At 45.7% G+C, this 576,716-nt stretch overlaps 2 protein-coding genes across 2 annotated transcripts in view; both read left to right on the top strand.

The window, feature by feature from the left end:
• KREMEN2 (kringle containing transmembrane protein 2) overlaps positions 1-29,950 on the top strand; it is a 105,892-nt gene extending 75,942 nt beyond the window's left edge. Inside the window, exons 6-9 of the mRNA XM_069651672.1 lie at positions 4,552-4,884; positions 16,551-16,691; positions 21,118-21,190; positions 27,408-29,950. Of these exons, the coding sequence (XP_069507773.1) occupies positions 4,552-4,884; positions 16,551-16,691; positions 21,118-21,190; positions 27,408-27,654 (794 nt within the window). The 3' untranslated portion in view covers positions 27,655-29,950. The remainder of the gene's footprint in view (positions 1-4,551; positions 4,885-16,550; positions 16,692-21,117; positions 21,191-27,407) is intronic.
• Positions 29,951-266,630: 236,680 nt separating this feature from the next.
• Positions 266,631-570,920, top strand: PAQR4 (progestin and adipoQ receptor family member 4). Its single transcript, XM_069651671.1, has 3 exons — positions 266,631-270,938; positions 488,627-488,845; positions 566,162-570,920. The coding sequence occupies exons 1-3, from the start codon at positions 270,791-270,793 to the stop codon at positions 566,593-566,595; spliced, it is 801 nt and encodes a 266-aa protein (XP_069507772.1). The 5' UTR covers positions 266,631-270,790; the 3' UTR covers positions 566,596-570,920.
• Positions 570,921-576,716: the final 5,796 nt, after the last annotated feature.

Genomic DNA, 576,716 nt, shown 5'->3' with positions numbered 1-576,716 from the left:
GCTTAGAAACCTGTGGGTCTTAAGCGCGTTATAAATAACCTATCATATATCATATAGTAATTGCTTACTATTTATTTTGGTAATTTTGGTACTTCGCTGTGTTTTATCTTGATGTACAGCACCCACTGCCTTTGGTCCATTTTTGTTATTGCATTTAATACATTTTTTTAAATAAAAACAAATATGTTTCCCCCAGATTTCGACAACTCCTTTCTGCCAAATTCAGTCTTTTCTGTTCTTGAAAAACATGTATCAAGCTCACAAAAGATAGACCCTTTAAGAGGGGCCAGCTTTCATCTAAAGAGATGCAATGGGGTGGAGCACAGCTCCCACTTTGGGCCCTGCATGTCCTCTGGAATTCTAAACCATGCGAGAACGCCCTGATTCATGGAATTATTTGCGCCTAAAACGCAGATTTACATGCCTTTCTGCCTGAAAATCCCCATACCTCAAACAGAGGTTTTCGGGCAGAATGGCGCACAAATCTGCGTTTTACGCGCAGATAATTCCATGAATTAAATGTGTCCTGGCCCAAGCGACTCGCAAAGATTGCACTGGGGAAATAGAGCAAGCCCCTCCATCTGTGGGCGCCCGGACACCAAGTCTTGCGAAGGCATCCAGACCCAATCGGCCTTTCTCCTGGAACACGGCTCCCGTGCAGTGCCTTCTGACGAGGCTGCAAAGGAAGGCACTCTCCCTCGGGCCTGCAAAGCTCTCAACAAAAATAAGAGAACATTGGGGCAATCCCCTATTATTCCAGGCCTCCACATTTGCAGGTGGTACTGTAAAAAAAACAATGGGAAACAAACGGTACGTCTCGGGCGGATAGGATAGCTCAGGGGCAACGTGCTTGCCTTGGAAGCAAGATGACGTGGAGCATCACAGGTTCGATCCCAGGGTATGTGCTAAGAAACCTCTGGGTATTAAGCATTTTATAAACAACCAATTATAATAACACCGCTGCTAACCCCCAGAAAGCTCTTTGGAGAAAAATGTCGGAATCCAGAGTCAATGAAATCAGGAACACTATGTCCCTCATGCAATACCAATTGCAGCTGATTCAGAGCAATCTTCCCAGGTAGAAAAAAACCCTTCTGGGGATCCCAGAAGACCCGCTTGTTATTTCAGGAGGTAGTCAATCACCAGAGGTCCTGTCATGGTCCGCCCCTTTGACGGCCTGGGAGTGTCTGTGCAATCTTGTCACCTGTGGGGGCAAGGCTGTAGGTGGGTCGTCCATCACCTTCACTTACGGTCCTAGCAGAGCCGCTGCTTGAACGTTGGCCCACTGATCAAGGCTGCTCCCTCTTTCCTCTGCCAGGCTGGTCAACTCTTAGGGATTTGCCCGAAGTGAGGCTGTCACTTGGACAGGAATCCATTAATCCATTAATTCAAGGGAAAGGCCACCCCGTGGTACACTGGGAGATAGACAGCGAGTAGATCACCATTCTGGCATAGGCCTCCAAAAGCAACTACCTAAGCAGCCAGGATCACCGGTCTGAAGGTAGTTGTGCCCTCAGTGTTGAGGAGCAGGGTCGATACTAAGAGCCCGATTCTCTGGGGGGGGGGGGAGGGAGGGAGAGAGAGAGAGAGAGATCCCTTTCTCTCCTTCCAAACCGGGGCACTTCCCGTGGAGAGAGAGCCCTCTATCAGCTCTGCTCAGACTCTGCTGGAAGGTGAGTGACGGCTCTGAGATCCCGCGCAGCACCGCTTGAAAGGATACTTCGGGGCAGCCCGTCACAGTCAGACCTCTGGTAATTAGCTTTAGCTTGACAACATTGTAATGATTATGTATCAATACATGTATCTTGAATAGAAGTGTATTTAAACTATACATGTATGCATATTTTTGATGATGGATTGCTCCATTACTGTGTGCAGTTACTGCCGTGGTCTTCCCTGGGGGAAAAATGCGGCTGAAAGTTGCCCAGGATGACCTGATCAAGGGGATAAGTGCTGGCTTTTAGATGAGAGGAGAAAGGATAGTTGTCGATACGCAAGAGCCTCTGGGTATCCCCAGCAGCTCTTGAGGGGTCGAGTCTCTTATCCCGTAGAGAGCATGGTTTATACTTAGGGCCCGATTCATGGAATTATTTGCGTGATAAATAGGAACTTTGCGTGCCAAACTGTATGCAAAACCATGTTTGTCGATTCATTGAATTGACATCACAGTACTTTTTCGTACTTTGCGGGTACTTCATGCAGGCTCAGCACTTCTCTGCGAGTGGCCGAATGCCTTGCGCGAGACACCACGCAGAGCATGGGTGTGGCTTGCGCAGAGGGCAGTGAAGGGGAGGAACTCATAAAATGAGGAAGAACAAATGAAAATGTGGGCGTTACAAGGGACGGCCTGCAGGCAGTCCATCGCACGCCCACTATTGCGCGGACCGATACGTATTCATGGATCCGATCGCGCAACCTCTCGGCAGGGAAATGGCCACGTAAAGCCCTCATTCTATCTGCCACCCAAAGGCAGGCATACAGACACTTGCGCATAGGATTCACCGTGCAGAGGTAAGATCAGGTGCCGGATTTAGAGCTGCGTTTACGCAGCCGGGGTTCCAATCTAACTTAGGGGTGCAGGTTAGAAGTGTAACGGGGTGCATGTAAGCAGTGTAGCAGGGTGCAGGAATGGTTTACAGGGGGTGCGCATGCAGATTTTCGGAGTTTTACCCAAGTTACGATAAATCATACACATGTTGTCAGGGTGCCGGTAACAGTTACGCAGGACTGCTCACATGGTCCCCGAGATGCAGGCCTGCTTGCGGGGGATCCCACGCACTGTTTTAACGGTGCATCTATTTGCGCCTGGCGAGCACGCAAAGGTAGCTGTTTCTGTCTGTTTTTGCTTTGCGTGGGAGTGTATCAGGAGCAAAAGCACCCACTTTAAGTACTGCTGTGAGAATAAGTGGTCTCCTGTCCCCTCTCTACCCTTTCAATAATTCTCCTGGAATACAAGTACTAACCCCACATTACGATGTCAATTGCCTAAAAATTATGCATATGAATGAAGGTGCTAACAAAGACAAGTTTTATGTTAGTAATTTCCGGTCTTTGTTAACTGGGTGCCATCCTGTGTGCAATGGCGACTCTGTGTATCTTTTGACTCATTGAATATTGTCTTACAAAGGTGTCCCACTTCTAACTCGGAGATCTTTGGATTCATTATGTTTATTAAGGTTGACCATCTACTGTGTGTGGGCACAGTGAGGCAGCAGGACCACGGGTAGCGGCAGGGGTGTTACTAGGTCTGGAAAAGATCTGGGGCTACGTTAATGTCGGGACTGTCAGGACTCGGGCTAGCTAGCCTTTTGGTTGTAGCCCCTGAACTTCTATCAGGGGCTACAACCAAAAGACCCAGGACTATAGACCCCCCCAACCTCCTCCTAGCGATGCCTCAGGGTAGGGGGGACAAGGGATAGGAGTGCAATCATCTGATGTTCTCATGTTAATTAGTGTAGCTAAATATCTCAGCAAGTTCATGTGTCTGTTGCAAAGATATCTTTGCAAACGATAGAACAAAGCGTCCAACCCTAGTACCGTAGCTCAGCATTTTAATGAACAGATTGTTGTTTCAAAGTCAGGCAGGTCACAGGTTCAGATCATAACCGGGCTGGCCCTTCACCCATTTGCGGTGACTAATGAGGGTGCACTTGATTTGGGTGATAAACCTGCTATTTGAGCTGTCTAAATTAGAGCAGATATATAACAATGAAAGTAGGAGGACTGTGACGCTACGTTAAGGGGTCGGGGCTATGGTCAAGGGGTAGGATGGGTAAAAGAATGGGATCTCCAGGATGAATAACATCGACGCACACTGTGAAGAAGATTGCCTGTCCACTTGTGCAGCATACTAGCACACTTCCCAAAGGAGAACCTTCAAGGGGACCAGGCTCTCTACGGCGTCCTCTCCACCAGGGGTGGACGGATCTATATGATTACTGCGACCCCCAGAAGTCTGATGGCCAGAAATTGCGACTTTTCTTTTCAACCCCCTTTACACCACATACATATGCAGGGGGAGACCCCCGCAACCCCTCCAATACTTGTATTATATCCCATAAACCCCCCCCCCCCCTTCCACACATATATGGTTCGGCAGTCGCAATTCTGGAGGCAACGTTTTGGTATATTTCCAGGGTGGACTGGCCTGTAGGGAACTCTGGAGAGTCCTCCCGGTAGTCCTCTGCACCCTGGGGCTCTTTTGTGTGGTATTTCCAAATGTTCCCACAGGAAAATGGTCCCTTTTGGTTCATTTACCAAGTCATTGGACTCCGTTTTCCCGCTTCCCGGATGCAATTAGCCCCCTAGTGGCAATCAAGTGGAAAGAATACGTATGGCTTAACTGGAAAAAAAAGAGCTTTGGAACTTTGAAAATGGTTGTAAAAAGTAGTAGAGCCATTAACAGTTGCAAATAAAAGCAGTAGAACTCAGTGCCTATCACCTACTGTTCATTTTGACCTTTGGCCTGGATGGAATTCAGAGTGTGATGTGTAAATGGTCTAATTATTCATACATGATCATTGCTAACTTACATCTGTGTTCCCATTCCAGTCTCTGTCGGTGCCTGCGAGGGCAACGTCACCGGGCCCTCTGGCGTCATCTACTCGCCTGACTTCCCAGACGACTACGGAGCAGACAGTAATTGCACGTGGGAGGTGCGGGCTCCAGGCGCTGCCGCCCTGGAGCTTGCCTTCAAGCTTTTTGAGGTGCGTGACCGAAATGATCGCCTGGAGCTGCGGGACGGGCACAGCCATCAGCTGCTGGGTCACTTTGATGGAGGCCACCGTCCTGATGCCCTCATGCTACTGCACACCAACTACCTCATTGTCTCCTTCCACTCTGACCAGATCTTCCACGCCCAGGGCTTTGCCATGGCCTACCGTGGTGAGTATGCAGGGCAGTTTCTAGACAATATTGCGCGCAGGGTGGAAAACCCCCCCTCCCACGTTGCTCCTCTACTGCTCCTCCACACTGCACTCCCTCTCCAAAATCATTGGATCATTGCAATTGAAATACCGTTTTATTCACTTGTACTTACAACTCATAAGTAGTCAATGGGCCTCATTACGAGTTCGGCGACAACCCTCCAGTGCTACCAGCGATTTGCCGCCAAACTCGTAACACTGTGACGCCGCCTGATATCCCGGTGCCACTAGGACATTACAAGTCCCAGCGGGCCGGGATGTCAGGCGGCGGAAAGTGTAAGTCCCCATTCCCGTGGAGTCCCGTAAAACTCCACGGGAATGGGGACACAGAAGCACTGGCACCGTTGCTAGTGGTGCCGGTGTTTCAGTGAAACCATGCCTGCATGGGCCCGTGCCGCCGGCAGATCAAACCTGCCGGGAGCAACGGTCCCTGCAGCATACTTGTAGTCCGACTGTCCGGAAATGGTGCCGATACGCTGCTACAAGCATCTTTATTTCCAGACCGCCAGGCTTGTAATGAGGCCTGTATACAACAATTTTACAAACAGGATTTCATTTTCATTTTACCATGTTTATGTTCATTGTTTACATGAAGGGCACTCCACTGGATGTTGCTGCTGCAAAAGCGTTTTTGTGATCTATTTTTTCCAAAATGTCTCTCTCAATTAAAAGTATAGGTGGTATGTTAACATAGCCTGGCAAAACCTATGAAATGATGGTAACGTGGGCATGCGATTGTACCAATAGGCAAATTGTGAGGGTATATGAACATGTGACCGCAATACCTACAGTTGCAATAAAGAAAACATTTACACTATATACAAGCCAAAACTGTGAGCTTTGTTAATACTTGTTTCCTACATTTGAATTTTTTTTAATGGATAATAAACACATGCAGACGCATAATTGCTCCTGGACGCATGCAGCACCAAACAAAGAAAGTAATGCCTTTGTACGCATTCGCCTCAGCATTCAAAACATCAATTTTTCCAAATTTTTGGCCACTTTTCTAAAACTTGAAATGCAGCAAGACGCATAATGGGTAACAATATTGCTTTTGTACCCCCTACTTATTCAAACCTTTTTGTTTTTGACTCCCATCAAACAGCATAGTTTAGCATGGTGTCCAAACACGTGTTCGCCACCCCTGGGTTTTCATGTAACAGATCAATGGATTCTGGGAGTTGTAGTGTTTTGTTCTTTCAACTGATTAACATACCAGAAACCAATGCTGTTCAAAAGAAACCATAGTGGTGTTTAGATTACATGGAGTCACTCATCTGATCGCCCTAAACCATCTTGCAAACAAGAAAATGAGCCCAGCCACCTGCTACAAGACCATGAATGAATGCCAATCCCTCCCTTCTTCATATATGAAGCCCCCCGCTGGCCATTTATGGCAGTCTTCCACTCCTGTAGGCAGTCTCTGGCCCATTAAAACCTTTTATTTCTCCATAAACCCTCAGCCCTCCATTTTGGCATGCCAGTGCTATGTAGCCGTTATCACGCTGTCACGGTTGTGGGGCAGTTTAAGGATGCTTAATGTCACAAAGAGATGCTAATTTGGGGGTGGGAGCCTTCTTATAAGACCCTATGCAATGTGTTAAGCCACTGGCTGCATCATGGGGGCAGATGCATCTGGGGAGGGCGGGCTATTGTCCCCGGCCTCTGTGCACATAGTGCTGCTGCCTGTTAATGAAATGCTCACTTCTCTCCCCGGTGGGAGATTTAACAGGGCAACCCTGCTGGACCTCTGCCCCCTCCATATATGTGCCCCTAGGCCCAGCTCCATCAGCATGTGTGTTTATGGTGTGGAGAATGCAGAGGCAGGGAGACTGCTGCGTCTGGTGAGCTATCAGAATAAAGTAATCAATGACCGATAGCTTCAGCCAATGCCATATGGTGAGTGGCCGCTGAGTGTCACGAATGCACCACTTTGTATTCTGTGCGGAACCTCAGCCAATGCCATACTATAACCGACCACTGGGTGTCAGAGCTGTATTATTTTTATTAATATTTCTGAGCACAGTGAGCAGGGAGTCCACGTCTGGTTGCCCCCAGGTAACTCAGGGCGACCAACCCCAAGTTCCTTGCAAATGTTTCAAAAAAGGGTAGCAGGCCGCTCCTCTCCAGAAAGAACATGGCATGATAACCTGTTCTGCGATGAGAGTTTGCAGCACACGTGCTCAGAGAGGCACAGCTCCACCTCACTGATGAGGCCCAACAAGGCTGACACGTGTATGGGGTTGCTGTCGGTACTCTTGTTCAGAGAGGAATTGCCTAGCATTTCGGTGCTGGACTGCCCATGTGGGCGGGACAAAGACTGATATGCAAATGGATATTTCCCATCTGTGAAAGGTGCAGTGAGCAAAAAGCGTGTGCTGCAAACTCTCATCTCAGAACAGGTTATCATGCTGTGTTCTTTCTGGAGAGGAGCGCCTGCTACCTTTTTTAAAATATTCATAAAATGTTGGTTAGACACAAATAAAAATGTACAAATCCTCCAGGATTCAAAATATATAATTACTACATTTTATAATATAACATATCAAATTACAATCATTGCCTTACAGGAATTCTTCCTCCCACAGTATTTGCAAGTCCATACCCCATAGAACATTTCTGTATTTCATAAGAAACTGGAAACATATTTTTTGCTAACACATTCCACTAGCAAGTTTTTGCTAGTTTCAATTTTCGATTCGCCACATAGCCTACACATTATGAGAGTTAGCCCTGTTCAATCACAATATGGTTTGTGGAAAAAATAGATAAATAAAGCGAGGTGCCAACTCCATGCAGCGAATATTCCAAAAACCTGCCGCTGTTGGTTTTAGTTGAAAGTTCTACCCGGCTAGATTCTCCATCATAGTCAACTGGGCAGTTCTTCATGGCAGTATTATGCATCATTGCTGATATCTGGGAGTTCTGGCAAAGCAGCAAAGGATTCCATTGCCTAACAATTTGCCATTTCCATCCTAAGCCATTCGGCCTCTTGCTGTCAGCGATCTTGGAAAAAGCTGTATTGTTGCTTGCTTGCTGGTTGGTTCCATGACCCCAGTCAGTGTAACACAGGTATTTCATTCTGTGTGTTACCCCTGTACCCATTTCTATCTGTACCTTTCAGGACCTCAGCCATTGTCACGAACCTACTGATATATGGGCGTCAGGGAGACACCAGCCTCTTCCTGCTCTCTCTCTCAAACAGGGCACTCACTGACAGAGTAAACTTCATAGGAGTCATTAGGCCTCATTCTAAGCTTGACGGTTCGGAAATAAGGGTGCAGGTAGCAACGTACCAGCACACTTTCCAGACTGCCAGGCTACAACTATGCCTGCAGGGACCGTTGCTTCCGGCCAGTCTGACCTGCTGGGGCACCGTCCCCTGCAGGCATGGATTTCACAGAACCTCCGGCACCGTTAGCAGAGGTGCCGGTGCCTCTGTGTCCCCATTCCCGTGGAGTCCTTTTGGAGACACTTTCCACCGCCTGACATCCCGGGCTGCCGGGACTTGTAATGTCCCGGTGGCACCGGGATATCAGGCAGCGGTACGGTTTTAAGAGTTCGGTGGCAACCCGCCAGTAGCACCAAACTCAGAATGAGGCTCATTGTCCCATGGTTCATATGGTTCACATTGGTTACCAAAAGCGTTCAAGAAAAAGTGACAGAGGGCTTACGGTCGGACACACATGAACCCGTGGGTAACACTCTTCTTTAACATTATTCAGCTCTGCAGTTCAGCAACTTTTGTATATGGAAGTGATGTTTAGGGTCCAGATCGCAATCAATGCCCTGTCAAATGGAACAAATAATCACCTGGAAGCAGGCAATGACCAGTCTCCATGCAGATACTTAGGGTCCACAACAATGTCTGTAGGGCAGAAAACTGGGGAGGCACCCCTTATTACTAGAAATACAAAAACGGGCTATGAGATTCTGTAGTCACTTCAAAGCAGATAGTACCAGGATATATTACTTTAAAGCACACCATGAAGCATAGATAGTCTCAGCCATACCTGATGAAAGTACAGAAAAAGAAACATGTAATTTCAAAGCAGAAAAGCCAAAGATCGGCACATGTCACATTGGGAATTGAAGACAGAACCACAGAGCAAGAGGGCATGTTACAAACTGCTGCTGTTAAAAACAGAGAACATAGTGTAAGGGTGCAGAAGTATGAGTCTGACACAGCGGTGGCATGTTTGTTGGCAAAGACATTTATTTATAAAAGTAATAGAAAAGGAAAAACCTATCTTGCCCTATTTCTATGAGGGGTTGCCCTACCTCAACAAAAAAATATGCAACCTACTATAGAGGATTCTCCCCCGAAGTTTAAGATTTACATTGACGACAATCCTCCAACTTAAAATAAGAAGTTTATAAAACCTATGGTATCTCTCCTGATGAACCATAGACAACACTATGGGGAAACACGTGCTGAGGGATGAAAGTACAAATGTAGGAAATAATACCAATCAATGAGGGATGATTGCACAACTGTATGAAAATTCAAGAAAGCATTGCTGTATGAGATTAATACAATAAGAGACGAATGAAAAAAGTATATTCAATAAATACAAATAAAACATTGAAAGGAAGTATATTGTATGAAAAATAATACAATACATCAGATGACAAATGGAATAAATCTGATTCAAATACTACAATTAAGCATGCATGTGGGTCTTGAAATAACTACTGTTTCAATTCAGCACTGAGAGCGCACAGTCTGAAAGTACCACACTAACAAATACATTGGGCCTCATTACGAGTATGGAGGTAGCCATGGTGCTATCAGCGCCATGGCTACCCCCATACCGCATACCGGGTCCGGGTTCCCTGAATGGGGACTTACCGGGTCATTCCAACCTTGGAGGACCTGGTATTTCCCCATTCAGGGAAGCCATCCTCATTCCCATTCGAGCCCCCATAGGGCTCAATGGGAATGGGGAGGGAGCTAATAACGGCCCCGTTAATAACGGGCCTGTTAATAGTGGGCCCGTTATTAGCTCCTTGGTCCTTTAGCGGCTCCCGCTAAGGGCGGCTGGATTTACCAGCCGCCCTTAGTGGGACCCGCTAAAGGCCCTCAGAATGCAGTGGTAAGGGGTTAACGGCACCGGCATCCTTACCGACGCCGTTAACCCCTTACCGCCGCACTCGGAATGAGGCCCATTGTCTTCTATTATTGCTACGGTCACAATAAGGGTACATGACGTGCAGATCACAGTAAGAACATAACATACTATTACACAGGAATCACCCAAGGGAAAGGAAAAAAGCCAACAGTGACTGGAACCAATACAAAAAAAAATGCTAAGGGTCCTGTCAGGATAACTAGTAAAGTAAAATGTCCTCCGTCCTGTGTCCATACCTATTTCCATCCCTTGCACTCTAGACTAACTAAGGAAAAACTGGTTGTCTGATTGATCTAGAAGGAGGCATCTGTTGTTCTGGATACAAATTTCAAAAGTTCAGTCCTTGATGAGAAAACTGTCTAAAAAAAAGGTAAATGTTTAAGTGGTCTTTGGAGATCTTAAGACCACGTTCGATAGTGTCCCCTGCAATTCATTGTTGCAGGTACTTAGGAGGAAGGGTACTCCGGACTATTTGCGGTTTATTTCAGCCAGTTGTATACCGATATCAAGGCAGTCATGTGTTGGGGTTTAGGTGGTGAGACGACGGATGAGTTTGAAGTTGTAAGAGGAGTGAGGCAGGGATGCGGCAATCCCTGGACTGTCCAAGTTTAAGGAGGCGCTCTTGCATGTCTTGGCAACTGAGGGGGGATACTCCCTCCTGTGGGTAACATGTTAAGAAGAGCCTGCTGGCCCTGGATTTGGAGGATTTGTGGAAAAACCAGACAACAATCAATAGGGGACGCAGGCTTGTGGTGTGCAAAGCTTGCGAGACAGTTATCATGGGAAGGGCTGGAGGATGGCTGCACTCGATTGAGAACAGGCCACATGTATTTGTTGAGTAAACAAACTTGTGGTTTTGAACCATATCTCAATATGATTGCCACCCCTTTGGCTCATTCTCTTTTTCTCCAATTCAGGACAAATGCCTTGGGTGTTGCCAAATGTAAAAGTAGCGGGTCTGTTTCTATCTCTCCTATTTGTCTTGTCTGTGGACTAGAAGAGGAGACGATTTTTCAGTTTGTATTGTTCTGTGAGGGCTATAGAGCTATAAGGGCTACGTATTTGTTTCTGTTGTTTAAACTTCTTAATGTCTGCTCCACAGCTGAGGGCTTGGTCCTCTGTAGATTGACAGTCGAGTTAAATGTTTCTTATCCTACTAGTAAATGTATACAAAGAGCATGGCTGATTCACAAACGATCCATTTTATTCTGATCATAGCATTGACTTTAATTATTTTATTCTCCGCAATCTGTCGATGTATTATATCTTTAACTGTTTTAATCTGATTGGCTGTAGTTCTGTTTATTACAACTTGTTTTTGCATTGTTTGTATTATTATGCTGCAGACTAACGTCGAATAAAGCAGAATTGACTGACTGATGAGAAAACAACATGAGTGGTTCTTTAACTTGAAAGTTCTTTATCTTAAAAGCTCTTCCAAACATATGCTCTTTTCTCCAGTTCACAAATGTAGTATCAAGTCTTGTGCACTAGCTGGCCAGACTTGACTGTAGATCTTCTTATCACAAAACACAGTTCCTAAGTATCAGGGGGAGTCTCTTCCCCTGTTCTTTCTCCAGCTCACACATTTAGCATCAGGTCTGGTTCACTATCCTGCCAGACTTGACAATAAATCTTAGAATTCCAGAAAATGTCTCTTCTTTTGGCAATGGGTCCTCAACCCCTTGTTTTAGCTTCTTGCACCTCTCTTTCTTGGTTACATGGGTCCCAGACTCCTCTGCCTGGGCGTAAGATATGGGAGGGACAGGTGGGACAAATCCCCCCACAGTTTTAGGCAGGGGGATATCATGCCATTTATCCCCCCTCTGCCCCCACAATCTGAAGCAAAGCGAGGAGCAGGGGTTTCATTTTTGCAAGGCTGCCTGTGTTAACTTAAAATCAGGGCCGGTACTCGGCTCTGCTCATACAGTGTCTTTCGCTCAGAGACAATCAGTCACACTGGCTGGCTTTGTGTGGCTGGCAGTCTGGTGCACCGGTCCTGGACGCGCACATAATTATCTTCTATCTGCTTGTGCGCACCTGCGCATTGGACCCTGGGCATCGCCCAGGGAACTAACTGCATGTGCCCTCTGTGCTCGGATCACACATGATGATGCATAGTGCACTGCAGCACAGCCAGGACAGGGTGACCGGTGCTGAGTCTGTTGCTGAACTGACTGGCGCGTGTGAGGCAGCAAGCAGGCTTCGACGCATGCTCAGCCTCAAGAGTCAGGCCGGCCCTCAAGCAGCAGCAAAATTCTCAGTGCTTGCTGAGAAAGTTTGTCTCTGATTTAGCAAGACGAGAGCTAAAAGGTCAGTGGGAATAGTACATAGATTCATTTGGTGAGGCGCCCAAGCAAACTCTTGTCATTTCTTTTCCCACTTTTTGGGAACGGGGTCTCTGGTCTCTCGACTACTTCCCTGACGCCCGATGCTCCTTCCCTCTCTAGACCAGGTCATATAAGGGAGGTGGGTGCATGGGTGCACCCCTGGTAGGTCCCCTCTGGTTGGAGGTTATTGAAGCCATTAACCCCGTTTTTCCATGCAGCCCTGGAGAGACCCTTTGGACATTCTTCTGCCTTTCCTCCCTAATCCTCTCTGAAGGCTGACATTAAGGTCTGGATGGTTTTATAGGGAGGAATGTCTGTTGCCTTCCTGGGTCTTTTCTTCTCGGGAGCACAACAGTTCCTGTCTCTTTGATTGGATGACATTCCAGGCATTTTGCTTAAATGGCTGGTTGGAGGTGGCAGCTATACCTAAAGCAGTCCAGCCTTGATGGCAAAATAAATGATTTTTTATGGAGCACAGACAACTGAGCTCATAGTTTTGAAAGTATGAACCATTACTGTTGAAATTGCATCAAAACACCTTCATCCAGCTTCACTCTACCTCTAGATTGATATGTGTGAAATCCCTAACTCTTATATAATGTTGATGTCCTTTTGATGCTGAATGCTTTAAGAGAGGCTTTATACAGACTGATGATAGTGCCTGCTCGCTGTGAGGCAAGGTAAGCAACATTATTAACAATTAGTTTTGGGCTCGTCGTATTTGATATCAGTGTACACTCATTGCGTTTTGTTAGGTTTTAGAAGATGCCTTCAGCAGGTTTGCATTGGATTGATCTGCCAGTGCAGTGTGGGTTCTGCTGGCGAGCGGCCGTCCATTACCATCACAATGCTTTCCTGGAAGAGTGGCCAGAATCCATGGGCTTGCAATTACGGGTGCATATTTCACATTGGTCATTAAAGCTGCATTGCCTTTTTAAAATCATTGTTTATCTGCTCTTGGACGGCCCACATGGGCTGAATGGTGCGGCACCCGTGCCCAGCTGTCGCTGCAACCAAAATTAGTGTTGCTTCTTCGCTGCGGCGACCGATGTTCTGACCCGGGCATGATGCATATTATTAGCAGCACTTTGGCTTTTAGTGCTACGATAAAAATTAAACCATCGCTATCATCCATGCAGATTGTGTTTAATGTTCAGTCCTGATTATGAGCTAGAGAAATTGTAAAGGCAATGGAGGTGCAGTAATGTATAGTAGCGCATTTGGTTCTGCGGCTGCTGCCTGGTGGAGCTTTTTGATATATATACTCGCCACTCACGTTATGAAGCGTCATGATGATGCCACATTCATAGCAATTTCCTAGAAAGTGCAATTTTGGTAAAAGCGGGCGAGCAGATTGTCCAATTAATAACTAACCACTTGTCACGCCACTTACCTGGAGACCGGGGTCCTCTGCACCTACTCGCTCTCCTCTCTCTTGGCGGATTTACCCGCGCTTTCGCCTGCGGGGATCCGCCATGGGGAGAGCTTCTGGGGTTCCCGTCGGGAGTCCTCTGCGCATGCGCGGGAGACCATGGTCTCGATTCCGCGCATGCGCAGTAGATTGGGCTCTCTCCACGGCGAGTGCTCGCGTTCCGAGCCTCGCTTTGGATGTGCCGGCACCCAGTAACGAGACGGCTTGCGTTTCAAGCCTCTCTCGGGTGCTGGCCATCCTATAAAGCGAGCCTCGATCAGGGGCAAGTCGCGTCTCAACGCGGTTTGCCCTGATCGTGTTTTCGCTCGTTTTTACTACCTACCTGTGCCGGCCCTGCTCAGTCTCCTGCTCCTGCCTGAACCCTTCCCTGGGTTCCTGCCCCTGCAGCTTATCTGGTCCTTCTCCCTTTGGGGTCTTGGTGTTCCATTTGGGTCCCAGAGTTCTACCCTTAGGTGCTGTTTCGTTTTTTCCCTGGGTTCCCCTTCTCTGTCCTTTCCAGTCCTGTTCCTGGGTTTGTTTCCCAGTCCTGTTCCAAGGTTGGTTTCCCAGTCCTGTTCCTGGGTTGGTTTCCCAGTCCTGTTCCTGGGTTCGTTTCCCAGTCCTGTTCTTGGGTCTGGTTCCCACACTCTGCCTGAGCCATCACCTGTTTCCTTTGGGGCATTGAGCCTCCCAGCTGCTTCCAGTCGGATCTTCCACCTGCCTGCCATCCTTGTTTCTCCAGTGGTTGCGGTTGTCCGGCTCTACCACCAACTTCGGACTTCACAGTCTTTGGACATTCGACATCTGCCTCTCCTGTCAGTGCTTGAACTGTCCTGACGCCACGCAAATCAGAAGAGTGCGTCCCGTGGCGTTGGGAGTCGGTCCATCTTCCACCTTGTTAAAACCTTGGGTGGCGGAGAGGCCGGTTCCTCGCGTCATACGCTCATCGTCAGTCTGGCTGCCACGTCAAGATCTTCTTCCAAGTCTTCAGGCTTCACTCACGTGATACCCATCTTAACACCACTACAAGACCAATTTATTTACCCAAGATTAGCTGAGTGGGACTCAGGTGGGAAAACAGTCTATAAGTCCATAAGGGATCCCCTGTGCCCCCCCCAGATTGTATGTGTCTCCTACACCTCTGCCCCTCTGGGCTGTCTCGGGACCCCCCCCCGCCCCTGACTTGTTCTGCAGCGTATTTCTCTTTTGTTTGGGTCCCAGACCCCTTTATATTATCTCAGTAAGATCCCGACTTGCTCTGGGCCCCAAACCCTTGACTGTGAGCTCCTTCAGACTTGTGGGGTTCCTTGACCCCTGTGTGTGTGGCTTTTGTGGGTCTTGCCTGACTTCGTATGGGTCCCGGACCCTGGTGTGCTGTTCTGACGGGGGTTCCCCGACTTCATATGGGTCCCAGACCCTGGTGCGCTGATTTTGCAGGACCTCTGCCCCTGCTTCACTCAATGTCAAATTGAACAGACCTGGTGTACTCTCCTGCCAGGTACTGTTGCACATAGGATATTTCGTAAAGTTCATTCCAGTTTATACTGTTATTCTGCTATCCCTTTCAGCCTCTCAGGATATTGGTACTTGTCTCTAATCTATTTGTCCCCCTCTGCGTCCCACCAGCCGGCCCGACCCTTTCCCTACTTCGGGAAATGTTGTTGCGGTCTGTGGTCTGTCCTGGGCGTAGAGCAGGGCTTCTGTACTGATTTGGTACTGTAGGCTCACTCTTGTGCCCTTGGCTGCACGCCTTCTCCTTGCTTTGGATTCGCTAGTTGGGTTTTGATGAATCGAAAGGATGAACAAAAAATGCAAATCTTTCTCAGTGCGAAGAGTGAGTTGGCAGAAAAAGCTGTAACATGCATGGCAATTTATAATAAAAGGCACCCAAAGGACCAGAGATGTATGCTCAAACTCTACCATAATACTGTATTGTATTGTAATATAATGCCATAGTGAGACAAGCCCTTTTTTAGTTATGGCAATTAGCTGGTAAAAAAAATGCTGACATACTGAAAACTCTTGTGATAGGACATGAAGTTATGAGAAATATGAGCAGTGAGGAGGGACACACAGCCTGTGGGTATTGTTTGGTTATTCCCACACATTGATGGCCCATGGCCATGCTAGTCCCTATTGCCATTTCCATCCACTATGTGCCTCTGCCCGGCCAAAACACAGCCTCCTGCGATATCTTTGAGTCTAGCTCTGTGATTCATGAACAGCCTTCTGAATGGTAATGACTTAATTGCAGCTTGAAATCACCCAATCTGCGTCTGATGTAACGAAACTGTCTTAACCAAGTATGCCTTCGGCCACTCGTTTTATAAGCAGTATTTGTGTCTGTTGCTTTGCAGCTGTTCCCTGCATTGAATTCCTTATTAAAAGAGCATTGGCAAAAACATCAGTTTTGACTCTTGTATAGGCATTAGATAGGCATTTGCTTTTCATTACCATGATATGCCCAGGTACTAGCCCCATTTGCCAACTGTTGCCATTTTATGGCCAGGTAGTCCCATTATGGCAGTGCCTGGAACATGTGGATCCCATCCCTACACAAAGCCATAACCGTTGGCTTTGTCCATGCTTGTTTGGACGAGTGGCTATCTGCTATATTCAAGACCTTAATGCCATATCTAGGTTGACTAAGAGATGTCACTGTGCACAGATTATGGTATTTAATGAGATCCTGAAGCTGACGCTGTTGCTCCTCTTCTTGATTTTTAATAAGCCTTGTCTTTCGTCTTAGGGGTGCAGGTTGGTTGGACGCCGGAGCAGTGGCTGGCCCAGACGGACAGCAGCGGGGACTCCCTTTTGCCCCCCACCTCCACTCATGGGCTGAACTCCAGCCGGTCCCTTAACTCTGAAGACTCTCCCCGCAGCACTGGAGGTAAGTTCAGGTCTTGAGGTGGGCAATGAAGGTTTGTCCCGATCTCAAGTAGGAAAGTAGGCCCATTGTGACACTAGAGTGGCATGGGAGAGAAGGCCCCGGAAGGGAGAGTGGCATGGAGGAAGAGAAGGCCCCGGAAGGGAGAGTGGCATGGGAGAGAAGGCCCCGGAAGGGAGAGTGGCCTGGAGGAAGAGAAGGCCCCGGAAGGGAGAGTGGCATGGGAGAGAAGGCCCCGGAAGGGAGAGTGGCATGGGAGAGAAGGCCCCGGAAGGGAGAGTGGCATGGGAGAGAAGGCCCCGGAAGGGAGAGTGGCATGGGAGAGAAGGCCCCGGAAGGGAGAGTGGCATGGGAGAGAAGGCCCCGGAAGGGAGAGTGGCATGGGAGAGAAGACCCCGGAAGGGAGAGTGGCATGGGAGAGAAGGCCCCGGAAGGGAGAGTGGCATGGGAGAGAAGGCCCCGGAAGGGAGAGTGGCATGGGAGAGAAGGCCCCGGAAGGGAGAGTGGCATGGGAGAGAAGGCCCCGGAAGGGAGAGTTGCATGGGAGTGAAGGCCCCGGAAGGGAGAGTGGCATGGGAGAGAAGGCCCCGGTGGCATGGGGGAAGAGAAGAAGATGTAGTACTACATCAGGACCAGCACATGGTCCCTGTCCTCTTTTTCATGTTTTCTTTTTTTTTTATATTTGTGCGGTTGCCCCCCTAATGACCTCTTCACAGTTTTTTTACTAACTATTCTCCACACCCCATACCCCTTATATCCGTTTACCCCCCATATTTTATGATGAGTATTTTCTGCCAAAAATCAGCTGCAAAAATCTCCGCAAAAACCCCTGGCGATGAATGAACGTCACACCTTCTCAGTGCAAGACGGCCCATCTCAAGATGGCAGCCAGCACAAGTCCCACCACTTTCTGGATAATGGTATGGGGGAAAACAGGCAGGAGGGCCAGAAAATATGTCGACAGATGTACTTTTTAGAAGCAGGAAATAACCAATTTCACATCTATTTGTTATAGCTGACCCTCGCCCCTCGAGGCAGCTGCCAATGGGCAGAGATTTGCAACGAGACACCTCACATAACAATGGGAAATAAGAGCAAAATACAATATGCAGATAAAAATAACCAACATCTTGGCAGAGAATAAAACTCCAGTGCACTGCAGGACAGTACATGTCATGGAAGTGATTGGTGGAATGAAAGGGAAAGCCTCCATGCACAGGGCCGTCGCTGAGGCCTACTGGCGGGGGCAAAGGCATTAGAGCAAGGAGCAGCGGAAGAGGAAGCTGGTGCAGTCTGGATTCGTGTCGTTTCCGGGGGTTTATTGGGGTGTCTCCGAATGTGGGTCCTGCCCCTGATGCTTCTTTCACCCCTGGTCTAAATCCCCCTGACACTTCTCTGTATTTGACATCGTTCGGAAGATCGGTCCTTCTCCATCTTCTGCCCCCACCCCCCATGGGTGTCCCTTCCCTTTTAGAACATTGTTCCTCCTGCATGTTTTGCTAGGCACGCTGCCCAGTGGTCGAAGTGTAAGAAAAGAAGTAGTGGAACTATGTTCCCTGCTAGCCTGCCCCGCTCCTCACAAACCCCATTGCCCTGCCCCCTCCGACACACAATACAAACCCCCAAAAACCTTTGCCTGCTCTTTAAGGCAATGTTCAGTGCAGTGCACTGAAAGTGCAAGTTTCAACTTCTTCCTACACTGTTATTTTAAAACGAAACCGTTCAGGAACGGTTTCTTTTTCAAATAAAAGTATAGGGGCTGTAAAACGTAATTAAAAAAAGTAGAGGAGCTGCGCTCCCAACCGCCCCCTTCGACCACTCACGCTGCCCCATATTTGACCCGGCCCCGGATACATTCTTTGCTGTTGTTCATTGTTTGACAACTGACCCAGCTGTGTGTCTGGCCTCTGACCGTGTATTTATTTTGCCCGTTACCCTTGACCCTGCTCCAAATGTGGCCCCTGAACTAACCTGTTGGCACGTGCAACCCCTGAGCCAGTTTGGTGTTTAAATCTTGACCATCCATCCCGTGACCCTTTGCTCTGCTTTATGTCTGCCTATCGTCCTAGTCATGTGTTCTATCTTGACCCTGCTCCAGCTTTATCCCTTGGCTTTGCTGATGCTGTGCTGCATTGAACTCCTGACCATGTTCTCTGTGTGCCGCCTGGCCCTGCATCCTGCTTGTCATCTGGCAACGTATTGAGGCATATGAGCAGCACACAAATGCCGAAGAATGTGGTTTGATGGGGAGCGGGGGCACCCCTGCACCCTCTGACACTGCAACATGTCAAACATGGGGAGCGGGGGCACCCCTGCACCCTCTGACACTGCAACATTTCAAACATGGGGAGCGGGGGCACCCCTGCACCCTCTGAAACTGCAACATATCAAACATGGGGAGTTGTCAAACATGGGGAGTGGGGGCACCCCTGCACCCTCTGAAACGGCAACATGTCAAACATGGGGAGCGGGGGCACCCCTGCACCCTCTGAAACTGCAACATATCAAACATGGGGAGCGGGGGCACCCCTGCACCCTCTGAAACTGCAATATTTCAAACATGGGGAGCGGGGGCACCCCTGCACCTTCTGAAACTGCAACATGTCAAACATGGGGAGCGGGGGCACCCCTGCACCCTCTGAAACTGCAACATATCAAACATGGGGAGCGGGGGCACCCCTGCACCCTAGGGGAGCGGGGGCACCCCTGCACCCTCTGAAACTGCAACATATCAAACATGGGGAGCGGGGGCACCCCTGCACCCTCTGAAACTGCAACATATCAAACATGGGGAGCGGGGGCACCCCTGCACCCTCTGAAACTGCAACATGTCAAACATGGGGAGTGGGGGCACCCCTGCACCCTCTGAAACGGCAACATGTCAAACATGGGGAGCGGGGGCACCCCTGCACCCTAGGGGAGCGGGGGCACCCCTGCACCCTCTGAAACTGCAACATATCAAACATGGGGAGCGGGGGCACCCCTGCACCCTCTGAAACTGCAACATGTCAAACATGGGGAGTGGGGGCACCCCTGCACCCTCTGAAACTGCAACATGTCAAACATGGGGAGCGGGGGCACCCCTGCACCCTCTGAAACTGCAACATATCAAACATGGGGAGCGGGGGCACCCCTGCACCCTCTGAAACTGCAACATGTCAAACATGGGGAGCGGGGGCACCCCTGCACCCTAGGGGAGCGGGGGCACCCCTGCACCCTCTGAAACTGCAACATATCAAACATGGGGAGCGGGGGCACCCCTGCACCCTCTGAAACTGCAACATGGGGGCACCCCTGCTCTCCAGGGTTGCTATTTTGCAAAGCATGCGAGCAAATAGTCCTGAAGGCCAAACCACCCATACAAAAAAACGATCAAATTGGTCATTAGGTCAAATGTTTTAGGTCAAATAGGCTAATACCAAAGAATGCACCATAACACGCTTCCACATTTGACCATGGACCCTGCTCTGTGTTTGACCTCTGAGCAGGTTCTGCGCATGGCCACTGACCCTACTCCATGTTTACCCTCTGGCACTGCTCTATGCCTCTTATGCTTCACACCTCATCCTGCTCCCTGTTTGACCCTGGCTGGGACCTGTTCTATAGTTTGCCTGTGTCCCGGCTCTGTGTTGGTCCATTGGCCTTGCTGTGTGCTCAGCCCCCGGCCCCCTTTTCATGTTCTCTCCTGATCCTGCTCTGGGTTTGAAGCCGTGCATGGCCACTGGCACTGATACCTGACCCTGTTGGCGTTTGTCTCCTAACCCTGCTCTTTGTTTGGCTTCCAGCCCTTCACAGTTGTTCCCCAGATACTAATGGAGACCCTGCAACTCCTACTTTGACCATTGGCCTTGCTGTGTGCTCAGCCCCCGGCCCCCTTTTCATGTTCTCTCCTGATCCTGCTCTGGGTTTGAAGCCGTGCATGGCCACTGGCACTGATACCTGACCCTGTTGGCGTTTGTCTCCTAACCCTGCTCTTTGTTTGGCTTCCAGCCCTTCACAGTTGTTCCCCAGATACTAATGGAGACCCTGCAACTCCTACTTTGACCATTGGCCTTGCTGTGTGCTCAGCCCCCGGCCCCCTTTTCATGTTCTCTCCTGATCCTGCTCTGGGTTTGAAGCCGTGCATGGCCACTGGCACTGATACCTGACCCTGTTGGCGTTTGTCTCCTAACCCTGCTCTTTGTTTGGCTTCCAGCCCTTCACAGTTGTTCCCCAGATACTAATGGAGACCCTGCAACTCCTACTTTGACCATTGGCCCTGCTTGATGCTTCACTCGTGATGCTCAACCCATTCCTGCTCTATGACTAATACCTGACCATAATTGGCCCCCCAAATCCTTATTCATGTTTAACACTGCCCAGTATTCTGTTCTTGGGGCCAACCTTGCTCCATGCTTGACCCCTGACTACTCTCTTTGTCTCTCTGTAGCCTGGGCGATGTACACCGGGACTGCAGCCTTCTTGCTGATTCTGGCCGTCGCCTCCTTCCGCCTCAGGAAACGGTAAGTCGCCGAAGACAGGAAGTGCTTCCCCTGCAGACGGCCTCCTCACACCCCCTGTCAGCGTTGGCTGACATGTTCACAGGGGGAAATGGGTTTAGAAATTCCACTGGAAAGGAAAGTTGGTCAATAGGGATGATTGCTAGAACTACAGTGGAACAGGTTCCATTGAAGCATCATTTCACATGGGAGGGGCAGACTCTTTTCTTAAAAGCCAAACTACTTCTGAAGCCAATAGTTCAAGAGGGGAAACTGCTGTCAGATGTGCATTTCAAGCCAATTTTTGCATGTTTCTGATGTCCAATTTCTTAAGATTTAGGAATGTATCCCCCATTTCAGAAATATTCCTTAAATGTCAGAAATATACAAGTTGGACTTTATTCCAAAATTCATGAAACTTGTCAAGAAACAGGCAATTTCAATCTGTGTTTTAAAGAAATAAGTGCAAAAGTCATTGTAATAAAAAGCTTAAAGTTTTAGAAATCTGTCAGAAAATGTGCCGTTATGGCAGAATTTCTGAAAAGGACAGGAAACATTTCTGAAATATGTTAAAAGTAGTTGAAGTGTGTGAGAAGCAGCAGATAACATTTGAAAAATTGCCAGAAATTTAGGAATTTCAAGTAAAAATTATAAAAATATGCTGGAACTTCAGACAGAAGGTGTCACAGCCTCAGCAGTTTTGGAAACGCCTCTGCGGTCGTGGTGTTTGCACCAATAGCGCAGCAGTAAAGCCTACAAGGTTGGCAACCTTGTTAGAAATGAAGAACTTGCACGAGGAAATCCCAGGGAGAGGATCTTGCTATTGGCATTTCAGATCAACATTTTGGAAATATGTTTGAAATGTCAGAAGTATGGCTCAGTGTGCAGAATTACTGCCTAAATGTTTGCAAAAGCCCCAGATATTTTGAACAAATATTAAAAATGGCAAGAATTCCAGAAGGAAGACTGTAATGATTAATAATATTGTAATAATCCGTTGCTACTTGTCGATTCCATCTACGCCACAAATCTACCTCAATTGAACTTCAAAAGAAGGAGGGACGGGGTGTATTAACAACCATGGCACTACCCCACTCGCAGAGGCCGTTGTTAGGGGGTTATAGCCCCAGGTCTTTTGGTTGTAGCCCCGAGCCCCAACATCGGCGTAGCCCCAGATCTTTTCCAGACCTAGCAACACCCCTGCCACTCCTAGTGGTAGCTGGGCTGCTTTTGCCATTTCATCAGCAGCTGTGTGCAGCCTTATTTTCCTGCTTGAATGGGGCATTAAGGGTTAGAATGTGCCCATGTGGTTAATTGGAGAAATGGTTGATTTTGTTAATTTAAAAAATCGTGTTCTTTTAATTGAAATAATCAAAGTCCATCATCCTAGATAATAGTTCAATCCATAAGTCTTAGTCTCGGGAAAAAAAACATGTGCTTATCTTTATTAGTTCTGACCTAATAGCCAGTACATCACACCGACTTAGTTCTTTTGGCCCCTGACTGCATCGCTTTTTCTGTTTTTGTATAGTCTGTCAGCCCTCTGAGGCCTGCAGGCGAGTTGGCGCTTTATTAAAACTCTATAGAATAGACCTGAAAATCTGCCGAAGTCACGATTGAGATTCGGGAGATCAGCGTTCAAAGAGGCAAGTGCAATGATTGTCCCGGGAGGATAGCTCAGTGGCAACGTGCGTGCCTTGGAAGCAAGACGACACAAAGCAACACAGGTTGGATCCCTGGGTCTGCGCTTAAGCGCGTTATAAATACGCAATTAAGACACAAAAAAAACAATTACACAACTAAACAAACACTTTCTGTAACAGCGCCTCGATGCCCGCGGGCTGTTTGAGCACTTTAAAAATGTAAAATAAAATAAAGAATTGTCCAGAGATTGGAATAGAAGTGCAAAGATGGTCAGTACACACTGATGCCTGTCTCTACACCTTTGGGTTAACGCTCTGGCGGGTTTTGGTGTTCTTTTGAAGTGGACATGTCCGGTGGGCATCCCCGCCCTGCCTAAGCGGCGCGTGGATTAGTGCCAGCATGCCCTTTCATGCTGGCATTACATCAATGTTTTACGCCTGGTGGAGGCATACGAGTGCCTGGTCCGTAAGCAAAACTTGCGAGAGGCCTTTACACATTTTACAACACGCTGTGAAAATGAAATATGTTACGGCCATTTTGCCTGTTTTAACAACTTTGTTTACCAATACGTTTTTTATGAATGAATACAACTGCACCAAGAGGACCTTTTATGTGGAAGTGCGAATGTAGGTTTTTCCTGCCATGCAATTTACTCTTGAAATTAAAATGCCCCCATGGTGTTTTATTAAAGGGACAGTCAGCCTCATTACGAGTTTGGTGGTAAGTAGTAAAGTTGCCGGTAACTCTGTTTACTACTACACCAAATTCCGAGTTTTGTCCTGGAGTGGAGGGGTTGCCGCCAGGAAAATCCTGGAGGTAAATCTTCCAAATCACCGCCGAAATATTTACAGAATCGGTGGAATTATTGTGGTGGTAATTCCGCCCAAACAGCCCCATTCAGTTCAATGGACTCAAAGTAAATGGGAAATTACACCGTCACCACCACTTGTAATACGACGGAAATTCCGCCGGACCAAGTGGCAGTAACACTAATTCAGTTTGGTGCTATATGGGCAGATTTACCGGCCAGATACCACCAAACCTGTAATGAGGCCTGTATACTGTGCCTGTGGTTATTTTCTGTTCTTTATTCCTGGGGGATTTTTATAGCAACACAAAGCTGAAATAGCACCATTCGGCACTAGATGCGTGTGTGATTGGGAGCTCCGTGGTCACTTCTTAGTACTCACAGGTCTGGCCCTTGCAGACATGCCTACATCTTTGGAAAACCCAGGATTACAACGAATTTCATCTCTGATGAATGCCTAAAGGAGGAACACAAATGCTTTGCTTTTTTTGCAAATAATAAGCTAGAAGAGAGAACGCGTCGCGCACGTGCCAAACACAAATGCACGCCCCATCAACGCGTATGACCAACACTAGCATGTTAACATTCCTAATGTGTATTTTTAGCCAAATTCACAATTACACAAATTCAAACAGAGGTTTTGAATTTCTGAGAACCAAGCATCCACATATTAGAATTCCACTCGCTCTGTAAAATTGGCATCCCATAAAATGTGAGTTTTGCTGCCCCATTTGATAAGTGTATAGTGTTACTTTATAATGGTGAACCTAGTGAGTATCACCATCACCCAAGGGTCCATCCTATTCCCAGTCATCTCCCACCTCTAAATGGAACCTCTAAAGGAAAACATCACTAACCTTGCGCCATAAGGATCCATGGATAGGCTGCTGGCACAGCTCTAGGGAAAGGTCATTTACATCAAAGACATCATCCAACTTGAACTCAGCCTCTCCCTCATTTAAGCAGGGATGTCGGAACCCTAAATGAAACTGAACCCCTTGGGGGGTAAAGGGAGGTCTCTCCTTCACACTCTCAAATCCAGAGCTGTCTGACGGTCGCCAGAGTATTTAATGGTGTCTCTCCTCAGCTGGCATTCACTTCTAAATCCATCGGCTTCACCATTGACAGCAAACTTTTCTTCAAGACACTTCTTTCTGAGAAGTCCACGCCAGCCTGCTGCCATCTCCCTTCCCTTGCAAAATCAGGCCTTTCATTCCCTCTGTGGCCTTTAGGACTTTCATCCGGGCACTGGTCACTTCGCATTTGGACAGCAGTAAGGCTCGGCCAAGCTCTTTTGTGGCCCATCGAGGAGTTGCCTAGAATGCGGCAGCCAGTCTCTTCACAGGGCTGAAGAAATATGACCACTTCGACCTAACCATCAGGGTGCTGCGCTCATTACCTATCCAAGCCCGCATCACCTTCAAAACAAAACAGCCGCATCACAGGCAAACATACCGGCCTAGATTTGAAAATCAAAAACCCTGAGATTTATGTCCCACCCACAGCCATACACGACTCTGCCCATTTGCACACAGCCCCGCCCACATACCCCGCCCAACTGTCAAAAAGGTAAACTCGGTTGTGTATGCACATTTCATTAAATTGGCTTTTCATAACTACCCAAATTGCACAGGACGGATGGCACTCGTCTTCCATAAAAATCAATACACGCACAAAACCAAGAGAGGATATTTTCTGCAAATAGTGTTTTTGAAATGGTTAATATGTGTGCATGTTTTAAACTCCAAGTACCAATACAAAGGTTTTCCCTGGAACTTGCAGCACCGAAATTGAACATTTCCCCCTTAGTTGTTTGTTATTTGTTATTTTTTCATGAGGTCATGTAGTGCAGTGGTGAGGAGTCTAGCTAGCAAACCTTATGGCTGTGGTTCAATCCCTGAGCATGGCTTTAATTCATGAATTCAAAGAGGACGTTCAATATTACTAATTTTAGCTGGGGGGGGACTGAGTCCACCCTCTGAAAAAAGTTGGTGGACTCCGTCCACCAGCGTGTACCCTCAACTTGAGCCCTGGCAAACTGGACAAAATGAATGGAAGCTGAAAAAATAGGAATACTACTTTAGATCCGGTGTCATTAATGACACTGGATTGAAAGCAGTATTCTACGTTTATTTTTTTCCAGTCTGCAATAGTGCGCAGGGAGGAACATTGGTGCCGATTCCGGGTCCCGCCCACACCTCCACCTGATTGGCTACAGGCAGCAGTCTTTTGCAGCCAATCGGATGGAGGATTGGATGGGACCCGGAAACTGCATCGAAAACCCGGAGACTTCAGGGTCTTCCCAGAGACCCGGAGAAATGGTTAAAAACCCGGAGTCTGTGGGAAAAACCCAGAGGTTAGGCAGGTATGCATGCAAGGCTCTGACCAACAACATGCCATCCTTCCTGGCTGAAAAGATCACACTCTTGAGCAGCCTGCACAGCACCAGTGCCCGATTAGAATCTCAGAGATTCCAGAAGGAAAGAAACAGAAAAAACGCTCTCTTCTGATACACATTTTGACCCTGGAATAACCCTACAATTCAGGAAGTAACCAAAGGCCCTGCTCTTCAAGAAGCACCTGGTCACCCAAGGACCCCCGATTGCACTTCTTTCCCCTCTCACTCCGTCCCCCCTCCCTCACTGTTCTGAATGCCATTGTCTGGATGTAACCACTCGCCCCCTTTTTGTACAGCACTCTGTTGCTTGCTGGCTAGCTTTGTGCTGTATACATGTTATGTTATGTTAAAGGTTCTTATTACGCGCACTGTTGCCACCTGTGTAGTTTCTTGACGCTCTGGCGGATCTGTACAGCAAGGTAGTGGGGGGGTAAGTTAGTAGGACCGAGCAGGGGAAGTGCAAGAGAGCTGTGATGTGCTGTTGCAGCTTTAGTGCAATTGACACCTTTCACTGAGCGCCGGTGTGTTTTTCGGTTGGTAGCCGCCATGTGCTGTTGGACGAGACTATGTGTGGTTTGTTTCATTGTTGTGGCGTAGGGAACTGCGTGCGGTTTGTTGTTCTGTAGAGGTATGGTTGTGTTTAGTTCAGAGTTTGAGAGGTGTATGCAGAAGGGTGAGTTGTGTTGGTTAGTGGCAGTGCCCTTGGCTACCCCTGCTTTTCTAACTGTGGCCCCTACACCTTCGCCTGTCGTACATCCTGCTGTGCTGCAATTACCACCCCTATAGTGTGTGCAGAAGTGTGGGGTTTTCGTAGCGTTATTTGGTGGCAGTACCTTTATTCCTCCCAATCCCCCCCCCCCCCGTGTTCCGACTAAGGGCCACCCGTATCCCTTCTCCTTCAGTACATTTTGGTATGCAATAATTACCACCCCCATGGGTTCCTCCAAGGGAGGCAGGGGTGTTCCTTGCACCCTGCGGTCCATCTGCTCCGAGGTCAACCCCAAACGCATTTGCCTCTTAGGCAGATACGCTCAGGTGAAGAGTGCAGACTAATGTGGGGAGACATGGCACAGGAAAGCCCAAGTGCATTGCCACCACACATGAAAATGCCTTCCACTTTTCTGGAGGGATGAAGTACACATTTCATCCCACCTTTGAGATGGTCATAGAGCACCCACCAACTCCCTTCAGGCCAGAGACAAAAAACAAAATGTAGAGGAAAGCCGGACTGCTGAGTAGGAGTTTGGGAAATGCTTAGTCTTAAATAATTAAAAAAAGCTGTTTTGTCTTTCACTTTCACAATGGCCTGCATTTGTTTCAGGTATAGGAGTCTGCATTGTATTTTCTGCTCCCCATACACCTATAACTAACTGTTGTCTGTCCATACACAGGACCTGCCTTTACATTCAGAAGAAGAGCGAGGAAGGAGCCTTTGTGGTAAAGGGTCCAAAGAGCCGGTGCCACTGCCCCGGGAGCGAGCCCTGGTCTGTGGCATACAAGCACACCAAGGTGGTCATCTGCAGCAAGGCTGGTCGCGCCCGAGATGACCACTCGGACTGCTCTTGCCTCTACGACAGCTACAAGAACCTCTCGGACACCAACCAGTCTTCACTCAAGTCCCTCATCTCCACCATCTGACCGGCGTGCCCGGATGAAAGATATAACAAGGATGCGCGGGAGGATTTCGACTGACGGGCCCTTGGTCCATCAGACCCTCCACATCCCCTGACCACGTTGGGTCTTGACCAAGAGGTGCCAGAGTATTTTTGGATTATCATGAAGAAAAGTGGCCCAGCTGCCTGGGTGACCTGGATGGCTGAGCTTCATGTGTAGAAAGAGGAGTATATTGTCATTTGATGGGTGAGAGACAGGAAAGTGGGATTGTGTTGTAAAGCACCGACTGCGTAGACTAAACTGGGTGCCATCTTGAACGGTTCCATTCTTGACGTTTTCACGCATGGAAAAGGATGCACCGCTCCTATGGTTCTATGAATTATAGAATCATCACACTTTTTGTGGAAGAGTAAGTGGTAGTTTGGAATGCCGGTTTCCATGGAACATACATAATAGGAGTTCCCACTAACTTATTTGGCAAGTGGGCTCTCCCAACAAGAACAGCAAGAGTTTGCCTCTCTCCTAATCCAGCCCATGGTCTGTATGGCACATATCTGGAAATCAGATATTTTTCTTCTGTGAAGAGACAGTGCTTGGAGGAAAGGGACGAAGGACAAAAAGGGAAGCGAGGCCATGGAGCTGCGTCAGCATGGGGCCACAGGGAGTGCTGTACAGACAATACTATACAGAGAGAACCCAAGCTGCAAGGCGGAGCATGGAGAGGACTGACAGGAGAGGCACCCAATGGATACATGGCAAGAGGACCCACCAAAATAACACCCTGAGCACAGACTCTGTTATCCGAGACTTCTTATAAGAATGAGTCCTTTATTTAAGAACGAGACTTTTTGGAACATTAATGCTTCATCATTGAGCACGCACGCTATTCCTGGACACTTGATGTCAAATGCATCCTTTATCAGTGGAGGCTGATGGGAGATCTATGCCTCTACCACTGCATCTTCCAGTCTGTCTTCTGTGTCTATGAATCTGTTATTCCTGTGGACAATGTAATCGTGTAATAGACAAAAGCCTGGCTCCTGGATCAATTTATTCTATTTAAGTGGAAACCTTTTTTCTGGTGACGATATGTAAATCTATAGTGGGATTAACCTTTATACTCAGAGAATCTATTTAAATGTGTGGGAGATGAAGCTTGTACTTTTGGACGTTTTCTCTGTTGGTGCGTTTTCTCTTCCTGGATATGGATGAATCTGCGGGGAGATTATTCTCCAGCTGCACCCACCACGTCATATGCCATTGTACTGTTTTCTCTCTTGCTCTCTCTCTCTCTCTCTCTCTCTCTCATTCTCTCTCCCCCTCTCTTCATCGCCCTCTCACTCACTTTTCTTATTGCTTCAAACCCCCCCCTGTGCTTTAATGTGAGATCCTCACTGTGCCCCCCCCCCTTCTCCTCTCGCTGAAGACATCCTGGGATGTGAGGGAAATATAAGATGAAAAGTAGAGTGGGGTTACAGCTCTCCAGAGTTCATGGCTGTGGCTTAGGGAAATGTTTGTTTTGTGGGGTGCGAGGGAAGGAGCATAGCTCAACTTTGAAAAGGAGGGGCTGAGAGGGGAGAGGGGAGGCAGGGTGGCCAGATTTTCAAAATAAAAAAACTGGCCAGCCTAAAGGTAGGTCTATAATTCGACAGTGCCTGCCAACACAAAAGGAGGACTACACCTCAGTAGCATGGGGCCGGGGGGCTATTCAGAACAGGATGTTCCACAGTTTGTAATATCATAACTTTCTCAGGGATCACATAAATTAGAACGCTAATCGAGGTCATCTGAATTGGAGAAAACGATCTGCTCAACTGCAAGTCACGCCGCAAACGAGTTATTGCACTGAATTGATGAACAATTCATTCACCCTGTTATTTGGGGAGAGGTGCAGGCAGAGAGCCACTTGGAGCAGTATTCTGAAGGGGCTGTACTTACCAGGGATTCTTGTGGGGATGGCGGCGCGATTTCTGCAGAACCCCCCCCCCTCCCCGTAACCCATCTTCTCCATCTCCACTGAACTATTTTTTGTTAATTCTAAGTGTTTGTGTATTCTGTAACAAATGTGTGCATTCAGCAGAACTAACAAGGAGTCAGTGACCAGCAAACAAAATGAAGCATTGCCTTTCTGTTCATATAAGAAACCGACCATTGGGTTGAATCTGGCTATGACCACTTCCAAGATGTATGGACATTTCAAGAGAAAAAATCCTATGTATGCACAACAAAAAGAAGCTATTAAAAACAGAAATTATTTAATTGTCCTAACTTTGAAAACAAGCTTTTTAAAAATAAAAAAAATACAATGTGCATTTCTAAAGATCACCTTGTGACAGCGTTTTTATTCCAACACTAATCACAATAAGGCTTCCCAGTCTAGGGGTGGCCTTGTATGCCTTTCCCCCAGCCTTCAGTGAGTCCCCGCCTCCCTAGCCCAGGCTCCCTAATCCCAAATGTCGTGATACAATATGGTTTCTCTGCAGCCAGGGTACCCCTACTGTCTAAGCTGCCCCTCGACTTTGGGGGTCTAAAGACTGTAGCCTAAACTCACTCGCTTCTCCAAGGACCTCCAGGAATACCTAAGCAGTGCAGTCTGATCGCCCTGGCGTGCCTCTCTTGATGACGTCTTCCACTTTTTACCCTCACTCTCCTCTCCCTACACCTCCTAGTTCTATCTCTTTCTCGCTCTCTTTTCCTCTTTCTCACTCTCTCTTTCTTTCTGTCTGCCTGCACCCAATCTTCTTGCTTCTCTCACTTCTTCTGTCATTCACTCCACAGCCCACCTTTTTGCATACCTCTATCACGGTTCCTGTTAACTGTCCACCGCCCTTCTAATCTTGTCTCCTATCTCTGCTCCGATCTCTCGTCTCCACTGCCATCTTCCAGTACCTCTCCTCCAACCACCTCTAAGGATTTGGTGCCCTGCTCATCTTCAAGAGATATTGTGCCCTGCTCAATGAAATCCCACCCAGGGATATAGTCAGTGGCGAAGATGGGTAGGGCCTGAGCGGGCAAGGCCCACCCAAAATCTGTAAATGCCCACTCGGCAGCACCGTGCAGGCATTTACAGATGTTAATGTCATTGCGGTGGGCCCAACTACATCATCTTCATGTCCCACTATGTAGACAATCCTGGCTATGCCTCTGGATATAGTACCATGCTCACTGTATTTGCCCCAGGGATATAGTGTCTTGTTCACTGAAGCCCTTCTCCCCTTTTCCTCCTTGCTACCTCTACTCCCTCCTAAGCCCCTTAGTCTTACTTCTCTCTGGCGCAAACTCACATACATGCGAACAGCAATAATTGGTACCACTCTCTCAATTCCAACCCCTTACCTTCACTCTCGTCAAACATGCCAAAAGTTATCTTCATAGTCCTGCTGAACACTTCCCTCTGGTCTCTCTGCCTTCCTTCACCGCTTCCTACCTCACCCAAGCTCCTTTCAGGCAATGCAACCTTGACATGAGGTTTGAAATACTTGGTGAACATGAAAGACCTTCCACACATATCGGATTCTCCCGTCCCCTGCACACCTTTACGCTGAAGATTCAGCCAATATGATTATCAAATGATCTCAGATTTTACATGTTCTGTCCATAAATGACTCAAAGTAAGCAAATAACAACAATTCAATCCACAATGGTCCAACAGGTTAGATAAATCCTGTGTATTTAATGTCATCTGCACAACACGTTTCGGGATTCTGTTTCCCTTCATCAGGTGCAATTCAGAAATCTACAATACAATAGAACATGGCAATCTATCATTATAGTGTATCACTGTTTTTAGGGGGTGCCAACACACATGTGAGATAATCTCTTTCTTATATCACAATGTTTACAGCAGGCCTAGGCAATATTATAGTCTTATTTCACTATGTAAAACCTATATACCAGTGGGTATTCGCGTCAGCTGCTTCGTTGGGCCATTACATGTCTCAGCTAACCCCAACTACTTCCATCTCATCCCCTCTTTGGCCGGGACTTCTCCTGGAAGTCTTCATAAGGGTATTTAGTCATGCCCCCTTTGCAGCCTGTATTTTGGCCCAGCCATCCATGCTGTCTCTGGCATTGTGTGTCCTCTGCTCCCATCCTGGATCAAGTAAGTCACTGTTCATACAGGATTCTGGGGCTGTTCCCTGGTCTTCCCTACTCTAAACATTTCCCCACTGGCTCCTGTTCCACAGCCACTGCTACCCTGTCCCCCTGCCCCCCTGTATTGATTTAGGGCACCCTGTGGTGGGTGCTGGATTCCTCATTTTGCCCCTGAATTGAGAAGCCATGTCCATTTCAATTTGAGGAAACAGTTCTTTCCCCCTGGTCTGGGCTGGGTCTTGTCCATTGGAGTCAGGTGTTTTGTAGTACTTGCATCCCCAGTTGTTCTTTAAATTGTGCTTCTTCCTGGGACCCGCAGCCCATCCCAGATTTCTGGGCAGTCTGGTGAATGCTGTCAGCTGTAGTTTCTGGGTCTTGTGCTGTTACATCAGGATGCTCAGAATGGCATAACTCCATAACTCCAGGGAACCACCTTAAATATGAAAAGAAATACCTTGCTAGGACTGAGGCTGATAGGCTTTGGGCCAGAGAAAACGGCACCAATGTGCATACATGGCTCCATGCATACCAGGGAGCCAGGTACTTGGGTCCACCTTAACTCCCCACACCACCTCTGGGGTAGGTCTGGTTGAGAGAGGACCTTGGCCCTCCTTCACAGGGTCAGACCCATGGCCCTTTCACACAGTTCAGTATAGCAGTCATACAAAGAATGTTACACGTGTGCTACTGGACAAAGCCCATTACCAAAACCTAGAATAACCATATCAATTGCTTGCTCTTGCACTCTTTTCTTTTGAAATGCATCTATGAGAAAGATGAAGGTGGCAAATAGCAGCTATAGGGGTTTATTTATTTATTTTTTAGATTTGTAAAGCGCACTAACAGCCCAGGGGCATCGAGGCGCTGTTGCAAGGAAGTGTCTTAGTTACAAGGACGAAAGGCTTTGCTCAGGGTTGCAGAGAGCATAAAGCTGTTTTGGAGAAAATCAAAGAACATTTTGGGAACGAATGACCACGGATCTTTATAGCTGACGAATATGTTTGTGTTAAAAGAAATCTGTATGCGCTAAATACATAATGCACCCTGGGCTTGGCGATCACGCTATGCTTCACAACTCTCGCCCCAGCATTGAAGTGTTTGTAACCATGAAGCATGCATACTCATCCAATCAACCGCAGCATTTGGGAGTGAGGATGGAATGGGTCCAAGGTTGCTTACTCCGTAAGGGTCTGGGGGGCTGCCTTCCTTCCCCTTCCTAGAGCTAACACCAAGGGATCTGGCCTTTCAGAAGAGGGGGCCTCAGAGGGGACGCTAGGTCTCAGTGTAGGGAAGTCCGCGCTCACGCCCTGTACCCAGTGCAAACACCACGCTTTGAGAATTACACGTACAGAACTCAACGGTGAATCTTCGATTTATTGATCCTATATTTCATGTATTGGGAGCTTGCCTATGGGTGCAATCTCTAACTTCTGCAAACTAACGGATTTGGGAATGAAGGGTACTTTTCATTGGAACTGCGTTAAAAACCTATTCACCAATGAATTCCTTATCCTCCAATAATCTGTTCAATCTGCTGGAAGAAGAATGATTTACCCCTTATGGTGTTTAATGTATTGAGAGGCAGGTCATTTATGCCAGGGGCCAGTATCTGATTTACTGTGAGGTGAGTGTCTCACCCCAGCAACACGCTCTATATATACCCTATTGAGCTGACGAGTATGCGCGTGCTATTTGCATAGATATGTACAATAGCCTAGCAATGAAGGGGTTGACAACTAGTATGGCATGTGTGGGTCTTATATGCGGGCAGGCAATTCATGTTCGGCGATGTCAGGCTCGAGCCTCGGAAAGAGCACATTTCAAACACAATCACATGTCAGGCAAAGAAAGTCCTCGAAGAGGCTCCTGGTTTTCCTGATGGGCAGAGGTGAAGGTTAGAGGAAAGGGGACAGGCCTCCCAGGATTGTAGGCCAGTCCTTTTTTTGCTGATCTGTCGAAGTTCTGTATTGGGCAATGAGTGGGTAGACTCTGTTGTCATTCATGTGGCATGTTGCAGCATTTCAGTTTGACATGACACATGAATGAGGTGCTGCCCACAAGGAAGCAATTCATGGGAAAGGCCTGTAAGGACAAGGTCATCTTTAGTGACCTTTTTACATGTTAAATTCCTAATCTTCGTGGAAAGTGCTATTTAGCTCTGTGTAATTCCTACCACACAATGCAATTGATTACATTGCAGAATTAAAGGTAAAGTAAATAATTACAAAACTTCCCACAACTTTCTTCCTGTTTTAAAATAGCATTTTACATTGAGGAATTGCACACTTTATTCACAAAATGAGTAATAACAATATGGACGTCTGTTTCAAACAATGATAAAATCAAGTCCTTTATTTTGATTGTGCAGTAGGGAGCAGTTTACAGAAATCTCTTAGGTACCCCATGCAATGTGTGGATAGCACAGCCAGCCCCCCTCCTTTCCATGCTGTCTGAACTGGGCAGTGGTTGGGAAGTAGCTGCCAAGTGGCTGGGTTTTTCTTTTTAGCTAAAAGCACTTTGCATTTGGATATTTGTTTGTCCAGCCTTATGGGAAAAACCCACAACTACAAGTCCCAGAATCCAATGTGCTGGGGACTGCAAAGCCAGGGCTGTATGAGGTTGATGTGGGGCCACTCAGCGATACTTAAAGCCTTGGTGGAATTGTATCCCCTCTCTGTAGATCTTCAGGCTGTCCCAAATCAGGCTAGGACTCTGCCTCTCCTTGCACTCACGCCAGGGTTGCAACGAAACATACAATTCGGGGAGGCTAGCTTATGATGGGAGGGCCCACCTCAGCAAAGAGGCAGGGCAAATATGAGGCTCCGCCCCCACTGTTCTACTGCCCTCCCCCCCATGGTCTGGTGTGGGGACCAACTATCAAATAGTACATTTTAAAGCGCAATATGCAGAGAGGCGATGGAAGTATTTCTTGAAAATAGTAGCTTTAAAGTGTTACTGTGTTTGTTCAAGTACCTTTTTTCCACACAAACACAGTAAAACTTGTATACCGCCAGTTTCGATGAAAGGCTTCCCTCCCGTCTCTGCCTAGAAAAAATGCAAGTGGGCACACCCAGGGGTGCACCCAGGCTAAAATGTAGGCGGGGGCCAACCCTTCCAATGTTGGGAGAGGCGCTTACTTAAGAGACGGTGGGGCAGTGGCAGACATACTTCTGTAGGGGTATCTAACTTCTTTATGCATTGCAATGAGACTACTCTCATGCAACTTCAATGTTACAAGCAGTTAACTCTCTCCTTTAAGTCTGAAAACACCCATTTAAGGAAGGACTGCTGTGAGAATGAGCTGTCTCCTGTCCCCCATACTCTTCCAATCAGTCTCCTGACATGTAAGTACTGACACCACATCACGATTTCAGTTGCCTAAAAATATATGCATATTAATGCAGGTTCTAACAATGAAATGCTTTACGTAACTAAGGTTTCCACAAAGGGGGGCGTGGCTTGGACGGCCATGTAAAGGGTCGCACTCTGGAGGAGCTCCGTTGATCCTGTCTTGATCCTGGTGGAAAGGTGCGTACACGGGGGCCGGCCGACGCTGGAAATCGATGTCCAGGTGCGGGAATGCCACCACCACACCCGCTGAAAGTTTGTGATGTCTGGGAGACCCGGAAACCGAAATAAATGCGATTGACTCGGAAGAGCCCTGAGTAGGCGGACAAGACAAAATGGCGGCGACACTTTGCGAACACCGAGGACCGTGAAGTCATCGTTGCGATCACGAGTGTAGGACCTACGGGTCCCTTCGGGTGGGGACTTGTACACGATGAGCACCGCCTAAGACGCACGGTGGTCCGGCGAGCTGGAGAGCCGAACGGATGTAGCTGTGACGACGAGACCGTGGGCCCGGGAGCTGGGGCGTTCTGGGCATGTTGGGTGCCCCATGGTGCGGTGGGCCAGGCTTTGCGCCCGCACTGAGTGGCGTGATCTCCCTTCGGCGCCTGGCGGGACGGGCCCCCGCCCGACTCATACAACAGTATGACCACAAGAGGTGTGAGACCCAAGGCCAAACAGCCCACGATGGAGGCCTACGCCAAATCCCCCTCAGGGGCGGAAGGAGGCAAGAACAAAGAGACCCCCGTGGCGGTCGCAGAGTCGCCGGGCACGATACATGAGGTGCTGGCGGCGATTGCGGACTTAAAAGTGTCATGGGAGACCAAGTTGGGCCTTGCCATGAAAGAGCTGCAGGAAGGCCTAGACCTCAAGATCGGTGCCGTCCAGGAGGATGTAAATCTGCTAAAACAGGATGTGAGGGCGATCTCGGAGCGCACGGGGACCATTGAGAAGGAGACGGCCACGAACACGGCAGACTGCGCTGCTCATAAGAGGGAGCTCCACGCCCTTGTGCAACGGGTGGGCAACCTGGAGGACAGAGCGGAGCAGGCAGAGGGATGTTCCAGACGCAACAATATTCGTATTGTGGGCCTACCTGAAGGAACGGAAGGATCAGACCCCACGGAATTTGTGGAATCCATGCTTTTGCAGGAGATCACTGGCGGGGGGCTGACCCAGGGGTTTGCAGTCGAGAGGGCGCATAGGGCCCTAACCAGGAGGCCGCCTCATGGGGCCCCCCCGCGGCCGGTGATTGCAAAAATTCTGAACTACCGAGATCGCGAAAAGATCCTTGAATTCTTTCGAAAAGGGGGAACGATTGACAGAGGATCGGCCAAGATCACGGCCTACCCTGACTACACGCTACAAGTACAGCGGAGTCGGATGCACTTCGGGGCGGTGAAAAGGAGACTGCGAAAAGCTGGCCATCGCTATATGCTACTCTACCCGGCCAAATTGAAAGTTTTTTACAGAAACAGATCCCTGTTCTTTGAAACACCGACTGAAGCAATGGACTGGCTGGACACGCTGGGTAGTCCTCAGGAACCGGGCATCCAGGCGGAGACTACGGAAGATAAGTATCTTATGGCTGTGTCGCCTAGGGCATTGGGACTCGAATATAGTCATTTATACGGCACATGGTGCGTGTGATGTGGTGCTGACTGGCTGGCCCATTGGGCGTGCCTACCTTCGGTAACATTGCTGGGAGCTCCGAGAGGCTTCCTTTGTCCCCAGTAGTAACATATCTAGTTAGTTAGTTAGGTCGCTGTTAGATCGGCGACGCCCCGCGGGGTCCCACTCCTCGTATACGGGATAAGACCAGACGCGGGTGGGCCTGAGATCCAGGGATGGAGCTGGGCTTTTGTTGGGGCGGGATGGGTTGTTTGCTGTGGTGTGTAGTTGGGAAACAGGGAGGGGGGATGGGGATTAAGGATGGGAGAGCCGGCGGAGAGTTAGACAAAGGGAGCATTGTGGGGTGGGCGGGGTTGAGTACAGACCGAACTGATGGCATCGGATAATCTTCGCATAGCTACCTGGAATGTCCGAGGCCTCAATAGCTACCTCAAGCGGAACAAGGTAATGCTATACCTGAAAAGGTTGCGGATAGATATAGCCCTGCTACAAGAGACCCACCTCACTAGGGAGAAATTGGAGGTGGTCAAGAGAAAGTGGAAGGGCAATGTGGTGGGTGCCACGTACTCGGCGTATGCTAGAGGGGTTATCACCTGGGTGGCGCCGCACGTGCCGTTCCGGGTGCTTGACTCGATAGTGGACCCGGAGGGCAGAATGGTGGCGATAACAGGACTCCTGGAAAACAGGGAAGTGCATATCCTCGACCTGTATGCCCCCAATCATGATACTGAAGCCTACTTTAGATCCCTCTATGGCAAACTAGGCCCCCTGGTAGGGGGAGCGATGGTGTGGGGTGGGGACTTCAACTGTGTCTTGGATCCCAGAATTGACCGGTCCGCTGATACAAAAAGGAAAATGTCGCCGGCGGCTAAGGCGCTCGGGACATTGCTGGGAGACCTGGGACTGGTAGATGTGTGGAGGAAACTCCGCCCCACAGATAGGCAGTATTCGCACTATGCGGCGCCATATGATTCATACACGAGATTGGATTATATGTTTGGGACTGCCGAGATAGCGGGAGAAATAGTGGGGGCAGAATACAAGGACCGAATAATGTCGGACCATTCGCCCCTGGTGGTAGAGTGGCGGCACCAACCCCCTAGGCCTTGGGTCCCCACATGGAGGCTTCGGTCGGAGGCACTGCCGGATGAGGGGTTCCGGGAGGTCTTGAGGGTTGCCATCGGGGAATACTTTGAGATAAACACGGGTAGCGTGCGCTCTGTGGGAACTCTGTGGGAGGCCTTTAAGGTAGTGGTGCGTGGAGTGGCCATCTCTAAATCCAAAGGACTTCAAGGGGGTATCGAGAGGGAGCTTCAGGACACCGAAAGGGAACTGGAGAGCCTAGCTTGTCTCGAGAACGCCACTCAGGAGGACAAGACTAAGGCGAGGGACCTTCAGGTGGCGTGCAGTGCTCTTTGGGATCGACTATGCAGATTGAACCACAGGAAATACACCGAGAGGCTGCACGCGGGAGGCGACAAGCCAGGCAGACTGTTGGCTTGGCTGTACAAGAGCAAGTCCCCCCGGGTGGTTATTCATGAGATCTGTGGTGAGGACGGTTGTCTTTGCAACACCCAGGAAGGGGTGAACGAGGAATTCCTCAGGTTCTACAGATGTTTGTATGAGGACACTGGGGAAGACAGGAGTCAGGATATCCTGAACACACTCGAAGACATTGGTCTGCCCACCCTAGACGACCTGGAGCGGGAGGAATTGGACGCCCCTGTCACTTCAGACGAGCTGGAGGTGGTGATCCGGGGCCTCCCCACGTGTAAGGCACCTGGATCGGATGGATTGCCTAGTGAGTTTTACAAGGTGTACGTGCAGGAGCTGCTCCAGCCACTGCTGGCCATGTTTAACGAGGCATATGAACAGGGAGAACTCCCGTTGTCCCTCCGTGAGGCCATGATTGTCCCATTACTGAAACCAGGCAAGCCGGCTGTTGAGTGTGGATCTTATAGACCTCTGTCCATGCTTAACCAGGACAGCAAAATACTCACGGCGGTGCTGGCCAACAGGTTGAAGAAGGTGATCGGCAAGCTGATCCACCCGGACCAAACGGGATATGTCCCAGGCAGGAATATCACTGATAACCACAGGAGGCTGCACCATGTTATCGACCATACTAAGGACGACACGGGCGAGATGGCGGTGGTGTCGCTGGATGCGGTCAAGGCCTTCGATTCAGTGAGATGGCCTTGGCTAAAAGCGGCCCTGCAGGGATACGGCGTCGGTCCTGGGTATATCAGATGGATCCAGTTGTTATATAGCAGCCCGGTGGCGAGGGTCAAGACAGGAGCCACAGTCTCGGATGCCTGGCAACTCAGTAGGGGGACCAGGCAGGGATGCCCTTGGTCACCCATGTTATATATACTCGCGCTGGAGCCGCTGGCGATATGTCTGCGGCAACAATACGGAGAGGTGGGCATTAGCACCGCCAGCGGCAGTCACTTAATATCTCTGTATGCGGACGACATGCTGCTTTACCTGCGCTACCCGGAGGAGAACCTGCAGTATGTACTGGAGGTACTGGATCATTACGCTGTCCTCTCGGGCATATCAGTGAACCCCAGGAAGTCTGGCTTGTTCCCTTTGGGCAGGTACAGGGATGTCCCGTTGGAGAGGCTGCCTGTGTTGCCAATACCATGGCGGACCGACACGTTTAGGTACTTGGGGGTAAATATCTACCACCAGATTGAGGCGGTACACAAGCATAACACAGAGAGAGCCATAGAGGGGGTCAGGAACAGCATGGCATTCTGGTCTAGATTGCCCCTGTCCATGATGGGGAGGGCGGCCTTGCTTAAAATGGTGGTCCTTCCCAGACTCCTGCATTTCTTTGTGAACGTCCCGTATTTGATCCCTAAGAGCCTATTTGTGCGACTTCATAGTGTGTGTAGGGGCTTCGTGTGGGGTAACTCCAGGAATAGGGTGACCCTGTGGAAGCTCCAGAACCCGTGCGAGAAGGGGGGTATAGGCCTGCCCAACTTCGAACTATATTATCTGGCGGGGCAGCTGTTGTATGTGGCCAGGTGGTTGTCTGATGAAGATTCGGCGGAATCTAGGTTGCTGCGAGAGGACATGGCCCCATACTTCCTAAGAGAGGTGGTGTGGCTACAAAGGAACAAACTGACGGGAAGAGGGCGGCTATTGAGGTTGGGATGGGAGGTCTGGCACAGAACGTGGAAATTGATGGGGGAGTCGGAACCACTCTCTCAGCAGGCCCCGTTGGTGGCACTGTGTGGAAACGACTCCCAACTGTTTCAGTCTGTCCGTAGACATTGGGAGCCGGTGGGCCTGGCCACGCTCGGGGACATATGGCAGGAGGGGGAGGCGCTGGACTTCCAAAGGTTGCAGGATGAGACGGGGGTGCATAGAGGTCAATACATCACCTATGCCAGGCTTGTGAAACGAGTAAGAGAGAGATGGCCGGAGACGGCACTGGCAGATGACCCTGATGACTCCCTTGAAACTATGTATGATGTCTCAGAGGGCGGGCATGAAATATCACGGATATACGAACTCCTTAGAGCAAAGGCTGGGAAAGAGTTGCTCCAACTGAGGCATGAATGGGAGGAGGAGATGGGTGGACCTATGATGGAGGGTCAGTGGAAGAGGGTCCTGAGGTATCATAAAAAGGTGTCCCAAAATGCACGGCTCCAACAACTCCAGCTGTACATTACTCACAGGGCCTACTTGACTCCCCAGAAGATCGCAAGGTTTGGAGGCTCGATCACTCAAAAATGCCCCAGGTGTGGGGAGGTGAATGCAGGGTTGCTACACATGTTTTGGGCCTGCCCGGAAGTGTATAGATTTTGGGAGGAGGTCAAGATGAAGCTCGCAGGTGGGGGAGTGGTGTTGGACGTGGGATCGGCTTGGTCGTGTATGCTTGGGATCTTCCCCAGGCCCAGACACTCTAGGCACCTGAGCAAGATGAGGGACCTGGCATATGTTCTGGCCAAACGCAGGATTGCCATGAACTGGAAAGCGGCCAGCAGGCCGAGAGTGGAACTATGGTGGGCGGACCTCGTGAGGTGGGCGAAGGCGGAATCCGTGGTATGGTTTGAAGCGGTCACTAGAGGGGGTGAGGCGGAGATAGGGCCCATGCTGGCCTGGCGACAATTGGTGGCTTCCATGACCAACCCACAACAGAGTTTAGACGAATCTGAGAATTCGGATAGTGGGCATACAGACAATGCTCCACCCAACGGTGCCCCGACTGATGATACAAGGGAGCCGGCTCTGGCTTGATGGGGGGTGGGGGGAGTTTTTTTCGTCCTTTTTTTTTTTTTTGTGTTTCTGTAATGTAATATGGTGCTTCGATGACGACATGCTGTAACAGTTGTATTGTGTTGAGTGCTGTTTGGTTTTCTAAAATATAAAATCAATAAAATATTTATAAAAAAAAAAATGGTTTCCACAAAGCACTGCAAGGAATCAGCCCTCGGGTTCTCTGCATTTCATAACATATTCCCAAACCCATTGAAGAAGATCATCACTCAAGTCGCGGGTGCTTCTGACCTGCACCCGCCTGTTAGCACCGTCACTCCTGATGCACGTCACTATGTCTTTAAATTCCATACAAAGCTTACATTAGATTGCAAAACCAGGCCTTCTTTGAATAAAAACAGTTTGCAAGTGAGGAGGCAAGTTCAAGTAGAGTCGGCGCTGCATCCTGTACCAAGAAAGTTGTTTATTTGTGTTAAAAGTGCTGTATTCAGAACAGTGGTGGAAGTGGAAAAAAGGAACTTGTGGTACTCTGCATCCGAAAAGGAGTGAGTGGGATGATGGGAGATGTGGGAGGCTATGACTATGCCGGATGGGGTTTGATCTTTGGTTTGCCATCTACAAAGTCTGCTGTTGCTTTGTGGCTAGATTAGGTATTGTTTAAAGAAGAGATGTAAGGCTTAGTGGTACAGCTGGTCTATTGGGCGACTCTTTCAGTATTAGGTTGAAACAAAAATAATTTAAGCCAAATCAAAAGGAAAAGCTTGGGGGCAGGAATAACCCCTTATTTCCACATATTTACCGTGTTTCGTCGCAGGTCACTGGATTGACGCTAAGCCAGAGAGAACCCGTCATAAATGGTAATAAAAATATGCAAAAGCATCCAAAAAGATCCAGGACATTGCGCCTTTTAGAGTTTGAGAAATATATATTTTATTATCATCTGTAATCATAAATTCGCCCTTATGATAACACGTGTTTTGGCCCCTGCCGGCCTTTTTCAAATCAGGGCTGGTGTAATCAAACTAGTAAAAAGGTACATTAGAATATATATGGTGCACGACAGAATATCATGATTTAAAATGCCAATCCAACAAAGCAATTATATGAAGTCATGTATTACGCCATACATTTCAAGAAGAAAAAGCATTCCCCATATGAAAATAAAGAACATCATATTGCAAACAGAAAACATCATATACAAACATAAAGATTATTTTGGTATCAGTAAAACGTACATTAATAAATTGTGTAAAAAAGGGGGAGGGGTTGGGAGAGAGGAGGAGAGGGAAATACAGAAAAACAGGAGACAAGAAACGGATAGTACATTAGTCACGGTTTACCTCATACTTAAATATAAAGCTAAAGCCACGGCTACAACATGTCAGAACTTACCCACACTGGGGGTCAATAGCTCCTCAGTCAATCAGTAATGTATTGGGTCAAATCCCATTAGAATATAATTTGTTACCAAAAAACAGATATAAAGAACGTTTTTGAGTCCGATATCATTACCTTGTAAAGCGCTACGCTCCAGACTTCCCTTCATTAAAGTCACATATGCATTAAAGGGAGTAAGCTCTGAATGCTTAAATATACCATCTAGTTTAAGTAAAGTCATACATAACTACTGTCCTGAACTTAGCTTGTTTAAACGTCCAATACCGTGATTAAGTTATGCACGTATGTGCTAGCACAGCCTGATTCTCTCCTTTGCATAGCGTCTCTAATTTCTCCCATTCTAATCAAAACTGTGTTATTATTCCTACGTTTTCAAGCCTCTTAGTGTATTTAAATCCAGAAGCAAAATTCATTATATTGCCCGTGTGCAAGAACAAGAAGCGCCACTTACTTTCCAAAGACTCTAGTCGCTCGCGTCGGCTTCGGAAATGAAAGCGGGCGTCATCTTGGGACTATTTTATTCATTCCCATGGTGACGTGATGCTAAGTCCGTCACTTAACCTAGTTTCCCAGCAATTAACGCGCAAATTGCTTTGTTTGAAAAAATGATTATCATTCCGAAATCCGATTCTCCCAATGAAGGGTCACAGAACCGAATATAATATGTATAAAGTTTAGAGAGTGTCCAGTTTCATTACCCAAACTAATTGTGAAATGAAATGTACCATGGTGTATTCGCATAGGATCACTTGAATTAGTCATCTTAGTCTATAATAGTGGAAACCTTAAAGGCATAGACCCACTAATTTGTTAAAGACAATTAACGTTAGTCGTGTCTCATCTGTAATATATGGGCGTTACCCGACTGTTGCATACTATTTACAGGCAGTTATATCAAGAACACTAATGAGTGTTATTGGGAAACAAGCACATTATTCTCATCTATAATATGCAGGCAAAACCATACCATTTACAGGGAGTCATATCAAGAACGTTAAGGAGTGTTATAGGGGAATAAGCACATTATTCAGCACAAACATTTCTGATGAAAATCACGAGCAATAAGTGCCTGTAGATACAAAACTAAAACAAAAATTATCAGTAAATAATATGGCATCATTATCATGCATATAACGTTATTGTAACCACATTAATGAAATTCAGTGCATCTTTGTTTTTATAAAAATGAAGCCATTTCAGTATCTAGATTTAGACCCAGCACAGTTGTATTAAAGAGACAAATTATTCTAGCTTCTGCTTGTCGTAATGCTTGAACTCTGTCTCCACCCCTTTTATTTATTTTAACATATTGCAGACCAATAAATTGTATGTTAGCCTTGTCATCCAACTGGTGATTCTTTTGCCAATGTACTGCAAGGGGTAGGTTGGGATCTTGGCTCCCAATTTTGGCCAAGTGTTCACGAATTCTAATTCTTAGCTCTCTTTTAGTACTGCCAATATAAAGTTTTGAGCAGGTGCACCTGATGGCATAAACAACATATTTTGTTCTACAATTAATTGAATGCTTGATTGTAAACGCTTTTCCATTGGGGGCCTCTAATCTTCTGATTTTGTCACCCGCAAATGTGCACATCGTGCAGAAACCACATTTCCTGAAACCTGGTTCAATTTTGGTAAGCCAAGTAGTTTCTTTATCCTTTTGTAGATCTGGTAACAGGGATGGACAGATAATTGTTTTAAGAATATTTGCTTTTTTGAAGATGATTGTTGGACTGTCATCAATATATTTGCACAAATGTTCATCTAACTGTAGTAAATACCAATGTTTCTTTAAAGTTTTCCTGATTAGTTGATGATCTTTATTAAATTGAGTTATAAACATGAGTTTCATTTGCTTTGCATGTGAAAGTTTTTTGGGGATCAGTGTATCCTCTTGTTGTAAATTCTTTGTTTTCTCAAACGCCTTTTGTAGACACTTGTTAGGGTAACCTCTTTGCTTGAAACGCGTCCTCAAAAGTTTGCATTCTTTTTTGAATTTCTGGTCATCTTTACAATTGCGCCTTGCTCGGATATATTCACCAAATGGAATATTATGAATAGTGGCGCGTTGGTGACAACTGTAAGCGTGTAAAACTGAGTTTACTTCCGTAGGTTTACGAAATGTCCATGTTTCCAAATGATCATCTTTGACGTGAATAGTGAGATCTAAGAAGTATATTGATTTTGCATTATGTTCTCCTGTGAATTCTATCTCAAATTGGTTGTGATTCAATCTTTCTATAAATTCTTGTAATGTAGAGTCCGATCCATCCCAAATTAGGAAAATATCATCTATGTAACTTATCCAAAATTTGACTTGATCTTGAAATGCCAGGTCTTGGTATACCGTATACTCTTCCAACATCCCCATAAAGATGTTTGCTAAGGATGGAGCATACTTAGTCCCCATTGCCACTCCTTTCAGTTGTTGAAATAGACAATTATTGAAAGTGAATAGGTTTGAGTCCAAAGTTATCTGTAACATTTCTTTCAACATTTCAATTTGACAATAGTAGGATTCTGAATCACCTTTAAACGTGTGATCAATAGATGCCAGTGCCCATTTGTGTTGTATGGACGTATATAATGTCTTAACGTCCAGGGTTGCCAGTAAAAATGTATTTTGCCAAACAAATGTTTGAAGAGTCTGTATAAGGCTAGTAGAGTAAGTAAGATTTGACTTGGGTAACACGTGGTTTCAGAATCTCATCCAAATATTCCGACAAATTCTTTAGATTAGGCATTGCCTGGATAATAAACAAGCACTGGCAAAGCCAGTTTGGGCCAGTTTGGGCTTTTGTGCAAGTATGGGATAGGCACTGATATAATGGTATTACTTTGCAATATGATGGCCACGGCTGAAACATTGAGTGATTGCCTAGGCATATGATGGCATTAACTGGCAAATGCCTTTCTAATGCCTCAAACCCAAACTGTTGGCTTTGTACTTCTGTGTTTTTAAAAGGAGTTCAGCGCATGGAACAGAACTAAAGCAAGTGGCTGAAGGCACACTTGTTTGATGCATTTTTATCATACCAGAAGCCATTTACAACTGTAATTAAGCCATTAACTCTCAGCAGACTTCTTAGAAATAACCTTGGAAGGCTAATGGTTGATGTTAATGCTTGATAAAGCTAGCTCAAAGAGATCTCATGAGGATGTGTTTTGGGAGGGACAGGTAGTGGGGGGATTGGCCATAGGAATTAGCATGGCCATGGGCAGCCAGTGGGCTGGTAAATAACAAAACACGCTCAAGCTGTGTGTCCCTCCTCACAAGTCATCTCCCTCCTAATTATACTCCAGTTCAATAGTTTTCGGCTTACAGCCAAAATTAAAAATAGAATGAAGGAAAACTAAGGTAAAAGTGAACCACTCTGGTCAGTTGCCCCTCTGGTCCTTGGCTGCTCTGGTGAACTTTAAGCACTCCACTTTTTGTAGTTGAAGTCTGGGTGGGATTACATTATTTGCCTAGGATCACACACTTATGCTAAACAGTGAAGCAGGGATTTAACCCACTCTGCAATTTCCACACAGCCACCTTCTTCCAAGCTTTACTTGGAACACAAATGTATGTTTTGGGTGTCAAGGCCTACAATTATACTGTCATATAGAGATTACTTGCAAAATACACACATTGCGTAGTAAAGCATCACCCTTACAGCAGCATGTTGAGCCAAAATAATATCAGTGTACTTTTATTTTCCCCATCCTGAATGGAAAACTATGAGATGCAAGAGGCAGCCTATCTATTTGCCCACTTTATTTTCAGTGCTTTAAGACACACAATACAATAAATTGTATAATAAACTCATGTAGGTTTGGAGATTAGTCACAAACCTCCAGCGTTTTGTTATGTATGGTTTTAAGACCATTAAACTAAGGGCATTATGTTTTAGCAGATCAAGCTATTAGACATGATGGGTATGAACAAATGTTTCAAAGGGTGCTTTATTGTGTTGCTCGCTTTAACTGTGACATATTTGCAAGGTGACTGGTGTTCTTTCAGTTGGAAATTCACCATCATGCATAAAAAAGGCTATGCTGCTGACGACAAAAGAAACGTGTCGTGATCTCATTACGGCGCTGGCTGCATAGCTAGGGACGCAGCCTGTGGGCCTCAGGGGGGCTGTGACTTGGGGAAACGGACTGTTAAAGGCCCTGCACGGAAGCCCCGCCCCTCAGCTCACACTTCAGAGCACAATTAGCTCAATGATGTCATGCGCCTGACTCCCGCCCATATCTCTATGCAACTCTGCTCTGTGCAGCCCTGCATTTATAAAAGGACAAATACACTTCAGTGTTTTACAAGAAAGCAAAATGGTATGAGAAAAAACACCAATGTCATCAGAAAATCTTAGAACATACATTTATGGGCGAGATGCAGCAGCAATACAATAGAAGATGAAGCACAGCAGCATTGTGGGAGTGCTTTGCGAGTGCTGTTCGGCTGGATTTGCTGCTGTGTGGAATTTCGGACTTCATTCACCTGCGGGCTGTTGATTGCTCCTAGACGTGTCTCTCATTGACTGCCTGTGGTACGCTCATTGTCGACTTTAAATTGCAACGTCCAGCCAGTCGCATAACCTCTAGAAGTAACGCTTTAAAACAACTGTTTATTTTCTTTATTTTTAGTGGAGCGCTAAGCCCCGCCCCTTCTTCCCAAAAGCCCGACTAATACTCCCAGAGTGCTTTGCGAGTGCTGTTCAGCTGAGCAGTTATCTGATAACACTTTCTCGCTAGTTTCATTTTCAGCCATATCATATACCGGCACATGATTGGAAGTAGCCATATTCTACCCCTCAGTTCAATGACAGTGTATCATTTAAAACAGCTAAATGTAGACAGTCTCCTCCAAACACAAATACCAGCAGCAGGGGTGGATACGGAGATGACATCTGATGCAGATCGAAAAAAGATCAACAAAAACAAAAAACTTAAAAATCAGCACTCTAAATCCTATCAGATGATATTAGACACTTTTGGCAGTTTGGATCATGAGGACGAAATGGCACCATGACGGGTCAACCTAGTGCCAACACTGGACAAGAAACTATTTGTCAAGATTCTATATTGATCAATGAAATAGTCCCGCCTGAAATTATGAACCCTCCCCATCAGATATCCGATGCAGAGCTGCTGGCCTGTCCTTCGCAGTCCAGTACCGCGAAACAGACTCAACTCAAAGCCTTGTTAGGGGACCCACACAAGGACATGGTCAAAACAAGACTAATGACCACAGCAGTGGATATGCATGCGATCGACAATACGTAATCCAGAATAGGCGTCCCCAGCACCATGAACCCAGGGGAGAACCAAAACAGAACAAACCCACCAAGGGGGAGAGAGGGTTCATGCGAACAAGACCATAGAATAAATCAGTGGAATATACTGCCCACTGTGAGGGAGCTAAATATGGGGATAGATCAGGTCAAGGAAGATAGAGAAGTATTCAATCAATCTTTAATAAACACATATTCAATTATCGTACAAATAAAAACAGCATAAAAACACATAATTAATGCTGAACGTATCCAGTTGAAGTGCATATTATTTTACTACACATCCTAGGATGTAAGCATAAGTGCATTGTGCATAACTTAATTCAAAAATACATAACATCCGTAGACAGCAAAAATCCTCAATTGGTACCCAATCTGCATTCACACAAGGGGATATTTTGTAACCAATTTATATATATGTAAGAATTAATTAATGGGGCTAGAGGAGTTATATAAGGCACCAAAGCCACACAGGTCAACAATAATCAATATTTTCTGCGGGATGGAAAAGGTTATGCCTTAATCAAGCCCAACATTTCTTTGTAGAAAACAAACAACAACAAAACCTGGGCTTGTCCCCAATCTGACCAAAGTAGTCAACAACCGGTACCTAGTACAGCTCCCAAACTTATCGTGGGCTGTACTGGTATCTAAACAAAGGTAGTTTCGACGATAAAGTAACAGTGTCTAAGCTGTCTTTCTCTCACCGTAGCAGGAGAGAGAAAGCTTGACAATCGTCTTCCTCAGGACAGGGCAGATTAGATAATAAATTCTAAAATCTAAACATACAAATTCTCTACATTTAAATATTCAAGAGCGATCTAGGGCCATGTAATACTAAAAATATCATTGAAATTATTCCATGTGTCCAATCTTCTTCAAATGGTTCTTCCTTAATTCGCCCAGATGTTCAATATAGTCCATCTTTGAAGGGAAAAATTCCTATTGAGTGTATTCGAAAAATAACCATCAAAGTAAAGAAAGACATTTTATTTCTCTTGGTGGTACACCCCTAGAGTCGTGTCCGAGTGCACAGTAGTTCAGGCTAGATGGGGAGAGAGAATATCCCATCGGCTGGTAATCTTGTGCAGACCAGATCCGCGTCGGCATATAAGACGTGATCCAGGGCGGTCATGAAGCTGATTGGAGCTGCGCCTCGATACGGCTGCCATTCTACACACGGAGCCGGCGATAGCCTGAGGAACCCGGCCCTATTACGGCGACAGCTTCATGACCGCCGTGGATCACGTCTTATAGCCCTCTCCAGACTGGAGAACACCCACCAGCCCCCCTCCAGACGGGATACCACTCCCAGCTCCCTTCACATGTGACACCCTACAAAGCATCCCTCTCCAGACTGGACACCACCCTTCCTCGACTGTGACCCCCCCCAGGCAGCCCCCTCCAGACTGAAAACCACCCCCGAGCCACACTCACCAGTGACACCCCCCTGACAGCCCCCTCTAGAATGGACACAACCCTCCAGCCTTCCTCACCTGTGACCCACCCCCAGGCATCCCCCTCCAGACTGGACACCACCCACCAGCCCCCTCACCTGTGATACCCCCAGGCAGCCCCTTCCAGACTGGACACCACCCCCAGACCCCCTCACCTGTGACTCCCCCAGACATCCCCCTGATAGTCTCCCACAATACCAGTGCAATGCATGTCTGCAGCTCACCTGAATCTCCGTGGTCTGACAGCACCATGAAGTGCAACATCAACATGTATACTGCAAAGGGCAGACAAAGAAAAGGGTAATTCCTGTTTGGACCTGTTCGGACCAGGATGATCCAAGGCCAGAACCCCTGCTCAGACAGCAGGCAATCATGTCCCAACATGTGTTTACTCCATCTGTCCCCACAGGCCATTCCCACCCCTCGATTCCCCCCGTGATGTTCCCTTGTGCCCCTCGCTTCTCGTACACAGGTGTTGCCTGTTGTGCTTGATTCTTCTACCCTGCTCCCTCTTTCCCCCTCCAGCCTACTTCTGCAGGAGTCTTTCCTGATACATTCTTGTTTCACCATCACCGTCTTGTGGCCAATGCTGGATTTGACTTTTATGAACTTCATTTATTCACAGTGTGTCACCCTTTCTCATGGTGGCCATGAATCATGCTGTTCCCATCTTCATCTTGTATCCAGGCTTGCAACATTTTTGTTACTACTGACTTCTGCAATTGTATTCGCTCTCCTCTCTTGGTTCTCCACTCTTTTTGACTGCTTACACCATTCTCTCCTCCTCTCCCTTTCTCCCCTTTCCTATCTCCTCCCCTTACTTTCATCTCTTCACTTACTCTATCAGTATTGTCCCTGGACTAGTATGATAGCAACATCGTTTGGCTCCTCCCCTCTCTGCTTGATTGTTGCGTGTTTTGTTCCTCCCCTCCCTTTCGGCACCCTTATCCCTCACCTTTTGTTTTCTCCGGCTCTATCAGAAATGTCGTCAGGCCTAGTATGGTAGCCACCTGTCTGTTTCCATTTCCTTCCCACTCTGCCCCTCCCTTCCTTATCTATGTCTTATCTCTTGCACTATCTGAAATGTCATCAGGCGGAGTACGACAGTAAATTTCACATCCTTACTGTTCATGGCCTGTAAGAATGGCATTGTATTTTCCCTTGTTCTCTCACTTGACTTGAAGCGCTTTTTGAAACACATTGTGTACAGGCGCTATATAAATAAACTATCATATCATATCAAATACGACCAACTGGAAGCATCGGAGGACCATCTATGAGTGGAGCATCTGCTCACACACCCTTCCAGGCCTTAATCGCCCCCCCACACACATGTGACCAGTGAATGCAAATCCATGTGCATGTTGTCCATGGCACATTGCCATGGCATCAAAGCACAGAAACTAAATGTGTGCCCACGACAGAAGCAAACCTATTAAAAGATGTTGCAAGATCCACAAACAATGGCCAGGCGTGTCACAGCATGAGCATCAGTGACCTAGGTGGAATGGGTGGCAAAATACTTGTTAGGGAACAATCACATGACAAGGCCATGCATGGGTGATGGTAGGGCAGTCAGAAAGAGCATGAGTCACAGAGACTGGAGAATTGTGCTGCGACTCCTGATAAGCAAACATGGCCCACTACTGCATTCCAGTGGTAGAGGTTGAGCGACACATGAGAGAAGGCAGTGGGTGACTGCACATGCTGGTGGGCATGTCCTCACAACATGGATTTTACACAGCACTGATAAACAAATGTACTATTAACGTGACCATGGAACTCATCCACAGTGAGCCCACCCCCCTCCACCCCAACCACAATGATGCCAACACACAGTGATGCTGCACAGGTAAATGTAATATGAAAACATACAGTGCAGGTGGATCCACGCCCACATGTCAGGCACATGTGCATCCTTCCATCCGCAACCATCCCAGCAACAACAACACACAAGCATGCACGCCACAAGACACATAATTTTCAATGGAGAGATACACTTGCTGAAAACAGAACTATCGAAGAGGCTGACACACAAATGAACTGCATGAAACGTGGAAGGTAACAAACAGAACGATTTATTGGACATAAATATGTACAAATATAAATGGGGAATCATGCTCAAAGTAGTCCAGGGGGAATATGAAATTAAAATGATATCCTATGCCTAAACAACTATATACAATAAAAACTGGGAAGGAAAGTCTTCAAAGTCTGGGGAAAATAATAAATAAAAAAAGGAAACCTACATCTAAATAACTATGTACAAAGGCAGCAGGCTAGTCTTCCTCTCCAATCTCACTGAGCCTTTCCAGCAGGTCTGAGTCCAGCGCCACGTCCTCACCCCTCAGGCGGGCCTCCAGGAGGGCTTGCAGGTTCTCCAGCATTTGTGTTTCTATCATTCAGCGACGAGTCCCTGCAAGTGGCCTCCAGGATGGCAGCCCGCCTCCTTGCCCAACGCAGCACAATCTCAGCCCTGGCCATCACTACCTTCGCTTCTCAAGCCCACTGCCTCTCTGCCCCGATCTACTCTTCATATCCTCTGAACACAGAAGACATACTGTGCCTCAGGTCCATGTGTGCCTCTTGCGTCACACTTCACACCTGCCTCCTTTTGGTGGTCTGCCCTGCAACAAATAGCCTCCTCACCATTGCCACCTGCTGCCACAGTGCCCAGTGCCTGTTATGTGGATACACCCTCTGAGGCTGAGGTGATGACGGTACCCGGGTGCGTAAGGCACCTGCACTGCTCATGGGTGCGTGCTGTCCCTCCATTGCCGGTGACACAGTGACCACCTCAGCTGATGTGCCTTGGACTCCCAACTCAGGCAGAGATGTGGTCTCCACCAGACGGGGCATTGTGAGTGGGACTGTTGCATAGGGGGCCCTGCTTGTATCTGGGCCAGAAGGCACCCCGGAGGATGACTGGCACACATCAGAGGAAGAAGAGGAGGTGGTTGCAGCAGTGAACATCCAATGGAGGACAGCCGATGAGGCGGCGTAGCTCACTGTGATGATGGGCAAGCAGACTATAAGTAGCCTGCCCATCATCATGAATGACACCAGTCCACATCGTCAACCCAGCCAGCAGGGGAGCACATAATCTCGGATGGCCACACCAGATGTTAAGGGGTTTTCATCTGGGTGGGCACATAAGCCAACACTGGGTGGTGGGACTGGGTGGAGGCATCCTGGCAGGCACACACTGCTGCATCTGATGGCACAGGGACTAGATTTTTCACAGGCACCTCCAAGGTGACCTGCGCAGCCTCATGCCTCTGGGACAGGACTCTAGTAGGTACGCCCACCTCAACACCCCTACCTGACCCCATGGGCTGGGCTGCAACGGCCAGCCCCTCTCCCCCCTCCATCAGCCTGGATAACTCTGGGGCATCTTCTGCCATGTATTGCCCATGTGCAGCATCACCTGTCCCCACCACTGCTGAGGAGTACCCTCCCACCTTCACATTCTTGGACTCACCCCCAGCAGCCATGCCCGATGTCACTAGCGCTGCCACAGCCACATCGCTCTCCGAAGATGAGCTGTACGAGGGCATGGCTGGGGCTTGTGCCTCTGCCTGGTGGAGGCATCCATGCAGCTATGCTCCACAGCACTGCTTCCGCCCTCTTCATCAGATGCAACTGCGGAAAAAGAGACACAGAACAGAAACATCAGTGTACTGCACCAAATCAGGCGGGGCATCACCAACATTCACATGAACATGACTTGTCAAGGGAACAACCATCAACCTCCACACATGCAATCCACATCTATGCAGACACCTGCCTGGCCATCACTCCACTCAATCACATCAAGCTACTCACCACTGTCGTAACCAATCAATTGTGTATGTTACGCACGCATGCATCATTTACACATGCACATGTGAGCATGCCATAGCAACAAACAGATACACATGTCATGCACACACATCAACTGAGAGGCCCCAAGCAGTGCGATGACCAATCGCATCAGAGTTATGTGAACAGCAATGCCTCTATGTGACTATGCCAGACATCCAAATGCACGTGTTGCATCCGGGCGTGAGTGATGCCCAGTCGGATATTCCCATTTTTGGCACATACACATGAGCATCATGCATGCACATGGCGCGGGCAACACTACCTCAGCTGGGACACTTGTCACCCAGGCACATCTCAGACACAAGAAACATTGCATGTGCATGGTCTGCAAGTCAGCACTACAACACACAATGCAAGTGATAGCACATTTAAAATACATATAGGTCTGACTGAACACATTGTATTCATGTTGTATGCATGTGCTGCCTGTATGCATTACTCTTGTATTTAGCTGTCCCCCCTGTTGTATGCATGTGCTGCGTGTATGCCTAACTCTTGTATTTAGCCGTCCCCCCTGTTGTATGCACGTGCTGCCTGTATGCCTGACTCTTGTACTTAGCTGTCCCCCCTGTTGTATGCATGTGATGCCTGCCTGACTCTTGTATTTAGCTGTCCTCCCCCGTCGTATGCATGTGCTGCCTGTATGCCTGACTCTTGTATTTAGTTTCCCCCGTGTATGCATGTGCTGCCTTTATGCCCGACTCTTGTATTTAGCTGCCCCACCCTGTTGTATGCATGTTCTGCCTGTATACTTGACTTTTGTATTTAGCTGTCCCCCCTCTCAAGGCTTCCCTCTCCTGCTATCCCCACTCTGCATCAAAAATCCCTCCCTGCCCAATGTCGGAGTTTGATTGACACATTATTGTGATACCATCACCGCCAAGTTGCTGACGCTTTGAATTGACTTTTTCTATTCATGTGACTCATGTTGGTTCACGCATCTTGAATCTCGTTGTTCTCACACTGGACTTCCTTTAAGCATCACATAACCATTGTGGCCTTGAATCATGTTGTGCCCATCTACGACTTGAATCATCCTTGATTGCACTTGCTGGTCTCTTGAGCATAAGGTGTTCAGTATTGACCTCTGCATTTTGGATGTGCTCTCTCTCTCTCCTTCTGTTTATGTGCTCTATAACACTGTATTTCGCCAGTCTTGCTTCTTCTTCTCCTTCACCACACTCACTGTTTCTCAGTATTCTCTTCCTCTCCCTGTCTTTTCTCTCTCTCCTCCCTCCCTCCCCTCACTATATTCTATGCACTTACTCTATCAAAAATGTCGTCAGGCCGAGAACGATAGTCGCTTGTTATGTTCCTCTCGTTCCTCCCACCCTCTCGCCTCCCATTTTGCCTCACCCATTGTCAATCTCCAGTACTACCAGAAATGTCATCAGGCCTAGTACGATAGTCGCTTGTTATGCTCCTCTCCTTCCTCCCCCCCTTAGATCCCTCTTTCCCTCACCTATTGTCAATCTCCAGCACTACCAGAAATGTTGTCAGGCCTAGTACAATAGTTGCTTGTTATGTTCTTCTCCTTCCTCCCTCCCCCCTCCCTCACCTATTGTCCATCCCCTGCACTACCTGAAATATCATCAGGCCTAGTACGATAGTTAATTTCCCATTCTTAATGTCTCAAGGCCTTATAAGAATATTATTGTATTTTCTCTTGCTCCTTCCCCTTTCTTGAAGCGCTTTGAAACACATGTGTATAGGCACTATACAAATAAACTATCAACAACTATCAACATGGAGAGCAATGTCTGGGGCATGCACGCAGACATAAGTCTCTGAAAAATACTTGCTGTAAGCCTAAGGGCATCACTGCCAAAATGCTGGTACATGTACAGAGCACATGCACTGCAGAGCATTGCTACTCACCAGTCGACTCCAGACATTGAAGTAACTGGCAGACCTGAGTGTGCAGCGCCAGGTAGAACTTCTCCAGGACCTGCATGTTGTTAGATGACATCTGGCACCTGTGCATACGGAGCACCTCCGCGGTGCACCGGCCTGGACGTAGCGCAGGGCCTTGCCGTAGGGTCCGGGATTTCAGGTCCTCCCAGCGCTTGTGCACAGTCTTGAAGGTGAGGGGTGCCACCCCCTGTGCGTTGATGGCATCCGTTATCCCATCCCAGATCTGCTGACGTCCTTCCTTGCCGTGTTGCATCACAGTATGGAAGAGGGCATCATAATACTCCAGGACCTTCCCCACCAGGATGTCAACTTTCCTGGCGGTGAAGCTGACAGCCCTCTGCCTCGCTACCATGGGGTTGCCACTCTGGTAAGAGGATGATGGTGCTGACATGGCAACCCCCGAGGCAGGTGTGGGTGGGCAAGGTGGTCCTGGTGCTGGGCTGCAGAGGAATGGCACATCCAATGAAGCAGCTGAGGTTGTCACAGGGACAAAGACAGGAGCATAGGTAATGGCTGGAGAGCAGGCACTCCAAATGCAGTGCACACTCATTGTACAGGCAGCAGCAGATGGCGAAGTTGGGGGCAGCACAGGGCAGTAGGAGGCAGGTAAAATGGCACGGAGGCAGGAACGTGGGTCTTCTGTGACTAACAAAGTAGGCAGCCGGAAACAGAGTGAAGGGGCTTTGCGCATAAAATATGAGGAATGCCCTCAGCTCGTAACTTACGTGACACGTGCTGCGCGCAGGCGTTCAGCACGCCATATTCGGGGATACATTAGTATGTGTAAAAACAACTCTGAACGTGCGTACAAAGGGGAGGAGACGGACAAGTGGAGTACACTGTATTTTGGGGTGACACGCAATCCGTTCACTTCAGGGACCGTATGAACTTTCTTATTTTGGTGGGGGATTTGTCTCCGCGCATACGCGCATCTACTTTTGATTTTTGAAAGGCTAACCGTGAGTTGCGTACACATTCTTTTTCAAACCTGGGTGCCAATGTGTATCGCGTACCACTCTTATTACCTTTCTGGTAGGTTTCCGCGGTTCGCCTATGCATTGTTTGTGTAGCTGGGTGCCACTGCATATCGCATACCGCTTTTTTTCTTTTTTTGGAAGCTATCAAGATATCGCGCACACATTTTAAAATTTTATTTTGGGGTGCCTGTACATTATGCATACCATATTTTTCACACCTGCAGTACAATTGAGCCATTCTGGACCACAGAACTACATCTTTCATCACGTAGACTGCCCCCTCACTCAAATTGCCTAGGACAATTACTTGATGTGCCTTCATATTTCCGTTACACCTGAAGTGAAAAGTCACCAAAAGGGAAAGGGGGCAGACGGGGCGGGGTCAGAGATGTGCTGTGGAAGCAGCTGTCCCCGCCCCAGGGTTTCCGGGATGTGCTGTGGAAGCAGCTGTTCCAGCTCCAGCGGTTCCGGGAAGTGCTGTAGAAGCAGTTGTCCCAGCGCCAGGGGTTCCGGGGTGTGCTGTGGAAGCAGCTGTCCCAGCCCGAAAGGCTAAGGGATATGCTGTGGAAGCAGCTGTCCCGGCCCCAGGGGTTCCGGGATGTGCTGTGGAAGCAGCTTTCCCAGCCCGAAAGGCTAAGGGACGTGCTGTGGAAGCAGCTGTCCCAGCCCGAAAAGGCAAAGGGACATGCTGTGGAAGCAGCTGTCCCAGCCCCAGGGGGTAATGTCATACCCCAGCAAACTTGTGACCCGGCATCTGGACCCCAGAGTGGTCCCAGCCACACAGGGGTGGCACCAACACCTTCTGGCAAGAAGGCAAAGCCTGCACAGCAGGAACAGGCTCAACCCCATGACATTGCACAGGACACTGGCACGTTGAGGAAGAAGAACATCCATGATGAAGAACTCAAGATCCTCATGGACTACGTGGCCATTCACCACTGTGACATGTTCCAGCATCAGGGGAGCACACATACACCAGCTCAGTGTTTGGTGCATTGGCAGCATGTCACGGATGAGATCAACGCCTTAGGGTTTGAGAAGAACACTGCTGCACAGGTGGTGATGCGCTGGAATGACATCACCCGTCGCAGCAAGTCCAAGCTGGGTGCCAACCTTGCCCCTGCTCTGGCAACTGGAGGGGGGTCACCAGAGGAGGAGGAACTGACCAAGCATGAAGAGGCTAAGAGCCAATTCATTCTACTGGAGGAGGTGCAAGGCGTGGGAGGCCTGGAGAATTACAAAGACACGTCTGGTGAGTGCCCAACATTGAGCATCCTGAGTACGTGAAGTAAAGCATCAACACGATGTATGATTGTAGTGTACATCTGGCTACATTGGAGTGACTGCCCCGTGTGAACCATTTCATGTGGTGTAGTGACTCCTGGCCAGTGTGCACAAGAGTGGATACAAACCATGTGTTGTACATCAGTTGAACATGTCTGTGTGACAGTACTCATCCCCCAATAGCATACCCCCAGCATCTGCAACATGATACCACAACATACACAGGTGTTTGCTGCAACCTTGATGTGACTGACTCTGCTCTGCTAGACATGTGCATGTGTCCAAATTAAGAGTTACACTTCATGCCCTGCACGGCATAGAATCTCTTTTCACACATGTACGTATGTGCTTCCATGCTACATAGAACATCCAAAAGGACAACCAACACACCTTATGGTGTGCCCTTAGTGAGTGTGCACATGTCTAGACCTGGGGTGCCCAACATACGGCCTGCGGGCCAAATGCAGCCCTCCTTCCCACAATTTTCGGCCCGCCAAGAGATTTTACTTTTGTAATGAGATCCAGCCCACTTCAAGCAGTTGGCCGCATTTCATTACATAAGTAAACACTTTGCTCGGACGTGACAAAAGTCTGCACCTCTTTTAGAGCGGCTATTAACCTTATCTTTATCTCCATTAAAATGTATGACCTGCTACTTTGCTTAGAACAGAAAGCAGTCTGAGGCACCCCTGGGAGGGCATACATTGTAATGGAGCTAAAGATAAGGTTTATAGCCACCAATTATCACAAGACAGTGGCCCTCATTACGACCCTGGCGGAAATCGAAAAACGATGGCGGAAATGCAATACCGCCATCGAATAGCGCTCGGTGCGACTAGGACCCGTCACCGCAAAGTACGAAGCCATTAGCGACACCGTAGTGAACGCCAACGCTAACTGCACCAAGCACGCGCGCGCGCGCCATGCCAAACCGCAAACACCACCATGGTGCAACGGTACGCCAATTCCGACCCTAGCGGACATGTACCTAACGCCATCAGGCATGGCGGAATGTACCATTCCGCCATGGCGAGAAGTACGGCATCGCGAATCAACCGTAAACGGCCCCACTGAGTGCCTGTACACCGCTCCCTGCCCACAAAGTACAACTCCCCGTAGGTGCAATGAAGCCACAATGCAACCATTGAAATGTACAAGTCACCCATGCATGCCAACGAACAAAAGAAACACAAGAGGGGCCAATGGGAGCTGCAGGGCACAGATGGCACGAATACAGAAGCCATCCCAATGGACATGACCACAGTCCCCCACCAAGAAACGCACGCAAACACAGGCACCTGTGACCAGCAATATTCCGAAGACCACATCATTCAACCAGTCCACCTGGCTGACCGGCATCTGTTACACAAAACCCAATCCCCCGCCCCTGAGCATGACAACATTCAAACTGGCATATTGGCAGCCCCCATCCCTGACCTCACTGGGCTTCGTAGGCAAACGCGCACAGCACAGTACCACGCAACTAAACCCCGAAGCTGGAACCCAATGCAGATCTCCTCACAATACATCGCCCCCCAAATAGGCATATGCCACATCACTTGCAAAGAAAAACGCTACACGGGCCAAATCAGAATAGAAATTTTATGCACATCAAAATCACAAAGCACATACAGCCATCAGGCCATGAACTCCAAAACACCAATCACCATTGTGGGCTGCTTCCGCAAGAAATGACCAGCCACTACCTGTGTGTCGCCCTGTTCCCCCATGGTACACAGAGCCACATTCACGTACGAAAAGGCAACATGGAAGCGCACAGAACCGCAGGGCCGTCCCAATGGGGAGGCACTAGTCCAGCTGAAAGGCCGAAATGTTGCTCCGAGCCACCAGTACTGCGTAAGGGCATGTGGCCCATTGGCGATCGTCCCATAAGATCGTAATGCTGCTCCACTGATTAACACGAAGCAGCAGGTGTCGGGAGTAAAATCCATCTGCAGGAGTGGCATACAGATGGCAGTGGCAAAAGGGGAGGAGATACCTGTCAACCAAAAGAAAAGAAAAAGAACAGAATGGCCATCAGAACTACATACCAACAACTCACTTCAATGATCACACGAAATCCACAGCCATATGCATGCTAGCCCACTCCAAAGGAACATCACCACCCCAAAACCACTTGCGACTCATAACCATCTATATCGAGGTGCAAACACCATCACAAACGAGTGTCTGAGGGCGCCTCGAGACAGGGAGGGCTCAACAAGGCCAGATGGACGATGGTCCCACTATGGCAGCCCTGCATCACATAGCGTAGGGGAGGCGGATAGATCCCAAGAAGCCCTGTACATGGCAAACTCTGTATCAAATCACCTGCCCATGCATCCATCCATCATTCCCTCATCCCGGGATCAAAATGCCTGAATAATTACTCACATAACATTAGAAACATCCATTGAGTCTGTGCGTTATGCAGCCTGCTAAATCCACAGTGCCCCAGCCCGTAATTCCAGTGTTGTGAAGTAACATGTATTTGGGAACGGACGGCCTCATCGCCCACGTAGCTATTGCGCATCCCAAACTATTCATATCAATCATTGCTCCCTCGCCATGGGCCCTGTCTCAAGGACATAGAACAATAGAACGTTACATTTGCAGTCAGACCTGTGGGCATCTCCTCGCCGCTAGCTGGAAACCGAAAGCGCCGCCCTTCGAATTCCTCATTTGCAACATCACGTCGAAAAGGCATCTGTGGCCGTTTGAAATCACTAATTATTCCATCGAGTGCGGCTGTGTGTGAAAATGGCAACTGCCTTCACCCACGAATGGGACGCCCCGCCCGTCGTTGCAACTCGGTACAGTGATGCATGAGGGCCCACCGTTACTCGAGTACTACGTCCCACTGACCCCTCACAAGTCTGTTCGCGACTGCACAGATAGTATGTGAAACAATGGGACCACAGCAGAATGAACATATCAACCAATCTTACACGGCCATCGGGTACAAATACATGATTGCAATAGCAAGATACAATTCCCCGAATTGCAGCGTTGTGCGCGGGACGTGCTCGGCCAAAGGGGAGAGCAGTTTGCACAGGTGGAATCAATCACCACAGGTGGAGGCCATACAGCCTGAAAACACATAAATTGCACAGCCAGTCTCCTCCCACAACCACACCGAAATGCTACCGGCAGGACTCGCGATGTTGGCCCTGGGGGACCTGATAGCACTGCAAGTGCTCCGACTCCAAGAAGTAGACGAACACCAACTACAACCAGCCGCACGGAGGAGACGCAGGAGGAGGAGGAGGCCAAGGCAGGGCCAGCAAGGCCCACCAGCACAGCCACTACCACCACGCAGGCAGCCCGCAATTCAACGCCTCCGAGCACATCCGTTCAACCTCACTGATGAGCAGATCCACACCCTCTACCGTCTGGACCGGGACACCATAGCCGCCATTGTGGACATGACACAGGCTGACCTTGTCAGCATGATAGATAGCCCAACCGCCATCCCACCCCTACTGAAGGTGGTGTCTGTACTCCACTTCCTGGCCACAGGCACCTACCAGCACACAGTCGGACAGTTGCATGGCATTTCTCAGCCACTGTTCTCACGGACACTATTGCAAGTGCTCGATGCCCTCCTGAAGCACGCAGACGACTACATCTCTCTACCACGCTCGGAGCAGGAAATAACCAACACAAAAGTGGGATTCCATGCACTTGCCGGCATACCGGGTTGCATTGGTGCCATCGACTGCACCCATGTTGAATTGGTCGTCCCACATGCCATGGAGGCCCAGTACCGCAACCGAAAACAATATCATTCCCTGAATGTACAGATGGTGTGTGACTCCAACAGGATCATTACACATTGTTGTGCCCGATTCCCTGGATCAACCCATGATTCTATGGTCTTGAGGAACTCTACAATACCACGCTACATGGAGCGACACGCAGGGAACAGATCCTGGCTACTCGGTGAGTCTCATTACATGCATGATGATGTGGGGTATGTGAATTGTCAATGACCTGCCAGGAAGGGGGGGGGGTGTGCGTACGTATCAATGGCATTCCACATCATACGTTTCTCGTCCACATACAGGTGATGCTGGATATCCACTGAAGAGATGGCTCCTCACACCAGTCCGGAACCCACGGGACCAGCATGAGGAGGACTACAACCATGCCCACTCACGTACCCGTGTAGTCATTGAACAGGCATTCGGCCTACTGAAGACCCGTTTCCGCTGCCTCAGCAGGTCTGGCGGGGCACTCCTGTACCGCCATGAGAAGGTTGCAAAGATGGTGATGGCATGTGTCATGCTCCACAACATGTGCGTACGTAGAAATGTGCCCATGCCCCCTGACGCAGAACTGCAAGCACCTGATGATGGTCATGATGAGGGTGGGGATGTGGCAGCACCTCATGGAGTCTGCGAGGCACCGGAGGCCCGTGACATTCGTCAGCATCTCATTGATGTATGCTTCTAGCACTCACGCCTGGTGGCTGATACATGGACACGGGACTCGTGGCACTGCGTGTGTCTGGGACATGCACAATATGGACTGTACGCCTATGATGGCCTAGTACACAAAGATCAATGTCCACACTTCTCATTGGTTGATCGTGCACTTTTTATGGCATATGTGATATCATGTTGAACACCCTATCGACCCGCCACCCAAGTGAGCCCAACACACCCCCTCCACCCTCCTACCTCCCCCCCGAACACCAGTGTCCAAAGATGCTCATTGTCAGTGGGCTGTCGCTATTGCATGCCCCCTCTGCGGGTATCAGGGGCACCCCTGCCTGTGGAGCGCAGGTTCCTTCCAGATCTACGTTGGGGGCTGCCCTGGACGGAACTTGCAACGGATGATGTGTCTGCCTGCTCACGTCCATGCATGTCCCTAAGGGTTTGCGAGAGCTCAGTGAGCACACGGCGCACTGCGGCAAGTTCGGCACATACGTCTTTGGACGTCGCATGCAGTTCCCCCCTCAGGCTCTCGGTGCTACTCTCCATTTGGACTCTCAGGCTCTCGGTGCTACTCTCAATTTGTGCCCTTAGCGTCTCTGTACCTCTCTCCATTTCTGCCCTAAGTGTCTCTGTTGATGTTTCTATGTCTGCCTTGGTGCCCCCACATTCATCGGCATGGCCCTTGAGGAGTGTGGCCATTTGCTGCTGTTGGACGATTAACTTGTCGAGGGACTGTTGCCTCTGCTGGGCCATGGCCATTTGCGGTGGTGTCACAGAGGGGCTGTTGTCCTCATGTTGCCTTGCCACAGGGCTTGTGGGGGATGGCCAGTCGTCGTCTTGTGGCTGCACCTGCGTGGTATCCTCATGTTGTACGGGAGGGGACAGACAGGGGGATTGGGACAGGTCATGGATGGATCTGACCTCGACATCCCCGTCTTCTGTGTCCGAGCATGCTGCCATCAATGGGGTGTCACCTATGGTGCTGCTGCCACCAGAGGCAGTGCCTTCTGTGGCATCCATTGGGGGGACCTGTGGTGGTGGTGTTGTGGCCATGCTGGCTGCTGGGGTGCCTGTTGATGTTCCCTCCTCTGTGCTGCCACCTGATTTGTGCTGCTGCCGTGTCTTGATGCGTGCAGCTGAGGTGGAGGGTCTCTGGCCGTTGGTCTTGGCCCTCTTTGCAGGTGTGCTGGTAGGGGTGTCCTGTAGCTCGTCGTTTGGATCGGACCCTGTGGTGGAGTAAAGGAGGGCGAGGGTTATTGATGGGTCAGTGGGAATTGGAATGGCATTGTATCACATGCATTGGGGTGGTACCTGAGGGTGATTTGGGTCGGGGTCTTGGAGGTGCTTTGATTTGTGTGTGGAGTGAGGGTGCAGTTGTTTGGCAGCCTGCAGTTAGGGTGTGCCTGCTGCACGTGTAGTGCGTGTATTAGGGGTTTTTAATTATTTATGTATTTATTGTGGGTTTTAACGTGCGCTATCAGGCCGATGTGTGTGGGCGTTCTCCTGGACATGTGTTTCTGTTGCACTATGTGGACGCATGGTACTTCACATGGATGGACTGTGTGGATTTGGCATTGTTTTATCTGGCCCACCTACCTGAATCTTCGGATGTCTGCACTCCTTTCTCCATCCCTCCGACTCCCTCTATGCTCTCCATTCCGATGGTGGAGGCACAGATTTCTTCCCAGGGGGTCAACTTGATGGGTGATTCAGGACCTCCCCCGGTGGCTGTGGCAATGTTGCGGTTGGCAGAGAGTATGCTGCGGACGCGTATCCGCAGGTCGTCCCATCGCTTGCGGCATTGCTGTGGGGTGCGGGGTGCGGTCCCCACCGCACTTACCCGCTGTGCCACCAGAGCCCATATGGCCTTCTTGTTTGCAAGTGCCGTCCTGGTCATTTGCGTGGAGAAGACGACGGCAGCATTCTCCTGGAGGGTCTCTGTTAGCACGGTGAGTTCCTCACGGGAGAAGTGGACCTGCCGCTTGCGGTCGCACGCTTTCTTCGCTACTTTTCCCATTTTTCTTGGTTTCGCTAGGGTGGTTGACGGGTTGGGGTGTGTTTCAGGGTAGTGATTTTAGTGGTTGTGTTGTTTTGGTGTTTTTATAGGTGTACGCCGGGATGTTTCCCGTTCCGGGCCCATGTTTTAACTTCCGTTTCCGTATATTTCCGGGCACCGTACTTTCCGGTAGGCGCACACTGCGGTGACCGCTAAGAGGGGTGGCGGTATTGCACCTAGGGCGCCGTACGGCGGCGGTGTGGGCCGTTTTGGGGTCATTTCCGCCATCGCGGACTTTGCACTTCCGCCGTGGCGTGGTGCTCGTGCCCGATGGGTCGGAATGGGCCGCACTTTGCTCCTTCGTACAATGGCGGAAACGCTATTTACGCTGTGGCGCTCCGGTCAGTCGCTTTCCGCAAGGGTCGTAATGAGGGCCAGTGAGTCAGCAGTCAGCCACTTTCTTTCAAAAGTAGTATTCATTGCTACTAAGCAGGGAGCTGAAACACTAAATACGCGTAGCAATGAATCCTTCTTTGTAAACAAGTGGCTGACGTGGAGGATCCATTGTTGAAAGGCAACGAGGTGACACTTCTGTTTTCCTCAATGGAAGTGACAGCTTAAAAATTCAGTTTGTTTTGTGTAAGCCTTACACACAATGAACCAAATTTAGAAATAAATTAGCCTGAAATCCGGTTGCTATGTTGGAGTTTTCATAGAAGCCAATCTGCATGTAAACCGTTCCTTACCGTCTGCATTTGCCCTGCCCCTTCCCATCTCCATTTCAAACCTCTCTTTCCATCTACATTTACACCACCCCTTTCCATATCCATTAACTTGCTCGCCGGTGCCACTCAAGTAAGTGCATTCTAGTTGGGGGAAGGAGGGGGTGTCATGGTGTTTTCTTTGGTGGGTGAGGAGGGATGGGGATCTCCTTTTGTTGAGTGGGGGGACATGGGGAGGGCCTTTTGTTGGGGGTCATGGGGATGTCCTTTTGTTGGAGGAGAGTCGGGGGGTCATGGAATGGCCTTTTATTGGGGAGAGGGGGTCATGGGGCAGTGTTTAGTGGAGGGTGGGGGTTATGGGGTATAGTGTTTGGTTGGGGTGGAGGTCATTGTGCATAGAGTTTTGTTGTGGTGAAGTTCATTGGGCACAGTGTTTGGTTGGGGGGTGGGGTCATGCGCATAGTGTTTGGTTTGGGGTGGCCGTCATAGGGCATCGTTTTTGGTTGGGGGTTAAGGGTTATGGGGCATAGTGTTTGGTTGGGGGTGGGCTTTTTTGGGGTCCAGGGCCATGCGATTTGTGGGGTGTGGGGGGACCAGGTCTATGCCATTGGTGGGGGTGGGAGTCTTGGGGGGGTCTAGGGCCATGTCATTGGTGGTGGGGATAGGGTGGGGACCAGGGCCATGCCATTGGTGGGGTTTGGGGAATATGGGGGACCAGGGCCTTGCCATTGGTGGAGGGTAGGATGTAATAGGGGGGGTTGGGCCTTGCTGTTTGGTAGGGGTTGGAGGATACAAGGGGACAGGGCCCTGTCATTGGTGGGGGGGGTCGGAGGGCTTAGGGGGGACTAGGGCCATGAAGTTTGGTGGGGAACAAAGGACATGCGGTTTAGTGGTGGGTGGGGGGAATGCAGTTTGGTGGGGGCTCAAGGGACATTGGATCTGCCATTTGGTGGGTGGGGAGTTAGAGCAGGACCATGGCCACGTAGGTTGGTTGGGGGGAATAAGGGAAACGAGGGCCATGGCATTGATGGGGAATGGTGGGAATGGGGGGTGGCCAGGGCCATGTGTTGAATAATAAGCCGCTAGCCCCAAACCCCACCCCCTCTCCCCCTCCATACTACCGGCCCTCCCCAAACACATTTACTTTTCGGCCCACTATAGGCAGCATGTAGGGTACATTCGGGCAAAATCAGTTGTGCACCCCTGGTCTAGACTGTGCACATCCCCACTGCCCCAATGAAAGTGACTCCTGAAGCACATTTTTATTAGTTTAGGCCTACTCCCTGTTACCCTTTCACACTCAGCCCCCACTCCATGGTTACATGCCCCTCTACCTCTTGTGGATCACTGTACCTTGTTCCTATCTACAACTCCATTGACTTACTCTCTCACTTCACTGACCTTGCCTAGGTGCTACTCTTACAGCCATCCATCAACTGTGACTGTTTCCTTTTTCCCAGATTCACGGCATGTTCCCATTGTGTCCAGTCCCTGTACTAAGACAACACTGGTGTGGCATGTGATGGATGCAGACTTGGATGTGGATATGTGTGTCTGCCTGTTGCCGTGTGATGTGATTGCATGTCAAAGAGCCACATGTCCATGCCCATTTCACTGGTATTATTCAGCAGTGTTTGGTGCCATGGGCCATAATGTGCTTCTTAACGACTCTGTTGGTTGGCAATGTGTCCACTGGCATCATGGCCCTGGGCAGGGAATTTTGTTTCCAACCTGCATATGCCATGCTCAGATAGCTTGTTGTTCATAGTGTGTGGATGCTGCATTTCTGATGTTGACATGCCCTGCATTTACTTTCATGAAAGCAATGTAATACACATGTTTACTGTAGACACTTTGCACATGACTCCACGTGTCTTTTTCTGTCCATGTGCAGGTGAGGAGGCACCAGATGCAGAGGAGAAGGAAGAGGATGAAGTATAGTCTGTGGTGCTTCAGACCACCTGTGGAGGACATGGCATGGCAGGCCGTGAAATCCTTCTGGTGCTACAGACCATCCTGAGCCGTGCTGCAGACACTTCTGACTCTTTGGACTCAACTGGCTCTGATGATAAACTGGATGTGCAGTCCTCAATGCTGGCAAAGGTGAGTGCACCAATGGCCATAGCAGATGGGGCCCCTGAGTTTGCAGTGGGTCTGGTGCCTTCATAAAGCCAGTCAATGGTGGCACGCTGATCTGTGGTGGTTACGGCTGCAAGGCCACGCTCCTATGTATTGGTTTCTGGTCCTGGGGCAGACATAGTGAGAGCAGCAGATGTTGCGTCCCACACACCGACGGGGTGCTGCAATCCGCGAGGAAGAGGCAGCCAGCAAAGACTGTTCCGCCAGGAGATGTTATCACTGAGGCAGACAATCTCTGAGGAACTCGTGAGGTTGTGCATAGTGACCTCCAAGCCCTCAGTCTACTGGTGCATTCATCAGTGTTCCGCATGGCGGTTGCCACTGAGGACTAGGCCAGTGCACTGCGTGGTCAGCCTCCAGCAGATTCCATGGAGGGGAATTTTCTTTTTGATTGTTTTTTTTGGGACGTCCGCCCATGTGGACTTTGACATGCAGCTGCCCCTCACCCCTCATTGGCACCCCCCCCCCCGGTCCATGATGGACATTTTTGATATATCTTTTTTTTAAATGGATACTTTTGTAAACTCCAGGCCCGGATGTTGCCATGTTATTTTTTAGTTGCCCTTTCCAGGTTTTATTTTTTATTTGGTTTTATTTTTACCTTGAGTTGTGCAGTTGCCCTCTCAAGGCCATGACGTTTGCAGTGGTGGACATGCAAGCATGCATAGTGAGGTAAAATTGCATATTTGCATGGTGGTGCGCAGGATGGCATGTGCAGGTAACTATGGGTTCAGTGTATCCTTGCACACGTTTGCTGTGTGAATGTTACTTTGCTATGCCTGTTGTAATGTCTTCTCCCATGTTGTTTCAGTAATCCGTGATGTGGCGGTGACTCCTGTCCTGGGGGAGACACCCTGCACCCTTTAACGTCCATGCTCCCATGCCCTCCACCAGGCTACTGTGGTATAGTGCATGCCATTGGCCATCTCCAATCCAGGCAGCATACTCCTTGATGTGTGTTTAACTTGGCCTTCCCTCTCACTGTCACTCTGTCTCCCTCTCTCTGTTGTGCAACGCTGCACTCATGAGCAGATTACAATTGATGTCCTGTCACCCTCTTGCACCCTGTGGTGCTTCTGCAGTGGGTGCTCTCTGCATATTTTCTGGATCCATTCATGTGTTGTAATGGATGTGCATGTTCTTTCTGTTGTTGCTATGCATGTCATTGCATTTAGGGGATGTGTCTCCCGATGGGTTGCATCGTATGCAAGGCAGGTGGGTACCCTGTGCAGAAAGAAAGTGCATTTGCAGATGCTTGTGTGGTGTTTGGCTGGGAGTCTTGCACTGTGTGTGATCACTTTGGATTGACTTGCCTTGTGGGGCATCAGTACTATGTCATGGGTGCTTGTTTCGCAGGGTGTGTTTCTGGTGATAGGTCTGGGCATGGTGTTCTTTCTATGGATTTGTGGGACCACTGGTTTCATATTCAAAATTGTGGGAGTTCCAACTGTGTGGGTCTTTCTAGGGTGGTTCGGAGTGGGTGGCCGGGCTGCTGTGACAGGTGTTGATGGTAGTGCTGGTGTGTGTCTCATTGCACTTTGGCCATGTGTACTGAGTGACACTTCACATCCCTTGCAATGTTTGTGCAGTAATGGTTCTGTGGCACATTTGGACACTCTTGCTTAGAGTTCCCCAATTATGGTGTGCAGCCCCAGTTATGAGCCACAACCATGGAATAATTGATGCACATTTTTGGGATGCTATGTTATGAAGCAGCACATTACGCTGTGCGGTGTTGGTGTTTTCACATGGATGTCCAATTCATGCTGCACCATGGTGTTTTAGTTCAAGTTGATCTCAGCTGGGTGTACGGTACTACTGCATTCAATTGAATGCACAATTGGACCAATTGTATGCTGTCAAAATTAAGTCTGCATTGACCTTGCAGTTTTGCTTTGCATCCTACATTTAGCATGCACTTATCCTTGCTTGCAGTATCACATAACTTTGTCTTGTCTGCTTATGTCTTCCATGGCAGTTTCCTCGGTGGCCAGCCTTCCAGTCAGACATCGACCTCTGTGAATTGCGGCGTCAAGCATGATCCTGCCTGGAGTGCAAGAGGTGAGTATTTGTGTACTTGCATTCTTGTGCTTTGCATCATGGGCTCCCATGACGGTGTTCAGTGCACTGTTCCAATACATGCCTTGTCATGCCATTGATAGTCTTCCAGGGGCCGTCCCTGCTTTTTTGGGAGCTCAATTATCTGTATATGTGATGTCTTATCATTTTCATGCAGCACGTTGACTGATGCGTGCCTTGTGTATGTGTCATCGTCTTGTGAATGGGAATATGTGACATGTACATTTGCTGCATGTCTTTCAGGTTAACAGGCAGTCTGGGCGTTGTTGTTGTTTGTCAGTGAGTGTTTGATTTGCATGCAGTGTGCAAGTGTTCCTGCACCTGTGCTGGGATACATGTTGATGGTTGTCTTGTGAGTTGTTGTTCGCATGGGTTGTATGTCACTGAGGGGCTCCCGTGGGTCTTGAGTTTTTGGGTGCATGGAGGTGTTACCTACACTCTGTTTCATTTTGTTCATTCTCTTCAGATGCTTCCATCAGGGAATGATGGCTATTTCATGGGATGAAGTTTGACTGTCGACTGCATGCCAAGGGTACATGTAAGATGTGCATTTATCTTGATCGTTATCGAATGGCTACTTTAGTTGCTGCATGTCTGGATGTGGCCATTCTGGTGTGTCGCCCTCTTTGTCGCAATTATCAATTAACTCTTGTAAAATTTTGGTTTTGGGAAGGAGTTTATTGTGGTCATGTTGCCAGTTTCTGTCACATGTGGATCGATACTGCACTGCTTTTCTACACCCCACAATAGGTGCATGTTTGTACGTATCATGCACATTCTAGGACATGTGTGCAGCAATATGCCATTTGATTGCTGTATTTTGTGTCCATGTTAATTTTTGAGGCCATGTTTGGCTTGCAGCTCAGACATGTTTCAGGAGTTATCGCTACTTACACATTTGACAGGTATGTTAGTTAGTCATATGGGAGGTTTTTGGTGCCAAATGGGTGATTTCATTAAATGGTTGGCATGGTGTCCTCCCTCTTCAATGTGTTTCTTTGGGAAACACTAAATGAAATGTCTTTTTAGTTCTAAGGGATGCCCACAAATTTGCAATTCCAAGGGTTCTTTCTCATGGTAGGTTTTGTGGGCACAGTAGATTGGCCCATTGTCATCATTGAATGGCACCTGGGATTTGGCCTAATCGTGTGCACTCCACAAGCGAAGGATTTTAGGTGAAAAAGATTGCACAAGCTGGGTACATGCAGCCTCTCCATCTGCCCTTTGCCCAGCCATACGCAAGCAGGGTGCCTGTGGGTGTGGATGGTGTGCCACCACCAGTGGAGTAACTTTGCTTAAAATGTTATGGGGGACATGACATCTATGGAAAAGGTGCCCCAGCCAAATGAATGGGGTCAAAATGGTGTGCCATGAAAGTTGGGGGGACAAACACCCCTACCCGCCTAAAATTACACCCATGGCCACCACCATGTCCACCGGGACACCACGCTGTGTTGCAACGTTGTGCAGGACACATGCTGTCACAATGATCCTGCAGACTACGGGTGGTGCAAATAGCAATACACCACCAGAGTGGTCAAGGGAGCGGAAGCATGACTTGAGCACTCTGAATCTGCACTCCACTATGCCCCGAGTTGCAATATGGACAGTGTTGTATCTTACCTTGGCGGGTGTGTTGGGGTTGCTTATGGGCATCATCATGTATGTGCTCAGGGGGTAGGTACGGTCTCCTGTAGAGGTGAGAATGGTTTTCATTGTCATTTGTTGACAGTGTCTAATGGTCTGTGTGCAACATACATGCATGTGCATGGCCATTCATACTCACCAATGAGCCATATGTTGCCATGCTCCCCTGTTTGACAGGCCCAGTGTAGCAGGGAAATCCTGAAGATGTAACTATCATGTGTGCTACCAGGATAGTTGGCATACACTTAATTAATGATGCCCGTGGCATCACACACAACTTGAACATTGATGGAGTGCCAATGTTAATGGTTGCAGTAGATGTGCTCTGTTGCTCTAGATGGACATAGAGCAACATGGGTGCAATCAATGGCACCTAGCACTTTTGGGAAGTGTGCCACCCCATCAAAACTCGTACCACTGCTTGCCTTTCTGCCGGTATTCTGGGCATGTAGATATTCTGGCGGACAGAAGGACGTGCAGTTATGATTGCCAACATCTTGTGTAAACAGCGAGACTGCATGGCCTGTGAGATGCCACCTACTATGGCGATGGTCCGCTGGAATGAGCCAGTGGCCAAAGAATGCAGAGCAGTGACCACCTTTTGCAAGGGACTCAGTGCTTGGGAGCACATGGTGGGTGATATGAGGCCATCTTCCCACTCCGTGACCAGGTCTAGGATGATATGGGGGAACCTATACCTGCCATATACCTGGTCATCAGGCATCCCAAAAAGGCTGAACCTTGGGTGGAAGATCCGGGCCCTGGCTATCCTCCTCCTTCTGCAATGTCCCTGGATGATTGCTGCAACAAATGGTGCATTCATTGTGGCTGTATCTGTGCGTTTGTTGAGCGTGCATGCTTTTTATGCATTTGTTGGTGTGCATGTTGACGTTTATGCCTGCTATCGCGTTGCATAGGTGTTCCTGGATTTGTGCATGCTTTTTCGTGCGCCAGCGTTCCCAGTTCAATTCAATGAATACGTTTGTTTTGCAGGCGTATGGACTGTGTGATTGTTTGACAGTGAAACGTCCCTTATAATGCCCACATTTTTGCTTGTTCTACCTCATTCCACGTGTTCCGTCCACTTTTTAGGTGGCTGCGCAGTCCCGGATTGCCTTTCTCCTGGAGTCTTGTGTAAGCCGTTTGTCGGGTCGCAGTGATGTGGTGGACCAGCGCTGATTACTCGCAAGTCTCGGGTAAGCTCTGTGCATTGTGTTCCATGAATCGACGAACAAGGAATTGCGCGCAAATTCGCGCACAAGTACTCGATTTTCAGCGCAGATTATTACATGAATCTGCCACTATGTGTCCAACAAATGTTATTATTGAATGTGATGCAACTTTATGCTCAACTATTGTGGAAGTCAGCGAAACGCAAGATCCTGTATTTGAAGTATTTCAAACACAAAAATGAAATAAAATCCAAACGTACAAATGCTTTAACAAAAAAAGACTAAGAATCTACCATCACTCAGTAGATCGATAACTAGCAAATCTAAAAGATTCATAGATTAATTGACTACTCCTAGGAATTCCACCTCAACCACTCCCAGAACGAATTCAAGTCAAACTACATTGTAAAAAATAATTGAAAAAGAAATTGGTTTCCCAGCTTGCCTGCCCTCCCTCTAGTCCAGATACATATTACCTCCTGGTTATCTTGCTTCATTAGTTGAAAGTAATGGTTCTAACACAGTAGTTGATGCGATACAGGTTTCGCTTTTATTTGTGCTAGTGCTCGGTTGATTTTTCACATTTGATTGGTATGCATTGAGTACACTTGAAGGCAATTTTGTGCCTTATTTGTCAGCCGACACGTGTTTCGACCCGTAGGTCTTTATCAAGGCTATTGTCAGAAGTCTCTAGCCCCCTGTGGGGTCCTGGTCTGCGGTAAAGGTGCTGTCCTGTGGACAACCTTAGATGCTGTTGAGCCAGACCGGACCAAGGATATATGCCGCTGTTAAGGGCCCAACAGGAGCCATGGTGTACTCTATGCATACCAATCAAATGTGAAAAATCAACCGAGCACTAGCACAAATAAAAGCGAAACCTGTATTGCAACAACTACTGTGTTAGAACCATTACTTTCAACTAATGAAGCAAGATAACCAGGAGATAAACTTCCTTCTTCTACTTAACAATTTGTGGTGCTGGCTAAACCCCAACAGCTCCTGTGATTTTGCAACACGAGAACAACTTAATCAATCTTGGACAACAAAGGAGCTTAGCACAGGCTGTTTCCACACCTGGAGCCAACCACAAATCTATGAGATACATATTACATTTGAGGAGAAAAATGACATTCTCATGAACATGTTGACCTACTCTAGCTCCTCTATACCCCACTATATATCCATGCATCAACCCGTGCAGTCGTTAATTCTATCAGACTTGGGTAAAGATACAAGCCGGGAATTGAATGGTGACAATGTAAATGTTCTCACAATGGAGCAAAAAAGAACACAGGCATCTACGCTCCAAAACATCCCTGCTTAGTCAGGCTCAAAAAGGGAATTTTATATCCCTTGATTACGTCCAAATCTAAACCATCGTAGGAATATCCATCTCTGGGATTGCTTGCATTCCCCTTCAAATGAGAGACAGACAGCAACACTAGCGGCTTCTAACAGAGGTGATTCTAGTACAAAAGGGCAGGCATAAAGGAGTTCCCTTTCCCAATAAGACGACCATATTAACAGTCTTTAAGTCCATATCTAAGCTAAAATTGATAAAGTCTCAAGATATCAAAAATATTCAATTCATTAACACTCTGAAAATGGACACAGTGAAACTGTCTATTCCTTCACAGATCGTTAAAGAACTGATATGGAGTACAAGAGATACACTATATCACCGGGGCTTTAATCTAGAAGTGAGCAAAGCAACCCAATCAGTAAGATGGAAAGATACGACTGATCCAAGATCTGGTAGAAGGGATCTGTCTAAAAATGAATCTCTGGAACCTCTAATAATCAACCGCGAAGGCAGACAAGGACAAATAAAACGTGAAGTTTACTTCAAAGATACGCAACAGTTATTCCCAAGAAACGTGGTCATGGCTCAAAAAAGCCATTCATGACACCAAACATGGCACAAATCATTAGTGCCAGATAATACCAAGACCTCTCCTAAGGATGGCAGTGTGGAACACAAGGGGTTTTCAACATTTAATGAGAACAACTGGGAAAAAACCATTGGCTGACTATGATATTATCGCATTGCAAGAAACCTGGATAACCCAAGCACCTATATGGCCACATTAGGAGATATCTTGGGTCCCTGCCATTAAACATGATAAAGGCAGACCCTCAGCTGGTCTTTTAATGGCGATCAAATTGAACGTGGGCCTAAAAATTACTAGCATGGGCGTCTCCCCACACTTGCATCCAATTGGTAAAACTACATTCATTTTACCCTTTGTTCCCTTTGGGGTCCCACACAGCCATCCTTGAGCGGTACTGGAATCCTGTTGCTATTACGGAAGATGTATTTTTTTTATTTGGTCATTAAAATGTTGGAAATCATTGTGAATGAATTAGAGCAGTACACAATACTAATTGTCAGTGATTTAAATATCACTTGTATCAAGGCCATGATGCTTTGCTCTCCTCTAGAGCTTTGAGATGGATTAACCTGATGAGAGAGAGACATTTTTAACATTGCTGAAAGGAACAATGGATGACGATAGCCCTCCTTCTGCTACTTGCCATAGAAGCTCTTCCTGTGCCATATTAGATTACATGTTCATATCCCTAAATTCAATCCATCTTGTCCATAAATTCCCTGTCATTCCAACAGCTGATAGTGACCATAATATCTTGGAAATTTCATGGACGCATCTGGATGCTAAATTGCGTGATTATTACAGGCTTTCCATTGAACTCCCAGAGGGGAGAAACAGGATCAAATGGACACGAGCTAAACTAGATATGCTTCTAGATAGACTACACAATGATCGTATCTCTCCTATTAATGAGGTACGCCCATCATATACAGAAACACCGCACATTTTTGTGGAATCAGCACACCCTGTTTTAGACATAAACATCGATTTGACCCGGTCATTCAGAAAATTAAGGCCAAGCTGAGAAGTGACTTAAAAACCATCAAAGATGAGCCTTCTCTTGAGAGATAGCGAAAAGCCTGTAATATGCGTACTGCTCACAAAAACCGACCAAAACAACACAGGGCTCTTAAAATCCAAGAAGCGGGGGAATGTATGCTTGCAGCCCTATCCTCCAAATCTAGTGCCCGCGTATGGGGTTTATTGAAGGAGGGAATTAATTCTGGCACTGCCTCTTGTTTATTAAATGCTGTGGGTGAACAAACTTGGATCACACACTTCATGACTTTATTTGCGGAGTTACTCCCTCTACTAACAAACCTACAATTTGCAAAACCGATTGGTCCATGTTCCGTTTTGGATAAACTGACATTCTTATTTCAATGACTATATTAAGCTCATCTAGAGCTCCTGGGCCTGATGGCCTGTCAAATGCCATCCTAAAGACTCACCCAGAACAGTGGGCATCTATTTTGGATGTAATATACCAAAGAATCATTCGAGCTGGCTTGATTCCACTTCCACGGAAACAGTCCATACATATACCCATCTTTAAGAAGGGTAACCGTAAAAGAACCATCTAAGTACCGTCTGATTGCCCTTCTGGACATTCCAGGAAAAATGTTGCCCGCTCAGTCCTTGAAACCCTGCAAAATGGATAAGAGAGTCAGCTCAAGCAGACATGTATCAATCAGGCTTTGGATCTGGTCTGGGACCATCTATTAATCTTCTTACTTTAACAGCTATAAAAAAAAAAGCCAGTGTTACTAGCAAACCAACCATTGTACCGAGCTTGCATTGATTGTAAACAAGCTTTTGATTCCACCGCTAGAGACCGACTATGGCAAAAACTAATGAAGGCTGGGTGCCCCGCATTTATACTTAAATTGCTCTATCAATTCTATTCTAATACATCCATCCAAGTTAAGCTAAACCAAGAGGGACTTCTATCACAATCTATCCCCACCTATAGAGGACTCTAACAGGAATGTATACGGTCTACCCCATTATTTAACTTCTATATCAATGACATAAATATACATTTGGAGCCTATTAGATCGTTCCCGCTGATAATTGGTCAGTCAACAATATCGTGGCTTCTTTACGCAGATGGCCTTGTTTTACTAGACGAGACGCCCATAGGTCTCCAGAGAAAGCTTAACATAGAAAAATATGCTCTGGAAAATTCTGTAGTGATCAATACACAAAAGTCAAATACTCTTATAACGCGCGTGGGACAGGATGTACCCTTAAGGGGGTAATTGGGGTGCAACCGATTGTACTAATTCAAGGATTTAAATACCTAGGACAAAACATTAATGGCAGCCCTCAGCATACTCTTTACAAAATAGAAATAAAACGGAAAATGGAATAGCTCAAGCCCAATTGCCTGAACATCACCCTCAATCTGACTATCCAGAAGACATATATTGGGAAAAATTCTATCTCTTCCAAAAAGTTTCCTGATACCTATTATCCGTTTTGAATTGGGGTTACTTTTTCGAGCCTCTATTGTAGCGTGGCATGCCCTAACGCTTTATCGTAAGTGCCTGATGAATAACATGTTTGCATCTAGCCTTTATACCAGCTCTTACATCCCCGACGAACAAAAAAATGTACAATCCATTAAAAACCTGGAAAGACTATTCCATATCAAGTATGAAGGAAGCTGACATAAAAGAGCAGTTATTAATAGACAACCAAAACCGTGCCAAACAAAAATTATAGCATTACAATTTGGGCACAACATGGTACAAGTGTAATCAATACAAGGCCTTTAGAAATGGCAATTTTGTACTCAAATCTCTCCATCAAGTAGCAAAATATCTCCAAAGATTCCCTGACCAGAACAATTGCCCTATTCTGATGAGACTGTGTTTGAATGTATGGCCTACCAAAGTACTCTTAGCATCTTGAGCCAAATTTCAGAACCTAAGCACAGTATGTCGATTTTGTGAATTTCCCAACAAAACTGAAACCTTACAACATCTACTTGTTGAATGCATGAACTTAACATTAACTTTTTTAGTGTAGCCTAACCATATGTGGTTTATGAATTTTAATGCAAATCAAATATCCTTACATTTAGCCACAATAAATTATCTCCAGCGATGGAGATCAAGGCATAAATATATACCGACAAGCAGTGAACTGAGAGATTGGAAGGGAATATAAATCGTGAGTTGCAGCATGTCATCACAATGAGAGGCCGAGAGACACTCGTATATTCTAATAAGGGACCACTGCACATAAGAGACCTCAGCTTAGGAATCGAAATTGCAGATGTAAATGAAAAGTAACTGTGCTAATCCTGTGTAAAAATTGGATATTGCTAAATAGGAAATGCTAATTCTGTGTAAAATAGCATATTGCTAATAGGAAATAGGAAATGCTAATACTGTGTAAAAATATCATATTGCTAATAGGAAATGCTAATCCTGTGTACAAATAGCATATTGATAATAGGAAATGCTAATCCTGTGTACAAATAGCATATTGATAATAGGAAATGCTAATCCTGTGCACAAACAGCAAATTGCTACTAGGAAATGCTAATCCTGTGTAAAAATAGCATACTGATAATAGGAAATGCTAATCCTGTGCACAAATAGCAAATTTCTAATAGGAAATGCTAATCCCGTGTAAAAATAGCATACTGATAATAGGAAATGCTAATCCTGTGCACACATAGCAAATTGCTAATAGGAAATGCTAATCCTGTGTAAAAATAGCATTTTGCTAAATAGGAAATGTTAATCCTGTGTAAAAATATCATATTGCTAATAGGAAATGCTAATCCTGTGTACAAATAGCATATTGATAATAGGAAATGATAATCCTGTGCACAAACAGCAAATTGCTAATAGGAAATGCTAATCCTGTGTAAAAATAGCATGCTGATAATAGGAAATGCTAATCCTGTGCACAAACAGCAAATTGCTAATAGGAAATGCTAATCCTGTGTAAAAATAGCATACTGATAATAGGAAATGCTAATCCTGTGCACAAATAGCAAATTGCTAATAGGAAATGCTAATCCTGTGTAAAAATAGCATTTTGCTAAATAGGAAATGTTAATCCTGTGTAAAAATAGCATATTGCTAATAGGAAATGCTAATCCTGCGTAAAAATAGCATATTGCTAATGGGAAATGCTAATCCTGTGCACAAACAGCAAATTGCTAATAGGAAATCCTAATCCTGTGTAAAAATAGCATACTGATAATAGGAAATGCTAATCCTGTGCACAAATAGCAAATTGCTAATAGGAAATGCTAATCCTGTGTAAAAATAGCATTTTGCTAAATAGGAAATGTTAATCCTGTGTAAAAATAGCATATTGCTAATAGGAAATGCTAATCCTGCGTAAAAATAGCATATTGCTAATAGGAAATGCTAATCCTGTGCACAAATAGCAAATTGCTAATAGGAAATGCTAATCCTGTGTAAAAATAGCATTTTGCTAAATAGGAAATGTTAATACTGTGTAAAAATAGCATATTGCTAATAGGAAATGCTAATCCTGCGTAAAAATAGCATATTGCTAATAGGAAATGCTAAAAGAACCGCAACTTCAGTTGCGTTACATCCACAATATCAACACATTGCATATGGCACCTGTTTCCATGGTGAAAATAAAAAGTTGACTAAACAGATTTAGAAGACTTCCTGAAGAAGCAACAATGCATCCAAAATGTAGCAGCCAGACTTCTCCTCAAACTCCAGAAGAGACCACATCACTCCAGCACTAAAAATACTACATTGGCTCCAAGTCAAACATCACATCACCTTCAAAACAATGTGCATAGCACACAGGGCAATCAGCGGACAGGGAGCTGAATTCCTACAAAAGAAAATAACAATCTACAAGCCAACGAGACTACTCAGATCATGCAATGAAATCCGCCTGGAGCCAAAACCATAGTCAAGAAAAAACTAGGAGGCTCCTCCTTCTCCCACCTGGCAGCAAAAACCTGGAACAACATCCCGAAAGGAATAAGAAACACCAAAGATCACCAACAATTCAGGAAACTACTAAAAACCTGGCTATTCAACACCCCAGAAACAAACTGAAACAACTAATCAGCCAAACTGGAAACACAAAGAACATGTTGACAGAAATTAGGAATACACAGACAACGCCCAGAAACTGCTACGGGAATGTCCGAAAATAACAAGAGAGACAACGCTAGATTGAATAGGACACACGCAACAACCCCATGAGGACAGAATTAACATCCCTGCCCAATCCCATCCTTCAACCTCACCCACTCCATGAACGCCACCAAGTACCAATCATGAATGTTAGTAGCTGCCACTCTGGACGGAGCTATGAACGTTAGCATTCACAGAGCCCGGACGGAGTTGTGAGTGATGGCATATGCCGCGCCTAGACATAGCTACGAGTGTTGTTATGTACCTCACTTGGATGATAGGGTTGCCACATCTGGATAGAGTAGCAGTTGTTGACCGAACCTATGTCTGGACTGCATCGGGAATGCCACTGAGACCAGACGAGGATGGAATCGCAAATTCCAACTAGCCCCACACATAGGCAGGCCCAATGGTGGGCAGGGGCCGAATTTGGGCGCAGTTGTGAATATTGGCGAGTGTCATTTATGGAAGGGACAATGAATATCGGCTGATCCTGGAGCTAGATTGACTTGCAGTGATGTTCGCACGCCACACCTAAAAAAGGAAACATTAAATGAAAAAAAGAAAAAAGGGGATATTCAGCACATCGCTTATAGACAACAATGCCAATAACCTAACCACTAACAATTTCTCCCCTCCGCCTACACCTCTCAAACTCTAACCAGACACAACCACAAACCTATTCCACAACAAACCGCACAAACTTCACTACACCGCAACAACAAAACAAACCTCACATAGACTCGCACAACAGCACACAACGTCTACCAACCGGAAAACACCCCAAGCCCAGCGAATGGTGTTTACCGTGTTATGGCTGCCAACAGCACATCACTACTCTCTTGCCCTTTTCCCGCTTACTCCCACTAACTTACCAACCCACCCCCTTCCCGTTTCAGAGCCACCAGACCACCAGACCACCAGTGGACCACTCCAATGGTGATAGTGCGCGGTACAAATATAATTTCACATTAACATCAGACAATGACAATGTAAGATGCTCTGTTAGAACGTCATCACAATAGTCAGCAGAGGTCAAAGGGGAACATTGTGTTTACTACATGGTATCCCTAATTGGAATTCACAGGTTGACTAATCATTGTGGAAGCACTCGAGAATATTAGTGTGAAAAGCCTTGTGTCTCATTCAATTGCATGTGTATGTCGCGATTATATCGCACTACCTGTACGGTGATAGATGTATCCAAAGATGGCGCATATTTGAGCTAAATTAGACTCTCAAAGCCACATGTTCCGATTTTTAAATTTGCATTGTCGGAGCAGAAAGTATGTCAAATGTATGAAGATCTAAACGATCGGAACATATTTTGAATGTAAATAGGATACTTTTTTTTAATTGTAAATTTTACCATCTGTTTCTTTTCAATTTGAAAGGTTGTCATTTACAACCAAAACGAATAAAGTATATAAAAAAATGTAAAACAATTATAGACAAAGTAGGATATAACTCCCTCCGGGCACATTGGTCTTTTCCTCCTCTGGTAGGACCCTGCTCCTATGCCCGGTCAGGCTTGCTTATCTGTGTAAATACACTGCATATATTCTGTAAGTAACTTCATTGTTTGCTCTCTTGCACTTTGTGCTATTATCTTAATGTGTCATTGCCTTTATGTATGTATACTATGTGATGTATATTATGTGCCTCTGTGCGTGTATTTTATGTGATGGATACTATGTGAATGTAACCTAAGACATGCGCCCAGATGCCTGTCGGCCAACTGCGCTATATAAATAAACTAAATACAAATACAAAAGTAATTCTTCAATTTAAAAGTATGTACAAATGTGCCCGATCCCGACTTGTCGCACTATTCTTTTTAATTGGTTACCAGTTTAACTCATTACTAGTTGGGAAATCTCAAATTTACCCACAACATTCACCCTCCCTCCCACACTCATAATATCACAGTTATGCCCCTGCCGTGATGGGCGATACCACATCTACAAATACCTTGAAAATTATTGGAGAATACTTTGGTATTATTGTAAAGAATTGCATTCTACTACTTGACCACGAGATGGCGGTGGCTATCCATCGTTATCCGGCTCCATGTTTAAGAGTCCCTTGGACCCAGAAATATGACAACAATGTCAATTGCGCTTACTGTCTGCACACGTGCAGTGTGCAATGTAAACCTTAAGGTACTGTTTTTATATAGTACTTAATGCGAGGGTTATCCTGATTTCAAACGACGCCTACTGTAGGCAGATGAGGCAAGTATGTGACGTACAGGGAGTTCAAGCGAATCGCCCAAGACTCGTTTGTCGGTCCATTGGGATATCTGGCATTAGAGCTCTGGCCCCGTGACCCGACAACCCGAACGCAGCCACTGTTCAAGCACTGGAAAATAATCCCAGTGCTTGAACAGGAGAACAGATGCGCGCCTAATTTGACCTGTGTTCGGGAGTGTGCGCGTGGCTCTTGCTAATACTTGGTACAACACAGCACAATTGCTACAACACCATGCAAAGTATCCGTAATTCCGCCCCTGGTGAGCAAAAATAGAAAACATTCGCAAGAAATAATTCCACTGCTTTCCCTCTCACCCCCTTTCTGTCTCGCTTTCGTAGTGTCCCTCTTTCTCTTTCTCTTAAAGCGTGCCTTTCGTGGGTTATCTCTTTTTAACCTCTCACTCTCTGGATATCTTTGAAACAGTCTCTTTCTAGAATGATCTTTCACTTTCCCATTTCCACATCATCTCTCTTCCCCCTTCTTTTATAGATCTGTTTTGTTTTCTCCCATACGCCCTCTTTCTTTGCCCTCTTTGTCTTTCACACCATCTATTTCCCCTCAGGTACAACAACCTCTCTCTCTCTCTCTCTCTCTCTCTCTCTCTCTCTCTCTCTCGCGCCCAGACACCTGTGGCTTTGTAGCGCTATATAGAACTAGATATTATATTGTAATTCATCTTGCACCTCTTTCATCCCCGCCCACCACGTTATTTTTCCGTTTCGCTGTTTTTCGCTCTCCAGGTTGTTGCTTTTTTTTAAGAAAGGGTCGGAGATGAAGCCTTTACTATGCTAACTCAATGCCACCTGGGACTCTTCCTCAGGCCCGAGAGCTTCCCACTTGGTGCCCTCCTTTGAACGAAGAGGGCCAGAGCGAGGATGGTAAAACCTGTGAACAAAAGCCCACACTGCTGCTACAGGCCTGTTCTGTGAATCTCACTCCCTGGCCCATGTCACATGCACCTGACAACGGTATCCAGCTGTATCCACAAAGTAAATGACTTCATTGTAATTTACCTCGTGGGTATAGGTTAGAAATAATTCGAATGTTTGTATGTGTTTGTAATGTAACAGGTAAAAGGGGGGTGTAAAGGGGTTTGGAGTGGTTGTGGCAGTGACGGGTGGTATTGGTGGGAGCCCCCGCAAAAAGAAATTCGAAGTACAATTTCGAAACAATACCCACGAAGTAAATCACAACAAAGTAAAGGAATTCGTTGAAACAACATGGAGCCCCTTATTTATTTATTTAATCATTTGTAAAGCGCAACCTACACCGGCGAGGGCATCATGCCGCTACTGGTAAGAGGAAGGGTGAGGCAAGCACAGGAGGCAAGAGATGAAACTAAATATTTAAGAAAAGGAAAGTCTTCAAAGCCTGGCGGATCAGGAGGTGCTCCTTGAGCTGTGAAGGGCCAGTGGAAGCGAGTTCCATAATCTAGAGGCCACCACCGAAAAGGCGCGTCCACCGGATCTGGAGCACCCCTGATGACATTAGGAGTTTTTGTTGTTGTGCTCAGGCTCTTACAACAAGATGGGCTTGTACAGAGAGTGAACGGAGCGGTTGCAATACCACGTTAGCCAGACAAACAATACAGGTTGTTGTTTATTCTAAAAGGTTAAAAAAAAATAGGTTCTTTCAGAGAGGCCGCCTTTATTAGGTCAACGCCATAGTTTTGTCAGCCAGATTTCAAGACCACACAGTTATCCTCCTCTTGAAAGCGAGCAACTTTCACAAGGCTTTCTCCAGTCTCCTTCATTCAAAGGCATCTTTGAGACTCCAATCCACTTCCAAGACATCTCCCAGAAATAAAAGGACAGCCGGCCAGTCCGTAAGGAAATTAAATCAGGAACCCATGATTGATATGTTGGAGGCGACCCCACACACCTCAGACATGCTTGGTATATCAGAGGTGACCCCACACACCTCAGACATGCTTGGTATATCGGAGGTGACCCCACACACCTCAGACATGCTTGGTATATCGGAGGTGACCCCACACACCTCAGACATGCTTGGTATATCGGAGGTGACCCCACACACCTCAGACATGATTGGGATGGTGGAGGCGACCCCACACACCTCAGACATGATTGGTATATCGGAGGTGACCCCACACACCTCAGACATACTTGGTATATCGGAGGTGACCCCACACACCTCAGACATGATTGGGATGGTGGAGGCGACCCCACACACCTCAGACATGCTTGGTATATCGGAGGTGACCCCACACACCTCAGACATGCTTGGTATGTCGGAGGTGACCCCACACACCTCAGACATGATTGGGATGGTGGAGGCGACCCCACACACCTCAGACATGCTTGGTATATCGGAGGTGACCCCACACACCTCAGACATGCTTGGTACATCGGAGGTGACCCCACACACCTCAGACATGCTTGGTATATCGGAGGTGACCCCACACACCTCAGACATGCTTGGTATATCGGAGGTGACCCCACACACCTCAGACATGCTTGGTACATCGGAGGTGACCCCACACACCTCAGACATGCTTGGTATATCGGAGGTGACCCCACACACCTCAGACATGCTTGGTACGTCGGAGGTGACCCCACACACCTCAGACATGCTTGGTATGTCGGAGGTGACCCCACACACCTCAGACATGCTTGGTATGTCGGAGGCGACCCCACACACCTCAGACATGCTTGGTATATCGGAGGTGACCCCACACACCTCAGACATGCTTGGTATGTCGGAGGTGACCCCACACACCTCAGACATGATTGGGATGGTGGAGGTGACCCCACACACCTCAGACATGCTCGGTATGTCGGAGGTGACCCCACACACCTCAGACATGATTGGGATGGTGGGGGCGACCCCACACACCTCAGACATGCTCGGTATATCGGAGGTGACCCCACACACCTCAGACATGATTGGGATGGTGGAGGCGCCCCACACACCTCAGACATGCTTGGTATATCGGAGGTGACCCCACACACCTCAGACATGCTTGGTATATCGGAGGTGACCCCACACACCTCAGACATGCTTGGTATGTCGGAGGTGACCCCACACACCTCAGACATGCTCGGTATGTCGGAGGTGACCCCATAGGAGCTAGCCAGGGACATCTTTCTGCTCTCCATCAGTCCTCTATAGGCGCGTGTCTCATGCATGTTGTTCCCCCATGCTGCTTTACTGCAATTGTTGTCCAATGTTTTTACTGAATGCTTGCAAGAAATACAAATAGAAAATAACTATTTTGTCAAAGAAATCTAGAGGATAGGGGAATGTCCTCAAATTGTATTTATTTTGGCACATAATAAAATATTGAAAAGCATATAGTGGCCTCTTCAGTCTTGCCAAAGTCTGGAGGCGTCACCCATGTTCAGTTTGGATGTTCAACCGGTTCCCTCCACGCATGCTCCCACACAGATGTGGAGTGTGACGCACAAGTCCACCCGGCACCATGCATCCTCCTCGCTGCGGGGATGAGATGAGGCCTCATCTGGCTATCTTTTTGAGGGATAACTCTACTTCTTAAGACTTGCGATCGTTCTTTGCTCCGTATTTTTCAGAAGGTCTCCCCTCCATCTGTACTACCAATCTCACGCCTTTCCGCTGTCTTCTGGGAGTCTTCAGGGTGATGGCAGCCTTGAATCGAATTGAGCGGCCTTAGCCTTCCAGCTACATGTCCATCAGGCTGCTCCCTGGGTAGGATGGGGAGTTGGGGTCGCACTGATTCCACAGTATCCTTCCACCAGACTCTTCCGTTCCTTACCACGAGGTCAAACTTGGGGCACGGACGGAATATTTTCTCACGGGTGAATTGTGCGGACCCAGAAGATACATTTCAAATGGCATTCCCCTGCATTCTCTTAGGGGTGATCCTGCAAGCAGAATCTGAGAGCACTGCAGTGCAAGAGGTTGTGCGCCCAAAGGCCCAGTGACCTACTGTTTCAGGCGATCAGGTTATGCCCTGGTCTTGCAACAGCCCATTGGATTTGTATTTTTTTTTTTTTGTATAGCGCTCCAAGCCCAAGGGCATCTGGGCGCATTTCTTCAAGGTTACAGTTACATGTGTACAAAATCACGTTGCAGTTACAGTTACTGAAGTGCATATAATACAATGGAAAGCAGGTGAGAGAGTATATACATAGCCAAATAACACAGATACGAGGCAAAGATATACATTATTTACAGGTAGTACATATCTATGCTAGGCACAGGATCTAGGATGTGATTGAAGAATGCGGTGGAAGAGAGGGTGTCTAAAACTAATGACTAGTGGTTTTGTGTTGTGAGCCAAATTTTTGTTTTACACCTGAAGGAGTTGAAGGAAAAGTTTGGTTCTGAGAGAGATGGGTAGAGAGTTCCATAACTTAGCAGCAAGCGCAGGGAAGCTGCTGCCCCCGGCCTTTTGGAGCTTGAACCGTGGTATGGTGAGACAATGGGCCTCATTACGAGTATGGAGGTAGCCATGCTGCTTAAAGCGGCATGGCTACCCCCAAACTGGGTACTAGGTTCGGGTCCCGCAAAAGGGGACTTACCGGGCCATTCCGACCTTGAAGGGCCCGGTAAATCCCTTTCGCGGGACCCAAACCCGGTACAACCCCATTGCCATTGAGCCCTACGGCGGGCATGCTAACAACGGGCCCGTTAATGAGGGGCCCGTTGTTAGCATCCTGGACTGCTAGTGGGTCCCGCTCTGCACATCTGATCTGACCAGGCGTTCCTAAGCGGGACCCGCAGCAGTCCTCGTAATAGGGCGGCCCATAATGAATGGTGCCGGTCCCTTACCGGCACTGTTCATTACGTGGCCGCAGAGTCCTAATGAGGCCCAATGTGTTGGAGCCGCTCTGCAGGGTCGGTCAGAAGTGTTGCGAGTAAATCGATTTGATAGGTAGCTAGGTGCCATGTTTGAAATGTTCAGATGTGGAAGCCTCAGGCATACGTGTTCCAGTGGCTATGACATAGTAACATACAATGACGTCCATCCCTGCGTTATATTCAGTTCTATTTAGAGTCACAGGTATTGCATATGGCGCAATGAATGCAAAGACACAGTGTGTCTATGAGGGACGACACTGATATGTAAATGGACATTTCTCATCTGTGAAAAGAACTGTGAGCTAAAACATGGTTGTAGACCCCCCTGATGGCGAGCCACCCCAGAGAACGGGTCATTTGTCAATGTCCATACTCAGTAGAGGGGATCACTCACTTTTACTAATTGTGTAATAAGAACACATGTTACTTAGAATACTACAACATGGAAAAGGCTATTACTATGGTTACAAAAGTCTCTCTGAACCTTTGTCCTCCTTACTCCTACCATAATCTTCCTTTGCCATTCTCGTTCCTCCTCACCCATCGGCACCTGGCCCTCTGGAACCACCCGCCACTTGGATCTTCCTTCTGTTAAGCCTGCACTATGTTCCTCCTCGCCGTCGTCTTCCCGTTTAGATCTTCCTACCACTCCTTAGCACCACTTCTATTTCCATTTGTCAGGGCCTCTTTCTCCTGCCTTCCTGCCTGCCTCCTTCGCCGCCTCTTGTTGTTGCCACCACTTCCTGAGTGCCTTCTTTGCCGCATATTGTTAACACACATCCCACTTCGCATCTCCTTCAACATCCGTTGTTATTGCTCCCTCCTCTTACGAATCTCCTTTTCCCTCTGCTACCTCCACCTGCTTAGTACCTCCTTTGCCAGCTGCTGTTCTCACCGTAGTCGCAGCTACTACCTGTTCCTCCCTGCCTCACCCTCAGCTCTTTTTGGTATTTCCATCCTCTTACCACTTTTGGCACCAGATGTCACCACCTCCTCTTCATCTTCCTCAATGTGGCACCCGGCCTCTGACCGCCTCACCTCCCCCTCAGAATCCTTGTTTCCGCTTGGTGTTACCACCTCCTTCCACTTAATACCAACCTGCACGCTCCAAACCCTAGCTCTTCTCTGAAATGATGCCCTCTGCCCTCCAAATACCACCTTCAATCTCCAAACCCTTCCACTTCTCTGATATTACCACTGCCCTCTGTTGAGTGCCAGCTGAGCTCTCCAAACCCCCTCCACTACTTTAATATTACAACAACCTTGGTCCACACTGTAATACCTTCATCTCCAAACACCTCCCCTTTAAGTCTTCACTTACCAGTCTTCTCACCCCCTCTATTCTTAGGTCTCAACACCTTCCTGTGCCGCTCCTGCCTTTCCTTGATCCAAACCTGTCTCCTCGCCGACTGCTTTGAAAGTCCAGTCTTCTCCATCCACTCAGCTCCAGCGCTTCTCTTTAAACACCTCCTGTTCCTCCAACTTCCACTTCAAATACAAGCTTCCTGGGTGGGACTTCCCATGAGGGTCTGCACTGTGACTGGTTGTGGTCCCTGAGTGCACCTAGTTCTGCTTTGAGCTTAGGCGGTTGGGCCCGGTCCGTAACTGGTCTGCCGATCATCTTGGAAGCCAGTAATCCCTCTGTGAGCCTTCCCTGTGCTGCTGGTGCTGTACCGGGAGGCCCTTGTCTCCCAGCATCTGAATTCAATGCTGGAAACACACTGGATCTTTTGCAGTCTTTGGTTTAGTTTTAAGTGGAGGAAACGTTCCTTGCTGTATTCTCGGCACGATGTTAAGGAAACGATGAGTTAGCCGAGAACAGTGCCGCCTTGAGCAATAATATATAGGCCAACACAGTGCAGTATTTTAATTGGGACAATACTACATTTTTGAACAAAGCAGTCATATTTTTAATGGGGCACGACTGGCTCATTTCAGTAGGATTGCTAAACTTTTAAATGGCACGTCGCTTATCAATAAGGCTGCAGGATTTTAATAGGATGCTTTCAATACTTCTCAGCAGGGCACCTGTGCACTTATTGAGACTGGCCAAGAGCAAAAAACGAACGCTACTTCCGGGTGTTCGATTAACACCCAATGGATTAGACTGTGCGCATGCGTGTGAGGTTCACAACCAAGGAAAGACACTGCTTGAAGATGGAGGAGTTTTTACTCTGAATAGGCGAGACAGCGTATTATAGAGTGGGTTTGAGCCTTTACAGATGAGCACGAGGGCGTACTACAAAAGATGAGCGGATTTTTTCTAAGGTTATGAGGTTTAGTTCTCAAGAGGCGCTCGCCGTGCACCTCGCTCGACGCCCACACCAGCACAACCCGCACCTGACACGGAACCTTCATTCAAATCAACTAAAGCAACATTCTTTGAGCTCGCATGCAAAACGTCACCTAGCAGCATTCTGCCTCTCACCCACAACAAGCAGAAGAGGCAACACAGAACCCGACACCTCTTCCTCCTCTGCACTCAAGGCATTCACACAAAAAACACCCATTCACTCCTCACATTCTTACACACACAGCACACATCACTCGTTCCGGATCTGGGTTATTTGACGTGGCAGAATTGTTTGTGGAGCAATTGACCATAGTCAGTTTCGCCGCAAATACAATTTTACTGTGGCCAAGCTCACCAAATCTATGTCCCCCACCCAACATCCCCTCACACCCCCAGTTACCTTTTCTCATCCGCTGCCGCCGCAGGATCCCCTTTTCTTTTTTTTTCTTCGTCCCCCACTTCCAATCTTTTGGAAGTGGGGTCACCCCTGCAAGCCCCTAAGGCCAAAAAATACTGAACATGGGGGAGCGGGGAACACCCATCCATCCCCCGCTCCCCATGTTTGGTATTTTTTACCCAATTTGATCGGATCAAATCAATCCAATGGTACTGGCCGAATTCGGTCAAATGTACCATGCGATCGATTTGATTCGATCAATATCCTCATTCCAACTCTGTAAACCAAGCAGAGAAACTGAACAACACAAACATCCCACAACACACTAACAAGGGATACATAAACCCAAAACACGATAAAACAATGCAGAGTAAACTCCAGTTACTGCATAAGTAAATATCTTATGTTATTTATTTATTTTATTTATATACATGAAGGAACAATGGTCTTTTGAGCACGAAAGAACGTACGAAAGATAATAAATCCGATTTCATGGGAATTAGTGAGCTTCTTGTAATGTGGTCAGTTTGAGTGGCATTATGACCAGGTTGTGGAGAGGTGTAAATGCAGCAGTCACTTGGGACAATACATGGGTGGACTTGTGTAGATTAAGGGCAATCAACATTAGACATTTTTAAGGGCAGGTAGGTGATAAGGCCTGTTGTGTTAGGGATGTGACTATGATGGATGAAGTGCTAGAGTGGAAGCAGAGAATGTGAGGGACAGAGACAGTTTGGAGGTGAGGGAAAAATGTTAGCTAAAAGGCAGATGAGAGGTAAGGTAAGAGGGCATCAATCATGCATTGCAGTGTCAATTCCACTCCTAACGATGAACTAAAAGTAAAAACCTCTCATAATATGTCCCGATGCCAAGCAAGGCCCCACTGTTGAAATCACAGGCCACAGGGAGACACACTGCTGCCGAGGCCTGCTACTTCTAGGACTTGTAAAAGTGCTGCCACACCCACACCCAAGGACCTTTGGAAATCCACAATGCAGAGAAAACCTAAAAAAAAACTGCCCTGCCTGCTACGAATGGGGCCAGCCTCACCTCTTCTGCACCAATGGGGAAAACACTCACACGTCACATTTACTCCTGCATGACACCCACTGCAGTATCTCACATGGAAAAAGATGCCACATCTCACACGTACATGCATTATTCAGTATTAACAGTTGGTAGGCATGCACACACTAACTGCCTAAAACTCCTGGGTTCCAAAAGCGCCATTACATGTTTAAAATCTCAAAGCAGGTGACGACTAATCCATAACCAGCATTGCCAATGGCAACAGTTTGGGCTTTTGTGGGCATCTAATAGCAGTGCCTGCCCAATGTCTAATATCTATACACATGGGCAGTTAATGGGTGGGCAAATACCCAAACACAGAGGCGTTGCTAGGGAGGGAGAGAGGGGGCTATAGCCCTGGGTCTTTTGGTTGTAGTCCCGGATAGAAGCTCAGGTGTTACAACCAAAAGGCTACCTAGCGCCGAGTCTCGCAAGTCCTGACATCAGTTTAGCCCCTGATCTTTTCAATACCTAGCAACACCCCTGCCCAAACACAAGCTTTGTGCCCCTCCTCACATGTAATTTCTCCCCACATGTACTAATGCAATAGTTTCAGCTTATAGGTGGCACTTAGGCCCAAACTAAAAAGGAACAGATCCTATAAGCATCCGGTCAGCTAGCTCAGCAAGCTAGACACTTGCTGCTGAACATAAAAGCACAAGTCCAAGTCCCCATTAGAACAGACTGGGCCTTTCGTACACCAAGGTCGCAAATGTGATTATCATTAAGCGGCTAGTATCAACACCGGTTATTTATAATACTAGGAGACAGCAAACCAACGGCAAAAGCCATATAAAAAATAGGGGATTAGCTGAATATGAGCACTGAATACAACCCATCTAGCAAAGCACCCTGCCGGCCTCTCCCCTACTAGGTGTACGGCACAGACATCCAGACTGCCCGTATTCTGGCCATGTACAAAGATTTGGCTATAAGGTTGTCATGGATGTACATGAAGGATGTTCCCCAAGGGCAAATGTGCTTCCCGTCACATCAAAAAGACATTGTCCCAAGAGCAGCACCCCCCCATACATATGATGTGACAGGTTATTTATAATGCGCTTAATACCCAGAGGTTTCTAAGCACGGACCCATGATCGAACCTGCATTGCTCAGTGTCGAACCTGCATTGCTCCGTGTCGTCTGGCTTCCAAGGCAAGCATGTTGCCCCTGAGCTATCCTCCCGGTCAGGTCACTGGGTTTTGAGGCAGGCACTGTAGTTTCTAGGGGTCACTGGACAGGTCAATATAGGCATTGTATGGTAATAGTTTAAACTGGACCATCCTACCTGGGAGGGTGCAAAGCAGTGAACTGGGTAATATGGAGGACGCTAAATAGTGCGGAAGAATAACTCATTAAGCACCAGAAAACAATAGTTTGCGGCGTGCGATTTACATAGTCGGCTATATAGCACACCACATATAGATCTATAAATGTGTCACTATAAACATTTTCAATGTTTAACATTAAATCTGCCAATCTGGACAGTAATGATGTTTTACAACAAAATACAAGCAAGTTGTTGGTGTATTGTTTAAATTGCTGACCTCGTCGGGGGAAGATTATGCCCTGGGCTCAACAGAAGCCTCCTCCCACTGTTTTGCTGGAGCCAGAACGCTAGTGTGAATAAAAAAACAACCTCTGGGAAACCTGGTGACTGGACTGCAGTTGTGGGAGACCCACTCGCTCCCACGCGTGTGTTCACATCCGAAGGATGACCCAAAAGGCTGCAGTACCATTCCCACGATGATGAAAAGCGATCGCCATCACGCGAGGTGTCCATCCCCCAAATGTAAAGAAAAAAATAAAACAGTTCAATTTACAGTGACTAAATATAACCGAGCAAACAGATGCAATTACCAACTCATTGAAGCAGTAACATGGCAAACGCTACACGTCATCATAACAGGGGCGGCTCATACATTATGGGGCGGATCGGCGCCGACCCACCACCCATAATGGATGAGCTTGTTTTTCTCATTGCTCAAATTACGTGCAATGCTTGCACGTAATTAGAGCCATGAGAAACATGGAGAGAGAGCAGTGTGCAGGAGCACTCTTTTTCCCTGCAGGAATTCCTCTTTCTTGCGCATTCCTAACAAGTCATGCCTGGCTGGGGTGTACAGCTCTCCCGGCCAGGCTTGACACATTGGGAACGCTGGCTGGGTCACTGCAACGAGAAAGGGCGCTCCTGTACACAGGGACGTTATTTCACCAAAATGCAACGGGTACAGGAAGTGAAATCACACGACCCTTGACCGCCCCTGATGACATCACAGGAAGTAATGTCATATGACCCAGCCCGAAGTGACATCACAGGACGCGAAGGAACATAACCTTTCGCCGTTGACAAAACAGAAAGGGGCATCACATAGCATTGTTCCTAAGTACACAACGAAAAATATGGTTACGATATCACTATAATGTGATATACATTTCATACAAGAATGGATCACCATATGTATCGTTAATATAGGCCTATATTACCAAATTACTGTGAATGCAAGCAGACATCGAAGGCCAAATGATAATGATGAGTTGTTATAAAGCACTTACGCTTAACCGCTTTATATATAACAAATATATATACAATATCACCCTACCTGTGTTGGTATTCATTTATCGACCTCAGAAGATTGAAAGGCTGATTCGAGGTGTTTAAGAACAGACTAAATCAGGGACTCGCCCCCTGAAGTGTGCCTGAAATAAACCTTTAATGAGTCTTGCAATTATTGTACAGAATTCCAGAAAGACAAATCATTTGTTGTTCCTATTCTTTCTCATTTAGGGTCACTGCTCAAAGTGTTACACCACTGCAACCCCGTTTTTTTTTCTTCAGAGAACTGATCAAGAAAGCCAGACACCCAAGAAACAATGAGCCACATGGCACTGACCACAGCCAGCCCAGGAGCAATATTTTTTTCTTTTAATCTTTTTTTTTAGGTGTAGAGAGGGAGCCAAGTACCCCCTCCCAAAGCTCTGCTCCCTTTCTGCCTATATGTTAGGAGCCAGAGAGTGAGACACGTGCAGCGCCAGTGAAAATGCCCATACAGCAAAGAATCATGGAAGTACCATTGAGGAAACCATATATGAACTCACGACGATATGATGGCCATTTCAATGACATCCCAGAGGAAGTGTGAAAATGAGCAAGAGAGAAAACTGGTGACGTCATACAAAGAAGAGCTGACACATCTAGAAAAGAGGCAAGAGGCTGAACAATGTAGACATTCTAGAGGACCTAAGGAGGAGGTGTTAAAGATGAGCAACATTTTGGGCTCCAGATGAAGATGCTTATGCTACACAAACGATGAAGAAAATATCAAGTCATTTTACAATTGTACAGAAGCAGTAACGCAAGTAGACAAAGTAATCTTAAGGCTGGCTACATAGTAAATAGATAGCGGCAATGCACCAATTTATACTCATAGGAATGTATAGAATATGGATGTTCCTCAACACACTTTAGCAGAGTCTGGACCCAGTGAACAGAAAAGCTTGTTCAGTGTGGCACAGTTGGAAAACAACTTAATGGCATATGTGAATTCAAGAAAGGCCTGGCTGGCCCAGCAAGAAGAAGCCAAGGCCACTGTGAGCCTGGATGTTCATGCAGTAGCTATAAAACGTGTGAAAAGAAAAAACTTCTGTCTGAGGTGAGGTACAAGAACTTTGAAGATGTCAGAGGTTCATCATTTAATAGTATTTTAAATGCAGCAAAAGCTCTGAAACATGGTCTACAGTAACGTGGTCGGTTGAAAATAGATACTGGATTGGGCTGCATTGAAACCAAGAGACAAAGTATGGCTATACGCCCTTTTATTCTCAGGCACGAAGAACATTTGCAAAGCCATTATCAAAGGGCTAATTGGCAGACGGCAAGAGTGATGATAGATGGTAGGCTAATTATGTGGGAAGCTATGGTCAAGACCAGCCCACCAGCACCTGAGTGCCAGCCTGCGTGCTGTTAGCGTGTGTGGAATATTACAGAGGGGTACGAGGGTGCCAACCAATTATAAAGGGCCACGTAATAGAGAGCCCTGTAGTTTGTATAACCAATGGGACGTTGTGTATTTGATGACATTTGTAGTGACTTGCACTAGAGGAGGGCTTAGTTTCCCACCTGATATTAGAGACCCAATCACTTTCCCTGACACGTATGGAACGTATACCTAGATGTTCCCTACAAGCCTATCACTTTCCCAAGTAGGGTTTTGTAGTTTGCCACTTAGATTGACGTCAATGATGGCTAGATTTTACTGTAAAAGTTGTGTTTTTTATGAAACTCGCTGAGTGAGAAGAGCAAGCATATATTCGTTGATGTTCAGTGTACTCCCTGTTTTAGACAATTGCAAATAAAACAGACTTACTTTGCCAACCTCCTGAATCAGTATGATTATTGATGTTTGAGTATGTTCTGCATCCCCATCTCGCTCAAAGTAGTGCTACCTCATCATAAAGGGCTTGTGCTGAGTACACAGGTTCACTTGGTAGCAGAGACATGATGGTTCATGACACATCGACGAAGTAGGCTTTAAGGGTCTCGGAATATGATTGGAGTGCGTGTGAATGATCGAGTGCGAAGTTTGTGTGAATGTATGTGCGTGTGTGTTTGTACTGGGCAGTGGTTCAGATTTTGTCAGGAGGAAGTTTGTTTCACAACCCCCTATCCCCACTAGCCAAAATGAGCTCCCCGTGCGAGGCACAGGGAGGCAGGGACAGGGGGCAGGCATGGTATTTTGTTACTGGGTGTCTATGATAGATGCCTAGTAAAAGATATCAGGCCTGCCCCTTGGAGCCCCCAGCGTCTCACATAAACACATAATCACATTGTGTGTATACCAGGCGCTGGGGAACCCAGCGGTCAGGCATGGCATTTTTTACTGGGCATCTATGATAAAGCATGCATGGTAAGTTTTATTATGTAGGTAGTTAGACAGGCATTTTTATGCAACCAGTTTAGCCATTTCACGCTGTGGCATGATATGTTGTATTAGGCCTCTTTGATAAAGCAAGCATGATCACTGGTATTATTCTTTCTGTGGCATGAAATTGTGTATTGGGCATCTTTGATAAAACAAGGATGATAAGTGTTATTACGAACCAAGACTGGCATTTGTTTCCAAACAATCTAGCCATTTCTAATTCTGGTATGACATTTTGTATTGGGCATCTTTGATAAAGCGAGGTTAGCTAATGGGCAACATGCTCGCCTTAGAAGAAAGACGACACGAAGCAACACAGGTTCAATCCCCAGGTCTGCGCTTTCATATCACATAAGCATGATAAGTGTTATTATGTAGCTCGTCTGGCATTTTAGTGCAGCCAGTATGGACATGTTTTCTTACAGTGGCATGCATTTTTAATGGTAAATCCAACTCGGGTAGGTTCTTAGGTGGGGATACTGCCATATATTGGCAGAACAAACATGTTTTCTTAAAGTATCATTACTGGCATTATGCGCAAAGGAAACATGAGTATGTTCTTATATGGGAATGTATGGGCACAGCCAGTGTGAAAATGTTTTATACTGGCACATATTGCGGGCAAAGGTATCATGAAAATGTATTGGAGAAATGCTCCTGTGCACTGCTGGTGACTTTCATCTATTGGATTTTTTGATGCGTTACCCTAAAAAACCCATTGCAAATTGTTTGGATTTGTACCCAGCTTTTCTAAAAACTATGTTAACCTGTTATTTTCCTAAGTTTAATGGGGGAGAACCCCCCCCCCCCCAACACCCCTTGATTAGTTCAGGCCCCTGTGCTATGCTCGGTCGCTATGGCATATCTCAGAGAAATATTTACGCTCCTCCTGTTAATAAATACACCAGCCGCCACTGCATAATAATGGGAAAACTAATCGGATTGCTAATTTCTTTTTTATTTAATTGAGGATTAGTACATCCCCGACATGCAAAATTACTCATTGCCGGGCACTATGAAAGTGAGTGAACCTTAAGTTATAAAACAACGAAGTTGCTGATAAATGGAACAACTACTTTTTTTGCCACTTCTTAAACTCTTGTTTTTCAAGGATGGCTCATAATACTGTCACCAGAATATAAAATGTAAAACAAAAACAAAAAAACAGAGGAGAACGTGCAAATGTTTGGCATGGCATTTGAACTATTCTGATTAGCAGCATGGAAAATACTGCTAAATAAGAATTAGTACAAAAATCAGTGTTTCCTTCATAAAGGAAATAGGAATGGAAATGTTTCCCACAGTCTAGGATAAACAAGTTGTGGGTTTTGAAGAAAAAAGCCCCGGCTGCCTACACTGAAGCAATCCCATGCCAAAATAAATACGGGCTGTGCACCCGATAAGCGGCCAGAAACAGCAACATGAAAAATAACATGAGTGGGGTGACATTGCTCGTTTCTTCTGCGAGGCTGAGTGCTCCCGATGTGTTCATTAGTTATCACGGATGGTCTCTCAAGTTTCAAAGCGTCGTGCGTGGCACAGACATATATACAGACAGCCAAAATCACTCCCTTGTTATAAACATGTCGCATAGTTAAACCTTGAAAGGCTCTGTACCTTAAAAGACAAACGGGACATTGCCTCAGTAGAGATATAAAATCGTACTCCGCAAAGAAGAGGCAGAAAATGTGAGCTGCCTGTCATGGAAGTTGGGACACACAACTGTGGCACAAAAACAAACAAGCCCCACTTAACATTACTTAGTGTTCTTGTGAAATCATATCTTGTATAAATATATATATATATATATATATATATATATATATATATATATATATATATATATATATATATTTGAAATTTGCTCTACTGTCGCAATTTATTACGTGGTCACACTCAACTCAGGGAGTTACTTTCCCCACAATGAATTTGGTGTACAATAAAGCACTTTTAGTTTTTGTTAAGGTTCAATGCGGTACGGCCTCCAACCTGTCTCGCACCCAACCCCCAACAAGTACCCGGTGTCACAATGGACTAGGAACCAGGCCGGTGTGTATTAAGAATATAGATTTATTAATTTATTTAAACCAAATTTCACAAATAGATTAACACCAGCTACCAATGCTGTGGCAACACCAGTACAAATGACTTCCGTAAAAGCACCAACACAGAGATGACAGAGATATGCAGTCACAATTATTTCTTTTTAAATCACCCACCAATACAGAAAAGAACAATTCAAGGCACTCAGTGAGTGCGGATTTGATACTTATCTCACAACAACCCCTACCCTCCAAACATCAATTAGACTTGACTCCTCTGAATGGAAGGCCAGTGGCAGAGAGTGGGAACACAATGGGAAAATCAGTTTTCGGATTTTCATCACAGAAACAATATAGGTGACAGAAAAGCAATGGGAAAATGTGTTTTGCCACACCTAAAAAGAACAGGCAGGGCTTTGTAGTTTTGGTCAGAGCACAGTGGGAAAATTGGTTTTGGGATTTTAAGCACAGCTGTAATGTGAAAGAAAGAAAAGCAATGGGAAATTCGTTTTGCTACACCTAACAAGAACAGGCAGAAGTTTGTGGTGTTGGTCAGAGCACAATGGATACAAAGGGGCAATTTCGTTTTACACCTTGCATATGCAAAGGCACTATCAGACTTCACCCTTCTGATTTAACATGAAGGGGTTCAATGGGGAATTTCGTTTTGCCCCCTGCACACTCACGTGGAAACGGGGTTTTGGGATTCATTCTTTTGGCAAATCTTTATATCTATACCGGCTCAAAACACACTGGGAAAAGATTGTTGGTTTCAAATGCCAACAAAACCCATACCGTAATCACTATAGGGGAATTTATTGATTTACTTTAATTAAATATGCTAGGGATCTACACAGACAAACATGATTTTTTCTATGGGGAAATAACTAAAATAATGCTTGAAAAATATAGAGCCCACATAATCTATGGCTTTGGGGTAGTTTTGCTTACAGGAGAGGCCTTGAAATTGGCATCAGGGAACATCAGGGCACCGCGGGGACAACATGGGCGTCAGTCAAAGATCTCCTCTGAATTCTGCAAGGGGTCCCAATCAGCTTCTATGTCTCCTGGTTCCTGTCTCCAATGCAAGATTCAGGCCTCTTTGCTGGGATGTTTCTCGCAAACTTTCAGCAGCAGGTTGCCTCTCGGAATTAGTGGAAGAAGTCCAGTTCTAATGCAAACTATTTACTTATAGGGCAAATGACATCACAAACATGTCATGATTCTCGCGAAAGGGATTGGTTGATTTTCACTACCCACCTCCCACTTGTGTGCTAATAAGACAAGGGGATGGGGAGTGATTTGGGATGGCTGTGGGAGGAGAAAGTGTCATCATCCCACTTTGACACGGGGGCTCAGCATGTTTTAAACTAAAACATCTCTCAACATGGCAAGTACCCTAAATTTTAAAATCTTTTCTTGTATGAATATATTTTTAGGAACTACATTTTAAGGCAAATCAGATAAGGGTAGTCTGAAGTCAACACTCCTTCCCATGCAGAGATACAGTTTTTCTTCATTTACTCAGGAGCCCTATCAGTGAAAAATATGAAATTTTATAGTTTTCATGTTACTTATCTCCCTCACGATCATACCAACTTTCACATCTCTCGAAATCAAGGGAAGGCCGGAATCACATTTTCATTAATAATTTTAGTTATGTTTATCACACCAAATGCATGGTTAAAAGGGGGGGGGGCGACTGTCACCTTTAATAAAAGTCTGGAATGACCGTTGTGACATGTATGCGGCCCTTTTTATGCGATAAAATATATTTTTCCATTAATCAAACTGCAGTTTCACAGGCCACTTTTACTCCAGCCCCCACCCTTGCTCCTAAGTTTCATTTTTCGTTAGAAATGTGACTAGGCAGAGAGGCTCATGTTTAGGTTCGGCTCCCCCTTCAAGGCATGTGAGGCCCTGATAACAACTATTAATGGACATTTTATGGGACTTGTGACCTCAAGGTCACTCCTGCTGCAAGAACAGACATAGCTTTATCAGTTTTCCACTGTGTTTTTGATCTAAGAAATGTATTTCTTTCTTATATTTATAATTAATGGCCCTGCTTGATGATGGCAACCAGGCCTGTCTTCAGGGCAACAGAGGGAAGGTCCTGGAGCTTAGTTTCATGTTGGGAGAAATGACCGTTCATGTACCCTGCAGCAAATGGCCTTTAAGCTCACACATAATTGCAATTTTACAGAGCATCTTATAAGGCTTCCACAGTTTCAAAATACATGAGTATCACTTCTAAATTGTCCATATGAATAAGGCTGTTATATGAGGAAACCATGTTCAAGCTTTGAAAGTCTAGTGAGCATTTCTCTTAGCATACTGTCAATTTGGATGAGGGAAAAATGAAAATGACATTTTTGTATTTATTTTACATGCAATGAGCTCTGTTTCACTTTAGCTGCTTGGAGCACAATTTGGTATTCCATTGAAGATACTGTACACACTATGGTTTCTTTATGTGTAAGTGCAGCTCTCCATGGATTGTCAGCCACATGTTTTTCTTTTCCTTACGGAAATGCATTGCGCATATCTTCGCACCTTTGATTTTCAACCCCACTTTCTTTCCTTGGTGACTTAGGTTCAATAGGCCTTATGTCTGACATAATTTCTGTGCTGGCCTTATATTTCCGTGAGCATTTACAAATGACTCTGGCCTCTTTATTTCTGGCATCCCGGCCCATATTTCACCCCACACTACATATAAATGGAAAATATAAATTTAAATAATGCAGTAATCGCCTGAAAATGTATCATTTTATTTGGAAGATGCATGGTGTATTTCCCATTCAAAGATGGCAGCTAGTTTCAACTTGTTTCCAGAGAGCTTCTTTAGAGACAGTCATCCAAGGTGGCTACGGCCATGGAAGAGCTCAGAGCTAAAAGAGTTTCTGAACGGGTGGGATTAGCCATAGGGATTAGCATGGCTAGGAGAGGGATCAATAACCAAACAACACCAAAATACACTCTGTGTCCCTCCAATGTCATTCGTGTGTGCCCCTTGTCACAAGCCCTTCTCCCTATGTACACATGAACCAGTATTTGAATGCAATAGTTTGGGCTACAGAAGGTGTTGCAAGTGATACCTAATAGCCCAAACTAAAAATGGCAATGACAGTGGCACACAAAGTTTTAAAAATATATTGAGAGAAAACCAAAATGAACTCTAAACTAGCTTCTGTACATATTTTAGTAGCAAGGAGCATCACAAGGGCATGACCAGGTGCTCCATTCGCACCAGTGATATGAGGGCCTTGGCATCAGAGACCGCATAGCTGTACACCACAACTTCACACACAGACATGCTTACACTACACAACTGGATTGCACACACTCCAGATTATGACATACAGGGCCTAATTCAAAGAAGCGTTTTATAATGGCAAAACCCCATTGGAAAACACTCTGTGAATCAGGCCCACAGTGTTGATTGCAAGTTTTCATAAAGCAGAACCGCACAACAGCACACCTGTATCGAAAACACTTTAACTTTACTGAGATGCTGAAATACAGGATCTGTGTGATTTTTCCACGGGTGAATTACCCGCGACGGAAATGTTTGTATGGTGCAAACATTTCCATTACAAACCAACACCAAAACCATACTAACATACACCCACACCCACAACACACCCCCACCCACATCCCCAACATACCCACACCCCAGTTACCTGTCATTGTGACGCGCTGTGTTCCTGCAGCGCCGGTTCCCTTTCACTTCCGTGATCGGGAACCGGAGCTGCAGGATCCTTTATTTATTTTCTTCCGGCCAGTGCAGGGATTTCCCCCGCAACCCCCACTCACTATACTGTGTAGTATAGTGAGTGGGGTGTTAAGGGGGACACCGCCGCAGCCCCAATTGTTTTTCTTTTTTCTTTTTCTGTCGGGTTTGCTGCAGGGGTTTTCCCTGCAACCCCCACTCACTATACTGTACAGTATAGTGAGCTGGAGGTTGCGTGGGCCACTCGCGTAGCCCCGGTTTTATTTTTTATTTTTCTGTCAGGTGTGCTGCGGGGGTGTCCCCCGCAACCCCTGCTCACTATCCTGTACAGTGTAGTGAGTAGGGTGTTGCGGGGACACCCCCGTACCTCCCTGCAGCCTTTTTTAAAATATATTTTTTTAACCGCCCTCACTAAAAGACCTAAACACACACCACAAAAAGTTTTAACTTTTGATAGATAGAACTTATCATGGTGTGTGTTTTAGGTCTTTTGGTGAGGTCGGTCATTTTGGTAATTTCGTACAATTCCGAAATACACACCAAACATATGGGGTCAGTACATACAAAGGCAACAAATCAATTTTTTGACTACCTAGTCCTACAAAATATTTCTGGAGCGGTTTATTGAGCATATGAATCTACCATATGTAATTTGGGAGATACTAACATGCAGCACAGACGTTTCACCAGGCAACGGCATATAACAAGCACTAATGGTGAGGCATTATCTTATAGAGAGATGTAACAATGAAGACTAAGGCTGAGCCTTACCTACAACAAAGTCCTGCTTTACTACGCCACACCAGCTATGTCTGAGAGCTACAACATTTCTATTTGTCTCCTGAATGAACTGCCTACAGCTAGCAAGTAAGCTGCAACTACACCAACACATCAAAACTGAAAATGTAAACTAAGAAAATAAATATTGCATGCATGAAGTCAAATTTCTGGGCCAAGAGGATTCCATGATTGTCGCCGTACTATAAGGAAGCGCTCTCCCGTTCCTCCGGCAAGGCCAAAAGAAGCAAGCCTACGGGCCGTCAATAAGCTTGATATCTGGCCATCCAACATCTTCCAGTGTGCAGGACGAAGGAATGGTGCAATCGACTGCAAAGGAGGTCTAACCGGTCCTCAGTTTTACAGCAAAGGGGTCCGTACGTGACAAGGCTCCGGCACCCGGCCGTGACCTGGGAAGGGTGACGTCCCCTCGCAGACACAGCGGTGCAGACAAGTGAAAAGGGCTTGGTGCCGGAATGACGGCAAGCAAAGAGTTAGCACCCCGCTGTTCGAGGACGAGATTACAGGGATCGCCAGAGCGCACAGAGCGGCAGGCAGAGGAGGCGGACCCGCAAGGCTCTGACCCGCATGCCGCGCGATAGAAGTAGGTGCCGACCCGGACTGACAAGAGAGGTGGTGATAGAAACGCAGAAGGGAGAAAAAAACCTAACCACCTCAGGGCTCAGATGAGATGGCCTGGGAATGGGTGCTGACAGACCAGCTGACCCGGGGGAGCATAGGGAAATTTTGGCCCTCCTCCACGCATACTTACTGCGACGCATCACATGACGAGGAGCAGACCTCCCGTATAACCAACAGAGCGGGTAAGACAATCTCTTTTTTTCATTTTTATTGTATTTGGTTAAAAAAAGAATTAACATTTCATTAGAACCTTTATAATTATTAATCATAATACAGATTAAACATTCACAGAAATGGAGAAAATAAACCAGTAAAAAAAATGAATAAGAAGTCAATAACCATTTAGATACAATAACTTCAATAAAATAAGTTCATTCTCCCCACTTCTTAAAACCCTCCTTGGGACAATTTCACCTTTCTCCTCTATTCAGGGATTGCTTTCCAATCAACACAAAGATACATTTGTCCTTCCCATTTACCCAATGCGCATCAGTGCAATTCACGTGATCTATTTTTCCTTAGTATGAATCACATTATCCATCTACCCCTCTTGCCCTATCATTTCTCACCGAGCTAATTGAAAAGATTCAATTTTCCCAATATATCGACAACTGTTGCGGTGAGCTGAATTTCATGACCTGCAATCATTCTTTCCCAAAGATGTTCTGAAGTTAAACCCTACTCCTTATGCGTGAATCTTCTTAATTTCGCTAACCTCAGGGACCAGGTCCCTTCACACTCCAATAGGATGTGTCGGAGTGATTGGAGTCTTGGGTTGGAACATATTTTGCATAGTTTGATTGCAGATTCTTCTTGATTTCTTATTACCAATACCTCCCCGGTGGGGACCAAATTCAATCTCACCCGCAAAAAGTTGAATCTTATTCTGGGGTCAGGATATTTCACTAGATAACGGGGAAGCTGGCCTATGTTTTTTTCCACAGTCATGAACACATTGCGTGGCTTGGAGCTTCTCACCAAAGAAATAGTTTTAATCCAGTCTAACCGCTCCAGATCACGTTGTACCTTCAAGGTCAACATCTACTCTGTCTAATATGTTTTTTACTTTTAGATCCAGCCCTCTCAAGATCCTATACTTTGAGTCTTTTAGGTGGACTCTAACATCTTCATACAGTGAGCCCATCTTAGGGGACATTATCTCTCTTTATAGTGCGATTAGTTTCCATTCTGCACGGCATTCTAAAGAGATAAGCCCCAGTTCAAACCGCAAGTTCCAGCCCGGTTTGCTCATGGGAAGATTAAGGGAACCCTTCCAGATTCTACCTTCTATTCTGGCCCAGTTTGTATTTAGAGTGAGGGTTTAGCTTCTAGGCCATGTAGAATAACCAGTATTATTTTGGCTATATAGTATTTAACCATTGGCAGGATAGAGAATTTGCAGTATTTAGTTTTGATTTTGATTTCTAGGGCTGGCATAGATCTTACAGCCAAGATAGATTAGCTCTTCCACCCGTGGTATAGTCTGCCCATTCAATGACCAGTTTTCAAAGCTAATTTTCTTTCGTGGATGTTTGAACACAAGAATCTTAGATTTTAACAGGTTTATTACTAATCCGTTTATCTCTGCATAGCTACCCAGTTTGGTCAGCAATCCTTGAAGGCTTATAGCTGTTCTGTCCAATAGGACTATGTAGTCTGCATAAGCCAGCCAAAAGATCTTACTCCCATTAAGGGTTGGGCTGGCCAGTGCGGACAGTTCTAGATCTTGCCCCATATCAGACAGGAAGAGGTTGAAAAACAAAGGAGCACCCAGACACCCCTGCCTTACCCTTCTCTCTACCTTCACTTCATCTGACAGGTATCCCTTGTCATCCAGCCTTACCCTTACTGTTGTATCGCTATGCAACTCTATTAGCATAGCCAGCAGGGATTCTGGGACTCCCTTTCGTTTAAGTTTTGCCCAGAGCAGACCTCTGCTGATCTGGTCAAAGGCCTTCGAGATGTCTATCCAAGCCCCATAGAGGGGTAGCTCTCCTTTCTCACTAGTAGTCTCACTTACTAAGCTCAGAATTAGCCCATTTAGGGATGTGGCGAGACTCTTTCTGAACCCTGTTTGAAAACGAGACAGAGCACCCACACTGTCCACCCAATTTGTGAGCTCCTTGACTATCAGCCTCATAAAGATCTTGCTTTCGATATCCAAAAGCACGATTGGACGGTAACTTGCGGGGTCAGTCCTATCCCCCCCCTTAAAGAGTGGAATAATCAGCGCTGTTTTCCAAGAGGGTGGAAAGTGCTTTGTAAACAGGATCTTCGTCTTCCAAGGCTAGGGGCCATTTGGTCTCCAGCCGCATTGGCTCCCCTTCCACTCTTGTTTTCTGGAAGATGGCTGACAAATGGTTAACCCATTTGGTTTCTGTAACCAGGTCACACAGGGAGCTATTTGATTGCTGATCCAATTGCCCCATTACTGACCAAAACCCTCGGGAATTGGTTTCACCCACCAGCTTCAACTTCTGTTCTCCATCTTTTTGCAATCTAGCCATTCTATGGTTTTTTGACCAGTGCCTGTAGTTGTTCCTAATACTATTTGCTTCCTTTATAGTTTTGTTTGGCGCCATATTCTGTTTTTTTAGGCCCCAAAGTTTGCTTCTCATTTCCCTCTTTCTGGTCATAGTTTCCTCGTCAAACACATGCAGATGGTACTGCTTGACTCCTCTTGATGGTGTTTTGGTTGGGACAGTTGACCAGAAAAAGCTGATATATTTATCTGGATGGCAGTTATCTAACAAGAAAGGGTTTGAGATCGTCTTCAGTGCTTTGTTTAATTTTTCCCCTCCTTGATCATATGTAACTAATCTAACTCTAGCCCCCTTCCCTCCAGTTCTTGCTGGTGTAGCCACTGCTGATGCCCCTGAATGTCTGGGAAAAATAACTCCAGCCTGGTGTGGTGACTGCCCCCCTCATGGTTCACTGTCAATGTAGATGATCTTGAAAAGAGGCTCGCACTGACAAAAATATAGTCCAGTATAGATGTTGACTCTCCTCGACTCCATGTCGGGGTGGCTCCTTTGTCTCCCTCCGAGCTCCCATTTAGCATTACAAGATTCCATGAGCTCATAAATGCTAACCATTTCTGCCCTCTACTAGAGATTTTCTTTCCCCTTACTCCATCCTTTTCATTTGAACACTCAGCACATATGGAATTGAAGTCCCCATCCACGATAATATTAGACTTACCCGAGTCTGACTTCACTCTAAACAACACTCCCCCTAGGGTATCCAAAAATGTATCGAGTGTGGAAGAGGCCAGGTTCCAATAAACATCTACCACCACCACCCATGGATTCTGGATATCAAGATTAAGTTTGATTTCACTGGCCAAGATGCCGATTTTGTTCTCAAAGAGCACCTTAGCATTCCTCACTGAACTGTTTTTGAATGCTATCAGAAATCCACCAGCTGGTCTATCCAGCGGTTTTTGACTTGCAGATAGGCAATGGATGGTAAAGCCTTCTATTTCATTCACCAGCCAGGTTTCCTGGAATAACAGAATATCCATCTTACCCCAAAGGTCTTCTTTAACTTTTCTGGCTCTAAAGGTACTGGAACCCCACGCATTCCAACTCATGCAGGGCAGACTGACTAAAGTTGCCTTGACCCTAGGCCTATACTCGTCAGAACCTGGGCTAGAATTTCAGGGAGAGCAGCCAGTATATTTTCATCCTTCTTAATTTATTCCATGTCCCTACTGCCCTCTTTTCTTTGAGGTCCAAAGCTTCTTTCTTGGTTCTGCAGGATTGTCTGTATAGACCCTTCACCTTTTCTGGTCTCAATTGAATTAAGCTCACAATCATCTTTGACCACTCTTAGACCTTTCCCTTCAAACCATAACCAACAGAGCGGGTAAGACAATCAGTCTAGGAGCATAACTCCCCCGAGACTGGAATAGGGGGTTAATAGGGCCCCCCCCCCAGCACAAACAGCATAAGGACACCAAATAAAGTAAACACCATCTGCACAGGGACCCCGGAGAGCCCATTCTGCACATTCTGTACCCACAGCCAGTTGCTGTAGGATCCTAAAAGAACCAAGACACGATAGTGGAGACACACCAAAAAGCTAGGACCACTACGAGAGGTCCGAGCATGAACATGGAACACAACAAGGATCTTGCAGGAATTGAGGGCCCTAAAAGATAGGGGTCAACAGCTAGCACAACCCCAGAGGAGCCCAGAATGGGGAGGCGAGAAGAGGGGGGTCTGGCAATATTTACAGGGCCCCAGAACAATGGCCCAGAGCGCAAGGATAAGGAACCCCCTGCTGTGGCCTGATCACTGGTGGAGAAAAGGGGGCTTTGTTCCCGAGGGGAGTGCGGCTGCCTCTTGAAGAGCTTTAGTAGAGGCCAAACCCAGCAGCCATTAAACCGGATGGGGAGTCAAGGGGAAAGGAACCCTCCAGATGTCAGGAGCTATAGCAAAGAACCCCCCCGGCCAAACAGAAATCGATCATCGACCCACAAAGAGGGCAATTGGAATGCTGCTGGAGCCAATGCCAGGAAGAGGGGCTCTCCACGGACACAGTGGCCCCACCGAAGGGGGTGAATTAAAAAAAGAGGGCGGTACACACAATATGGCACTGAAGAAGGACGAGCGCCAAGGGACCACTCCAGTGGTGATAGTGCGTGGTACAAATATCCTTTAACATTAACATTAACATCTCAAGGAATGTTTATGGGCCTTAAGAAGTGGATGGTGAGTTCCTTCCAGGACCAGCCCAAGAAAATGAAAGAGGACCTATGCAGTTCTCTTCAGGAAGTGTGGCAAGAGATCAATGAACTGGCACCAGAGTCGAAGTAACCGATCAGGGACTCTCAGAACTCTCCAAAGAGTCTATGCAGAATAGTCAGATTCTGGAGCAGGTGGCCATGGCCACTCACAACCTAGAACTGCAAGCAGAGGACCTGGAGAATCAATCTTGTAGGCCAAATATGCAAGTGAAGCGCCTTGGCGAATCTATCCTGGGTGGGGAATTGAAGTGCATGATGCAGCTATGCTTTGGGAGTCTTCTGACGGACACAAGACCCGAAGATATCAGGATAGACCGCATACACAGAGAGGGCCCCAAAAGATCGGGCCCACGGCTGAGACCAAGAGATGTCCTGGTTACTCTTACTTCGTACGCAATAAAGGAATGCATACTACCAGCTGCATGTTCCCATTCAGACATTATGGTAAATGGTTCCTCAATTCAACTGTTCCAAGATGTAGCATTATCCACGCTGCAGAAACGGAGAGCAATGATCCTGGTGACAAAAGCTAAATGCAAAACACATTCCCTATAAATGGACCTTCTCGTTTGGGATACTCTTCTCTTGGGAAGGTAGACAGCAGGGGGTGGTGATGTGTGAGGAGGACCTGGCTGTTGTGCACTTGGAAGAGGTGGCGGACCACCCGGCACAAACCTTCAGTTCCACTTCTTCTAAAGGTACCAGACCCTGGGAATGGTCGAGGAATTGGGGACGGCGGGGCAGCAGAGAAAGAAGAATAAAGGGCCCTCTGAGAAAGACAGGCAAAACAGGGAATCTAAAGCAAATAATGGGGTCCCTCGCATGAGAGAATCTCAAATTCATCCCGGCAGCTCAACGAGGGTGGAACGAGAACAGAGCAACTGTGATCACTGTGACTGGATGTTGGTGGCAATCATGGGCTGAGCCGGAGCTAGGGTAGGTGATGGCCATCCTGGACTCATTAGGGGGGTGTAGTTCACCCCCACTGGAGGGAACCCTTGGGCTACACCAGGTCCGATGCCCAGGTTAGCAACTGGGGAGGTTCTCAGGACCACTGACCCTGACCGGGGTAAGGGAAAAGGGAGGGGAGAAGGCAAGGTAGAGGAAGGAAAGGGGGGTTGTTCTGAGGTCATGGGGCACAGGGGGAGAAAAGGGGGGATAGAGCAGGGGGAGGGGGCCACACGCCAGCAGGAGAAAAAATAGCTTCACAGTAGCTCAGAAACACAGGTTGAACATAGGGAAAACATTTAGAAAGAACAATGTCGCTCCCACTGTTATCCTACAAAGTTTTTGCCTGAACTCCCCAGTCAAATGCAAGAAAGTGGAAGGGCAAGTGAAACACAGCTTGGGAGACGTCATAATGCTTTAGGAAACCCATATAAAGAGAGCAGATAAATCTATCCCTTACTTCCACCACTTTGCACAACTATATCAGGCGAATACGCAGGAAAAGACGGCATGAATGATAGGTCTTAGAGACTCGCTGCAGGTGAAGGTACTGCAAATCCCGAAGGACCACCAGGGGAGGTTTATATTTATACTGGCACAAGTGGATCGAAAAGGTGATGATTTGGGAACGGTCTACTCTCCAAATGTAGGTCAGGAATGTTTCCTTCGGGAAGCCTTGCAGAGACTGGAAACATTCGCAGAGGGGGAGATCATTCTGGCTGGCGATTTTAACCTGGCATGGGAACCCGAGATTGATAGAAGCGCTGATAGAGGTCAGGGAGATCGCCCCCCGTATAAAACTTTGAAGGAAACCTTTGAGAATCTTACTCTAAAGGATGCATGGCAACATAAAAAGGGCAGGGAAAAGGAGTTCACATGCTTCTCCGACGTATACCAACACATTGTCCAGAATTGACTATGTGTCGATGACACCGACTATACTGCGGGAGATAGAAGACATACACGTAGGGGCGATAGCTCTGACCGCTCATACCCCGATGATCATGACCATGAAGAGATGGGGCCAAATAAAGGACTGTGGTCCTAGACATTTCCCTGGGAGCTATTGGCAGATGGTGCGATGGCAGAATGATTGGGGGACAGAATAGAGGAATACTTCTCATACAATGACAACCAGGAAGCCTCACAGAAAGGGATCTGGGAAGCCTTTAAGGTGGTTCTGAGAGGGGAGATCATCATGCTTCAGGCACAAAAACCGAAGTTAAGAACCATTATATGATATGATATGATATGATATGATATGATATGATATGGCATTTATAACACACCTATACACAAGTGTTTCGAGGCGTGACGAGGCAGTGAGGGGGAACAGAGGGAAGAACAGACAACGATCCTACTAGACCAGGTGACATTCAAATCGCGCAAGAGCATGGGAAGGGGGAAGGGAAAAGTGCAGTACATGGGATAGTAGAATACACAGATAAATACAACAGCCGGATGGTGGCAAGTGCAAGGTAAGAGCAGGCATAAGTGCTGGTAGGGGGACTGCGGGGATACAGCATACAGTCCCCAGGTGCAGGGGTTGTCAGTGAGGCAGTCCAGGTGTGCAAGTGGTGGGGCCTGGGCCCGAGGTGAGACAGAGTGGCCAGGTAGCCAGTGAAGATTTAGCCAGGAATTAGCAGGGGAAGGGGGGAGAGAACGCAGAAGCAAAGAGGAAGGTTTTGAGGTGCTTCCAGAACCGGAGATGGTTCTCCTCAAGTTTCAGGGAGGCAGGAAGGCTGTTCCAGAAGGAGGCGCCTGCCGAGGAGAGAGATCTACCACCAACTCGTTGCTTGGAGAAGAGGCTGACACTGAGGGAGTTGGAGGCAGATGAGCGAAGAGCTCGAGAAAGAAGATATTTGGGAAGAGAGAGTTGAAGATATTGCGGCCCCAGGCCCCAGAAGGCCTTGTGGACAATGCAGTGGGTTCAGAAATTAATCCTTGCAGCCACTGGGAGCCAGTGCAGAGATTTCAGTTCTGGAGAGATACGAATCCTGGGCTTGAGGCCAAGGACAAGTCTTGCAGTCCTGTTTTGCATAAGTTGCAGAGGGCGGAGAGTAGAGGCAGGCAGATTTAGATAGAGGCTGTTGCAATAGTCCAGCTTAGCGAGAACCAGGGCTCTGGAGACAGTGAGCTTCTGGGGGAAGGAGAGGAAAGGAAGAATACTTCTGAAGAGGTGCAGTTGGTAGTGTGACTTCTTAGAGACGTCAGAGATGTGAGGAGAGAAGGAGAGTGTGGAGTCGAAGATGACCCTGAGGTTTTTAGCCTTGCAGGTGGGAGCAGGAAGAGGGCCAAGAGAGGCCAGCTAGAGAGCTGCAGGGAAGGAGGGAGTGGGTGTGCCAATGAGTAAAATCTCAGTCTTACTGGCATTAAGGCAGAGGTCATTTGCGGCACACCACTCCTGTATAGCAGACAGACAATCAGAGATGACGGAAGGAGAGGAGGAGGCCGAGGGTAGCCTGAAAATGAGCTGGATATCATCCGCATAGCACTGAAAGTTGGGGCAGAGAGCGGCGATGCGGTGGGCAAGGAGTGCAGGGTATTGGTTGAAAAGCCAGGTAGAGAGGTTAGATCCCTGGGGACACCACAGGTAGAAAAAGATATCGGAGAGGAAGGACCCAAGTTGGACTTGGGAGGGTCGGTCGGAGAGGAAAGAGGTCAGCCACGCCAGAGCCTAACCAGTGATACCCAGGTTATCACGGAGACGGTTGAGTAGGGTTGAATGGTTGACAGTGTCAAAGGCAGAGGAGAGATCAAGCAAGATGAGGACACACAGGATGTTGGAGTCGAGGTTGGAGAGCAGGTCTTCACAGATGTTCAGGAGAGCAGTTTCCATGCTTCTGGCAACTCTGAAGCCAGACTGATGGTCATGAAGACAACCAACAGTTCGGTGTGGAGATTAAGCTGGGAAATGGCCAGTTTCTCCAGGAGCTTGCCCAGGAAGGGAGTGATGGAGATTGGGCGATAGTTAGCCGGGCAGTAGGGGTCGGCAGAGGGTTTCTTAAGAAGAGGGTACACAAGGGAGTGTTTCAGGGAGGATGGGAAGACTCCAGTGGCGAAGGAGTGATTGCAGAAATCAGCCAGAGTAGGAACCAGGGAGTTGATATGGTCCTTGATAGTTTTGGAGGAACAGGGGTGAACCTGTTTCGACGAGACTTTCATAGATCGGACTTGTCTAGAGACCTCATCTGCTGAGAAAAGGGGAAAGGGGAAAGGCAGAGCAGGAGGGAGAGGGGCTGGCTGCAGAAGGGCCAGAGGAGGAGCAGGGAATAGGGGGAGGGAGGGGATAGGAGGAGAGTGAGGGCAGAATGTCCTGAGTTTTATAAATGAAGTGAGAGGCCAGTGTAAAGCAGAGGGCTTGGGAAGGTACAGGAGAGGTAGAGACTGAGGCAGGATTGGCCAGTTCCTTGCAGATTTTAAAGAGTTCAGCCCAGTTGTTAGATGCCGCAGAGATGCATGCTTGGATATGAGCTCTCTTCTATAGAAGAAGAGCTGGAGGCTCAGCTAAAAGAGGTAATGCTAGTCCTGGCAAAGAAAAAGAATAAGCCTGCCATTAAGAAACTGAAGGAGATTAGAAGCCAGTTAGAGCTGTTACGCAAACGCAACGTAGAAAAGGCCCTACTGTGCATATGACAGTGCTACTATGTTTGCGCGAATAAGGTCAGCAGGCTTTTAGCGAGGCAAGTGCGGAAGGCGGATGCCAATCGCACAATAGCGGGCATAAAGCAACCAGAATGATCGCTAGCAACGGATTCAGAGACAATATGTTTACAGAAAGCTGTACTCGTCAGATAACCCAGACCACGTAACAGTGACAGAATACTTTAATACTCTTTGCTACACAAACTCACTCCCTCCGACAGCGCCAGCATGGAAGAAGACATCACTAAGGAAAAAGTAGAGGTGGTCATAATAAGCCTGCCTCGGAACAAAGCCCCTGGACCCAACGGGTTCACGGCAGGCTTTTACCAAACATATAGCCAGAAACTAAGCTCCAGGATGGCGCGACTCTTCAACTCCATCTCTTGAACCTGGATGCCAAGATGTACATGGGGTCCTGATGGCCAGGTTGACACCTCTCCTCCTAGGCCTGATAGGTATAGATGAGTCGGGCCTCATAAAGGGATGACAAATGTGGGACAATACTAGACGGCTGTCACATCTAATAGAAAACGCGGGGGTAGGTTGGGAGCCGGCGGTACTGTTATCGCTCGACGCCGAGAAGGCCTTCGACCGGTTGGAGTGGCCATTCTTATTTGAGGCAATGGAATGGATGGGGATGGGCCTGAAGTTCCTAGGAAGCTGAAGGCCAATTACACTGATCCTTCGATGCGACTTTCAATTAATTCCCAGCTATTGGACAAGGCGCCAATTACACGTGGAACAGGACAGGACAGGTGTGCCCCTTATCGCCGCTCCTGCATGCAAAATATCTAGAACCATTTTTAACAACACTCAGGCTCAACTCATCTATCCATGCTATAAGATTTGGGGGAGCGAAGCATAAAGTAGCGGCCTTTGCCGATGACATACCGATGACCCTGACAGACCAGGATATCTCAATCCCTACCTTGGTAAATTCCTATGGCTATGGTCCCCAAACACAATTGACCTGACAATGGTATCGCCATTTCAAGTAGCAAAGGGCACCATCACTTACCTAGGGGCAAATATGAAGCCCTCGATTTCAGGCCTTTACGGGGCAAACTAACCGTTACTGCTAGCAAAAGTCAAGGCGGATCTTAATAAATGGCCCCCAGTGCGATTTTCATGGCTGGGGAGGATTGTTACGATTAAGATGATTGTGCTACCTAAAATATTGTACCATTTCCAAGCGCTACCCGTTGCGGTACTGCAGACGATTTTCAAGGCGAGCAAGGAGATGATGTTGCAATTTATATGTCAAAGTAAGCATCCAAGTCTGTCAGTGGAGAACCTGATGGCCCCAAAACAGCAAGGACGACTTGGCCTCACAAACTTCACTAAATATTACGAGGTGGCCCAACTATGGGTACTGGGTGAATGGTTCGTGAACGACAGGGTCATGACTTAGACCAGGATGGACCGGGCGATGGCAACCACTTCTCTCGAAGGACTTCTCTGGTTGGAAAAGCAGAACATACCTTGAAATGTAGGGTGCAGCCAAGTGCTGTCGGTTACTTGCAATATCTGGGACCGATTACTTAAGCAGAGGCATATGTCAACGTGCCCGTCCCCATTAATTCTGCTCTTTGGGAACCCACAATTCTCCCCTGGCAGGACACGTGGTACCATCTAACATTAGAGGGCTGTAGGGTGTAAGAAGTTGAGAGATATTGTGCAGGGTGGGGAGGTCCGGACATTTCAGGAGTGTAAAGCAGACCTTGCCCTGACAGAAGGTTGGAATATTACCAACTGAGGCACTGGCTGAAACAACGAGAATTCAAAACAGCATATCACAGAACACTCACACCATTCGAGAAATGCATCATGACACATTCAAGGGAGAAGCAATTAGTCTCACAACTTTACTCCATCCTGATGGGGGAGGGGGCCGAGTGTACTTGGCCGTACATGTTGCGATGGGAGAAGACATTGGGGGAGGAAATACTAAGGTCACACTGGGAGAATCTCTGGGGTAATATAAACAAACTAACTAGATCTATTCAAATTAGAGAGACCTGGTATTAGGTCATGGTGCAGTGGCACTATACGCAGGAAAGGTTACACAACACATACCCTGGTATAACACAAGAGTGCTAGAGAGGCTGCTTGGGCAAGGGAGATTGGAGGCATGTGTGCTGGGCCTGTCCAGTACTGGGACCATTCTGGGGGGAAGTGTGTGCCCAGATGCAACATATGATACACTCAGTACTCTCCCAAAGAATGGATGTGTGTCCTTGTGGATCCAGAATTTCAAATCCCTACAATGCCTCAACGCAAGGCCTTTATGATATTGGTGATAGCGGCTTGTCTGGTACTGGCCAGGTGATGGGAAAAGAAGGCACTGCCTACGAACATAGAATGGCCTCGTAAGGTATGCAGTATAATTGCCATGGAGTGAGTAACATATGGGGTACAAGATGAAAGAGACAAGTTCTGACAAAACTAGAGACAATACTTGATTTTCTTCGGGGTGACTATATGCTACAGTGGTGTCCCCAAAACCTAAGAATATTGGACATAATGTAGGAAATGCGACACTCTTGGAAGCTAACTTCAACCGATGGCGATAATTGGCCTGTGGAAGGTGGGAGTGGGTGGGTAGGAGGGGTAGATCGGTTTGTCCCTTTGTGTTCTTCTTGTGTTATGTCACTTACATTGGAAGACAAATAAAAATATGTTTGATGAAAAAAAGAAACATTCCTGGGCCAAGGGTGCAGTAGTAAGACCAAGCTGCGTGGCACCACTTGGTCATTATGGTTGAGAGTCGGTTAAGGAAATAGGTTAACAATCCAGGAGCCCTTCCCAAATTCTGCAACATTGAAGTCAGTAGATATTAGTTATTCTGGCCCCGGACCGCCGCCGGCACGATGGGTCATCGGGACCCATTTCAGTGTAGCACGTCATACCTTTACTGAACATTCCGCAATCCAAAGATTCCACTCTTTTGTTTCCCCTTCCAGTGTGGACCCCATTTAAAGTGCGCATAGGTTTCCCATAGCGTGGAGTAATGCGGTTGCAAGCCACATTTGCGTTCCATCAAGTCGTCGTTTGAGCCTGATCGCCCTGGGACGCGGAACTCCATGCTCCTGCATGTTGCGAGCCCCTGTGCATTTGATGAAGGTCAGCACTCCCCCACTCCCAAAAACATATAGGACCAAGAAATAACCCACACCACCATCCACAAGCCTTCTGCTCCAGATCCAAATCACCCACAGCCACACAAGGGGAAACCAAGGCAGCAGCACCCCATAGAAGCAGAGGGCGTGTGAAACCCAAGTTCTCCTTCTGAAGTCATTCTGACTTGTATTTCTGAGGGTCCATAACACTGTTGACAGAGAGGGACACTTTAATACGTACTCCGATTAGCACATTGGGACTGTCACCATGAGGCATGGCCCTTTGCCCGGCTCTCCCCCCAGAAGACCTCTTTTGCAATGCATTCAGCCCTACTGGAGTACCAGTGTTCACAGTGCAGCACTGCCTCTACTTTAAAGCACAGTTTGTTCCAAGGGGCTCCCCATTCTTACTGACAGACCTTCTTCTCCTGCAGTGTACAAGGCCACTTAAAAGTCTGCTATGCTTGATCTCCAGAGTAGGATGGCAAGTGCCCTTACCTTTACATCTATTTACCACCAAGTTCGAATGAGGCTTGCACAAAATCTGGAGGGCCTCCGCCATGACGTCCTTTCAAAGAGATATTCCCAACATGTCACTGGAAGAGCCAACAGAACCTCTGGCAGGGTTCCTGTCTCAGCCGGTCAGGTCTCGGGTGTCGGGATGGGGTGTGGGGATGTCAAGAAATTCAAGCAACTCCATATCTGCTGGTGAAAATCCTTCACCAAGGAGGCCGCCTACTGATTGTCCCCTGTGTAACCCCAAGACATCTGAAGGAGGAATGGGGGAGAGGAGTCTAGGCAGGCAGAGAAAGCAGTGGAGGCCCTGGAGGCAATGGAGGCTATAATGGCAGTGAAGGAGGCCCTGCAGCCAGAAGCCCTGTCCCTATGGTGTAGGTGTCTCCAACAGAATGACGCACGTCACTGATGTGGCAAGCTGACAGAACCACCAGGCGTGCTGGCTGCGATGGCAACATCTCACAGATGATATCCTAAAAGTTGCCCTGCACGGCTGAGTACTGCATGATGAGCTGAACTGTTGCTAGAAATCTGTCTTTGGAAAGTGATTGAGGACAGGGACGCCAAGTACGTGGGTTCTTTTAGGCTCAGGCACACTCCGGGAAAAGCAATCTGCACTTATTTTTAATAGAGTTTTAATGGCACTTCATTGAAATCTAGCTACTAGCACTCCCAGGGAAATTCATAAGTGGGCTACCCTGGTTGAGGAGGCTGTATCAGCCTTGATGAAGAGTAAAGGCAGGCCAGAACCCAGGAAGGCTCCCTCCTCCCCAAAAGCCAGGGACCTGTGAACACCAGAAGTGAAGATTAGGAAGGAGGCACATTGTTGGTGGAAGGGACATGCTCATCTGAGCCAAATACTGCATACTCAGGGCAAAGGGGTCAGAACCGGGAACGAGAGGGCCACTGTTAAAAGGCTCAAAGGCTGTAGAATCTGTTGTGTCACAGGTGCCTCAGCCATTGCAGCTGCCATTTCATGATCTTTTCCACCTTCCCCCATCTTGTCCGACTGTTTGGTGGGTTTGACGCCTTCTGGAGAGCCTCAGCTTTGCTGGGGTGTCTCTCAGCCACAACCCCCTTGGAGGAGCTGGGAGATTTAGCATTCTTGTGCCCCTTGTGGGAAACCTCAGCCTTGTCAGAACGTTTGTCCATCGGGACCCCATTGGAGTAGCTGGGCGGCTTCACTCCTTTAACAAGGATGTGATCTACGACTCTGCTTCAAGAGGCTGGTGACTTGGAAGCCAATTTAGGACTCTTTGAACGACTAACCTCAGGAACTTGCCTGGCGTTTGCCTCTGTGCAGGGAGCCACAAGCTTCTATTCAGTCATAGCCCCTTTTGATGTCCAGGTCACGTGAAGTGACCAGAGAGAACGGGGAACCACAGTAAACATGTCACTCATGGCAGACGAAAGACTGGCTATTAAACCTGCACATAAGGGAGGAGGAGGAGTAGGTTTTAGCAATGCCCAGTATAATCACATGATTTTTGAAATATTGGAAGATGACAAGAGTTATCAGACCCTGAGAGATGCTCCTACACCCAAAATAAAACAGGAAATACTAGAAACAACCCAATTTGGGGTACACAGGGGATGGATCACAAAAGAGGAATTCAAATGTTTTAACCACTGAACAAAGGACACCCACATTTTATGCCCTCCCCAAAACGCATAAGGATGTTGTCAAACCCCCGGGTAGACAGATTGTGTCTGGTTGTGGCTCAGTTTTGGAACTGTTGTGCACATTTGTGGCCATTTTTCTGCAACCTATTAGTAAGGAAACCCCGACTTACATCAAGGACACAATGCCCACAATCAAACTCTTTGAGAGCCTGGAGTTTGTCTCTAATCACAGCCTCTTGGTCACCATGGACATAAAACGCACTATCATCCCACAAGACCAATCGATTGATCAAATCGGGGAGCATCTAGTCCATGGGGCCACACAACAAATTGTACCAGGAGAATGTATCACCGATTTGATGAGCATAGCATTGAGAAAGAATTCATTTCAATATGCAAATCAATTCTACATACAGACTTGAGGGATGGCCATGGGTGCAGCCTTCACGCCGAGCCTTGCAATACAATTTACGTCTTCATTTGAACAAGAATTTGTTCTGTCTGACAACAACCCTTTCAGGCTCCAAATCACAAATTGGTTCCATTATATAGATGATCTAATCTTCATCTGGTCAGGGAATGAGGAATGTCTTTCTAACTTTTTCAACTGTCTAAACGGATAGCATCCAACCATTACATTCTCAATGGAGTTTGACCATCATCAAATACACATTTTGGACCTGATCATAAAGACTGGAGGAGGCCATCTAAGCTGCTCGATGTATGAAATAAATTACAGACCAAAATACCACACTTCACTTCTCCAGTTTCCATCCCAGGACCCTCAAGAAGCAACTGCCTCTGGGCCAGTTTTTAGGCCTTATACCTAATTGTACCTCATTAGAGGACTACTATGAGCATGCCAACATACTCAGCACTGATTTAAAAGAAAGAAGCTACCCAAAGAAATTGATCTCTCATTCCATGAAAAGGGTATGGTTTGTACCAAGGAAAACCCTGTTGGAACACCGAAAACGTTAACCTGTGTTAGAACATACAACACCAACGCCTAACATATCAAAAAATGATTAGGAAATATTGGGCAATGGACGGCACATGCATGTCTAATAAAATGCTGTCCCGTTTTGCTTTCAAGCGATCACACAATTTGAAGGACAAATGGGTCCATTCCAGGCCCAAACAGGTGATGGTGATCACTTCCAACTGGGAATTACACCCATTAAGGGGGTACATCCCCTGTGGAAACTGTAAGGTGTGCAGGTACAATAAGAAGATAGAATCCTTTGATAAGTAGAACAGGTTGTGGGAACTCAAATTTCTTTCAAATTACTAAACAACCCAATACGGTATACTGCATACAGTACCCCTGTGGGCTCCAGTAGGTAGGTCAAACCTACTATACCGGTCCATATCTAGATCAATGAACATTGCTCAAGGATCCGGTGCAGAAACATACCTGCCCCACTTGTGTCTCACTTCTTGGAATACCAGCACTCAGCCGATGATCTGGTATGGTGGGTGCTGGTTATTGTAAAACATGTGATGTACCCTCAAAGAATTCTCTTGAATAAGGAGACCCAGTGGATACACTGCCTCAATACTTAGGAAACCGGCCTCAATGAAGAAATTACAATGTTATAGTCCAACTTTGACCATACATAGGCCACTTTTGCCCCCTGTTGCACTCACGGAGTGCACTTCGTTTATCTAGTTCACCTAAGATAAATAGGATACCTGCAATGTACCCCCCGTCGTTAAGCATTTTACATTTTATTCCACCAGTCATTGTATTGTGAACATGGTGCACTCACTACCATTCAATAGCTGACTGAGGTAGAAGGGTCCCACAATGGCCTCTGCATGACAAGGACATATTTATTGACTGCGGAGGACCTCTTTGTATCCTTATGGTTAAGTTGCTGTTTCCATAGGAAGAGCCCTTTTTGGGTGGCTTATAACTTCGCTCCCCCTGGCCGAATCCTCACCAAACCTTGCAAAAAGAGTATATGGGTCACTCTGAATTGTTTTGCAAAGTTTGGTGAGGTTTGGTCCGGGGGGGCAAAGTTATAGGGGGGTCCCAAAACTTCTTTTTTTTCCCCATAGACTGAATGGGGAAAAAACTTTGCTCACACCTACAGCCCAAACCGGTGGACGGATTTTCACCAAATTTAGACCAGGAGCAGCGGCTTGGTCCCGAAAGCGTGCTTTTGCAAATTTGGTGAAAATCCGTCCAGTAGTTTTTTTTTTAAATGGCCAAAAAGTAGGTCACAAAAAATTAGTGATATCTATGTTCGGTCCGCGGACATATTTCCCTGTTCACTCCGCGGACAGTGTCCTGATTGGCCAACCTTCTTGCGTCATGTCTGCAGACATGCAATGTGTTCGCTGATTGTACGGTGAAGAGCGTGAAGCGTGTCAGATTTTCATGAACGCCCGCCATCTTGAATTTGCGGACGTCCGCGGACAGCGCAGTGAAACATGTTGGAAAAATAGTATTTAGTAGAGTGTGTTGGTGTGTAAAACTGTTTGGTGAGGGTGGGGGAGTAAGAGATGGGTTAAATGTTGTATTTATTTAGGTGGCAGACCCCCCTGTTGTGTTCGCTTTGTCCACGGACAACGCGGATGTCCTGAAATGTTCTAAATAAACAAAATGGGGGTGTTCCTAGGACACTACGCCTGTACGTATTGTTCGCAAGCAAGCTGAAACTGTTCTAAGAACACCTGCGGTGTCCTGAAATGTTCGAAAATAAACAAAATGGATGTGTCCTGAGGACGCTTTCCGTATTGTTCGCTGGCAAGTTGAAATTTTTCAGCAAGCTGAAACTGTTCTAAGAACTCTCGCAGTGTCCTGAAATGTTCGAAAATAAATGAAATGGGTGTGTTCTGAGGACGGTAAGCCTGTCCGTTTTGTTCGCAGGCAAGTTGAATCTGTTCTAAGAACACATCATGTGTCCTGGGATGTTCGTCAATAAACAAAATGGGGCTGTCCTGAGGACGGTATGCCTGTCCGTACTGTTCGCAAGCAAGTTCAAATTGTTCTAAGAACACATGAAGTGTACTGGGATGTTTGTAAATAAACGAAATGGGGGTGTTCTGAGGACACTACGCCTGTACGTACTGTTCGCAAGCAAGCTGAAACTGTTCTAAGAACACTCGCAGTGTCCTGAAATGTTCGAAAATAAACGAAATGGGTGTGTCCTGAGGACGCTGTCTGTATTGTTTGCTGGCAAGTTGAAATTGTTCTAATAACACATCATGAATCCTGGGGTGTTCGTAAATAAACAAAATGGGGGTGTTGTAAGTACGCTATACCTGTCCGTACTGTGTCCTAATAAAACATGCAGTGTCCTGAAATGTCCGTCAATGGACGAAATGGGGGTGTCCTGAGGAGGCTGTCCGTATTGTCCGCTGGCAAGATGAAAGTGTTCTAAGAACACATCATGTGTCCTGGGACGTTCGTAAATAAACAAAATGGGGGTGTCCTGAGGATGCTATGCCTGTCCGTACTGTTCGTAGGCTAGTTGAAACTGTTCTAAGAACACTCATCATGTCCGCGAACATTAAAGTGCCCATATGGCATAGTTAAAATGTTTGACTCCATTTGCCCATGCACCCAAGACTCTTTGCCCTGGCCACAAACACCGCAGCATATCACACCCGTAGTGGCTTATAACTTTGGGATCCAAGAACACATTTATAAGCAACAAAGTTATAAGCCACTATGGGTGTGATATGCTGCGGTGGTTGTGGCCAGGGCATAGAGTCTTGGGTGCATGGACAAGACCAAATTTATAAGCACCAACGTTATAAGTCACTATGGGTGTGATTTGCTGTGATGGTTGTACTTATTATAATATACTTACTGTTTGGTTTATTAACTGGAGTACATGCATTTCTTGTTCATTTCTGTGATAAGAGAAAAGGCCATGTTAGTATTGGTATTTTGTAACGACTTATAACATTGAATAATCAACATTTTATTTTTGACCCTCATATTTAGTAGATTACAAACCAGTGTACTGTGCAATTTGCTCAGTTTCTGTGTTTGTTGCTAAAATCATTGGGTCTGTGGAAGAAAAAAAATCCATGTTGGATTAAAAAAAAACCTTTTTTTGTTATGCTACAGTCGATTTGTTTGTTTTCAGTGTTCACTTGTTGTTTCTGGCTAATGCTCTATATATTGGCTTGTTGCAGATTTTTGGAGCAGTTAGATACCTGTTGGCATATTCTAACAGTCTATTTTTTGTTATAATGAAGTGGTATTGATTTATCTGTGTGGATATTGTACAATTTTGGGGCAGTTAGATACCAGTTGGCATATTCTAACTGTCTATTTTTTGTTATAATGTAGTGGTATTGATTTATCTGTTTGGTTATTGAAAATCTTGGGGTACTTAGATACCAGTTGGCGTATTCTAACTGTTTATTGTTTGATATAATTTAGTGGTATTCATTTATCTGTTTAGTTGTTGTAGAATCTTGGGGCAGTTAGATACCTGTTGGCATGTTCTAGCTGTTTGTAGTTTTTTATAATTAAGTGGCATTGATTTATCTGTTTGGTTATTGTAAAATCTTGGGGCAGTTAGATACCAGTTGGCGTATTCTATCTATTTTTAGATATAATTTAGTAGTATTAATTTATCTGTCTAGTTGTTGTAGAATCTTGGGGCAGTTATGTAGCTGTTGGCATATTGTAACAGTTCATAGTTTTTTAATAGAAGTTTAGTTAATGTTTAAGTACAGTTTAGTTAATATATTTTGGTTTTAAGAAGATTAAATAAGCGTTTGTAAGATTTGCAGGTAATCTCTGCTTTAGAGTAATGGTACTATCATTACATTCGAACCATCCACATTTTTTTTTATATATATGCAGTATAGTGACCTGCATTGGTTGTGGCTCCTGTGTGGTAGATAATACCTATAGTTGTGAAGGTTTTCTTACCAAGTGATACTTGACCATGTGTGAATCCAGTCAGCTTGCAGTTGTTTTTGGTACCATCTGCATTGTAACGTAGAAGCATTAGTATTACGTATTTACTATGTGTTTGTATTAGTAAGATAGAGCAATTATCTGAATTGCAGGTAGTACATAATCTACCATGGTTTGCATTTTGTACAAGTTGCTGAAATTTAATGGATTCACAATTAGGTATTGATACATACACAGAGCGCTCATTGGGGATTTGTTCTTGTGTCACATTGTTGCAGAGAGTGCACGTATGTTTCCACATGTATGAAATCTGGATGATTTCATTTATAGGTATGTTTTTGTTTTCCAGTACTTGTAATAAGTACATTAGAAATTCTTGTGGATCTTCCTGTGAGTTTATAGTGAATTTCACCATTCTAGCACAGTAGTCCAATTGTTGTCTTATTCCATAAACACTATACGTGTTGTCAGGATTGTTTGTTGCGTTTCTATGAAGTACTAACATTTGCAAACACAATTGGTCTCTACTGTGTAAGTAAATGTTGTCAACAATTGGTGGTAATTGAAATAGAATATTCATTGCTACATTTGCATAGCAACTTACACCAATTACATTTGGAAGTTTAAATGGACCAGGCAGTTCTGTAGCTAAGTGCTTTTTTTGGAGTTTGTCTTCCTTCTTTGAAGAAGTACCTGGTTTACCTTCCCTAATAGGTTCTTTTTTGCTTGTGGTACTTGATGAAGTATTAGTTTCTTTTACTCTCTTTGGAGGATTTGCAGTGAAATCCTGTTGCATTTCTGTTTGATTTGATTTTCTTTTAGAACATTTTACTTTTTGTGGAACAGGATATGTTTTTAGATGGGGGGTGTATAGTGAACGAAGTCTATTGTATTCTAAAATGCAAGGAATATCAGTGTTTACTTTACTTGTATCAAAGTTGATTAGAAATAGACCGTCAAGTGTACATAAGCGTGATAGTGCTACGTAGCTCATGCCTTCTTTAAAGACTGTGTTACCAATGTCTATCAATGCTTTGTCTAGGGTAAGACCTTGTGATTTATGAATGGTTACTGCGTATGCAAGAGTTAGAGAAAATTGTTCTCTGCGTACATACATGTCTTTGAAGAGAAGGAATCGAGCTGTTGAGCGTCCTATCCTTTTCACTTCTGAAAGTTTGTCAAAGAGAATATTGACAAACTGAATGTTGTTGTCTTTGAAAGCCAACAACTGTACCCAGTGCTCCATTAACTAGTCCTTGATCCACGTCAAGGTTACGTTTAAGCATTACTCTGCAATTTAAGGATAATTTTAATATTTTTTCCAATCCAGCTGTGTTGGAGATTGAATTTTCTAAACTATTTAGTCTTGTTGTGGCTTGTTCACACATGGGTAGTGTCATACCATGTATGTCTAGTTTGTCTGTGGCGCTAATTTCAATTATTGGTTGCATTTCTTTTTTTAACATTGTTTCATTGAATTTGAAACAGCTTGCAAGAGTTGGAATTAAGGCCATACAATTGACATTTTTGTGGGCTAATTGTTCCATAACATCCGTAGCACATGCATTATCGCCATAAAGTGCATGAATGTGCCGGGTTTTCAATATTGCTTGTGCTTCTTGAGATAGTATACCAACTCTAATACTTTTTAAGATGTTGGCATAAGTGAGATCTGCAGATTGCCGCATGTTTTCTGTTAATTCTCTGTATTGGAAATGTTGCCAAAGGTTGACATTTCCAATGCTGCCAACAGTTTTACGGCAGAGTTTGTGTGCTAAGGTTTTAAAAATAGGCTCACCTTTCACTGGTGTCAATTGAAGATCTCTGAATACAATAATGTGTTTTCCTCCAAAGAGCTCTTCATAGTTTGTTTTGAATACTTCTTGTAATCTGAGGTGAATCAAAGCCAACATTAGGTTGGAGACCATGCTCACTTCATCTATTAGTAGCATTTTCATTTGTTTTAATACTCTGCGTAGTTCCATTGCAGCTTCTGTAGAAAGTTTGTAATAGTCTAATTTGTTTTGGTGTTCTACTGGCAGGAGTAGTAATCGGTGTAAAGTGACACTGCCTATGTTGTAGGTAGCTAAACCTGTGGGGCAGTGATAACAGCTGACAGTTTGTTGTTTGTCAATTTTTGAAGGAATTTACTGATGATTTTGATTAAGAATGTTTTGCCAGAACCGGCTTCACCACTGACGTACAGTAGTATAGGTTTGTAATTTTGGCAGGTGCATTCTTTGTTTTCATGTTGTACACCATGTACAATTTATTTTGTTACTTCTTGAAAAATGCTACATTGCTCATTGTTTAGTTTTGATTGTAGTATAGTTAAGTCTTCTTTATCATCATACTGACACATGGTGTTTTCTACTTCTGTCATAGCTAATTCTGCCTCATTTGTTATTAGTGGCTCTCCCAATGGTTCTTGGCTTCCTGTTACAGAAGGTTGACTACTGTCATGAGTGTCATTATCTAGTTGGGCCTGGAGTTCCTCTTTGTGTTGCTGTTCATTGTGCAACATTATTTTGTACTGTGTAAAGTTTACATCAGTTATAGTGCTTTGATTTGCTTTGAAAGCGTCTTCATAGGAGTCATAGTTATCTAGTATTTCTTCTTCTTTTCTCCATGGTTTTTTAGAGTTATAGTAGGGACATGTAATATAGCTCTTTATGTTGAGGAGTCTTTAATGACAATTTGATATGATTCATTAAATTTGGTTTGGTGAGTTTTACTAAGCTGCCTTCACAATTTGTCACTCTGTATTTACCTTTTTTTTCATTGGGTTTTATATTATTTTTGTATGTGAAATTTTGGGCTATGTGGTATAGACACATGGTTTCCAAAGTGTTACTTCTGTTTGGGTAGTATGTGTCCAGTAAATAGTTTTTTAAAATGTCTTGGCTGTTGGGATCATGTTTGGCTATTGTTTCTATATCTTCGTATGATTTTAGAACTCTTTTTCTAGATTTAGCAGGACCAAGAGTTAGCCATACTATATTTTCAGATTTTCCATACAAAGCAGTACCGGTTAAACGATTTTGCTGCTTCATAGGAGCCACATTCTCTATGAGAGAGCATATTTATGCCCAAGCTGTATAATTTCTTAGACAGTGTTTTGTCTGATGACAGGTCATTCCAGAGGTCTTGGAGCTCTGTTTTTTCTGCTTTGGTTAAGTATGCTGTAACATATCGTGCAACTGCAGTGGAATTGTCTGCAATGTACTGCACATCTATGTTTGCATTCCATAAGTGAGCAATGATTGCATTGTAATCATTGATATATTTGTCTTCTTCTGTTCTTTTTATGTAATATGTATTTTCAGGTGATTTACCTTTAACACTATGTCTAACTGAAGACATGAAGTTGTTCACTTGACCTGTTTTTCTAACCGGTATATGGAAACCAAAGCAGCATTTGGTGTAGTATTTCCCTTTGTTTTTCTATTTGCGACGACAATATTTGCCACATTTGTGTCTTTGACATTGTTAAATTTGTGCATGAAGATCACTATTTGTTGTTTCTGATGGAATTTCACAAGTGACACATTTTTCAATAAACTGTAAAACAGTGGCATCACTGTCTTGACCAAATTTAGGAGCATCTTTAATCCATAAATGCTAGCTTGGTATTCTTTTCTCCAAAAGAATTGTTGCACTTCTCCGAGGGGAGGAACAGTTTTATTACAAATAATGTGTAGCATAGCAATGAAGCGATGGTGAAAATATCTTGAAACATTAACGGGATCTAGAGAACAAAGTTCTCCAGGTGTTAGTATATCTATGTTTGTTTTGTTTTTGTTTGATATGCGTAGAAAATCATGTAAATCTTCCCATGCATATTCTGCACAACTTAATGTAACAAACCAAGTGGGTGGGCCAAGGTTTCTTATCATACAACGTACATCTCCATGACGTCGAAACCAGTACTCTTGAGTACCACGCATGTTTGCTAATAGATTTGCAATATTTGATTGCTCCATTGGACGTTTCACTCCTAGAGTGTGCACATTTTGTTTTAGATCTAATGGTAAATACACTACTTTTCCACGAATACCTTTCACCAATTCAGAGGGAGGTAATTTTGCTGTTTTTGGTTGAAGGCGTATTGTTGCTTGAAAGGGGTGCACTGTTTGAATTATGATGCTCTCATATAAATTGAGTTGTTGTAGGGGTTTTGGTAGTGGAAATAATTCCAAATTATTTGTGATAGCACGTGAAGGAGTTTGGTTATTGTCAAGTTTTGTAGTGCAGTAACTGCAAAGTATTAAGGGGTCAGTTATTTCGTATTTGTTTTCTGCTATAAGGTAGAGAGCTAATTCAAACCATTTAGGATCTTCATTGTCTTCTATTTTGTATGTTAGATCTACAGTTTTTGTGTTACTTTTATAAAAAGTCCTACGGCAACATACACACACATGGTTTGGTACTTCAGCAGATGTACTTTTAAATTTCAGTATTTCTTTTTTGTATGTATGTAGTAGAAGGTTGCCGTGCATAGAATTGTTGCTAATTTGCTTTGAAGCTATTTCATTCTGTAAGTGGCTTTCACTTCCAAAATAATCTTTCTCGATATTGTCGATTTCTTCAAGTAGGTCTTCTAATGTACCGTGTAGAAGAATGTTATTTAAATTGGCTAGTGCTAAAGCAGGACATTTAGCATAGTACAGTTTATAGACTAGATTTCTTTTAGTTGAATGATGTGTTCATATCATTTTGATATAATGGAAGGTGGTTTTGCAAGTAGGTCCTGGAATGCAGGCCAATGAATGTCCTTGTAGTCCTGTGTACTTGCGCACTGGACAGGTATCCATATTTTGCAGTAGTTTAATTTTGATTTTGTCTTTGCCTTTCACATATTGATTGAGGAATTGGCATAAGACTTGAAAGATTTTTTGGGAATGTTACACATTCACGTGCATGGCAATTTGTATACTAGACGTTCTGATTCAGTTGAATGGAGAGGTAATTCTAAGTTTTCTGGGGATATTTTTGTAAGCAGTATTTCTTGTTCCATTATGGTATTATTAACTTTTTCATAACTCGTCCACTGCTATATATGACAATTGTATTTATTTGCTTTTGTTTGTATGCTTCTTCATTAAAATATGGTTCTGTGCTTGTAGTGTGACTCCACTCACCTCCACAGATACTTAAGAAGTTATTTCTGTTGACATTTTGTTTATTGAGAAGTCTTTTTTGTAATTTAGTCATTAGTTTTGTTAGTGGCTTCATTTTGTTTAACACTAAAATAAATAACTTTCTTTTGAGAAGGATTGCACTGTCTATCAACGCTTCTAAGATTAATTTCCTACGATAGGATTTAAGGGTTGTGCCTGATTTCTCTCCTGTTTTTATAAGATTTGGAAGGACTCTGTGACGGAACATTTTTGCTAAAATACTTTTTTTGGTATGCTTACTTTGCACTATATCAAGATTTATAGGAGCAGTTTTATCTGTAGTGGTAGCTGAATATTTGTGAATTGCTTTCTGGTTCATTTTGCATTTTGATAGAGGAGGCAAAGTTTCTGTACTTGAAGCTTGTTTTGTTTCGCTAAATGACTGTATTTGCTGTTTTGTTTGAACTTTTTTTACAAATTCTGCTAGAGATGGATGCTTATTTTGGACACTTCTATTTTCATTTGCTCTGCTTCTGCGTTGCTTTCTACAGACTTGATTTTTGGTAGGCATTATTTAGGGTCTGTTGAAAAAAATAAAGAAGGTATGGGTTGGGGTGTTCTGCAATGTATGTGTGCTGTGTGCATCAGTGTCTGAGTAAGATGATAAAGATGTATGTAATGGTGTGTGATTGTGCATTGGGCAACTACAACTAGTTGGGATGGGTATTCTTGAATTTATGTGCTACTAAACTGGGGTTCAGATGACAGTAGAAAGTAAGCTAGTGGTATGGAGAAGTACAAATAGTAAATCTAATGGTATACAATTAAAACAGTTGTTTGTTCTATAATATCAAACTTCTAGGGGCTGAGTTGGGTCATTTGTGTGCCGAAAAATAGGAATTTGTGCGCCATTCTGTTTAAGAAATGGGGATTTGTGAAAAAAAGGTGCACAATCTCTATTTGTAGGCACAGAAATAGCATGAATTAACCTTACAGTGTGTTTGAGTAATAGTACAAATATTATGGTGGTATTCAACTGACTTTTTTTCTGGAATGAGCAGGTTTCTTCTTAGTTGTTCTTTGTATTTCAAATCCGGCTGCTTCTTTTCAGGAGAATGGTCTTCACTGCAATTGTAAAGGAAACAAATTAGTAATTTTGTTTGTATATAGCACTGTTTTTAATTTAGACATTGATTTATTTAATTGACATTGACCCTCAGCACCTTCCGCAAAACCATGAAAATTATCTTATTCACATAAGATACGTCGCACCAGTTGAATACATATCATATGTTCTTAATGCATAAGCTGTATTGTAATGACTAACTGTACCAACCAAAATATCAATTCTGTGCCTTGTGGAATTCATAATGTACCACTGAATGCCACTATTCCTGTAACTAAGCTCTTGCAAGTAACAGCGCCTCAATGCCATGGGCTGCTTGCGCGCTATATAAATATAAATAAATAAATAAATAAATACATTTTTATGTTTTTGTACAAGTATTGTTGTTTGATATTTGAACATACTGTGTGCATGCAATTTTGTTTGAGTATGTTAACTCTTTATATTGTACTTTAAATATGTTAGTTCAACATGCTTTGAAAATGTGTGTAAAAAGAAATTAAATAGCAGATAGGTTTGGAAGTGACAGTTGATTATAGGAGATGGAAAAAATGACAGTAAATTCATTTTATAGATTATACAAGATAAAAGTCAGTTAATCTGTTTATATGAATCTATAAGAATTGTACATGTACTATACAGAAAATATGCATACCTGTAGTTTGTGTTCATGCATATGGATATGCATGCAGCTGCAAATAGAAATCTTGGAGACTTGTACAGTATTTCTTGTAGAAGGTGCTTTCCAATGATATGACACTTGTAATCAGAGAGATTAACAGTACATTTGAAGTTCTGATCTATGATGATGCAGTTAGATGTAGAGGTCTTGGATGTGATTGGTGGATGGTCGTGTGACTTCTTAGCTACATCCAATGAGAGAATGGCACAGAAAGTGAAATGAAAATGGTAGAAGGACTGTCCATGTTACGATATGTCCGCGGACATGGCGGTAGTCCGCGGACATCGCATGTTACATCCAGGGATTTTGGGGTGGGGAGGCATGCAAATGAGAATGAGCAGAGCAAGGGATTGGTCAGTAAAGTTTAGTGGGTGTGTTGTGCCAGGAGAGAGTTTGTCAGATACTCTTTTTGCTGAAAGAAGAACAGATAGCTATGGCTGTGTGTTTCAGAAAACAGATTGTTTGGATTTTGGGAGACTCGTGGATACATTGGTTGAAGGTGCAGGCAGAAAGCTGTGGAGTAGCTGTAGATCTTGGATTCCCACATGTGGAAGTGCACTGGCATGGAGTACGTGGAATGAAGTGGTTGGACCTGCTACCTCTCTGTGCTTCTTTGGAGACAGAGCAACATCCAGACATAATTGTAATTCATTGTGGAGGGAACAGTATAGGACATGTGTCTGGAATGTCTTTGCAATTTGCAATGAAAGAAGGACTTGGGAAGGTCATGGACATGTTTCCAAATTCTCAAGTAATTTTTTCAGGGATTGCGCAGAGACAAATGTGGCTTTGTTCTTCTTCATTTGGTCCACAAATGGAGAAAGCAAGGCGCCATGTCAATAAGGCTGTTTGTGCCTTTCTAAGAGATTTTGGCATGTCCTCTTTTCACAATGAAAATATTATGTTTCGTACTACATACATTTTTCGCAGGGATGGAGTCCATCTTACTTATGCTGGCAATCAGATTTTTCTGAGAAATGTACAAAATGCATTGTGACCTTTTTTGGAATTACAGCATCTATTTTGTAGTAGGTGTTGAGCATTTCAAATTTTTCAAACACAAATGAACACCACCAAAAGGCTCTTTTCAGAGCCACCACTTCCTCCCAGACATAACTGCAATGGTTATGATAGGGCAGCACCCCAAAATTTTAGATGTTCACGGACTGTCCGCGGACTTCTAAAAAATACACAGGGCCCTGCTTCATTTGTTTTCACTTCTATTTTTAAACTGTGAAAGGCGGCTCGTAAAAGAGCCTTTTTTAATTTATTTTTCATTTTTTTTGGTTTTTCATACACTTCACACTAGGAGAGGAGGGAACAGGAGGGTAAGGGGGGACACCAACCACGGGCATAAGAAAGGGCGGGTGGAGAGAGGAAGATGTAGAGTGGGTTTTACTTGGGTAGTGAGCAGATCTTCTCGTGCTCTGAGACCAGAGCCTCAAAAGCACTTGGAAGTCTCTCCACCCTGCACAGTACTACGTCGCAGTACATACACAGAACTGTAACCCTCGAAAGGTAAGGGTCATCAGTATTGCGTATGGCCTGTGAGGCAGTTTGAGGAATACGCTGTCCCACAGGAGTGTTCTTTGTGGTGACAGGATCGGAAATAGAGGATGAAGTAGAGGAAGTCGACCTACTACGCTCCTCCCAAGGTACAACCTTGCAAATGGCCCCAGTGTGGAATGACTTTAGGTGTCGCTTCATGGTAGTTGTCCCAAAGCTGTATGAACCAGCCCTCCCGCGACTGAGTACCATTTTGCACTCTTTGCAGGTGACTCGGTTCGTACGCGCCTTAGGAACATTACCATGAATGGTAAATAACCGCCACACCCAAGACTAACGCCGATTGCTGGTAGTAGGGAGTTCCTCTACCTCATTCTTGTCATCCTCTTCATCCTCCTCTGCATCCTCACTCCTGTTCCCCTCTTCAGGCCCTTGGGGAGGTGGTGGTGATGGAGGGGGTGGGGGTGGTGCTGAGGCAGATGTAGCACCAGGTGGCAGTACTGCAGACATGGATGCATCAGATTTCAGATGAAAATCTGGAAAGTTGGCAGGAAAATGCACTGTGTTCTGTAAGATAGCCAGAAACACAATGAGAATGAGCTCTAGGGTGTGGCCTTTTATAGGGGTGCTTGTGCGCGGTTCGCGGACATGCGCGCTGTCCGCGGACAGATCGAACACCAAAAAAGGTTCAAAAAGTCCCAAAAAGTATGTAGAAACTCAGGATTACTATGTGGGACTTGTGCTATGGTGAGGTATTATTGAAAAATATTGTGGATTGCTTGAAAAGGTTGTTTTAAATTGTTCAGGGACACGAACAGTGTTCGCAGTCAAAACACATGCTCAGCGTGGGTGCGGTCATATGATAGCTTCGCGAACATATCCGTGAAGGGAGCGGGTGTCCGCAGGACATCAAATGCACTGAAACTGTTTTGCGCATGCGCGTTGGTGTTCTACGGACACTGTTCGGGTCCTGAAACTAATTAAAAGTGCGTCACACGTGAAACGAACAGTTACGGACAGGCGTTTGTTCTTAGAACAGTTTCAACTCGCTTGCGAACAATACGGACAGGCATAGAATCCTCAGGACACCCCATTTTGTTTATTTGCGACATCCCGGGACACTTGATGTGTTCTTAGAACAGTTTGAACATGCTTACGAACAGCACAAACAGGTCTACCGTCCTGAGGACACCCCGATTTTGTTTATTTATGAATATTTTAGGACACCGTGTGTGTTCTTAGGACAGTTTCAGCTTGCCTCCGAACAATACGGACAGATATAGCATCCTTAGGACACCCCCATTTTGTTTATTTACGAACATTTCAGGATACTGCCTGTGTTCTTAGAACAGTTTCAACTCGCCTGAGAAGAATACGGACAGATCTAGCGTCCTCAGGACACCCCCATTTTGTTTATTTAGGAACATTTCAGGACACAGCGTTTGTTCTTAAGACAGTTTCAGTTTGCCTCTGAACAATACGGACAGGCATAGCATCCTCAGGACACACCCATTCTGGTTATTTACGAACATTTCAGGACACTGCGTGTGTTCCTAGAACAGTTTCAACTCGCCTGCGAACAATACGGACATGTCTAGCGTCCTCAGGACACCCCCATTTTGTTTATTGACGAACATTTGAGGACACCGTGTGTGTTCTTAGGACAGTTTCAGCTTGCCTCCGAACAATACGGACAAGTATACCGTCCTTAGGGCACCCCCATTTAGTTTATTTACGAACATTTCAGGATACTGCCTGTATTCTTAGAACAGTTTGAACTCGCCTGCGATCAATACGGACAGGTCTAGCGTCCTCAGGACACCTCCATTTTGTTTATTGACGAACATTTCAGGACACTGCATATGGTAGTTTGATTGCAGACATCCCGAATACCAGCTGTGTTCTTAGAACAGTTTCAACTTGCATGCAAACCTTACGGACAGATATAGTGTCCTTAGGACACTCCCATTTTTGTTTCTTTATGGACATTCCGGAGACCCGCGCTGTCCGCGGACACCTGAACTGCTTGTTAAAAAAAGACAAGAAATGAATTTGGACACAATATAATAATTTTGCTTTATTTTATATGGATGTTAAATTTATGACAGAGAAGGTGAGGCAGAAACTGAAACAAAAACAGGAGAATTGGGGGTTTCAATAGGATTTATATGAGGTGAAGAAGGGATGGAAGTCTCATCAAAACGTTTTGGTTCATGGAGAGGGTTTGGGGATAATTGACTGGGATATGGTGAGGGGGGACAGGTACATGTGGGACAATGGTATGTAGTTGTTTGTTTCAAGTGATCCTCCACCAAAAATGTTCAATTGTTTAAATTTGCCATGAGTAGGTCAATTTTTTCTTTAGTATTTTCAATTTTTGTATGGTCTGTACAAAAGAAAATGTATATGTTAAATGTATATAAAATAATATTTATTCATTGGTTTATATAGTAAAGTATCTACCATTAGGTTCACTATCTTCAGACATTGCCTCACGTGGTAAATGCTCCTCTAGCCACTGCAGAGTACTAGACATTTCTGTGAGAAAAAAAACATAATATCACTTTTTTTGTATCTAATACAGAAAGTTTACAAATATATGAGTAAAATGCAGTACACTTACTAGCTTCTGGTAAGGTGTGTTCTTACTGGTCTGTAGCTATGCTGTTGCTCTTAGTTGTGGAGTTTCTGTGAGGTAATCATGTTGGAAGACTATCTTTCTTCTTTTGGTATATTCCATTTTAGAACATATTGTATTTAAATGAATGGTTAATGTGTTATATATATTGGTTACACTTCTTATTTATTACTACATATAATGTGTGTGTGTTCTGGTTTGTGAATTTGTAAAATGTTCATATGTTATGATATAACAATTAAACATACCCCCCAGACTTTTTGGGTAGTGGTGCTGTTGTCCGCATATGTCCGCGGACATTAGAAGAGTTCACGGACATCAAATTCAGTAGAGGGGGTTCAGTATGTTCTATGTTACATGTACATAAAGTCAGAGATATTATTATACTTTGTTAAAGGGATGTTATGGTTAAGTTGTGCTACTAAAAACCTTTAAAATTCAGTGAAAAAACTTTGTTAAAGGGACGTTATGGTTAAGTTGCGCTACTAACAACCTATGGAATTTAGTGAAAAAACGTAAAAGGGACGTTATGGTTCCAAGTAAAACCGAAAACCCCCTGAAATTTGCCAGTTATGGTAAGCTAAGCAACCATAACTCGCGCCACCACCGTGCACTGCTAAAACTAACACCCACGACATCAAAGATGACATCAAAGTAGTGTTTTCACTGAATATATATATATATATATATCTGAATATATATATATATATATATATATATATATATATATTTTTTTTTTTTTTTTTTTTTTTTTTTTTAATTAAAATGTTTTATTGGTTTCTGCATAGACAACATAAACCTTTAACATTATTACATCTTCCATACGTAAAATCCAAAATTTCCAGATAGCTATCACTATTTGCTAAATTATCAGAAGACAGCTTCTAGCATCGTCATTACGGCAATTACCAGTTTAGTTTGATCCCCCATTAACATCCAATTCCACAAGTCTTGCAGAGTAATGGTAGCACCCAACATTTTAAATTCATCCAAAAATAACTTTGTATTTCATAAAGACCCTTACAGTGCATCACTAGATGCTCTGGTGTTTCAACAGGCCTCTCAAATGTGCAATAGCGGCACAGAGCATTTTGACCATGGGGGTTTTCCTCATAAACAGAAATTCTCTGGTGTGCACGATGTTTAGCCTACATCTAAGAAGAAGGTCTCTATATTCAGAGGAAGGGAATTTCAAAAGAAATTTTTGGGAGAACATTTACCTTTCCACTTTCCAAGGTTAGAATTTGACGAGATTTCAAGTTCGCGGACTGGTCCATTGTATTGATCCAGTCCCTATTGATTAATGTATTTTTTACCATGTCAGGGTTTTGAATTAGCATTTCCACTGCAATATCTTTTTCCTGTAAGAATGCTTCAATCTTCATTTTCCAAAGCTTATATATATATATATATTTTTTTTTAATTTATTTTGCATTTGTATAGCACACTTGCCGCCCAGAGGCATCGAGGACTTGATTCGATGGAAACAACTGACGGTAACAGGCTTGGTTATAAACATAAGTGAGCAGACATAGGTGCAAATGCAATACATGGAAAGCAAACATTTAGGCAGAATCTATCCTTGTTTGTGGGAGTTTTCATTAAACAAAAAGCGTAGTTTTTATAGCTTTGCGGAATGCTAAATGGGAGTCAATCACACCTAGGTGAGTGGGAAGAGCATTCCAGTGTGAAGCGGCAATAGTGGGGAAGCTGGATCCACCAGCGTGGGTTCTTCGTGTCTTAGGCATGGTGATCAGGTTGGTGTATTCTTTCCTCAAAGGCCTGGAAGAAGAATGCTTGACAATTCTTTGGACCAAGTATGGGGGGGCCAGATCGTGGAGGCATTTATGTGTGAGGGATAGGGTTTTAAAGATAATCCTCTCCTTGACAGGAAGCCAGAAATCCTGCCTTCTCACTTCTTAGATGTGGTCTTTTCTTGAAGTTCCTGTGGCCAGCCTGAGGGCGTTGTTCTGAACGAGTTGGAGTTTGGTCAGGTTTTTGTTGGAGGTCCCTACAAGGAGGGCATTGCAGTAGTCCAACCTTGATCCTATTATTGCCCTAGCAATGGTGAGGCAATTCTGTTGAGATAAGAAGGGCCTGGCTGCATTGAGAACTTTGGAGTAATATGCTGAGGAGAAGGAAATGGCATTGACCTGTCTGTCCATAGTCAATTGGAATCGAGATAGATGCCTAGGGTCTTGACATTGTTAGATACCGTGATGGGTATTTTGTCAATGGTGAAGGACCAGTATTTCTTATCCAAGTTACTCAAAATGGTGGGAGATCTGATTAGCAGAAGTTTGGTTTTGTCGCTGTTGAGGCATAACCAGTTATCTGCCATCCAGGACTCGATCGTGGAGTAAATAGTGGTGAGAGTTTTCAAGTCCGCATCATATTCCCCTGTGAGTGGGATAAGCACCTGTGTGCCATCAGCGTAATTAGTGTATGAGATACACAGGGCGTCAAGGATGCTGAACAGGGGCCTGGTGAATAAGTTATATAGAGTGGGAGAGATACAAGAACCCTGAGGTACTCCACATTTGAGATGGCTTGGTGTGGCACACGCTGAGTGGGAGAAGACTTTCATGGGCCTCTCTTGGAGAAAGGATGTGATCCAAGCGCAAGCCTTCGGGGAGAAGCTAGCCACAGTAGAGAGATGGTGGCAGAGTGTGTTGTGATCCACCAGGTCGAATGCTGCGGATAAATCGAGAAGCAAGAGGAGCGCTGGTTTTCCTGTGTCGCTCAGGTCATCCATTTGGTTTTTAAGGTCTAGGAGAGCCGTTTCCGTACCATGTCGTGGGCGGAAACCAGACTGGCAAAGGCCGAGGAGACGGTTGTATATTTATATTACCCAGCCTGCGGTAGCGGGCATGTAATTATGGCGAAGTTGCTGAACTCATAGGAAGAGCACTTTTTGGGCAGTCCATAACGTTCCTCCCCCTGGACGAATCCTTACCAAACGTTGCAAAAAAATGTATAGGGCCCACTCTGAATTTCTTTGGCAATTTTGCTGAGTTTTAGTCAAGGGGGGGGCAAAGTAATAGGGGGACCCCAACATTATTTTTTGTTTTCCATAGACACAAAGGAAAACATGTTTGGTCATGCCTACAGCCCAAACTGCTGGAAAGATTTTCAACAAATGTATGGCAGCAGTGGCGGTTTGCTCCCGAAAGCATGCTTTTTTAAATTTGGTGTAGATCCGTCCAGTATTTTTTTTTAAACCACCAAAAAGTAGGTAAAAAAATGTGTGATATCTGGGTCTGGTCCGCTGACTCATTTCTCTGTTCGGTCTGTGGACAGGCATCCAATTGGCCTACAGGGTGACGTGATGTCTGCGGACATCGGACGCACCCCCTAATTGGATGTTGAAAAGTGTGAAGTGCGTCAGATTTTTGAAAATTCCCACCATGTTGGATTCTCAGACAGAAGCCGGTGTCAGCAGACACTGCAGTAAAAACATATGGAAAAACACAACATTGCACTTGTCAAACTTATCAATCTCTGGGGAGGTGAGGGGTGATGAGGATGGGATGGGATATGACCATAATGCTAACCCCAACTTAATCATAACGTCCCTTTAACAAAGTTTTCAGTGAATTTTATAGGTTTTTATTGGTGCAACTTAACCATAATGTTTTTAATTGAAATTCATAGGTTTTTTTAGTGCAACTTAACCATAACGTCCCTTTAACAACGTTTTTTCACTAAATTTCATAGGTTTTTGTTAGTGCAACTTAACCATAACGTCCCTTCAACAAGGTTTTTTCAGTGAATTGCAAAGGTTTTTATTAGTACAACTTACCCATAACGTCCTCTTAGCAAGGTTTTTTCAGTGAATTTCAGTTTTTACCAGTGCATGGTAATTTTCTACAACTTACTAATATCATACTTACCCCAATATAGCAACATTTGTGTCGACTTCACAAAGTTTCACCTTAAAACTATGTCATTTCCCACCTTCTAGCATAATTTTTAACACTTCTACACACTTTTTGCAACTTTTTCCAGTAGGTCCACACTTCCTGATCGGGTCCATGCCTTGCGAACAGTTTAGAACTGCTTTTTCTACTGATCTAGGAACATTCAAGCTCCAAAATAACAATCTAGCACAGAGCACATATTTGGAAGAATATTATCAAACCTGCTATTTATCTTAAAAATGGAACTAGCTATTGCCATCATGCCTCCCCAAGAACCACCAGCAGCTGGAGGACCTACACAACAAACAAAGTGTAGTACTTCCAAAGACAATGAAGAGGACCAAGAAGATGAGGTAGAGGAAGTGCCTACCTCTAGCACCGAGTGAGAATCATGGGTTTGGCAGTTCTTTACCACTGTTGGAAATGTACCAAAGGCTAAAGCTACCAAAGTGAAATGCACTGAATCCAACCACCGCAATACGCTCAGAAAGGCTGTTCCTTTCTTAGCAAGTAGAAGGCTGTCTTCCTCCACTTCATCTTCCTCAAACAATACTGTAACCACACAGCCTACGTCTGTGGGACACAAAATCCCACCAGCTACCTTGCAAGCGATAAAAGAGGCTGTTGAGCTATATCTTTCAAAGACAACCGTACTCTGTATATACTGCAACACACCACTCTGCAGGGGGGAGCAATTTCAAATTGCTTTTGAACTTGTAATCAAAGAGCATGAGAAACACTGCCCCCTACCTTAGATGTAACACACATACAACTTCTTCTCCTGTCCACCTGCCCCTCCACATTAGTGCTTGGTGCCTCTTCCCTCATTTCCCTCCCCACCTTACTTTCTACATTATGACACTTTTAAAAAATAAAACCTGGACACATTTGCAAAACCATGACTTCACGTCCTTGCCAATGATCCTTACACGAGTTTGCTAAAAATTGGCCTATATTTTATTTTTTAAAAGTGTCAACATGTACACACATACAATAATCATATAACTTCACCCCCACTTGACAAAATCCATTCAGACTTTGCACAGACATTCAAGGTTAGGTCTATATTCCTTCTGAAAACCCTTGTCCACATTTGTCAAACGGCAACAAAGTTATAAGCCATCTACCAATGTTGAGACCCCCCTCTAATGTTGCCCCCTCTTGAAAAAATCCCACCAAACTTTCCAAAAACATTTATATCCAGATCTAAAATCTTTCTGCAAACGTTTGTGCAGATTCGTCAAATGGCACCACATTTATAAGCCTTTACAATATTTTGGGACTCCCACCCCTCTAATGTTGTTCCCTCTTGATAAAAAAGCACCACCATTCACAATCAGGTTTAGAATAAAATTCCAAAATCCCATTCCATCCCCATCCCCCTCACCTCCCCAGGGATTATTTCATTAGTTTGACAAGTGCAATGTTGAGTTATTTAATATGTTTTCACTGCAGTGTTCGCAGACTACAGGCGCTGTCAGTGAATCCAGCATGGCGGGCATTTCCAAAAAGATGACGAACGTCACTCTTTTTACCATCCATTTAGCAGGCACGTCCAATCTCTGTGGAACTTCACACCACCCTCTGGGCCCATCGGAGGCCGGTCCACGGACCGAACAGGGAAGTAAGTCTACGGACTGAATTCAGATATCACAAATTGTATTTCACCTACTTTTTGGACGTTTTCAAAAAAACAACTAGACGCATTTATACCAAATTTACAAAAGCATGCTTTTGGGACCAAGCCGCCACTCCTGTCACAAATTTGGTGAAAATACGTCCAGCGGTTTGGACTGTAGGCATGAGCAAAATTGTTTTTCCATTGGGTCTACGGAAAAACACACACATTTTGGGACCCCTATACAACTTCGCCCCCCCCTGCACGAAACCGTACCAAACTCTGCAGAATCAATCTGATGGGGCCATATACTTGTTTTGCAATATTTCGTGAGGATTCGTTCAGCAGGGGCAAAGTTGAGTACTGCTAAAGAGGTGTAGAGGCAAACTCAGAACCGGTCACGGAAGGAAGCTTTGCTGGTTGACGTGTGTAAGGTTGGTGGGAGTGTGTGGAATCCACTGTGGCCATAGCAATCAGTGGAGGGCTAATAAGCTCAGGAGCTGCTGCAGGCTGGGTCCCCGGATTACATTACCCATGAGTCTGAGTGCCAGCGTGCAGTGCACAGCCTTGTGTTTGCCAGGGCTCTTTAGACCCGCCCCCGCTGTGCCAGTTGCAGTTGATTGTAGATTGGTGGCACAGGTGGAGACGAGGCAGCGAGCACGGAGAAGCAAGGACCTTGACCTTCACTGCATGCCGGCAGGCTGTCCTGGGCCCGGGTGCGATAGTGAATATTGAAGCGGCAGCTCGTAAGCCCGGGCGTGGCGGTGAACGATGTGAGCAGTGCAGGACGCTGGTTTGGACACCAGTTTCAAGTGTGGCTGCAACAACTTAGAGACCACGCCAGAGTAGAAGGCGCCCGGGGGACCCGCAGGGCTCCCAGGCTTCAGTTGAGTACAAAGAAGGGCATAAGAATGTTTGTTCATGATTATCACGTGTGTAGCTACAGCACATGGCTGTGTTAATAAGAAAGTGCAACTTGTACTAAAAAACTGTGTTTAGGGGCAGAACAATTTGCAAGAGGTTGTTTGCATAATTTGTTTTTGTGTTCATTTCATACTGCCATCCACACTTTTCATATGTTTGTCTGCTGTCCATTACACTTACCATGAGTTATGCTTATGTTGTTCAGAGTTCACCATGCTCATCTTGGATTCCAGGTGCTCAGGCTATAGTCCATGTACTGGGTAGGTTGTACAGGGTCAAAGTGATCAGGTTGTGTGCTGGAGAGGTTGAGTAAGTCACAATTAAGAGTGACTACAGAGATTATTGTGTTTTCCCCAAATTCACCCATCCTATCCAATTACGTTACCATAACCCGCTTTCCGGTTTCCCTAAACTCCCCCCTAACTATCCATAACTTCTCCCTCATCCCTCTACCCCGCATTGGCTGCCTCGTGGTTACCTGTGTGTCTAAATCAGGAACCCGTGCCAACCAAGGTGGGAGGGGTCTTTCCATGTGGCTTCTGTGGTCCGGGATGGGGTGTCGATAGTCCCCTCTCAGTTGTGACAGCAGTGAAGTTGCCAGAAGAAGAAAGAAGTTGCGACAAAAACTGGAATATGGGATGGGCTTCGTACCGATGCAAGGAGTGAGAAAGCTCTGTGCTGCTGACTGTGTTAAGCCGCTCAAATCCAGCAGATACCGAGTGGAGTACCCGAATGTGTACGATTGGAGCGAGAGAACGCATGCCATAAGTGAGGCCAGGAGACCCTGAAAGAGTGAATTGGTTGCCAAGAGTGGGGAAGAGAATAATCCTTGTTGGAATCACTGTCATCTTCATCATCACAGTAGTTTGCCATAGAAACTTAAGGAAGACCCATGCCCTTAAGATTTGAATTGTATTGCATGTAGAAAAGGCCTGGAGAAGGGAGACATTTCCCCTGGAGTATAAAGTACTGGCAGGAGAGTATACCAGGCAAAGAGCAGATCTGGGACACACCCATAAGCAATTGCATAAGCGAACATGGCAGGAAAGTATACCAGGTGTGTTGCGAGTCTGGGACCCGCACCCAAGTTGAGTTAGGTTGGGCAGAGAATCCTAAGGAAGACCCATGCCCTTAAGATTTGAATTGTATTGAGTGTGGAAAAATGCCTGGTGAAGTGAGTCATTTCCCCTGGAGTGAATTGCAACACAAGCGGAGGGATTTATCCTCTTGGGCTAAAAAGAACTTGGTTTTTCTTTGAACTTTTGTTTTGGTGGAGAGAATCCTGGGGAAGGGAGTCATTCCCTCTGGAACTGTGAACATTATCAATTTGGACCCTTTGTTGGATTTATACCTTTTGTTGAACTTGAACATTTGCGCACTTTCTAAGCCAAAGACAATACCCTTAACACCTTAGAGTTTGTTTCAAAATGTGAGGCCTAGTATAGGATTTCAGACACATGACATTTTTGCTTTGGACATCTTGACACTTGACATACCCTTCATTTTGGTTTAGGTAGGGAAATACCTCCCAGATTAGGGACACTGAGGCCTTTTCAACCCCTTTATATTTTTAATAAAAGTCTACAACCAATAACTATGAGTCCTCTCGGGGATGTATGGCAAGATGGGAAGGTGATGGAATTTGATGCACTGGTAGAGGAAACTGGTCTACACCCGGGACAATGTATCACTTATACTAGATTGGTGCAGCGGGTGAAAGATACGTGGTCAGAAATAGTCCTAGAGGGTCAGCCCGACACGGCCATAGAAACAATTTATGATATCTCAGATGGAGGGCACAAGGTCTCTCGAATTTCAGAACTGCTGATGTCAAGGGTGGGAAAGGAGGTGATTCAGCTGAGACAGGACTGGGAAGAGGAAGCAGGGGAAGCTTTGAGCGACGGGTTGTGGGTGAGGGTTCAGAGGTACCACAAAAATGTGTCCAGGAACGTGAGGCTGCAACAAATCCAGTTATATATTACCCACCGTGCATATATGACCCCCTAGAGGATTGCTCGGTTCAAGAACGCAGGAGTACAAATATGTCCAAAATGTGGGGAGGTGAACGCAGGGATGATACATAAATTCTGGGCGTGCCCGGAAATTGGAAGATTCTGGGGTTAGGTGGCCCACCGTTTGACTGAGAAAGGGATTAAATTAGAGGTGGAATCTGTATGGGTGTGCATGTTAGGGGGGTTTTATAGACCGCACAACTTGAAACACGTGAGTAAACTCAAGGACTTGGCCTATATACTTGCCAAGTGCAGAATTGTCATGGGATGGAAAGCAAACAATAGACCAAAGGAAGAAGTTTGGTGGCACGACCTTCAGAAATGGGCAGAAGCAGAAACAGTGGTATGGAGCGAGGCAGTCAGTAGAGGGGGAGATGAGGTAGCAGAAACATTGGTGGCCTGGAGGCACTTAGTGGCCATACTATCCCGGTCCACCCAGGCCTTCCTAGAAGATGATGATTCCCCTGGGAGTGCAGAGGAGAGGGAATCCCCAGACAAAACGATGGCAGATGGTGAGGCGGAGTAGGCTCAAGTTAGGGGGGAGGGTAATGAGGAGTCGGTGGACACATCACGATACTGCATATGATGCTTCAAACTTTGTATGCTGTTCACTGTTTGGTTTTGTTCTTGTTTTGTTTGTTAAAATCAATAAAAACTGGGTTTTTTTTAACTATGAGTACTCTCTGTCCACATCTCATTCCTAGATACTCACATATGGTGTCAGCAGTTGGATTCTGACTCAGCTGATATAAACTGGGGAACCCATCAGATTCCTATACTAATATTTATATGAATTTTCCTGAGTGGTACCTCACATGATCCGGATAGTCAAACAACTGCAGGGAGAGGAGTTCATAATTGAAGTGGCAGCATTTGAGACAGTCTTTAACATGAAACAAATAATAGTAGATAAATATCATATCCCCATTGGGCGTCAGCAACTTTTCTTTCAAAGGTGCCCTCTATCAAATGCTCTGAGATTATCAGATTACGCCATAAAACCCAATAGTAAATTAAATCTCTGTTAAAACTAGTGGAGACCTCCCACCAATAGGCTCTTTGGGGATTAAACCAAGTCTCAGGGTGCCTATTAAAAATCCCTATAGAGAAAGATATTCCCCTAACTCTAGTAAAAGAGGAAAAGGAAGATCTGGAGGTTCTGCCACAAGAGCTTCAGAGACCAAGTGTCCCATCTGAACAAGTAGGCAAGGGAGGAACAGAAGTCGCTCAAGGGCCAGAAGCAGAGTTGTTTTCCTTTTTATTTGGTCAAGCAAATGTTGGAAAAACAGATCTTTGTAACTTTGAAAAGGAAATTGACTTCTCTGATGGTGAATCTGTTAAAACCTCAACTGCAGCTGAGGACTGCATCACCAACTCTTTCCTGGACATTGTGAGACAGGCATGGTATGAAGTGAGACACAGACTCAAGAGTATTCATTTTCAAAACCTTTATTTACTAAGGTCCCTGGAGTGGTGGAATGCCCGAATGTCCCTAACTCTAAAAGGATGGTCCCCTTAACTGATGTTTCTTATGGCCCTCATCATCTAAAAGTCCAAAATAAAAGTCTGTCTGTGTTTAAACCTATGCTTGCCATCACGCTGTACAAGAATGTGATAGGAAGCTTCTTGGAAAGGAAAAATAGTGGTTCATCAAAAATAGCGAAACCAAAGTTGGTTTCAGATGGTCTTCTCACCAGGTGCAATTCAGTCAATGTCACACAGAGGGTTTCACTCACCAGCGCTGATTGCACAACCTTCTCCACAGGGCCCTTATAGTTAATTCAAACACCTCCAAAACACCTCCAATATATTTGAGTTCATTGGGGTTCCCTTCCCAAGCTTTAACTTGTTCACTTTCAGCTTTAAATGCAAAACGCAAAGTCAGTTTCTTCAATAGGACCCTCAGGGTTCCCTTCCTGAAACTAAGGCCTCTTCCAGTTTTTAAAGCACAAAAACACAAAGTCATCTTCTTCACTAGACCTCTTAGGGTTCCCTTCCCCAAGCTCAGGCCTCTTCTAGTTTTTAAAACACAAAGCAGCTGAACAGGATGTGCCTTTTCTCATATACAATCTTTTCCTGCATATCATCCTCTTGTGAGGTAGAATCAGAGGCTTTTGAAAATGCTAGACTCTACTTTTCCTCAGCGCGACCACTCTGAACCTTTGCCCTTCTCTTGGTTCATTACTTTCACTTCCTTTTGCACGTTTTAACTTCAGGTGCTTCCTGCACAATTGTCCTATGTTCCATGGCCTTTTCCGTGCACACTTGCACTGACCTTTCTTCCTTATCTTGCTTGTGCCTCTTGCATGCGTCTTTCATACTTTCGCACACTTTTACGCTTGCTTCTTTCTTTTCAGGTCCCTCGCACCCCTTTTATACTGTCCTTTCCTTTCATGCCTCTTGCACCTTTTTCCACAACCTTCCAGCCCCCTTTGGGTCGCTCACACTCTCTTTTATACTGTCCTTTCCTTCGTGCCTCTTGCACTTTCTCTGCAGGCTTCTGGCCCTCTCTCATTTCGTAGTTCAACACACACATGCACGTCTCGCACTTACACTGTTAGACTGTTAATTATCTTTGTCTGAGATTTCCCATCAACTTCAAAGAATCCCCATTCAAACACGGTCCGCTTTCATTCACGTTTATAGCGTTACCTTGTATCATGCTCTTCACAAACCAGCTCGGCAAAGCTTCCGGACTCACCTTCTGCGACGCTGCTTCACTCTGATTCTTCATTTCAACGTCAGGGTCTCACTACTTGCCCCTCGGACACACCTGGGCTGTCTCACTGGCCCAGGAGACCAATCATTCATATAAACAGGTTCTGTGGGGCACAGGCATGCCTCTCAGCTCCAATGCACTGGTCCTTCTTGGCTCCTTGGAGACACTGCTCCCTCGCCACCTTTCTGCCCTTTTGCACGGCAGTTCCTCAGTGTCTTGGCATCCCAGTCTCTGGTCTCTGATCCTGGATAATTCTGGCTGCTTGGCTCTCCTCCCAACTCGTTCTTCTGACGGCTCTCCTTCTCGCTCATACACCTGTGTCAGACCATACCTTTTATAGTGAAAAAAATGGCCTCCTTATTCTCTTTGCATAAAGTAGGGCGTAGGGGCATACGGAGACCTATCGGGAATTATTTGTGCATGGTAGTTCTTTGTTAATGTTGTTGCATGTATTTTTCTATTGATTTCTTTTCTGATCAGATACTCTAATTGTTTGAGCTTTTTTGGCTGGGTCTGTCACATTGGTGCTATTTTCTGTGTCCTTAATTAAATTCAAAATGGCCTCTGCCTCATCGGGAGAAAGCCTGAGTGTGTGTGTGTGTGTGTGTTTATTGGTAATGTTTGAGATATCTTCATAATACATTGTAGTATGTGGGTCTCCACCCCAATGTAGTACACAAAGTGGTTTGGGTAGAAAGAGTTTTGAAGGGTGGGCACCACATAAATTAGTCACATTTCTTCTGAGTTTGTGGTCAAATTCTTATGTATCTTGAAGGTGTCAATCAGAATCTCGATGTACACATCATCAATACAAAAAACCTAAAACAAAAAAATGTCTGGTGAAATTGTCACCAGACCTGTTGATGCCATGGGTTGTAGTAATTACTACTATAAGTTGTTGAAACCGTGCCAACTTAAATACACTCTTAAATCAGAAAGCAACATTCAGAGATGATTTCATGAGTAAAAATATTCTTATTTAGTCTTCATTTTCATAAATTCTTACGCGGAGGTCAATGTTGTCGATGCATTTCGGACAGCAGTCCTTCATCAGGGCGAGCTCTATAAATACAATATGATACATTGATTTAGAACGTGATCTGATCAAATGGATTACTTAAAATGTCAATTCATTATTCACATTTATCTAACAAATAATAAACGAAAATACACCATAGTACCTGGTACTATGTACTATGTACCTGGTACATATGAAAAATTAAGAGATTCAAGGTGATTGGTCACCTCCATGCCCGTCATGCATTCATATGTCTTTCTGAGAAGAAAACCTCTGGAGTCTTTCCTGCAAAGTGAAAGTATGTATATAATGTTAATGTTAATGTTAATGTTAATGTTATATTTGTACCGCGCACCATCACCGCTGCTGTGGTAATCCAGCTGTGAGTAACAAATCTTGTTTAAAAAAATGATTAATCTCCCAGTAACTCCAGTCCAACAAAACAATTTTTAAAATTAAATGAAAGTGTCTCTTACCACAATCTTCACTACTTGTGGCATGTGTCGCTGAATTAACTACTGTGTTGTATCACTCACGCGCCAGGCACTAACTTCGTTTGGCAAACTGTAAAATAAAATATTGACCTAATTATCTCCTCTAGCTTTATTGATCACTTAGCAACCATTAGTAAAAGTAAGTACAATTTGTGCTCTTTCTGGCCTTACCTAGCAGTAATGTGTAGTACGGTGCATGTATCGGGAAACAGGCTGAAGCCGCTGTTCCTGCACGACTAAATAATAGGGGGGCAAGTTGAAAGGCTATGCATTGTAGCACGTGTCTTCAATTAAGAAAGTGGTATACAGAAGAAGGCACTTACTTGACGCGTATTTGTGGCAATAACGCGTGTTAGAGTAGGTTACAGTTAAGCAAATTGTCTTGCCGTGCTGCCGCCATACTCTGTGGTGCGTGTGTGTCCATGGAAACCACTAGCTTAAGGCTTTTACACTTGTTTCTTTCTTTTCAGGCCCCTCACACCCCTTTTATACTGTCCTTTCCTTTCGTGCCACTCGCACCTTTTTCCACGGCCTTCCAGCCCCCTTTGGGTTGCTCGCACTCTCTTTTATATTGTCCTTTCCTTCATGCCTCTTGCACTTTCTCTGCAGGTTTGTGGCCCTCTCTTGTTCATCTTGTTTCATAGTAAAACACACACATGCGCATCTCGCGCTTACACTGTTACAGTGTTAATTATCTCCGTCTGAGATTTCCCATCAGCTTCAATGAACCCCCATTCAAACACGGTCCGCTTTCATTCACGTTTATGGCATTACCTTGTATCACACTCTTCACAAACCGGCTTGGCAAAGCTTCCCGACTCACCTTCTTCACCACTTCTTCACTCTGGTTCTTCATTCCAAGGTCAGGATCTCACTACCTAACCCTCGGACACACCTGGGCAGTCTCACCGGCCAAGGGGAAAAAGCCTTCACATACACAGGTTCTGTGGGGCACCAGCATGCCTCTCATCTCCCATGCACTGACCCTTCTTGGTTCCTTGGAGACACTGCCCCCTCCCCACCTTTCTGTCGTTCTGCACGGCAGGTCCTCAGTGTCTCGGCATCCCGGTCTCTGGCCTCTGATCCTGGATAATTCTGGCAACTTGGCTCTCCACCCAACTCGTTCTCCTGCTGGCTCTCCTACTCGCTCATACACCTGTGTCAGACCATGGGCCTCATTATGAGTCTGGCAGTATGGCAAAAACAATGCCAGTACGGTAATACCGGCATTTTCTACCGGACCGGCCAATTAAGACTTGCAATGCCAGTGTGAACGGCATCACCAGGGACCCGCTGTGACCATGCACCACCTTACCAGAATGTGTGCGGACACGCAGCAGCCATGCCAGTAACACTGGCATTACGCAAAGTAGGGCACATTACGAGTTCCAAGGACAAGCACATACCGGCATCCAGATGCTGGTAACAAGGGTTACCACGATGCCGGTAACACCGGCATCGCGGGGCAGCCGTAAACAGCAATCTGCTGTGTCCAGACCTGCCACAGGTGCACACAATCAGCACAGGTGGAGGCAATGGAGTCTGGCCCAGCCTAAAAGGAGCACATCCATACACCACACCCCTTCCAAGTTCAAAATGATACCAATAGCAGTTGCAATTCAGGAGCTGGAGGACATGCCTGCACTGCTACTCATTGAGCAGGCAGTAAACCATGGAATGCATAGGAGGCGCAGGAGGACAAGGAGGGTGAGACTGGGCCAGCACATATCACCAATGCAGGCAGTGGTACCCCGCAAGCAGCCACCAATCCCACACATAAGGGCCAGTCCATTAGACTTAACCCCTGCACAGATCCACACCCTGTACTGCCTGGACAGGGACATCATCACCACCATAGTGGACCTCACCCATGATGACCTGGTCAGCCTGATCAGCATCCGCACCACCATCCCCCTTCTGCTGAAGGTAGTGTCTGTGCTCCACTTCCTGACCACAAGCACCTACCAGCACACAGTGGGGCAGCTGCATGGCATCTCGCAACCATATTTTTCCCGTGTGCCGAACCAGGTGCTGGATGCACTCCTGAGGCATGCAAGGGCCCACTTATCCCTACCACAGACTGCAGAGGAGGTGAATGCTACCAAAATTGCATTCCATGCACTGGCAGGCATGCCAAATGTCATTGGTGTCCTCTACTGCACCCATGTGGAGCTGGTAGTCCGGCATGCCGTGGAGGTGGTCTACCATAACCGGAAGCTATACCACTCCCTCAATGTCCACATGGTGTGTGATGCAAGCAAGATAACTACACATTGCTGGGCTCGATTCTCGGGATCCACACATGATGCAATGGTGTGTTACAGCTGGAATGCTGGATGTCAGGTTCGACAAAAGGTGCATGCAGGCGGGAACAGATAGGTAAGTATGAAGCTGGAGCCAACAGGAAGGTAAGTATGAAGCTGGAGTCCAAGAGGTGAGTCTGCAGTCAGGCGACGATGAGCATTACACTGCATGTAAGTGCAGAATAACGCGAAGCGTTCGCACAAAGGCTGGGTGGCCTTATATAGTCGAGTTCCCAGCCACGCCCACTCGCTCTGGCTCACCAGCCACACCCTGCCACTCCTAGATGACGCTGCACGTGCAACCCAGCTCCCCAGCAGCTGTGCCCAAACCAAATGCATGTGAAAGTTCCTGTGTCCATGAATAAAGCACTCCTGCCCTAAATAAATGTTTTGGTCTATATTTGTTCATGAGCCTGACACCAAAGGTGCCAGGACTGAGTCCAGCTGGGCCCCCTGTGCTTGATTGTCCCAAAGGGACGAACAAGACCTGTGTTACACCTTGTGCCCATCCCCTGATGGTGTGAGGTCTGTGTTCTTGGGGCAGTGGCCATGACAGCACTACCCCTCAAGGCCCCTCTCATGGGTGGTTTTTCTCCGGGGCCTGGCTTGGAGGGATTATTGCGATGGAATTTTTGATCTAGTGTGGTGCGTGGACAAACTCACTTGGTTCCCAGGTGTGATCTTGAGGCCCATAACCTTTCCATTCTATGGGGTAATACAATTTGGACCATATTATTTTGGAGTCTAGAATAGTTTTGACTTCGTATTCTGGTTCTTTTTCCCAGATTTCTGGCTCAGGTGGAGTTTCAATTCGTGTACCTGGTTTCACTGGTTTCAGGAGTGAAACACGGAATACCGGGTGGATCCGCATATGAGATGGTAGTTCCAATTTCATGGCAGCAGGGTTGATCAAGGCTTTGATGAGATAGGGTCCCAGGTACCTGGGATGGAAGGCTTGTGATCCTTTCAGAGAAACTTTCAGAGAAATATTTTTTGATGCCAACCAAACCTTGTCCCCAACCAAATAATGTGGAGCTTCTGTCCCGTGTCGATCTGCAAACTGTTTCTGCTTTTCTTTGGCTTTGGTCAAATGTTCTGCTGCCTCTCTATTAACCCGAGTTATGGTTTTATGTAAGGTCGTTACTGCTCGCATTTCGAATGCATCAAGTGAATCAAAAACAGATGTCCGTGGATGTCGACCGTTCATCGTATAGAATGGAGTTTTCCCAGTACTATTGTGGATGGAATTGTTGTAGGCATATTCAGTCAGTCAAAGTATGTCCTTCCAGGTATCTTCGGTTTGTTGTAACATACACCTTAAAGTACTGTTCCAAAGTTTGGGTTGGTCCGTTCGGTCTGGCCATCGGTTTGGGGATAATGACTTGTGGACAACCGAAGGTCGATCTTGGCGATTTTGCAACACCTTCTCCAGAGTGCTGAGACAAAGTGAGTTCCACGATCTGATATTAATACTGATGGGAATCCGTGTAGTTGGATAATCTGTTCCAAAAATACAGTAGCGAGAGCAGAAGCAGTTGGGAGTCCCTTCAAATGGATGAAATGGGCCATTTTGGAGAGTAAATCTACAACAACCAAGATGGTGTTATATCCATTGCAGGGAAGAAGATCGGTCATAAAATCCATTGACAGTGTATTCCAAGGTGCTGGTGGTACCAGCAACAGATGCAGTAAACCGGCGGGGTTTTGCTTCTGAGACTTGTGTTGTTCACAGACACCTCAGGTTGTGATAAACTGAGCTATGTCTTTTCTCCAAGTTGGCCACCAGTAGTTTTTCTTTACTTTAGCCTGAGTCTTGGTGATTCCTGGATGACCTTCCTCCAATGAGTCATGATAGTAAGCTATAATTTGATTTTGCAGTTTTTTATCCGAGGTATACAGTCACCCTTGGAAGTACAGCAGATTGTTTTCAATGGTGTGTTGGCCTCCCTTTGATAGCCATTCCTGTTGCGTTGATTGATTCATCTGAGATTGCAGATCCGATTTCAAGTCGTCAAGCAGTTGGTTGCAATGACTCGATTTTGGATTTGTTCTTCAGGAATGATGGCCACGGGGTCAGATGTGGCAAAAGCTTCTTTTCGTTCACTCATGCGTGATAGGGCATCTGCCTTTCCATTGCGAACTCAGGGTCTATAGGTGATGATAAAATCGTATTCAGCAAAGAAGAAAGCCCAGCCGAAGTTGGCACGAAGATTGGGCTTTAGCGGTCTTTAAGTATTGTAAATTGCGGTGATCCGTGATGACGGTGACTGTATGTCTAGCCTTGAGAAGATAATGCCTCCATGCCTTGAATGCTGCTTTACTCGCTAGCAACTCTTTATCTGGGATTGCGTAGTTCAACTCAGGAGCTGAACATTTGCGGGACCAGAATGCCACGGGATGCAATTGTTCTGTTTTGGTATCCCATTGTGATAATACCGCTCCCATGGCTACGTTGGAGGTGTCCGTTTTGTCTACATATGGTAGGTCTGGTGGAGGGTGTCGAATAACTGGTGCTGAGATGAATGCTAGTTTCAGTTTCTGGAAGGCCGCATCTGCTTCTGTTGACCAATGGAATTTCTTGTTCTTTCTCAGCAGAGAGGTAATTGGGTGTACGATCTGAGAGAACCCGGGAATAAATCTACGAAGGAAGTTGGTGAATCCAAGCACACTTTGTACCCCTTTTGTGGATGTTGGAGAGGGCCATTGGAGTATAGGGTCTACTTTGCTGTGTCCATATGAACGCCTTGTGGTGTGAGCATAAAGCCGAGAAACTCTACCTCTGTCACATGGAAGAAACATTTCTCCAACTTAGCATACATCTGATATTGTCAAAGCTTCTCTAAAACTGCCCGGACATGACCGACATGATCCTCTTTGGAAGTTGAGTAAATGAGAATGTCATCAATGTAGACAAGAGCGCAAACGTCCAATAATTCACAGAGTACGTCATTCATAAAAAAACTGGAACGCCGCAGGGGCATTGCATAGCCCAAAGGGCATAACTTGGTATTCAAACAGGCCATATTTTGTGCGTAAGGCCGTCTTCCACTCGTCCCATTTTTTGACTCTTACAAGATGATAGGCCCCTTATAGATCCAGTTGTGTGTAAATCTGAGCATTTTCTACCTGATCCAGGAGTTCCGGAATAAGCGGCAATGGATATCTGTTCTTTATCATGATCTGATTAAGTGCTCTATAGTCAATGCAGGTTCTTAAGTCGCCCTCCTTTTGGGCACAAAAAAGAGGGCCGAGGCGGCAGGAGACTTGGACGGACGAATGAAGCCATTAGCTAGATATTGATCCAGGTAAGTTTTTAGATGTTGATTTTTTAGCTCAGTTAGGGTGTAAATCTGACTGCAGGGAATCTGGGCTCCGGGCACGAGATCAATTTGACAGTTATAAGGGCTCTGCGGCGGCAGGGCATTCACTTGCTCTTTTTAAAAAACATCCTTGTAATCCAGATATTCAGGTGATAGCGAACCAGTAAGACCCAAAATGATTTCTTTCTTTGGTTTCGGATATGTAACGTCTTTATTGTAACAGGTATCAGCACAGTCTAGAGTAAAGGTCAGAACTTGTTTTCGCCAGTCGTTCCTAGGGTTGTGGGTCTCCAGCCAAGGCATTCCTAGTATCATCTGGAACTGAGGAGCACCAATGAGATCAAAGGTAATGCCTTCTTGATGACAGCCCTGACGCAGAAGCATGACTTTTTCGGTGTACTGCGTCACTGGGCCGGATGATAACTGCGATCCATCCACTGCTGTGACGTTTTCCGATGTCAACTTCTGGCGGAGAGGAAGGCCCATTCGGATAGCCAGATTCTGGTCAATGTAATTTCCCACAGCTCCGCTGTCAATGTATGCCTCCAAGGCATGTATTTTTGACGGTTGCTTGGGGTTTACCAAAAGTACTGGGATGACTAGATGTGAGGTCTGCACAGATTCCTTCTTTCCGCTCGACAAGTGGACCCATACGCTCACCGGGCGTTCGAGTTTCCCGAGTCCTGTTCCTTTTCTTCTTTGTCCGTTGCTCCGACTAATCTCCTGGGTGGTTCACTGGACATTCTCGGAGGAAGTGGCCTGCTTTACCACAGTACACGCAGAGTTGTTGCTGTCTGCTTTTTTCCCTTTCAGTCTTGGTGAGTGGACTCCGTAATTCCCCGATTTGCATTGGTTCAACTGTTCATGTGATTTGGCTTGATTTTCACAGGGTTGCACAAAGACCGACCGCCCTTCAGCCTTTGGTCGGTCCATCTTTCGATTCTGCAACCTGTGATCGAGCTGCACTTTCAAGTTGATGTATTCCCCACATCCTTCTGGGGGGTTCACTAATTGAGCCAAAACGTCCTTAAGTTCTCCATGCAACCCTCGATAGAAGAGTGTCCTCTTTTCCTCTGGCCAGTTTGTTTGGGCTATGAGACAATTAAAAGTTGTAATGCAGGTTAACAGGTCCTGATTTCCCTGTCTGAGTGACAATAGTTTGCTGTCCAAAGCTTGTCCTTGAGTATGCCACGCAAAACAATGTTTCCATTTCAAGCTGAAAACCCCCAAAGTCCTTAAGCAAAGGATCATCTTGGTTTATCAATGGTATTGACCAATACGCTGCGCTACCTCCTAAGTATGAAAGCACAAATGCAACCCTGGCTTGATCATTAGGAAAAGCCCCAGGCCCGCACAAAAAATGAAGACCGCATTGGTTCATAAATACAGCGTACTTATTAGGGTTGTCGGTAAAGCGTTCGGGCGGGGCCACTGCCCCTGGAAGAACCACCTGGACTGGTGTCGATTGCTGCGGTGTGGGAGGATAGGCAAACCCAGGCAATGGAACCTGGCCAGCTTGTGTCTGAAGCATCTGTTTTGCCAAGTTGTCAGCTCACTCTCGAGTCACAATGAGGTCTCTCCTCAAGACACTGGTTTCCTCTCTTAAGGCGTGAACTTCAGCCCGAAGTTTTCCAAGTAATTAGGCCAACAGGTCTGTCTACGAAGTTTCCATAACGCCCAGGCAGAGATTTGTGGACGCTTTGCATTCGGTTACGCTCACCTGGTCTCTGCAGGGACATTGGGGCACGGTTACAGCCCTCCCTGGAAGTGGATCACCCCTTTCAGGCTTCTTCCTCTGCAAATTTGCTGTTGGCTGCGACAACTGGTGACACTGCTCCTGCGTGGATATTAGAGAATGTGAGAATGCTGCTATGTGACTGTTGTCTATCTCAAACCCTTCTTCCCAAATTGTGGTGAGCATGCGCCAACCTATATAGTCTCACCTGTCGATTAATGATAATGATCTCTCCGTCCTGCTTCTCTCTGCAGGGGTGCTTCTTGATGGGACAGAGTTCCTTCACTGGCCCATTGTACGTGCTAGCCCAGTCCAGCTGTGACTACGCCACTCCTTATGGTAAGTGTCTTTCAGTTCTATCGTCTCTTCTCGCGGTTGAAAGGTTTGTATTGTTAATGTTTCTCTTCTGATTTCTTCCTATAGGCGGAATTGCGGCCTGGCTGCGGCCTTGGAGCACGAGGCGAAGTCAGATGGAAGAGGAGAGGTTCTGCGATGGTCCGACAACAAGTAAGTGGTGGTTTAAGGTTAAACGCGCGACCTTAAAGTGAATGGGCCTCATTCCGAGTATGGCGGTAAGGGATAGCGGCCACCGGTAACGAGACCGGTGGCGGTGATCCCTTACCGCCATACTCCGAGTTCCCTTTGCGCCCTCGCCCTTAACGCCTGCTTTGAGCAGGTGTTAAAGTCGAGGGCGCAAAGGGGCCTCCAAGCCAATAACGGTGACCGTAATGAACGGTCACCGTTATTTGCATCTTCCCCATTCCCATTGAGCCCTATGGGGGCTCATTTGGGAATGGGGAAGAGCCTTGGTGAATGGGGAATTACCGCCCCGCCAACCTTGGAATGGGGCGGTAATTCCGCCATCCACCAAGGCGCTGCCGGTCCGGGTACGGCGTCAACCAAGGCGTTAATAGCGCCATTGGTTAGCGCCGTACTCGGAATGAGGCCCAATGTCTTTAATGTCTAACCTTGTCTTTCGTGTCTCTTGCAGGTGTTGGCTTTGTGAATGAGGAGCGCGTCGTGCTGCGGTGTCAAGGTCAAGATTTGGGCTTTCCGGGAGGTTGAAGCTGGAATGCTGGATGCCAGGTTCGATGAAAGGTGCATGCAGGCGGGAACAGATAGGTAAGTATGAAGCTGGAGCCAACAGGTAGGTAAGTATGAAGCTGGAGTCCAAGAGGTGAGTCTGAAGTCAGGCGACGATGAGCGTTACGCTGCATGCAAGTGCAGAATAACGCGAAGCGTTCGCACGAAGGCTGTGTGACCTTATATAGTCGAGTTCCCAGCCACGCCCACTAGCTCTGGTTTACCTGCCACTCCTAGATGATGCTGCACGTGCAACCCGGCTCCCCAGCAGCCGCACTCAAACCGAATGCATGTGAAAGTTCCTGTTTCCATGAATAAAGCACTCCTGCCCAAAATAAACGTTTCTGTCAATATTTGTATTTGTATTTGATTTATTTATATTGCTTACAAGGCGCAGGGGCATTGTTCATGAACCTGGCACCAGAGGTGCCAGGACTGAGTCCAGCTGGGCCCCCTGTGCTTGATTGTCCCAACAGGACGAACAAGAGCTGTGTTACACCTTCTGCCCATCCCCTAATGGTGCAAGGCCTGTGTTCTTGGGCCAGTGGCCATGACATGGTGCTGCGGAACTCCACGCTTCCCCGCTACATGGAACGAAACTCTTCACAACATACCTGGCTGCTGGGTAAGTCTGACCACCGGGCCATGGGGGTTGTTGTTGGGGGGAGTGGTGGGCACAAGCATATGCAACCTGTCTGCTGTTTGGGCCATGGGGGTTGTTGTTCGGTGGGGGGGGGCACAAGCATATGCAAAATGTCTGCAGTCTGAGCCATGGGGGTTGTGGTTGGGACGAGTGGGGGGCACAAGCATATGCAACCTGTCTGCTGTTTCGGCCATGGGGGTTGTTGTTCGGTCGGGGGGCCACAAGTATATGCAACCCGTCTGCTGTCTGGGCCATGGGGGTTGTTGTTGGGGGGGACACCGCCCTGGGTGGCAAACACTACTGTGACCCAAATGAATTCAACAGAATGCATTAGACTGACAATGGATGCAGACGTGCCATGGCCAAACAGCAATGTGTAAATGGTACCTACACACACAGTGCCCACCCTTGCACATGCACATGGTACATCATTAGACTGGAGCCACAGGTATCACAATGCACCATCCTGCAGTCAGAAAGCAGAATTCACATGAGCGCAGCAAAGCACATCACAGGTCATGCAGCCATGACTGTGCAAAAACAATGCCCCTCAGGGAATCCCATCACTGCCCCTGCCCGACAGGGACACCGCAGACCACCATGCTATTCCGTGCAGTTGAAGGGACACTTAAAGATCCAATGTCATATGCATGTAGAAAATAGATTCCATCAAGTAGTCAACATCACCAACATATGTGGCAGTGGTGCTGGAACAAAGCAGGAAGCAAAATGAGTGGGCACCACTGGAACATTAATCCACTTATTATTGATATACAAATTCTCTAATAAATACCAGTCTTTTGAAAAGTAGTTTTTTGTGCAGGAGCAGGCTGTAAAAGGTTTGGAGACACCCAAGCCCAAAATAACAACTAAAGCATGAGACTAGGTGAAATACCCAGTCATACAGCCGCTCTCTGGAATCCCAATCTGGGTTATGATTCATTGCAATTTTTCTGAACACTCAGTATAGACCTTAGAGGTAATTTGCAAAAAGACTAAAAAATGCTGTTGTTTTCCAACAATGATTTTATCTGTCAAACCAAAGTTTTTCTGAAAAATAAAAGGTAGTCACTAATAGTGTTTTAGTGAGGAAGAGTTTGCCACAAATAACTCCATAAACAGACTAAATTGTGCCAATGCATTTCGGAATAGATATTCCTTCATCAGGGCAAGTCTGAACAACATAAACATAATATGTACATTTAAACGTTAAAATAAACAGTGCAAAAATACATCCAAATATAGAAAAAGCATCATGTGAAATAAACGTATGAAATAAAGCACATACCAAGAAGTAGTGTTTGCAGAAGCAGAAGGTAGACCGAATCAAAGAAAACAAAAAGAAAACCAATCAGTGGTGTGGTAAGCGCTGGTTTAGTATAGCTATATGTAAGGGAAATAGTCAATTACCTGAAATAGGTAAGTGAAACGTAGCAAACTGAATTCAAGCTGTAATAGTCAACAACGAACTGCCCCACCGAAATCAGCGAAGTACATATCACTGAAGTGCGGTATCTGTAAGCAGGAAGACGTGTTAATGTCTATCTAAGAGCGTTCATGGTTACAAGCGTTGCTAAACGCATAATTCCTTGCAGAGCGTAGATATCAAGCTTACCGTCACAGGGAACGGAGCGGAGCAGTTCTCGCTGGGTCTGCCGATAGCAGACTGACCTCGCCGCATCGGAACGTTGCTAAGCAACGATGTTGCATACGACACGTGATCGCGGCTCCTCTAGAAGGGCGCGCGTTACGTGTCGAGGCTGCAATCAAGCAAGTAGGCTTGAATTAGGTTGAAACAGTTATTTATAGGATCAACGCAGTAGGAACTTGAGAGACGAACTGGTGCAAACCAAACCAACAGCGAAGGGACCCACAACTCAACGCACTGGAACATTCCCTTGCCTCCATTGTGTTAACTGTAACTTTGTTATTAAAGGCAACACCATTAATCATCCCAGAACAGGGATGTGTGGATGCTGCTGCCTCTCCCATGTCACTTGTGGCCATAGACTGCGGCCCCTCAACATCACTGGCCGCTGTGCATGCATCCTCGTCAACATGAGGTGTCTGCTGGGGGGCCAGTTTGGTCTGACCTTTTTGGCCGGTGTGTCTTTTTGCACACGTGCCTTGATGGCACCGATTTTTCTGGCCTGGTGCTCCTAGCTATCTGTCACAGCTGTCTGCTCATCCTGGTCTCCTGCCTGTGCGCCCTGTTGGCCACTGGTCTGCAGTTTTGGAGTGCTGGTTTTGCTATGCCCGGGCCTAGATGACGACGGCCTGGTGGCACCATCGTCCACTCTGGCCATGCATGCAGGTGTTTTTACTTGATATGTGGCGTGGTCTGCATCGCTGTCTGAATCCGTGCCTGTGGGGGATGGAGAGGCAGGGCATCAGTGATGGGTGAACTCACATCCTGCATACATTGATGTCGGTACAATGTGAGTCATGTGCATTGTTGTGTGCATGTTGGAGGGGCGGTCATGGTGCTTGCAGAAGTTGGGGGGGTTCTTGTTTTGGCATCCTTCTGGTGCAGCCATGATGTCCATGGTGTCTGTTGGGTGGCCTACAGGTGTGTTGTGGTTTGCGTGCTGTAGCCATGGCTCAGGGGCTGTATGCCATGTGCTGTTTGGTTGTGTCTCAGGTGTGTGATCACTAGTGGAGATGTGTGCACCATGCATTGGAATGGGACAGTGGTGAGGCTGGCATCTCGACGGCGATGTATGTGTATGTGTGTGCATACATATGTTGTTTGTGTGTACAATTGTGGGCTGATGTGGTTTGTGGCATTGGGGTTTTTTGTGTGCTCTTGTGGCAGAGTTGTGGCATTTGTGTTGGGGCTGACTTTAGGTGGGGTGATGGGCCATGCATTTGCTCTCATCTACTTGCCATCTGGAATGCACGATTGTATTTGGGACATCAGGTGTGTGTGGTGGCTTTTGTATTGCGCAAAGGGTCACTCACCATTATCGGCGGATGATGGGACTCCTGTCTCTGCATGCCCGACCCCTTGTATAGCGTCCATGTCGATCACGGAGCTACACGTCTCCTACCACCATGTCAACTTTGATGTTTGAGGAGGATCCACCACCTGTTACCTGGCTCTGGCTGCGGTTGGCGGGCAAGATGTTACGCACACGCAGCCGCAGATCGTCCCATCTTTTGCGGTAGTCCTTCACACTGCGTGGGAATGTCCCCACTGCTGAGACCTTCTGGGCCAGCTCCTCCCAGATGTTCTTCTTCCTGGTTTGCACCGCACGCCGCAGGTCGGAGCAGAAAACAACATCAGCATGCTGGACAAGGCTGTCAGCAAGCATGTTCAGTTCATTGTCACTAAACTGGGGCTTGCGCAGAGGAAGTGTACCTTTTCAGGTGGCATTCGACATGTTCTAGCTGGCAGGGTACAGTGTGCTCAGATCCAAGTCCTGAATCCGGAGGATTGCAATGGATTGTGTTTTTCAAGATGGCTGCCACAGCAAATCCTGTTCCGGCGCGATGACGTTACTTCCGGTTCTGGTATTAGCGGTGCCGGTGTCAACGGTGCTGGTCCTAGCGGTATCACGATGCCGGTGGCGCTGTCTGCGCATTTGATGTTACCGTCATCGGGGGGTTTGAGGCCCTTACCGGCATGCCGGTGCTGCCATTACCAGCATGCCGGAATGCGCGTGGACGCTGACTCGGAATCTACCCTAGATTCCGGCAGCAATGCTACATGACACGGTAGCACCGACATGCCGGTAATGATGATTTCTTACCGCCAAACTCGTAATGAGGCCCCATGCCTTTTATAGTGAAAAAAACAGTCAAGTGGAGTCAGGTGTGAATGGTTACGTTTGAATGCCTGAAGCAAAGAAATGTCTGGTGAAACTGTCACCAGACCTGTTGATGACATGGGTTGTAGTAAATACTACTATAAGTTGTTAAAACCGTGGCAACTTAAATGCGTTCTTAATTCAGAAAAGTAATATTCAGAGATGATTTAATAAGTAAAATCCTTCTTATTCTTCATTTTCATAATTTGTTACGCGGAGGCCAATGTCGCTGATGCATTTCGGACAACAGTCCTTCATCAGGGCAAGCTCTATAAATACAATATGATACATTTATTTATAACGTGATCTGATCAAATGGATTACAGAACATATCAATTAATTATTCACATTTATCGAAAAAATTATAAAAGAAAATACTCTATAGTACCTGGTCTCTATTTGAAAAATGAAGAGATTCAAGGTGATTGGGCTCCTCTATACCGTCATGCATTCATATGCCTTTCTGAGAAGAAAACTTCTGGAGTCTTTCCTACAAAGTGAAAGTATGTATATAAGCCGTGTCCTAATCCAGCAGTAAGTAACAAATGGTTTTTTTTTTAATTGATTAATCTCCCAGTAACTCCAGTCCAACAAAACAATTCATCAAATTAAGTGTCTCTTACCACAATTGTCACTACTTGTGGCATGTATAGCTGAATCAACTACTGTACTGTATCACTTGCATGTCAGGCACTGATTACATTTGGCAAACTGTAAAGTAAAATATTGACCTAATTATCTCCTCTAGCTTTATTGATCACTTAGCAACCATTAGTAAGAGTAAGTACAATTTATGCTCTAAGTGGTTTTACCTTGTAGTAATGTGCAGTACAGTGCACGGATCGGCAAACAAGCCAAAGTGGCTATACCTGCACGACAAAATAATAGTGGGGCACTATGAAATGCTACGTATTGTAGCACGTGTCTTCAATTAAGAAAGTGCTATACAAAAATCGAGAAGGATCTTACTCAACAATTATGTGTGGCAATAACTCGAGTTAGTGTAGACTACAGTTAAGCGAATTGTCTCGCTGTGCTACGGCCGTTCTCCATGGTGCACGCGTGTCGATGGAAACCACTAGCTTAAGGTACACAGGCGTTGCTATGTGTTGCAACACGTCATCACGCTGCATGATCACATTTGTTTTGTATTATTGCCATTATGTATCGTTGTCATAGAGAGAGCTTTGTTGTTGTACGTGTATGTGGAAACCGTTTTAGTCTTGCTATCTTGTATCACTGGAGTTGAAGGCGTTCCCTCATAACCTGATACTTTTTATGTCGATCTGCCATAAACTGAACTGATGTAACCAGAATTAAAGCCTTAATCTTACTGATTCTACGAATATGATTAACCCTGAAGGGGCTACAAAATGGGAGTTTGAAACATCGGTCAATGAATGCAGGTGTTCATAAGGATTGCATATTCAAGCAATCTGCCAAAGTTAGTAACACCAATCTCTTTTTACAAATCCAGCTATTTACTGCCTATTCGAACATGAAATAAGCTTAATATGCATGACTATGCAGTTATGTTGAACCCTAGGAAAGTTACAATCCAGAAATGTGATACACCAGTAAATGTAAGCAGTTGTTCAAAATTATTTCATATTCAAGTAATCTGCCAAAGTTAGTAACGTCAATCTCTCTATATAAATCCAGCTGTTTATGCCTATTCGAACATGAAATAAGGTTAATATGCATGACTATGCAGTTATGTTGAACCCTAGGAAGGTTACAGTCCAGAAATGTGATCCACCAGTAAATGTAAGCAGTTGTTCAAAATCACAACAAATTTCATTGATTTGCCATGAAGAGATACATTTAGAAACGTAATAAACCATTAATATTGTTGTCCTGTTCTAACAATGGATATCTATCTGCAACAAAATAAAACATATTAAGACTGTGGTGCATGCATATCCAAATTATCCATTCTTTTCTAGATTTACTTTGAATCCCCATGAAAAACATTTGTGAAGTCTCGGGGGGAAGAAAAGCCTTCACTTATAAGTAACAAAATAAATATAACTCCTCATTCAGACAATGCGGAGAGACTGTGTCCAGTTTACCAATCCAGTAAGCCTCCCTCTGTTGGAGTTTTTTACTAGTTCTGATGTTGCAATTTGTTAAGTTGATTACTTCCAAACCGAAATTTGATTTGCAAAAGTTGACGTCTCTCTTGCTGAAAATGTCTAGCAACCGGAGATTGTTGGTTATTGGTCCTGATGTTGGATTTGTGTTTGTTCTAACCCATTCTTGCTCTACAGCTGGTTTGGCCTATATACAGTAGGCCACAAGGACATTTAATGGACTATATTGCACATTCAGTGTTACATGTTGCATAGTTTTGGAGTTTAATTTTTTCACCTGTTCTAGGGTAGGTGACTGATTCTCCTTTGATGATATTATTGCAATTATTGCAGGACATGCATGGGAATGTTCCTTTCTTCTTTGTTTGTTGAATATTCTTTTTCTTGGGATAAGTTCTAACCAACAAATCTCTAAGGTTGTTACTCCTTTAGAAAGCAAAAATGGGCTTGTCCTGAAAATATCACTGTAATATTTCCCAATGCTTCAGTATAATGTTTTAATTCTAGTTGTTAGTGTACTGTACTTGCTCACAAAAAACAGTTGGTTTGTGTTACAGCTGAATTTGATTTTGGGTGTCAACAGAGACGTTTGTTCCTTAGTGGCAACTTTATCTTTGGCTGTCATTTTCTCTTCTTCTGTGTATCCTCTTTCTTTACATTTTATCATCATTTCTTCTTGTTCTTGGTGATATTTGGTGTCCATGTTTACTATGTGCTTAACCCATAAAAGTTGACTATACAGTAAACTTCTTATAGTGGCTGGAAGATGAAAGCTCATTCTGCGAAGAAGATTATTGTGATTTGTTGGTTTATGATATAAAGAGGTGTCAAACACTGGAGCGCTTGGAGTAATTTGTACATCCAAAAAGTGATGCCAGGATTACCAATCTCGTGTGCAAACTGTATCTGCCTGTCTATTCTTCCAATGTCTCAATTGGGTCATTCCACACTATGAAAATATTGTCTATTTAACGGCCCCAATGGCTGATGTATTTATGCCAGACAGGATGTTGGATGACGTGATCCTCTTCAAATTTTAACATAAATATATTTAAATATGCTGGGGGCATAGTAGCCCCCATTGTGGTGCCACTTGTTTGTAAAATAAAAAATATTTGCCATCATATTCAAAGAATGCATTCTGGGAAATACATTCTAAGAGAATGATTATCCATTCTTTTGACACTTCCACTTCTTCTTCATTAAGTATCAGTCATTCAACCACTTGCTGTCCGCAGTCATGTGTAATTGATGCATAGAAACTACAAACATCAATTGTCACTAGAATGTTGTCTTCTCGAATCTTGATACCCTTGAGTCTATTGAAAAAATCAGTTGTGTCCTTGATATATGTAGGTATTTCTGTATGACGGGTTATAAAATGGTATCTACATAAATTCCTAAAGGTTGCAAAATGCTGTTAGTGGCTGCCACAATAGGGCGTCCTGGAGGCTTATCCATAGATTAATGTATTTTAAGAAGGAGATATAAATGTGGAGTTTTCGGATGGTATTGTGAAAGGAACGTGAGTGTCTTCTCGTTGACCACTCATTTTCTGGCGCCATATCTACTATACTATTCAAGTCATCAACAATTTCTCATGTTGGGTTGATCGGTAATGGTTGATATATACTGGTGTCATTAAGTTGTCTCAAGCATTCCTCTTCATAATCCTCCGCATTCAAAATTATGCGTGCACCCCCCTTATCTGCTGGTTGAATGACTATGCTTTCATCTTCATAAATGTTCCTAATGATAGACAACTCTCTTGGGCACAAGTTCTTGTATTTAGGTATTTCGTGCAACACATCAATTGTACCGTGAGGTAATGGAGGAATGAAGTTGCTCTTGGGTCTTAATTCAAGGTACTCTGTTGAAGGCTGATAAGTTTTCATGTCAATATGTGCAAAATGTGCTTTTAATTTCATTTTGTTCCAAATTAATTTACATATTTCGATTCTGGTGTTTAAAAAGTTGGTTCCATATGTGGGCACAAAATGAAGCCCTTTCTGTAGGATCTTTATTCCTGACTTGCTCAGAATGCGTTTTGAAATATTGATGACAAGGTTTTCTGCTCAGTTACCTGCCCTCTGGTTTCTGTATTCCTCCTCTTCCTACGACCCCTCCTGGTTCTTTTCTTTTTGTGTCTGTACCTAAAAATGATTGTCTCAATTGAGTGGGAGATCATTTGTTACGTCTTCTTGTTGGATCATTCCCTATGGTCAATGATTGTTACTCTCCCATGTTCAGTGCAGGTACACGCAATAAGAAGGGTCTTGTTTGAGTGTCTGAGTCTGAGCTGGACTGGTCCGTTGAATTTCTACATTGGAAGTGTGTTCCCTGATTTCTACATTTATCCATCCAGAAATATACCTTGTCAATAAGATAATCATACGTGTCCCGCTTAAATTTCCCTATCTTCTTGCTTTCTAATTCCGATTTGTATGTTTCCAATTTGTTATTGATATCGAATGAAGTTTTAGTTTTCTCATCAGCACCTATAGATGATATTAGTTCAGTTTTGATTTCATCTATTTCTTTAGTGATCAAGTTTAATTAATTAGATAATTCCTAGATAGTTAATAACATGTTTCCCATTTTCTTACAAAATCCTTATTCTCTTTGCATAAAGTAGGGCGTAGGGGCATACGGAGACCTCTCTGAATCCTTTGTGCATGTTAGTACTTGGTTAATGTTGTTGCATGTATTTTTCTATTGATTTCTTTTCTGATCAGATGCCCTAATTGATTGAGCTTTTTGGCTGGGTCTGTCATATTGGTGCTATTTCCTGCGTCCTTAATCAAATTGAAAATGGCCTCTGCCTCATTGGGAGAAAACCTGAGTGCGTGTGTGTGTTTATTGGTAATGTTTGAGACATCTTCATAAGATATTGCAGTATGTGTGTTGTCACCCCAATGTAGTGCACAAAGTGGTTCTGGTTGAAAGAGTTTTGAAGGGTGGGCACCACATAAATTAGTTACATTTCTTCTGAGTTTGTTGTCAAATTGTTATGTATCTTGACGGTGTCAATCAGAATCTCGATGTACACATCATCGATACAAAAAACCTTAAAAAAGAAAATTTCCGGTGAAATTGTCACCAGACCTGTTGACACCATGGGTTGTAGTAATTACTACTATAAGTTGTTGAAATCGTGCCAACTTAAATACACTCTTACATCACAAAAGTAACATTCAGAGATGATTTAATAAGTAAAAATCTTCTTACTTAGTCTTCATTTTCATAATTTGTTACGCGGAGGCCAATGTCGCCAAAGCATTTCAGACAGCAGTCCTTCATCAGGGTGAGCTCTATAAATACAATATGATACATTGATTTACAACGTGATCTGATCAAGTGGATTACTTAAAATATCAATTCATTATTCATATTTATCCAACAAATAATAAACAAAAATACACCATAGTACCTTGTCTCTATTTGAAAAATTAAGAGATTCAAGGTGATTGGGCACCTCCATGCCCGTCATGCATTCATATGCCTTTCTGAGTAGAAAACTTCTGGAGTCTTTCCTACACAGTGAAAGTACGTATATAAGCCGTGTCCTAATCCAGCAGTGAATAACAAATGTTTTTTTTTAATGGATTAATCTCCCAGTAACTCCAGTCCAACAAAACAATTCATCAAATTAAGTGTCTCTTACCATAATTGTCAATAGTTGTGGCATGTATAGCTGAATCAACTATTGTGCTGTATCACTCGCATGTCAGGCACTGATTTCATTTGGCAAACTGTAAAGGAAAATATTGACCTAATTATCTCCTCTAGCTTTGTTGATCACTTAGCAACCATTAGTAAGATAAGTACAATTTATGCTCTAAGTGGTCTTACCTAGCAGTAATGTGCAGTACGGTGCACGGATCGGCAAACAAGCCGAAGTCGCTGTGCCTGCACGACAAAATAATAGTGGGGCACTTTGAAATGCTATGTATTGTTGCACGTGTCTTCAATTAAGAAAGTGGTATACAAAAATCGAGAAGGAACTTACTGGACACGTATTTGTGGCAATAACGCATGTTAGAGTAGGCTACAGTTAAGCAAATTGTCTCGGCATGCTGCTGCCATTCTCTGTGGTGTGTGTGTGTCCATGGAAACCACTAGCTTAAGGTTGATAGGCGTTACTATGTGTCGCAACACGTAATCACGCTGCGTGATCATGTTTGTGTTGCATTCCTGACATTTTGTGTCGTTGTCAAAGAGACAGCTTTGTTGTACGTGTATGCGGAAACCGCTTTAGTCTTGCTATCTTGCATCACTAGAGGTGAAGATGTTCCCTCATAACTTGATACTTTGTATGTCATTCTGTCATAAGCTGAACTAATGTAACCAGAATTAAAGGCTTAATGTTAATGATTCTACGAATATGATTAACCCTGAAGGGGTTATAAAAGGGGAGTTTGAAACATCGTTCAATAAATGCAGGTGTTCATAATGATTGCATATTCAAGTAATCTGCCAAAGTTAGTAATATCAATCTCTTTATACAAATCCAGCTGTTTACTGCCTATTCGAACATGAAATAAGCTTAATATTCATGACTATGCAGTTATGTTGAACCCTAGGAAAGATACAATCCAGAAATATGATACACCAGTAAATGTAAGCAGTTGTTCAAAATGATTGCATATTCAAGTTATCTGCCAAAGTTAGTAACATCAATCTCTTTATACAAATCCAGCTGTTTACTGCCTATTCGAACATGAAATAAGCTTAATATGCATGACTATGCAGTTATGTTGAACCCTAGGAAAGTTACAATCCAGAAATGTCATACATCAGTAAATGTAAGCAGTTGTTCAAAATGACACCAAATTTCAATGATTTGCCATGAAAAGATGCATTTAGAAACGTGATAAACCATTAATATTATTGTCCTGTTCTAACAGTGGATATCTTTCTGCAACAAAATAAAACACGTTAAGACTGAGGTGCATGTGTCACCAAAATTATCCATTCTTTTCTAGATTTACTGTGAATCCCCATGAAAAACATTTGTGAAGTGTCAGGGGAAGAAAAGCCTTCACTTATAAGTAACCAAATAAATCTAATTCCTCTTTCAGACCATGCAGAGACCGTGTCCAGTTTATCAATCCAGTGAGCTTCCCTCTGTTGGAGTTTACTACTTTTCATGCTGCAATTCGTGAAGTTGATGACTTTGATGAATTTGATTTGCGAAAGTTGATGTGTCTCTTGCTGCATGCCTCTCGGCTCCCATACACGGATCCTTCTTGACTCCTTGGAGACACCGCTCCCTCGCCACGCTTCTGCCCTTTTGCACGGCAGTTCCTCAGTGTCTCGGCATCCCAGTCTCTAGCCTCTGGTCCTGGATAATTCTGGCGGCTTGGCTCTCCACCTAACTCATTCTCCTGCAGGCTCTCCTACTCGCTCATACACGTGTATCAGACCAACACTTTCATAGTGAAAAGACCAGTAAAGTGGAGTCAGGTGTGAATGGTTACTGTTGAATGCCTGGCCCTTCCTGACTCAATTAGTGAGAGATCTTGAGTTCTTTCTATGGTAGGATTCCCTTACCTACCAATGTAATTCCTATGGGTAATCATTAGTGATCCTAGTCGCCTCTTCCTCGTCTCAGTATGTGATATAAATGGGAGGGGAAGATGGGGTGAGATTGGACTTGACATTGATGGGCTAGGTTATTACAAGGTGAGTGGTAAAGACTATGGAAAGACTGCTTGGCCCTACTTTGGTAAACAGGAGATTATTCCCTTTGTATTAACGTATTCCTTATGTTACCCCCTTGAATGTACAGGCACGGGTTCTTATGACCCCCTCCTATGATCTGAATTGGGAAAGGACAAAGATACGTTGGGATGAAGACTCTGGTTTTGTCTCACTGTGCTTCTTCCTTTCCCTAGGTTTGCTCTGGGACAATCAGGTTGTCTCTTCCTTTGGCTAGGGATAATGGGGCCTGCATACCCCACAAAGGCTTCTGGGATTTCCCGACCTGTTGTCCCACTGGAATACTGCATCTCCCTTAGGGTATTCTCCTGAGAACAACCCTGGTTTCCCCTACCCAGGTGATCCTCCCTTGCTTGTCCACTCCCAGGGTTGGGATGCAAAAATGATGGTCGTACCCTGGCCACCTGAATAGAGGATTCTTGGGGCCTACATGGAATAATACCCTTTGGTTTCTCACAACATCAAACTGGCCACCCTAGATACTTTATTAGCACAGCTAACGGCCCATCACATCCAAGCTGCGATACAGTTTCATGCCGGTCTGGACCAAATTATTGCTGCACAACATAGGCCCATTCTTCCCCACGGAGTGTTGCAACTCCAAAGAGATGGTGAGGACGTGGGATTTTGTTTTTAATTTCAAAAGAATAGCTCAGTAATTCTGTTTGGGGGACGATTTTAAAATCTCTCATTTAGGACCACTATTAATAGGGGAATTGCAGAATTCATATCAAATTTTGAATCCCTTGGGAACAGCTACATTTAATGAGATCAAACAGGGACTATTGCAAAGAGTTGGTCAAATAGAGAACCTTTATAAACAAAAGTTATGGGAGATAAGGTTATGTCCCGGGGAGACGCCTATCGAATTGGGTGCTGAGTACAAAACACTGTTTCATTGTGGGTGGGAAAGAAACCCTGCCAGAATTGAAAGAAATCTTAACCCTAGAGCAATGCATCAACTCCCTACTACCCTTTCTACAGAAGGCTGTCCTTCAATTAAATAAACCCACCATGGCGATGGCTGTTGAAACAGTCCAAAACTATGCAGAGGCCAATAAACACTTAAGACCAATCCACCGAAGTGAAGAAGCTAAGAAAGATCCCAAGGGCTTCTCCTGTCACACAGGAGAAAGAGGAAATGCGAGAGATAAAACCAGGACACCCTAACAAAATCAGGGACGAAAGACCCGTAAAGGGAGATGGAAAGAATATAATTAAAGAACGAGAAGAAAGAAAATAGAGGCGGGGAGAATCTTTAAACCACCCACAATCGTATGCTTTTCCTGTGGTCAGTCAGGACACTTGGCTAGACAATGCCCATTGAACAAAAAGAAGAAGCAATGGAAATTGGTTATGTGACTGGGGAAGAGTGGGAGGAATCAAACTTCCCTGAGGAGGAATTCCTAGAAACCAGAACTAATTGCTTCTGTGGAGTTACTCCTTTCAGGACCCATGAACCCGTGATAGTAAAAGGGATACCAGTTAGAGCCTTGATTGACTCTGGTAGTAGGCAAACAGCAGTGAGGGCTGACTTGATGCAGACTGGGGAGTTAGGGTGAGAAAACCCTGTAAAAACCACATGTGTTCATGGTGATGAGGAAATATATCATCAAACCCCAGTAACCATACTGATTCTGGCTGAAAAAACTCAGATTAACTCTGCTGTTATTCCAGACTACCAGAAGAAACTATAATTGGTACTGATTTTACAAGGTTTAAGACTCTCTTAAAGAATGTCAACAACTCTTCCCTTTCTTATTCCTCTTTTGATTTTTGGGAAGAAGAGGGATTTTTACCAGAAAGTCCTATCTAGAAGTGGGCGATGAAAATTGAGGAAGAGCCTCTGTTTACAAACCCCCCCAAGCAATGTAAGGAGAGGAACCCTTGGGCAGGAAGCCAGAGATTTAGGGGAAGGGTATGTGATGAATCTGATGGTGTCACCACTCCTTTCCCAGAGCTTGCCTCTCCTCATGTGACTAGGGGACGGTAGCGACTACCGGATACTGACCCTGGGGTGGCAATGTGAGGGAGGATCACATGAGGGGAGGCGACCCTCAGAGGAATGGACAGGCCTCATCAGATAAGGCATGGTATCTCTCCTTTCCTTTAAGGGATATCCCCTCCATTCGCCATGACTTAATGGTATATGGTGAGAACCCTCTTAAACATCCTGTAAGAGCTGCTGACAGAACTCATGATCATTTTACACTTACAGCTGGTCAGATAGCACACCGTGGGTAATAATAAGCAGCACTCAGATGCCTACGGGTTTGTAGCGCTATATAAATGCAAAATTATTATTACTTAGTAAAGCACAATGTACTGAGACGAGGAAGAGGACTGCCATGAGTAAGAGTGTGAACCATAATGTGCAGTCTAGTGTTGTGAAGAATGTGATTGGTCCAGACACTTTCCAACCTGGAGGCAGGAGTCTAAATCAGTCACCACTGAAAGATGGAGAGACCTTCCTTTTCCAAGCATCAGCTTGGAGATCGACAAGAGATTCAGGGTGAGGTGCAGAGCAAACTGTGTCCCAATCTGGGAGCGAACCCCAAAGGGGCAAGCAAGTGGAGGTGGTGAGAGAGGGAGCCAACCCAAGCAGTCCTGGCCGGTCAGCCACACCAGTAAGCAGAAGGGACCGTAGAAGAAGTGGCCAGAAGAATAAAGAAGTCTCAGTGGGAACTGGAAGCCATGACAGGCTTCTTTCCGATACAAGGATTGAGAACGCTCTATCTATGCTGCTGACTGGGGAAAACCGCTCGAGTCCAGCAGATACAGAGTCAAGTACCCGAATGTGTACGATTGGAGCGAGAGAACGCATATGTTATTGGTGAACCCAGAGGGAAGAAGGGGACGTCGAAACTGAGGCAAAGAGACCCTGAAAGATTTAATTAGTTGCCAAGAGTGGGGAAGAGAGTAATCCTCATTGGAATCAGTGTCATCTTCATCGTCACAGTACTTTGCCATAAAGTAACTTAAGGAAGACCCATGTCCTTAAGATTTGTACTGTATTGAACATGGAAAAGCCCCGGGGCAGCGAGTCATTTGCCCTGATATGATATGATATGATATGGCATTTGTAACGCGCCTATACACAAGTGTTTCAAGTATTATTTTTGGATATTATTATTTGTATATTTCAAGGAGTATTTTTGCTCCCTTACATTGGAATGCTCTCCCACTCTCCTTTCACTCATTTTCCTCATTGCCCCTGATTGCTTGCTACTAGAACTGATTGATGTCTGATATGTACTATGTCTCATTATTTTGTACCGTGTCCTGTTTTTATAATGTGCAGCGCTTCGAATTAAGGCGCTATATAAAATACAATAAAATACAAATACAAAGTAATGGCAGGAGAGTATACCAGGTGATGAGCAGATCTGGGCTTCGCACCCATAAGGAATTGTATAAGATAACCTGGCAGGGGAGCATACCAAGTGTTTTGCAAGCCTAGGACCCGCACCCACAATTGTGTCAAGGAACTGTGCAATAAAACCTGGCAGAGGAGTAAACCAGGTGTTTTGCGGGTCTGGGACCCTGACCGAAAACTGTATCAAGGAACTGTACAAGAGAACCTGACAGGGGAGTATACCAGGTGTTTTGCAATTCTGGGACCCGCACCCAACTTGAGTTCTCTCCAACTTGAGATATCTTGGAAGGAGAATCCTAAGGAAGGGCCATCCCCTTAAGATTGAAATTGTACTGAATGTGGAAAAAGGCCTGGGGAAGGGAGTCATATTCCCTGGAATGAATTGCAACACAAGTGGAGGGAGTTATCCTCTTGGGCTATGAAGAACCTGGTTAGTCTTTGACTTTTGTTTTGGCAGAGAGAATCTTGGGGCAGGGAGTCATTTCCTCTGAAACTGTGAACATTATCCATATGGACCCTTCGATGGATTCATATCTTTTGTTGTGCTTGAACATTTGCGCACTTTCTAAGCCAAAGACACCTTAACACCATAGAGTTCATTTTAGAATGTGAGGGCTAGAATAGGATTTCAGACACAGGACGTTTTTGCTTTGGACATCTTGACACTTGACAGACCCTCAGTGTGGTTGAGCTTGGGGAAAACCTCCTAGAGTAGGGAAAGTGAGGCATTTTACAACCCCTTCATTATTTAATAAAAGTCTATAGCCAATAACTATGAGTCCGCTGTGTCCGCATTTCATTTCTGGCTCCTCACAGTGGGTTGCTTCTCATTAAGACCCACAAAAAGATTTTTGAAATCAGGAAAATTAGTCCTATGAATGTTTCCTCTGGAAGACGGGCAAAATTTGGGGATAGATGGAACAACCCATACTCCCGCTATCTAGGTCAGCCCAGATAATTTCCCCTTGAATAGTGGCGGGTACCCTATAGGTGTTAGTCCCGCTTACATACAGAAAAGAGTTGGTCTTTTTCCTACTTTTATTTGTCCTCCCCTTAGGAAGAGATTTCCCTGGATTTTCTTCCCAAGTGTCTATGGGGGAATATTTGGGTTTGACTTGATTTAACTCGGACATTATTTGTCCAAAACCGCAGGAATTGGTCCCTTTAATGGTCTTTTCGGGGAGCCCTCGTATTATTGCAGACTACTCTCTGGTCTGGGTGCAGAGGATAGTGGCAGAAGACGGGTTGGAATTTTCATTCGGGAATTCCCTGACATCTTTCGGATTTGGCCTAACTGGTATATTAGGAGAAGGTCTCAAATAAAGGGGCCAATTTCAGGTCAGTTGACCACTTCTGCCTCATGAATAACATGGTTTTATTTTTTCCACTGTTGGAGCGGGAGCATTATTAGTTCTAGAAACCTTAGGATCTGGTGTTTCCAGGTAGAGGAGATTTCCTGGGATACAATTAAACTGGTAGGGCCCGTTGTGGGAGGTTGTGGTAAGGATGTTGCTACCTGTTCAGTGTGGTGGGTTGCTTCCTTCAGAAGAAGAAAAAAAATGTTATTGATTTGAGGCATTTCTGGGGGCTCTATTTCCTCAGGTGAGTTAGACATTTAGAGCTCTCCTGAGCCATATGCAGGATCTTCTACGCTAGTTGGTTCTTCCTCCCCTTCCTGTTTCACAAAAGAACAATCAGGATGGAATGTAACAGCGTGTCTGTTTCTCTGGAAGGGGGTATCCTTAGGCTCTGGTGAGTGATACCGATTTTCATCCCACAATGAGTTGGCAGATTCTGTCTTAGTTCTTGGCCCACCAGGATCTTTATCCTCTTTTAAACTGATGGGGTTTGGAAAGAAATTCTCGGATTCTACCCAAATGGATTGTGTCTTTGTGTCCTTCTCATCTTTTTCTCAAGCAGTAGTATTAACCCTTATTCCTGGTCTTGGGGAGCTGGCAGGAATTTTTCTTATCTTATTTATTTATTTATTTATTTATTTATTTATTGTTTTCTTGTTAGGTGCTTATACAATATGAATATGCGGTTTCAAAGTGCCCACAGCAATATTAAGAGCAGAGGGGGAAGATGAAGAAGGATGAACCTACTATGCCTTGTGAATACGTGGAAGTGCAGAATGGAGAAAGTAGAAGGGGTAAATTCTGGGGGGGTCCGAGCTTGTGGTAAAAGCCATGGACAAAGTGCTAGGAATGTTGAGTGCAGGCAGAGATAATTGGAAGCACACCAGGACTGGATGGCAGATAGACAGTCAGGGATGAAGGAGGGTGCAAGAGGGTCAGCAGGGAGTCTGAAGAAGAGCTGTGTGTCGTCTGCGTAAAACTGGAAGTTGGAGGAGAAGGAGGAGATGAGGCCTGCAAGGAGAGCAAGGCAGATGGTAAAGAGCCAGGGGGAGAGAATTGGCCCTAGGGGACACCACAGGTTGAGAATGAGTAGGAGAGGAGAAGTGGCACAGGATGACTTGGGAGGAGCAGTTAGTGAGGAAAGAGGACAGCCAATCCAGTGCCCATTCCAAGATGCTGAGTGTATCATGGAGCCTTTGTATGAGGATGGAATGGTTAACTGTGTCAAATGCAGAGGAGAGATCAAGAAGGATAAGGACAGCTGGGGAGTTGGTGTCCAGAGATGCGAGCAGTTCTTCACGGGTGTTCAGAAGAGCAGTTTCGATGCCTCTGGGTGCTCGGAATCCAGATTGTTGGTCGCGGAGGCCAGCAAAAAGTTCAGTGTGGGAGTTAAGTTGGAGCAAGGCCAGCTTCTCAAGAAGCTTCCCCAGGAAAGGGGTGATGGAGATAGGGCAAATGTTGGCAGGGCATGTAGGGCCAAGGGAGTGCTTGAGGAGGGCGCGGGGGGCGAGATCTAGTGGTAAAGGAGTGATTGCGGAAATCAGCGAGTGCAGGGGCAAGAGAGCCAATGTTATCCTTGATAGTTCTGGATGAGCAGGGGGAGACCTGTTTGAAGATTCCTTCATGGAGCAGACAACTCTGGTAACTGGTAACTAATAATCTGGTAACTCCGATCATGCTTTACTATCCTTCTCCCTTACTCCCCTTCCTCAGCCTTCCTCTAATTTGCCCTCTCCTTCCATCTTCTCATGACGTGACCTTCGCAACTTTGATCCCTCCCTCTTTCTTGACACGTGCTCTTCCTCTCTTCCCTCTCTCCAAGATTTCTCTTCACTGTCGGCCAATGATGCACTATCCACTCTCTCCTCCTCTATCTCTCCCTCACTTGATCTGCTTTACCCCCTTTCCTTCTTCCGTCCAACCCGGAAACCCTCTCAACCGTGGCTCTCTCCTCAACTTCTCTCTATGCAGCGTCTCCTCCGACGTCTTGAGAGACTTTGGCTCAAATCTTCCACGCTTTCCAACCAAACCTCATACTTCTCTTACCACTCTCTTTACGACTCTAGCTTCACCTCGGCTAAAAGCTCCTACTACTCTAACCTTCTCTACGCCCAAGCCTCTCACCCTCGCCGCATCTTCCAAACTCTCTCTCGTCTTCTCTCCCTTCCTACCCCTGATCCCTCAACCTCTTCCACCCTTTCTCCTTCTGACTTTGCTAACTTCTTCACCTCCAAGATTCTTGCCCTTCAGCAAAAAATCAATTACTACTCTTCTTCCCCCATCCCCTTCTCCCCTCGCCCCCTCATCCTGCATGTCCGACTTCTCGCCTGTCTCTCCTTCTGACGTCTCTATCCTCCTCTCTAAAGCCCACCCCTCGTCTGCTCCAACTGACCCTCTCCCCTCCCTTCTTATCCCTAACATCTACCCTCTTCTTATTCCCTACTTAACTTCCTTCTTCAACACCTGCCTTTCCTCAGCTACCTTCCACTCTGCTTTCAAGCATGCCACTATCATCCCGATTTTGAAGAAACCTTCTGCTGATCCCCTTCTCACCTCTAACTTCCATCCTATCTCTCTTCTCCCATTCCTCTCTAAGCTACTCGAGCGCCTTGCCTACCCTCAGCTCTCAACCTTTGTCTCCAATCTCTCTCCTACCCCCCTCTGAATCTGGTTTCCACCCTAAACACTCTCCTGAAACGGCCCTCACCTACATCCTTAACTCCTTCCCCTCCGCTCGACACTCTAAGCAATCCTCTGTCCTTATTCCTCTTGACCTCTCTGCTGCCTTTGACACTGTTGATCACCTCCTTCTTCACAACACTCTTTCTTCCTTTGGATTCAAAGGCTCTGTTCTTAACTGGCTATCTTCCTACCTCTCCTCCCGCTCTTTTACTGTTTCCTGGGGAGGCCGGTCCTCTCCAACCGAGCCTCTGGAATATGGTGTACCCCAAGGCTCGGTGCTTGGCCCTTTTCTTTTCTCACTCTACACCTCCCACCTTGCCCCTGTTATCTCCTCGTTCGGCATTTCCCACCATTTCTATGCTCACGATACTCAGCTCTTCCTTTCCTTCTTTTCCTTCTCCCCAACCTCCACCTTAAACTCTCTTCCTGTCTTGCCGACATAAAAAACTGGTTGTCCTCCCACTTTCTTTCTCTCAACACTGACAAGACTGAAGTCATATTCTTCCCCTCCAATTCTCTTCCCCCTCCCTCTCCTCCACCTTTCATTCACTTTCCTCCTACTAATCTCCCTATCTCTGCCCACGCTCGCAATTTAGGAATTCACTTTGACTCGTCTCTCTCTTTTTCCCACTATATCTCTCTCACCTCTCATGCCTGTCGCTACCACCTCTTAATATCCGCAAAGTCCGCCCCTCTGTCACTTTCCATGCTACTAAACATTTAATCTCCTCCCTTATCTTCTCTCGCCTCTTCTGCTGCTCCTCCTTACTCTTTGGACTACCTAATTCCCATCTTCCCCCCCTCAAATTTATCTACCATTCTGCCGTCCATACCCTCTGTCTCCTTACCTCCCGTGACTCCATCTCTGCTTCCCTTTCCTCCCTTGGCTGGCTCTCCTTTCACTCCCAACTTAAATTTCACTTCCTCTGCTTAGTCTTTAAATCTCTCCATGGTCTTGTACCCTTATCTCTCCTTCCTCCTCTCTTTCTACACTCCCTCCCGCTCCCTTTGTTCTGCTGACCACTTCCTTCTCACCGTTCCTCCATTCCCTTGTGCCCCCTCCCGCTTCCACTCCTTCCAGCTCCTTGCCCCCCTGCACTGGAACTCCTTACCTCTCTCAACCCGCTCTATTCCTTCCTCCTCCTCATTCTGCACATCCCTTAAATCTCTCCTTCTCCATTCCCCACCATGAAACCCATCCCCCTTCTTGCTCCCCCTCCTTCCTTCATCTTTCCCCTTGATCATCTCCCTCCCCTCTCCCTCCACCCCACTCTCACCCCTTTCCCCCCTTCCGTTTCCCTCCCCCTTCTCCTCCTCACGCCTCCCTCTCCCTCTCAGTTCTACTGCACTGCTCTCCCTCTTCCCTCCAGTTTAATTGCTCTTCTTACTGTTTTGTTGGACTGATTCATAATTGTAATTTGCTTCTACTGTTATAATGTTTTATGTATCAAGTTGTTTAAATGTTCAGCATTTTGGAGTAAAGCGATATATATACAAAATAAATACAAATACAAACTTCCTCAGGTGTGACAGGAGAGAAGGAGGAAAAGGAGAAAGGAGGGGTACGGGGAAGAGTGTGGAGGGGGGTGTGGGATGGGTTGTGAGGGAGTGTAGAAAGGGAGGTCAGAATGTCTTGAGTTTTGGTGGCAAAGTGAGAGGCCAGTGCATTGCATAGGGCCTGGGAAGGAGAAGGAGAGGAGGAGACTGTGGAAGGGTCTGCTAGTTCCCTGCAGATTTTGAAAAGTTCAGCCAAGTTATAAGATGCGCCAGACACCCGTGCCTGAATGTGGGCTCTTTTCTTTTCACGGATGGCGAGTCTGTATTGCCTTTGGAGCATGTGGCAGGCCAGTCTGCATGAGGATGAGCATGAGGTTAGCCACTTCCTTTCTGCTGCCCTGCACTTTCGTTTCAGGACTGCAAGTTTGGTGTCGTACCAAGTGTTCCGCTTTGATGCAGGTTTCAGATGGAGCCTCATGACTGGGGCAAGAATGTCTAGAGTATTGGTGATGGAATGATGGAGGTTGGTGAGGGCAGAGTTAGAGTCAGAGGTGGGAGGGTGAGGGTGAGGGGGGATGAAGGTGGAGGCAAAGGCAGAGGCAGTTACTCGTTTCATCGGGCGGGTGTTAGTAAATGAGATAGGTGGGAGGAGAGGAGAGAGTGGTCGGACCAGTATAGAGGGTTGACTGATGAGGGAGAGGTCCGAGTGTATGAGGGCATTCAGAGTGTGTCCAGCTATGTGGGTTGGTCCTGAGGGGAGAATGAGGAGGGAGAGGGAGCAGCAGAGATCAGTGAATAGAGTGGTTGCAGCGCTAGAGGAGTCCAATTGAATGAGGAAGTCCCCCAAGAGGACAAAGTTAGAAGTGGAAGAAAGTAGAGAAGAGCCGAAGTCAGCTCATTCAGAGAGGAATAGGGAGGTGGCGCCTGGAGGCTGGTAGATGGTGGCAATGGTCAGGGTGGAGGTGGGAGAGGTGACCAACTTGCAAACCAGGCTTTCTAAAGAGGAATAGGTCTGGGTAGGTAAGATGGAAGCAGGAACCCACTCAGGCAAGATTAAGGCAAATCCCCCGCCAATGTGGAGAGGTCCAGTCTTGGAGATGATCTTGAAGCCGTCAGGGAGGAGGGAGTCAAAGGCAGTGACTGAGCTGGCATCGAACCAAGTCCCGGTAAGAGCGAGAATGTCGAGGGGTCAGTGTCTTCAAGAAGGCAACAGATGGAGTTGCCAGGTGGAGGGGGGTCAGTGCTTTTGAAGGTTTTCTGAGGTGGGGTTCTGGGGCATTGTACACCATTCAGAGGAGTGGAGAGAGAGCAGACCAGGGAGATGCAGGCAAAGGAAGGAAGTTACTGAGAGAAGGCAGGATGCGGTCAAAGAGAAGGAGGTTGGGTTGTGAGCCCTTACCCAGAATTGTGCCAGTGTGATAGACATTAACGAAGCAACGAGTGGATGCGAAGCCAGCCAAGAGGACTTCCCACTTGTTGACACCACCCATAGAAGATTGAGAGGAGGGAGAGAGAATGGAGATGAGATGGGGGGGTCCAGATATCAGGAGAGGGGACAGAGAAAGGGATATCAGTGGAAATCTCTCTAGAAGAAGTACTGACATAGGTTTCTGCAATGGGAAGTTCGGGGTTTGTACTTAGGATATCTTTTTTGTGCTTTTTCCTGCCGAACTTGGAGAGAGATCGTGGATAGGCGATGTGTAGCAGTTAGAGAATATGGAAGAGAGGGAGAGAGCCATAGGGGGCAGAACGTTTAGATAAGGAATGAGGGAGGAGAGTACTGCACAGTTCTGGCTAAACTCACCAGGAGGCCTAGTAGATTGGGTCTGAGAGAATAGGTGAATCAAGCAGGAATAGAGTTAAATTGGAAGGGTGGCACAGTGATGTAAGTAAACTGTACACACATCAGCAAACAGTGCCATGCAGATGGTGCACAGGAAATCAAATATGCCCAAAAGCGATTTTAAAAGCACACCCCATAGTCGATTTAAAATGATGCAGGCAACAGTGCAATGCAGATGGTGCACAGCCAGCACAGGAAATCAAATACACCTAAAAGCGATTTTAAAAGCACACCCCACCATTTCAAATGAAGCAGGCAATAGTGCAATGCAGATGGTGCACAGGAAATCAAATACACCCAAAAGCAATTTTAAAACGCAAACCCCACAATTGATTTTAAATGAAGCAGGCAACCAACAGTGCAATGCAGATGGTGCACAGGAAAACAAATACACCAAAGAGAGTACAAATGTAGAGAAAGGAATACAGATAGTTAAGGAGTTGATGGAAGAGGTGTACAGCACTCGAAATGATGAGAGATGGATATTGAGGAAAGCCAAACTCACGTACAGGACTGTAGTGATCATGGGTGGCAGTAAGGAAGAAGCTGTCCAGGAGTTAGTCCGGGGGTCGGATCATTGTTTAAGACATGAATCTATGGCTCTCCCGGCCCTCCTCGGCCCGGACAGGCACAGACAAGGCCTTTGATTGTGGGCCTTCGAGTCGGGGGCCGGCTTATGCCTCCCGGCTCCCGATTGGCCAACAGATGCAGGGCAAAGCCAATCCAGAGGAAGCTGCAGTCAGGCAGCCCAGCAGTGAAGCATGTCAGAGACCAGGGTGGCCATGATGGAAAGTGTTTGAGGCCCAGTCAGTCATATTATCAGGGCCCTTTGGTGCAAACAAATCACACAGCTGCTCAGGCACAAAGACCAACAGGGCAAAGATGAAAGAATTGTGAGCACAACGCCGCGCTCTGAAAATCTTCTTTTTCTTTTTTAAATATGCTGGCAAAGCAGGGCTCTCTCTATGGGTCTCGTTGGAGGGAGGTTCCCATAAGGTCTCATATCAGTTGACCCACCAACTCACCTCCTTTAACCTGAATCTGGTTAAAGGAGAAATTTAGAAGTATCTGTGTCATCTTGTCTTCACAGGTCAAGATGGTTATCACTCTTAATTTTCCCCCTTTACCAACTCCTTTAGAAGGTATGAAATACATGCCTGAGTGAGTGGAAATATTCCCTCTAAGGTCTAAAGATATTGGGCCTCATTACGAATGTGGTGGAAAGGCAACAACGGCGCCGGTAGTGCTACCGGCGTTGTTGTTACCTTTCCGCTACATTACGAGTTCTGCTTGCCGGTGCCGGACTGCACGCGTGGTCTGACCAGGCGTGCAGACTGGCACCCGTGAGCAGAACTTGTGATTGCTCCAGCACCGTTATTAACGGTGCCAGTGCAACCATGCTCCTGACCCCCATTCTGCCGCATGGGGCATCGGGAGGCCAGACATACCGGCACCCACAAATGGGCAATTACGGGCCCATTCATCTCGTAATGGGCCGGTAATAGCCCATTCGCGGGTGTCGGGGCCGGTAGCGAGTTTGGCGGTAGCCGTGCCCTTAATAAGGCCACGGCTACTGCCAAACTCGTAATGAGGCCCATTAACAACTTATTCTGACTGAACATGATATTCACCAGGAAAGAACAGGTTATAATTATTCCTAAAAGGAAAACTGGCTTGTGGACTGAGTGGGGAGAACTTGACCCCACCTCAGGCTTGGATGGTAATGGGGCTCTCGGGTTCTATCTTGGTTATTCCCCTTTGGATCACAGCCGCTAAAGGAGGGGTCAAACTAGATATAGGTTTCTAACGGGCTCAATCCGCTAAGTAGAGAAAAGGACTTGAGTTAACCCTTTTTGAAAGGTGAAAATATTGGTGGTAGAAACAGTCCTGTTTAGGTTGAAATTTTTCAGGGCCCCTTCAGCTTGTGTCAACCAGGCAGCATCCCTCTCCTGACACCATATGTATGTGATCAGAAGTAGGAGACTGACACAGAAGTGGCATATTGGTTGGCATTAACCTTTATTTATCAAAAAGAAAGGGAGAAACCTAACTGTCCCTAATACTAAGAAGGGTTTACCTGCCTCAACTAAAACTAGGGATTATGTCAGGATGTCTGTCCAAAGTAAATAGTCCACTGTCAAAACCCTATTTCCGTCCCTTACACTTGAACTAAAGCTGTTACCACTGTTCTTAGTCCAAGAGAATGGCTCCTAGACAATGATTTACAATTCCTGTGGGTAAGGGAACCATTGCCAGAGGGAATGACTCCCTTCCCCAGTTTATAGTTCTTTTCAAAATGTGAATTAAGGATTCAAATGGTGTAACAAAAGAAAATTCCAGAATGTGCAAACCAAAGTTCAGAAGGATACAAAGTCCAATTCGAGCCCGTGGGATCGAGACGATGGATCTCTTCTCTTGGTCCGGCTCAGGCTTCTTCGAGTGCCAAGAAAATGTCTCTCTTCTCTTGGCTTTCCCCTACTTCTCAGGATACTATACTATATATATACTATAGAGAGGTTAGACAAGAAGAGATATTGTGCTTCTCTATCTTTACCATTTTCCAAAGATGCTTCACTTGAACTACTACTTCTCAGGATAGGGTTATTTTGTCAAGTCCTTAACTTCTGTTGTAGGTCCCAGACTCACACTGGCTTCTTGCTGTGTTCGTTCCATCTGGTATACTCACCTGGCAGGTGTTGGGAATATGGTAATTCTCTTGGAGGCCTTGATTGTTTTTGTGCGTGTGGGTCCCAGTCTGCCAGGTACTGAGAATATGAAGATCTCGTTGGAGGCCTTGATTAGCTCTGTGGGTCCCAGACGTGCACTTGTTTCTATTGGGATTCTGTTCACCTCGTATACTAGCCTGCCAGGTACTGTGATGTTGAAGATCTCCTCAGAGGGCTTGATTGTATCTCTGATGCAGGTCCCAGACATGCACATATTTCTCATGGGATTTTGTTCACCAGGTGTACTGGCCTGCCAGGTACCGTGATTATGAAGATCCCCTTTGAGGCACGTAACTCGCCACGGGTCCCAGACCCTTCTTTCGTGACTAAACAGTCTTTTCATTTTTGCACCAACGATCCCGGCTTCCACAACCTCTACGGAAGGCTTGCTGGTGAGCATCAGTTGTCTGCAGGTGCTTCCTGGGTTTACGGCCACCTTCTGCTTGCTCCAAGAACTGCGGCAGCTCCGCAGTGATTCCCTGCTTCTGGGCTGCATGTCTCAGCCTAACCACGTGCTTCAGCCTTCTCTTCTGCTGGTTGCCCAGGCGTCTGCTTCTGTGACGAATCAACTTCTGGGTCACCAGTGGTCCAGGGATGAATATCGGTTTCCAAACCATCAATCAGCCCCACACCTTTGGTACACCAGAAGGGATCTGAACAGACTGGAAACACAAGTAAATTATAAACCTTCTTGTTCAGTTTAGGTAACGTGGACGGAACGGCAAGCTTATCTCTGCAAGGTCGTGGATCGTTGGTTAGTTGCAACACAGCGAAAATACAATTATTACCCAATGATAAAAGGGACTGTCCAGCCAAGGTTTTATATAAATATCTACTCTATTATTATTACAACAGACAGTTCTAGCACACTACGAAATACAACCCACCCTATAAAGGAACACAGAGAACAAACAGTTTCACGAAGGAAAGGGATGCACTCTGGATACTGACAGGAGTGTAGTCGGTAAAGCAATCAGTCTTAACTGTTCAAGGTTATTTGGTTTCAGCACCAAGAGAGCAAGGGGTCATAAAGGTCACTAGGGGCCTTTGGGGAAGGACCAGGGAGACAGAACCGCAATTTACCTGATGCTTGAGATGATCTTGATGCTCGACAGCTTTGGCTCCATCGCTCCTCCCCCTGCAGGACGCGATCAACAGTGGGAAGGGCTCGACGGTCACAAGGCCACGCCCCCCACTGAGGAGGATTTGCAGCCACCTAGTCCGCTACGAAACGGATTAAAAGACCTCTCAGGAGAGCACAGAGGTCCCGAAAGTAATGCAGCATCAACCAAGAAAAACTGAGACACCAATGTGTCATTACAAACTGAAGCTCAAGTGCATTCCAGCAAGCTATCAAAAGTCTTTCCACGTAACTCGGTAGACGAGCACAGAGCCTTGGGGACCATAGGAAACGAAGACCAGGTCTCAGGCCTGGAAAAGTCTAAGCCCCCCCCTGCCTACGCCCCTGGCAGTATTGATAAACAAAAAAAACGCAGCAGGAAAGAGGCAGAGTCCCCTGACACAGGAAACTCAAGACCCTCCAGGAAGAAAGTACCCTCAAAACCTGCAAATAAAACACAAAAACGCACAAACAGGCTACAGATGTCAAAAAACAAAAAAAGTGGTCAAGCACCAAAAAAATCTGGGGGCTCGGAATCAATAAAGCCATCGGTCGCTGCCCTCGTAACCGACTTCTTTCATGCTTTCGCGCCAGAGCCTCACTCCAGGCAAACCGACCTTACCGACGAGGAAATACTGGAGGCAATAAAAACATGCCAACCCCCTGAAAAAGCGAGGAAAATAAACCCACCGACAAATCCGTGTGTTCAGCCCCAAAACTCTGCAAACGACATACAATCTGCTTCTCCTTCGAAACGGGCCCCGCAGGAGAAATCAGCAAAGCAAATTGACCCGATTCCACACCGAGTACTGGGGCCCCAGCACACATCTAAAAGGGAAAATACGTCAAAACAAACCTCAGAAACCGATCGAGCTATCGTAGCCACAGAAAAGCTCGTCGGCGTGACGCCAACAGCCTCACCCAGGGAAAACTCGGCTCTGGTCAAACTTAAAGCCTCACAAATCCTCAGTAAAGGCTCCCCACATCCAACCCAACCGAATCCAAATGCTTTCCCTGAAACCCCAGGGCAGTCAGGGACACAGTCGTCTCAAGATCAAGCAGCCGAAACACAGAGGCCAACCCCCACGCAAACTGAACAAAAGCCTGAAACTCCCTCACACAATACAGCCTCACCCAGAATAAACAAGGAACGGCCGATTGGCACCCGGCAGGACGGCGCTCCAACCGTTCTGCCACTAAAATCATACCTTCCAGGGCGACTCAGTGGTGGCCCACCTGAGCTACCTCCTTCGCCTGTAGTAAGACGGATCTTAAACGAGTCCAACTCATTTTCGCCAGCTCCAAAACAGCGCCCCCCACCCCAGGGCTCGCCAATGGAGCCTGCAGCGCAACACAAGAGAGACCTTTTCTCAATAATGTCAGCTGTCACCATCTCAATGAACCCGTTTACCAAACTATACGAAGGCATTAACGAAAATTTGAAAGACAACACCGCGATGCAAGCAACAATGCTCTCGAAACTAACCTTCCTGGAAGGATACATCACAGCCTTAGACGACAAATTCAAAACCCTAAAGTTGGACATGGAACAAGGCCATAAAGACATGGCAAACCTCCTCACCTCATCCTACTTGGGGGCCAAACAGGGAGGCCAAATCTCTTTAGCACAACCTTCACTTCCACCCTCTAGAACAGTCCCTCACCAGCTATTGGACCTTGGCTCACCAAATTCTGAAACGCAAGAGGTGATTGACATCACAGACGAAACAGCTAATGCTTCGCTTCCCTCGGAACCGCCAGTGAGGGCGGCAGACCCCTCATATCCCCTGTTTACAGGCACGAGACCAGAAAAACCACCCCCTGGGGGAAAAACCAAAACCCAGAATCCAAACTCAGCGAAGCAACCAAGTTTATGTTCATCTAAAAAGAAAGAGAAAGAAAGAAATCTGGCCCGGAGTCCGCCGCAAACCAAATAACATCAAAAGCATCAAAAGCCTCTCCCAGAACATCAGAGGACTTTCTGGCAGACGAGGTCCTGATGAATATCTCTCAACACCTAGAGGACACTCAAGATACATCACCCGACAAAAGTGGGAAAATGCCCCAACCACCAAATCCGCAGACTCCTTCACTTGAAGGTGATCAAAATGCTAAAAAAGAAAATCCAAAGGAATCGTCAGAAGAGGACTCCCCATACAATTTTACCACCTTGGAAGAGCGTAGGAAAATCCTCCAACGTCGAAACCCGCTACCTCCCGTAGCCCTATGAGCTCCCGAGGGGTGTCATTCACATACCCACCAGCTCACGAGGGGTCAACTTGTAAAAAGTCAGCCTCAGGCGCTCAACACAGCCTACAGCCGACGCGACGAACTCAGGACCGCCACCTAAAGTCCAAAGAGGACACACATTTGGAGCCAAACAAAACCGACAAAAGGGGGCAACACCCGCGACCCCACTTCATTTCAAGGACTGAACAACACCGGAAAAGACATGGCTCCGCGAGGGAGTCCCCCATCAAGCTTGAACAACACGCTGAAAACGACGACGACATCATACTGAATAGAAGAGGGTTTCTCACGCTATTCAGCCTGATCCCAACCCTCCGGAAGATCAAGTCCTCCGATCTAAAAATCATCGACCCATACCACTCTAACGAAAGAGCGAAAGCCTATATCCATCCAGTATCAAAGCGCACCAAGACGAAAATTGCGGACGCAACAAACGACCTGGCTGCACTAGGTTACATTGTGCAAAGGGATCCTCAAAATTCCCAACGTCGGGAGAAGGCTCAACCGGAAAGAAAACCGGATCGAAAGGACAAAACCCATGAAAAAGAGAAGAAAGCGGAGCTACGAAGACCTTCAGAACTCACTCGAACAGTGGTAAACTCATCCTCAAAGCCACATGAGAGCCACCGAAAAAACAAACATGTCAACCCCAGGCGCGAAAAGCCGCAAAAGTCCATAGAAGCGACAACTTCAAAGTCTAAACAGCCAAAAGCAGACCTACTCAACTTGACCAAGACCGTGTTTACGGCGCAGAAAAACAGGACAAACATCGGAGCCCCAACAGAGAGTGCCTCTACATCCTCAAAATCAGTCGTGAAACTACAGGGGCTGTGGGCCTGGCTCCCTAAGGCCTTATCCCATGCCACAAAATAGCAATCTGCAGGTCGGCCCGCTGAGCCCACGGGAAAACGGAAAGTCGACCACTTCATATCTTCACTACATCTTTGCTCATGGAACACGAGAGGACACTTACATCTTACAACAACGGGTGATGCAAACCTAGCCTCATTTGACATCATTTCTCTCCAAGAGACCTGGCTCAGACAAAATCCAGCTATGGATGGATATGATACAATCTTGGCCCCAGCCAACAAAGGAGCCGTAGGTCAGCCGACATCAGGTCTCCTTCTGGCCTGCCGACAGGGAATTGGGCTGACACTCAAGTCCACCCTTCAATCGAATCTCTCAATACTAGCAGTACTACTCGAATGGGCCGAAAAACCCTTCTCCAGTCCATTGCAAATAGCATTGATTAATACCTACTGGAACCCAGCCGCCATCAATCACCAGACCTACCTTTCAATGATGGAAAACCTGGTCGACGAAATTCAAGCAACGTGACAGGTCTCTTCAATTATTATCTGTGGGGACTTGAACGCCAAATGCTCCAAGGAAGCGCGAATACTGGATGCATCCTCTCAAACCACAACAGCAGCGAAAAGAGGTTACCTATGGTCTTCCTTGATGTCCTCCAGAAAATTCGATAACCTGAACTTCGTCTTCCCAAATGAGAATCGTCTGCCGACTTGGGAACAAGGCTCACTAAACGCGACCATAGATTACATCTATGTATCCAGACCCCTCCTGAGCAAATTACAAACCTTTGAAGTCCGACAGACCACAGCCAGCGACCACAATCAGCTGACGATGTCTCTGGTAAACCACTTCAAGGCGCCTAAACCCTACACCATGGAAGTAGAATCAAACGCCCGTGGAAACCGCCTAAACCTGACAACTCGAGCGGTTAAATCTTTGTTGGCAAATTATACTGGGGAAGAAAGATCCAAGGGCGCAAACAGTCTCGACTATGTACCTCTGCTGTTAAAACACCGGGTGAATTTAAAACAGAAAGCCTCACCCTCCACATCTCCAAAGCATACTTATGATACCACCCTGGTGGCAAAACGACGGGAGCTCCGAAAACTCAAAAGACAACTAGGTAACGATCTGTCAAATAAAGAAAAACTAAAATCGGCAATCGTAACCTATAAATCATGGGTGAAAGAACACTGACACCGACTATACCAACAAGACGCGGAAATCATGCTAAAAGCCATCAGTGGCAACAAAGCCAAAGAATTCTGGTCTTTGCTGAAATCTGCGGTGCCTTCAATCAACAACTCTCCAATCAACGCCATGCCGGAGCACAAATGGATCACACACTTCTCTACGGTCTTCCAAGTCCCCGCTCAAACCACCTGCCGGGATATCACAGACCAGACGACAGCCTGGATCCAATTGGACGACCAACAAGAAATCAGCAACCATATCAAAAAACTGAAGATTTCCAGAGCAGCGGGCCCGGACGGGATCTCAAACATCGACCTGAAAAATAACTGTCAGGAATGGGCAGCGCTGTTAGCTTCCATCTTTCAGAAATGCTCCGAGCAGAAATCCCTGCCGCCGTCCTGGACAAAAGCAATCATCGTTCCCATCTACAAAAAGGGGGACATTACTGATCCCCGAAATTACCGTCCAATTGCACTGTTGGACTGCATTGGCAAAGTCTTTGGAAGTCTGCTTCTGAACCGCTTTCAATCTTGGGCTGAATCTGCCCCATGTAACGACAAATACGGGCTTCAAGAAAAACATGGGCACGGCGGCGAACATCTTAGCGATCAGCACTTTGAAAAGCAAAGCCTGCGAAACAAAATCTCGAATCTTTATCGCCTTCATCGACCTCTCACAGGCATTTGACCTTGTCGACAGATCTCGCTTATGGGAAAAACTGGAGAGGTGGAGCTGCCCACAGGAAATACTACAACCAATCAAAGCCCTCCACACGGACACTTCCCTCAGGGTTCGACTTTCCCAAAGAGGCACCCTATCAGATGAAATTCAGATTGGGCGGGGGGTAAAACAGGGATGCCCGCTAGCTCCTGCACTGTTTCTTGCATATATCGGCGATTACGGGGACTCAGAAGACCTGGAGCATACTTTTCCACCGGCTCTCGCATCCTCGAAAATAAGCCATCTGTTGTATGCTGATGACTTAATACTCCTGGATCAGGCCCAGATCGGCCTCCAGAGACAGCTATCCAACCTCTTGAGCTACACTGCTGGAAACAACTTAAAAATAAACCAAGAAAAAACAAAAATAATGATACTGGAAGGAGGCCAGAAGAAGAACAAAACCTCTGAAAAATTCAAATGGTTCCTTGAGGGAAAAGAGATCGAGAGGGTCACCGACTATAAATACCTAGGCGTCCAGATTGACCCCTCGAAAAACAAATTATCTATGCAGAGCGGCCTGGAAACCAAGCTAAAGAATTTAGCCTCTCAAGCAAAGGCGATCGACTCAAAATTTGGCAAATTTTCGTGCATCCCTGCAATAGACTTTTACAAGAAAAAAGTTGTCCCTTCAATTACCTACACAGCTGAGGCTATGCCAACAATCCCAGAAAGAACCTGGCAAAAATTGGAAAGCAAGTTCTGGAAAACGGTCCTGGGTCTCCCAAATTCCACATCCATTGCTGCAATCCGCCGGGAGCTAAGCTTATTGTCACTAACAGCAACAGTCAACCTAAACTCACTCAGGTTATTCAGGAAATGTATCACGGCCGACAGTGAGCAAATCTTTGGCCTGTTGAACAAAGAACTACAAAGTGGCAAAGTCAAAATGCTAACAACTTGGAAAGGCAAAAACACGTCCCTTTTGGATTCAGTGATGTGCTCGGAAGCTGACCTCATCACAAATCCTTCGAGAGTTTACAAGAAATTGAAAGAATTAGACTGGATCCAGACTCAAGATCTAGCCACCAGAAATAAACTCCTTTTTCCATCTTCCCCCCTCACTCTCTAAACTAAACGAGCCGATGCAATACCTCCGAAAATTCCCAAACAGGGGGGCACGAAACTACATGCTAAGAACCAGGTTGAATCTGCTCGAAACCAACGAGATTGTAAACATCAGAGGCCTATCAGACTCCAACACGTGTCGTCTGTGCAACGCCAAAACAGAATCCATCAGGCACTTACTGCTCCCATGCCCAGAAACCCTAGATCTGAGATCGGCCTACATAAAGCACTTTAGCTCAGAGGAATGTGGGTGGGACGAATACATCTGCTGGAAAAGACTGATAGGAGGGGATCGAACCTCCTGGCTCCTAGCAACAATCAAAATACTGCAACATACTCTGCAGAGGATAGAGGGTTGATGGTCCCACCCTTGTGAAGTTACTGGACTTTTGTTTTTGTTTTCTCTGCGCAACTATCTTCTCGTCTTTTTGGGGCGTTCAACCTACTAGCGCCTTCAGACCATACCAATGGTATATAAGGCGCTATACAAATGCAAAATAACAATAACAATAACAATAAAGTTCTTAACGAACATACACAAATAAAAAAAAATAAAAAAAAAAATTGCCCTGGCCAAAGCCTTTTCTCCCTCTCAGAGGCTTGTCAGCTTTATGGATTTTTTTTCATTGTGACAAACAGAGCTATTTTCTCTCCCGTCTTTATCTACTATGCGTCTTTCCCGTTATTCTGAATTAGGACCTTTACATTGCCTTGGTAGTCAGGGTCTATGACACCTGCTAGGACATCTAGGGCAGAACGCCAAGCTAGACCAGACTTAGAGACTAGCCTAATATAAGTTCCTGGGGGAGGTATAAGAACTAGGTCAATAGGGATTAGCACTCTGTCTCAGGGTTGCACTAGTTTTCCCCTGCCACTACACAAGTCAAACCGAATAGAATTCTCTGTATCAATTAATGGATCAGAGGCTTGTTTGCTAAGTTTTTCAAACCTCAGGGTTCCCCACTTTGTGTCAACTGAGTACGATCCCACTCTGACACCATATGTGAGGAGGCAGGAATGAGACACAGACATAGTGAGCTCATAGTTTTGGCTATAAACACTTCTTAAAAATAAAAGGGGTTTGGAAAAGGCCTTACTATTCCCACTCTAGGAGGTATTTCCCTACCTCAACCAAAACTAAGGTCTGTAAAGTGTCAAAGTGTCCAAAACAAAATGTCCTGTGTTCGAAATCCTATCCTTGGCCTCACATTCTATAAAACAACTCTAATATTTGAAGGGTAATGTCTTTGGTCTGGTAAGTGGCCAAACTTTAAAGTTCAAATGAAATGTATAACTCCCATTACAAACTTTCCCAATGGATGAAGGTAACAGTTGCAGGGGACAACTCCCTTCCCCAGGTTTCTCTTAAGGATACATTTCACAGTACCAGAGGACATCTCCTTTCCCCAGGTTTCTCTTCAAGACACTTCAAATTCCTAAGGGCATGGATCTTCCGTAGGGATCTTTGTTTAACAAAATACTTGCATATAAAAATTAACTTGAATGTAAGTCCCAACTTTATAGGATACCTGGCGTACCCTGCCAGGTTTTTTCCACTTTGTTTAACTTTGCTTTCAGTCTTGATTTTGCCTGGTGTATTCTCCTGTGAGGACTTCTTTATGTGATTTGTTTTGCACACTTGCAAACTTGAATTTGGCCTGGTTTACTTTCCTGCCAGGGCATTTGTTTTACTTCATACCATTGCACACTTGCCTTTGCCTGGTTCACTCTCCTGCCATGACTTTTCATCTCATTTGCTTCATACAATTGCAAACGTGATTTTACTTGGTTTACTCCCCTGCCAGGGTTTTTCATCTGATTTTATTGATTCAATTGTAAACTTGCTTTTCTGTCGCATTCATCTGATTGACTTTATACAATTGCAAACTTGCTTTTCTCTCACATTAATTTGGTAAACCTTTTTTGGGTAATATTGAGTTTCATATTCCTTCTCATTCACTCCATGCAGGTTTGTCATTCTTTGGCAGTGTTGCCAAATCTCACCGGTGTCCCATTCTCTCTCTCTCTAGGACTCACCGGTGTCTTGTGGCGTTCTTTTATTCCTTTGTCGTAAACAGGAGGAAGCACTTTGGTGTTCTGCCTACACCCCACGGGCTCCCCGTCTTCACCGTACATCTTCCACGTCCTTTGCGGCTGCTGTTTTCCTCTGGGCTCTTGCACCATGTTCGGGTGGTGGTGAGACTGCGTCCAGGTTACCGTGGCCGCTAGGATGTTTCTTCTGATTTCCCTCTCGCATTAGCCGCACAGTGAACTGGTCTCTGCAGTCCTCTGTCTCTTGCCCTCCTCCCGAGCCTACCGGCTCCACGGTCGTCTTGAAGTCCTTACAGTCCTTACAGTCCTTTGGTCAACACAGAGAGGGCTCGACTTCTACAGGCAGTGTTCTCTTACTCCATGCTGGGTAACGCTTTTAAATGTCCTGCCACCTATGACGCGCTCACAAACACTAGAGCCTCTCTGGTGCTTCTTGTCCCTGTGATCTGCATTACTCTATTCAGCCTCCTCGTTCCAGTATTTTTAGGTGTAAGGGAAATGTAATCAGTGCTTGGTATCTTGTGTATAGAGTATTGGAAGGTTTTACCAGCAGGTCTTGTGGATGGTTGAAGGGATTCAGCACAATATGCCATAAAGGTCTGCAGAATGCAGGGTATCCTTAAAAGGAAAAGGGGGATACCATATTTCACCCGATGATGTCAGATCACCCCCCTGAGGGTCGCCTCCCCCCTGTGGTCTTCCCACATGTAAACGCCCCAGCATCAGAATCAGGTAGCGGCTGCCGTCCCCATGCCACATGGGGCATGGCTACCACCGGGAAAGCAATGATGACATCATTAGATTGATCATAGTACCCGGGCTGGGCTTCAAGCCCATACATGCTGTGATCATAAAATGCATATATATCAATATTCCAACAACATTTGTACTGGCAGTGATATAGTACAACATTGTACCCCTCGTACTATTCGTCAATGGCTCTCTTCAGGCTTTGAGCCACATCGTCGGGACAATAGTGTGTGGGGTGCAGAAAAAGTTAATTGAAGTGGGTAAGGTCCAACGCACAGTGCTGATCCTGTTCTCTGGACCAGTCCTCCAGTCAATAATTCTTAGGTTCTTAGGCACAAGTCTCAAGTGTCCAGCTGCAAAATCCACTGTTCACAGTTTTATGATCAACAAATCCACCTACCAGTCCAAACTACAGATACTGATAGTACCAGAGCCACACAAATATCAGAGTCTTAGTAACGAAGAGCATGGCCAATACGTGATGACAGAAAGGTTCATAATGTGAAGGTGCTGGGGACTTAGCAGCAGTGGTGTTTACTCTCTGCTGTTGCACCACCTCCTCAGAGGGACTCATAGACATTGGGGAGACAAATCCAGGAGGTGAGTGACTTGGCCCGTTGTTCCTTTGATCAGAGCTACTGACTCTCAGATATCCTCCTACGAGATCGCAGTGCATACCTCTGAATTGTTGCATGGTGAGGTCCAGCGGAAGCGGCGCTGGAGGTGATATGCCAACAGAGGAAACTGGCTGGGCCTCAACCGCCTGTCAGAGGAGCATTATCAATAGTTCCCTCTGAGACCTTACGGTGTAACACAGATTCAGCAACTGCGGATCCCGGTTCAGTACGTAAGCATATTGTCTGATCAAGGGATGTGCTCTTGCTCTCAGATACTGATCGCTGTGTTCCAGGAACCCTGGAAATATCTGGCACTGACAAACACTTGGCAGCGTCACTGCTGGTGGTGGCGGTGGTCATGGGGGAGCTGGTGCCAGTCTGCGGAATATCGGTGGCCGGTGGGGTGATGTCATCAGCTGGGGCGGTGACCGGGATACTGGCACAGTTCACTACCGAGTTGGTGGTTAACAAAATTTGAAAGGCACCACACCACCTCGGATGAAGTGTAGACTTTCTCTGGTGGATTTTGTAAGGGATTTCAATCAGGCACACACCCAAGTCCCGCCTTGCATGTAGTGCGCAAATTAAACCCTTATTTATTTTTTGTCTATAAGTTCAATATTCTGAATGATATACCACTCATATTACACCCTTCTCAAAATACCCCCCCCCCCGGTCACACTGAACCAGGTAGCAGGCTAGTTTGCAAAGGTAAATATTGATTTAATTAATTTAGAATTTAAATCACAATATATTTTTAATAGGTAACAACCATCACCAAGGGGTGACAAGAACAATGAATAATATCTTTAATGCACAGGGAATCAGGTAATGAACACAAAAAGAATGCAGCACATAAATGAATACTTTGGGGTTGGTTTGGAATAGGTAGCACTATGGTTCCCCCTGCAACACCCCTCGACCCACCAATATGCAATTTAAATAGATGTGAGGAGAGAGCAGGTACTCAGGAATAATACAGAACAAACAGAATATCACTCCCACCTTCCCCCAATAAACACAAGAGAAAAACAGATTTGACTTTTCAACTGTCAGCATGGCTTTGAAACTGTCTGAGCAAAAACACTAAATGTGTCCAAAAATGCTTAAATTATTATACATTTCTATTGGAGCCTCTTTGAACAGATGCAAACAATCAAAAGCTATGACTTACACAACAGACAATATTTGCAATCTCAAAAGCAAAGTAGGAAATAATTTAAAGGCAATTCACACGTGTAAAACTTTTGCAAAACGTAAATTTGCAGCAAACTTTTACTATGCGATTTCTGATAAAAACGGGTCAAATACACGGTTCCGATGCGGTTATTAGTTGTGGAGATAGCTGAGGATGTTAGGTATCATTGGGAATTGAAATTCCGTTTCTATCTTCAAAACTGAGGGAGTTATGAACATTTTAGTCAGGGGTGTTTTTCGGAAATAAAGGCACCACTTTGGACAAGCACTTCAGTTTAGAATCAGAAAGTGTGGGTTATGCTTTTACTCAAGACTAGAGCATGCAGACTATACAACCAGGTTGGGTCGAAGTAAGCTCTGAGACTGATTCATGACTTCTGTAACAGATCCCCATTACCTTCCCCGGCGGAACCAGTCCAAACACTCAAAGTGGGATTTTTGGATGAGAGTTACAAAAATAAAAATGACTATGAAAATGACGCTTTAGCAAACAGACAGAATAAGATAGCACTAAGATTTTGACACTGTTACTGGTTATGAAAGTGAGGATAGTTCAGAGATTAGGGTGGAACAAGATAAGGCAAGGTATACAATAGTTGCCTAGCGTCCTGTTAATACTCACAATCTACTGGGATTTAAGATTTTTAGGCCTGTTAAGCTTCTGGTCAATGGAGCGGGTCTATCAGGGAAGGACAGCACATCAGGCACAGGACTGGATCGGCCAGGCCGGTCACCGGAACTGCACAGGATTTGCCCTTCTTGTTTCTGGATATTTCAGATCAGCGGGATGGAGAGTTCATCTGGCAAGCATTATGGTAACAAGCCAGATAGTTTCAGGATGCTTCCCCACACCACAGCGCTCCACTAAGTTGTAAGGATTAGTTCAAGATTCATTGAGGATTAAGTGAGGATGGAGGCCTAGCTGAAAATGGTTCAGCTACTGCTTGGCCTGATGATTGGCATCTGGATCTGGAAGGATGTTAGAGGCTGGATGTTGAATGCTGGATCAGAGTGCTTCGCTGGAATCAGAAGAGAGAGTGTCTATGTATTGTCAGCTGTCTCTATTGATCCTTTCCAATGACATGGGGCTGGCTTAACTAAACTCGCCCCTGTGAACTGGGATTTTATCAGAGCCTCATATCCGCCTTGCATCCAAGTGATTGGGTCAAGGACAGATGATGTCAAATTTTATGGTTTGGTTTTTACAATCCTTAGAAACCTCCCCTAACCACTATTATCAAAATCGAATTTTGTCTAAAATACATATGTACACATTTGTAACCTCTATGAAAATTGCATACAAGGATTACATATATTATGGAGTATCTGTTCCTCAAAATCCCACAGCTGTGAGACCTTGTTTCGCCTTTTGACAGCATTTTGTCCATTTCTCCATGAAAACATATTCCAAACTTTCTCCAAATGTACACAAATATGCATGTTTACCAGAAGAATGTGTGTGCAAAGTTTAACAATTCCAGCATAAATGCAGTTCCCATAAAACCACATATAGTGCCATCCCTGTTCAGAACATGCTACATTGTTCCACCACGATTTGAAATGTAGGGCCAAACATTAGAGTAACAACTTTGCCCTTTTTATATTTTTCACCACTTCTGATAGCGAGTTATAAGTCTCTAAAAAATGTACATTACATATTCTTAGCAGCAAATGGTATGCATTTTGTCAGTTTCTGGAGGCAAGGAGCAGCCCCCCACCTTTGGGATTTCCTTCTGCAAGCCTAGTTTACGACCTTTTCACACGTCCATTTCCTGGCCTGGAGAATATGCCATTGTTCAGTCCTTGGGAGCAGACACAAGTCTGACCTACCCCACAATTATCATATGTCAGTGAGCATCTGCTGACAGGAATGCCTTCCCCTTGGGTGGAAACCTATCTTTCAACTTCTTGCAGGTCCAGCCAGCCTCACTTAATCTTAATTTCTTGACTCAAAAATCAGCACAAAACAAACTTGTTGCATCAGATAACATAGATAAATTACATGCTTAGATTTAAACCTGTGGGATCAAAACAACTGAGAACCATGTTCCTTTCAGCAACAGTCCTTTTATATTTGCTAATCAGGCAGATCTTTAGTTTTAGACAACTTTAAGTTTAATCAGGATACCCCATTTGACAGGGGCTGTCACTCACAGGTAGCCCAGTGTAGCTACACACAGATTTTTGACAGGAACTGTCATTCACAGGCAATCCGGTTTTGCTGAGAAAATGTTTTGCTTTTAACATTTCAGGACTTTGTAAATTCACAGTGCTTCATTAGATTAAATGAATTTTAGCGCGAAGCAAGATTTTGAGTGTTGGACAGTGTTTTGTACAGGCATTTTGAAGTTTCAGCAGCAAAGTGAATGTCATTTACAGGCGAATTTTGGAGTTTCACTTGCAAAGCGCTGCTTCCCCCTCTGCACTCTATGTTTATTTGTCATGGAGCCCACTGGCACTTTTTCTGCATTGTGTGCTCTGTTCCACCACACATGCACCATGGGTGGCAGGTTGCGCAGCCATCTTTTTGTGTGTTGAAAAACGCAGTTTTGGAGGTTTTAAGCATGCACAAGGGTTTTGCTACCATTTTGCTGTTTCTCGCACCATAGATAGCAGAGCGAGGCCGCATAGTATAGCAGAGTGGTTCAATACATCCCACAGATTCCCCCTCCCGACTTTGTTTCAACTTCAGGTCGAGATGGAGTTGGGCGAGTGGGATGTTCTTTTCTGTCCGTGGGGAGAAATTCACTTGCATCTTCCGTCAGCGATTGAGGAAACATGCTCTCCTCGCCAGCTCGGTTTGGGTTGGGACGATACTCCGGATTCATTAGGTTTTTCCTCGAAGTCCCCGAGTGGTCCTCCTTGGTGATTCTTGGGATTTAGTGCCAGTACTAGAAAACAGAACATAACATGGTTATTAAAATCTTCCCACTACTGTGCCCACCAATCTTCGGGGGATCTCAGCAGTGGAAACGACACTTGCACTCTCTAACAACTGGCAATATTCCCCATCTATTATTCAGTGATCATTTACTCATTTTCTCAGATGTAATCAATGAATATTTAATCATTTTTCTAGCTGTCCGGATTTTCCCCCTCTGGGTTTCCGGTATGCTCTTCCATCTGCCGCAAAGTATGCCTGGGGTGGCAACTCTTTAGCTGGTTTATGTGGACCCACTTGTCTTCCCCCTCTGTCAAATTGCCCTTGGGAATGCGGATTCTGTAGGCGACTGGTCAGATTCTGCCCACAATTTCAAAATGACCCCGCCAAGTTGGGAGGAATTTGCACTCTTTGGCTTGGTTCCTTTGGAAATTGTACAAGTAGACCTGGTCTCCTTCTTGATATTCCTTTTTAGTTGTCTTAAGGTCATAGTGGGTCTTCATACTTTCTGCAGATCTTTCTAGATTCCGCTGAGAATACGCAAAAGCATGTTGAAGGTGTTTTCTCAGATTCTCAACATACTCATGAATTGTGGAGGCATTTATCAAGGTCTGTTCTTGGGTTCTGTAGAGCAGATGCTGGGGTAGCACCATCCTTCGTCCAGTCATCAGCTCAAATGGAGACATTTTTGTTGCAGAAGAAGGGGTAGATCTGATGGCCATCAGGACAAAGGGTAATCGAATGTCCCAACTTGGCCCAGGATCTGCCGCAAACTTTTTTTAATATGCTCACAATAGTTTTATTGTACCTCTCAACTCCACCACTAGAGGACTACTGGTAGGCAATGTGTAGTTTCCTTTTTACCCCAAGTACCTCCCACATCTTTGTCATCACTTCGCTAGTGAAGTGACCACCTTGGTCTGACTCAATCCTGTGGGGTAGTCCAAAACGCGAGAAGATGTGATTGATCATCAGGGCAGCTGCTGTTTCTGCCTTGCAATTTGGGGCCGGGAGACATTCCACCCATTTAGTAAACAAGCATGTTACGGTCAACATGTACTTGTTCCCCCATAGGAGCGAATCACAGGCCCGAAAAAATCGACTTGCAAGTCTGACCAAGACAGTGTCATCCCCCTCGTTTGGAGGGGAGCACAGTGTGTGAGTGATGTTGGCTGAAATTGTGCACACACAAGGCACACTCAAGTATTGGTCGAGATCCTGCCCCATGTGTGGCCAGTATGCAACCTCTCGAAAGATTTCTAATGTCGTATGAAACCCCCGATGACCGGCTGTGGCCGCATCATGGGTGTGAATTAGCATCAAGCTTCGGAATGAGGTAGGGACCACCCACTGGTCATGGCCAGATATGGATCTCCTCACCAACAAACTGTCTTGGATTCGGAACATTTTATCAACACTCTGAAGTCCTCTTTCCCAATGTAATCAGTATCCGTTAGGGGAAAGTTTTCAGGGTCCTCAATGTGTTGATAAAATGTACCAATTATTGGATCCCCTTTTTGAGCCGTGATCAAATGAGCATCTGGCGTCTCCTTACTCCATTGGGCAGTTGAGAGTTCATTGTGAGTATTTGTCTGGGACCTAGTGATAGCAATGACCTGGATTTCCCCCAGCAGAGACTCAATCTCAAGTAGATCCCCTTAGATGGCTCTGGTTTTGGCCAGCCGATCAGCTAGGTCATTTCCAGTTTTGTCTGGTCCCTCTACTTTAGAATGACCCTTAATCTTTTTCCAGTAGATGGTCATCCCATTCAAGGTGACCAGATCATCAATATTCTGTATTAATTTTCCATATTTTCGTGGTTTATTGTTAGCACATAGCATGCCTCTGGTTTTCCAGTTAACCAGGTGCTCCATGAACCCGTTCCGTACATAATCTGAATCAGTGATTATGACCAGTTCATGGAGTTGGTGTTGGACAGCAGTGAGGATGGCTTGATGCACAGCCATCAGCTCTGCCACTTGACTACTACGGGGACCGATTTTGTACCCAGCGGAGGGTTCTGGGGCATCATTCACCCATGCATTCCCCACGCCGGCCACAAGTTCCTTTTCCCCGTTGTTGTCAACATGGTAGGAGCACCCATCCACATAGGCAGTGGGCATTCCCTCACACTTGTCTTCTTCATAGACTTTGTGTGGGAAATTAAGGTATGCCTCCATGTTGTCCTTGATTTTAAGACTTTCGTCCTCGAGACAGTTTTTTCTGGCACAATCATGCAAGTCAGTCAGACCTTGCGCGAGGGGACTCTTCTTGTTTTGGCCATATCTGAACTCCAAAGGAAAGCCTTGCATTGACAGAATCCAGGAAGTAATTCGGGAATTACTCACATTTCCACCCCGGATTCTGTCACTTTGAAGATATTGCAGAGGTTGGTGTGGAGTCTCCACTATGATGTGTTCCCCCTGGATAAACGGGCAGTAATTCTTCAATGTCAACACCGTTTCCAGGAGTGTCTTCTCACATTCATTGAATTTTTCCTCCACGGAGGATAAAGTCTTACTCGCATAGGAGATTACTTTATTGATCTTGTCATGCTTTTGGTATAATACTGCAGTCAAGCATGTATTTGAAAACCCTGTCTCCAAGAAGAACTCCTTGTTTTTGACAGGGTAGGCTAGGCAAGGCGCTTGTGAGAGGCTTCTTTGGAGTTGGCTTACTGCCTTGGCTTTTTCTGGATCCCACTCCTACTTGACCCCCCTCAACAGATGGATCAGGGGTCTTGTGATCTCTGGGTAATCCTCAATTAACTTTCTACTCTAATTAGTCAGTCCAAGGAGGCTCCTTAGCTCCCTCAGAGTTGTGGGGTCTTTTAGTTTCTGAAGTGCTTCTACTTTCTTTTCCTCTGGAAAAACACCCTCAGGAGTTATCTCATGCCCCAGGAAGTTGACACGGGTCCTGCACCACTGTGCCTTTTGGAAAGATAGTTTTGCTCCGGCAGCCCTCAACTGTGTCAGAACATAACGGATCTCCGCTATGTGTCCCTTCACAGTTGAGCTTTTGATTAGCACATCGTCTACATAGGCCAGGTTACCCCTTTCACCCAAGTCGGGCATGGCCTTATGCAGAAATATTTTTAATTCATTGCCGGAGTTGATGTATCCGAAGGGAGTCCGGGTCCAAGTGTACTGCTGCCCCCCGAAGGTAAAGGCCAGCTTGTATTGGTCCTCCCTACTAACAGGTACAGTCCAGTACCCATTGGTCAGGTCAATGGCAGTGTATACCTTTGACCCCTAGATCTGGGCCAACCCATGGTCAAGGTAGGGAAGAGGCCATCGGGAAGTGTGGACCCGTTTGTTGAGCACCCTTAGGTCAGCACAGAGTCTCCACTGGCCGTTTGGTTTCAAAATCCCCAGCACCGGATTATTGAAGGTGCTGTGGACTGGACGAATTATCCCACGGGACTCAAGGTTCTTAATTATTTCTGTAAGGGACTCCATTGATGCGAGAGGCAAGCGATATTGCTTCACAAACACTGAAGTCATGCCAGTGTCCGTGGGAATTGTTGTTGTATGGATTTTGGTGCGACCACAGTCATATGAGTCCACCACAAAGAGATCTTGAAAATCTAAGAAAACTTGTTTCAACTTTTGCTTTTGCTCCAGAGTCTCACAGGCATCAGCTAGGTTGACTCTCTCTTCAACCATCTGCCTGAAGCCTGGAAAGACTTCTGGTTTGGCTATCTCAGCGGCCTCCTTCAGCTGGGTGGAGAAGTCCCTGGTTACATTACTGACTTGGACTGATGGCTTCAGGTGGGGAAGGCAGTCCTGATGGACTTGAAAGATCACCTCATCCCTCCTGAAGTCACAGGTCACATCTTCCTTACCATAAGGGCAGGAAGAGTACACCAGGAAATTCCCCACATGCCGGGTGAAGATCCTTTCTGGTGTTGTGTCATTGTCGCTATCACTGTCAAAACAGTCATTGGGGATTGGTTCTATCAGTTCAATACCTAAATCTATGGAAAAACGTCAGTCATCAAGCGCCATTCCAATAAGGGGGCCTGTGCAAAAGTGATACTCCTAAGGTCGCTGTTATCCACCACTATTGGAATGGTGCTGTGTTCTGTATTGACTAGTGGTGTTGGGTTTAACCCCAACCCTTGCTGTTGGAAATGGGCATTGAGGTGAACATATGCGTCAGGATTTTTCAGTTTCTGTCCTCTTTTAATTTTTACTTTAAGTGTGAATTGTCGGGTCCATTCTGGGATGGTGACTTCCTCTCCAATCTGAATTTCAACTGCATATGGCAGCAATTGAGCTCACCAAAATGCTTTCTCTGGGTCATCAAAGTCCATGGGATTACCCGGTAATTGGGACCAGGCTTTGAAGTTTATTAGGTCCAAACTAATGACAAAGCGATTGAGAATGTCACTGTCTAAATAAAATGCAGCCAGGACATCTCGCACGACCCAGCAATTATGGACTATGCTCTTGTTGCCTATGGACATTTTGAGCATACACCTGCTAGGCAGGAGATGTTTGGAACTGGGTCCATTCCAGGTCCATTTCCCATTTGTCTATCAATTTAAATGTGGGAATGGCTGGATCTTTTGGAAGATTTCAGAACATGGCCTCGCTGATGAAGCTCTTACCTTTGTTCACGCACACTCAGGCGAGAACAGAGTCCTTCCCCCCATTTAACTGAACGGGGATGAACAACTGTCCTCCAATTTCCTGAAGGTCAGCCAAGCTTTGAGCTGGTTTCTCATCATGTTGGACTATAGCAGTGGGATTTTCTGATTGTGAATTTGTGGTGTCCGCTCATTTGGTCGAAAAAAAAAGATCGAATGACCATTTGGTCGAAACCAAATGGTCGGAAAAAAAATGGTTGAATTTTTTTTAATTTATGTATATATTTTATTTTCGTTTTTTTTGGTTAAAAAAAATGAATATTTAAAAATGGGTGTTTGGGTGGGAACCCCCCCAAAAAAAAAAAATTCGACCATTTGTATTTCGACCATTTGGTGTCGACCAAATGGTTATTCGACCATTTGGTTGTCGACCAAATGACTGGTAACCTGAATTTGTATAGAATTACAGAGTATTCCCTTCTAGTGTGGAATGCCACTTGAGACTAGAAGGAAGGTTGATTTTCTGAAATAGAGAGGACTTCCCATGCTGTCCTACTGCAATTACTGTCACGTCTGGGAGTTGGTGGTTTTGGAAATGGAATTCAATTTGGTCAGGTTTTTGTTCAGCCATGTGGCATGTGCATGATTGACACTATGTTTAAATTTTATTGGTCGGTTAGTCTGGGTCCAGAGGACCTTGTTTACACAATCTATGAAGGGAGACAATCTACGCAGGATGTCATTCCCTAGTAAACATGGTGTGCCCTCTGGAGTCACAACTATGACCGGGTGTTTCACCTTGTGTCGCCCAATTTGAATGTCTAAATCCGCAGTCCCCTCGACAGTAATTTCATTCCCATCGAAGTTCTGAAGTTGTCCAGGAAGAGGGGTGAGAGGGATCTGGGACCCTCCCCCCCTTCCTGAATTCAGCTGATCAAAGGCCCTTTTTGACAGAAGGGTGGCTTCGGATCCAGTGTCCACCAGTGCCATAAATGTACATTGCCCCTGTATTTGGACCGGGGCATAAAATCTTCCCTCCTTTTCCTCAAGGGGGCAAAGATAATGCACATTTTGGGCCATTTGGTAGGTACATTTTTTTTGCTCTGGTTTCTGACAGAGGGGTAATTGTGGCAGGATTTTGTTTGGGATCTTGGGAACCTGTAAGAAAAAGGTGACAGTTGGATATTGGGGGAGTTTTGGACTCCCCTGGTTCTGATTCTGGGCTGCCCACCCCCCCCCCCTTTTGGAGACAGTCACCAGAATGTGGTTGGGCCAGGTGATTTTCTGGCTGGTCATTCTGGGGTTCAATGATGGGCAGTTTTAACTCAGTCCCCACATCTACCCAGTCTGGATCAGGATCTCTCGGGACCCATTTTTATTTGGGAGGAGTTCCCCCATCCCTGAAGGAGAAGATCCTTTTCCCAGAATCCTCTGAGGACCCCTCTCCTTCAAATTGGAAGATTCTAACCTCCTTCACAAAATGGGTCTTTGTAGGCCCTTTATTTCTCCTACCCGCCCTCTGTTCCTTAGGTTGAAGACTTTCGGGGTAGGAGATTTTGGTTCCGGTTCCTGGGTTTCCATGGGCTTTTCACAAGTGGGGAAGGAAGTTTCCTCTAAGGTTTCACACCTCCCTTCCCCCTGTGCCTCCTTCCTGGGAACCAGAGGGTTGTCAGGGTTCTCTCCCCGTTATTGCTCTGGAGTACCAGACCCTTGATTTGAGGGGTTCTGAGTCGCCATGTTCATCTGAGGGTTCTGCTGAGCCCTCAACATGCGACCCAGATCCTGAGACAAGTTCTGGATCTGGCGCTCCAGTTGGGACACCCACTCTGGCTTGTACGGGGCTCTCTGGTCCATCCTAGGTTGATCACGGGAAGGGTAACTGTCCCTTCTCCCATAATACCCTTGTTTGGAATAGTTCTGGTACCCCTCCACCCTTGGCCTCCCCTCTCCCGGATTGGGCTGTCTGGGCTCCGGTAAGTGGGGAAAGAAAGAAGGGTTGTTTTGGGGGTTGATGTTTGGCGGGTACCGGGGAAAGAAACTCAACCCGGAATTTGGGGGATTACTGCCCTCCTGGGGGAAGTTAGGAGGCAAGTTTCCTGGGTTGGCCGCTGCCTGGCTGGACCCCCTCTCCTTGGGCTTGGGGAGTCCACACTTAGCCCAGGATGGGTCTGCTGCCCTTGTAACGGGGGCTGATATAGTATGGGGAGTTAGGAGTCCCATTTGTGGGATTACCTCCCTGACTACCTGTTTGGGATTGGCCAGAGGGCCTTCTGGGTCTCTGGTTAGGAGGATTTTGCACAGGAATATTTTTAGGCCCCCCCATCTGCAGATCTAAAATGGGGGCAACCTTCACCTGCGCCACCTTAGCAGCAGCAGGGGTGTTGGTTGGTTTGGGGTTTTTATTGGTACTTTTATTTTCTACCGGTTTCCGCACTTCATAAATGCGAGTTGCTTGTTCAATGACCCAGTCTAGTGATCCCTTCTCATGAAAATCCCACACCAACTGGGTCATAATGTATTTAGAGAGTGCATGAAAGAAGGTATTGATGAACTCCCTACTGTCTGTGCGCACCCTCCTGGTGGTCTGCGCAAAGGCACGTTTTAACTCTTGTACAAATTCTTGTGCAGCCTGGTCTTCCCTACATTGCAGATTGTAGGCCGCCTTGCGGGCCTCTTCAGGGTTTCTATGTATGGAAAAATGCTTTAAGATGGCCGCCCTATGGTTCTGAACCTCCAACCCTGCAAAGAAGCTGGAGTATTCAGGGGAAAATGTCCACTTGACATACTGAATGCAACTTTGGCTATCCTTCAGGTGGAAAGTATCCATCATTTTCTCATACCACTCGAGGTTCTCCCAAACGGAATATTTGGCATTTTTATGATAGGGAGTTATGACGCTCCTAATGGCCTTGATTTGTTTCAGGGGATCTTTCAGTAGGGCCCTCTTAATTTTGTTGGCCTTTTTAGTTTTGGTCACCCTTGTCCACTCATCCTCTGACTCCGAGGCACTGCTACAGGAGGTGGCTATCTGATCCTCTAGACTCTCCCTGATTCTGCGGGCTTGGGAATGGCTTGCAGAATGTGGGGGCCTAGTCCCTTGAGACATGTGGCGCTCAGAAGAGTCTTCTGACTCTTCCTTGCTCCCAGGATTGGCTGAGTACTCCCCCAACCCCCACTGCCCTAGCTGGGAAGAGATTTATAAGATACTCTTGATCGGTCTAGTTTCATGGAGTTCCCCACCACATTTGACAGACTGATCCCTTGGTAGGTGATATTTTTGAGGATCCAACTCTCTGATTCTCTCCTCACTGGATTCTTCCTGATCAGAGAGGCTAGCCCTAACATTTGGGAATCTGTACAGCGATGCCCACCCATCCATTTCTGGGAGGTGCCGATCTGGCGGTCCCATATTTCCCATTGTGCTGAAGTCTACCATCCGTGTGGCCCTTGGTTCATATGAGCCAGTGGACATGAGGGTGGCAGAGTCCATGGAATTTAGGGGATTAAAGTCCCTGATGACAGGGGTCCTGAGGTTATGCTCAGGGTTTCTCTGTCCCTTCTTACCTGATCTCTTTAAGCCCCTATTCCCTGATGACATGCCAAAATCTGACCCTTTTGCTCCTCTAATAAGGGCTTACTGGTCTCAATGATTTGCTCTTGCACGGCTATCTGTTTGTGGAGCCTGTCATTCTTTTCACAGAGAGCCTCATTGTCTCTCTGTGCTTCCTGACTGGATTGGAAATACTGGGCCAATGTTTGCTGCAGGAGACTCACCTCCTGAGTTTGGTCCTTATTGGTCTGAGTGTTCTTTACAAGAGCATCCTCCACCCGCCTGGTGTGCTCTAGTAGCTTTTCATAATCCGTTTTAATTTCACTAAACTCCTGAAGGTCCAGTTTTCTCTCCTCTAAGTTTGTTTTTAATTGACTGACTTCCTGGCCTAAGGCGTCCCTCTCCTGAGTTAGAGTGCCCCTCTTCTCAGCCAGGTCATCCCTCTGTTTTTTGAATGCACTAGATTGCTGGCGCTCTTCATCAAATTCCTCTAGAGAGTGGATATCTTTAATAATTAATTCATTATTTTCCTCTTTCAAGGATTCCAGTTGGTTCTCCAAAGTGACTATCTGTTCTGCGCATGCTCTGTTAAAAGTTAATTGCTGCGCCAGTTTCTGTTGACTCTGTTGTAGAGAGTCAACTCTTTCCTGATACTCATCTTGCAGTATCTGTAATTTGAGATCTTGTTCTACATTCTTTTGCTGCAAGAGAGCCAGATCTCCTTGGGGTTTTGTGATATACTGCCTAGCATCTGTTTCTGATTCTTTGCTTTCCTGGTGCCCTTTGCTCTGAAAAGTCCAGATTAGTCTGGATTTTCTGCTGTGCTTCCCCTTGCCTCTTTGTCAAATTTATATTATCTGCATGTTTTTCCTGTATGGTTCCTATGTGGAGGTACAGGTAGGCCGCTATTTTGGCAATTTTGCACTGCTCCTCTTATTTTTAGGGCCATGTACAGCTCGCTAAGTGCTTGATGTAATGGACCCTTGTCCTGCCAGGTATCAAAGTCGATTGCAGTGACTTGTTGTGTTATTTCCTGCAGCCATACCTATTCATCCTGTTCGGGCCACTCACCCCTGACAAACAGTTTGTGCAGGAAGTGTTCCGTAGCAATATTAATTTCAACTGGGGTCGTCATTCCAGAAATATTAATTTCCTTCTGACTTATCTCAGGCTTAATTTACTTTTGCAAATAGGCCCAATTCTTTTTGAGTATTTCTTTTGAGGGGTGCTTGTACAGTGTAGCACAGTATGCCAACCCAACATTGGCCTGCTAGTATGCTTTGTTAGACTGTCACGAGTGGTATGTCAAATTCAGGATCCTGGTCACGAGCCCCCAAGCTGTAATGGATTTCAATCAGGCACACACCCAAGTCCCGCCTAGAATGTAGTGCGCATATGAAACCCTTATATATTTTTGTCTATAAGTTCAATATTCTGAATGATATACCACTCATATCACACCCTTCTCAAAATACCGCCCCCTCCCCCCCAGTCACACTGAACCAGGAATCAGGAATCCGGCTAGTTTGCAACAGTTAATATTTATTTATTTAATTTAGAATTGAAATCACAATATATTTTTAATAGGTAACAACCATCACCAAGTGGTGACAAGAACAATGAATAATATCTTTACTGCACTGGAAATCAGGTAATGAACACAAAAATAATGCAGCACATAAAAGAATACTTTGGGGTTGGTTTGGAACAGATGGCACTATAGTTAGATGTTACCCCTGCAACACCCCTCGACCCACCAATAGACAATTTAAATAGATGTGAGGAGAGAGCAGGTACTCAGGAATAATACAGAACAAACAGAATATCACTCCCACCTTCCCCTCTTAAACACAAGAGAAAAACGGATTTTACTTTTCAACTGTCAGCATGGCTTTGAAACTGTCTGAGCAAAAACACTAAATGTGTCCAAAAATGCTTAAATTATGATACATTTCTATGGGAGCCGCTTTGGACAGATGCAAACAATCAAAAGCTATGATTTACTCGACAGAAAACATTTGGAATCTCAAAGGCAAAGTGGGAAATAATTTAAAGGCAATTCACACGTGTAAACCTTTTGCAAAATGTAAATTCATGGCAAACTTTCACTATGCAATTTTTGATAAAAACGAGTCAAATACACTGTTCCGCAATGCTTTTAGTTGTTGAGATAGTGGAGGATGCTAGGTATCATTGGGAATTGAAATTTCGTTTCTATCTTCAAAACTGAGGATGCAGGTTTTAGTGAGAGGTGTTTTTTGGAAATAACGATACGAATTTGGACAAGCACTTCAGTTTAGAATCAGAAAGTATGGGTTATGCTTTTACTCAAGACAAGAGCATGCAGACTAGACAACCAGGTTGGGTCGAAGGAAGCTCTGAGACCGATTCATGACTTCAGTAAGAGATCACCATCACCTTCCCCGGCAGAACCAGTCCAAACACTCGAAGTGGGATTCTTGGATGAGAGTTACACAAATAAAAATGTCTATGAAAATGACGCTGTACCAAACAGACAGAATAAGATAGCACTAAGATTTTGACACTGTTACTGGTTATGAAAGTGAGGATAGTTCAGAGATTATGGTGGAACAAGATAAGGCAAGGAATACAATAGTTCTCTAGTGTCCTGTTAATACTCACAATCCACTGGGATTTAAGATTTTAGGTCCGTCCGAAGGTCGATGGAGCGGGTATATCAGGGAAGGACAGCACATCAGGCACGGGACTGGATCAGCTAGGCCGGTCACTGGAACTGCACAGGATTTGCCCTTCTTGCTTCTGGATATTTCAGATCAGCGGGATGGCGAGTTCATCAGGCAAGCATTATGGTAGCAAGCCAGATAGTTTCAGGATGCTTCCCCACACCACAGCGCTCCACTGGGTTGTAAGGATTAGTTCAGGGTTAATTGAGGATTAAGGGAGGATTGAGGCCTAGCTGAAAATGGTTCAGCTACTGATTGGCCTGGTGATTGGCATCTGGATCTGGAAGGATGTTGAATGTTGGATCAGAGTGCTTCGCTGGAATCAGAAGAGAGAGTGTCTATGTGTTGTCAGCTGTCTCTATTTATCCTTTCCAATGACATCACAAAGATGGGTGTATGGGCCAGCTTAACTAAACTCGCCCCTGTGAACTGGAATTGGATCAAAGCCTCTTATCCTCCTTGCAAACCCGAGTGATTGGATCAAGGACAGATGATGTCAAGTTTTATGGTTTGGTTTTTACAATCCTTAGAAACCTCCCCTAGACACTAGTATCAAAATCAAATTTTGTCTAAAATACATATTTATACATTTGTAACCTCTTTGAAAATCACATACAAGCATTACATATATTATGGAGTATCTGTTCCTAAACATCCCACAGCTGTGAGACCTTGTTTTGCCTTTTGGCAGCATTTTGTACATTTCTCCATGAAATCATTATCCAAACTTTCTCCAAATGTACACAAAGATACATGTTTACCGTAGGAATGTGTGTGCAAAGTTTAACAATTCTAGCATAAATACAGTTCCCATAAAATCACATATATTGCCATCTCTGTTTAGAACATGCTACATGGTTCCACCACGATTTGAAATGTAGGGCCAAAAATGAGAGTAACAACTTTGCCCTTTTTATACTTAACCACTTCTGATAGCGAGTTATAAGTCTCTAAAAAATGTTCATTACATATTTTTAGCAGCAAATGGTATGCCTTTTGTCAGTCTCTGGAGGCAAGGAGCAGCCCCCCACCTTTGGGATTTCCTTCTGCAAACCTAGTTTACGACCTTTTCACAAGTCCATTTCCTGTCCTGGAGAATCTGCCATTGTTCAGTCCTTGGGAGCAGACACATGTCTGACCTAACCCACAATTATCATATGTCAGTGAGCATCTGCTGAGAGGAATGCCTTCACCTTGGGTGGAAACCTATTTTTCAACTTCTTGCAGGTCCAGCCAGCCTCACTTAATCTTAATTTCTTGACTCAAAAATCAGCACAAAACAAACTTGCTGCATCAAATAACATAGATAAATTACATTCTTAGATTTAAACCTGTGGGATCAAAACAACTGAGATCCGTGTTCCTTTCAGCAACAGTCATTTTATATTTGCTAATCCAGCAGATCTTTAGTTTTAGACAACTTTACATTTAATCAGGAGAGCCCATTTGACAGGGGCTGTCACTCACAGGCAATCCGGTTTTGCTGAGAAAATGTTTTGCTTTTAACATTTCAGGACTTTGTAAATTCATAGTGCTTCATTAGATTAAATGAATTTTAGCGCCAAGCAAGATTTTGAGTGTTGGACAGTGTTTTGTACAGGCATTTTGAAGTAAATGCCATTTACAGGCGAATTTTGGAGTTTCACTTGCAAAGCGCTTCTTCTCCCTCTGCACTCTATGTTTATTTGTCATGGAGCCCACTGGCACTTTTTCTGCTTTGTGTGCTCTGTTCCACCACACACGCACCATGGGTGGCACGTTGCGCAGCCATCTTTTTGTGTGTTGAAAAATGCGGTTCTGGAAGTTAAGCACTCACAAGGGTTTTGCCGCCATTTTGCTGTTTCTCGCACCATAGATAGCGGAGTGAGGCCGCATAGTTTAGCAGAGTGGAACAATACATCCCACAATTTTCACCAGGATGCTGTGTCCTGGGCATAGAATGTGGCAGGATCCCGTAGCGGTTCAGCTGAGCATGGAGAGATTAAACAGTTTTAATTAATGTGCTGCAATATTTCATCAAGGAATCTTCTTTCAATGATAAACTCTGCATATGGGAGACTGCTGGAGGTGCAGTTCCCATCCTCACAGGGTGAGCAGCAAGAATCTCATGGCCTGACAACCTATGTTTATGCTGGGTTTGTTTCTCATAGCAAACAAAACCAGGGGCAGAGCAAAGGGCCATTTCAACCCAGTCTCCTTATGCAATTTTTTCACAGCCTTAACTTGAGGTTGCCATTTCGGCATTCTACATGTGCACTAGAATGAGGATGATAAACATAGTGGAATTGTTGTCTTATCCCGAAAGCTGTACACACCTCCCTGAGGACCTGACCCGTGAAACGGGTACCTCGGTCACTGTCTATACATAAGGGCATTCCAAACTGAGGTATAAACTCGACCAAAGATTTCTTGGCCACAGTGACTGCATCTGCTTTCCTAGAGGTTTGGCCTCCTCTTACCCAGAAAACACATCCACAATGACCAGACAACATATGACATGAACATGGGGAGCTGTATAAAGTCTGTCTGCATGTGTACAAATGGACCCTCCTGTACAGGCTGTGCAGACAGCATCGAGGCACCGTCTCCCAATGTTGTGGGTTAGGCCTAGGATACATTTCTTGCAATAATTCTGAGCCATAGTAGCTAGCCCAGGAACCATCCAATCTTGTGTAACTGTATAATCATAGAATTTTTACCTCGATTGGCCACATTGTGTGCATCACAGACTAAATAGGGGAGAAGTACCTTGAGTGCCACCAATCGGCTGTCTGGGGAACACTACATGGAATATCCTCCCAGTACACATGCACGTTGCATCCAGGTCACCTTTTCAGCTTCAGGTGCTTGATCTTGGAGTATTGCCAGACTGGCCAGGGAAGGTATAGGTGACCGTGGAACTACAACACAAACAGGACATTCATTAGGAGCCAGGGTCCCTTCCAAGGCCGCTGAATGAGCTGCATCATTTGCCAAATCATTTCCATAGGCCATAAATGACTGTGAGGGATCATGCCCTTTACACTTCACAATGGCTACTGCTGCGGGGGGTAGCAGTGCCTCTAATAATGCTGACACATAATTTCCATTTAGGATTGGAGTAACAGTGGATGTTACATCCCCCCACTGCTTCAACAAAATACCTGTAATCGGTGTAGATTGGCTGATCTACACTGTGCCAGAGTACATGCGCGTGTGAGAGCCACAAGCTCAGCCACTTGAGCTGACTTAGCCACAGGTAACCGGTACGCTTCTAGTACAGCATGTGAGGCACATACAGAATACCCAAAACCAAACCAAGAACAGAATCAGCTCAGGATTAAGCAAGGGTACATCTGACAAGTCTACACCCAGAGCCAAAAGTGTTTCTACAACAACCTGACAGTCGTGGGGCTCCCCATCCTCCGGGGTAGTTAACAATGAAGCAGGATTTAGAACAGAGCAACAATTTAGGGTAACATTGGCAGCAGAGATTAGCAACTTCTCATAACGTATGTAAGGAGGTAATTGACACATGCTGTCATGCACCAGTGTCCCCAACGTTGGTCATTATGGCAATGCTGGAGGCTACGTAATACATCATATCCCATACCAAGATGGCCGACGTCTTTCTCACAAATCAGAATTAACACGTCATCAGGTTGTCACTGACGTGCCTAATGTCGATTCGGTAGAAGGAGTAAACACAGACAGAGGCAAGAAAACACTGCGTCGCAACAACTCAGTAAGTCTACTTTGATACTCAAATTTCTATTTTTCCTTATCCTTCTTGTATTCTCTAGTGCCCTTCCGGAACTCTGCCTGTGAGTCTTTTAATTGCCTTTCTTCCTTCTATCCTGGTGCTGCCAGCATTCTGACTTGTTTTATCGCTGCCTACTTGTGAATCCGCGTGCTGAAAACTTCCCGCACTGCTTCACACCTTCATCTATCTGCTTTCCGTGCAGGTCCGTTTCCTTGGGAAATCTCAGTTTTGCCGTACATTTTTCTCCAACACCACTGCAATTGAGATTATCATCCTCCTGATTCCTGCATCCTCATGGCTATAGCCTCCAGACACCATTCAAGGACCGTGGCTACAGCATATTTAAACAGCAAGGTTTTTCCCCAAACTGTTTTTTTCCTTCCTTGGCAAATTGCCGGAGCACATGCCTCACTTTCCCTTTCTGTGTTTGTCTCACAGTAGGATCTGTGTGGGTTTTGGCTTGTGCTAAACACTCCAAAGGTACCTGTACTGCAAAGGAATAAGAGGTGCGTTATACAGTTTGTGCATGCATGATACATGCTGTGTCTTTCCCTTAAGTAACAATGGGCCTCATTCTGACCCCAAACGGCAAGTCGGCCGGGCTGTTAAAGTGCTGGTATCCACAAATACTAACACTTTTTTACCGGACCGGCTGACTTAGAATGAGGCCAGAAGACCACACTGCACGGGCAACAGAAACTGTCACAGGATGGCCTTGTACCAGGGAGTCTATATTCTCCACCAATAATGCAGCAGCGGAAACTGCTCACAGAGATGCTGGCAGGCCTGCGGCTACTGGATCTAACGGTACACTATGATAAGATACAGGCTGATGCTTGTCACCACGTAACTGAGTCAACATGAGAAAGCCTCTTGCGTTTGTCGCAAAACAAGACAAAGGGCTTGCTATAATCCGGCAGACCTAAAGCTGCAGACATTGTGAGGGCTTGCTTAGTGGTGTCAAAGTCTTCTTCGGCTTCCTGAGACCTTAGCAGTGGTTCAAAGATTGAATCATGTGTTAGGTTTTGAAGGGACCTAACTATGGAACCATAACCCAGGACCCATTGCCTACAGAAACTTAACATCCTCAACTCAACATTATTATTATTAATTAGTATTATTTATCCCTAGGCACCCTCTCATCTGCTTCTTGGTTTTGGGCTTAGGGACCTTCTGGGTCGCTGCAATTCGATCTTGGGACAAGAGTCTTTCACCTGCAGAAATCTCACTGACCAGATACCACACCCTACCGGGGCAGACATAACTGTAATTAGTCATTATTATTATTATCAAGGCATTAAATAAGCGTTATCACATCGCAATTTGCAATATAACACTGCTGGTTTGCTGTTCAATTGAAAAATCATGTTGCACCAACTGCGATATGATTTATCGCACCGAGCACAGAGCTTAAAAGCACAGATAACTCTGCCTTTTTATTTAAAATCTGCGCTCGGTGCCCAGCGTGCAGGCCAGGGAGAAGCTCCTGGGCTGGGCTAAAAACATTGTATCAATGTATGAGCCCAGCCTGGATGCAGCGTCATGTAATCATGGGGAGAGAGCGATGGGGAACAGCACGAGCACCTCAGCTTCACTCACACACCCAGCTTTAATCCGAGGTAATAGGTCATGCTGGAATGCTTAGGAAGGGTAGGGTGGACCTATTGCATGCAGGTTGTGTGCAGGGCTGAGTCTTAGCAAGTGTCCGCTGCTGGGAGATGGCAGGCCGGGCCTCAGAGTTGAAATGGGTGATCTCCTGTAATAATGCCAACACCTCTTTCTCCTTGTGAGCCAGAATGTCTAGCTATGACCCTCCAGAGAACAATAAACAGAGCAGCTCAGTTTACATAACAAGTCTAATCCAAACAAATTCAGAGGGGAACAATGGCTCAGCAGGAAAGCATGTTGGTCGGAAATGGGACCTATCGTAACCTTAAGCAGATTGGACACAGGATGAGGTATTGGAGGCCCTCCTATTTCCACTGTATTAACTTCTTCTTCAGCCGAATGCATCGTTTGTTAATACTCAGAAGCTTTTAAAGTGGAGCGTGATGCTCCCGTGTCAACCAGACCTGACATTTTCTGACCTGAAACAATACAGTCAACATACTTGGCAGTAGGATCAATCAAAATGAGTGGTGCAACAAGTTCAAGGACCCCTTGGAAATCCTAAATATTGGTCGATAGCACTGGTGGTGGAAGCGGGATCTTTGCCATCTCTGCTGGCGTGCTTGGCGTCTTGGCTTGACTGTCATACTTAGGTCGATGTGGGCACTCAGATTGCCAGTGTCCAGACTCTTTACAATAGTTGCATTTGTCACTATATGTATTAGGGTAATACCATTAAGCAGTTTGCCCTCGCCCAAACGACTGAGGCGCTTTTCTCCCTTTTCCCCTGTCTCTGCCCTCACCCACCCAGAGCAGAAGGTGACCCTCCCCTTCCCTGGGGAGGTTGCAAACTCTTTATCTACAACACCATTAACATGGCCTCAGCCGTTTCTTTTTGTCTCTCAACCTTCTCATGAAAATGCTGTGCGGCCAACAAAACCTCCTTTATTCCATTTCCTTTCCATCCAATCAACATTGCCTTAATTCCTTCGGACACTTTTGGTTGCATTTCCATCACAAACCGGGCCACCACAGCTTGTCGTGCTAACTGCGTCACATCCACAATCCCAGAACAATGTTCAAAGTATCTCATCAGACGTTCAAGATATACCACCAGATTTATTCCCTTCACTTACTTGCATGCATTAATCTTTGATCTATCGGTCTTTCGAGGACAAATTTGAATAATAGTTTCACCAGCCTATGAGTAAAGGCTTTCAAATCTTTTTTGCGCATACTTTAAGCAACTGGAATCTATCTCTGGGCAGTACTGCTCGTAACAACTGATTCAGATCAACACAGGAGAGGTGATAGCAGTCAATAATTACCTGCAATTCCTCCTGAAACTTAACAGGGTCTTCTTGTATCTTCGGAAACCTTTGATCAATATTAAACAAATCAGTAGCACTCCATGGGGCATGAACAGTCACTATAGTATCTCCCCTTGCTGGAGCGGTATGAGCGGGAATGTACTAACAGTGTTATTAAGCCATGTGTTCGGAAACCCTTCAAACGTGCCTGAAGATGGTGGAAACAGGTTAGAATCTGGGCCCATAGCTTGGGAGTGAATGGGCTGTCCATGAGGTGTATTGGATTGGACTGGAGATAGGTTGGCGGTTGGGAGGAGTCTGGACTAACCACTCGCCTATGAGGTATTTCCTTGTGCATAGCCAGATTATATTTGTCCAAAATATCTTCAGGACTTTTGTTTAAAGGTGGGGGGAGGAGGGGTGGGTTCTCCTTGGAGTATAGGATACAATTGTTTGTACCCAGCCTTATGAGCCGGTATCTGCAGGTTTGATTGCTTGGTTTTCAAAACTTGTACTTGTTCCTGGAGCTTCTCTTGAGTTTCTTTTAATGCCCGGGTCTTAGACTCAGCCTTTCTCTTTGTGGCTTTGGTATACCAGTCTAGATAACTGTCCCATTGCTGTTGGTGTACACGTGCACCTTTCTTCTCTAGCACCTCCCGCAAATTTGTTATGTGGTCAAAATCAAATGTGTCTTCCTGGGGAAAGTGCGTAGGTGACTCAGTCTGTGTATATTGGTGCCATTGTTCCAGGTACTTACATGCTTTTGGCGAATAGTGAGTAAAGATGAAGTGTGCTGTACTTCCTTTAAGAAGAAGTGGCACTTGTCTAAACTGCGTTGAACCCATTCTCCCGGGGTCAGACAAGGCATGGCATATTATAAGGCTTCCAGTTTCATTTTTTTACTGATTTTTACACATAAATACAGACGTAAATCAATCTGCTTTATGTCTGTATTTATAAAAATTGAAAAAACAGAAAAAACTTTTTTCTGTCTGGTTCTTTATGATGTCACTCATACATCACAGGCCAATCACATTGCAGATTGGCAGCATGGAGAGTGTAAAAGATGTATATAAATAGCATTAAAGTTCTTCAAACTGCGGACAGCATATATCTTAAGGCAGCACAAGTCATAGGAGTAACCGTTTGTTGTTTTGGAAAAAATTGAGCTAGAATTTCTTTCCTATATGGCTGCATGTGTGCTTTCATAAATTTATTTTTTATTAGAATAAATACAGAAAAATACTGGTTGTGAATTATCTTTTTATATGACAAAAAATAAATGTGGATACATACAGAACGGAAATGGTAGAAAAATAAATACCATAAAACCGGAAGCCTTACTTATTATCAATTGAGTTCCGTTCCTATCTCTGCCTGCATCGGGGCGCTATCAAGTCCCGTGGCTGCGGTGTGGGTACTGCTCATCAGTTTAACTGCACTGCCGCGTCTATGCAGAGGCAAGTATCACACCCAGCCTCCGTTCTTCCCTCGTAGAGACACTTCAGAAACACTCGTAAGGGATGGTCGGATTCAGATAGCTGCTGATTCACAGCTTATATCCCCCATTGCGCTACCCACAATACAAAGCGGCATTCAGCTTTTCAGGGACATAAATGCAGAAGAGTCAAAGACAAGACACATAATTGGTAGAAACACAGCCTATTCCATTCCCATACTAGATAGAGAAGAATATGAAATAAAAGTGGGATAGCAACCCGAGTTGCACATTTAGGGTTTTCAGTGACAAGGTATGGGTTGCGACAAGACAATCATGGGATTCGTATCCAAAACATTTTTAGTCGCACTCATCCAGAACACTTTGAACCTAATAGGTCCTACACTACTACGACTAGCACAGCAGTCTCATGTTCCCTTTAAGTCAGTAAAGAGCATGGATGCGTTGCTTTCAACACTTCCTTATTCAGATAACCAGTCGTATAGGCAGGGTACTTTCCCTTATCCTCGGATAACCACACCCGATTTCCATATTATTCACATTGGTTTTCAAGATTTAAGAGACAAACATAAAGCACTCATCCCATTTCAACCCCACCATACAAGACATGACAGCACACTGACAAGATTACCTGTTTCACCAAGCCACGATTATCCAGTTTGCTCTTTCTTCTACGTCTGCTCTGGACACTCTCCTTGGGCCTCCGGGCACTCTGGGCAGTTGACCCCGCTGATGAAATCGCCTCTCTTGAGCCCACAGGGATCACGGCCGCGAGGCAATTTTAGCTTTGTGAATACAGCACAAGCAAGGGATTAACCTGGGATTGACACCACTGAAAATTATCTTACTCATTTGCACAAGGCAAATTTTCAAATTTCTGAGCTTATGTCCGGTTTTGAAAAAGGCCCTATGGCCTAAACACATGTAAACCGAAGGGCATAATAACAATAAAAAATTAATGGTGCATTTTGAGACGTGTCACTTGAATTAACACTGGTAAGAGTGCCTGCTGCCCCCCGGACCAAGCCGCAGAGTGGCGGGAATTGGAGCCACGGCACCAATCTTGTCCAGGAAAAGGACCACTCACGACAATGGTGGATTGGCGAACACTTTATTAGTAGAAAGTAGTGACAGCACAAACCCAACAGCAATATGATACACAACGTTCCAAGCGTCCCTTCCCTCCAAATCTCTGCAGTCTTTATACCCACCAAGGCCCATGCTTTCCAATGTAAGGGGTAGTCCCAACACTTCAAGGTTGCACACTAAATTCATCCTGCTATCCTCATTATATCAGCCTTTGACACCAGCTGCGCTCTTTCATGTAAGCCAGTGTTATCGGTGAGGCCACCCTGTTGTAGCTCAGTTAGTCAAAGCGCCTACACTCCTTTAACATTACCCTACGCTTTGATGCAAGTGAGAGTGTTAGCGATGTGACCACTTCCACTCCCCAGTGCCGCTTTTCTTAAGGAAACAAGAGCCTAGATCTTGCTTGCATGTGCCAAAGGGGAAACATGTCAGAAGCGAGAGATGAGAAAGCGAGCATTCTAACAAGCTAGGTGAGAGGTTTTCATTGCAAAGACATGTGCAGTACAGTCTCTACCTTGCCTAAGCAGGAAACGTTGTTTAAACATGGCAGGTTACAGAGCCTAATTGCTATAATACTGCAGTGCCATGCATGGGGAGTACATAACATTTAAATTTCCCAATGTTCCTCCACAATGTGTTCGACACAAGATAACACTGACATTACCTGTGTATTTGGCTCAAGGTAATGCTGACCTTTCCACAGGCTTGACAGCTGGTGGTGAACAATCCATCCCTTTGAATCTTGGAGCGAGAATAAAGGACCAAGGACCCTTGAATGGAGGAGGAGTACCCCAATGCCGAAGCGAGCCTCTGATTTAAAAACGCCAGTGAGGGGTGGGGCAGCGCAGCCTAGCGCAACCAACTACATCACAAAAGGAAGCTGACACCCGAGGGAGATGCCATCCACCCAGCAAAGCAGTGCACGGGGCATGAGAGGCAGAGGCCATGCAAAACGGACCGTACCTAGAGATACGACCACATACAGGACATGGGGGACCTGAATGCCTCAAACACACAGAGAGGGGTCACAAGTACCTCCAGAAGGGTCAAAGGGACCCACGAACTAAGAGAGCCAGAAGGAGAAAGGGGTCACAAGTACCTCCAGAAGGGTCACAGTGACCCACGAGAGCTAAGGAAGCTAGAAGCAGAGAAAGGTCACAGGAACCTCAAGAAGGGTCACAAGAGCTAAGAGAGCCAGACAGAAAAAGGGGCCACAGGTAGCCAAAGAGATCAGAAGGACAGAAAAACCCAAAGGAGCCACAGCGGCCCAATAAGCAAAGTGAACAGCAGATACCAAGGGAACACGGAGGCTCCCAACAGTTGATCAAAATGGGGAAGAGATCAACCAAGGTGGTGGAGAGGGATCAGAGAAATATCCCTCAACCTAAAGAAATGTTGTCATTTTGTCTTTTTAGGAAATTGAGACTTTTTATGTTTGAACTTTGGGAAACATTTGAGGAACCTTTATAGCCTGCCAAGAACTGTTTCTTTGAGGAGGACTATTATTAAGTGATAACTACTGGAGCTAGACCTAGGAGGGATTCCTGAGATGCCAGAGTGAGATTGCAGTGAAAAACTCAGAGTGCAGGGCTCTCAAGCTATTTTCATTTAAATATTTCTCAGTGGTTGGGACAATTTAGTTAATAGGTTTGGACCAAGGACTATATTTGGACTATCGACAAGCATCTTAGTTTAGTTTTGTTAGGAGGGGAACTCCCAATTAGTAGTAGGGTCAGTGAGGCATTTTCTTTTAATTTAAATTAAAATAAGTGTAAGCTATGTCTTCTGGTCGAAGTCCTTTTTCTAGCTTGCAACAGTGGCAAAGAAAGCTTTCCAAACATCCTTGTTGGGTGTGCTGATGATAGATGTGCCAGTGGTAGCTTTTGACATGACCCACAGAACACGCTCCTTCTGGACTTCCTGGTCCTTATCGCGGCAGGGCTTGCATTCATTGTTTCTCCCAACATGGCCGTATCACGTGGCACGCCTTGCACCAGCCTTCACGGCGGACGTAGTACGTCCCATAAATATGCCACGTCCCTGCAGCCCCGCGCGTCTCAACGCTATCAACAGGTAGTGACTAGACGTGTACTTTGCAGCTTGGCGAACCCTTCTGTTATCCAAGTTCCTGGACTCTTATTCCCACTCCTTCCACCCTCTCCTTTCCACCCTGTTCCTGGAATCCACGTATCCTTGCGACCGCTTCTTCCTTCCTGGACGTCCTGAACCCGCGAGTATCCTGGAACGCTGAACGCACACTTGAGTCTGAAGAGACTCATGCCGGCCTGTACAAAACCCGATCCGCCCGCAAGAAGAATCTTCCCGCGGATCCCTGCAAGAAGCGATTTCAGGTGAGACGGGGGGAGATTCACAACAGTTTGAGACGCTGAACGACCGACATTGAAACCGATATGGAAAAGGCCGTCCAGGATCTCATGCGTGGCATGCAAGAACTAACAACCGAGGTGCAGAACTTAAAAGCGGAGAATGCCGCATTAAAGCAACTTGTTTTGTCTTGCGAATCTGCTACAAAAGAGAGTGTGTTACTGGGTGGTGTCGTAGACAAGTATGATGGGTCTGCAAAATCCCTTTGTGGATTCCTGGACTCCTGTTTGGTGCATTTTACCTTTAAGCCCTATTATATTTCAACTTCCAGGGCACAGGTGGGCTTTATAATCTCACACCTCGCAGGAAATGCATGGACTTGGGCTACTCCCTTAGTCAATTCTGGAGATGCCCTCCTAGATGATTATGACAGATTCATAAAGGCTCTCAAAACCATGTTCGACCGCCCAGAACAGATTTATAGTGCCCAGGAACGCCTACTTGACTTTCGGCAAGGATCCCAGGACATGCTAACGTATGTCACAAGATTCAAACAATTGGCCAAGGAAGCAGATTGGTCCTCAGAAGCAAGTTTGACTCTCTTCGGTAGGGGCGTAAACGAGGATATAAAAGATGAATTAGCCAGAGTGGCTCGTCCTAGCTCATTCCAGGCTCTTATGGATTTAGCCATGCAGATAGATTTTCGTATCCAGGAAAGAAAGGCAGAGAGAAAAAAGACCAAGATGCCCTTCCAGAAATGTTCTCTTAAGACTTCAGTAAAAACTGATCCTGTTCCAACCCCTGACACTGACCCGGAACCCATGCAAATAGGAGCCTTCCATGGACCCATTTCCCCACAAGAAAGGATGAGAAGGATCCACACAGGCTTGTGCATGTATTGTGCATCGGATAAACACCTGGTTAGAGAATGCCCTCTAGCCCCTCCACGGCGTTCGGGAAATGCCAGCTCCTGATCCTAGATGGAGCGAGTTGTCGGGAGAGAGATGTTTGCTCCACATCTATTCCATCCTTGAACACTCCTGGACAGAACAACCTAGTGGTTCTACAAGCCTTCTTTTCGTTATCAAAGAAGGAGACCTACCCCATCCTGGCCTTGGTGGATTGTGGGTCTATGGGAGTATTCATTGATCAAGATTGGGTCTTTAAGCACCACATTCCATATGAAGCCCGGGGTGTAATGCAACCTGTGGAGGCAATTGATGGAAGACCCCTCAGTTCAGGACCCATATCCTTGCAGACCAAGGAAATACAACTTTCAATAAACCATCACCAGGAATTGATCAAGTTTGATATCATCAAATCAGCCCACTACCCCATGTACTAGACATGCCCTGGTTGCAGAAACACAATCCATACATCAATTGGACAGCAGGATCCTTGTTTCTTGGTTCAGAGTATTGTCTGTCTCATTGTTTATCCCTGGATCCCTCCTCGATATCGTCTGAAAGTAATCCAGCAGATCAACAAGAGGCACTCATGGTTTCCAATATCATTCAGGTCCCAAAGGCCTATCAAAGTTATGCTGATGTGTTTTCAACTGCCATAGTTCAGGCTCTACCCCCTCACAGACCTGAAGACTGTGCCATAGACACAGAGCCTTCAGCAGCGATTCCCTTTGGGAGGATGTTTATCCTATCCGAACCTGAAAAATGGCCCTCGAGAATACTTGGATACCAACCTTGAAAATGGCACCATAAGACCATTGAAATTCCCAGCTGGAGCCTCGCTGTACTTTGTTCCCAAGAACGACACCAAGGAACTTAGACCTTGCCTCGATTATCGTGGATTAAATCAATGCACCCTCAAGAACCGCTACCCTTTACCCTTGATCTCGGACATCCTGGAAGCGGTGAGAGGAGCTGTAATCTTCACGAAACTGGATCTCAGGGGTGTCTATCATCTGATTCGTATCAAGGAAGGAGACGGATGGAAAACAGCCTTTAGAACACCTTTTGGACACTTCGAATATCTGGTCATGCCCTTTAGACTTGCTAATGCCCCTGCAGTCTTTCAACGATTCATGGATAGGGTGTTCTCTGACATGCTGTTTCTCTTCGTCATTGTTTACCTGGACGATATCTTGATTTACTCCAAGGACCCTTTAAAGCATGAAGAGCATGTAAAGGCAGTCTTACAACGACTACGTGAACACAGACTCCTAGCCAAACCTGAGAAATGCCTGTTTCACGTTACTTCTGTTCATTATCTAGGATTTGTCCTTAGTCCAGAAGGAATTGGTATGGATCATTCAAAGGTAAAGGCCATACTATCTTGGCCGGCTCCCGCTTCCGTGAAACAAGTTCAATCCTTCCTGGGGCTTGCCAATTTCTACCGAAAGTTCATACCCACCTTTTCTGAGATTGTTCAACCGATCATCGCTCGCTTGAAGAAAGACCCTCCCTTTCTCTGGTCTGCACCTCAAGACAAGGCATTCCAACACCTAAAGACAGTGTTTACTCAAGCCCCCATCCCAGCCCAACCCGACATTAATCGCCCATTCCTAGTGGAGACGGATGCCTCTAACTACGCCATAGGAGCAGTCTTGAAGCAAGAATTTGAGGACAAGTTGGAACACCCCATTGCTTACCTTTCACAGACCATGACTCCCAGTGAGACACATTATTCTGTCTTGGAAAAAGAACTGTTAGCCATCCGCCAAGCCTTCACAGAATGGTGACATCTACTACTGGGAGCTAGACATCCAGTCCAGGTTCGCATGGACCATCGAAACCTTCAAGTTCTACAATCCTTGGAGTGTAGGAACAGTCGTCAGGCCCGTTGGGCCTTCTTCTTTGCCCAGTACCAGTTCCACATCAGTCATGTTCCTGGATCAACAAAACATAATTGCTGACGCCTTATCTCGACGTCCTGATTACGAAACTATTGAAGATCGAGCCTATCCCAAGATGTTTCCCCCACACGATTTTTGTAGCTCAAGCAGTCAGTCTTTTGGAAGAAGTCCGGATGCAAACCCAATCCTCTGAGCTCTATAAGGATATTTCAAGGAAGAATCCATGGAATCTGAGAACCAAGGACGGATATTTGTTCAAAGATAACGCTCTAGTCATTCCCACACAGAAACTACAACAAAGGATAATAAACCTCTGCCACGATAACCTCCACTCCGGACATTGTGGTATCACCAACACTCTCCGTCTTATACAAAGACAATTTTGGTGGCCTAGAATGAAGACTGACGTACAACTGTACATCCGAGCCCGCTCTATCTGCAGTCAAAACAAACACAATAACAAGAGACCGGCGGGCCTCCTACTGCAACCTACACTACCGACAAGGCCATGGGAATTCATCGCTACAGACTTCATTGTGGAAGTACCACCTTCCAGGGGATACACGACTATCATGGTCACCATTGACTTGTTCACTCATATGGCTCATTTTAAACCCCTATACAAACTACCATCCTCATCAGAACTCGCTGGAATCTTCCTGGAACACATTTTCCGCCTTCATGGACTTCCTTCCAAGATCATATCAGACCGAGGACCTCAATACGTCTCACAATTCTGGAAACATCTCTGTCGCATTCTAGGAATCCAACGTGCTCTTTCATCAGGTTATCACCCACAAACTAACAGAGCTACGGAACGTGTAAATCAGACCCTCGAACAATACCTTTGTTGTTTCGCCACCAAGGTACAGGATGATTGGTCGCTCCTTACACCTGTGGCTGAATTCGCCTACAATTCCGATCACTCGGCAGTCAAGACCAGCCCCTTCTTTGGCAGTCAAGGATTCCACCCGTCAGTTTTACCTTCTGTTCTTCCACATCCTACACCAGTACCTACCGTCGACTCCTGGATCGAAACTCTCATCAACATACACAAGGAAGCCAAAGAACATTTAGAAAAGGCCCAAACACACACTAAGCATTATGCGGATTCCAAGAGAAGAACAGGGCCTTCTTATTCAGTCGGTGATCAAGTCTGGTTGTCCTCGAAACTGCTACCACGACATTTACGACCAGAAAATTGGCCCCCCGGTACTATGGGCCATTTTCCATAAAAGAAGTCATCAACCCAGTCTCATTCCGGCTCAAGCTACCAGACTCCTGGAAGAAAATTCACCCAGTTTTTCACGCCTCTTTATTGAAACCCTACATCCGATCCTCCCGGAAATCCTGCAGACCCAGTCCCGTGGTTGTGGACGACCAACTGGAATATGAAGTATCCAGAATATGCGATTCCAGGTATAAACGGAGTCAACTTCAATACCTGGTTGAGTGGAAAGGATATCCTCCTAGTGAAAGAATCTGGGAACCACTTTCTAACCTGAACACCCCTCGATTGCTCCGAAGATATCATCTCATATACCCTGGCAAACCTGGTGGAACAGGTTTTCGGAGGAGGCATGCTGTCATGACCCACAGAACTCGCCCCTTCTGGACTTCCTGGTCCTTATCGCGGCGGGGCTTGCATTCATTGTTTCTCCCAACATGGCCGTATCACGTGACATGCCTCGCACCAGCCTTCACGGTGGACGTAGTATGTCCCATAAATATGCCACGCCCCCGCGGCCCCGCGCATCTCAACGCTATCAACAGGTAGTGACTAGACGTGTACTTCGCACCTTGGCAAACCCTTCTGTTATCCAAGTTCCTGGACCCTTATTCCCACTCCTTCCACTCTCTCCTTTCCACCCTGTTCCTGGAATCCACGTATCCTTGTGACCGCTTCTTCCTTCCTGGACGTCCTGAACCCGCTAGTATCCTGGAACGCAGAACGCACGCTGGAGTCGGAAGAGACTTGTGCCGGCCTGTACAAAACCCGACCCGCCCGCAAGAAGAATCTTCCCGCGGATCCCTGCAAGAAGCGATCTCAGGTGAGATGGGGGGAGGTTCACAACAGCTTTGGGGAGTGCAGGTGGTGTGATGTGCCATTTGAGAGCTTTGTTCATCCCCATGCCTCCAGGCATAATAATGACATCAGCGATATATGCACAGCAGACGAATGGGATCGTTGGCTGTCCTGAAACAAATAAGCGTGATATAGCACATATTGGAGCGTGCAGAGTCCTTTCAATGGAGGTCAGTGGCATTGTGGCTAAGGCACCCAGGCAAATGCGCATAATGATTCCTGCGACGAACACTGATGACAAACCCTGAGCGGCAGCCCACAAAGAGCATCCATGATTTGTGGGTATGTGCGATTACACCCCAAAGGAAACGTCATGGTGGCAGTATTCCAGGATAAGGGTGCTTGATAAGGTAAACAGATTGTCCACTTGCCACAGTGAGCTTGGGATAAAAGAATCGAATTTGCATTGAGATCAGTGAGATTGAGGTGGATGCCAGTACACCAAGAGGCTCTATACATCTACCTGCACAAGTCAAATGTTCTTGCCCTGAATGCCAATTAGAGTTGGGTCCTCTGTGTTGTGAGCTTTATCGTACCTTTGAAGAGTTCTTGCAAGGTTTAATGGAATTTCTAAATGATTTCTGGGGCATTCATTTGTGTATTAAGGGAGATGAGGACGATGATAACGGTAGCGTGATCATCATTTAAGACTGCGTCATGTGAGGCCCGCATCTCAGAGGTTTTGTGCACATGATTTGATTGCCATAGTTGTCAGCTGTCCTCTTGTCACACTAAGAGTTGAGTAGTATACCCCTAGTGTTAGAGAAGTTAGAAGCTGTAATCTTGTGGCAAAAATGTTATGTTGTGGTTTCATTTCAATTAAATCATTGCATACAGTTATTTAAGATGTCTCATATCCAGTCAATTGTTAGTTGTTTATTTAATTAACTCTATTGGGAGAAAAGTGGTGGGTTTTGTGCAAGGGGTTGTGTGAGCTGTCTGTAGAATGGCAACCTGCAGTAACTGACTGCACACCCAGTGCTCAATGTTCTGAGTTATGCTAGTGCTTGATGCACAAGAGCTTTCGTAGTAGGATGCTTGGAGCGCACAGATGCCAAGGGGTGTTGTCCTTTATCCCCTTCCTATGTTTGTTGCAATAATGTTTGTTTAGGTTCATGTGTGTTTGGAGTTTGTTGTGATTCTTAATGCCTTTAGCATTCCTCCTGTTCTGTGTATCGTCTAGGTTCTTCTCTTTCTCCTCCATCCTTTTGGTACATGTGAGCACTGGCTGATGGCACTTACCCCTCACCTTACGGAGAGGCAGCAAGGTCCAGCCTTGGTATACAGGTGGAGTGTGAGTAGCCAGGTGCTGCCTTCTTTGGGCACTGGCTCGGTTGAACTGCATCTCTATAGTGGGTGCCTGAGTTACGTGTTGTGGTCTTGTTTATCTTCCTTTTTCCCCAGTATTATGTGGTATACAGTGTTTATATCAAATCTTTTATAGTGAAGGCACATATATTGAATATTTTATAACAAAACATTTATAGTGAATGCATTTAGGGTGGGGTAAAGGGCTAAATAATTTTTGGGAAATGGTCGGGATAGGCTTTTAGGGGTGGGAAAAAAGTGCATTCTCTATAAAATATTTGATATATGTGCATTCACTATAAATTACTTCGTTATAAAGACATGTAACCTATTATGTTTCCTGAGTATTGCACACTTGCAGTTTGGGGGATCGGTGGTGAGGTAGTGGGGTCCAGCCTTTTGGTGAGGCGGTGAGTTTCTTCACCAGTTTGAATCCTTGCACATACATATGGACATCCTGGAATTTCTTTTCTCGCACATTACGAAATCAGGGTAGTTTGTATTCTACCTTGCCAAGAATGTGGAATTTCTGTATGATGTCACTGCTTGATGTCATCAAGTTCTGGTGGAATGTCAGTATTGGAATGAGGGTACATTTACCTGGGGAAAGGGTGGCTGGTGGTTCCTATCTTCCCAGTTGCCTATGTCCTTAGCAGTATGTGTTAGTATGTGTTACTGTACACCAATACATGTACAAGAATAAACATACCTATAACCTATCTAAGCAACTGGCTTGTCCTTCTGGAGAGAGGCTGATTTGTTAAAGAAATGTCCTGTAGAACTTGGGAATTCTGCATGTGTGGCACATATGACGCATGCAGGGATAACTCCACGCACTTTGGTTCAAAGACACATCTGCTGTGAATCTATCCAATATACACTCTGTATGCCACAAAATGGTGCCATTTGTTACGAGAATGTAAAATGGTCAATTGAAACAAGTATATTGTACAGTGTATGAAGATAATTGTTAAAAAGTATTCTCTCAAAGTATTCTATATGAGACATTTTGATTATTCATGCCCCACCTGCATTCCTAGGCCCACTATATAGCCTAAATGCAAACAATGTGGTATTAGTCTGTGGTAGGCATCTCAGACAACATGACAATGAAGAATGCGCAGGGCCAACAAGGTTACATTGTTTATTGTCAAGCGGTGCCATTTTAAATAGTTGGACTGTTTAACCACCTTTTTTGACCATTGCAGATGTATCATTTTTAATGTACTCACATTACATGAACAATTGTTACCCATACAATCTCACTATCATCACTACTGAAACAGTAGCTTCAACAAGAAATGTTTGAAAATGAAGATTACCCCTGCTATCTGCGCAGGGAGTATTAATTCTATTAAAGACTAGGAGGCAAGCATTATGCTTCAACTTCATTTATTTACTACTCTCCAGCAGTTCAACAAACTTATATATAAAACTCTGAAAAGTGCTCAACAGTAACTTTTCCTTTTCAAAACTACAAAACCCAATAGTCTCTGTAGTCCACCTCCTCTTATCCAGTCACAACCCACTTCCTGTGCTTAGACTCCTCCTCTGCTTTTACTCGCTCTGAAAAGTCCATCAAAACTCCATAACTGTTCCTCGCTAACGGTGCGAAGTATTCCTTGAACTTGACAACTCAACTGTCGGAGCTCTTTCGGTTAGGAGCTCCTTACTCTGCCTTCAGCTATTCTTCTGATATTCCCCTATGAAACATACAACGGAAGATTTTAGGGTGCTGTCTATGTAGCGTACTCATTACATAATACAATACAATCTTAGACAGTACATAATCAGGTGGGAATTTAATGCTCGCCTGCTAGTCTTTAATAGAATGAATACTCCCTGCGCAGATAGCAGGGGTAATCTTCATTCTATGACAAGACTGGAGGCAAGCATTATGCTTGTTCAAAGCTTCCGCAACACTGTTCCTGCTAGACTTTCTGTTGGTTTAAAATAAAACTGTTTAAATGTACGATCACTCGACCAGTCTGCTGCTAGCATGATCTCTCTTAATGGTATCCCTGCCCTCACGGCTCTAGAAGCCATTGCTCCTCTCACTGAATGTGCTCCATACACGCTAACATTCACACCTGCTTCTTGCATTATCTCCTTGACCCATCTCGCGATGGTAGCCAAAGTAACTGCGTGAAAAGGCTTCCTATGCGCTATTAGCAGCTGTGTGGTACTTACTGCCCTGCTCTCTGCTGTCCTGTTTTCATACTCTTTAATGCATCTTGCTACGCATCATTTGGTATTACTCGGAAAATAGGAGTAATGGACCGTAGTCGTCCCTGTCTTAGTTCTCCTGACTATCAAGAAGGTTACTCCCTCCGGCCCAAAGGACCGTCTGTTAATCTCCAGAGCCTTAATGTCTGACACCCGTTTACATGAAATTAGGCATAACAGCATTGCGGACGACACCCAGATACTCATCCCCATCACGGGAGACTACACAGCTGACACCAAAGCCCTTAACGATGTTTACTTGGTCATCCAGGCCTGGATGGCACATCACAAACTTTGCCTTAACGATGATAAGACCGAGCTCCTACTTCTAGGATCTAACCACCGGCTCAACAAATTAGATCAATCTTACAAGTCCTTCATCATTGACAGCAACAATATTAAAGTCTCCAAAGACACCAAGACCCTAGGCGTCTATCTCGACTCCACGCTCTCCCTGAACAGACAAACAAATGCAGTTAGGTCAGCCTTGGCCTATACTTGCAAAATCATCACCGCCTGTAGACCCTTCCTAAACTCTACCAACTGCATCACCCCCGCCAGAACACTTGTCATGGCTAAAATTGACTACTGTAGTGCTCTCTACCTTGGGACTAGTCAGTCTAACCTTAATAAATTACAAACTGTACAAAATAATGCCTTAAGGGCAGCCTTAAACATCCCGAGACGTTCACACATCTCCTCCATCAGATCGGACTTACGTTGGCTCCTGGGAAAACAAAGAATTGCCCTGAAAACCCTAGCCCTGACTCACAAATGCCTAAGCCGCTCGCTTCACACTCCACACATCCACTCGACCCATTAGAGCAGCCCAAACTCACAGCCTCACCGTGCCGAGATGCAAACTCCAAAAAGCAGGTGGGGTGAGCTTCCCTGTCCTAGCCTCCAAACTTTGGAACACCCTGCCCACGCCCATTAGAACTGAACCATCGCTCCACTCCTTCAAGAACAATGCCAAAACATGGCTGTTCTCCCAAGATCTATGAGACCCTTACTCAGTCCAGCCCCTCTGTGTGATTCAGGACATGTATATACTTCTCTCTCTGCTGTACTGTATTATACACTGTTAATGGTACCCCCCGGTATAGGTATATATGCTGTATATTTTGTAATGTACTGTGTAACTACTGTTTATTGTAACATGTTTAAGAGTATGCGCCCGGTAGCCCCTGGGCCTGGTTTCTGCGCTTTATAAATAAATAAAATAAAAAAATACAAAAATACAAATTGCTAGCTTCCCTGATAACTGCTTAAGGGAAAGGTACCTATCAGATGGCCAGCTCTCTAATAAGCGCAGTACTGCTGACACTTCCCACATTGTACTATACCTGGGCTCTAGGGGTACTCTATCTCGCCCCTCTGATGAGCCTCACTACTGCGGGATCTTCTCCTGCTGGGCTGCCTTCAATTGGCAGATGCCCCGCCGAGATTGCTGACCTGTACACTCCTATCGTACGGAAAGCTCTTCCGTTCTGCAATAGATTTGCTAGGAAGTTCAGTATTTCCACTACAGGTGCTGAAACGGGATGAACACGTCTCCCTTTGCACCAGCTTGTCCACATTGCCCAAGCTGCATCATAGCTTCTCCTAGTGGATGGAGCTGAGGATTCAGCAATAAGATCTGCAGCTTGCGCCGAAATTCCTGGTAGTGCCCAACGTTTCCTGATATCCTGCACGTGGCTAGCGGGAGTGTCCCTCTCACTCTCAGAGGATGACACGACCCAGCTGGGTCCGTGAGAAGTTGTTCTCCTTCAGGGAGGATTCTGGGTAGATCTGTTACCAGTTCCATCAATGTTGGGAACCACACCTGCGACTTCCGCAGTGGTACTACTAAAATCAACTCTGGCTTCTCCCTCCGACATTTCGCTAGAACTCTGCTCAACATCACGAAAGGAGGAAAGGCGTAGTGAGGACCTCCTGACCAATCTTGCAGGAAGGCATCGGTCCCTTGCACTCCCGGGTCTAGCCTACAGCTGAAGTAGTGGCTCGTCTGAGCATTGAGCCGGGACGCGAAGAGGTCTATGTGCACTGGCCCCCATCTCGTCTTCAGTATCTGAAACACTATCGGATCCAGTTTCCAGTCGCTGGAGTCTGTCAGGTATCGTGAGTTCCAGTCTGCCACTACGTTCAGTGTCCCGGGCAGGTACTGTGCCCTCACCGACATCTCTGAGTGTAGGCAGAAATGCCAAAAGTCCTTCGCTAGCTCTGCCAGCATCTTGGACTTCGTTCCTCCTAGGCGGTTTATGTATCGTATTGCTGATATGTTGTCCATTTTCAGCAGAACACATGATTTCACTTTTCCTTTTTGTGAATGCCTTGATCGCGCACGATTCTGCTAGGAGCTCCAAACAGTTTATGTGAAGACGAAGCTCCTCTTCGCTCCACTTGCCTCCAGGCTCCAGTTTCCCACATCTGGCTCCCCAGCCTTTTCGGCTGGCATCTGATTCCATTATCAGATCCGGTCTGTCTCTGAATATCGCACGCCCATTCCCAGCATCCATATTCTTTAACCACCATTCCAGTTCTGTAATTGATTCCTAATCCAGGGGCACTTGCTGGTGATACTTCAAGCCCTGCTGGAGGTGCTTTTATCTTCAACCTCTGCAGTGCTCGGTAGTGAAGGGGACCTGGGAATATGGCCTGGATAGATGCTGATAGTAATCCTACTATCCATGCCAAGGATCTGAGCGATACTCGCTGTTTGTCTAAGCATGCTCTGATCTCCCTTTTGATATCTTTTATCTTCCGAGCCGGAAGCTCCAGCGTCGCCTTCTTGGTATCAAGTATGAACCCTAGGAAGTCTAATCTCTGCGCTGGCGTGGTATCTGACTTCTCTATATTCACAAGGAACCACAGTGATCCCACCCATCTCGTCTGGTACGCTAATACCTCTCGATCTTCTGCTAGGAGTAAGAGGTCATCTAGGTAGATAATCAGCCTGATACCCTTCTCCCTGAACGCTGCCGCTAGTGGCTTCATTAATTTTGTGAATGCCCAGGGTGCTGATACAAGCACGAATGGCATCTTCTTGAATTGCCAGAATTGTCCTTGCCAGTGAAAAGCTAGGAACGTTCTGTACTCCTTGAGTACTGGGACTGTAAGTTACGCGTCCTTCAAATCTAGCCGCGTCAACCAGTCTCCCTCTCTCAGGGAGTCTCGGAGCTGATGGATGCCTTCCATCTTGAAATGCCGATATATGATCCATCCGTTCAGCTCCTTGAGATTTATAACCGGGCGCACTTTTTCTTTCCTGTGCACTAGGAACATGTTGCTCACAAACCTCTGGGCTGCTTCGCATTTCTCTATAGCCCCTTTCCGAAGTAACTGCGCTAGCTCGCTGTCTAGACATTCCTGTTCTGCTTGCGCTACCCTCTGCTTCTGTGGTCTGCGCAGCTGGACCGGGGTCTCTATGAAATCTAGCTGCAAACCTCTGATGGTTTGCAATATCCAGGAATCGCTTGAAAGCGCGCGCCAATTCTCTAAAAATATGCGTGTCCTCCCTCCTACTGGGGGATACTGAATTGCTCTCACCTGGTGTAAATCCTTGTCCTGAACCTCTGGACCTGCGTCCTCTCGGGAATCTCCCTCTGGACGGGAAGAATGTGTTCTGCTGTTTGATTTTCCCAGTATTGTGCTCTGGGATTTGGGGGTCTCCTGCCTCCCTGACTGCGACCGGCTGAGCGAACCCTGAAGCGGCCGGTCCTGCCAAAAACTCTGCTTCGTAATATTTTCCGGATAGATGCCTGCGCTTTCTCTAGCCTGCGCTTTCTCTAGCGATGTGTAGGTTCCGATGAATCGGCCCATCTCCTTCCCAAAGGTTTCTCCAAAAAGGAGTCCTTGGGCTCTTTCTCCTGCCTCGTAAAATGCCAAGTCGCTGAGTTTCGGGTCTATTTTCAGCAGCAGACCCCTTCTTCTTTAAAAAGTGATTACACCGTTTGCATTCCCGAGAAGACAGACTGCCCTCTGCGCCCATCTGGCGAGAGCGTCAGGGTCCACTTCCTCCCCGGTATCTTTTGCCCTCTCTGCTAGATCCATGATCTTAGCGAGGGGTCCTGCCAAGTCCAAAACCTTCTCCTGACAGCTCCTGCATGACCTGTCAATACCCTTGCAGGGGTCCTTGCTTGTTTTTGACACGAAGGTCAGTATCTTTGGATCTAGTTTGGGGGTCTCTGCTACTTTTCCTGGGAGGTCTGGTTGTGGACATTCCGCTCGCAGGCGCTGTCTCACCTCCTCGTCTAGCGCCTTGCGCAGTCTTATCGTCATATATTGTGCTACTTGGGGGGATAGCTGCCACTCCGTGGACCTTGGGTTCCGGATGCTGTCCGGATCAAACATATCTTCATGAGCTTCCTGGAGATGTTTCTCCTTACGCGCTCTTTTACCCCCACTGGGCTTTGCCCATTCTTCCTCTGCGACCTCTTCTTCTTCCTGCGAGGCCTGGTCGTCTGCTGGCTCTTCTTCCGAGCCTGGGTCATCTCCTTTGTTATCTTCCCCTGGAGAGGGGGTTCATGAGGTCTGGCACTGCCTGACGCTGAAGGTAAGCTTCTTTCAGCTTTGCAAAAGCATCGGCTACCTCTGGGGCCTTTTCTTCTGCCCCGTCCAATGAGCCCTGGGGTCGTCAGAGGCTTTCCTCTTAAGGGCTGTCTTACTCCCCTTGTGCCCTCCTTTTGAGGGTTCTGTGGGTGTGCACTTTAAGTCTTTGGTGCTATTACTGGGTTGTGAGGGCATAGCCTCTAGTCTTTCTTGTAGGGGCCTGACCCCTTCCACCAGTGCATCAATTAGGGAGCTCCCCAGCACTTCTTTGAAGCTGGCAGCGAGACCCAGAGGCTGTTCCTCCTCGCTCCACTCAAACTTGGACATCTTCTCTCTGTGCTGTGTGCCTGAGTACCTGAATCGGGTGTCTTAGCACGCCCACTGCTCCCCGATGATTTCTCAAATATGTCTTTATTTATATATATATATATATATATATATATATATATATATATATATATATATATATATATATATATATATTTTCTATAGTAGCTGACCTGTTGTAATGTCACACTGCCTTCAGAAGGCTACAGCGAGGTCCCTTGCTTACTTGCGCTCTGGTCGTTGCCCTCTAGCAGTCTGGGGAGCCTATGGAGCTCTCAGTTGTATTGTCCTTGCTGCTATAGTGTTCGTGGGCTACTGCGCTTCAGCAGCTGATCTGTATCTTATTGTCTCTAGAGAGCGCGCGTGATCGCTCTGATCGCTTTCTTTTTGAGTTAATCAACTCTGCCAATCCTCCTTGACGTGTACTATCTTTCAATCCTCAGTCGCTTAGTAGCGACGTTCGTTCCTGTGCGCTGCGCTCATAGCGCTCCGACTCCTCCTCCCCGAGGATGGGGGCCGGAGGGTGGGGGCCGGAGCACTGGAGCGTCACACACTGCTTCTTAAGGGGCCCGGCACGTATGCTTTCCCGCACGCGCTGAGGGGCTGGTGTCGTGCCCAGCTCCTCGGGAGCGCTAAGCTCTGCCTACCCAAGGGTGGGGGCCTGGCGCTGTGAGCGATGTCCCTCTTGCGCTGGGGTTGCTGTGTGTTCCGCGGGACGAACCCCTGGTGTGTCGAAATTGCGACACGGGGCCGCCTGCCTCGCAGGTAAATCTTTTCTAATACTTTACCTGTAACGAGTGTCTCCACCTGATAAAACGTCCATTCACACGTGCACGCGTACTATATTCTGAGTCTTTCAAAGCGCGCCACACGCTATACAGTCACTCACAAAGACGTATATATGCAGCTCTAATCAGTGCCTACACCTTTACGTTCACTCCACTCAATTTCCAGTCAAACTAATAACTGCCATACAGAGAGGAATGAAATAGTACTTATCTGCTTCAAGAGCAGTAAAAGAAGAGGATGAGTCCAAGCACAGGAAGTGGGTTGTGACTGGATAAGAGGAGATGGACTACAGAGACTATTGGGTTTTGTAGTTTTGAAAAGGAAAAGTTACTGTTGAGCACTTTTCAGAGTTTTATATGTAGGTTTGTTGACCTGCTGGGGAGTAGTAAATAAATTAAGTTGAAGCATAATGCTCACCTCTAGTCTTGTCGTAGAATGGAAAGTGCATGACTCTATTTAATTGACTACTGAGATCATTTTATTGTCAATGTGAAAGCACTGGGAATTCGCACAAAAGAATAGACATGCTAAAGACAGATATATTCATATTACAAGTGAGGTTGGATGGGTGGCTGGATGAATAGAAGTTAAATGCTAGTGCCACCCCATAGAAGAAAAAACATGCTTCCAGGCTGGTGATAGTACAGTGACCTTTGGGACAGTAATATCTGGGCAATATTTTCAATAATGATACGCTATACTTACTCATTAGTTAGAACAAGCAGACAACAGTCCCCCAAAGTTCATGCACAAAGGCCATCAGCATGCGAAGAATGGAACAAGTAATACATGCTGGCTGAAATTCCCTTTGCTGTGTAATGCACTGTTGATGGGGATCTTCTTTGACTAGTAGGCCCTACAAGTGGCAGTCTCATGACAACAGCTATTTTCAGCTGTGGGAATCAGTTCACAATTTTGGCATTGATACCAAGTGGAGACATTGGGCATCATTACAACCCTGCCGGTCCGGTAACAACTGTAGATGTTGCATTCGCCAATGGGATCACAACCATTGGACCTGATTCATCTTCTAACCATGTCAGCACTTTGGCATGCTTAGCCCATGACTTCAAACATCCATCGTTCACTTTCTGCACTTCTTGGTCATACGCTGGCTTCAGTATATGAGCTGCACAGGACAGCAGTCCTTCTTCCCATCCTTTCTTGGATTTCGCTCGACCATAGACTAAGACTTGAGTTCTTTCCCAACATCCAGGCCATCCCGCTACTTCTATTTTATCAGGGCAGTTCATTTTCTTCATATCTTTAATAGTCACCTCTTCCTGTCCTGCTGCAGGATACACAAGCATTTTGCTTTTCCATTCAGGTTCCTTTTCCATCTGTGTAGTCTTGATATAATCATCCTGGTATGGAAACAACCATTTCGATCTCCACCGCAAAGTGGCCCAACTTCCCTGGAATTGTTCTCTGGTCATACATGCTACAAGATGAACGAGACACCTGGTATCGGGTTCTGGAACTTCTCTGGAAATTAAAGTTTGCACTGTATTCATGGCATAGGATATGAGAGCGCAGACGTAGAAACTCTCCTTAGACGTTCTCTCTCCCACCGTTCTCATGTGCTGATACCACATGTTATTACCCAAGTGTGCTGCATCATCTAGTTAGGTGATATCCCCTCATTATCTTCCTCTGCATTTCTCTCATGTCTCACAAACTCAGTGCGTGTATAATACTTATGGAAGCAAATCAAGAACAGTTGTCACAGTGGGGAGAACCATAGAATCTCTGCCTCAGTGGAAATAAGCAAATCAAAAGCAGTTCCCGGAGTGGGGGGACCCAGAGTGGCCACTACCTCAGTGGTAGTACCAGTATGATAGGGATTGTGAAAGAGGAGAAACAGAAAGACAAAAGGGTCTCATTATAAGTGTGCCGGTCTGGAAATAACGATGCTGGTAAGCTTACCGGCACCGTTGTTCCCAGACCAGCACACAACGGGTTTGCCTGCCAGAGCCGCTGTGCCCGACAGACTTGACCCTGCTCGGCACAGCGGCCAGGGTAGGCAAGCCACCATGGAAGCAATGGCACTGTTAACAACGGTGCCGGTGTTTCAGTGGTGCCAATTCCCACACAGTCCCATAGGACTCTATGGGAATGGGGACTTACAAATTGCCGGCAGCTCACTTCACGGACCGCCGGGGTTGTAATCCCCCGGTGTTACCTGGAAGTCAGGTACCAGTAATTTATTCTGAGTCTGGCGGCAACCCGCCGGTAGCACCTGCAGGGTTACCGCCGGACTCGGAAGGAGGCCCACAGAGTGTAATCGTGCAAGCATATAATATGCACCAAAACATTAGCCATCCTGGTACTCGTGGCCCTTGTTCATTCGCTAGAACCGTGCCAGCTTCTGAACACTCTGGGCATAACTTCTACTCCTAGACGGATGTGTAAGAGGCGTTCTGATTTGCTGCCCTGGTACTAGCTCGTGAGGGATGAGGTGATTGTCTGAACCTGGCTGATTCCGAAGGGTATATAAAGCTAAAGGAAGGCAATCTAACCATCCCTTCTTCAAAGTAAATTTTATCTTGCCCTGTGAATGCCAGTATAAATTTGCCCACGTTTAAATAGTGTATTCCTGCAGTGGAACACACTATTCCTTGATCAGTGAATGAAATTGTAATGTACGTTTCGTCATTAAATCTCTTCCCAAAATGTTAACTGGTGTCTGTCATGAATATAACAAAGGAACAGACATGTCACACTCTCCTATAGAGACTGGTAATTCATTCACTAAAGGAACTCGACTCGTAGCTCCAGAGAACCCTTGAGCATTCATGGGAATTCCAGACATTGCACCTTACATTATCCTTATCAATCTGCGGCCATGGAATATACTGTGGTCTTTCTCCCCCTTTTTTCAATAAAGGAATCTGCGTGAACTCCAACCCGCAGTCGGTTCCCATTGTTAGTCTATCCATGGTAGGGACGATCATCCCTGCCCGTCTCCTCGTCGGTAGAGATCTTAACCTGCTCACATATGGCGGCTATTCTCCCTTTACATTATATGGTAATCCTCTGGGACGCTCTGGATATGCTACGGGATCTGGCGTCCTGTCCTTAGGTTGTTCCAGATCTGACCATCTTACTTCTTTATCCATTTTTCAGCATCCTTCAGGAGCGCACGTGCTCCTCCCTTCTACCCCAAGACTGGATTCTCTCTCCTCGTCTGATATGTCTTATCCCAAACTAGTGTGACTATCATTCCCTTCACCTCTGTCTGTCTAAGTTCAGTCTGCTTAAGGACAATGCCCCACGTTCTTCACTGAACAGGCTTCCCTCCTCGCTTTCCGATCGAGGCATTAGGGATCGATCATCGTTCCCTCGAGTTTCATGCTCGCTATCGATCCTCTCTCCGATGCTTTCCGCATCAAATCTTTCCTCGTCTAATGCAACTCTAGATGCCCCTGGTGTTACTTCCTTTATCGGAAGGAACTCTTCTGTTCTATCCCATCGTATTTCTGAGCTTGACCCTATTGGCTCCTTACGAATAAGACTGGTATCAAGACTCAGCTGTCTTCTTTGTTCTATTTCCTCATCTAGTTCTCTTTGCTTTCTCGCATCCCTTCTAATTCTTTCTTCCTCTTGTCTTCGTTCTTCTATCCTTACTCCTTCACTTCTTTCCTCTTCTTCCCTTCATCTCTGTATTCTTTTGTCCCTTAATCTTTGCGCTTCCTCCTCTTCTCTTCCTTTCTCTTCTATCCCTGTCTTCTATCGCTCTCTGTCGATTGTCATACTTTCTTTGTTCTTCTGTCAGTTCTTCTTTTTTTTCTTGCTCATCCTGATACATCTGTTCTCGTTGCTCCCTGTTCCTCCTTTTCTGCTCATCTTCTTTCAATCTCTTCTCTCGTTCTTTATCTCTTCTTTCTTACTCGTCCTTATCTTCTCTTTGCCTAACTTCCTCATTGCTTTTCCCATCGCTTTTGAGTAATATCTGTCCTCCCATCCATTTGTTCTGCACGAGAGCTATCTCGTCAGCTTTATGCCTCTCTCCTTTCCATCTCTTAATTTCCCTTTCATTTCTGTCGACATATTCAACCGCTCACTCATTTCTTCTTTGTCTTGCATGATCTTACAGATCTCTTCTTTTCTCTTATTCTCTTCTGGACTATCATCGCTGCTATAAGCGGAGGGTTCGTATATTGGATTACTATACCCCGTCGTCGCTTTCAACTCCTTTAAAGGGTATAACCCTATTTCTTCGGTACTAGCGTCTTTTACTTCAGGCGAGGTAAGGGGAGTTGAGGGCTCAACACCTTCCTCCTTACACTGACTAAGCATCCCCTCCTCAGGTGGCGGATCCTCTCTGTCTTCCTGATACATTTTTCAGAGCTCTAGAATGGCTAACCTTTTCTCTAATTTGTTCCTCGTGTACGCAGCGTGCAAGTATGTGGTCATGTGTTGCAATACCGCTTTTGACAGTGATCCCCTTGTGGCCACGGCATGAACATTTTATCTGCTGTGACTTTCACCCATTCCGCACTCTACTGTTTTAGCTTGGGCATGTGCTTTGGCAGTGTCTTGCATAGGTGCATGAGAGGACTACCTCACATAATGACAATTCTCAATTGACTGTCAATACTTACCAGACTTATGAAATAACCTTTATACTTTTGTTTTAAATCACCACTTTTTAAATTCTTTTAAAACAACAAATATGAGCGTGCACCATCAATCACTGCTTAAGCCCCTAATTCCTTAATTATCTGTCTCTACCTTTTGACTGGTACCAACCATTTCACTAGGGTAGTTACTATAGCTTCTCAACTTTTTTCAATGACTTCACAACTTCTATCGCTCTTCAATAGTTTTACTCAACAACATATAGACTAGTCGCCTTTACACATTAATAAACACTGTGCTCTCTTTTTTTCTCTCTCGTCTTTACTTTTACCCTGTACAGGGTTTGAGACGTCGCCTTACATGAACCTGAGACGACTCCTTCTGAGCCCCCATGAGCTAGGAATCTAGGCGATATCTTTTCCTCACGCAATATTTCCTGTTACTCAAATATTATCACAACCCCATCCCTTAATTTGCCATTCCCCTTAGTCTACTCACCATTAGTTTGTTAATCAACTCGAAGCCTTCGGTATCGCCTCCTCCTCCAATCCGACCACTTTGCCTTCTGTCCACAGAGGGTCAGTGGAAACCGGGCAGGGATTTTGTCAAAGGGGGACCTGCTCACCGTCTCGGTTCTTCTTACAAGTTTATTTCTATTCGGCCGCTCTCCACAGGAAACCGTGCGGCCTTCCGGCTAACGGCAGAGGATACTCGATCCTCCTAAAGATTGGGGACAAACTAGTTTGGATCTTGAACCATCCACAGTGCTACCACGTGAGCTTAGAGCCCTTTGGATAACACGCATGCAATGGATGGGAATACAGAATAACTATGACACCAAATAGTGGAACCAACTCAGGAAGATGGCAAAGTTTTATTGTTTTAATATGAATTGTCTAAAACAGGGAGTTATAGACATTCGCTTGAGTTCTCTCCTCCTGAACTTATCATAAAAACACATTTTTATACTAAAACTTTGTCATAAGTGACATCATACTATGTGGCAAATGAGTAAAACCTACGAGGGGTTGTAATAGGCTTAAGGGGAACATCTAAGTATACTTTCTATAAGGGGTGGGTTCGTGATTGGATATCTACTGTCAGGTGGACAACTTATGCCTACCTCCAAAACATGTCATCTTCAACAATATTAAGTACACAGTATGTCATTGGCTCTCAAACTATACGTCCCTCTATAATTGGTTGGCATGCTTGTGCCATGTCTGGAACATTTGGTTCACTTAGCAGCACCTAAGCTCAAACCCAGGAGCCAGGAGGTGAACTTGACTTTACCTCCATACCCAATTAGCCCAACGTCTCTCATCACCCATGCCTTCTGCCATGAAGACTGTCTTTGAACTTGGCCTTGCAGAGTATTCTTGTGTCTGGAAATATAAGGGAGTGCAAGAATGCACTATCGTAGTTCTGGAACACCATTCTCAACTCCATTTCAATCCATGGCTCACGTGACAGGCGACCACGATTTGGTCTATTTTGCAGCATTTAAATGTCTTAAATGGATACAACTTGGCACACTTAGTGTTCTTTCTTTACACCTTAACAAGGGATGATTCAGCTTTACACATTTACTGCCTTTGAGAATAGATAACCAGCCTTGGCTTGTTTCAGCTTTGGTACCAGGCCAGGCAGCCTCGCCATTCGTATCCACGATCTCAGCTAATTCTTGCTGCAACACAGTTCTCGGCCTTTCCTCTCCATGGGTCCGGGCTGACTAAATTCATGACACCGATGTCCAGCCTCTATACAATGGCGGCTCCGCCTGTAATCTATTCACTACATATAGCCAGCTTCTAAGATTGCTTAATCTACTTGCGTTTCTGCATCTGTAGAGTTATTGAACGGCTTGCATATTCTCCAGTGCATCACACATGTGCAATCTTCTTGCATATGAAAGTTTACTCTAGCCTTAACTTTGTCATCAGTTGCTACAAGGTTTATGCATTTTCTTCAGCTAGTATTCATAGTGCGTCACACTTGTCTCTTGTGATGTCACCAGCCCCTCTTTTGCTCTTTTTCATATTCCTTCAGGGAGTTCCTCCCTCAGATTATCATCTCTTTGGGAATACATCTGATAGGGTTTTGTCAGTGGGTATCTTCTTTTGAATATTCGCTGTGGTATGGTTACAACTGCTGGTGTCAAACATGTCACAATATCAGGCTTCCAACATACAGGAGGTAGGGGCGGGATTTCCTGCAGAGGCATGCAGCTGCTGCTCTACCCACAGCCGCCTGTTACCCCTTTCCCACTTCTAGAGGTTCAAGGAATGTCTCAGAAAGCGTCCCAGAAAAATCCCAGATATTCAGAGGCAGTTCCTAGTTATATTACTTCACAGGCTCTGTGACTTAGAATTGACTTAGAATTGAAAGAGCAGTTCCCCTTTTCCCCTAATATCTAAAAGCCTAATCTTAATCTTAAATTAAAATTGATTCTTGCTACTAGGAAGCTACAGACAACCATAAAGTATGCATAAAGCAACAATAAAAACATTATGGTGCTGCCAAAAAATAAATGTCATGGGCCAATATACCTGTGCAAAGTGTTTGGCTATGCACTGGCAAATCTCAGGCTACCAGAACGGCCATGCGCCCATCACAGACTTCCAGAGTGGAGGTCAATGTCCACTGTGTCCCCCTCCCAAAATGGACAGTGGTCCCTTTGCCTGGTGCATGGCTTCTAGCCATACCCTGTTCCCTCAGAAGCCTGACAAAGCAGCCACTGTGCATGGTCTGCATCCAGGCTTAGTGGCCACTAAAGTCGTCCACAGGTCACCAGGCGGGTTTGCGGGTCACTAAGTGACCCATGAAACCATCCACATGCCCATGGACAACCGTGGCAAAACTACTTTTTAATTTCTCGGGGGCACATTGCACCACTCTGTGGCCCCATGCCCTTCATATTGATAGAACAACCCGAAGAGGGATCCAATATGCTTATTTTTTTTTCTGCACAGTAGTGTCTGGCCAAGCCCCGCAGAAAAAGTCAGCAACCACAATGGCGCCCCCCTCAAAAATTGTTAACCATGGCCATTAACCATGTTCTCTCTTTTCATAGGACCAATCTAATTGCAGCTTAATAAGTTCATGGTACCAAGGTCCCCAAAAAGAAACCCTGGACTCAGACAGACCCAAAGCAGACATTCAAGTAGTCAACAGATTCTAGCACGCAAATCCAGATACAATTGAACATTATTTTTGTAAAATGTGGGAACGTTGCCAAGATACTGCTATAAAGATTTGCACCATATTGGAGAAAGCACACTTTCAGGACCAAATGCAAGCTCATCGCGAAAGTTTGCACTGGTCTGTCCAGCAGTTGGTGTTGTAGGAGAGAGCACACTTTTTTTTTTACAGAGAATGAATAGAAAAATATATGCTTTGCCTGCCCCCTCCCCAAGCAAGTCTGTTTCAAACTTTCGAAAATGATTCTGTTAGGGCTTGATTTTTTTGGGAAGGCGTTGTGACATAGATGGGGGCACATTTATAGCACCAAGAAGCCAAGACTCTATAGACCACATACATAAATGTGCCAGTTATGGTTATTTTTTTAATCTAAACTTAACTATGATTGCCACTTTAACCAAAGTTATACCAAAGTTCTTTCACATGGGTCAAGCAGCATAGTTGAGGCACCTCTTGACACCAACTTCTCAACAGTTAATTAAGCTCTTATATAGCTGTCTACCAAGGAAGGGGACATCAAGCAAACTTGCACTAAAAAGGTCAATAAGCACCCAGCTGGGGGCGTAGCTTAGGTCTCCCAGCCAATGAGGAGGCTCAGAACAGGGGCTTTACCACACGGTATGGCCCCCACTCTGTGCCTCCTCGGAGAGGGAGTCCGTCATCTTCCCCCAGCGTCTCCCTCCCGACCCTCTTCTCCACATCTCCTCTCCACCCCCATGCTACTTACCTTGCGTAGCCTGATACCTCTGTGACGCCGGGAACACTAGTGATCTGGCACGTCACCAACCTGGCAACGGCCGCCATGGAAAAGGAGAAGGGACTATGGCCCTCACTATAACTCTGGCGGTAGCCGTGTCCTTACTACTTTTTTCTGGCACCCGCGACTGTGCAGTAACCGGGTCATGCCGAGTTTGGCGTACCCGGTAATTGCCCATTCGCAGGTGCCGTTATGGCCGGCCTCCCGATCCCTATTCTGCCCCATAGAGCAGAATAGGGGTCGGGAGCATGGTTGCACCGGCACCGTTTATAATGGTGCCGGTGCAATCATGAGTTCTGCTCGTGGGTGCCGGTATGCACGCCTGGTCAGATCAGGCGTGCAGTCCGGCACCGGCGAGCAGAACTCGTAGTGTGGTGGAGAGGTAACAACGGCACCAGTACTACTACCGGCGCAGTTGTTGCCTTTCCGCCACACTCATAATGAGGCCCTATGTGTTGTTCCCTTCTGCCTGATCCATGGAGATCATCTTGTTGTTTTTTTAAGGTTCGAAACGGCAAAGACGTTTTTTCACAACTTTAAACCTAGGCCGTTGTTAACCTCCAACATGCATTTCACACAGGGCCACCTACAATTGTAATCTAGGCCCCCAAGTAAAAAAATATATATTTTTTGTCCAAGCCCTCAAATGCTCCCATAATGTCCCTAGCAACTTTATTACATTGCCACTCTGGCAGCACTACAGGGTCAGAGTAGGTAAATTAGGCTGCAGCACCGTATCACTCCCTGCACATACACTGCACCCTCAGACAAATCCTTCCACTGCAGTGTCCTTTCCTGGCCACCAGAAATACTCCCATAATCTCCTTTTCATGGCAGACATCCCACAATGAAAATCATAACATGTTTTAATAATCACAACTGTCAACCTCCTGGGCAACATGAATTTGTCATTTCTCTGTACATTCTCACCAATTTCAAATAAATCATCCTTTACCTTGCATTAGTCCTTGAGTTCGTTTGTCAAGGATCTTTCGGTGGGCCACCCCTAGAACAAAAATCACTTACTTTCTCCAGCACAGCATTATTCATACATTCCACTTTCCATGCTTGTTCTTCACTTGCTCTATGATTCCTCCACTGGATCCCCTCAGTTGCTAACACCCAGTCCTCCACCAAGGCTACATCAGAGTCCTCTTCGCCTCGCCCTCAGTACCTGTCAGTGGGAGCAAGAGAGAAAATCTTCATGGAAATTACTCTTGCATGGTACATAACACGTTTCATACAACAAGGCTGCAGCTTTGATACCATTGTTTCCAGCCGTGTTGACTGGGATCTCACTCTACCTGATTTCATTGCCTTAAGTAAAGGTTTGTGATCCGTGTTTAATTTGAACTTCTTGCACCACAGAATAAAGTGGGCAACTGCCCAATAGCAAGCTAACGCTTGCTATTGGGCAGTGGCCCACACGGATCGCTAAAGGTTTGTGATCCGTGTTTAATTTGAACTTCTTGCACCACAGAATAAAGTAGGCCACTGCCCAATAGCAAGCTAACGCTTCCCATTCTATTGCGTCTCGTAATTCCCTTGTGCTTTTGTTGCAACACAGCTCTAACTCCTCCACACTGATGGCGCATTCCGTTCTCACATCAAACGGGTAGACAGCAGGTTCTCTCACTATTTCCCTTTAGATCTCGTCAAAGCATTAATGTTCACGTTCTGACAACACATATGGATTGCTCTTCCTTAATAGTACTTTAAGACTTTCTGTCTACTCGGCAAAATTGGAAATAAACTTTGGATAAAACTCTACTAGCCCTAAAACGACACCTACTGATCACGGTCACTTGGGCAAGGTGCTTGCACTGTAGCCTCCATTAGCTTCTTCTTGGGTTTAATTCCTCCAGCAGACATCATGTGGACAAGATAATCCACGTGTAGCAAAAACACGCTTGTTTTTATGCATGGTAAGAGCTGCTCTTCTTTTGTTTCACCCAAGAGCCACGTCTATAGCCGCAAGGGCGGCATTTTTCTACCTAAAGGGCACCAGTAAGGAGTGCCGGTGGCCTTCTTTCTTGGAGCTGGTAAGTTGTTCCAGCCCTCGTAGCACGCAGAGGAGCTAGTTTCATTTGCATTCACAAATAGTGGTCCCTAAGAGACCAAGGCACTATTGTTGAATGATTCCCTTACCTCTGTTCATTTTACTCTATATCACAATAGGAGTCTACAGCCTCTCACTTGCCCTGGGCACAGAGAAACAGTGCCACGGCTAAACAAAAGTGTGGTAAGCCACTTTCCGCGCTGTATATGGACTACTCACACATGGGTTATAAGGTTTATGACCCAACACACACTTTCCGGCAAGGCAGGACACATTGGAGCACTCCTGAGCACGTTTCCACTCCCCTTTCCCCTTGTTTTATCTGATAACAGGCGTAATTGGAAAATAAACTTAAATGTTTTTCAATCAACTATATAGCCTGGTGATATCTTTTGATACACATCCCAACTATTTATGCATGGCAGTAAACACTAGCATGGGAGAAGTGGGGGCACATTAGAGATCTAGCCTTTCATGTCTCCTTTCTCTGTTATTTGTTTGTAGGAGCAAGAACACACAAGAATGGGAGCAAGTAGCTTACCCACACAGGGAGTTGACACCCCTTGGCTATAAGTAAAGTCCTGATGAAGATGACCTCAATAGAATACGGTTATAAAACCAGTCGACCTCGTTACAGCATGAGCTGGTCTCATGCGGTTTTATGATCTGTGTACAGAACAACTGGTCACAGACCTATTTAACTCAATTTGACCTGTGCTATATACCGGGTCTTAAATAAATTCTTGTCTGTACATTTTTTTAGATGTTGACAAAGGACCTTAGAGTTAAGGTTCCTTTGATGTATTGTGTGCTATCAGTACAAGGTGATAGACTTTTCTAGTGGCTGGCACTACATTGGCCAATAAAAGTTACTACTCATTGTCGTGCAGATATAGCCCTATAAAACTCTAAGTACCAGGCATTATCTAATGTAAAATGCCTATTTCTTCTCAAACACTTGGGACTGATTTTTAATGTGTATGAATTGTAATTGTACTAATAGGTAGAAGGTTATTTCCATCTTTTTTCTTTTTGCTCTTGTCAAGTGGTGGAAGGTCCGATGATGGGAATGGCCCACTGAAATACAGAGAAAAATAAATAAATATCAAAACTATTTTTTATTGCTTCATGTGATAGATGCTAACAGCATACATATTAAATATGTTGAATAGAATAACTCTTCTACAGACCGTGATAGTGTGTGACAATGGTAAGAGCTGCTCTCCATAAAATGCCCAACAATTTTTCCATGAAATTACAATGGTCATCCAAATTTCTAGTGTAAATCAGGATGTAATTCTGAAAGGTTGTAGCTCCTTCCACACCCTCCAACAATGTTGCCACGAGCTTCTAAAACACTGACAAGGCACTTGCCAGACCATCTTGAGTGAGGAATGGTGTCAGGCTCTGTGACTCGACGTGCAAAGGTATTTGATAGTATGCACTCCCCATGTCCAAAGTTGTGTAGTACATAACATGATACGAAAAAGCTTCAACGTCTATAGCTACGTTGGACACCCAGGTGGAGGTAACTAATAACGGACACCGACTAAGAATGACTTCACAGATACCAGCTACCACTTTTGAAAACTTTGGCAGATCAAATAAAGGAGGCAACGCTATCAAGAGCAGAGTCGCTAGTGGACTATACAACCATACTAAGGCTTTTTTTTACATCAAAGCTAATGCATGCAAGAAAGAAATTATCCATCAACATACCCATGATGCAGATTTAGTGAAGAAGAAAAAAGAACGGAACAAATTTGTGCGTGTCCTCAAAAAAAGGTTTGGTAGTACCGCTGTTGCCAAAATTAAAACTCTAAAGGCAAATTACAGATCATGGTGTATTAGTCATAGAACCATACTTTTGTAAAAAGACACTGAAGCAATGCTACGATCCCTGGCCAATAAATCCTCTGCTGAGACCTGGACTTTGATAAGATCAATAAGTAAAACTCAGGCGTATCTGCAGGAGAACTGTGTCACTGTAGGGCACTGGATGAACATCTTTGGATCCCTATTCGCTACTCCATTGGGCCAAAAAATCTCATTGCCTAAGCCATCTCTCTGTGGACTTTGGAGTATGATCACAAGGATCTTGTCAGTATAATTAAGGAATTGAGCACCTCCCGAGCACCTGGGCCTGACGGTTTATCGAATCATACACTGAGAGAAAATCCTGAGAAATGGGTTAACCTATTACATCTGGTGCTCCAAAACATGTTGGTGTCTAAATCCATATCTCCCTCATGTAAAACAGCAACAATAATACCTATATTTAAAGCTGGCCAACATATGGATCCGAACAACTACAGGCCCATAGCGTTACTGGATGTTTTGGGGAAAGTATACGCAACTTTGTTGCTGAAAAGATTTGTGGTGTGGACGGGGAAACATTAGTCTGAATGACACCTTTCAGACAGGCTTTATAAAAGGCCTTGGGACGGCCCAGCCAGCTTTCCTTATCACTGTATTGAAATCCACAACCCTGGAAACGAATATGAAAATGCATCTGTCCTTTGTGGACTTTTCCAAAACTTTTGACTGTTTGAGTAGAAATCTTCTCTGGGAAAAACTGATAGATAAAAAATGCCCGATTGATTTGCTTGAACAAATACAAGGATTATATACCAACACTACGATAAAAGTTCGACCAACATCTAAAGGGGCGCAGAGCGCTGAAATTCGGGCAAACAGGGGTTAAGCAGGCTGTGCATTGGTACCTGCACTCCACAATTTCTATATTTCCGATATAGGAGATTGCCTGAAAGAATACAGAAGTTTTCCAGCCAAGGTGGGATCAATGAGGATAACATATTTACTGTAGGCTGATGACCTAGTGCTTTTAGATCACACTGAGGTAGGTCTGCAAAGACAACTCAATCAGCTACAAAAATATGCTGGGTTAAACTATTTGGAGATCAACATAAAAAAAGATTCTCACAATAAAAAAGACTCAAAGAAGAAAAACATTTTGTAAAGGGTTCATAAAGAATGAAGAGATTGACCAGATATCAGCCTTCAAATATATGGGGATCTGGATCTGCTAAACTAGACTGGAGACTCGTACGTCTATTCATCCAAAAAAGAAAAAGCAGATATGCTGACAAGTCAAGCCATAATACTAAAGAGGAAATATTGCAAATTTATGCTCAAACCCCTCATAGATTTTTATACTGCAAAAGTGATGCCTGTTCTGACTTATGGCAGTGAGACCCTGAAAGACCTACTGGATAAAACCTGGGTGGCGGCTGAAGGGTACTTTTGGAAAAAAGTTCTTGGGCTACCCTGCTCAATTCCCATCCAGGTGGTAAGGAAAGAGCTGGGATTGGGATCCCTTAAATTAGCCTCAGATTGGAAAGTTTTAAGTCTTTTTAGAAAATGCAATGACCCGACTCCTCAGCTGCGGATTAAAGGGATTAAAAAAGAAATGTTTGAAAAATCCAACAAACCCCTAAATATGTGGAGAAAGAAATGTAACCAGCTACTCAAAAGACATAGATTGTTCTATGGCCGATCTATTGGGTAATCCTGGAAGAGTGAAAAAGAAAATGCGAGAAGTGGACCTGATTCAGACCTTGATATAAATCTCTAAATTAAAGCTACAAAAACACTTAGGAGCAGAATCAAGGAAGAGAGATGAAGTCCACCTATATCTACAGAAATCCCCTAATTTCCAAATTAGGTCTGCTTTCATGAGGATACAATTTAATTTGTGCAGCTCTAATGAAATTATTGCGATACGATCTAAAGAGGAAAAACTCGAATCTTAATGCAGGTTCTGTAACTAGGTAGATCTAAAAGAAAAGCTCTGCCATCTTTTTACTACTTGTACAGCATTCGTTCTGAGACGGGATAAATACTTTGGCCGTTTCTTTGATAAATTTACAACAATGACGTGCGAAGATTGGTGGAGCCTTATGTTAGGAGGCAGGCGAATGTCCCTGATAATAGCAATGGTCAAATTCTACTGGGACGTGTTAAAAGTTCCACTAGGCAGTGAAAGGGAAAAAAAGAGACTGAATAATTACTGAAATAATGTCTTACACTGCCCTGCTAAAAACTCTCATGTAGGCAAGGAATCTGTACTGTTTTGTTTTTATGCCTGGAGTCGAGGTCTCCTGTTAATTTTCTTTTGTTTAAACAAATCGAAATGGAATGATTTGGATCATATGTGATACTTTTGCAAAAAGTGTTTGTTTTAAAAAAACATAAAATGCAAAATAAAATTCAAAAATAGTACATAGCCCCACAAATTAAGGACATTTCACGGATATTTGGCAATGGGTGTCAACTGACAACTATCCACTCTTTCAAACTTGTTAAGCTTGCGCCTAGCTTTAACTCTCCCCTCTCCTTTCCTGACCATACAATATGTGATACACACTCTGATTAACTGATTGGTTCTATGACATCCTTCCTACATATATCCTTAAGAATCTAGCTCAATTCTTCACAGTAGTTGAATGGGACCTTTCTCAACTTGTGTACCACTGGTACTGCATATTTCTTTAACACTATCGTATGTTATAGCTTAACCTAACCTGAAGATTCACGGAAAACATCAGAAAAATCTTACATCACCCCCTCTACTGACTCTACCTCCACCATCAGGACCTGATCATGCTCCCCTGGGTGCAACTTCATTTTAAGAGCTCCTTGCAACGGCCGTCCTATGATTGACACTCCTTTCTCGATGCAACATATATTAGTTTTAGCTGACCTACCACGGTATGAGCAACTTGTCATAATGTATCGAACAAAAGCTATTTTACCTCCTTCGTACCCACGCAGTGCAATGTCAGGACTATTCAGGCACACATTAGCACATACCCTCTCAAACATTACCATAGGGAGGATTGTGTGCTTGGATCCCGAATCAGCCATGACTGCTACCATTTCACCATGAACTTCGACTTCACGCCACGGTTGGGGGGCATTTAGCCCTATTCTGGTCATCATTCACCACCAACACCACATCCTCTCTCGCTTGGTCTTCGTCATAAGCACTATCACATATTGCATTTATATTAATTCCCTAGCTCCTGCAACATGTCTTAGCAAAATGTTCCTTCTTTTTACATACAGCACATATTTTGTTAATCACTGGACAACATTTGTCTCTAGCAAAGTGTCCCTCATTTCCAAAGCAATTACGCTCTAATCTTCCTTTGATAGTGTTCTCTGTGTTGAAGTTTGACTCTTCGTGCCCTTCCTTTTTAAAGAGCTTACTGTTTAGCTTCTCACACTGCACACTGGCAAGTATGGTTTACATTTGAGTTCCTTCAGGTTTATTTCTGATATCCCAATATTCTCCAGCATGGGGTCTGGCATGGATTCACATGCTCATCAATATTTCCTGTCATCAGGCTGGGAATCCTCAGTAAAAAAGAAAGCTGTTGCTTTAGCCTGAAAACAGCTTGTCTCCTCTATATCCAATCGCTGTTCTTTGGGTCATACTGCCCCCATCCAATGACAGTCGTCTCACTAAACTCCACCCCTCGATAGTTTTTGATAACTTTTGATAGTTTTTCTTTCGATCCTTTCATTGTCAACCGTCACGGTTGACTACCGGCAGCGGGGATCCGTTGTTGCTGAACATAGAATTCCATCGTCGGAATTTCCCTCAAGTTTTGGGCAGGCCGAGGGTTGGGCCTACACTCACCTTGACGATGTCTGACGTGGGCAAGATAAGGCTCTTCAGGGCCTCTAAAAAATGTAGCCTGAAGAATGTTTATGTCGAGGATCAGCACCTCAAGTGCCTGTATTGTCTGCATCTGAACCACAATGAAGACAGATGTGATTATTTGCTGTGGTTTCCCAGCAAAGACCAGCGGGATCATTATCGCAGGTTGGTGGCTTGGCTCAAGGAGGAGAAGGCCTCTGACACGGCCCCTGGGTGCAGTCATGCCTCGTCAAAAACTGGTCAGTCCCATCAGCGTTCTCCCTCTGAGAGAAAGAGGTTGATGTCCTTTGAGGATGACCCTTCCCAGGGGATCCAAAAGAAGGCAAAGCACCATGGAGCTGATCCCACGAGGTCGCTGCTCCCCATCTCAGTCTACGGTGAGCTTGCTGGTTGGTGAGGTGCATTCTGCGAGGAAGTGACTGACCCCCTCAAAACACAAGTCCTCTTCCAAAGACATTTCTTCAAGGGAGAGGCCTGCTGGAGACCTGACGACGACTTCATCATCTTCGTCAGCTGTGGCAAAGACCCTGTCGACGATGCCATCGTCTACCAGGACCACTACCTCGCTGACGACTGCTTCATCTTCTAAGACTCCTACCTTGTCGACGACCCCGACACCGTCGACATCATCTGCAACCGCCTCGTCGACGACCCCGTTCGCAATGACCACCATTACTTTGTCGGCAGGAGGTTCAGCTACGATCGTTGTTTCTATGGTCAAAACTACTATGACACATAGGGTGGCTTTGCCTCTGAGGCCTCAGTCTGCTGCTGCTGCTCCTGCTACGACTTCAGTGGTGACAATGCTGATTTGCAGCTTCCCATCGTCGCCTCATTCCTGAAGGATTCGGGTAAGCTAAGGGACTTGCTGCCTCGGACAGAGTGTCTTCAGAGACCCATCAGGGTGTCTCCCCCAGTAATTGTGGGGACCCTGAGGAGGTCGCCTCAGATGTATAGTAGCTCTGAGGACAAACATCTGCCTGAGGGCTACTACTCGGACCATGAACGGGGAAAGCGGCCCATATCCCTGTGGGGATGCCCACGGCAGGAGCCGTACCAGCCTTTTGCCAGTCTCAGGAGATTCAGTCCTGACCCTGTGCCGTTTGCTCCATTTACTCCTCAGCCAGCACCCAGAGATATGTTGCTAGAAGACATCATCACCACCCTTCACACCTTGGTGTCGGAAATCCAACAAAGACTGCCTGCTGCCCGCGGAGGGAAGTTATGCTAACCGCGTTCTTCAGGGTAGGACGTCTTGGAACACCCTGCAAATAAACATGAGAGCTCTTCAGTCAAACTAACTGTTACTTGCTTTGTGAACAGTTAACTGATCAGTGTGTGTGCATCTGTTCACGACTGACCTCATCATATTACTCCAAAAAGCTGGACCATTACATCCCCCTTTCTCAGTCCACGGGCAAGCTAGTGAGGACTCTGGGACAGCCCTCAGCGTAACACATTGGTCCCATCAAACCTACAGCGTAACAGCTAAAAGAAAGGGTATGATGTGATACCTGTTATGCAGGAATGGTAACCTAAAAAAGAAGAGAACATGGAATTTTTGTATATTGTTCTATCAATTCACTAGGGGCACCCAAGTTTCTCACCTGGGGAAGAGTAGAGTTCGGAATTTCCTTGAAAGTATCCTCTTCGCCTGATAGTCAGCAAATTTAGGTGTGCTCGGGGCTGTATCTTTAGTCAAGATAAAACAAAAAACACGACATGGGGTGTTCTATGAGCCCATTCCTTTCTCAGAGAAACTCACATTAGCTCATATTGCTATGACACTGGGGACTCCTTCCCGCTTTTGTCAGCCTTACCTCACATCATGTATCATCGTACCCAGCACAACAAAGAGGTTAACCTGAAGCCCCAGTGAGCATTTATCTCCTGTGGTTAAAAAACGCAGTGCTCCCGCTGAAAAGGATAGAGAGGGCTAACGTTACATGCCTGTCATAAGTATGCTGCCCACAAGAGAAACAGTGCAGACTTGTGAATTGCACACAGCACTACCTGGGGCATCCAAAGTCTCACTCTTACCTCAAACACAGCGAGTTCCGACACAAGTCCGATGACAGCTGCCACGGTTCTGATGCCACAGGGCAGTGCCTAGCTGTACTATGCTTATGTTCACGGTCCCTGGGGAAGACTCACTGAAATGAGCTAGAGCGACCAAATGGAATTCTGAATGGTGCGATATCAGGACGCCATCTTGAAGTGGTTAGCGGCCTAATATATTCAGCTCTATATCGCCACTCAATGCAAATCAATCACGAAGGTGGCTGAATAAACGTGGCTAGGACAGATAACTGTTTCTGAGTATAACTACTATGTTTATTGCAAATAACAGCTGTATGTACCCAATGCAAAGCTGTTGGCTGATGTGAAGTTGTGCTGATTGAAACAAAGACGCTGGATGGCTGGAGCAAGTTAGAGGCTTGTGGCGAGGGGCCAATCGGATATATATAGATAGATGAGTAGGCAACGGTGCAGCAGACTCCCAGCCTACCGGTCTACCCACTAGTCACTCTTTGATTGGGCTCCCCATATAAAATTCACCCCAAGTGTAAGGGTAAATAGATAACTTCAGGCATGCTAGGCAGGGTGTGCCCTGACTCGAATGGGAATTCCTCATTCAACCCATCAGTGTGGGTAGAGTTTGAAAATCCACCACCGCTCCTTGTGATTAAGGGCAGTAGCAGAATTCACTAGCATGTCTATTTTGTCCAAGACCCACCAAAGGATGTCCTCTTGAGTACGTTAGAGCTCTACAAAGTGAGACACCAAATAGGCATCCAATTTGCTGCACCTGATCCAGGACCTGTGCTCCAGAATCTTCTTATGGATCGGTCTGCATGTTTGGCCCACATATTTACTTCCACACGGACATTGGGGCTCATTACAGGTTCGGCAGTAACCGTGCCGGTGCTACCGGCAGGTTGGTGCCGGACCCGTAAATTTACCGGCGCCTGACTTCCCGGTGCCACTGGGACATTACAACCCCGGTGGCCCGGAAAGTCAGGTGCCGGTAAAATGTTGTTCCCATAGGACTCTATGGGAATGGACACACACGGAAACACTGGCACCGTTGTTAACGGTGCTGGTTCTTCCGTGATGGGTCTGCCTACTGTGGCCGATGTCCCCGGCAGGGTCAGACTTGTTGGGCATGCCAGCTCCGGCAGGCAGACCTGTAATATGGCAGTCTGGGCACAACGGTGCCGTTAAGCTTACCGCCACCCTTGTTTCCGGACTGGCAGCGTCAGAATGAGGCCCATTGTAAGCAGTATAGGACGTGCAAGGTCTTGCATTTTTAGAAATGTCGGAATTGCCACATCCTCCCTTTGATGTCAAACTCACTGACTTTCCGTGTATATATGCAGGCCCTAGAGTTTCCATATGGATGGTGGCCTACTGCTGGGCGGAGATTCCATAAGTCTCTTTTGCTGGTTTTTTGACAAATTGGGAATGTACCAAGTGTTCACCCAGGTTTTGGGACCTTCTCAGAGCCATCCTTGGAAGTGGTTCAGATGGAAGAACCAGCCAGACCAGAGGCCAGAATGTTTTCATGATTTTACAAAGGTTCGAGGTATTAGGACCAAACGTTGTGACGCACATCATTCTATCGGCCACATTCCTATGTTCAACTGATTTGAGCAAAGTTTCACGAGGCATAAATCTAGCCCTCTTGCATGATTGACTCACCAGTTTCTTCAGGTATCCTTGTGCATGCTTATAGAACCCATCAAGTGTGGAACAGTTCTGCAGGACCCTGAGGTATTGGATGTAGGGCAAGCTCTGTTTAAGATGTAGAGGGTGATAGCCAAAGCAAAACAAAACAGGTGAAGTCTGGAAGGTTTAGAATCAATCTTAACCTCTGGCATTGCTCTGGGCAACCAGCCGAGGAGCCTGGGGGATGACTTCTCGTTCCAATGGGATGGGCTCTCCCTGTATGCCTTCCCTCCAATTCCGATCCTGCTACATGTGATCAACACACTCAGACATTGTCATTGCAGGGTGATCCTCATTGCTCCAGCATGGCGTGAGCAGATCTGGTACCCGGACCTGCTTCATCTGTCAGTGGCTCTGTCCATCCGGCTGCCTATACTTCCCAACCCAGCGTCGCTGAGCCTCATGGCCTGGTGTCTGCAGCCCTAGAGTTTGGGCATTAATTCCTGCCGCTGGAATGGAAGAAGATCCTGGCCAAGGCCAGAGCTTCCACTACGTTGTCGTGCTACGACCACAAATGGAAACGCTTCACAGTGTGTTGCAGGACTCAGAAGATTATGTTGCTGCGAATCATAGCTCTGCAGCTCCTTCCGTACCTGCTGGCAAATGCTGGCCTGGTTCACGCCTCCATCAAGGTGCATCTAGCTGCCATCTCCCGGTATAACAGGGCGCCTGGTAAGCCTCTCTGTGGTCACACAGGCTCATCAAGGAGTTCCTCAAAGACCTCTTCAGGTCTTTTCCACCAGTGATGGCGCCTGCCCCAATGTGGTTTTGACTAAGCTCATAGGGGCCCCATTGCAACTGATGCATCACACCCCTCTGAAGTTTCTTTCATGGAAGACAGCTTTCCTAGTGGCCATCACTTCGGCCAGGCGGGTCCGGGAGATCCTGGCCCTCTCTTGCAAGGAGCCTTACTCGTCCTTCCATGCTACAAGGGTGGTGCTGCGGACCCACCCCACCTTCAAGCTGAAGGTTCCTTCTGAATTCCATCTCAACAGACCTTTGGTTTCACCAGTCTTCCTCCCAAACCATTCTACGCCTGCTGAAATGGTGTTGCGTTCAAGGGACATTGCACGTGCCTTGAAGTTTATGTAGCACGCATAAAGGATTTTCAGAAGAGATCTAAACTCTTTGTGAATTTTGGACCTGTGAATCATGGGAAGGCCCTGTCTAAGGCTTCCATATCCAGGTGGCTCTTCGGCTGAATAATGCACTGTTATCATCTGCCAACAGACTGCTGCTAGGCCAGCCAAGAACCCATTCCACCAGAGCCATCACAGCAACAACGGCATTCCTCTCTGGTGTTCCCCTGCCTGACATCTACAGGGCTACTACGTGGCGGTCCACCCACACCTTCACAAGATTCTAGTGCATCAACGGGGATTCCATGGAGTCCCGGGTCGGCAAAGCGGTGCTACGCAACCTGTTTCCCTGAGTTGAGTCGTATCCAGGGGTAAGTGCATTGCTTCTGTTGAGCCTTGCCACCTCCCGTGGTTGTGTATATGTACTGCTGTGTACTCGCATTCGTGAGCATGTGAATCCATGCTAGGCCCAATGCTGGAGAAGGAACAAGTTACTTACCTGTAACTCCTGTTCTCCAGCATGGGTCTGGCATGGATTCTCATGCAAACCTTAACTCCTTCCCGTCTGTGGCTCTTCTTGGTTCATACTGCCACTTTGCATGCTCTACCAAAACTGAAGATGGCCACAAGAGGCAGATCTTAGGGAGACGACTGTTATTGGAGGGGGCAGTATGACCCAAAGGACAGGGATTGGTCATCAAGGAGACACACAGTTTTCAGGCTAAAGCAAAACTGCTTTCTTTTTTACTGAGGGTTCCCAGCCGGACTACGGGGAAAATTCATGACCATGTGAATCCATACCAGACCCATACTGGAGAACAGTAGTTACAGGTAAGTAACTTGTTCCTTATGGGCAATCAATCAAATATTTGTAACGCGCACTGTCACTAAAGGCATCATGCTACTATATAGATACAGAAAGAATGGTGACATTTCAAGCAACCAAAGTGGTTTTTAGGCTTCGTTGAAACAGCTCAAAATCTTCAGTACACCGCAGCACACCCAGCAGGGTGTTCTAGAGTTTCGGGCCAGCGACAGAGAATGCTCTGCCTCCCACTCGTTCTCTACGATAACTCTCTATCTTCAATAGCACTGCAAGAGCAGATCGCAGCACACACCACAGGCGATAGCGCTGAATTTTATCCTGAATGGCTAGGCAGCCCTTCTACCTCATAGCCCAATGGATAACACACAGGGCCTTAAACAGGGTTTGTGCTGAGAAGGACAACCAGTGTAGGGCCTGCCACTCTGTCGTGACACGATGATCAAAGGGAAAACTCTTGACCAGGCAGATGTCTGCATTTTGCAAAACCTGCAAACGATGGATTAAGCATGCTAGTCGGGAGAGAAAAGTGGCATTGCAATAGTCGATACTGCCATTTAGACAGGCTGCTACCACCTGCGCATGGAGATCCACAGGGTAGAAGGAAGGGCCTTCCCAAGATGTTTCTATTTAAGGAAGCCCAGGCCACAAATAGTGTTGGTCTGGGTTTCCATAGCCAGTGGTGATATTTTTACCCCCAGATTCCTGACCTTCCCCATCAGTACCAACAGAGGACCCAGCGACAGCAGCCAGAACACTGAGGTCCAGCTTTCTGAAGTAAAGGCGGCACCGACCATCAAAACTTCCGTCTTCTCGCTGTTAAGTTTCAGCCAGTTGGATTCCATCCAGCCCCCGATGGCTTCAAGGCAGGACCGTAGCTGGATGGCGGTCCCTGGCTGGTCCAACTCCATACTAAACAGAATTTGGATATCATCTGCATAGGAAAAGAACTGGAACCCAAAAGAGTGAATACGCGTGGCCAGGGGATAGATGTACACATTAAAAAGCAAAGGTGACAAGGCTTTGTGCTGCGGAACCACACACATCACAGCTAGAAGGGGTGGTCTATGGGGTGCTAGAGAGACCATTTGAGCACAGGAGGTCAAAAAAGCATGGAACCATTCCAGAAACGGCTCTGCTAGGTCTGTGCGCTGCAGCCTGCATACAAGATGCCCATGATCACTGCTATCAAAGGCAGCCAACAGGTCCAATAAGATCAGACCTGCCGCAACGTATCCACGATTATAGTAAATTCATCTAGTACCGAGACTAAGACTGATTCCTTCCCCATCAGCAGGCGGAAACCCATTTGACAAGGATATAAAATATGATTGCCCTTGAGAGAAAACAGAAGGTGTCTCACTCACTAGTCCCTGGGGATCTGTCATCCAGGTGGCCATGACACGGCCATCGCTTTCGGATCCAGTTCCTGGGGGTGGACCAGTGCGGGAGGATCACAGGGAGGGAGGGCGAGACGCAGTATCCTCTTCCCTGTAACACCTTTACCCCATCCTACCAGGTAGGCTACTTATGGACTATGCCTCCCCTTTTCCTACACGAACACTTTCACACGGATAACCCGCTCTAGGAGAAAATAGACTAACCCCCGAGCAGTATACCTGAAGTGTCCCAATATAATGGTCAGGCAAGGTCAGGTTACTGCTGATCATCACACACACCTGACTTCCATTAAACTTCCCCACACAGATAAAAGGCGGAGCACGAAAACACACTCCGAGTGAGGCAAAACACACAAGGAAACAGGAACTTCAAGACGTAAACTGAACGAGGGACGAAAGACGGTGAAGTACGAGGGGTTGGCAAGGAGGGAAATTCCCTTGATCTTTCAGGCAACAAACAGTTACTTTCATGAGACCTCGAGATTGGACAGCTTAAGGCCACAAAACCAGTCTGAAGAATCCTGCACGAAGACAGATAGTGGTCGAGGAAGTGAAGAAAATGCTGAGGGTAAATATTATCGAACCCCCTTCAAGCCCATGGTCCTCCCCTATTGTGTTGGTCACAAACACTGATAATTCCTGGAGATTTTGCATAGATTTCCGGCAGGTCAATGCCAACTCCAGCTTCAATGCCTGTCCTATGGCCCGCATCGACGAGTTGATTGATAAATGCGGAAATGCCACCTTCCTATCAACCCTAGACTTAACCAAGGGGTATTGGCAGGTCCCGATACATGGGCCGGATAAGGAAAAGACAGCTTTCTCAATGCCCCTGGGACTATTCCAATTCAAAGTCCTCCCTTTTGGCCTGTAGGGGGCCCTTGTCACTTTCCAACGGCTAACAGACAGGATATTACAGCACTACTCCAATGTCTGTGGGTATCATGCAGCGTGACTGCTGGAAGTTGGGGCCACGTTGAAGGTTGCTCCGCCGGGTGCTCCGCCATTGAAGGTTCCGTCACATTTTCTTCTACGTGAGGTACCAGTCTAGTTAATTTCCAACATGGCCGCCCGGGGAGGTACTTAGTTTCCACTCTCCCGGGGCACTGCCCGTTGCAATTGTCTGGCGTCACCGCTCCCTTTGGTTAATGCGCTAGTTTTTTCTCTCTGCTTTCGCTCCACACACCGAAGCGCTGCCTTTCTCTTTGTTCTTCGGGCTTCTCCGCCCCTTTTTCATTCTACTCTAAAATCTTCTGTTTTCTCCAGGCTTCCTTCGTCCTTCTTTGCTCCCTTTCTGGGGCTTATTTTTTCTCCGGTCCTTTTTCCCTTCCGCTGCCTTCCTTTCGGTGTCCTTTGTCCGACTCTGCCTTTTCTGCTCCGGCCCATCGGGCAGAGGACTCTGAATTTACTCTGCTTAGTAAGGAGTTTCCTCACCATCTACTCCCCACTTTCAATTGGCTTGCCACGTATCAGCACTGGTGCAGGAGATACCTCTGGCAAACCCACAACAGACTCTGGACTTCAACATCACGTCGGCTGATACAAAAGTTATTTTTTTTTAGCCTTTGGGCTTTTTTCCCCTCTCCCTTGGCTTCCCTTGGGACAGGAATCACAGATCTGCTGTTTAACAGGCAGTCACTGTGGCTTCTCCCCGAGGCAGGCAAATACCTCCAAGGAAGGAAAAGGATTACCTCAGCCGACGTCATCTACATCAGGATGGTTCAGAGACAAGTAGCTCAGGTGAGGAGAGTTTTGAGTGGAGGGAACAGGAGACAGAACCTGAATTGGACAGTTTGCAACGCCAGCATACGAGTATGGCAACGGCAGAGCAGGTCCAAGAGCTCTGGACCGCTATTCAAGGACTTTCACAAGAATTACAGACTGTGAAGACGGAGAACACAGTCCTTAAACAAATGATTACTGCACGAGACCAACAACCTACAGAATTACCGCAAATGGCTTGGTCTTCCGGCAAGTTCGACGGAACTCCAAAGAAAGTGAAGGAATTCCTGGAGGCTTGCTTAGTGTACTTCACGTTCAGGCCCGAGGTTTTGCTTCAGATCAAGCCCGGGTATGGTTTCTCATATCCAATATGACTGGAAATGCTCTCACATGGGCTACTCCTTTAGTCATCAGTGCCAATCCCACACTACAGGATTTTGCAGGTTTTCAGGCCCTCTTAAAACAAACCTTTGAACAGCCCGAATTGACTTTCACTGCATGTGAAGATTTGTTGGCTGTCCGCCAGGGATTGACTGACCTTCTTTCATTTATCTCTAAATTCAAGACATTGGTAGCAGGGGCCGGCTGGCCCGAACAAGCTCAATACACTATATTCCGCAGAGGCTTGGAAGAAGAGATAAAAGATGAGTTGGCTCGTTCACCCAGACCTCCGACATTCTCAGACTTACTATCTTCAGCATTGCAGATCGAATTTTGGCTCCAGGAGAGACGATCGGAACGAAGAAAGCATCGAGGAAGCTCCTTCTTTTTCGATAGTACCTCTTCATCCTCACGCTCTCCTTCCCAATCTTAGCACGAACCGATGCAGATCGGAGCTACCAGGGCACCACTCTCGACTGAAGAAAGAAGACGTTGCAGAGAAAAAGGACTATGTGCCTACTGTGGCTCGGACAAACATATGATTAAAGACTGTCCAGAACTACCCACCAAACGACCGGGAAACGGGTTCCCTCAGCCCTAGTAGGGACAGGTTTGCGGGGGTTACCTAGCTCAAATATCAGTCCCTACGTTTCCCTCTCAGTCTCGTCAACAGAGGTTAAAGAGGATTCCAGGTTGATAGTTATCTCTGTTCTTTTGGATATCGATCACAAGCCTTTGAAGTCTCTTGCCCTTATCGATTGTGGAGCAGCTGGCAATTTTGTCGATACTTTCTGAGCAGAGAAAGTAGGTCTTCGGAAACTGGCTCGTAAACATGCCAGAAGGTCAAAGGAGTAGATGGCTCTCCTCTCTCCTCTGGACCCATTAACCATTCAACTGAAGACTATCGGTTAAAATATTTCAACATTCCGAAATCCTACAATTTGACATAATACGAGTGACGCATTTCCCTATAATATTACGGATCACTTGGCTCCGGAGACATAATCCTCGCATTGACTGGGCAACCAACCAGTTGAGTTTTGAATCAAATTTTTGTAAGAACCATTGTCTTCCTCAAACCAACTATAGCAAGACATTGGTTACTTCAACTTCTTCAGAGGACCATGTTGGGGTGCACGTCTTGCCACGAATTTGCTCTAAATACCACCAAGTCTTCACTGAAATGAAGCCCGCAGTCTTACCTCCTCATCGACCGGAAGATTGTTCCATCGATCTAGAACCCAACGCTTTGGTTCCTTTCGGTCGAATGTTTTCTCTCTCTAATACCGAAAAGCAAGCATTAATGAAATATTTGGATGCCAATTTACAGAACGGCCTTATTCAACCCTCTAAAATCACCCGCTGGGGCATCGTTGTTCTTCATTTCAAAAAAAGATTCGAATGAGTTAAGGCCATGCATCGGCTACCGGGGCCTTAACAAGGTTACTATCCGTGACCACTATCCTATGCCCCTGATCTCGGACATAATTGAGGTAGTACAAGGAGCACAGATCTTTACCAAGTTAGATCTCAGGAATGTCTATCATCTGCTCCGCATTGCTTCTGGAGATGAATGGAAAACGGTCTTTCGTACCCCCTTTGGGTTATACGAATATAAAGTCATGCCTTTTGGTCTGGTGAATGCTCCTGCTGTTTTCCAGCAATTTATGGACCAAATGTTCTCTGACTTACTGTTCATATCAGTTATAATCTACCTCAATGATATCCGATCTTTTCTACCAACCAGGAGGATCATGATCTTCATGTTTCGGAAGTACTGGACCGGCTCCAAGCCAATCACTTGTTCGCCAATTCAGAGAAATGTGCGTTTGGTGTTTCATCTATCCCGTACTTAGGTTTCATTTTATCTAAATAAGGAATCTCTATGGATCCACCCAAGGTATCGGCCATTCTTGATTGGACGGCCCCATCCTCTGTTAAGGAAGTACAGAGATTTCTCGGCTTATCGAATTTCTACAGACGATTTATTCCTAATATTTCAGAGATCGTTCTTTCCATCACCTCATTGCTCAAGAAGAATAATGGACCTTTTCTTTGGTCTGCCAAGGCTGATCAGAGCTTCCAACATCTTAAGACTCTTTTTTGCTCTGCTCCCATATTACGTCACCCTGACCAGTCTAAAAGGTTTATTGTGGAAACGGATGCATCAGATGCTGCCATTGGAGCAGCTCTCCTCCAAGAAGAAGACAGAATTGAACATCCCATAGCCTACCTTTCAAGGACCCTCTCAACTAGTCAATGGAACTATTCCGTCCTAGAGAAGGAACTGCTTGCTATGAAACAAGCCTGTGAAGAGTGGCGACACCTGTTGTTGGGGGCTAAACATCCTTTCATACTTAGAACGGACCACAAGAGCCTACAGGTCCTGCAATCTATGGAGTGTTCCAATTCGCGCCAACCACGTTGGGCGCATTATTTCGCATTATTCAACTTTCAAATCACTTATCTTCCAGGTTCTACCAACATGCTGGCAGAAGCCCTTTCCCGCAAAGATTCCATGAAAGACAAACCAGCACCTCTGAAAGAATTGATGTTCCCTAAGAAACTGATCCTAGCTCATGTCCTTTCCTTTTTACAAGAGGTCAGAAAAGCCACAGTGTCTCAACTATCTGACATCCATCAGTTTAAAGGAAGACAATACTCTGAAAAGGATGGACTTTGGTTCTCTAACAATAAGCTCTTTGTGCCTTCAGGTCCCTTACGCAGAAAGATCATATCCTGGTGTCATGACAGTCTTACCGCTGGATACAGAGGCCAAATCAACACTACAGAACTCATTGGGCGATCCTTCTATTGGCCGAGTTTGAGAAGAGACGTCAAAGACTACATAAGGGCTTGTCCCGTATGTGCCATGGCCAAATATCCCATGGGCAAGCCCCTAGGACTGCTTAAACAAGAAGAGGTTCCGGAACACCCCTGGGGGCTTATATCCACTGATTTTGTGGTAGACCATCCCAAGTCTGAATCCTGTACATGTATCATGGTCACTTTGGACACCCTTACTAAGATGGCTCATTTCACCCCCCTATCTGGGCTGCCTACCGCAGTAGGGATGGCAGAAGTCTTTGTCAGAGATATATTTCGGCTACATGGTTTGCCTGATAAAATCATCTCTGACCGAGGAAGTCAATACATCTCAAGATTTTGGAAAGCTCTCTGTAACCGGTTGGGGATGGATCGAGCCCTATCGTCTGGTTTTCATCCACAGACCAACGGGCAGACCGAAAGGCTCAATGCTACCCTTGAACAGTACCTCAGGTGTTTTAGCAACCAACTTCAAGACAATTGGATAAGACTGCTTCTCACAGCAGAATTCACCTACAACAACACGATGCATTCAGCCACTGGAGTTTCCCCTTTTTTTTGTACTTACGGAGTGCATCCTCGGTCCATGTTTCATATCCTTCCTAAACCCAGCAGTTCTCCTGCAGCAGAATCTACGTTGGCAAACATTACGGACGCTCATAAAACCACGAAACTTAGCATCGAGGCAAGCCATAGGAGATATAAAGAACAGGCGGACAAGCACTGCAAGGATTGTCCAGACTGGGAACCAGAAGATAAGGTCTGGCTATCTACTAAATTCTTACCCAGATGGGTTCGCCCTTCCAAACTCTCCCCTCGATTCTTGGGCCCATTCTCTATCATGTCCAAAATAAATCCTGTGGCTTTCAAACTCAAGTTACCCTCTAATCTCAGTCGCATTCATCCTGTTTTTCATGCTTCACTTCTCAAACCTTACGTTTCGGATGGTGTACAAAAACTGGTATTCCGGCATACTGAATTGCACGGGAATGATGATAGAGAATAAGAGGTCTCTAAAATACGCAACTCTCGATATTACAGAGGTCGCCTGGAATATTTGGTTGCTTGGAGGGGGTACCCAGAGTCGAAGGACTCATGGGAACCGGCTTCTTTTGTACATGCCCCCAGGTTGCTTAAAAGGTTCCATCGGTCCAATCCAAGCAAGCCTGGGGTATTTCGATCTGGAGGGGAGCATAGTATCATGCAGCGTGGCTGCTGGAAGTTGTGGCCGCATTGGAGGTTTCTCCGCCGGCCGCTCCGCCATTGAAGGTTCCGTCACGTTTTCTTCTATGTGAGGTACCGGTCTAGTTCATTTCCAACATGGCCGCCCAGGGAGGTACTTAGTTTCCACTCTCCCGGGGCTCTGCGCGTTGCAACCGTCTGGCGTCCTCGCTCCCTTTGGTTAATACGCTAGTTTTTTCTCTCTGCTTTCGCTTCACACCGAAGCGCTGCATTTCTCTGTGTTCTTTGGGATTCTCCGACCCTTTTTCTCTCTACTCTCAGGTCTTCTGTTTTCTCCAGGCTTCCTCCGTTCTTCTTTGCTCCCTTTGTGGGGCTTATTTTTTCTCCGGTACTTTTTCCCTTCCGCTGCCTTCCTTTCGGTGTCCTTTGTCCGACTCTGCCTTTTCTGCTCCGGCTCATCGGGCAGAGGACTCTGAATTTACTCTGCTTAGTAAGGAGTTTCCTTGCCATCTACTCCCCACTTTCAATTGGCTTGCCACGTATCAGTACTGGTGCAGGAGATACCTCTAGGATACCCACAACAGACTCTGGACTTCAACATCACGTCGGCTGATACAAAAGGTTTTTTTTTTAGCCTTTGGGCTTTTTTCCCCTCACGCTTGTCTTCCCTAGGGACAGGAGTCACAGATCTGCTGTTTAACAGGCAGTCACTGTGGCTTCTCCCGAGGCAGGCAAATACCTCCGAAGAAGGAAAAGGATTACCTCAGCCGACGTCATCTAGATCAGGATGGTTCAGAGACAAGTAGCTCAGGTGAGGAGTGCATTGAGGGGAGGGAACAGAAGACAGAACGTGAATTGGACAGTGGGGCTTATATTGACAAAATAGTCATTTATACTAAGACTTGGGAAGACCATATTTTTCATCTCTTTACTATTATGAGAGCCCTCAGAGAAGCCGGCTTAACTGCCAATCCATCCAAATGTAAGCTGGCTCAATCAGCCGTGAAATACCTCGGCTTCTTTGTAGGGAATGGCAGTGTCCAACCTCAACGAGAAAAATTGAAAGCTGTCCTAGATACCCCCACGCCTAAGACCAGGAATGTTTTTAGGACTAATTGGTTATTACCGTAGGTTTATCCCTAATTTCCCAGACAGAATAGCTAGGTTGACAGACAAATTAAAGAACGCTGAAACCCAGAAGATTCATTGGACCGACGAGGACAATGGCCCTCATTACGATACCAGCGTTAAACCATGGTGCTATTAGCACCATGGTTGGTGCCGGTATCGTAACGTGCCCGCCATGGTGAAATGGGGAAATACCGCCCCATTCCAAGGTTGGCGGGGCGGTATTTCCCCATCGCCCTTCCCCATTCCCATTTTTGCCCCATAGGGCATAATGGGAATGGCGAAGGCGCTAAGTACAATACCGCAAATTGCGGTACCATACTTACCGCGAAGGTCCCTTTGCGGGTCCCTACTTTAACGGCTGGTCTAGGTCAGGTCCCGCAGAGGGACCTCGTAATTAGGCGCTAATAGGTTAACGGCGCCGCAGCCTTTTACGGTGCCGTTAACCCATTAGCGCCAGGGTCGTAATGAGGCCCAATGTATGTTACAACAACTTAAACAACCTTGTGCCGGAACCCGATCCTAAAGGCAGTAGACTTTTTGAAAGTTCGTTACAAACGGATGCCTCTCTCACTGTGTTAATAGCAGTTTTGTAACAAATTTGTGATGGATTAGAACACCCTATCCTATTCACTAGTCGAAAAACACTCCCCACGTGAAAAAAAACAACTTTGTGTTGGTATTAGAGGCCCTTGACATCAAATGGGTCATCACCCATCTAAAATACTATCTCCTAGGAAGGAAGTTCATACTTGTCACAGATCATTCTCCATTAGTATGGATAAGCCAACGAAAGGACCCTAAGCCTCAAGTCATACAACGGTTCTTAGACCTACAACCCTACTGTTTCACTGTGGGGCACCGAAAATGTAAAGACCAGGGGAACGTCTTTCTCCGTTTCCCTTTGAAACACATGAGGCTACATCGCATATGTGAAGGCTGTGTGAGAAACCAGAAGGTGTTTCACCCACTAGTTCCTGGGGATCTGTCATTCAGGTGGCCATGACATGGCATCGCTTTTGAATCCAGTTCCTGTGGGTGGACCAGTGCGGGAGGATCACCTGGGTGAGGGGTCTTCGGGGAGTGGGACTGGGACACTCAATGGTGAGACGAAGTATCCCCTTTCCTGTAACACTTTTACCAAATCCTACCAGGCAGGATACGTAGGGACTCTACCCCCTACCCACCTTTTCCTACACACTTTCACACGGACAGCCCACCCTAGAAGAAAACAAACTCACACCCAAGCAGTATACATGACGTGTCCCAATACAATGGTCAGGCGAGGTCAGCCAATTATTGACCATCACACACACCTCACTGCCATTAAACATCCCCACACGGCTAAAAGACAGAGCATGAAAACACACTCTGAGCTAGGCAAAACACACGAAGAAACACCAGCTTCAAGACAGCAGCTGAACAAGGGACAAAAGACAGTGATGTACGAGGGGTTTGCAAGGGTGGAAATTCCCTTGACCTTTCTGGCAAGAAACTGTTACTTTCATGAGACCTCGAGATTGTGCAGGTTAAGGCCACAAAACCAGTCCGAAGAATCCTGCATTGGTGTCGTAGGTACCCACGCTCCTCCTACATGACTAATTGAGTTGGGGAGACACAGCAGCCACTGTGGTGCCGTCCTTGGCTCCAAGAACAAAGTAACGACAAAGAAATCAACACAGCCGGTGAGTTGGAGAGACCGATACCAGACCGGTATGTGTTGAAGCCAAGGTGGCAAGCAGCAACATTGTATGACGTGTGCTGGAACAAACATTGTTAAAACGTGTGTGATGAAAGATGTGAGTAAAGTTAAACTGATGAATGCTTGAACTTTGAAAAGAAAGATACAATACCATTGACAGAGTGTTCCGGCACAGAGTGCATGCTCAATTGAAGGTCTCTATAAAATATCCAGCAGTGAAAGTTAAAGAGTTGTAAGGAAAAAGTGTTTGTGAATCGAAGTGGTCCTGCGACGGGTCAAGTAAAACCCCACGCACAGTCGAAAGTCTTCGACCTTTGATACAGAAAGGAAAGTTTGGAAAATGAGATAAAGTGGTCCGAGCCTGATCGAGGGAGGCCAACTGAGAACATTGTGTTAAAGTGGGTCTGAGCCTGACACAGGGCAACCCAGGGTGACCAGTGAATCACCCGAGAAATTGTAAATGTGAAATCCTGAGAAGAAAGGAACTTTAATGTTTGTTTCACATCAAGCCCTTTGTAATAAGAGACTTAGAATAGTAAAAAGACTTTGGCACATAAGGTCCGGATAATGAGGTTTTGAACTGCATCCTTGTGGGAGAGAAGCCAGAGTGTGTGCTAAGCTCGAGTGTGCCGCCTTGTCTTGTGCTGAAAACGTGAGGAAGGGAAGCCAACGGCTCAACTATCCTGACATATCATTTCTTGAACAATTTTCTTTTGCATAACATTGTTTCTGACACCATGTGTATTTAGAAGTAAGGTTTAGCAATAGGTTTATCAGTATAGGTCCTTTTATGTTGACAAGACTCTACTAGGACTGAGTTATTATTATTTGATGGTCGAAGTTTGCTCCCATCTTTATATTTAGGATTAAACAGGCATTTTTCCAACCCATTTTGAAAGTTCAATAAACACCCTTGAACAGTGATCACTTGTGTCCGTCTTCACTGTTTGATACCATGCCTTCCTTACACCCTCCAGAAAAGATCTTAGCTGAGGGGGTAACAACTGCTTCCATAACTTTCATTATGAATGGAAGAGATTGGTCAGTAATTAGAGAAAACTGACGCATCCAATGAAGGATTTTTTAATAGCGGAATCACTAAAGCCTTCTTTAAAATAGATGGAATCTGTCCAAAGGCAAACGAGGAATTAATAGCTTCTGAAATTACCTCACAAAGGCTCATAGGAGCAGTTTTAAACAGATGCAAAGGAATGTCATCAAGGGTCGACGCAGACTTTAGACATTCCACAATCTGACCAATGTCAGAAGTGTTAGTGGGTTTAAAAGAACAAGGATCAGTGTTATTGAGAGATGGTTTATCAGGAAAAACCAGGATAGAGTTATCACCTTGGCAATGCTAGCCCTAGTGGTCTCAATTTTATCTATAAAAAATGGTGACAAATTATTGCACAATACCTACGACCCTAGGGCTACAGGGGACCTTACCTGGGGTTGAAAGCGCTTTCACTATTTGAAAACGTTTTTTGGGTGCATTTACTGCTGATTGAATAGAGGCTGTAAAATATGCCAATTTGGCCACTGAGAGCTTTGTGGTATAGAGCATGCTGTTTCTTAAACTCCTCTTTTAGGAGCGAGTCATAGCTGCTCCTCTATTTACGCTCTGCTTGGCGAACCACCAGTTGAAGTAAACCTAATTCCGCAGAAAACCACATCGGCCTAGTAATCCATCGAAACTGAGCCAACTCATTTGCTGCTGCAGTACATGCTGTAACAAGCCTGACAATGGCAGGTGGCTCAGGGAAAGACCCATCCTCCGGAGTCGGATAATAAGAAGTAATCTGGTTGGCCAAGTCGATAGGCTCAACCGACTCCAGTTTCTCTGAAAGATTTTAGTAGGATGATTAGTCTGTTGAGGGGTGGCAGCCAAATCCAGTTTTATCCCCGTACACAAACGTTCCTTGGTCTTTTTGTTGTATGTGTGCATTAGTATCGGATGCCAAAGAACTTGCTTGCCATTGATTCTTTCTAAATCACACGTTGCCGCCAAGCATTTTAAGTCTGCAATGTATTCATCAATGTTTTTCGTTGTTGCTGTGTTTCCTCGCATAGAATTTGAATCTTTCCAATCCTACATTTACTTTTTCCTTGAACCGAGTTTCCAACTGAGCCATGCTAATGGCATACACATCCATATGTGCTTCATCTGTCCCGGGAGGTAAATGCTTCATTAGCCTTACACCCTATGGGTCCAAACAGTTCTTTAACATTAAGCAAGGGTGTGGTATCCCCTCTACTGAGAACGAACATTGGTCAAATACCCTTTGCTATAGAATTTATCCCACTCAGAAGGGTCTACAACCATGTTTTCACTCACTGCACTCTTCACAATTTCTTTGTGGCCCAGAATGTTTCTGCATCCTGAGCCTCCATAAAGGCCTCAAATAATTCCTTGCCATAGTGGGGGTCTGCTGGTGTTGGCAGAAATATTGGTAGTTCACACACCGTCTGCGCTAGTTACTCTGCTACTTCTGTTTTGCTTCTCCGTCATGTCATTATTTTATGTTTGCTCACTTAAATCAACTAGACCCAAATTTCTTTCAACTTCGCATTTAATTGCTCATACGATGCTCTTGCTGCAAGCGAAACATGTTTATAAGTGCTTATTCATTGCTAATCTTGAAACTATAAAGTCACTGTGCCTCATTAAAAGTTTGGTGCTATCCTGATACCACCAAACGGAATTACTGATCCCGACACCCGATCTCCTGCAATTGCCGGCAGATTACAAGTGGCGGGAATAACGGTAAATCCCCATTCCATGGAGTCCGATTGGACTCCATGGGGCAGTTGTCAGCTGTTTTTTGTTGGTGGTGAACATGATTTACCTTCAGCTCTTGGCTGGAGGTAACTGAGGTACCCCACCAGCAAACTTGTACTCTGCCTGTAAACTGAATTACCGGCACATTAATTCCAGACCGGCAGGGTTTTAATGAGGCCCACTGCATTTCAAAGTTAACTGGCATTGCGTTAAGTTCAGGTGCTCTCCTCCCTCAGTCTCTTCTGGGCTTCTTTGGAGGCAGCCACGCAATTCCCACTGGCTATCTCTGTCGCAGCCTGTCTTACATGTTTCACTCCTGTATGTCTCCTCAGCGCTCTTCACAAGCATTGCTTCCTCCCTCCCTTGAGTATTGCAGTTACCCGTTTTACCAACACTCTTGCTGCACCCTCTAGTCGCTCCTGCAGGCGCCCGTTAGCTGGATTGAGGTCTGGCTTTGGCTCACAATGTCTTTAACTTGTTGTGCTGTACCGGATCCTTCAGCCGGAGATCCCTGTTCTCGTCATCATGAAAGCAACGTGTTGCAACGGTGCAGACACAACGTTGGAGCACTGTTAAAGTAAAATGTAGTGTAATGGGTCAAAAGGAACACACGTATCTTAATTTTGCGTTCACCATCATGAATGCCCCATCCGTCACATCCCTCACCCTCCTGTCCTCAACATTCCAAACCACATTGTGTGTTAGCGCACTTACCCCTGGACATACGTGGGATTTCTCAGCCCCCAGGCCCACCTCCCTTCACAATTGTATACATACATGCAGGGGTGGACTGCCCTATAAGGAGCTCTGCAGATTTCCTGGTAGGTCCCTGCACCCTGGTCTCCTTTGTGTGGTAACCTATTTTATTTCCAAATGTTCTATAGGAAAAGGGTTGGGCTTGCTGAACATTTGTAATATGAGGCCACTTAGAAAATTATTTCGAGGGCCCCTTTTGGTCCCCAGTCGACCCCTCTGTATGCTAACCCTCCTATTTAGGCAGGTGACCCTCTCTTTTTCAATTTAAAATATTGCTATATGTCTCTTTCTCCAGTCTAAAATAATTCTAACCCCAACGCAGTCCTATAGAATTCCTTTATCCAGCGTTCTGTATCGAAATCTCCAACCCAGGTGCCTCCGAATGTTGGCATATATGTGTATACAATAATTCAGGGTTCATTTCATGTCCTATCTATCTACAGTATTCACTGCAAAACTGTTCCATTTTGTAATTCATGAAATCAGTTCACTCTATTCCCATTCTCAGGGGTGGACTGAGAACCAAAAGAGGCCCTGGAAATAATGTTCAAAGTGGTCCCATTTTACACACTTTGAGCAAGCCCAGTCCTTTTCCTATGAGAAAATGTGGAAATAAAACACAAAAGAGGCTCAGGGTGCAGAGGCATAACGGGAAATCTCCAGTTTCTTTTGGCCAGTCCACCTCTGCACATACCTCATCTTCTCGCCGATTGTTCTAGGGGACCCGGAGCACACCCATGGGGGAGAGCCTGCTCTTTGCTTCTACCCGTGCCGACTGTGAAAAAAGACGCGCGAATCCTGACAGAAATTCGAGCTCGCGGAATTCTGAGTAGAATACGAGCACGCGCGTGCGTTTGTGTGGTCTGTGAAGCGAAATCTCGTGGGCGCGCTTTGTGGAGTGTCTGGTTGGGCGCGCGCTGTGTGAAGATGTTGCGGGGGGCGCGCGCTGGGGGCGGGCTGGAGGAGGTTGAGGAAAGACGGCGGCGGGTGCTGGAGATGAGAGCGCGAGCGGGTTCGGCCGCCCTCCTCCCCTAGCTGCCGCCGGGGAGGGAGGGAAGGCAAGGAGTGGGGGGGAACTGGAGCAGGACCGCGGCGGGTCCGGTGAGGGATCCACGGGGGCTGAGCCACCAGAACCGGGGCCGCCACCGCCCCCTAGAGCCGGAGCCGCAGGAGGACCACCTGGGCCGGCCGGGGACCCGGAACCAGTGCCGGAAGGGGGAGCAGGAGGTCCGGGGGGCAGACAGTGAGACAGAGACGGAGGGCGGCCTATTGGGGCCGGCAACGGAAGCTGAGGCCGCCCTCCGTCCGGGAGCGAATGGTGCCGGCTATGGAAGGTTCATTTTGAGGTGTCGGTCAGCCTCTTAAGGGGGATCAGACTGCCCACGAGATTGGAACTACAGATATTTGGGGAGACTCTGAACAACACAGACCGGCTGGAAGATACCCAGGGAGACACAGTATTGTAAACTCAATAGGGACTCCCCAAGACAATCCTTTTTGGGACACCCTGCAGTAGAGATTGCAGACAGTAGACCTGCAGGGGGATTCTTTGGGCATTGCACGCATGTCCGACTGAAGTCTCATTGTCAGTCACTGTTGGGTGACAGCAGGCACCATGCGCTTGCCCGAGTAGATCCCGGGGCCGCCACAAGGAGAATCCAGGGGCGCTGTGCACCCTCCTGAAGGAGGCTCATCTGGATTGTGCGCCTGTAATCGGAGGTCATTGGTTTTGGGCGCATGTGTGAGGAGAGCACGTTTTATTGGATTGAGTACTTTGTTTTATACCATTGGAGACTCGTATGCTAAGCTTTATAGTCTAACACTTATCTTTGGAAGCTTTTTTTTGGATCCGGCCCACAGCTAGCATTGATAACCAGCGCCCCACAAGGAATTCTGGTAGAGACGTGGAGATGGCGACAGATGGAGAGCCAAGATGCTCTGAATGGGACAGATAGGGGCGCAATTGTGAATTAACACTGGTAAAGGCACCATTGCATTCTGATCGCTGGTTGAGGTGCTCCTGTACTACAAGTCCTGCTGGAAGCATTGTTGTCTGTAACATCCCAAAAACAGCACTGGTAAAGCTACGTACCACAACTAAATCGGTAAAACAATAATTCCCACCAATGGCAAGCAGTAATGGAGCCTCCAGCTTCACTGATGATAAGCAGTGGTAAACTCTTTTTTCGAAGACTAATACTGAAAGTCTTCATTCAACGAGCACTTTAAGTCCCCATTCAGTGAAGAGTACCCATGATGCAGTCATCCAACGAAGAATGCTAGTGGAGCAGCTGTTCAACCAAGAGCCTAGAAAACGACACAGCCACGCTTGTAGAATCGGATCATGCATCAAATGCAAGCCGTGGGAGAGGCACTGAACGTGCACACTATAGGCCATGATTTCTGACCCACAACAAGCACTGGTAAAGCCACTCCTTTGCCCATCAATTGTTATCCACCTATGACAAGAATTGGTAGAATCTACTCCCCAGGCCCTCCATTGCCATTAGCACATCTGTGATCTAGTTTCTCATTTGCACTGGTAGAGCTAGTATCCCTTGCCAAGGCTAATCTCTTTCACAGCTGCTACTCCGATAAGTACGTTTGTAGACTTAAACTGGACAAAGACTGACAGATAGGGCTCCCATACCTTTCTTGCCTCAAGCACTGGGAGACTCAACATATTGCATGTACAACAATAAATAAGAGTTAGTATACTACAACATGCCCTTGTACAATCCTAACCCTCTAGAATCCTAAACCTGTACCGTGAGAAGCTAGAGCCATCATTGCCAGACTACCAATTGTATAACAGCTCCACTCATCCTACAAGAAGCAGTGGTAGAGGTAACTGGCGCTGACTGACCTTTAGGTATGTCCAAGCTCTGCCTCCCTTATGTGTAGTGCTTTTACTTTAATGTCTACTCTCGATACTTTAAGCATCTGTGACAAAATCGAACATTGAGTTGCTCCTCCTTTAGTCCGCTCCTTGCATGTCATAGTCTTGGCCTATGCCTTCTTGACATTAAAAAGCTGTTGCCACAGGCCCTTATTTCATGTCAAACCTTTGTTCTTTGTTTGACGGTCCTTGGCCAGGGTACGTCTTGGATTTTGTAAAGAGTCACCACCTACCCAAATCTGTCAGTCATTATTACCCTATGCCAGGTATTTCTGAGAGCTGGTAATTTACTCTGGGCCCCTGTCTGACATTTGGCGCTTAGTGCACCTTTCCAATAGCTTTTGTCAATTACATGCCCTGGAAAGATGTTCAGTTAGTAAACTTTGACCAATTGTGATATTTGAGGAGTGTTGCACTTTGTCTGATGTTCAGACAGATGTTACTATTGTAAATTACTTGCATAATATCTTGATATTGTGTCTCTTGGGACACCTAGAGCATTGGTTCACTGGTTTCACAACAGACTTCAAGAACTTTTACCTCAAGTACTGCCTTAACATGCAGAGAGGGCTCGGTTGTACTATGCCTATGGCTGGCATTTTCAGAGTTGGGATCTATTACTGATGTCTGACGTTGGGGGAAGTCTTTAACCAACCCATGACGTTTTGTATAATCCTTACTTGCTCCTATTCCAAACCTTCGTCCACCCATCGTAATGTTTGGAGCATCATTGCACAACCGCTGACATTTGGAGGGCCCTTGTTCCCACGTCTCTGATTCTGTGGGTCTTTTACCTCTGCCTGGGGTTTGATGGGTTCTTATCCCCCCTCTAAGATAGGAAAAACACTTAACCCACCCACGTACTACATGCTTAAACTATTCCCATTGCCTAGAGTAGATATTTAGAGTCAATGTGCGGAACTTGGGACTGAAGGTTGTAATGTCCTAATTGGAAAACACGAACCACCTAGCTGTACTTCATTTGGATTCAGGTGAGGTCTTCAAAATTGGGGCCAAGTCCAGAGAATTAAGGCTGGGTGGTTATTATGTGCTAGAGTTTGACTTTATGATCCCCTCTGAGGCCAGTGTACTTTACCCTAAAATCATCTTGCTGTTCGAATTCCCAGTTCTCTTCGTCTGTTGTCACAGATATGTATAGTTGTTACTTAGTTTTTGCACCACAATCAGTCTATTGTGGGTGTACTATTTCCAATGACCTGGACAAATGAATAACGCCAGTTCCTGGTGCCAATGTTCAGATATTTCCCACTTGGATTGCATTCAGAGACATCTGTTGGTGAGGATATTGAAGCCATCGTCTGCCTCCTGCAATTCTGTGCGACCCTCACCTCTAAGTTCTTTCTTGTGATTGGTGGCGATTTATAAGGAGCTGTTACAGACTTGCATTGCCTTGGGTTGAAGGTATCTTGCCCAGTTGACGGTTGAATTTATCCTCGTGCTCATGTGTCGCCTGCAACTGCTTTAGATTCTCGGATATTGTGATGTGCATCAAAAGTTCGTAGTCCAGTGGCAACGTGCGGTGGTTTTAGGTCGCGACTTTTCACCCACTGCTCAGCCCAGAGGGGCACCAATAACCGCAGGCACCTGCTGCATGTACAAGAGTTGGATGTCCGTTACCCTGTATGCTCTGGTTGCCTTTTCTCCTACCTACTGGTCTCTAGTTAATCCGCGCCAGTCAGTTTCTTAAACTCTTGGAAATCCTCTTTCAGCGACCGGCCCTTTCCTCCTTCGGAAGGACGCTGAGCTCCAGCATTAAGGGCTTGTGCAGAGGACACACAAACACACACGCACACATCCCACCATTTTTGGACCCGTGGCAGCTTCCTCCTCAGGTGTGTCGGAGGCGGGCCCTGCACATCTCTTCCCCTGGCGGCGTTCAGGGGAGGCTGCCTCCGCCGTGCTGCCCATGGTCGGATACTTGTAGAGGAGTACCGCCCCCGCCCTGTGACTGCCGTGCACTTGGTGCCCGGCTCCTTAGACGCATCGCCACGGCTGCCAACGGCTATGCCCGCTCCCCGGCCGCCCTGGAGCTAGCCGGTCCCATCACTGAGCCACGCCGGAGGATTACAGACTGCTGCTCGCTGCGCCCTACCCCCGACGAAGGCACCTCGCCCTCTACCCGTGTGCCCGAGCATTGCCCCGGGCGGAGCCTGCGGCCGGGGGGAGCTGGCTGCGGGACCCCTGCTCCCCGGCCGGGCATGGCTCTGCTGGACTGGGCCAGCTGCCCCCCTCACCTGCAGTTCAACCGATTTGTGCTGACTGGATACCGGCCGGTGGCAAGCGGCGGCGAGTGCCTGCGGAGCCTCTTCTACCTCCACAACGAGCTTGGCAACATCTACACCCATGGTGAGGAGGACCTGGGTTGGGTGCGTGATTGGAGGGTGGGAAGGGGGCTGGCGCGGCGCTCCACACACACGCTGTGAGGTAAAGTCAACTTAAATCCCAAAGAGCCAGATTTGGGAGGACACCAGCGGCTCACAGGTGAGGTAAAACCAGGAGACGCCGCAAATCACGGCATGCTCTGATATTTGGTGTATGCATGATATGGTGAAATCGAATTTCAAAACTTTGCGGCAGAAAACTTGTTTTACTGCCACTAAAGCCTAGTGCCTATCTAATTGAAACACGCGGGCATAGACATTAAACGATAGTCTCCCAGTCGTGTTATCCCCTCACTGCTTTTCTGTTCTACACATTTCTTGCTATGAAAATGTATTAATTTAAATCTTGAGTGACTGCGAGAATGTTTGGCTGATTTCCAAAACGGCAATTGTGTTGATAATGTATTATGTGACTTTCAGCAGGCTTTCTCCTGTCGTCCCGTACTTTTGAATACAAATTGTGTTTTAATTGTTTTAATGTTTTTATTGTAACTGGGTAGCGGCGGCAGCAGCAACATGGCACAGTACTCTCGATTGTTTTGTAAGCTAGGCGAGTTTTTATGTTTGTTGATGGTATAGCACCTTGCACGAACCGCTGGGTACCTTCAGAGAAGTAAGATAAATCGGCACTGCCAAGTTGTTGAGGCTGTTCAAGGTAAGTCAAGGGATGTTTGATGGCATAGAGACGTGTTGAAGAGCACGTTCTTTTTTTAGGACATACAGAATTACGACTCTTTGCGGACAAAACACTAATATTGCGGGCCAACTGTGCAAGTTGTTTATGTTGTTCGAAAAATTGACATAGTCGTGAACTGAATTCACTGATCGAGGTGCTATAATCCAGGGAGGATTATTAAAGGTGTCACTCGGTCGGAGTCTTAAAACGAGATGGGCAGGTGGGTCTTGGAATTGGGAGTAATGCCCATTGACAGATCTATTTAAAGGCCTGTTACTTGAAAACCCATGCCTGGTGGAAGCCATTAACGTGTGTGTGTGAGTATAAGAGTGCAGTCCGTTCATAGAACTGTAAATGGTCCCAGTACTTGGATAACAAGTGCTGCTTGCTAGTCAGGATGAGGTCTACTGGCAGAGCTATGTATGGGTCCCTGTATTGGCATTACAGAAATGCTGCAGGTCAATCTGCGATGCATTGGCATAGATGTGGTTGATATCCTCCACTGTGATTGATCCAATAATTCTTTCTCTCCTGCTGAGCCTGAACAAAACTGGCCTTCAAATTAAGTAAGAAAAATGAGTGAACAGTAAACTGGAGCAGCCTGTAGGGCTAGTCTATTTCTCTTCAGCTCGACATACACGTTCTAAAAATATCCACATTGATTTAAGGGGTATGTTCTCCACATAACATCATCAGTCTTGGCCTGCCGAATTTGTGCCTTATGGAGGGAGTACTGTTTTCACAACTACTCGTTTTTTTTGCCATACATGTATGTCACTACTTTATTAGGTGTTTGCTATTGGAGTAAAATCTGTTGGTATGTATGTTGGTAAATGGCAAATGTGTGTCACTCCCCTCTTTTTCTATCTTTCTGGTATTAATTTGCACACAGGTAAACGTTGTGTGCACGCATATACAAAGTATCAGTTGAATGGACAGTGTGATAGATTTCCATGGTTTGACATTGTTTTCCTCTATTTTTTAAGTTTGTGCCAGATTTGTTGTGGAGGCCAAATAGACAAGTACCTCAACCAGGTTGGAGGTAAGAGAGGTTTACTGATCAGGCCAGCAGGAAAATGCATCCAACCATCCTTTGCCTTCAAGTGCAAACAAAGCTCCTCATAAATTCAGAGGTCCACATGCTTGAATCTAGGCAGTAGCCTGAGCAAATATAATTTTGTAGTCGCTATTTTCAGGGCCAAAAATCTGCATAGGTCTGTACCAATTTATTAGGGTAACTAACAGATAATATAATTAAGTTGTTGTTTTAGGCAATTGTACGAATTGGCTCATTATTCAACCTGTACCTGGCAGACTTCTTTGAGGCCCATGCATCTCCCTAAAAATTGGATGAATCGCCTACAATGGTTGCATTACGTAGATATTATTTTTATTGTACCGAACTTCAGTAGACCTCCAATGAATGCTTGTGACCTGGGAAACATTTAAGGGTAACAACCTTAAAATAAACATAGGGGAAAGTAAGGTTGTGGGCTTCACCCAAAGACACAAACAATAATATAACTGGTCTCAGTATGCAGAAAAACTACAGATTCCGGCATCGTTTGGTTTTTTAGGGGTTGTTGACCACGAAAAACTTTCTTTCCCATCATGCTGCGATTACCCCAAAAACAACCCAGTATATGAAGGGCATGATGCCTTCTTCAAAAATATGATGGGTTTATCCTCGAGCTATTTATTGAAGAATACAAAAATAAAATCAATGTAATACCGCAATATATCTTGAAAACTTGGGAATTCACTGTATTCCGACACTTTGGAAATTAACTTTGGGGTGGGGGAACACAGACGGGACCCCTTGCTCACTGTGCTCCGAGAGGCATAGCTCCACCTCATTGATGAGGCCCGACTAGGCCGAAACACGTGTCTGGAGTTGCTGTTTGCACTCTTGTTCAACAGAGGTTTGGCAGGCATTTCGGTGCTGGACTGCCCTTGTGGGCGGGACAAAGACTGATACGCAAATGGATATTCCTCCTTTTTTGAAAAGTACAGTGAGCAAAAAGCGATGGCTGCAGACTCTCAAAGTGGGCAAATACCACAAATCATGCCATGTTGTTTCTAGAGAGGGGCACCTGCTACCTTTTTTGTGTAATTGATCAAGAGCCTCTCTCTTCAACGTCAAATATTACAGTGTGCTGGATTCATCCCACAACTCTGTTTTGATAGGCCTCCAGGAAAGTGCTGAATTGCCATCAAATGGAGAAATTCAATTATGCGCATGACTGGGATTTGAGACCATTTTTCTCAGCCTAAAGCAAAACTTACAGTGAACAGAATTTCTGTAGGCTTATCTGGTGACAAAAAAGGATGTTCGAGTTTAACACCGATAGTTAACAAGGATAATGAGGGGGGGGGGCCCTTTTTCTTTTGAAAGAAAAATTCCTTAATTGTTACGGGTTTATAGAATATTTAATGCCGACTGTATGGCACCTGTAAACAGAACGTGGGTCATTCCATCAACTATAAATTAAGGTCTTGCAATCACATGTTCAAAAGATATCCTCCAATCTGCATCACAACCGGGTAAAGACAATTCTTTAATTTTCAAAGTGCTGCTTTTCATTTTATTATATATTTTTTAAATCTCGTCTAATTCGAAGGCTAATGTTGGGATTTTACTAATTACAATCGATTCAATACAGCTATGATTAGTATTGGAAGTAATGTTATTTTTATTTGTAATATAAATGTATCAAAAGTTTCATATACACCACTAAACAATAAAATAATCCATGCTTGGAGATGACATAAAAATACCCAGACATTAGGATCTACGTATAGAGGACCAAAACAGGAATGAGACTTACTGGTACCTCTTTGACACTCGTGTGCCTGGGAATCTGCTTAACTCTTGCCACCACTGTAGCCCGGACCAATGTCTATACGCCAGCCTTGGCCTTCTGGTTCAGGCCACACTCGGGATACACAAAGTGATTCAAGCAAAGGAATTAATGTGAATTGAACAAGGATGCTACCTTCGGGCTGTATTGGATTATTTACTCCAAATGTTTCCTGAGTGGCCAATACTAGTGGCCCTGCATTCACCTGCTGGTAGGCCCGCATGGTTAGAGAAGGTAGAGTGTTCACAGGCAATTGGAAGGTGCTCACGACCATATATGCTGCCTGTCCAGCTACCTTTCTGCTGTATGGATTATAGCGGAAGTTGACATGGTGGATCCCCCAGAGGTGCTCTCCTGCCAATAAGCAGTGTTCTATAGTGCTTATGAAGTACGAACGCGAGTTGCTTACTCTTACAAATCTTATAGCTTTTTATGCAGACTGTATTTATAATAGTGAGGTCCCCCAAGCATCTCGTACTGGGCCACAGAGTTTAGAGTTGCTCCACAGAATCTCAGAATTTGTGAAGGAATGTTGGATCCAACTCCGGAAGACATCCATCTCTTAAAATAATGAACACATAAGAGTCTTAGCTCTGGTCTGATTTAGATTGCCATTGAGGACAATTGCCGTTGATATGTGCTTGGAGCATTAGGAAACTCCAGCATTCGGTCACTGGTATGACTCCTTCAGAGCTTCTGAGGGATTAGCAAGTGCAAACCAGGCTAAGAGTATGTTGGCCTTTTCAGAAAAAAAGCTTGATGCAAATGTATCCAGAGGACATGAGGAAGGGAGTGGATTTTCAGCAAGCGACCAGTAAGAAACCTATGATGTTAGGAAGGAAGTCTTGCCGAGGCAGGTATGAGTGGGCGGCTGAGTCAAGACAGAGCTTCCAAGGCCTTTGTGACTGGGCAGCTTGACAAAGGTCTCCAGTCCCATACAAGTGAAACTCGCAGCTAAAGTATGTTATTGTGTTGCCCCATCTCTTGCACAGGCCTTCCCCCCCATCCCGAGAGCACCGTGTGCAGTGCCATTGGATCATTGTGAAAGTTCCGAATTTATGGAAGGCACTCGTTCTCTCCCTGCCCCACCCTCGCACAAAATGGGAATGTCCTGGACATCTGCATGTCTCTTAGTCTACTAGTAATTAATTGTTCCGTCTACATGGAGTATTCTAGTGGCCTGCTGGTAGGAGGGCTGACTGAACCAAGGTTAGAGGTAATGGAGGTGTATTCACCATGCCAGCAGGAAGAGACACCCTTCCTCCTTCGTCTTCAGGAGCAGTGTCCCCTTGGGAACCTCAGTGGTTCTCAATATAGAACTTGGGCAGTGACCTGAGCAAATAAAATTCATACATGATGAGGACATGGCATGACGAATGTGACATTTGTATTAAGTACTTTAATGATTGTTGTTACTTGTAATGTTGCATGGTTTTATGTCTGTTCTTTAACCCTGGCATGGAGTTGATTGGGACACTGTCAAGTGCTGACATGACAGTCCAGCCCTATTAAAAACGTTACAAATGTTTTTATTACAGTTCATTGGTTTAACCAAAAAAGATTTTGCAGAAGTATAATGTACAAAACATACATATATTACAAACAACATAAAACAAGTTTTTTTCCTTTGGTCAGTGAAGTACAGCCCCCCTAGAATAGTTTTGACGCCATCACATGTGACAACCTTTGGGGCTTGTTCTTGTTGTCACTCCTAGGCCTCACAGATCTTGTCCTTCTTGCATATGATGAGTGGTGTCTGCATATGGAGTAACCTTTGAAGCTGAGAGAGCCTGTTATGGGAAGGCAGAAGGAGAGAGCAAGTGTTTGCTGGCTGACCTACCTCGCACCCCCATTAGGGTTTTACAGACAAAATCAAGTGAAATAGCCTATTCTATTTTGATTGTGCAGTCTAAATTCAAAAGTGCAACTTCTTCAGAAGTAATTGAAGACTCGAGTGGAGTGAAGACCTAAATGGGCGCAAAGATTTAAGCCACTGGCGTATTCATAAAAAAGAATTGGAGTTTGTACACTAAACCTATGTATAAAAACGGAAAGACAAAAAAGGAATACCTGGTTCTGTAAAACGTGATTGTTCCTGGATTACCTCCTCAGGGGACAGCAGGTCTCTAAGGGTGTTGTTCCAGACTGTGGCCACTTGGCACATCTAACCTGGGCACGGTTCATGTTTTTGCGATGCCCATAAAGCATGTAAAGGTCACCTGTCAAGGGTTTGGGGCACTTGGATTTCGTCATGGAAGATCATTTGACTGCTGGTGGGACGGGGCATGGGGCGTTGGAATGGCATGACAAGTGCTTCAAATTAGAACTTTCCACAGGAGGTCAAAGCAGGATATGGGTTCACCGAAACCATGCCTCAAAGAGGATCACTTTTCATACAGTAGTTTGTCATTATGACAGCTGCTTGCTGAAAAATGTCCTTTTCTGGCATTCGCCAATCTCTGCCAACTTTCAAAGGGGGACTTCATATTTGCAGACACCACATGACCACTCATAGTCCTCTTCATGTACAGTGGTTTGCCGAACTAGGACATCTCTTCAGCCGCTCAGTCTGTATATTTTCATATGCATGGAGCTGCTCGGGGGGAGGGCAGATATGGCACATGTGGGGATTCGCTGTGAATACTCCTTGGTTTGTGGCTTTCGTACTGCAGAGGCAGTCACTTTATTATATAGTCCTGCTGCACCACAAGAGTGACTTGCCCAAATACATCGTCATGTGCCATGTCCAGCACCAGATATAGTTTTTTAGAATTTAGGTACTAACTCCCCAAGGCTCTCGTCATAGAGAGATTGCTATGATTAGTTACATGGCTTCTGTTCTCCTTGAAGCGCACAGTGAATGGTCCAATGGTCTGCGATGGGACACATCGGCACTTGGTGCTCCACGGTTAGGCACTTAATGGTTTCCCCCAAGAAATTGCAGTCTACCCCACTCTTCCTTGGTGTGTGATAAATGACAGGCTGATAGGCTTGTTTGCAAGGATAGATTATTTTACAGCTTGGCAGGGACCCATGTGAAAAGATCATGCCTCTGTATGTTGTCATAGCTGACGTTTATTTGGAGATGGGGCTATGCATTTGGAGGCTAGAAATCTCACCATACCTAGAAATCTCGCCATACATAAATGCAGCCCATTTATAGACCATGGGGTAGACCTGCAATTATTTTTAATCACTGTTTCAAGTGGCCCAAGTCCATGGCACCTCCTCCTTGCCTTCAACTCAATAGAAACATTATTACAGCAAACTCCTTTAGAAAGAAGCTCTCCATCCGCCGGTTGCTCTTTGAATAATATTACCTTTATATCTTCCTGCCTGAATGTATTACATTTCTAAGTAGTGTACTAATCATTTTTCATAGAATCCAACTCAATGGTACTCCATTTGACTTTGCTCTCATTTCATCATTCCCTTCTCCTGGCCAGTAATGCACCCAGATGTGACAATACTCAGAATCCTGATAAGTGATCCCATTTAGTAATCTCCTAGTACAGTGTTCAGTGAGCAGGATTACCTTCCCAAACCTAGGCAAACAGACCATCCTTAAGCTTTCTATGGCTCACTTAGTGGTAGTTGTGGTCGAGCTGTTAGTGCCAATCCTTTGGTGGGGGAGCAGGGTAGGCCAGAGTGAAATCTGGCTAGTCCAGCTGCGTTGACTTGACTACTTCTAGGTTTTTGTTCCACTAAACGTTTCACTCCTGTCCCACATTGAGATCCGTGATTGTGAGTCCCTTGCTGACCTGCAGGTAACCAGTAAATTGGTGTGGTTGGCATCTTTACTTTCAACGTACTTAATCCAGATCATGATTCTCTGCCTGGGGCTAGTTCTCCATTTTTGAGTACTGGACCACCCAAGAGGGTAGCATTGGAGAGCAGAACTTTTTGGTAACCCTAGTCATTTGCCAAATAGCCTTTACATACGCATAAAAAATGTGCCCTATTTCCAGTCGAAGTACATATCATCACTTCGGGTAGGTACTGTGTGATCCTCAACCACCAGAAGAAATCTCATAATTAAGCTGGACTCCGTGACCAAGTTGTCTGACTAGTTCAATCCCTGTTTTTTTTAAAGGGCTCCCCATCGCTTTAGTGCTATTATGGGAAGCCCTGGTCCATACTTAGTTTTACTTTGTAAGCCCACCTGCGGATAGTTTTCTATAGGAACTCGTTCTCCTGCTTGTTTATTTCTAAGGCTGGCAAAAAAGTAGTTTGAGGGAGTGAGTTCAGCAGTAAGCACTTTCTTAGGATCCCTCACTTCAAGTGCAGAGGGGTCTGGCCCATCTGGATAAGCTGAATACACAGTTTGTTTGGAGTTGGCACCGTTGCAGGGACTAAAATGAAGATTTGATGATTAAGAGCTGAAATCCGCTCCTGTGTTTTGTCCGTACCAATGTAAGCAGGAACTTCCTCTGGGGAATAAAGAGGTAGTGCATAATGGTGCAAATCTAACTTCCACATGAGATGTAAAATCTTACATTCTGTCTGTTATTTATGTCCCATTATGCTTTAAATGTTACGTATGCATGAATCCTCATGCTCCATTGTATATACAATGTGCCACTTGCATGTTTATATTGCACCAGTTGGCCTGGGCTGTCAAAATGAAATCGTGGTAGCTGTAGGTGTGAAGCATTTCAGGCTCTTCTTGGCACGAAGCAGGAGCTAAATGACTCCCTGCCGTTTTGATCCTACCATTGGCATGCACAATTCTAGTAAAGGGAGTGAAATGAGTTTTTGTATGCAGTACTTAGTACAATGTTTCTCTGTATCGCCTTCTTTTCGTAAGACTGGTTTCGTGAAGGCAGTGAGCGTCTGTCTACTTCACATGCAGTCCGATTTAGGGCACATCTGCATCATCGCTCATTATTTCTTAGCCTTGGGGAGTCCAGCCCCACAAGGTAACAAGTGTTGATTTGCCCTTGTGATCATTTTCATGGTGACTTTTTGAAAATGTTTTTCTTGGGCCAGAGTAGTCTGTCCTCCTGTTGAGATGGTAGAGAACGCACACCTGACGTTGTATAAGAAATATTAATGAGCATAATTCTGAATCATGAGATTCTGGGGTAATCTTACAGTGCGGGAGAATATGCAAGCTTTGCACAGGACTTGCTGTCTAAATGAGAAAACAATGTCCTACAGTGACAGATACTCCCGTCCTCTGCACACTATCAAAGCGGACAGCCCAACAATTTCTATTGATATCCTACTAGTATGTGGATTACATGTTCAACTTTTGTAATATCGTTTAAAGACCACTCTTATTAATCAGTTTTTTTAGTTTTAATAAAATGGTACTCAACGTGTTTCAGAAGGTTACCTTCATCAGGAGCAAGTAATAGCTTCAAAATACGATATTCCAATGTACAATAGTAAAAACATAACTGAGTATATTTCAACACAACAAATCCAACTTTCATTTTTTATCTAAAAGCTATATATACATCTCAGATGGTTATCAGCATCCAATCACCTGGATGGTTTCTTTGTTTTTCAAGAGGTGGGGATAGTTGTGTAGATACCCCAATCTTGTCAATTATCGGGCCAAGATCAAGTCTAAAAAGGAGGACATGATCTGAGGAAGGTATAAGAACTTCACTTAGAGTGCACTCCATTAAACATTAATTTGGATTCCTAAAGTGCTTACTTCACTTGGAAACGGGGTGTGAAGAAACTGAAATCTCGAATTTCTGAAATAAATACTATATATTGCGGATCTCAGAATTATAACAGTATAATATTTAATATTCCACAAAGAGGGATATAATAAGATTTACCCAAGTCAATAATAAATACTTGATCGGATATTATTTTTGAATAAGTAGGCCAAATAAGTACAAAATAAAAAGGACCAACTTCGTAAGTGGTTTTTAGCAGTTAAGTAAGTCAAAGGTATTATAGGAGTAAAACTTCAACAAAAAAAGAAAATCGGCATCAAAAATGTTAGCGATCCGTGTGGGACTGTGTGAAAAATGTCCATGCTGGCAGAAAGATGGACGTCTTTAATGTGGCGTCGAGGAACGTGAGTATGTGATATTGTAATACTGACGCCATGACAAGATTTGTTCTTGCGTTACGACAAAGTAACTACATTCTCGTAATGGAAGAAAGGACTAAGAAATGTGTGAACATTAATGACCAATCAAGGGCAATAGGATTATGATAAACCATGACCATCTTTCGGTGTAATCTCTATTCATCTCAACTCTTTCACGAATGCTGAGATGGGCTCCGGAGTCTTTATTGTTGACACAATCAAGTCATTACAGCATGTAAATGCCCAATGCATATATTTTATGACCGCATGTAAAAATAAAACTGCAATTTTGTAAGGAAACAATTGTTTGACAGCTTTATTCGAAGGTTATTTCCTTGGAGTACTTTTTCCTAGTGTGTGCCATCCCTCATACGGAGACAGATGTTTTACTTCTTTGTGCCAATATATATCTCCATATAATAGTCAGACAAATGGTTGTAAAATCGACAACGTATTTCTCAAACTTAAATTGGCAGAACAAAGAAAAAAGACCTCAGTAATAACTTAAATTTCAAACAGAATGCAACACTAGTACAGAATCATAAAATGTCTTAATAGATCCATATACCCTATGTGTCTTGATCATGGAGAGATAAAGGCAAAGTAAGAAATCAAGGCAAAGTACGAAATACAGGCAAAGCACATCTCTTTTATATGGATTCATTAGTAAATAAAGTACTACAACTGGTACAGTAGTCATGAGAAATTAAGGGTCATACAATGATTAGGCATCGCAGTATTCCATCAAATATAAAGAGGTATCCATATGCCTTCATTCTCTGTTGACAAAATAGCATCAGTGTGTGTTAGTAGAAAGCATCAGGTTGATAACGTCTCAGAGAAATGGAATCGTAGAAAATTCCTCATTCATCCCTGAGGAGGTCCACAGAATCTAATTAATGAATCCATAGCATCTCGCTTGGACATTATTTAATTGAGGCTTACCCCCCGACCCCCAGGATGATGTGTGTACCAATTCAAGGACCACATATCTTGACTGGGCAATGGTGTGTTTATGTGCTGTAAAGTGTCTTGCTACTGGCGATTTCTGATTGTTAATGTGGATGTTCCACTTATGCTTCATTGATGTTCTTTTATCTTTCTTGATGTCTGACCCACCTACAACTTGCCACACAGGCAAATCAAGCCATAGATCATCCTTTGAATCACATGGGGCAACATTTTCAAATGTGATATTTTTTTAAACATTTTTTTTCGACCATTGTTTGGATGTTCTATGGTCGCCATTTTTGACATTACAATAACTGCAGTGCAAACATGGGCAAGTCCCATGTTTCGGTTTCTGTAAGAACTGTTGTTTGTCTTTCTGCCTTAATGACTGTCTCTTAGATTCCTTACCCATTTACATGTGACCATCGGTGTTCGTGGAAATAGTCTACACATTTGCAGGTCTAACTGCACTAATTTCCAGCTTTTCTTTGGGAGTCTAAAGATTTGAGCACTTTGTCTATAGTAGTTCATAAGATGTGTAAGTGGAGGATCGCTTGTTCGAATTCTGGGTTTTAGAAGAAACTCTGGTTTGAGATTCAATTTTCTCCCAGCTGTGGTTAGTAAATGTTCAGGGTAGCCTCTATTCTTGAATCTTTTAGGGAGCAACCTAGATTCCTCTCTGTATCTGGTTTCTTTGGAAATAATTCTTCTAATTCTCAATAATTGACTTGAGGGTAGACTATTGTTCAGAGGATCCGGATGGAAACTTGCATGGTGCAGGGTGTTTTGCATCTGTTGGTTTGCGGTACATCGTTGTTGCCATTTTTGGTTAATGTAAGTCACTTTTAACATCAAGAAAATGAGAATGTGGGACACTGATCTCTGTGAATTTAATCCTAGGTTGACATGAATTAAGATAGTCTACAAATGTTTTAAGTTCTTCTTGGTTCCCGTTCCAAATGCCAAATATATAGTCGATTAATCTTGTCCAAAATGTCAGTTTAATGGACCAATGAGGATGTTGCAGAACAAATTGTGTTTCAAATGAAACATACACATATTGGCATACACTGTGGCTGTTGCTGAACCCATCAAGGTCCTTGAGACCTCTAGGTAATAGGTTTTTTTAAACCGAAAGTAGTTGTTGTAAAGAATGATTTTGGTGAGTTCCAAGGTGAGGATTGTACTTGCTTGGAAATAATCTTCCTGTACAAGTATTCATTATAGGGCCTCAAGGCCTCCACTGTGGGGAATCGACATGTATAAACTCTGTACATCCAGACTGAATAATATTGAATCTTATTCTAATTCTACTAGTGAAGTTAGGAACTGTGTAGAATCCCTTACGTATGTATGTCTTAATTTGTCCAGATATTTCGGCAAAGGATCAAAAATGCTTTGTGTTGCAGCCACAATGGGTCTGAAAGGTGGTTTGGAAAGATGTGTATGAATTTTGAGTAGGGCATAGAAGACTGGCATTATAGGATGTACTTTAGTCAAGTAGTCTCTATTTTTACCAGAGTTCAATTTTCTAGAAAATGCATTTTCCAAAGTAGAGAGAATAATCACTGTTTTCCTCAGTGGGATCTCGATTTTGTATACATATTGACGTCTCCTGGAACCAGGGTCTCCAACTAGTAGATGGCGTGCCACTGGTAGCTCGCCTGAAACTTATGAGTAGCTCCTTGATCGGACATCAAAATGAGCACTGTGTGTTTTATTTTAGAGTTTGAAGTCCCCGGGCCCCTTCCTTTGCCTCGTCCCTCATTTCATGTAAAGCAAACAGTCGGAAGCTTTGTACAATGTGAGAGGAGGTGCTTTATCTGGGCTTGAAGGGCTCGGGGGCAGTGTCCCAAAAAGGGGTTTACTCTCAATAACAAAAGTAGATGGGAGATATGTTTTGTGGCCATTGTCCCGAAGAGGTGGAAATAATGGCTGGTTAGAAAGGGAAGGGGTGTATACATCTCCATGTCATGTGAAACCAAGCTGGGGTGTGATTTGATTTAGTCTCACTGTGTTTCTACATATTTCTTTCGTTTAGCATAACTTTGCATGTTGATAATTGTAGGCTTTCTTGGGGTGTTTGTGCAGAAAAAGACAATCTTTGTGAGTCCAGCTTGCAAGAAAAGTACATCCAGCAGTATGTGTTGCTGTAATAGTACAACTGTGAAATGTAGATAAAGTTCTTTGCTTCCAGGCAGTAGTACCCCAATTGTATTAAAGATTAAGATGGAATTTGTTGTGATATGGAGGAGCCCACCACTATGCGTGTCCCAGTACAGGAATTCAAGCGTTAACAGAACATTTATGGAAAACTACTAGCTGCACTGCATTCTGGTGCTTACACACTTACATTTATAAAGCTAAACATGAAAGTATAATGACATGTAGTATCAATGCCAGGACTTCAATGATTTGAGAGTTCTGTTTCGGCATACGTTTCACAAAACTAGAGTACGAATTAAATAATTAGGTGAGAAAAGTGTGCAGTGGTTTACTTGTATATATTTTGACATGTATAGGATTCATATAGCTTAAACCTAGTTAAAGTAATCGAGCACTCTACAAGTATTCCAGCTTAAAAAGAGAATGTGCATCTTTAATCTATAATGACCTATTTACAGCGGGGCAACAAAAAGTAACGTTGAGAGCCATTTTGCAATCATGCACACACACTATGAAAATAATGTATTCAAATGAAGCTGTCTGCAATCCAAAAGTAGGTAAACTAAACGCTACAATGCAGATGTTTCTACAGACACATCCTTCAAATGAGCTAATTATTTTATTAAAAAAACAAATGTACTTTTACTGATGATGCAATTGTAAAGGCACAGTGACACCTGTGGCAGTCTGTTGTAAAAGTATTTGTCTGCCATTTCAGGTGTGAAGTTAGGTTAAAAAACAATGGTAAGGAGGGTATCTGCACTATCAGCCAATGTGATTGTCTCTACCTACTCTTTCCAAATGGGAACTTCTGAAATCAACACATTGTTCCCGTCTGTCAGCATCTGAAGCTACTCGCCAGATTACTGAGCACTAGTGGATAGAATGCACTGTCAGCCTTCACAGTGAATGCCTCAATTGGTTTCCTACATTCTGATATGCGTTATAATGTTTAGGATACAGCTACTAATAAAATAGAACGAAATAAAGATGTTTTTGAAGTTAATAGCATGATAAATGCATATAGTGTTCCTTTTTTATGTTAAGAGCAAATAAACAGACCCCAGAAAATGTTGGTACACATTCTCATACTCGTGGAGAACACCACACAAGTAGCTTTGTTCTATAGCTCCCGCTTATTGGCCATTAACTACAAGCAGCTCTTGCTAACATAATGGTTGGAGAACCCTGTCCTAGAAGTTCTGGACAACGTTTTATATAGAAATCGGTGTCCATGATGATTGCTTCACCTTTGTCTGCAGGTTTAATCATTCTAGTGGGGTCTTCGGCTAGTTGTATGAGCATATGCTGGCGTTTCCTTAGATTATGATGTCTTGAACTATAAAATGTCACTGTTTTCAAGTCCCTCAACATTTTGGTCCAATAAGTCCAAGGCTGAATTCTGTATAATGGGATTGAATGTATTTTAGGGTTTGATTTCTAAGAAATCAAAAGTTGTAGATTGTTCTTCTATAGGTGGCTGAGAGGCAAAGAATGTTATTACATTTTCCTGACCAATTTATGTTCATCAAACAAAGTTGAATTATTAGTAGGGACAATGGGTCGGCCCAAACTCAATAAGTCAAGTTGGTGATTTGAGAGAACATGACTGGAATTGTTAACCACTAACTCGTCATCGAAAGGAAAAATCCTCATTTTTTTTGAGTCCCCTTCTGGCCTTTATATGTCTATATAAAAAATAAATAAAGTTTAAAAAAAGACAGTCGGGTACTGGTGTTCCTTGTTCTATAGATGGTTCATGGGATGGTAATGAGCTGGGTTATCCTTTCCCGGATAGAATTGTAAGTGGTATTAATTCACCCCCACTACTAGATGTTGTATTGGAAGGTTCTGTGTCCTTAGAATTGTCTCTGATTGGTTTAGATGGTTGAGTTGGTTTATTATGTTGGTAGAACGGTTGCCATGTATATGAACAATATCTTGTGAATAATCGCGTCTACATTTCCTGATCTTCCATTGTTCAATCTCTTTGCAAAATGTTTAAAGTTTTATATTGGCATCTTCTAGGATTTTATGAAGATCTTCCTCGGAAAGGAATGCACTTAGTTGTTTTAGACCGACAATACCTGTCATTTCGTTACAGGGACTTGGCCATTTCTTCTATAGTAAGTAATATAAGATTTATTGAACGTTTATTCAAGATCTGTTCCCATTTGTTTATGAACTCTCTATTCTCTTACAAAGAGTAGGTCTAAGGTAAATTCTTAAACCCCATGGTATTTGCTGTGCTTTGTAATATTCTGCCACGGTTGATGTATGCAACGTTTGGGATATTTTCCTTCTGATACATTTTTCAAGGTTATGTGATGACTCCACAGGAGTCATCACTGAACCCCTGCCTAAAGCCTCTTCCCAAGTGGCCAGGGGAAGGCAGCTGATACCTGAATGTGGGGGTGGTGGTATGAGGGAGGATCACATGCAAAGAGATGGCTGTGGGGAAGATGTGATGGCCCCATCGGACGCAATATTCTTCCATTCACTTTGAAGATGACCCTATAATACCTAAATTCCTGATGGCATGTCATTATACCAATCCGTCCAGTGGTAAAACCCTAAAACTATTGTTGGTTTTGATGTAAACAATAATCTGAAGAGAAATGGGTTTAAAAGGTCCAAAGCTCCTCTGGACTCCAACTCCCATAAAACCTTAAGTACTGGGATGAAGATGAGGAGAAAGGCTTTAATGTGGAGCAGAAGAAACACCATGTGTGCAGGCTAGTTGTTGTAACGCCCATCAGCTGTGCGGGATGCCTAACAATAGTGTGCCTTTTCATGGTAGCAGTGCAGGAGAAGAAGAGCGATGCTAAGCAGGCGCAGCAGGAAGCGGAACTGAAGGCAGACGCATGCAAGCAAACTCGGTGAAGGAAAGCGTGCCCATTCTGCTCGAATGGCGAGAGACCGTGAGAAGCAGAGTGGGTGCTGCAGAACAACCGTGGGCAAGCCTACAGAAGTTGAGGCTGGTGAGAACGTGGTCACTTTGAAAGGCAGAAGTTCCACCGGCGGAAGGCAGAGAATCTGCCAGGAGCAACGTGTAAGGGGCTGCAAGACAGGGAATGCTTCTGCGAGACGCAGATATCACTTCTGCCATATGCCATGGGTCGGACACGCTAGCCAACACTGTTGAGTCTGCCAAAGAGTATTGGGAGCCCATAGGCATATCGAAAGGCTGATGGATAATTGGCAACTCACTTTAAATGTCAAATAAGCGACATAAAAAGACTGAATTTACACAAGTCTCCCCATATGAGATGTCGATATGGGGAAAGCTGCAGTCAATGTTGTCATGAGCAAATTAACATGAATGAAGCAATTGAAAGGCAAGATCTGTGTGGCAGGGACAGTGGGGAAAAAGGACAACAGAGACTGGTGAGTACCAACCTGGCACCCCGCAGTTTAATGGAAAGCAATGGTCCGCATTCTAAAATTACATTCCAACAAATGCAGTGGTGCAGGCACACGCCAAACTAAGATCACTGCATACCTCCCCTCTTTATCCTCCCACACCCACTGAAAATGTAGAATGAGAAAAAACAGGAGAAAGGAAAGTACCAACGGAAAAAGAAAAGACAGGAGAAGAACAAGAAAAGGAAAAATGGAAACTGCAGCAAGCACAAAAAGAAACATCAGAACCAACCCTCAAAAGAATAACATATGATACCTCAAATGCCCCCAAATCAGACCCCTGGGACCCCAAAAACAATTGCCCACAGACGAATGCTCCTATTTTAAGCGCAGCCTCACTCTACCCGACATAGGAACAGCTGAAACCACCAAGCACATCATCAGAACATGTCAATACCACAACCTCCACAGTTCCCCCCCCCTACATCAGCAGGGACAGAATTCCCAACAAAAGTACCAGATATAACCCCCACATCCACCAGCGTACCACACAGCCCACCATCCACAGGCAAAACGTGAAACACCATCACACGGAACAACCTTTCAAACTGCTGGGAGTGTTCCTGTGCGCCTACACAGCCTCTGTCAAAACAAACCTCCAATTGATCCCTGACTTTTCAGTGGTCCCTGTCCGCATAGGGGCTATATTCTATCCACTTTGAAGTGTAGTCAATCAAAACAAGGATATACTTGTCACCACCACCACCACACAGAACTTCAAATGGTCCCATAATATCCAGAACCACCTTGTTTCAAACACTTTCTGGAACAGAGACAGGATGCACAGGCTGCGCCCTAACCACCTGGCTTTTTTCGCTTGCTGCACAAGTAACATAATATCTCATTACCAGATTCAACATCACCATCCATAGTAGGCCACCAGGAAGACTCCGTCACTCTCCTTTTTGTCAAGTCTGTCCAAGATGTCCCTTATGGGCCAAAGCTACAAGAGCTCCCCGCACACCAGCTGGGGAACCAACCTGGCACCCCATGATATACTTCAAGGCTCATGGGCAAGTTAATTGGCAACCAGTGTACCTTTTTGCTCACTTTCATCTCAATGATCGCAGACCACCCCTCCTTAAGTCGCTTCCTAAACCATGAAAGGTCTGTCTTTCTCAACCTCTTCCTACCATGCCTCCCTGTCTATAGCTGGAATCGCGCATGACACTTGTGTCTGACCCTCCCCAATGTCACTCATCATGCTGTCATCACTATCGCCCTGTACAGGCAGACGAGATGGGCAATCCGCCACTGCTTTCCGTTTACCAGAACATACGCCTCCAAAACATGTTATTCTTGGAGTCCCACCATCCATTGCGCGATCTTAGGCGAGACTGAACCTAGACCCCTGGTGGTTAGCACATGCACCAACGGCTTATGGTTCATCCTAATCGCATAAGATAAACCCCACAACAATGTCCGGAAATGCTTTAACGCCCAACACACGGCCAACGCTTCTCTCTCAACCACCGGGTGTCTAATTTCCAGATCCTGCAGAACTCTGGACACAAGTTATTGGCCTGTACTCGCCGTCTCTCCATTGTTTCAACAGAGTGCCCAGACCAACCTCGCTTGCATCCACATTCAACACAATCCTCGCTATCACATCAAAGGTCGCCAGTGAAGGTGCCTCATCTACACACTTCCTCACTGTGTCAAACTCCATTTGGCACTCCGTAGTCCAGTCAAACATCACATGTTTCTTCAGCATACACGTCGTGTGAATGGTTTTCTCTGCATAGTTGGGGATAAACTTTACATAATTTTCTGCCATCTCAAAAAACGATTGCAGCTGTTCCTTGGACACAGGGGCAGGTGACACATACATTGACCAATCCCTCTATGGGCCTTATGCCACTCTCATCAATGGTGTGTCCCAGGTAGGTGACACTACACACCTTGATCTGATACTTTGGCATCTTAACTGTCAACCCCATCTCATGCAGCACTCCCACACCAAAATGTCATCTTGGAAACAATTTATCCCCAACAGAACACCAAAAAACTCCTGCATCAAACGTTGAAAAACAGCGCCAAAGATGCCAACCCAAACGGCATCCTACAGAACCTATAATCGCCAAAAGGCATGACAAAAGAGGTTACATGGCAAGATGACTCATGCAACTCAATCTGGTGATCTGCTGAAGACAAAATCAAAAGTTGAGAACAAGGACACTTTTCCCATCGTGGTCAATGGCTCATTGAAGTTGGGAAGAGGATGACTGTCCACAAAGATGCTGGCATTAAGGTTGCAAGGTCAACACACATTCTCATACCGTTGTCCTGTTTCCTTACCAAAACCACTGGCGTTAGCCATTCCGATGCCACTGGCGCACTTTCTACTGTCAGCATGGCCGGTTTTGATTTGAGCCCCTCACAAGCCAGTACAGGCCCACTCCTGACACTGTGTGCAATGGGATTGACACCCCTTGTCAGCACTATTTTATGCACAAAGCCCTTGAGCCTGCCCAACTTGTCACAGAACACATCCGTATATGATTCCCATAGACTGTCACTTGACACGTGCCTTTCTGCATCCACACACAAAACTGGAACACTTCTTCCTGGATGCATTTGAATGTCCAACACCGCCTGTTCGTCCCGCCCCAGGACACTGGCTGCTTTGTGCGCAACATAAAGCTTGTCCCCCGTCCGCCTGCCCTTGAACTCGACATCTGCCCATTCGTATTCCAAAACCTTGATGGGAGCTTGAACATAGACGCTTAGATTAATATCGGGAGGCAACAGCATATCCACAGACTTCTTAAAGGTGTCTTCATTCAGTTCTGGAGCCACCATTGTATACAGCGACTCTGAATAAACCATAATTTCGATGTCCACGCCGCTGTCATCATCATGTTCCAAAGACCATTCTTTTTCTCTCCATGAACATGAATAATTACACTCTCCTCAGTTGGAGCAGTATTCTCCTTGTATTCCAGATCCTCCACCTTGTGTACATTTCTCTGTGGCATGCGGGAACCATCTTTTACGTAAAGACCATCCTTGCCTGCTCTATACTGCCTTGCAAAAGGCCCCCTCATGCCACAGCGTCTGCGCTCTGTGGCCGCAGCAGGACAAACCATGGCCCCCGTGGTGGCCCTGTTACACCAACACCAGTTGCAGTTGCTTTTATTCCTCCCACTCATACTTGCATTTGCTCCCTCCTTGCGCTTCTGTTCCTTTAATGCCCCCCCACCACTTTGTCAGGATATGCAGGCTGTGCACATGTCCCTCCTGCACTGTTCGATGCACCAGCCTTGAAGGTAATAGCCCTAATATTTCTGGCAGACTCTTCTATTGCACTGGCCAATTCCAAGGCCTTCTCCAAGGGGTGGGAGGTCCTTGTCAATCCAGAGTGGCTCCCTTATTTTGGCCTTAAATGACCCCATCATAATGCGGTCCCTTATGTATTCTTCCAAAGTTCCAGTGAAGTGACGGGTAGCGATAAGCGTTCTGAACGCAGTGATGTAAGTATCCATGGACTCTTCTGCTATCAAAAAGCCGGACCCCCCCCCCCCACGCCCCGGTGTAACCGCCACCAAGCAGGCACGGCAGATCCCACCGACCAACCACTTGCCAACTCCACAGAGCATGAAATGTGCCAGGTAGAGAGCAGACTAGATTGCCAAACAGCACACCCTCAACAGGTCCGCTGCCGTGGGGTGCCTGGCCAACTCATCGCCAAAAAGTTGAGGGGAACAAAGGACAAGAGACAGGTGAGTACCAATGTGAAACCCCATGGTTTAATGGAAAGCAACGCTCCACACAGACCACATTCTAAAATAACATTCCAACAAACATAGTGGCGCAGGCATGCGCCAAACTAAAATCACTACAATCTGTATAAATCTTCATATATGGAAAGTCAATATAGGGAAGATTGGAACAAGTATTGACATGAGCCAATGAATGCTAGCAATAAAGATAAGCCTCCATATAAGGGATACCGATATGGGGGATGATGGAACAATTGATTCTTGGAGCGAATAGAGTATAAACAACTCTCGGAGCAAGGGAACTGAAAGACTTATAGAAGAACTGCTGAAGGAGGTGCATCAGGCAGTGAGCCTATGGGGGAAAGATATCTTGCAGGACAGTATACAAAGGGATCTCGTAAACCCAGAAGGGAATTTCTGGCAGGCGAGTACATCAGGAAATCCTTTTAGAGTTTGTGAAGGGAAAAGACATTGTGAAAAGGGTTCCAGGCAGGGGAGTATACCAGGAGACCTTCTTTAATAAAGTGCAGAGTAGAAGAGACTTTTTGCAATTCTTATAATAATCACCACTACTTTGGAAATGTGCTGTCCTTCTTAAGAAGTTGTTGTGCAAAAGAGAATTTTTTTACCACTCTTGGGGAGCCATCATTTGGAAAAGACACATTTTCTCACCATCACTAAGCAAGTGTTAAAACATTATTTCCTAACTTGCCAAGAGATCATTTGCCATTCTTAAAATGAAATTGTTTGGAAAAGGGATTGTTATGTGAAAGAGACATTTCCGCCTCTCTAAAGGAACTGTTATTTGAACTGAACACTTTCTATATTGTACCTGAAACCGTTCAGGGGAAGGGAAGCATCCCTGGATACAAGGATTGTTTTTGTTGTTTTTTCATGTTTGGTTGTTTCACACTTTTTACTGAATTTGAAGCATAGACGTTTACCTTGCACATGTTATTAATTTTTAGTGTGAGGGTCAGATATTTTTTGGACACAAGCAGTTTGACTGGGAGACAGACATATCTTTAGTTTTGGTTTCATAGGTAGTAACAGAAAGGTCTTCATCTAAAACCTTTTTATTTTAATAAAATGTCTAATGTTGAAAACATTACAACTTTGTGTCTGTCTCTCATTTCTGACCACTCATAATTGAGTTTTTCTGGACTTTCAACTGATGAACCAGGTCTCTGTCTTTTGTTTATGAGCGAATACGGGTTGCTTCTTCCTCAGTGAAGGCTAATGTATAGCAGGTTTAGTGATGAGTATGTTGGTTTTCGAAAATGAAATTTGTTTGGGCCGAGGTACGTCAAAAAGGTACACACTCAGTTTTGGCTGGTCCTTGGTCAATAGATCTCATTTGTCCAAGATTTTTAAAATCGAAGTTCAATTCAACAATTGTCACATTCACTATCTATTTGGTATGACCCATGGGATTTTGATTAGCGTTTTGGCTGTTCAGAGACACTGGGGAGTTTTTCAATTAATTGCACTGTTGCTCTGTTATTACCATTGTGAAATCATATGATGCAAGATATTTTCGAATTTTGTTTGATTTTAGCCACTTGACGGTCCACTGGGAGCGAAACATGTGCATGTCGTGGCTGCAGATTGTGAATTATTGCTGAGCTAGAAAAAATGTGATAACATGGAAATATGGAAATGAAGGCTACAAACTAAAATAACATTAAAAATCAGTAAACAATTATAAATGTTTGGATTCTTCAAATATAAGGGTGTTTATACCTGTTGAGACATTCTCATCACGCAGTCGGTTTGCTGCTGCTTTCTGGCTACATTGTCAAATATCCTTGACTGGGAGACACGCTTGAAACATCCAGAACTAGCCTGAATTCGTAGTGTTTGACACCTTTTTGTCATTAATGTTGTTTGGTGCAGTCTTCAGAATGTGCACTTGTCAGTATTGTGTGACACTCTTGGACAGTAAGAAAAGATGAACTGTGTAAAGATCGAGAACTGGCATCCATGCCAAGTAGGAGAGACTTTCATACCAGGCTAATGGTTATACACTAGAAGATGTTTGCCACTGGATTGGTGTATGTTTTCTGGTACGGAGCAAGTGTTTGAAGGACTGGGGGGGGTGGTTGGTGGGAGAAAGGAACTGTTGCTTCAAAATCAAGACCTGAGCACGAGTGGAGGGTAGAAACAGTCACCATTTTCTCTCCAGAGAGGGGAGACCCTAAGTACTCTAGCTTGAGCCAAGTGAGGAGGGGACAATATCTTTTTGCTGCATGCTAAACCTTACAATTCTGGAACTTCAATGCTTTTGTATCGAAATTATATATAAATGCATACAGCTATGCTTAGAGTAGTGGGAAAGGTTTGTCTTGCACTAGGACATGATTGGACAGAATAGTGCAACATCATTATTCTACGCGATCTTGTGGTCTTGCATGCAGTAGATGGCTCAAGAAAATAAGGAAATTGATCATAAGCATGGGGTTGGGGGAGGTCAACATTTATAAGTTGCAAGCTACTAGCCAGCCAGAAAGCCACTCATCACCTCAATTCTATAAATAAAAACAGCCCACCATTTCCTACTCGCCAAGACCAAATTATCAGCAGCCAGTGGCTGGTGGAGAGTACACATTTTGTACCCTGCATGGGGGATGCAAGCAGGTGTGGTCTTGGCTATTGGAAAATATGGCTTTATTTAGAGCCAATGTCTGAAATCTGGTAAAAAGGAGGAGCGTGCATGCTGTTGACACTGCCTGTGGCTTCCCACTTTCCAAAGCACTTCAGTTTTGAGAAATATGAATCTCCTGATTTTCAATATAGGAAGTCCATCTTTGAAGGAACGTGAATCAAAAAATGCCAAAAGCAAGCCTGTGAGTGTTGGGAGATGAAGGGGTTTTGAGTGAACCAGACGCTTTGAGAAGATAGGAATGAAAAAGAAGAGCATGATAAAGGATACAAGAGTAAAGAAAATGCATGGCATGAGAGAGGCTATGATGGAATGGAAAGATGGTTTGATAGGCTATTGGAAGAAATGAAATGATACACATGAGAAACGAGACCTGTTTGGAAAATGTTTTGATCGGCATTACAAACATTAAAACATCTCATTTGATTAACAAACATGACAATAAAACATTTCCATAAATACATATACCCATCAAAACATTATCCAATAGAGTAAAGTGATAACATTCTATAAAACATCTGGTGTACTTTATTTGACACACTGACTGTATGGGGCCTATGTTTGGTCAAAACATTAGTTTTCAACCTACATTATCGGGGCGAAAAGAGCTCACCCCGTTCTGTCATGCCCAACTCTCAGTCCTCCCAATCAGAGTACTTAATTCATGGTTATTTGCTTTGCTTGTCCGTTCTTTCCATAACAATGTGCCACTGCATGGGTAGGTTTAGGTCAAGTTGAACGTTTATCCCATTCAAGGGCCTCTTTGATTCCTTTGATGTCTGAGTTACACTTTTCCCACAAAGCTACATCATTTGTAAAGAACTAAGTGTGCTAAAAGGATTGGTTGTCGCCCTAGCAAAAGCATTAAAATATTTTAAATGTTTTCCATCTTCCAATTTCTCCTTTCAGGGTGGATACAGCAACCCTCCATTTTACATAGCCTGCTTGCTTGCTTGCGTTTCAGGATTTGTCATTGGATGTAAATGAGATTCAACACCTTTTGAGTAATTTTGTATTAAATTAAGTCATGATCTTGGGGTTAGTATATGCAGTCTATGGAGGCTAGTATACACAGTCTGTGAAGGCATCATGAAGTAGACACAGACAACAGATTCAATATTAGTTCTCAAATGTTTTATTAACTTAAGTCAGGATGGAGTAAGGCCTAACTTGCTCTATGCTAAGGTGGGATTTCCCTAGTGAGGGAGGATCACCTGGATGGGGAATCCTCAGGGAGTGGAAGTGGGACACTGACGGGTGAGACGCGGTATCCCCCTTTTTTGTAACACCTTTTCCCCAACCTATCACATATGGTACTCACGCTCTACCCCCAGCACACCACGAAGGACGACGGACAAACACCAAAGCTGTTTACAACACAAGGGTCAGCCAATTGACCAGGATCACGCACACACCTGCCGGCCCTTTCCCACAGGAATAAAAGGTGGAGCACGAGGGCACAATACAAGCAAGGCAGACTGCACGACAAGACAGCTATCCGTTCAAGAGGAGGAGAAGGGCGGAGAGAACCGAAAGGCTGACGAGGACAGAAGCAACTGTTCCTTTCTGACCCAGACCCGCAAGACCTCCATGGAAGGAACCGTAAGAATGCAAACAATTGCCCAAGTGTGTTGCAGAAGATGTCAACGGTACACGGAGCATGCCTACGCTGATGAGCAGGGCAGAGAAAGACGCCCATCTACCGTGGCACCAGCCTTGAATCCAGAGATCCTGAAAAGCCAAGTGGTTCAGCACAGCCGTTGATTTGAAGGGGAACCGATAAAGAAACTGAACTGTGTTGATTTAAAAGTCACAAAGTGACACATTGAGGAAGGATGAAAAAACTGTTAATTATGGGAAAACCAACTGCAGAGGGGTCTGGCACCACGTGGGTGCTCATTCAAGAGACTATGGTTAAATCCCACATTTTGTAGAAACTACTGAAAACAGAAGGCTGTAGGAGAGCTGCGAAGATAGGTCAGAGTGCTCATATAGAGGTCTTGCAAAATCCTCTGTACAATCGAAAGTCTTTGACCGGTGAATAACTAGAAACCAAAGGAGGTAAAGGTAATGTAAAATTGGCAAGAGTGAACCCGACGGATGGATGCCTTCAGAATGGGATGAAGTCTAAAATTCACAATGAACAGTGTGTTGACAAAGGTAAACCCTAGAGAGGGGTGAACTGTTTAAAAAGACATTAAAATTTGTGAATAAGCAAGGTGAAAATATCTGCAAAAAGGCTGTAATGAACCCGATGGAGAGAGGCAAACATTCAAGGAAGGGTCTGAGCCCGGAAGAGGGGGATCCAGGGGTGAGAGCCATCACCCCAACAACACGTGAATGCAACCGATAAATCTCGTTTTTGAATACAAGCCACAGTGAACCCGACGGCGGCAGGCTGATGTTCAAGAGGGGTCTGAGCCCGGAAGAGGGGGACCGAGGGATGAAGAATCATCACGTGCAATACAAAATGTACTTTTTGTTTATTTTAAATCTTTCAGACCCTCGGAAGCAAGAAGGCTAAGGTCCTGATATCGCTAAGAACTGTTTGGGGATCTGAGCACGGAAGAGGGGGGATCCAGAACCTTTTGTTATTTGGACCACATCAAGTCCTGGGGGGGGGTGGGGTGGTGGGGGGCAGGTGGGGGGGAAGAAACTTTTCTTTTTTTTGCAGAGAAGAGTCTTAACCTCCAAAGGTCCTGATAGCTGAAAAATGAACTGTTGCCTTGTGCTGGGAAAGCTCGAGTGTGCTCTGCTCAGGAGTCCCACCTTGTCCCATGCTCAAAATGTGGGGAAGAGAGACCCTCGTCTACCACATCCTGACTTGTCATTTGTGAACACTTCTTTCTTGCGAATCCTATCCCACACTTTCTTTTTTGGCATTTAGTTGTAAGGATTGGTAATAGTTTTTGTTTTAGTATATGCCCTTTTATTTTGACAAGACGCCACTAGGACTCCCTTTTTTTGATTTGATGGTCATAGCTTGTTCCCATCTTAAATTTAGTTTTAGATTACCTGTTTTTCCACCCTACCTATACATTTTAATAATCACCATTGAACTCTGATCACTTGTGTCGGTCTATTGTTGAACCATGCCATCCTTACACCTCACATCTAACTGTATACAATGTGTAGGGATGTGAGCATCAAAATTAAGCGTTCAAAAGAAAGTGCACAGCTTCTTCCAGCTCTTGTCTTATGATCAGCTTCCCCTTCCCCAAGTTCAAAACAGTTCACAAGATGTCAGCAATCCCTTCCTGAAGAGTTCCAATCTTCCATCTTTCAAAAAAACAGTTCCGTGGGACACTTCACAGCTCCTTGATATCCCTACTTTTCACTAATTCACTACATGGTTCCGTTTCTTGACTTCAGAATCACATACAAGGTTGTTGCAAAAGATAAACTTCTTTATGTATAATTTCCCTGGCTTTTCCATACAGGGGCCACTCGGTCTAAGCGCAGTTGTCGGACCACACGGTCCACCCATTACCATGCCACTTCTTGACTGCTTCCATTGATAATTTGTCACTACCATTTGACACTGATGTCAAGTTGATTCCCCAGTGTCACTCTTCTGACACTGGACCGTGGCTTTGTTGGCCATGATGCACGTTGTTACACATTTCTGTATTCCTCTGGCTCATTCATAGAGCCCTTTTAGTTTTGGGCCAATACTTGGTTTCTCATCTCATACACTTCTTGGTATTCTCTTGTCTTTGCCAATACTCTTGTTTCATGCAGTGCATCCCGTGGGATCTGCTACGTGCCTCACGTTTCTTTCACTCCATTCACGAGTGCTCAATGTGCTTTGTACCCTTTGCGGCATTCAAAAAGTTTGTTCAATAGCTTTTGGTTTGTTCAGTATTCAAAAGTACTTGCAACATCTTTCAGTTCATTCAGCATTCATAATGACTTTGTTACAAGTTACCGGAGCACCCCAGGTGTAGAGTTTTCCTGATTTCCACTCACTTGTCACACACAGGAGCTCCATTTTGATTGTCCTTCGCAATGGGCTTCTCAACGCTCCTTCAGCTTTCCAGCTTCGCCTTCCTCTCGGCCGCCACAGGGAGCACTGCACGCTCTCCTGACTTCCCTCAGCTGCTGGAGTTCGTGGGCGTTCCAGAGCTCTCACTGTGCGGACTCAATCACGAGGGAAACAGAACCGCCAGACACTCTCACAGCTGCCCTCTGGGTCTCCAGCGGTGTTCTCTCCAGCCCGTCCTTGCTTCTTTCATGCGGCAAGCTTTATATCTGTTAGGAGTGTTGAATGACTCCAGGTGTGGGTCATTGAGTCTAATTGCCTGACTCTAGCTTAACTCATTGGGTGAACATGCCTGGTTGTTCCACCTGTATACCTCCATAGCCTTCTACTTCGTCTCAGTACCAGAGTGGTGTTTCTGGGGGACAGTATGGAGGGAAGAAAAGAGAAAGGGCTGACAGTAACCGACAGGCTTGAGGGTTAGAGGGTTAATTCTGACAAGGGAATGGGGGAGACCATATCTCACCTGGTTGCAATGTTTATTTCGGTTTTGCAATATCATTGGAACAAGTGTCTTTGAGTGATCCTCACAAATGTTTTCTGCCCAGTTTGAAAACCCAGGACCTTAAATGCCTGAACCAGCTTTCTCTTTGGCCATCGTGCACAAGCAAGTGTCAAAAGGACTAGTGCGAGTGGTGCTTTACTAGTGTAATAAGTACATGGGATGCTTTGGTCATAACATGTCTTATTAGCTTCTTCTAATGGACCCTGCCCCCACCTTCCGTCTCCAACAATAAACTTCCTTGTCTGGAACTTCACCAGGGTTCCACATTCTGGATCACCCTGTGAGTTCCAGAAGCCCACATATAACTCCCCTCCCCTCAACCCCCCCACCTCCTCCTTTTTCCTTGATACATAAATACCCCATGGCCTAACCTTCTTGGAACAAGACAGTTACTAGAACTATATATAATGCTGTGATCACAGATTTGGTAAAGAATCCTGGACTCTCCTTGACGCAACATGTTGAACTCATTGATACAATTCAAAGTCTTGGAATCTCCTTGGAAGAGTAGGTGTCCTAGTACTCCTTATTTGAGATTCATCCTGTCAGTTACTCTCTTCTTCCAATTCATCCACTTCCTCCAGTTCAACTATCCCTCTATCCATAATCACTTACGTCATCAATTATCATACCCTTGCCATAACCAACTTTGCTTCCCTTTCCTGTGCGCTCTGAATTACTCCTCTGTCACACCACACCACTCTGTTCAAATTCCACACCATACCATTTTCTACACTGCATTTTTAAGCACCTTGATTACTTCCATTGGACAGGAGACCTTGGACAAGCCTTTGCTCTGCTGTCTTCCCAAATGAACCAGAATGACATCACTAACATCTATCTCCTTTCTTTGTTCTTCGATGACGCTTTGGCATCATAATGGGCCTTCTACTTTTCCTGACTTAATCATATATTATTGGCCTCCAAACCCTCACTGGCACCATTCCTAATCTTCTAGTTAAACACAACAGTGAACATTTGGAGATTGCAACGTTAAACTCCTACTGCACACCATTGCGCTCAATGCTTCCTTACAATCCAATTTATTTGCTAACGCTTTCTGTAAACATCCGCTGCTGATTACACCCCCCCGCCCCCGATTCAGCCTCTCCACCAAAACATCCTAATTTTTCTCGGCGCAAACTGGGCGTCCATTGTTTCTTGGAATGGTTTCAGGACAATCCTACTCTATGAAATGCCCATTGAATTCTGCTATTCGACGTCACCCTTTCCATAACTGCTAACTCCACCCTTCTCGAATAATGATCCTCCATCACCACAAGAGCGATCCCAAAAAATCAATACCAAGATTCACCTAAATCCCTTACGTACTGGGAGAGGACATAACTGTAATTGACCTGCACTCAAATTTGTATCAAAATGAGCACATCGCCAACATTCCTTCCCTATTCTTTCTTCCGATTGAGGATCCGTTCCTGGCCACCAAAATCTTACCTTCCGCTCAGTGATAGCAATGCCAGGATGCTTCTCATGAGCTCGTTTTTATTTCTTTTAATAGGTAATTTATTATGCGTCTATACACGTGTGTGTCTCAAGGCGCAACAAGGCAAGAGGGTTGAGGGTGGAACGATCTACTGGGCCTTGTGCATTCAGATTGTGCAGGTTATTTATAATGCGCTTGGTTTCAGCACGGATCGGGGATTCTAATCCTTTGCAACACTCATCCAGTGTGCGCTTCTCTGGCCAGCCTTTGCTACCCCAACTCTTCACAGAATTCAAAACAATGTTGCCTTCCCTTTTTCTCTTCAAATCTTCCAAATTCATGGTGCCTAGAGCACACACTTGTTCATTTAATAAAGCTCCTACTGCAATTCATCCCCTACTCTAGCTCCCTTTTCACTGGATACTGGCATTCTCGAGAGGAAATCGGCTATACAATTACTCTTTTATAGTATAAATCTCCCCTTGCAATTGTCCTCCATTAACCTTAATCTTAACCTAACTATCTTTGTGGTGGCTTTACACATACAGTGAACTGCAAGAACTTACACTGATGGTTTGTGATCAGTTCTTAGAACAAACCCCTTGCTCCAAATATATTGATTGAAGGGGATGCTCTTCCCCCTAACAGCCAAAAGCTCTATTTCAATTACCGAATTACACAATTCTACTTCGATTACAGCACGAGAGGCAAAATATATTCTCCTCTCATTTTCCTTTTCCATCAGAGACCTCACAGCCCCTAAATCCTTACAACTGGCATCAACAGTGATTACCATTTTCCCCCCTGGCACAAAACCACCCAAACACTCTGCATTCCACATCCCGCTTTTGACTAATCGGAGTGCTTGTTCACATGACTTACTCCACTCGTATCGCACATTCTTCTATACTAGTTCTCTGTGGAAAGGTGTTTCTGCAGATTTTTGAACAAACTTGCTGTATAACTGTTAACTTCAAAAAGTGAGTGAAGATCATCTTTGTCGGAGCGGGGCAGAGCATTTATGATCCTATCATATGGTCTATAACCTCCCTTAGACAAGGTGTGACCTAAATAGCTCATCGCCTCTTTCCTAAATTCACATTTGCCTTATTCCACTGTTAACTCTTTATCTTCCAGTCTTTTTTCTTTTTAAATGGCTCTTGCTCGCCTCTACCACAACCGTATACCAAAATATCATATTGGAATATTATCACCCCTCCATTCTGGTTAACATGTATGCCATAACTCATTGAAATACCACAGCTGCAGAACCTAAACCAAATGGCATCCTAGGATAACAGAACGTTATGAATGTCGTCTTCTTGGAGTCTTTGTGCAAAGATATTTGATGCGCTGTAAATGGGGTCAGTTGACTTGTTTATCACTATTGACCTATTCATTTGAGCATTTCCGATATCGCAGTAAGTGGATGTTTCTGTAGAAAAACGTTCTTATGTACTACTGCCATACTCCCTTAAATTCCACCAGGTAATTCTTTATCTTTGCATTACCATGGCCGATCCCTCCAAGGATCCTGGCTTTCTGATGTTAGGTTTGTACAACTTTGAGTATATCTTTTACTACAGGTGAGATTGGTATAGGGTGATCCCAAATCTACCATCAATTCAGTGTCCTCCATCTATCCTAAATGTGCACATAGAGCCCTTCCCTTCTTTGCCCCTAACTGCTTTCACCAATTCCATCCCCTCCTCTTGATCATGCACACACCACCTAATTTCCTTCCTCCCCTCCATACTCCCCCCCCACATCGAAAACATTTTCCTGTTTTGAGGTTTTCATCCCTCCTTCTAGCCCTCTATTGCTCTCCTCCTTGTGTATCTTCCTCAAATCTTCCTTCAATTCCTACCTAACGTTCGTCTGAGTTCTTGTTCCTTTCCTTCTTTTCCTCACACAACCACTTGTGTGCACTTTCCCTTCCTTGTCTTTCTCAATCAGTGCTTTGGACAACAGAGTGGTGGGTTCAACCTATTTTTAGCTATTGCTATAGCTTGTTCCAATGGTGGATTACCACTCATCCGCAATCTCTCTTGTGTTGTTCCACTGTTGTATGGATGATTATTGTGTCCCTTATTGGCTAGTCTTGCCCCACTCCTCTACCAAAGTTACAGGATATTGCATGTTTTTTTTTCTCCACATTTTTGAAATACTCTGCACTGGTTCATCAACTCCCTGTTTCCGGGAATAAAAGACATTTGTTAACTGCTGCATCATCTTTGAGTAGTAGTATGCATCCAATTGTTTGACCACTATTTCGTAATTATTCCTGCCGTCTCTAGATTTCCAATGTTCTTTTGGTCCCAGAGAATGTATCAACAATGTGTTTCTTTTAGCTGGTGTCTACTCATCCCAGTCTATTGTGCTCATTGTTTCACCAATATTCCTTCCATTCATTCCAGGTTTGGAGAAAGGTGCGATAGTCAGTACCTGTAGCGGAGAGAAATAAAGGTTGGTACTCTCTCCTTATTTTCTAATCCCCAAGAAGGACAGAGGGCTGCGACCCAAGACAAGTTCGAGATGGTCGCTCTTTTGCAGATTGTTGAGGCCCTTGGACTCCAGTATTGGTTGTTGTCATTGGACCTTCAGGATGCTTACTTACTTGTGCCAATTCATCCCAAGCACACAACAGTGATGAACAAGGTCACGGAGTATTTGGGTTGGGGGCGTCCTGCAAAGGACGTAGTTCAGGATGACCTTGCAGACATCCTTGTTAATGGTCATCCAAAGGAACATGTGCTGCCTTTTCATTCAGCTCCCAAGAACACCATCTTGGAGAACAGGCAAAAGCCTGACCCCACTCCTGCTGTTAAAGAGGAGTTGGTGAGAAAATGCAGACCCTCATTCATTGACCCAGTCTTTTTCTCCAGACACCTGACTCCAGAAAGGTTGGTGGTACCGGCAACTACCTCCACTTTAAAGGCAGCTGCTTACGCATTGTGACAAATCTGTGGATGCCGTCCCTTCTTCCCTATGGGGAGATCTTTCCCATGGGACCAGTGTGTCCACAGTCTATAGTCCCCCTGGTAGTGGTGCACCAAGAAAGGATCACAGGGGGAGGAACCCACATATGGGATTAGGGATGACTATGTTCAGAGAAAGCGGTATGCCCCAGCTTTAGTACCCCTGGACCCCTCTCCAATGTTCAGCCCTCCCCTCTCTCCTGTTGATAAGGGCAGTATCTGTTCTAGTCAGGTTAGTCAATTTAATATACTTGACAATCTTCAAACCATAGAAAATACAAAATGTGTTACATCCAACTATGACAAGTACTGAGACGATGACGATGATGCTGATGATGATATGGAGTCCATAGATCACAATCGGGAAGCTAGTGTCCCAACGAACGTGATTGGCCCTAAGAAACTCCCTTTCCCAATGTGAGAGTTTAAACATCAAACAGCTGAAATGCAAGAGAGAGCGAGAGGATCCTCCAAGGAGGAAACCGGCAGCCGTGCTGTGGTGAAAAGGAAGAGAACCAGCTGGGGGGAGGGGAGAGCAGAGACCATAGACCATAGGAGTAGGAGAATGCAAGCAAGGTCCCAGAAGTCTGGACTTCTCATGTTCTTGCCGTCTAGAAACTCCAGGCATCCCGAGCACCGGCAAAGCGCCCAGTAGACTTTATCCATCCCACCTGATAAGGGTGAAAACAAATGTTAACCAAACGGGTGTTCTCTGCTGGGAGCATGGCCCTCTAGGCCATTAATGCATCTTGCCCTTTAGCAAAATATACATTTACTGTTTTGTATGTAATTTCCCAGGCAGCAAATAACATACCGGAAGGAGAGATTGAGGGGAGGGTTTAATAGCACAATGTATGATGGCAAGAAAGCAGCAAGCCAATCGTGCCAAACGGTGGTTGACGCATCAGTCTGCATTGGTTGCTCTATGGGCTCAAGTGCAGTCTTCATGAGTTTTGCATCGCTGTGAAAGTCAAGACTTCTGGACATGCCCTTTGATGGGTCCAACCACATTGTTTCAAAAGCTGTGTACTGCTTAAAGCTTCAGGCTTATAAAGCGGTCGCAAACTCTTTAGGACCGGCCATCCTTCAGGCACAACAGCAGCAACATCCACCTTGCCAAGCTTGGAGAGAGTGTTCTTGTCACTTCTACTCTTCTTATGGACAGAGAGGTAGAGGGCAAAGGTGCTTTTCATGTACCCTTAGAAGCCGTGGAGGAAGAACTGCTCTGGCAGCCTCCTCCTATTTGGCCTCTGTCCAAGCCCCAAAACTTCCCTAAGCACTTAACGCACAGGACCCCGGTGGGAGGCTGGTTCACCTAGCATCTGAAAGAATGGCATTGCTTTACTTCAGATGCTTGGGCACTACAGACGTGGACCACGGGTCGCTCTGCCATTTCTAAAAAGCTCCCCCCCCCCCGATTGGTCGCTGGGGAGGTGTGGGGGGGACAATCTATTCGGGAACCAGATCCATTCCTTCTACAGGAGATTTTCCCTGTTGAAGAAGGATGCAGTGGAAAGGGTTCCTGTGGCGGAACAAAACCAAGATTGGTACTCCACTTATTTTCTGGTTCCCAAGAAAGATGGAGGACTGCAACCCATCTTGGACCTAAAACGCTTGAACAAGTTCCTCAAGAAGGACAGATTCAAGATGATCACTCTTTCGCAGATTCTCCAGGCCTTTCAGCTCCAGGATTGGATGGTGTCACTTGTTCTTCAGGATGCATACTACTTTCATGTGCCTCTATATCCCAAACACAGAAAGTAGCTAAGGTTCGCCATTTTTCAGTTCTCGCTATCAGTTCCGAGTACTGACTTCCTGGCTGACCTCCGCCCGAGGGTCTTCAGCAAGTTGCTGGGGGTGTTAGCAGCGATTCTAAAGAGGATTGATTGGCTGATTAGAATCCGTTCTCCCGAATAGGCTCTGTAACACCTTGGAAGCCCCTGCCACTCTCCACAAACGGGGCTTCTCCCAAAATCTGCAATTAATTGGCGCAGTCCTGGACTCTTCCTCCGGGAAGGCTTTGCCTTCCCGCGTTGAGGCCACAACATATCTTATAGAAGGTTACAAGATTTCTGAACGCCCAACATCTAGTGGCATTTCATTTTCTAAGGTTGCTGAGTCTCTTGGCATTTTATTTGGTGCCAGAAGCCCGCCTAAGGATGAGGTCCTTCCAGTGGGTCCACAAATCCTAATGGTCACTATTGCAGGATGACTGACCTTCTTCAGGTCCCGAGAAAGGTTGCACAGGATCTCCTGTGGTGGGCCTGCGAGGAGAATGTGATGATAGGGGAACCCTTTTGGCAACCCAGAGAGAACTGTAGTTAGACTCTTCCCTCACCGGTTGGGGAGCTCACATGAGCAATCTTACGATCAGCAGTCTTTGGTCCCCATTGGAATCCAGACTACACATAAACCTTTTAGAACTGAGGGCAATCGGAGTGGTGCTGATGGCCTTTTTGCCTTCCATACAGGGGATGCACATCCTGCTAATGACGGGCAACACAGTGGCCATGCACTACCTCAACCAGAGGAGATGTAGGGTCGCTACCACTGTGCAGTGAGGCAATGCAGCTCTGGTTTTGGGCACTGCAAAACCGAATCCCTTATCGGCCGTTCACCTAGCCGGAGAAGAGAACACAATGGCAGACGCTCTGAGCAGGCAGAGCACAATCTCCCATGAGTAGGAGTTGGCTCAGAAAGTCCTTCTAGTGATCTTTGCCCTTTGGGGAACCCCTCAAGTGGATCTGTTTGCATCCATTATCCACAGGAAATGCGACCAGTTTCTGTTCCAGGGAAATTTCCTTAGATTCCTTAGAGAGGAGCTCTAGGGTACTCGTTCATAGTGGACTGGGAATTTCTACTCCTGTACGCGTTCCCACCAGTCCCTGTCATTCCTTATGTCAGAAGAAGGTTGAGAAAGTCCATGATCCTGATTGCTCTGAATTGGACCAGGGGAATGTGGTACGCAGGACTTCTGGCCATGTCCATCTGCCCTTCAATCTGTCTTCTCACAAGAAAGAAGCTGTCTTCTTCACCCAGTAACCAGAACTCTGAACCTTCATGCCTAGTTTCTGAGAGGTTAAGTTACAAAGATTGGAATCTCCCGGAAGACGTGATGGTGGTGTTGATTTCATCCACAAGACAAGCAACAAAAGCACTATACCGCTGCCGTTGGAACACGTTTTGCAGCTATTGTAAAGCTAAAGATATTGATCCTTTCTCTTGTAATGCACCTGCGGTGCTTTAATTATTTGCTGCACCTAGCTCATCAGGGGCTCCAGGTGGCTACCGTAAAGGGCTACCTGGTGGTTTTATGCATCTTTTAACGTACACCAGATCATGGCTCTTACTTTAAGATGCCAATTGTTATTCAATTCCTCAAGGGGTTGACAAATACTTTCCCACTGGTTCCCTTTTTGGTCCCGTCCTGGGATTTAAACTTGGTCTTAATCTTTTTAATGCAGGCCCATTTGAATCTCTCTATTCCTGTGCACTCAGGTTATTAACTTTGGAGACAATCTTTCTAGTAGCCATCACTTCTTCACACAGAGTGAGTGAGATGCAGGCTTTATCGTGTAGACCTCCTTTAGCTATATTTTCCAATGAGAAGGTAGCTTTGAGGGTTTATTCCTTCTACCCTCCCAAGGTGGTGTCTGAATTCCATCTTACACAAAAATGTAATTGCCAGCATTTTAGCCACCTCCTCGTCCTTCTAAGGGGGAAGACAAAATGCATAGACTTGTTCCAAAAAGGGCTCTAAGTTGTTATATTTCTAGGATGGCAAATGTTAGGCAAGGTGACCATCTTTTTATTGGTTATACAGGCCACAGGCTAGGACAGGCCATGACTAAGCCAACTTTGTCACGCTGGATCATTTTGTGCATTTCAGAATGCTATTCCATGGCTGGGAAAGATGTCCATAAAAATCTAAGGGCACATTACACCAGGGAAGTGGCAACTGTATCGGCTCTGCAATGAGGTGTACCAGTGCAGGACATTTGTAATGCTGCAACTTAGTCCTTGCTACATACCTGTTTAAAACATTACTGTTTGGATACCTTGTCCGGTCAGGACGTACATTTTGGAAGAGCGGTCTGCACAACATAAACCAGTGAGGGAACCTCTAAATCAAAAATCCCCCTGTCCCACTTCCATTTATGACACTGCTATGGGAGTATATAAAGATGCAGAATCTGTGGGAGGACACAATCCATTGGAAGAACCAATAACTTATCCCTGGTAATGTTCTTTTTCTACTGGATGTTCCTCTCACAGAGTTCTCCTCGTTCTGCAAGCCTACCCCTCTGACAGCAGGTGGATCTGTATTTCTCTCTTCTACTCGATGCCCCACAGTGTCCTCTACTGTCAAATTTCTTTTTGAGACTGCAAGCCGGATATCGGTATATCAAAGATGAGGAATCTGTATGAGGAACATCCAGTAGTAGGAACATTACCACTGGTAAGTAATTTGGTCTTCTGTAGGGCCTAAGTCTAAACACCTTGAACACACTGGCCACAACCAGAGTGTGGACTGAATTTTCTTCTGTCGAAGATCCAGGTTTAGCCTGCGAGAACTGGTAACACCACTTGGTGAACTGACATTGGGCACAAAGTTAGGTCCTGTCTGAAAGGCAACCATTTCTGATTTAAACCGTAGATATATGGTCTCTGACATGGTAAAGTATCCCATCTCCCCAATCTGTCTAGCCAATGTGATAGTTAGAAGATAAAAGTGACGTCTAGGGAACTCATTTTAATGTCGACTGTTTACATTGGCTCAAATTGGGGTAATTGTAGTTGGTTCAGAATCAGCAGTAGATCTCATTCTGGCAATACCGGTTTCCTGTAAGACTTCTGTAACATGAAACAGTGCAAAAGTTGTGTTACACCTTGTTGGCACATCTGCATGACCGTACCTGGACCTCTGAAGGCATAAATGGCTGCCCACTTGGCACACTACTGATGACGTTTTTAATAGTGTGATAAAATCAAGGGTTTTTTCAGACCTCGCCATCTGTACATGACTGGTTCTATGTAATAGACCACCTTTTGAATGACATCTAATGATGCTGGTATCGTGGAAGGTCACTGCAATCTCTTCTCATGCCCATTTTTAGAAGTACATTTAGTTCAGTTTCCAAGCCACCACCTGGAGCTGTTGCATCATTGATGGAGGAAGAGAAGAGAAGGGAAGGGTATTCGATTGCAGAAATCCTTGCTTGGAGAGTTATGGGGCTCTGTTGAAGTTATTGACTGGAGAAAGGGAAACCCAAGATATCCTGGTCTAAAAGGGAGCAGTCTGCGTCTTGCTTGCAGGTTCATTGGCTGTTTTCCTGAGTTTATGATGGATCAGCAGTAAGGCAGAATGAAGCTCCCTGGCCGTGGTACTGTGAAAGGATCCCCCATTGAAACTCCATGCCCTGATTTCTGAGCCTTGTAGAAATTCAGACTATGGAAACCATCAGCTCAATTTGTCTGCTTTCTTATTCATCTTGCCTTGTGTAAGTATGCTGCTTTGAGCTCCTGCAGGTGTATCGCTGCACAAGAGAACATGCTATCTGACATGACTTGGAAAGATTTTCTCATTGTTCCACTTTGTCGGTTTATGTTGGCTTTTAAACTCAGTTGTCTGTCTTTACCACAACAGGTCTCTCCTCTACCTGGTGTTGAAAGTGAGTCAAGGCTTTGAGTATCGTTGCGAGCTCTCTCCAATAATGTTGAGGGGCGCAACTCGCCCGTAGGCCTCGGTGAGCAGCATGTAAGCGGAGAAAGGGGAAGTCTAGAAAACCAAAAGGAGACTGGAATACGGAAGGAGCTTAGTCATTGGAATTAAAGAGATACGTTTTAGAGATCTCTTAAAGGAGGAATGTTCAGGGCAAAAGATGAGTTCTGTGCCTCCACTTTAGACCTCATGGGTTAAGTTATCTGGCCTCACTTGGTGCCCCCGACCAACGGTGCTCTCATCTGTTGTCAGGAGTATTTGTTTCTCTGCATGCTAGTTTTCCACCATGTTGGCATCCTATCTGTCTGGTCTGGTATTTCTGCCTCTTGTTCCCTAGAGGTCGGCTTCCAGTGTCCCTAACCATGGTGAAGATGGGTTATTCTGGTAGACGGGCCCACTGAAAAGTGGCTGTACAGACGGCATTGTCTCCTTGTAGGCAGAGCTTGTTGAGTAAGTATTACTGTTTTATGCTCCCGCCAGGTGATACTGGAGCACTTTGATTAATGTAATGCTTTCCCCATCCCTGTATGAATTCTCGATCCAATAAACTGCAGGTCTTGGGTCAGGGCCATAGGGGACCCTTTGAAGCTGACCCTGACAGCGTGGTCTGGAGTACTGAGCACACCATGTACAGACCACTGAGGGATTCTTTCCGTAATTGTTCGCATTCAGCAGTTCTCCAGGTATGAAAAGAAGGAAATTCCCAGTACAGGTAGTATACCCTCAACGGGTGTTAAGATTGTAGTGAAGACTAATTGCTGACGCCAAACAGAAGGCGGACATGGGGAACTTGACATTCCTGGTGTTTTCCAGATTGGAATGCAAAGATGTGCATATTCTAGATGCAGCAATGTTTACCAGTTCTCTGGGAGGATGGCTGCAATCGTGTGTGGGGAATAGTTATGCTGAAAGGCAATGTACTTCTTTTCATATGCATTACTGGCCTGTAGTTTCCCAGAGATTTCCTAATTAAAAAAAGAGAGAAAGGTAGCCCTAATTTGGAGCGCTTCCTCGGACTAGAACAATGGCCATTCTTTTGAAGTAGCTTCTGAACCCCTGCCATTAGGGTAAGCTTCTTTAGTAGGTTCTTCAGCATTTGGCTGGCAATTCCCATGCCTACCAGTGATAATTCGTGCAATTCTAATGTATATCCTTTGTGGACCACTTCCTGTTCCAGGCATCTGTCTCATCTGACCAAGCATTTGTAAAATGAAGATGACGTTCTCCCACTGGCAGTTATGCCTTCACTGAATACTCCTGCTTTTGGATGGGTGGGCCTAGCGGGAGGCGGACCTGTGTATCACCCCCTTTGTGCCAACAAACCTATTTGGCCATGAAATAAACCTCCTGTGGGCTGTCCCAAAGGCGGGTTGGACGTACCTCTTGTGGGTATCTTTGACGTGAATGACTGCCTTCTGATTTTGGAAGTTAGGGCCAGCTTGCATTCAAAGAAAGTCAAGTTGAGGCCCTAACAGGTTGTGTCCCAAAAACAGCTAATTTACTAAATGCTGCTTTGCCAGACGTATGTCTTCTAATTGTGAAACCACGTATGCATTCTCTGAGAGACTGAACTTCTTCCACAAGTAGCCCTCTCGTCCTATCCCAGTTAATGTCCATTGTGCTGAACCTGCCTCTCAAACCTCCAAAGAGAAGAAGTGTCTGCTTGTTCTTTCTGAGTGATATACAGCGCCTAGATTGAAGAACTGAGCAATGTATCCACACTAAGCCCCCCTACTCTAACGAGCTTTGTCTGAGTGTCCTCTTCATATATTTTTTTTATCCACGAGTACGCCAGGGTTTGCTTATCCTCTGTAAAGTTATTACCGGTGTAAGTCATTTCTATAGCGCTTAATGCCATACTTCTCCAGTTTCTAAGTGCTGGGTCGCAGATAGATCCCATGTTTCACAGCATTATCTTGTTCCCAAGGACACAATAGTCCATAGCCGCCCCACTTTGAGAATTGAACACTGCTAAATGACCTGTCCTTTGGGAAGGTACCCACTCGAGAGTCCGCAGCCACACTTTAGCTCACTGTACCTTTCACAGAAGGAAAATATCCATTTGCATATCAGTCTTTGTCCCGACCACATGGGCTATTCTGTAAATGTATATTTCCCATCTGTGAAAGTTACAGTGAGCTAAAGTGCGGCTGTGGACTCTCAAGTGGGTACCTTCCCAAAGAACAGGTCAATGGGCCCGTTCTTCGTTCTCGCAGAGGCGCGCCTATGGACTGTTTTTTGATTGTTCCTAAGGAGAGTGCATTGCCCCTGTACTATCCTCCCATCCGTGTTTATCCGGTAGATATCCCAGCTGATGGTCAAATTGTCATTCCCTGGGTATTGAAGATTGGCCAACGCAAGAAGTAATAGAAAGACACTGAGCGGCCCTCATTCCTAAGCACGTTTTCCATATCTTTGTCAAAAGGAAAAGATGATAAAGGGAGGTCGATTGGCAGATTACTGCGGCTGAATTGCTCGAAGGAGGATTGGTCGCAATTCTTTGGTTGAATTTTGCCACATATATATATATATATATATATATATATATATATATATATATATATATATATATATATATATATATATATATATATAGGGGTGGGTTTAGGGCAGGGGTCTAGTCCTAAAATTTTTTTTTTTAAAAAAGTGGGTGGACTCAATTAACATACCATTTGAATGTAGAGTCATTAGAAATTGGCATATTAAAGTGCCCTCATAAAAAAGTGGGGAGACTTCTGAAAAAAGTGAGGACTCCATCCACTAGAGTGTACCCTCGACTTGAGCCCTGGTTTAGGGTAATAATTATTGTAGGGGGTTCAGAGGAGAGCTGCGGGTGTCTCTTTCTCCCTCCCCCTCATATATATGCGGCAAAATCGACCTGTCAAAAAGATCATTTTGACCAATTCTCCATCCGGCGATTAGATTAGATGGAATCAACCCAAACCGAAGGGAGGTCGTTGAAGTAACTAAAGTTCATTTTCGGTAGGATGCATAGGCACCGGGAATTCTATGTTCTGCCTTGTGTTCAAAACGATCTTGAGGTGCTCCCTTCTGATATATTTACGAGCAATTTGTCATTATTTTTGTGACATTCGCATTTTCTTCTACATAGGGTTTTCTGGCACGTTTCCACTGGAGTTGCCAGAGGCATTGTTGGATGCAGGGTGGCAATATTGGCTTTGCTGCCATCTTTTACTGCTGTTTGGGCCAATTGGATAACTTGATCCTTCACCATTCTTTTAGGAGGTTGGGTGCCACCTTTTTTGATGGTGATGGCTCTTATTTAGGAGAAACCTCCTTCCTCTATGCTCCATTGTACAGACAGCACAATAGGCGCAGGATATGCCCCCTTTTCTTTTTATCTGCAACTCACCACCTCGCTTCAGGCAGAGACTAGAGAAAGTAGTTATTCGGAACCACATTTTTTTCTTATTTACCAGATTTACGGATAGCCATTCTGTTTTTTGGAAGTTTGCCAGGAGTTGAGTTGCATTACTGTTTAACAGTGCTTTAATTCCGGATCAATGACACTTTGACTACCCCTTGTATTTCAGACATGCCTGTTTATTTGGGGGCACTGATGAAAAGAATTTTTCTGTCTCCCGCTTTTCTTGTCTTAAATGCCCCTTGGTTTGATCGGCATAGCTAGGCTGCCACTGTCGCCTGCACTCACACCCACCACGTCGCGGCTGCCGCTCTTTTCGCTCTTTCACTTGCTTCCACTTGTGTTCCCTTTCTATTTATAGCAAGGCTTCAGTGCAACATTCAACTGGCGGCAGAAACGGCGCGTCCCCGTCCCAGACAAACAGGCGTGTGTATTGTTATAAACTGAACCGGTACACGCAACAGCGCTGTCCTGACATACCATTTTATGAAGGCGGTACAGTTTTGCAACAGCACCTCTAGCATTGTTACCTTCCTCTGATCTATGGCATCAGCCTTGCACCTGCTTCTTGTGGCCTCCGACTGAATACAGAAAACGTAGAATGTGGGCAGGGGAGGGCATGCCTAGAAACTAGGCATTCAGCCTCAAAAGTGCATAACCGGTAATAGGTTGGTTAACTCTTACACCATCATCGTAATGCATGCACGTACATAATGGACACCAGTCTGTATTTGACAGATAAGACGCTGAAATGTTTATTACAACATTCTTCAACTTTCAACATTCCACCTTGAATTGAAAGGATCGTAAACAATGCAAACTGTCACTTATGTCCATGGGATGGTTCGCTCCACCTCCATTACTTCCTTGGCTCTGTCGCCCCCTCAATGGCGTTGTCATTAAAGTTGCAACTCCTCAGCCAAATAGCTAATGTTGATGGAATTTCTTTTTGCACTAATTTAATTTACTCTTCTGCCAATTCAACTTGTAGATTGTTTAATATTTTTCTAATGTCTGCGCAATCCATTTCCACTTGAATTCACCTTACTATATCAGTAGCCGGTTGTAATATACTGCAAACTTTTTCACAAAATTATGAGTATCAGCTCTCTCATTAATCCGCAAGCGTGTGCAAACTCTTCCAGCAAATCATGATCTTCGGATGGTTCGGGGAAGATGATTACTTCTCTTCCATCCCACTATGCCAGATTTAGCATATGCTTTCTTGGGGGCTGTCCGTGACCATCCTCGTATCCCTTGAAGGGCTACTGTAAAAATGTGCACACTTCTTTTGTGGTTTTTGTCTTGAGAGGTGGTCGGCCTTTATGTAGTAAGGGCTATGACAAGGGAGGGGCAATGGGAGGTAATGCGAGAGGGGTAGTGTTCCTATCTAGGGCATACCAAATAAAACAGAATATTGATGAAGGCTTCCTAGGAGGATTATCTTTTCCATTCATGGACTAACAAACTGTTCCAGCCACTGCTTGCCATAGACGCACATCCCAATACGAATGTCCACTTACCCGCTAATCCACTCTGCCTCATGCAGTAGATGCATCTTCCATGACTACATGCATAGTGACCCATAAATGAAACTGACCCCTGCAACCCTCCCCATCTTACCCATAAGCTTGCTCATGCAGAGGAATGCTCATCTTCCTCCATCTTCCCTTCTTGTCACAGGGATTCTTTCCTAGGAGACGGGTAGTTGTGGACGTGAATGGAACGATTGAGAAAAAGTTCCACTATTATGTTTTATTAACAGTTTTGACAACCATTCTTGATTCTTATCAAAGTTAATGCATACTCCTTCATTTTACTAGCATATGGCCTGTAGTGCTAAACTGAAATCTGTTTGAATGTACATTCTGAAAGCCTTTGTGGACTCTAGCTTGCTTCGTCTTAGCCATGGGAAGATGGAGTAGGTCCTGATTAATTTAATTAATTTACTTTAACACTAAGAAGGAATCTCTCCTCACATCCAATCATCCCCTCTCCTTTGTTTTGATAAAATGCTTACATGTTCCAGGCCATTCGCAAAATATGCTATTTTTAATATCCGATGTAAATATGGCTTTGTCCCTCCATGCCACTGGACAAATGTGCAGTTGTGATATGAACTTTAGCAAATAGTCGTTTGTAATGTCCAAATGCACTTCTGGAGGTACTTAAATGAAACGTATTCACGGATTTCAGGTGGCTCTAATATGATTGGTTTATGAGCGGGGAAATTGATTATGCCAAGCTGCTTGTAGCAGAGCATTAAGCATAAAACTAATTGCATCATCTTCAAATGCACCCATGTGGCTGTTCCTGCCTACCCTAAGGATATCCTTGCATGGTATAACCCAGGATGTACCCTTTGCTCTAGAGGATCAGACTATCCATCCTAGGAAAGACTGCCAGACCAGAGCAAAAAACGACTTTCAGCCTTGGGCCCAGCCTTTGGAATAAATTACTAACATTGTTCTAATTTTTGGGCCCGTTAAAGCAGCATCTGTTCAGATGTTGGGTTCCAACTGAGTTGAGCCCAGTGAGTAGAGGCGATTTTATTTCACAAAAGAAATATGTAAATGTTCCGACTTGCCAAAAGAGGAAAAGGAGAAACGATTCACAGGGAGCCCCCTCCTTTTGTGCGTTCTACCCATTTGGCTGTCAACCTGTCCCAGCCGTAACCCTGTAACACATTTCAGAACATGCTCTTGCCTTCTATTTTGGGATACCAATGGACGTGTTAAAGAGCCAATTAAAATTGGTGCACCTTCTACTGCCATGCAACTGCTTTTTCTGATACAATAGCTCTGGTTGACTACAGGGAATCCAATGAATGCAAGCATGGGAGTCGAAAAAACTAGACGATGAGGAAAATGAACACAAATGCTAGGAGAGGAGGGAATGGCATGATTTCTTTCCTGTAAGTCTACAGGAATTAGGACCTACTTACTGAAAAGAGATGTCGGACCTGCATGTCTTCTGAAGTGGCAAACTGTAACATCTCTTTTGTAAAGTTGTTGCTTGCATATGCTAGTCTTGCTCATCTTATTTATTTTAAGACTCTGGCTGCTTCCTCGCAATCGGTTCAGGTTTTAAAACCTCAGAGCTTTTTTGTCCTTTTTTGAGGGGGTCCAGCATATTGCATTAGAGCAGCCCAAAGCAAAGAGATCAAGGCCTTCATAGCCATGACTTTGTAGGAGAAGGTCAAATCTTCAGAGCTCCCATTGAACTGCAGGTTTGAAAGGTTCAAACCTGAAAAGATCCTTTTCTTCGTGGGATATCAAAATCGCTTAAAATCCCCACTTCTTGGTCAATAAAAGGCAGGCTTCCAGTGCCTTTTAGATTTAAGGATGTAGTCTGCTGTGCTGCCATTTTGCTGGCAACAATTCTGCTTGTGGTCGTAGTCATGTGGCTCACTTCCAGAGTCTGCTCTTGGAGCATGACTGCAATATTTTGTGTATTTGACTGATACATTGAGGTGTGCCCAGCTATTGTTTTTCTGCTTGGAGTGTTCGGCTCGGTGTCACGCCAGGATATCTGTTTCTTAGTCTAATGAACAGGAGTTTCCATGTTCCGGACATGACGGGGACACCAGTGTTGAGTGGCAGGTTACGGTCTCTCAACTCATCGAATCTGACCACTCCCTTCTATGTTCAGTGGATTGGCACATGCCTGGGAATTTCTTAGACATTTGATTAAGTATCTATTGTAGGCAGTACTTCAGAGTTTCCTACGGTATGGCCATAATACTGACAGAGCGTTTGTGCTTGCTCTGAAGGTTCGGGAGCAGTGAGTTTGATGCGGGCAGGGGGGGGTTTTCTTGCGTGATACAAAGCAGGGACATCACTTTGGCCAGTCCACTTCTATAGTGAGTGAACAGTCTGGTTCGGGTAACCGAGATCTTTACATATACACATGTATAGTTACAGGGCACTGTGTATGACCACCACATTTCCTTTTTGTCCTGTTTGCTGTGAAGAACTTATTCCATGCAATGCCCCATGTTTTATTTTGTAATTGGGAAAATTGAGTCGAGTTAAAGAAAAGTTATTTTTGGACTGCTGACCAACCATCAAATAAATTGGAATGTTCTTGTCACGAAGCAAGGTGTGTCTGAAAGGTTGCTTTATTAGTAAAAAAAAAGTATGGGGTTAACGAGCAGCTCTCAGCAGACAATGACCAGTAGTTAAGAAGCATGGTAGTGGTGCAAAGGTAGGCAGGACCCGAGCAATAAATCCCACATCAGCCCTTTTAGATAAGTGACCCTTAAAACATATCCCAGATATGTAACTCTGGCATCAACTCTGAAGCAACCGGGCATATCGATAGGACTCCTACTCCAGCTGTATCATTATGAACACCCGCCAATTGCACGTAGGGAACAAGACGAAGTTTGTGAACGGTTTATTCAGCAACCAAACCCTTGCAATTTGGTCCAAGGCACAGAATGGAGGCCTAGGAGAAACACTGATTGTTCCACTGCTATGTTCAAATTGATGAAAATAACCAGTGCTCTTTATTACGTGTCGTGGCTTTGACCTCGGAGGGTGTGGATGATTGATCCAGGGTACAGCAGGAACACTGGCAGGTAGCCTATGATCTCGGAAACCCCTAATAATGATGGTTTACTGTTGGGTCTTTTAACGTGCGATCTTGATAATTAATGTATGTCAACGGATTGATTTATAATTTTGATCAAGCTATTAAACAAAGGGCATACTCACTTGAGACAACATTTGATAATTTCTAAATAGAATGAGTGATGAGTTGGTTTTCCAGGATCCAAACCAAAATACTACTTTGGGAGTACTAAGCAGGAGAAGGATGCCCAGAAATGTCTTGTCTGTTGATCTTCAGAATCCTTTAAGCTAAAATCTCCTAATATATTTTTAAGGGACAAGTTGGCAATAGATGTGAGAGATATGAAAAATTGGGCATTTCTGGGTAAAATGTTTTTCACTGAGGATTTCACAGCCATCGGCATGTTTAGAAGAACTGGTCACGAAATGTAAGGTAGACCTATTTGTTATGGCTACTCCACCACCTCTACCTGACGTCTGATTGACATGTTTGATGGAATAACCACCGGGCACGGTTATGGTGAGATAGGGGCCTGAGTGAGTGTGTAACCAAATCTGCGTCAACCAGTCGTAGTTATTTCCAGTAATTGGGTCAGATTTCCAGAGCATGTTTAGGAATTGAGCAAGCATTTATAAGGGCATATTTCCATGTGTATTGTTCCCCTGGAATGTCATGGTTTATATATAGGGCTTCACTTGTGGTATATTTTACAGGTGTAGCTATGTCTTTGAACTGACAGATACAAATTCCAGAAATCCCATTGGGTCTGGAATCCAAGTAGATAATTGTAATGGAAAAGATGAGGGTAGAAGGCTTCATAAGAATTCCTTGTGGATTCCCACTGAAATACCTGAGACTACATAAGGGCTTACAGGTAGTTCATTGTAGAGGGTAGAGCCCATTATGGTTTCTGCCTCTTAATTTATGCCAGATGTTTAATGTTTCTGGGGATTATCTAGTTGGACAAATGAACCAATTGGGTGAACACTGCTCTGCTTTACGTACAAGCCAGCTAACCATACATATTTGTAAAGTAACTTGGCAAGCCTGGGCATGGGTAACGGAGTTTGTAATGAAGGTGGCACTGTTCTAAAAGCAGAACTTTTTAAATGATTAGCTTTTTAAAAGATACAGTGGAACAATCTGATCTAAAGATTGTGCGATTCAAGGATGGTCAGCATGCTGTGTACCCGCCACCTTGACTCAAACAGGCTTGTGCCTAAGCAAGTATTTTGAGCCTGATTGGCTGAAATAGATGGGTGCCCAATGTGACTCCCACCAGAGGCTGTGAGATGAAGTGCCAGGCCACAATCTGATGGTAGGAAAAATGTAATGATGTAAAAGAGGAGGCTAGGAACAAAGAAAGAATCCTCATCTCAAAAGACTTCAGAGGGCGCTTGGGATGTAAATTCAACCTGCAAAGAGAGAACGTCAACAACAAAGAAATAGTCAGTGAATCACCTAAACGGTGCAATGAAATCCATTTTAAAAATTTCAATCAACTAAAGCAGCCTATAAATAAATTGTGTGAAGATGTCACCAACAACTTCAGAAATGGCGTCAAATCTACAGCAGGCAATCAAAGCAGAGGTAAGAAACTGCAGCCACATTCTAATTGTGCATAAAAGGAACAATGTAAACAGCGCTGACATAGCAAATGCACTTAACAGTCAGACTTGTGCACAGGGACACCTACATTAAATCAAAATGCAGCCAGCCCATACAAGTAAGAAGAATGAACCAATACAATTGCAAACCATAGACTGTAAAGTTTGGTATATGAAAAGAGCAGCTCTTTTTGCATGTTTTGCAAGATGTAGAGGATCTGCCTCATGAAGGGATGAAACAGCAAAGGCTGATCCAGACATGTGGTAGAATTAAAGCATTGGAATGGCAAGCAATGACACCATCGAGATCGCAGGACAAGGACATTACATGAACAAAGAACATTAACCTGCGAATGGCACAGAAGGGCCAAGGCAATCTCTCGAAGGCCAAGTAAGTCATTGTCATGTCAGTGACTTACTGTTTTTTCCTCTTTTTCTGTTCTGCCCTCTGTTCCAGCAAAGAGAATGCCTCCACACAACCAGTGGGCAGACGAGGATAATTAAAATATGTGGAGGACAAGGCTTATTAAAAAAGGGGCTGATCAGTTGGCAAACGGGGCGGGGGGCACACATTTATTCCTGTAAACCGGTGTACACACGTTTTATATGTGTATTTGCTGTCCTGTCCATAAATGTGGATAGTGGTTACCACAAAGTTGTTTTTATTGTTTTACATTTTTTTAAAGCATTTAAAATGTCAAATACCTCATTTCTATTATCCTCATTCACCGGGTAATATTCAGGGATTGAGATTGTACAAGGAGATAAAATCAGAAACTGGGTGTCTAGCAATAACCAATGGGGAACAAGGAGCTAGTATGCAGCGTTCCACAAACCTAACTTCCACATAAGATTCAAGTTTATCGTTTTATCCTTTATTTATGGCCCTTATGCTTTAAATCTCATGTAGATGTGTCCTAGTGTTTATGTATAGGTTGTCCCGAATGCACATAGTTCAATTCACACGTGTGCCAGTTCATCATCAATTGGCCTGAGGAGCCAAAAGTAGCTCCTGGTAGCAGTTCATGTCAAGCTAACCAGGCTTTTGTAGGCTATGAGCGGGAGCTAAATAGCTCCCAGCTCCCCTCAATTTCCAACCCTGAATATTAAAAAAATTATGTAAAAGGTAACTGTATTGTGGTCCTATAGTGCTTTCTTAGCTTTCTGCTGATGTGCACAAACCATTCTGCCTTTGTCCACAGTTTCATGTCACAAGATCCCCCCATTGGTTTATTGGACCATAATGGAAGCTTATTGGTTATGTATGTAACTGGTAACATGAGTGGGAATCACAAAAAAGGTGGATACAAGGATAAGGTTCAAGTAGATAACGTTTTACACAATCCCAACGGAAGAAGGATTTTTCAATAGAGGCTCATGTGCAAAACAAAGGTCTTGTTCAAAGTTCCTGGTTTAGGCTTGTTCTGATCATGATCCAATGTCCAATAGAACACCCTGGTCTTTGCCTTCGGGTTGCAGTTTTTTCAAAGTTCCTGAACCTACTTCCAGGGAGTCCGTGGTAGAAGTGCTCTGCTGGCTACATGTCACAGGCTTGGCAGAGTCTTAGTTTCTCTTCCAGAAGTCTGAGACCGAGATGGATTGGGAGCCAGTGAAGACTCCTTCTAACCTCAGACACGTGATCTTTTCTGTGGAGGCCCTTCACCACTCTCACCGCCCCATTCTGATCACCTGAAGATGTTGAAACTCTGATTGCGATATGCCTACCAATAGGCTACAACCGTAATCCAATTTCGATCCGATGATAGCCCTGGCCAAGGTTTCCGAATTATTTTCGGATATAAGAGGGCGTAGGTGGCGAAAGAGTTTGATAAAGTATGAAGATGATGAGATCAAACTGTTCACTTGGGCCTTCATATTCAGATGTTTGTCCAGGTATGTAGCTAGGGTCTTCACCTTGTTCAAGATCTTGATAACACAGTTATCCAAATTGAATTTCTTATAGTCAGCCCCCAGTTTCTCCAATTTACTAGGTGAGACCACTAGGAGAAGTTCCGTTTTAGCACTGTTCAGGGCCAACCCATTGGTGACCATCCAATTTTGGATTTTTAGATACATTTTGTTGATATGGGCTTCGTCCTCTTGATAGCAGCCTGAAATGGGTAAAACACATTGCATATCATCTGCATAATAATAATAATAATAATTTGGCATTTATATAGCGCTACAAACCCTCAGGTATCTGAGCGCTGCTTATTATTACCCACGGTGTGTGGTGCTCATTTATCGACCTCGGAAGGATGAAAGGCTGAGTTTGGCCCCGCCGGGATTCGAACCTGCGTTAGCAAGCTCTGCACAGATGTCAAAGCGAGCGCTCTACTCGCTGTGCCACTTGATTTGGCATAGTTGCCAAATATGACCCCCTTCTCTTCCAGCATCTGGAAGAAGGGGATCATAAAGATATTATAAAAGCATGGTGACACACATGCTCCATGTGGGACCCCATATAATAGTCATAGGATCCGCTTCTGTCAACTCACTAGCCACTCTGACTTGTCTATCTTTCAAAAAAGAAAATATCCATTGAATTGCTTCCTCTGAGAAAAGGGCGTTCTGTCAAGATGGAATGATCCACCAGGTCGAAGGATGCTGAAAGATCTAAAGGAGAGCATTATGTCCCTTGTCCATACCTTGAAGGAGATGAGATTTAAGGGCAAGAAGGGCCATCTCTGTTCCATGTTTAATACGAAAACCTCATTGATATTTATGGAAAATTTGATTTTGTTCCAAAAATACAGAGGTTTGGTTATACGCAGCACGATATAGTATTTGTAATAGAAAGGCAGTATTGGTGATCGGTCTATAACTGGATGGTGTTAGTGAACACAGATTGGGCTTCTTCAGGAGTGGCGGTATCCAAGCATTTTTTATGTTGTCTGGCACCTGATTAAGCGGAAAAGAGGCATTGACAAATTTGTTAAGTGCCAGGATCAGAATGGGTGAGCATTGCTTAATCATGATAGAGGTACACGGATCTCCTTTGCAGCTTGTGCTTTTAAGTTGGCTAATTGTTTTGGCTAATTCATCTTCAGAAATTGGTATGAATCTGTAAGTGGATAGTTCTTTATCCTTGGCCCCCAAACAACGTTTATTATCTTCCTGTCCTTTTATATTCAGGGCAAGTTTTTTTTATCTCTATTGTTTCTTTCATTTTTACTAAATTTGTTGGACATGGCTAGTTGAATTTCTGTACATCATGCCTTAGTTTTAAGAATATGATCTTGTATAGGGCCTGGAGTATGTGATTGTTCTTTTAGAATTTTAAAAAGCTCTTTACAATCAGATTTAGCATTGATAATTCTGTCATTCAATGACTCCTTTTTTCTGGTTTTTAGAGAAAACTTGATGTGTTGTATCAAAGTTTTGTGTAAAATAAGACACAGACTGGAGGCAACAATAATAATGGACAGTGATCACTCCGACCCAAGTCCAGGGAATTACTTGAAGAGCACAGATTCAACAAACTCTGATATGACAAAGAAATCATTTGTGGAAGAACAACTATCCCTATGCCAAGTATATTGTAGAGTGTCCTGATACATTCTTACAACTCTCATGTTCCAAGCCTGGAAAAATGTCTTCCATCGCATTCCATGTATGACAGCATTTTTTTTACTATTTGAAAATAAGCAGGCATGATTATTATTCAGGTCTCCCAGACAGCTAGCATTAAAATCGCCTCCAACAATAATGCCCTCATACTTGTTGCTTAATACAGCATTTTCAAGCATTGCGTCTAAGGTGTTCATAAACTCATCCATATTATGTTGCGTGTATTAAAGTATACATTTATGAGCATTAAAATGTCCTTTTTTCCAGCATTTAATTGTATGTCTATGGCAAGAATATTAGTCGAAGAATGTAATACCGAAGAGTTGGTGTTGATCCTATTGTTGATCAAAATTGCCAGACTGCCTGACGGACGACCCACACCACACTTTGTTGCAGGACTAGAAAAGACACAGTACCCACCAACAGACATCTGTGTAGTAAGCATCGTCTCCTGCAGAAGAATGATTGCTGGAACATGAGCTTTGACTTAAGTGCCGAAAAAAAATTATGGTACTCACAAACATTCCAAGAAAATACCTGGATACTATTACAACTACCGCAATTGGTTAACTATGGTGGTGTTTGTTACGGCATTAACTAAATTGCCTAACTATGACCAGTCCTTTATATTTGATGCAATAGCTGCTAACTGAACAATAGCATCCAAAGCAGCAGTAGATGATGCAACAACATTACCAGTGATACCAGAGGAGGCATCATGTTGGGGTAGCACATAATTCAGAAAATGAACAGTGTGCTTTTCATCTTGTAGTTAATACATTTGCAGCCCCAGTTGAGCAAATTCCGTTTTAAAGTCCCAGATCTGTTTTAGGATGATGGATGAGGAAATCTTGCATATCATTCTGCCATTATTAACAATAGCCAAATTCACCCACTCAACATCATTCGAATTCAGAAGTCTTAGCATAGGGATTTTGTGAAAGGTTTTGAAAATAAATTCTCGAGTCGTACCATACCATGTGTATTAGCATCACTCCTCCAACCCAATACAGTAGCAGGATTCAGTATTCCTGAACCCTTGTCTTCACATGAATAGGATTCCCCCCCCCCTCTCACCCTCCTCCTTTTGTGCGAATCCCTGCACGTTTCCCTCCACATCGATTGGACATCTGGGGAGTGGGAGCACTACATTTGGATGTGAATCCACACAATTCAAATTGGAGTCTCCCTTTGTCCCCAAAGTAGGCGGTTGAGTCTCTTTCGTCTTGGGCTCAATAATGGGACCTTTAGGTTGACCTGAATATCCTTGTGTCAACGCTACAAGGTTTGGCCCAAGCGCCTGACTTGGATTTTTCATGGAGACCACTTTGATAGGATAAAAAGAGGAGAGTTGTGTTTACACCCTGCAATTCATGCCGGGTTTATGTGTTTGGGGAGGGAACCAGTTGCTTTTCCTTCTTCATTGCACCACACCTTGTCATTCCATTTTCCCTGCTGTTGTTTTGGAATTTTTTTATTTTTAATTACAATCGCTTTTTTCTTTTTGTTATGGTATTCTGGGTCAGCAATTTCTTGTGGAAGCTGCAGCGCTAATTTGCTTTCAGCATTTTATTTTTGTTTTTTTAATTCCACACACAACATATAACACTCCCGACATTTCCAAATACATGTGTCGCACAGTATGCAGTACATGTTTGTTTCTTTATAATGTCTTCCCCCCTCTCCGTCCCCCAAAAACTCGAGCACTACTCCTTGTACCTCAGATATTAGTTGCTCAGGGTAAGTCCTCCTCAGGGTTCTCGGGCGAGTCCTCGTCACTGGGGTCACTACGGGTGCACCCATGTAGCGAGGCTATCATTTGTCTCCATTCCATTAGTGGTCCCACTTCCTCTCCCTCTCCTTTGCTAGCCACCTCATACCATGCCATTGTCTCCGCATCGGCCCACTTGAGGAGGTCCTCCCACCACCTCTCCACTCTAGGTCTGTGAGCGGCTTTCCAGCTCATGGCAATTCTCCTCTTGCCCAGAATGTATGCTAAGTCTTTGTGTTTGCATACATGTTTCAATTCACGTGGCCTGGTAAATCCCCCTAGCATGCATGCCCAAAAGGATTCTATGTCTAACTTAATCCCCTTCTCAGATAGCTTGAGTTTAATCTCCCCCCAGAATTTCCCAACCTCAGGGCATGCCCAAAACATGTGGATCATCCCGGCTTTCTCTTCGCCACACTTGGGGCATCTTTGGGCCTCTGCGTTTCCAAATTTTGCTATCATACGGGGGGTCATGTATGCTCTGAGTGACATATAGTTGGATTTGTTGTAACCTGGCATTTCTGGACACCTTCTTGTGATATTTTTGGGCCTTCTCCCATTGTCCGTCTTGCATGGCCTCTCCTGCCTCCTCCTCCCAATCCCTCCTTAGATCGGTGAGCTCTTTCTCCACTCTCAGCATAGCTAATTCATAAATCCTAGATATTTCGTGCCCCCCCTCCGAGATGTCATACATTGTTTCAATGGCCGTAACCCGGGAGCTCTGCCAACTCCAGCTCAGACCTTTAACTTTTTTGGACAATTCTGCTATATGTGATGTACTGTCCTAGCTGTACCCCAGTCTCATCTACTATTGTTTGGAACTCCATGACCCCTCCCTCCTGCCAGATATCCCCAGGGTGGCTAGGCCCAAAGGCTCCCAGTATCTTCGAATCATTCTTCTGAGTTGGACATCTGCTCCGCACAGCGCCACCAGTGGCGCCTGCCGTGAGCATGGGGCCGGGCATCCATGGACCGGCACGCTTTGTGCCAGACATCTCAGCCCAATCTGAGTAATCTTGCTCTCCCTCGCATCTCCGGTTTGGGAAGCCATATTAGTTCTAGTAAAAAATAAGGGGCACTTTCCTCCTTCAATAGCCTGGATTCTGCCATCTCGTTTTCCGCTAGCCACCTGGCTACATATTGTAGTTGCGCCGCTAAGTAGTATATCTCAAAGTTTGGTAACTTAATCCCCCCTTTATCATATGCGTTCTGGAGCTTCCATATGGCCACTCTGTTTCTAGTGTTATGCCATAGGAAGCCCCTGCACAAGCTGTGTAGTTTAGTGAAAAAGCGCTTGGCCATCATGTATGGGATATTTGTAAAGTAGTGCAGTAACCTGGGCTGAACCACCATCTTCAGCATGGCCGCCCGACCAACCATAGACAGGGGAAGCTTGGCCCAAAATGCCATGCTGTTTTTAACGCCTTCCACCGCTTTCTCTGTATTGTTTGTGCTCAGCCGCTGCCGTATGATAGATGTTAATCCCCAGGTATCCAAACGTTTCGGTCTGCCATGCTACTTGCAGGGTGGACAGGTTTGTCTGTAGGGGGTCTCTGTATCTGCCCAGGGGAAACATGGTTGATTCATCGGGGTTGACCTTGATCGAGGAGAAGGCCGCATATCATTCCATCACTTCTAAGATATATTGCAGGTTCTCCTCCGGGTAGCGCAGGTATAAAAGCATATCATCTGCATAAAGCGATATTAGGTGCGGTCCCGCTTTGGTGCGCACCCTTATCTCACCGTATTGTTGTCTAAGTTAGATGGCGAGGGGCTCGAGTGCTAGTATATACAACATAGATGACCATGGACTGCCCTGCCTCGTGCCTCTGCCCAACTGCCCGCTCTCCGATATGATCTTCCCCGTTTTTACTCTGGCTGTGGGGGAGCTATAATGCATTTTCACCCACTGCAGGTACCCAGGTCCCATCCCAAATCCCTTTAAGGCCGCCATCAGCCATGGCCATCGGACCAAGTGAAGTGCCTTGACTGCATCCAGTGAGACCACTGCCATTTTGTCTGGGTCGCCCTCTGCCTGCTCTATGATGTGATGAAGCCTCCTGTGGTTGTCGGATATGCTCCTGCCCGGGACATATCCTGTTTGGTCAGGGTGAATTAGTTTATTTATCATTGGCTTAAAGGCATGGTCTAGTAAAAATGTTTATTGTCCCTACGGGTCGGCCATGTTTTTTTAAGCCTAAGTGGCTCGATTTTAGAAAACTTTCCTATGGACCTTACCCGAGTTTTCGTCCATTAAACACACGCGAAAACAGACACCAGGGCGCCGCCATTTTGTGATAATCCTATCACTTGCCGCATCGCCCTGGCTGACCTGCTTCTGCGGCACTAAATCAATTCCCCCACCCCTGAGCCTGACATTATCCAAACATTCATATTCCCCGCCTCTCTCCGTGACGTTACTGTGCTGCGTAGGCAAATGCGCCCAGTCGTCTTCTACGGGACTCCACACAGAACCCGGAAACCAACACAGACCATCTCACAACACAGCGCGCCACAATTCGGAATATGAAACTGTACTTTAAAATCAAACAGCAACACGGTACATTTGGTAAAGTACATTTATTTGACATTAAATGTTTAGAGAATATTCAGCAATTGCCATATGAACTCCGAAAGCCATTTATTTTCTTTTATCTGTATCCGCCATGGTACACAGGGTGTTGCTTTTCGTTAAAAGAAGCACTTTGGAAGCACGGTGAACCGCAAGGCTGTTTCATCAACTAGGCACTAGTCCATCGTAAAGGTTGATATGTTGCTTCTAGCCACTAGCACAGCGTAAGGCCATGTGGGCCCTTGGTGATCGTCCCATAAAATTGTCAGTGTGCTCCAGTTCACACGAAGCTGCAGCTGTCTACTGTAAAAGCCATCTGCTGGTGTCTCAAACCGATGGCAGTAGCAGAAGGGGAGCAAATACCTGTTATGAAAACAAAAAAATTATAATTAGTCTCGCCAGCCGATCTTCATTAATATTACTCATTTTATTTATTACAGCCGATCAGAAACTATTTGCTTGCAAGGATAGTTCAATGGAGTATGTTCTGCTCTAAAATCAATGCGAAAAGTAACGAAATTAATCGAGGCCAACACACAATGATAAACGACAGTTAGTCTACATGCGAGAGGAATGATATGATATATGATATGGCATTTGTAACGCGCCTATACTCTAGTGTTTCAAGGTGCGACGAGGCAGGTGGGGAACAAGGGCAGACAGACAACGATCCTACTAGGCCAGGTGTCTTTCTGATCGCGCATGGGGAAGGGGGGGGGGTAAAAGTGCTGTACATGGTTAGTTGAATACAAATTAAATAATAGGGCCAGCTGGTGGCAAGTGCAAGGTAAATGCCGGGAGAAGGGGCTGAAGGATACAGAGACAGTCCTGTAGTGCAGGTAGGCAGTGCAGGGAAAAGTGGCTGGGCCAAGGACCGAGATCGGTGAGACCACTGGACCTGCATGCACATGTGCCCACTACGAACACATTTTCCTTGCTTTTCCTAGCTCTTCATTCATTCATTTATTCATGCATCCATTCATTAAATCTTCATTCCAGTATAAAAGCGTGTAAAGATTTACTTACATTATATTTGAAATTTCCATTGTGTCTCTTCGTAATGCAGTCTGTAAAACGGACCGTGCTCTTGATTTTTCGTATACTGAACTAAAATGAAACTCGGTCTAGTTTCTACATTTTATGCCTTATCGTTTCTTACGTTATTGCGCACCCCCTTCAAATGTAGTTCTTTCGGCATGGTCCCTGTCTCAAGGTAAAAAAACAATAGACCCTTATACTTCCAGTGCGACTTGTGGGCCTCATCTGGGCGCGAGCTGAAAATCAAAGCCGCTGTCCTTCGCATTCTTTATTTGCAACATCACGTAGTGTAGGCATCTCTGAGTACTTGAAGTTTAGAATCCGTCTATGTAGTGCGCCTCAATGTGCAAATGCGAACTGGCTTCTCTCCCAAATGCCATGGCCCGCTTGGCGCGTTCTAAGTGCCCCAATTTTGTCCCCGTTGTCTGCGAGCTTTGCAGCCCAAATTGAGACATTTAATTTTTGGCGGAAGGTCAGGGAAAGTATAAAGTACCACAGGAGTTGAGTTAAAAGTGAGATTTATTGTTTGTTTTTTATTATTTGCAATACGCAAGCCTCCCCTCCGTAAACGGTGCGCAGCATTTACATTTACATGAGATGAGACATGAGAAAAATATATATATACACATATATGAGGTGAATAGAGAGAATTCAAAGATGACACCCAGCTTGTTCGCCACCCATGATGGTGAATGTAGGGGTTAGGGTTACAGGTACACTGTACAATAACATTTATTTACAAAAAGACAATTGTATTGCAATTATTTAAACCGGGATTTGTACTTCACAACCAGCTGTGCTTCGGGTGGGCATGGCACAGTCGCAATGTTCGGTGGCAATGGATCACTGCTCTGCACAGAAACGTCCAAAATTCCATATCTGTGCTTCTCTAACACAGCAACAATAAGGCCTTTCACAAAGTCGAACTGCATTTCATCATAGACTGGTTTGATCACCCATTGCTTACTTTGTTTTGAAAACACCTTAGTGTAGCGAGGCATCCTTACTTCACCCCTAGTCCTAGATTGTTCACGTCCGACATTGCTGTAATGGGCCAAGACCGCTAGTAGAGTGCGGCGTTTCATGCCCCGAAAGCTAAAATGCAAGCGCTTTGGCCTGTACTTTAGGCACATATTGTGGAACACCTCCAAATCTCCTGTGTGACAGAATTCTGTCAGTCCTCTCAAATCTCTTGATAGTTTTGTCGAAAACAATCTTCTCAATGGCTTTGTGTGTCGGTGAAGATGGAATCAACCACTTCTTCTTCCGTGCCTCCCCTGGGGACAAAGGGCCATGTTCACATTGGTGGGAATGTTGATTTGCTGTCCAGCGGTGAACGTTGGTACAGTGGTGCATCAGTGACCGCCATTTTTCAAGTAGTATTTCCACTGACCCTTCACAAGTTTTTGAGCTGGGACCACTGCAAAATACTTTCAAAACCTTTTTTTTTTCCTGCAGCCGAGATTTTCTTACTGATTGATTTAGCAAGATGCCATACGTCAAATTGATGATTAATATGTGGGAACTGCTCTCTCATTGTCTTGGCAATTGAAACGTGTCTGTCCGTGGCTATGAGGTCGATGTGCATTCCCCTTGATTGTAGATATTCCACTGATTTTATAAATCCTAGTTTCTCCATGGCCACTGACGATGTACATTGTGTTACCTGCACGACCACCAAACTCACAATTTTCTTACTATCCATGTCCTGAAAGTGGTAGGTGCAGTACTTGGCAGAAAATCCAGGGCTGTCGCACTGTCCATCGCCGGCTAGCCTGAATCGTTTGCTTTTGAATGTACTTGCTAGAGACAATTGTTCAATTTTCCAAGCATCACTAATGGCCGGAAACAGATAATCACGTTGTTATATCTAGTACAGCGCTTTAGAAATGAAATGGAGTCCTAAAAACTGAAAGAAAGCCTCTAACTTTCTAAAACTGGAGCCACTAAAAAGTGATGCAGCTGCACACAGTAGATTGCCTGCTGGCAGTTTCCCCAGCATCGGCTGTGCAGACCATGAGAACCTATGATTTAATCTACAGGTGGCATTTATTTTGACGTTACTGCCTTTTATTTGACGAGTAGCATTAATCAATGGCTTCCCACATACATTCCCTCTAATGGAATGCACACATTTCAGCATACTTATAATTTCCATCAAACAACTGTTGAATACAATGTATTTGCTCTCTTTCATTAGACTGTCATCCTGCGTCAACGTTGTTTCGGCCTGTGAAGTTGTGGAGATTTCAACACATTGGAAAGTAATATCGCTGATATCAAGTTCTGATGCGTCTATGGATGCTGCGGCTGGTTCATTCTCTGTCATTTCGACATCTATTACTTCAACATTGATGGGAGAACACAACAATGTCGACAGGTTTTTGGGTGGCAACTTTTTGGCGGGTGTAGATTGTGTGAATTGATCTGCAACTACTTCAGAGCTATCTTCAATACATTCAATAACATCTTCTTGTGGTGGTGCGGGCGCACTGTAGCTATGGTCCAATGCAACTTTGCTGTAGTCTCCAAACACAGTTAATTCATGTTCTGGCCATTGGACATGAGCATCTCGAGCCTGAACACGCCTCGCCTCAATTAATAGTTCCTCCATAGTGTACATGGTCTGGCAAGCAACATCTCTCATTCGCTTCACTGTCTGTGTATGTATAGTTCTGACACCCAGGGGTAACTGGAGGAGAGATTGGAAAAGGGATGTTCAGTTTAAACACAAGATAAAGTGTAGTCCAATTGACTGGAAAAAAACATAAAATAGTCCCCAGCACAAACATTTTTTTAAAGTTATGAACTGTTTGTAACTAACCTTTTTTTGGGTTTTTTTCTTTGCAACTTTTTTGACTCGACCTTCAACATCTGCATGCTGTAGCTCTGATTCGTTTCCGCATGTCCTCCCTTCCTCTTGCGCTGCAACGACTATACTTTCTGTATCTGCATAGACAGCACGGAATGACGCTCCATCGTCTCCCTGAAACATAGTACTTTCATTACTATGTATCAAAATATTGTTAGCATAAAACACACGCGAGGACGAACACACGGGTACATCTCAATAGCCAAACACAATTTAAACATTGTGTGCAACAATCAAACGACAAGTATTCGACCAGTGATGATCTATTTCGATGGAGCTGTCAGTATCCATACCTCTGGCTCTGCATGGACTGCCATGAATGGTTGTATTGGAGAGGAGGCATCCGCATCTCCCTGAAACACAGTACTTGCATTAGTATGCTTTTCAATATTGGAAACATAACGCACACTTGGGGTCGACGGCACAGGTACATATAAAGAGATAACCACAAATGATGCATTGTCTAAAACAATCAAGGAAAATTTAAGTATGCAGATTTCATCGACTTATTTCTCTGATTCCTTTATAACTGGATCATCTAAATGAGATGTTGTGATTGTAGTGGAAGCTCCGTCGTCTCCCTGAAACACAGTACTTGGATTAGTGTGGTTTTCAATATTGGAAACATAACACACACTTGGGGCCGAACGCACAGGTACATATAAAGAGATAACCACAAATGATGCATTGTCCAAAAGAATCAAGGAAAATCTAAATATGATCACATTTCATCGACTTATTTCTCCGATTTATTTACATCTGCATCATCTAAATTGGATGTTGTGATTGTAGTGGAAGCTTCGTCGTCTCCCTGTAACACAGCACTTGTGTTAATAGGGAAGAAAGTATAGTAAATGGAATCGCGTTATATGATCACGCATGATGGAGCTGTCAGTATCCATACCTCGTGCTGCTGAAGAATATCTATGGATGTTGCAAATGTAGTGCGCACTTTCGAAAGCTGTTGCGCCGATTCGTATACGCATGGTCCCGCTTCCACTTCCCCTGGAATTACTTGAATGTCAGGCTCTGCATCAAGTGCAGGGGTTGACGCTCCATCAACTGCCTGAAACATAGTACTTGCATTAGTGAGGATTACAATAGTGAAAACATAACACACACCTGGGGTCGACAGCACAGGTACATATCAACGGCTAACCACGAATGAAACATTGTGTAGAACAAACGACAAGAATGCCAGCTCTGATGATGACGCTCGATGGAGTTGTCAGTATCCATACCTCCTGCTGTTGAAGAACATCTAGAAATGTTGTAGATGTGGCGGACGCTTCAGCATCTCCCTGAAAGACAGTACTTGCATTAGTATGGATAACACTAATTATAACTGAAAACAATCACCAGTGGACGATAACTAAGGTGTATATCAATTGGAAAGCACTAACCAAACATTCGGTAAAATAATTACACGATAAAACTATTACTTGACATGCATAAAACAAGTCTGAAGCGGATTAGCCTAGTAAGATTACCTGATACGCGCTAGAAGTGGTTGATAACTGCGACCACGTGAAGGATGTAGAATGTTCTTGCTTCAGATTCAAGGTATAGTCAAGTTGTAAAGGTAAATTAATGATTGATAATGAAATGCCAATATTAAAAATAGCCATGTAAGGCGACAGAATACTTGAAAAATGCTCTATACAGCACAGTTCCCTGTTCCCATATATATACATTGCGTTTGTGGGTTATGAAATCAAAAAAGAATATATTGATAAATGTCATTATTCAAAAAACTATACACTCATATCAATATCGAAATTATTACAAGGGATAGAACACCTACAATATCAATTAATCCGTTCGGCTACCTACACACTACCGCAAGGCCTAAAGCTAAATCCGGACACTTGACTCACCGGTGGCGGAATGTGGACGAATAGAGTGGGAATAGCGTTTTCGAGCAATTTCCGTGTCGTTCGCCGTTTATTCTTCTTTGTTACCCAAGATGTTGTGTACATGTCCAAGGAAAAGTGCCGGCTGCAGATGCGGTATCGATCACCCCTCTTGTCCTGTAAGACTTGTTGGACTCTACTTTCCAGCTCATCCAGTGGATATCCGCAATGTCTGACCCATTCTCTTATTCGATCAACAGTTTTCGGGAATACATGCATTGTAGTGCCTTCAGATTTCGCATGGGTCTTCGAAGGGCAACCGCTAATCGAACAGGCAGGCATTGTTGATAAATCTGAAAAGTAAATATCGACATTATTATACAATCTTCAAGAATAAAGATTTCATACAAAAGTAAATGAATCATACAATGATCAATGCAAGGTTTGTTTTGGTCGCAGGAACTATACCAGTTCATTATGTGCGGCTTAGTATTTGCATAAGTTGCAGAAATGTATAAATGATGTGACTAAAATCTGAACATGTGACTCGTCCCTTGGATGTTCTGTCTTGCACGAGAAGGAAACATGCTTACCTTATAGACTGGACCCCCGAAGGATGCAATTCGATGACAATAGACACAGATGAAAATAAATAGATCTATTGATAGCATAGCAATGGAAACTCAAGTCAATAGCAATGAGACCAATGAACCTAGCACTATTGTGTACTCTACTCGCTAATAGATCGAAATTTAAAAATCTGCGAAATATGACTAGGATACATGGCCTTACCTTGACCAACAAACAGTTGGATTCAGCAAGCAGAGCAGTATGTTGCAGGAGAATAGGTGGGTGGCCACAGGTAGCACACTGATGGGTTTGCTCTAAGCGGTCACAGAAGTTCACGGATAGCACGACGACGAGCAGATTAGCGTAGATCTCAGTGGTTGCCAGGTAACACGTTCAGGAGTTGACTTGCAAAGCACAAAGATGTTCTTATGAAACATATCAAGTGGTTTATAAAGTATTAGAAACAGGGGTGTGTTTGTGAATGACGTATGTATGTCGTGGTCTTAGTGGGCGGCCTGCTTGAAGGGGAGGCCTGGCTGGAGACACGGGGTCTGAGGAGGACATGTGACCGATGGCCCCTTGGCGTGGGATACCTTTTGAAGTGTACATGTTGTTTGGCACCTTGGCCGTTTGCGCCCCAGACAGCCCCACATGCCAGCGCTCATCCACGGGTGCGAACTGCCTTCGATAGTATATCGTTGCTTATCAATAACAAATGCCACATACCGGAGATTCTTGTGAGCACAGACCCACACTTCAACCGGTGTATTATAGTGGTCAAGACTCTTAACCTAAGGCCTGTATAATCCAATGGTAATAGTTAGTATAGATATATGTGTGACTTTTATAGAGACATAACCTACTGAAAGACTTTGAACAAGTGTTATTTAGTGCATGCATTATCGAGAATATGTTATGTTAGCTTAGATAGATAGTGACCACCCTGCTTCACAGCGACCAGACCTTCACCCATTCGGAGGACAGATGTCTGACGTCCTTCCTTGAATGGAGATACACTTGATTCATTTAAAAAATCGAAACAACCGTTGTTAAAATATATGTGGTGTTTTATTTTATATCTTATTTTCATGACACAAAAATACAAGACTTTATAGATTATACAGGTCAGGTTGCAGCACAGCGAGAGAAAATCCCCTGTACTGACCACTGTCACTCGGGAACGTTTCTCTTATGGCACGAACGGCACAGGCGGGTATCGCTCTTCGAACGCGGTGTCCAAGCCTCCCGTGGAGCCACCATGTAAAGGAACGATAGGCCACCAGCCTGTACCACCTGTGAAAAGGAATGAAACAAACTGTTTTTAAATGACCAAGATAAGTTTAATAAACGTTTGTTGTCAATGACAATTCTTGTAACTAATGGCATTCTGCACGGACAAATGCTATCTAGACAATGCACACTATTGAACGACTTACATGCGTTACAATGATATGTAGATGCAATTTTGGATATAGTAGAAGAACATGAAATAGGAGTGGCATGACAAGCAGAGTATACTTACTCGTTACTCGGATTACGAGGACGAACAGTTGCGCAAAGTTAGTGCATAAGCACCATCATTATTCTCAACACGGCCCGTGTGAGGCAGGCTGCCCTGAAGTCTGGCAGCTCGGTGATGCATTGCGGTCGTGGCTCGCCTTCCGAAATGTAGGCCAGGCATCCCGAGCTTTCTCGGCAGCAGCAGTTCTCCTCCTCGGTTGGCATTAGCTCGCACCGATTGCATGTGCACCAGGTGGAGACGCCGTCCATGCGACTAGGCCCAGGCTCTTCATCTGTTGATTCGTCCTTCCAACTGCCGTCCGAATCCGTATCGTTTTCGCGTGCTTCCCTTTCCTCCTCGGTATACTCGGGCTCGTACATGTAGGGCATTATTGTAGCCATTGTGTGGTAAACAAAGTAAAATAATTTACCGAGATGGTACAGGTGTTCACACGGGCTACAAGCGGCGAAGGTAGCTGACCAGAGCACAGAAACGAGTCACAGAATACTCTAAGTAACACAGGGAGAGGAATGGAATCGAAAATCTTTTGCTGTGTGTTGTGAAACGGTCTGTTTATACTTATTGAGGAAAGAGGCATCCTGCCATTTCCATGGCGACACGTCATTAGCTGAAGCGCAGCGAATGTTGACACAAGACGTGCTTTGGCGTTGGGAAATGGGCGGTACGAGTCGGCTGATGACAGGCTCAGGGGCGGGGGATATGATTTAGTGCCGCAAAAGCAGGTCAGCCAGGGCGATGGGGGAAATGATAGGATTATCACAAAATGGCAGATCCCTGGTGCCTGTTTTCGCGTGCGTTTAATGGACGAAAACTCGGGTAAGGTCCATAGGAAAGTTTTCTAAAATCGAGCCACTTAGGCTTAAAAAAACATGGCCGACCCGTAGGGACAATAAAAATGTTTTACTAGACCATGCCTTTAAGTCTATTAGCGAGTACTGTAGTAAGGATCTTACTGTCTTGGTTCAGCATGGACAGTGGTCTGTATGACCCACAGTCTGCACTGGGCCTGACTTGAGAAGAGGGATGATCATTGCCTCCCTCAGGGACGCCGGCAGTCTTCCAGTCTCATATGCCTCATTTAACATGGCAAGCAGAGGGGGGTAGGATCTCTTGTCTGTATGTTTTGTAAAACTCGCTGGGGAGCCCGTCCATGCCAGGGGCCTTGCACGTGGGTAGGTGCGTCACCACAGCCTCTAGTTCCTCCAGCGTGATCGGGGCTTCTAAGTTCTCGCTATCTTCTGTGCTTAGTTGGGCCAATCCTATGTCCTCTAGGACCTCGTGAATTTTGCTTTCCATGTCTTCCCCCACTTCTGCGTAGAGGTGTTTGTAAAATTCGAGAAATTTCTCGTTCACCGTTTCCTGGGTATTGCAGATCTGTCCCGCCTCCCCCATTATCTCCCTAATCACAGGCCTTTGTTCCTTGTTTTTATATAGCCACGCTAGCAGTCGCCCTGGTTTGTCCCCGCTCGCATGTTGCCGTTCAATGTATTTCTTGTAATGTAGGTTGCTGAGCCTGTCCCATAGCTCTCCTCCCGCCAATTGTAGCTGGCTCGCCCTCTGAGTGTCCTTGCGAGGACCCCTCCCTCTCCATTATTGTTTCCAATCTCTTTTCGACATCCTGCAACTCCCGCTGTCTCTTTGGAGGCCTTAAGATTTGGCAATGGCCACCCCTCCGATTACCACCTTGAAGGCCTCCCACAGGGTCCCCCCCGATTCCACACTTCCCGTGTTGAGTTAAAAATAGTTAACTATCTCCTCCCGAAGGTCCTCACGGATTGTAGCATCTTTCAGGGCCTCTGCTCTGAGTCTCCAAGTCGGGATTCTGCCTCTTGGGGGCTGATGTTTCCACTTCAGGACCATAGGGGAGTGGTCCGACAGAATCCTGGCTTTGTATTCTGAGCCCACCACCTCCCCAGATACTCTGGGGGTGGCAAACATGTAATCCAACCTTGTGTATAGATTATGTGGGGCCGCATAGTGGGAATATTGTCTCGCAGTCGGGTACTGCTGCCTCCATATGTCTTCGAGCCCAAAATCCCCCAGGAGGGCTCGTAATGCTCTCGCTGCGGGTGTGGGTTTATCGTATTTCGCGTCCGATCTGTTAGCCATTTATAGTATGACACAGTATCCTGATTGGGTGCGTATGTATTTATGATGCATATTTCCCTGTTTTCCAGGAGTCCACGAATTGCCACCATCCTCCCATCAGGCTCCACCACAGTCTGTAATATCTGGCGGCACCTGGGGTGCAACCCATATAATCACCCCCCTGGCATATGCTGAGTAAGTGGCACCCACAGTGGTGCCCTTCCATTTTTTTTTTTATTACCTCCTGTTTCTTCTTTGTAAGGTGGGTCTCTTGCAACAGGGCTACATCTATTTTTTCCTCCAAGTACATCATCACTTTATTCCTCTTCAGATAAGTATTGAGCCCCCTCACATTCCAGGTTATTATTCTGAGGTCACCCATCCCCTTTTCGGTCTCTCCTCTTTTCCCTTGCTCCGGGTTCCCAACCCAGGGATGCTCGTCTTGGATTACGCGTGGAGGCGAGCGGGTACATGCTCGTTCTCTAACCACTACCCCAACCCACTCCCCAACTCCCTCCCTACCCCATGCCAACAGTTGCCCAGCTCCATCCCTGGATCTCAGGCGATCCAGTATTTGGTTCCGTCCAGCTACTCCGGTACCGGACACCCAGCAGGAGGTTACCATACTACTGGCAACCAAACTAACCTATCTAAGGGGGTTGAGGTTGGGTGCTCTTCTGCTCCCGGCTATGCATCATCATCATTATGCCTTCCCATTATTTAGTACAACTATAATTCTTTCAGCATTTAGTTGATACAGATCGACCACACATTCATCCACAATTCGACCATCAGTCTCAGATTCCCCATCCTCGTACATGTTACTTTGGTGCTTTGAGATTTTTGCCATATCTTTGACATTTTTTAAATATTTTTTTTTGTGGGCAGTTAAGATTGTTTGCATTTTGTATGCGTTTTAGTGCCCTTATATGTAAACGTCTCTGCTTGCGAGACATGAAGGGTGCTTTTCTCAAGCTCATATCCGCTGTACCCGACCCACTACCTACACTGATATTTTGTGAAATTTCTGCCAAAGCATCCTCATTCTGCTGATGTTCAAGTGCTTGAACGAGTGCAGAACGACTATCACCCAATGCCTTAGCAGATGGAGCATAATTTTGCTCCAAGGGTAGACCAATGTGACTAGCCAAACGTGCTAGGTCACTGGCGATTTGGAAGAACATCTCTGCCGTACTTTTCAACTTGGGGGCTTTGGGTATCTTCGTTGGATTCATTTTTACTACTTAACCTAACCGCCTTCTGTTCTAGGACCGCTTGAGAGAAGGATTGTGTTAAAAACAGTGTGGCATTCCCTCCAATTTCTGTTTGAGAACCCTTCGCTTTGGTTTCATGGCAATTTGTTTGAGAGGCACAGCCACGGGTGACATCCTTAAATGTATTCGTAGTAGGAATCACCTTGTTTAGAGTACCATATAGCATTCCTTCAATCTTACTAATGCCTGCCAAGATCTCCATGTTTGATTGTTTTAGAGCTCTTATTTCCAAATGAGTCAGCTCGTGTCCCTTGTCTAGCAGATTGAGGAAACTACTTATAACATGAAACTGCGAATGCATCTTCTCCTAATGAATAGGTGACAGGTGAGGGCCCTGAGAAGGTGTTAAGTGCAGGTTCATAGTTTATCCTCGGCGGGGTGGTTAAGTCAACAGGACTAGAACACCCACCTCTCTCTGAATTATTTGTGGGGGGCAATTTTTTCGGGAGCCCTTTCTGTCTCTATTTGGAACATGGCCATCCTAAATGTTTTTAACTGGGCAATTGTCGACAGACTCATATTCAAGTTACCAGTGACCTCACTATCTTCCACTTTACAAACTGCAGGTAGAGTAGTCACGCGCACCTCCCTTTTCGGAGGCTAAATGCAAGTGGACATGCTCCATGGCACCATTTCTGCCTGTAACTGGAGTAGAGGGAACTAATGAGAGTCGCACCCGCTTAGATAGTTCCGTCAAAACGGTAGTTCCCATCATAGAAATATCCTAGATATGGTCGTTCAAAGGGATATTAGATTCAGGTGGAATATCATGCCCACCTAGCTTGACACTATCTCTCACACTTAAAAAGCTGTGCTGTATGGACAATTCCCCATCATACATCTCCTTAATTTGAAAGCATTTCCTTTTATTAGAGGCAACTCCCTCCTCGCTAGTGCTTGCAAAGGCACCATTATCCAAATTGACATTGCTAGTCTTCTTGGTAGTGAAGTCATGTGAACTGGTAGAAACCTTGGTGCAGTCCTTACTTGCATCATTATGAAGATCAAGTGGACCTTCTACTTCTTTGATGATGTGCTTTGACTTCTCTGCAAACTTAAACGCACCTTCCTTTATTACGGTTGCTGAGGGTTTATTCTGTTTGCCACTACACGTGTTACTTGCCATTATCCCTATGTCACAGAATACCCACGTGTATTTAACTTGTAAATGTGCTTCCTCAACGTGCAAATATAGTTGAAAGTAATTGAAAATGCAAACAGAGTAAACTAGCACAAAGCCACGAAACACACTGTGTGAAAGCTAGCGTTTAACGTTGTATGCCTGATACGCTGTCAACATCAGGCAATACAACGTTGAAAACAATGAAATGCTGCGCTGGGTTTTGTCAGCTCGTGCTGATAGCAAGCCTCAATTGTGGATTCTGAAGCCAGCACTGAAGCTTACCGTGCAATAAGTATGCGGTACCTTATCTGATACAGGCTGGAAATACAATAACTCGGCAGCGTCTCACACACTCCTCAAACATGCGCTCAGAAAGCCGGGCCTGCTGCTCAGCTGCGCTGCGAGCAGCGGACAGCTGACAGCCCACTTCTCTTATTCTTTCAAAAAAGGGGGCGTGGCCAGGAGCTGACGTCAATGAAGTACAAGATGAAGTCCTCCCAACAGCTGAAAGCCCACTTTCAACCCACTTCTCGGAGCGCGAAATACAAATCCTAAATGGTAACGGCCACTTCAATGTGGAGGTAGCCAAGCCCACAAATGAAATACAACATAAACGGGAACATCAGTGTCATGGTGAATGTCTTGTTGCAGTTGGTGCTGTATCCTAGACATTTAGAACCATTTTTCTCAATACAAACGACTCCTCTTTTGTTGGAGGCCCAGAGATGCAGGGAAGGGATGGAAAATGAAAGTTATTATCCAATAGTTGTATAGTAGGTAGAACCGGGGCTGCTGCAGCCACAAGGCCAGCTCGGGAGAAAAAAGGAGTAAACCCATCTGACAAAGAGAAAGTAGCATTTGGGAAAGTAGCGTTTGGGAAGAACGGGAAGCATGGCAGATATTGGCTATTCCTCTAAATATAGTTATCGTTTATATACGTAATGTAGCCACGTGTAAAGCATAACATGAAGCAAAGAACATGAGGGGCAACTGTAAAAGAGTATTTTTTTTTTATGTATGCAAGCACGTACATAACAGGACACATTTTTGTTTTTAAACCTTTTGTTTTCTGAGACCATACTACAGACCCAAACACCTAACCTGGTTTACATTGACCCCCGCCTGCCTCCGACATCCCCCCCTTCCCTCTCTAGCACAAAAACTGGTGGAAGTGTGCAAGGTGAGGGGCAGGCAGCCTGGGTGTATGCATGAACTGTACGTATTTATTTGCAATTAGTAACACGCAAGCTGTGATCACGTGCACAATATTTTTTTAAGTGTGCAGTAAGTGGGGTACTGCGGAAACCGAAAAACAACTTTGCAGTGTACACAGTAAGTGGCAGGCATTCTACTGCTGTGCATGCATTGTGGGTGTGATATCATATGATGTGCATTTGTATTTGTATGCTAAGGCATTCGTAATGCACCTACACACACATCTAGCAAGCGCAACGAGGCAAGGGAGGGGAAACGGAGACAGCGAACCTACTAGACCAGGTGTGACTTAGCTCGCCCAAGAGCATGGGTGGAGGGAGGGGAAGGTACAGTACATGGGAAGAGGAACAAATGACGATAAGTAAAAATAAGGGCCAATTGTGCCAAGTGCATGGATAAGTGCACACAACAGGTGGTGGATGCACTGTTAGGCATACAGAAAACAGTCCTCAAATGCAGGGTTTTCTAGAAAGCCAGTGCAGGGGTTTGCCTGGCGGGGAGGTGACATGGGCCCGACATTGGAGTCGCCAGGTAAGTAGTGTAGAATCAGTTTACATCGGGCAGTTAGCCGGGGAGAGGAACAGAAACAGCAGACGCTAAGAGAGGCTTTGAGGTGCTTCCGGACCCAGTGATGTTTCTCCTTAAGTGTCAGGGAGCCATGGAGGCTGTTGCAGAGGGTGGCCGCAGGTGAAAAAGCACAACTACCAACAACTGTTTTTTTGCAGAAGCGCCTGACCCTGAGGGAGTTGGAGGCGGATGAGGGAAGAGCTTGCGCGCGCAAATATATGGGGAGTTACAGTTGAAGGTATTGAGGTCCCAGGGTCCAGAAGGCCTGCTGCATAATGCAGAGTCCTCTCACTTTGTTCCTTGCATCCACTGGGAGCTATTGGTGAGATTTCAGTGCAGGAGAGATACCATCCCAAGTCGCGCACTCCTCTTCTGGATGCGTTCCAGAGGCCGGAGAGTAGAAGGGCAGATTTAAAAAGAGCCTGTTGCAATAGTGCAACATAGACAGAAGTACAGCTGTGCAGACAGTGATCTTTTGGAAAGTTGCTTTTGCTTGGTACCGTACATTCAATGCTGCTATTGGTAGCATTTTTTTACGATTTATGTAGGAGGTGGGTTAGTTGGCAAAACATTTTGTTGCCCTGTTGGAAGGAAAGCAGAGTTCCCGTTTCGATATTGCACTGTATGATATGGCTAAATGAGAACGTTGCAAGCACATATCACTGAAGTGCCACTTCATGATAGGGGATGGGGGGGGGGGGACAATATGCTTTTAAAGCACGTAATGGCCGCTCAGTAGCAGATACCGTGCATAGAGGCACTTATAACAGTCCTACACATAGTGCAGAAAAAGTTTCAGTACCTCCATTTTGTGGTGATGGGTGCGCAAGTGGATGAATGTTGATGCACACATCTTGCAATCTTTTACTGAACTTTCTACTGGACATGTTATCCAGTGGAAGTACACTAGCAGGATGAATTTGTAACGGTACCTATGACGTGTTGTGCAGAACTGACAGTGTTAGATGGTAACGTCTTGGATGGCATTGGTGGAATAGTGTGCCTGTTTATCTGTACCCAATGAGGTCGTGCTGGACAAAAGGTAGTGGAAAGGGAAGGAGGACTGCTCCTGCTTTACTGGGGTGTGGCCCTCGCGGTACTCGGCACTGCACATGCCACAATCTGCACTTCTTACCTTGCTGGCCAATGGACATGGGACCTTTGGGATTATCCAATCAGGTACTGTGGGTGTGGTTCACAGGAAGGGGTGGTCAAACTGCTGTACATTACACTCTGCGTGGTGAGGCTGGCATTGTGATGCCTTTCTACTAGATCTGCACAAGTATGCCCTGGAAAGAAACTTTGATGGCAGTTTCGAGTTGGAAGGAGTGGTCTCATTGTGGAACACTGTCTACGAGCGCAGTTTCGCCAACATGCTTGCACTTTGCAAAGACCTGGCCACTTTTGCTAGAGCCGATGTTATCGTCATCCAATACGGTGGCATGCATATGGGTTACGTGTCTTGTTTAGGCTTGTTCGTTGACTGAAGAGGTTGCTAAATCTAGTGAAGAGGCTTTTTCCCACTGCCAAGGTGCTTTTCTCATATCCATAACACCACAAAGAGTATGGGACTTTGGTCCTGGAAGTTGTTCCGAGCCAGAGGCAGGAAGCTGTCTCATCAACAGAAGCATGTATAATTTTGTGTCCACTGTTGGGATGTTCTTATGCAACAATGACCTCATTAGTTGTGGAAATGCAGAATTTTTCCAAGCAAATGGCATTTCTTAGTTGCCCATTGGTAATGCTGTTTAGTTTGACCGTCGACAAGATACTGTGAACAGTTTGCTGTAACAATGTCCGCACAAGAAAACACAATCAAATAGTGTTTCTCTAGAAGCAGCTTAAAAAAAGACTCTTCCGAGCCACCCCTTTTAAGCAACTACCCATACCTTGGTTGCAAGTTATTCCCCCATCCTCTCACGCAGCACCAAAGACACACCCGGGGATTTTCAGGATGGCGGCCATGGAAATGTGACTGTGGAGCCACAGGGATTGCACAACAACGTTTCTGGGCGTGATGTGTACGCAGAGGACTGTTGTACAGAACTGATACTGTTACATGGGGAGCTCTTCAATGTCATTGGTGGAAACGTGTGGAACTTTTTAACAGTACGCAATGACAGCGTGCTGCAAAGAAGCAACTGGCAAGGGAAGAAGGAATGTTTCTGCTTCATTGAGACACGGCCCTCGTCGTCCTTGGGGAAACGCACATGCGCATACTCCCCTTTGCCTCTAGCTACCCATGAGATTGGGATAATGGGAACTATCGCAGCTGCGGGTGATTACTTACAGCGCAAACCTATGTGGCCTGCTACTCTGCTCTGAAAAGATGCAAACAGTTTGCACATCACCTCTGGGGTGTGCCCTTTTGTAGGGTTGCTGTGGACAACTTTCACCCGGAAAGCAGGCCTACATTGTTAAACATACATACATGTGCAACGGCACATTGTGGTGTGTTTGTAAGCGTGTACTTTCCAAAAAACACTCCGTACATTGCTCAGCCCTGCACTTTGCTGCTGTTCGAGGGTCTGGCTCTTGTCACCGAAATAAGGGCCCACGCGCAGGTGACGTCACCACGGTCACATGGTGACGTCACCACAGTTCTCCTTTGGGACGGCTGTCCGCTGGATGCGTTTTGGGCAGAATGCGTTATGTACACGTGCATGGGTGTCCTATGCACACAGTTGCCTCTTCTCTACTGACTAATTGTGCGCCGATCATTTATAGGGTATAGCAAGTGGGATGTTTGTGTATAGCTACCTTTAGGAAGTGGGTGGATGCCCCGACCTAATTAACGTTCCTTTGCATATGCTGCACAGTGGCGATGTTACCAGGACACAGAGGAACAGACACACATGTGTATACTTGCACTACGCACAAACGTCCATGCCCACACGCATTGATATGTGGTCGATAACCTGCAGACTTGGGGAGCCTGCTGGCGGCATACGGATGCCTCCATTGTCATTGTGGATAGGACGGACAGCTGCAGTGTCCATAGGACACCTACCTTTTTCTTACTTGCAGTCATGGCAACGAGGACTGTGTGCCACTGAGTCAGAACCCCGGTGAGTCAGAAACCCAGTAACAATCCCTTGCGGAGGGTATTTATGAAATCTATATACACATGTGATGTCATCAGGCATGTCATGAATGACATTTGTGATGTCATCTTTGATGTCATGGGTGTTAGTCCTTGCAGTGCACAGGGGTAGCACGAGTTATGGTTGCTTAGCTTACCATAACTGGCGAATTTCTGGGGGGTTTTCGATTTTACCTAACGGAGGAGATGCACCTATATCTGACCTGGTCCTGGTCTCTTGCCCGAACTTCAAATGGGCTAAGGGTCTTGCTCGTTCCTTCCCAGTTCAGGCCTCCCAGATGTGGAATTCTTTTCCACGAGATCGGACACTGGAGGAAAATACTCAATGCCATACATTTTAAGTAGTGAAATCAGGAGCTCCATGACCATTGTCCTTTACTCCATCCCATTTCTTTTTTGTTGTTGTTTGTGTGTATATATGCACCCTGATGCCTGCGGGCTCCTGGCACGGTACAAATGAATTAATGTTGACAGAGAACTGGTGTTCATTTAATGTATATTTCCACATTCTGTGATGTGGTTAAAAATCTTGAAGATGTGGCAGAACCACTTTTTGTGAATTGATAGAGAATGAATCATCCTGACAAATTAATATCACTGAAGCAAGTATTTTGTGAACTGTTGCAGAATTATCCTCACAAATACATTTTTGTTGATCCTAATGAACTAAGGAAGTGTTTTTGGTTTATGAGAAGATGTTGTTTTGAGCTCTTTGTCACAAGTGGAAAGAAGAAAACCTTGTTGAACATTTGTGAACTATTGGTTGAATTGAAGTTGGAATTTGTTAGTTATCAAATTGGAACCAAAATAACTGAAGTGGACCTTTGTTAAAAGACAGGATATCCTTATCCCTTTGGAACTGTCAAATAGAATCCTGATTGGATCTGAGTAAGGGGAATTCACCCAGATGATCAGGCGAGACTGTTACCAGGTCGTGAACATGACTTGTTTATATGTTATATTTGAACTGCCATATATTACCTTATTGAGTGTTGAATGTACAAGTGTGAGGGACAGAAAGTGTTTGTTACAGTGTTTCCTTTAGTTTATTTTAGGTAGAGAAATCCTCCTAAGGGTAGAGCTAGTGAGGCGTTTATCCAACCATTTGAGTTAATAAAATGGTATCTTTTGAAAAATATTCACAAAGTTGACCGCCTCACATTTTTGACCCCTCAAACCAAGCACCCACTGGTATCCTAACTGGGTCAAATGTACAATTGTCAGCATATTGATCACCACTAATCACAGAACGCAGGCACAGCGGTCCCGCACTAAATGTTTCAATTTCTATGTGGCGGTAAGTGGAAGGGGAGGAGTACCAGTATGCCTCAAATTGGTCCTGAGCTGTTAAGTAAAATAACTCTAAATAATAAATCTAGACCGGTTATCCAGCTTGCCAGTTAGTGTAGGGAGGCAGGCTTCTAGGTTATCCGTCAACAAGGATCTAGAAAACTTCCAAACTTGTATGCCCAGTTATGTCAGTGTCAGGTGCCGATATAAATCCCAAAAGATCCTCAGGCAGTGGTAGGATGCACTTAGTCAGCGGGAACAATTCCGACTTGGACCATTTAATGCAGTATCCCGAATAGCTAGAGAAATGCTGAATTTCTTCTACGATAGGGCAAAGATCCTTCTCCGAATTGCGAACACATAGCAGAGGATCATCCACATACAGGGATATTGTATCTCGAGGCATGAAATACGTAGGCCACGGTGCCCATGCCTTGACCGAACTATTTCCGCTAATGGTTCAATGCGAACCGCGAACAGAAAAGGGGACAGGAGACAACCATCCTCGTTCCAGTTTCTTAAAATATAGTTTGACATAATCCCATTTGCTCATATCGTAGCTTGTGGGGCACAGTAGGCGAACACAATTTATGAAGAATGCACCCAGATGGAATGCTTCTAAGGTTGAGAATAGAAAGTTCCACAATAAGCTTTTTCAGCGTCTAATGTGGTGGCGACTGCATTCTCTCGAGGATTAATTTGCGACAGGATGCTAAATGGGCGCTGTAGGTTTAGGACCATAGACCTAGCCGAGATGATCCCCCAATTGGTCCGCATGGATCATTTGCAGCATTACTAGTGTCCATCTATTCGCCAATACTTTGCTGAATATTTTAGCATCCGTGTTAATCCAGGAGAGAGGGCCTTCATAGCTCATGCATTCCGATGGGTTTAGTAAGACAGTAATAACCACCTCATGCATGGTGGGAGGTGGCACGGCACGCTCCATGGATTAATTCCAGACCTGCAGGAGAAATGTTACTAGAGTGTGCTTGGTTTCTTTGTAAAGTTCCGGTGCTAGGAGCTTTACCCGATGGCAGATCTGAAATTGCTAGCCCGATTTCCTCCATTTTAATTGGTTCATTCAGTGGTGCCAACACATCCACTGCCAGCGTTGGCAGCTCTACACATCAGAGGTATCCCCTCATGTCTGATATTGATTTGGTGTCTTGGACGAATAAAGAGCTTCAATATGGAAGTGTTGTCATTGTGTACCACTCAATCAGGGGTTTGTATCCCTTTTTATCATCCCCTGTGTTTCCATCCTCGCGTCTCTGGATAAAGCCATGCCCGGCCTATCTGCCTCACTGTATTTACAAACTATCACTGACTTGTTAATAGATCGCCTTTCCCACTCAGCCAGCTCATGAAAAGGGTTCAGCTTTAATTTAACTTAGCAGGGAAGGTGTGGGGCTAATGCCATATCAGGTTTTCAGGTGCATGTAATTTGGCTTCTGCTGTACCAAGGTACACTCTTATTGTCTTAAGTATACCCAATGACATCGCCACACCCATTACGAAGACCTTAAATGTCTCCCATAAATTGGAGTGCGAGTATACCGAAGCAACATTGAACGCGAGGAAAGTGGATATATTTTCCCGACAGTGTCTGAGAGAATGCAGAGTCCTGTAATGTTACAGGGTTTAACCTCCACAAAGGCTGGGACGATGGGGTGAGGGGGGGGGTTATGCCTAATTTAAGAATCAATTTAATTGGTGCGTGATCTGAGTATGTACGAGGGGAAAATATTGCATTTGGTCTAGCTGGGATAGTGAAACCAATAATTGATACAGGACATCATGTTGTGGTCTGTGGAGTAATGGGGGTATTCCCTTCACGCAGGTGATTTTCAGTTATTATATTGAATCAAACCTGATTGCAATCAGCCTATAGCCGAAGTCCACTAGAGAATCCAGGATTGGACGCATAGTTGATCATCTCATCCTGAACACCTCTAAAACAGTTTATTATCTTTAGGATCCCAACCCCAGTAACACTACCTTCATATAGTTACCCCTAATGCTTACAGCACCCTCCCATCTGACAGGTAAAGAATATAGGTAACATATGACACCAAACTCTCACTACAATCATATGAATACTTGCTAACCCAAAATAAAATCACACTTCCAGCTCTGCATCCTTAGGAGAATTGCCCACTATGTAATTGAGGTGACCACAGTGATCTTGTTCTCTTTTTTTCTAGACTATCATAGGAGTCTCTATATCGAACTAAACAAAAAACAACTAACGGCAACTTATTAGCAGCTAGACTTATTTTGGAACTCCTATTGCAAAAAGAACTCCCAACAGTATCAAATGTATTGCTTTCGAAATCATCCATAACGTAACTCCTAAAAGCCTGAACACTTGGGTAAACAATTATGTATCTACAAGATCTCTACGACCATCCTAGTTAACCAAACTCCAATCAGTTTCACAAACCAACACTGAGGGAGATCCCTTACGGTAATAGATCCGAAATGCTTCAACAACGTTCTCGCAACCCTGAAACTGAAAACGGAATATACTCTTGAGGTTGAAAACTAATGTAAAAATCTGGATCTATGAACACAAAATGTAACTCTGATAAGTCTGTGCATATATAACAAATACCCCCTACTCCACAGTTACTCCTATACTTGACTATACCGCACATACACTTTATGATTAGCACTTCTGCCCCACTGACGCAGTTAGCCATTCCCTGATGACCATAAAGATGCCTGCCTCGGCCCTGAAAAATGTCACCGGACTAGTTACTATGGCCAATTGTTGCATGTTTGTTGTAATATGAATAACCTGCAAGTACCGGAATTTCTGTAACCTGTGGCAAGATGGAGTGAGGAGTCCGACAAAGAGGTGGCATTTTTTAAATCTAGTTGAACTAATCTGCAAAGAGGAGCTAACTTTCCATATGCCTTCAGGGTTTACCCCTACCTATTTTAAGATAACTTGGATGTTCGCCGTCGGATAGATGGTCACAAGAAAGAGTCTGTCAGTGTCCCAATCCTACTCTAACCCTATTACTATGTTACAAAATAGTTCCACATTTAGAGAAAACAAAATAACAGGAGAATGGCTCCCTTCTCCTGGTAAAGTGGTTCAATCTTTTTCACTCTTTTTGCTTCCGTTTCTGATCAACAAAGGGTTCCAGGGCAGAAGAATGATGCCCTTCTCCTGACCCACCCAATAGTCCTCAAAAGTCTCTTTAGTTCCTCCAGCAGAGTTTTACAGACTTGTTCAGAATTCCAATGGTAGTTCTTGACCTTTTCCCACACTGAAAGTTCTTTTGAAACAGCTGTGGTTATCTGTTCTTCTATACACTGCTGTTCATGTAATCCCTGTGACGAGGGAGAGAACTCATGAGGAACTCTTGACTTTTTTATTAATTTGACGGTCACCACTTTGACGAGGAAGATCACTCTAGGTGCACTCTCGACTCCTATAGTTAATAGAATACTGCAGTTTGTTACTAGGTCGCTTGAGTTATGCTACTAGGAGCATTATATAGAAATCTGGGGAGCAGATTAGTGAAACATTACTAGGAATGGTGTGTGTATGTGTGTATATATATATATATATATTACATTACATTACAAAAGGGTGTCAGGAAAAAGGTGCAGGTAGACAGATGAACAACACCTCCAACTTTAGCCAAAACTTGCCCAAGCACTCGCGGCCATTTACTAAGTTAAAAACTATTTTCCTTTTATTTTATCAAAAAGTTGTGCAAAACATCATAAAAAAGCATACATAGCAATACCTGGTCAGAGCAGGCATAAGGCACCACTCAACCCAACGGGTGGAAAAACGCCACGCGTTCCGCTCAACTCGCGAGCTTCCTCAGGCTTGTAGTTGATCCCAACTAGTGTGTTCTCGTGTTTATATTAACTCATAGGCCATGTCATGTGCTCCTCCCAACTGTTGCTCACGCGTCACATGATTCACAGTTCAAATTTTACTGAAAAAGAACTCTATGGTTCTGCATGACGGAAAATCCGCCATCTTGGAGTGACTAAGGTCTAATAGACCGTAGGTGTAAATCTATGAAGATAAAATGCTAATAAATTATTTGAAATTGAACTAGCGCGTGTAGATAGCAAAAACAGGGGGAGTCAAACATGCCATGCCTGAGCGAGAGAATATTTATATCAACTTAATGACGAGATCTCGCGCCAGTGCGCAATTGCAATATTTGTTGCCTCCCCGCGCGAGAAAAAATTCTCCACGGTGTGGAAAACAATCCGCATGAAGGGGTGAGTACAGAAAAAACGAATACAGCGGCTACAGCCCAATATCGGTGATGCCAGCCGGCACAATGCATGAAAGAAAGGGAATCTTTATCTATGTAGCAGGTGTACTAAATCAATGACGGTTAGGGCGCAATGCATGTTGGACCTGCTAGTCCCTAACTCACCAGGGATATGCAAGTGCATATACTGGGGATTGAAGCGAATTCAGACAGAAATACAGACACCTCTCATCCCATATGGAGTAGTACAGTACTATGGATAGTTAATGCCTCAGTGTATTAATAAAGTGCTAGTGCAAGATTAAAGCAGCATGATTTGAAATTATTCAGACAAGTGTCCAAATTGGTAACTTAATCTAAAAAGGTTATTTATACTACTCTGAGAACACTGAGATTCAACAGAAACAGGGAGCAGGGTTCTCTCTGTCTCTAAGAATACACAGTCGTCTGTGAGCATTATGACTTAAAAGACATGGCGTACAGGATTCTCTCCCTCTAGGGATACCTCGTATATCTCTGCCCACTTTCTCCCCATCTCCCAACACTATGCAACCGGCATACCGATACTGGGCGGTATTTCACTGAGTGATCAATTATACCATCTTTAGAATAGATGAGCATTCCGCCTGTCATATAAAGTGACATGTGCATTTGATTAATTCTAAAAGTGCAAAGTGATACATATGTATATAGCTTCATAGAAACATGACTGAAAATAAGAAATATCAGATCACTACATGTTGACCCAGCTTAAAATTAATTTTAAAAAAACACTGTCCATATGTTCTGTCCACATCAGAAACCAACCTGAATACATTATGAGGTTACTGTCTAAAATAAGTGGTATACAGACGGAAAGTGTAACACAGATAAACAGGCATTACACTGAAGTATGGAACATTCACTGATGTTAATAGCATCTAGCACCTAATCACTCATATAAAAAGACATATAGCTCTGAGTCCACATTTAAGCCGTTAGGTTTTGAGGTATCAAACCTACAGATTAGCTTGGCTTCTAGTTGGCGCAATTTGAGTTCCCTATTGCCCAACCTATTGTGTTGTGGTATATGTGCTAAGCCTACAAAACTCATCTCTGATGTATTTTTATTGTGTTTCTCACCAAAGTGTAGCGCTAAAGGGTATGTCTGATCTCCATTTTTTATGGCTCTGTAATGTTGTAAAATACGCAGTTTTAGCGGGCCAATGGTAGATCCTATATAGTGTAACCCACCGCTGCATGTTATTGCAATAACCACAAACTTTGTCAGACAGGTTATTTTGTGCTTATACTTCCATTCTTGCCCATTGGCACTGATTGGAGAATTTCTCGAAACATATTGGCACATTTTTCATTTGCCACATTTTTCTAAACCTACATATTCATGTTTATTAGGAAACCAGCTCGATGAAGAAACCTCGGTTATTACAGTGCTCGGTGCCAATATATTTTTCAATGTCGGAGCTTTGCGAAAAGTCACACTGGGTCTCTGTTCCAGTACTTTACAAAGGTCTTTGTCAGTCGTTAATATGTTCCAATGTCTGTGCATGATAGCCCTGATGTGTTTAGCTTGCTGGTTGTAGCCTGTTATAAATCTTATCGTTTCATTTTTTGATTTAGGATGTGGTTTGAAGAGATCTCTTCTCAATTGTTTTTCAGCTTTAATAAAACATTCCGTCACTGTACTTTTCGAGTATCCTCTATTCACAAATCTGTTGCCAATATTTTTGGCTTCTTTTTGGAAATCTGCCTCATTACTACATACTCTTTTCGCCCTAAGGAATTCTCCATAGGGTATAGATTTTTTGAGAGCTGTAGGGTGGTGACTGTGAGCATGGAGCGTGGAGTTAGAACTGGTGTCCTTCCTGTACAGGGTGGCAATGAGTTGATTTTGCTCAGTTTGCAAAGAAACATCCAAAAATACCAATGTGTTTTTACTGATGGTGCTTGTTGGCTTCAAATTTAATGTGTTCAAATTCAAAATGATGATGTACTTCTCTAATTCTTTTTCTGTTCCATCCCATATCAGGAACAAATCATCAATAAATCGATACCACATGACTATATGTTTGGTGACCTCTTCCAGCTCCTCACTCCATGCCACTGTCGTTTCCCACCAACCCATATAAAGATTGGCGTAGGTTGGCGCCATACATGACCCCATTGCTGTGCCCTGGGTTTGTCTATAAATTACATCATTATAGAGGAAAAAATTGTGTTCCAGGCAGAATTTCAACATGTCCAGCAACCTCTTATTGTGTTGGCGGTAGCTAACAGATCTGCTCTCCAGAAAGTGACGGCATGCATTTAAACCATGTTGGTGCTGTATAGACGTGTAGAGGGACACTACATCTAAGGAGACAAGAAAATAATTAGGCTCCCAATTGACCTCATTTAATTTTAACAGGTCGTCTGATGTGTCCCGAATGTATGAGTTTGGGCTTAGCACAAATGGCTGGAGGAAATGATTAAGGAATTTGGAGGTATTTTCCAGAAGGCTGCCAATTGAGGACACTATTGGGCATCCTGGAGGATCTATTAGGGTTTTGTGAATTTTAGGGTTGAAGTAGATTAGCGGGGTTATTGGGTGAGCATTCTTCAGGAAGTTGTGTTCATCATCATTTAACAATTCTTCTTCACACCAGTGGAACAGCAATTCATAATATTCTGTTGGTGATCCCTAAAATCGATTTGTCCGCTAGTTCATAACAAGTGTCACTAAGTTGTCTGTTTGCTTCTTTGACATAGCTGCTACTGTCTGTACTCCCCCCTTCCTGCGGATTGTTTGCCACACCGCAGAGAATTTTTTCTCACGCGGTGAGGCAACAAATATTGCAATTGCGCACTGGCGCGAGATCTCGTCATTAAGTTGATATAAATTTTCTCTCGCTCAGGCATGGCATGTTTGACTCTTGTTTTTGCTATCTACACGCGCTAGTTAATTTCAAATAATTTATTAGCATTTTATCTTCATAGATTTGCACCTACGGTCTATTAGACCTCAGTCACTCCAAGATGGCGGGTTTTCCGTCATGCAGAACCATAGAGTTCTTTTTCAGTAAAATTTGAACTGTGAATCATGTGACGCGTGAGCAACAGTTGGGAGGAGCACATGACATGGCCTATGAGTTAATATAAACACGAGAACACACTAGTTGGGAAGAACTACAAGCCTGAGGAAGCTCGCGAGTCGAGCGGAGCGCGTGGTGTTTTTCCACCCGTTGGGGTGAGTGGTGCCTTATGCCTGGTATGACCAGGTATTGCTATGTATGCTTTTTTATGATGTTTTGCACAACTTTTTGATAAAATAAAGGAAAATAATTTTTAACTTAGTAAATGGTCGTGAGTGCTTGGGCAAGTTTTGGCTAAAGTTGGAGGTGTTCATCTGTCTACCTGCACCTTTTTCCTGACATCCCTTTGTAATTTTTAGGGCTCAGCCCGCTCTAGCCCAACAGCACCAGTTCAATAATGAGGCAGAGCGCAGTCTAGGGGCTGACAAATGTTTTCCCATATATATATATATATATATATATATATATATATATATAATAATTTGTTGGTGTTAGCAAGCATTCCAACTTTAATGTTCATGTCGCTCAACATGAGTGTATGCGCTCTAACTCCATCTGTTTATATTGTCCTATAGATAAAAAAAAGAGGAATGGGTGCCCCCTGTGCAAGAATGAAGATGGCCAATTGACATGTTCTTTGGGACGGTACCCACTCGAGTCTGCAGCCACATATTAGCTCACTGTACCTTTCACAGAGGAGAAATAACCATTTGCATATCAGACTTTGTCCGGCCCACATGGGCAGGCCAGCACTAGGCAATTCTCTCTGAACAAGAGTACCAACAGCAACCCCAGACATGTGTTTCGGCCTAGTCGGGCCTCAATCAGTGAGGTGAAGCTGTGCCTCTCTAAACACAGTGAGCGTGGTTGTAGATCCTCCAAAGTGGGCACCTTCCCATAGAACAGGCTGTGTTTGTTCTCACTAGAGGGGCTCCCAGACCTTTTTATGAAATTTTAGGAACTTGGGGTTTCACCCTAGGTTACCCAGGGTAATCCAGACGTGGATCCCTTGCTCACTGTACTTCGAGAGGCACAGCTTCACCTCATTGATGAGGCCCGACTAGACCGAAAAACGTGTTTCGGGTTGCTGTTGGTACTCTTGTTCAGAGGAGAATTGCCTAGCATTTTGGTTCTGCACTTCCCTTGTGGGTGGGACAAAGACTGATCTGCAAATGGATATTTCTCCTCTGTGAAAGGTACAGTGAGCTAAAACGTGGTTGTAGGCCCTCCCGAATTGGCACCTTCCCATAGAGCAGGTTATTTGGCTGTGTTTGTTCTCGGTAGAGTGACGGAGACCATTTTGTGATATTGTCATATAGAGACACGAATGTGCTGAGTAAAGAGTTTAGTGCTGAGATAAGAGGTCAGCCTGATTTGTTTGTCCGTTCCCTGCAGAGTGTGTTGCAGTGGTGCGTCAGCTTTATCATTAATTGAACCTGAAAATCCAACCTCACTAGTGGAAAGTAATTCAGATAAGGCCATCATGGTTCCAGGGTGGGACAAATCCGGGATAGGGGACACAGGTGACCATCTGATTATCAAATTCCACCCGGGCCAACCCTAAATCATGAAAATGGTCCATTTCCAATAAGGACTCTGCCAAGTGAATACGTTGATCATTAATATGAGAGAACTCTGATGTAACCACTGCACAGGACTTTTAAAAAGGTTTAATTTCAGTACTTGGCCCTGATTTTGGAAAATGAATGAGTCCGTAATTTTGTGACCCAAAATAGGAGTCCATATCGAGTGGCCATGTTCCTTTGGGGTCGTCGGACCATGTTAGAAACCGTCCCGTTTGAGCCAGCAATGTTACAAGTTTCAGCAATTGCCAGCTCACAATTCTCCCTTATGCCGAGCATGAGCCCTTAAAAGTCCTTCCCCATTTGTGAAAACTCCTAAAAGCTGCCACAGGGCTGCAAACAGCATGCAGTAGTGCCCCATACCCCACATGGCCCAGCCACATGGCTCACCAATGTCTCTTCTGACTGCTGACTGCACTCATAGCCATGGCAAAATCCCATGCTGGCCACCCTGTGGTCCTACAGCCTATGAAACCGCTGCCAAGCCACTGCACAGCCTAAGAGAAAAGCATCACAGCCGTGTATAAAAGCCTGCCCCACTGGTGACTACTCTGCTATAGCTAACAAAGTTCTGAGTACAAACATTTAGCGGTTCAGTCGACCCCACCACCTGCCTTACCGCTCTCAGCCTCCAGCGATTTATGCTAGAAATGAACACCTCCGACAGCGCTATGCATCACACCAGGCCTTAACATCCAAGGCTGAGCACATGCCCCCCTCTACATGGCTACCAACAATGCTGAACCCTTCAGTTGTACCTACTACCCTCATTACGTTGCTCACCCTCAAACTACAGTAATGAGCAATGTTCGCCTGGGTGAGTGCACTGCCACCATGCCTAGGTCAAAGTGGAGAACTACTGACAGGGGCCGTACAGCCCACCTGCACTCCTAAAGCCAGCTTCTGCAAACCCCACTTATTGTAATGTACTCTACCAACAGCAGAGCTCGAACCTCTCCATCCAACAAAATGCTACTGGTAGCCACCATAACAGCCACCAGACCGCTCAAGGCGCTAGCACCAGGACCGTGGCCTCTGCCATCCAAATGAATCTGAATTCACGCTTACCACCACTTCAGTGCTCTCTAGTCCATGCCAGATCTATCCCTGCCCATGCCCTGGATATCAATGATCTGATCACTCTATTGAACCTGGACATCCTAGCTGTCACGGAAACCTGGCTGCACGCAGCATCAGGCCCAGGCCTCTCAATAGCTGTCCCCTCTGTCTTTACCATCTTTTCCGATGCAACAGACCTAAGACCAGAGGTAGAGGCGTTGCATTAATAACAAGTGCTCCCTGCCTATCAGAATATTTAGCACTACGTTAAATGAGAACTGTGATATTCTCTAGGTCAAAATTATCATCTGACATCATGACTGTCCACACTATTGCCCCCCAGGTCCGGCACCTACATTTGAGGAGGACCTTCTATACGCCTTGTCTGTACACATTAAGCCCACTGCCAAAACCATACTCCTAGGGGACCTGAGTCTGGGTTACAACCTGACTGACCATACAGCCACATCAGTAGCCAACTCACTTAGTGTTCTAGGCTTTTTACACTGTGTCAGCGCGTCCACGTACACTAAAGATTGCATTCTTGATTGGATTGCAGACCTCAACTGCCAGGTCGCTATCTCCAACAGCCCTTGTCCGTTGTCTGATCACTACATAGTGCACGTCACAATCGTGACCAATGGGCACTCTGCACCCACCACCGTCTTGCTTCACCCTACACTGGCCTGCCGCTCCAGAAACCTCACCAAGGAGCACATTGCCCCCCCACCCCCCTGCTCAGCACACTCCTACCGGACTCCACCCCGCAGTCCCTAAAACGTTTGCTTACCTGTATTCTGAAGTTATGACCAGAGCCATTGACGCCATTGCTCCGTTGATGCCACGTAAAACTAAACCGTCAGTTCATAGGAACTCTTGGTTCACTTCCGATCTTCTTGAGCTCTGCTCTAAAAAACGGCTAGCAGAAGCTGAAGGGAATGTCACCCACATCCACAGAAGCTAAAAATCTAGCATTCACCTAAGCAGCCAAATGCTATAAACAAGCTATCCTTCTCACCAAGTCAACCACCTATAACGTCTGAATTGCCAATGCAAAGTCTGACACCCTGGAGATCTTCCTCCGGGAACTTGAAACCCCAACTAACCCTCCTGCCATTATCTCCAAAGAATAATCATAGTGCACAAAACGCCATGCTTGCAAAAAATGGACACCCTTTACAAAATAATCAACTTAAAGCAATACATTCTCACACCCTCGAGCCAGTCTCTTATGGCTGCCCCCGTCCTCTAACCTCAAAGAACTGCCCATGTTTTGCTTCGCCACCATCTTTGTATCTGAGGTCAAATCTATTTTAAAAGGTCTTAAACCCTCAAGATGCAAAGGAGACAAATGTCCAGCAGCCCTTGTTAAGGAGTGCTCTGGGGACTTGGCAGGTCTCATCACCGTTCTTGATACACCGTCTAGATGTTCATGCTCTGTCTTGCGAGCAACTGATTATGTAACAGCACCTTGATGCCTCAGGGCTTAGTGTGGTATACAAATGGAAAAATAAATGAACTGGTTCTCCCAAATTAGATCTTAAGTCAGAGATCAACCTTTCCTCTTAAACCCCTACAATTTCGTTTCCACCAGATTCAGGGGTAGCATTAAGCATATTTATTGAGCAAACTGCTTTACAACCATCAAAAACGGGAGCACAGTCAAGGAGTGGCGGAAGAAGTCACTACGTTTTGGAGCTTGACTCCTTAAAGAATAAATAGTACATCAGGCCATCTTTACAGCTTGGTTTGCAACTTCCTATGAATTGTCCAATGAGGCGTTGACAAAGTCACAAAAGCAAAAAAGGGCAAAATATAAAATCTTGCCTCATCACCAGTGCCGTACCGTGTCCACCCGCTCAAACGTTAGCGTGCACTTTAGCTGCACTTCCTCCCGTGCGCGCTTTCCACTCCCAATGGTTTTTTAAATCCCCGGCTGACACAAGGGAGAATTAGCCGAGCCCATACTCAAACACAAGCGTAGACCGGCATACTGCAGCGGCTGTTCCAAATTCAGAGAGCCGTAGCAAAGTGACACTTCTACTGCCAACTGGTAGCTTGCACTTTTGCCACACCTCCTCCTGCACTTCAGACCTGTAACGATCACTACTGCCATGTAGTCATTCGTTTTAAAGCATATAACGAGAACGTTTTTAAATGCGTTTTATTCAACGGCTTAAACTATTTTTCTGCAATACATTTAGAAGCTGCATAATAATTGCTGTTTTTTTTCCTAAGTGATACTAAATTGTATCAGCAACTGGATGGCAGGCATTGAAGAGTATGAGAGCAGCGGCCATGTATTAAAAGGAATAGCGTACCCCCTACCATACACAAAAAGGATATTTCAAGTTAATTTTGAGTTCTGTGACCATATAAAGGAACTCTGCCTTCGGTCAGATCTCCTCAGCAACTTACACTAGCCTTTTAATGTATGGTAGGGGGTACTTTATCCCCTATAAATTCATAACCATGTTTCTGAGGCTTGAGGACGACCTCACGTTGTCCAACAACTTTGAAGTGAGCAGCCCAGACGGAGGAAAGTTGATGCCGCTGTGAACAGGAGATGAAAAGACTTTAAAATGTTCTGTATTCACCAAGTGGGCTTCAGCCACTTGATTTATAAATTACTGTATGCATGTCATCGGAAATGTTGCTTCCACGAACTCTGTTAAAGGCAAGCATTGCAAAGCCAACAGTTTTGCCTTTTGTGTATGTCTAAGATGGCCATGTGCCTGGCACTGTCCATTTACTCGGCATGTTTCAGCTTTTGCTATTTTATGGCCAGGTAGTACCATTGTGACATTGTCTGGGAAACGTCATATATCGTGCCATCACAAAAAACAAGACTGTTTGCTTTATCAATGTCTATTATCTTTTTTAAACTGGTCGTTTTGTATGATCTTGCAGATGCATACATGGTGAAAGGTGGAGAGGTGCAGCATTTCGCATGCCCTTTGCCCTTGCCGTCTCGTATGGCCCTGACATTGGGCTTCGTCCTTTTTTATGAAAGAATGGAACTTGGGGGGGGGGGGGGGGGTGGAGGGGGTAATAATACGTTCAGTCTCAGCCGGCTCTGCACCAGGCAGTCAGTGGCAGTCCATTCCCCAGGCCGCACAATTGATGAATCTTTTGTGAACGAGAATTGGCGTTCTTTATACTGAATCTTGCACCCCGTCTTGGCGGCCTCTGCTGACTCCGCCTCTGCTCATTGGGAGTCCTGGGCTATCCTGAAAGAGTTTAAGGTCTTAAAGGCTTTAGGGAGATTAAAGTTAGGCGTTCTTCTGAGACGCCGTTGTGTTTAATCCTTTTATTGTGACCTAAATCACCTCTCGAACTGCTGTTTTCAGTGCGTTCATTGCTGCGGGAGCAGGTTTTATTGGTGTACTGGACAAGAAGGTGGCAGATTCCTACTATCTTGGAAGGTTCATCCCTAGGATCAGTTGTTGGCCAGAGCAGAAGCTGGTGGTCAGAAGCCAGTTCTCATTGTGCTTTTGAAACTGTCAGTGGGTAACACACGGAGTCCGGCTGTAGGAATTGACTTGTTTCAATAATTCCAGTGGCTTCTTCAGTTTGTGAAAACGTTTTCTAGGCCAGTGGGTACCATGTTCCAAGGAAAGAGGATCGTAGTATCTGTCGATCCACAAAATATTGACAGCAGAAATCTACACTTGGGCCGCGCAACTGTTCACTCTGAGTGTTAATGTTCTCGACTTTCCTTAAATATGGGGTAAATTGGCTCTTACAATGCATTGTAGAGGCCAGGCTGTTAAAAGCTATGTAGACCTCTTAGGGAGTTTGTCTCAAGTGAGCGTAATCATGGATTTAAGTGGGTGCAATGAGATTTTTGGATCGGCTATTTTGGTACCCTTCCCACCTGCAAATGAGTGGCATTCTGATCCGAACTTCCAAATCCGTGGCGCCCCAATCAGTGGCTTACATCTCTGTACTGTGGCAGTAGTTCTGAAGTGGTAGTTGGACATCTGATAACTTTTTCTCGGTTTGTTTACGCTGCTCACTTCATCAACATGCTGGCGACAACTGTGCGGTGGCCTTGGACACACACCTAAAATGCTAGGGGCGTTTGTTTAACCACTGAAATGCGTCCTTTTTCAGTTAGTGTTGTGTTTGAAGGTCGTTATTAATGTGTATTTCGCACAGCATTGGCCACCCTTCCATCAGAGTAGTAACTATTTGACTGAAGAGAGTCGGGTGTGCCCTGAAATATAGCGCCATGATAATGTCTTTTGTTTTATACCAGGCTCCTAGACCGATCAGACAAGCCCTATTGCAGGCAGCCTATGTGAATCCGCGGACAGTAGTTCTGTAGCCCACTGAAGCCCCTTCTATGAGAGCAGCAGCGCGAACGCGAGAGACGCCGGAGGGCTTTACTCGAGGGATTGGACCCTTAAAATGGAACTCAAACAAACCAACAAGGACAGTAAATGCTAAATTGCTGTGAAGTATCAATAGCCCTGATTTGAAAAAGGCTTTTAGTAGCCGAAACACACGTCATCACTAGGGGCGTCAAAATAAAAATGTATGGCACTAAAAAATATGGCGCATTCCTTGATTTCTGAGTGTACATGAACATTATTTCACTTCCTAGGTGGTTTTATAGACCTCCTACCACCCAACTCAGATTGGATGCGACAGACCAACAATACTAGAAACGCTCAAAACAAATAAATCAAGAATTACCAAAGTGTCGCCTGGCAGAGTAGCCTCTCAAAGGAGTCTGACTATACATCCCTTCTATGAGAAGACGAGCTGAATCTTCTCGTTTCAGAACGGCTGCTCCTGCCAACCTATTGGTATGTGTTCCCTGTGTATTTGGAAAGCCATGTTGTGTCCCTCACCCTGTTCGCCATTGGGTTCTTTTGGGGTGTATTTTATTTTGGGCTGTACAAGCAGGTGTTTCTCGGAAGGTAAGGGATGTGCTAGAGCAGTGTGCTAGCCAGTCAAGCTGGAAGTATACTGGAATTGGGAAAATTCGGAATATACTGGGATTTACCGAAGTGCAGTTTAGACTGAGATTGTCAAAATGTGAGTATACTGGGGTGTTTGTTTGTTTGTTTATTGTATATAACTGGAAACGTTTGGCTGGGATTTTATAACGGAGAAGGTTCTGGCATCAAAGCATTTCAATCGATGACACTAATAAATGGCAGGTTAGAGTTTGTCAACCATGTCCCTCACCTTTCCCACTCCAATTGCTTGCCCTAGCCACATTAGAAACCACTGCATACATGTATATTGTATTCATATAGATAAAAAACCTACGTGCTAGTAATGTAGGTATCGCCCCTTTCTATGTACCATTGCATTACCCCTACAATACGTCTCTTCCTCACTAATACAATCCACATTCTTATGTAAAGACATCCTGCAGTGGGTTTTCCTCTGCTACCTCTACAAATGCCTTCTATACAACACTTCCGGTAGATGTTTTAGACCACACTACCAAACAAATGCAAATAAAAAAATACATGCACACAGTGGGAGCATATTTGAATTGTATATTGCTAAACTGGGGTTGCGTGTACTGATCAAAACGGCAAGCTATTTTGTACAAATTGGAGTATGCTGGCATAGTGCAAACTGGAAATATGTGGCTTTCAAGATTTATGTTTACAAGGAATTTAGAAACTACACATGAATTGTCGAGCAGATGGTATACTTTGATTTCCATAACAGTACCTAAACTGGGATTGTGCAGGGATTCAGACTTGAGCCGGCAACATATGCGCCGGTCCCTACACTAGGTGCTCATACCAGACAGGCTATCTTTCCATCTAGGCCAAGCCGGAAATATGGATAGTCGATGGCCTGGTTTCTAGTTGAAGAACCTACGTGGAAGGCTGCACGCTGCTTATCCTCTTCCACGCAGGCGAACACACCCTGCGGATGTGTATCTGTGCCAAGGAATGTTGGTCCACAAGCGGAAGTTTTAAAGCCAACAAGGATGCAGTGCCAGTCCACGCCGCCTGTAAAAAAGAAAGGCCGCCGGCACGTGCAAATATGTAACATGACTAACGGGATCCATGGTCTCTGGATGACAGATGCGTTTGACCCTTCAAAATAACTATTGCACTTCGATTCATTGACGTTAGAGACATCTGAAAGCGAAGCAGTATGCGGTAAGGATCTAGCCACAGTATTCTTGGTATTGAATATTGTAATGTAAATTCTTCAGCAGCCTGGGAACCCGAGACAGGCCTAATTCAGCATTCTGCTGACTGGGCAGGGGGAGTCTAGTGGGGAGGGGAGTGAGGTGGTGATGGTGACGATTTTGCTGATGTCAGCTGAGACGGTGATAGGAGAGGTGTTGTGTTAGGTCTCTGTGCATGCAATGACTCTGTTGAATTTTTGCTTTCTGCACACTGCTACATCAGGTCAGACAAGTTGACCACTCTGCCTTTGAAAGCCCCTCTATGAGGGCCGCACAACCCTATTCTCCACCAATTGGTCTTCATAGTTATTAATTAATTCTTATGAATTGCTGTGGTAGTAGCGCACCCTGACTGGTTAAAAAAAAATTCCCAAAAACAAAGTAATGCATTTACTTTTCCAACCTTCCCAGCGCTCTGTTGTCTTCCTCTCCCTGGCCACCTGTATCTTTCCTCCAGCTTCTCTTACCCCAGCCTCCCTTGGCCCTCCTCCTACCCTACCTGCGAGGCTAAGAACCTTGGGGTCATCTTGACTCCACCCTTTCCTTCTCCGCCCACATCTCTGAGGTCTCTAAAAAGTCACATTTCCGACTGCACCTCCTCAGAGGTACTCTGCCTTTCCTCTCCTTCCCCCAGAAGCTCATGGTATCTCAAGCTCTGGTTCTCTCTAGCTTGGACTATTGTAACAGCCTCTTTCTAAATCTACCTGCCTCTACTCTCCGCCCTCTGCAACTAATCCAGAACAGGACTGCGAGACTTGTCCTTGGCCTCAAGCCCGGGATCGTATCTCTCCAGCTCTGAAATGTCTCCACTGGCTCCCAGTGGATGCAAGGATTAAATTCAAAACCCTCTGCATTGTCCACAAGGCTTTCTGGGGCCTGGGTCCAAAATACCTTCAGCTATCCCTCCGCAAATACCTCCCCTCTCGAGCTCTTCGCTTCTCTAACTCCAACTCACTCAGGGTCAGTCGTTTTTCTAAGAAACGAGCTGGGAGTAGATCTCTGTCTTCGGCTGGGGCCTCCCTATGGAACAGCGTCCCTGCCACTCTAAAACTTGAGCAGAACCATCTCCGGTTCCGGAAGCATCTCAAGACCTTCCTCTTTTCTTCTGCCTTCGCTCCCCCTCTTCCCTGCTGATCTGTTCTCTCTTGGCACCGTGCACCTGGCCACCCTCTGTCTTGTGGGCCCAGGTACCTGCTCATCCTGCCACCCTCCCGCACTGCCTCCGGGCCACCCCTTGCACTGGCGTCTGTATCTGTACCCATACAGCCCCCCCTTTTTCTTCCTGCACTTATCAGACCTACCCTGTCTGCTGCCTTAAACCTAGCACTTGCAAATTGCTGGCTGCATTACCACTGTTTGGTGCCTTTATTATTTATTTATTGTTATTTATCTGTTTCGCTTCTGCTTCGCACATTCCACCTCTCCCCCCTTCCATGCACTTTTCCCCTCCCACCTCTCCCATGCACTTGCGCGTTCTCAATGTCACTGGGCCTAGTAAGATTGCTGTTTTGTTCTCCCCTGTTCCCCTCCCTTGCCTTGTTGCGCTCTGAAACACTTGTGTACGAGCGCGATAGAAATAAAATATCAATCAATCAATCAGCCTTTTTGGACCCTCTTCCCCAGCCTTCGATTTGCCTCTGGCCCTTTGATTCCGGCTCCACTCGTCGACAACCATCTTCAAGTGAGCTCCCTCTCCTGATTCCCAATGCCATCTTGCACAGACCATCCCTAATTATTGGGCCATGATCCTGTCTTCTAGCCTCTCGCTCCCTGGCTTTAGGGAACTTGTGTCTCTCCCTATGCAGATGGTATGGGAATTGTGTAGGCCTTCCTCAAAGATGGACATCACTGCTGGCAACACACCTTGACTGTCCTTGGTTGTATGAGTGTGGTGACTGGTTGGCTGCTTCACTGCTTCTTCCTAGTTCAGAGCTCGCTCTTTCTCACTAGGTTTGGATTCACGTGAGGTGAGTAGAGTATGCAAGTGCTGCCTGTCTCGAAAGGAACAGGAACTTATAAGGCGGAAATGTGACGGGCCCCGTGTGGCTTGCATGTGGTAGGGAAAGGTAGTATTCAGGGAATACTCTATGCTACTCCTGAACCAGGCATCACCTAGCTTGTGGTGGCACCTGACAAATTGTTGACCCCGCCATCTACCAGTACGGTCATGCAGGGGACCTTTGTCACAAGTCTGTCGCATGTTTCAGAATCGGTCACACAATTCGCTCTGGCTCAGCAGTGGATCAAGAGGGGCACTTGCAATCGGCTATGAGCCCCGTTTCCATAGAATTCATGACTGGGTGTGAGTCAACCCTCTCATCCTGTCTGCAGATTTCCTCCTGCCCCACCCTGTTTACAGAACCCCCATCTCAATCTCCACGGAATCCTCTGTTTTTGTGTGGGGACCACATTAAGGACTTCCTGCATCTGTACCTTCTGGCGGTTTATAAACTGTTAAATAGATACTTTCTGGAAGTCGGGCATTTGGCTGGCTCTGAAGGCCTTAATTCCCATTTTCAAAGACCAAAGTGTTCACTTTTCCACGAACAACACCAGTTTTTCTGTTACATAAACAAGCAGGTGCAACATGTCCAGGGTCGGACTGGGGTATAACATTGTCTTGCGCATGAAAAAGTGCCCCACCATTGCAAATAATGGCAATTAATGCCTTTATTGACAGACTGTTTACGTAGTACCCAAGGGGGGAGGTTTTTGATAAAAATGTGATGCAATTGTGCATTTTAAAGAATATTCAGTAATGCTGGTCAAAACTATTAACCACATGATGAAGTAACTTGTCCAACTGGCCCACATGGGCCAAAAAAAGTGGCCCACTTTGACCCAAACAAAACGGGCCCACACTAGCATTTTGTATATTTGGCTCGGGCATTGCCCCATAGGCCAGTCCGAGCCTAAACATAGCAGGATTTGGGGTTGGGACAGGGGGCTATCTAACCCTCGACCTGGGGAACTGGGCAATCCAGCCCAATATTTCTCTGATGACAGTGCCCATGCTCGGTGCATCCATTGACAGGCTGGTTTTCTGAGCAGGTTATGACACGCATGAGTGTGAGCTCCTTCCTTCAGTCTCTCTCACCTAGGATTTTGGCGATGTGGGGTTCCCTTCAGATAATGCTACTTGACAGAACTGCACATGTCCACAGTTCGATTCATGATGAGTTTGGGACACCCTCTCCCTTGGAGACTTTTTTCTGTTAAAATTGGATCATCTGTGGTGTTATGCATTTGCTCCACTTCCTCCGCTAAATTGTTTTCAAAACTATGATTGAGTAGAAAATGTAGAATGATTTTGATTGCTCCTTTCTGGCCCACTCATCATTGGCTCCGAGCTGAGTCACAATTCCCTATTTGTCTGCTGAAGACCCTATTGTATAAACTAGCGGACACGTTCTGTACCCCGCCATTCCATTGCCAAACATGCACTTTTTTAACCTAAAGACTGTCACGAAGTGCAGCTGCAAGAAATGCGACCTGACTAGTGGAGTTCTCTTTTCAACTTTGTTCTTCTTAAACAAGTTGTTTGGAGAAGGGTGTCAGGAATTTATACCAAAACAATAAAATAATAAAATAACAGAAATCACGATCCCTTCCCTTGTTTCTGGAACCGGGTAGGCCCATGTCTGCCCCCACCCCTTCCCCCGGTGTTCTCTAAACTACAGTGCACATCTAGCTTTCAAAGTCTGTTATTAAGACGGCAGTGATGGTACCCAAAACCAGAACCAGTCTCTTGATAATTAGTTCTTTTGATTCCCCAGTTTTCGAACCTTTGGTATCTTATGAAGCTTTACACCGAGCTCCACTGCAATTTTCACAGCCTCCAGGCACCCTGACGGATCTGAAAGAGGGGGGTGGGTGAGGTTAGTGGCGACAGAAGGGAAAATGCAAGATTAGTTTTGCTGTTGTGTTGGTGCGCGCAGACTGGAACTACGTGTGTGGGTCAGTTTCTAGGTGTTCTGTATGAAAAGCATAGAGGCACTTGGGCCCAAAGGGGAGCCTCGGGTGCCTGTGGTGCTTGGATCCACTGGCTTTGGGTGTGGTATATAATTTGGTGGTAGAGGTGTAATATTCTGATGTTTGTAAGCTTTCAGACCAATCCCATTTCACTTCCTCACTTTGCTACTGTCTAACCCTGTTGTGCGTGCCTCGTTTTCTCCGATACATTTTTCCCTATGTGCTACAAGGATCTAGGAAACCGGGATTCTGGCTCCGAGTGCTGTGAATTCCAATCCAGAGATTCAATGAGCAGATCGGCCCTTGCTCTCAGGCTCCCAAACATGGGGGAGGCTGGCACACAGCTGCAGATGAACTAACACAGTGAGGTCCTTGATACTGTTGTGGTGGGCAGAGAGGCAGATCTTGTCCCAACAGTAGTTAGCCCCCACTGGTCCCTGGGAATGGTTAGGGGACAGAGGTTCCCTCTGCCTGGAACACCCAGTCTTCATTTTATTTGCCGAGGACTTTGCAAAGATCAATTCTCCCAACGGAGTTCCAATAAATTCTGCCTTAAGTGTTTGTCCAAAAGTGACTCCAAGAAGAAGTGGGAGACCCCCTTCTAAAGGCAAACGGCCACATGTGATTGGACTAAAGCTAGCCTGCTTTAGGGGCCAATGTCTGTTCTTGGAATAAGTGGACGTTGCCTTCTGACATCACACTCAGGCTTTTGAGCCTTTAGCACCTTTAGTACATTTTAGCTCAAAACTAAAGAAAGTGGAGGGGACAGGAAGGATATATAGAGGCAGAAAGAGACGGACACATTGTGGAACCTTCCTCCAGCTGTAAAGAGCTCCCTTTGTCTACACTAATCCTGCCCCTTGCCTGCTCAATAGAATCAAAGGACTTTAGATATGAAGCACCCAGGTGTGAGGGTACTCCTTCTGAGGGTTGGTGTGCCCTTTGATTCTAAAGAGAGGCACTCCCCAGGCTGCATTCCTGCTAGTAGTAGAAAGGGTAGCCTGTCTGAGGAGAATACACATCCTTTCACAGATGAGCTGGGCTCACAGGGTGGGCACATGTGTGATATGAAATTGCTGTGGTTGTAATAAATATGAGAAATGCCATCTGCCATACTTTAATTCAGGTATGGCTTGTAAATGAAGATCTATCTGCTACCACGACAGTGAACTCATTATGGGCCTTTGGTACAGGGTTGCATGTCTTACGTGCAGCTCCTGTGCTGCATATACTTTGCTGTCATTGCAGCTGTTAAATGGGCACTTATGACTTCTGGACCTGCTCTCTGCCGCAGGTGGTGCAGATCGGGTTACTGATGTAGCATGGCACAGGTACAAACTATGCTTTTGCATGGAGTGTATGACGGGGGAATCTGATCAGCTTCTCCTTTCAGAGATGGAATTGTCTGCATCATTTTATTAATAAAAATAAAAAAGGTCTGGGCTTCTACACCATTGCCAGGTGGCAATTCCTCATACTAAGGGCTTGGGAGGTAAGAACTGTTGGTTCAAAGAAACAGCTGCTTAAAATATGAAGACCCCAACCCCCCATTTCAACTTCGTTAGTATGTAGGTTTGCATGTCAAACCGCACCCTAACATGCACTGGTGCTATGCTCAGTTGCCAGCTGGGACTTTTCTTACCAGGCGCTGGTTAGTGCCTTTTTTGCAAAAACCTAAACCAACAAAACAAACAAATTCTTGCAAATGAGGAAAATGGCTCAGGGCCGTCTCATGAATAAAGAAGCAAAAATATACAGGCATAGCTTTTGGGTTCAGTCTCTTGGAAAGCTCGCATTGCTTTCTGGGTCATTCAGTCTTGGCATCATCCATCGTCCAAGCCTCTGACCGAACTCTGATTTTCCTGGATGATTTTCTTGTCGGTTGAGTATGAAGCGGTAGAACGGCTACTCTTTCCCGGGGTTCCAAAGTGATTGGGCTCAGCAGCACCACCTAAGTCTCTACCAGCAATGGCCGGAGGTGGTAGCAGGTGTGGGCCAGTCTAAATCTTCAATTTGCAGTTGGCTTATGGGACTGACCACCGCCATGGATCTTTGGTGTTTTTTTTCCTCCTTCAAGCCCATGCTTGGCAGGGTACCAGACACGTCGTGCCCGTGATGTTCGTAGAACACTGTTTTCTCTCCAAAAAGACATTATATCTAGAAATCCTACGTCCCATCCTTTCCCTTCAAGCTTGAGGGATGTTGTTCCTGGGAAGGGGACAAGATTAGATCTTGTTGCTCAGCAGTGTTTTTAATGAGAAAAAATAAGCAGGGGACATGCTGTGACAGGGTCAGGGCCATGACCCTGCCAGGGGTGAACGGGAACCCCTCTTAGAAGTGAGGAGAGAGAGTTGGGGGAGAGAGCGCAGTAGCTGTTACCATCCCACATGCCATGCATGCTACCACCCTCTTCCACACAATGCTTGTCAGTACTGTTTCTGTCCAGTGCTGGACAACAACTCCCAGAAGGCACCTGTACCCAAGGAAACCTGACCTGAAGCCAGGATAACAAAATCAAGAACAGACCGGGAATGGACTGGGAATGTATTTGCCAAACAGAAATGAGGCACTGAATACCCAACCTAATTGAGAGTGAGGGTAGACTGCAGGGTGATGGGAGAGATGCATAAACCCTCTCCAAATCACATTTGAAGCCAAAATCACAAACACAGGAAGGAAATTGCAAGAAAAACGGAATTCCAGACCCACAGCAAGCAGAGAGACCACTGGCGACTGCAAACAAACTGGGCAAGGCCTAGAGGGGTTTCTAAAACCTTTCTCCTGTGATGCAGCCCATGGTGCAAAGGCAGCAGTAGATTGGCCATTAGTCAGCTGAGCACTGAATCCAATGTAATGGGGTGGTGGGGAGATTTAAATGTAGGATACACAGTGTAGAAGGAGTTAATGAGTGAGGTCAGGGGAGTGTGGAGGTGGATCTAGAGACCAGGCAAAGGAAGGATGGATGAAGGAGTGGAGAGCTGAAGAATTGGTTGCAGAATTGGAGTGGAGTGCAGATGAGGTATTTGTGAGAGAGAGAAGGGTGCTGGGGGTTCCATGTGATGATGTGGCCTGGAAAAAGTCTACCTGGTGACTTTTTTTTCCTGACCCTTAAAATACTTTCCTCAAATATTCTAGGAGGGGTATCATTTTATATTCTAAATTCCTATCCTAGAATATTTGGGGAGTGCTTGATTTTACCGAGGGTGCATTTTTTGGGAAATGTCACCCCTGGCAGCCATTTCCACAGGCGACTTCAAGGCATAAAATAAGCAGTGTCGCATAGCAATTTGCTATGCAATTCTGTAGCTTTACTAATCAAATGGGCACTTATGTAGCAAAGTTAGCTATTTAAGTTGCCGTCTTCATTTAAAGCACAGCTCGCCCTGCATTCCTCTCTTGTCCTTGGTGCTCTCTTCACCCTCTTTTCTCTGTTCACTTCAAGTGCTAATGGAGAGAAACTGCAGCAGTAATCCCCTCATATTGACGAGTGAACACTTTCGAAAATGTACATGATCAAATGCTTTCGATGGCAAACCTAGTTATGGAACCTACAGGTTGCATACATCTTGCAGCTTGTGCTCCCATCAGGGAACCCATACTCCTTGACAGTCTATATTATCACCCTGTTGCTTTAAACCATGTACCTTGAAAGAGAGATGACCACAAACTACAATATTCCACCTAGTTTGCTCAGTTCTCTGCCTGCTACGCATTCCACTCTGCTTAGTCTCTTCCTTGCCTCTTACATAACGAATACACAAAGCGAACTAGATGCTTATGCAAAGTAGTGATCAATAGTTGCATACAGTCTGTACAACTACTGCAATACCGAACACTGTAGTTCGCCTTCAGAGCTTGATTTGCTTTATGATTGTATTATATATTACCACCTGCATGAGACAACTGGCCAAACTGTTTTCAAAGCCTTTTTATCTTATGTATTTGTGTCCATTCATGTAGCTGACCTTCTACATTTTACAGACACTCATTAATGGCTCGCCAAGTCTTTTCTCCCACTTGCAGAGTAGATTTTATGAAGGGCGAGTAGCATTTGCAAGAGATGTTTGAAACTTATATTTAACATTTACTTTGCATTAAATGTCAAATACAAGTTTTACTGTGCATGGCTGGCCCTCGGTGGCAGCAGTGTTCCAAACATAAAGTGGGTTTGTAGTGACATGCACCATTTTACAGAAATCACATTTTGAAGTTGTTGTCCTCCATTGCTATGGGTAGAGTGCATTTCTCTTAGGTTGAATATGTAAACTAAGTTACCCAACTTGCAGGTCTAGCTGAAGTTTAAAGAATTTGCAAGGCCTGATTCCTCTCACTAATGTCTTATTTCAGGGTAACTCAAAACTGCTGTATTTTTGTTCATTTCATGTATTGGGTACAAATAACTTCTTGTGACATTAACAATATCAGTACACCATTGCTAATCAAAAAAGATTTAATTGGCAAACTGTGCTAATCAATTTTTGAAAACTAATTTATGCCTTGGACTTTATCACTGTAGACCGTACTGGGGTGTGTGTAGCATGAGGCGAGGGTGTGTGAAACGAGATTGACTATTGAGAGAAGAGAGGAAGGAAAAGTGTAGAGGGAATGTGAGAATGACAGTATATGTTACAAGAGGGTGGAGAGGGTGCAAGGTGCTAGTTGGGTGTAGGGGAGTAGGCAGAGTGAAGCAGAAAGGGGGTGACAGTACATGCAAGAGATGGGCAAAGAGTGTGATATGGTAAGGGCACAGAGATGTAGAGTGGGGATTGTGAGTAGGAGGGTGGTAATGGATATTGAGGTTAGTACAGAAGTGTGCGCAGGGCACCACATCCCTGAGTAGCAAGGGGCGGTGGTGAGTGAGAAGTGGTAAAATCAGGGAGAAAGGGAGTAAGGAAATGAAAGAGCAAACCATACCATGGCGTTTGTTACTGGCACAAGAAGACCATCAAGTCCCATAGACAAATCTGGGGGGTGTTAGGTTAGGGCACCCCTAGAAGAACCTCAGAGAGAGCCAAATAGATTAGGCTTCTGCTTCAAGTCCTCACCACTAGCCAGCGAAGATATTGGACAGTAGAAGTTATCAATTTCTAGTGACAATCCTTTTGGGAATAAACCAAGCCTGGGATAGAATGGAGGGAGGCCACAGGAATATGAGGTGGGGGACGGCTATTAGTTGGACCCCCTATTTGTACATCGGTTTTCTCTAGTTGCTCAATGCATTGGCTCTCTAGGGGAGATGTGCATTTTATTTCTGAAGTACATTTCGTATTGTTTAAGCATGAAGTTAGATCTCTGCTGAAGACTTGAAGTGGGTATATTTTTTTTCTCTTCACACATTGCGCAATATCTCGGGTGGAAAGCTGGATTTTATTCTTCGATATACATATGAGTGGCTGGTCTGGGGGTACCAACTTGAATAATACTTCTTATCTAGGATGGAGTTATTTTTTCAAACCTGGAGGAATATTACTTCAGCTGATTAACCTAAGTCATACAGTCCAGTTTAAGCATAGCACAGGCTAATCCACAGTCCGGTTCATGTTGAGGATTTATACCAACTAGCCTTGAGAAAAAATGATTAGGTGCTGTTGCATTTGTATCTCTGTGGGGATCTGTAACAAGGATGATCGGCCCAACAACACTTGGGTGTCTTGGGGCGAAATGCAGAAGAAGGTTATGATATGGCATTTATAACGCGCCTACACACAAGTGTTTCAATGTGCGACGAGGCAAGCGAGGGGGAACAGAGGGAAGACAGACAACGATCCTACTAGGCCAGGTGTTATTCACATCACGGAAGTGCATAGGAAAGGGGAAGTGGGAAAGTGTGGGGGGCAAAGGGGAGGGGGATCAGTGCAGTACATGGGTTAATGAAATAATAAACAATAAGTAAAAGTACGGCCAGCAAGTGGCAAGGGTAAGTGCAGACATCAGGTGTGAAGTGCTATTAGTGGGACTTTAGGGATACAGAAACAGTCCCCAAGAGCGGGGGTTGCCAGGGAGCCAGTGCAGGTGTGCGACTGGCGGGGGAGGGGACCTGGGCCCAAGATCAGAAGGTGGCCAGGTAGCCAGTTTCAGCCAGGAAGTCAGCAGGGGAGAGGAGAAAAAGCAGAAGCACAGAGAAAGGTTTTGAGCAGCTTCCGGAACCAGAGGTGATTCTCAGGTTTCAGGGAGGCTGTTCCAGAGGGAGGCCCCATCCAAAGCAAGAGATCTACCACCAACTTGTTGCTTGGAGAAGCGACTGACCCTGAGGGAGTTGGAGGTGGATGAGCTAAGAGCTTGAGAAGGAAGATATTTAGGAAGAGAGAGTTGAAGGTATTGAGGCCCCAGAAGGCCTTGTGGATAATGCAGAGGGTTTTGAACGTAATCCTTGCAGCCACTGGGAGCCAATGGAGAGATTTCAGTCCTGAAGAGAGATGATCCCTGGGCTTGAGGACAAGGACACGTCTTGAAGTCCTGTTCTGGATGAGTTGCAGAGGGAGGAGAGTAGAAGCAGGCAGATTTAGAAAGCAGCTGTTGCAGTAGTCCAGCCTAGAGAGAACCAGAGCTCTGGAGACAGTAAGCTTCCGGGGGAAGGAGAGGAAAGGAAGAATACCTCTGAGGAGGTGCAACTGGTAGTGCAACTTCTTAGAGACATCAGAGATGTGAGGAGAGGAGGAGAGTGTGGAGTCGAAGATGACCCCAAGGTTTTTAGCCTCACAGGTGGGAGCAGGAAGAGGGCCAGGAGAGGCTGGCCAGAGAATGACCGGAAAGGAGGGAGTGGGTGTGCCGATGAGGAGAGTATCGGTCTTACTAGCATTAAGGCAGAGCTCATTGGCCGCACACCACTCCTGAATGGCGGACAGTCAGTCAGAGATGTCTGCCAGCAAAGGGCCTAAAATAGCCTATAGATACACAGATGAGGCCCCTCTGGCGAATCAGCAGGGTTGTACAGACCCTGCAATTCTTTCTATATTGGCTAGATCAAGCTTCCCAAATAGTGTTGGCAAGCAAACCTGGGATGCGAGACCCTAGAAAGAAGTATGTCCCTCCCAGAAAGGATTCTGCAGTATACGACTCGGAGGCGGCCTCTATCCTACTCGTATGTGCTGCTGCTCATTGTTTTCGTGCGAGGTGCGGCCTGCGTTAGACGGCGTTAGACGGCGTCAGACAGCGTGTGAGGTCCCTTCCTCGAACCTGCAAGACCGAGGCTGAGCGTTCTGAGCGTTCTGGGTACGAGCTTGTGCTCGCGCCGTTGCATCTGCGGAACTCGTCAGAGTCCGCCCTTCTGCCCCCCCACCCCCCGCCTCCCCCCCTTTGGTACCCAGTGCCCGTATCCACAGACATCCACGGATATTAGGAGTGTGGCAACGGACCGAGGGGGAGTTACGGGATCCGTGGAGGGCCACTACTGTCACGCCTGCACCTACGGTGGGTAAAGGACAAAGAGGGACAAAAGGCGGAGGGGGTTGAGTAGTGTAGGGGTGAGCTGCACTGAATAGTGCAGGTACATTGCTCAGCAGGTTGCGCTGCCCCTTTAGCTGAGCCCTCTCGCCCTACCCCTTACCCCTTTCCCTTCCTCCTCTCCTGTACCCTGATACAGCATAGCTCCATCGGGGCGAGGGGGTACGCCCAGGTGGGTGCCTGAGGGACGAAGAGCGGAAAGGGGGGATATTTTGTATTTGATCTGCGCTGTTAGTACCTGTGGGTACTGTAGTACTGGGTGATACTTTGCACTATGTCTGTGCTGCTCAGTAAGGACGCAGCAGGCTGCTTGTAGAGACCTCCTGCGCTGTATCATTGCAGGGAAGATCGTGCTCTTGCTGAACAGGAGTGGAGCAGTGGTACCTGGCTACCTACTACAGAAGCACTAGCCATTACTGCTGCTGGTACATCTAGCGCTAGGTCGGAGGCGGCCCTGCAGGTGGCCCTATAATAACGTAGTATATGTGTGGTACCGGCTGAGGTGCAGCCTGATATAGCGCTAAGGCTGAACGCCCAGTAGATGTAAACGCGCAGGAGGTACATACATACCCTGCTGGGTTGACTTCTTGACTCCGATAAATACCTGGAGACTGCGGGCTTGCGCCTTTGATCCAGGTACTGAATAACAACGGAGTGCAGTATAGTGGGTAGAACCCCACCAATTGAGGGTCACTGAGACAAGCCGATTAACCATTGGCAGGGATCTCATCAGTGGTCCTCTCAATGCAATCAGGCAAGAACCGGAATCATCCAGTGTACAATCTAAGGAAAACCAATCCAAGAGCAGTTGCCCAGGGCCTTGTCAACAAGAAGGTTGAGATGGAAAAACTGATACCTAAAGCAAAAGTAAAAAAAAACTCCCCCATTAAGCAAGGTGCGATTACTTCTTTCTTTCCTCCTCGTGAAATAAATTCGACCATAATTGAAGAAGATACACCCGATCAACAAGAAAATGCTCTATTGAATGAGTCAAATTTCGAAGATATTGACAATAACTCATTATTAGATTTATGCCTAAATATCCAAAGAAGTATGACGCCACAATCTGTTGCAAGACTGAGCAACAACAGCGGATCACAGACAGATAAACTAATGAGCATACCGTCGGGGGCATCTACGGTAGGGGAAGGATTGGATAGACTTTCGGTATCACCTAATTTGGCCTTGGCTTCGATGGAAGATGACCCCGACGAAGAAATTGAATGCTCAGATAAACCATACTCGGGGGCAGCCGAAATTGCTGAGATCCAGGCATCGGTAGCATCATTGCAATTTGCGCTCAAGATCTTGTTGAAAATGTCGGGGCGGATTTTGGCCAATATGGATATTCTAGTCAGGGAAAAAAAGGGGAGATCGATCTCTGTCGAAGATGCAGAAGCAAACCTATCTGAAGCTATCCATATGGCAAGCGAGACTGATGAGCAACAAAATTTGGAAATTGAGGAGGAGATGAGTAGTCTTGACCCATTCTTCTCCAAAAAACAGAAGAGGTTAGCAAGAAAAGCAAATAAGGTTAAAAAAGATAGTGCAACACAATCAACAACGTTCGAGAAGAGCGCGATGGGAACACTAAGAAATCCAGGAAAAGAGTAGCAAGAGCCAAGAAAAGGAAGGCAGCCCGTGATGGATATTTGACCAGTTGGCTACTCCCTGAACAAGAGCCCAAATTGGACCGGGAAGAAATGAAAGAGACGGTGGAAGAGGTGGAGGAGAGAGATATCACTGCAGCAGACACGGCTAAACCAGCTGGTCAACTGACAGTGCTGGAAGACTCACTAGCTGAAGAAACGGCTACTATGCTAGCTAAGAATGAGAAGAAAGGTAGTCGTATATGCTTGATTAAGAACCTCTACCAGAGTAAGGTCAACAAATGGTTATCACGATCGGAATTGCTGATAAGATTATATTCTGTTCCACAACTCCGGGTATTAACCTCAGACGACTTTCAATTTGTGGAACCTTTGAAAGGCCCCAATCCAAATGTCTCTGCGCTTCATTGTAAGTTCTTGGCTACGGCGGATTTACTAAGAAAGCACAAAGAAGAATTAAAAACAGCAGATGTGGAAGTGGATGCTGACCTAAATGAAATAGATCCATGCTGCCCGGAGGAAGAAGTTGCCATAAGTGTGGCAACAGCAATCTGCTCAAACAAACCTATAGACAAGAAGATAGAAGTAGCAGATGTCCAACAAGTGCTGAAATGGTTGACTAATGCCCTTCCTGAGATTCTAAAGAAACAATGAAATCTATCTATTGTATCATGGAACTGCCGGGGCTTTTCACATTTACTCTCATTAGAGGGCTCCACGAAAATGTTTAATAAATGCAGCTGTTTCTGTCTACAAGAGACATGAGCGATAGACCCTTTGTTATTAGACGGTTATAAGCTGTTCCACTCAGCCGCTTCAAGAGGCAAGAAGGGCAGGCCTTTTGGTGGTCTTGCTATAGGAGTGGCTAACACTTTGGGGTCCAGGCAGATTGAATGTAATTGTGAAAGCAACTTACTTGCAGTCGAAGTGATAATTGATGGTGATGACTCCATGGGCTCATTTTTGTTGGTGAGCCTGTATAATCCTCCTGGGTCAACACTGAATGAACAATTGCAAGACTCTTTACAGGACTTGTTGGCGAATTGGCTACACACAACTACTGATGCGGGGGTAATGGTTATGGGAGATTTTAATTGCCACATGAGAGGATGGGAGTGCAAAACGCAGAATCCGAAACTGAGAGAAAAGGGAGCTATGGCTCATAATAGTAAAGATGAGAAGGGCAATGTATGGGAATATCTGTTCGAATCCTGGGAAATGATAATGCTCAATGGTAGAACCGTCAGTGACTATCCTGGGCAATATACATGGTCCAATGGTGTTTTTCATAGCACGCTGGACTACGTATTTATATGCCCCAGGCTTCAAGAACAGATTGAAGATCTGATAGTTATGCCTAATGAGTGGAGTGATCATGCGGCTTTAAAATGTGTGATGAGAATTCCCAGAAAACAGTCCCCATCTAGTAATGTGGGTTTGGTAAAAGTCAATAATGCAGGTACTAGGATCTCTTGGTCTGATAAAAATATAGTACGTGCAGTTGAAACCTTGGGAACAGTAGAGCCCAATGAGTTGCCCAAACTTAAGGCAATGGCCATTAACTCCATAGAGAATTGGATTCATGTTTTTGCAGGTAAACATGCGGTTGCTCCTATGGGGCAAATGATGGGTAGTGGGGGAAATAAACTGCCATTTGATAAAATAATCCGAGATATGAAACGCAAATGTAGAGGTGAATTGCGAAGGGCCAAGAAAATAATGGCCCTTGGAGAAGTATATTATCGAACAGTTAGAGAGATCAAAAATAGATTCAGGTCAGCCATTAAGGCAAAAAAAAGGGCGGATAAGCTACTCTCATGGCAAAAACTGGTGAGAACCATATGTGAAGGAAAGACCCGTAACATCTGGTCCCTTCTGAGCGAGGCACAAGGCCCACAGAGAAGGGCCCTAGTTAACCCTATTGAAGCGAGAGTGTGGGTAAAATTTCTGGAAAACAGAAATATAGAGGGCGAGGAAGAAACAATGTTGTGCAGCCCGCCTTGTGAGGTCCCATTTCCTATATCATACGAGCTCATCCTGAATAAAATCAAAGAAATAAAATCGTCAAGAGCACCGGGACCCAATGGTCTGGCCAACATTGTTATGAAAGCGTACCCTGAGTTTTGGGCGAGTCTCCTAAATATCCTGTTTGAGAAAGTTGTAACAACAGGTAAAATTCCCTGCTCCTGGCAGACGGCAATATTAATTCCCGTTTTTAAAAAGGGTAATAGACTTGATCCAAGCAACTATAGGTTGCTCTCAATGTTAGATGTTACGGGAAAGATATTTGCCTCACTTTTGCTCAATGAACTACAATCTTGGGCTGAGGGTAAAGGAGTACTGTCTAGATTCCAAAGTGGGTTTAGACAAGGTTACTCTACTGCCCATAACATCATGGTAATGGATATCTTGCGATCTAGAGCATTGAGAAGTGGATCTGCCCCTCTCTATGCACTTTACATAGATTTCTCTGCGGCATTTGATTCTATACCTCGTAGCCGTCTGTGGAAAAAACTACAAACAATGGGCTGTCCGGAAGGCTTAATATATTATCTTAGACTTTTGCACTCGAACAACTCGGTTAAATTGAAGCTGGACCAAGAAGGCCACACAACTGAAAATGTTGTGCAAAATAGGGGAGTCAAACAAGGCTGTGTAACAGCACCCCTAATCTATAACCTATATGTTTATGATATCCCAGACGCTATAAATGATGTTAGCAATTGTCCGCCGAGAATCGGAAAAACAAGTTGCCCAGTATTAGCTTATGCAGATGACCTGGTGATATTTGACCATACCATCAGTGGGATGCGTAGATCGGCGGTGGCACTTTGGGAGTATTCAGAAAAGAATGGGCTGAGTATTAACCTAGGTAAAACAAAGATTATGAGATATACTAAAAAGAAGGCCTCACGTGTGCAACTCACAGTAGGGCTAGCGAACATTTCCTATGTCCCCCAGTACCGCTATTTAGGCATAGATTTTGAAGATCGTGGAGATTATGTCGCCTGTAAACAAACACGCCGTATTAAAGCGTCACAATTGACTGCCTTGTTCCATAGATTTACTGTTGGACAAGGCGGTTTTAGCCTGTGGGGGACTCGTCAACTCTATATCCAGGTGTTTGCTCCAGCGGTAACATATGGCTTGGAAGGCCTCCTGGAGTCTGATCTGAAATGGCTACAGGTGCTAGAGGGTAAATTTTGGCGACATGTTCTGGGCCTATCTCCCTCCGTCCCTATGGCCATTATCAGATTAGAATTGGGTCTGACCTCGTTAAAGGCTTTAGTACTGAAAAAGAGGGCCTCGCTTTATCTTAGAATGACTCGAGATGTAAGTAATGGCCTACTAACAGCGGTCCATCAGGAATTAGAAAAGGAAAGTTTGATCTCCACAACCGTCGACCAGATGAATAATCTGTTCCGCGAAATTGGCTGGCAACACAGAGATGGTAAATACTCAGAGGAAGTAAATAGAGCACTAAGCAAACGTGTAGATCTCTGGGATTGGCTGGAGAATTTTGAACATCTTAAGAGCCTGAGCAGTTACCATTTTGTGCAATATAGATTGTTCGACTTTAGGAAAGCCCAGAAATATCTGAATATCTGTCCATCTGTCAGACTTAGACGGTTCATATTGTTGCTCAGACTGGAACAACTACCTACGCTTATGACCATAGGGAGAAAAGATATGATTGCTGTTGAGAAGCGCATATGCCGACTATGTAAAATCCAAGAGCAGCTGGAGACGGCAAAGCATCTATTGACTGAATGTCCAGAGATGGCCAGCATATTTTCCCCTCTGTTTGCCAGCTATGTCCATGAAACCACGCATATCGGGGAAGCTTTGTTTTGGCATCATTGTCTCAACTCTAACAGTATACGTCTGCTGACAGTCCTGTACACTATCTGGCTGCAAATTGAAGTTAGGTTGGGTATAACTCTATAGATGACTATACTCATTATATGCGGGTAAATACCAAATAGATTGTATGAAACATATGTATATAGATTATATATTTTTCTATTTTAACTTTTTCGGTAAAAGATAGGAATTATTTGTATTTAAAATTGTATTTGGATTCTGAATCATTTGTACTTAAAATTGTTTTTGGATCATGTTTTAATATTATATGTTATGTAATGTGAAATTTGTGTAAAGTTTATAACTTAAACGATAACACAATAAATATTATTATTATTATTATTATTAGGTGCATGGAATGTAGAATCTGGGTACCCCCAGATTCCAGAGAAGTCTGTTGCTCTGGATAGATGTACCATCTATACCCTCCTGCCTAACTGCTGAACTTGTCACTGCAACTTAATTAAGCATGTTCCTTTTTATACTTGCCTGCATCCTGGGTGTTCCTGCTCCACGTGATTCACTTACCAGAAGTCTCAGGATGCTGTAGATACTTAAGTTTCTCTTCACTTAAGGGCTCACTGCAAAATGGTGGACAAACCACTGAGGAGCATGGAAGCAGGCATGCACATGAAGAGCATGCACCTGACGAACAGAAAAAATGCCCTTGCGTTGGGCAAAGTTGTAGGTCTGTTTCCTCTCCAGGGCAAAGTTGTATTTCAAATGGATTGTGTCCTCTCACATATTCCTCATGTTTGATATGCTCGGATAGCCTGCTTGTAGCTCGGAAACCTTTTTCAGCACAGGGCGCTGTACATAGTCTACCTCGTGTCCCTCCGTCCTCCTCGAGTATGATGTCAACGTTGGTATATATTGCACGCACTGCGCTCGTTGCCTGTTCCGTTTTTCCACACAGCTGCTCAAAACGGTTCTTCGCCTCAGCGTGTTATTTACTGCATAGTAATGAGTTTGTTACAAAAATGTCTACTTATACCCCGAAAACGGGCTTCAAGAAATGTGCTGAGTGTTCCTCTAAGATATCCATAACCGATCCACATTGAGGATGTCTCTGGTGCTTGGGGGTTGCCACATCGTCGAAGATTGTGGCTCGTGCGCAGTCTCTGACTGGAAAAGTGTTAAAGGAGAGGAAGGGGAAACTTGCTTTGTGCAAACCATCCCAGAGTTCGTCTTCAGTGACCCGCACAAATATCTTGTCCCAAGAGGGAGATCTCTACACCGGGCCAAGAGGCACACTAAAAGTTCAAAGTGCTAGAGATCTCCGCAGTCTTCTGTCATCTTCAAGGAGATCAAAGAAAAGGAGTCATCGCTCCAGATCATCCTCTACGGATTCCTCACCCAAAGGGAAACTGGTAGGATTTCCTAAAAAGGGGGCTAGTCAAAGTTCCGATGACAGATGTAAGTGTTTGAGAAGGTGGCAAAGCCAACTCCTTCGTTGAAGACCCCATCACATGAAAAGCCGACAGGGTGTCGTCTGTGAAAACCACTGACCGTGCCCCCGAGGGCCCGGACAGTATTTCGAAGGCTTTGAAAGATTCAAAGGCCTTGAAGGCATCTCGTGCGCCTCTCATGGCTCAATGCATCAAAGAGAGCCTCCTTCTCCAACCCATTAGTCGAAGGCGTTGAAGTCACGTCTATCAATGCCCAAACAGTCGGGGTTGAAGCCCCCAAAGACTTTTTGAAAGTCCGTAGAAGGTTTTTAAACCTCAGGGGAAAAGTAGACTTTTTTTTTAAATCCATTGCCTCCATTTATGAGAAAGAGGTGGAGGAAGAAAGCCCTATTCTTGGATTCCAGAGGAGCTGATATCCCAGGAATCCAAAATGAGAGACCCTGTGGACAACCCGCAGAATGCCAGTGGTCTAGACACCTCTCCAGAGGTTGATTTCGGCACTCCTGAAGGTTCAGGTTAAGCTGATGCATCTTATAGATCAGTAATACCTTGAATGGGGTAGATCTGTTGAATATGAACAGGATGACCTTACAAATATTTTGAACAGGGGACCTCCTAAGGACCCAGTCCTTCCCTTCCATACAGCAGTGAAGAATAGAGTTCTAGAGAACTGGAAAAATCCAGATACCATCCTTGCGATTCACAAGGATTTCACAAAAAAATACAGACCCTCATCAGTAGAGTCGGAGTTTCTTTCGAAAAATCAGAGCCCACAAAGCCTTGTTGTGCAAGCAGCTACGGCTGCATCTAAGGGAGCAGCTTATCCCACAGTCCCCCCAGACAGGTTCCACTTAAATCAGTCAATAACCTTACCGGTTTTCTTTCCGGACCTGGTTTTCGATGCTGCAAGGGTTTTACACAACCTAGACGTCAGATGATCGCTGAAGTTTTACCTCGACAGAACAAGCTTACTTAGAATTTCCACAACTTTTACGTTTGGCAACCCATAAGGGAAACCTGCCTCAATCGTCCAACACTTGTTGGATAGCTTAATGTATCTCTGAGGCCTACAAAATTCAAGACCTTCATTTAGCTTTAGCAGCTAAATGAGTCGCCAAAGCGAAAACCCTGAAGAGCAGGTGTTAGGCGAAGAGCTTACCAGTGCATGTAGCAGTAGCTCATGCGGCAGGGCTCACGAAGTGGAAGCCGATGGGTAGAGAATGCCACGTCATGCTACAAGAAGAGTTGCCGTGACAACCCTCCCGCGACGTGCTAGCTGGCTTTCACCAGCCCCAGCTGCTTGTCTCGTGAAGGTCCCACGGCAACTCTTCTTGTAGCATGACGCGGAATTCTCTCCCCGTCGGCTTCCACTTCGTGAGCCCTGCCGCATGAGCTACTGCTACATGCACTGGTAAGCTCTTGGCCTCACACCTGCTCTTCAGAGTTTTCGCTTTGGCAACTCATTTAGCTGCTGCTTTCCTTCGTGTCATACTCTTTAGGGCGCGCGAACATGTTGCCACCCAAAGTGCCTCACATTTTCTTTTTGGTTGGTGTGCTCTCTCCGACAGCACCATTTGTGCTGTTGGATGTGGCACACACCTTACCATGACTGCTGTGCGTCCAGTCCCATAGCCTGGCCCAACTTTTGACTAAAAGGTACTCCCCTCCCCCCCCCTTTTTTTCATTAAAATCGTTCTTACTTTTTCCTGCACACCTCATTTATTCTCCAATTCAATCCGCGGTGTGCTTCAATTTTACTTCTTCTCACTTGCACGAGCACCCGCTCCACCTAGCCTGTGGTGCTGGCGTTTTTCCGCGCTCCTTTTCTTGCATGGGTTTGTGTGCATTCTTAATCCACCCAGTCATTGTCTGTCGTCTCGTAGTTAAGCTTCACTCATGACTCTTTACCACATTAGCCTTTTTTCCTGTCGCTCTGTATTTAACCACATTTTCTGGTATTCATGCTCAACAGACTTTGTCTTGTTCTGAGTGCGGGCTCACGGACAACACCTACTGATGTGTGTTTGTAGTAACCTCCAATGGCCCCCTCATGCTTTTTTCCTATAATCCCGAGGCCCTCTCTTCCTGTCTACTTTTGTCTTTACAGCTGCTGTCCTTCTGCACAGCAAGTTCAGAACCCTGGCCCAGGTTCCCTCTCTTTTCCAATCTGGCTGAACCGTTTTACAGTACAAGAATTCTAATACACTGGGAAAGTAGCGTCTACGGACTCCACCCTGTTCCTTAAAATTTGTACTGGGTGAGTGACCCGTATATCCAGGACAGCAGCCCCTCTAACCCTGATATTCCTTTGAAGTTGTCGATATAGAAGTTTGTGTTTGTAACCTATGTCCCCTCTATCTCTGCCCTGAGGAAGGCCTCTACTATTGATGCCCGTCTGGCACACCGAAACATGATATCCATGTGTGTTGTTCCCTTTGGGAACAAGTTTATGATCTTTTCCTACACGTTGGCAGACGACCATGCAAATTTAGCTGGCAGACAACCATGCAAATTTAGCTCGGTGAATACTCCCTCTCTATACCTACCAGGGTAATTTTTAATACACCTTGTTAGCCTTTATGTTGTAGGAACAATTGGTACTCTGCAAGGATTGTTCTAAGTTTCCCCAACAATCCAATTTGTTATTTGATGAACATGTTGTTCTTTTGTATTTTATGTATATATGATGAATGTTATGTTTCATGTCTTTCTTCGTTTCTTTCAATTGCTTCATTTAACTTTTGTAAAAATTCTGAATAACTAAAAACTGTGCTCTTAACAATAAATCTATTGCCAGTACTCTCTAGACTTCTTCTTTGGTTTACCCTCAGTGACTTTTTCTGTAAGCACTATCCTTGAATTACTATGGAGATATTACCTAAATAATCGACAGAATTTAGGACTGTCCATAGCGCAAGTACCCTTTTGTCGGTTCTTTTTAAGCTTCAGGCCCGAAAGGGCATTCATGCGCATTTGGTCCGTGGCAAAGCGGCTTCTGTTGCCTTCCAAAAATCCGTCCCTTTTGGGAGTCTGTAGGCAAGGCTGCTACGTGGGCTTCCCCTTCGGCTTTTTGCAGATATTGTCTCGACCTGAGCTCCGGGTCTGATGCCCAATTCAGCCAGGCAGTTCTTAAGAATGTGTTCCAATATGGGAAATTTCCATCCTCCTGTTTTCCTTTGGTGAGTGCTTGGTAATCTCCCTCAAGTATGGAGGAAAGGGGACGGGACATAGGAGTATGACAGTTACTCACCGTAGTGACTACCTTACTCCTAGTACATAGTCCCCTTGTCTCCATACGCCCACCGTCCCCACTAATAAGTATTCTCTATTTTGTTAAATGGTCCTGAACTTGGCGATAGAAAAGGACTGAAGGGCGATGTGCGGGGCAGAGCTTAAGAAGGCGGGGCTGCGGTTACGTGCAGTGGCCCTGCGTAAAAATAAAAGGACACAAAAGTTAATTTTGTGATGCTTTAAAAGTGTTCCGGTTCCATCCCGATGGACGGAATGTCAGACAAGTATGGAGGAAAGGGGACTATGGACTATGAGTAAGGTAGTCACTATGGTGAGTAACTTTGTCATTACAACAGATGCTTTGGCACTACAAACAGTTGCCCATGGTTACTGCCTCCCTTTTCTAAAGAGACCACCAGACTGCCCCAGGAGGCCAGTCCTTGAAAGTACTAGATCTGCTCCTCATACAGGAAGTTCAGACACTGTTGGAGAAGGGTGCAATAGAACAGGTACCTGTAGCGGAAAGAAATCAAGGCTGGTACGCTCCTTATTTTCTGGGCCGAAAAAGAACGGAGGGTTGTGACCCATGTTGGACTTGAGATTCTTGAAGGACAAGTTTAAGATGGTCACTCTCTCTCCGATCCTCCATACCCTTCAGCTCTAGGATTGGATGGTGTCATTGGATCTTCAGGATGCTTAATTTCATGTGCCGATTCATCTCGAGCACAGAGGATACCTGAGATTCGCCATTGGCAGTTCTCACTATCTGTTTCGGGTTCTGCCATTCGGGTTGACCTCTGCCCCGAGGGTTTTCACCAAGCTGATGGCGGTGGTGGCAGTGAGTCTACAAAGGGGTTGGGGGGGGGGAGAATTCACATCTACCCCTACCTGGACGATTGGCTGATCAGATCCTGATCAGATCCTGTACACCCGAACAGGCTCTGGAACATCTAAACAGCACCTGTCATTCTCTCCACAAGCTGGCCTTCTCCATCAACTTCAAGAAGTCCCACGTGATGCTGCAATTCATTGGTGCAGTCCTTCGCCACCCGAGGTGAGGGCTACCCACATAGCGCAGATGGTCAAGTGGCACAGCGAGTAGAGCGCTCGCTTTGACATCCATGCAGATCTGCTGGCGCAGGTTCGAATCCCGGCAGGGCCAAACTCAGCCTTTCATCCTTCCGAGGTCGATAAATGAGCACCACACACCGTGGGTAATGATAAGCAGCGCTCAGATACCGGAGGGTTCGTAGCGCTATATAAATGCTAACAGTAAACACATTTCAAAGTGCCTCAAATCTTCCAGCCTTCGATTTTCTGAGTTTGCTCGGTCTCATGACATCCTACATTGTTCTGGTGCCAGAGGCCTGTCTGAGAATGGGCCCTCAGGACTCAGTGGTCACAGTTCTTCGGCAGGATGACTGATCTGGTACAGATCCCAAGTCGCGCAGGATCTCCTGTAGTGGTCCGTCAAGGAGAATGTGTTGAAGGGGGAACCCTTTTGGCAATCACGGCCGGTGGTTACAGACTCCCCCCCTATCGAGTTGGGGAGGTCACACCAACGGTCTAGCAATCAGTAGACACTGGTATCCGCCGAGTCCATACTGCATTTAAACCTTTTGGAGTGGAGGGCAATCAGACTAGGGCTGATGGCCTTCCTGCCCTCTGTACGAGGAAAGGGTGTCCTGATGACGGACAACACAGTGGCCATGCAGTTCCTCAACAAGAGAGTAGTGTGTGGTCACTGCCCCTGTGCAGAGAGGCAATGCAGCTCTGGTTTTGGGCACTGCACGAAGGAATCTCTGGCGGCAGTTCATTTGGCCGGAGAAGAAAACACAACAGTGGACGCTCTGAGCAGGCAGAGCCCAGTCTCCCAGAGCACAGTTTCCCACGAGTGGGAGTAGGCTCAGGAAGTCCTTCAAGAGATCTTCACCCTTTAGTGGATCTGTTCTCAACCAGTGTCAACCGGAAGTGCAAACAGTTCTGCTCCAGGGAATTTCTCCCGAGAGGAAATTCGTAGTGGACTGGGTATTTCCACTTCTGTATACGTTTCCGCCAGTCCCAGTCATTCCTCATGTTCTCAGGAGGCTAAGAAAATTTCAGAAATCCATTAACCTGATTGACCCGGACAGGTCCGGAGGACGTGGTACCCAGGACTTCTATCCATCTTCCCTCCCAATTATTCTTCCACAAAGAGAGGACCTTCTCTCACAAGAGTGGGGGGTTGCATTCTTCATCCAGAGATCAGGACCCTCCATCTCCATGCATTGTTTGAGAGATTGAGGTGCAAAGATTTTGACCTTCCAGAAGATGTCAAGGTGATGTTGCTTTCGGCCAGAAGGCCACCAACAAAGTGTTTATGCTGCTGCCGTTGGAACACATTTTGCAGCTGGTGTAGAGATAAAGGAATTGATCCATTTACTTGAGACACACCATCAAGTTTGTCTTTTCTACTACAATGAATCCATCTGGGGCTACATGTTGCTACAGCCAAGGGCTATCTGGCTGCGCTGTCCATTTTCAAGCACTCTGTGGGACAAGGTTCCTACTTCAAGGTTCCTATAGTCATCTAATTTCTGAAAGGGTTGACCAACATCTTCCCACTAGTTCCTTTTATTATTTCCGGTCTGGGGTCTCAACCTAGTTTTAAGCTTCCTGATGGGTTCTCCATTTGGACCATTACATTCTTGTCCACTTAAGAATACAGTTTTTAAAGACAACATCATAACGGCCATTACTGCCTTGTGTTAAAAAACCACCATTCTCAATATTTTAACAATAAAAATCATTAAAATAAAAAAAAACACCATTCAGTCTTTCATACGAACAAGGTCGTTTTGAGGGTTTGTCCCTCTTTTCTGCCAAAAATAGTGTCAGAATTTCATCTGACAAAAAGAGATTCTTACCGGCCTTCTACTCTCCTCCTCATCCATTTAAAGAGGAAGAGCGATTACACAGACTTGACCCTAGAAGAGCCTTGAGCTTTTACATCAACAGGGTTTCTAAAATAAAAGTAGACAACCATTTGTTGGCTGTGCGGGCCACAGAATGGGTCAAGCAGTCACTAAACAAACTCTGTCTCGGTGGATCATACTTTGTATATCCAAATGTTACAAACTGGCTGGGAAAGAGGTTCCCGAAAGTCTAAGGGCTCACTGGACCAGAGGTGTAGCCACTTCTTCAGCCCTCCACAGGGGGGGTACCGCTACAAGACATGTGCATTGCTGCCACCTGGTTTTCTGTGCATTCATTTGCAAAATATTATTGTTTAGATTCTCTTTCGGGCCGAGAATCCAGATTTGGAAAGGCTGTGTTACAGAGCATAAACCAAACGTAACCTAGAATAAAACTCTACTTTCCCACCTCCTGTGACACACTGCTATGGGAGAATATCAAAGATGAGGAATACGTGGGAGGACACAATCCATTTGAAGAAAAAATTACTTACCCCTGGTAATGTTCTTTCAACTGGATGTTCCTCCCACGTATTCCTCATCGTCCTCCCATCCTTACCCTCAGTTTCCGTGGTTTGCGCCTTCCTCTCTGTTAAAGCTCAAGTATTCTAATCTTCGAGACTGCTGTGCTTGGAAGAGGAATAAAACGAACTGAGGCAACGGGCGTGGTGCATGCTATATATACCAATGGACGTAGGCTATCGGGGGGGGGGGGGGTGGGGGGATACAAGGTCGACGGCACACAGCGCCCTCTGCTGAAAAAGGTTTGCGACCTGCACGCAGGATGTCAGAGTATATCAAAGATGAGGAATACATGGGAGGAACATCCAGTCAAAAGAACATTACCAGGGCTAAGTAATTTGTTTGTCTCTGGCTCCTCTCCATGTAGAACATGTCCAGGGACTCGGGTAATGTTGCTCGCTTTTAAACAGTCATCCTCCTTTCCCAGTCGCACAAGCCTCCCCATGCGCTGGCTACGCAGGACCGGCTTGAGACTCTGCCACCGTTGCAGCACCTCCATCCATGAATGAGAGCACTTACTGCCTCTCCATTCCTCTCATGTGGTGGTGGTCACTCCAGGCCACAGCCAACACACTGACTGCTGCCACCCTATCTTCTGTCTTGAAGATGTGCTCATTCACCTGCCCTCAGCAGACTGAAATTCTGTGCCATCATCGTGCTGCACCAATCGCTTGATCCCCTTTGCCCATTCCTGCCAGGACCCAATACAAATCTCCCCCTGAACAGGATTACTCTGCAAGAGCAGCTAAGGACACAATGTCTGTTCAATTATCTTCTGAGGCAGAAAGGTCTCAAGGTGCCTCACTGGTAACTGAGATCAGTTTTCTCTGTACATGAGGCAAACAATCAATCAGTTATCGGAGGCTTCCTATAGCATGTCTTTGTTTTGATTATCCTTCACCACCTACTTAAGAATGTGCAAGGCTCTAAGAGAAGTCACTATCCCAGTAGCATTATACACATTCCCTGCCAGCCTTACCTGCTAATAAGGATTTGCTCTCCAACAGGAGAAATATTGTTTTGGAAATGTTAAATGTTTATGAAGGCACTAGCTATAAGAAATGTCTCTAAAGAAAGACCTAGAGGACAGGCCTAACGTTCCACTACTACCTATTACAATGCTTCCTCAAGCTCCTTGCCGCCTCACATTATATCAGCCCCGGTGCAGTAGCAACACTTGGCGACAGCAGCCTGCACTGCCGGTGGGTCCTCTACCTCCTTCCTTGCCAGTGGCCCCTCTACCTACAGGCAATCTCTCCACAGCATCTGCAGCAGATACGGGTGACACCCTCTACTCCACTTAGAAGAAATCAGGATGGAGTCTATTAAGAGACCCCCTCCAACAAGTGTTTCACAACCGAATTTTGAGAATAATATGGCAATCACCCCTTTGTCTGGGGTGGACATGGCCAGTAACGGCCCACCAGCCCGAGCCTAGGCAGGCCTGAATTAAGTTATAGCTATTCACACCCCCAGGGTTATCAGGAGTGCAAATGGTTTATTCTTTATTTTGTTTCGGAGATGAGCTGCACACATTTCGCAGCACTAATCTCCTGAGGGAGCCCTGGGGTGGTGGTGGGTGGGGGAAATGGCTGCCGCGGGTGGGGTGAGCGCCGGGATCGGAGCGCAAAGCTCTGATCTAGGAGGTAAGTGGGAAAGCAGAAGGGAGGGGTGGGGAAAGGGCATGTTTTGCTTTTCGCTGTGGTGGGGGGAGGGTAGGGAGGCCTCTCCCTGTTGCCTCCCCACAATCAAGATGGCACCACCCGGGGAAGGACTTCGGGTGGCTGGAAAGGGCGGGCCTTTATAGTGTATTCTCACCCGCTCTTCTAGACACATCATTTGCTAAACGCCCTTCCCCAGGTGCGAATGGAGTTTCTTGGCTGTGAAAGTACAGAACCAACATCTGAAGAGATGGAGCGTGTGGTTTTACCAACAGTTTTACTGGGAATCTTAAGGCAGGAATTGTCATTAAGGAAGCAAAAAAAGTAAGGTAGTTGCCCTTCACTCCTAATATGGTTAACCATAACTTCAGCTCTGGCCGTATAGTTTCTTGCTCTTTGGTTTCTGCCGAATACTTTGCCATCTCATTTGAATGCAGGGTTACCGCTCGGATAGGTAAATATTGATTGCATAAGAGAATGGCTGACAGCATTCCTCCTTTAAATATCACTCTGAAGTTCATATCTTTATGAATTGGAGAGGAGTGATACAAATGAGTGAGGGATGAGCATGTTTGTCCTATGGGTCATGCCTATGCAGAACATTTAAGAATTGACAGCAAGAACGGTGTAAGCAATTTTCTCTGTGGGCAGAGAGAAAGATGGAGCTCCTTGTATCTGCTGGTGTTATAGGGTAGAATGTGGACGGGTGAGAGAGACCGAAAAATAAATAGCGCCTTGCACCTTCGTGTGTGGTTGGAAGGAGGTGGATTGTGGCAATGTGGATTGAGATTTGATGTAATGCAGTGCCTCCTTGGAGTGCATGGGGTTTGGGAAGATTCAATAAAATGTCAGTGTGATTGCCCCTGCTCCAACCCTATTAACCTCTCTGCAAGCGATTTCCCCCTCCCACCCATTTGGCCTATGAAGGGGGCTGGTAAATAATCGGTAGATGAGACCACTTCCCTCACATGTATCAATTGACCTGTGTCCTTCACGCGCGAGTGGACAGAAGCTATTTATACATTTTATTGTAAGCTGCAAGGAATGTTCAAAACTCAGTTTCCACCTTCACTATCTAGAAACTCTAAGGAGGTTGCAAAACATGTGATTTGCAACAGAAATTGCAATATTGATTTTACTCATTGCTACCGCGCTTTACATTCGTGAAGCCTGCTGCTTTGAGTAGCACTGGTTTTGCATATGCAGCATCGTTCTCGGCATTTGGTTCCTGCTTTTTGTTAATGTTGTTTTCTGTTGTATGATTTCAATAAAGATGTTAAATTGATTTAAAGTGAGATAAGTAAAACATGGGCACACATATAACATTTGTATTTTTAAGTCCGTTTTTCAAATTTGAAACATGATTGATTAAATAAGACAGCTATGTGGCTTCATATTTTGCCCCAGACGAATACTTGAAAGTATTTTGTCTACTAAATGTGCTACTCTGTACACTCCTAGTCTAGTTAATCCCACGAGCAAACGTATAGATGCCAGGTTTTACCAATTACAGGATGCATAGCCAGACCTCTGCTCAAGCTGTATTGCCTGATGGTTTGTGGTTGGTGCTGCATTATATCACAGATGGCACAAGAATCACTCCAAATCTCAGAGGTGGTTCATTTTTTTTGTTTGTTTGTTGAAATATCAATGGGCCATATCTCTGTCCCGCTTTGTCGTCTGTGTGCCTCCTCCCTAACCCCTCCCCATATTAGTAAATCCCAATTATTCCACCCAAATGATGCAGAACCACTACATGAACTGTAATGTTAACCTAAAGGCCCGTAGCCTTATCTCACTAAGCTCCCTCAGGGACTTCCTAACTTTGCCTAGTCTACCCGATTGTTAGTAATCTATTGGGATCTGTGCCTTGCAAACACCCTTTTTGATTCCATATTTTCCCTCTTGCGCTCACTCTCTCCTCTCCCTCTTTTGACCGCTCTCACACACTCCTGCTCCCAATCCACCCTCCCTAGTCTGAACCACCTCTGTCCCTCTGATGGCTTTCATAAGTTCTATGTTTCCCTCCACTCTTTCTTCTCCTCACTACTTCTCACTCCTGTACACTACGCCTCCTCCCTCCAAACCTCTACTCCCCCTACACCCTTACTACCACTGCGCTCACTACAACTCCCTTCTCCACACTACACCTACCACAACGCACACCTCTCAGACATCTTCTTTTACTCACACACTCACTTCATATTTAGCCCTCCTCTCCTTATCCTAACCACACTTGCCACACACAATTGCACCATAGTCCCACTTTCGCTCAATAGCCAATTCCTCTCTTTTTCCAGAAATCGCCACCACAGTCTGTTGCTCCTTACTCTCTCTTTCTGGTATCTTGGTCTTTCCCCTACTGCTTTTCTAACGCCACACAAATAACCCACACTGCCTGATTCCTGTGGTCTCCTTTTAATCCCCATCTTCCTCTGGATTGCTTCTCTCTCAAAAGCTAATCTAACTCTGTCTTTCTCACCCAGAATGTGTTGAAGGCAGCAAAGGGTACAAGTAGCGGGCCAAGTCCTGCCCACTTCCTCTGTGGAGTAGCAACAGCAGCCCAGGAAGTTAAATGTCCTTGTTCATGTTAGGGAGTCTTGTTCCTGACCCCCGAAGGTACGTCCCAAGTTTGCAAGGGTTTGGGTTGTTCAATTAAGTCCCTGATTATCCAGGGTGCTGTCTGTGCCCGCCGATATTTCTCTGCATCACTGCGCTGCTTCTCTGTTCGTCGCTTGCAGACAGTGTTGTGTTTCTGCTCTCTCTCTCTGCTGGTCTTTCTCTGCCGGTGGCGATTGTGGAAGTCTAGGAAGCAGTCGCCTGGTGGTTTGGTCTCGGGCCTCCTGCTGCTGGCTTGCGGCGCTGGGCAAAGGCTCTCTGCTGTTTCATGTTCTTCTGGTTGGCCACTAGAACAAACATAAACACTGGCAAGCATTTTATCGAAGACCTATGGCATGAGAACAAAGGTAGACTTCCCAGTAACCGACTGGCACAAGGAAGCGGAGAACAGGAATTGGGACCCTCTGAACTGCCATTCCATTATCAACCTCTAGGGTAGAACTGGCACCGGATTACTCCTTGACAGACCTCTCACAAGTGGCTGAGAGGGGTTACTGTCCTCGCTTGACAAGACCAGGGCACTGTCCTTGTCGCACACAATCCCCTTTTCCCTTAACAACTACTCCTCTCCCTGCCCACTAGCAGACCGGTGATATAGGGAGAGAGTCTGTTGGCTTGTTTTCTACCAACCCAGTGACCAACTCGGGTCGCAATGATTTGTCTTGATTCCTTGCCATCCAGATTAGCAGAGCATGGTCTGTCACTAGTTGAATATGTCTGCCGGGCAGGTAATATCGCACATTCTAAATCGCACTTCCTGATTGCTGCCTGGTATGCCGCCCACCCCCGACAGAGGGGTTCCTGTCTTCTCTTGACAAGGCCTTGATACTTGCCTTGGTACAATTGGCACATTCCAAGAGAAAAGAGCCCATGACCGTCCTGTCCACAAAGAGCTATTTGCATGTATGCTAAACTATCACTCGTGCAGGTCTGACAGCTTGCAATTTAAATGTTTGAAAGGAAATCACAATTTTTGTGCACCAACTACCCACAGCCAAACGAGATCAGTTTTGGCAAATACTGGTGAAGCAAGTGTCCTTTTGTATGCTGGAGGATGCTGAACGGTTTTAGAAAGGGATCCTATGTTATAAGTACTAAGTTCCTACACAAGGAATATGGTAAGGTACAGAGTTTTCCATTTGATGGCTGCCAACTCCTTGACCCCTCCACTGACGAGGCCTTAAAATAAAGACAACAATGTACTCTTACAGACAAATCACTTTATTTCAAAGAGACAGTGCAAGTCCTCTTTTTCCTCCACATAAAAGGGCTGGGTTTTGTCCTTCCAGTCTTTTAAGGATTCCCAATTCGGGGTGCAGTAGGGTGCGAAGGAGCACTATCCTTGCAACCACACAAAAAAAGGACCACTAAGGTGTTCTTCCCCCTCTACTGAGACAAATCAAAAAATGGGCACATTCCTACCAAGTAGCATAGATTTCTAGGAAGTGGCCACAACACTTTGTTCATAGAAGCTTGCGATTTGACGATTCATGCGTCCTTTTGATGGTAAGCCATGGCTTCTGATTACACCCCCAACCCCGAGCCTTCCACTCCTGCCGCCTTGCACTAACATCTTTCAAGTCCGTTTGATAAATCAGAAACTTATATATAGCTGAATGCTATAGAGGGTCTGCAACATGCTCCTCCTTTCCCATCCTAAAGGGTGGAATGTCCCATAAGTATGGAGCAAAGGGGACGATGTACTAGCTTACAGTAGTCACTAAGTTGAATAAGTTAACTGTATTCTGCACACATGCCCTTGCCGGTAGCTTCCTTCTTCCACCCTCTCCCAGCTATTACTGTACTCCATGAAAATCCCACCACTCTTGTTGCCTTACATAGTATAGTACACCAATTTTAGCCAGCTAATGAGTTCTCAAATCACTGCTGTGTCCCAATTGTAGGCAGTTCCTGACTTAGAGCGGTATCTCATATTTAGATATTTCTTTTCCCACTTGCCAGGTACCTGAAATCTAGGTGTTGTCTACTTGCTGTTGTATCTCACTTACACATTCATTCCCTTTCAGCACTGTATGCCATTACTAGGGGTCTCCAAACTGCTCCCATGTTTCAAATAGAGGTGTTCTTCCCTTAACTGCTTTATTCCACTTCTGAATGCTTCTCCAACTGCTCTTTTTATCCCACTCTAGCTCAGCTCTAAGTGTTTCCTTACTACGGCTATGCTCCAGTCCTAGGTGTTTCCCACTGCTGCTTTTTCTCCAATTCTGGGCATTGTCGGTGATCCCATTCTGCTCCTATATTTCAAATCTAGGTGATCATCCATTAGCTTTTAGGTGCTCCACCACCACTGATGTGCTTCAATTCAAGGGGTGCCTAAGGGGAGTCTAGCATAAAGGGTAGCTATAAACTGCCAGCGGACTAATAGTGCGAGTAGGGCAGACTTCGCAGACAGCCCACAGCCCAATCAAGGGCCACCAAAGCGCACACTCAAAAACCACCTCCCAGCCCTGCTCCATTAGGACCTTTCCCCTCACCCCACAAGCTGCAGCACCACCCACAAACCCCAGTAGAACTAGAGACCACCCTCTGCAATCCAACGCCCCCCATTTAGTCACTCGCCCCCCTGCCCCCGACAATATCTACAGAAAACAGTTGCTTAAAGGAGGGTGTAAAACAAAACAAACAAGAAAAACAAGTCCAATAAAAACTAAAAAAAAAAGTTGAAGGTGGGCTAGAGCTGCTACAACCACAAACACACTAGCATAAACTCAGAAAATACTTGAAGAATTAAAGAGAACAGATTGTGCCATGCCAGAGAACAGGACAAGGCTAGAGAAAACTAGGAGAAAGGATAAACTGAATGGAACCACACCAGGCGACAACGCCTCCAAATACCAACACCTCAACAGGGTTCACACCCATAAGCGAGACTGAACAAACAAACTCAAAAACAAGACAAAAATCATTATACCTAACACCATACCTTGCTACAGACCACTCGCCAGAGCAGCACACTACCACCAGAAATGTTGGTCACATTGGCAGGATACCGGAACCTCATAGAAAAAGAGCAGAAACATGCGAAAGGAGAAATATGGGTAACAAGACCTTTACTCCATACATCACCAAAACCCCAGGGGGCCTACAGCAACTAGACACAGAAGAGGAGCCAGAAGAAGTCACAGACCCAATACGAAACCTAGCTGACCTACTCCATGACGAAACAGACCTAAAAGAACACAACCCACATTCTGACGATAATGAGGAAAATCACCAATGAGGCCACACAAAGGCGACAGCAAGAACAAAACAGGACACTAAAAGAAAAAAGATACACTTCAATTTAATCCACGCAAGATCAATGTCCCAACACACAAAACTGATCTCAACTGCACCAGCAATACAAATACTATGGATCGACTATCTCATCATACCAGACTGCGCACCATCCCCTGCCTATCCACAGAACCTAAACCATACACGCAGTAAAACTTGGTGAATCAGCATTCTCATGCTTAGCCGTAAAACTTTGGAACTTCCTCCAGAGAGAAATCCGAACTATGAAGGCCCATCTAAAATTCAGAAAACTTCTAAAAACTTGCCTATTCAGCCCTGAATGGGATGAAAACATCTGAACAACACCCATGCACCATGAAATAAACGCAACTGAGGAGTGGAGAGTAGACCGGATTAGAGTGCAGGGAAGAAGAGGCGTCTAAATGGGAGGGGTGGTATGGTCTACCCTTCCCCATAGAGGGTCAAAGGTGGAAACGGGGAGGAGATGGGCCTGACTTAATTGGACCATTGACCTAGGATTTAAGACGGAAACAGGGGGAGAGAGCGGTGTCTCGATCGCAGAATGGATGGAACGTGAGGCACAGGAAAGACTCCACACTCCTAGAGGCACCCTTTGGGGTGGTGGTTAATGATCACCAGGTTGTGATAAAGGGGAGAGGACATGGGAGTCACCTGGCCTGGACACTGGGTGTGGAGGGCTAACGCTGACTAACCCTGCTGGTAACCCACACTTCTGCATACACTGTAGGGGAGGTAACACCACCACACCAGAATGTACACAAGGGGAAGGAATATGGGCCTTACAAGGGGGTAGGAAAGTGCACGACCACTAACCAACTGTACTAAAAACTCACTCTTCTGCACACACCTATTAAATCTGAACTAAACACAAACCTACTTCTACAGCACAATAAACCGCACAAACTTCATTACACCACAACAACGAAACAAAACTGCACATAGCCTTGCCCAACAGCACAGGCCAGCTACCAACCGAAAAACACAATTCTAATCCCCTCCCCCGTATCTACACCACTGTGAGGAGCGGATGCACTGGACAGAGTCTCCCAAGAGTAGCGCCTTGGTGTCCGCAGTAGCAGTCTGGCTATTCTCAGAAGGTCCACCTTTGCCACAGGAATGCGGAGGTTCGTTTAGCGTGCAAGGCGCTCTTAAAACGGACGTCTGTCACCTTTGTGTGTTTGAACCAGATCTGCATGCGTTTTGAATTGCAAGAAAAGGTGGACGGAGCACTGACGGGTATCAACTATCTGGATTAATTAAGAAAACCTTGAGTAGGACGTTCTTAGCCAGTCTAATTTATAGTCGTGAATACGCATGCGCCGTTTTTGGCTGCCGTCCAGTTCTTCCCCAGGCCTCACTGTGCATTGTCTGTCAGCCACTTCACCAATGAAAGGAGCCCCTTGTGGTGCGCCAAATCACGCCACCAGCTGACGCAAGCTATTCAGTTATGGGAGGTCTCGGTCGCTCTGGCAGAGCCCCTTAAGAGGGCAGGTGATCTGTAGGAGCTTAAGTAGCTTTGCTCTCCTGGCACCTGTCTCCAACAATTACAGCTCAATGTCGCACAAAGCGGATTGCCCTAGTCTTTAAACTGCTACTTGCTTACTCATCATCGGAAGACCACTTCGTCAGTAGTAGTAGAACGAGGGTGGGAGGGCTGGGTTGTGTCCTTGTTCAAGTCTCCCAGTTCTCTGAAATAAGGTTTTGTTTAAAAAAGAAAAAAAGCCTTTAACGAGGATTAAAGTGCTTTAGCCGTCATGTGCACAGAGATTTGAGTACAACCTCTTACAAGCCTGCCCATCGGGTGACCAAAAGGCCCTTTGCTCATTGTAGACGTAGTTCTTCATGTGGGTGTGGGTGTGACTGTGAGCACGGAAACGAGACAGCCACATTTGGCTTATACATTCCATTGACAAACCATGATGTGTGCGCTCCACAGTTATGTAGCGATTCCCTAAGGTTGGAAGTGTCCATAAGAGGCACCCCAATAATGGAAGCAAATAATGCTTAAAATAAAACATTGTTCGGAAGAAATTGCAAAAGTTCTGAACAAGAATTCTAATACTCCAGATAGAAAGTGTGGCCGAGAAGTTGATGAGAAGCCCGTCTACCTTTAGGGATGTCACAATTTATTTGAGGAAGCAAGCCAAAATTAGTTAGCGATTTCACGTTTAGATTTAGGTTTGCCCCATTACCCGTTGTAGTATTTCATTTTCTGCGAAAACCAGGACTGACAAGTGATGTTGCCATGTGTAAGAAGAGACTATACAGATTACATTGGGCACTATATAACTTATAATTATATATGAAGCAGCACTAACGTCTATTTATCCATTTCCGAATGAGCCTTTATCTACCAACCACACACTGAACTGAATCACAGTGTTGATATTTAATGAAAATGTGGCACAGTGAGGTGCGAGTCCCGGTTTCCTGGTTCTACAGTTTACATCTTATACAACCGATTATACTAAATATTGGTTTATAGTGATAAATTCGAAATGCATTATTTCGAAAGTCATAATGTTCGAAATGGGGGGGTCCCCTCCAACCCCCCTTTTTTAATTTTTATTTTTTAATTTGACCCTTTTTTTTTTTTTTTACCTCCGGACCCAAAAAAAACATGCAAATTAAAAAATAAAGCATTTGACTTTTTTTTTTTCTTCGACATTGTCTTTTGAAATAATGTTTTCGACTTATTCACTGCCTACCCTAAATCTTCTCATGTATTTTATGCAGATGGATATATTAACATACTCCTATGTCCCGTCCCCTTTCCTCCATACTTGTGGGACATTCCGTCCTTCGGGACGGGACCGGAGCACTTATGTAAAAAGCATCAAAAAATTGAAATTGTCCTCCTATTTTTACGCGGGGTACTGCACGTCGCCGTAACCCCGTCCTCCTGAGCTCCACCCCGCACATCGCCCTGGAGTCCTTTTCTTCGCACCGTCAGGGCTGGACACACCAGTATCACTGTGAATTTTTATTTTGATTCCCTTTGTCTTTCCTGCCTGCTCCGGATCCTCGGCCATCTAGTTCTACGTCTATGCCGGAGTGTCTGGGATTCGTGTCCTGTCGCTTGGCTAGGGCGAATCCCCACTCTTTGCTTGGGGTGCTTAGGCCCGGAACATATTTGGGATTCGTGCTACCACTGCGACTCCCTCTGTGTCCGAGCACTCCAGTGTCATCTTCAGTGGGAGGTGTTGTTTCAGTGCGTTCCTCCATCTCATTTCTAGCTTTTCATCAATGAAAAGAAAACACCTGGTAAGTTCTTTACTTTTTAGGGCTCCCTGGCTAGGGAACTCCTTCCCAGGGTCTTCCAGGTCCGGGAGGGGCTTGGGTAGCTCTGTCACCAGGGGTTCCCCTGAGGTGCCCCAGGGGCCTAATAGGCATACCGGAGTGTTCTCTGAGGGTTCCCGTAGCGGACCTTCCAGTAACGGGCATTGTTCCGAGGTTCCCCATTTGGGGCCTATGGTTAAGTCCAGTTTGTCTGTGGCTCTGGATACCAGGGTTTGCCCTGAGGTCTCAATTTCTAGAGCTTTCCACACTGACACCGGGGTACGCCCTGAGGTCTCAGTTTCCGGAGCTTTCCATATTGAGTCACGGCTCGAGGCCCCTCTTGAGGGAGCTTTACGTACCGGGTTAAACCCAGAGACCCCTCTTGTTGAGGCTAAGGACAGCACAGACCGATCCGAGAGACCCTCTTTGAAGGTCTTGTCGGTGAAGTATATCCCTCAACCGTCCCATGCTCCAGGTCGTGGTGGTACCAGTTCTGTCTGGGGGGCGAAGAGAGTGGTCCTAGACCATTACTCCTCCACTACCGGCTCTGCCGAGGTTCCTCTGCTGGAGGCTAAGTTTGTGGCGGGTTCTAAGATGTCCAGTACACATCTAAGATCACCCAGTACCGGCTCTGCCGAGGATCCGTGTATCAAGGCTAAGGTGTTGTTGAAGTGCCCTGACTCCCCTGAGGAGACAATTGCCTCATCTCCACATGTGACGCAGTTCTCCTCAGGTGTCGACAAAATGGCGGTCCAACTTTCATGGTCCACGGCAGCCATTTTCGATACCTCTCTTACGCAGACGTTCACGGCGTCTGGTGCTGGGAGCATTCCTTTTGGGGCTGAGCAGCCTTTTCCACGCCATGTGGACAACAGAAATCCGTTCCGTCCGTCGTTTGACTGGTGCGCTCGGACACCTCTGCCTCATAAAGTCTTGCTACCTCCTGCTTCCGCTCCACTAATTTATGTGGATCCGGCCGGTGGTGGGCCTTCATGGCAACCATCCTCCTTGCGCCATGGGGGTATGCCCCTCTCGAGCTGCCTCTGCCTGCACCAACGCCAAAGCCTTTGGCTGAGGATGAGTTTTTTTGGGAAGTTTCAGATGCTCATGCACTCTGACCCTATTTCAGGAAAATGTACCCTGAGGCTCCTGTCCACATTCGGCCCGACTGTTCCGTTGCAGGTTCCAGTGGTGCCCCTCCCTACAACGCTTCCTTCTGGACCTCCTCCATCTCTTCCTCCTCTGCCCCCGTTGTCCCCTATAAAGAAGACACTCTCAGACTAAGACAATACTTTAAAACCTGAGGCGGTATGCGCGGGGGACCAGTCTTCTGTTCCTGCCTCGTTGGATGAGCCTCAAGCTCATCGGGACAGTGATGAGCAGCCCCACTCGGTGAGTGCATTCCATGACCGGGTCCTGGATATGATGGCCCTACTTGACATTCCAGTATCCGCGGCCCCAACTCCTCAGGAGTGGGTGCTTTCGGGAGCCTTTAGCCTGTCGCCTCAAGAGCGCAGCAGCATGTTCCTCCAGAAGGATGTCTTGGCTGAGGCCTGCAAAGTCTGGGCAAAACCTTGTATTCGTCTACACATCAACAAGAGAATTGATGCTCGATCCAAGCTTCACACCGCTGAGCAGGTAGCCTTATCGGCTTGTCCACTCTTGCCCTCAACAGTTGTGGCTGCGGCCACCCTCCAGTCCAAGCCGGCCTCTGCATCTTCAACAGCAGTGGCCCAAATCCTACCCAAAGAGGATCAACCTCTGGACTCCGTGGGTAAGAAGGATTTTGCCAATTCGGCGCTCCAGCTTCGTCAAGCGAACACCGAGCTCATCCTGGCAGCAGCCAATCTGAGGCTGTGGAAAGAATTAGCCGATTTGCAGGAGTGCATTTCTGCGGATAGGCTAGATGACTTTAAAGCAGGATCTACTGGAAGCTGCAGCACACCACGTAGATAACTCAGCTCGAGGCCTTATGGTAGGGGTTGACTCCTCTCGCCAGGTGTGGCTCCATGCGACAATGTTTTCAAAGGAAATGCAAGACAAAGTACTGGATCTTCCTTTTGACAGCAAGGAATTGTTTCATTCTTCTACCGACGAGAAGCTCACAAAGACTAAAGTGAGTCCCCAAACCGCCAAATCTTTATCGGTCTTGGCGAAAGCTCCAGCTAAGGCCCCTTATACACAGAGGTCGGTGTCCTAGACTCGGTCCTTCTCTGGGTTCAGGGGGTTTCAGAATCGTTGTGCGTGACAAACTGATGCTCCGGTTGGCGGGAACCGCAGAAAGCAACAACTGCAGGGTGGTCAGTTTTTCTCTTTGCTATCAGCCTCTTCTCCAGGGACAGATGGTCTCCCTGCCGACAAATCAGCCAAATTATATTTTTTGTCTGTTGCACGAGACTCTGGTGGGAGGACGAATCTCGTCTCATTTGGAGGCGTGGCAGGCCATCACAGAAGACCGGTGGGTTTTGTCCATCGCTCGGGCGGGCTTTCGCTTCCCCATCCCTCCTCCCACACCCTTCAACCCTCCTTTCCAACAGACCGGGACACCCTCCCTCAGAGCCAAGGTACAGAATCTTCTAAACCTCAGGGCGGTGGAACCTGTTCCCCTTGGGGAGGAAGGGGAGGGCTTCTACTCTCGTCTGTTCAGTGCCCAAACCCAATCAGGCTGGCCTGCACACTATCCTCAATCTTTCCCAGTTCAATCTTTCTCTTCCCCAAGAGAAATCCAAGATGATCACGCCTTGCCAAATAAAGTCCTCTCTTCGGAAGGGCGACTGGCTCAGTGTAGTGGACCTTCAGGATGCTTACATGCACGTCCTGATATGGAGCCTGCATCGGAAATATCTGGGGTTCTCTCTGGGAGGAGAACATTTTCCGTTCTGCGTGCTCCCTTTTGGTCTCAGCTTGGCGCTGCGTGTCTTTACAAAGATGTCGATCATCGCAGCTTTCCCCCGGCTACAGGCCGTTCATGTATATCTGTATTTGGGCGACTGGCTCCTACGCAGCCCTTGTCCAAAGACGGCATTGAGAAATCTCCAATCTCTCCTCCAGCTCCTGCTCCACCATTGGTGAACTGGCAGAAATCTGCCACGACAGTCTCCCAAGACCTGATTTTCCTGGGCTTCCGTTGGAATACGATCAATTCCAGGGTGTTCCTAACGGCAAACAGGATTGCGGATCTATCCACCACATGTCAGCTCTTCCTCCAGTCAGCGCACATGACGGCTTGGTGGTTTCAGAGACTTCTGGGCCTCATGGCTTCTTGCGTGCTTGCCCTTCCTCTTGCACGTCTGAAAATGAGGCGTTCTCAGCTGGCTCTTCGGAGCTCTTGGTCTCAGGCTTCGGACTTGGATTTTAAGATGATCCCAGTTCCATCCTGCATGACGACGGATCTACAATGGTGGTCCTCGAACAACAATCTTTGTGGGGGCCTCCTTTCAGGAGCCCTGCACACAAGTGACGATTACCACAGACTCCTCCCTTCAGGGTGGGACGCAATGCTGGATCATCTCCAGGTTTTCGATCTATGGACACTTCAGGACAGGTAACTTCATATCAATTATCTGGAACTCCTGGCTGTTTTTCTGGCGCTAAAAGCTTTTCAGCCGTCCATCACAAAGTGGTCCGTATCCGCACGGACAACTCTGGCGATGTTTGTTTTATAACAACAAGCAGGGTGGCCCCAAGTCACCTCCCCTTGTGGACCTTGCCATCCAAATTTGGGAATGGGCCATCCAGCACGACCTTTGGCTGTGCACATTGCGGGTCACATCAGTGTAAATGCCATCTCACTCAGCTGCCAGACAGCAGCCAGCTACGAGTGGGAACTGAACACGGAGGTTCTCGCTGCCATTTTCCGCCAATGGGGCACTCCAGAAGTGGACCTTTTTTGCAACTTTTTTACAAAAAGGAAACTTTCTCTTTATGCTTCCAGAAACTCTCAGGGTCTCCTCCCTAGGGGACGCTCTTGAGATTCCGTGGCACAACATGAAGGCCTATGCTTTCCCGCCACTGCCTCTCATTCATCAGGCACTCTGCAAGCTCAGTAATACATTGAATTCCACTCTCCTGTTCAAAGCTCCTTGGTGGCCAGCCAGATTCTGGTTCTCGGAACTTCAGCATCTGTTGATTCTTCCTCCGATCAGACTGCCGTTGATTCCCGACCTGCTTCACCAGTGCGATCATCAGATGTGGCACCCCCCTCCCCCACAATCGTTCAGCTTGGCGGCCTTGTGCCTGACTTTAGATCATTAGCGCAGTTTAACTTGTCCAAGGACAATATGCGCAAAGTGTCCAGAAAACCTTCTACGAGGTCTCAATATAGGAGCAAGTGGCTCTGTTTTTGCCACTGGTGTTTAGCTAAGCAGCTCAACCCCAGGCACGCTACGGCTGACACTGTTCTTTCCTTTATAGCTCATCTTGCAGCTTCGGCCATCCATGACTTATCTTGCAGGACTTGTCTATTGCAGACTACCTGTCCACTGACAGCTGTTCCTTTTCTTTGACGAATCCAGTCATTAAAAGGCATTTTATGGGTCTATTACATCTTTTTCCACCGGTACGCAATCTTCATCCCAAATGGGATTTGAATGTGGTTCTCAACGCCTTATGCCCTAAACCATTTGAACCCATGGCCACTACTGATCTCAAATACCTTTCTTGGAAGGTCGCATTTTTGATTGCAGTGATATTGGCAAGGCGAGTAAGCAAGCTCCAACCTCTCTGTGGAACATCCGTTCCTCACCTTCCATAAGGATAAGGTTGTGCTTCGCACTCATCCTTCTTTCCTGCCTAAAGTGGTTACCGATTTTCATTGGAATCAATCGATCTCATTACCTGTTTTTTTCTCAGAATCCTGCCTCGGATGCCGAGAAAGTCTTACACAACTTAGATGTCAGATGAGCCCAGAAGTTTTACCTCAACAGAATGAGTGAACTCTGGGGCTCCTCACAATTCTTTGTCATATTCGGAGACCCGAAAGGGAAACCTGCTTCAAAGGCAACTATCTCCCGATGGATTGCCTCCTGCATTTCTGAAGCATTTATCATTCAGGGCCTTCAACCTCCGAGTCATGCCTATCTTGTATGTGGCAAAGCGGCTGCTCTTGCCTTCCAAAAGTATGTTCCCTGGGAAACCATTGCCAAGGCGGCTACGTCGGCTTCCCCATCAGCTTTTTGTAAACATTACTGCTTGCACCTGAGGTCCAGGACAGATGCCCAGTTTGGTCAAGCTGTCCTTAAAAGTGTATTCCAGCAAAGTGTTTTCCATCCACCTGAGCTAACTGTGGTGCGTGCTTGGGAATCTCCCACAAGTATGGAGGAAAGAGCACGGGATGTAGGAGTATAATAAAGTTACTCGCCATAGTGACTACCTTACTCCTAGTCTATAGTCCCCTTTCCTCCATACGCCCGCCCGCCATCCCTTATAAAAAGTATCCTCTATTATTGCTCAAAGGTTTGCAGACCTGGCGATAGAAAAGGACTGAAGGGCAATGCGCGGGGCAGAGCTCAGGAGGACACATTTTCAGTTTTTTTAATGCTTTTTACAAAAGTGCTGCTGCGGAATGTCCCACAAGTATGGAGGAAAGGGGACTTTGGAGTAAGGTGGTCACTATGGGGAGTAACTTTATTAATGTGATTCATCAAGCGAAGCCTGGAGGGTTGGAGCGACGCATGCTAAAGCGTGACTCTGAGCAGGACCCAGCTTTTTTGCATGAGGGAGGTCGCTGGGAGCACACAAAACCAATTGGAGCTCACGAAATGGCTAATACTCAAAACAGCATTAGGAATATGCTTGTATTAAAAGATCTATCCTTGTCGACTGATGACCTGCTCCTCAAAGGCACCACATTGGTGGTCCTATCAACGTTGCAACAACAGGTGATTGACTTGGCCCATGAGGGGCACCGGGGGATAGTGTCAACAAAACACATGTTATGGCAAAAAGTATGGTTCCCTCAATTACACCTGTTGCATCATAACTCCACAGGCATGACATAAGCCCTTACAAATGATGCACCCTGCCTTTAGCAGTGTGGGAGGAAGTAGCTGTTGACTTTTTGGTGTCAATAGGCTATCTCTACATTCTCGTCGTGATGGATGAGTATTCACGCTTGCCAGAGATGCAAATAACAGCGTCCACAGCAGCTAACCGTGTCATACCCGTGTTAGAAAAGATTTTCACGGCATGTGGGGTTCTGCAAATTGTCAAATCGTACAATGGGTCCCCGTTCACCAGCCAAGATTTCAAGGTATTTGCGAAAATGTGGGGTTCATACATTAGAGTCTCACCCTTGTGGCCCCAAGCCAATGGGACTGTTGAATGATTCATGGGGAACATCAAAAGAACATTCCAAATCTGTGCATTAACGAATAAGCCCCTGGAGCAGATTTGATATCGACTCCTGAGAGACCATCGCAAAACGAAACAAAAAAAGTTCCCAATTAAGGAACTCGCGTCCCCTGCACACTTTCCAATATCTGGATGACCAGACCAACAATTTGTATTTTAAACAGTATTTCTAATAATATCTTTATAAAGAAACCTTTAGTGTAAAAAACGCTTAGGGAAGTCAATTATTGAAGAATTCAATAGTCAGTCAAAGTAGGTCACAAGAACCGAAATTCATGTTTATTCTTGATGTTGAAATTGTGGAAGGCCCAACGTGTTTCGAGTGGTACAACACTCTTCATCAGGGGCAAATCAAACAGCTCTAAGGAAAGATATGTACAAAATTTACATTAGAATGATGTTTTCCATTGATAACAATTATACAAAAACAGCTTGTACAACCAACTTCAAAATAGTATATAGGCTAATTGAATGAGCATCATTGGCGCTAAACTTTGTTTCAGACCATCGCAACACGCCACCTGGCACCACAAGGGAAGTGTCTGTCTGAGGTCATGTTTGGAAGGAACATCCGAACTAGGATACCAGATGCGAACAGTACAGAGAGGACCAGGTAGTGAGGGAACAGGATACTCTGGTAAAGGCCAAAATGAATTCACATGCCAACATGAAAAGGAAGGCGGAAGAATCAACAGTAGAAATAGGTGACAGTGCGTATAAGACATTCAAGGAAACACAAATACACCATGTCATGATATTAAGATCCTTTATTAGTGGTTCAGAAGAAAAGATCATTAGTAACTGCGCATAACGTCAGCCGTCAAATCACTCTGAACCCTTCCCACGTTAAGAAAGTTGAGTGTGATGAGTGGATGACGGATCTGGCCGCCGACCAACTTTCAAGTATCTCTGACTCAGACATTTCGTACATAGGTGATGGCTGGGGTCAGGGTGAAGCGTCCGACACTTGCTGCACTTTCGTGCCTGTTTTTGAGAATGGCGTTCTTGAAGAACAGCTATGTTGGATGAGAAGACCACTGAGACTGATCGAAGAAATGGGTTGATAAGTATTTGTTAGTCTAAATTGGGGGGGAGGTTGTATCATTATTTATATGTGGGCGTTTGTGAGTTCAGTCCACCTCATTATGTTAGAGGCAAGACGTGATTTGGGTCTGCAGAAGGAAGTGAGATCATGAGATGGGGGAGGGGCAGTGAGAACAGGGAGTAGTAAGAATAAAGTTGTTCCTATTGAACTTCTATGTCCTGGTCTTTATTTACCTCAGGGTGCCGTGTGGATGTACCTCACAGTGAATCTCTCTTGCGATTCAACAGGTGCAAGCAGTTTTTTCTTTTCTGGCAGGCGTCACATTGTCTCAGGTGTCTGGGCCCAGACCATGCTTGGCTGCTTTGTCGGCTTTGCGATGCACTGCCTGTTTGCCAGGTGGGAAAGATTTCTTTAGTGATCTCCTCCAGTGCATTTCAAGACCTTTATGGTAACCTAGAACGGGGTATGTAAACCTTTTTATTTTCATGGGCTCCCCAACCTAGGGATGTGTGTCCAACAGTTCATACACAATGGAGTGGCTTTTCAAACCCTGGTGTGCCCTCTATGGCTGTCACATTTGGTGTTCTTTCATTGAGCAAAAAAAGCTGGGGGCTCTGAAGCATAGGGATGCCCTGTCACAGCATGCCTATCTAACTGGAGGTGGTACAATGATGATTCTGCAGAGCTCCTGTTTCCCACCACACCATTTCTCCTATTGTTCAGAGAAAATGCTGTTCATCCCCTGCAGTCCAAGTATGAGGTACATGGTATAGTATGCAATCCCTTCTATGTGGCAAACGTATGCACGCACTTATTAGGGCACCCCTCCTTCCACTCAACGTCTAAACCCTCTAGTGATTCTGGTATGACAGTAACTAGAAGCAGTATTGTTGCAAGAGGTGTAACCGTGAGGGGAGAATTAAGTTTGAGTATTGCAGCTGCAGATCTCAGAGACCGCTCACATGAGCAAAGATGACGTTTTTCTTTCGCTCACTTTCAGAAGAGAGGGATACACACTCACAGGAGTAAAGGACAAACTGTGGCATTTCTGCTTACACTAGTGATGCGCGTGCTGCAGAGCCAAAGGCAGCTATACCAATTTCCCCACCTGAATTGAACATGGCTGTGCAACCTTTTCAGATGATCGTTTGAGGACTGTTTTCTTCCTAACTTCATGCCTTCATTCATAACCAACCAACAAAGGCTTATTTTTGGGACATAATCAAAGAGTTTAATTATTCACCCTTGGTCTTCGACGGCCTGTTGCCCTGGTCTCTTCCCTGGTACCGCCAATTTTGAGCTAGTTGTCTCTCCTCAAGCGGCTCTGGTGGCTTCTCGACTGTTATTGCTCAACCAGCAATGCTGCCTCTGACAGCATGTTATTTCTCACAGGCTTCTCCCCCTGTCCAAACTTCATTGCCGCCTGGTGACCCACCAGCCATGCGTCAATACCCTGGCACTTCTTTGGAGACAGCAGAGCTGACAATCTGATGGAAGAAGTTCATGTCCTCGGCCACACCTTCCCCTTATAGGATGCTGTGATGAGTGGAGTTTTTGGACCTTGCTTTACCAGAAAGTTCCCATTCAGACCGCTGGTATTAAAAGGGCCCCTTTCCTGTCGAGGCACAGATAGTTTGTGCATCCCCATATAGCGGAATGTCTTGGTGGAAGCTGTGAGGGGTCAGAATTTAGAGGCCGGCAACTTTGTGAAGAGTTTTCAAAAGATCCCTTTTTATGAACCCGAAAGATTGGATGAACGCCTCACCTTCCCTGCTCTGATGAGGATTTCCCTGCCTAAATAAACTAACGGAAACACTGTTTCTTTCCCTCACACTTGTACATATAACAACTTTGCAAGGTAATATATGGCAGTTCAAAACCAATAAATAATAAATTCACAATTAGATATTCATCGCACCTTATAATCTGGGTGAATTCCCCTTCCCCAGATTCACTAATGTTTTTGTTCAACAGTTCCAAAAGGATAAGGAAATCTGTGTTATAACAAAGTTCCAGTTCAGTTTGGGTTGTTTCAACTTGACGACAAATGTTGCAACACAGTTCTGTTTGGTTCAACTTGACTTCAACCAATAGTCCAACATTGTTTTTCCTTTTCTTTTTCCACTTGTGCCAAAGAGCTTAGAGGAACCTCTTCTCTTCAACCCACAATACTCCATAGCTCATTAGGATCCACAGAAATTAATTCCGAGGATATTTCTGCAGCGGTTCATAAAACACTTGTTTCAGTAATTGTACCTGATTCTGCAGCAATTCACACTATACTTGCTTCAGTAATGTCAGAAAGATTCTGCAATAATTAACAAAACACCATTGTGGTTCTGCTACTTCTTATTCTAGACTTTCAACTACATCACACTACTTCAGTGGCATTCACCTGGTCCACTCATCTGCAAAGCCTATTACCACAAAGCCCTCAGCTCCTGTGTACTCTCCTGCCAGAATATAGAAAATTACTACAAAGTATTCTGACCTGCTGTACTCTCCTACCAGGCCAAAATAAACTAACTACAAGTACTTCCATGATAAAGTTTAACTTCCAACAAATTAGCATTGCCTTTTGCTTCACAACATCAAGTTCAATAAGCTCTTCAGCGAAAACAAGAACCACATTGGTGCTGTTTATTACACACTTGTGATTGCCATACACAATGCAGGTTATGCTCCACTGCTTCTGAAGGCCTTCTATTAGAAGGGCAGCCTTCCTGCCACTCTTATTTCCCCACTTCTGCTTTGACCAAATGCTGACAATGATTCTCTTTCGAATGGATTGTGTCCACCCACTTATTCTTCATCTTATTATATTTCCAAATCCAGCTACAGCTGCTTCGGAATTTTTTTCCAGCAGAGGGTGTTGGGTGTCAATGCTTGTCGACTCGATGTCCCTCAGAAGCCTCCGTCTCGATGTCTGCTACCTTTTTTGTATTTTTGCAAGGTACTTGGGGTTGGTCACCTTAAGTTACCTGGGGGAACCCAGATGTGGACCCCTTGCTCACTCTGCTCATAGAGGCACAGCTCCACCTCACTGATGAGGCCTGACTAGGCCGAAACACGTGTCTGGGGTTGCTGTTGGCACTCTTGTTAAAAGGAGGTTTGCCAGGCATTTCGGTGCTGAACTGCCCTTGTGGGTGGGACAAAAACTGATATGCAAATGATTATTCCTCCTTTGTGAAGTACAGTAAGCAAAAAGCGATGGCTGTGGACTCTCACAGTGGGTAAAAACCACAGAACAGGTTATCATGCCATGCTCTTTCTAGAGAGGGTCACCTTCTACCCTTTTTAGTAATTTCGACATCGATGGTATAAAGCACGCGCAGCGAACGTTAGCTTCAGTTCTGTTTTTCTGCGACAGCTATCGCTTCGGATACAATGCGCTTCAGTTCCATACAAGGATCTTCGATAATCCTATCTTCATCGCATATTCATCAGCGTCTTCAACTCCCAGATCAGGGTTTAAGAAGAGCCAGGACTGTGGGGCGATGATGTCCCTTATGGACCCGCCTCGGGTGCGTCTATGGTTCCTGTGTTCCTCTCACGCTAATTTAGACTGTAAGGCCTGCCGATCGATGAGGGCAAAAGCCCTGAAAGAGCGAAGAGGAAAACTAGCGGCAGGTACGTCTAAATCCCCATCGACAACTCTGTCGAAAAGATAGTCTTCAGATGAGTCGAGAAATATTTCTCCTCGTCGAAAGAAGACAAAAAGATCAAGATCACGCAGGGGTTCTCACCACTCGTTATCTTAGCGGCATTCGAAGAAAAGGCACCATAGGTTGCTGGCATCGTCGAGTTCCTCCCCAGAACGGGTCAAATGCCCGAACAAAATCAGTCTCTCCAACTGAGTGCGAAAAATTCACAGCAAAAATTATGAAAGTATTCAAGAATGCGGGCTTGACCCCCCCTCAAAGACTGATAAAAGCCATGCCCAGATCAAAAAAACTCTACAAGAAGAAAAATGAGGGCAAACCCGATGCACCCTCGAGCCCCGCAGGCAAGGAAAAATCTCCTCAAGAGCAGTCGATGGATCCCGCGAGTCGAGACAAATCTCCTTCGAGGAAGAAGTCGTCGACGCCATAGGCGCTGGAAGACTCCTCATCTGGGCCTAAAAAGTCCTTGACACAATGCCTTAGATAGAGGAGGAAGTCGTCGACGCCATAGCTGCCGGAAAAGTCCTTGTCTGGCCCTAAAAAGTCCTTGACGCAATGCAGGCATCGAAGCCCTGGACGGTGTAATTTCGGTGACTCCATTGAGGATTACTGAAAAGACATATACACCACTACCAAGAAAGGATTTCTTTGAATCACTTTATTCTATTTATGACGAGGTAGAACATTCCTCCAATGATTCACGTCCCTTTGGCCTACAATATGGAACACCTGGGGTCCCTGAACCCTTGATATCGGAGGAATCAAGGATTGCAAATTTACAGGTGTCCCTGCAAAATGCAGGTGGATTAGAAATGTCCCCAGAATTAGAATTTGGGAGCCCTGATCCTACTGACCATGCAGATCGGTCTTACAGACAGTTAATGTCCAAGGTGGTGGAGTACATTGGGTTGAAAAGACACCAATTTATGAGCAGGATGATCTTACAGATGTCCTAGATAAAGGACTCCAGGAGGATCCTATTCTTCCCTTCCACGTGGATCTACAAAGGCGAGTAAATACAAATTGGTAGACGCCAGAGTTAATTTCAGCAGTAAATAAAAAGCTAACATCTAAATACAGGGCGTCCAGTAGTGACCCAGTTATCTGACGAAACAGCCGACTCCTGAATGTTTCATAGTGCAGGCTGCCACATCCACCTCAAAACAAAATCCATATCCAAATATTCCACCCGACAGAGATGACAAGCAGTACGACGCTTTGGCCAAGAATGTTTTCTCTGCTCAGAGTATGGCCCTAAAGTCGGTGAATGCTACGTCGTTGGCCAAGTTCAATTGCACAATTTGGGAATGTATAGCAATGGTGGCTGAGCATATCTCCGAAGGGGAAGAAAGAGACAGATTTTTAAATCTAGTCAAGGATGGGAAAGACGCAATGTGCGAATCCCTCCACACAGGTCTCGACACGGCTGATCGTGTTAGCAGGTCAATGGCGGCTTGTACAGTAATGCACAGATTTGATTGGGTAAGAAAGTCCAGATGTGCAATCCAGACCTCTTAACATGCCCTTTGACGGCACACATTTATTTGGTAGCAAGGCTGAAAAAAGCCTGGAGAAACTGCAAAATCTCCAAAGCAGCAGCCAAATCCCTTGGTGCTGCTATTAGACAGCCACAAAACCTCCCCACCGGGACACCTTGGAGGGGTAGGTCCTTTAGCGTTTACTCCTCAGTTGCAAGGGGAAGAGGACTGTCGAATGAAAGAGGTCAAAAAAGATTCCCCCGAAGAGGAAGAGGTACTAAGACTGCCCAGCAGCGGATACCTTACCATCAGCCACTGCCCCAGCTACCTCAAAACCTCTCTGAGGCCTTAGTTCACAAGACCGCGGTGGGAGGCAGACTCTCACTGCATCAAGAATGTTGAGGCATTACTTCAGATGCATGGGCATTGGAAATAGTTGCCCAGGGTTGCTGCCTTCCCTTTCTAAAAAAAGCCTGAGATTCCACCGGGGAACAGATCTTTCAAAGTTCCAGATCCCCTCCTTATGCAGGAAATCTTCACCCTGCTAGAGAAATGTGCTATAGAACCAGTACCTGTAGCGGAGAGGAACAAGGGTTGGTACTCCCTATACTTCCTAATTCCCAAGAATGACAGAGAATTGAGACCCATTTTGGACTTCAGAAACGTAACAAATTCCTCAGGAAGGACACGTTCAAGATGGTTACCCTTTCTCAGATCCTTCAGGCCCTCCAGCTTCAGGACTGGATGGCATCATTGGACCTTCAGGATGCTTACTTTCATATGTCAATCCATCACAAGCACAGGCAGTACCTGAGGTTGGCTGTTGGTGGTTCTCGTGATCAGTTTCGAGTTCTGCTATTTGGGCTGACCTCCACCCTGAGGGTTGTCGCCAAATTGATGGCGGTGATGGCAGCGAGTCTCAGGCAAGGGGGTTCGAGGGGGATTCACGTCTACCCCTACCTGGACGATTGGCTGATCAGGGCCAGTTCCCCCGAACAGGCCCTGGAAAATCTCAGCTACAGCTGTCATTCTCTCCACGGACTGGGCTTCTCCCTCAATTTCAAGAAGTCCCACACGATACAATCTCAAAGGCTCCAATTAATTGGAGCATTCCTAGATGCATCCCTGGGAGAAGCCTTGCCACCAGAAGTGAGGGCTCAAGACATTCTGCAAGTAGTTACCAAGTTCCAAAGTGCCCAGTGTCTCCCAGCCTTTGACTTTCTGAGGTTGCTCGGCCTCATGATATCCTGCATTTTTCTGGTGCCAGTTGTGTCTGGGTGAGATCTCTCCAGTGGGCTCTGGGGACTCGATCATCTCAATTCTCAGGCAGGATGTCAGATCTCCTTCAGGTTCTAGGCAGGGTTGCACAGGATCTCCTGTGGTGGGCCTACGAGGACAACATTCTGAAGGGAGAACATTTTTGGCAGCCATGGTCGCAGATAAAGGTAGTAACGGACACCTCACTCACAGGGTGGTGAGCACATACCAACCATCTGACAATCAGCGGTCATTGGTCTCCATCAGAGTCCAGACTACACATCGACCTTTTGGAGCTGAGGGAAATCAGACTAGCGCTGAAGGCCTTTCTGCCCTCTGTGCGGGAAAAGAATGTCCTGATAATGACGGACAACACAGTGGTCATGTACTACCTCAACAAGAGAGGAGGCATAGGGTCACTATCACTGTGCAGAGAAGCAATGCAGCTCTGTTTCTGCACAATTCAAGAAGGAATCTCCCGATCAGCAGCTCACCTAGCCAGAGTGGAGAATACAGTGGCGGACGCTCTGAGCAGGCAGAGCAGTCTCCCACGAGTGGGAACTAATTTAGGAAGCACCTCTAGTGGATCTGTTTGTGACCGGTGTCAACCGGAAGTGCGAGCCACATGGCTCAAAGGAATTTCCCCTAAGAAGAGCTCCAGGGGACGCATTCATAGTGGACTGGGAGTTTCCACTCCTGTACACGTTTCCTCCAGTCCCTGTCATTCCTCAAGTCATCGGGAGGTTGAGGAGGTTCAGGAAATCCATGATCCTAATTGCTCTGAATTGGGCCAGGAGTGATACCCGGACCTTCTGGACATGTCCATCTGCCCTCCAATACGTTGTGCAGGGATAAGAATGAGGATCCTTTTACATGCAGTACACCTATGGTGTTATCATTCATATTACACCTGGCCAATGGAGCGCAAGGTTGGTACAATTAAGGGGTATCTGCCAGTGCTCTCTATTTTTTAAGCGCTCCTCTGAAGAGGTATCTTTCTTCCAGATCCCAGATACAGTTCTTAAAAGAACTGACAAATACATTTCCTCCGCTCCCATTTCAAGTCCCAATTTGGGACCTCAACTTGGTGTTGAAACTTCTAATGTGTGCTCCTTTGAAACTTTCCATTCTTGTCCTTCAAGGTTATTAACTTTAAAGACCATCCTTTCAGTGGCCATCACATCAGCTCGAAGAGTGAGTGAACTTCAGGCCTTGTCCTGCAAGCCTCTGTATAGAATCTTCTGTAAGGACAAGTTGGTCCCACAGGTTAAACCTACCTTCTTACCTAAGAGTGTCTGAGATCCATTTAACTCAAAGTAATTTTGATTCATTTTATCCTCCTCTTCATCCTGGAAAGGAAGGGAGATTACACAGGCTTGATTCAAGGCGTGCACTTCGTTTCTACATCTCCAGGATGTCTAAACTAAGACAGGATGACCAACATTTTGTAACAAACTTTACCAAGATGGATCATTTTTGAATATCTGAATGCTACAGATTAGCGGGAAAGGATCCTCCAGAGGGTGTTGGAGCTCATTCGACCAGGGGCATGGCTATTTCTTCTGCCTTACAGAGGGGTGTCCCGCAGCCTACAGATAAGGCTCGTACTAGGCCTTTTTACGCATGGGAATCTTGTAAATATGACAGCTTTGTTATTTTCCTGTGTACATTTACACACATGTTTAGAGCAGAGGGCTGTGCAAAGTTCAGGTTACTTGACAGAAAAAAGAACACTCATTTTGATTTTTTGTTTTTTCTACATGGATGTAATTGCAAGCCATGGAGAAAAAGCCTCAAACAGAATGTATTTCTCTGAAGCCTTTCAAATAAACTGCACACTGTGATAAAAGGAATGGTTTATTTCCATTCAGCTTCTACTGTGTTGTGTGTGTATATGCTCATGGAGCAAAACAGAAGCACTGTGCATATGTATTTTGCAAGCATTTTAGGATTGTATAATTAATAAGATGGAATAGGATTGTATAATTAATAAGATGGAAATCTAAGTTGCAATTGAGTATTAATCTTTTGTAACAAATTATGCTTTTTTCCAGTGAAAGCAAACCAGTATTGCTCAAATGTATTTTTCAGAGTTCCTGTGCTGTGTGCATAATCATGTAGAGGCAGATCTAATTTTTACACTGAAAATGTAATTTACATTCAGTGTGTAAAATGAGGAGTATGCGTGGTCTAGTTTACATCCGTTCAACCTTGCAGTCAATGGGGTACATTTACTATAAATGATCAGTGGCAGCAGAATCTTTGCTCAAGGTGAGTGATTGTTGTTACACCAATCACGGGTGTTATAGCCCCTCAAATCTTCAAGACTACAATTAAAACATCCAAAACTCCAGGAAGTGCAAGCGCTGTTCAAGTTACATTTGTAATTGAAATAGAAACTCAGCAAAACCTCTCCCTGTGATAATCCAGATAGGTATTTAACTTCCTGCAGCGCTTCATACATGGTCCGTCCAACATTTAGGCACTGTGATTATTATACCTCAGTCGAGACTCAGTTTACCGACATCTGAAGGATGTTAGCCATTAAGATAGCTCAGCCGGGTGAGTGCATGTTGCTGCCATCTGTGCATGATTGCAGGTTCGAATCTCGGCAAGGTCATCTCAGCCTTTCATCCTTTGGAGGTCGATAAAGGAGAACCGACTTTATTTTGATAATTGTTATACATATGTTCTATGTACAGTACTTTGCCAAAAGCGCTATATTCATAACAATTTGACCATGAGATTAGGTATAGAATTTAGCATGGAGTCCTTGCCTCTCTGCACTGTTGTATCATAACATTGGCATAGCATTAAGTAGTAATGGCTCCAGGAAATGAGGACTTTCATTTAACATCAAAGGAAAATTCTGCTATCAAACTTCCAAAATACACAATACAATTAATGCTTGCTTTACTATGTAATTGGCTAGACTTTTGTGTTTTCAACATTTAAATATATACAGGAGAGATCAAATGGCCAGACCTTAGAGAAATAATGAAAGGTGTATTCTGTCACGATGCAGAAAGCTGCCACATGGTAATGATTTCCATACAATTTTTGCACAAGTTGGCTGGATGTCGCATACATTTTAATCTCTTGCAATGGAGAAAAGTAATCTTTGCTCTCTTGAAATCACATTTACTCTCAAAGTTGAAAAGTAGGGAGTAATATACTCCCACCTCAAAATCTTATCTGGAGCACTGGGTGTCCCAATTAAATATGATCTGTGCGGCAGCCACATGGTCATCCGTACACACTTTTACCAAGCACTATAATCTGGACTCTTCCTCAAGCCGGAAAGGTTTATTTGGAAAGGCAGTGCTGCATTCTGTGAACACATTCCTATAAAGGAACTCATAAATTATAATGAGTCTGAAAATTCTGACTCCCTCCTCCAGGAATACATACACTGCTTTGGGAGTTTATCATAAAATGAGGAATACGTGGGAGGACACAATCCATTCAAAGAACAAGTTACTTACCCGCGGTAACGTTCTTTTTACTGGATGTTCCTCCCCCGTATTCCTCATCCCCACTCCCAACCTGCCCAGTAGTAGAATTTTACATGTGATTGCAGTCTTCGCTCTTTCAGGAGGAGTAACCTTCGGGTGTAGGATCCCATACATGTTAAAAACTGAACTGAAGCCAACGGTCGCTGCATGCGCTTTATACCATCAGCGACATCGAGGCGGAGGCCTCTGAGGGACATCGAGTCGACCTGCATCGACACACAGCGCCCTCTGCTGGAATACATTTCAGAAGCAGCTGAAGCTGAATATGAACATATCATAAGATGAGGAATACGTGGGAGGAACATCCAGCCAAAAGAACGTTATCAAGGGTAAGTAACTTGTTCTTATCTCTCTCTTACACCTCTTTGGTTTTGGTAATGTGGGTTAAGGCCAATTACTCTGAGCTTCTTTATACATGGGCAATCGATTTTACAAACATTGATATTCTCATTTGCCCCTTCTTTACTTTGGCAATGGTTGTTCTCTTTAACTTGCCTTGTTATTGTTCTCTTTTGGCTTTGGCAGTAGTTGGCCTCTAATCAAACCCACATACATACAATCACACGCTTCTGGTCTGGTAATTATGTTCTTATTATTCCACTAGCCCTTTTTAAGGTTTGCCTGGTTTGCAAAATAATGGTTAGTCTTCTTTAGGTCAGTTTGGTATTCAGAATTACGTTTCCATTTGGATTTCACTCTGCTTGTATTACTTCTAAAGCTTAGGCACCCGGTCTTGGCAAGTGAGCGGTTACGAAGCGCTGCAGGTTCACAATTACTAGGTGAATTCACTGGGTCTGGCCTGTGCGTCCGTTCACCTTGCTGCCTCCAGGTCCTCTGCTGCTGCTTTTCTTTCCGGAATCCTCTGCTTCCAGCATCCCTTGCAAGTCAATTGAGGAGCTCTCACCGGTACTCACCTGCTACCGGTACCCGACTCCCATTGGCGAAAGCTTTCAAATTCTGCGCTTTCCGCTACGTGATTTCTTCAAATACAGTCCTCTGGAAAGCCGCCACTTCCAATGGTTCCTGCTCCTCTACCTCTGCATTTACGGTCTGAAACAGCAAAGACCTTCTCCGGACCGACATCCACTGGATGAACCAAGATGGTCCCAGCATCTCTGCTCCGCTTCTGCTGCCACGTGGAGGTATTACAACTACACCACCTTCTACTACTGCTCTCCTTTATGGCTTGCACCTGAGGGGACCTTTTATGCCTCCCAGTCTCCCCCAGGTGTGGGCCATTACCACTAATAGGGTGCACTTTGCAGTTTTGGGCCTCTGCAGCCCTCTTCTTCGTCCAGTACTTTGGGAATTGTGGGACTTGTAGTCCACAACATAAACATCAGTTTTTCTCAAAGCTTTGATTTTACAATATGCCATCAAGAGTAGGATCTCGGGGGAAATTACAAAGGATTTCCCGACCTACTCCCCCCCCACCCTCCTCCACCTCACCCCCCACCCCCATGTGATCCTCCCACAGAACACCACCCTCAGGGTCAGGATCATGAAGCATCTGCCTTTCCCTGGCACCATGAAAGGGGTCCAAGGTCGGATCTCGGGGGAATCATACCAGATTCATCACAAAACCCAAAAGGCTTGGCAAAGGTTTCACTCAATTCAAGTTATAAATAAGGAGGTGGGGGTGTGATAATGACCTATTCAGTCTGAGGTCAGTCTGGCTTCTAACTCGAAGCCTTCTTCCCAGCTAGTGCATCAGCAATGTACTCCATGGCTTCACTTCAGCATCAACCTCTGCTGCCCACAATAAAAGGATGAAGCCCTTGATGCCTTTGTTAAAAAGGTCTGTTGGAATAGAGCATTCCTTTTTAAGAGCAACTCTCCTGGTTGTTGCCAACCAAAAATTGTGGTGGTAGCTGTCGGAGTTAAAACCGTATTGACCCCAGACTAAGCTCAGCAAGTGTAAAGTAGGGCTTGCTGAAGAACGCTTGGTTGCTGAAGATAATCTGGAACCTGCAACACAGCCCATGAAAATACTGCCATTCGACACCTCACTTGATTATTATTCACCAAATTTATACAAGATGTTCAAGAAAAAATACTCCCTTCTCCATTTGATGTGCTGCATTTATTTTACAGCTCCATGAACGATGAGGTGACTTGTAGACAGACTGCGGTCCATGGGTGCCCTTGCCAAAGCCTCTTGGACCTTCGCAAAGGCAGGAATTTCGATCTGTTTCTTTGGCAGGTCTAGGGGTTTTCAGGAGTGTAGACAACCGGACAGGTCTCCTAATGCACAACGGAGAAAGCATCTTCCTTCTCTTTTCTGTGTCTGCCACAGCTGACTAACAAAAGCAGTAACACTTTGGTTTGACACCTTCTCCAGCATTGGATCTTTCATGGATTCACATACTGTGAATATTCCCCGTCAGGCTGGGAAACCCTGGTAACTTTTACGTAGTTTCCTATGGAAAAACTTTGACACCTTAGTGTCCCATCAATGTCGTGGTGGGTGCTTTTGGCAGCCCCAATGGGACTTCAAGTATAGCTCTGCCCCAGCAGCTTCCCCTCAGGTTCCAACCGTCTTCCGAGCTGCTGGGATTCCTTGTGTTTCTCTTTTGAGAGAAAATTACATTTGCTTCAAGAAAATCTTTTCTTCAAATTTTGTCTTTCGGTGCATTAGACGTCGCAATACATTGATTTCCAGTTCAACATGGAAACCTCAGGACCGAAGAAGTCCTTATTTAGGCCATGCTAGATCTGCGGCCTTACATTTTTTATATAGGGGACAGGCACACAGAGTGCCTTTTACTGTCTATACCCGAACCATTCGGCTGACTGTTGCAACATCTGCCAAAGGGTGGTAGAGCAACCACTCCCTCCGACAGGAGGTCACCGTCAAGACCGAGATCCAGATCCTAGGAGCCGGTGGCAAAGAAGCAAAGGACAGGTAAGGTGAAATAGTCTTCGGGGCATGATACGGCCAAACACTTTGCCTGTAAAGAAACCACTGTCCTTTGGTGAAAAGCCCCATTCAGGGTCCAAACACTCTTCCAAGGGTCGATGAAACCATTAAAGCCATGTAGGTGGACTCAGACACAGCTAGATCTCTCCCTGCCCTTCAAAACAAGAGGTCCTTTTGCTCCCATCGAGGAGTCTCAGGCAACGCAAGATTCTCAGGCTCCAGAGACAGCAAGGGCTATAGCAGACCCAGATATTATTCTCAGGGATACAAGCGCAATTATCAGTCCTCCCAGCGCAATAGAGAATACTAAGGGCAAATAAAGCGCAGATCTTCCAGCTCACAGAGAGGTCGGCAAAATAAGGCACAACAATGACTGCCGCAAGAGCAGTCAGGTGGGGGGAAATGTGGCGTTCTACCTCGACGAGTGGTAAACAATAACGACAAACGGGTGGGGGCTAGATGAAATCCAGTACGGCCACTTGTTAGTTCAAGCGCCCACAAATCCCGAACCCCTATAAAGATATCTCACCCGCACCATCACCCTATAGGGCATGAGATACATTGCATGCTAAGAAAAAGAGCCATTGAAAAAGTGCCTCCCTCAGCAAGAGGAAAGGGAGTATACTCCAGATACTTTGTCAAAAAACCAGACGACAAGTGACACCCTATTCTGGATCTACAAATACTGAACAAAAACATTTAAAAAACTAATTCAAAATGGTAACGCTCCAAAAAGTCATACAAGCTGTTCAGCCACAGGAATTCCTTGCGTCCCTAGACCTCAAAGATGCATACTTCCATGTGCCAATACATCCAAGACACCAAAAATACCTTGGATTCGTAGTGGACGAAACCATTATCAATTTCGGATTCTACCTTTCGGTCTAAAATTGGCACCCAGAACGGAACATTCACGAAAAGCCTGGCACCAGTAGCAGCCTTCCTCCGGAAGCAAGGCCACCACGTTTACCCGTACTTGGACGATTGGTTAATTCAAGGATCAAAGTATCAACAAGCCTTATCGTCTCTCAACAAAACAGAGACACTGCTCTAACAGTTGGGCTTTACAATCAATTATAAAAAATTCTGTACAGTTCCCTGAAAGAGATTGGTTTTCTTCGGTGCACTGTTCCTTACAAGCCACAATCTGTTCAAACCTTTGGCGGAAAAAGTCAAAAGATTGATAACTCTAGCGAGCTCATTCTTACCGAACAAACTAGTCACAATCCGCTCATACATTGCTCTTCTGGGAACCAGGTACTCTTGCATTCTGCTGATTCCCCACTGTCTGCTTCACATGCGACCAGTGCAATAGTTTCTTGCAACCAGATGGTCCCAAATCCGGGGTTAAGACCGAATGAAATGGTGGACACGCCCATTCAACATCACAAAAGGAATGCCACTGATGGAGCCAAATTTCCATCTTACCATTGTGACCGATGCCTCCCAGGTGGGATGGGGTGCTTATTTAGACTAGCACCAGGTCAAAGGCCTCTTGTCCCCCGAAGAAGCCTTACTACACATCAGTGTACTTGAATTACGGGCAGTGCACTGGGTTGTCAAATCCTTTCGTCCTCTAATCGTGAATTTGGTGGTGCGCGTCCCCACTGACAACACAACCACAGTGTTTTACCTACAGAAGCAAGGCGGGACATGATCAGATGCCTTATCCCAGGAAGCACAGACCATCTGGCTTTGGGCCATCCGGCACAACATTTTACTTCAGATCTTCAACTTACCCGGGATGCAGAACAAGCAAGCAGATACCCTCAGCAGCGACTCCTCGCAGACACATAAGTGGCAACTGCACAACATCCAGATAGCCAACGTTTTCTCAAAATGTGGTCATCCCCCTCTGGACCTCTTCGCCAGCCCCAACAACAAGCAGTGCCAGAAATTCACCAGCAGGATTCTGCATCCAGACTCAAGGGGACGCATTTTAATTTCCTTGGAACGGGGTGTTTGCCTAAGCGTTTCCTCCTTTTCCTCTCATAAGGAAAACGATAGAGATGATGCTCAAGGGTTCTTGCAGGATAATCTTGATAGCCCTATATTGGCCCAGGCAGACCTGGTTCTCCGATCTGCTTCAGTTGGCAGTGGACGATCCAATTCATCTGGGGTCTCAGGCTAATCCTCTATCCCAGAACAACTGGATGATCTTTCTTCACGACCCAGGCGCTCTCAAGATAACAGCGCGGCTCCTGACCACTCCGAATTCGGTCATTTGAATATCCCTCAAGACTGCTGCCGCATTCTAGAAGCAGCTAGAGCCCAGCTACCAATATCTCCTATAGCTGAAAATGGAAAGAATTCTGTGCATGGTGTGCACCGCAACCTGATCTGCAGCCGCTAGCTATAACACCTCATCAGCTCCTTCTTTATCTGCTGAAATTAGCTACAGAAGGTCTGGTGGTCGCTTCCATCAAAGTGCATTTATCAGCGATCTCAAGGTTTACACAGAGAAGATATATGCTATAAAGTGACAGGCTAATCAAACATTTCTTAAAAGGACCTTTTCATACCTTTCCACCAAAGAAAAGTATTCCACCTGTAGGGAGCCTGATCCTGGTCTCAGCAGGATTTATGAAGCCTCCATTCGAACCCATGTCAACAACCCACATCAAGTTTCTAGCTTGGAAGATGACTTTTTTAGTGGCAATTAAGTCTTCTAGACGTGTTTCAGAGCTCCAAGCTTTGGTTATTGACCCTCTGTATCTACAGTTCATGACAAAGTGGTTCTCTCCACTAACCCAAATTTCATTCCTGAAGTAACATCTGACTTTCATAAAAATGCTACCATAACTCTACCCACAGTTTTTCCAAATGCCACTTCACCAGCAGAAAAGGCTGTGCACTCTCTGGATGTCAAAAGGGCATTGTAATATTACTTGGATTGCACAAAATCTTTTAGTTCGACTAAGCTGCTCTTTGTAGTCTTTGGTCCATCCAACAAAGGAAGATCCATTTCAAAAGATGGCATTTCAAAATGGGTTTCATCTACAATATCCTCCTGCCACTCAAAGGGCAACAGGCTGTTACAATCGGCCCCCAGAGCGCACTCCACTAGATCCACGGCTGCCTCAGCGGCTCTCTGGTCTGGGGTACCCATCAGAGACATTTGCCAATCGGCAACATGGGCGGTGCTCCACACTTTCACCTGGCACTACTGCTTACACTGGCAACACGCTGAGGATATGCAGATGGGACAGGCAGTCCTTCAACGACTGCTCCAGTAAGGTAAGCCCTGCAGCTTCCGGGGTTGTTTCCGTTTTCTACTTAAAAGATGTATTCTTTTCTCATTAATGCACACATCTTCATAGTATTTAATCTGTTTTTGCATGGGTTACATCTCTGAGCATTTATACTGCTACAAAACCTATTCACAGCATGTGACTCCATGAAAGATCCAATGCTGGAGAAGGGAGTAGTTTCTTACTTGTAAATCCATTTCTTTAGCGTTGGTATCTTACATGGATTCACATGCGCCGTCCAGCCTACCCACCTCAGGCATTCACCCTTTAAAGGACATCCTCCTGCTGGAGTGGTTAAAATCTGAGGAGAGGTCTGTGGGATATATTGACCCACTCCACAGTATTTCACGACATCACCAAGCTGCCTGTCTGCAGAAAACAGCAAATGGCTGTGCTGGCTCCGGTGCGCACCAGGACCTCAACTGCATTTTGCAACAACAGAAATGGCTACACAGTCCTGCCAAGCACACTTCAGGCAGGATGGAACAAGGGGACACCCTGAAGGAGCGTGCCAGTGTGTTCTGGAAACATATAAATGGAATAAAGTGAAAAGGCAGCATTGCTTTGCTGAAAACCCAAAATCCCACTTCAAAATGCAACCTTTTCTCCCTTTAAGAATGCTGCTTTGACGCTAATTCCATCTGTTCTGTCTTAAACTACTGTGATTAAAAAGGCACTGCCATGCCCAATATATTTCATTGTGCCTCAGCAAAACAGGCATAATTCCTGAATGACAGGCCCTGTCAAACCAACTCAGAGAAATCAACAAGGAACTTTTACTTGCACGGGAACACACGTTTATTTCTTTCCAAAAGTATCCAAAGCTCATCAGTTCAAAGAGACTCTAACTCTCTGAGCCAGGTCAGTTTCAATATATCTGTGCTTCAGACAAAACTCCTTTCAAGCAAATGACTTTGGCTGGAAAGACAGTGTGGGAATCTGGAGCTACCAAACCGAATTAAAGAAAGAAATGCTAGCTTTTCACCACACATGTAAAAATGGGCCGTTGCAAACTGAATGAAAACAAATGGCCAGTTTAAAAAGGAAATTGTTGAATGAAAGCTTGCCTTATTTAGCAATTTAAAAGGGTTGTGTTGTTGGTGATAATACATACAGGGGCTATTTCATTCCACAGGTTTGCTTTTAATTCGGGACCCAAAATAAGAAAATAAAGATTTTAAAATTTGCAAGCTCTTTAAAACCAGTTATTCCAGATGGCAGAGCCCTGAAACTCACCCCCTAACCCCCAAGGAAGCGAGCCACATCATAAACTCTCAGCAGATACTAATACCTAAATGATAATTGCTAGGTTGGAAAGAATCTTGTCTAGGCCAACACACAGACAATCGGACTCCCATGGCAAGGAAGGTTGAATTGTCAAAGGACTGCCATTTGTTTCCATTAAGACTTGGTAGAATTCATTGACACCTTGGGAATAGAGATGGCAAAGTATTGCGGATTCCCCGAAAGTATCCATGTTTCAAATGTGAATTTTTGTACATGCATCCCATATGATAATCCACACACATGTATAAAGTTAGACTTTTGCGTAATATAAATCCAATAGAAAAGCGCGAAAAACTGGTAGAAGGGCGAAACAAGGTCTCGGGGACTGGAGGATTGGACTGCAATGTGCTGCACAAATTATGTAACCTGTGTATATAATTTGCTAAGAGATTGCAATTGTATAAATGTATGTTTGTATTAAAATTGGATTTTAGTTAAAGTAACTGTGGGAGGTTTTTGGACATTGTAAAACACACATCCTAAATATGACCTCATTTTCCTGAAATCCAACCAGCTGAAAGCGAGACAGAGACGATCACCCTTGTCCAATCCCGTTGTTAGAGGTGTGTTTAGTTAAGCCTGCCCCAGTCATATCCTTTGATGATGTCACTATGCATTATAAATAAGAGTCCCTGACAAGACTCTAGACACACACTCTTCCTGACGTTCCTGCGCTGCGTTCCTGTTCCATCCATCCAGATTCCAGATCCCAACTACAAGGCCAAGGCATTGCTGACCCTACTCCAGGGCCCACTGCAAAACCCAAGTATTGCTGATCCTGCTCCAGCAAGGCCTAAATTTCGAAAACCCACTAAAATTCCCAAATAACCAAAGGTGAAAGCTGTGGTGTTTTGTTTGTTTGCCAGGCACCCTGCCGTGTAGTAACCATAATCGTTGACTGTCCAATATCCAAAAAACTAAAAAGTGGACTGTGAGTATAATTGCCACTCCATCTAAACCCATAGCCTATCTTGTCTTTGTCCTTATCCCACTCTCTAAGTCATCTATCCTTATCCTGATAACTTGTTAAAACTGTCAGAATCATTCTTGCAACCCTGCCCTTGATTTCTAGTGCTAGCGCCATCCCTTTAGTAATTGTCTTGTGTAATCCTAACCCATTAGACCTATTTTGAGTGATTGTACTGGTTCCGCTAGGGTTTGGCGCTGGGGTAAGAGGGTTGAACTCGCAAATCAACCCTGGAGCTTACTGTGTCCCTCTTTTGTGGCCTAGCCTGAATACTGTAGTGTAAAGTAAAACTGTTCTCGTCGCAACTGATTTCCTTTCCTTTTTCACTGCTCCATTTTACTCAAAGCGCACCTTTTTACATCTTGCATAACTTCAATTTACCAGCTATAGACTTACTTTCATTTCCATATTGTACCCGAGATCTATAGCTTACACCCCAACCAAAAACCCACACTCCAAATCAGTGTATTTCACCCATTTTTATTAAAAACCGTTTGGGTAATTTCAGACGGGAATTAGAAAAACTGCAAAGTTTCCAACATGTCATTTTGCTGCAATCTGTTTAACTGTCCACTCGTTTTCGAACTGTAGGTTTAGGTAATCCATTCTTTGTGATTATTAGTGTATTTGCAATGTTGCTTTAGTGAGGAATTATAGTTGTTTCAAGGTTTTTAACACAAATTAATTATTTATTTGTGCCTTTCCGAGTGACATTGTATAGCATTGCAAGGGGTTTAAAATCTGTTTTTCTCTTATTTAGGGAGGGAAGGTCAGATTTGTATTCTGATTCTTGCCTATTATTCCTGATTACCTGCTGTGTCTTTCTATCCCTTCAGATTTCAATTATTTGGGTGTTGAGGGAACATTGCAGGGGGAAATTCTAACTTGGGTGCTATCTTTCCTAAATCAAAAAAGTGCTCCTATCCTGCTGTGCTGTGTCTGTTCCACTAGCAGGTTAAAAAGAAATCGGATTTCTTTTGAATTTTAAAATAAATATTGTATTTTACCAACCAGCCTGGTCCATTGTGACCCGGGGTATTTGAAGAGGGGGTGTGATATGAGTGGTGTACCATCTCAATATTGAATCAATATAAAATGATAAGCATTTCGGTCGTGCGCTCCATACTAGGCCAAGACCAAGGTGTGCGTCACCTGATTGAAATCCTTAAGTTGCTTGGGCGGAGCTATACACCCGACGTCCGATTGGTGCTGCCAAATGCTCCCACGACGACGTCTAGGGGACACTCGAGGTGTCAACATTTTTCCATGGGAAAATTACTAAGTAAAAGTTACCGGGGTTTCCCAACTTCACCACAGGGAATATTCACAGCATGTGAATCCATGAAAGATACCAACGCTGGAGAAAAGGAGTTACAGGTAAGAAGCTACTCCCATCTCACCCAGGTGGTGGGCTGGATCGCCGTTCATTTGGAGGCTTGAAGGGCCATCTCACAGAAGTGGCGTAGACCGCATAAGGCATGAGTGGGCAAGGCCCACCCAAAATCTGTAAATACCCACTCAGCACCATTGTGTGGGCGTGTACAAATGTTAATGTCACTGCGGTGGGCCCAACTACATTAGCTTCAACCCCCACTTGTTAGACAATCCTGTCTATGCATTTGTCTCTCAGGATCCAGGGAATTCTGTCTGTGATGACCAAAGGATTCCACCTCCCTCTTCCCAGCCCTATCTTGCTTCCTGCATGAATTTATGTCCAGATTGGCTCAAAATCCTTCTACCAAGAATTGAGAAACTGATTTTTGGAAAGTGGACCAAACACAACTCGGTGGGCGTGAACCATCCTTTAAATTCTCAACTCAACCTTCACTTACCCAAGAGCAGGATCAAGATGGTTACAATTGCACAGACCGGTCTGCTCTTTGTTGGGGAAAGTGGATGTGTGTGGTGGATCTGAAAGATGCTTCCCCATACAGTTTGGAAGCAACATAGCTTCTTCTGTCTGCCTTGGCTACAGACATTTTCAATACTTCGTGTTCCGCTTTTGCCCCAGTTCAGTGTCGCAGGTCTTCACCAAGAATGATAGTGGGTGTTGCATCCTTCTTTCTCCTGAAAGGTGTCTACATCTACCCACATTTAGATGCCTGGTCGAACAAGGCCACTACTCGCCAGGAATCCTCGTCCGAGCCCCTGCAACTATTTCACAACCTTATTTTTGACCTTGGCACTTGTAAGGAAGCCTTCCATTGCAACCCCACACCCAGAAGAACTGATTTTTATCGCAGGGATATAATTTTGCATCTATGGAGAGGGGGCGAGAGGGTGGATTTTCAGCAGACTAGCAATCTATTTCAGACAAACAGCAAGGCAAGATTGTGGGCTTGATAGCGGCAGCTTTATTTGGAGAGCTTCTAGTTGCAGGCATTATATCAAAAGTCTCCTAGTCTTCGAATACCTGGGGAGCTTTGTGAAAATCTTCACTGGTCGTACTTGTCTCACAATTTGATGGTTTGGGGGGGGTCCCTTTTTCTGAAGATTACATCCTCTTTATCATTTGCCACAGACTCTTCTTTCCTCAGCTGGAGAGCTACTCTGGCCAACCTGCAAGATGATCTGTGGTCTACATGGGACTGACCATGTGTCACGACCCTCGCCCAGAACCCCCTCTGGCAAACCCATTGGCCAGGTGGAGTCAGGACTCGGGCCTCTAGAGCCAGGCATCCTTTTCCAAAACCATCTTGGGGCCACTCCTGGCGCCTATGGCTCCAGGCTCATACACCATGAGAAGCATGTGCTTGGGAACTACTTGTGTTGCCAGCCAACATGGAGGCATCCACATAGTTTGGTTCCCAGGAACCAAGCTATGCGGACTAGTGTTTTGGGTGTGGTAGCCTAGGGACTACTTTACCTGGACTATTTTGTTGGGCTATTTAAACCACACCCGAGCAAGACAACACGCTTTGCCTTACTTAGCTTGCAACGTGACGCTCACCGTGTCCAGCTATTCCCTCGAACCTCGGGGAAGCAGAACCTGCAAGGATACAAAAGGAAGATCATTAGCAGCAGCCTGTTACCTGCAGTCTTCATCTTTAACCACTCGCAGCTTCTGAGAACAGCTTCCTTGAAACAGCACGCCTCCCGGACAGTACGACCTGAAAGAGGAAGATGGAGGCAACATTAAAGAAAGCAGTAGAGATATTTGTAAAATACGAACTGCTCAAAAGGCTTACCTGGCTGGTCGCCTCACGGCTGGCACCATTCTGGACATCCTACTCGCGCTGAAGAACACCACGACCTACAAGGAAGGAAAACACAGGTTAGCAAAGGCAAGACTTTGCAGCGCTGCGCATAGCGCTTACTTACCACATCATAGCGCTCTTAATGGGCCATCATTTACCAGCGGGGCTCAACCAAGCCAGTTTGCCGTGCTGAAGCTCCGCATACCTAAGGGAGGAAAAAGCGACATTTTAAACAAAGAAAGGCATGCAGGATAGCAACAACTAAAGAACAGCAATAAGACCTACCTGAACAATATCAAACGGGCCAGCATCAGTGAAGTAACTGGACTGCACACGCCCATGAAAGAGAACGCGCCCCTGCAAAGAAGGCAGGATGGAGAGCACGCCTAATTCTATCACCAGGTGAGGAGGGCGCCCAGAGGGGCTGAAATCATACAGGGGTGGAGGGAGAATACTTACCCTGGTCGGTCAGTCTTGAACATAGTCCTCCTGTATTTTCAGGCAGAAATCCCCCGCAGACCACATCTGGGCAAAGCTGAGAAGCATACCAGCGAGTAACCCGGCTGAGCGTAACACCATGTCATGCAAATGTCCTGAAACACAGGGCAATTTTTCTGATGCTAAAAGTGTTGCTGTCCAGAATTGCTGGTAGGTAGTGTTGATGCTAATAGATAACACTACAGCAATGTTTTATTTGAACAAAAAGCACTAGACGACGTCTCAATGTTTTATTTTAACAAAGTATTTGAAATTAGATCTCCTGGGAGTGGAGATATGTGGGTGGGCCTTCAGTCACGACTTTCTTGAATCTGCCTTGAACTCATCTGAGCAGCAAGTGCCTCCTCTTTGCCTCATGGGTTGGCACAATCACTGGTTCTTTGGGTGATGCTCTGAAGAGTCCCTCAGAGGGACAGCTGGGTTAGTTTAAGTCGGTTCATTGCTCTGTGATTATTGTAGCCCCATGGTGGCTGGTCAGTTCTAGTTATCTGACCTAGTGAGGGCTTTCACTGTCTACCTAACGTTCGGTGGAAGCGACCCTCTATCAGAGGGAGGGACTGGTTCTTAATTCCTTCTTTCAGTCTCTGATCTTAGTGGCTTAGTACCTGAGCATCTCGCATTAGGGCATCTTGATCTCCCAGAAGCAAGCATGAGGGTATTAAGGCCTGCTAGGAAGGATTTGACTCACTTGCAGTGCTGAAGTAATTGATATGATAATTTATTTTTATAGCGCCTATACACAATGTGTTTCAAAGCGCTTGTGGACTAGGTTTTGTCACTGGTGTGCCCAAAAGATTGATTAGCTTCTTGCTGCCCTCTCTGGACAGTGTCCTCTCCTTCATCACAGACCTGGCTGATTCTGGCATCCACATTTACCCCGGTCACATCTACTCGGCTGCCGTAGGCTCCTACACAAAATCTGAGGTTTTCTCATTTTCTAATGGATTGTGTCCTCCCATGTATTCCTCATCTTTGATATACTCTGATATCCTGCTTGCAGCTCTGAAACTTTTCTCTGTAGAGGGCGCTGTATGTCAATGTCGCTGACCTAGTTTCCCACAAAGCTCTCCATCCGTTTCAAGTATGACATCGGCTTCGGTATAAGAGGTAAGTACTGTGCCCGTTGCCTCGGTTCCTTTTTTCCACACAGCTGCTCGAAACGGTTCTTTTGCCTCAGTGTATCTTTCTCTAACTCAATAGTTTGAGAGATTATCAAAGTATATCGACTTATACCCTGAAAAGGTGTTTCAAGAGATGTTGATTGGGCTGCAAAGATGTCTATAACCAATACGCATTGGGTATGTCTCTTGTTCTTGGGGTCGGGCCACAACATCGACTACTGTGGCTCGTGCGAGTCTATGGCTGGTAAAGATTTAAAAGAGAGGAAGGAGAAACTTGCTTTGGGAAGGCCCTCCCGTAAGTCATCTTCGGTTACCCCTTAAAAAAAAAATCCTACTGAAGAGAAGAGTTTGAGGGAGAGAACTCCTCACCAGGCCAAAATAAATTGCAAAGCATGCTAAACAGTCAAGTACTTGACATTTCTCCCCATCGCGCAGGTCTAGGAAGAGTTGTCATTGCTCCAGATCGACCTAGTCGGATTCCTCGCCCCAGGGAAAACGGGTAAGCTTTGTAAAAAATGTGCTTCTAAGGCAGAGTTGAAGTTCCGACTCCAAATGTGGGAGGTTTTTGAGAAGGCAGCAATTACGGCCCCTTCAAAGAAGTCGAAGGAGACTTCGACCCCATCGTGCTGAAGTCGCCTCGAAGGGAGACTCGACTTCAACAGACGCCATCTAAGTCAAGCCCATCGGCTTCCAAGTCAACAGGGTTGAATCCCTCAACGTCTTCAGGGTTGTTGATGGTTTTCAAACCGTAGGAAAAAAAAGGACTTTAAGTCCATAGCCTCTATTTGTGAGGAGGAGGTAGAAGAGGAAACTAGGTTTTGGGCTAGACTATGGCATTCCTGGTGTTCCAGAGGAGCTTAGATCCCACAAATCCAAAATGAGAGACTTTATGGACAGACTTAAAGACGCTGGTGGTCTTGATACCTCCCCAGCAGTGGAATTGTTTACGCCCCTGAGGGATTTGGACATGCTGTTGTTTCCTACAGATCAGTCATGTCTAAGGTCATAGAATATCTGGTCTGGGGGAGTCCTTCAGTTGCATACGGGCAAGATGATTTAACTGATATATCCTTGATAAGGAGCCACCTAAAGACCATATCCTTCCTTTTCATACTGCGGTCAAGAACAGATTGTTGGAGAATTGGAGAAGACCAGACTCGTGCAGTACATAAGGACTTTACAAAATACTATACACCATCCTCCATGGACCCCGAGCTTCTTTCGAAACACCCTAGCCCAGAAAGTCTGGTGGCTTAAGACGCTGCACTTGCTTCTAACGGGGGCAGCATATTCCACCATCCCACAGGACAGGGATAAGAGGGTGGATACTCTCGGGAAGAAGGTTTTTCTCTGCCAGGAGCATGGCCTTAAAAGCGGTCAATACTACCTGTGCAGTGGCTAAATGCATGTATACCTTATAGGAGGTGGCTGCTATATCAGCTGAGCATATCCCAGAAGACTGAGAGGGACTCTTAAGCATTATTCAGGATGGTAAAGACGCTATGTGTCAGTCTTTAAAGTCGAGACTGGACACAGCTAATTGTGTAAGTCGTTCTATGGCCGCCGGTACAGTACTTGGGTGGTTTGCCTGGCTGAGAAAATCTGGATTTGCTCCTGATGTACAGTGCAGGCTTTTGCATATGCCGTTTGAGGGATCACACCTATTTGGATCTAAAGTGGATGAATGCCTTCAGAAGTTGCAATCCACTAACGCAACAGCTAAATCCCTTAGTCTAGCTATTAGGCAGCCACAACAAAGTTGTTTTGGTATACCTTCTGCTTAGAGATGGAGGAACTGTTAATTTCCGTATTACTCCTCTGTTGGTATAGCAAGGGGTCAGTTTGTGTGGAGTGGACAGAGTAGACCGACTCATGGCTCTTGTTGACATACAGGCAGAGGGGTTGCTGCACCCTCTGCCTCCTTGCCATCCACACCTTGCAGTTCCTTAAAACTACTAAATGGACTTGAGACACATGAGCGTGGTGGGAGGAAAGTTAACCTAGCATCTGAAAGAGTGGTGAAGTATCACTACAGATGCTTGGGGCTATATAAACTGTTGCACACTGATACTTCCTTCCCTTTCTAATGAAAACGCCAAATTGATCATCCGAGAGGCCAGTCTGTGAGTACCAGATCTGCTCCTTCTATAGGAAGTTCTAGCCCTGTTGGAGAAAGGTGTCATTGAACCGGTACCTGCGGCGTAAAGAAATCAAGGCTGGTACTCACCTTTCCAAAAAAGGAAGGAGGGTTCCAACCCATCTTGGACTTGAGATGCTTGAACAAGTTCCTCAGGCAGGAAAAGTTCAAGTTGGTCACTCTCATGCAGATCCTCCAGGCTCTTCAGTTCTAGGATTGGATGGTGTAATTGGATCTCCAGGATGCTTATTTTCATGTGCCTATCCATCACAAGCACAGGAAATACCTAAGGTTCGCTGTTGGCAGTTCTTATTATCAGTTTCAGGTATTGCACCAAGCTGATGGCGGTGGTGGCAGCGAAACGCGGGGGTGGGGTGGGTTCACATCTACCCCAACCTAGACAATTGGCTGATCAGAGCCTGTTCACCCCAACAGGCTGTGCAACATCTGGACAGCGCCTGTCACTCTCTCCAGAGGATGGGCTTCCATCTCAACTTCAAGAAGTCCCACTTGACTTCTTCCCAAAAGCTACAATTTATTGGAGCGGTCCTGGACCCTTCCTTAGGGAAAGCGTTGCCACATGAGGCAAGGCCACTCCACATTTTGCAGATGGTAAACACATTTCAGAGAGCCCCAAGTCTCTTTGATTTTCTGAGGTTGCTCGGTCTTCTATCATCCTGCATTTTTCTGGTGCCAGAGGTCCATCTGAGGATGAGATCCTTTCAGTGGGCTCTCAGGACTCGGCGGTCGCAGTTCTCGGGCAAGATGGCTGACCTGACCTAATTTGATTATTTATAGAGCGCTTTACACAAAGGCGCTGTACAGTGGAACAACATAATACAAGATAACAACGACAAATAACAGTGGGAGCAAAATTACAACATGAATCATCCGACAAAACAGTGCAAAGAGCAATTAACTGAGGGAGGGTAAGGGGAGTGGGACTAGGTGTGGGGGGGTGGAGATGGATTGGGCGAGGGAAAATGGAAGGGAGAGAGAGGAGCAGCAGGAGAGGGGAGAGAGAAATCAGATGAAGGGGGAGGGGAAGTAGAGAGGGTAGAGGGGGAGTTTTCAAGGAGGAGAATGGAGGAGGATGGATTTAAGGGAGGTGCGAAATGAGGTGAAGGCCGTGGTAGAGCGGATTGATCTGGTCTGGATCCCAAGCAAGGTTGCTCAGGATCTCCTGTGGTGGCCATGCAAGGTGGATGTGTTTTAAAGGGGATCCTTTTTGGCAACCACGGGCAGAGATTACAGTGGTTATGGACTCTCAAGTTGGCGGGGGGACACGCCAATGGTTTAACGATCAGCGGACGCTGGTCTCTGTTGGAGTCAAAACTGCATATCAACCTTTTGGAGCTAAGGGCAATCAGACTAGCACTGATGGCCTTTCTGCCTTCTGTATGAGGGATGAGCGCCCTGCTAATGCCAGAAAACGCGGTGGCCATGCATTACCTCAACAAGAGAGGTGGTGTAGGGTCACTACCACTATGCAGAGAGGCAATGCAGCTCTGGTTTTGGGCACTCCACTAAGGAATCTGTCAGCAGTTCATCTGCCCTCCAATCGTCTTCCCCAAAGGGAGGTTGCATTCTTCACTCAGAAGTCAGGACCCTGAACCTACACACCTGGTTTCTGAGAGGTTAAGGTACAAAGATTGGGGCCTTCCGGCAGAGATGGAGGTGTTGCTTTCGGCCAGAAGGCCAGCGACAAAATCTCTGTACCGCTGCCGTTGGAACAAGTTTTGCAGTTGGTGTACAGATAAAGGAATTGACTCATTCTCTTGTGACGGACCTTCGGTGTTGTCTTTTCTTCTAGATCTAACCCATCAAGGGCTACATGTTGCTATGGCCAAGGGATATCTGGCTGCGCTGTCCATTTTTAAGCGCTCGCCGGAACAAGGTTCCTATTTCAAGGTCCCGATCGTGATCCATTTTTTGAAAGGGTTGACTAATATCTTCCCGCCGGTTCCTTTCATTGTTCCGGTCTGGGACCTCAACCTAGTCTTAAGCTTCCTGGTGTGTGTCCTTTTGAGGCATTTCATTCCTGTTCTCTTAGGATGTTTTCCTTGAAAACTGTGTTCTTGACAGCCATTACCTCTGCTTGCAGAGTTGGCAAACTTCAAGCTTTGTTCTCCACGCCACCTTTCAGTCATTTCTAAAGACAAAGTGGTCTTGAGGGTTCGTCCCTCGTTTCTACCAAAGGTGGTGTCATAATTTCATTTGGCGCAAAAGATCATTTTGCCTGCTTTCTACCACCCTCCTCATCCATCTAAAGAAGAAAAACTGCACAGACTGGACTCTAGGAGAGCATTACATTTTTATATTAACAGGCTCTCTAGTTTGAGACCGGATGACCAACATTTTTTTGGCTATACAGGCCACAGAATAGGACAAGCGGTTACAAAGCATACATTGTCTCAGTGGATCATGCTATGCATTTCCTAGTGCTACAAAGGGGGGTGCCCCTGCAGGATATCTGCAATGCCGCCACCTGGACTTCCGTGCATACCTTTTACAAAACATTATTGCTTGGATTCCCAATCGGGCCAGGAAACCAGATTCGGAAAAGCTGTGGTACAAAGCGTAGATCAGAAATGCACTTCTTTCCCACTTCTACAAGGCACTGCTGAGAATCTATCAAAGATGAGGAATACATGGGAGAAAACCCAATCGAAGAACACATTTTAATGTTCTTTCAACTGGATGTCCCTCCCACTTATTCCTCATCCCATCCTGCCCCTCTGTCAAGAGAGCTTTTCCGTGATTTACACCTTCATCTCTGTTAATGCTCAAGTCTTTCTCATCTTGGAGAAGTGCAGATTGGGCCAATTGCATTTTCTGGGGTTAGCAGTTAGCCCTTCTTTTCTTACCACTCTCATGACTGAAAAGGTGGTACAGATGATCTTCCCATGTCTTGCTGTGCATCAGTGTCGTCTATATAGGCTCTGCAAAAATCTGAGTCTGGCTGTAGTATTTTATCCATTAGCTTCTGAAATGTTGCGGGAGCACCATATAGACCAAAGGGCAGGACTTTGAAATGAAACAAACCTATGGGAGTAGCAAAGGGAGTTTTCTCTCTCAGGGCCATGCTACGGAACTTGCCAGTACCCTTTGGTTAGATCTATTGTTGAAAGGTAGACAGCGTTAACCAGCGGGGTCAAACAAATCATCGATACAGGGCATTAAGCATTGGAGGTAGGGATAGCGTTGACCTTTCTAAAGTCTATGCAAAACTTCCAACTTGCACCAAGTTTTGTCACCAGCACGATAGGGAGGACCAAGGACTATTAGAACGTTCGCTGATATTAGCCTCAAGCATGGTTTTAACTTCCTGGATGAGAAGTGTTTTTTCTAGCTTTGGGTAATTGGTAAGGCTTTAAATGTACCACTTTGCCTACGGGAGTATGGATATGATAAAAAATATCCTTAACTCTTCCAGACGCTTCTATAAACATGTCAGTGAATTGCTGTATCAGGTCATATAAGACTTGCTTTTGATTGTTACTGAGATCAGTGAAAATTAAGGCATTATCTGTGTTTTCTGGTAACTGACAGGATAATATTACAGCCTGAAATTGAGGGGGTTTTCTCGCCATTCTTTTAGCAAGTTTATATGGTGGACTTGGGTTTTAAGACGGAGGTCCGTTTGCGCGATCTTGTATTTACTGGGACCCATTTGTTCCAGAACCTCATATGGTCCATGCCACTTATATATATGTTTATTTTCAGAAGTGGGCAACAACACAAGCACCTTTTGACCTATGGAAGAGGTCCCCAAAGAAACGTCATCATAGGAGGTCTTTTGTTCTTGTGCTTTAACCATGCACGTCTGTACCAAAGATCTAACAGACGTCATATGTTCCTTAAGCCTAGTTGCAGTTTGGGAGAGTGGAATTGGTGCTTCTTCCCTCAGCATGTCCAGAACATCATGAGGTTCTCGCCCATAAAGGAGTTCAAATGGGAAAAATCTTGTAGATGTCTGAGAGGTTTTCCTGGCGGCAAACAAAGCCCAGGGTATCATCTGATCCCAGTTCTTACCATCCTGTTCAACTAACGTCTGAAGTATTGTTTTTAGACTTTTATAAAATCTCTCCACAAGAACATCTGTCTGGGGATGAGACCCTGATGTCTGAAGTGTGATGATATGCAGCAGTTGTTTAACTTCACTGATAAGCTTACTCATGAAAGTAGAGTCCTGGTCAGTTAATATTTCCTTCAGAAACTCTACTCGGGGGAGAAAAGCAAGGGATCGGATGTTTCAGGATTTGTGTTCACTCTCGGGTGGAGAAGGCTCGAGGGGTCCTACAATGTCCATACTTCTCCGGCAGAATGGGATCCCAATTATTGGTAGTGGATTTAAGGGAGCTGGTGGAGGTTTTTTGCATGCTGGTCTTCTGGCAGATATCACAGGCTTGAATGACATATTAAATGTCAGCATGGATTCCGGGCCAGTAAAACTTATCCGCTATTTGGGCTTGACTTTCGGTCTCCCCAAATGCCCCCTCCTCCCCCCAACACCCTGTGAACAACAAGATGTAAAACAACCTGCTTGTGACTTTTAGGGACAATCAACTGTGTTTTAAGTCCTCCGAAGTAGTATCTCCTCTACATAGAAGTCCATGCTTCAAAAAGAAAAAGGGCCCCCATTCTCACAGCCCTCTGGCTCAAATAAGACTTGTAGACTTGTAAAAATGCCCTTGCTAACAAGTGATCATTCCTTTGGGCAAAGGCTAAGACTGGAAGTGTCTCAGGTTCATCCTCTCTAGCTTTTCTGGGTTCAGGGTCGAGAGGGCCATTAGATATTTCATCAGCTTCTCCAAAACCTAGAGTCCCTATATCCGTTTTCTCCTCACTGGAATTTTCCTTAACTCTAGGTAACATGGACTTCTCAAGCACCCCTTGAGCAATTTTATCCCCCTGATGAGTTTGGAATGGGCCTTCCCATGATTTTGTAACACCTTAACATCACCCCTGAAGTCTTGGTCTCTCACTCCAACTAAGACATCAATTCCAAACCTCCACGCCAGCCCTGATTTAGGAGCCAATCTGATGTAGGTGTCAGGAGGCGGAATTAGGATCAACTCAGTGGGTATCAGTCTTTCACTAAGAGGAATGGTCTAATCTTTACTGCCTGAGACATCAAACCCAATAGAGCCCTCTGTGGCTACTGAAGGGTCTGATGCTCTGGCACTTATCTTTCCAAACTTTAGGGTCTCCCAACGTGCATCGGTTGAGCTGCATGACACCATTTGTGAAGGCATCATGAAGCAAGACACAGACTCTGAATTAAACTAATTCTCTTTATTTAACTTAAATGTCAGGCTGGATGAAGGCTTAACTTACCCTAATCTAAGGTGGGATTTAACTAGCTAAAGAAACTAAGGAAAGTCTGAGTCCAAGAGTTTAACATAAGTCTGTCTGTGTCCAAAACCTATAATTGCCCTCACAACTAAAGCTAAACAATGTGTAGAGATGTCGCCAACAAAAGAGATAGTGTTCCAAACAAAGTTCTGAGCTTCTTCCAGCTCTTGGCTTACTTTCAACTCCCCGCTCCAGCTTCACAACAGTTCACAATTCACTTGGGGTTCCCTTCCCCAAGTTCAAGACAAAAAGTTAATTGTTCAAACAAAACAATTCAAAACAATTCAAAAGGGTTGGATTGGGATCCTCTCCAACCCTCTTACCATGGTTAGTTTCTCTGTTACACCAATGCAGGATTTATACTCTTTATTCCTCCTTTCTTTTGCTTTCCATGCCGGGCCCTCAGTCTAGGCACAGTTAACTGATCACGCTGTCCACCCATGGCAGGTCACGCAACCAATAACCCTTTCTTGGCTGTTGTGCTTTAATATCGCTCACATGCAGGGGTTCCCTCGGTCTAGGCAGAGTTAACAGACCACATAGTCCACCCATCACAGGTCACGCAACTGATGCACCTTTTCATCAGCTTTTGCAACAATTTTCCACTGCTTTCTCTCAACAGTGAGAAAGTACCTTTTGTACCCGATGCTTGTTCACCCTTCACTTGGTCATACTGTCCATACTGGTCGCTCTTCTTAAACCCTTCTTGGGATTCTACTTGCTTTGCCAATACTTGTATTTTATTCAGCTTGCTTTGTGGTATTTGTCATCTGCGTTGCTTTTGTTCTATTCAAAACATTCTCTTAGTTTGCTTTATCTCTGTGTGGCATTCCATAATGCGTAGTCAATCAAACTTTCATATTGCTTCAATTCTGTACGATATTCAGTAATGCATTGTTTGTTCAGTATTCAAAAGAATGCTTTTGGAACTTACACACAGCAACTCAAGGTTCCCTCTAGCACTTTCTTGCGATTTCATGTATCTGAAGACACATCGACAGTCCTTCTGCATGTTCCCTTCATGTATTGGACTCTTAGTGTTAGAGCTCTGCCCCTTCTGAACCCCTTGTTTCCCTCACTGGTTTCTGGCAGGCTCACCAGTCTTTTCAGCATTCCTGTATCGGTCCGCAACCCTCCTATCAATGTGGCTTCTGCTGCTCATTCGCGGGGGAAGCCCAGCTGTCTCTCCCACCTGTTTGTTGGCTCTGCGCACACTTGCCAGCCTTCTCTCTGCGGAAGGAACAGCATTTTCTGGGAAGGTGAGGGACCCTCTGAAGTGGTTGCTTTGCTTCCGGTCCTCTTGCGACCCCTTCTATTCTTGCCTGCCGTCTTACCGCTTGCTCCTTCTCTCCACTCTGCCTTGCCAAGTGTCACAGCCTCCAGGTTGCATGCCGGTTCTCTTCACGCAGCTCGCCTCTGGACCTGCTTCCCGCCAGTATGTTTCTCCGTCTGTGGTTTCTCCCACTCTTGTTGTTCCGGCTCCCTTGTTGAACTGCTTGCATTTTTCATACCCACGAGGATTGTCAAGTGCCTTCAGGTGTGGGCCATTCAATTCAAGTGCCTTACCACAGTTAAAGGGACATGCGTGATCTTCATAATACTCAGCAGGCCTCTTCCTCGCCACAGTACTATAGTGGTGAAATGGTCTACCAGTGCTCATCACTCTTAGTTGCCTCTTCCCAGTATCATTATATTTTAAAGATTGGAAAATGTGGGGACATGTGTGACACCTCACTGATGATACCCAACAAGGGTGAAACACATGTATGGGGTTGCTGGTGGTACTCTCGTTCAGGTTGGAATTGCCATTGCATTTCGGTGCTGGACTGCCCCTGGGCAGGACAAAGACTGATATGCAAATGGATATTTCCCATCTGTGAAAGGCACAGTGAGTAAAAGCAGCGGCTGCGAACTCTCAAGTGGTTAATAACCACTGAACAGGTTATCAAGTCAGTTCTTTCGAGAGAGGGGCGCCCGCTACCTTTGCAAAACATGTGTGACAATAGCCCATATAAAGGCCTGTCGAGGGTTAGGTTGACCTTCAGAAGGAAAGGGGGCATACCATGTCTCGAATGTGGATATCCTCCCCCAATCCTCAAGGACCCTACACCCAGATCCTCCCTCGCTTCTCCGCCCCCAGGGTCAGGATCCAAAAGCGATGGCCTTTCCCTGGCTACTTGAGAAGAGGATCCAAGGGGAGTAGGTGCGAGGATACCCTTGGGTTTCTCACACAGTATACACAATAGTTTAATGCTAGCTGTGCCGTACATGTCCATGCAGACTGTACCAATATATGCCAGTATTCCCAAGTGAGAACATACTCCTGTTGGTTTTGTCAGTAAAAATGCCATACGTCAGTATCTTCTCTTTCCATCAATAACACCAGTCTACTGCTGTATCCTGATCGTACCACACTCTCTCTGCATACATCTTTCACCTACCCTCTTGTGCTTCCCTACTCCGCCTCACCTCTATTTCCTTGCACTCTTGCCACACCCTCCTACCATAAAGCCTCTATCGCTCTCTTTCTGCAATTCCTCCCTGAACTTCTGCTGCTCTTTCTTTCACTCCTTCCCACTCTCCCTTTAGACCCCCTGACCACACTACTCAACTGGTACCACTCTCTCACAACGAACACCTTACATGCCCTGCCACCAACTCTTCAGCACTCCACCACACCTTCCGTCCTCCGCCCGGTCTCTTGGTCCACCTCCATGCCTCCTGACATCACCCATACACACCAGACTCTCATTCACTCTTTTTATACTGTTCTCTTCCTGCTTCTGTTCCCCTCCCCCTTCCATTCGTTCCAATGCTCACCTGACTCTGTGAGCCAATCTGTGACTATTCGTTCCCTTGGAACAGGGTTACACGAGTGCAAAGCTTTAAAAAATAATTTTCCCCATCCCTTCCCCTGCCCAGTTCTAGCTGAAGTCGCTGCTCTTTCTGTGGCATGTCATGGATCTGGCTTTTAGCTTTTCATTTGCTGTGGTGAGTTGTTTGCTTTGCGGTCATGTTGCGAGTTGGTTCTTGGTGGATTTTGCTGGCCGTGTCATGTGGAGCGCTTCTCTTTTTTTGCTAATTTCTTTCGTTCGCCACTGCAAGGGATTCTGGTCCTTTTGGTCCTGCAACACAAAAGGGAACCCTGGCCAGAAACAGTGCTGATAGTCCTCGTGTGCAGACTAGGATACCCACATTAATATTCACATTAATATTCAAGGCACATAAGGATGTTTCAGGGACTGGTGTCCCCCCCATCTTCTGCTCTTCCAATGTGATTCTTGGCTTGGTAGGCTCCCTCCCCCACACCTGGAGGGATGCCTGTTCGTTCACCCCAGACAGAAAACAGTCAGACCCTGTTCCACCTTACTCCACCTACGTAGGCCAGTGTAGCCACGTAATTAGATATATTATGCGTGTTTTACTCTTGATTCCCAGTAAAGAATGCCATGCCAGAGTAAGAAAAGCATGATCTAGCTGCCACGGTACAAATGGACCCTACACAACCTCTCCCACACAATTGGAGGCATGTTCCCAAGCATACATGCATTCATACATCCATTCATTTTGCTCGTTCATGCTGCAGCTTTGGGGGCATGCAGTATTTTCACTGGGCTGGCGTTGGCTTCTCCATAATGTTTAATGGTGGCGGGTTGAGGCCCCTTCGTCCATTATGGAGATGCCGCCAATTCACAAAATTGTCAGCTGTGGTGGCTCATCTAGTGCGGGCCACATCTCGCCCTACCTGGGCCACTGGTTGATCACAGCTTCCATGTGCCATCAAATGTCTCAAAATCTACAAACTCTGCACAACTTTACTTTTGCCCTGAGGCTCTTGGGCAATCTTAAGAGGTCCATCCTCGGTCCAACGCAGAGGATGAGCTTTGTAGGGATTATGTAGGCTACAGACCTTGGCTTGGACTTTCCCACCCCATAACATGTCGTGGCCCTACAATCTTTTTGCCAGATCCTTGCAGAAAAGTAGACTGTCACATTGCTGGGATACATGTCCGGCAATTTAGTAGTCCTGTACTTGAGATTCCAGATGCGTGAAGCCCAACTTCATCTCTGGTCTTCATGGAACCAGGCGGTTCATTTTGGTCAGACCCAGCTACATTTTCTCTGGTAGTTAGAAAGGACATGGCATGGTGGTTCAAGTAAGACAATTGGAATACACAAGTCCTCTTCAAGAAGCTGGAGCGCACATCAGTGATAACCCACTCCTTCCTTTGCAGGTGGGGAGCAACTATGGCTCACCTCAGGTCCATGACTTGCTGACAGGACCACGTCAGTGTGTTGGATTTGAAGGCGACCTTCTTAGCGCTCAAAGCCTGGCTTTCCTTCAAAGTTCTAGGATTTTGATTCAGAGAGTCAAATCCACTGCAATATTTTACAACACAAAACTCTCCTCTCTGCCTTCTGGAACTCTAGCTATAGGAATAGTGTAGTATATTATTGTTTGTTCTTGGCTTCCTCACATCTGACATGTTGAATGTTTGTGGTTAGGATTTCAGGAAGGTCAGTTTGAGGCTCAATGTTGCAGCACGCAGTCGGGATGTAGGCACTGTTTATTTATTTATAACAATAAACTTATCTCAAGCACCACCTGTCCAGTGCAGATATTTCAAGTGTCGGTGAGTGGGACTTGCCAGTCAGCCAGCCGAGATTTGGCAGGGTCCATCTCGCCAGCATTGCCTGTTCCTCAACTGGCTGACCAGGTACTATGTGGCTACATACTGGCCCCTTGCACTCTTTCCATTATCCTTGTTTTAAATTGTGATCCGTGGGCTGGATCTCGGGTGTACTGCAACGTATTTAGATGGAGGTTGTGTTCAAGGACTGACCTCTGCCTGCAAGGGTGCGTGCGCCAGTGTTCTGCTTTAGAGGGCATATGTTGGAGCACTATTAGTGAAATGAGGGTGGCCGAATATTAATTTCTGTATGTCTCAGACATCTTGCCCCATTATGGGCAATGTGTGATGCTGTCTGTGCTCTTAAGTTTTAAGGATCGCCTGTGAAGAGAGTGAAGGATGGAGTGTGGTGTGCAGGTCTTAGAGGGTCACCTGGGCACAAAACCTGCTATTATTATTGTGGATACAAGCAATGGAGGCCCAATGGTAGTTTTGTCTCAAATAAAGGGATCCCAGGACAGAGTGGTGCCTTTTGCTTTTCACGCAATGACTAAAAGGTAAGTGTGCTATTCAGTGATTCAAAGGGAGCTGTTGTCCTGTTGTTGGATCACAGCATTTCATGCAGCATGTATGGGGAAAGAAGGTAACCATAAGAAAAGATCATAAACTTTTGGTGGAAATTGTATCTGTTCATGGAATGTCCAGGACCACACAATGATAGCAAGGCCGGGTTAATGCTTCTTGAGTTTAACTGTGAAGTTGAGTATCTACCGGGGAAGAAAAACTGCATCAATTTCTTTTGGTCATGCATATCTTTTGGAGACCCAATCAAGTTTGAGGGGGAGGATGGGTGTATAGGGGCTTCAACGGTGCCATAATGGGAGGAGTGTATGGAGTCGAATGTCTCTCAAAGCTGTTTGAGATTGGGTATGTTCAGGGCGTGCCCAAACATTTTCCCGTTGCTAATGAGTCTTCCACTGTGAAGGTTTCCTCCCACCCCAGCTACCTGACCACTGTTGCTACACCTTTCTCTTTCTGAAAAAACCAGGCTTCAAGTCTTGCGCTTCTTCCACTAAATTATTTCAGTAGTCGCCCCTCCTAAGCATTATATCAGCTGTACTTCAGCACTGGCCCCGGTGGTCTCGGCTTTATCACTTGTCAGTGGCCCCTGCCTTAACCTATGGATTTCTAATGGGGTTTCACAGGCCTGGATCCCTTCCTGAGATAGTGGATGGTGACCCTCAAGATTTTATGGGGAGAATCCCTTGGTTACCGCCACTTAATTCCCTGTACTGGGCAGGGGACATAACATGTCACAGGATTATAATGGCCTTGTAAAGGCTGTGTCAAGAGAGCCATGTCCTCCTGTGAAATACTGCACACCTCCCCACCTGAGGCTCAAATTAATGTAGGCCCTGAGCTCATCAGGAACCATTATTACAGTCTTTGCTTCTTGAAACCATGGTCCAGCCATTTCTTGGATTACCTGACCAGACATCTGTGGAGAGAAGGCAGTTCACCAGCAGCCAGCCACACTGTAGTATCCACGAGGAGACTGCATGCAGGCCTCAATACCCAGACTGGTCCAAGGAGAGGACACACATTGTTATGCAAGGAAAGTCCCAGGAATCAGAGGTATGTGTGCTTGGAGAAAATGGTGGTTAAAAATCAGAGGAAGTTGGCAATTCAGGAAGGAATAGCGAGGAGGAGATTGGAGGGATGCAAAAAGGAGAAAAGGAGCTTGTAGATGTGGGAGAGAAGGAACATCCGGCTTATGTGGGGGTGAAACCTCAAGATGCATCAGGGGAGAGTCAAATGAAGGTGTTAGGAGGGAGATATCATGAGGTTGTTGGATGGAGACCAGAGGAGATGACAGAAGGAAATTCCAAGGGAGAAAAAAGGAAACCCCGAGAAGGTGGCATGGGGGAGCAGCTGGCGCTGATTGGGGAGCAGGAGGAAGCCCTTCGTGCTAGTGGAGTGATAACATGAACAGGATCATGTTAAGGCCAATATTGCCAAACGTCTGGGGGATAACCTGATAAGGCGTTCAGCTAACAATCAGAGGAAGAATGAGAATATGGCATGGTGTCTGTGGGACAGGTCCAGAAATGATGCGAGGTGCACAGGATATAAATCAAGACCCTAAGAAAGGGAGGTTATGAGATCCTCATTAGCTTCTTTGTGGAAAATGGGGCCGGCTAACACGGGTGGCTCTGTCTGCCAATGAAAGAGAAACTCCAGCTGTTTCTACGGCTATTGGCAGAGACACCACAATACTACAGAATGTGCAAGAAGGGACGTAGGTTGTCTAATCCTACCACTGCCATGTGGTAAGCCGCTTGACTGTGGGAGAAAGACAATGGGATGAAGACGGAAACTGAGTGTGTCAGGCAGGTACCCTGAAATTTTGTGAACTTTAGAAATTGACCTTTAGACTGGTGCAAGCATTGAAGAAAGACTGTCGCTACACTCCTTTTGTTTGTTTTTTACCCAAAGAGAAGTTCTTTTGTGTTTTTAAAAAAGAAAGAAAATCTGTTTCCAGCGATTTATTTTTTAAATTTTTGGGGGTGGGAGCGGGGGCTGACTCTTTTTAGACTCCACTCGGCCATAAGATACTTTGGATTAAAATATTCAAGAAGTTGCTTCTAAAGTCTTTTCACAACCTCATCAACAGAAAACACATGGAAGTGAATATTGCTTTATTCCCTCTGTGAAACCTTTTCACCTACGACTGGCTCTGGCAGGTCTCTCAGACAAGGAATCCACTGACAACTTAACTCGAAGTATAGGCTTCAGGTGGGCTTGATGTAGGAATATGGGACAGCCAAAAAAACAAGATGAGCTATAACCGCTAGCTTACGGAACGTAGTATATCAACCCATCCCTCTTGTTCCTCTGGCTCCGCCTCCTGTTGTCCAAACTGGTCCGCTATTGCATCTGCCCGCAGAGTAAGTGAACTGCAGGCACTATCTTCAAAACCAACCTTTACATCCTTTTTTAAGGACAAGGTAGTGTTAAGGGTCAGTTCATCTTTTCTTCCGAAAGCTGTGGCGGAATTTCACTTAATGCAATAGATAGTCTTACCAACGTTTTACCTACCGCCTCATCTATCAAAACAAGAGGCTTCACAGGCTAGATGCTAGAAGGTTGCTAAGTTACTACATTTCACTAACAGATCATCATGATGACTAACTCTTTGTGGGGTATGCAGCCCAAGACTAGGGTTAGCAGTAACAATACAAACCATTTCACAATGGATAGTTATGCGAGTTACTGAATGCTACTCACTTGCAGGAAAAGACTTGTCTGATTGTTTGAGGGTGCATCCCACTAGAGGACTGGCGGCTTCTTCGGCTCTAGAAAGGGGGTGCTGGTGCAGGACATCTGCAGAGCTGCAACTTGGCCGTTCCTTGATACATTCAGCAAATTCTACTGTATAGACTTCGTCAGGCGAGGGTGCCAAATTTGACAAAGCTTTTCTTCATAACATTAACAAATATAAATTCTTGTCACCCACCTCGAAGACAAACTGCTATGGGAGTGTATCAACAATGAGGAATACATGGGAGGACACAGTCCATTCGAGGAACAAGTTACTTACCCGTGGTAACTTTCTTTCGACTGGATGTTCCTCCCATGTATTCCTCATCGCCCTTCCATACTTCCCCTCTTGCTGGCCAAGAATGTTGGTGTTTTACACCTTCCTTACATGCAATATCAAGTACGTCTCCATCTATGGGAAGGCATGCAGATCAAAAGGGGAAGAAAACTAGTACTGAGGTAACCGTCACCGCGCGTGCTTCATATAACCGTGTCAATGTCGCAGCCGAAGACAGTACGGAGGCTGTCGAGGGCCATGACGTGATGCCGCATGACGCTCGACTCTGAAAAATTGTGTTTTCCGAAACAAGCTGCAAGCAGACTTGGATATATCAAAGATGAGTAATACATGGGAGGAACATCGAGTCAAAAGAACGTTACCACGGGTAAGTAACTTGTTCTTCCCTGGTTCCGCCTTCTCAGATTTCACCTGAGCCTTATAGCATGGACTTCTGGTCGCTCCCAGTCCGTAGTGTCTCAACATTCACAACCGGACTTTCCCAGACGTTGGGTTTCTCAGCATGCTCTACAGGTCTTTTCCAGACCTTTGGTTTCACATCAGGTCTCTACCAGACCTGGGTTTCTAAACATTCACGTTGGGTCCTTGCTAGCCCTTGGGTTTATCAGTATTCACAATGCGTTTCTTAGTGCGCTCCCACCTCAATCAGGGTCCTTTTCAGGCAGCTGATATCTGCACCCAGCTGCCAGGGCTTCTACTTCTCAATACTCTTTCTATGGGAAGCATGTCCTAAGTTCCTGACTCTCACCCACAGCCGTGCAGGTGCAGTCTCCATCCTTGGTTTGACAGAGCTTTCACTGCATTAGCCCCTGCAATCTATCTTTGGTCTGCCAGATGGCAGTCTGCCCATGTATCCAGGATGTTTGGCTCTGCATGTCTGCTACATTAGAGTGTTTGCCCTGTGTTGGTGTTTCCCAGCTCTTTTTATACTCCTGAGTTGGTGGCTAGTTGTATATACTGGCTCAGTATTTTTTCCTTCGATGAGTGAGCTGTGTCATGTATAGTGATTGGAGGTTTCTTTTTAAAAATCTTAATTGCCTTGTTATATCATTTTTATTAAGCTTTTCTCATTGGTCTGGAGGTGATTGATTCAAACTATATTTGGTGACTGGCTCTGAGGTTTTATCTCCATGTGGTTCTGTAGAGTTAATTTGTACCCAGCGTGCTGCTCTCAAGTAGGATGAACCTTCCTGCTGTTTTGTGAGTGAACCGTCCAGCATCCAAACTTTAGACTTGCAGGTATGCTCTCTGCTCAGCATATCCGTGAACTTCTGTTTGATCGTCTCCGAATACTTGCTGATGCCGTAAGCCTGGTCATTGGTGTTCTTCTGATCATTGGTCTTTTCCCTGCTGCCCCATTTCTCTTTTAAGATGGCATGCCTTTTAAGTGTTTTTTCTATTGCGTTGCTCACTAAGTACCAATGGATGCAGGGACTTGTCGTCTGCTTGTATAAGGGGGAATGGTATTTTCCTTGAGAAGTAGCAATGTACTGCATCTCTAAGGTTGCGTGCCTACGGATACCACTGCCTAAACCCTATGGGATAACATGTCGGCTACCAGCCGGGTCAATCAATTTCTGCTTTGCTCACCCTCCCACAGTTAGATGGGCAGTTCACATGTAATGGTCCTAGAGCATCCACCTGCTTGCCAACATTCCAAGACACGTTGGGAGCTACCAGGATAAAACAGGGTATTCCTGAAGTCAGAATTCAGTGGTAATATGCGAGAATTAATGTTATAGAACAATATGGCTTCCTACAAGAAGTCAGAGGGGCCCAAGTGGTAGGGATGATTACTGGAGCAGCATAACTAAATCTAACTGTCCCCCCCACCCGCTCGCAACAAGCTAGTCATTATGCTCTGAGTTGCACCTCTAACCATCACAGACAAAGTTAACATAGCTATTGAGGCCGTGGGACATGATGGCTTCACCCTTATTTTATACAACTTTTAAAGACTGTGATGAAGTCCACTACTTGGTTTTGGGGACCACCAATATGGTGAGTCAGAGAGCCGGGTACCATCCCAAGCAAGTGAATGTTGGGTTTAGTATTGTAGGCCAACCAGGGAAGGACCCATTGGTTCCTCTACTTTGTTCTTGTCACATGGCAGGGGACAATCACATTGCATCACCGCAGGCTGGTCGCGTGGTGATCCAACCCAGTCACCCAGAAAGACAGACCAGCCATAAAGGTAGACCCAAAACTCAACACAAAAAACCTGTGGTTCCGCAGATACAATGTTGCCTGTTCATGGCTTCCTGAACGCCAAGTGATCAGCATGGGAGAAGAGTTTCATTGACTTTTTCCCCCGGGAAGAGATTCTCATGTTGGGGAAACAATGTTCTTATTTCCTTGCACACTCAGTGAAACAAAGCTTTCTGAAAGCTTGCTCCATGTGCTCCAAACCTTTAAATCGCAGGTTGGAAACATCAAAGAGCTCAGCACTGTTGACACCCAGGAGGGCATTGGGAGAAAGATTAAGGCACAAGATGCCAGACAAGTTATTGTAGATATGGGCCAGCCACTTGCAGTCTCAGATGCTCTCCCAGGAATAACGGCCCATCACAGCCATTGCCAAATTACAAGCCACAGGTGCAGACCCTCAGTAGCAAACCACCCAAGGGACAGTAGAAACCACAGGGATCTTGCGTCTCGCCCACACTGTACAATATCTTTACCAAGTCCCTTTTCAATGATCTGGACCATCTCAGTATCACCTACACCAACTATGCAGATGATACTCCGATCTTCCTCCCACTTTCAGGGGATTACGACAAGGATTTGGCCTTGGTGGAATAGTGTACCTCATCATCCAGGCATGGATAGCCACGCACGGTCTATGCCTGAATGATAAAACAGAACTCCTCATCTTGGGTACCCCTACTAACCTAAAAAAATTAGGACCCGACTATTCCTCCTTTAGAATTGATGGCAACCTCATCAAGGTAGCTCAGGATGTAAACATTAGGTTTTTACCTCAACTCCACCCTGTCCTCTTCTAAACAGTTCAACACGTTAGCGTCTTCCACGGCGAACACGTGTAAACTTATTAGCAATGGTAAGCCATTTCTCTCGAACAACAGCTGTACTATGCTGGCCAGAGCCCTCATTTTGTCCCGTTTGGATTATTGTAATGCCTTATACATAGGCTCAAACAAATCCATCATTCGAAGAATCCAAACCCTACAAAACAATGCCCTTAGAGCGGCCTTTGGTATTTCCAGAAGAGAGCACATATCTGAGAGTAGGCGAAAGAACTTGCTCTGAACCAATGACAACATTTTTTTTTAAACTGTCGCTCACTCACAAATCTCTCAACAATGCCGCACCTATCTACCTCTCTGAGAGATTCCACAAATGGACATCCCTAAAACCAACCATATTAGCAAACTGGGATTGCTTGTCCATTCCCAGATTCAAACTATCCACGATTGGAGGTAATAGCTTCCCCATTAAAGCGGCCAAACTCTGGAATTCCCTACCTCCTACACTGAGAGAAGACCAGTCCTACCAGAATTTCAGATCTAATAGTAGCATGTGGTTAAAATTCACTGACCATTAACTTGGGCGATGTATCCTCCACCCTGTGATGATCTATGCATGTGTAACTGAAATGCAACTAGTAATGCCTACCTGCTATCCCTATGGCTGTAACCTTAATTTGTCTGTAATGCCTTGTAATATCTGTAAATATCTGTATATCCTGCTTTTGCAAGTAATGTCTTTCACTTTGACTCACTGTAACTAAGCTTTATATTTTCTTGTAACTGTTTCCCCGCAATACCCTTGGGTCTGGTGTGCATTACAAATAATAAAACAAACAAATAAACACTATGAAAGCACCCGGTCCTAGTTGATCAGTGTGGGCTGTTGTAGAAGGTTGTAGTGAGCAGTGAGATAGGAGGAGCGATTCCGAGGTGTTGGGAGGTGGCAGGGGAGAAGAGAGATGAGTAGGTAGAATCTGAGGTGGTGGTATGGAAGATGTGGAAGTATCAGGAGGAGGCAGCATTAACAGAAGAGTAAGTTATAGGAGAGGAGGAGGTGGAAATAGCGCAAGGACTAACAGTGTTGCGGAAGAATGGATAACCACTCAGCTAGAAAGAACAAGAAGATACACAGAGGCCAGATTGGCTCAAGCAGGTTCAGTAGACTGGGAGAAGAACTGGACCCCAGAAAGGGAGTATGTTAGAGGAGTAATTTGGGTCACAGGGGAGCAGATGCCACAGCTCGATCAGAAAGGGCCCCTAACCTTAAGGATTGCGCAAATGACGACAAATTCGACTTTTGAACCTTTCCTGTGACAGATATTGCAGTTGTACCAGCAGCTAGTCTGATAGACAGTACAAAAGACCGAGACATTTCACCCTTGATTAACAAATTCAGAAGAAAGGGCCTGGGAACCTCTGAGAAACCCCATACTACAACTGGGGGAGGTGAGAGATTATCACACCCAATGTGAAAGACTTGGTTTTTGGTTTATTTTTCACCCCAATTTGTTGACTGGTGTACCAATACAATCTGTTAAAGATCTTGCCAGAGTCCAGTTTTGTGTGCATCCCACGTAGGCCTCCTGGCAAGTTTAACTAGCAAAACCACTTGTGGTCTTACTTAACGATTTACTGAATGCGGGAAGTCTCTTGATAATATTTGAGACTAATCTTTTTTATTGTTTTATTTGTTTATTATTTTTTTATCAACCTTTAATAAAGGGCTAAACTAGTATGAAAATGTAACATACAGTACATGTACATTTCAGTTAAAAACAGTAATACAGTAATTCATTTATCAATTATAAATCATACACTAAACATATCTAAACTGTGCATCATACTAAGGCTCTTCTAAGTTAAGGGCTCTAATGAAAGACTTAATGCCAGTTACTGTAGATGTAGTTCGCCCTAGCAGACACGTGTTCCAGGAGGCATTTGAGTTGCAGTGAAAAATGGAGGCCAATTGAAACAGTTAACCCAGGTAGAGAGTACATAGAGCAGTTACCCCTGAGCAAGGACTACTAGATGTTTAATCATTTCCTCCATAGCAGGTAACTTACAAAACCTGTAGGATTTCTTTAGTTTTGTGCAAGTTCTAGCGGAAACGTACAAATACATCACAGGTCCGTTTATGTGGATAAATACTCAAAAAAGGGGCCAATACACACCTCTGTTTTATTTATAATCTTCCCTCGGTTGAATTAGGGAAGGGTAAGAGTGAAATTGATCCAAAGTCGTGGCCCAGTCATAACGGTACAAAAGGGTTTTAACTGCTCTAGGATACTCTACCAAATCCCCCACAGTGCAATCCATCTTTTCCAAAACCAAAGTGCAAAATGCTTTAAGAGCTCTTATTCTGGGGGAACTATCAGTGATGTAAAGTACTCTAAAAGCAACATATGACTTCTAAACCGAGATTAGAATTTCCTTAAGAGGGATAAAATTCTCCACTCTGCACGTGATTTAAGAGAAAGCAAGCCCAAGTCATTCTGAACCGCAGCTCCAGGGAAACTTGGCGTTATGCCTAATATTTTCTTCCAAATTTTCGGCTCAACAACGTGCAGGTGTTCCAGTATAGCGAATGGGTGCGTCTCAATACCGTAAAGTAGTTTGGGAATAAGCTTAGCTTATACTAATTGATCATTGATTTGAGAGAAAAACTGCCAAACTTTATATCAATCATTTTTAACTGCAGAATCAGTTTTTCTGCAAGTTCATTAATCCAGGACACTGCTAGTTAGTGAGGGTCTCGAAGACCGGTAAGCCTAAATAAAGCAAGGAAATCTAAACCTGAAATTATCCACTTTCCAATGGACCACCTATGCGGACACCTCTTCCTTTTGTATCACAACTCCGGGGTTTTTGGTTTGGTACCAATTTATAAAGTTACCATGCGCCTGATTATTGTTTCAATTCGAGCAGGTGTCGCAGATTGTGTGGAGCAAGAAAGGGAACACTCGTGACCCCGACCCCTTGGAGAAAAAAGTTGAAAAAGGGCTTCTCCACACCTCAAAAAAGCGCCACACTGAGTATTTAGGTGGGTTGGTTTATTATATTAAATTGAAAAATGCCCTTTACAGATGACACGTGTTTCGACACACCAGTCTTTTTTAAATCAGGGCTAGTAGCAAAGCTGATAGATAGCATAGAGACAATGAACATAAAGCAAAAAGCAAAAATAGACGGATATGCATTACAATCATATGTCATGATAAATCAAATTGCACAAAACCCATAGCGAAAAAACACAAATCATGGTGTGGTGTAGTCACAGAGTGAAAAGGGAGGGGTGAAGGGTAGGGGAGTCGAGGGTAAGTCATATTGAGAAAAAATAAACAAAAACAAATGACAAAAAACACAAAAATGTTATTAGCAAGTAAATAATCAAATGAAAAAAGGACAATTGCTTAATTAATTGATATTATAGAGATTTTTTGCCCTTGTCGGCCTTACCTAAATCTCAAGTCAAAAGGTTTCAATTGGGTGTAACACACAGTCATGGGTTAAATCCCCCTATGAGAAATCATATCAAAGATAGCATCAAAAATAACACATTCCGGAGGGAAGACCGATTGTTAGCGGTATTGGTTGGGCTACAGAAAAAATCAGTGAGTTCATTGACAATATATTAAGCCCCCGTGTACCAGACACCAGAGCCTTTTGTAAAGATTCTACTGATGTCATCAAGAAACTTCAATCGATCGACTGGCAAGACGCATACAAACTGGTTACATGGGATGTTTGAGCCCTATATACCTCGATTAAACACGAGGCAGCCATCAAAACCATAGACTATACTTTTCGTGGGGAAACTGCTTCACACTACCACTACGTGACCATGCCCAAAGAAATGCTTACAACAACTTTGGATAGTAACATTTTTCTTTTCAACAAAAGATATTTTCAGCAGAAACGGGGAGTAGCTATGGGCGTAAAATACGCACCAGCCCTAGCCAATTTATTTATGAGCAGATTTGAGGACAAGTATGTATACACGGATCTGTATGCAAAAGGCAAAATTGTGATGTGGACCAGATTCATTGATGACATTTTACTTATCTGGAATGGCAATGAGGAAGATTTAATCGACTTCAGGGGTTGTCTAAATAATAATACAAAAGGCATCTCACTCTCAGGACCATCGAGTAACACCAGCCTAGATTTTCTTGACTTAACTATATACGTGATGGATGGCAAACTTTTGACTAAAACTTTTCGCAAACCAACAGAGGCCAACTCAACCCTATTTGCCACAAGCTGCCACCAGAAAATAGTGGTTAACAATATACCGAAGGGGGAATTCAAAAGAGCTTGCAGAAATTGCAGCAATGACAATGACTTTGCTCAGGAATGCCATCTTTTGAAGCACAGATTCTGTCAAAGAGGCTATAATGAAAAGTGTATAGATGTGGCACAAGCAAAAGCTGTTGCGATGGACAGGAATGTAACTCTTCAACCCAAGAACTACAAACGAACTGAGGAACAGAATAGAGTAAGCTTCATCACAACGTTCTCCCATGACAATTTTGAAATTAGAAAAATACTCAACAAAAACTGGCACTTGCTCAAACTTGATGATCACCTCAAAGACCTCATTGATGATCGACCCAATTTCATTTTCAAAAAGGCAAGACAGTAGCCCCCGTTCCAATGAGTCGAAGGCAGCTGCTAGATTCAGTGAGGCTCCATAGACCGCTTCATATTTGCCACTCCCTGCTAGATGTTGTACAGTAGCTAGTTAAAATTTCGAATGTCAAAAAAAGTCGAATATTTTTTTATTTTGTTTTTTTTTTGTGGGTTTAGTTGGTAAAAAAAAGGGTAAAAGAAATGTTAAAAAAAAAATTACATTTTTTTTTCCGGCATTTTTCATTCGAGAAAAAGGCATTCGAAATTGTGACATTCGAAAATGTCACCATAAACCATGTTGTACGGTGTTAATCACCAAACCATTCAAGGACGTTCCCATCTGTCTCCTAAATCCTGTCTGCCATTTTGAAAGTCTACCCGTCCCTGCCACCCAAGCCTCTAGATGGTGGAGTACAATAGCAGTTCAGATCTTACTGTCTGCATCAAGGAGAGCAATTGGTCGGTAAAAAGGTGGATTAGATCTGTCTCCTTGTTTAAAAATTGTAAACAATAAAGGCATTGCAAACAGAATAGATAGGGTGCTAGACCAGGCAACCCTATCTGAATTCAATACACAGTTGGCCAAACCATTGGGCCCGGGCACTCTGGAGGAGCTAATTGAGTTAATTACTCTTAGAATTGCCTCCTCACCAAAGTATTTAAGACTAATCAATATTTCAGAATTGGCTCTTAGGAATTCTAAGACTTTTCTCTGTTGCTTACACATGACACAGAGAAGGTATTTGATTGCCTCAATAGGCGCTATTTTTAGTATGGTCTAATCTATATGTTGCTTCATTTTAAGAATCCCACAGAGGCAAGAGGGCCCATTTTTGCACTTGCCTTTGATTCATGCGCTCAAACTGTTTGGCACAATGTGGATATCCTTGGCTTGTCACCACATCGCAGCAACATAGATTTGCCCTTTTTACAAATGATATTTTCATGTTAAGAGATTCCAGAAATTCAATAGCAATCCTTAATGGGGTTAAGTTAATTTCAGGGGTGTCCGAGTATCAAATGAATCGCACACCAAAGCCCTTCATCTAACAGACACACAGGGCGCTTGGCTTTCTTTGACAAATATACTGTTCACCTGGAGACAAAAATGTATTACATGTATGGCAGTAAATGTCATCCAAAATATGACTCCCTGATTAAACCTAATGTACCCAAACTATTATCTGATCCTTATCAAGATTGATCCAAATAGGCACTTTTGGAAATGTCTCCAATTGTGTGTGATTTCACTTTATGCTTCATCTACTGCAAGTGCTCGAAGCCCTTCCAACAGAGTTACTAGTCACACTCCTTCAACAAACAGGTCACAATCTCCAATCTCGCCTGGAAGTGGAAACCGCCTCATGTTTTTGGAAAAATGCTTTTTTGTCCTTTCAGTGCCTGATCCTTACAGGTATGTGTTAAGAGGGCTTTTCAGAACTTAATCTAGGGAGGGATTCCAAGAATCCAACTTAAAAGTGCAACTAGTTTACACTTAAATACTAGTTTTAAAAAACTTAGTTAAAACGAGGAAAATCTGTTAAGGAACAGAGGTCCACACAGGTAAGTGTAATATATAAAAATATACTATTTATTAGGACACACGCGATCAGTAAAATGAATACACTACTGGTATGTTAAGTGACTATTAAATATATACAATAATCTCAGAGCACGAGGCTGTGTTGAGATCACATGTAGTCTGAAATCTTATGGACGCCCTGACCTGGCTCTATGTAAATCTACTTCAAGCCTGGTGACTATTTTTGTAGTCTTCTCATACTAAAGCCCTGACATTGCTAGCACAGGACTCCGAAGGTGCTAGTGTCAGGAATATCAAATGGGTGGATAATAATCAATGTGGTTCCTATTAAAGGACACAATCTTGTTGGGTCTAATCCTTGGCCTTTTAAGTTTGATCATTGTAGAGTAGAGTTGCTAGTTATATAATGTACCGTAGTTACGATCTGGCAAAGCAAATATTTGTGGCATTCATTTTTTGGTAACAATTGGCATTTTTATCATGTTTTATATGGGCATGGTTTTTTATATTTGTAGGTTTTATTTTACATTTTGAATTTGCTGTGTTTGTGTGTACACAATGAAGACATGTATGATTACTTCATGGTTAATAGATATATTTTTTTACCCCAGTTTTGTAATCTTTGGAATTTTTTCGATTAATTTGCCATGTACATTTTGATGTATTTTTTTTTATGTGCTCAGTGTGTACTTTTATGGATATTGCTTAATAACGTTTTTATTGATTGATATATATTTATACCGGTTTATAGACATAATTTTGAATACAAAAATCTCGAAAGTCAAAATGTTTTATATAAACTAGAGCCAAAAAAAATATCGAAAAAAAAAATAATTATTCGACATTTTTTTCGACTTTTTTGTCTTTCGAAATTTTTCATTCGAAATTATGACTGGACACCATTTATACACACACCATAGTTTGGTAACTCCAAAATGGGTTGCATGCCACTTAAGTTTGCAACATAGTTAATAGCTTTTGACCCGTTTTAGGGATGCTGTAAGGCTCATCACCTCTGCCCTTCTAACTAAAGTTGAATGGTTGAGTTGAATTATACTGTTCCCAGTTTCTTCTCTATCATCTTTTTTTTTAAAGGTTTATACAAACCAATGGAGATCGTTTTGATTTTGGTTGCATGGAAAACTGCATTCTCAGTGACGATTATCAAAAATTGGTCATAGTTTGAAGAAAAAGAGAAGAGCGTACACATATTATTTACAGGCAGCAAATCATACAAAGCAGTATTAAGCAATATTTTAGAGGAAGCAGAAGGGTTTCGCTAGTATCGGTTTTGCAGTGTACTAATATTGGTTGAACTACCATGTCTGTAGCTGCTTTTTGAAACCGGGAAAGGAAGTCTCTCTTTTGCTGTTGATGGGGAGGGAGTTCCAATGTTCAGGGGCTAGGACATAAACGCTGCTGCCCCCTGCTCTGATGTTGTTGTAGCGGGGTGACACTAAGAGTTGACTGTCATTAGATCTCAGTATTTTGATGTTTTCTTTTTCTGTAGGGTGTTGTTCAGATGTAAAGGGGCTTATTTGGCAAGACATTTATGTGCGATGCAGAGACTTATAAAGATCATTCTGGCTTTGATGGGTAGCCAGTGGGCATCCTTCCTAATCTTGGAGATGTGCTCACCCTTTTTCATTCCCAATGCTGCCCTTAAAGCTTTATTTTTCAAATGTGGCAGTTTGCTGAGGTTGGTGTTAGAAGTCCCTAGTAGCAACACATTGCAATAGTCCAATTTAGATAATACCAAGGCTCTAGCCAGTGTGAGGCAGTCGGTCGGCGTCAAGAATTGTCGATTTAGTGCGATCAGTTTGGATGTGTAAGCCGTGGGTGAGGACGGGGAGCTGATATGTTTGGTCATGGTGAGGTTAGCGTCAAGATTTACGCCTAATTTTTTTACCTGCTTGAGGACTGGGATCAGAGTGCCGTCAATGTTGAAAGCGTTGTAGTCGGCATGAAGAGTTGCTATTTTACTTGGTGATCCGACGATGAGGACTTCTCTTTTCATCGTTCTGACAGGCTATTTAGTGCCATCCAGTTCTGGATGATGATGTATATTTTGTTAATGGTTAATGTGTCCTGGTCGTAATTCCCTGAGATAGGTATGAGGATCTGGGTGTCATCTGAAAAGTTGGTGTAGATGAGACCCATGTCGTCAAGAGCAAAGAGGAGTTTTGTGTAGGCATTATAAAGTGTTGGGGAGAGGCAAGCACCCTGGGGTACTCCTAAGGGCACTGGAATGAGATCAGCAGCTTCCTTGCCTATGGACACTCTAGATGTCCGTTCAGCAAGGAAGGATTTTAACCACAAAGTGGCATCATTGGAGAAATTGAAATCATTGGCTAGTGATGTGCACAGCTTATGGTGATCCACAAGGTCGAATGCTGCAGAGAGGGCTAATAGCAGCAGAATACAGAGTTTCCCTGAATCTCTGATAGTGTCCATCTTGATTTTGAGATTCAGGAGGGCCGTTTCAGTGCTATGATTAGGCCTGAAGCCCGATTGTCTGGTTCCTAGGAGCTGGTTCTGTTCGAGATGTGATTGAATCTCTGCGTATGCTATTTTGTATATGAGTTTGAGGATGGGGACCGTTGTTATTGGCGGATAATTAGTAGGTACTGTGGGGTCCAATGTTTTTTTTTTTTTTGGAAGAGGGGTGAACCAGGCCTCTTTAATGCCAGCTGGTACTGTATTGGTATTGAAGGAGGAGTTGATAAAGTTGGTAATGGTGGGGGTGAGTGTAGTTGCACAAGCTTTATCTAGTTTGGCTGGTACGCTATCACCTTTGCAGTTGGAGGCTTTTAGTTTGCAAATGGTGTTGAGTAGCAGTTCTTGGGTGACCGGGGCAAGGTGGAATAAGGAGTTTGGGATTTTCAGAAGGGGTGGGAAAGGTGTTAGTGGTGGAAGTGTTTTTTATCAACTAAGCCCAGTCTTTTGGCAGAGATTTTATTTTGTAGCAGACCAATTTTAGCAGAGAGTGTGTCTTGAATAGTGGTGCACCATTCTTTGCTGGAGTTGGTAGGTGTCGTGATTGGCTTGGGATTTTCTAATTCTCTGAGAATAGCGAAAAGTTCTTTGGAGTCTGAAGAGGCATTTCTAATACGTGTGTTAAATGCATTAGCTTTATGGGAGATGACGGCTGTTTTATATCTTTTGTTAGCATCCTGGAAGGTTTAAGCTGACTCGGGAGTAGGGTGTTTGATGTAGGCATGTTTGTGGGAGCGTTTAGTTCTTCTCAAGGAAACTAGTTCTTTGTCGAACCAGAAATGGTTCTTATGTCTTGACAATATTCTTTCCAGACACCTGTCAGATGCAGGGATGGCTCTGCAATGCATGATTATCCATGGGGTGCTGTAATGGTACCTTGTGCCTAGACAGCACAATATGCTGATCCTTGCACAGACTTGTTATGATCACCGTACTGTACTAAGCAGGTAGCGAAAACTAAATTGTTGCATGCGTTATAATTGCCAAACGGGCTCAGAAACCTTTTCCTCTTCCTCCAGCATCCACTGCTTCCAAAGACATGTACAATGGGATGTCCTTTGCAGAGCCCCCACGTTGGCTACTCATTCAACAGTCTTTAAGCACTACTCCCCGGACACCAGCCATTGAGCTGCTGGCGGATTTGGCTCAGTTCTGCACACCCCTTTTGTGATTAGGGCTAGATCCATCCACCCTTTGGGGTCCAGTTGCTTTGAAATTTCCTACAAGTTTGGAGAAACGGGAAAGGGATGGAGGAGTAATAAAAATGTCCTCCTAATGGTGCCCTTGTCTTGACCCATTGTTCTTTCCTCCATATCCACTCCCACCTTCCCCCCCTAAAGTTGCCGATCAATCCTAGCCTGCAAAGATGGGTGGGAAAGGAATGGTGAGCAAAGTCAGAGGACAGAGTCTGCAAGTGCATGGCCAGACGAAGAGCACTGCACATGTGCTCCAGTTTTGTTCATAATCTCTAGGGTGCTTTTTGTGCAAAAGGTTGATCCTGTGTTTATTGTGCGGACATACTACAAGTATGGAGGAATGGGAACTATGGACGAGGTGTCAATTAGTCACTATGGTGATTAACGTGCTCTTAACTACACATTTTAGCAGGGACTCCCTAAAGTGGAACCCCACTAAGATGTCGGTCCCCCTGCCAGGACCTGCTATTAGCCCATTGTCATGCTGTCTGCCATTCTAGTCATATATTCGTTCTGATCCAATCTCATCCAACCAGCCTTTTCTGCATACAAGCAGCCTGCCCAAACCCATCTCAGTAACTCAATTGTTCCCTGCATCTTCACATGTGTAGGTCAGGGAGCTTGAAAGCTGAGGGGATGGGAGCAGAGGACCTGCACCAGTTGTTAGTTGTCCATTTTATGGTATACAAGTTTGAGATTCCTGAACAAGGGCGAGGCACCTTCAAAACCTATAAAGGGCATGAGGTTTTGCGGGGAAGAACATTTTTTGAAAGCAGCAGAGAAAGAACAGCCAGAGCTGAGTGACGAGCCAAATTGTGGGGGTTGGGGGATGGGGGGTGGGGGGGGGGGGGGTTCAGGCTGCTGAGTGCCTGGTAAGGGTGTATGGAGTTACTCAGAATGCCAGTAACCCGTGTAAATGTACTGAGTGCTCCAATTTATCATATCACCTCGATTAAATAATGTGCATTGTTATTTTAACTTACTATTCCTCTATACACCATCGAGATAGCTTAATGATGCTGCACCAAGATTCACTCTTGGTCCCTGATCCATCTGCCATTACCCTCATATAAGAATAGTTGTGTATTGAGTAGCTCCCTGACAGATATGTGATTCTCTGTGGCTCCGATATGCAGAGGCATAACGTTCCAGAGACGTGCAGTACCATCCACAAGCCCGTTTTGATTTTGGCACTATAAGCTGGACTTTGTGTGAGACCTTAGTAGGCCTGAAGGAGTGTCCTTACACTTGCTGTCTAACGAATAGAAATGCTTATCGTGGAAAGACCTATGAGTCAAACAGAGGGTCTTAAAATCATGTTTCATGTTTGGGTCTCGGGTGTCATTTGACTGCGGCTTTCTTGCAGAAATGTACAGTGTTAGCAGTCCAAGAGAGCAGCGTGTCCTTCTGCAGGTGCACCGGAGAGATGACGGTGCTTTATACAAAAAAAAAAGTGCTGACGTCAAGGCCACTCATGACACAAGGCCCTATGTGCCCGTACACTGTGTCTTGGTCCAACCGTTCCCGAACATTGGTGCTAGCCCGCAGATGTCAGTCTCGGAGCTTCCTGGACGGGTACGCAGGTAGATTTGAGAAAATGATCTGCAGCTGCTCTTCCAGTTGTTAGACGTATGAGAGACCCTGTGTTGTGACGCCCTCATGTGCGTAATTTTAGGGGGGGGGGGCAGGGGTGTTTGCCCCCCCCACTTTAATGGCACAGCATTGTGTCCCCATTCATTTGACTGGGGCACCTTTTCTTCAGCTGTTATGTCCCCCCCAACATTTTCCGCAAAGTTACTCCACTGGACGCCCTCACCATGTGCGAGCAGATTGGCCCCCCTTAGCTGTATCACCTAAAGAAAGGTCTAGAAGGGCTGCCTTCTGGAAAGAGACACTGAGCAAAGAGTTGCTCGATTTTAAGGGTTGCTGCGAAGGAAGCGTCCCTAAAACTGGACAAACAAAGATGTTTGCTTTCTCTTCCAGCTTGATTGATTCAGTTTCGTGTAACGTGTGCTGCAGAAATGTAGTTGATTTCACCCCCCACCACACACTCCCTTTTTTTCTCTCGGTATTGTTTCCATTGAATTTACCTAGTGGTTTCCGTTGTAACTATACTTCATATGTGACATACTTGACAGTGTTATATTTTCAACACTGGATTTTTTTAGTAACATATCACTTAAAGTACCTTGGCCCTGTATTTGAACAGCTAGCCAATAGGTGTTCCATGGTTCCGTGAGGATGTGACCAGCTTGATAACTGATGAGCAGAAAAGCAACAAAGGGAACCCCCAACCCCTAAAATGAATCTTATTTCAATTGATGATGAACACATAGTTCATAATGTAAACTGTATTTTAGCATAGCGCCCTGTTAACTTGTACCTGGGGAGTCGTTGAACATCTGCTTGCGTTCTACGAAGTTCCGTTACCCGGAAAAGTACAAGTGCAAGCAGTTGGTTCTTTACCTTTTTCTAGAAATAAGAGGTGGCTAAAATGTTATGTTGGTAAAAGGCAGAACCTGGGTGTATTCTCACTCTTCTAATGGGGAAAAGACGTTACACTAACTTAGTAGTGCTATCACATGCATAGAAATAGTGACAGTTTTTAGTCTAGTGTGCCATATCTGCATAGTTTGATTGTCCAACAACTCTCGTTCTTCCTAGTCTTCTTCCTCCTTTCATCCCTTCTTGGCACCTTTAGGAAAGGAAGAAAAGGCCCTAGATACTTAGGGTGGGAAGGTTTACCTTACTAGTGCCCTGCATTTCAGACAGGCTAGTTCAGATGCAATTTTAATAGCCTTTAATGCACATCCTTTGAAAGAAATTGCTGATTTCACACAAGAACCGTTGCATGGGAGGATTGTGTAGTTTCTGTCAAGCTTATCTGATGTCCACCAGGTGGTCTACTACTTGCGTGATTGAGCTGCTGGGCATGTCCATACAGCAGCCAGAGGTGTGCAGATGGCCTGACTGCAGGGCTCCAATCTTATCCTGGAAATTCAGGATCGGGTCAGAGGGCCCCCTTTGGATGGACTTGTGTACTTTCAGCACTTGCTTTGAGATTTCTAGCAAAGTCCTAGTCCATAAGCTCAAAGCCATCTACATCTTTTGGGCAAAAAGGAAATTGCTGAAATAGCCGTCGAGGCATTTAGAGGCTTCCAGAATTACTCAAGGCCTTGTCAGGCTGGACCAGGGATCTGCAAACTTTTGGCTCTCTAGATGTTTTGGACTAAAACTCCCATCAGCCCTAGCCAGCTTAGTCAATTGTGAGGGATCATGGGAGTCATAGTCCAAAACATCTGGTGAGCTACAGCTTGCAGATTAGCTCAGAAAACGAGTGATGGTATTAGCGATACGCATTTGAAATGCAGCTGTCGCTACCTTCTTCCCAAGAGCATATATCTTCTTACTCTCCTTATCCAGTGGGGCCTCAGAAGTGGCTAATATATTATATATATATATTATATTATATTTGTTAAACGGCCACACCCTTGGGTATCACAGCGAGGTTAAAGACAGCTTGATTTAAGAGCAAACATTAGGAAAGCCAATCGGGCACAATACAGAATATTTAAAACATTAGTGTTAATACAAGAATACAGAAAGGTAGTGTATCCAGGAGTTAACAATCAAAAAACATACATAATCAAATCTATTTACAAGGCATGAGTGACAATCAAGATCCGTCATTTATTCCTAAAACAAGGTGTTGAGTGTCAGTATTGGTTAAATAGCCACGTTTTCAGGGCTTTCTTGAATCCTGAAAATGATTCCTCATTTTTGATGATGAGGGGGAGAGTATTCCAATATGTGGGGGCTAGGTATTGGGAGCTGCTGCCTCCTGCTTTAGTGTTCTTATAGCGAGGGATTATTAGGAGTGCTTGGTTGTTGGATCTAAGGGGTCTCTTAGATTCTTTTTTGGCTATGGCATGGTTCAGGTAAATAGGAGCGCTTGAATTGAGGCACTTGAATGTGAAACACAGGCTTTTGAAGATGACTCTGGCTTTGATAAGGAGCCAATGGAGGTCTCTTCTGATATTAGAAATGTGGTCAAATTTTCCAATTTCAAGGGGCGCACGAAGGGCTTTGTATTGAATAAGCTGGAGTTTATTCAAGTTAGCCTTAGTGGTTTCAAGAAAGAGTTTGTTGCAGTAGTCGAGTCTGGATAATATCGGCACTTTTACCAGCGTGATGCAATTGGTAGGGGTCAAGAGTTGGCGACTTAGGGCAATAAGTTTGGCGCTATAGGGTGTGGAAGATGAGGGCATTAATGTGTTTGGTCATGGTGAGATTGGCCTCTAAGTAGACACCTAGTGTTTTTACTTGTTTAAGTACTGGTATCATGGTGTCATCAATATTTATGGATGAGTAGTCAGAATGTAATGCTGCTATGTTAGACTGAGAGCCCACAATGAGTGCCTCAGTCTTCTCGTCATTGAGACAGAGACTGTTTAATGCCATCCAGTTTTGAATTATGGCATAGATTTTGTTAATGGTAACAGTATCTTGGGTGTAGTCTCCCGATAGTGGGATGAGGATCTGGGTGTCGTATGCAAAATTGGTGTAGATGACAACCATATCGTCTAGGGCTGAGAAAAGGAGCTTATTATAAGCGTTGTAAAGAATGGGTGAGAGGTAGGAGCCTTGGGGACCCCAATAGGCACTGGGATGGGGTCGGGAGCTTCTTTACCTCTGGAAACCCTAGAGGTTCGGTCTGCAAGAAAGGATTTGATCCATGTGGTGGCTTCGGTGGAGAAATTGAAGTCTTTGGCAAGGGTAGAGCAAAGTTTATTGTGGTCTTCTAGGTCGAACTCTGTGGAGAGGTCGAGGAGGTGGAGGATAGAGTTCCCTGAGTCTCTGATGGTGTCCATCTGGATTTTTAGGTCCTAGAGTGCTGTTTCTGTGCTGTGGTTAGGACGGAAGCCGGATTGCCTGGTGCCAAGGAGTTGGTTCTGTTCATGGTGTGCTTGGACTTGTTTGTAGGCTAGTTTATCAAGAATTTTAAAGAGAAATGGGACAGTTGTTAGTGGCCTATATAATTAGTGGGCACAGCGGGGTCCAGGGTGGGTTTTTTCAAAAAGGGAGTGACCAAAGCTTCTTTAATACTTGGTGGGACCAGGTTGGTATTGAAGGATGCATTTACAAAGTTAGTGATAATTGGCGTGAGGGTGTGGGCACAAGATTTGACTACTGACGCTGGGATGGAGTCACCTTTGCAGTTGGAGGCTTTGAGTTTAGATATGGTGTCAAATACTTGTTTTTGGGAGACTGGTGTGAAATGGAAGAGGGAATTAGTGTTCTCATGAACTGTCGGGGTCGGATTAAGAATAGCAGGTTTGTCTGCTAGTAATTGCTTTTTGGTTGTGATTTTGTTTTGGAGTAGTTCTATCTTACCTGCTAGAGCATCTTGGATAGTGGTACACCACTCTTTGCTTGGGATAGTAGAGTTTATGGCTGGGGCCGGGTTTTCCAATTCTTTAAGGGTGTCCAATTCTTATGGGTGTACCAGCCCTCTTGGGGGTGGTAGTTACCACCAGGGAATCCGGCTTTAATTGACCCTTACTAAAAAGTTGTCTGTGGATGCTGGCTTGAAGCGTTTCTCAATATGTGGGTTGACAGGCCTGGTTTGAGCTGGAGTTGACAGGAATGGTAATAGCCGTCTTTTAACCGATTGTAGCAAAAAGGATATACTGGCCTATTTGTTTCTTTTCATTGAGGATGTCATCAAGGAAGTCCGTACCCTCTTTGGACTTGTGTGTTTCTATTTTAAAGACATCTACCGCCTTCTTAAGGAGGTCATTGTATAGCAACTGATACTCAATGGGTGAGGATGAAATAGGAGCATTCGTGATGTCCAGAGATGGGACAGCATAACCCCCCCCCCAGGCTCTGTGCCAAGATCACCCTCAAAAAAAGAAATCCAAATCTGCATCTAACTCCATATTGGACTCCTCGTAGGAGCCAGTGGATTTCAACCTAGGCGTTAGATGGATGTTCTCCCTCCTCCTGAACTATATGCTTAATTGGATGTTTCTCTAGGAATTTCATAAATGAAGACATCCTATTAAGAGTGACCTCAAACCTATCCTTGGTCCAGGCACTACCAGAAAGGGTGTCTTGGAGAGGAAAGAGTACATCCTCCTGTTGACTTCCTTGTGTCTGTCTTGTTTCTTAGTATATCCATTAAAGGGGATGTGGTCCCTGTGTATCCTGGCCTTTCAACAGGTGGTGGTTTTGGTGACACTGAAGGTATTTTAGGTGCATAACTACTTTTGCTCTGCATATGTTCGGACTTTGGGACCTGTGCTGAGAGAGAACTGGGGGCAGAGGTTTTAATAGAGGCGGAACAGCCAGCTGAAGGGATACGTTCCGCTGCCGTCTTTAAACTTTTCGACGGGTGTGTAGAAATGTGGGGCAAGGGTGAGGTTTGTTTTATTATTTGTAATGCACGCCTAACCCGGAGGTAGCAGGGCGCAGAGGCATCAAGAGGGTTGTAGAGCTTAGGTTACACAAGGCAAATAAAGTACAGCTATGGTTACAATGCTGGACACCATCAACATTAAACAAAATGAAATAAGTTATATTTACATACAATAGTTAAAATGTACATGCTTCATGCTATAGCGGATTGTATAAGTGGAAGCATAGGAGATCATAGAGACATAAATTAGTTGTCATGATCCTTGATCCAGTGCATGCGGTTGGATCTGAATTGTAAGTTAGGAAGGTCTTCCATTAAGGAGGGAGTTCCAATGTTGTGCTGCTTTGACAGGAAAGCTGCTCCCACCAGTCTTAGTGCGTTTAAATCTGGGCACCACTAGAAGGTTGGAGTTGGCCCTTCTCGAAGGACGGCAAGATGCTTGTCTAGTGAATCTCTCTGAGGTATTGTAGGGCGGATTGGTGGAGACGTTTGTGAGTTAGAGAGCCAGTTGATGGATCTTCTGATTTCTGAGATGTGGGCTTTCTTCGGGAGACTTAAGGCTGCTCTTAAGGCATTGTTTTGCAGGATTTGAATCTTGTTTTTGATGTATTTGTTACTACCTACATAGAGAGCATTACAAAAGTCCAGCTTGGACAGGATCAGGGCTCTAGCTAGAGTAATGCAGTTGTTGGGTGAGAGGAAAGGTTTGGCTGCTCTGATTAATTTACAAGTATAGGAGGTAGCAGAAGCCATAGCATTTACTTGTCTTTTAAAGGTTAGTGTGGAATCTAGATGAAAGCCAAGGGATTTAACCTCCTTCGCCACAGCAATGATATTATCAATTTTGAGCGAGGAATAGTTCTGGCCTAGCTTGTTAAGATTAGAAGTAGTGCCTAGTATGAGGAGATTCGTTTTGTCATCATTCAGGCATAGACCATGTGAGGCCATCCATGCCTGGATGATGAGGTACACTCTATTTACAAAGGTCAAATCCTTGTCATAATCCCCCGTCAGCGGGATGAGGATCTGTGTATCATCAGCATAATTTGTGTAGGTGATACCCAGGCCATCAAGATCATCGAAAAGGGGCTTTGTGAAAATGTTGTACAGGATTGGAGAAACACAGGAGCCCTGGGGCACACCACAAGCAATCGGCATAGGGTCCGCAGCTGCTAGAGGGGAGAAGACTCGCATTGTTCTATTATTGAGGAAGGACTGAATCCAGTCAACTGCCTCTTGAGAGAAGTGGGCTGCAGAGTCTAAGTGGTTACAAAGAATCTTATGGTCAACCAAGTCAAATGCTGCTGAGAGATCAAGGAGCAACAGTAGTGCAGTCTTACCCTCATCTCTCAGCGCATCTATTTGTGCCTTAAGGTCAATGAGCGCAGTCTCAGTTCCATGTTGGGGTCTGAAGCCTGACTGTCAGACTCCTAGAAGGTGGTTATGTTCGAGAGAATGTTGGATTTGTAAGTATGCAATTTTGTCAAGGATTTTAAGTAGGAATGGCACTGTGGTGATGGGACGATAATTAGTAGGGATGGAAGGATCTAGATTTTGTTTTTTAACCCTTTAAGTGCCATGGGTATTTCTCCCCAGTGCCAGGGCCTTTTTTGGTGATTTCGGTATGTGGCCATTCAATGGCTTGTAACTTTTTTGTTACATGAGATATGTCAGCCAAATTTGGCTCCTTTTTTTCCCACATGTAGGCGGTCGTAACGCCTCCCAGGAATCCTAGGTTGCTGTGGGGGGTGAGAGAAAATAAGCAAAAAGGGCGAAAATTTGGGGGTTTTTCAAAAAATGCCAATAAAATGATGTACAAAGAAGCCTGTGATTTTTTTCCTTGTAAGAGCTAGGAACAAATGGTTTGCTGTGCTGAATTACCCAATCTCCTGGCTTTCAAGAACAGATTGAGTGGAAACGGAAAAAAAATATTTTTATGTGGTTATCAACTGTTTTGTGAGAGGTAGGCGATTTTGGCCATTTTTGCCAATTGGACATGCATGGATGGAATGGGAGAAAAGGGTAGGAAAGCCGAATTGGAGGACGGAAAGGCATATATTTCTGAAAAGTAGACCAATTCCAAGTTTAGGAAGGGGGGCATTTGTGTAGGTCAGGCAAACACTAGGTAGGGGAAAATGCCATAGATTGGGGGGAAAAGCGGACAAATGACCGAAAAAAAAGGTATGTGTTGGACATGGTTTGCTTGGTACGGCAATAGCTTCTATGGATTTTGAGAAAAACAATGCTCCGCTACATTCCCCTGACTCTTGCAGTTAGGAAAGCACACATTTTTTGTAGTGTTTTACAAAACAAGCAATACCACAAGCCAAACACTGAGCCATGGTACACAGGAGTTTTACGCTCACGGCCTGAACAGATGCACTTAGCATGTGTAAATTGGGAAAACCAATGTGGTGAGGAACGGCAAGCATACATTTTTTGAAAGAGCACAGATGGACCTTTTCAAGGGCAGGGGACTTGTGCAGGTTACAAAAGAGTATGGTGCCTAAAGCAGCGACTAAATGTAGGTCACATTTAGGAAATGAAAGGGTTGTGTGACAAAGGGCACCAGCAAATGGGTCAAAACATTATGAAAACCACACAAACACAGCACATGGCCTACCGTCCCGCGTTCCCACAGGTGTCCCGATGAAAACAGTACCTCACATGTGTGGGTGCACCTACCTGGCCGCCAAGGGGAAAGCCTAAAACACAAGTAACCCCAAGTCTGTTTTCAGACCGGAATTTCAGACGCTCTGCCGCCCGGCACAACATACAGTTATGGGCCTCGGGTGTCCAAGCCACCAAGGAAAACAGGGAACCCCATGCATTTTCGAAAAGAGGACACCCGTGGGAATCCGCAGAGGTATGATTTGGGCAAATCGCCCCAGAATGTATTACCCAGACACCCCCGCAAAGTCCGAAATGTGGGAAAGAAATGCATTTTCCGCACATTTTGCTCGGCTCACCCGTCAAAACACGCCCCCAACAGCACATAGCCTACCGTCCCGCGTTCCCACAGGTGTCCCGATGAAAACGGTACCTCACATGTGTGGGTGCACCTAGCGGGGGCGCAAAAGGAAAAGGGTAACCCACTGGGAACCCCAAGCCTTTCGCCACTGCCCATTTTGTTCATGTGGGCAACCTACAGATTTCGGCCTAGGGTGTCGAAGCCAGCAAGGGAAACAGGGAACCCCATGCATTTCCCAAAAGAGGACACCCGTGGGAATAAAAAGCAGCCTACGCTTTTGTATTATTTTTTTTGTTTACCCAACTTCGCCTGGTGCAGATGGCCACATTAGTGTGCCAATCTGCCCCCAGGGTGCTCAAACCCTACTGCCCCATCTATTGGGGGTCCTGCCCCACCTTTTGTGGTGGCCCTCTCCTTCCACCCCAAATGGCTGGGGGGGACACCTCATGCAGCCCTCCCTGGGCCTCCTAGGAAGGGCTGCATGATGTGCCCCCCCCCTCCGTTCGGTGTGGGTGAGTATCACTTTCCATCACTTTTTCCAAAGCCATTCACAGGTATTTAACTGCACTGTACCAGCCCCACCAGCCTGTCCAAAGCAATGAATTGTTGCTGGACTCCAGCCCCTCTGCTCTCCTCAAAATGCCCTAGCTGAAAGCTTCTCAGAGACTTGTCGGGGCCCCTGTCTCTAATCAAACCCTACCCTTTCCTCATGTTTGTGATGCAACACAATCCCAAGGTGGCATTGTGACACAACCTTACCATATTGGGCTCCACAAGTCACAGGCCTAACACATAACTGGTTGTGTATCTCATTTTTCAGCCATCTGAAGGCACAAGCCTGATATTTTGATTGTGCTGCCACTGATCTTGCAAAGGGACTGGCCTGACATGCCGAGTCTCAACTGGACTGCCCTTTCTATACTGGCACTAACCCATTCCATCCTGCCTTCCTTAGAACACTAACCGGGTGGGCTGTTTCTTCTTTCCCTTCTCTCCAAATAAACAGATTCTTGCTCCACTTAACAGCGTACCATTTAGACCTTGAAGACTGCAATATGTGGGGGGAGTGCAACATCTAATACATGCCTCTCTGAGCAAACCCACAATCGGGTACACAGACAAGAGCAGATAACTGGCTGTTTCCAGGAGGGGCCATGTAAGTTGTAATGCTGTAAGGTATTTCAAAGGTTTCATTACATCTCTGCCAGAGGAAGTGGAGGAATGCCACAAAATCTCGCAAATTGATAATAAAGGACTTTGTTAGCCTAATTAAGGTATCAACTTGTTTTCTTTTAGATCAACATTCTCTGCAACCCTTGGATAACATGGTACACACAAACTGAAATGTGTGTGTGTGTGTGTGTGTGTGTATATGTATGTATGTATGTATGTGTATATATATATTTATATATATATTTCTGAGGCTTGTGGAATCTGCTTAGAGCACATGCTATGCATAGGCAGACATCCAGTGGAAGCTGCAGAGTATTTGTTTTTGTGTTCGAAACTCGAAAAGGGACGCCAGTAATAGTATCCCTAGGGTGATGTCTACTGTACCTATTCACGCGTCTAGGTCGCCCAGATTGTTTTCTTACACCATCATAGTCTGACACATATTGCAGAGTTCCTTCTTGGCTGACGCCATTGCTTAGAAAAGTTTAACTTAGTATTTCTTTCTGTCCTTTCGATATCCGTCTACCGCGACATCTTCAGCGACGGCAGCAAGGACAAATTACTATCGTTGACGACTTCAACAACTCGTCTCGACGATCCTTTGTCACAGCCTCAACTGGCCTCGCCCCTCACAGTAGGGAGAGTGGGTGGAGGTTAATTCTTTAGTCTCGTTAAGAGAATGCATATTCCCCTTTGCGCCCACTTATTTCACCAGGCTACCATTCCCTTACATAATGGAGAATACACCATTTAAGTTTTCCCCCTCTTGTAATAGAAAATTCCCTTGGAAATACCTGCACCGGGTGTGCAATCTTGTCTCCCCAGGGATCACGCTGAGGGACAGTGCAAATCGTGCAAACTGTTTAGGCCCAAAACCCTCAAGGACCACAAAACCAAACACTGGGCCCACCAGGACATGCAATGCCATGCAGAGGCCGCCCTGGACGTCGAGGGAGCCTACAGCGGCATCGACCGTCGGATACCCCACATGCAAGCCCCCGACCCCAACAGGCAGGCTGGCGGTTCTCCTACGGGGACGACACCCAGCGGCACTAGCACAACCAAGTCACAGCATACAAAGCACACCTCCCACGGCCAAAAGTGAAATACGTCGCCGACCGGAAAGCCCCACACAGCATCAAGGGGGAGCTCTGAAATTTCCCTGTCCTCTGGGCCATCGCGCTTGCAGTCACCACATGACAGGCCCCCGAAACAGACAAGCAAGTCTGTTTCTGACAATGTGTCTAAAGCCACAAAATCCTCAAATGCCGACGACCGGGCATCTAAAGACGTGTCGACGGCTACCATACATACAGACCACCGACCGTCAAAAGACGCATCAAGGGCCTCCTCAAAGACCACACCTAGCTAGAAGGTGAACGAGCTGATCAAAAAACATGTCACAGATACACTGTTAAGAAGCCGGGCGTCGAAAAACCTTGAGTCTTCGAGAACCCAGGGAGAGGGCACTATTTCGGGGGCTATGCACCATAAAAGAACCCCTGCACCAGAGCCAACACCCACCCCTCCTGCCTTTGTTCCCCCTGTAATTTGAAGTTCATCACAACGGGCAGCAGAACAAATTAACAAGGTCATGAGGCGAATATCCTCTCTCTCGCTAATTTCTTCGATGACCACCCCGAGGTCCTGCAAAATCTTCAGGGCACTCCACACAGCGGGCATGTAACTACTCAAATCGGGGATGCAGTTACCCAGTCTTCTGACACAAGAGCCCGCACAGACTACACACAAGCTTCCACCTCATAGCAGGCCCTAGGACAGCATGCTTATTGTTACACCATGCAAGGCTCCCAGCACCCGGGAACTTACACAGATGACCATGGGACATGGGTGATGTCAACCAATATTACAACGACGAAGATGTCTACGTCATCCAACCGCCAGATCATTCAGACCCACCTGTGGCGGACTCACCAGTGGATAACCAAATATAAAAGAACAACTTACTCCTAACGGCAGTAGAGCATTTCAAAATCGAAACACAAGAGGCACAAGCCGATAAAGACTTTGTTGAAGACGTACTATGGGATAAGAAATCGGCAACCCAATTTATCATCCTGCTACAATCAGTACAAAGACTCATCCAACCCTTTCTGCTTACTCCTAATTTAACGCGGGCAGTAAACCTGCGCATTGAGAAAATATTCAGGCAGCCCCCTCAGATACCCTATACATCAGAGGACAGTTAAAACCAGACTCTTTGGACTGGCCACCAGGGGGCGCACGGATGAGTCTTCCCTCTGTGTGAGCTCTGGCCCAGTGGTCTGATAAATGGCTTGAGCCCCTGTTTCTGGACCCCCCCTGCTTGAAGAAAATCATGATGGAGACGTGTGAGGGTCCCCCCTACCCCCTCCCACAGAAGTAGTCCCGGAGGAAATCGCACATGGGAAGGGACTGATATCACCAAAGAAAGCTGACGACGCCAGAGGGTGTATTCCCCCAAAAACTAAATGAAAACTGGCACTGGTCACGTCTCTCGGTGACCCTGTGAAGCATCCTGCTGTGATACAGCTATCCTCGGCAACTACATGAGGGCCGACCCCCACCGCTTAACCATCTTCGCCGCCGGGTGCAGTGCGGACAACATCAAGGTAACGCTACTGGAGGCACCCCCGGTGAACTGGAGCCTGTGACCTAGCACATCTAAAGAACCCCTTCAACCAGCACATACGAGAGTCCACGGTGCCCGGAAGGCAGTGAATGCGGGCGGCCGACCGTCCCCACCACCTGAGAAGGCCCCCCCCCGGCGTGAAAAAAACTGGCAGACTATCTCAATACGGTGAACGTCCCTCTCTACCCACTCTGAACTCATAAAACCTCCTTTGGACTCGAGACCCCCACTTCTCGGTATCTGTGAAACTTTAGGAGATCTCTTCTCCTGGAATCAATCTGAAGGCATCCGATCCTGCGCAGAGTGTGAGCATATGACAAAGAACCATAACAAAAGGAAGATAAACAGTCATCCTGCACTACTCGTGTACTAAAGACAGCGCAAAGTGAGTCGGAGGAACCCACACATGGTAGATCGGCCTTCCACCCTCATAGAGCCGCAGGGAGACGACTTACTCCTAGAATCACACTGAAGTCGTCAGAGACGAGTTCCGAAATGGAGGGTTGGGTTCCCGCTAACGGGGCGAGTGCCTCCTCCGCCACAGTAAACACTATATGAACATTAGAGGAAAATTAGCCAAATACGCCTACGGGTACTCCCTACCATCACCAGCTACAGATGACATGGATAAAGTGACCATGGAAACATCTGCATCAGAGGCTACGGCGACAAAGGGAGACATTGACGCCCTCCTGAATGAGATAGACGATGGGAGCCAACATAGGAGGCAAGATAATAACACAGCGAATAGACAAGATCGAGGAGAGACTTGAAGGAGTCGAAAGCAACCAAGCCTCCATAGACACCCTTGAAACCCAGATGGACTCCCGAATAAGAGAGATTGAACAAAGGGAGGAGGAATTCCGACTAAAAATGGATGACTTGGAAAATCGAGAGAGAAGAAACAACCTATGCTTTTTTGGCATCCCTGAACACAAGGGTGAGACGGAAGGGGACCTCAGTTAAACAATCCATGATATCATCAAAATATTGGTTGCAGAGGAAGACATTAACAAAACCAAAATTGCGAGGGTACACAGGGCAGGTGGGCCTACAGGTGGCCCAAGATCTGTCCTAGTCAAGTTCCACAGTTATCAGGATAAAGTGAGGATTCTTGAGAAAGCCAGAAACGGGGGCCTGCTCACCCTCGGGAGGGGTCGGGGGGAGAGGAGGGGGGAGCACAGATTACCATCTTTCAGGATCTATCGACACTGACCTTGGCATTGAGGAAAATGTGCGGCCCTCTCACAAAATGGCTCAAGGAACGAGGAACTTAATACAGATGGGGGGGTACCCCTTCTCCCTATCATTTGCACATGAAGGAAAGATATTATGACTAAAATCGTAGAGGGAGATTTGTGACTACCGCTGATCTACTGGAAACGTGTCCAGAAAGAGGTGAACGGGAAGAGGCAGGACAGAGTACCAGACGCTGGGAACTTCAAGGACCACAGAGGAAAAGAGTCACGGGATCTAGGAAATACCGACGAGGCAATGTCACGCCTGACAGCGATAAATGAAGATGGTCCGCTATAACGTAATCTACACATCGGACACCAAGCCGCAAGAACAGATGGAGCAAGGAGACCTGAATGTCTGACTGCTTCGAGTGTGAATGGAAAATGTAGACACTCAAACTGGGTAGCCCTCCCTGAAAGGAGAGCGGTCAACCTACCAATAATAAGCAGCGAAGTCACTTGGGACATCAGATATCTTTTCAGAGAATTGATGTTTGGTTTTGGGGGTTTGGAGGAGGGCTCAAATTGTATTTTAGATTATTCATTGATTAAGGACCGTGCGGTAACGGTTCCCACTGGTGGTTCGACTTTTCCAACCGATCTAGATCGAACGTCATCATCAAGAAATGGAGGAAGTAGGGAGAGGGAGGCAGGAGGGGAGGGTGGTGGGCCGAGAGAGACCTTACACTGAGACTTACACGGGCACACACATGGTACACAGATGTCCTGACGGAGGCGTCAACCACTGATGAAGGGGCCTACAAAAAGTACGAAAACAAATGGCAGTTAATACAGACCAAAGGGTGGGAGATCGCCTCAGGGTGGGGACATTAGACGTCAAGGTCCTTAACTCTCCCACAAAGAGATCCCTAGTGAACCGTGAATTCCGTAGGGGACAATTGGACATTCTCTTCCTGCAAGGAACAAAATATGCCAAGGGAGAGGAACGGAAAATACTGGGGGCATGAACAGGAATAGAATTCTGGGGGTCTGGACTCTGAGAAGCGGAGGAGTGAGGATACTCATCCTTAAAGAACTAGGCTTTGTGAGCTCCAAGACATGGGGGACATTGAAGGGCAGGCCTTACTCGTCGCAGGCACTGTGGAAAAGGTTAACATCACCCTCGCAACCATTTATGCCCCCAACACGGGCCAGGCAAGATACCTGACTAAGACCATTCCTAAAATTATGCTAGAAGCGAACTGACATGTCCTCTTGGGAGGGGACTTAAACCTATGGGCGGATCCCAAATTGGACAGGAAATCGGGCAAAAGGAATACGAGGGATCCCACTGAAGGAGGGCGCAGGGAAGTTACGGGTATGTTTGATTATATATGATCTAAGCGACATATGGTGGTATCACCACCCAAAGCAAGGATATACCTTCTACTCTACCCCGCACAACACCTTTACTAGGATTGATTACAAATATTTAACAGGAGAAATATGCAGTTCCACGAAAAGGTCTGATATTATACCAATAACCTGGTCGGATCATGATATGGTCACACCCAACATCGACTGGGAGATGTTGCCCAGGAAAGGCGGTGAGTGGCGGTGTAATGAATCTCTCTGGAAAGACCCAGTCTTTAAAACGGAGATGGAAACTGAAATTACTGAATATATAAAGACTAATAATACAGGGGAAGTCTCCAAACTAGTGGTATGGGAAGCTGCTGGAAAGGCGACCTGGCGGGGAGTCCCGATCAGAGAGGGTGCTAGGAAGAAAAGGGAAAGACACCTGATCGAAAATGAACTCAGAAAGGAAATCTATCACCTGGATAGGGAGGAGAGGGAAGACTAATCGGGGAAAGCAGATAAGATTGTGGAGGCAAAGAAAAAGAGGGAAGAACTTTGCCTTCTAGAACACGGAATGATAGCCCGTAAACTACAACTTCTGAGACTGAGGTTTTATGAGAAAGGGGATAAGGCGGATTCTCTGTTAGCAGCCAGGTTGCGTGCACAATCGAAAGAGCGGAAGGTCCTGGAAATACAGAATCAAGACACCCACCGCATCGTGACTAACACAGATATCCCTGGGGCCTTCACCACCTTTTATGAGGCCCTGTATAGATCTGAAACCCATCTTAGAGTCAGACACTGACCAGTATCTATCCTCTGTGAAAATAACATATGCAGAATGCCAGGCACTAGAAGGTCCGATATCGGAAGAAGTCTAAAATGCGGTCAAGAGACTGTCATTTGGAAAATCTCCCAGTGAAGACGGCTTCTCCGCTGGATTCTATAAAGCCTTCCTCTCCCCCCCTCCTTTTTATGATAGAACTATTTAACGAGATCCTGGACACTGGAAGAGCCCTGAACTGTTTTGTTCGGGCTCTGGTCTCCGTGATCCCCAAAGAAAGCCGGGACCCTAAGCAATGTGGTTCGTACCGTCCAATATCCTTATTCAACAATTAAGCCGGTAAGGTAGCTCAGTGGGTTGAGCGCTCACTGCTGGGATCTAAGCGTGATCTGCAGGTCGCAGGTTCGAATCCCAGCAAGGCCAACTCAGCCTTTATCCTTCTGAGGTCGATAAATGAGTACCAATTGCGGTTGGGTGATATTGTATGTAAATATGTGTGCTGTAAAGCACTTTGAATTAAGGCGCTATATAAATAAAACAACATTATCATTATCATAACATAGATGCCAAAATCTATACCAGAATCCTGGCTACCCGACTAGAGATATACATGCCACGTCTAATACATCCGGGCCAGGTCGGCTTTATACTTGGCAGACAAGGTGCTGACGCTATGAGAAAGAACCTACACTTAATTAACAAGTCTCAAACAATGAAAAACGACCCAGCTCTCCTCTCAGTTGATGCGGAGAAAGCCTTTGACAGGGTGGAATGGGATTTCCTGAAGGCAGTCCTCCGCAAAGTGGGAATAGGTCCGAAATGTAGAGGAGGGATCCAGGCAGTGTACACATCACCGAAGGCCTCTGTCTTTGTCAATGGCGAATACTCGCGCTGATTTGAATTAGGTAGAGGGACGAGACAGGGATGCCCTCTCTCTGCAATTCTCTTTGCCCTCTCTGTAGAACTCCTAGCCCAGAAACTCGGAGACGACCCTCAGGTCGAAGGACTCAAACTGGGTTCCACGGAGTATAAAGTTGCCCTATATGCAGACGACTTGCAATTGCATGTCTCGAACCCTATATCCTCGATTCCCCAGAGCGATCCAGCTGATTAAAGAGTACGGCACTCTCTCTGGTTTTAAAATCAATGAGGCCAAATCAATCCTATTTCCCCTGCATGAGACCACACCAGCAGATGTAGATACTCTCCCCTGTAGGTCTTATCCTTGAAAACGTCAAGTTTAAATACATAGGCATACAGGTCACAAGGGACATAACTAAACTTTACAAAGCTAATTTTCCGCCCCTCCTTCACAAATTCTAGGCAGACTTAACCAAATGGAGGAAACTTACAATATCGTGGATGGGGAGACTTAATGTGATAAAAATAGTATGTCTCCCTCACTTCCTTTATCCCTTTCAAATGCCCCCCCCATAAGGATACCAAACGCTTTTTTCAAAGAAGCCAAAAGGGCCACAGTGAAGTTCTTGTGCGATGGCAAGAGAGCAAGGGTAGCCTATGACACCTTGATATTACCTAAAGATAAGGGAGGGACGGGACTACCGGACTTGAAAAAATATTATGTAGCAGCCCAACTCCGACTTTTGATCCCCCACCTACGGAACTGTAAAGAACCTCAATGGGTGGCAATGGACAATCACAACCTGTCACCGGCGACGGTCTCGGAGTGGCTATGGGTTGCGAGAACTAAATTAGTGCGGGGACTAAGAGACCCCCCAATATTGGGAACCATTTGGGAGATAAGGAGGGCAAGAAGAGAAATGGTGGGTATAACCTCCTGGCCGTCCCCCCTGAGTCACATATGGGTGCCTGGGATCACAGAGAATATTCCTAATCTAGACATATTTCAAACTTGTTTTGAAGCAGGCCTGGAGCGAGCAGGTCAACTCTGGAAACAGGGGTCCTTCATTACCATTGTTGAACTAGGTGAGAACCTAGGGCTGGGCCCCCTCTCTGTCTTCCACTTCTTACAGATCAAGGGAGTTACGGCAAGGGTCGATTGGAAAAACAAAGTCGATAGAGAACTCGCCCCCTTCGAGAAACTCCAGAACAGAAATGAAGGGCTTAATATCTGCTATGTATAGAGAACTTGTCAAGGCGGGAGGGGGTCCATGTCGCAACTGAAGAACAGATGGGAGAGGGATCTTGGAGAAGAGATAGACCCAAGCATGTGAGCGAAGATGTGCAGGGCAGCAAACCAGGCCTCAGTAGTCTGCCAATACAAGCTCCACGCAATACAATTATTGCATAGCTGGCAATATGATCCCCTCAGTCTTTCCAGAATGTTTCAGTCACTAAGGCCATTGTGCTGGCGCAAGTGTGGGGAAATAGCGGACTACTGGCCCATGTGGTGGAACTGCCCCAGAATTAAGATCTATTGGAGTGAGGTCTTAGGATGGATCAAGGATCTCGCTGGAATCTCGAGGTCTGCAGATCCCTTTTTTTAGTTTTGGGTTTGAGCAAGGGGAAGACGAAAGAGAGAACATCAAGAGACTAGCAGTCCACTTAATATTAGCAGCTCGCGCCACCTTAGTCACTAAATAGAAGTCCGAACAAACCCCAAGCAAAAGTGAATGGGTGAATGTTGCATCAAACATATGCGATATGGAAAAGATCACTGCAACTCTGCATGGAGAATCGACCCAATGTAACATAATGTGGGGAGACTTTGTAAGCGAGTATATGCCAGGAACCACCCAGTAGACTGTACTGCATTTTGAAAATCACAGACCCCCTCCTGGGGAGAATACCCTACCCTGTTATGCTGCAAAAAAAAAATTAACAAAAATCTAAAGGACCCCATGCTTAATATAACTAATGTCAGTGTACAGACTAGATGTGTCATAATGAATACCGAATAAGTCTCTACTCCTGGACTATATATATATATATATATATATATATATATATATATATATATTTGTTAACGATTTTTCTGAGACGGGAATGGAATGTTTTGGGCGGGAGGTGGGTGGGAGGGATGAAAAAGGGGGAAGTTATTTTCTGATTAAAGTACAGGTTGTTTTGGAGGTGGAAATGTTGCACACAGATATGGTTTGTTTGATCTGTACATTCTTTGAACATTGTTTTGTAAATGTATTTTTATATAACTTTGAAAATTTCAATAAACTTAAATTTTTTTAAAAAAAGACTCTTTAGTGGTAACGGCTACTAGAAAGAGATCGGGAACCCCGCTGGCCCCTTCCGAAGCCCCTCCTGCTAAGGAGAGTGAAAAGATGTACACTTTTGGGAGAAAGGTAGCCTCTTTGGTAGCTTACCAGACTAGAATTGCTAATAACACAACTCTATTAGCTAGTGTCAACTGTCACAAGTGGGATGACATTGCTGAATAAATAGCATTGGTCCCAGAGTTCCCTAAAACACAGCTGTCGCTCTCCATTGCAGAGGGTAAGGAAATAGCAAACTGCATCCTCAAGAACAACTTGGATGCAGCGGACAATGCAGCAAGAATCATTGTTGAGGGCACATTTATTAAAAGTCTCACGTGGCTACGACAGTCAGGCTTCAAGCTTGAAACCCAGGCAACCCTCCTTAACATGCCCATCGAACCCAATGCTTTGTTAGGCAAAGCGGTGGAAGACGCTCTAAAGAGCACAAAAGAGGAATATGACACCCTCAAGTCATTAGGGCAGCTCACCAACAAACCTTCCTGGCAGAGAGGGGGCTATAATTCTCACCTTTGCAGAGGGCAAAACTCTCGACGAGCTTCGAAATTATAATCAAGGTATCCAAAGCTCGTCCTCGGGTTTGTCACAGTGACAGTCCTCTCAGCAGGGGTTTCAAAGACGCCAAAAGAAGGTCTCGAAGTAGGGGCAGATCCTCCTCTTCCAGAGGTGGCTCAGCAACCCCCAAGCAATGACCACCCCCTACAGGTTCCCTCCCATGCAACACCAGTAGGAAGTCGCATTTCATACTTCACTCACGCATGGGAGGGAATCACCTCGGACAAGTGGGTACTTTTCACTGTGGCAGGCGATTATTGCATAGAACTGATACAACAACCAGCCAACCACCCACCAAGACAAAGGAACACCTCCCAGGAAGAACAACGTATCTTGTTGGAAGAGGTCAAGGCGCTGCTCCTAAAGGACGCGTAGAAATCTTCCCGGCAAACCTGTTAAACAAGGGTATTTATTCAATGTACTTGCTTGTGCCAAAGAAAGACCTTACGATGCGCCCTTAGACCTGCGCCCTGCGCCTTTCTGTCAAACTAAAGAGTACAAAACATACTGCTGCAAATACCTCAGTATCTAGCCGGTCGCCAGATAACCGTATGCAAAGCAATGCGCTTGCTCGGAATGATTGCATCATGCATTTACCTGGTCCCACAGCATGCGCCCAATATAAAGAGTGGTTGGCGAAACAGTGGTCTCAGGCAAGTGGTCAGTGGGACAGTCTAGGGATTGTTTCACCAACCCTAGTACAAGCTTTGCGCTGGTGGACAAAGGAGAACCTGTAAAACTGGAAACCCTTTCACAACCCTTTAGTGTAAGCGGTTGTCGCAACAGACGCAGCACTTACCGGGTGGGGAGCCCATTACCTTCATCACACAGCGCATGGTCTGTGGACTCGGATCACAGCCCAGAATCACATCAACCTACTAGAACACCTTGCAGTGCTCAAGGCTCAACAAGCCCTCCAAGCACACCTGTCACATCAGCCAGTACAAATACGCAAAGATGGCACCACTTTTATGTTTTAAAAGGCACACACTCTCCAAGTCAGTCCAGGCTAGCACAAAATATCTGGAAGTGCGCGCTCCAGCGGGGCATGTTCCTAACATCGCAACATGTTCCAGGGGAACTCAATTCTCTAAGCAGAGACTCATTAAGCAGAGAGCCTCTAGCAGAAGAGCACGAGTGGCAACTCGACAAACATATCGTAGACTAGACCTTCACACAATGGGGCTCCCTGGTTTGGTGCCTGGCTACTGGAGACGAACACGCTATGCAGTCTCTTCTCCCTTTCAGTTATTGAGGGGGAGGGCTCTGGCGTTCTCTGCTCTTAAGCAGTCTGCCTTTGCCCAACATAAGATTGCTGCAGGTACGGCCAGCTTGCTGAGTCTAATTTTACTTTGATGCAAATTTAATTTCCTTTTAGCACATTCTGTGCATGACAGGTCACCGGACTCCCTTTCATGAAACAAAGAGTATTTTACTTGCGTGCTTCTAAAACTTGTTACATGCCGCTTGTCGGCTGGAAGGTGCCTGGCTTCCGCAGACTGACTCGCTACGCAGTCTGTTCTCCCTTTCAGTTATTGAGGGAGGGGGGGCTCTGGCTATCGCGATACTATGTGCCTATTTAAGGGTGACGCTCACCGGAAGCGTAGTGGACGGGCGCAGCGGGCAAGGGCCTCATGCGCTGAAGTCGCGCCAAAGTCCAGCCCATCTGTGCTCGTCGGCGCGCAGGCCAGGCCATGGGAGTCTGCACCCGATAAGGTTCATCTCCTGCTCTTAGTATGTCACATGCTGAACTTGTTGGTTTGGCCCTAGAGGCCACTGATTTTCCACCCAATTTTGTTAGAGCGTCTGCAGAGAGCGCAACTCCTAAATATAACCCGACTTGGTCAATGCGCATTCGTTGGTGGCACATGCTCAAAGTTGTTGACCACTACCCAGATCTGGTATGTATTTCAGAAACCTGATTTGGTGCCCACTCTGAACCATCAGTGATTCAAATCCTTCCCCCAGGCTATGTGCTGCTGCGCTGTTATCGCAACTGGTTAAACCCGGGTGGAGGGGTTGCTGTAATTTTTTATTCTGATCTTAAGGTTGTTTCCATTCCATTTAAGCATTCTTTAAATATGGATGGAATACTTGTTCGTATCCCACTCTCTGCTACCAACACTTTGTTTGTATTTGTATTTATTTTATTTGTAAAGCGCACCAGCCCCGAGGGCATCCGGGCGCGTAACTTAGTTACAACATGGTAAAAGGTGAACAAGACAAAATACTAGTATAAATTACAGTTATATACAAAGGCACATTTCAGAATATGCAGAATAAGCAGGTGGCTATATACAGAAGTTACAACATGGTGAAGGATGAACAGGACAATATACTTGCAGTACAAATTACAGTTCTATACAAAGGCACATTTCAGCATAAGCAGAATAAGCATGAGGCTATGTACAGAAGTAAGGCTGGCGGCTATTGCGTGGGAGGAGATTGGCCAATGGAGGAGAGTGAGTCTTGGCCGGATAGCCAGGCTTTGGTCATGTTTGTTCTTTTGTTATATCGCTCTCTGGGTTAAGTCTGCCAGTTTTGTGACGAATTTCCTGCCCTCGTTGCTACACTGCATCAGAGGTTTTTTCAATCTGATTATTGTGGGAGATTTTAATCTTCCAACAAATAAATCTAATTGTCTACTCGCCAGTCAATTTCTGGCAACAATGTCGGTCTCTCCCAGCTGATTACCTATCCTACACATCAGTTGGAGAATCCCTTGATCTTATCTTTGCCCTCACCCGCCCCCCGCAGCTCCGTCTGTCTTCCTGGCGTTTGCTATTGTCTGGTCCGATCATATGCTGGTCCCCTTCTTCTTGTCCTCGTCAGTTTATTATGAAGCGCTGCTGGCATTCTGTTCCTTCTCAGGCTCTTAGCTGTCTATTTCAGAGGCTGCACTAACCTCCCCCACTGCTCACTGGTCAGGTTTTCAGATGTTTCAGTCAGTTGCAGATGACCTTGCACCTGTTAAACGTTGCTTTGTGAAGTCTCTTCGCTCTGAGTCTTGATTCACAGTGGAACTTAAAACTCTTAAACTTCACCGCAGACAGGCAGAAAGGAAATGGAGATTGGCCTATCTGCCATCTGATAGTTTCTTATTGTCTTACAACTGCTAATTATCATAAGGCAATTCTGGTGGCCAAACAAGTATTTTTAGTACCAATATTGAAAAGGCCATTAATCAACCTAAAGTCTTATTTGCGACCGTTCAATCGTTGACTGTGCAAGCCAAATCTCAGTCTACCATCACTTCCTCACAGGAACTCTGTGATTCACTTTCATATTTTTTTGATGATATCCAGAAGGCTATTTTCTTAACCTGTCCTCAGGTGGTGTTGTCAAAGTCATCATTTGACTCACCCGTCACTCAGGACACAGCAGCGGTCACTGGTCTTCTTTCCCGGTCTTTTCAGACCAGGATGGTTCTGTCTGCTAAAAGCAGTTTAGTCCGCCTCGCCCAGTGACCCCATCCCACTTTCTGTTCTAAAAAATGTCTCTGACATTGTTCCATGGCTAGCTAAAACTGTCAAATACTCTTTTTCGACAGGGCTGATACCGGATAATCTTAAACATGCACTTATAATTATGTTGCTGAAGAAGCCAGGCCTGGATCCAACAATCCTGTCCAACTTCTGTCCTATTTCCTTGCTTCCCTTTCTTAAACAGTTGGAATCGGTGGTCTCCCCACCCCTTAGTACTTTCTTGGAATATTCCGGGTTCTTTGATCCCTTTCAGTTGGGTTTCCGCCCTGGGCATGGCACTGAATCTGTTGTGATATTGGTTGTTGATGACTTGGCCTGGTTGGTCGATCAGGGGGCCGTGGGGGCCCTGATTCTGTTCGATCTGTCAGCTGCGTTTGACATCATAGACCACCCTACCCTGATTGCCCACCTTGCCACTGCGGGGTCTCTGGTCAAGTTCTGGCCTGGTTCTGTTCCTTTTTGTCAGGGCGGTCTCAATCCGTTCCCCTAGCACCTTTATTTTTCCTTTCCTCTCCCTCTGTTGTGTGGTGTTCCTCAGGGCTCCTCATTGTCCCCTACTTTGTTCAACCTATACCTTCAGCCACTTTGTCATTATTCACACACACAGGTTTCGGTGCTACTCATATTATATGATATTTTATTTGTATCTTGCTCGTACACAAGTGTATGCCGACAACACGCAAATTATTGTGCAAATTGATTTAACTCAGCCTGAGACAGCTGGTTGTCTTTGGAGTTGCTTAGAGGCAGTTGGAAATTGGATGGCCACAAATTGGCTTAAGTTGAATGGAGAGAAAACTGAGGTGTTAGTGGTTGGTACTGTGACCCCTTCCTTGTTTTGGATGCCCGAGTTTTGGCTCCAGAGGCTTGGTCCTTTTCCCCTTCCCGTTTCTTCGCTGAAGGATTTAGGTGTCAAAATGACAGCATCTTTATCTATGGCCGAGCAGGTTTCTTCGTTTCTTCTAAGGCGCATTTTAAGCAGCCTGCGGAAAGTGCTTCCGTGTATCCCTTCTGAAATTCATGCCCCACTGGTATCGTCCTTGGTCATTAGTAATTTTGATTACTGTAACGTGCTTTATCTGGCTCTTCCGCACCATTTGCTCCATCGCCTGCAGTTATTGCAGAATATGGCAGCAAGAACAGTTCTCCACCCCTCGTTCGGTGCCCATATGACTCTGCTCCTTCGTCTGATTCATTGGCTCCCAGTTGAACATTTTGTTTAAGTTCACATCGCTATATCTGATTCAAAGAGCCTTCTACAAAACTGGGGCAGAATATCTTCAAACATAGTTCTCCCCCACATACCCCTCAGGTCTCTACACTCCCAATCCTTAAACTGTTCAGCTTCCTAGGATTAGACTCTCTCGAGTCAGGGTTGTGCTTTCTCAGTGGCGGCGGAAAAGGTGTGGAATTCGCTCCACCTCTGGCTGTGTGCCTTTGAGGTCCATCTTCCTTTCTTGCAGGCGTTAAAAACGTTTCTCTTATGGTACTCTTTGACTTCTGGTCTGGCTGTTGCCTGCAGTTGTAGCGCCATGATGCCCTCGGGTGAACAATGGGCTTTACAAGTATGCATAACATAATCCCCCCCCTTAGCCTTGTTCGCAACAAGACAAAACAAGCAATGCCCAGACTTCGCACCCAGGGTTCCCCAACACGACTCTAAGGGCAAAGCCCTGTGGATGAACTGGTCAGGGAAGTTTGCCTACGCTCCCCCCCCCCCTCCAACTCCTCTGATGAGCAGAGTGGTGAACAAGATGCACAAGGAACTAGCGACAATCTTAGTTGCTCCTATGCCGGTGAGAGTACCTTGGTATCCACATCTGCGCAAACTGGCGATGTGCGACCCAATCAAACTTCCATGCCCCTTGAACATGCTCGCACAGCACGGGGGGACAGTATTACACCCTCAACCTCGGTCTATGAACTTGGCAGCTTGGCTCCTGAAGTCATACAGTTTGGCCATTTAACTCTTCCTCAAAGACACGTAAACCAAACACTAGACACTGTTACTTTAACAAGTGGAAAAGATTTGTACTATGGTGCCAGTCAACACAAACCCAATAGAATGTACTCCAGCACACATTCCTCATTACATGCTTCACCTACTAGACTCAGGGCTAGTATTTAACTCAATCAAAGTTCACCTAGCGGCTCTATCCGTGTACACCACTTCGCAAAGTAAGATGTCCTGTTCGAAAATCCCAGTCATTAAGGCGTTCATGGAGGAAGTCAAAAGACTCCACCCTCCCATTTCAAACCCACCGCCAAGGTGGGACCTAAATGTACTTGCAAAGCTCATGGGTCACCCCTTTGAGACTATGCATAAATCCAGCCTTAAACACCTCACATATAAAATGGCTTTTCTGGTGGCTATGACCTCCGTAAGGAGTCGAACTGCAAGCTTTGTCAGTGCAAAGCCCTTTCTTTGTTATCCACAAAAGACAAATTGGTATTAAGAACGCACCCTAGGTTTTCACTTTCATTTCAAAGTTCCATGTCAATCAGGCCATCTAACTACCAGCTTTATTCCGAAATCCATCAAGCTCAGCTGAGAAAAAACTCCATACACTAGATGTAAGGAGGACGGTCCTTTACTATGTAAACAAGACCAGACCACTAAGGAAAACAGACCAACTGTTTGTCTCCATAGCTCCAGGCAGGGAAGGAGACCGTGTTTCCAAAAAAAGGCCATCTCCAGATGGCTAGTCGGATGCATACAGCTTTGCTACTTTCTGTCAAATAAAACACTGCTGCTCACTCCACCAGAGGTACAGGAGCTACCTTGGCCTTTATCACAAACGTCCCGCTGGATGCCATTTGCAAAGCAGCTACATGGAGCTCTATCCACACTTTTACCCAGCACTACTGCATTGAAACTCACTCTAAAGCAGATTTGCAGGTGGGACATGCGGGGCTAAAACATCTATTTGCTGCTGAAACCTTCTCACAACCCACTACCTTCTCCAAACACTGCTCGCTAATCTATGCATAGCATGTGATCTAAGCAGATGCTACAACCCTTAGAAGGGATACCTTACTCACCGTAATTGTATTTCCGATGCTTGTATCTGCTTAGATTCACATGTATGCATCCTTCCTCCCCCTGGAGTAGAAGGTGCATAGAAGTTTTCTGGGCTTTATCTGATACATAATCTACTTTAATACACCTGTGCTCACTGTACACTTCATGCAACCTCATGTCAAATAAAACAATGAGGGACCTCGACGCGTGAAGCACCATGGGTACAGAAGACGTTGCACTAGGGATAGTATTACTGGCACGCCCTGTCGACGTCCCTTTTCGTGTTTCGAAAAAAAATAAACTGTAATACTCCTTAGCTTCCACTAGATGTTGGCCTATGCATAGCATGTGAATCTAAGCAGATACAAGCATCAGAAATGCAATTATGGTGAGTAAATTATCCCATATATACACACAAAACATGTGCAGGGGCCCAACGGGTGGGTACAGAGGAGTACAGGGAGTGGGGGAGATGCTGGGGGCAGGGAAAGAATTCAAGTAATTTGAAAGAGAGGTGGGTGCGCCAGGTACCGTTCTTAAGCACTAGCTTTGAGACTGTGTCTACAAAGGGCTGTTCTATTTGCCATAGCAGACACTTGTATATGCGATTCACTATATTGTCACTACTGTGGGATGGTGTCACAGATTAGGGACAATGTGCAATGAGCTTTTTCAGTTTGGTGAATAAGGGAAGGGCAATGGAAAGAGATTGTGTCCAGAGCACTGTACATTTTGAAGACATGCTTGCTTATTAGGCACTAAATTGCACAAAACATGCTCATCAACATGTTTAAAGTTTGGTATTGCACGTGTTTTGTATGTAAATTGCGATGAGCATCCGCTCTAGTCCATTGTGTCTTGTTCAGTAATGTAGATTATCAACATTAATTTGCTGATAGCTTGGTTAAATATGCTGGCGTCACCCCCTCAAATGTTCATGAGTTCAGTACGCCCCTGCAACACTCAACTGTGATAAATTGCACCGTTTCATGAATATCAGCATAGCTCAACACATTCATGCATCAGGCTTTTCAGTATTCACCTACTTTTGCTGCTTCCAGCTTACCTCTGGATCCATTGAAGCTGATGGTGTGAGAGATTAAAGGTTGGGAATTCTCTAGAACCTCTTCATTTTTCAAAGCAGAAAACTCTTCTCAGGTGACATAGAGATCCCTCTCTACCCCGAACACCTCCTAGACCACCTTCTCCAACAGCCTCCGACTGGTCTCTGTTTCCCCATTGCTGACCCAGTCCTAGGAGTCTAGCACATATCCTGCAAATGATAGCGTCTTAATTTGGTGCTTATTGTGCAGCTAACAAATTGAAAATTCCAAAGTTGGTTGCAACTATACTGCAAAGGCTACCAAATTGATCCAGGAAAAAGTGTAAGGCTCAAGGACAGGTCATTTTGTTTATCACATCACATCCTATACGCCTTAAGATGCAATAGTTAGTGGTGGCAGCAAAGAAGAGATTCTCAGCTAGTGCATCTTAGTTGTCTTCATCCTCTGGACAAGGCAAGTAAGGTGGTGGCTCTTGTAGGAACACCAACTAACTATCCCCCCAATCAGTTTTCTTGAGCTTGATGTAGGATCCTCTCTATCCATTTAGTACTGTGGCATTGCCTTTTTATATTTTTTAATTTATTTTTTAAATGTTATTGAATGCTGCCACATTCGCACAAACTCAACATTATAATGCCACAAAGCAGTTCTAACAAATTGAGTGATCTCCCATCCCAAGTGATCATGCAGTTAAAATTTCTGGTATAAACATTGATGCAGCAATATAAGCTGAACTCGATAAAAAGAGGGGGCAGGGGTACCAACCGCAAGTCCCGTTACACAGAAACAAATGGATGCAAATCTACCTCCTGAAACATTAGATAAGGTTTTAAGGCCCCCAATGCGCGGTTGCAGTAAGGCACTACAGCCACATTGTGGACTACACAAAGGATGACGCCACACACGAAGAAAAAAAGAGGACATTAGATAAGGCAAGGGATGGTGGGCAGAAATGGCAAAAAAAGCGTTTCGCTATACAGTGGTTAAAAAGTAGCCTTTCGTTTCTATCCACACCCCCCCTCTCTTTTATAGAATACCTTGACCTTTTTATCATCAGTCATCGAGATGAGTCCCAAGACTTTTTTGTATTTCTTCCTTTGCTTTGTATGGATTCCTGATTGTCCATTCTCCTCTCTTGGGTGAGCTTGGAATTCTTTCCAGTGTTGGTGAATATCAATACCAGAATGAAGAAATGTCTACTTCCTAGTAAATCCATTTCTTCCTCCTTGGTAGCTTCATACAATTCCTAAACCACCCTCGAACCTCCGCTTATCTATCAGGAACATTTGCTAGCTCAGGGAAAAGAAGAAATGATATCTTAAAAAAATAACTGACCTCATATGCCAGTGCAGTGCCGAATGGAAGCCAGCACTCGGTGGCCTTAAAGGGGCCCTGTCTTTATTTCCCTGTTCGTTATGGCTGCCTGTTTGCCACTTGGTTTCTTTCCTTTCTCTCTGGAAAGGTGTCTAGTAATTCAGTTTAAACATGACTTTTATTTTATGAATAGGAAAATGGCTGAAACAAAATTACGTTCTGCTAGTTGGGAATTTATTACTTAATAGATGTATTATGGTTGTTCTTGCACTACACATTTAAAGGAGAGTTTTCCCTGCAGTGTTCGTGTTCTAGGAGTCCGCCCATGAGTGGAGCTATACAGTGTTTGAATGCAAGGAAGATACCCAGGAGGAAGAGCTGCGTTTAGAGTAACTTGTTAATAGAACACACCAGCATTGGATTAACGTCAGAAAAATTACTATTCCTTGCTGCGCTCAATGAGCGTCCAGGTGGTGAGATTGTCGCACGCAACTTTCTCTTCAAAGGTGAATGGGATTTTAGAGACTACCCATTTCAACAGCCTTGGCTATAAGAGGGACTTCAGTGTGATCTACCATGCCCATGCAATCGGTGTAAAGGTTGACTGCATGTCGTCTGTGCTACGCCTTGCATGGCACAGAGTGTACAGTTGTTTCTAATACTGACATGGGCTTTGTGCTGAGAGGTTGGACCCAGACGGCTCCTCTTTACCATGCTGACTCGCATGTACACACTACACCTGAAGGACATGTTGATTGACTGATCCCGATCTAGCCTTGCCCCATGATCCTGCTCCCAACATTGACCATGATCAGCAGGACTTTGAGGATGCACCAGGGGACTTTAAAGTCCCATTAAAGCCATTTCGTCTGAAATACTCTGTTTATTTTTCTGATCATATTCTGAAGGCTCCATGGGGTGTTGCAAAGTCTTGCATGAGGAGCGGACTTTCTGATCATTCCTCTTCAAGTTTTTAGATGCACTCTCTGCACCAAAATACATCATACCTACGGTGCATATTATTTTAGGTCCTGGTGATGCAGGAGATCCCAATGGCTCCTAAAAAAAAAAAGCTCCCAGTGATCGTTTTAGAATTATTGTTGAAGTGTTCATTTACAATTGTTCGGAAATCAGCCTGCAGGGATTGGTCTAAATGTTAATACAATGAAAATGGCCATCATGGAGAACTGCCGCTACAGTTGAGAAAGAAAACTGCAAAGGAATACTGGTAGCATCATGCCCCAATAAATGGGGCAAAGAAGTGTGAAGTGAGAGTGAAAACATTCTTCTGTGGTGACTGTTCTTGCTTCTTCTTGCTGACCTTGGCACTTACACCCTCTAGCACAGCTCCATGTCCGGCGGGAGGAGGGAGCAACTGCCCAGGGAGAAGAGCTTAAGGAGCTCAGGGGCCGGAGGGTGGGGCGAAGGAAGGGTTTGACCAAGACAGCTGCCTCGAAGTTCGCCGCTGGTAGAAAGGTCAGCATTCCTTTGTTTTAAATAAAGGAATGCATATTACGAACACAGCCTATGAGATGCCCCCTCTCCTCAGTGTCCAGCGTATGCTCTTTGTGTTGATAGAGCCTTTAAAGTAGGGGAGGTTTATTAGTGATGGCTCATTCAAAAAGCCATTGCTTTCACACCACAGGGATAAGAACTGAACATGGCACGTTTTTATTCTGAAGGCCAACACAAAGCATCAGTTAGCTGACCAAATCTATAGATTCTTAAAAGAGAATTAACATGCCACACCGAAAGTTTAAAACGATGTCCTTTATTTTCATGTCTTTTTATTTCACACCAACACTGTTACATATGATGCATGCCTGAGAATGTTAACTGTCACGTTATTTCCTAAGTGGTCTAGTGGCTGCTTTGGGACATGGATATCCCCTCGGCATCAAAGAACATTTCATTTTCTTACACGCCAACCACTGCCGAATGGCTCCTCACTGTGACCTGGAACCTTGAATAGGAAAGCAGGGTTCATTGTTTGGCCTTGCAGACAGTACTGTGACAAATCAGCGCAGTGATGCATGCAGCAATGACTGAAGATGTGTGCTGCTTGCAGAAATAAACCCTGGGGCCTGTGCAATGGTGAGGAGGCTGAGGAACTGTGGACCCTATATCACGCATCAGAAGTTGGTTTTGTTTAAAACGCGTCATCAGCTTATTACTGGTCATGCTAACGTTTGTAAGATGTACAATCCTTTCTGTACATTTGTCCCTCTTTATTGGGTGTCTCTTGTAGGATATTCGTTCCTGTCTAAAGATATCATTCCCTAAAGTTGTTTTTGTATTGGGGACTTGGCATACTCAGACTGAGACCCAGCCCCTCCTCATCTAAAATTCTCCAAAAACAAGAAGCAAAAGAAACCTTATACCCCCTTTCAGTGGCTGATGTGCAGCCATGTCATCCTGGAATCCAAAAACGTAACATGTCCGGATGATTAGGTATGGTTCATGGATACAAACATTGTATTGTTGGGGCGAGTGTTGTGAACAGTAATAGGAGCACCAAGCAATGTCTTTTATGTATTTACTGATTCACACATACAACCTTTTTATCACAGACTTGTTTATCAAATATCGAGATCTCTGATCATTGTCATATTTCTGAAATGCTTTGTGATGTAATGCAAAACCAACAGGAGCACTCCTTGGTGCTATGTATCCCCTTTCCTTCTCTCATCATAGGGGTATTTTGAGAGAGTACAATAGGAGTGTACAAGACTGCCCAGCTTTGTATGGTTAGTCTAGTTTTGCCCCTTGCGAAATACAAGTCAGGTGGTTAAACAAAACGCCTGCAATGCATGGACAGTGGACAGTGGTCAGTGGGCCCTCAGACCCCAGCAGCCTGGTCACACAACAGTGTTTGAAACTGCATTCAGGCAAAGCCTTCCCTAAGAGCAGATGACAGAAGAATCATTTACATGGGCAGTAACAGTTGTTTTCAAATTAGATTTCTTCTGTAAAGTACTTGATTTACAATGTAATGAAACCAGCTTCATTTGTTTAGCAATGATTTGTTGATATTGAGGAGGGTTTTGGCACGTTACACAGAGGTGTAGTTGGGAGTGATGTGTGCCAGTCGGAGGTCAGGGGGGCACATTCTAGTGTTTCGCCCTGGATACCAACTTGGCTAGAAACTGTTGGCTAGAAACTGCCATGCTCTCACATTATAAGCAACCATCCCCTTTCAGCGTGCAATACAGGGATAGGTGAACAATGGAAAATACGGGTTTACTAAAAGGGGTGCATCTGGTAGGATGGAAGGGGTTAGAAGAGCGAGCGGAGTGTAGTGCTATGGTAGCCAGCGCCAGACACTTTTTTAAATTTAAAAAAAACACCTTCAGCCACACTAAATGTATTCTTCTTAGTTGGGAGCTTCAAAGAGGTGTAGCCCTAGCAGTCGTGCTATTACCCTGAGTTTGACTTTGGGGCCCACACACCGTAGACTTGGACTGGGATGATCTGCATACAAGGGGTGATCCTAGGGTATATCATGAAAAGTCTCCTTCCTCAGGGCCGACTCCTGTGTATGAACAAAGCACATATTACTCCAGCTATGCGTAATGTCTATGGCATGCATATGCTGAGAAGAAACACTAGTTACTGCTGCTGTCTTCTTAAAGCTCTGTCTGCCACGCCACTTCGTAATCCTTTAAAATGTTATTTCTGATGCACACGTTTGCCTCAAACATTGTCATTACAGAGGGTTGATCCAAGTCTGAGGAGGCTCATGATTTGCTTGGACATAACGCTCCGCACAGAATCTGTGTGTAATTCCACATGCAATGTTGCTGCAGGTGCATGGTCCTGCGGAAACACTTCACCCAGGATCATTGGCCGCTGTGCTGAAACAACACAGAAAAAGGCCCTCTGCGCTTTTCCCTGCATCTGCCACTGCTGCTGGGTGCATAGCCAGAAGGCTATGAATGACGCTGCAGGTTAGACGTGTTTGAATGGTTGGCTGTAAGAGACCAACTATGCACTTCAGTATGACGAGAGAGCCTTCTTTTAAAATGTTGACATTAAATAATGCATTCCTTTTTTCTTGGTGAAGGGGGCATTGGCAAATGACTTTGGCGTGCGTGTGCCCTTGTTTCTGGTCTCCCCTGCCTAAGACAGTTGTTCTTCTTTGTGTTTGTGCTGCAGGTATTCCGCTGCTGGGCTTCATCTTCCTGTTGCCGCTGAGCATGCCCTGGTCGCAGATCACCGTATCTTGGCTAGGCGTGGTTCATTATCTGGCCTGTATCACCCCACAGCTTGGCAGTGTTCTCTACCATCTCTTCATGAACCACAAGGGCGGAGCCCCGGTCTATCACACACTCCTCACCGTGGACATGTGTGGCGTGTGCATGGTGAATACACTGGGTGAGTCGGTGCTGCTAAGTCAATGGGCACACATGGATGCAGGAGGAGGGAAGGCGCTAGGTCAATGTGCATTATGTATCGCTTACAAGAACAGTGCCAACAAAGAGGTGTGCTTTATGGCGCTTCTACATTCTCTGCTTGTGCCAATAAGACAACAAAAAGGTTATTTTTTCCACTTTATCATCATCAAAGTATTTTTTAGCTGTTATGCAGTAGCCTTTTCAACAGTTCCCTCTCGCCCTCCCCCAAACCCCCATGCAAGTCAGCCTTCCTAGATTCATGAACTTTGCATAATTTCTTATCACTGGCGCAGTTCCCATAAAACGTTTAAACACATTTGCTAAATTTGTTTTTTACAGAAAATAACATGTTTAACGCATTGTATGTGATGTAGCCATTGAGTCATATACACTGAATAGCAAACTCTTGAAACACTTTTAAAGAGAGAACACACTTTTCATTTTAGCCAAAGATAAAACGATCTGTGAGCCTTTCTGGCTTATGTATAACATGTTTCCAAACAAGATCAACAATTTAACTCCAGAATGCACAAAAAAGATGCTTTGAAGTAACTATTTTACCTTCGGCCAGAAATGGAAAAGGGGTTATTAGAACACCTGCCCTGCCATTTCATGATGCCCCATAGTGGTAGGTGCTTCTCACATCATAATGTGTCCGACTGTGCAGTCCGCATCTTGAAACCATTTGAAATGCATTTGTGTGTTTACTTAACGTTTTTGCACATCGGCAACCCACTGAAAACCGTGTTAGTGGCAATAAGGCTTTATTTGGGTGTTTCTCCACAAACCTTTTTCATTCCCCTCTCCTGAGAGTCTCCATGTCGGAGCTATTTGACAAGTGTTGCTCCTTTTGAGTTAAGAAGTCGTGCAAATAGGAGTGTACAGTTGTATTGCTTGCCCTGCTCGCTCCCACTCCGTTGAGGACTGTGACATTAAGGTCACAGAGGGCATTAGGCTGGAATGACTGTGAAACCAGCCCCTCAAGCTCCCATAAATTCGTGAGTTTCTGCTTCTCCCCAGGAAACAAACGAGGCATAAGGACTTCCAGAGCTATGACCTCTCAGTGAGGGGCTCTGATATCCCCAGGTCCCTGAGAATGAACTCCCAATCGCCACAGTATAATTTCATGTTGAGGCCGAAAACATCTAGCGCTTCCCTGGTGACTTGCTTGCCAGACGTAGACCTTTCGATATCTTCATGCATACATATTTTTGAGGTCCTCAGCGTCATTTTATTCAAGACCTGACCGACTCTGTGCTATTCTCGGAGGAGGCGAATTTGCTATCTTCACCTGCACCAGCTGTTGCTAAAGAGGCCGGCTGTCTAAACCCGGGAGAAGGTCACCAACCCCAAGTAGACGACCAATTATGAGCTCCCGGCCAGTCTCATGACAGAATTTGATGTCCCGCCACGTGCGCCTGGGTTTTCCAAGGAAGAGGACTTTGTTCCGACTGCTAAGATCAATACGTTCTGTGAGTCTGCTCTTTTTGTTCCCATCATTCTGAATGTTTTGAAATAAAGCCCGCGTGTTTTCAAGGCACTGGTGATGACAACTTGCAACTGCCATTCAGGCAAACAAGAAGAAGAGTTCAGCCTAGTGTGCTTCAGGAACCAGCAGCGATTAGATTCTGTTGTGGCAACAGTATTCAGACACAAGTCAGAAATACCAGGAGCTAGGCCCCACCTTGCTCCTGCAGATGGATGCCTCGGAAAGAAGTCATCCATCCAGCATCCCAGGCCTTGCGGAAATCAAACACCACTGCCATTGTTGCATGCTACAAGAGGGAATTGTGGTCAAGGTGGCATCTCTCTTTATGTACCTCCCTGAGGACGAGCAAAGGGGCCTGAATTTCCACCGGCCCCATCCAACCTCAGCACCTCTATTGGAAGAAGGATCACAAGCCATCTGTCATCTAAGGTCAATAACATCCAACACATGGGTGATGGACATTGTGGCGAGAAGCCACGCTCTGGAATTCAATCGAAAAGCCTCCCCACATACCACGAGGGAGAGTAGTGCCGAAAAGAACGCTGAGCTCAACTGAAGGTAGGAAGTGGGTCACTTGCTGCTTAAAGGATGCCATTGAGGTGGTGCCTGAGAGAAGGGGGGGGCGCACAAGGGGTCTACTCCAAGTACTTCCTCCTAAAGAGTGAAAAGTGGCACAGGCCCATCATGGATCTGTGCACCCTGAATAAATACATCATCAGCAAAGTATCCAATATGGTGACCTTGTACAAAGTCATCCCTCTGGTCAGGAAGGGGAACTTCCTCTGTTCCTTGAACCTGACTGTTGCGTATTTCTATCTTCCAATCCTAAAAAAAGCACCAACGATTCCTGCAGCTCGAGTTCCTGGGTGCGTGCATCCAACTCAAAGTGGCAGAAGGCCTGCAGAGGCTCAGTGGTCCATGTTGGGCTTGCTACATCGAATGGGATTATCTGTGATTCAATGCACAAGACAAAGTTACTAAGTGCCCTCTTGGACACAATGTAGGGACTGGTCAGGCCACCTAACCCAAGGTTGAATTCTCTGTGGAAGCCTGGGCTTTTCTTTAAGCAATAAGACCACATGCCTGTCAAGGGATATGAGCAACTCCTGGGGCTCATGTCCTCCTGTAGCCCGCTGATTCCATTCTGCAGGCTGCAGGTGCACCGATTCCTCCTATAGACCATCAGTCCACAATTTCAGGAATTGTGATCTTTCCTTATGCAGGAAGACTGGGATGCCTTCAACGAGGATGCCCTTCACCCATAGGCTTGTCAAAAATATATGTTTACACTAGTGGCAGTACAGTTAAGGTGAAAAAAGACTTTAGCAAAATTAAAATACCTTTTTCCTCTAACTTTTGACCTTCTTCGTAAATGTTCACCATATTTGCCAACATGGACGTTTTCATGTAGAAAGACTATGTTGAAAAAATAGCCATTTTTATAAAATGGGTGTGTGATACGCACAAAACCCCCACAGTTTCGGACACCTATTTCAAAATTATTTAATTTGAGAAAATCTGATCAGATTCGCAATATTACAAAATAAGCGTTAAGTTATGCTTTGGAACTGCACAGTAGAGTAGTTTTAGAGATATGCTATGTTTAGTACGAAAGCTAAACACTGCTAACACTTTACAAGAACAAATGGTGCCTCAGCAGTAGGTGGTCCGGAGTGCAAACAAATACCTTGTTGCATATGAAAGCTAATGATGCACCACTGCATATCATCTGTCTCTGGCAACTTCAAAGATAGATGGGCAGTCAGATAGATGGTTACATAGACACATATACAGAAAGATGAACAGGCAAAGAAATGGGCTGGTAGTGATGGGCTGATTGATGGACCTAAAGGCAGATAAGCAGGCAGCTAGACAAGCAGAAGGACGGGCATATATGCAGGTGTATAGATGGGCAGATAAATGTGTGAATGGTTGTATAGGCTCATCGATGGCATGGGGGAGTTCCCTGCCTGACTCAGGACAATCAGCAGGTGACTTGGAAGGTTCCCCTGGTCGCTTGCCTTTTCTTGACTCCGTCATTTGGCAGTGTACAGTGACTGCACCCACGATATTCCCTTCTAACAGGGGGCACTTTGGGACTGCCTTCCTGGCAAAGGTGGACCCTAATGAAGTCTTGGGAATACATAAAAGCCCCGATCAGGTGGATTTGCAAACACATTCCTTGTGAAGCCCGCAATCGTCAAGGACCTGCTTTTGAGGGTCTGCTGAGGCGCAAACTCATCCGGTGTCCACTCCACCTGGAAAATCTGAAAATAAAGTGAAGCAAACTCCCATACCCCCACAGCACAGAATTTACCTGCACAATATGATAATTCAAGGCTGTTCTTTCCTCACACAGCCCTTGCAACCCCTCTCAGCCATATAGGAAATCCAAGATGGTTGTTGGGCGTGATATAGGCTTAGTCCTGCTGCCTCAGCCAGGTCTAAGTGAGGCTGGAAGTGCTAGCCAATCACAGGCAGCCAAGAATTGGAAACCACAGTTGCCCACCCTTATCAAATCTCCAGCCCAGGGGGAGAGTCCACAGGTCTATAAAAAAGACTGCTGCACGTTTAGGCAATTTGGCTTGCTCGAGCAGGTTGTGGCAAGAGATTGGAAGAGTTTGGAATGCAGAAAAAGGACTGAAGTGGAGGACTGGCGACTGTCTGAGGCATGGGAGAAGAAGGCACCAGGAGGAGGTGGTTGGAGTCTGGAGGTCCTGCTTACATCAGGAGGTGGTGGTGAGAGTTTGGCAGAGGTGGTTGTAGTAGGAGGAGGTTGCTACATCTGGAGGATGCGGTTGTAATAGAATATGGAAGATGTTGGATGTGGTAACGAAGAGTATCGAGAAGAAATGAGGGAGCTGTACTAGTCAAGGCAGAAGGAAGAGATGGGAGGAGGTACAGTACCCATGCAGGAAGGTATATCCTAGTGGAAACCAGAAGCAGCTGGATGTTCACTAACTGGCTCCAACTTAATCCAAATAAAACAGATGTTGCTTTGTTTGGACCTAAACACCTACCCGGTGAAGATAGATGCCCTACTACTCCTTCTTTTTTAGGATCTGAACTGTAGTGTGTTTCTAGGATTAAAGATCGTTCCTGCATATGGCAGAATGTCCTCAGCTGCAAAAGGCAAATTGGGGCCAAAGTAAAGGCTGTTTTTTTTTTATACCTTGCTCCTTTTAACGGCACACCCTCGCCTTAGTTCCTGAGAAGGTTCATGCAGCAGGGGTGGGAGCGCTGGTAAATTCACAATTGGATTACTGTAACAGCCTTCTAGCTGGTGCTCTGGCCAAACAAATACATCGACTGCAGAATGCTTAAAATGCAGCGGTCCGATTGCTGTTTGGAGTGAGGTAAGTCGATACCCATCTCAGGGCTTGTGTTGGCCCATCCACTGGTTAGCTGTGGAGGAAATGATTAAGGGCCTGATTCACAGAACCATTTAATAATGGCGCATTCCCATAGGAAAATGTTCTGTGAATCAGGCCCTAAGTTTAAGATTGGGTGCATGATATATAAATCTCTCAACAATTTAGCCCCTTTATATCTGACAGAGAAGTGAAGTCTCTACCAACCAACCCAGATCTTTCAATCAGGGGACAAGCTGCTTCTGGCTATCCTACCCTCCTCTTGTGTATCTAGGAGAGATTGTAGATTTTCTGTATATGGTCTCAAACTACGGAACAACCTGCCTTGGGAGATTAGGAACGCAGAGTCCTATTTCCAGTTCTGTAAAGCGATTAAAAACCTTTTAAAATAGGTGAGATGGACTTTGATTATAGCTATTAGTTGAGCCTTCCAGAAACCTGTACCCACTTATGGTTCGTCTATATGAAAACTGTGCCTTGATACGATTTGGTTAGTCTATGCTGCGCTATACAAAACCCTCAATCAGAGGCCTCTCTGATTTCACCCTTATTCACCAACACCATTCCCCTAGAGCCCAAGACATTAGCAGACTTAATTCCTGAAGATCTCCCACAGACCAGAAGGACATCTAAGCCTATACAGATAATCCTTTTGATGTTTTCTACCCGCTGGAAAGCTGTGGAAGAAAATGGGAAGATGCTTGAAATTGGTATTTCCAAGTGCATCTCTGTGAGGGCTTGACGTCACCCATTGTTCTAGTGTCTAAACAAAAAGGATGCTGGCACGTCTGCATCTATATTAGCAAAGTACATGAAATCTCAGTTTTCTTCCTGCCCCATTCAGAAGATAGATCAGATGATAAAGAGGATTTGGTTTTTGCAGTACTTTCCCGCTCTTGATCTCAGAAAAGGTTGCAGACAATTCCTGTTGGCCCAAGAGGAAAAATTGCCTTTCTCCAGCATTGGATCTTTCATGGATTCACATGCTTAGAATATTTCCGTCGTCAGACTGGGAACCCTCGGTACACTTATAAAGCTGTTTTTCCATAGGAAAACTTCGACACTTGTGTGTCCTATCCATGTCGTTTTTTGGGGTGCTCACGCATGCCCAAATAGGACGTAGCGGTATAAATGCCCCGCCCCCGCGGCTTCCTTCAGATTTCAACCGTCTTCCAAAGTAGTGGGATCACCTTGCGTCATCTACTATTTTGTCAAGGTTGTTCGTTGTGCTTTTCCTGATGTCTGGAAAAGCTCTGTTCCGCCCGTGCGCTACATGCGGGCTGAAGAAAGTGTATGAGGGGGATGGAGATATGGACTGCATATATTGTCTACACCCTCACCACTCGGCAGACAAGTGCGACATATGTAAGGGCTTCTCCCAAAAGACTCTTAAAGACCGGAGTCGGCGGTTGGTGGCCTGGTTGAGCAATGGAGCGGGTGCGTACCCGCCTTCGGAGAAAGGCTCCACGCGCAGCGTGGCCTCAGCATCAAAATCCTTAGGGGCCCCCACCGTTCGGCATCGGCTGAACCCCCGGTGAAGAAACCACGCCCTGCGGAGAAGGGGTCTTCGGGAAACCATTCCTCAAGGGAATCTTCACTGAAGAAAACCTCATCATCAACGTCAAAAAAGGAGAGAAAGGAGAAGTCGAGATCCTCCTCAGGTGATCACCATAGATCATCCTCGAGTCGAGAGTCTGGGAAACACAGGTCAAGTTCAAAAAAGGCGGGAAAGCCTCAGGGAGCTGCGCAGATGCCACCGTCGCCTCCCTCACTACCAATGACGCACATTCGACCCGGTTTTACCGGAATCCTTGCTGCAACAGGAGGCGGCCTTGTCTGTATCCTCTGTGGACGAGGAGTGTGAGAGGATAGCTGGGCCTGCAGAGCTCGGGTTACAAGCGGTTAGCAAGCTGACTCTTTCCAGCTGGACAAATATCCCGGTTACAACCCCTCTTCTTAACCCACAGTCTGTTCTATCACTGGAAGTTCTATCCACGTTGCAGACCTTGTTAAAGAAATTGGACGACAAATTACCTCAAGTGGCAGCTCCGACCATATCGACTGTCGACGAACCTGGCCCTTCCTGTCGGCCAGCTCCGACGGTGTCGACGGCAGTACCGGCACGTGAGGACCTCACTGGTGCACACCCGGAGGAAGGAGAGCTGCTGGACTCAGAAGGTTTTTATCGGATATTTCGTTATCCCCCTCTAGGGATCCAACCTGGGAGTCGGAGGCAGAATTCGAAGCCCCAAGGAGCCCAGATCAGCCGTCTCCCCCGGACGACATTGGGTCGTTCCATGCCATAATGAGCAAAGCGTGTACCGAATTCGGATTGGCTCAAGAGGAAGAGAAAAAAGACTGTTTTCTATTCGACCACATGGGGTAGAGAAGGAGGTCGGTGTTCTCAGTACCCATCCTGGATCATGTGTGGCATCCTTTCTCGGAGCCCGCAATAAAAGGTAGGCTAGAGAAGAAATTTAAGGCTCCAGAATCCACCCCCAAATGTCTATCCTCCCAACCAGCCCCAGAGTCGGTGGTGTCAGCGGCGAGAAAAGCAAGGTCCCAGCACAGATGCACAACTCCTCCGGAGAACAAGGCTAGGAGACAAGATGCCTTCAGCAAGAAGGTGTTGTCGGTGGGTGCAACGACGGTGAAGGCGGCCAACTCTCTGGCTATAATGGCCAGGTATGATGGAGAGATGTGGCACCGGTTGGCACCCATACTCGAACATCTCCCAGAAGAACACAGGAAAGCGGCGATGTTACTCGTCCGAGAAGGTGAAGAGGCCTCAAATCATTCTATAAATATTGCTGTGGTCCTCGCAGAATCAGGATTTAAGCAAGTCAACAACGGGGTGGTTCTACGGAGACAGGCGTGGCTTAAATGCACCAACTTTAGACCTGGGGTGCAATACAAGGTGCCGGATATGCCCTTTGAGAGAGACCTTCTGTTCGGCGAAAAGGTGGATGAGGCCTTAAAGGGCATGAAGGAGGACTCTGATACGGCGCGTTCTTTGGGTGCCCTCCAGAGTGGAAGGAATTTTCGTTCTTTTCGCCCCTTTGGGGGAGCATCAGGGAACTCCCGATTCTCAACATCAAGGGACAGGTCTTTCATTAGGCCGGCGTACTCCTCGCAGGGCTTCAGACGGGCTTCTCAAGCCGCGAAACGACGCTGAGACTACCAGGCCTCCAGGAAGAGGACGGGCTACTCGTCGTCGAAAGATAAGCAGGCCAAAGACCAGCAATGACTGGCGTCAGAACGTCCTGGGAGGCAGGGTATCGCATTGTGTCGACGAATGGGAGCAAATAACCACGGATCAGTGGGTGATGGACAAGGTTTGGACATTCCCTGCAATTCAAAAGCAACCCTGCGCATGTTCCACCAGCGTTTTTGGCTCCACCCCACCTGAGCGTGTTGCAACAGGAGGTGATGCTTATGCTACAAAAAGGGGCTATAGAATTGGTTCCTGCACGCAGAGGGGTCAAGGTGTTTATTCCTGATACTTCGTAGTGAAAAAGCCAAACAGAAAATGGCATCCCATTCTCGACCTTCGCGACCTCAACAAAGCATTGAAAAGCCTAAAATTCAAGATGCTCACACTCCAGGAAGTGATCCGGTCTGTCCAAGAAGGGGATTTTCTGGCGTCGCTGGACCTTCAAGACGCGTACTTCCACATACCAATGCGTCGATGACACAAAGTTCCTAAGATTTGTGGTAGGACGGACTCACTACCAGTTCAGTGCTTCCTTTTGGTCTAAAATCCTCCCCCAGGACGTTCATGAAATGTTTAGCTCCAGTTGCAGCATGGTTGAGAAAGCAAGGCCATCACGTGTACCCGTATCTCGACGACTGGTTGGTGAGGGGATCCTCCCCTATGGCAACTCAAACAAGCCACCATGCAACTTTTACGATGGCTGGGATTTGCAGTAAACTTCGAGAAGTCTTTGTTGACTCCGTCGAGAAGCTTAGTGTTCTTAGGTGCGCAGTTCGAAACCCAGTCCGGGTTGGTGAGACCATCCGTCGACAAAATCCAGACTCATTCAGCGAGCAAGTCAGTGGAGGATCAATAGCAAAGTATCGGTGAGGAGATATATGTCGATACTGGGCGCTATGGCGTCGTGCATTCCTCTGGTGAACAACTGCCGCCTTTTCATGAGGCCAATTCAAGAGTTCCTGGTGGACCGGTGGACCCAGACCTAAGGACTCTGGTTGGACAAACTGGTCGTCGACGACGAGCTCGTCGATGGTGGCAGAGCTTTCAGAACCTATCTAGGGGGGGTACCCCTGCAGGAACCGGAATTTCGCGTGACCATAGTGACGGACGCATCGCTGACGGGTTGGGGAGCACATATGGGCACTCTCCAAAAGCAATGTCGATGGTCTCCGAGGGAATCGCTCCTGCACATCAACGTACTGGAGTTGAGGGCACTGCGCTGGGCCCTAAAATCTTTCATACCACACATAAAAGGCTCGGTAGTGTGAATATTGACAGACAACACAACAGCAATGTTTTACTTGAGAAAACAAGGAGGCACTCGGTCCAGAACCCTTTCCACCGAGGCTCAGAAAGTATGGCAATGGGCTCTGAAGCACGATATAACCATCGTAGCTCACCATCACCCTGGAGTAAGGAACGAGCAAGCGGACTCCCTCAGCAGGAAAATGGACCAAATACACGAATGGGAGATAGACTGTCTTCAGTTATCGAAGATCTTCAAGAAGTGGGGGCAACCTCCTCTGGATCTCTTTGCAACAAAGGAGAACAAGAAGTGCGAACTGTACGCCAGCAGGTGGCCACAGAGGGGCTCGCTGGAGGAGGCGTTCTCCTTCCCGTGGACGGACAAGTTTCTCTGCACCTTTCCCCCGTATCCTCTCATACGGAGAACCCTGCAATGGATTTGCAGATAGGTGTCGAGTCATCCTAGTGGCTCCGTATTGGCCGAGACGGGCGTGGTTTTCCGACCTGCTTCAACTGTCAATAGAGCAGCCGATAACATTTCGGAAAGCCCCCAACCTCCTGTCCCGGGACAAAGGGACAGTGTGGCATCACGACCTGGACAGTCTCAACCTCACAGCTTGGCTCCTGACTATTCGGAGTTTGGTACCTTGAATCCTGCAGGCCCCACGGGCTCCTTCCATGAACACGTCGTATGCATGCAAGTGGAGGAGATTCTGTGGGTGGTGTCAAAGTCAGCCGGGATTGCACCCCCTGAATATAACTCCAGAACAGCTTCTCCCATATCTGCTGCATTTGGCAGAGAGCGGATTGTCTTTTTCGGCGATAAAGGTACACCTAGCGGCCATTTCAAGGTTTACGAGGAAAAGGCAGTCGTCTCCCTTGTTTAGTGATAGGCTGATAAAGCACTTCATGAGGGGTCTATTCCGTACATTCCCGCCGATTAAGCGCTTTCCACCAACATGGAGTCTTAACTTGGTGTTAGCGGGGCTAATGAAAGCTCCCTTTGAACCGATGGCTTCCTCGTCTATGAAGTTCTTATCGTGGAAGTTGGCTTTTCTAATAGCTATTACGTCAGCTCGACGGCTTTCAGAGATACAAGCATTGGTCATAGATCCGCCGTACTTGAGATTCGTTAAGGACAAAGTGTTGCTGTCGACTAATCCTCATTTTATTCCAAAAGTTTTTCATAAATATTCGTCAATTGTTCTACGTACCTTTTTCGCGACTCCTTCATCGGCTGCGGAAAAGGCCCTCCATACTTTGGACGTGAAGAGAGCTCTGAAATTCTACCTTCATCGGTCTCAGCAAATCAGGACTGCGCAGCAACTGTTTGTGGCTTATGGTCTGTCGACGAGAGGAAAGGCAATCTCAAAACGAGGACTAGCTAGATGGGTCTCGTCAACGATTGCTTTTTGTCACTCCAAGGCGGGAAAACCGCTAGAAGGTCGTCCGAGGGCTCATTCCATGAGATCAACTTCGTCCTCGGCGGCGCTGTGGGCAGGGATTCCGCTGACAGACATTTGCCAAGCGGCGTCCTGGTCGGTGCCACACACGTTTACCTGCCATTACTGCCTTGAACGGCAACATGCGGACGATGTGCAGATGGGAAGAGCAGTCTTGCGCCATCTGTTTCAGTGAGGTATGCCCTGTCCAGGGGAATATATAGATCTCTAGCTCTCTATCTCTATCTCTCTCTCTCTCTCTCTATATATATATAATATATTTTTGTACCTAAGCGCATATGGTGATTATGATGATTACTGTTGTGGTTGTTCTTTGAACCGGCCGGTACAATATATGAAAACGCGTTGTAAGCAGGTCCTGCCTCTGTTTGTTCACTGTTTCCCCAGCCGTTTGTTTTGCACATCATGTGCTGTTTCCATTAAATATGTTCTCTAACATCCTCTTGTGAGCTGCGCTTTTCTCCTCTTGGATTGATTTACTTGATTGGATCCGCGGAGAGTGCGGTCTTCCCTCTCTCCTCCTTTTTCTCTAAAATATATATATATATTTCTGAGGCTTGTGGAATCTGCTTAGATCACATGCTGTGCATAGGCCGACATCTAGTGGAAGCTGCGGAGTATTACAGTTTGTTTTTCGAAGTCGAAAAATGGGCGTCGACACAGGGCGTGCCAGTAATACTATCCCTAGTGTGACGTCCCCTGTACCCATGATCCCTCACGCGTCTAGGATCCCCAGATTGTTTTTTTCCGCCATTCTGGTCGGAAGCACTTCATCGGAGTTCCCTGGCTTTGCCATAGTTTCACTCTAAACTAATTCTAATTTGCCCCGTTTGGCCAACCTTTCGTCGATCAACATCTCGACGCCGAACCGGGGAGGAGATCAACGTCGAATACCCGACGGATTGGGCCTTGAGGCTTCCGCCTCGGCTCGGGCCTGGGCCGCTGGCCTCGGCCCTACAAGTAGGGAGAGTGGGGGTGGTACACTTCCACACTCGACACCTTATTACCTACACACACTTGCCCGCTGCCCACAGGCGCGTATGGAGGGTACGCCCTTTCAGTTTTGCCCCAAGTGTAGTAAGAAATACCCTTGGGTAGATAAGCACGCTACGTGCAACCTTTGCCTACCCAGAGACCACCCCGAGACGGGTTGCAGGGCCTGTAGCAGGTTTAAGGCAAAAACTCTTAAGGACCGCTCCACCAAGCGTTGGGCCCACCACGCCAAGCTAGCAGCTATGGAGGCGGAGGGTACCTTCAGCGACGGCAGCGACGCCGAACTTTCGGACGGCGAGGGCACCAAGGCGTCGAAGGACAGCCGAACGCACGTCCCCGGCCTCGGAAGGTCGTCCGTCCCGGCGACTATGGGGAAGTCCCCCGGCGACAAAAGCGTTACACATACACACGCTAAACACACAAAATCCACCCGAGATTCGACGTCGTCGAAACCTCGGAAAGAGGCACAGAAGGAGCGGTCCGAAAGGACGTCCTCTGGGCGGTCCCGGTCGAGGTCGCCGCACGACGTCAGGCAAGCCTCCACACTTGCACAGAGTGCCTCGACCATTAATATCCCGGAAGATCAATCGTCCGAAGACTAACACGACTTCCACCCCCAGCCTGCACCCCAGGAAAAGGGTACATCACTTGGGAGTAAAGAGGGGCCAGTTTCGAAGGCTAGTTCGAAAGACAGGGATTCCACCTCCGATCCTCGACGCCAGGCGTCGAAAGATAAGGGAAAGGGGAAACACACTTCCACCCACGGGGAAGGGGGTAAACAGCAAAGGAAACAACCCTTGCAGTCCTCCACTACAAAAGAACTGACCAAGTCTTCTCAGGGCCAATCCATAGAAAGTCCCAGCAAGGTCACCCCAAGCTCAAAACTCTGGTCATGCGAGGACATTGACAGAGTAATGTCAAGGATGTCTTCCTTGGCGAATTTTTTCGAAAGACACCCTGAACAACTCCTAGCTTTAAACCCTCAGGAAGATTCTCCCTCAGGGTCTAGGGACCCTATCCCCTCAAATAAAAGACCCCGGGTCGAGACACCATTTAGGCCTTTAGACCCCATCGAGGTCCAACCCTATTCTTACCTCTTCCCTACAGACCAAGGAAACTCTTCCCTTATAGAAGGTCAGGAAATTGACACGCCAGAAGATCCTGCAGGATCAGATTATTACGGCGAAGACGAAGACGAGGATGAGCCAGAAAATAGCCCAGATATTTTCAGAATGGACTCACCAGTCGAAAGGGAAGCCCCAGTGTCTGACTCCCCAATAGATAATCAGCCCCTCCTGAATGAACTGCTCTTTCGGGCAGCTAACCACTTCCACATAGACACACAAGGTGTCCAGGAAGAAAGGGACTTTGCGGAAGAACTAATAGGGGAAAGGAAGCCAGTAGCCCAGACCATTCCCATCCTAAAATCTGTTCAACGCAGAATAGCACCATCCCTTGTCAACCCAAACCTGACAAGACCTGTAAATCCGAGAGTGGAGAAGCTGTTTAAAGCAGCCCAGTCGGACCCCCTATATATTAGAGGTCAACTTAAGCCAGACTCTCTAGTAGTAACCAACACCCGCAAAAGAGCTGGTACACCATTATCTTCCTCTGAGGCTCCCCCCGACAAAGAAAGTAAAAAACTTTATGGTTTTGGCAGGAAAGTAGCTTCCACGGCAGCCTACCAAGCCAGAATCGCGAATTCCACCACACTGTTGGCTAGCTACAACTGTCACCAGTGGGAAGAAGTGGCAGCACTAATAGACTCTGCTCCCGAACCCCTTAAAAGCCAGCTAGCTCGCATTTGTGCGGAAGGAAGGAACGTGTCAGGCTGCACTGTAAAAGCAACTCTGGACGCCGCTGACAATGCGGGTAGACTTATAGCAGAGGGGACTGTCATCAAAAGGCATGCTTGGTTGAGGCAGTCGGGATTCAAAGCAGAAACACAAGCTGCGCTCTTAGACAAACCAGTGGAAAGTGATCTCCTGTTTGGGAAGGCAGTCGAGGACGCTCTAAAAAACGCTAAGGAAGAATTCGACACCCTCAAATCCCTTGGCCAGTTAACTACCAAACCACCTAACCAAAGAGGGAATGGCAATTTTCGTCGCCCCCGCGGCCAAAATTCCAATAGAGGAAATAGCTACTCCCACACCCAGGGTACACAGTGGAACACCAGCTCACAACAGTCTACCCAGGCGTATGGTAGGGGTAGTAAAAGAGGACGGGGTAGAGGCAGAGGCAGCCCCAGTAAAGGAGGAGGCACGCCTCCACCAAAGCAGTGACGCTCAGTTCAGGGTCCCTTCCCATGCAACCCCAGTAGGGGGACGAATATCAAGTTTCACCCAGGCATGGGAAGGGATAACATCCGACAGATGGGTGCTGTCAACAGTATCCAATGGGTACTGCATAGAACTACTGCAACGTCCCCTAAACCATCCTCCAAGACAAAAAGTCCACTCTTTACAACATCAGAAGATCCTCCTCGAGGAGATCGCCATTCTGCTAGAAAAGGACGCGATAGAACTCGTCCCGGGACACCAGGTAAACAAGGGTATCTATTCAACTTACTTCCTTGTGCCAAAGAAAGATTTAACAATGCGCCCAGTTTTAGACTTACGGCCTGCCAACAAGTATGTCAAGCCCCAAAAATTCCGTATGACCACACTACAAGAGGTAATCCCACTCCTAAAAAAGGGGGATTACATGGCAACCTTGGATATGAAAGATGCCTATTTTCATATTTCCATGCTCCCGGCGCACAGAAAATACTTGCGCTTCAAGGTGGACAGTCGCCACTACCAATTCAAGGTACTGCCCTTCGGGATAGCTTCTGCACCAAGGGTATTCACCAAGGTACTGGCGGTGGCAGCTGCACACCTACGCAGGGAGGCAATCCCAGTGTACCCTTATCTGGACGACTGGCTCATAACGGGGGAAACCCCAGGAATCTGCAGGTCAAACATTCAGAGGACCATCGACCTCCTCCACGAATTAGGCTTCTCCATCAACGAGAAAAAGTCAAGTCTGGTGCCAAGCACCTCAAAACAGTTTCTAGGAGCTATCCTAGATACTCAGAAAGGATTGACCTTCCCTTCGGAAGAAAGAATTCGGAACATACTTCTGCAAATTCCGCATTATCAGTCAGGTCAACAGATAACAGTACGCAAAGCTATGCGGTTACTCGGCATGATGGCGTCATGCATTTACCTGGTCCCCCACGCGCGTCTGCGCATGCGTCCCATGCAGGAATGGTTGGCGAAACAGTGGTCTCAGGCAAGTGGTCAGTGGGACGATCTAGTGGTCGTTTCGCCAACACTCGTACAGAACCTACACTGGTGGACAAGAGAGAATCTCGCAAAGGGGAAACCCTTTTACGATCCCGAAGTACAGGCAGTGATGACTACAGATGCATGCCTGACGGGGTGGGGAGCTCACCATCTCCACCACACAGCTCAGGGTCTCTGGTCTCACTCAGTAGCCAAGAACCACATCAATCTGCTAGAGCTTCTGGCAGTATTCCGAGCGCTGCAGGCGTTCGAGCCCCATCTACTAAACTTGTCGGTGCAGATCAGGACGGACAGCACGACAGCCATGTTCTATCTGAACAAGCAAGGAGGGACTCGTTCGCCAAATCTGTCCAAGCTTGCCCAGAAAATATGGATATGGGCACTCAGAAGGAACATCTTCCTGTCATCGCAACATGTTCCAGGGGAGCTCAATTCCCTAGCGGATGCTCTAAGCAGAGACTCCCTCCCAGAAGAACACGAGTGGGTCCTTCACAAAGACGTAGTAGAAGATCTCTTCTCTCAGTGGGGTTTCCCCACTATAGACCTATTCGCCACAAGCGAAAACAAACAATGCCCAGGATTTGCATCCAGGTTCCCACAACCGGACTCCCAGGGGAATGCCCTGTGGATAAACTGGTCAGGGATGTTTGCGTACGCTTTCCCACCAACTCCCCTCATCAGGAAGGTGGTGTACAAGATGAACAAGGAATCGATGACGCTCATCCTAGTTGCTCCCATGTGGGCGAGACAACCATGGTTTCCACACCTACGCAGGATGGCGGTATGCGAGCCCATCAGACTCCCAGCCTGGTACAACCTTCTGTCCCAGCAACAAGGTCAAACAGTGCATCAGGAACCCAACTCTATGAACCTAACAGCATGGCTCCTGAAGTCATAGAGTTTGGACATCTCAAATTACCACAGAGGTGTATGGACATTCTAAAAGAGTCTAGGAAACCAAATACAAGGCACTGTTACTTTGACAAGTGGAAAAGATTCGTTATCTGGTGCCAGAGTAAACAAATCAACCCGGTTGATTGCACTCCTTCCAACGTTGTAACATACATGCTCCACCTGCTGGATGCAGGGTTGGTTTTTAACTCTCTGAAAGTACACCTGGCAGCCCTCTCAGCCTACACCACATCCCATAACAAGGTTTCGTGGTGGAAAGTACCAGTGGTTAAAGCCTTCATGGAAGGAGTAAAGAGACTTCACCCTCCTATCTCGAACCCACCGCCAGGATGGGATCTCAATGTGGTGCTATCTAAGCTCATGGGGCCCCCCTTCGAACCCATGCATAAAAGTAGTCTCAAACACCTGACTTATAAAACGGCCTTCTTAGTAGCCATTACCTCCATAAGAAGGGTCAGTGAAATTCAGGCTCTGTCAGTGCAAGATCCTTTCTTTACTATCCACAAGGACAAACTGGTTTTACGCACACACCCTAGATTCTCACCAAAATTCATATCCAAGTTCCATGTAAACCAGTCCATCGAGCTTCCGGCTTTCTTCCAAAACCCACAGAGCTCAGCTGAGGTGAAACTACACACCCTAGATGTGCGTAGGGCGGTCTTATACTATGTAAATAAAACCAGACCGCTAAGGAAAACAGATCAACTGTTTGTCTCCGTAGCTACAGGCAGAGAGGGGGATCGCGTCTCTAAGGGCGCTATCTCAAAGTGGATTATCAACTGTATACAGCTGTGTTACTCTCTTTCTGAAAAAACTCTGCCTTTTACGCCAAGGGCCCACTCTACCAGAGGCATTGGGGCCACTCTGGCTTTCATTGCAAATGTTCCCCTTGACACCATTTGCAAAGCAGCTACTTGGAGCTCTATTCACACTTTTACTCAGCATTACTGCATTGACACTCATTCCAAGGCAGATACACAAGTGGGACAAGCGGTTCTAAGACACCTGTTTGCTCATGACCCTTCTCACATCCCACCTCCTTCTTCTGGTACTGCTCGCTAATCTATGCACAGCATGTGATCTAAGCAGATTCCACAAGCCTCAGAAGGGATACATTACTCACCGTAATCGTATTTCTGATGCTTGTATCTGCTTAGATTCACATGCGACCCACCCTTCCTCCCCTCCGAGAGAAGGCGCATGGTTGCTTGTAGTCTTACCTTTCTGTCTATCTGCTTGGACTATCTGTACTCACGCTACTCCTCATGCTACCTCATGTCAGGAAAAACACAATCTGGGGATCCTAGACGCGTGAGGGATCATGGGTACAGGGGACGTCACACTAGGGATAGTATTACTGGCACGCCCTGTGTCGACGCCCATTTTTCGACTTCGAAAAACAAACTGTAATACTCCGCAGCTTCCACTAGATGTCGGCCTATGCACAGCATGTGAATCTAAGCAGATACAAGCATCAGAAATACGATTACGGTGAGTAATGTATCATATATATATATATATATATATATATATCAATCATTTCCCTGGCCAGGGGCTCATAATAATGTTGGTTTGCATTCACACCGCCATATCAGTTACTGCTGTGCAATCTATTCTAAGCATGTGAATCCATGAAAGATCCAATGCTGGAGAAGGGAATAGTTTCTTACCTGCAACTCCATTTCTCCAGCATTGGTATCTTTCATGGATTCACATACGCCCGCCTGCCTCCCCTGAATGCAATGTACATGCTATATCCCCCCATGCTACTTTGGAGATGTTAAAATCTGAAGGGAGCCGCGGGGGCGGGGCATTTATACTGCTACGTCCTATTGGGGCTTGCGTTAGCACCCCAAAAATGACGTGAATAGGACACAAGTGTCGAAGTTTTCCTATGGAAAAACGGCTTTATAAGTGTACCGAGACACTGCCGTTGGACCCCTATCCGATCAACTGAAAGTGGTATATTTCAATCTACTGCTGTGGGCCGAGAAATCCTTTGGTCTGTTGAAGTGCTCCCTAGGTCACCCACTTCTCCTGATCATACCAAACTTTGAAAAAACATTTTACTGTCACGAGTAGGCCATAGGGGACTGAGGGATACTATCTCAAGTCAGGAATGTGGTAGAACAGCCAATTTCTTTCATTAGTCGGCCGCTCCAGCCAATGTAAAGAAATTATCCAACAACATAGCTGGAGTGTCTGGCCATACATTGGGCAGCGTAGGCCATAAAATATCTGACAGGATGGAATTTCGCACTACTCCGGAACTATGTTCCTTTGACTTGGCTATCCACAGCAAAGGAGACTAACAAAAGGTTTGTGAGGTGGTCCCTGGCCCTACAGTCATGCACCTTTTCAGTAGTCCATCGAGAAGTCCACCTGCAGGCCAATATAGGCTATTCCAGCACATACCTTGTTGATGACCTACCCCAGGGCTAAAGAGAAGAGGGGGGGTTATGTGCCAAACTCCCCAGCCTGACTCTGGATTCACAGGGGGTTGCAGGTAACTCTGAGAAAGCTTCTCTGTTCGCCCTCCCTTGTCCCCTGTTATTTATTAGGAGACCGTGACCCTGTGCTCATATGATCCCCTTATAAAGGTGAAACCTTAGACTTGCCTTTCCAGTGACCCTGAACACCAAGGGATTTTAAAGAATACATAGGAGCTGCTGCAAGCATGAAGGGGAAGACAGAGGCTGGAGGAGGTTGGTGGAGTGTAGGGGAGGTGGTTACATCAGTAGGAGGTGATAACAGTTTGGCAGAAGTTGTTATAGGAGGAGGTGAACATTGGGGGAAGGTGGAGGGTTTGGCAGCGGTAGTTATAGTAGAAGGGGGATATGATCATCGGCAGGGGGTCATTCTAGGACAAGGCGTTAGATTTAGCAGGAAGTGGTGAATGTTGTGAGGTGGTTGTAACCGCAGGAGGAATTGATAACAAAGGCATTCAGAAAAGGAGGAAATAAGGAGGCTGAGCAAGCCCAAGACAGGAGAATGCGGCAGGAGGAGGTATGAGATCCAGACAGGAAGGGTTGTGAAGGAGTAGTGAGAACAGTAATAGGAACAGGTATTCAGAGGGAAATACTAAAGGAGGCATAGGGTCCTCTTGGAACCTAGAGTGGCAGGGGGGGGGGGGACTCCTGGCTTCAACTCAAACCTCTAGAGAAATTCCAGTTATACTCCTACGTCCCGTCCCCTTTCCTCCATACTTATGGGGACATTCTTCGGTCCTGTGGGACAGGACCGGAGCAATTTGTAAAAAGCATCACATTTTTCAAAAATATGTCTTATTTTCTTTTTTTTACGCAGGGTACCGCACACTGCCGTAACCCTGCCTTCCTTGGCTCCGCCCAGCGCATCGCCCATCTGTCCTTTTCTCCGCACGTTCGGGACTGGACGCAGGACGCACTTGCATCTTCGGAAGATTTTTTTCCTTCCAGTGTCCTTCTCTCCTGCTCCGGCTTAGCGGTGGTGTGGTTTTCCTGTGAACGACGCTTCGCTAGGGTGGATCCCCATCATCTTTGTTTAGAGTGTTTGGGTCTGGGCCACGGGTGGGACTCGTGCTTCTATTGCGATTCCCTTTCGGTCTGGGCACTTCAACGTCGTCTGGGGCAGTGGGAGGAGGTGTTTCAGCGCGTTCCTCCTCCACATTTTCAGAGTTTCATCGACGAGAAGTAGAGACGCCCATTAAGTTATTTAATTTTTAGGGCACCCCGACCGGGGAACTCCTTCCCGGGGTCTTCCCGGTCTGGGAGGGGCTTTAAAAGCTGTCAACGGGGTTTCCCCTGACGTGCCTTCTAGGCCTAAGAAAAGTACCAGAGTTTTCTCCGAGGGTCTCTGCAAGGGGCCTACTCGCACCGGATTACAATAAGAGGCCCCTCCTGTGGGGGCTATTCAACGGCCCAGTTCTACTGAGGTGGTGGGTCCCAGAGCTTGCTTCGAGGTCTCCTTGTCTGGAGCTTCCCATACTGACACCGGGGCACGCCCTAAGGCCTCTATTGAGGTTTTCTGTACCAAACCAAGGTTCGAGGCCCCTTGTGAGGTAGCTGATACCGGACTCTGGTCCGTGGTTCCACTTTTGGAGGCTAAGGTGACCGACAGAACTGAGAGGCCTGTTAAGGTCTTGTCATGAGGTGGCTTCCTCATCAGTCCCGCTCTAGTGGGGATACCGGTTCTGTTGAGGGAGCACAGTGAGGCCGCACAGAGTGAGGCCGCTGACGACATTCCTCTGTTAACGGCGTTGCTGAGGTTCCTCTTTGAGTCTAATTTGGCTACTAGTATGTCACAGAAACATCCTAAGCCAAACAGTATCGGCTCTGCCGAGCTTCCTTGTGTCAAGGCTAAAGTCAAGACCCCTGACCTGTGGAGATGCCTGCCTCACTCGCACATGTGACGCAGTTCTCCTCAGGTGTTGACAGAATGGCGTCTGTTGCCGCGCGAACTTCGATGGCCATTTTGGACTCTTCCCTTACACCTATGCTATCGGCGTTGGGTGCATCTTTTCGGGTGATCGGCGTTTTTCTGGTGCACCGTTTCATCCAGTTTATGACTGGAACGCTCGGATGCCATTACAACACGCGGTCTCGCGCCCTGCAGTGTTTGCACCTTTGATATACGTCAACCCAGCTGGTGATGGCCCCCCTTGGCATCCCTCTCCTTTGAGGCCCTGGAGCTATTCTGCTCAGGAGAGGCTTCCTCCTGCCACAGTGTCTAAGCCTTCAGCGGAAGATGCCTTCTTCAGAAAATTCCAGAAGTTAATGCATTCCAACCCAATGAAGGAATCTGCCCTCCAGGGCCCGGTTCTGTTCCGACAGTTCCCGTCACAGCACCGGTTGTTCCGGCAGCTGTCCCTCCTCTGCCAGTTGGCCCACCTCCAGCCATTCCGCCTCTGCCACCCTTGTCTCCAAATGACAAGTCTTAGGCGGAGCCAGACGTGACGCAGGTCGACCCGGACGCGTTGGATGACACGCAAGGGGATCAGGATGGCGATGACCAGCCCCGCTCTGTTAGGGCGTTTCATGACCGTGTACTGGACATGACTCTTCTGGATGTTCCAGTACCTGAGGCACCCCCTCCACGGGAAGGGGTGCTTTTGGGGGCGTTCACCTTGTCTCCTCAGGAGCACACCGACTTGTTCTTTCAGAAGGACGTTTTGGCCGAGGTCCACAAAGTCTGGGATAAGCCACTGTCTGGACTGCATGTAAACAAAAAGATTGATGCTGTTATAGGCTCCATTCTTTGGAGGAGGTATCCTTAGCGTCTTGCCCGCTTCCTTCCTTCACAGTGGTGGCGGCCACTACGCTTCAATCCAGACCGGCTTCAGCGTCCTCTACAACGGCGGCTCAGGTTCTGGCCAAGGAGGACACGGACTCTTTGGGAAGGAAGATCTTTGCTAATTCAGCTCTGCAGTTGCGCCAGGCGAACGCGGAGCTCGTTTTAGCGGGGGCAAATATGAAAATGTGGAAAGGTCTATTGGAATTTGAGGAGTTCATTCCTGCGGACAAGCTTGATGATTTTAAGGCTGGCTTGTCAGACGCCAGAGTCCTAGCGAAGGATATGCTTGAGGCTGCAGCGCACCATGTCGACACCTCGGCTCGGGGCCTCATGCTGGCCGTGGACATGTCTTGTCAGGCTTGGTTTCACGCCACAAAGTTTTCAAGGAGGTGCAAGATAAAGTTCTGGACCTGCCCTTTGACGGCATAGAACTGTTTCATTCATCAACAGACGTAGAGCTAACAGGTAGGTGCCAGGCAGGTAATTGGGGCAAGCTGGGTGGAGGCTTGGCAGGCCTGGCATAGGCACACAAAAAGCCCATAGCAGATACCTCCACTTAATTCTTTCCTAGTGTTTGTATGAACTTCCTGGTTACCACTTCCTGTTGCCAAACAGGAAGTGCATGACAAATCATGAGCTGTCTAGTGTTTAGGTGTGGTTGGCCACACCCAAGATTCTTCCAGTGCTTCGTATTGCTTACTGTGAGCTGCATCAGCAACACACTTGCCGTGCTCTGGATCAGCCAGCTTCTGCTTACCTGCTCCGGAACTTTCTGCTTCTGCTTACAGGTACTCCATGCTTTTTCCACACCGCAGCTATCTCCGGTCAAGAGGGGACTTCAACACCGGCACCTGTAAAGAACAAAGAAGAACAGTGTTAGCACGCGCACTTCAATAACGCTGCCCATACTCACCGAATCTTCCCGCAACGCTGGAATCCAGCACAAACCCCTGCAAAAGAAAGAAGAGACATTAGTTATTGCGCTCGCCCCAATAACGCAGAGACTATTGCACTGCGCTCCCTCTCATAACGCAGTACATACTTACCAAGGCCTCTGTGCAAACTTAGAAGACCACCAAGTCTCCGGTAGCGCTGAACCCGGACTCGAGACGCTACATAATTCACCCCTGCAAGGGAAAAGGGAGAGACATTACCAGGCACGCTCAAATTGAAGACGCTGCACTTACCTACCAGCAGCTGACTTCTACACGCAGCGCTACTCACCCACAAAATACCTTGGCAAACAAGACAATAAGGACAATTCAGAACACTACACATTCTCCGCACAACGTTCACTTGTGGAAAAGGCTTTCTAGCCAGTGAAGAAACTGGCGCCTTGAACACTCGGCCTCTCTGTGAAGGCATATAACAGCATGTGGCATCTGAACTCGGCCAACAGACATTGGCATCATTCATATGAGCGAATCGCACCCCTGCGAATGCAGTATGGAGTGCACACCTTACTAAATATCAAGGTAAGCCCTTAGGGGACATCACAGTAAACGTAAAGTGAAGGGAAGGTTCCAGGGGAATCGGGTGAATTCAGGTCTGAGTGTATATCTTGTATTTGACAGGAATCCCTCCGGGTGAAACAGGGGAAGTGAGAACTCTGGGTCAAGGGAGGCTTATCAATCACTCCTGCAGAGACACAGGTGAGTGTGACAAGAACCTGGTTTAGTAAGGAGTTTACATCCACCCATAATTCCTGTGAGGAGTGCTTGGGAATCACCCATAAGTATGGAGGAAAGGGGACAGGATGTAGGATTATAATAAAGTTACTCACCGTAGTGACTACCTTACTCCTAGTCCATAGTCCCCTTTCCTCCATACGCCCGCCGGCCCCTCTAAAAAGGTTCCTCTATTATTGCTTAAAAGGTCTAAGACCTGGCGATAGCAAAGGACTGATGGGCAATGCACTGGGCGGAGCTAAGGAGGGCACGGTTACAGCTGCGTGCGATACCCCGCGTAAAAAGAGGACACATTTTTGAAAAATGTGATGCTTTTTACAAAGTGGTCTGGTCCGTCCCACAGGACGGAGGAATGTCCCCAAAAGTACGGAGGAAAGGGGACTATGGACTAGGAGTAAGGTAGTCACTACGGTGAGTAACTTTATTATACCTGCTGCTCCAACTTGTACCTCTAGAAAATCTCTGGTTATACATGCAGCTGGCGGATGTGAGACAGTGGTGGGCCAACCAGAGTGCATGGGAAAGGAGCAGGGACCCATGGCTGAACCTTGCAGGAGAAACCTGTTGAATTGTCAAGGTTCCTTGGTGCCTGATAGTCTTCTGATACATGTTCCTGGAAAGTCTGCAACTAGTCTGCAACAGAGGCATAGCCAGGATTGTCTAACTAGTGGGGCTTAAGCTATGCGATGCTCGTTGAAAGGTAGGTTTCGAATGGATTATGTCCTCCCACGTATTCCTCATCTTTGACATGTAATGTCCAGCTTCAGCTGCTTCGGGAAAAAATGTTTGGCAGAGGGCGTTGTGCGTCGATGGCCTCGAGCCGATGTCCCTCGAAGGCCTCCGCCGAGGGTGATGTCATCGAAAGGTGTATATATAGCTTGTGCAGCGCCCGTTGGCCTCAGTTTGGTTTTTCTGCATTAGCACTTGGCTAGAGTGAAAATCAGCACACCTCTGCTGTGACGTGAGTTACAATAAATCTTCAAAAATCATCGAAAATATGTCTTTGACTCTGACGCAGAAGTCCAGCTTTAAGAAATGCAGAGATTGTGGCTCGAAAATGTCACTTACTGACTCGCATCGCATTTGCCTGTGGTGCCTCGGGGAGAGCCACAATACTACAGTGTTCCAAGTGTCAGTCGTCGACAGGAAAGCCTTGAGGGAAGGGAAGGGGGAAACTGAAGGTAGGAAACATCCCCAAAAAGCCACCTTCCCGTACTGCTAGGCCTTCGACCGACGAGTCGAGGGAAGACTCTCGGAGGAGGAAGGTCAAGTGTTCTAGGTCAAGGAGTGGTTCCCACCATTCCTCCTCGTCTTTGAAAAAGTCGAAGAGGAGGCACCGACCGTAGTCTTCTTCAGACGATTCCCCTAAAAGGGTTGCATGTACCTCAAAAATGAGACACCAGCTGAATGGGAAGCTTGAAGGGCCGAGATGTTAAAAATATTTGATAAGCAAAGCCATGCTCCGACCGAGGAGATGTCTCGGTCAGAAACGTGCACGCCCTCGAGCCCGGGTAGAAGGCCTGATCCCCATCGGGAGCCCTCGACGCCCCGGTCTGAGAAGACCAAGGATCATAAGAAACATGGTGATAAATAGAGGTCGTCGGCGCCTTCAACGCCTGCCAGGCCCTCGACGCCTGTTAAGCCCTCTCCGTTGACATCTTTCACAGTCTTCTACGCCAGCTGCGCCACGGTTGCCTCATGCATCGACGTTGACCAAGAAAACATCGACAACTTCGACAAAATGGTTTATGCTCCACTCCCCAAAAAAATGTTTCTTCTATTTCTCAGGGGGAGGAACATCCCAATAATGAGGAAGCCCCTTTTCGGTTACAATACGGTACATCCAATGTACAAGAGAGCTTCATCTGTGAGAAGAGCAGAATGCAAGATTTGTATGAAAACTTGCAAACAGCAAGTGGGGTTGACACCTTCCCAGAGCTGGAATTCAGAAGGCCTGAACCATGATCGTTTGCTTAAGTCTAAGGTTACCGAATATTTGGGTTGGAGTAGGCCCTCTTTACCCTATGACCAAGACGACCGAACAGGCATTCTGGACCAGGGTCCTCAGACTGATCCCATTTTGCCCTTTCATGTGGCACTTCAAAAAAGGGTGGCTAGGAACTGGGAGACTCCGGAGTCAAATCCGGAAATTGACAAGAGCCTCACCAAAAAATACTGTCCCTCCAGTAGCGAACTGACTACCTGTCAAAACACCCTGCTCCGGTGGTGCAGGCAGCTACGGCTACTTCGAAACAGGCAGTGTACCCTATCATCCCTCCTGATAGGGACGATAAGTGTGTAGATGGATAGGCAAGGAAGGTATTTTCCAAAGGGAGCATGGCACTGAATTCTGCCAACTTCACTTGTGCCCTCGCAAAGTTTTCGTATACTCTGTGTGACTGTATCTCCATGGTGGCAGAGCACATTCCCGAAGGGGAAGAAAGGGACGGCTTCTTAGCTATTGTTGACGGCAAAGAAGCCATGTGAGTCCCTTCAATCAGGGTTGGATTCTGCAGATAGCATCAGCAGATCCATGGCTACCAGCACTGTCATGCTTAGATTTGCATGGTTGAGGAAGTCGGGTTTTGCACCGAATGTGCAGTCTAGACTTCTCAACATGCCTTTTGACGGGCATCATCTTTTTGGCAAAAAGGCTGAGGAGAGCCTTGAAAAGTTGCAGACCTCAAAGACAGCGGCCAAATCTTTGTGCCGCTATTAGGCAACCTCCAGCTTTTTCATCCTAGTGGGCAACCGTGGAGGGGTAGATCTTTTCGCTACTACTTCTCAGTTGGAAGGGCGAGAGGAATGGCCAGTCAAAGGGGCCAAAGGTTTCCTCGTGGTGGACTATGTAGAGGTGCAAATCCAACTCAAGCAGAGCAGGCTCCTTACCATCGGCCTCTGCAACAGCCACCATAAAACCACTCTGAGGTCTTGAGCTACAGTTCGTTAGTGGGAGGCAGACTAGTTCACCTGTGGGAGGCAGACTGTCTCAGCATCTGCAAGAATGGCGAGGCATTACTTCGGATGCTTGGGTTTTGGAAACCATAGCGCACGGTTATTGCCTTCCTTTTATAAGAAGACCTCAGAACAATCCACCGGGGAACCACTCTTTGAGGATTCCGGATCCGCTCCTTGCGCAGGAGATTTTAACCCTGCTAGAGAAAGGTGCTTGTAGCGGAGAGGAACAAGGGATGGCATTCCCCATATTTTTTTTATTCCCAAAAAGGACGGAGGACTGAGACCCATCTTGGACTTGAGATACTTGAACAAGTTCCTCAGGAAGGACAAGTTCAAGATGGTCATACTTTCTCAGATCCTTCAGGCCCTCCAATTACAGGATTGGTTGCTGTCATTGGATGCGTATTTTCATGTGCCAATCCATCTCAAGCACAGAAAATACCTGATGTTGGCGGTTTTCATTTTCAGTTTCGAGTTCTGCTATTCGGGCTGACCTCTGCCCGAGGATTTTCACCAAACTGATGGCGGTAGTGGCAGCAAGCCTCAGGAGAGTGGGGTTTCACGTCTACCCCTACCTGGACGATTGCCTGATCAGGACGCATTCTCCCAAACAAGTCCTGGATCATCTCAACGTTACCTGCCACGCTCTTCACAGACTGGGCTTCTCCCTCAATTACAACAAGTCCCATATGACACCTTCCCAAAAGCTCAAGTACGTCGGAGCGGTACTAGATACATCTTTGGGAAAGAGCTTGCCACCCGAGGTGAGGGCTCAAGACATTCTTGAGATGGTGACCAAATTTCAGAATGCCCACCGTCTACCGGCCTTCGATTTTCTGAGGTTGCTCGGCCTCATGGCATCCTGCATTGTTCTGATGCTAGAGGCCCTCCTGAGAATGAGATCTTCAATGGGCTCTAAGAACTCGATGGTCCCAATTCTCAGGAAAGATGTTGGACTGACTTCAGATTCTAACCAGGGTCTCACAGGATCTTTTGTGGTGGGTCTGCGAGGAAAATGTTATGAAGGGGGAACCTTTTTGGCAAACATGGCCGGAGATGACAGTAGTGACGGACGCCTCTCTCACGGGTTGGGGAGCCCATGCCAACAATCATGACAATCAGCAGTCGATTGTCTCCATCGAAGTCCAAATTACACATCAATCTTTTGGAGCTAAGGGCAATCAGACTAGCGCTGAAGGTCTTCCTGCCCTCTGTCTGGGGAAAGAATATCCTGATAATGATGGACAACACAGTGGCCATGCACTACCTCAACCAGAGAGGAGGCATAGGGTCACTACCACTGTACAGAGAGGCAATGAAGCTCTGGTACTGGGCAATTCAAGAAGGATTCTCCCTATCGGCAGTACCTAGTTGAAGAGGAGAACATGGCGGCCAATGCTCTGAGCAGGCAGAGCACAGTCACCCACGAGTGGGAACTAGCTCAAGAAGTCCTTCAAGAGATCTTCACCCTTTGGGTAACCCCTCAAGTGGATCTGTTTGTGACCAGTGTCAACCGGAAGTACGAACTGTACTGTTCCAGGGAATTTCCCCCCAAGAGGAGCTATAGAAGAAGCGTTCGTGGTGGCCTGGGATTTTCCACTCCTTTACGCATTTCCTCGGTCCCTGTCATTCCTCAAGTAATCAGGAGGTTGAGAAGGTTCGGGAAACTCATGATGCTAGTTGCCACGGATTGGGCCAGGAGGATGTGGTACCCAGATCTTCTGGACTTGGCCATCTGTCCTCCGATTAATCTTCCACAAAGAGAGCACCTTCTATCGCGAGAGGAGGGCCAGGTTCTCCATCCAGAAGTCAAAACTCTCAACCTTCACGCTTGGTTTCTGAAAGGCTGAGATCCAAGGATTGGGACCTCCCAGGTGACGTGATGGAGATGTTGCTTTCGGCCAGAAGGTCAGCAACAAAATCTTTGTACCATTGCTGTTGGAATAGGTTTTGCAACTGCTACAAAGAAATGAATGTTGATCCTTTTCTGTTTAAAACTCGATGTCCTTTCCTTCCTTCTATCATTGGCTAATTTGGGCCTTCAAATAGGTACTATCAAAGGATATTTGGCAGCGCTATTTATCTTTAAGCGCTCTTCAGAGGACTGCTTCTACTTCAAGATACCACTGGTGACTCAATTCCTAAAAGGGCTCACTAACGTGATCCCGCTATCTCCCTTCCAGGTCCCACTTTGGGACCTCAATCTGGTTTTGAAATTCCTGATGTGTGCCGCTTCTGAACTTCTGCACACATGTCCGCTAAGGTTCTTAACCTTTAAGACAATACTATTGATAGCTCTGACATCAGCCTGCAGAGTTAGCAAGTTGCAGGCACTTTCATGCAAGCTACCCTTAAGTCTTCCACAAGGACAGGGTTGTTCTGACGGTCAAACCCTCCTTTTCAGCAAAAGTTGTTTCGGTCTTTGATTTGAGTCAGAAAATTGTTCTGCCTTTCTTCTATCCTCCACCTCTTCCTGGCAAGGAAGAGGAAAGACCCCTTAGGTTGGACCCTAGGAGAGTGCTAATCTTTTACATCTCCAGATATCCAAATTGAGAGTTGATGACCAACCTTTTATCGGTTACACAGGACACAAACTAGGTCAGTCTGTTTCCAAACAGACTTTGTCTAGGTGGATAACCATCACAATATCCGAATGCTACAGACTAGCAGGCAAAGACCCTTCTGAAGGGTTGAGGGCTCATTCCACCAGGGGCATGGCTACATCTACAGCCCTTCAAAGGGGTGTTCCAATTAGAAATGTCTGTGAGGCTGCTCCTTGGACTTCCGTCCACACATTTACAAAACACTACTGTCTGGACGCTTCCCATGCTCAGGATGGCACAATTGGCAAAGCAGTACTTTGCCCTGCCCTCGGAAATGTATAAATTCTAATTCTATACCCTCCTCCAATCGTAACACTGCTTTGGGAGTCTGTCAAAGATGAGGAATACGAATCCATTCGAAGAACAAGTTACTTACCCCTGGTAACATTATTTCGATGGGATGTTCCTCCCACGTATTCGTCATCGCCCTCCAAACCTACCCCTCTGTAGAATTTCCCATGCTATTACAGCTTCTGGTCCACCAATGCAGAGTACTGTCATGCCTGTATTTATGGGCATCTCTGCTGCAAGAGGGGAAAAACAGAACTGAGGCCAACGGGTGCTGCACAAGCTATATATACCCTTCAATATCACCCTGGAAGGAGGCCTTTGAGGGACATCGGCTCAACGCCATCGACACAAAGCACCCTCTGCCAAAAAAGAAATTCCGAAGCAGCTGAAGCTGGACATTACATGTCCAAGGTGAGGAATACATGGGAGGAACATCCGTTCCAGTCGAAAGAACGTTACCAGGGGTAAGTAACTTGTTCTTCTCAGTTGCTTCCTGAAGACTGTAGGATGTACGGGGTTTTCCTACTTGGGTTAGTAACTCCCGAAAGAAGGTGCATAGCTGGAAAATACCTGTTTTTATTGGCAGCGTGGTAATGTTGTGGCCTCTGGTGGTGCACCTCCAGAGATTGAGTTTCTCTACCAGGGTAAGTGGTGATTTTGTTGTGACAGCTTTGTAGGTGCATTTTGGCTTACACATGATTCATCCGTGCATCCTTGAGTATAGGAGGTGATGTGGTTGAATTGTCCTGTGATGAAGAATGCTGGATGACTTTCAGAGGGGCCAAGGTGGCATCCGGGACACCTGCAAGAGTGGGATGTGGCCACTGTGCTGGTAGCAGATGACCAGAGCTTGGACAACTGTTCTGAAACTCTGGGCACGATGAAAGACTTGCCTTTGCAGAAGAGCATAAGCTGATATCATCATACTTGTGTTTTCTTTCTTTTTTGGTGATGTTTTTTTTAATGTGAGGTCAGTCGATTTCACAGCTAAGAGATTTTGCACTGGGTAAGAGTTTAGGCTTAAATCCATCAAGCTTCATGCCAGTAAGCCATTAATGCGCATTGGCATGCTTTGTGTGATTTCCTAAGAGAATGAATTTGGTCTCCACCAGGTTGCGCTTCAGGTAGGTTCTTAACATCCTGGATTCAATGAGGGACAGGCAATGCTTGAGTCAATGGCTGCCATTCACCAAATTAACCCTAAGGTAAAGCTGTGTCATCTGCGTAGTGGTGAATCTTGATATCAGTGCTGGTGAAGAGTTTCCTGTGAGAAACCTGAGGCTATTCGCCCAAGCAGACCTTGAGAATCCCTTATTCAGGTGGCCAGGGAAGGGCTGGCACTCTCCGCTCCACTCCCTTGGGGTGGACGAACGCGGAAAGATCACCTGGGTAGGGGAACCCGGGGCTATGCTCAGGGCAGTAGCCCAGGTGACACGCGGTATTACACTGGGGAGGAAGACTAAATATCTGAGGCCATTTTAGGCTATTCCAAATCTACCAACCCCTCCACATCTGGTAAATCCCCTAGGAGCCTAAACCATGTTGCACTCGGAAACCAATTCTCCCAGGATCCCTGTGTTCTTGTTTCCTACCCGAACACTCTGTTTTATTCTTCTTCCCATCCCTCTCCTCATTTTCCGAACTCCCAGTCTGCTTTAACAAAACACTGCCATTCCCACAATCGTCCCTCTTCATTTCACGATAATAATCTCGATCATTCCCGTTTGTTTCACCCTGCCAAACTCACTCTTCTGAGTTTACCAACACCCCTAGTACGAGGGCTATGATTCCATATAACACCTTTTCCTCATCCTACCCCGTGGGATACTTGGAAACTCTACCACCCCCGACACAAACACTTTCTCGCACCGTGACAGACAACAGACTAAAACTAAGCGGTTTACCCGACATGTCCCAGGGATGAGTCAGGCAATTGACGATAACAACTGCACACACCTGACTGCTCTTTCTCTTCCCCAAAGGGATAAAAGGTGGAGCACAGGAGCACACTACGAGCAAGGGTGAACGCACAAGGGGGACAGCTATTCCAGACCAGCATTCAAGAAGAAGAGGAGAAAAGCTGCAAGACCTGAAAGGACGATGACGAGGAGAGAGTTGCTCTTGCCAATTCAAAACCGCCAAGCCTCCAATTAAGGAAGACTGGGGAGTACAGCTGGTGTGTGCTGTAACAGGTGTCAACGCTGCACGGGAGCCTCTTGCAAGGATAATACAGGCTGGGAGGCACGCTGTCTACTGTGGTACCGTGCTTGACTTCAGAGGTGAAACAGACCAATGGGTTCAACACAGCCGGTGAGCCGGAGAAAGCGGATAGCAAACCAAACTGTTATGTTAACTAAATGTATTAAAGCGCACGTACGCCTAAAGGCATCATGTCGCTGGAGGTGTGAGGCATTCAAGTGATATCACTGTTTCTAAAATGGCATTGTTTTCAGTTTCTGACGAAACGCAAAGTGGTCTATGGTGGTTGTCCGGTCAATTGGTCGACAACAAACTGGTCGACTGCAATTTGGTCGACACCATTTGGTCGAATGCCAAATGGTCGAATTTTTTTTTTTTTTATGTGTTTTGTGGGTTTTCGTGTGGGAAAAAAAAAAAAAGAAAAAAAGGGGGTTGGGGGGGACCCCCCCAAAAAAAAACAAAAAAGGGGTAAAAAAAAAAAAAAATTCGACCATTTGGCATTCGACCAAATGGTGTCGACCAATTGTCCTGTCGACCAAATGTTTTCGACCAATTGACTGGTAACCGTCTATGGTCCCCCGGAGAGCAGGAGGAAGGTCATTCCAGGCTTTAGCGGCTGCCACCGAGAAAGCGCGCCCCTCTTTTCGGGCTAACCTGAACCGGGGAACTGCTACCCGCAGAGTCGATTGGGATCGGAGAGAGCGAGTAGGCATGTGCAATTTCCTCAACAGAGGAGTCATATGGGCTCCGAAAGGATGATGCAGGATGGATCTGGTGTTGAGCCCAAGGACACGTGGCAACATTATATGTGAACAAAGAACTTGTGTTTTGAACTTTTGAGAACCGCAAGAGAAGGGCGGGGCTGCAGAGTGGTCAGGTGCCGCAGGAGTGCTCATTCGAAGGATTCTGGCTGGCCCTGTTTTGTGGTGAAACTACAAGTCCCAGAAGTCCCCAAGAGAGGGCTGCGTGAGGGTCAGAGTGCTTCTACAAAGGTCACATAAAAATCCATAACCTATCGATGAGAGAAAAGCTATGGGAAGGGAAAACCCCTCGCTTCTTGAGAAATTACTGAACGTGAACCTAAGGAGAGTGTGAACCAGACAGATTGACGGCAGAGAAAAGCTAGGGGAAGGGAAACCCTGCTTTCCAAAGTAAGGTTGCGAATTAAGGCAAGTGTGAACCCGACGGAGGGATGCCAAGAGAATGCTAGGGAAATTGAAACCACGCTTTCCAAAAATATGAAGTAAAACATGAACTGTGTTTAGAAACCGTGTCAACGATGGCTAAGTGAACCAGACGGAGGAAAGGCAAGGGGAAAAGCTAAAAGTAAATCCTGAATGTGTTAAAAACAAAGTGAATTGTGAAATTGGCAAATGTAAACCCGGATGAGGGATGTCTGCGGATCGGGGTGAGATCCGATGCACTGAGAAGATTGTGTTAAAAGTGAAAGGCTGTAGTGAACCCGACGGAGGGAGGCCCAAGTTGCAAGAAGACTCTGAGCCCGGCAGAGGGAGATCCAGGGGGCGAAGAGCAATCGCCCCGGTGGAAGGTTACCAAAGGAACTTTTCTTTGTTATTTTAGTCCAGCAGGCCTCCTAAGGCAAGAGACTTTGGCACAAGAGACTTGGCCCCTGAAGGTCCTGATATCGTTGAATGGAATAGTGAACCTCGTGCTGGAGAGGCCCAGGACTGTGCTGTGCTCAGAAGTCCCGCCTTGTCCCATTCTTAAAACATGGGGAAGGGAGACCCCAGCCATACCATCCTGACTTATCATTTTGTGAAAACTTCTTTCTTTTCTGGTGAACATTATCCCACACTCTTTTTGTAATTTAGTGGTAAGGATTGGCAATATTTTTTAGCATAGGCCCTTTTTATTTGACAAGACTCCACTAGGACTGCTTTATTATTGTTTGATGGTAGTAGCTTTCTCCCTTCTTAGATTTAGATTAGGTGTTTCTCTCATCCATTATGAAATTCACTAAATGCCCTTGAACTGTGATCATTTGTCTGTCTTTACTGTTGCCACTATGAGTTCCTTACATTCCCCAGAGGTTCCATGTAGGGGTTGAAGATGACAGGTTACTGGGCGGCGCTGGGATCTTTTGGAATCCATCTTCACAAATTAAACTCTGTTGGAGGGGTATGAGACAACTGCTGCAGGACTGTTCTATGGGGCCCATTTGTGTGGCCAGGATGTGGGAGAGGGATTCGTGCTCAACGGAATTGAAGGCGGCAGAGGAGTTGAAAAGACAAGGGGTACTTGCCTAGGATTTGTAAAGCATGATCCATTACTGGGATTGTGGCATTCTCTGTGCTGCATCGTGGTTGGAAACTAGATTGTAGTCCTGTATAAGATTGTGAGGAGTGATCTTTTTGTGTAACTGGATTGGAACGGTCTTCTTAAAAGCTCTGCCTATGAAGGGCACATGTGAGATGGGGTCAGTGTGTCAATAGCAGGATGAACTAGATGCTTCAACTCCTTCTTTCCCTTAGGGAAGTATGGTCTATTTGTCCCATTTTCCGACACATTACTCTGTAGGACTAAACCAAGGCTGGAACATTGGCAGTTTGGGAAAGATCGCAGATAGAAAAACGGCAAGGAATAAAAACAATTATCTCCCAAAATCTGTTCAGAATAAGCGGGAAAACACTTCTGGGGAAAACAGAACCCCCCCAACCCCTCAGACCCTCCCACCAAATGGAATTGCTATCCCTGAACCTATTTCAACCCAATCAAGGTAAGAAACAAGTGACATAAATGCAAGGAGGCTCTGCCAATAAGTTTAGGTAAGACACGACGCACTAAAACACACTGAGATGTTGTTCAGGCTTCTTATATAGTGAGTAGTAACCTGGAAATGAAAAGGACAGAGTTGAGAGCTCCCCATTTTGGAATAGAATAAACAAACGTCCACCGTTATGGGGAGGTCCTCATGACAAGGTAAGACTGCAGGAGGGGACACGAACGTTAGGTGATCTGTACAACACACCTGAAAGAGCTGGCTTCTCAATCTGTGGTTGCCATAAAAACAAGCGTGGGCGCAGTGCCAAACGTGTAGGTAACTGGGTATTTGTGAGAAGGACTTGATAGGGTTGTTGGCTTGCTGCTCCAACGAACATAGAGAGATCAGGCAGCATGGTAATAGGTTCCATGTGATCATTTCTCTGCTCAAATGTCAGTGTTTTTTGCTGAGACATTATTAGGACTATGCAGGGGACACCCCGCAACAATTTTTTTTCTTTTAAAGGGAACGGGGGAAACCCCCGCAATCCACGCTCCCATTTACCCCATATATTGTCCCCATATATAATGTCACCTATGCAGTTTCCCGGGAACTATATATATATGGTGACATGATATATGGGGACAATATTACCTGATACCGTTTAAAACAGTAGTTCACAAGGTCATCTGGATTGAGTGTGGGTTTCTTCAGCAGGGTAGCACTCTGTCTTGATTTCAGTGCATTTGGGCAAAGTGTCTTGTGTGAGAGATCCATTGAAGATATTGAGAAGGGTTGTCAGTGCTTCACCTGTGATGGCTTTCACAGTGGAGGAGGGGACAATGGTGTCTTTGTACTTGGTGATTCTGTGGTTAATGAGTGTAGGTTAGGTATTCTGGAGTAAATGCTCGTGAATTCAGTCTATCTTGATACTCTGCAGATTGGTGGGGGCGGCTGTGGCGTGTTTGGCGCTGTCGATGTTTTACCTTCTCTTACTCATACAGAAGTTGTTGATGGTGTTACATTTGTCAGTGTTTTGTGGGATTGCAAGGTCTGGCAAGGGGTTGTTGTAGTGCTTCATGGCTAGGAAGAGGGACTCTGCTCTTGTTGGGTGCTTCTATTATAGTTGTTGTGTAGTAGTTTCCTTTGGCTGTGTTGATATCATACTGAATGAAGGGTTCTCAAGATGACGTTTTTTACTTGGTAGGATTTTCTCCAGCACTTTTCTGTTTTGCTGAAGTAAATTACTTAATTGGAATTTAATTTGACATTACTTTATGGGGGGAAGTCATTTTGTATGTTTTTTGACGGTTTGTAGTTATAGGGCGTAGGATGTGGGGTGGTAGTGGCATAGTGGTTGTGGGGGGGCTAAGGTGTGGGGTATTAGGTAATTTACTTCGGCAAGAACCCTTTTCTGTCTGCTTATTGTGCACCCGCGGTATGTGAGTTGCTGTGTGAAGGGCTCATGTTTGTGGTGTCGCAGGTTCAGTGGTGCATGGGAGTTGGTGGTCAGTTAGGTTCTGGCGAGTGATAGTTGGACAGACCGTCGGCTAGATGGATGGATCAGCAAATTAATGGGCGGGCGGATTGATGGATTGGCGAATGGATGGGCGGAAGGAATGCAGGGTGGGTGGGCCGATGAGTGGATGGATGCATGCATGGGCAAGAGGATGGACTGGTGGATGGATGGTCAGATCTCTAAAGTTATTAAAAATTCAATACATCACTGCTAGGTAGATGGGCTCATTCCACAATGGAGCAAGTAGCCTCTGCTCCTCTTTTCAGAAACCTAGATTGCGGAATTATGTAAAGCAGAAACTTGGTCAATCCACACTTTCCCATAACGGGGAAGGAAAAGGTTATTACTTGTACTCTTAGTTCTCCTAGGAACTTTCCTCCATACCTGTGGGTTAAAGTCCCTATGGGGAAGGGACTGGAGCAATCTGCAGAGCATATTTTGAGAAAAGCCAAACCTTCATACACTGTAATGCTCATGCACCAGCGCTACTGCCCTCAAACCCTCATGGACACTTGTCAGTTCCCAATTGGCCATCCCTTTCTTTGCTTTGTCAGGTTGGGAGCCACGTGTGTTTTCTTGGCGTGTAGGATTCCTTTTTCTTGCCGAGCACCTGCCACCCTCAGAAACAATGTTTTGTGTGTCTGCCTTGGTTGCCTCAGTTCTGGCGTCCTACCCACTACCACTCGTGCAACCGGTATTTTTCTTCTGTAGATTCAATTCACTTGTGTCTGGAATGCTTGGACCCAAATGACAAGTGGCTGCTCTGAAAGCTCTACAACACGCTTTCTTTACGTTCCCTTGCTTTCGGTTCTCACAATGGAGGAGTTTTTCCACCAGGCTCATTGCTAAGTGTTTCAAGAGGTTTGTGAGGTAAGGCACAGCGTTTATTTAACCAAGCTCCCTGCAAGGGTGACATCTTCCTCGCAGGCCAGCTTGGTAAGAAGGGTCTCTGCTTGCAATGCCTTTCCAAGTCTGGTCCTATTGGGGGCGGGGAGGGAGGAGTCGTCCCTGAGGCGCTGCCTTTGCAATCCACTGCGGACTCTGCCAACGGTTGTTCACAAGTGTTTCTGGCTACGTCAATCACCGGACATGCCTCAGAGGGTTGCACTTGTGTACAGGCGGGTTATAAATGCAATATATTATATCATGGAGGCTGAAGGACCCTCTTATCCAAACTCTAGGTACATCCCTGAGGGACAACGTGCAATCCATTCCCGGGATACAGCTGCCATTCTCATGCTAGCTGCCAAGGGAACTCTCACAGCAAACCTAGGAATCGTCTTCACCCACCAGCCTCCTCGGCCACCCAAGTACCATGCTCAAATCTTATGCACCAAGATTGTGTTTAAACGCCTGCCTAGGGCAATGCACATAAAACCCTCTGACACTTTGGGGAGAGCAGAGAGTCAACAAAATGTGGAGTCTCAAAGCGTGGAGAGCCCTCGAGAGACAGCTGCCCCTTATGGGGGAGGCCTCACACTCAAGGATTAGCGCACACAATGTCTTAGGGAAAGGATATTCAAGTTTTTTGGCTTAATAGTTTTTTTTATTGAAGATTAAAGTACACTCATAGAAGTCAGACTAACAATTCCTCGATTTATTACAGCATGTAGGGTATTGATTCTGGAAAAACAATTTCTTTCGGAACTAGGTAGAAAATAATTGATCAGCTACTACATCAGTGTGAAACTTAAATCTGGATACTGAAAGGGTGCAGAAGTAACGCCCGGACACAAGGGTGGCATAATTCAGGGACAAAACATTTTTCATTGAGAAAGGGTTGGAAAAATGACTCTCTATCCCTAAAACTAAGCATGCGATAACTCCCCTACCTAAAAGAAAACTAGAGAACTTGTCAGGATGCCACTGACTAGAAAGTCGGTCACTGTCGTGTCTAAAAAGCCTACCTCTGTCCTTAACACTAATAACTTAAATCAACTTTGGTGGTAGCATTTTTAGAACTTTTGGTTATTGCAAACCATTCTATTCAGTAAAAAAGTACAAACCCGTATTTGCTTGGTTCACTCTCCTGCCAAACATATGCTTTTTGCGTCTCTATCTTGGTTATTCTCAGGGGGTCCCAGACCCCCTAATATTTTGATTTCCATATGTGTGTGGGACCCAGACTTGCAATCTCATTTCAGGGTCCCAGACTGTCTTATTCTCGCTTCTACTTTCACCCCCTTGCTTCTCCTGACCTCGGGTAACCCACATAACTTTCTATCTCCTCTGTGCAGGTACTGTCATTTCCCAAGCAGCCAAGCCGCTTCTCGAGGCTCCAGTAACTTTCGGGTAACCAACAGGGTCTGCAGATGTCTGTTTCTTCCCAAATGTGCCTGTGCCCCCCTTTCTCGAAGGTGCTTTGTCAGGGCTGGGGTGCCCGAGGTTCTACTCTGCAGCAGCCCGAGTAGTCCTTCCGTCATGGACCATGTTCGGGCTCTCCTTCTCCCCGGTTCATGGCTTCCCTTTCAGCTCTCGCCTGCTTGGCTGGTACACAGCTCCCAGAGTTCCTCCTTGGTGGACAGCTCTCTCTCTCTGCGTCTCAACTGAGCTGCCTTTGAACTCCCACGCAAGTTGACACCGCCTTGAGGGGTGAGCTATGAGTCAGTTTAGCAAGATTCTAGCATTCTTTTTGTTCCATAGGAATTGGGAGAGATTTTTATTGATTGTTTTGAAGAATAGTGGCAGCCAATTTGGGGGCATCATCGAGAGGCTATACTTTTTTTACTGGGGCTATGGACATATTGAGTGTTTCCAATCTCCCCCACCACGACAGTCGCAGTGGGATCCATTTAGTGAGCAAGGCTTCAACTTTGGACGAGATTGCTTGTGCTTTTAGTTGTAGCGTGTGTTGAAAATCCTTGGAGAAGTTAATGCCTAGATATTTTATCACAAGTGGCTTCCATATGAAACAATGTGCCTTGAAGCAACATTTGTTTAGCACCATAATTTCAGTTTGGGCGATATTCAATTTGTAGCCTGATAACCTCAGTGTATTGCGCAATGACGCTTAAAAAGGCTCTTAAGTATGCGGGTCTTCGTACAAGGCTAGAATGTTAAGCCGCAGTCATGATCTCTACTGTGCATGTCGCTACCCCTAAACCCCCTTGTTTACCTTTATATGCTGTAGAAAGGGTTCAAGGGCAAGAATGAACTGTGGAGGCGGGAGGGGGCAATCCTGCTTAGTGCCTCTCTTCAGTGAGTATAAATGGGGAAAATTAGCCATTTATAAATACAGTGGATCTGGAGCTTTGGTATTGTGTGAAGACTAGGAAGACCAACTTTGCTTTGAAGCCATGTCATCCCAATGCCCCTGCCAGGAAGTGCCACCCCACCCAGTGAAAGGCTTTCGAATGGCTGGTGTTCTCCCACACATTCCTCATCTTATGATAATTATGCTTCCAGCTTTAGCTGCTTTGGAATTCTTTTCGACACAGGGCGCTGTGTGTCTTGTCTCGTGACTGTCCTTCGAGGGCCTCCGTTCGACTGTGAATGTCCTCATCAGTATAAATTGCACATGCAGCACCCATTTGCTTCAGTTCTGTTTTTCCAGGCTAACGCTTCGAAGAATTACAGCGCGCTTCGTCACTTTTTTCAGAAACAAAATGTCTCCTCCGTCGGCTCAATCAACGCCCAAGAAGGGCTTCAAGAAGTGCCTAGACTGTGGTTCGAAGATGTCGATCACCGACCCCCACCGCATATGTTTGTGGTGTCTTGGTACCGGTCACCGTACCTCTGACTGTAACTCCTGTCAGGACAAAAGGCTCTGAGGGAGCGTAAAGGTAAATTGGCATTGGGGAGGTTGCCTTCTGAAGTCTCCTTCGAAGAGCTCCAAAAGAAAATCCAATAAGTCGAGAGACGGAAAAGATCTAAAAGATCTCACTCGACATGTCGATCGCGCCATTTTTAGTCTTCTAAGAAGGCCAAGAAATGGCATCACAGGTCACCTTTGACTTCTAGTGATTCCTCGGCCGAGGTAGTCAAATGTCCAACTAAGTCGGACTCCCCAGGTAAATGGGATGCATTTCGTAAAGAAATGTTTAAAATCTTAGAGAATGCGGCCCGACCCCCTCGAACAACAAGCAGGAATCCCATGCCCCTGTCGATCTGCATCAATACAGCAAAGGGAAGTCGAAGACGAAATCATTAATCTTCCAATCCGAGCCATAAACGGGATTTGCATTGAGAAAAATCTCAATCAGACGAAAAGTCGTTGAGGGCCTCGACAAGCCAGGAATACAGTCCATCGAGCGTTCCTTAGAAAAACATAAAAAGTCAGTAACTCTGGTGGCTTCGCTAACGCCATTGGCGTCAGAGACATCGACGCCAGTGTCGAAGTAGGCACCAACAAAATCAACTGCACATTTGAAGCCAATAGTAACCCAGGAAAAGGTTTTAAACCCTTGCCAAAGAAAGAATGCTTTTAAGTCTCTAACCTCAATCCATGAAGACAATGAGCCTTCGGACGATAATGCACCATCATTTGGGTTACAATATGGCACCCCAAATGTGCCAGAGGAGTTGATTTCTGAAGAGTCTAGAAGAAATGATTTGTATGCTAACCTATAATCAGCCAGTGGTATAGCTAACTCTCCAGAACTGAGAATTTGGTAAACCATATCCTCCTGACTACGCTGACTCCTCATATAGGCAACTAATGAGCAAGGTGGTAGAATTTTTAGGTTGGAGCAGGCCTACACCTTCTTTTGAGCAGGATGACCTGACTGATATTTTGGATCAGGGTTCCCCAAAGAGACCCAATTTTGCTTTTTCACATTGCCCTACAAAAAAGGGTCTCAACAAATTGGGAAACACCAGAGACTGCGGCTGCAGTAACTACACATTTTGCAAAATAAATAGGCCATCCAGCACTGACCCAGAGTACTTAACAAAGCACCCAACGCCAGAAAGTTTGGTGGTTCAAGCTGCTTCATCTACCAAGCAAACGGCATACCCCTCTATCCCTCCTGATGGGGATGATTTGAGACTGGATGCCTGGGTGAGAAAAATATTTACTGCTAGTAGTATGGCTTTAAAATCATCTAACACACCCTGTGCCTTGTCAAAGTTTACGTTTACCCTGTGGGACTGTGTAGCTATGGCGGCTGACCACATCCCAGAAGGAGAAGAAAGCGACGACTTCCTGGCTATCATCAAGGATGGTAAGGAGGCAATGTGTGAATGCTTCCAGTCAGGTCTGGATACTGCAGATTGCATCAGCAGATCCATGGCAACTGGCACTGTGTTGCGCAGATTTGTGTGGTTGAAGTCCGGATTTGCACCACATGTGCAGTCTAGACTCCTCAACATGCCCTTTGATGGCTCAAGGCTGTTTGGCCGCAATGCTGTTGAAAGTTTGGAAAAGCTGCAGACCGCCAAAGCGGCGGCTAAACCTTAGTCCTACCATTAGACAGCCGCAACACTCCTACCCCGGTTCATCATCTTGGAGGGGTAAGTCCTTTGGAAGAGGACAAGCCAGCCATAGCGGTCAGAGAAGATTCCCTCGTGGTGGACGAGGGAGAGGTGTGAAGGCAGCCCAAGCAGCGGCAGTTTTACCCTTAGCTGCCACTTCAGCTGCCTCAAAACCACTCTGAGGTCTTGACTTACAAGGCCCCGGTGGGAGGCAGACTTTTTCAGCATCTGAAAGAATGGCGGGCATTAATTCAGGTGCTTAGGCACTGAAAACCGTAGCCCTGGGTTACTGCCTTCCTTTTTAAAAGAAGGCCTCAGGATCATCCACCTCTTTCCAACTCTATCAGCGTTCCGGATCCGCTCCTTGTGCAGGAAATGTTGACCCTGCTACAGAAAGGTGCTATAGAACTGGTACCCGTGGCAAAGAGGAAAAGGGTTGGTACTCCCCGTATTTTCTAATTCCCAAAAAGGACGGAGGATTGAGACCCATCTTGGACTTTCGAACAAGTTCTTCGGGAAGGACAAGTTCAAGATGGTTTCCCTTTCTCAGATCCTTCAGGCTACAAGACTGGATGGTGTCATTTGACCTTCAGGATGCTTACTTTCACATGCCTATCTATCACAAGCACAGTAAGTCCCTGAGGTTCGCGGTTGGCGGTTGTCATGTTCAGTTTTGAGTTCTGCCATTCAGGCTGACCACCGCCTGAGGTTAATGGCGGTGGCAGAAGCGAGTTTTGGGAGAGGAGGGAATCACATCTACCCCTACCTGGACGATTGGCTGATCAGGGCACGTTCACCCGAACAAGACCAGGAACATCTCAGTGTAACCTGCCACTTTTCACAGACTGGGCTTCTCCCTCATTTACAAGAAGTCCCACATGTTATCATCTCAGAGAGTACAGTTTATTGGAGCAGTCCTGGATGCTTCCTCAGGGAAAGCCTTGCCACATGGGGTGAGGGCTCAACACATTTTGCAGATGGTCATCAAATTTCAGAGTGCCCAGCGTCTTCCGGCCTTCTGTTTGTTGAGGTTGCTCGGTCTCATGGCATCCTGCATTTTCATGGTGCCAGAGGGCTGCCTGAGAATGAGATCCCTCCAGTGGCTCTCAGGACACAGTGGTTCCAATTCTCAGGCAGGATGTTAGACCACCTTCAAGTTCCAAGCAGAGTAGCACAGGACCTTCTGTGGTGGGCTTTCAAGGACAACCTTCTGAAGGGAGATCCTTTTTGGCAGCCATGGCTGGAGATAACAGCAGTGTCGGACGCCTCACTCGCCAACGATCCAACAATCAGTGGCCGTTGGTCTCCATCAGAGTTTAAACTACACATCACCCTTTTGACGCTGAGGGCAATCAGACTAGCGCTGATGGCTTTTCTGCCCTCTGTAGGGGAAAAGAATGTCCTGATAATGACGGACAACACAGTGGCTATGTACTACCTCAACAAGAGAGGCAATGCAGCTCTGGTTCTGGGCAATTCAAGAAGGAATCTCTCTCTATCAGCAGTTCACCTAGCTGGAAAGGAGAACCCGGCGGCGGACGCTCTGAGCAGGCAGACCAGTGTCACCCATGAGTGGGGAACTAGCTCAGGAAGTCCTTCGGGAGATTGTCACCCTTTGGGGAACCCCTCAAGTGGATCTGTTCATGACCAGTGTCAACTGGAAGTGCAAACTGTTTTGCTCCAGGGAATTTCTTCCAAGAGGAGCTCTAGGCGACGCGTTCTTAGTGGACTGGAAGTTTCCACTCCTGTACGAATTTACTCTAGTCCTTGTCATTCCCCGCATGATCAGGAGGTTGGGAAAGTTTGGGAAATCCATGATCCTAATTGCCGGGGATTGGGCCTTGAGGATGTGGTTGTCTCATGAGGGGAGGGTCGGGTTCTCCATCCAGAGGTCAACTCTTACACTTTCACGCATGATTTCAGAGAGGTTGAGATACAGGGATTGGGACCTCCCGGATGACGTAATGGAGATCTTGCTTTCAGCCAGAAGGCCAACAACAAAATCTTTGTACTGCTGCTGTTGGAACAAGTTCAGCAGTTGGTGCAGGGATAAGAATGCGGACCCTTTTCTTTGTGACACACCTATGGTGCTTTCTTTTTTATTACATCTGGCGAATCTGGGGCTCCAGATTGGAACAATTAAAGGTTACCTGGAGGCGCGGTCTATTTTCAAGCGCTCTTCAGAAGTTGATTCATATTTTTAAATCCCTCTGATTGTACAATTCCTAAAGGGTCTTAACTAACGTATACCCACCAGTTCTTTTCCAAGTCCATATATGGGATCCTACATTTTTTAACATGCATCCATTTTGAGCCAATACATTTATGCCCGTTAAGACTGTTAACTTTGAAAACTGTTTTGCTAATAGCAGCCCACCGGGTAAGCAAGTTGCAGGCACTTTCCTGTAAACCTCCACATACTGTTTTCTATAGAGACAAGGTTGTTCTCAAGGTAAGACTTTCTATCCTACCTAAGGTAGTCTCCGACTTCCACTTGTCGCAAAAGATCATTTTGCCAACTTTCTACCCACCTCCTCATCCTGGAAAGGAGGAGGAAAGAGTACATAGGCTGGACCCAATAAGAGCTCTCAGCTTTTAAATCTCAAGAATTGCTCAAATTCATCAAAATTACCAATTATTCATTGGCTATACAGCCCCTAAATTGGTTTTAGCTGTGACAAAACAGACCCTATCCAGATGGATCATCCAGACTATTGGGGAATGTTACAGGTTAGCGGGCAAAGACCCACCGGAAGGCTTGAGGGCACATTCCACAAGGGGCATGGCAACCTCTGCTGCTCTTCAGAGAGGTGTTCCAGTCAAAGACATTTGTTTAGCTGCCACTTGGTCGCCTGGTCACACGTTTGTGAAACATTACTGCCTGGATTAATCTTCCAGTCGGGAAGGACAATTTGGAAAAGCAGTTCTTCATTCAGTCCATGATAACAGTTAAAACAAAATACAATTTGTACTCCGACCACCAAATTATTATTGCTTTGGGAGTCTATCATAAGATGAGGAATACCTGGAAGGACAAAATCCATTCAAAGAAAAGATTTACCCCTGGCAACGTTCTTTCGATTGGATGTTCCTCCCACGTATTCCTCATCGCCTCTCCCAGCCTAACCCGCCGTAGAATCATCATGTCGTTACATTTTACGCTTTCTTGGAGCCTACCATCTATGGTACGCCTGGTAATTCCTCTACAGGAGGGTGAAACCAGAACTGAAGCCAACAGGCTGTGCGTTCGCTATTTATACTGATGATGTCGTCGACAGTCGATCGTAGGCCCTCAAGGGACACCAACGAGACAACACGCAGCGCTCCCTGTCGAAAAAAAATGTCCAAAGCAGCTAAAGCTGGAAGGATAATTATCACAAGATGAGGAATACATGGAAGGAACATCCAATTGAAAAAATGTTACCAGGGGTAAGTAACTTGTTCTTCTCAGCATCAAGTGTTAGGCCTTGGACAGTGATATCAACTTTCCCGGATATCACCAAACAGCTGTGAGTTGGCCCTAGATAATCTCCCTTTCACAAATCCTGACTGATCTTCATGTGTCAATTTCAGTAAAAGCAGGTACAGCCTTATGGCCAGAATGTTTATGAAATTCTTTGCCTCTGCATTTATTAGCCAAATGGGCCTGTAATTCTTCACCAAGGAGACCTCTCCGCGTGGTTTTCGTGATGACATGTATCATGGCTTCAAAAAAACGTTCCCCAAGGGTTGTTTCTTGAATACCTCCACCAGTTTGGGGGCTAGCATGTCAATAAAGGTACGAAAAAAGTCTATGGGTAATCCACCTGGGCCCAGAGCATTCCCCGCCGTTACTTTGATTGCCGGTTTTATCTCAGCCAGCGTTATCTGCAGCCCCTTATCGTCAAATTCAGCATTGGTTATGTTATGTCTAGTGGGGCGTGAGGTGCAATGCAGTGTATAAGGACTCCTAGTCTTTAATTACTACCTCCTTATTTACCTTTGGGGCAGCTACTTTGTTTTGGCTTCTAGTTTTTAGGAAAAGGGATAAACATTCCCCTGCCTTATTCGCTCCCCCAAATAATTTGGAGTCATATTTTGGCAAAATCCTGTCTGCCTTATTTGAGCATTATTGTTGTAAATGTTCTCTTTTATGAAAGCCCTTAGCTTCCTTTGGGTGGATGCACATAAGTACTCTGCCTCCCTGCTCTTCATATTTTGAAGCCTTTTGGTTTCCTTCTCCTTCGCCTCCTTGTACTCCCTAGCAACAAACCCTATAATGTGCCCACAAAGGGTGGCCTTGTAAGAGTCCCCCACCAGCCAGATCTAGTTTCCGAATCATTCTGCCTGGAAAAAATCCTGCGTAAATTGATCTACTGAGGCTATACGTTTGGACAAATGAAGGAGTTCTGCATTCAGTCACCATCTCATTCTATGTATCTCTTCCCAGTCAGCGGTAGCTCCCAGCGGAGCGTGGTCAGAAATGAAGATTGGGACTATTTCAGCCTTATGTGTGTGTCCTCAATTGTTTACTCATAAATATGTAATCTATTCTGGAGAAGGAAGTGTGTGGTGGGGAGTAAAAAGTGAACTCCAATGAATCAGTTTTGCACATTTTCCAAACATCAACAATGTCCTTATCCTCGACCAACCGCTCAAAGGCCTTGTGCATGTTCGTTATGTGGAATGCAGACTGTGGTCTCCTCTCTAATAGAGGGCGGAGTGGAAGGTTATAGCCGCCCTGTATTATCTTGGATAAACAGTTTAATTGTTGTTGTTTCCCACTCTGGTTATCCCAAAACCCCAGGTCTATCTGGTTAATGCCATATATGTTCCCTATTGTCATACTGGTAGTTCCCTTCTTGGATCTAGCTTTTAACCATCTGCCCTGATTCATTCTAAATCATTTGCATTTGGTTGCTTTTATGAATCAATATGTCCACCCCGTCTTTACATCCGTCTGCGCCTGAGGCCACCATCTGCTCCACACATTGTTTCTTAAGCATGATACATTCTTTACTTGACAGATGTGTTTCCTGGATAAGGGCCACACAAGCCCTCAACCTAGTCAGGTGCATCAGAAACCTTTGCCTCTTTATCAGGGACCTCCTCCCCTTTTCATACCAGGTAATGAGATTAACCATGGGGGTAATAATCTACAGACTGTGTGGGTGAGAAGTATGATTTACACATATATTCCTGTGGCTCGGAATGTCCAGAGGAAGTAGGACCACGTGCACCCCAGTAAGCATTGCTCTTCCCCATCTACAAACATTTTCAATGTACAGCTACAGATCTGTAGGAGAGATACCAGAAGGAAGGGGAAAGTAAGCAAAAAAGAGCGGTAAGCACACAGGCTTGACTCTATCAATACCGGCTTGATACAACATACACAAATAGTCACCTAGAGATTCTCCAACAAGGGGACCTATGCGGCGTAGTCAAGCCAACCATGTAATTCACCCCCCTACCAGGAACACGCAGATCCAGGAAGAGTGTGGGGTTCCTAAGGGGGGTGATGAAGCACCAGTTATGACCGGGCCTTCAGCAACCATCCTATAACCTTACTACATTTAAATGGAATATATACTGCCCATCTTGTTAACATTTTGATAATTTGACTTCCGCTGACCTGAAATGCTCTGCAGACATATAAGCTTACAGTTGCATGATATTCAAGTGTCGGAGAGAGAGACAGACAGAGAGACAGACAGACACACACACTTGGTTGCACTTCAAGGGGGGGGGTGGAATCTAGATTTGTCCCTGTCTGGAGTGAATGTAAGTGTCCCTAGAAACGCACCCCCCCTTAGTGAGAGGCAATAAGGGACACACCCCAAAAGGGGAATGAGGCCAGGACCAAGTGCGGGTAAGATCAAAAGAGCTTTATATAATTCAATATAGGGCATGCAAAGGACTCTGCAAACTCCGAGAGCGCTCTGTCTGACAATAGCAAAGACAGTTAGTTATATTACAAATACACGTCATGCATGAGGTAAGCTATAGGGGCCACAGAGTCTGAGGGATTGGGTGGTGATGGCTAGGTGGTATACATTGTACACAGTTGCTTCTCCAGGATTGGCAAACGTTGGTGCTGCGCCACGTGGGGCGGGAGGTCAGCTGGGCTCATCGGGTTGTAGCGCTGGGCCGGACATGCCTTGTAACACGATTGATAGCTAAACTAAAATTTGCCCTTTCGGCCACACATTCCCACCCATTCATCACACTTCATGTGTCCTGTTGGGTTGCAACTCTTGTAAGCGCTGACCTTAGATCAATACATGGCCAGGAACATTGATATGCAATCTGGAGTGTCTTAACACATCAGTTTGGGAGGCACCTTAGGTTCAAACAATCAGGTACCATGGGCGTAGTCCGGGGCATGGGCGGGGGTGCTTGACTAACCATCCTTGGCAATTTCGGTGAGGGATGGTATTATGATCTGTTGGTACACGTGTGGGCGCCCCCCTTTCTAGGGTCATTAACTCTGGGTCGACCAAGGTACTACTGACCCGTGGGGGCATGTGACCGGTGCCTGAAAGGCGGTGGGATTTAGGACCAGGTAGCTCGTAAGTCACAGAGTCCGGCTGTGGCGGCCTCTGACACGGGGCAGGGTGGCGGATGCTTGAAACGGGTCCAGCAGGGTCGGGAGGGAAGGCAAGGCTTTGCTGTTGGAACACCGTCCATCTCGAGAGAGCCTGGGCAGGGGAGGGGGAAATGGCCTTGCAGCTCTGTGCGTGGCATCTTGCACGAGGCGGTTTTACTGTCGTATGGGTGAGGGGCGACTAACAACACATGGGGTTCCTAAAAGCACTCATATGTATTTGTATTTACATGGGATACTAACTGATGATCATACTTTTTTACATAGCATTTCACATTTACAGTTGACATACGAACATGAGGTAGTGTCAAGCAGGTGTGTGTAAAGAATGTATTAAGAGAGCAACACAAGTTATTGTTTACAGTTATCAGCTGTCCAGTCTTTGTATATCTCTTCATTGCATGTAATATCGGTTGCACAACTTTCTCTTTACCCATTCTCCTTTATATTAGCAGCGAACGTTAGTCAACAAGGCACATATTACATAAATGGTTTCTGCACGTTGGAAGGCCTTTCGGGGTGGGTATGGGTGAAAGGCGCCACGCCGTCTATAGCTGGGGCGCTTGGTACAGGGGTCAGGGCCTGCAGGGTTTGGGCTGATCTCAGTTACATCCTTGTCTTTTCGTTCATAGCTGGGGCAATGATGTACTGCGGAAGGTCAACAGCTACAGTGTTTTATTTTGTTGCTCGCTCGCGTCTGGTGACTCATGAGAACGAGTCTTCAGCGGATCTGCCATGCAGTGGGAGGTGGGGGGGGAAGTGTGGGCCTCTGTGAGCGCGTTCAAGTGGTGGTCACTCTGCAGCGTTCAGTGTTTCTGCCTTGGGTTAGATATGCACGTTTCTAACCCAAGGCAGTTTCTAGCAAGATGGAGATGGCTTAATACAAGATGGCATCTATTCTCTGCCACATAACGTGGTGGTGCAGCCCCACGTGTCGGCCTGCAGCTGCCCTGCCGCCTGGTCTCAACCAGGGTGGGGGGGAGAGGGAGACACGGGGAGAGGGAGACACGGGGAGAGGGAGACACGGGGAGAGGGAGACACGGGAGAGAGAGAGAGAGAGAGAGAGAGAGAGGGAGACACGGGGAGAAGGAGAGAGAGAGGGAGACACGGGGAGAAGGAGAGAGAGAGGGAGACACGGGGAGAAGGAGAGAGAGAGAGAGACACAGACACACAGAGGCACTGACACTTGGTTGCACTTCAAGGGGGGGGGATCTAGATTTGTCCCTGTCTGGAGTTTTTCCTGTTGTGGCTAAGGCTTTGTCCAGGGAGCCCGACCTGGGTCTGGATGCTGATGCCAAAGTCTTCTGGAATCCGAAACTAATTAGCCTAGACTCTGCAGCCATAGATTTCACTTTAGGTTGTCAAGCCTAGTTTCCCAACTAGGATAGTTTTTCAGAATTTTGAGAGTTGCTCGCCTGCATGTCAAATTCTGTTGGTCGTCAAATAATGTTATTAGACCAGCAGCATTGGATACTTTCCTTCTGGCTGGGGCATGTAGGCCCCATCGTAGGTCCTTTTGCCGAAGGACTGGGCAGCGCTCTAAGAATCGCCTCCTCTTGATCTTTGTCTGCTTGGACAAGTCTTGCACAATGAAAATTGGGTGGCTCTGTAGGGTTATTTTCCTAGCTGCTTTCTTTAATACTTCGAGCATTTGAGCCTCTGATTGTGATGCAAGAGGCAGGCGATGACTGGTCTAAGAGATGCTTTGTGAGTAGGCCTCAGTAGGCGCACCGTCTGAGCTTGTATCTCCAAAGACAGGGAAACTGTGATGTTTAGGAAAGAGGGGAGCCATTGTTCCAGCGTAGTTAGAGTTGGAGCCTTCAATGCCCTCTGGTACACCAAACAGTATTGTATTATTCCTCCTGTTTGGCTTCCAGTTCGTTCGCATTCGATTCAAGCTCAAAGACTCTACATTGCATATGTTTAAGGCCCTCCAGCTAGTCTTCAAGCGTAGAGATCCTTTCTTCAGCCTCTATCAGATGTCTGGTGAAATGGTACATCTCTGCTCACATTGATATCATCGCACCCTGCATCTCTTAAACGCGTTTATGAACTGTGGTTATGGTCATCTGAATGGCTGACAATTCAGACCGAATCACCTGTAAGTCGCTGTGGGGGTTAGCCACCATGCCCCTGTTTTTGTTGTGGAGCTGATGTCTACACAGGCTTCTCATTTTAGTGTAGGGATTTCTTTGTTGCCAAGTTTACCTATCAGAGGAGCTTCATTTATAGTCTCTGTAATTGGTCTCCCCAGAATGTCACTGTATGCACTTTAAGGAGGGTCTTGAAATATAATCGGCTATGGTGCGCTGTATTTGTTCTTTCAGGTGGTAAGGAGCTTTGTTCTTTAAGCTCGCCTATGTAAAGCTGTGATCAGATCTCCACTCAAAGATGGCCATCAAGTAGTCCCTCAGAGGTTGTTGGTGGAAACCGAAGATGGCCTTGGCCTGCCTTGCTTCGATCGGCCGCAAAGCCAAGCCATGGTTTCACTTCTAGGCCCTCACCAGCATCTCTTCACGTCCACGTATGAACATATGTGGAGGCGCTTGCCCATGGCACGATCACTGTGGGGGAGATTGCACAGCTGTTCTGTGCCTACCCTTGGGGTAGGCTGCTGTTTTTCAGTGTGGTGGATGCCCACGCTCTGGAGCTCCTCTTCATGGGGGCCTTTCTGTTACCATACTACAAGAAGCTGCCAACCTAAACCGGCCTCCACGTGCATCCCAGTGTTCAGTTGCAGTTCCGCTGCATTTACCTGCAGGATCTACATGTGGCAAGGACCGCATTATAAGTCAAGATGGTGGTGAGGGGCTGCAGAGTATTAGTGACCTTTGTCAATTTTCTGGGCTGTTGGCCACGCCTCCCAGGTTATTCAAGTTTTGCAAAACAGGAACAGCTTTGTTTGACCTCTTCAGTTCAGTGGTCTCTACCATTGATCCTGCATTTTAGGATTCATCCTCTGTCTTCATCCCAGCTATACATGTTTTCTGAACCTATTGGGACCTGTCGCCCCCTGCTCCCCAAAGCGTAGACCCCCTTATCCCCCCCCCCCCTGAGGTTAGGGAAGTGAGCCAGCTCCACAATACCCTCCCTATGAGTAGAGACAAATGGGACCTCACTGGTAGAGACTACCCCTTTGGTGACAAGGACTCCCGTTTCTGTGAGGGACTCCCTCCAGCTGAATACACCATGGCCTACATGGGATTTTTTTAAATATCAGAATCTGGGAACTGTCAAAACTGGGATGAAGAAACTTATAAAGGATACCAAGATCATGTCCCTTTAAATCAGAACTCCCACTTAACTGGGAATAGTATGTTAAAGAGCGTAAGTCAGAAGCCTGAGAAGAGGGAGGGAGAGAGGGCGGTAGGGAGGGAGGGAGGGAGGGAGAGAATATATCGCGTACGCAAGCCAGAGGAGGCCCCAAGCTGTATAGCAACTGGTGATGACAAGAACCGGGAAACCTGCAAGTTTGATTTCATTTATTAAAGCATTTGTAAAACGCCTTAAGCCCGAGGTGAATGAATGCCATCAACAAATAACAATGGAGAGGGACTGGAAGGACATAACACACATCTGCTCAAAAGCACAAGAGCAAATATAAAAGCAGATTAAAAAATTAAATACATAGTTAAAATCAGGTGATAAATTCAGGCACAGGGATCAAGTCTGAGCAGGCAGATTATGTAAAGTAAAAAGATTTCATTTTTTTCTTTAAAGCTTCAATGGAAGTCTCCAAACGAAGAGTGTTAGGAATGCCATTCCACAACACCGGAGCAAGATAGTCCAATGAGCGTTTACTGGCTCAATCCAACTTCACACGTGGTACCGCAAGTAGGTTCCTATTGCTTGATCTGAGCTTACGTGTATTTTGTTTGATGCACCATCTTTGTTTAAGGTATACAGGATTCTTGCCAAACATGCACTTGTGTGTGATTGCTAGCAGCCTAAGCGTATGCTGTTCCCTCACAGGGAGACAATGCAAAGACCGCCTGGCTGCCGTCACATGATCCCTGCGCTTAAGGCCAACTACAGCCCTGACCGCAGGATTCTGTATCACTTGGAGCGTAGAAAGATCGTTCACAATAATCCACTCTTGCTCCTATTATGGTCCTTGTTTGGCTGCACTAAATTCTCTAAAGAAACAAGTGGCCAAATCTTGCCAAGTAGTCTCAAATAATACACAGAGGAAGAGACTACAAAATTGACCGAATCCTGAATTGATAGAGCGGAATCGAGGTAGATGCAAAGGGTCTTGACTTTAGATAATCTTAATTTCACAGCCAGCTATATTACACTTTTGATAAGATTCTGGCAATTTTTTTAATCTAAGGTAAGAGCCAACCACCAACAACTCGGTCTTTGATTCATTTGAGAGGAAAGCCATTAAAGGCCATGCATCTCTGGATAATGTCAAAGACTGTTAATCCTGATAACGCCCTCATATTTGCCAGATAGTCAAACTAGTAGTTGTCATTGGCATAGTTGATGAATTGGACAGCATTGTCCAATAAATCAAATAATGTCTTTAAAAAGAATGTAAATTATGTGCGGGAGAGGCAGGACCCCTGGGGCACAATGCATTGAAGGGGAGCAGGATCAGCTGACACGCCATTATTAAAGACTCTCCTCTCTCTGTGATAAGAAAGATAAAATCCCAGAGGCAGTAGACTCGGTGAAAAAAGCATCAGAATAAATCCTTTTAAACAGTATATTAAAATCAACCAGATCAAAATTGCAGCTGACCATTCTAAGAAAAGCAGCTAAGACACATGTTGCATGTCCATATTTGTATATAACACTTTGAGAGACTAGAGGGAATATTTTTCTGGACCTCTTTAAGACAACCCTCAACACATAAAGAATCTAGAGTAAACCACACTAATGCTTAAAGGGTCCCTTGCTTCTCCAGTACCTTCTTCTGACTCATTTATGCATGCTGTTTAGTTCATTATATCACAACATACTAATTCCCAAAAAATGTTATCAAAAATATCAATTTATTTATTCTCAATAAAAACCTCACTAAAAATACATTCACAATTTCCTCTAATACAAATGATTACACTTTTATCTAAGATCAATTATTGTACATTTTTCTCTATTTTTGGCCTCGTTGACCACGAAAGAGAGACCTACATAACATTCTGTTACCTAATACATATTCTTGCTCACAAATAGTTCATCAAATGAGGACAGATTTTTCAGTTCTTAGTTTGTTTTTTGTGTCCTCATTTCTTCACTGGGTGCTCGAATATCCCCACATTAGATGTTCTATTCATTCATACTCATGTCATCCATGCATCCTCTCATTCTACAATCCACACTAACCAACATGTTTCTTTCCTATATCGATTTACACAATTTAAGGAAATTCTTCAGGGGTACATTTTTTGTATAGCAACATTCTGTTATGTAGTGACCATTTGGTCTTCTTATATTCTTTAGACTTCTTGGTCGGGGCTCATGTATTCCACTGACGTCTATTTCTTTTCTGGGCCAGAATTCCAGAAAACGGTATCTGCGAGAAGCAAGTATATGAAGAATGGAATGAATTATTAGTCCAACTTCTCTGTAGTGTTTATTACTACATTTAGGGTATTAATTTACCATGAGTAGGATTAATTGGCACTGACATGCATGACTTGATGGAGGACAACATCGCAGCACAGCATCATTTCATAAGGTGGTGTACCATTAATCTGGTAGCCTATCCTCTCTATATTCAACAGTAGTTCCCCTGTTCTTCAATGGGCTATTAGTTTTACAGTTTTCTCAAGAATCATACCAAAATAGAAGTACATTATTTACCTTCTTATTTTAGTATCCTAGTTGTTTATTTCCATCCGTTCAGATGTCTATCTCTGAATATTCTTTTATTCCCAATTCTGGTATGTTATCTTTTCTGTGGTCACCTATTACAAAACATATAAGTACAGGGATATGGCTTACAAGTGCTCCCGAATGGACTAATAGTTTCTTTTTTATGTTCACAATATAGCTGTTAACATTGCTCTGGGAGAAGTACCTTAGTTCAGTGTTCCCATTTTTCTGAGAACACTCAGCTACGTCAGTAGTTTATAGTTCCTTCCAACTCCTCTGGGGTTTTCATAAGAGGTAGATACCTCCTTGTACTCTATTAGAGCCAGGGTGAGAAATGACTGTTTCACTTCTTGTATCCCATATTCTGTTTGGGGCTAAATTTAATTTAGGGCTATTAGATATTTGAGCCATACTCACTGATTGTAATCTCACTCGTCCCGAATTCCCACGTGGCTTTCCTTCAGTTCCATAAGGTTTTCTAAGCGTGGGCACCTACCAAAGTAAAGTGTTTATTTGTTTTAAATTAGAGTAACCCGCGCTATATTGTGACCCTCCTCTAGTCTACCTTTCATTACTCCCGCAATTTTTCTTACCTTTCATCTTCATGGCTGGGTCCCTCTATCTCGCGGGTCACTGCCGGCGTTCCCTCGTCTCTGCCGAGCTCTGCCGTCTCTTCTTTCTCAGTCGAAGAGGCCCGTCTGCATCCAGCTGGTTCCTCTTTCCGAATTGTGGCCATTTCCGTATTCTTTTGTACGTTCCTGTTGGTAGGCACGCTCCCCTTCATCCAATCGGATGTCTCCGTGTCATCGTCTCGGAAAAGGTGGTCCTTTTTTCTGCCTTCGTTAATCCGTGTTGTGTATCTCTGTTACCGCCGATCCTGCATCGCTCGTAAGGCTATTTCAATGTTCAAATTCAGCATATGTTTGTCCATGGCCTCTCCCCATATTCTCATATTGTATCCGCCAGGGGGTGAAAGCGAATTAGTTCTATTAGCATTTTATCATCGGTTGTTTTTTGGACAGATACTTTCCACATTTGTGCACGTTCCTGTGTTGTATAGATTGCAACTTCCATTTAGTGCACCTATCTGTGTAAAGCGACATCCGACATCCATTCCCATTGCATTTGTATTTTCTCATCGGTTACTTTTAGGACAGATACTTTCTACATATGTGTACATTATAACTTCCATTTAGTGTGCATCTCTGTGTAAGGGATCATGCAGCATGTCCATATTTGACTACAGGTTAGCTTTCAGGTCCAGGAGAGATAAGTCCGTACTATGAGGCCCTAAAGCCAGACGGCTTTGAGCTGAAGACGTTATCCATGTCTAAATACTCTTGAACTTGTAAGTAGGCCACCCGATCCAGAATTATTAACAGAACGGGACAGTCACGATGGGTCTACAATTAGTGAAAATATTGGGGTCTAAAGAAGGTTTCATCAGTAAAGGAGTGATCCAGGCCTTTTTAATAGAGACTGGGACCTGAGCTGCTAGAAAGGAGTTAACAAAAGGCTGCAATAGCCAGCACAAGGCAGGGAGCATACTTCCTTATCACATTGGAGGGACAAGAATCCCATGGGCAACTCATGGGTTTAAGACTTCCACCATTTGTCACCCCTTTAAACTCAAAATTGAGGTACAGAGATCATGGGGGGGGGGGGGGATATGTGTTGATAGGAGATGAGAGTAGCCGCCTTTTGCTGTGCAGCAAACTTCAAGTTGGCCACTTTCTCAAACCTAGCCTGTTGTATCTTGGCCCACCAATCCTTATTCTTGGCTTCAGCATCAACTGGAGCGATATCAGGCTTTTCCAGGTCTTTCATGATCTTGAAAAGCTCTTTAGAGTTGTTGAATGCATTGCGAATGCGACCATCAAGGTGGTCCTTTTTTGCTGCCAAGCTTTCTTCTTGTAACAGGTGATAACTGCACTATATCTGTCTTTGTTGGATACAAGGTGAGATTTCTGGCAGCACCTATACAGTTGTCCATTTTAGTCCGTAGATCTTTCATTTCTTTTGTAAACCAGGCCTGCCGCCTCGAGAGACCCCTTGTTACTTTACCCAACTTAGCTGGAGCAATACCTTCAAGAGCTGCGGAGAGACAGTCAGTATAGCATGCAGCATATGTACACCTGGTGCAGAGGACGAAGACGGGGCAATTAATAGTTCAACAAATGGGGCCAGTGAGTTTGCAGGGTTTACTGTCATTTTGCCAACGCCTTTTTTACTGAAGTAAATGTTGCTGAAAATAAAAAAAAATACCAAAGCCCTGTTCACTTATGTTTTAAACCCCAACCCCCTCCCACCCCATTTAGTGGCTTACCCCACCTACCCCCCCAAATTTCAATGTCGGTATTTTTTCGGTAAATTTACCTCAGTACAAAATCTTAAATAAAATGAATGCGTGCCGATTGGAGTCAATTTACATAGATTACGCTCCGTAGCTTTGTGGGAGGTAGGAGCTTGGGCATCGGGAGATAAAAAAATATTAAATAGTGATCAGACCAGGGGCAAGCTACAATCTTGGGTTGCCCCACCACTATATTGGTGGTACACAATCAAGGGTATGGCCACATTTGTGTGAGAAAAGTCCCTAATTGAAGGAATCCCAGGTTGGTCAGCAGCTGATCAATGGACCGGGCAGTAAGGTCCTGTTGGTCTTTATACCAAAGGTTGAAATCTCCCAGCATAATAAGTCTAATAGAGGGTTTCAGAAGTGAAAGAACGGTGGAGGATAACTGTTCTTCAAGCGATGGCATACTACGTGGAGGTCTATACGGTTACCAGACATTTGGTCGAAAAAAATTGGTCGACCAGACAAATGGTCGAACCAATTTGGTGGAAAACCAAATGGTCGATTTTTTTTTTTTTTTTTTTTTTTTTTTTTTTTTATTTTCACCCCTTTTTTTAATTTTTTTGGGGGGGGTCCCCCCAACCCCCTTTTTTTCTCTAAAAACCCCTTTTTTTAAAAAATGAAAACCCGAAAAATAAATATATAAAAAAAAAAAAATTCGGCCATTTGGTTTTCGACCAAATTGCGTCGACCAAATTCCATTCGACCAGTTTTCAGTCGACCAAATGACTGGACACCGGTCTATACATCAAAATACAGTTGTGTGTAGTATGATGATTGATAAACAGCTTTACCATCAAAGTGTCAACACCATCGATCTCTTCTAAGTCAACTGTGTGAAAACTCAGAGAGGAGTGAAATATAATTGCAAAACCCTCCAACTTTCCCATCCTCGCCACCCCCGGGCTGCTAGGCCTGTGTTTACACTGAATATGATGCCCATCAGGGACCGCTAAAGATAAATCAAGACCGGCGATGTTAGTTTGCCAGGTTTCCATAAGGAAGATTTTATGAAATATTACCTCAGTAATAAGGTTAGATAACTCTGAAGCATGTTTCGGCAGAGAACAGGTATTCAAATATACACAATTCAGAGCCTGTAAATCGTTTTAACATGGGGGTCAACTACAAACTCACTTGCAAGTGCTCCACAGGACGCCAGGGTTGCGGCGAACTCGTAATCCAAGGAACCAGCAGGGCAGATGCCCAACCATAGTTGGTGGCAAGACCATGGAAATTAGTCTGGGGTGGACAGGCAGTTTGCAGAACGTCACTGATACTACCGGCAACCGAAGGTCGCAGGGTCTCTGGACATGCAGCCGAGCAACGGGACGCAGTGAGAAGATGAGAAGACGCAAAAGAATGAGGATACTCAAAGGAATCATTATACCTCGCAGATAACTCGTCACAGTAGAAATATATAAAATTGGGAACCAAGAGAAAAGATTTATGAAACGCTTGGCAATAAGAAACAGTGCCAGTATAGATACGGGCTGGCTCAGAATGCTAAATCTGCAAAGATCGGGGGAACATGACCGAAATGACAGACAGGAGTGCTTCATTTTCTTTTTGTTGTTTTCACTCTTGTAGTCTGATTGTCTAAGAGCAGTTTATTATCGTTAGTGTGAGTAGTTTGCCTATTGTACATTTGAATTGTAGTTGCTGTATGTTGTCACAGAATAATCCAATTATTCACCAAAAAAAAGAATGTTAGTGGATGAAGATACCCAGGGGAAAGGGAGAACCTAATAAATACATATATAGGTTGTGAACCAAAAGAACAGGTTGATGAAAAACTGGTTAATCAGAAGGAGCCAGTGGATGAAAACACCCTGGGAAAAGGGGAAAATAACTTGCTATCCTGAACATGAATATAGTACTAAAGAGAAGGAAAGACATTGTCATGAGCCTATACTTGTAAACCAGATACAGAATCAAGGGACTCAAGAGAGTTGGGACTATTATAAAATAATACTGAAAACCTACTAAGGATCATATTCCCTCAAAAGGGCACGTTGATGTTCCTACTGATAGGCGACAGCCAAAACGGAACCCAAGTGATGAATGAAAGTTCAAGTTTTCCCTCTGGGAATTGAAGAGACAAATGCAAGTCACAAGAGACTATTTACGAATTGTTTTATCAAAGACTGGTACTAGAAGTACTGTTGGAAAAGGGAGTCATTCTCATATCTTAAGTTAGTTTATTTAGTAGTAGGGTCAGTTAGGGTCATTTTTTGGACAGCAGACCTATTTAGATATTCACTACTGGCAAACAAGCACCGTAGTTTGATAGGTAGGTACCACCCACAGACATTGGGAAAGTAGGCCTTATATCATTATTTCAATAGAAGATTGTAGATCATGTCCTCTGGAAGTCTGTGTCCTTCATCTGACTCTCCACAGACCCCACTTACGCTGTCCTTGCTTCAGGCATCAATCCCTTCGTCCAGGCGGCATAGTCCCCCAAACCATGCCAGTTACTCTGCAGGTACCAAATGCATCTGTGGCAGCCCCACAGCTTCACAGGACATTCCTGTGACGCTTTCAAGGAGTCTTGAGCTATCATTATCTTTTGAGAGCAGCCCACATTGGCCTGAACGGCTCAGCTTTCAATTCAGCCTAGTGTGAGTGACACAGTCCATCGCTCTCCGTCGTGAGGTGCAGGAGTGGCAGTTACGTACTACATTTAGGAAGATGGATACACCACATCGTCGGTCTGGTCCTTCCATAAAAGGTTCTTGGGGATAATGGATTTTTTGAGGTTGCCAGTGTAACAGGGCAAACTGTTGAAAAACAGGGCCTCTATTTAACCTGATGTTATTCAAAGGGTTAAAGGCAGTGGGGCAAAATGCATGTTGTGGTAGCCATGAACAACCACCTTGAGTCTAAAAATAGACTTCTATAAAATAAAAATAAAACTATACCTGACCTCACACCCTCCAGCGTGTTCTGCTGTGTTCGCCAACAAATTATCTCAAGCTAAACATACTTCAGTAGTGTCCTCCTTTGTTCCCCGGAGCAACTGGAGAAAGCATTAGAAGCCATTGGCAAAAAAGTGAATGCAAACACCTCTCCTTTGGCAGACAAATGCCTCCGCTACTCCAACAGCATGCAATTGCAGACTTTGGCAGGAGTTAGCAGAACTCACTGAATGGTTTTTCAAGGACAAGCCAGATCTGTTCTTGGTGGGCAAAAGTTGGTGGCCAATGATTCACTGGAGGCCACAGCTAACCATGACAACACAGCTTTCTCTGGGCCTGGGTACCCGATACAAGGCAAAACAGAAAGTTTTTTTTGTCCTATGTACAAGACAAGGCGCTCAGCCTGCCATTCAATGGCATTCATGCATTTCCAGCAACCTCTGAGGAAGTGTTGACGAAAGAGAAGGCAGATGCTGTTACAGCCCTATTCAAGCCATTAGCAAAGCGGTCTTCTTTCTCCAGCCAGTAAATGGACATAGGAAGATCTCTCTAGGCCAGGGGTCTGCCACATTTTGCACTACAACTCCTACCAGCTCTAGTCCGTATAGTTAATAGTGAGGGATCATGGGTGTCGTAGTCCAAAATATCTCGAGAGCCACAGGTTGCAAATATTTCAGATTGGCTGACGGTCCTCCTATCCCACTTTTCCCTCATACTCCTCATGGGTTCATACTGCAGCATGACGTCTGCTGCATCAGTGATTGTAGAATATTGTGGCGAAATCACTGTGCTGGCCTTATACTGTGTGTTATGATTATAGGAACGGTACTGTTATTTATTTGGATGAGTGATGCATTTTCCCACTTTTTAAGTGTCCTTGCTCCCGTTTGTGTTCGAAGCAAAGGGTATTGTGCTTCTTTTGGTGCAAATAAGGGGCCCAACGTTTAGGAATTAGATGTGTGGTCAATTTGTGCACGCGTTTGGTGGACACTCCACTTTTGCATGCTTAATTCTGCACTTATGTTGTCAAATGGCACATCTGTGAGATGCACACTAATGAGAATCAAGCACATCTATTTGTTGCGAGAAAATGTATTTTGGTAATCTGCCCCAAGATGTCCAACTGGAGTCCTCTTTTCCCGATACCTTCAGCAAGGAGGGAGGATGTCCACTGATTGGATTGGGCATCAGACATATTATTGCGGGTCCCCTTCCACTCCAAGACCATCTCTTTCTGTCACAACAGACACATCTATGTCAGTCGGTTGCTACCTTCGGTTATCTGCAGATAAACGACCTGTGCTCACCTGAAAGAACAGAAATTGCCTATACATCTAGTGGAGCTAAAAGGAATTTGGGAATCTCTGCATGTATTTCTTCTTTCGCTACATGATTGTCGTATGTTGGTCTTCACCGACAATAGGACAGCCATGCATTATTTGAGCAGATATTGAGGAATGAGAGCTACACCTGTGTGTAGACTGGCTATTCATTTATGGAACAGGACGTTGTAACCTCTTTTCCCCTGAGATTAGCCACTTAGAGGGGTCTCAACATGCAGATTCACTCAGCATGATTTATTTTGTATTTATTTGAAGAACATGAATTTTGATTAGAAATTACTTACAATAACACGTTTGCAGATGGTGGAGAGATTCCCACAAAGAGTGCCTGTACAATAGCACAAAGATGAGCCCAAGTGGTGAGCCAATTAATGAGGGACTAAATAAATGGGAGATATCCCAGGGACACAACAAACGGAAAGAAAATATATATGAAAACAGGTGACTTGCAAAGGTAACAACCTAAGGGGGGGGGACAAGTGCTTCAAACTAAAGAGTCTTTTTTTAAATATACAAAATACATTATTAAGCGTCACTGGAGGCAGTGGTGGGGGTCAGTTAAGCAGTATGGGGCAGAGGGCAGGGGAGCTCCCTCTTTAGCAGGTAATTGGCGGTTAAGCCGAGCTTTGAAGCGCTCCACAGTTGGGCTGGCTTTGATTGTGATGGGGACTGGGTTCCAGTGGAGCAAGGTGAGTAGTGAGTAAGAGCGAAAGCAAGAGGAGGCACAGGGAGGATATGGACAGTGAGGTTCAGTGCAGAGGAGGGCTGGAGGGAATGAGTAAGACAGGTACTGAAGAGCAAGGCCAGTGATAGCTTTGCATATTATGAGAAGGAACTTGAAAAGAGAGAGGATGTTGGAGAGCCAACCAGCATGTTGTTAGTGGGTAGAATCTCGGTAGGTTGTAGAGATTGCAAGCAGCAAAGTTGAGGTCTTTGCCTAAAGGAGGGCAGGGATGGCACTGGAAGCTGGGAAAAACGGCTTCTGTTTTTGAAGAGTTCAGCATGGGGCAGAAGAGAGCCATCAAGGGACAAATTGCAGTGAGACATCTCGTAATCCATTCCAAGATTGCTGGGGTGAAGAAGGTAAATAAGACTTGTATTTGAGTGTCATCAGTTAAAAGTTGATGGTGTAAGCCAAAGGCGGAGATATGTTTTCCTAGTGAAGAGTAATTGTGGGTGAAGAGCAGAGTTCCAAGGACTGATCCTTGGACGACAGGGAGAGGGGTGGGGTCAGAGGTTTTCCATTTACAAGCGATTTTAAAGGATCAACCTTCCAGGTAGGAGGCAATCCAGGCAAGAGCAGGTTTTTGTAAACCCAAGGTCCTGGAGAGTGTAGACGAGAGAGGACTGGTCGACCCTGTCGAAAGCGGCAGAAAGGTTGAGTATAAAAGAGAGTTTGGAGTGGCAAGTATTGGAGAGTAGGTTGAAAAAATGCATGAGTGCAGTCTGGGTGGTGTTTACCAGATCGAAGTGCATCTCCAAGGCCATTATTCGCAAGGTATTTAGTCGAAGACTACCCGCTCAAGGACTTTTGAATAATGGGTAAAGAGAGACACTGGGTGATGGTTTGCTTGGACGTTTGGGCCAGCCGAGGATATCTTCAATAGGGGTACGACATTTGCAGATAAGGAGGCAAGGAAGAGTCCAGTGAGGGAAGAGTGGTTAAAGAGCTCAGTGAGATAAAGTGATTGAATTAGGTTTTCGACCATATGGGAAGAAACGGGGTTGATAGCGCACAATGGTTTGGCACTGGAGGTAGCAGTGAAGTGAGTAAAGAGGTAGTGGAGAGGTAGTGGACAGGAGGAGGTTGGGAGAGGGAGAGGTGGGAGGGTGTCACGAACGTTAGAGATTTTAGAGGAAAAGTAGTGAGCGAAGTCATTAACTAAAAGGGAGCAGTTGATAGATATTGGCTTGGCAAGTGTGAGCAAAGATTGGAGGGTAAATGAGTTTGCAGGGTGATTGAGAAGTGAGGAAATTAGGTTAGTGTAGTAGGAGGATCTGCAGAGTCCAGTGCAGAGGTTAGAGCGGCCAGGGATTATTTTGTGGGCCATGTGTCTGTAATTTGCACCAGAGGGGTAGGTTACGGTGGATGTTCGTTTTGAGGGTCTTAATGGCAGAGGTGGTGCAAGGCTGAGGACAGGAAGGTGTGAATGTCCAAGCAGTATCGTGTTGGCCAAATGGAGTCATAAATGCACAGTTAAAGTTGGAGAACGCACAGTCAATGAAAGAGGCATGAATAGGGGAAAGAGACAAGTGAGAGGTCCTTGCATTATCATGGTAAGGGGGAATCCTACCTGCATTTCCTTGTAGAAATTGATGAGGGAAAGATCAAGAGTAGAAGGTGGATGGACCAAGAAGTTTAAGTGGACAATGGAGTGATCAGAGGGAGAGAGGTCAGTGGAGAGGTCAGAGAAGGAGAGGGCATTGGAGAGAAAGCCAAGGTCAATAGATTTCTCACCAGAGTGGGTTAGGCTGGTTGTGGAGTGAGTAGAGTCAGTGATTAGATAGGAGGGAGATGAGTTATGAGTACCCTGCGAGGGACAATGAGCATGTAACAAACGTTGTCATTGGTCATCTTCAGGTCATTACCAGCATGACAGAGCCCTTCTCGCAGAGGTCTAAGCCGTGAGAACTCTTCTATCGTTCTGCTGAAGCTTGCCGGTATCCATTTTGTGTCCCTAACATCACAACAATAAAAGTATGTGACAGATCGGATTTCGTGCTACATCTGCATACCTTTTATATTACCCACTGATCGCTGTATTGGTGGGTAATAGAAAATGTATGCAGACGTAGTTTGTGTCATAAAATGTACACTCATCATGGCTGCCTGTGCATGAAACAAAAGGACAAGTCTAGTCTCATTCTATTCCAATGCGAGACAGCTGGCGGCCATTTCCATTTGATGCTCAGGTTCTCTGCAGCCAAAAGCAAGCTAAGAAACTCCTTTTTGGTTCTAATGCCATCCAGTATTCTGGGAAAATACAGGGATACTAATGGCCCAAGAACCTGGTGGGGGGGACATTACCGGATGGGTAATGCCTCTGAGGCTATGTTAAAGCCCTCGCTTCGCTCTGGCTTGTAACTGTCGCTCTGGAGGCATTTGTCACGACCCTCGCCCAAAATCCCCTCTGGCAAACCCATTGGCCAGGTGGAGTCAGGACTCGGGCCTCTTCAAAAGCCCTCATGGGGCCAGTCCTGGCGCCTATGGCGCCAGGCTCATACACCATTAAAAACCATGTGCTTGGGAACTACTTTATTGTATTGTAAGCCAACATGGAGGCATCCACATAGTTTGGTTCCTGAGAACCAAGCTATGCGGTCTAGTGTTTTGGGTGTGGTAGCCTAGGGACTACTTTACCTGGACTATTTTGTTGGGGCTATTTAAACCACACCCGAGCAAGACAACACGCTTCGCGTTACTTTGCAGCTTGCAACGTGAAGCTCACCGTGTCCAGCTATTCCCTCGAACCTCGGAGAAGCAGAACCTGCAAGGAGACAAAAGGAACATCATTAGTAGCAGCATTTTCCCTGCAGTCATCATCTTTAAACACTCGCAGCTACTGAGAACAGCTTCCTCGAATCTGCACGCCTCCCGGACAGAACGACCTGAAAGAGGAAGATAGAGGCAACATTAAAGAAAGCAGTAGAGACATTTGTAAATTACGAATTGCTCAAAAGGCTTACCTGGCTGGTCGCCTCTCGGCTGGCCCCACTCCGAACATTCCACTCGCGCTGAAGAACACCGCGACCTAAAAGGAAGGAAAACACAGGCTAGCAAAGGCAAGACTTTGCAGCGCTGCACATAGCGCTTACTTACCGCATCATAGGGCTCTTAATGCGCCATCATTTACCAGCGGGGCTCAACCAAGCCAGTTCGCCGCGCTGAAGCTCTGCATACCTTAGGGAGAAAAAAGACATTTTAAACAAAGAAAGGCATGCAGGATAGCAACAAAACGAAAGAACAGCAATAAGACCTACCTGAACAATATCAAGCGGGCCGGCGTCAGTAAAGTAACTGGACCGCACTCGCCCATGAAAGACAACGCGCCCCTGCAAAGAAGGCCGGACGGAGAGCACGCCTAATTCTACCACAAGGCAGAACCTTCCCCATAGACCACATCAGGGCAAAGCTGAGAAGAAACCAGCGAGTAACCCGGCTGGGTGGCGTCCCTGTGGATACCAGGTGAGCGTAACAGAACACGAAGCCTACCATAACAAATCCACCTGGGCGCCATGGAGACATCAGAAATGGACCAATTGGCCCAATTACTAGGAGAGCTTCGTGCTGAGGTTCATTCAGCCCGACAAGAGACTAATGCCCTCCGGTGAGACCTAATAGTGACCAAAGAACGCACTGAAGAGATTAGCAGGCAATACTTGCAATCACAGGCAGGACAGACGCCTCTACCTGGAAGCAATCCAATGATGCAAAACCCCACCATACCACCCACTATGGTACAGATCACGTTACCTGGAACAGTGCCCCTGGCACCACCAGAAAGGTTCTCAGGCGACCCACGGAAGTATTCGGCATTCATCAATCAGTGCCGCCTTCATTTTCTTTATAGGCCTGGAGCATTTCCAAACGACCAAGCTTGGGTAGCTTTTGTCTTATCATACCTGAATGGTAGTGCAGCAGATTGGTCGGTGCTGTTGGTAACCCATGACGATCCTCTATTACATGAATCTGGGGGGGTTCCAGAGAGAAATGAAATAACTTTTTGCTCGCCATACCCAGGAACAAGCAGTAGACAATGAACTCTTGTCCCTCCGACAGGGGAATCAGGACTTGTTAACGTACATTGCTACCTTCAACAGACTGGTTGCCGAAGCTAGGTGGCCAGGAAACAAAAGAACCACGTTATTCCATCGAGGCTTACGAGGTGAATTAAAGGACGTCTTAGCCCAGGTGGTTGATCCACCCAGAGACTGTGCAGAATTCATAAATCCGGTCGTGCAGCTAGACCACCGGTTGCAGGACCGAAAGGCAGACCGGTCTAAGACGGACCCTCGGGCGGTGTATGTTCAACCAAGGGAAAACACATCCCGTGTACCTGAAAATGCTGTAGAACCCATGCAGATTGGAGGGAAACGGCCTCCATTAACAAAACAAGAGCAGGACAAAAGAAGACAACAGCTTTGTTTGTATTGGGGGAAACCAGGGCATTTCCTGAAGGACTATCCAGTAAAACCACCAAGAAGAACAGTCTGGGCCACAGAGAAGGATGAAGCTAAGGAATCGGAAAACTACCGAGCTGGACAAACTTAGAGGTCAGTTTGTCGAGTGAGAAGAAAGAGTTGCTGACCTCGCACTTTGCAATACCAGTGATCTTAATTAAGCACCAACAGTCGTCAAGAATGCATGCCGTTGAAGCATACATCGATAGCGGAGCAGTTGGAAATTATATTGATCAAGAACTGGCAGCAGAGATGGGGCTTCCTTTGTGTTCTAAGACAACTATGGACAAGGTAACCACCGTGGATGGGACAGAAATCCCTTACGGACCAGTAACCCAGTGCACAGCCAGGGTAACCTTGCTGTGCCAGGATGGACATCCGGAGTCTATTTCATTCGATCTCATCAGGGCACCTCAGTTCAGGCTAATACTAGGGATGCCATGGTTGGTTGCTCACAACCCTTTGATAGACTGGCAGGCACGAAAATTAACCTTCCCCGGTGACTGCTCCCCTGCCTGCTATTACCAAGAGGAGAAACCCGACGTCTGTATCCCCATGACTCCCGGAGCGACCGTATCAACCCTGGGAGCAACTAATACCTTGCCGAGTGAATACCATGATTTCCAGGATGTTTTCCGAAAGGACCAAGCCAATACATTGCCGCTGCACAGGCCCTATGACTGTCAGATCGACCTTGTTCCTGGTGCACAAATCCCTTGCGGCAGGATCTACGCTCTCACAGAACCAGAAAACCTTCATTTGAAATCCTATTTAGACCAGTACCTTGCAAACGGATTTATCTGTCCTTCGAAGTCCCCCGCAGCCAGTTCTTTGTTCTTCATACCGAAAAAGGAAGGAGACTTGAGAACCTGTATTGACTACCGCGCATTGAACCAGATCACCATGAAGAACCGCTACCCCTTGCCACTTATCCCTGAGATGCTAGACCAAGTTAAAGATGCCCAGATTTATACCAAATTGGACCTTCGAGGAGCGTACCACCTGGTCCGAGTCAGAAAAGGAGATGAATGGAAAACCGCCTTCCGTACTAAGTACGGCTTGTTTGAATATCAAGTCATGCCCTTCGGGTTATGCAACGCTCGTGCGGCATTCCAGTATTTCATGAATGACATCTTAAGGGAGTTAATTGATGTATGCGCCTTAGTATACATAGACGATATCTTAGTATACTCGGCCTCGGAACAATATCATGTCAGGCACGTTCGTTCAGTCCTCACCAACCTCAGTCAACATCGCTTGTTTGCAAAGCTTGAAAAATGCTTTTTTCACGTCACTGAAGTAGAATTTCTTGGTTTTATCCTTACTCCAGGAGGCATCGGAATGGACGTGCACAAGGTAGATGCCATTCTGTAATGGCATTCACCTACGTCTCTGAAAGGGGTACAAAGAATGCGGGGCTTTGCGAACTTCTACCGCCGCTTCATCCCAGACTTCTCTCAGGTTGTGCACCCAATCACAGTACTATTACGAAAAAACAATAAAAAGTTTGCTTGGACCGAAGAAGCAGAAGAAGCCTTTCAGGAACTTAAATGAAGGTTTACCTTCACTCCAATCCTGCGACATCCTCGTCCAGACCTCCCTTATGTCGTTAAAACTGATGCGTCCAGTCTCGCAATGGGGGCTGTCCTTTCACAGAGAGACCCGGAAACCGGCCAGCTACATCCTGTGGCCTTCTGGTCGAAAAGGTTCTCACCTCCAGAGATTAATTATGCCATCAAGGAGAAGGAACTCCTGGCTGCTATCAAATCCGCCTTTAAAGCCTGGAGGCACTACCTTCTGGGGGCCAGAAGCACCGTTAGTCATCACAGACCACCGAAACCTGCAATATCTCAAAACAGCCAAGGCCCAGTCCTCGCGCCAATTACGGTGGGCCCTTTTCTTCGCCGAATATGATTATGTAATCACATTTCGACCAGGAGTCAGAAACGGAAAGGCGGATGTCTTATCCCGCATGGGCATAGATGAAATAGTATATACAACTACAGACCCAGTACCTATTATACCTGAAGACAAACTCTTGGGTATCACGACAGCCTTAACAAAAGCAGAACTACGAAAAGAAATCCAACGGACAATGAATCCTGATGCCTACCTCGCATGGCAAACTCAAGGAGAACAATATACCATCAAGGACCATCTACCCTTTTTTAGGGATCGCATATATGTACCCAAGAAGGAATTACAACAGCATATTATTTCAAACTATCACGATTCACTGATCGAAGGGCATCCTGGGATCGCCAAAACCCTAGCTAAGGTGAAAGAGAACTTTTGGTGGCCTACCTGGCGTAAGGACATCATTCAGTATATTCAGTCCTGCGGTGTCTGCGTACTAAATAAATCACAGAAACAAAAACCATCTGGTCTCCTACAACCATTGGACATTCCTCCAGTTCCATGGCACACTCTTTCCCTTGACTTCATCACTGATCTACCTCTAAACCAAGGGTTCAACACCATCCTTGTAGTTGTGGACTTATTCTCGAAGATTGGCCTATTTTATTCCTCTTAAAGGCCTCCCAGACGCAGCCACTTTAGCAAAAGTGTTCCTGGAGGGCGTGGTTAAGCTACATGGCTTCCCTTCGGTTCTGGTCTCTGATAGAGGCAGAAGGTTTGTTTCAAACTTCTGAAAAAAAAATGTTGTGCAATGGCGCAGATAGTCGTTCGGCTATCTACCGGTCACCATCCCCAAACGGTCGGCCAAACCGAGAGAACCAATCAGACACTCAAGCTAAGCAATATTTACGGTGCATGCTGCACCACGAACAAAGGAATTGGAAAGACCTACTTTGGATAGCCGAATATGCATATAACAATTCTTTGCATTCAAGCACGGGACAAATGCCCTTCTATACCCTTTATGGCAGACATCCACGTACCTCTGAACTAGACCTTCCAGCCATCTTAGAGATGCCAGCGGTAAAGACTCTACACACAACCATTACTCAGGCTTTCAAAAGGGCAAAGGAACACCTTTATTCATGCCAAAGAAAAACAAGAGATTCACGACCAACACCGGAAAAAGGCCCCTGATTATCAAGTAGGAGACAGTTTGGTTAGCTGCTAAATTCGTACCCATCAAGGGAACCCGGACCTTTCATCCCAGATTCTTAGGACCCTAGACCATTAAGGCAATTATCAACCCAGCAGCCGTGAAACTGGATTTACCACCTAATCTACACATCCACCCGGTATTCCATGTGACCCTCCTGAAACCAATGCAACCTGGCACACGGATTGGGACACCACCTAAGCCCATACTTGTTGACGGAGAACCATAATACGAAGTCAAAGATATCTTGGACTCTAAATACTCTAGGACCAAGCTATATTACCTCGTCGATTGGAAAGGATTTGGACCACAAGATAGATCCTGGGAGCCCAGTGAGAATATCCACGCACCATGTCTAATCAGGAAATTCCATCGGAACTTCCCAACCAAACCTGGGCCAGACAGAAGGAACACCATGGGAGGGGCCTTAGGGGGGAGTGCTGTCACGACCCTCGCCCAAAACCCCCTCTGGCAAACCCATTGGCCAGTTGGAGTCAGGACTCTGGCCTCTAGAGCCTGCCATCCTCTTCAAAAGCCCTCATGGGGCCAGTCCTGGCGCCTATGGTGCCAGGCTCATACACCATGAAAAACAATGTGCTTGGGAACTACTTTATTGTATTGTCCGCCAACATGGAGGCATCCACATAGCTTGGTTTCTAAGAACCAAGCTATTCGGTCTAGTGTTTTGGGTGTGGTAGCCTGGGGACTACTTTACCTGGACTATTTTATTGGGGCTATTTAAACCACACCCGAGCAAGACAACACGCTTCGCGTTACTTTGCAGCTTGCAACGTGAAGCTCACCGTGTCCAGCTATTCCCTCGAACCTCGGAGAAGCAGAACCTGCAAGGAGACAAAAGGAACATCATTAGCAGCAGCATCTTACCTGCAGTCTTCATCTTTAAACCCTCCCAGCTACTGAGAACAGCTTCCTCGAATCTGCACGCCTCCCGGACAGAACAACCTGATAGAGGAAGCTAGAGGCAACATTAAAGAAAGCAGTAGAGACATTTACAAATTACGAACTGCTCAAAAGGCTTACCTGGCTGGTCGCCTCTCGGCTGGCACCACTCCGGACATTCCACTCGCGCTGAAGAACACTGCGACCTACAAGGAAGGAAAACACAGGTCAACAAAGGCAAGACTTTGCAGCGCTGCGCATAGTGCTTACTTACCGCATCATAGCGCTCTTAATGCGCCATCATTTACCAGCGGGGCTCAACCAAGCCAGTTCGCTGCGCTGAAGCTGTGCATACCTAAGGGAGAAAAAAGAGACATTTTAAACAAAGAAAAGCATGCAGGATAGCAACAAAACTAAAGAACAGCAATAAGACCTACCTGAACAATATCAAACGGGCTGGCGTCAGTGAAGTAACTGGACTGCACTCGCCCATGAAAGACAACGCGCCCTTGCAAAGAAGGCAGGACGAAGAGCACGCCTAATTCTACCACAAGGCAGAACCTTCCCTGCAGTCCACATCAGAGCAAAGCTGAGAAGCATACAAGCTAGTTAACCCGGCTGGGTGGCGTCACTGTGGATACCAGGTGAGCGTAACAGCATTACCCGACTGGTAATGTCCCCCTCCTCCGGTTCTATACTTTAGTCTGGTGGCCTCTGAGGGCTTGGTGAGGTTAAAGTCTCCCAGCATGACATTGGGGATGCCAATAAGAAGTGACTCAAGGAGTCTGGGAAGAAGGAATTGAGGACTAGGGCTCAGTAGCCAGCCAGAACATTGAGAGGAGTAGGAGGGGAGGAGTTGAATAGTTGCATATTCAATAGAGGAAAAGTTGTTGTGAGACGGGTTTAGAGCGGCGGTGCTATTGATTAGGAACCCCACACTGCCACCCATCAAACAGGTCGGGAGAGTTTGAGAAGGTAGCAGAGTCAGGGTGGAGGGCTGCTGTAGTAACAGTCATGAGCCGATATCTAGCTGTGTGTGATAGCAAGAAGTGAATGTTGAGGGAATCAAAAGTGGTCAGTGATGTCGGAAGACTTGTCCATGGTCCCACAAGAAGACTCACTCTGCAGGGTGTCCGAAGTTTTACAAGAATGTCAATGGAACAGGGAGTCTGTGTCTGAAATCTTCCAGATCTTCGTCTCTGTCCATTGTTGGCCTTTTCAGAACTGTGCAAAATGTTCAATGCCCTCTTTATGTATCACAGGGAGAGTGATGCCTTTCTCCTTCAGTGGGCTGGTCCGTCGTTCTGTGCTCTTACGGTATCCCACACTTTGACTAGGGGAATCCACAAGCTAGGGTGCTATTTATTGCAGGATGCTATCGGTAGCCCCGTACTGGCCCATGAGGATTTGGTTCTCTGACTTAACCAAGATTGCAAGGTGGGCCCCTCCAATTCTCCGGCAACCACTGAATCTGCAAAGAGGGCAAGAACAGATCCTACATCCCTCCCTTCAATTGCTTTTGGTAGCTCTTTTTAACCAGTCTACGAGAAACATGGGCTTTCAGTGGAGACACTGTCCTTTAAGCAGCTCTTAAGGCGTCCACCAGGCAGCAATATCTATCCACTGTTGATACTTATCACTACACACGGTCACTACTACCACCCACTGTCTCTGTCATGCACACAATGTTGCCCATAGCCACCAGCAAACTCTACACCTCTAACTCTCCCACCACTCTGCTCACCCTCCTCACCACACTCTCTATCCTCTCCCCCTACACTGCACTCCCCTCTATGTAATTAACACTGCTTAGCCCCGCCTCGGCTCCCCTACAACCTACTACCATGTACACCCTGGACACATCACAACAAGCACACCACTCACATGCAGCCATTTCATCTGCACCACCATGCCTCACCACAATGTGTCCCTGGAGGATAGCTCAGCGGCAGCGTGCGCGTCTTGGAAGCAAGATGACACGAAGCAACAACAGGTTCGATCCCCGGGTCCGCGCTTAAAAACCTCTGGGTGTTTAAGCGCGTTATAAATACGCAACTAAGACAAAAAAAGCACAATTACGCAACTAAGAAAAAACAAACAATCCCTGTAAGAGCGCCCCGATGCCTGCGGGCTGTGTGAGCGCTTTAGAAATGTTAAATAAATAAATAAAATAAATAAATGTGTAGACTGAACCGACTCAGAGCTCGCACCCTTCCTACAGAATACAGCTCCCAACCCACCATCACAGCACTTAGAAATGATAGACTAGGCTCACGCTCCACCCACATATTCACCCACCTCTTCGAATACTCCAGCACATGCAAACAGTCACAAACCAACCACATCAGGCCCCACACTGCTAGTGCACATGCCACACCAGACCCAGACTCCACCACAACCTTCACTACCACCATAAACACACACACACACACCGCACATCAGATGTGCCCTCTTCAATGTGCTCTCCCTCCCAGCTCATGCACTTGAAATTCACGACTTCCTAACAGACAAGAACATCGACCTACTTGCCATCACAGAAACCTGGTTACATGAAGCTTCCGGTCCCGCTGTCGAACTTGCACTTCCACCTGGCTTTACCATCCTCAGACAAGATAGACCAGCATGAGTGGGAGGCGGAGTAGCCCTCATCTATAAAGAGAGCCTCCCTCTTTGACTTGAGTCACCCATCGACTAGTGACTCGGACTTCCTATCCGCTAAAAGCACACTGTCCCCCCACAGTACCATCAACATTCATGTGCTATAACGCCCCCCAGGCCTCACACTAGTTTTTCAAGAACACCTCATCCACATCCTCAGTAACAATATCAAGAGCTCCACCAAGACCCTCCTACTAGGGGACTTTAACTTAGGTTTCAATGACACGAAAGATAAACCTGCTGATAACCTCACTAAGGAACTCACTGACTTAGGATTTACTCAAAAAGCCCACACACTCCAAAGGCTGCATTCTAGATTGGATCGCTGACCATAACTGCCTCACCACTATCACCTCTAATACTGCCATGGACTGATCATAACTGTATTGAATTCACTCTACCCATCTCCAAAAGCCACAAAACTCTCCCCCCTGCTATTGCAACCCAAGTGAGAAGCTCCAGGAAGCTCAACGATGATAACTTGCGCCCTCACCTTAATATCACTGAACTGGCACGCCCTTTCTCCAACGATCCACCCTAGCAGACATCTACAAGGATATTCTCACTAAAGCCATTAATGAAATAGCACCAATTGAATGCAAAAAAGAAAAGAAATCTCTACACACCAATTCATGCAGGGGTGGGGGGGGTGTCGGTTCTGTATGGGTGCATGGTGTATTGGTGTATGCTTGTGAGTTTGTATGCTGATTTGCAGGTTGGGGGCTCGGGTCTGTATGGGTGCATGGTGTATGCTAGTGAGTTTGTATAGTGAGTAGGGGAATGGGGTCTGTATGGGTGCATGGTGTATGCGTGTGAGTTGGGGGTGGGAGGTTCGGGTTTGTATGGGTGCATAGTGTATGCTTGTGAGTTTGTGTGCTGGGGTGGGGGTTCGGGTCTGTATGTGGGTGCAGTGTATTGGTGTATGCTTGTGGGTTTGTGTGCCGAGTTAGGTGGTGGGGGGGTTAATGTCTGTATGGGTGCATGGTGTATGCTTGTGAGTTTGTAGGCTGAGTTGGGGATGGGGGTTTGGGTCTGTATGGGTGCATAGTGTATTGGTGTATGTTGTGAGTTTGTGTGCTGTGGTGGGGGGTTTGTGTCTGTATGGGTGCATGGTTTATGTTTGTGAGTTTGTGTGCTGGGGTGGGGGGGTTCAGGTCTGTATGAGTGCATGGTGTATGCTTTTCAGTTGGGGCATAGTGTTTGCTTGAGGGGTGGGGCATATGGGCATAGTGTTTGTTTGGGCAGTGGGGGCCATGGGGCATAGTGTTTGGTTGGTGGTCATGGGGCATAGTGTTTGGTTGGAGGGTGGGGGCCATGGGGCATAGTGTTGCACTCCAAGAGTGAACCCAATAATAAAGCTAAAACAGGCACAGTTAGGAGATGTACATCCTTTGCTTTTTGTGGAAACCTGACTCAACGAAGGCCATACTCCTCTTGGGCAACCCAAACTGCAAAGTATAGCAGTCCAAAATAACGGAATGTCCAATCAAGGGTCAATCAAATGTATATACTTTAAACAGACGATATGCAATACCTAAATAGAAAAAAATGATAACAATGGAAAATGTGTAGTACAAAATATAAATTTGAAATACAAATAAAAATCATTACACCTCAAAAAGGTACACTTTTTCCATGTGTTTAATCAAAATTGGGGGTTTAAAAACCTCCTGGCATGCCGCACCCTGCCGCGCCTACCGCCCCACCCACATTTACTTTTCAGCCCACTATAGCCATCATGTTGGGTACTTTCTGCCCTCTGTCAAAATCATTTGTGCACCCCTGCTCTAGAGTATTGTTTTTTTCTCATTTGGCCATCCCCCTTTGTTCATGTTGCTTACTAGTCTCCCACGAGTATAAAGGAAAGTGGATGGGGCGTTAGAGTAACTTAGTTACTTACCATAGTGACTACTGTATTTACTGTATTCTTAGTCCAGAGTCCCCCTTCCCCCATATGACCTACCTTCAGTTCCCACTGATAAGTGTCTGCCTGTATTGCAACTCCAGCTGTCAAAGGGACTGCAGATTGGGAGCCGAAGAGCGTGTGAGAGGGAAGGGTCCGCTTGCGGACATTCCCGCGTATGCATACTTGGCTTGTTTCAAAATCTGCTGCGCAGAGTGCTCCAGTCCTGTCTCGTCCCTGGAGGAAAGGGGACTATGGACTCTGAATACAGTATTCATTATGGTTAGTAATTTGAACTTTCTCTATCCTTTTTATCCTCGTTAAATTTGCAAACAACCCTTCTGCCTAACAATCTCCTTAACACAGAAAAATATATTGAGGCTGCACCTTCACTGGAAGAGCCTGACTGCCTTAAGCAGCGAGTCTATCAACCTCATTATGAGTTTGGTGGTATCTCGGCAGTAATACCACTAAACGGTATTACCGTTACCACCACTTAGTCTGGCAGTATTACCACTGGATTACAACTAGTGGTAAGCAGTGTTAGTACCCATGAATTGCAGTCCATAGGATTCCAAGGGGATTTTGGCTGTTTTACCACCAGTGGTATTACCACTGATGGTAATACAGCCGATTTGGTTGTTTTGGGGATGTTAAGGCAGAGGAATTATCTCGAGCATTCTGCTAGAGGTGTTTCCTCTGCCCTACCTCCAAACCTGTAGTCTGGAGGTGTGGTAACTCTGTTAGCATGCATTACCACCGTTTATTACCACACTGCCAAACTCCAAATGAGGCCCTATGTGTCTGTGGCTACCTCTAACTTCCTCTTCCCTTTTTTTTTTATTTATAATGGGGACAGCCAGTTTGATGTCTGAATAAAAGCAGCAAACAGGCGCTTTCATCGGGTAAAATAAAGGAAGCCTGGTCTGCTTAAGTTCTCTGCTCCTGCCTATTGGCATAGATGTTTCCGGATGTAACCTTGGATAGCAAGCTAGGAATCACAATGAAACCACTTTTCCGTCCGATTTTTCTCCCATTTTCCTTAAAGCTATCAACCCCGGCATCACTGCATACTCTGGGGGCAAAAAATGTGAGTTATTATCTGAAGAGGGCGAACGTTTCTCATTGTAGCAGGTAGCTCCCGACCAAATTCTAAGCAGGCCAGGCTGTGTGCCGATTATAAAAAGTTACGTGTACAATTCACAATGAGCAAGCGGTCCATGGCACGCCTTTGTCCATGCGTAAATGGAAAATACCAAAATTCTTAAATCTCAGTTTGCAAAATGAAGCCAGAAGTGGTTGAAAGTGTTCCACAAGAATTGTGGGCCATTTGGCAACTAAATCAATACGGTTGTCTCCACGTCAGGAATTCTGCTAGTAACCCCACCTTCAACACAATGTGCTGTCTGGAGGAGTTGGATTAATGGCTGTTCAGTGTACACCACGAAGGCTTGTGCATGTGATTGTGTCGCACAGAAAGGAGCGCTGCCTGCAGCAATCGGGTGCAAGCATGTGCATAGCTACAAGGTCGTGCAGAGCCCGCACCGCCTGACACGGGTACTCGGACCCATGTACAGCGATTGGGAAGTAGAGGCCAGGCACAGTGCCTGTCTGCACAACGTTATGCCGGAGACCTTGTGTATGCGCCAGGCTTATGCAGCAAGAGCATTGGACCGATAGTGCGAGGGTTCTGTGCCGAGCAGTTGGTGGTGGTTGCGGGGACCGTGTTTGAAGAGCAGTGTGTGATGTGTATGCGGAGCATGCGACACGAGCGGCGTTGGAGCAGCCTGTGCTGGATATCTGTGTGCTATAGCGGGGGGTCAATGCGCGTTCTGTTGGGACCGTGACACCTGCATGCTTACATGCTGCCGCCGCCCTAATGGACCATCTTTGCCTTTCTTTCTCGGAGAGCTAATACAAGGGTAATGTAATAGCTTCTATTATCTGGTTAATGGCACTATAAACGGGTCCAATTCGCCTTCATACCCCAGTGTTAATACATAGGCCTAATGGAAGGGGGCGGGGTCATGTCTCTTGATGTAGACGAGGGCCTTCGATAAGCTGGTAATCGCTTAGTAATTTGAGCACATGCTGCAGAGATGCGTGCCACCAGCCGATCAGATTCCAGTCCCAATAAGATGGCTCAGCAGGTTAACTAACACACCTGCTGCAAAACATCTGGGCGTAACCAGCAGGTCTTATGAGCAATGCCACGTCCTCTGCGGGCGTGTGTACGTGTGGAGTACGGTGCCGGCCTCTGACCTGGGGCCCTCCTGTACTTCACAGGCTTAATTCCAATGGCAGGTTTGACTCAGCCCTTCATTCTCCCGAGGATGATAACTTAAGGGCCATAAATAAGGTCATAACACCTAGCATTTCCAGCGTTACGAAACTGCAGGAATTTGGTAGCGTGTGCTCTATATTATGACGTTACAAATGTATTCTACATACCTTAATAAAAATTATTAAAATGAAAAAAAAATAAAAATAAAATGATATTACTCAGTTTGCAGAAGGTGAGCTTGTTAAGGAGTTAATGATCTTGCCACAATGTTGTGCGTTTGACAAGAAAGTCAGAGGTTCCACCCCTCTTAGGATAGCATATGGGGTTATTGTGTGGCTGCAGAGATCCACGTGTAGCGGAGTTACAGTCCTTGCAAAGTAGCTTAGAGGGTAGTGCGTTTACTGCAGTGATCTGCATGTGCCCTAAAAATCGGGGGTTACAATCCTTCAGTACCAACTTTCACCCACTGCCCCACGTTGATGTATACCATGCACATTTTTAAACGGGCTAGTTCCTGAACCATTGTTTGGAAACACCAGGGCTTGAGCACTTTATGAAAAACGCAAGCCTGCAAGATTGTTCTACCCGCAAAGACTTTTTAACTTTCTGAACTTGCAAGGCAGGGGTGCATCTCAAAAAGCAGAAAAATGCACACGCAACATTAGAGAGTTGAAAATATTGGCATTTTGGAGTGGTACAAATGGGCAATTAACACGTATAATGTATTAGTCATAATGTGTGTTTTTTTAAAAGGGATAAACAAGTAAAGTGGGCACATTATCTGAAAAGCAGTACTGCCCCTCGCACTGAGAGCCAGCTGAGAAGTATGAAGTAATGCATGCCCCTCCCCTCTAAATGTGCAGTCCCGCATTACATTCCAAGGTGTATGAGACCTCTTCTCTGTATCACGGAAAGAAAGCTCTGCTTAGCATCTGAAAGGAAGGTGTGTATGCAGCGACACCTGGCCGTCACTTAAGCGCTAATGCTTGTAATAAATGTCAGTGTGCCTCACGTAGACTACTAGTTCTTGCAATCACTGTTGATGTACCAGTTCCCCAGCAAGACATCAGGAAAGGGGGTGTCCAACAGACAGAAATGTTCCCCCTGCTGCAGCCTAGCTCGTTTTTCTGGATTCACATAGAACTCTGGGCATGTTTTTTTTAAATGATTTGATGCTTCTTTATGAAGCAGCACAGGGGCCCACTCGCTGACTCTTCGACAGCTGCCAGTTTGCTCTGGCTTGGGCCCGGCTGCTCCCCTAGAAGTCAACCAGGGCAGTGTAGCCTTCTGCCTGTACCTCCACCCCACACCCGCCCTCTCGTCGGCCGTCCATGGCTGCCCACAGTGTTGGCATTGCTGAAGGAGCAGTTCCCAGGCCAGCATGAGGGGCTAGCAGTTGCAGGAGGTCGGGGCCACTATTTCCCTCTGCACCGGCCAGACGCAGGTAGCTGCTGCTCCATCCCACCAACGCAGTCAAAGTAAAACTAGTATATTGGAGCCTATTTAAGCTACTGTACACAGTGTTGACTAGTGTGTTGTATGGTTGTAGTATTAATCGCCGCCGCTTTCCATACAAAGTAATGCAATCGTTGTCATTGTACAGATGCACACTAATCTCCTGCTTTTCGTTTCAGGCGCGTTGCCCATCATTTACGTAACCCTGCTGTGTTACCCCTCCACGCGGAGTGTGGCCCTGCTGACATACACCGGTCTCTCCAGCTACGCCATCTACTGTGCCATCACTGCCAGCAGCAATGTCACTCGTCTGCGTTCCTTTGCCTGGCAGGCCTTCTTCCGCTTTCTCTTTTTCTACCTGCGCTGGTTGGGCCTGGGCACCGGGCACCCATCTTCACTGCACCGTTACCTGGTTATGGACACTTTGGCCTTGCTGGGGGGCATGATCAACATTTTCCGTGTTCCCGAGCGCTGGAAGCCGGGCAAGTTTGACTACTGGTTCAACAGCCACCAGATCATGCACGTCCTGGTGGTGCTGAGCATAGTCTACCTTCACTGGGGGGTGGTAGCCGACCTCCTGTGGGTCACCAAGCATGTCTGCCCAGGGGACTGAGCTTGCCCGGGACAGCAGCCGGCCAGCGAAGACGCACCTTCAATTCATTTCTGCCCTCCTAGCATCCAGTATTCCGAACATAGTGGAGTGGGGAGAGAGATTAACCAGAAGTATTGTATTTACAGCGTTTTAGGTGTCTGCAAAGTTTAGCCATGCAATACAGTTCTAACTTTTTTACTTAAGGGCTGGAAAGGTATTCCAACCCACAAGCAGTTTAAACTGAGAACTAAACAAAGGCCTCAGGGATTTTTGTGACTGGCGTGAGGCACCAGGTACTGCAAGGGCCGCACGTTGGAGACTCCGGGGAGTGATGGTCGTTGCAACCTGACCGTTGCACAAACTGGTTCTTTATTGGAGAAGTCACAAAAGTCCCTCACTGTCGTCATGTGTTACATTCACCCTCCCAGGTGGCACCATTTATCTTGGACCCTGGGTCGTGCCTGTGTTCCTTGGGTAGAGGAGACCAGGTAGGGTTGACCGGTTTACTGGAAGTAGAGAATAATTGGTGCTTGTAGAGCATATTTGGGACACCCTCTCCACACGAGGCACGGCCCAGACCAGCACCTTGGGATTGGTGGATAAATATACACCTTTTTAGTATCTAAAATAGTTAACATATAGGCATTACTTGTGCAACTGAGAGTGGTGCGTGTCTGATGAGTAGGCCTGGGCTGCGTGTGTTATACATACATGTTAGTTGCTGTGTGAGCGGAAAGTTGAAGCAACATTGTAGCTCGGGAATATCTTGCCTATATGTCTCCTCTCTGTCCAGTCTGTCCATATGGATGCTTCATACCAGCAGAACGCGTTAGTGCACTGTTGCTTTCAGCGTGAGGAGGAAAGAGAGATGGCCTCACTGTGCCTCGAGCGTGTCCATGGAAGATACAATGAGAAGGATGGTTCATGTCCCGCGGGAGAGGGATATACTCCTGCTGCCACCTTCCTACAGCCGCCCAGGTACCCTCTCCCTGCTGCTGTGCCAGTAAAAGAATGCTAAAAGGGTCTTGTTCACTAGGTCTTGGGCTGTGCCGGTGCTGCTAGTCCAAAGGTTTCCTATGTGCGGTCACTGTGAGGAGACACGTGCAATCTATACTATCCACAGCACCCTTTCTGACAGTCTCTAGTCCGATCTAATTGTGGCATGGACATAGTTATCAATAGCCTACGAATGACCAAAACACAGAATCCCTTGCCCACCCCAGCAAAATTGTGTGGTTACGTGTTCAGATGACCAATCTGAGATTAGGACAAGGGAGTGCAGGTTGAGACCTGGAAGTGAAGAGCACCACTCTCCATATTCTGACAGTACAGCAATGTGGCGATGTTGGGGCTCCTGTGAGCTAGTGGCAGCCCAGGCGTAGTTTTTCTTCAGACTGCCGCCCCGTGATAGGTGTTGAATCTCTTTTTCCTTTAGGTAATCCTAATGAAATGGGAATGGCTTGAAGGACCCATAGCAAGTCTTCAAGTGTGGCGATTTGCAAACACACTCTGGTGTACAAGCGTTGAGTCTCACATAATTTACCACAGAAAGTGAGTATCTCTTGTGGTGCAGTGGGATCATTCACTGTGGTACTTGAATCGTTGAACTAGAGGTCTGGATAATTCATGGTTAGATGCCAATCATTTTTTCCTCTGATAAAACATGCCATGTGGTGGAGTGTATCCCTTTTGTGCTCTCTGTGCCTGGATAGTGGACAGGAACTGGGGCCACCGTACAGCAATTTAGTGCTACATGTACCCCTTTCTTGACAGTTCTGTTTAAGAGGATTGGCTTTCTCAGTGCCCCGTAGGATGCGCCCAGAGCAGACTGTTACAGACGTTTACCCCTGTTTGTACAAGGTGTGCAAAGAATGCCTGCACACATCCCATGAAGTTAATTACAATGTGAATGTTGTGCGACCACGTTTACCCATTCACTTCAGCCTCAAAAACACCAAACTGATTGTAGGTAAGGTTATGCAAGATTTTCCTACTCCTCCACGGCGGTCTGTATTCATTACAGGATTCAAAATTGTCCATTTCCCTTGCCAATCCCAGTCCGGGACATAAATAGATATCAAAGTATTGTGCCTGGGAAAGACCAACTGGAAAACTGGAAAACAGGCTCTAGAGATATTAATGGTTATGATCTACAAGCTTGTGTTTATGACAGCGCACTAAACATCTGACATTTCTCACTTCAACCAGAGGACAAGGAGGTGTCTTGTGCCTCATTGCTGCAGAATCCCTTGAAGTGTCCAAGATTGTCCCGATTGCGCTGCTATTGTCCCTGAATTGATCACACGCCTAGGTAGGTGACTTGCACCAGCTGGTAGCTGCCCTCCACTCCAAGACCCTACCTGTATGGCTCAAGAGTCCCTGTGCAGATTCCATGGTTGACCTGGCTCAAGGAAACTGACCTAAACTCATTTTGGCACACAGTCTACCTGTTTCTTCAAAGATCTCTCATTTTTGTCAATTTTTTGGTGTCACTACTTTTTAGGCCATATATTCCTTTCTTCTAGAGTATGTTTTTGTGAGCTGCTGCTGGTTATTCAATTTTGTTTCCATGGAGCCCCTTGGTTCTTCCCAAGCTGCCTTGAGCACATTTTCTCTCGCTCGCAATATGGCATATTTGCAATAGGAGAGGAGTTCTTACTTGAGAAAGTGTTTCTTCATCTGAGAGTTGTGCCCTCAAACATCTCTGTACTATGTTGATTGTGTTTTCTTTGTCTTTGGGGCAGACCTGAAGCATCTCCATGCTCTTCTTTGTATATAATTTATGTTCTTGGTTGTAATGTTGTTATTTAGCTTGTTCTATCTTTTTGCAGTTTTGAACTCCAACAGGCTGAGCTGCTGACGGTCCCACCTGATGGTACCACCCAATACTTAAAAAGTATGCAGTGTTTGTTACACAAGCATTTCTTAGGGAATGTGGATATGCTTACTGTGGTAAAACTGTATAGTATGCACAAGACTGGGATAGCCCCCATCTGAACGTATGTGGCTGTTTTACCCGCAGTGCAATCTATACATGAACAGATGAGCTTTTTAGAACTGGACATTTTCTATATTGAACATTCATGTCAAAGGATAGTGTTACCTAAAATATGTTTCCCTCCTAGCACCCCGACCCTTCTCATTTTCCCTTTCTTAGACAAAAAACGGGTGTAAAGCAAACATTGGTTCCCCTACCTATGACAGCAGCTAACCCATCCCCCTGAATGCCCAATCGGTGCCACTTCTTCACTGTCCTCTCGCTCAGTCGGGACTGAGCACAGGCAGCGCCAACGTTTCAGTGTCACAAGATCAGGGATCTGCAACCTGCGGCTCCGCAGATGTTTCGTACTACAACGCCCATGACTATGCCTGCTACAGGCGAGGGGTACTGGAGAGCCCAAGATTGCAGACTCTGCGCTGGGGTTTGCTTGCTACTTAACAGACATTCTGTCATACTAAAGCATGCTAATGGATGTCACTGCTGTACCAAATGGGTGCCATTTCCCTGGAGGTTCTGAGTTAATGCCATTGCTTGACAGGTCAATTGGGGGTCACTACCACACCAATCTTACGGATTTCACCCTACGGTGTATTGTACCTGGCCATTGAGTGTCATTGCTGCAATGGTGTCTGCTTACTCCAGAATTTCCGTTATTACATTCTGCAATGTGCCACTGGGTGCGTCTGCTGCTCCCTCAGTCGCTCTATAGCCCAGGGCTTCAGGCAGTGCCAACCGTTTGTGTGTCAATGCTGCACTTGTGTCTCTCGGTTTCCTTTAGACTAACAACGTTTTCTCCTGCACTTTTACCAAGTCCGTTACTGCCCTCTTAGCGTGGTGCTCCAACCTTAGGTCAAATGGTCAGGATTGATAGGCACACCAGCATTAACAGTAGCGATCACAGTTTGGTTTCTCAGTAGCGATGTCCTTCCAATGACCGGGAAGTCTCCCTTCCATAATGACTGCCTCATAGGCTACTGTGTTGTTTAGTTCCACGCTTAGAAGTGTACCACAGAGTTTAGTAGAAACTGTCTGTAGTTAGTGGAGGGAGCGAGATATGACGTACTATCTGAGCAGAGGTCTTTCAGCTGAGCTTTCATAAAAATCAAGGTCCAGTGGGGATGTTTCTCTCAGCAATCTCAGGGTATTGGAACCTCATGGGTGTGGGTGATTTTTCAACCGAGTGAATCTTGCAAAAAACTGACATGTCACAAATGTAATGCAACACTGCAAAAACCATAAACATCATTGTTATCAGTGTTCAGTCTACTAAGAGAACTAGGCCAGAAACTTGAATTGTTGCGTGTAACTCAGTAGTTGGATTTAATAAAATGCATTTATTAACAAACCTGTGGTGTTTTCTGCGCTCAGCCGTAAATGATGGCCTTCTACCCCAAGCCCCTGCACATAGGGCAGTATTGTTGAACGGTTTCCAGCATGTGATTTTGTGGACTCCATGTAAGGCCTCAGAAAATTTTGTTTGTTTTAGACAAACCTGAAACCGTTGGATGGCACTTGAGATCGTTTTACCTGCTTTTATAGACTGAAGGGAAAGGAAAAAAAAGTATTAGAAAATCGTTAACTGCCTTCAATGTACTGCAATACACAGTGCAGACAACTGTCTCTTTTAAGAGAGGCAAGTCCACCTATAAAGCAGCGCAGTGTCCGTTACCCCTCAGGTCAGTTTTTCTGCTCCATTTTGATGATTCATGAACACACGTGGATCTTCAGCCCATTTTCTCTTCACCTCTTGCGCCTTTTTTGAACAGTTTTCATGAATTACTTTCGAGACTTTCATTTGCTGACAATAATAATGTTTTTTTCTCTCAATCATTTTTTCTTTACCTTTCTCCTACATCCCATCCACTTTCCTCCATACTCATGCAACGTCTTCCCGGAAAGGGGACACGACCTGCACCTGATGCGCAGCATTAGAAATTAAAAGTAAAGGTACTGGAGTGCCTGCGCCTCTGCAGATTTCCCCCCGCACAACCGTTCTTGCACATGCTCTCCACCCTACTCTTCATTTCTACTTTCCTCTGCGGTAGGGACTGCAGCTATGCTTTTTATGCACTTAAATTGTTGTTGTACCCCTTGCTTTTATGCCCCGTGACAATGGGTCTAAACGCAGGTCCTTACTCCCTGTGACTCAAAGCAGAATATGTGTAGGAAAGCCCCTAAGACGCTCGCACCAGAAGAAATACAGCCCACTAGGGAAAAAGGCCCAATACACCACTTGCAAGGATAACGAGTTTTATTTCCACACAAAAATTGAAAGCGCCAGCAAAGAAATATGCTGTGGAACATTCTGGGAAAATCTGCATGAGTGGCACATTTCAAAGGTTCATAGCATCATCAGTGACATTACATGCAGTAGAAACCCACACGGCTGGTTGGTGAGACCCTATACATAGGCCACCTGCTCTACAGGGGATGCCAGGCCATTGGTCCCAACCCTGTCTGTCCATCTTCTTTCATGTGGGTGATGCTGCATTTGTCATCGGTCACAAGCTGGGTAATTGGCAAATGTTTGCAAACTAAACAACATATCTTTTATGTAGCAATGCACCTGGTGTAGACGGACAATGGCCGGGAGCGAAAGCTGAAGTCCTACTAACTCGCACACTTCACTCTCTCCTAGGCAAGCCGCACCTCTCCAAGGTCTTCCACCGTCGTTATTGGCTATAATTCCATCCCTCCATGCACCTCGCAGCACAAATCACATGACCCAAAAGCCCTGCTTTCAGATCTTTCTTGATCGATCGGGGGGCTTACAGTTTTATGATCAGTGGTCTGGGGCTGGCTGATACCTTGGAATTCAGGGGTCTTAAGGCTTAGGCATTTGGGTACTATAACTTAAGAGTTGTGACTGGTGGGGGTCAGAGGCCCGTGCCCTCCTTCTCGTGTGATCATACAGAGAGGCACACCCCTCCTCCCGTGGCCTTGCAAGGGAAATTATTCCCAGCCCACGAAGATTGGCAACTTTCTTAGAACAATGAAGGGTTTATGGACCTCTGAGGCTCTGGCCTTTCTCATCAGTGCCCAGGACACAACCTGGTATTTTCCTCATGTTTGCGGTCTACGCCTGGGATGCTGACTGCTGCGTTGCGTTTAGACCATACATTCCAATATGGCTGCTAATATCTAAGATGGCATTTGTTCCTGCATGTGCACTGCATCTATAAGCATGCAATAATATGGTTGTGTAGAAGCCTTTAAGTGCACCCCCTCCACCTCTGGTCTCTTTATCTTCCATGGTATTTTCCTTATTCTGAAGCGCTTGGTGGTGTGGGAAGACTGTGTCCCTGCCCCCCTTTCGTAAATTCTACATGAACAAACTCCCCAATAAGTTATTTGTCCCGCACTAACATTCCTCCTCCAGCCTCCAGTTGATGCAGTGATCTCTCCTTTGGAACCCATGCTCTGCATACATGACACAAGCTCTGGCCAGATTGGGCATACTCCTCAGCAGTACAAGTCACATATACAGAGCCCCCTCACCTGCTACATCCACCCAGTGTTCTGTATAATGCTTGAGGGCAGGTGTGGTGATAGTGCTGGGAGGATGCAAGGGCTGCTTTATCACCACCATGTGTGGTTTAGTTGGGTCATCTGTTTGGACAGCAATGTGTTTTTTTTTACCACAAGGTGCATTACAAACCCTAATTGAAACCATCATCATGGCACTGTTAGGTACTGCTTTGGCACAGCATCAGAGTCCCAATTGGCAGGTGCAGAAAAGGACCAGCATGAACACGATGACTGGCACCAGTAGTTTCACAATCTCCCCCATTCAGGATGGTGCCCAAACAAAAAGGTTGTCAAACCAGTCATCATCTTTTATGCCAGCTTCAGTATGCATGTGCAAGCCGAGGGTGTGCAGTGCTCCCATTATTTGTGTCAAGGAGACGTTTTCTGCATCATTTGGAGGCATGAGTGTGCAGCAAGAATCGCCAATTTTTCGGCAAACTCCTCCTTCCATCACTCTGAGCACATCAAGCACATAACTGTTCTGGAGCGTCATGAATCTTATAGCATGCATCTCAACCTTTATTGCGTTAAGGCCTTGTTCTGTGTCGTTTGCTAGTTGTATGACCTCCCACCTCACGATTTGGAGGCATTTGGCATTTGTGGCTGTCTGGATCCCAGGCAGAAAGAGAGATGCAAAACACGTTTGCTGAACAGTCTATATTCATTGGGTATTTCTTTAAGCAGTGCAGAGGAGTCTTGAGACCGGTAATTTGACCTTCTTCTGTGCAGGTTTTGGTTCTTTTCTTCTTCAGGTAATGTACAGAAAATGGGAGGATGTGCCGGGCTTCTGGTGGGCCCCTCTATTGTTGAGCTTGGTTTTGGGGAAACCAAGTTCTTCAATACCTTTCGTGAGGTGATCTTCAGGGATCACGAGAAACGCTGAGTGTAGCTTGAGCAGTAGCCTCTCCATGATGGCAGGAGGTGCAAGAGCGCTTGCTGGCCACACACCCAGTAGTCCATTACTGCAGCTGTGCCATTTTTTAGGTCTGGAATGAACAATGTCTTATTAGACCTTTGGTTGGCCCATACGAAAACAGTCCCTTCGTTGTACAAGCATAGTTCATAAGTGTCTTCCTTTTGCGCTTTTACTGGCTTTTCCATTGCTTCGATCCACGTCCGCTTTGCAATGTGTTTGTTCCAGAATGGTGCACATGCTTTTCTCATTCCGGCCAATACTTCATCTCCGAACCCAAACAGTCCTCCTGCTGCACAACTCATTGATGTTTCGAGCCACTTGCTTGTTACATATTTCACTTTTTGCTATTTTAGGCATGGTCTCCATAGACACTGGATGCTTTTGGGATTTTGAGTGCATTGCAGATGGTCAGGGTCCATTACTTCTAGTTGCACTCTTCGTGCCTGGAAAGTGCCTTGCAGCCTACACAGTGCCAGATGAAACTAGGCATTGAGCCTCTAGAATTGGTAACTCTTGTGATGGTAACACCTTAGTTGTCCCTGACTCATGTGTTATCAATGAAAAGACATAACTACCATTCACCCTCCTCTTCCCCACTGAGCTCATGTCTGTGTACCATTATTAGAGAGCTCTGGGTTTTGTACATGTTCTATTGTATCTAGACCAAATCCACAGTAGTCGTCATACTTGGACCTTTTAAGTTGCCTCTTCTACGTGCTAAATCTGTTATATACATTGTCAAAGTAACCCCTATTTTCATGTTCATTTGTACTATTCACAGTATTGTTACTATTGACATGGGGGAGACGTGGCCACAGTGTTGAAAAAACTGGGGGCACATATACGTCTATACTCTTGATAGTATTCAAAGGCTTAAAAAACCCATTAATGGTAACATTTGTTTCCGTTGTTATACTCTCCCTCCCCCCTATTATGTGTCCAGCCCATATAAAAGTACATCCTCAATATATTCCTAATCCAAACATAAACATTGCTAATAATCCTGCAAAGTGTAATGCATAGCACATAAATACGAGTAGATCCTTAACATAGTATCATAGACAGTACTTTTCCTATTATAAACAGAATTGTTTGAGCCAGTAGAATATATCATCTAAACACCTGAAAAAGAATGTTCTAAGAAAAGGAGAGAGAGACAGAGATAGAAAAGAGTATGGGAACTAGGAGAGTGCACTTCCTGTGCTAATGTAATGATATGATATGATATGGTATTTGTAACGCGCCTATACACAAGTGTTTCAAGGCGCGACGAGGCAGGGAGGGAGGGAAACAAGGGGAAGACAGACAAACGATCCTACTAGGCCAGGTGTCATTCAGATCGCGCAAGTGCAGAGGTAAGGGGAAAAGGAGAAAGTGCAGGGGGAGGAGGTGGAGGGAAAGTGCAGTACAAGGTAAGTAGCGTAATAAAATAAATAATAAATGATAAATAAAAAGGGCCAGCTGGTGGCAAGTGCGAGGTAAGTGCAGAGCAAGTGCTGGGAAGGGGGCTGTAGGGATACAGTGACAGTCCCACAGTGCAGGGGGACCCAGGGGGGGCAGTGCAAGTGGAGAGTGGCTGGGCCCTGGACCGAGGTCGCTGAGAGTGGCCCAGATGCAGGTTTAGTGCAGAATTCAGTGGGGAGTTAAGAAGGTTTAGCAGGGGAGAGGGAGAGAGAAGGCAGAAGCGAAGAGGAAGGTTTTGAGGTGCTTCCGGAACCGGAGATGGTTCTCCTCAAGTTTCAGGGAGGCAGGAAGGCTGTTCCAGAGGGAGGCCCCTGCTGCGGAGAGAGATCTACCCCCAGCTCGTTGCTTAGAGAAGCGGCTGACCATGAGGGAGTTGGAGACGGATGAGCGAAGGGCTCGTGAAGGAAGATATTTAGGAAGAGAGAGTTGAAGGTATTTAGGCCCCAGGCCCCAGAAGGCCTTGTGGACAATGCAGAGGGTTTTGAACTTAATCCTCGCAGCCACTGGGAGCCAGTGAAGAGATTTCAGTCCTGGAGAGATACGATCCCTGGGCTTGAGGCCAAGGACAAGTCTCGCAGTTCTGTTCTGGATAAGTTGCAGAGGGCGGAGAGTGGAGGCAGGCAGATTAAGATAGAGGCTGTTGCAGTAGTCCAGCCTTGAGAGAACCAGGGCTCGGGAGACAGTGAGCTTCTGGGGGAAGGAGAGGAAGGGAAGAATACCTCTGAGGAGGTGCAGCTGGTAGTGTGACTTCTTAGAGACGTCAGATATATGAGGAGAGAAGGAGAGTGTGGAGTCGAAGATGACCCCAAGGTTTTTAGCCTTGCAGGTAGGGGCCGGAAGGGGGCCAAGGGAGGCCGGCCAGAGAGCTGCAGGGAAGGAGGGAGTGGGTGCGCCGATGAGTAGAATCTCAGTCTTACTGGCGTTAAGGCAGAGGTCATTGGCGGCACACCATTTCTGGATAGCAGACAGTCAGAGATGAGGGAAGGAGAGGAGGAGGCCGAGGGTAGCCTGAAAATGAGCTGGGTATCGTCCGCATAGCACTGGAAGTGGGGGCAGAGAGCGGCGATGCGGTGGGCAAGGAGTGCCAGATACTGGTTGAAAAGCCAGGGAGAGAGGTTGGATCCCTGGGGGACACCACAGGTGGAGAAAAAGATGTCAGAGAGGAAGGAGCCCATTTGGACCTGGGAGGGTCGACCGGAAAGGAAAGAGGTCAGCCATGCCAGAGCCTGACCA

Source organism: Ambystoma mexicanum, chromosome 3p, assembly GCF_040938575.1.
Source record: "Ambystoma mexicanum isolate Mex_15411 chromosome 3p, UKY_AmexF1_1, whole genome shotgun sequence".
NCBI classification, from domain to species: Eukaryota; Metazoa; Chordata; class Amphibia; order Caudata; family Ambystomatidae; genus Ambystoma; species Ambystoma mexicanum.
Note: the sequence above shows the minus strand (reverse complement) of the source record. Positions and strands in the feature narration are given on the sequence as shown.

Coding starts and splice junctions, on each gene's coding strand:
- PAQR4 (XM_069651671.1), top strand. CDS start 270,791: ATGGCTCTGCTGGACTGGGCCAGCTGCCCCCCTCACCTGCAGTTCAAC. Junction 270,939..488,626: donor TGGCAACATCTACACCCATG/GTGAGGAGGACC, acceptor TTTGTGCTGCAG/GTATTCCGCTGCTGGGCTTC. Junction 488,846..566,161: donor GTGCATGGTGAATACACTGG/GTGAGTCGGTGC, acceptor TTTTCGTTTCAG/GCGCGTTGCCCATCATTTAC.